General features: G+C 40.9%; 1 protein-coding gene across 2 annotated transcripts; it reads right to left on the bottom strand.

Moving 5' to 3' along the window:
* Window positions 1–98,990: 98,990 nt before the first annotated feature.
* LOC140201248 (echinoderm microtubule-associated protein-like 4) lies at window positions 98,991–358,589 on the bottom strand. Of its 2 annotated transcripts, XM_072265022.1 has the most exons (25): window positions 358,316–358,589; window positions 240,183–240,365; window positions 233,974–234,103; window positions 219,092–219,115; window positions 217,464–217,616; window positions 212,623–212,745; window positions 205,144–205,169; window positions 203,880–203,912; window positions 198,701–198,824; window positions 194,803–194,952; window positions 184,773–184,842; window positions 179,633–179,743; window positions 176,377–176,472; window positions 172,492–172,626; window positions 166,099–166,234; window positions 163,531–163,682; window positions 162,160–162,285; window positions 160,960–161,091; window positions 157,858–157,925; window positions 147,570–147,658; window positions 132,920–133,017; window positions 114,822–114,909; window positions 110,133–110,231; window positions 104,107–104,237; window positions 98,991–100,857 (listed from the first exon to the last, which is right to left on the bottom strand). In XM_072265022.1, exons 1-25 carry the CDS (start codon window positions 358,338–358,340, stop codon window positions 100,630–100,632), a joined length of 2,730 nt encoding a protein of 909 aa, XP_072121123.1. In that variant the 5' UTR covers window positions 358,341–358,589; the 3' UTR covers window positions 98,991–100,629. The 2 variants fall into 2 exon arrangements, with proteins under 2 accessions (XP_072121123.1, XP_072121124.1); XM_072265023.1 differs by lacking the exon at window positions 217,464–217,616.
* Window positions 358,590–497,545: the final 138,956 nt, after the last annotated feature.

A 497,545-nucleotide genomic window follows, 5' to 3' on the forward strand; every position in this document is an offset into this window, starting at 1 on the left:
ACCCCAGTTGTTTACAGTATATATTAATGACTTAGACGAGGGAATTAAATGCAGCATCTCCAAGTTTGTGGATGACATGAAGCTGGGCGGCAGTGTTAGCTGTAAGGAGGATGCTAAGAGGATGCAGGATGACTTGGGTAGGTTAGGTGAGTGGGCAAATTCATGGCAGGTGCAATTTAATGTGGATAAGTGTGAGGTTATCCACTTTGGTGGCAAAAACAGGAAAACAGATTATTATCTGAATGGTGGCCGATTAGGAAAAGGGGAGGTGCAACGAGACCTGGGTGTCATTATACACCAGTCATTGAAAGTGGACATGCAGGTACAGCAGGTGGTGAAAAAGGCGAATGGTATGCTGGCATTCATAGCAAGGTGATTCAAGTACAGGAGCAGGGAGGTACTACTGCAGTTGTACAAGGCCTTGGTTAGACCACACCTGGAGTATTGTGTGCAGTTTTGGTCCCCTAATCTGAGGAAAGACATTCTTGCCATAGAGGGAGTACAAAGAAGGTTCACCAGATTGATTCCTGGGATGGCAGGACTTTCATATGAGGAAAGACTGGATCGACTAGGCTTATACTCGCTGGAATTTAGAAGATTGAGGGGGGATCTTATTGAAACTTATAAAATCCTAAAAGGATTGGACAGGCTAGATGCAGAAAGATTGTTCCCGATGTTGGGGAAGTCCAGAACGAGGGGACACAATTTAAGAATAAAGGGGAAGCCTTTTAAGACCGAGATGAGGAAAAACTTCTTCACACGGAGAGTGGTGAATCTGTGGAATTCTCTGCCACAGGAAACAGTTGAGGCCAGTTCATTGGCTATATTTAAGAGAAAGTTAGATATGACCCTTGTGGCTAAAGGGATCAGGGGGTATGGAGAGAAGGCAGGTACAGTGTTCTGAGTTGGATGATCAGCCATGATCATACTGAATGGAGGTGCAGGCTCGAAGGGCCGAATGGCCTACTCCTGCACCTATTTTCCATGTTTCTATGTAAAAGGAAAAGATAACAAGTGTAGGGAATCTCTGTTTTCAAGAGATATTGAGGCCCTAGTTAAGGGTAAAAAGGAGGTGCATATCAGGTATAAGCAAGTAGGAACAAATGAGGTGCTTATGGAGCACAAGAAATGTAAGAGATCACTTCAGAAAGAAATCAAGAAGGTTAAAAGAAGGCATGAAGTTGCTCTAGCAGACAAGGTGAAAGAGAATCCTAAGGGATTCTCCATCTATGTTAAGAGCAAAAGGATTGCAAGGGACAAAATTGGTACTCTGGAAGACTAGAATGGTAATCATGTATGGAGCCAAAACCAATGGGAGGTATCTTAAATGCATCCTTTGCATCTGTATTTACTCAGGAGACAGATACAGAGTCTATAGAAGTGAGGCAAAGCAGCATCAACTTCATGGACCCTGTACAGATTACAAGGAGGAGGTGTTTGCTATTCTGAGGCAAATCAAGGTGGATAAATCCCTAGGGTCTGACAAGGTATTCCCTCAGACCCTACTAGAGGCAAGTGCAGAAGTTGCCGGGGTCCTAGCAGAGGTATATTGAACATCCTTAGTGACAGGAGAGGTACCAGAGGATTGGAGGATAGCCAACGTCATTCCACTGTTTCAAAAAGGCTCTAAACAGAAACCAGGAAATAATAGACTACTAAGTCTGACATCAGTTGTGGGAAAATTATTGGAAGGTATTCTAAGGGGCCAAGATATATAAGTAATTGGTTAGACATGATTGATTAAGGGTAGTCAACATGGCTTCATGTGTGGTGGGTCATGTCTAACCAATTTTATATTTTCGAGGAAGTTATCAGGAAAGTGGATGAAGGAAAGGCAGTGGACATTGTCTACATGGACTTTAGTAAGGGATTTGATAAGGTCCCACATGGGAGGCCAGTCAAAAAGGTTCAGTCACTTGGCATTCAAAAGGAGGTAGTAAATTGGATTAGACATTGGCTTTGTGGGAGAAGCCAAAGGGTAGTAATAGAGAGATGCCTGTCTGACTGGAGGTCTGTGAATAGTGATGTTGCGCAGGGATCAGTGCCGGGTCCTTTGTTGTTTCTATTCTATGTCAATGATCTGGATGATAATATGGTTAACTGGATCAGCAAATTTGCAGATGACACCAAGATTGGGGTGTAGTGGACAGTGAGGAAGACTATCATGGCTTGTAGAGGGATTTGCACCAGCTGGAAAAATGAGCTGAAAAATGGCAGATGAATTTCAATACAGACAAGTGTGAAGTTTTGCACTTCAGAAGGACCAACAAGTGTAGGTCTTAGATAGTGAATGGTAAGGCACTGAGGAGTGTGGTAGAACAAATGGATCTGGGAACACAGGTCCATAATTCATTGAAAGTGGTGTCATAGGTAGATAGGGCTATAAAGAAAGTTTGTAGCACCTTGGCCTTCATAAATCAAAGTATTGAGTACAGAAGATGGGTTGTTATGTTGAAGTTGTACAAGACATTGATGAAGCTTAATTTGGAGTGTTGTGCGCCGTTTTGGTCACCTACGTACAGGAAAAATGTAAACAAGGTTGAAAGAGTGCAAAGAAAATTTAAACGATGTTACCGTGTCTGGAGGACCTATGTTATAGGAAAGATTGAATAGGCTAGGACTGTATTCTTTAGAATGTAGAAGGTTGAAAGAGGATTTGATGGAGGTATACAAAATTATGAGGGGTATAAATAGGGTAAATGCAAGTAGGCTTTTTCCACTGAGGGTTGGTGGGACCACAACGGGAGTTCATGGGTTAAAGGTGAAAGGTGAGAATTTTTAAGGGAAACAAGAGGGGAAACTTCTTCACTCAGAGGGCCATGAGAGCGTGGAATGAGCTGCCAAGACAAGTGATGCATGCGAGCTCGATTTCGACATTTAAGCGATAGGTACATGGATAGTAGGGATATAGAAGACTATGGTCTTGGTGCACATTGATGGGAGTAGGCACCTCAATGTTTATGGCATAGACTAGATGGGCCAAATAGCCTGTTTCTGTGCTGTACTTCTCTATGACTCTGTGATTGCCCTAACACCTACATACAGCAGAGGGGTGTATGGGGTGTCAGGGAGGGGTAGCACCTCTGGTGGGGGAACATGTCGCATCCTTTTCAGGGTGGTTAGTCCACCTTTGGTCCCCACCTGGCACTCAGCTCTCACCTGTGGCTCCCAATAGCTGTTTGCATGCGACAGCGGCCGTACCCTGGGTAACAGCTTCAACAAGCTAGCTAAACCAGGTGAGGGTAGCCGACGGGTCTCAAACCCTCGGTGAGATAGGGAGTTCTCTATCCCAGCATGTGAAGACAGATTCCGGAGGATTGAGCCGACGAGACCAATGGAAGGTCCAATGGTCAAGAAGGCGGTATCTGTAAGCGTCGTTGAATGTGTAGAGCACGTCATGAAACAGAAGACGTCCTGGTCATCCACTGCGCCTAGTCCCATCTCCAGTCATCTCAACTCTTGTCTTGCCACTGGATCCAAATGAGAATTGGGAAGAGAGAGTGAGGCTGATGCTGCACAACTCTCCCTCACTTAAATCCAAACCACGTGCTAGTCTTGACACCATCATCATCATCATGACTAATGGTGTCATGGTCTTCATCAATGACGATGGACGAACTACAACAACATGCAGCTGAGAACCTGAGGGAAACCCATGTAGTCTCAAGGAGAATGTATGAACATCGTGCGGACAGCACTGGAGATCAGAATAAAACAGGGTTGCTGTACCTGTAGGCAGCAGTACTACCTACTGTGGCACTGCGCCATTCACCTGCCCCAGTCCTGAACTGAGCATTGACGGTGTAAGACCAATGCCTTTCTCTGCCTGCCTAGGTTGACAACAGCCAGTGCTCAATTACCAGCGACTGTGCAGAAAAACTGACAACAGATTTTAAAAAATGACAAGAGGCCAGGAATATCTATCCTTGAAGTTGAGAGATTGGAGTAACCTTAATGTGACAGGTGATGAAATGATACCTTTCCCTTTCTCTCTTCGCTGGGCTTCAGATACTCGCTTCATGTACTTACAATTGGGCCTCTCTCTCTCTCACGCACACACACACCCACACACACTCACACACACACACACTCTCTCTCGTTTTCTCTTTCTCTCTCTTTCTTGCACTCACTTACTAAGCAACTCATTTGTGGTTTGATCACAGCTTTCATAATACATTCAGTAATGATTTGATCTTTCCACTATTCTAAATGGCCCACCTGTTAATCTAATTCTCTTGCTTCCTGCCAGGGGAAATTACCGTAGAGCAGCCACCATGTCAAGCCCTTTCAGAATCATATGTATTTCAATGTGATTACCTTCCACTCTTTAAATTCTTGAGAGGATAAAAGGCAAATTTATTCAACATCTTCTCAAATATATTGGCTGAATTATCACCGAGATTAATTAAGTTAAATGAGACTAAATTCAAATGTCTTTTCCAAAAACATTCCATGTGCTAACAATGAGGACAAAATAAACACTTACTTATCTCCCACCTTGTGGCAAATAAGAGCCTCTGTATGCTTTTCCAGTTCCCTCTGCAATTAAGGCCCACTTACATTCTTTGATCTTTTACGTTCAGCCAAGAGTAAAAATAATTCTCAAATTAATAATTATATTTCTTCATTTTGTATGCCTGCTTACACTTTGCACTTTGTGGAACCATCATGAAGATTAAAACTCAAACTTAAAAATGTGCCACTTGCCTGAATTAACTTGGGGCAACATCAAAACTGCCATCTTTGTCAAGTGCCCATCCTCAGCTCTGTTGCCTTCAGCCTTGAGCCACAACTCTCTTCACAGATGAACGTGGACCAAATGAGTCCTTATCAAGGGTTTAGGAAATGTGTAAATTTGAGCAGCAACGTGAGGAATAAATGTAGGAATTTCATAGCCTCACAAGGTAGTGAAAAAGAATTGATTCTAGTCCTGTTACATTGTTTAGCTTGGCTAGCTTTCAAGCTTGTTTACCTGTTCACTATCTCAAACACACCTGTCCTGGACCCATCATATAAATATTATTGCAAAGAAAGCACGACTGCACCTCTACTTCCTCAGGAGTCTGCGGAGATTTGGCATGTCATCACAAACCTTGACAAATATCTGTAAATGTGTGGTGGAAAAATGTTCTAACTGGCTGCTTTACGGCCTGGTATGGGAATACCAATGTTTTTAAGCTGAAAATCCTACAAAAGGTAGTGGACTCAGCCCAATACATCACAGATAAAGCCCTCTCAACCATTGAGCACATCTGTATGAAATGTTGTCATAGAAAAACAGCATCCATTATGAAAGACCCTCACCATCCAGGCCATGCTCTTTTCTTGCTGCTGTCAGCAGGTATAAGGTACAGGAGCCTTTGGGCTCACACCACCAGGCTCAAGAACAGATACCATTCCTTGTGACGAAAAACCAAGTTATCAGGAGATTGATGCTGATGAGAGAGATAAGAGAGACAAATGGAGAAACGTTCAAAATGTTAATAAGAGAGGAGAGAGATAATGAAAAGAGACACAATTCCGAGTATTGACAGACCGGTTGCTTTGAACCTGAACTGTTTGAAGTTTGATGGACAGGCGATACCCCAGCAGGGGGATAAAAAGAACAGGTTCGCTAAAGCACGGGACACACCACAAGATCACGAGATAACGAGACCCTGGAAGAGCGGTGTGCCCCCACAAGTTGGTGGGAGTTTGGAGGTCTGGTCGCGGGAACCGACCATAGACACACAGGGTGAAAAGGTACGATCGGCAGGAACCTGGTGAGTGTGTCCGCCCTTGCCTGGGTGCCGGATTCACCGCGGAAGAACGGTCATATCCGGAACGGAGGGGTCACAGTCGGTGACCACAGAAGACATAAAAACGGGTCTGCCCGTAAGCTAACTACGAAGAACATCAAAGGTCTGTTTGAATCAAAATTTGCATTCTCTCTCTCTCTCCAATGGCACAACAGCGATTACTGCGAATTGTACTAAGCTGAACTGAACTCTGCGTCACTTAAGACTGATCAGTTTACCCCTAGACCGCGATAGAGCGTGGTTGATTCCTGTTACCCTAGTTCTGTGTGCACGTGTGTATTATCATTGCTAACCTGTTGCATTTAAATCCTTACGATTAGAGTACTGTGTTACTTATTTCTTTAATAAAACTTTATTAATTTCTGTTAAACCAGACTCCAACTAAGTGGTCCATTTCTGCTGATTTGGCAACCCATTTACGGGGTACATAACATCCTCAACCATCAGGCTGCTGAACAAAAGGAGATAACTACAGCCATTCTATTTCTGGTGTTCCCGCAACCAATAGTCGCACTTTAAGCACTCTTTATCTTGGTATTTCATGCTCTCCTTACTTATTGCTATTTATTTATTTGCTTTTGCACCAGTTGTTTTTCATTGATCCTGCTTACAGTTACTGTTCTATACATTTGCGATGTGTGCCCACAGGGAAAAAAAGAATTTCAGGGTTATATGTGGTGACATGTATGTACTCTGATAATATATATTACTTTGAACTTTGAAGCTGAGAAACAAATCCATCTGCTATTACAATGTGAAACAGGAAATGGTCACGTTTGTGAGGAAGTCACTTTTTCATTCAAATGGCTGAAGTAGCAATTCTAATTTCCAAATCCATGAACACTCACTAGAATGTATTTCATTGCGTATTGAATGTAATTTCTCTCAAGTAGTTAGTACATAATAAACATAGCTGCTCTGAAGAGTATTGAACATATTCACCAGGAAGATGCTGTAGCCTGCGGAATCTACTTCATGTTCTGCTTCAGATCACAAAAGATTAATTACGATTCTGAAAAGAAGCTTTGTTGTGCAAGATCTTTCACTGTTGCGTTTTGACATCTGGAAGTTACATTTATCATAGTGGTTTTCATACATTAATTAAGGTCAAGAATGATTTCAGGGTAAGGTCAAAAGGATTAAAGAGATAATGAATTCATTTATGAAATGCTGTTCCTGAGCTTCATTATTTATATGCAAATCATAGCTCAGTATTTGAATGAGACGTGACATTGACCTGAACCATAATGTAAACATCATCTGTACTTCTTAATCACCATTAAATCTATGATTGACATTTGTGCTCTGATTTAACTGGAGTGTAATAGAATGACTAAAGCAAATTTCATAATTTACCAAAGAGCTGAAGAGCCTATCATTTGATAAATTTAATGTCCGATCAAGACATTGTTTTTATTTTATGCCATTGTGAAAATATAAAGTGCAAATAATTTATATATTTCTTTTTTTTTGAAAAATAAACTAGGTCTAATTTGTCATGATTTCACTCATTTCATAATGTTATAAAATTATAGATACTAAATCTTACACTCTTTTTCGGTTGGTCAGTGGACAATTCTTTTTTTATTATGGCCAGTTAGCTTTACTATTCTCAGTCACTACAGCAGCAGAGAAAGCAGATCAATAATTTCCCTTCCAATGCTGAGAATGACTATGCACCCAATCTTTTCTCAAAGGTAAGAAAACCAAAAAAATCTTGGAAAATCATGGAAAATTAAAGCATAGAAATTCATGCAATGCCTTTTGTCCTTCTGTTTGGAAAGGTTTAAAAAGATGGGTTTATCATTACTTATTTTGTAAATGACAGTATTGTATTGAGGGCGGCTGACACTAACTTTTAAGCAGTAGAATATTAAATACATGTAACAGAGGTAAAGCATTACAAGAGATAATTCCAATAAGAGAGAGTATATAAATAACTAGACATCATGCTGTGCCTTACCAGCTTTATCTGTTGTTCAGAAACCTAATAAACATTAACCACAACACTTATAAAATGTTCTGTTTTCTGAAGAGCAACATTGGTTTTGAAATCTCTAAAAATTGTTGTTGGCTGTAAAGCCATTGGAAATTCTTTACACCAGCAGAAATCAGGCAGCACATATCACCATAAATAACATCCAATCTCACAGTCCGATATAGCAACGTGGGTTAACATTCACAATTGTTGAAACTGGGGACATGCCAAGCACAGAAAAACAATTAGAAAACATACTTTATTGAGCAGCAGAAAAAATTCTGTAGCAACCATTTTCTTCAAAGCAAGTAACCAAGGAATTGCTTAGTCTTTACAATCAATTGCTAGAGAAGTGTTATTACATGGAAACTTATTCTAAGTGTAAGAACAAGATATAATGTTTATGGCCATATTAAGAAGCACAATAGATAACTTATGAACTGCTAAAAATGTGCCATGCCAACTTTTACTGGTAGCTGATGCAGTGTTGTCACTGGTAGAGTTCTACTTCATACCTCCACTGTCCTGGGCTCAATTTGGTGATTGTATGCACGGAGTTCATATGTTTTCACTGTCATCTTTTGGGCTTCTTCCAGATATTCCAAGTTTCCTCTCGTATCCCAGAAATGTATGGGTCAGTAGGCTAATTCACCACTGTAAACTGATACTTGTGAATAGATAGATAGACATACCTTATTGATCCCGAGGGAAATTGGGTTTCGTTACAGTTGCTCCAACCAGAATAGAGTATAAATATAGCAAAATAAAACCATAAATAATTAAATAATAACATGTAAATTATGCCAGATGGAAATAAGTCCAGGACCAGCCTATTGGCTCAGGGTGTCTGACCCTCCAAGGGAGGAGTTGTAAAGTTTGATATCCACAGGCAGAAATGACTTCCTATGACGCTCTGTGCTGCATCTCGGTGGAATGAGCCTCTGGCTAAATGTACTCCTGTGCCCAACCAGTACATTATAGACAATAGGTGCAGAAGTAGACCATTCGGCCCTTCGAGCCTGCATGTAGTGGATGGGAGACATTGTCTAAGATGGCATTCAACTTGGATAGCTTCCTCTTTTCAGACATCACCGTCAGAGAGTCCAGTTTCATCCCCACAACATCACTGGCCTTACGAATGAGTTTGTTGATTCTGTTGGTGTCTGCTACCCTCAACCTACTGCCCCAGCTCACAACAGCAAACATGATAGCACTGGCCACCACAGACTCATAGAACATCCTCAGCATCGTCCGACAGATGTTAAAGGACCTCAGTCTCCTCAGGAAATAGAGACGGCTCTGACCCTTCTTGTAGACAGCCTCAGTGTTCTTTGATCGGTCCAGTTTATTGTCAATTCGTATCCCCAGGTATTTGTAATGTATTAGGATGTTTGCTCCATTCACCAGTGTAGACTCAATCAGTTGAAATGGGCTTCCACTACACAATAAGGAAAGGTACACGTCAAAGTATTTCTCAATGAGCTTGAAATTGTTCAGTTTTGATTTAGATTTCCATACACCTTTTAACCATATGTGTGAGTAAACTGATAATTATTGGTTGGGTATACAATGTCTACATCAGGCACACAGCTGTATGGATGTATGGATGGATTACCTGCTTCCATCAGCAATAGCAAATTGCTTAAAATTAGACTGCAGTGCCAAAATTACCAATTAAGCTATTCTTAGCAGTCAGCAACTTCTTCCTGAAAAGGAATAAATCAGAGATTGAACATTCTTTCTTCCAGCAAATGAAGTTCTTAAAAATAGTGATCATTAACTTGGTTTGGAGAAATGATCGGATTGAATCACCTGAAAATTTTAATTTCTGACAAACAGATGATGAAGAATTCAAATATTAATTCAATCATGTTCTAATTTTCCATTTGCTAAAGAAGAGCCATTTCTATTCCCTAGATTAGATTAAATTATCTTCAGAGCTACGGGCTATAGATGGAATTTTGCACAGCAGCTCTGTTTAAAAAGAAGGAAATCATTTGTGTTTGTATGTATAAAGGAGGAGATTAATCTAAAGAGTGAGTCTTCACATTTACTACAATCAATAGTTCATAGATTCCAGGTGTATGAGCATATCATTTTTCTCAAATCAGTGCTTTATGACAATTAGAAGCTTGCTACCATTTAGAAAACCTAATGATTCCTGGGCTAATTAATTTTAATTAAGATATACTAATAAATAATAATTAATACATGTAACTGACATTGCATACTGGCATCAGCAAAGCTACAGTATAGAATTTAGTTCAAAGTTCAAAGATCAAAGTAGATTTATTATCAAAGTATGTATACATTATACCACCTTGAGATTCATCACTTACAGGCAGCCATAAAACAAGAATCTCAAAAGAATCCATGAAAAAAAGAAGACAAACACCCAACGTGCAGAGAGAAAGAAAAAAACAAATCGTGCAAACAATAAAAGTAAGCAAATAGTGAGATATACTAAAAGTGACATATCTGTTTAATTTTTATAAATACCAATCTATTACAATTAAAATTGGGATTAGTCACATATACCAAGATACAGTGAAAGATTTGTCTTGCATACTGTTCATACAGATCAGATCATTTCATAGTCATAGTCATACTTTATTAATCCCGGGGGAAATTGGTTTTCGTTACAGTTGCACCATAAATAATAGTAATAGAACCATAAATAGTTAAATAGTAATATGTAAATTATGCCAGTAAATTATGAAGTAAGTCCAGGACCAGCCTATCGGCTCAGGGTGTCTGACCCTCCAAGGGAGGAGTTGTAAAGTTTGAAGGCCACAGGCAGGAATGACTTCCTATGACGCTCTGTGTTGCATCTCGGAGGAATGAGTCTCTGGCTGAATGTACTCCTGTGCCCACCCAGTACATTATGTAGTGGATGGAAGACATTGACCAAGATGGCATGCAACTTAGACAGCATCCTCTTTTCAGACACCACCGTCAGAGAGTCCAGTTCCATCCCCACAACATCACTGGCCTTACGAATGAGTTTGTTGATTCTGTTGGTGTCTGCTACCCTCAGCCTGCTGCCCCAGCACACAACAGCAAACATGATCGCACTGGCCACCACAGACTCGTAGAATATCCTCAGCATCGTCCGGCAGATGTTAAAGGACCTCAGTCTCCTCAGGAAATAGAGACGGCTCTGACCCTTCTTGTAGACAGCCTCAGTGTTCTTAGACCAGTCCAGTTTATTGTCAATTCGTATCCCCAGGTATTTGTAATCCTCCACCAAGTCCACACTGACCCCCTGGATGGAAACAGGGGTCACCGGTACCTTAGCTCTCCTCAGGTCTACCACCAGCTCCTTAGTATTTAATGCTCACAGTGCATTAAAGTAGAACAAGATATCTGAATCAGATTAATATCACTGGCAAATGTCATGAAATATATTGTTTTGCGGCGGCAGTTCATTACAATAAATATTTTTAAAGCTATACATTACAATAAGAAATATATAGTGTACTAAATTAAACAAATAAGTAGTGCAAAAAGAAAATTTAAAAAAATACTGAGGTAGTGTACATGGGTTCATTGTCCATTTAGAAATCTCATGACAGCAGTTCCTAAAGCATTGAGGGTGTGCCTTCAGGCTCCTGTACCTCCTCCTTGATGGTTGCAATGAGAAGAGGGCATGTCCTGGGTGAGGAGGGTCCTTACTAACCTTTGCAGTCTTTTTGAGGCATTGCCTTATGAAGATGTCCTTCAGTGCTGGGGAGGCTAATACCCATGATGGAGTTGGCTGAGCTCGCAGCTTTCCACAGCTTTTTCCAATCTTGCGCAGTGCCTCCTTTGCACCAGGCAATGAAGCAGCCAGTTAAAATATTCTCCATGGTACATCTGTAGAAATTTGTGAGAGTCTTTGATTATATCCCAAGTCTCTTCAAATGCCCAATGAAATATAGCCGTCTTTGTAATTACATTAATATGTTAAGCCTAGGATAGATCTTCAGAGATGTTAATACCCAGGAACTTGAAACTGCTCACCCTTTCAACTGCTGATCCCTCGACGAGGACTGGTGTGTGTTCCCTCGACTTCCCCTTCCTGAAATCCACAATCAATTCCTTGATCTTATTGATGTCAAGTGCAGGGTTGTTGATGCAACAGCAATCAGCTATCTGATCTACCCCACTCCTGTATGCCTCCTCATCACCATTTGATATTCAAGGATTCAAAGGTTCATTTTTTTTATCAAAGTATGTGTCCAGAATTCGACTCTGAGATTTGCTTTCTCCAGACAGCTAGGAAGTACAGAAAACCATAGGAGTAGTTGAAAGGAAGACATCAATCCCCTCCACACAAAAGGGAAAAGAATCAAGAACTCACAAACCTCAATCCCCCACAACCCCTCTCTCTAACACAAAAACTAGGCGATCACCCGCATAGGAAACAAGAACAACAAACTCCAAGGCCCCAGCCCACCAACCAGAACATAAAAAAGAGGCCAATGTGACCTACAGTTAGTTTGAACTCCAGTCCAATGCATGCATCAGGATTTTGATAACATCTCTGAGAGCATCAGGACCCAGCGGCCCTTCCCAAGGCAGCTACATACACCAGCAGCCCCTCCAAGGGCAGCAAAACAAACCACTGCCCTCTCTGGGGGAAACAACATGAACCAGTGGCCTCCCTGAGAACCACTCACTCTCCTCTGCATTTGCCTCAATGCTTCAATCTTCCCTGACACTTTAGTCAGTGAGAAGTCTAGTCGATCGCTGCCCCTCGTCTCAACTCTGAGCTTCTTCTTGTGGTAGATCATGTTCGCATTTCTATCCTGGAGTTTTCGCAGGGTCAACAGAGTGCCAGCTCACTTGATTGAACTACAGACTGTAAGTTATGGGCTCCAACAGTTTCAAAAACAAAATTAAGATGAAAAGAATAAATAGAAGATGTAGAAAAGCCAAAATGCTTGACTATCTGGAAGATGTCACCTGAAGAATCATTGTTCGCTGGCACCATCTTGACTGGAAGGCAATTTTGACTGCAATCAATAGTCATGTCATCAGCAAATTTACAGATGGCATTTGAGCTGTGCCTAGACACACAGTCATGGGTGAAGAAAGAGTAGAGCAGTGAGCTAAGAGCTCATCCTTGAGGTATGCTACTGTTGATTGTCAGTGAGGAGGAAATTTTATTTCCAATTTACACTGACTGTGGTCTCCCAACGAGGAAGTCAAGGATCCAGTTGTAGCGGGAGGTACGGAGATGCAGGTTCTGGCACTTTTTGATTATACTGAGAGTATGATGGCGTTGATTACTGAGCTGTAATCAATAAACAGCAGCCTGATATAGGTATTACTATTGTCCAGGTGATCCCAGGCCAAGTGGAATCCCAGTGAGTTTGCATCCACTGCTGACCTATTGTGGCAAATTACGGTAAGTCCAGGTCCTTCCTAAGGCAGGAGTTGATTCTGGCCATGACCAAGCTCTCAAAGCGCCAGCACAGCAGATATGAGCGTAACTGCATGATAGTCATTGAGGCAGCTCACTCTGCTCTTCTTGGGCACTGAAAAGAATATCACCCTTTTGAAGCAGGTGGAAAGCTCTAACTACAGCAGTAAGGGTTTGAAGATTCCTTGAACAATTCCATCAGTTGTTTGATATGGATTTTCAGTACCCTACCATGTATACCATCAGGACCAGGTGCCTTGAGAGGATTCACCCTCATGAAAGTTGTTCTGACGTTAGTCTCAAAAAAGAGATCACAGGGATTCCAGATGCTGCAGGGATTTGCACAACTGTAGTTTTATTCTTTCTTTCAGAGCTTGCATAAAAGGAGTTGAGCTCATCTAGGAGTGAACCATCACTGCCACTTCTCAGCTTTGGGCCTGTACTCACTGGAATTTAGAAGAATGCAGGGGGATCTCATTGAAACCTATGGAATGTTGAAAGGACTAGATAGGGTGGATGTGGAGAGTATGTTTCCTCTGGTAGGGGTATCCAGAACTAGAGGGCACAGCCTCAAAATCGAGGGGTGACCTTTTAAAACAGAGGTAAGGAGGAATTATTTAGCCAGAGAGTAGTGAATCTGTGGAATGCTCTGCCATAGACTGTGGTGGTGGCCAAGTCATGAGTATATTTAAGGTTGAAGTTTATCGTTTCCTGATGGGTCGGGGCATCAAAGGATATGGCACGAGGGCAGGTGTATGGGCTTGGGTGGGATCGGGGATCAGCCATGATGGAGTGGAGGAGCAGACTCGATGGGCTGAATGGCCTAATTCTGCTCCTATGTCTTATGGCTATGGTCTAAGCTGCAAGATCATAACAAGTTCTGTTTTCAGAATCAGAGTCAGGTTTATTATCATTGGCATGTGTCCTGAAATTTGTTAACTTAACAGCAGCAGTTCAATGCAATGCATAATATAGAAGAAAAAAAGTAAAATTAATAAGTAAATCAATCACAGTATACATGTATTGCCACAATCGACTTTGCTTCCATCAGTTTTAAGCAGTGATAGTTCACTTAATTGCATTAAAACATATTTGTTAACTATACTGACCTTGGAAGCAGTTATGATTTTTAGCTGTCTCAGGCTGAAACAAGAATATTTAATCATATCCATTGAGAGTTTTGTGCCATTTGAGGTGTCCGGACTTTTTTTTTGAGGTCAGGAGTCCAACTTATTGCACTAGGGAATTATTAAATAGTCTTATAACAGTGAGGTAGAGTTGTCCTTAACCCTGGAGGCATTGTTTTCAAGCTATTCGATCTACTGCCCGATCAAAGGGGGAAGAGAGAGACTGCAGTATCTAGGATGGGTGGGGTCTTTGATTATGCTGACTGCTTTACTGATGCATCCAGAAATATGGACAGAGGGAGTCCACAGAGCGGAGGTTGGATTCCATAATATGCTGAGCTGCATCTACAACTCTCTGCAGTGTCTTCTGATCCCGTGCAGAAGAGCCGCCATACCAAGCTGTTATACATCCAAATAAGATGTTTTATCTGGTGCATAAATAAAAATTGCTGAGGGTCGACAGGGACATGTAGGATGTCGAGGCATTGGTGAGTTTTCTTGTCTATGAAGTCTACATAATTAGACAAGGACAAGCTATTGGTGATGTTGATTCCTAGGAACTTAAAGTTCTCAACTCCCCCACTCTCAACACCACTGATATACTAAATGTTATTTATACTATAGAAAAAACAATAGAAACCAAATTTAAAAACGCAAACACGAGGAATTCTGCAGATGCTGGAAATTCAAGCAACACACATCAAAGTTGCTGGTGAACACAGCAGGTCAGGCAGCAACTCTAGGAAGAGGTACAGTCGATGCTTCAGGCCGAGACCCTTCGTCAGGACTAACTGAAGGAAGGAAGAAACCAAATTTTCTTTCAAAAATATCATACAGCATACAAAATTAAAATACTGAGAATACAATAAATCTGAAACAAAAAAATGCAAGATAACACTCACAACGTGCTGGAGGAACTCAGCAGGTCGAGCAGCATCCGTGGAAACAATGAGTCGACATTTCGGGCCGGAACCCTTCGTCAGGACTGAAGAGGGAAGGGGCAGAGTCCCTATAAAGAACGTGGGGGAAAGGTGGGAAGGAGAAGACTGGTAGGTTCCAGGTGAAAAACTAATAAGGGGAAAGGTAAAGGGGTGGGGGAGGGGAAGCAGGGAGGTGATAGGCAGGAAAGGTGAAGAAGGAATAGGGGGGAAACACAATGGGTAGTAGAAGGAGGCGGAACCATGAGGGAGGTAGTAGGCAGCTGGGGGAGGGGGCAGAGTGAAGCAGGGATAGTGGAAGGGAGGGGGAGGGAATTACCGGAAGTTGGAGAATTCAATGTTCATACCAAGGAGCTGGATACTACCAAGACGGTTTATGAGGTGTTGCTCGACTATACCTCTTCCCACCCTGCCACATGCAAAAATGCCATTACCTATTCCCAGTTCCTCCGTCTCTGCCGCACCTGCTCCCAGGATAAAGCTTTCCGTTCCAGGACATCTCAAATGTCCTCTTTCTTTAAGGATCGTGGTTTCCCTTCTGCCGTCATCAATGATGCCCTCACCCGCATTTCCTCCATTTCCCGCACTTCAGCCCTCACCCCATCCTCCCGCCACCACAACAAGGACAGAGTTCCCCTTGTCCTCACCTACCACCCCACCAGCCTCCGGATCCAGCACATTATCCTCCGCAACTTCCGTCACCTTCAACAGGACCCCACCACTAAGCACATCTTTCCCTCTCCACCCCTCTCCGCTTTCCACAGGAATCAGTCCCTCCATGACTCCCTGATCCACACGTCCCTCCCCACGGATCTCCCACCCGGCACTTATCCCTGTAAGCGTAAGTGCTACACCTGTCCCTACACTTCCTCTCTTGCCACCATTCAGGGCCCCAAACAGTCCTTCCAGGTGAGGCAACACTTCACTTGTGAGTCTGTTGGTGTCATCTATTGCATCCGGTGCTCCCAGTGCAGCCTCCTCTACATCGGTGAAACCCGATGCAGATTGGGGGACCGCTTCGTCGAGCACCTCTGCTCCGTCCGCCACAATAGATAGAATCTCCCGGTAGCCACCCACTTCAACTCTGCTTCCCATTCCCATTCAGATATGTCCATACATGGCCTCCTCTACTGCCATGATGAGGCTAAACTCAGGTTGGAGGAGCAACACCTCATATACCGTCTAGGTATTCTCCAGCCCCTTGGTATGAACATTGAATTCTCCAACTTCCGGTAATTCCCTCCCCCTCCCTTCCCCTATCCCTATGTCACTCTTCCCCTCCCCCAGCTGCCTACCACCTCCCTCATGGTTCTGCCTCCTTCTACTACCCATTGTGTTTTCCCCCTATTCCTTCTTCACCTTTCCTGCCTATCACCTCCCTGCCTCCCTTCCCCCACCCCTTTATCTTTCCCCTTACTGGTTTTTCACCTGGAACCTACCAGCCTTCTCCTTCCCACCCTCCCCCCACCTTCTTTATAGGGCCTCTGCCCCTTCCCTCTACAGTCCTGACGAAGGGTTCCAACCCGAAACATTGACTGATCATTTTCACCGATTCTGCCCGACCTGCTGAGTTCCTCCAGCGTGTTGTGAGTGTTGCTTTGATCCCAACATCTGCAGAGTATTTTGTGTTTAAAAAATGCAAGATACCTGGAATATCTGAGGATAGAGAAACAGTTCTAATGTTTCAGGTCAAAAGTCAAGTCAAACCGAAATGCTGGAAATTGAGAGCTGAACTAAATTAGAGAAGACTTGTGGAGAAAGGATGAAGGGGAGAGGGAACAAATGGAAAGGTCTATAGGAGGGTGGCGAGTAGGAGAGTTTGAAAAACATGCAGCTGGAGTAATGTTTGCTGAGAGGGGGAGTTAAATCTAAACCTGGAGGGGGAGGAAATTGGAAGACATATGAAATCTGAAATAGCAAAAATAAAAGAAGAAAGAAACAAATACAGAAAATATAAGATCTAAAGATCATTGACCTAAAATGCTAAGTCCATAAGACCCTAAGATATAGGAGCAGAATTATGCTATTCAGCTCATTGAGCCTGTTCCAGCAATCCATCATGGCTGATTTATTTCCCCCTCAATTCTATTCTCCTGCCTTGTCCCTGGAATCTTTGATGCCTCACTAATCAAGAACGTATCAACCTCTGCTTTAAATATATCCAGCGACATGGCTCCACAGCTGTCCATGGCAATGAATTCCACAGATTGACCCCACTCTGGCTAAAGGCATTCCTTCACTTCTCTGCTCTAAAGGGGTGTTCTTCTACTCTGAGTCTATGTCCTCTAGTTCTAGAGTCGTCCACTCTAGGAAACATCCTCTCCACATCCACTCCCTTTTGCCTTTCAATATTTGATAGATTACAATGAGATCCCTCTCATTCTTCTAAACTCCAGCAAGTACAGGCCCAGAACCATCAAACGCTCCTCATATGTTTGTTCTTTAACTCTGTTTCCCTCTCCACAGATACTGTCTGACTTGTTGAGTATTTCTAGCACATTCTGTTCTTATTTCTGATTCACATCATGTCCAATAATTTGAGTCTAAATTTCTAGCTGTTAACTATAATAGAAGACTATTCATTTTGTCGAGGGTATGACTTTTCTCTTTAATCCACTTTTGGCTTGGACTTGAGGCTTCTTGAATAGACCAAATATATTTTCTATATTGCATGTTCTAAATAGGTATCTATCCTTCTAGACAGCCTCAGAATTTTACTCATTCTCAGACAACTTGATAGAAGTTGCTAAATTGCAAATACGGCCTTCTTTCACAGGTTTCACATACCATGACTGCAAGCATATTCTCAATAATAAGTTAATATCATGTCAACAAATGTTCTGACTCCACTTCACCACTATGTAAATTGATCAACTCTGTTTTACTTGGTCGTTACAGCTTCTATTACCATGGCCGCACAGAGTAATAACAGTAGAGTCGTATATCACAGAAACAGGCCAAATGGTCCACCTAGACCATGCCAAACTATTAATCTGCCTAGTCCCATTGACCTGTACCTGGATCATAGACAACCACACCCTTCCCATCCATGTACCCATCCAAATTTCTCTGAAGTGTTGAAATCGAACCCGCATCCAAGACTTGTGCTAGCAGCTCATTCCACACTCTCACCACACTCTGAGTGAAGAAGTTCTCTCTCATATTCCCCTTAAATGTAATACTTTCACCCTTAACACATGACCTCTAGTTGTAGTCTCATTCAACCTCAGTGGAAAAGCCAGTTTGCATTTACCCTATCTATACCCCTCATAATTTTGTATACCTCTATCAAATCTCCCCTCAATCTTCTACATTGTAGGAAATAAGATTCTAATCTATTCAACCTTCCCCTATAACTCAGGTCCTCACATCCCAGCAACATCCTTGCAAATTTTTTCTGCACTCATTCAATCTTATTTACATCTTTCCTGTATGTAGGCAATGAAAACTGAACATAATACTCCAAATTAGGCCTCACCAACATCTCATACAATTTCAACATATAGGACTCAATACTTTGATTTATGAAGGCCAATGTGCCAAAGGCTTTCTTTACAACTCTATCTACCTGTGATAATTCAAGGAATTATGGATCTGTACTCTCTGTCTATCGCCCACTATGTAAGGCCTAACCTGGTTTGTCCTCCCTAAGTGCAACACCTCACACTTGACTGCGTTAAGTTCCATTTGCCATTCTTCAGCCCATTTTTCCAAGCAGTCCAGATCCCACTGCAAGCTTTGATAGGCTTCCTTGTTGTCCAATACACCCCCAATCTCAGCAAATTTGCTGATCCAGTTTTCCACATTATCTTCCAGAATGTTGACAGAGATGACAAACAACAGTGGACCCAGCATTGATCCCTGCAGGATAACATTAGTCACAGGCAACCATCACAAAGGCAACCATCTACTACCACTCACTGGCTTCTCCCACAAAGCTAATGTCTAATCCAATTTACTACCTCACCTTGAATGCCGAGTGACTGAACCTTCTTAACCAATCTCCCATGTGGAACCTTGTCTAAGGCCGGGATAAGGTTCATGTAGACAATATCCACTGCCTTGCCTTCATCACCTTTCATGAGAACTTCCTCAAGAAACACTATATAATTGTCTAGGCATAAATCACCATGCACAAAGCCATGTTGACTGTCCCTAATTAGTCCTTGCCTGTCCAAATACTTATATATCTGGTTCCTTAGAATACCTTCCAATAACTTTCCCATGGCTGATGTCAAGCTCACTGGCCCATAATTACCTGGCTTCTTCCTAGAGCCTTTCTTAAACAATTGGACAATGTTAACTATCCTCTAATTCTCTGCCTGCTCACCAGTTCTAAGGATGTTTTAAATATCTCTGCTATGGCCCCTGCAGTTTCTGTGATCGCTTCTCACAGGGTCCGAGTGAACACCTTTTCATACCCTGGGGATTTATAAACCCTATTTGCCTCAAGACAGCAAACATCTCCTCCTCTTTTATCTGTATAGGGTTGCTGCTGCATTCCTTCAGACCCGCAGACTCTATGACCGTCTCACGAGTAAATTCAAATAATCCATTTGAGTTCACCCCATCTCTTTCAGCTCCATCCATAGATCACCACTCTGAACTCCCAGAGGACCAATTTTGTCCCTTGCTATCCTTTTGCTCTTAATATATCTGTAGAAGCCCTGAGGATTCTCCTTCACCTACTCTGCTCGAGAAGATTCGTCTCCTTTTAGTTTCTTGATTTCATTAAGTGCTCTATTGCATTTCTTGTACTCTTCAAATACTGTACCTCATTTGTTCCTACCTGTCTATACTTGCTATGCACCTCCTTCCTTTTCTTAATCAACTTTCAATATCGCTTGAAAACCAAGGTACCTTACAGCCATTATCCTTGCTTTTTATTCTGGCAGGAACATAGAAACTCTATACCCCCAAAATTTCACTTTTGAAGGGGTGGTGCATGTCGGCACAAATGATGTGGGGAAGAAGAGGAAAGACATTCTACAGTGTGACTTCAGAGAACTCGGAAGAAGGCTGAAAAGCAGGACTTCCAGGGTGGTTATCTCCGGTTTGCTTTCAGTTCCCCGTGCTGGAGTGGTCAAGAACAGGGAGATAATGGATCTGAATGTGTGGCTGAGGAACTGGTGCAGGAAGCAAGGATTGTGGAGTCCCTCCAAGATGGATTCTTAGAACAGCTTGTACTGGAACCTACCAGAGAGAACGCAATTCTAGATTTAGTGTCGTGCAATGAACCGGATTTGATCAGGGACCTCGAGGTAAAGGAGCCATTAGGAGGTAGTGACCATAATATGATAAATTTTAATCCACAATTTGAGAGGGAGACGGGAAACTCGGAAGTGTCAGTATTACAGTTGAACAAAAGGAACTATGGTGCTATGAGGGAGGAGCTGGCCAAAGTTCAATGAAACAATACCCTAGCAGGGCTGACGGTGGAACAGCAACGGCAAGTGTTTCTGGGAATAATGCGGAAGGTGCAGGATCAGTTCGTTCCAAAGAGGAAGAAAGATCCTAAGGGGAGTAAGGGGAGGTTGTGGCTGACAAGGGAAGTAATGGACACTATAAAAATAAAAGAGAAGAAGTATAACATAGCAAAGACGAGTGAGCAGCCGGAGGATTGGGAAACTTTTAAAGAGCAACAGAAGGTAACAAAAAAGGCAATACACGGAGAAAAAATGAGGTACGAAGGTAAACTAGCCAAGAATATAAAGGAGGATAGTAAAAGCTTCTTTAGGTATGTGAAAAGGAAAAAAAAATAGCTAAGACCAAAATTGGGTCCTTGAAGACAGAAATGGGTGAATTTATTACGGGGAACAAGGAAATGGCAGAGGAGTTGAACAGGTACTTTGGATCTGTCTTCACTAGGGAAAGACACAAGCAATTTCCCAGATATAATAGTAGCCAAAGGACCTAGGGTAATGGATGAACTGAAGGAAATTTATATTAGGCAGGAAATGGTGTTGGATAGACTGTTGGGTCTGAAGGCTGATAAGTCCCCGGGACCTGATGGTCTGCATCCCAGGGTACTTAAGGAGGTGGCTTTAGAAATCTTGGATGCATAGATAATCATTTTCCAATGTTCTATAGATTCAGGATCAGTTCCTGTGGATTGAAGGGTTGCTAATGTTGTCCCTCTTTTCAAGAAGGGAGGAAGAGAGAAAACAGGGAATTATAGACCGGTTAGCCTGACGTCAGTGGTGGGAAAGATGCTGGAGTCAATTATAAAAGATGAAATTACGACACATAGGGATAGCAGTAACAGGATCGGTCTGAGTCAGCATGGATTTACAAAGGGGAAATCATGCTTGACTAATCTTCTGGAATTTTTTGAGGATGTAACTATGAAAATGGACAAGGGAGAGCCAATGGATGTAGTGTACCTGGACTTTCAGAAAGCCTTTGATAAAGTCCCACATAGGAGATTAGTGGGCAAAATTAGGGCACATGGTATTGGGGGCAGAGTACTGACATGGATTGAAAATTGGCTGGCTGACAGAAAACAAAGAGTAGCAATTAATGGGTCCCTTTCGGAATGGCAGGCAGTGACCAGTGGGGTACTGCGGGGTTCAGTGCTGGGACCGCAGCTGTTTACAGTATATATTAATGATTTAGATGAGGGAATTAAAAGTAACATTAGCAAATTTGCCAATGACACAAAGCTGGGTGGCAGTGTGAAATGTGTAGAGGATGTTATGAGAATGCAGGGTGACTTGGACAGGCTGGGTGAGTAGGCAGATGCATGGCAGATGCAGTTTAACATGGATAAATGTGAGATTATCCACTTTGATGGTAAGAATAGGAAGGCAGATTATTATCTAAATGGAGTCAAGTTAGGAAAAGGGGAAGTACAACGAGATCTAGGTGTTCTTGTACATCAGTCACTGAAAGTAAGCATGCAAGTACAGCAGGCTGTGAAGAAAGCTAATGGTATGCTGGCCTTCATAACAAGGGGAATTGAGTATAAGAGCAAAGAGGTCCTTCTGCAGCTGTACAGGGCCCTGGTGAGACCACATCTGGAGCACTGTGTGCAGTTTTGGTCTCCAAATTTGAGGAAAGATATTCTTGCTATTGAGGGAGTGCAGCGTAGGTTCACAAGGTTAATTCCCGGGATGGCAGGACTGTCATATGTTGAAAGATTGGAGCGACTGTGCTTGTATACTCTGGAATTTAGAAGGCTGAGAGGGGATATTATTGAAACATATAAGATTATTAAGGGATTGGACACGCTGGAGGCAGGAAGCATGTTCCCGCTGATGGGTGAGTCCAGAACTAGAGGCCACAGTTTAAGAATAAGGGGTAGGCTATTTAGAACGGAGTTGAGGAAAAACTTTTTCACCCAGAGAGTGGTGGATATATGAAATGCTCTGCCCCAGAAGGCTGTGGAGGCCAAGTCTCTGGATGCTTTCAAGAAAGAGATGGATAGAGCTCTTAAAGATAGCGGAATCAAAGGTAATGGGGATAAGGCAGGAACTGGATACTGATTGTGGATGATCAGCCATGATCATGGTGAATGGCAGTGCTGGCTCGAAGGGCCGAATGGCCTACTCCTGCACCTATTGTCTATCGACTCCCACTTACCAAGTACACCTTTGCCAGAAAACAACCTGTCCCAACCCATATTTGCCAGATCCTTTCTAATACCATCAAAATTGGCCTTACCTCAATTTAGAATCTCAACCCGAGGACCAGACCTGTCCTTTTCTATAATTACCTTGAAACTAATAGCATTATAATCATGAGATGCAAAGTGTTCCCCTACACAAACTTCTGTCACATACCCTGTCCGATTCCCTAATAGGAGATCTATTATCACATTCTCTCTAGTTGGGATTTCTATGTACTGAAACCCATTTGACAAACTCCTTCCCATCCAGTATTTTTACAGTATAGGAGTCCCACTGAATATGTGGAAAGTTAAAATCACTACTATCATCACATTGTGTTTCTTGCTACAGTCTCTGATCTCTCTATAAATTTGCTCGTCTAAATCATGCGGACTGTCTGATAGTCTACCTTTCTTACTTCTCAGTTCCACCTGTAGAGCCTCATTAGATAAACTTTCCAATGTTATGACTAAGCACTGCTGTGGCATTTTCCCTGACTCATAATGTCACTCCTCCCACTCTATCACATATAAAGCAATGGAATCCCGGAACACTGAGCTGCTAGTCCTGCCCATCCTCTGACTAAGTTTGTCTAGTGGCTACAAGGTCATAATTCCATGTGCTGATTAGTGCTCTAAGCTCATCTACCTTTCCTAAAACACTCATTGATTTGAAACATTAGTCCCACCATAAATGACCTTTTGATTCCTGACTTTGTATGCAAGTTTAATGACATCTTCCTCCACAACCACTCCACTGCCACTGTCTGTCCTGGTGCTCCAGTTCCCATCCTCATGCAACTCTAGTTTAAATCCCACCTACCTCTGTCCCCCACCACCACCAACCCCCCACCCCGTGCAGCACTAGAAAACCACCCCACTAGGATTTTCGTCCCCCTGCAATTCAGGTGCAATCCATCCATTGTGTACATGTCCGACTTGCCACTTCTCTTAAACTCTCTCTTCCTCAAAGCAATCCAATGTCTCCTCAAGAACTGTGGCACACTAATGATGCCATGAAACCATCAAGATTGCAGGAACACTTTCATAAAAGACACCCTGGTAATACTCAGTTCCAGAGATGAAAGAAACATTTGAAAAGTGTTGTACGTTCGAATTATTTGCCAAGAAAGCTGAAAATGACCTTGATAGTGGTCTCATTGCTTCTGATAGCATTTCCAAAATTATAGCAATGTGTGGAAAACCTCATACAATTGGTAAAGGATTAATAATACCTGCTGTATCAGAAGTGCTCACCACTGTTCTCAAGATGGATACCAGGAGTTTAAAATCAATTCTTTTGAGTAATAACTCTTTAGCTCGTCGTATTGACGAAATGAGTGAAGACGTTGACTATCAACTATGCACAGAATTACAAAAAAACAGAATTTGGGATACAACTGTATGAAACAACTGTGTGAGACCATGAGGCATTGCTAATGGCATATGTATGGTTTATCAAACATTGAAATGTTTATGAAGAGATTCTCTTTTGTAAGAAGTTAAAAATAAATATTAACAGAGAATTAATCTACGGTGAACTCAAAATGTATATTGAGGATAAAAGTATTCTCATTGGGAACATGATTTCTTGTGCAACAGATGGAGCACCATATACGACAGGTTGCATTGCTGGTTTAGTGGCATTTATGAAAAAAGAAATACCAAGTTTGCAATACATTGTCTAATAAATCATCAACATCTCGGAGTCAAAAACCTCAGCCAATGAATTCTTTCAAGCATAATTCTTGTAGTATTTGCTGAAAACAAAATTAAAACCCACCCAGTTAACACAAACTGGGAATAGCAGACTATTTCACCAGTTATGCCAAGATAACCATAAAGAGTTTGAATGCTTGCTTCTTCACACTAAAGTGTGTTGGCTGTCAAAAGGCTGCTGCTTAAAACATTTCTTTGATCTTTTTGACACTATAGTTGAATTTTTGCTCAAAGTCGATAAGAGTTTGGGAAGCGATTGAACTTCAAAGTGGAGATATAGCATACCTAGCCGATCTGTATGACAAAATGAACATTCTAAACATGAAACTGCAAGGTGATAATTTCAATTTAATTTAAGCAAAAAGTGCAGAATTCACTTTTATCAGAATATTGGAAACATGTAAGCAAAGCACTGGGAGAAGAATGTTCTCACAGCTTCCCTGCATGGAAAGTATGGCACTCTATTTCACAGACAGTGATCTGCAAGGGTACTGCTTACAGCTGCAGTCACTGAAGAAGAATTTTCAGAATTGATTCAAGGATTTGAATGATTTGGAAATTCTGGATGGGGTTGTTAACCAATTTCTTTGCAAAGTGAAAAAAAACAGGAAGAGAGCTTGCAGGAAGAAATTATCGAAATTCAGGATGATGAAAAAGCAAAAATGCTTTTCAAAAATGTCAGCTTCTGTGGTATGTGGCTACAATTCCATACAAAGTTCCTTGGTCTTTGGAGAAGAGCCAAACTGCTCTTCATTGCATTTCCATCCTCCTACCCTGTTGAAAGAGGCTTCAGTGCAGTGAACCTAAAACAGAAACTGCTTGGACATTGGTACATGTGGGGACTTAAGGCTTTGGTTGTCATAACTTGAACCAGATATTCCAACTCTTGCAAAAAACCATCAAGCTCAAGAATCACATTGATATTGAAGCTGATGTACACCACACAGGTATTGTGCAAGCTAAGTTTAAAGACAAATAAAAATTTAAAGCTGAATCATTTTTCTCATGTTAGCATGTATTAGACATGTTTTTACACTATAGGGCATGGGAAAGTATATTGTGCCTAGGAGGGCATTGGCAAGTATGAAGGTGCTTTAGGGGGGGCATTGGGGTAAAAAAAAGGTTGGGAAACACTGCTGTACGCAATCCATTGTTTCCTCGGGAACTGCGGCAAGCAAAATGTGCTGACTGCCCTTTTCGCTCCTTTAAACCCTCCCTCTGCACAGTCCATCTCTCCTCTGGACCTGTTGTGCACCAAAAGTGCTGACTCCCCCACTCACATCATTTAAACTTTCTCTCTCTCTATGTAATCTGATGTCTCCTCAGGAACTGCCGCTTAAAAAAATTTTCATTATGAAAATTGATTTTCATCACAAAAAAAATCCTCGTCCTGGAATGAAATGCCTCATCCTGAGAGCAGATGCGGCGGAGACGGAGGAATTGGTACTGGTGCTCAGTTCCATGGGCTGCACCTTCCTGTCTACGTTCTTTTATTTTATTTAGAGATACAGCATGGTAACAGGCCCTTCTGGCCCCTGAGCCCGCACCACCCAGTTACACCCACATGACCAATTAACATACTAACCAGTACATCCTCAGAATGTGCGAGGAAATTGGAGTACCCAAAGGAAACTCACACAGTCACGAAGAGAACTTACTGGAGTTCAGGGAGATAGATGTGGGTCCTATGGACAGAATGAGCTGAGAGGGCACTTGATGAGAAATGATAAATAAACCACACTATGATGAAAGTGTGGTCAGAGTAAGACAAGGGGATCAATGGGGAAGACTTAGTCCAGTGGGCTGGGAGAAATGAAGGGCAAAGGTGGTGAAAATAAGATGATCACAAACCTAGGAACAGTATATAAATATATAGATGTGTTGGCACTTGGTCAAGTGGTTAAGGCATCGATCTAGTGATCTGAAGGTCACTAGTTCGAGCCTCAGCTGAGGCAGCGTGTTGTGTCCTTGAGCAAGGCACTTAACCACACATTGCTCTGCGATGACACCAGTGCCAAGCTGTATCGGCCCTAGTGCCCTTCCCTTGGACAACATCGGTGGCATAGAGAGGGGAGACTTGCAGAATGGGGAACTACGAGTCTTCCATACAACCTTGCCTAGACCTGTGCCCTGGAAACCTTCCAAGGCGCAAATCCATGGTCTCATGAGACTAACGGATGCCTAGTATATATATAGATACATACATACACACACACACACACACACACACACACACACACACACACACACACACACATATAGAGGAGGGGGAGAGAGAGAGAGATTAGAGATTAAAGAAAGAATTAAGTATCAATACCAATAGAAATGAGCAAACTCCATCCCCCTGCATCCATCTAAGTAAAACAATTTGTCTATTGAGTGTCTAATATTATTATTTGTAATGAGCTTGTCCAGTTGTAAATAAGTCACCAAAGAAATAATTTTGATGCATAATTCCCATTAGACTGTTTCACTTTCCATATTTTCACAGGAGTTTCTCAGAAAGTTCACTGTAGCAAGCTTAGTTATAGCAAGGCTTCCTCACTGCACTCCAGCAATTGAACATATCTCTCAAGACCTTTCAAACACCTGGCTTCCTACATTATTTTATTTGCCTGTTAAATTTAATTTCCAAAGTGGTGGACCATTTTTATTTATAAATTGCCTGATGTTTTGAAATGGATTGCAAAACTAGCTTCCAACCGTTCTGTTTTCTGATCATTTGTGTACATCATTGATTGAATGTTCAACCTGGAATGTATTCTGATAAACTGGCTCAAGATGTGTTTAAGTTTTCTTAAGTATCAAACAAAGATTGCTTTTAATACCATAACATTAATGAGATATATTACAATTTTTCCTCTTCTTCTACCTTTTTTGTTCTCCTTTCCGAATTTACCATATTCTGAGAGAAAGTCTGAGTAGGAATCATGCTTGTTTGTATTGCTCTTACACTAATTGCTTGGATGATCCAAATACTGTTCTGGAAATACTTTTGCTCTGTCTTTTATTTGAGCAGGGATCATCTTCTTAAAGCAGTAGAGGCTAATTCAGGAACTCAAAGGAGCATTTGTTACTGCTACGTATTATCACACTAATCCAGGAATAAATGGGATGATACTAATAATTAAAACTGAATTGAAACTGGACATGTAATTTAATTGGGTCAAAAGGTTCAGCCAGATGCAAGCTCCAAACTACTACAATATGACTAAAAAAGGTAGTTGGAACTGTTTTCACAAAGAATGGTTCACTGAAGCAGATACTGTAATATAATTTAAATTGAGAAATACTTGTAACGGGAGAAATTAAAAACATAAGATCAAAAGGTGTGGAAATTACCTGCAACCAGTGGGTCATGAGTTCCGCTGTGATGTTCCTGCTAATTCTATGAAACTTGAGTAGTATTGCATTCTTAAATATGTACAATTCATTAGAACAAGAACTATCCCCAAAAGAAATCATTCAAATTCTTCCACATCCAAAGCTAACTAGAAATTTATTTCCTCATGGTAATCAAATATTGAAAAATCCAACTTTAATGTTAAAATTCAGAGGTGTTCATCGAATAAATTCTGTAATGACATAGGCAATTATGGAATCTTTCCAAAGTATATCTATAAGACACAACAAGTGTGCCTTACTATTGATTACACTGGTCTACATTCATATAGTAAGCTGGAAGTGAGTAGTAGTGCCAACACCACTTTGGTGGTTACAGAAAGCACAATTATAATTGTGGCAAATGGGGTCATAGTAGATAAGACTCCAACAAAATGATGTGGAATTATGGCAACTCAATTAAACCTTCATTTTTAATGAGTCCTTGTAATGATGTTATGAACAGCAAATCTGCAGAAAGCAAGAGTATCCTGCCATGTGCATTTAGACCTAACTTGAAAACAACATGCTGCCGAACTACGAATTTTAAAAAAATATATCAACCCAATAATTTTTGCAATGGCTGCATCTTTAATGCTAACACTGCATTTGTCTTCTTTACCACAAACTCAACCTATAAATTAACCCTCAGGGAGTCTTGCACAAGGAGTCCCAAGTCCCTTGCACCCCCGATGTTTGAACCTTCTCCCCATTTAGATAATAGTTTGCACTTTTGTTCCTTTTACCAAAATGCATTATTGCACATTTTCCAACACTGTCTTCCATTTGCCAATTGTTTTCCCATTCTTCCAATTTATCTAAGTCCTGCTGCAATCACATTGCTTCCTCAGCACTACCTACCCCTCCATTTATCTTCATATCATCCATAAATTTTAACACAAAGCCATCAATTCCATTTTCTAAATCAGTGACAAACAATGTGAAAAGTAGCGGTCCCAATACAGACGCCCGGAAAAACATCACTAGTCACTGGCAGCCAACCAGAAAAAGACCCCGTTTATTCCCACTAGCTGCCTCCTGCCTGTCAGTCATTCCTCTATCCATGCCTGTATCTTTCCTGTAATGCCATTGGATTGTATCTTGTGAAGCAGCCTTATGTGTGGCATCTTATCAAATGCCTTCGGAAAATCCAAGTAAATGACATCTACTACCTTTACTTTACCCACTCTGCTTGCTACTTCCTCGAAGAACCTTAACAGATTTGTCAGACCAGATTTCCCTTTGCAGAAACCATTCTGACTTTGACTTACTTTATCATTAGTCTCCAAGTACCCAAAAACACCATCCTTAATAATAGACTTCAAGACTTTCCCAACCACTGAGGTTAGGCTAACTGGCCTATAATTTCCTTTCTTTTGCCTTCCTCCCTTCTTTAAGAGTGAAGTGACATTTGCAATCTTCCAGTCCTCCAGGACCATGCCAGGATCTAATGATTCTTGAAAGATGCAAAGCATCCTTTAACTCTTCAGCAACCTCTCTCAGCATTCTGGGATGTAATCCATCTGGTTCAGGTAAGTTATCCACCTTAAGACCTTTGAGTTTGCCTAGAACTTCTTCCTTTGTACAGTAATAGCAATGGCACTCACTCCTGCTCCCTGACACTTACGGACCTCTGGCACACTGCTAGTGTCTTCCACAGTGAAGAGTGATGCAAAGTACTCATTGTTCTCATCTGGTATGTCTTTGTGTCCCATTACTACCTTGCCAGCATCATTTTCTAGGGGTCCAATATCAACTCTCACCTCTCTTTTACTCTTTATATAACTGAAAAAACTTATATTATCCTACTTTATATTATTGGCTAGTTTGCCCTCATATTTCATCTTTTCCCTTCTTATAGCTTTTTAGTTGCCTTTTTAAAGCTTCCCAATCATCCAACTTCCCACTCACTTTTGCTACACTGTATGCCCTTTCCTTGGCTTTTATGCAGTCCTTAGCTTCCCTTGTCAGCCATGGTTGCTACCCCTGCCATTTGAGAACCTCTTCTTCTGTGGGACTTATCTATCCTGCGCCTTGTCAACTATTCCCAGAAACTTCAGCCACCTCTGTTCTGCCGTTATCCCACCAGTACTCTTGTCCTATCCAGCTGGGCAAGCTCCTCTCTCATGCCTCTGTAATTCCCTTTATTCCATTGTGATACTGATGCATGTGACTTATGTTTCTCCCTCTCAAACTGCAGTATGAATTCAATCATATTATGATCATTGCCTCCTAAGGGTTTCTTTACATTAAGCTCCCTAATAAGATCTGGGTTATTACACAACACCCAACCTAAGATGGCCTTTCATCCAGCAGGCCTAAACACAAGCTGCTCTAAAAAGCCTCTCATAGGCATTCAACAGATTCCCTCTCTTACAATCTGGCACCAACCTAAGTTTCCCAATCCCCATGCATAATTAAGTACCTATCTACATTACCCTTATCACATGCCTTTTCCAGCTCCCTTTGCAATCTCAACCCCGCATTTTAGCTACTATTTGGAGGCCTATAAATGATTCCCATCATGGTTTTTTTTACCCTTGCAGTTTCTTAACTCCACCCACAAAGACTCAACATTCTCTGACCCTATGTCACCTCTTTCCAAAGATGTAATTCCATCTCTTACCAACAGAGCCACACCATCGCCTACGTCTCCCTGCCTGTCCTTTTGATAGAAAGTGTATCCTTTGATGTAATGCTCCCAACTATGGCCTTCTTTCAACCACAACTCAATGATGTCCAGCACGTCATACTGACCAATCTCTAATTGTGCATTGAGTTTGTCTACCTTATTCCAAATGCTACACGTATTTAAATATGGCACCTTCAGTCCTGCATTCTTCGTCCTTTTGAATTTTGCCCGTGTTACAATTTAATTCTTTGCTCTGTCTGCATTTGTACCCAATCATTGGCTTGCCCTTCCTTACATTCATGTTACACCCATCATCTACTTGTAAACCTGCTGGCTCATCCTCAGCTCTATCATAGTAATTCTCGTCCTGCTGCCATATTAGTTTAAACCACTCTCAACAGCTCTAGTAAACCTGCCCACAAGAATATTGGTCCCCTTTGGATTCAAGTGCAAACCTTCCCTTTTGTACAGGTCACACCTGCTCCAGAAGTGCTCCCAATTATCCAGAAATCTGAATCCCTGCCCCAGCTCCAAAACTTCAGCCACGCATTTATCAGCCACCTCCTTCTATCCTATCTTCATTGTCGCATAGCTCAGGCAGCAATCCCGAGATTACTACCCTTGAGGTCCTGCTTCTCATCTCTGGTGAATCTGAATAAAGAACGTATGGATAGGGTTTAAGATTAAATAAGTAAAAAAAGGTTAGATGCAGGTCTTATTTAAATGGGAAACCCAGAAACAATAAGCACAGGATACGCAGAGTGACAGGAGCAACAGGATTAACATCAGTGAATAAACTACAATCAGGAAAATGATAAACCATTACCACTACAGCAACTTTATCTGATTTCATGAAGACCGTATAATAGGACAGCTAAATTAACGGCCTGAACAGCGATATAGTAAAGAGTTTTGAACAAATGAACATCATGCAAACAAATTATAGAGTGACCAAGGCTAGGAGATATGTATCCCAGGGTATTTAACATTTAAAAATGATGCAGAAAGTGCTGAGATAATGGTGCTGATAAGAATGGATAATGCAAGGTCAAAGCAAGAAATGATCCCGGCTTTGAGGATCAAGAAGTGGAACAAAAAGTAGAATTTGAAAGATAGGAGATAAAAACACATAACGATAAGCATTTATATACCTCCTAGCCGTCACTGTAAAGTTGGAGACGGTACTTTAATCAAGACATATTATTGAACCCAACAAAAAAACAGCTAACAACATAAAGAACACTTTAAGACATTTAGATTAATTGGAATAATTGAAAAAAAAACAGATATTTACCTTGGTCCACCATAGTCATACCTCTCCATTCGAATGATTCTGCCCCTTGGACAATTTATTGGACAGGTTCCCAGCAGCATCATTTCTGGGGAGTTGCTGCAGTTTCATGTTCTTCCACTAAACTCTTAAAGGATCTAAAGTCAGATTACAGTCAGGAAGAAAAAATTTAGAAAACACAAAAATGCTGGAAATCTAAAATAATAAGAGAATTGCAAACAGGTTCCAGCAGTTTCTGTCTTTGCTGCAGTCAAGAAAAGGCTGATAAGATGTGGCCAGCAAAGATTCAGGATGTCCCCAGCTTGAGCATGCACACATTCCCAGATTATCTGAATTTATGCATGGAAATGCTGGTCCATTCCCTCACCCTCTACACAAAGCCTGTGTTGCTCTTCTTTCTCCTCGTTCCTGCAATCATGCTGTCAGGATACTGATTTATTCACATCCTGGTGAACTGGTTAGTTAAAAGGCTAAAATGTCAAAGTCTTCTAGCAGTTATCGCAGCACCTCTACTAGAGTCTTGTGACCCAAAACCACCAAATTCTTGCAAAATTCTATCAAAAGTCAATAGAAACTAATCATCAATGAACCTACACTGCAAATGATAGATGAGTCCTTCAAATAACACTGTTAGTAATGAATATAGTGATAGGGGTGGAGAGGAGGGACATTTGACGGAGGGGAGAGTGGGAATACTCTGCATTGAGCGTCAGCCCATCAGTGTATAGACAAGAATGGTTCATAGCCCAAGTGTTGGAGCAAATAACAGCAGTGCCAGGGGTAGGTTTGTGGTGCCCGCAAAGTGACATCACCATCTACTTCCAGCCAATCTTCTTTGTTCACACAAAAATGCCCTAATCAAAATAACATCCATTTTAACTCATCCTATCAGGGTGCAAGAGCTTTGAATGGAACTTTGGAACTGAAGCAGCATTTAGAATGCTCAGTAACACGTAGAGGACAACACCACAGAAACAGGCCCTCTGCTCCAATTAGTCTAGGCCAAATTATTGATCAGCCTAATCCCACTGATCTGTACGTAGACCACAGCCCTTCATACTCCTCCAATCCATCAACTTATCCAAACTTCTCTCAAAAGTTGAAATCAAACCTGCATGCACCACCCTCGTTTCACACTTTCACCACCCTCTGAATGAAGAAGCTTCTCCCTCGTGTTTCTCTTAAACATTTCACCTTTCATCCTTAACCCAAGAACTCTAGTTCTAGTCTCACCCAACCTCAGTGCGAGATGCCAATGAACCAGAGCTGGTACCATTGTGTTGGTTCTGTCATCCAATTATGATAGTCATAGCAGGCACATTCTGACAGAACTGTTTAATAATAACGAGCAAATGATGGGTACCAGACAGCATGACGGTATCCCTTATGCTGAAATATACACACATCCATCACTTCATAGTTTGTGAATGTTAATACTTTGCCTGATTTTATTGATAGGGTCCAAAAATGATCTTTGCTTTCTAATACTGGAATAACATTGGTTCAGCTATAAATAAGATTTCACTTTAACCATATGCTCTTCCTAATTCTACTATTGCATGTAGCCTACATACTGCTTCTAACTGCATTAATCACTCTGACCAGCATAATCCCACCGCTTAAACATCATGGCAGTGGAAGTTTCCTTGACTCTCTGTTACAACAAGTAATATAACAGCTGTCTTCCAACCAGATGGTTATGAATATGAATCCAATAGCTGCCAATCATTGAAAGTCTCTTGCTGCTTTTACAATTTGTTCTTTAGCAAGGTGCTAGATATAGGTTTGTTCATTGTATTTGACTCAACATCATGTCATTCAGTGAGCAACACAACTCTAATTATATCATACCTGCAAAACTGTGAGGGTTACCAATTCATTCATTCCACTTAAAAGCTCTTTTCCTGTCAATGCACAAAAAATGATCAATGAAAAAAGAATTGAACTAGTTAATTTAATAATAAAGGACATTTTAAATAAAGCAATTTGATGACAAGATTTGGCAGATTTTGTAAAAAAGCCTTTAATCTCTCTCTGAATGGCATAGAAAAAGAAAGCAAGATTGGCCAGAAAATTAGAAAGCTTAACTTATCCAGCTTGTGAGAAAAAATAGTTAACAAAATCAAGATGTAAAACAAATGAACATAGAGAACTTTCAAAATCTCTAAAGATTTACCCATGTGAATCTTTCTTACATAATCTTCACTGCATATGTTACTTGTATCAGGTGTTTGATGAAGCTACAAAGAGAGAAAGCACGAATGGGCAAATTCAACTTAACTGGGATAGAATCTTTAACCTGAAGTACCAGCTCTGTTTCCCATTCCACAAACACAGTATGAACTGCTGGCTTTCTGGTTTTATTTCAGGAACTGACAGAAGTGGTTCCCATCTACTTATTATTGTCAGATTGTGACTTTTTTTTAAAGTATTTCAATAACTGCTTGAGTGAAATTATTGATCTTTTATTTAACCAGGAAGATTGGTGTGATGCTTGTTGGAATCAGCTGGGGCTAATCCTGTAATGAATTCCATCAAGCCTCAGTAGCCTCAATACTTAAGTTCCAGAAAAAAATCAGTAAAATCATTTGTTTTGTATCTGGAAAGGGCCTGTCATCCTCAGACTGGCTTTTGGCCATTGAGCTCGTACTTAGTAACTTAAAGCTGTGTAAGCTCAAATACATATACTGTGCCAGTCACGTTTGCTTGAGTTCCTGCTCACAGCTGCTTGCCTCTAATCTTACTTCGCTCACGACTTTGGAATGCTTAGAGCTTCCCTTATCTCAGTTTAACAAGGCTGGATATTCTCAGCGTCTCTCTTCCAGGCTTCAAACCTATTGCAATGGAGGCAGGTTGTTATCCTGACTGTTCACATTATGGAAAGTTTCCAATTTCAGCAACCTATGCCTTTTCTACCTTTATATATATGTTTTAAATTTCTGTATTTTTAGTGTCTGAATCTAAGTGTATAGACTATGTAATCTGTTAACTTAATTTCTTCATTTACAATTAACTATACACTTCAATCGGAATCAAAAACAGTTTCCTTAAGTATTTGATCAGGAGAAGGAAAGACAGATCAAAAATTAAATTCCCTGAAGGATTCAAGTAAGTTCAGAACTGAGGTGAGCACAAAGCAGTAGATATACTGATTCCAATTATTCACCAGGACATATGATTAATATGACCTCGCTGAACTAAACAGTTTCCATTAAACAGTTTGTAAGTTGTGAGATATCACCCAAAGACATTTCAAAGTTCAGATTTTATTTTTTTGCTTAAAAAATATCCTCATCACGGTCGTCCCCCCCAAGAAGCATTAAAAGCTGACCTGCGTGATGGAGCAGACAGCTATCATGTCACTTGCCTGCTGACTCATAGGAAGCAGGGTTATATTATTAGAGAGCTCTCTCTGGCAGCCTGTGTGAGGAGAGAGAGGAGCACAGGAAGTGGTGGAGAAATGGAGACAGTCAGGAGGAAGTGTGTGATGGTATACAATTTTCTGGATGAAGACCTCCCTTATTACAACACATAACTGTCTTGGATGATGAGTAAATTTGCTGATGACACAAAGATAGGAAGTTAAGCTGTGAAGAGAATATTAGGAGGTTAGAATCCATGGAGAGGTTAAGTAAGTGAGCAAAGATTTGGAAAATGGAATATAATGTTGGGAAATGTGACAAGAAGCAAATGTGAATAATTGAGTGGCTTTGAGATTCAGAGGTATGTAGATTTTGTTGTGCAAGTTAGCAAAAAGGCTAGCATGCAGATACAGCTAATCAGGCACCATGGTAGCATAATGGTGACTCAGGGTGTTGGAGTTTGGAGTTCAGTTCCGGCATCCTCTATAAGAAAGTTTATACATTCTCCTTGTGACCCTGTGGGTTTCCTCTGGGTGCTCCAGTTTCCTCCCACAGTCCAAAGACAGACCGGTTAGTAAGTTAATTGGTCATTATAAATTGTCCTGCAATTAAGCTAGGGTTGAATTGGTGGGTTGCTGGGCTGTGCAGATCAGTGGGCCAGAAGGGTCTGTTCCACACTGTATATCTGAATAAAGTAAAATAATCCATATCAACTGAGGGCATTGATCAGTACATAGAACTATGACTGGTCCATTACAGACACTTGGTTGACAGAGGAACAGAAATGGGTGCTCAATGTCCTAGGGTTTTGATGGGTTAGAAAGGGTAGAGAGGAAGGTAAGAGGAGGGGGGAGTTACGCTACTAATCAGAGACAATATCATAGCTGCACTCAGAGACGACATCATGGAAGGCTCACCCACTGAGTCTGTATGAGTAGAACTCAGAATTATGAAGGGTGCAATCACTCTGATGGGATTGTACTACAGACCACCAGCACATTGAGGAAGAGATAGACAGGCAGATTAAGGAAAGGTGTAAAAATAATAGGGTTGTTGTCATGGGGGATTTAAACTGGGACCTTCTTAGTACAAGGGGTTTAGGTAGGGCAGAACTTTTTACAAGGGTTTCTTAAATCAATATGTAGAGAAGGGGTGGTACTAGGTCTGGTGTGGGGTAATCACCCTGGCCAGACGACCAGTTAGGGAACGGAGATCACAACTCCTTAAGTTAATAGACAGCTATAGATAAGGGTAAGTACAGAGCTGGTGAGAGAGTATCAAACTGGAGGAGAACAAATTCTGGGAGCATTAAGCAGCTGCTAGGAATAGTTAATTGGGAACAGATGTTTTTGGGCAAGTTCACACCTGACATGTGGGGGGTGTTTAAAGACCAACTGCACAGAGTACAGGGCAGGTATGTTTCAGTCAGAAGGAAGGACAAGGATGGCAAGGTAAGAGAACCTTGGATGTTGAGAGTGGTGATGAATTTAGTCAAGAAGAAAAAGAAAAATTATGTAAAGCTTAGGGAGCATGAAATGTCCTTGGTAAGTAGGACTAAGGAGAATCCTAAGGCATTCTATATGTACATCAGGGGCAGGAGGATAATAGGAGAGAGAGCAGGAACACTCAACAATAAAGGGGGGGGGGGGAATATTTGTTTGGATGTGAAGGAATATGGGTGAGCCTCTTAATGAGTACTTCAGTATTTACCAAGAAGGATGTGGAGAATAGGGAGATCGGTGTTGTGAGTATTAATTGCTAGGGGAATTTGAAGTAAAGGAGGATGTAGTGTTGGGGTCTCTTAAAGAGTTTTAAGGTGGCTAAGTCCCCAGGGCCTGATAGGATTACACCATGTTATTGAGAGAGGCAAGTGAAGAGATTGCTGGGATCTTAACTAAAGTCTTTGTGCCCTCTCTCCAACCACAGATGAGGTGAGGTCTGTCAAGTAGCTAATGTTGTTCTGTTATTCAAGAAGGGAACTGGGGATAATCCTGGAAACTATAGACTAGTGAGTCTCCTGTCAGTGGTAGAGAAGTTACTGGAGAAAATTCTCAGGGAAAGGATTTATGAGCCTTTGGAAAACAATGGCCTAATTAAGGAGAGCCGGCATTGCTTAGTGTGGGACTGGTTTTGCCTTACTAACTTAATTGAGATTTTGATAAGGACAGAACTGGGGGTGTTGTGTGCATGGATTTTAGTAAAATATTTGACAAGGTCCTGCATGAGCAGCTCATACAGAAAATTAAGGTATGCAGGATCCATGGCGAATTGGCTATTTGGATTCAGAACTGCCTTGCCCACAGAAAACAGAGGCTGGTGTTCGAAGAGACTTATTTGAGCTGGAGGTCTGTGCTTAGTGATGTTCCGTGGGGACCTATACTTGTACCTCAAGCAACACACATTAAAGTTGCTGGTGAACACAGCAGGCCAGGCAGCATCTTTAGGAAGAGATACAGTCGACATTTCAGGCTGAGACCCTTCGTCAGGACTAACTGAAGGAAGAGTTAGTAAGCTCTTATTAACTCTTCCTTCAGTTAGTGCTCTTACTAACTCTTCCTCCAGTTAGTCCTGACGAAGGGTCTCGGCCTGAAACGTTGACTGTACCTCTTCCTAGAGATGCTGCCTGGCCTGCTGCGTTCACCAGCAACTTTGATGTGTGTTGCTTGAATTTCCAGCATCTGCAGAATTCCTATTGTTTGTATACTTGTACCTCTGCTGTTTGTGATGTATTTAAATGACATAAATGAAAACATACATGGGTGAGTTAGTAAGTTTGCAGATGATACAAAGATTGTTGGAGTTGTGGATAGTGTGAGACTGGCAAAGAATACAACGGAATATAGATCAGTTGTAGATATGGGCTGAGAAATAGCAGGTGGCGTTTAACCTGCAGCTAAATATGAAGTGTTACACCTTGGTAGGTCAAATGTAAAGAGACAGTACATTATTAAGGGTAAGACCCTTCCAATTTCCTGTCCATGAACATGATGCTGGCTGGCTAAATCCTGTGCCATCTTTATCCCCCAAACTCCAGAGGGCAGCTGCTATGCAGTGGCGGATCAAGGCAGATCGATGAGCTGAAGTATCCATACACAGAGTTTTAATCCATGTGTAGATGAACATCAGTGAAATTAATACTTTAAAAAGCCTTAACAAACAACTTAAGTTATGATTTTTAATCCATTTTCTGTCATCAAATTATTAATTGGTGTGACACACATTGATGAAGTGAGTATTTGGAAAATAAATACAGCAGGGAAACGCACTTACACTTGGTTGATTTCAGATAACAAGTTCCCAATCCAATTTCCTTGCAGTAGGGCTTTAAGAAGAAATAGGCACACACACTTTAAAGCATAAGCATATTGCATTCAAAACAGCTACAACTAAGTTTTCTCTGTAGGCAAAGATATGGACATCACTAGCAAGACTGGCATTTCCTTTTCTGCAGAGTATTGGTGCGCCAGGTGGTTTTCACAAGTTTGATGCTCACTGGCTTTTTACCCCAGAGTGTTTCACAGCTTGTATCTAAATTCCCCAGCCTCGTCATTGGATTCAAACTCTCATCTCTCAATCAGTAGCTCAGGCTGCTGGAGGCCTGCCTAATAACATAGGCAAAATATTATCATTTTTGACAGAAGTGCCCGACAGAAACCAACAATTCTTCCGCATCCAAGATACTAGGCTGCAGTGTCTGGAATACCTCATCGACTTCCACAGCATTTTTTTTTTGCTGCCGTTAAAATTCCAAGATTCAGTTTTCAGGAGCTCCTGGTCTTTAATGCTGGTGTTACAGGCTAAAACATGCAGAGTGATCCACATTTAAAATTCAGGAAAGGAGGCAACAGCTTATTTGCATTAAATTGACTACAAAGCGGCAGGTTTTGAACATTGTGTGTGAGGGAACATATTAAGGCAATCTAAAAGACCAGCTAAGCAAGTGGAGCAGCAAACTGGCAGATTTGTCATTTTGTTGCTGCTCTCTGCATTGCCCATCCATATTGTGCCAGTCACATCATGTGCAGGGCGCACTTCATACTCTTCCTTACAGGCACTTAATTAGCCAAGCAGACTCATGGAAGGTGTGAGTGAGTGCCAGTCCATTGCCGAGATAACAGAAAGTCAAGTAAGATCAGCTAAAAGTCGAGTCAGCTGATGGGATCTCATGAAATTATTTATTGTGTCATAAACTGATGCAGACATTTTGCTCAATTCCTCAGCATTTAATGAGGGACTGAGACCTCAACATTTCACAGCAGAAAGGAAGCATGAAGTATTTAAGTAGTAATTTTGCTGAATTTCTTTCCCCTAGAAGTTATCTTTATCTTCTGAAGTAGCAGCCATTAACTATGCACAATGCATCATTTTAAACCGTTAGTTAATGCTTATAGTTGGAAAATAATGTCCCCAGTGTGCCAAAGCTTACCTAATAGCAAGCACTAAGTTGAAATGTGAAGCTTAATGTGTGTTTTATTCATTTGTGTTAGATGAGGCACAGAATGAGCAGTTCAGTTAATATTATCAGTTTGACATTTTGTCAATACATCTTGAATCCTGAGATTTGTCACTGCTTTAGAGTGTCAGCAGGGACTCCAATTCGAAACTGGCATTTCACAAGGATGGCTGTGGGGACCTCTTTTTCAACTAGTAGATTAAAAGATTTTGACATAAGAATCAGATCTATAAATCTAAAATTTGCACCAGCATCATCAGATCGGGAGTATAGTTAAAACTGGGCTGGACAAAATACAAGGGAAACCATAATTTTATTGAGTGTGCATGTGATTGGCAAATGAACTTCATTATGGATGTGTGAAGTGACACATTTGGTAGGAAAGATTAAAGATGCCACATGCTGCTTGGCAAATAAGCATTTCGAGGTGGTTGTGAAGCTGAGAGGTCGGAGTCTTGGACGCATAACATTTAAATTAGTGATGAGTTTAATGAAAAATTGAAAGCTTGATAGTCATCCATGGAAGAACAGAACTGAAAAGCAGAGAACTCACATTTAGTTCACAAAAAGTGTCAAGTATTAGGTATACTGTAATACTATACCTATCACAAAGGATTAGGTGTGCTGGGACGGTGTTGTGCTTAGAAAACACTTGAATGGTGACCTGGTTTTGGCCATTAAGACTATGCAGTGTTTGACGGAATTGTTATTGTTCCTCTTTACGCCTTGTGGTGCATCAGGTGGCATTTTTTGCCATTTCGGTAGCATTTGACTGCTTCTTAATGAGGCCGAATTGCTAGCTCGACACTCAACTCAGCACTGATGGAAAATATGCAAGGAACCAGCCAGATTCAAACTCTGGATGGTTCGCCTCCAAGTCTAGTGCTGATGCCATTATATCACTGGCTGTTTGGTAGGATGGGTATGGAAAAATGTTTTGGGCATGTCCATGACAATAGAATTTAAAAATATTAAGGAATTTAAGAGAAATGTCCTTACTCAGAGAGTGGTTAGAAATCGAAACTTTTTTTAAAAAAAAATGTGTTCATGAGATGTGGCTCTCATTGACAAGATTGGTGTTTATTGTTCTTGAACTGAGATATCTCTAGATAGGGAGAAATAGGTAAAGAATGCATTTTTCCTGTCCTAAATGATAAAAGGTAAACCTAATGGGTTTCATGTAGTGACCCCAGGAATCTCCTAGAAAATAAGTTTATATTATTGTGTGCAGTGCACAAAACAGCAAGGAGTAGAATTTTTTTGTATTGATAAATGTTTGAAGAAATGAACATTGGTAATCTGTTGGAAAATCGTAATCACTACCTTTTTCAAACCGTGATCACCTCAGGGTTAAGTCAGAAGGGTTTAGAGCAGTAAGTGTAGCTCAATAGCTCCACCTGGTGGAATACTGTTTTGCAATATTCTTTGCAAGATTCTGACTCTGCCCCCACCCCCCTCTTTCCTTTCCAGTCCTGATGAAGGGTCTTGGCCCAAAATGTTGACAATTTCTTCCCATCCATAAATGCTGCCTGACTTGCTGAGCTCCTCCAGCACATTGTGCTTATTGCTCTAGATTTCCAGCATCTGCAGTACCTTTTGTATTTTAGCAATGTATTCCTGCATTATAATTGTAAATGTGAACTAAAAATTAAAAGTACTTTTGCACGGACATGAACGGTTCTTACTGAAGTTTGTACAGTGTTCATACAAGCACCTTTAAATTATGCAGTGTTACAAAAACATTTTAATAGATGATCATTGATAAATAGAGTGAGGAGCTTCCAATTCAAGTAGTTAGCATATTTGCTTTACAGTGCCGGCTATCAGTGGTCAGTGTCCAATTCCCATACTGTCTGCAATGAGCTTTGACATTCTCACTCTGACCAAGTGGATTTACTCTGGGTGCTTTGATCCCAAAGATCTATGGTTCGTTGTGGTAAGTTGTGGAAATGCTATGTTGGTGCCAGAAGCACGGCAAAACTTGCAGGCTGCCACAAGTACAATCTTCACTGATCTGTGTTGGTGCAAACAACACAATTCACTATATGTTTCAAAGAACATGTGGCAAAGCTGACCTTAAATCTTAAATCGTAAAGTGGCATATGTAGGCGATACGTTATGTGAAGTACTTGCAGCATGCTGAAGGAATTTTGTATCTGAAGCTGAAAAAGATAGGGAAGATAATCTATTCGAAGGGTCCTGACGAAGGGTCTCAGCCAGAAACGTTGACTGTTTATTCCCATATACAGATGCTGACTGACCTGTTGAGTTTCTCCAGCACATTATCTGTATTGCTCCAGATTTCCAGCATCTGCAGCACCTCTTGTACTGTTCTGCCAGACTTATCTTCCCCGTAGATACTTTCAAGCTTTCGTGCCTCCTGCTCATGAGCAGTGCAGGCTGCAATGGGTCGGTCATCAGGCTAACCAAAATCAGTTATTTGTTATTGAACAGGCAGATTGAAAAGGTAGTCAAAGGGGGTGGCATGGCTCTATTGGTAAAAAGTGAAATCAAATCCTCAGAAAGAGGTAACATAGGATCAGAAGATGTAGAATCCTTGTAGTTTCTTAGCTCTATCCACAAGGGTAAAAAGACCACAATGGGAATTATATACAGGCACCTGAACAGTAGCCAGGATGTGGGCAACAAATTACAATAGGAGATAGAAAAGGCTTGTCAAAAGGGTAATGATACAATAGTCATAGGGGATTTCAATATAGTCATACTTTATTGATCCCGAGGGAAATTGGATTTGTTACAGTTGCACCATAAATTAGTAATAAAACCATAAATAATATGTAAATTATGCCAGGAAATAAGTACAGGATCAGCCTATTAGCTCAGGGTGTCTGACCCTCCAAGGGAGGAGCTGTAAAGTTTGATGGCCGCAGGCAGGAATGACTTCCTATGACGCTCTGTGTTGCATCTCGGTGGAGTGAGTCTCTGGCTGAATGTACTCCTGTGCCCAACCAGTCCACTATGTAGTGGATGGGAGACATTGTCCAAGATGGCATGCAACTGGGACAACATCCTCTTTTCAGACACCACTGTCAGAGAGTCCAGTTCCATCTCTACAACATCACTGGCCTTACGAATGAGATTGTTGATTCTGTTGGTGTCTGCTACCCTCAGCCTGCTGCCCCAGCACACAACAGCAAACATGATAGCACTGGCCTCCACAGACTCGTAGAACATCCTCAGCATTGTCCGACAGATGTTAAAGGACCTCAGTCTCCTCAAGAAATAGACGGCTCTGACCCTTCTTGTAGACAGCCTCAGTGTTCTTTAACCAGTCCAGTTTATTGTCAATTTGCATTGCCAGGTATTTGTAATCCTCCACCATGTCCACACTGACCCCCTGAATGGAAACAGGGGTCACCGGTGCCTTAGCTCTCCTCAGGTCTACCACCAGCTCCTTAGTCTTTTTCACATTAAGCTGCAGATAATTCTGCTCACACCATGTGACAAAGTTTCCTACCGTAGCCCTGTACTCAGCCTCATCTCCCTTGCTGATGCATCCAACTATGGCAGGGTCATCAGAAAACTTCTGAAGATGACAAGACTCTGTGCAGTAGTTGAACTCCGAGGTGTAAGTGGTGAAGAGAAAGGGAGACAAGACAGTCCCCTGTGGAGCCCCAGTGCTGCTGATCACTCTGTCGGACACACAGTGTTGCAAGCACACGTGCTGTGGTCTGCCAGTCAGGTAATCAAGAATCCATGACACCAGGAAAGCATCCACCTGCATCGCTGTCAGCTTCTCCCCCAGCAGAGCAGGGCGGATGGTGTTGAACGCACTGGAGAAGTCAAAAAACATGACCCTCACAGTGCTCGCTGGCTTGTCCAGGTGGGCGTAGACATGGTTCAGCAGGTAGACGATGGCATCCTCAACTCCTAGTCGGGGCTGGTAGGCGAACTGGAGGGGATCTAGGCCGGAGCAGCTCCAGAACAAGTCTCTCCAGGGTCTTCATGATGTGGAAGGTCAATGCCACCGGTCTGTAGTCATTGAGGCCGCTGGGGCGTGGCGTCTTCAGCACAGGGACGAGGCAGGACGTTTTCCACAGTACAGGAACCCTCTGGAGTCTCGAGCTCCGGTTGAAGACATGGCGTAGTACTCCACATAGGTGAGGGGCACAGGTTTTGATCACCAGGGTACTGACACCATCAGGGCCTGCAGCCTTGCTTGGGTTGAGACATTTCAGCTGGCTTCTCAGCTGTGAAGCCCACTGTGGTGATTTCATGTGGGGAAGGGGTATAGTCATGAGACAGGGCGGGGGACTGTGAGGAGGGGTAGGAAGGGAGAGTGGAATATGTGTTGGTTGGGGGCCGACAACAGATGACTCATGTGGGGGATGGGCAGGGGCCACAATGTCAAATCTGTTAAAGAACAGGTTAAGTTCATTGGCCCTGTCCACACTGCCTTCAGCTCCTCTGTTGCTAGTTTGCCGGAACCCAGTGATGATCCTCATCCCCCTCCAGACCTCTCTCATGTTGTTCTGCTGGAGTTTCCACTCAAGCTTGCTCCTATACCTGTCTTTAGCCTCCCTGACCCTGGCTTTCAGGTCCCTCTGTATTGCCCTCAGCTCCTCCCTATTTCCATCTGTAAACACCCTTTTTTTAGCGTTCAGGATGTCCTTAATGTCCTTTGTTACCCATGGCTTGTTATTTGAATAACAAAGGACAGTTCTTGTCGGAATGTTGCAGTCCACACAGAAGTTGATGTAATCAGTGATGCACTCTGTGAGCCCACCAATATCCTCTCCATGTGGCTCACAGAGTGCCTGCCAGTCTGTCACCTCAAAACAACCCTGGAGCGCCTCATAAGCCTCCTCCGACCATTTTCTCACTGTCCTTGAGGTTGCAGGTTTACTCTTCACCAGAGGCACGCAGCAGGGTTTTAGATGCACCAGGTTGTGATATGCAGGTATATTGGGAAAATTAGGTTGTTGCTGGATCCCAAGAAGGAGAATCTGTAGAATGCCTACAAGATGGCTTTTTGGAGAAGCTTGTGGTTGACCCCACTAGGAGAAAGGCTATTGTGAACTGGGTGCTATGTAATAAATTGGATTTGATTCAGAAGCTTAAGGTAAAGGAACTCTTAAGGAGACAGTAATCATAATATGATCATTGTAATCTGAGAGAGAGAAGCTAAAGTCAAATGTATCAATATTAGAGTGGAGTAAAGGAAATTTTAGACACATGAGAGAGGAGCTGGCCAAAGTTGATTGGAAGGAGACACTAGCAGGGATGATGGCAAAACAATAATGGCTGGAGTTTCTGGGAGCAATTTGGAAGTGCAGGATAGATCTATCCAAAAGATGAAGAGGTATTCTAGATGCAGAATGACTCAACTGTGGCTGATAATGGGACTCAAAAACAATATAAAAGCAAAAGAAAGGGCATATAACAGAGCAAAAATTAGTGGGAAGTTAGATTCTGGACTAGTTCCTGAGGATTGGAGGGTGGCTAATGTAACCCCACTTTTTAAAAAAAGGAGGGAGAGAGAAACCGGGGAATTATAGACCGGTTAGCCTAACGTCGGTGGTGGGGAAACTGCTGGAGTCAGTTATCAAAGATGTGATAACAGCACACTTGGAAAGCGGTGAAATCATCGGACAAAGTCAGTATGGATTTGTGAAAGGAAAATCATGTCTGATGAATCTCAGGATTTTTTGAGGTTGTAACTAGTAGAGTGGATAGGGGAGAACCAGTGGATGTGGTATATTTGGATTTTCAAAAGGCTTTTGACAAGGTCCCACACAGGAGATTAGTGTGCAAACTTAAAGCACATGGTATTGGGGGTAAGGTATTGATGTGGATAGAGAATTGGTTAGCAGACAGGAAGCAAAGAGTGGGAATAAACGGGACCTTTTCAGAATGGCAGGCGGTGACTAGTGTGGTACCGCAAGGCTCAGTGCTGGGACCCCAGTTGTTTACAATATATATTAATGACTTGGATGAGGGAATTAAATGCAGCATCTCCAAGTTTGCAGATGACACGAAGCTGGGTGGCAGTGTTAGCTGTGAGGAGGATGCTAAGAGGATGCAGGGTGACTTGGATAGGTTGGGTGAGTGGGCAAATTCATGGCAGATGCAATTTAATGTGGATAAATGAGGTTATCCACTTTGGTGGCAAAAATAGGAAAACAGATTATTATCTGAATGGTGGCCGATTAGGAAAAGGGGAGGTGCAACGATACCTAGGTGTCATTATACACCAGTCATTGAAAGTGGGCATGCAGGTACAGCAGGCGGTGAAAAAGGTGAATGGTATGCTGGCATTTATAGCAAGAGGATTCGAGTACAGGAGCAGGGAGGTACTACTGCAGTTGTACAAGGCCTTGGTGAGACCACACCTGGAGTATTGTGTGCAGTTTTGGTCCCCTAATCTGAGGAAAGACATTCTTGCCATAGAGGGAGTACGAAGAAGGTTCACCAGATTGATTCCTGGGATGGCAGGACTTTCATATGAGGAAAGACTGGATCGACTAGGCTTATACTCGCTGGAATTTAGAAGATTGAGGGGGGATCTGATTGAAACGTATAAAATCCTAAAGGGATTGGACAGGCTAGATGCAGGAAGATTGTTCCCGATGTTGGGGAAGTCCAGAACAAGGGGTCACAGTTTGAGGATAAAGGGGAAGCCTTTTAGGACCGAGATTAGGAAAAACTTCTTCACACAGAGAGTGGTGAATCTGTGGAATTCTCTGCCACAGGACAGTTGAGGCCAGTTCATTGGCTATATTTAAGAGGGAGTTAGATATGGCCCTTGTGGCTACGGGGATCAGGGGGTATGGAGGGAAGGCTGGTGCAGGGTTCTGAGTTGGATGATCAGCCATGATCGTAATAAATGGTGGAGCAGGCTCGAAGGGCCGAATGGCCTACTCCTGCACCTATTTTCTATGTTTGTGTTTGAGAATTGTAAAGCTTTTTAAAAACCAACAGAAGGCAACTAAAAAAAAGCCATAAGGAGGAAAAAGATAAAATATGAAGGTAAGCTAGCCAATAATATCAAAGAGGACACCAAATTTTTTTCCAGATATAAAAGGAGTAAAAAAGAGCTGAGTAGATATTGGACCATTTGAAAATGACACTGAAGAGGGAGTAATGGGGAACGAGGAAATGGCAGATCAGCTAAATAAGTATTTGCATCCATCCTCACTGTGGAAGACACTTGCTGTATACTGGAAGTTTGAGAATAACATGGGATACAAGTGAATACAATTGCTCCTACAAGGGAGAATGTGCTTGGGAAGCTGAAAGGTCTGATGGTGGATAAGTCACCTGGACCAGATGGACTGCACCACTGTGTTCTGAATGAGGTGGCTGGAGAGATTTTGGAGGCATTGGTAATGACCTTTCAAGAATCACTAGATTCTGGAATGGTTCCAGAGGACTAGAAAATTGCAAATGTCACTCCACGCTTCAAGAAGGGAGGGACGCAGATGAAACAAAGTTATAGGCCTGACTTCAATGGTTGGGAAGATGTTCGAGTCAATTGTTCAGGATGAGGTCTCAGGGTACTTGGAATTGCATGATAAAATAGGCTATATTCAGCATGATTTCCTCAAAGAAAAATCTTGCCTGAGAAATCTGTTGGATTTCTTTGAAGAAATAATAAGCAGGATAGACAAAGGGGAGTCAGTTAATGTTGTGTACTTGGATTTTCAGAAGGCCTTTGACAAGGTGCCATGCATGAGTCTGTTTAACAAGCTACAAGTCAATGGTGAGGGTAGCCGACGGGTCTCAAACCCTCGGTGTGATAGGGAGTTGTCTATCCCAGCATGTGAAGACAGATTCCGGCGGATTGAGCGGACGAGACCTATGGAAGGTCCAACGGTCAAGAAGGCGGTCTCTGCAAACATCGTGGAACGTGTAGAGCAGGACAAGACACAGAAGACGTCCTGGTCCCTAGTCCCATCTCCAGCCGTCTAGACTCTGTCTTGCCACTGGATCCAGATGGGAATTGGGAAGAGAGAGTGAGGCTGACGCTGCGCAACTCTCCCTCACTTAAATCCAAATCACGCGCTAGTCTTGACACCATCATAATGGTGTCGAGGTCCTCATCGGTGTCAACGATGGACAAACAACAACAAGTCAATGGTATTATAGAAAAGATAACTAGCATAGGTAAAGCACTGGCTGACTGGCAGGAGGCAAAGAATTAGAATAAAGGGAGCCTTTTCAGTTAGTCCTGATGAAGGATCTCACCCGAAATGTCAACTGTACCTCTTCCTAGAGATGCTGCCTGGCCTGCTGCATTCACCAGCAACTTATATGTGTGTTGCTTGAAATTCCTTCATCTGCAGATTTCCTTGTGTTTGCATTATCTGCACTAGGTGTCTTTGCTGATTTTGTTCATTTACACTCAATCAAATCGACGTGTACAATGGATGACTTACTCTGTTGAAAGCCTTTAAGAAGTAATATACAGATTTATAATATCATTGTGTTCTCATTTGTTCTGTATTCCATTTAAACACATAAATGTTACTCAGTTAATTGGTAGTTTGTCTTTTTTATACCCTTTTCCATGAAACTTCATCTAATTAGGGAAGCACTTAATTAAGACAAAATGTATTGGTCCCAATGTGTCCCAATTAATCAGAATCCTCTATATTTAAAAATAACAAATCAAAGTCCAAAACTTCAAAGTTCAAAGTAAATTTATTATCCAAGTATGTACAGTATATGTCACCAAATATTACCCTGAGACTCATTTTCTTGCTGACATACATTGTCAAAAAAAGGAAGTACCATATAGATAGATACTTTATTGATCCCAAGGGAAATTACAGTGTCACAATAGCATTAAAAGTGTATAGATATACAAATATTAGAAGAAAAGTAAGAAAGAATTGGAAAAAGTTACCTTAAAAATATGTACAATATTTACAAGTCAAAGATTACAAGATTTCCAAGTTCATACTGATGAGATGGTAATGCTGTAATATTACTCAGCAATCAGTGCACGTTCAATAGAATCAATGAAAATCTACACAAATTAACTTGAACTTGTACAGAAACAACAAAAAAATTTTGCCAGATAACAAAACTGGCATTCATTAGAGAACCTAAAGAACAAAGTATATTGTTTTGGCATAGTCGTGCCCTGAGGTATGAGGCAGATTAAACCTCTTCATATCAGTACCATTTACATGGAGTCATTTACATAGCACCAATCAAATCTAGTTGGGTGTAACATGAATGTAAGAAAGGACAAGCCAATGACTGGGTACAAATGCAGACAGAGAAAGGGGTTAAATTGTATCACAGAGGCAAAATTCAAAAGGGCAAAGTATGTAGGTCTAACAAGTGTGCCAGAGGTCCGTGAGTGTTACAGAGCAGAAGTGCTAGGCAAACTCAAAGGTCTTAAGAAGGATAAGTCACCTGTGCCAGATGGACTACATCCCAGACTCCTGAGAGATGTTGCTGAAGAGATAACGGATGCATTGGTCATGATCATTCAAGAAGCTCCTGGTTTTGACATGGTTCCAGAGGACTGGAAGATTGCAAATGTCACACCACTCTTTAAGAAGGCAGGAAGGCAAAAGAAAGGAAATTAATGGCCAGTTAGTCTAACCTTGGTACTGGGAATGTGTTGGAGTCTATTATTAAGGATAAGGTTTCGAGGTACTTGGAGATTAATGATCAAAGTCAGCATTGTTTCTGTAAAGGGAAATCTTGCCTGAAGTAACAAGCAGGGTGGACAAAGGAAAGGCAGTGGTTGTCATTTACTTGGATTCTCCTTAGACATTTGATAAGGTTGAACAAGATAAAATCCTATGGCATTACAGGAAAGCTACTGGCATGGATAGTAGAATGGCCAACAGGCAGGAGGCCGTGAGTAGGAATAAAAGGGGCCTTTTCTGGTTGGCTACCGGTAACCAGTGTGTTCCTTGGGTCGGTAGCTTTTCACATTATTTGTCAATGATTTAGATAATGAAATTAATGGCTTTGTGGTAAAGTTTGCTGATGATATGAAGATAAGTGGAGAGGTTAGGTGATGCAGAGGAAGCAATGTGATTTCAGCAGGACTTAGACAAATTGGAAGAATGGGCTGAAAAGTGATAGGTGGAATATAGTGTTTGGAAATGTATAATGCATTTTGGTAAAAGGAACAATAGTGCAGACCATTATCTACAAATGTATATGGGGAGAAAATTCAAACATCAGAGGTGCAGAGGGACTTGGGAGTCCTTGTGCAAGACCCCCAGAAGGCTAATTTATATGTTGAGTCTGTAGTAAACTCAACATGTTGATGTTGGGCACGTGGCCAAGTGGTTAAGGCATTTGTCTAATTACCTCAAGGTTGCTAGTTCGAGCCTCAGCTGTGGCAGCATGTTTGTGCCCTTGAGCAAGGCACTTAATCACACATTGCTCTAGTCTGTGCGAGGAGTGGCGCCCCACACAGACTTCCAATCTGTGCCTTGTAAGACATGAAAATGCCCGATGCAGGCCTCTCGTGGTCTGAATCGATGTTCACCCCCCCACCCCCGTAGTAAAGAAGGCAAATGCAATGTTGACATATACTTCAAGAAGAATGGAACACTGGTCAGGCTGCATTGGGAGTATTGTCAACAACCCCATATCTCAGAAAGGATGTGTTGTCATTGGAGAGAGTCCAGCGGAGGTTCACAAAGATGATTCCAGGAATGAAGGGGTTAACATAGGAGAGTTTGACAGATTTGGGTGTGCACTCACTGGAAATTTAGAAGAACTTGTGGGGATCCCATTGAAATCTACCAAATATTGAAAGAGCTAGATAGGGTAGATGTGAAGAGGATATTTCCTTTGGTGGGGGTATCCAGAACTAGAATCAGAATCAGGTTTATTATCATCATTGTCATGAAATCTGTTAACTTGGCAGCAGCAATTCAATGCAATATATAATAGAAGAAGAAAAACAAATAAATCAATTACAGTATCAAATCAATTACCATAGAAAGGGTGCAGAGGAGATTTACAAGGATGTTACCTGGTTTGGAGAGCATGCCTTATGAGAGTAGGTTGAGTGAACTCAGCCTTTTTTCCTTGGAGCGACGGAGGATGAGAGGTGTGTAAGATGATGAGCGGCATTGATTATGTGGATAGTCAGAGACTTTTTCCCAGGGCTGAAATGGCTAACACGAGAGGGCACAGTTTTAAGGTGCTTGGAAGTAGGTACAGAGGAGATACCAGGGGTAAGTTTTTTTTTAAACTCCGTGGTGAATGCATGGAATGGACTACCGGTGACGGTGGTGGAGGCGAATGCGATAGGGCCGTTTAAGAGACTTCTGGATAGGTATACAGAGCTTAGAAAAATAGAAATTACCTAGGGTTACCCATAGCCCTCTAAGGTAAGGACATATGCGGCACTGCTTTGTGGGCCGAAGGGCCTGTGTTGTGCTGTAGGCTTTCTGTTTCCTACCTGATGGTAACAGTGAGAAAAGGGCATGCCCTGGGTTCTTGAGGTCCTTAATAATGGACGCTGCCTTCCTGAGACACCACTTCTTGAAGATGTCCCGGGTACTTTAGAGGCTATTACCCAAGATGGAGCTGACTAGATTCACAACCCTCTGCAGTTTCTTTCTGTCCTGTGCAGTAGCCCACCCCACCTCTCACTAGACAGTGATGCAGCCTGTCAGAATGCTCTCCATGGCACATCTATAGAAGTTTTTTGAGTGTATTTGTTGACATACCAAAGCTCTTCAAACTCCTAATGAAGTATAGTCGCTATCTTTATAACTGCATCGATATTAGACCCTTTAGAACAGAGATACAGAGAAATTTTTTTTCACCAGAGAAGTAAACCTGTGGATGTTCTGCCACAGACTCGATGGGCTGAATGGCCTAATTCTGCTGCTATGTCTTATGGTCTAATCACCATTCTGCAATGTCTATCTCACTCCAAAGCCCTCACCAGTGTCAAGTGTGCTTCAAAATGGAATTTCTTTAAATCAATATGTAATTAAACCTGTGGAGAATTAGATTTGCTATTGAAGGTCATTCATACTATTTCTAAAGTTTTGAAGAATCATTGCTAATTTTTATCAATAATTGAGTTGACTTTTTTAAGTGCAGAAGTTTCATGTTATCTTACAATCAGCAGCGCAGCTCCACTGACACACAAGTGCAAAATCTATTTTCACGTTTTCTGGTGCTTGGAGTGAAATCCAATGCATATCAATCAAATGAATAGGAGTAGTAATATTTCAGGGTCAATTTTTAAAATTGTTCCAATTGACAATTCTTTTTTTAAAAAAATGCATGACTCAGTCCATCTTCCCCTTTATATCCTGACATTTTTTTAAATTCATTATCCATTCCTTCTGGACATTTCCTTCCATGTGAACTGCAAACAACAGTTGTGTGGTTACTTCAGGTGCTGAACAAAGGACTCCAATACCCATCAAGGTGGATGTTATCTTCAATGCAGACTGGGTAACAATGTCCCCTCTAATGATTTTTTTACAGTTGCATGGACCAACCATTGTTCTGAACCAGAAATTTTCACATGACCTGGACACTGCTTGGCACTTTAAATGTTTTTTGTCATATGCATACTATGAATATTTAATATGAAAATTGAAAAATCTCACACTTTTTTTATTTTGAAGGGCATAATGAACTACAACAAAACAAAGAAAATCTTTCATTTGTCATGAACTTTTTCTCGTCTGTCTTTATCACAGATCTATTGTCCATAAACACGGTCCAGACTAATCTCGCATCCAAAAGGAAGATATGTCTAAATAATTAATAGATCATCCAAATGTTCCAGTTTTAGACTGTTTCTGGATTTACATTTGTTTGAATTCATAAGGCTGAATCCATGTTTGCAGTCAACACTCAAAGCTTGAAATGTTCCTATGATGTCAACAATAATTGATAGTTCTCCAAATTCTTCGTTTCTAAGCACATAGTTCATTATACAGGTGTCCCCCGCTTTACGAACGTTCGTTTTACAAAACCTCACTGTTATGAAAGACCTACATTAGTTCCCTGTTTTCACTAACAGAAGATGTTTTCACTGTTACGAAGAAAGGCAGCGCGCGATAAAAGGCAGCGCGTGCCCCGAGCAGCCGCTCTCCCCCGGATTCGGAACTGCATTCTCGCCGGCATTGCTTAAACACGTGCCTGTGAGCAGCCATTTGCAAGATGAGTTCTAAGGTATCGGAAAAGCCTAAAAGAGCTCGTAAGGGCATTACACTTAGCGTAAAACTAGACATAATTAAGCGTTTCGATTGTGGTGAACAAAGTAAGGAAAAGTGAGTTTGGCTGGTGGAAGTTGACGAAGATGATGTTGAAGAGGTTTTGTTATCCCATGCCAAGAACTGATAGATGAAGAGCTGATGCAATTGGAAGAGGGAAGGATAACAATCGAAACCGAATTCAGTAGCGAAAGTGAAGTTGTCCAGGAACTGATCGTGAAGCAACTAGGTGAGATTTTCGCTGCACTGATAAAGTACGACTTTAATTTTGAAAGGGTACGTCGGTTTAGGGCATATTTGCAAGATGGTTTGAGTGCTTACAAAGAACTGTATGATAGAAAAATGTGCGAGGCTCAGCAGTCAAGTAAGCCTTCCACAGCAGACGACGAACCTCAACCTTCGACATCGAGGCGGGCAGTCATAGGAGAAGATGACCTGCCTGCCCTAATGGAAACAGATGATAAGATGGCACCTCAGTGTCCCACCACCCCAACCCCCAGGCGGCGGACAGATTCCGATTCGTGGAGAATGTTAAGAAAAAAGCCGAAATAAACATGCTAATTAATTAGGTGCCACCCAGCACGTAAATGTCAGCCCAGATCAGAGGTGATTGCCGATTGCGTCGCCTCTGATCTGGGCCGACAATTACGTGTCAGGCGGCATCTAATTAATAAGCTTGTTTGTTTCGGCTTTTTTCTTAAAGATGTGCTGTGTGCCTCCTGGCTACCACTGGACCCCTGCATGCTTCGCAGATCGGTATCGGTCAGCGACCCGGAGGGTGAGGGCCACTGCACCACCCAAACTCCGTTGACTCAGTCTAACACACCATCATCAGTGTGCTCGGCAAGCTGTCTTCCCAATTCCCGTAGTGATACTACACTGTACATACATTATTTCTATATAGGCTGTGTATTTTTATGTGTTATTTGCTACGATTTGGCAGCTTCATAGCTTAAAGGTTACTGGAGAGAGTGTTTTGGCCAACGGTGCTTGCGTGAGATTTTCGCTACGGAGAACAGTGCAGTAATGATTGTGGAAAAGTATTTCTACTTTACATAGGCTGTGTATTTATCATATCATTCCTGCTTTTACTATATGTTCCTGTTATTTTAGGTTTTATGTGTTATTTGGCATGATATGGTAGGTTATTTTTGGGTCTGCGAATGCTCACAAAATTTTCCCATATAAATAAATGGTAATTGCTTCTTCGCTTTACGACATTCCGGCTTACGAACCATTTCATAGGAACTCTCTACCTTCAGATGGTGGGGGGAAACCTGTATCAGCAAACGTCTTAATTGAATCAGTCTTAACTTTCTCCGAAACAACAAATTTGAAATCACGGTATTGCTGCAATATTTTTGAGGCAATGCTTTTTTCTCTGTTCATAATAGTAGCTGAGTTTTTTTTTGTCAGTCATACAACATCCTGCTTCTGCCCATGTACAGACAGAAACTGAAACAAGAGGTGGCCATAGTTAAAACTGCCCACTGTTGGTCTGACCAATCTGCCTCCACGCTGCAGAACTGCTTGTTTACGTCAATTGGAATGTCTTTCGTGAGTTCACTGAAGTGGTCACGAGCTTCTTTCAGAAGTGCATCGAGGACATTGTCTCCAAAAATCGGTTGGGGTCTATCCAAACCAGAAACCCTGGATCAGCATCTGTGTGTGTTGCAATCACTGCGCGAGACAGAGATTTCTCTACTGGTAACTATCAAGAACTGAAAAAATGTAGCTACGATCTCTGCAAAGTCATCAAGGCAGGGAAATGACACATAGAGACACAACTCTCCACCAACAACACATGCAGCTTATGGCAAGGTCTGCACACCATCGCAGACTTCAAACTAAACGCAGTGCTGTTGCCAACATCGCTGCCTCTCTCCCAGATGAGCTAAACCTTTTTTACGTTTGGTTCAATATCACAAACACTGAGCCCCCGAGGAGAGCCGCTGATGCGATCTGCACCTTGGTCATCTGAGGCTGAAGCACGCAGGTGTTTCCAACAAGTGGACAGTCGCAAGGCTGCGGGACCGGACGGCGTCCCAGGGCAGGTACTCGGAGTGTGCACGGCACAACTAGCAGGTGTGTTTACAGACATTTTAATCTCTCCCTCTCCCAGTGTAGAGTGCCCTCCTGCTTCAAATTATCCACCATTGTTCCTGTACCTAAAAAGGCCAAGGTAACATGCCTGAACGACTGGTGTCCTGTCGCACTCACCTCGATAATAAGCAAATGCTTTAAGAGGCTGGTCAAGGATTACATCTGCAGCATGCTGCCACCCAAACTGGACCCCCTACAATTTGCCTATCAACACAACGGATCAACAGATGACACAATAGCCACAGCTCTACACACCATCCTTACACATCTGGAGAAGAAGGATACTTATGTGAGAATGCTGTTCTTGGACTACAGTTCAGCATTTAATACCATAGTTCCATCCAGGCTTGACAAGAAGCTCAGAGGCCTCAGCCTTGACCCTGCCTTGTGCAGCTGGATCCTGGACTTCCTGTCCGATCACCAGCAGGTGGTAAGAGTGGGCTCCCTCACTTCTGCCCTTCTGACCCTCAACACAGGAGCCACTGCTCCCCCCAGGGCTGTGTCCTAAGCCCCCTTCTTTAATCTCTATACACCCCTGACTGTGTTGCCTCCAATCTGCTAATTAAATTTGCAGATGATACATTGATTGGCCTTATCTCAAATTATAATGAGGCAGTCTACAGAGAAGAAGACATCACCCTGACACAGTGGTGTCAAGAAAACAACCTCTCCCTCAATATCGCAAAAACAAAGGAGCTGGTTGGGGACAACAGGAGGAATGCAGACAGGCTCACCCCTATTGACTTCAATGGATCTGGGGTTGAGAGGGTAAACCGCTTTAAGTTCCTCAGCATCCACATCACCAAGGGTCTCACATGGTCTGTACATACTGTCTGTGTGGTGAAAAAAGCACAACAGCACCTCTTTGACCTCAGACGGTTAAAGAAGTTCGGCATGGGTTCCCAGATCCTAAGGACTTTCCACAGGGGCACAGTTGAGAGCATCCTTACTGGCTGCATCACTGCCTGGTTTGGGAACTGTAATTCTCTCAATCGCAGGATGCTGCAGAGAGTGGTGCGGACAGCCCAGTGCATCTGTAGATGTGAACTTCTCACTATTCAGGACATTTACAGCAACAGGTGCATAAAAAGGGCCCAAAGGATCATTGGAAACCAGAGTCACCCCAACTACAAACCATTCCAGCTGCTACCATCCGGGAAATGGTACCGCAGCGTTAAAGCCAGGACCAACTGGATCCCAGACAGCTTCTTGTACCAGGCCATCGCACTGATTAATTCACGCTGACAATTGTATTTCTAAACTATATTGACTTTTCTGTTGTATATCTTACTGTACATACTATTTGTTACAAATTACTAAAGTTTGTACAATGCACATTCAGACGGAGACTTAACATAAAGATTTTTACTCCTCGCGTATGTGAAGGACGTAAGAAATAAAGTCAACTTAATTCAATTCAACTCAACATTCTCTTTTTCAAATTCAAAATGTGTTGCGATTGATTACACACACATTGAATGAATCAAATTACAGGCACAGTTTTGATATAAGTTATAGATGCATGCAGACTTTTGCTTTGTCACTCTGATAAACGGTATCGGGAAGTGTTGTGGCCATAACCGTAATTTGTGAATTTTTACTTTTGCCTGCTTCAGTGCTTCAATTGTATTCAAGCAGCTTTTCTGAAGGAATTTACAAAGCGATGCCAAATCTTCTACAACATTGTTAATGACAGTTAACGCTGCTCAGTATTGTGACTGGTCAAAATCTTCAGGAGTTAGATGCAGATTAGATCGTTACATTCATTATATTGCTCTTTGCAATATGGATCAAAACATCGTAATTCCTGATTAAAGCAGTAATACCAAAGTGTCTTGTGAGCCTTAAAACCATAAGATATAAGAGTAGAATTAGGCCATTTGGCCTATTGAATCTGCTCCACCATCATGTCCAATCCATTTCCCCCTTAGTCCCATTCTTCTGCCCTCTTTCCATAACCTTTCAGCCCTGACTAATCAAGAATCTATCAATCTCTGCCTTAAATATGCTCAAAAGTCCAGTCCTCCACAGCCACCTGTGACAATGATACACCACTTTCACACTGAAGAAATTCCTGCTCATCTCCATTCTAAATGGATGACCCTCTATTCTGAGCTTGTGCCCTCTGGTCCAAGTCCTTCCTACTCCACATTCACTCTGTCTAAGCATTTGAACATTAGGTAGGTTTCAATGAGATCTTCCTCATTCTTCTTTTGAAACCCCAGTTTCCTTGGGTTGCATGCATCTAGGGAATACACACCCTAGTCCTGCCAAATTCATGAGATTGGGACAGCTCTTCCACCCCAAACCCAGGTTTGTGTGAATGCTGTGTGATTTGCTACCCTGTTACAACTCGATGCCATAAATAACAGACAGTACACTGCATATGATTAAAGGAATTATATTTATGAATGTTAACTGAATTAAAGGGTTAGTAAAGAAAAGGAAGAAAAAACAAATGAGTCCATTATAATTAAACAGTTAAATGTGCACAAGCTGGAGCCCAACTCTTCCAAAAATCATATTCACTGATCCTCAGTAGACCACCACACTTTGCTCCACCAAATCACGGTCTACCACTGGGTGAATCCTATGACCAGTTCTCTCCAACATCTTCTCTCTTCATCTCCCACCGAACAAAGACCTTAGCTCACACTGGTGTCAGACACACAAAAAACCCAGTCCCCTGGTCAGATGGCTCACACTCCAAAGCACCAGTTATCTCTAATCATAACCCAAACGCTGCTTCCATACAGAAAGACAATTGCATTAGCAGTGAAACCTTTTCCAGGGCATTACATCTAAATTCCAGCAAGTAGATGCCCAGGGTCCTCAAACTCTCCTCATACGATAACACATTCTGGGAGTTTTTGGGAACATTTTGGAAGGTGCAGGATAGATATATCACAAAAAAAGAAAGTACTCTAAAGGCAGGATAACTCAATTGTGGCTACAAAGAAAGTCAAAGCCAACATAAAAGCAAAAATATAATAGAGCAAAATTAATAGGAAATTGGGAAACTTTTTTAAAAAAAAACCAACAAAAGGCAACTGAATAAGTCATAAGGGGGTAAAGATGAAATATGAAGGTAAGCTAGCCAACAATTCAAAGAGGATACCAAAAGTTATTTTGGATATATAAGGAGTAAAAGAAAGACCAAAATTGATATCGGACTGCAGGAAAATGATGCTGGAGAGGTAGTAATGGGGGATTAAGGAAATGGCAGATGGATTGAATAAGTATTTTGCATCAGTCTTCTCTGTGGAAGACATTAGCCGTAAGTTGGAAGTTCGAGAGTGTTGGGGGCAGGAGTTGCTTGGAAAGGGTGAAGATGCTTGGGAAACTGAAAAGCCTGAAGTAGATAAGTCACCTGGACCAAACGGACTACACCCCAGGGTTCTGAAATAAGTAGCTAAAGAGATTGTGGAGGCTTTAGTAATGATCCTTCAAGAATCACTGGATTCTGCAATAGTTCTGGGAGACTGAAAAATTGCAAATATCACTCCACTCTTCAAGAAGGGAGAAAATTATAGGCCAGATAGTCTGACATCAGTGGTTGGGAAGATGTTGGAGCCGAATGTTAAGAATGTGGTTTCAAGGTACTTGGAGACACATGATAAAATAGGCCAAAATCAATATGGTCTCCTTAATGGAAAATCTTGCCTTACAGATCTGTTGGAATTCCCTAAAGAAATAACAAGCAGGATAAACAAAGGAGAATCAATGGATGTTGTGTACTTGGATTTTCAGAAGACCTTTGACAAGATGCTGCACGTGAGGCTGCTTAACAAGGTAAGAACCCATGGTATTACAGGAAAGATACTAGCATGGATAGAGCATTGGCTGATTGGCAGGAGGCAATGAATGGGTATAAAAGGAGCATTTTCTGATTGACTGCTAGTGTCTAATGGTGTACTGCAAGGGTCAGTGTTGGAACTGCTTTCTATATTGAATGTCAATAATTTGGATGACAGAGTTGATAGCTTTGTGGCCGAGTTTGCAGACAATACAAAAATAGGTGATTGGGCAGGTAGTGCCGAGGAAGGTAGCTGCAGAGAGTCTTGGATAGATTAGGAGAATGGGCAAAGAAGTGGCAGATGGAACACATTGTTGGGGAATGTATGGTGATGCACTTTGGTAGAAGAAATAAAATCATAGACTATTTTGCAAACAGGCAGAAAATTCAAAAATCAGAGGTGCAAAGGGACTTGGGAGTCGTCATGCAGGATTCCCTAAAGCTTAATTTGCAGGTTGAATCAGTAGCAAACGCAATGTTAGCATTCATTTTGAGAGGATTAGAATATAAAAGAAAGGATTAAATGTTGAGACTTCATAAGGTACTGGTGTAGCCTCGCTTGGAGTATTGTGAGCAGTTTTATTTAAGAAGGGATGTGCTGATGTTGAAGAAGGTTCAAAGGAGGTTCACAAGGATGATTCCAAGAATGAAAGGTTTATCATATGAGGAGCAATTGATGGTTCTGTGCCTTTACTCATTATAATTCAGAAGAATGAACGGTGATGTCATTGAAATTTATCGGATGTTGAAAGACCATAGATAAATTGGAATCTAGGACCAGAAGGCACAGCCTCAGAATAGAAAGACATCCATTAATAACGGAGATGAGGAGGAATGTCTTTATCCAGAGGGAGGTGAATCTGAATTTGTTATCACACGGCTGGGGAGGTCAAGTCATTGTGTATATTTAAGGAGGAGGTTGATAGATTCTTGATTAGTCAGGGTGTGAAAGATTATGGGGAGAAGGCAGGAGAATGGAGAGTGGGTTGAGAGGAAAATTAGATGATTCATGATGAAATGGTTGAGCAGACTCAATGGGCCAAATGAGCTAATTCTGCTACTATGTCTTGTAGTCTTATGGTCCTATGCCCTATGTCTTATGGTCAGGGTCACTGTAGCATCTTGATAGATACACCTCAGCCCAGCACTGAATTCAACAGCAGGGAAACGTGCCTGAAAGAAGTGCAAGATGGGGTGAGGAAGCCAAGGTCTAGTTGTACACCTGGACCAAGTGGAGTCCCATACAAAGTCTATAAGCACTGTCTCCTACTGCTTCAAATGAGACTGAGAGTTACCTGGAGGAGAGGAAAGGTGGCTGAGCAGTGGAATCCCGATCCCAAAGGAAAAAGGTCCCAGGAACATCAACCAGTTCAGTATCATCTTGCTCAGTGTTGAAAGGAAGATCTTTCTCAGCATTGTCGCAAGGCGGTTGGCAGCTTTCCTCTCCAACAATGGCTGCATTGATACATCTGTGCAGAAGGGATGTATTCCAGGAGCACCTGGGTGTTTGGAACACACAGGAATGATGACCCAGCTCATTTGAGAGAGGCAGGACAACAGAGGAGAGCTAGTGGTGCTCTGGCTCAACCTGGGCAATGACTATGGATCAATCTCTCACAAGCTGGTGCAAACAACCTTGGAAAAGCATCATGTTCCAGACAAAATGGTGGAGCTCATCCTGGGTTATTACAACCAGTTCAGAATGAGGGTCTCGTCAGGCCAAAGTACACTGGAGTGACACATGCTGGAGACTGGGATCATCACATGCTGTACCATCGCAGGAATACTCCCTGAATACATCCTTGAAGAGCTAGTGAAGAGCCTTGGCAAAGTGTTCGACAGCAGCCTGAAAGACACATCACCAGGTTAATGCCCCCAGACTGTCTGTTGTGTTCTAGGAGAGGAACCTTGGAGCACATCCTGAGCTGCTGCCCAAAAGCTCTTGAAGAGGGCCGATACCACTGGAAACATGGCCAGGTATTGAAGACCCCCGCAAAAGCAATCTTCTTAAGAATCAGTAACAGCAAACCAGCTCAGCCCTACAATCAAGCCACCACTATTGTGAGAGCTGGCGAGCAATCAGAAGCAAGAGTAAAACCACCCACAGGGATTCTGGCATCTGCTCATGACTGGCCTGGAGAAACAACTAAAGATCCCACAGGACATCGTCAACACCCCCTTGAGACCAGACATCCTCCTGGTCTCAGAGGCAGCAAAATACAGCATCCTGCTGGATCTGACACTGCTGTGGGAGGAGTGTCTGGAGGAAGCCCATGAGAGGAAGCTTGCCAGATACGAGGAACTGGTCAGCAACTGTTGGAGGCAGGGATGGAAGTTAAAGTGTATACCAGGGCTTCGTTAGACAGTCTCTTCACTGAGTCCTCAGTGCATTGGGTATCGTTGGTACAAGGAGGTAGAGAGTCATTGGCTTAAAAATAATTATCAAGGTAAGTCAAAAAATTACAATCTTAATAAAATAGCCACAGTCATGCAAACAATTTTATAGAAATGAATTTTTAACTTTTTTAAAATTTTAACATTTTAGATTTTTTTAAATTACTTGCCAAAGAAGTCAGAATATATGATTTTTCATCTAAGATAAACACAAACTACAACTTACAGCACAAGGTAAACAATGTCAGGCAGTCAAAACAACTGACAGGAACAATGGCAAAAGTAAAATGTTTTGACTAGATGGCATTGACATTCAGTGGACCAGTAGTTTATTAACAATGAGCTACTGACTTCCATTCTATGTTTATTGTTACAATTTGTGACAGTTTTGTAATTTGAAATACTGACAGTGGAAATATGTTGAAGCTCTAAAATGTTTCAAAGTGAAGGTTAAAGTACGTTTATTATTTAGAACATGTAAGGATTCTATTCATTAACACAATTAATTGCAGGGTATTTCACTATTATATTCGCATAGATTTCAAAATTATGTGAGTGTAATTCAAAATTATACCTCTGCAGCAACAGAGACTGTGTGCAGGAGCATTTCAGTTACTGCGCGGCCGCGCACCTGCGCACTCTCACAACTTAGAGGGAACAGTGCTGGGTAGGTGTAGAAGGTTTTTCACCTGAAGGATGAAGTTGCTGCAAGTAAGCTTTTCATTGCACTTCTGCATATGACAATAAACTTGACCTTGACTGTCGTTCAGGACAATCTATCTATTTCGTAGCCATTTATAATATAAACAGAATTATATCATATTATAAACAGAATTCAAGTTCTCAAACTGGCCCAATGGGATTTGAATTTAATGTTGATTGTTAATCCCACCTGGTCCACAGGAATATGTTAAATTACTATTCCGAACTGAAATACATAGTACTTGCTGATGAGTCTGGACCCAAAATGTTGACTAACCTGTTGAGTTCCTCCAGCATTTTGTGTGTTTCCCTGTGATGAAATATCTGGTTTACTACCATTTCCCTGGAGCACCTGTACACTAGTCACATAGGCTACACCTGGTGTGAAACTGTGATATAATGTGCAGCCATTATGATTGTAGGATCCTGAGGCAATATTGCAAAGTACCTGAACACACTCAATGACTGTATTTCCAAAAAAAGTATATGCTGCCCAGAAGCATTGTGCCACGTGATGGAAATTTCAGGTGTTTGCATCGCTAAAGCTTTTGGAAGTGACATTCAGTTCAGGTATCTGTGAAAATCAGGTAAGGCCAAATTACCCTTGCCCCAGCCCCAGTATACGTCGCGTCCAAGTTTCCTTGCAACTGAAAGCCAAATTGTTTAGGGTATATAACGAGACCTAATCTATTGCCATCTGTTTTACTCCTTGTGGAGTTTCTACTCTTGTAAAGAGTAGGCGTTGTTGTGAAAGTGGCTTTTCAGAGTTATTACAAATCCAGTCCACAATGATTTCCTGCTAATTTTCTTGTCAGTTCTGGTATAGCATGCTTCACTTCCCTCATACTTCACCGTTTGGACATGAGAAAGAATATGGCCACATCACGAATTAAAAATAAAGGCAAATACTGAATGTTAAATTGAATTAAATTTGAAATCTGAAATTCAATTCTGCTGCACTTGAATCAGCTTTTGAAAGAGAAATTTCTTTGGAATGCTTTAAAAGGGCAAGTATATCTCATTGAACTGATTCGATGTTAAAGAGAACCAGTGCATTCCCCTTGACTAATTCAGTGGCTTCAGTTCTATTGGATTGTTTGCTGAATGGATGGTACAACTGTGAAAGGGATTAGTATTACATTCATCTACTCATGACTGGTAATTGAATCATTCTGTCTTTTGTGATTGTTTGATGATTGATAGAAGTCTTGACGGGTGTGTTGTAAGAGTGTTCATTACACCATTTTCCTCAATCTATTTTTTAGCTGTTTCAAACAACACCTTTTCATTATTGCACAATAGAGCTCTACTCTTGCTATGTTAAAGGTCAGTGTGGATTCAAACAGTAATGTGATGCTTTCAACAGTCTCCTAATTCATCACAGCTGTAGGCATGCACTGGTTTCTTTAACAAGTGTGCTCTTACTCAGTTCTACATGTAATGCCAAATGTATTTTACTGACATGTATATGTGTGTGGCATTAATGTGGAACTATTTTAAAACCAATTTGCATCATTCAGATATTTCACTGGAATAAAACAAGTAAATAATCTTTAACTCGGTCAAGATTTTCCACTACCAGCCTTGTAGGATTGGTCTCCCCATATTAGTCTGTCTCATTATTTGATGCATTGGTTTATTACAGATATTCATGATAAAGTTAAAAAGGCAAGAGTAATTCCATCACCTTGCCTCTCCATTTTTGCTGTCTCAGACTGAGTAATAAGTTGTCCTTGTTCATTAGAATCAGAATCAGATTTTATATATCTATATATATTAGTTCTATTTTGCATCATGCATTTTAGACCATAGATCATAAAACATAGGAGCAGAATTAGACCATTCAGCCCATTGAGTCTGTTCTACTATTCCATCATAGCAGATTTATTCTCCTGCCTTCTCTCCCTGACTAATCAAAAATCTATCAGTGCACATATACCCAATGACTTGGCTTCCACAGTTGTCTGTGGCAATGAGTTTTACAGATTCACTATTCTCTGGCTAAAGAAATTCCTCTTCATCTATCATCAAAGTTGCTGGTGAACGCAGCAGGCCAGGCAGCATCTCTAGGAAGAGGTACAGTCGACGTTTCAGGCCGAGACCCTTCGTCAGGTCCTGACGAAGCGTCTCGGCCTGAAACGTCGACTGTACCTCTTCCTAGAGATGCTGCCTGGCCTGCTGCGTTCACCAGCAACTTTTGTGTTGCTTGAATTTCCAGCATCTGCAGAATTCCTGTTGTTTCCTCTTCATCTATGTCACCTTTTTAACCTTCCATTTCCCTCTTTAGCTTCTGCCTCACCGCTGCAAAAAATGTGGTAATTCTCCCTTGATCCTCATCAATTTTTATTGCTGCATCATAGAAAGTATTCCACCTGGATGCTTCGCAGCTTGGGATAGCAACTTCTCTGCCCAAGACCACTGGAAAGTGCAGAGAATTGTGGACACTACTTAGCAAATCACAGAAACCAGCCTCCCATCCAAAGACTCTATCTACACTTCTAGCCACCTCAGTAAAGCACCCAATATAATCAAAGACTGCACCCATCCCAAGTATTCTCTCTTCTCTCTCATCCCATTGAGTAGAAGATACAAAAGCCTGAAAACTCATACCACTAGGCTCAAGGACAGCTTTTATTCCTCTATTAGAAGACTATCAAATGGTTCTCTAGTACCATAAAATAGACTATTGACCACACAGTCAATGTAGTTCTGGCTTCATTCTGCTATTGTTTTTAAATTGTATTACTTCAATGTCCTGTTCTAATGAATTGATCTGTTTGGACAATATGAAAGACAAGTTTTTCATTTTACTATACCTTGTACATGTGATAATAAAGCAACTTACTGGATGTCATCTGAAGAAATGAGATCGGATTATATACATAGCCTTAGGATGCCCAGCTTTATTTCAGCACCATCTCTCATGACCTTTTCCTCACCTTTATATCATCATGCTGTCTGCCATCCCCAGGGGTCATCCAGTTCTGGATGAGCTGATCCTCCATAGAGAATGAAAAACATCTCCTTCAGACCTATCACCTACCTACAACTTCACCCCAATACCCACCAGCTGGCTGGAACTGACAATGTTGTTGCTGAAACCATAAGCAATGCCTCTGTTACTTCTGAATTCGGCTATTCTAGTCCATACCTCCATTAGCCTTCCTTGATTCATGCTTCAATTTTTAAAAAAGTTCATTTACATCTCTGCTGAGCACATTATACCAAGACCAGTTTACCCGTGACTACCTGCTCACTGACCTGTAATGTCTCCCTATTAAGCAACACGTGGGATTATATTCTCATTCATGTTGTTTGAACACATTGTGATCTTGACTCATATCTCTTTCTCTCCTTCAGCCCTTTAACTCTCTGAGACACCTCTGCTCCTGCAGTTCTAGTCTTTTGACTAACCCCAATTCCACCCTTGATTGCTGTCTTTTCTGCTGCCAAAGCCCTAGATGCTGGAATTCCATTCCTAAACCCCTCCATAACACACTTCCTTACAGTATACATTTTAACCAAGCTTTTGGTCAATTGCATTTGTATATCCTTCTGTGGTTCATTGTCAGTCACTTGAGTGATTATGGTCATGTGTGAATCCCTCAGATATGTGTGCTAGGCAGTTGCTTTTGACATTACCGCTTATTTATTTAGCTATGTTAGGTCCACATGTCAGCCAGTCAGAAATTCAAAGAGAGAAACTCTAAGTGAGTGTGTCAGTAGGGAAGAAATCATGATTTCCATGATTAGACTTGCCGATTATTTTTCTGGAAGGGTAGCTCTGGTTCTGGCATCTCCAAGATAGGGTGTCATGCTCTCCCTTTCCCAGATGTGGGGGTGTCATGCTCTCCCTTTCCCAGATGTGGGAGTCATGAATTCATGCTATGGATTAATGATTAAATGGAATTTTTACTCCCAATCCTGGATGCTTTCAGTTATTTGATGCATTATAAAACTCCTTGCCTATTGAACTTGTTGCAGATTGTGTATTGTGTGACGGAGTCAAACACACTCATATCAAAGACTTGGTTGAGGAGTTCTTCTAAACTCTCCTTCCAATGCACACAGACAGCCCCACTGTTCTTGATAGGTTTGTCTCTGTTCCTGGCTTCCTTCGGCTGGGCCCTGGATAATCTTGGTGACTCTGAAAAGTCCATGCAAGTCATGTTATCAGCTTAATAACTCTGTGATAGTCAGTTTTCCCTCCTTCTCATCTGCCAATTAAGAAATTCTTCCCTTCATATATGTTATCTTGAATTGATTGGAGCAGGTTCCAGAGGCTTAACCTTTGCCATCTGGGCTCAATCTCTGACTGGGAAAGAAAAGAGGTGATGTTGACTTGTACCTTCAAGAGCAAAACAAGGAGCTACTGCCAGAAGTTGGTGTGTTTCTTGGCTGCCTCTGGGTTCATTAGCTGAGACACAAGCCACAGGAATGCGTGAGGCACCTGGAAAATAACATGGCTGTTTAACTGTGGATCTAATGTTAATGCACGTGTTTACATAGAAATTAAAAGAATATTTTTCATTGTATTTTTTTTTTTACTGATTCATCTGTGAAAGAAAAACATGTCTTGAAGTGGAAAAACCGCAGCATTACCAATGAGACAAAGTAAAAGGAGAGCAGATTCACACTGGGATGGCATTCAATTACCTGTACTCATATACAGCTAGGAGGCCTAAGGTGCTGCCAAACTGCAGTAAGTTACCATCGCTAAAGCCAAGCTGAAAATTGAAAAAGGCAGACATCCCACCTCTCCCGGGAGTTCTGGGAGTCTCCTACATATCGATAGCAGCTCCCTGATGCCCGCAAATTATATACAATATCCTGGAAATGGATTTTTCTAGGGAGAGAGGGAGAGGGGGGAAAAAAAAAGAAAGAAAATGAATGAATCCTGCTTGATCTCTCTGTGCTAAGTTTTCTCTGTGGGCAGGCTTTACAGTTGACCTCTCGCTCTCTTCCATATTCCATCAGCTTCAGTTACTGTAATGATGCTGAAATCATCCGGACAACTGTCGGTGATGAAGTACAAAAGCCTGGTGAAGGAATTCCCAAGGCTGGCAGTGACAACCTGACTACGCGAGGCTGTCCTATACGGGCAGGCCGCGTTGGCGTCTTAAAGGGGATTAGAGTGGGGTTTAAATTGGTGCGAAATTCCAAAATCGTCCGCTAAGACATCTTTAAAAACGCGCTTGCAGCAAGCAAATTCTTCCAGGTTTTTTTCTTGAAAAACTTCCACTTACAGGTACATCGTAGCCCGCGATGGGCTGGGTTTAAGCACAGCCGTTTTCAGAAGAAAAACTGATTTTAATAAATACCCGGCCCCCACCAAGGTCTCGTCATTAGGACAGTGAACTGTTTACCTGTGCTGCGCACTTTATATGCATTTTGAATTACACTTTATTAAATAATATGGTAATATATTGTTTTATGTGGTGTGCGTGATATATGTATTGTGGCTACACCGTGGTCCGAACAGAGGTTGTTTTGTTTGTGGACAATCAGCCAGATGACAATAAACTTGAACTTGAAGATACAGAACTTCTAAACCACTCATTTAAAATCCCCCATTTGGATGTTTAAAAGTAAAAAGGGCGTGTGTGTGTCTCTCTCTCGCTCTACGGATGTATATGCGATCGGCCGTTGTCTGAATGGACGTTAAGCAGCGCACACCTGTAATAAGGATACACCTTATGCTTTTATTTCTTTTAGGGACCACAACATATTAGGGAGGCTAAGCGCAGGGAAGGCTGCTCGAGTATTTCACAGTTCTTAGCAGAAAACCAAAGTCTGACAGAGAAGGTCACTAGAGCTGAGGTATACTTTACATCTTTCATTATTGAGCATAACCTGCCATTCCAGGTGTGTAAGCACGCAGGCAAGCTAGTCAGGAAAATGTTTCCTGATTCAGAAATAACAAAAAACTATGCCCGCTCATCAACCAAGACAGCAGCTATTGTGAACACGGCACATTAAGGCTGAATTCAGAAGGCAACTGTCTCATAAAACACTTGCAAAATTAACAAAACCATTGACACAGACTGCTATGAGGTTGAGACCTCCCTGAAATGAGTTCTTGCAGGGTGGGATGTCTGAAAAGGTGAATGTTCCATGGACATCAAATGATTGTTAAATTTTGCAGCATTGAAAAAATAACTCTAATATTAGAGTTACCACAGAAATATGTTACATATTATGAAAGAGCAGAGAAAGCAAAATAGAAAGAATAGAGAAAGGGTAATGTGTGTAGTCAGAAGGTCAGGATTAACAGCAAGGCCTAAATAATCATCCAGGAATAAGCAAGAGCATTTTGTACGACCTGAAAGAACACAAGGTGGGTGATGGATTTTTTTAAATAGCCAGTACGTTCAAGGACCACCATGTCCAAGTTGAACATGTCAAAAAATGTACAAATCTCCACAATATTTGTCTTGTGGAGAAGGTAGAGTGTGGATAATATAGCAGCAGAAAAAAGAAACAAAGGACCTAATACAAATCATCAAGGAAAGTGTATGAGACTCTTTAGAGGAGATTGCTTTCAAGGCTGACAATGACATGAGAAATGACAAGATTGCTCCAGGCCTCAACAGTTAAAGTCAACTTAACCATAATCTACCATTTGGAGGATTGATTAAATGCCAGAGGAATTGTTGCTGGGATGTCAGTTACTTACAATCTGGTTTGATAAATTAACTTGAGCAACCACATTCTCAGCAGCCAAAGTCGCTGGTGACAGAAAAGTAGGTGGGTGAGCAAACAATACCAAGAATGTAGATAGTTTATGTGAGTGAACAAGAAGTTGGAAATAGAAATTGAAGTTATCTCCTTTGAAGGGAGAATGAAGAGCAAATCATTATTTAAAAAGAGCAACAGATCAAGATACTGTGGGTCAAAAGCTTCTTTGAGTGTTAGTACCTGAAACACAAAAGATACAATAAGAAATTAAGGAGGTTAATTTTTTTTACTGCAAGGGTAATGGAATATAAAGTTTAGATGCAACTTTTCAAAGCACTGATGAAATGGCAGCTGAAGAACTGTGTATAGTTTTAGTGTCCATATTTAAGGAAAGAGGTATTTGCATTGGAGGACATCTGCAGAAGATTCACGTGTCTGAGATCCGGGATGAAAGGTTGATTAAGTAATTTGGGTAGATTGAGTCTGTATTAAATGGGCATTAGAAAATTGACACGTTGTAGCGATGTGCTGCACACAGAGCTAGAAATAACAACACGCAGTCTGTAAGTCGCACTCAAGACTCGTTTATTCAAACTTCGCTGCACTGGCTTTTAAGCAGTTCCCTTCCAGCCCTCTCCGGGCAGAAATGACGTTAGAGGTGCATTACAAAAGTTTCTCCCCGCGCGCAGGCTATTTTGTGAGCCGGTTCGCTTGTGCAAAAAGTGGGTTGCCACATAACACCCCCCGCCCCCAAGAACCGGCAACACACACCCAATGCCCACATACTGGATCAGTCTCTGTCTGGGCGGTCTGCCTCTGCGCCGCGGTGCCTGAACCTCGACTGGCTGCGCCAAGTCCACATGGGCCGGTTTGAGTTGGTCCACCGTGAAAATCTTCTCTTTCCCCCCAATGTCCAGAATGTACATGGACCCATTGTAACTGATCACCTTGAACGGCCCCTCATACGGCTGCTGTAGTGGTGCCCGGTGTGCGCCCCTTCGTATGAATACAAACTTACAGTTCTGCAGGTCTTTGGATACGCAGGTCGGGCTCTGTCCTTGCTGTGAAGTCGGTACGGTGGCCAGGTTGCCGAGCCTATCACATAGTCTGTCCAGGACTGCTGCGGGTTCTTCCTCTTGCCCCCTTGAGGCTGGTATGAACTCTCCTGGGACGACCAAGGGTGTGTCGTACACCGGCTCGGCCGATGAGTTGTGCAGATCCTCTTTGGGTGCTGTGCGGATTCCAAGCAGGACCCAGGGAAGCTCATCCACCGAGTTAGGCCCCTCCAGGCGGGCCATGAGAGCCGACTTTAAGTGACAGTAGAAATGTTCCACTAGTCTGTTTGACTGTGGGTGGCAGGCAGTTGTGTGGTGTAGCTGCGATCCTAAAAGGTTGGCCATAGCCGACCACAGGCTGGAGGTGAACTGGGCACCCCTGTTGGAGGTAATGTGGGCAGGTACCCTGAAGCGGGCTATCCAGTTTGCAATCAGCGCTCGGCCGCAGGAATCGGTGGTGGTGCTGTTGAGCGGGACCGCCTCTGGCAATCTCGTGAACCGGTCTATCATAGTTAGGAGGTACTGTGCTCCTCCCAACACTGGCAGGGGTCCCACGATATCCACATGAATGTGGTCGAACCTCCAGCGGGTGGGTTTGAACTGCTGCGGCGGGGCTTTGGTGTGCCGCTGCACCTTGGCTGTTTGGCACTGAGTGCAAGTTTTGGCCTATTCACTGACCTGTTTGCGAAGTCCGTGCCACATGAACTTGCTGGAGACCATCCGGACGGTTGTCCTGATAGATGGGTGCGCCAAGCCGTGTATGGAGTTGAAAACTCGCTGCCGCCAGGCTGCCGGGACGATGGGGTGAGGTTGGCCGGTAGCCACGTCACACAGGAGGGTCCTCTCACCTGAGCCTACGAGGAAGTCTTGCAGCTGCAAACCCGAGACTGTGGTCCTGTAGCTGAGGATTTCATCATCTGCCTACTGCGTCTCCGCCAGTGCTGCATAGTCCACCCTCTGGGACAGGGCCTGGATAGCTGGTCTGGAGAGTGACACAACGTTGTCCTTTCCCGAGACATGCTGGATGTCCGTCGTGTACTCGGAGATGTCGCTGCTGGCGGGCCGACCAGGGATCGGACACCTTCGTGAATGCGAAGGTCAACGGTTTGTGGTCCGTGAACACGATGAACGGCCTGCCTTCTAAGAAGTACCTGGAATGCCGGATTGCCGGTTATAGTGCCAACAGCTCCCAGTTGAAGGCACTGTACTTGAGTTCGGGTGGCCGTAGGTGCCTACTGAAGAACGCCAGCGCCCCCTGATGAGTTGCTCCAGCACCCCACCGACTGCTGTGTTGGATGCGTCCACTGTGACGGCGGTTGGAACGTCCGTTCTGGGGTGTACCAGCATCGCAGTGTCTGCCAAGGCTTCCTTGGCTTTAACGAAAGCGGCCGCGGCCTCTTCATCCCAAGTAATGTCCTTGCCTTTACCCGACATCAGGGTGAACAAAGGGCTGCTGAGTGGAGGAAGAAGTAGTAGAAGTTCACCATACCAATGAACTCCTGCAGGCCTTTGACTGTGTTGGGCCAGGCGAAGTGGCGGATTGCATCTACCTTGGCGGGCAGAGGTTTTGCCCCGTCTTTGGTAATCCTGTGGCCCAGGAAGTCGATGGTGTCGAGTCTGAACTGACATTTGGCCGGGTTGATCGTGAGGCCGAAATCACTCAGGCGGGGGTAGAGCTGGCGGAGGTGGGACAGATGTTCCTGACAACTACTGCTGGCTATGAGGATGTTGTCCAAATAGATGAACGCAAAGTCCAGGTCATGTCCCACCGCATCCATTAGTCGCTGAAATGTCTGTGCGGCACTCTTCAGGCCGAACGGCATTCGGAGGAATTCGAACAAGCCGAACAGTGTGATGAGTGCTGTTTTGGGGATGTCTTCTGGGTGTACCGGGATTTGATGGTACCCCCGGACGAGGTCTACTTTGGAAAAGATGCTTGCCCCGTGCAGGTTTGCTGCAAGGTCCTGTACGTGCGGCATGGGGTAGCGGTATGGCGTTGTAGCCTCGTTCAGTCTGCGGTTGTCACCTCATGGTCTCCAGCCCCCGGCTGCTTTGGGAACCATGTGCAGGGGGGAAGCCCATGGGCTGTTGGACTGCCGTACGATCCCCAATTCCTCCATCCTCTTGAACTCCTCCTTCGCCAGGCGGAGCTTGTCCGGGGGGAGCCTTCGTGTGCGGGCTTGGAGGGGTGGTCCCTGGGTCAGAATGTGGTGCTGTACTCCATGTCCGGGCATGGCTGCCGTAAACTGCAGTGTCAGAACCGATGGAAAGTCTGCTAGGGTTCTGGTGAATTCGTTGTCAGACAGCGTGCTGGAGTCCAGGTGTGGGGCCGGCAACTTGGCTTCACCCAGGGAGAATGTCTGGGAAGTCTTGGCATGGACCAGTCTTTTCCCTTGCAAGTCGACCAACAGGCTGTGGGCTCGCAAGAAGTCCGCCCCCAGGAGTGGTTGGGCCACGGCAGCCAGTGTGAAGTCCCACGTGAACCAGCTGGCGCCAAACTGTAGCTGCACTGTGCGAGTGCCGTAGGTCCGAATCGTGCTGCCGTTGCGGCCCTCAGGGTGGGTCCTGTTGCCCTGTTGCGGGTGTCATACCCTTTTGGGGGTAAGACACTGATCTCTGCTCCAGTGTCGACCAAGACCAGCATCCCGACTGCTTGTTCCAGACGTACAGGAGGCTGTCCTGGTGGCCAGCTGTTGTAGCCATTAGCGGCGGCTGGCCTTGGAGTTTCCCGGGAACTTGCAGGGTGGGTGACAATGGCGGGCTTCTGTGCCCCACTGCTGGTGGTAGAAACACCACTGTTCATTGGCCTCCTCACTCCTTCCTCTGGGTTGTGTGCGCTCCATTGCCGGGCCTGGTTTGGCCTGCTGTTGGGCGCGTGGCTTGGTAATCTGTCCGATGGATTCCCCGCTCTCCCTCTTGGCTTTCTACAGCACACCTGCCCGGGCCACCACCTTCCAGGGGTCACTGAAATCTGCGTCGGACAGCAGCAGGCGTATGTCCTTGGGCAGTTGTTCTAGGAACGCCTGCTCAAACATGAGGCAGGGCTTGTGTCCTTCAACCAGGGCCAGCATCTCGTTCATTAATGCTGACGGCGGCCTGTCTCCCAAACTGTCCAGGTGCAGCAAGCGGGCACCTCGTTCACGCCGTGAGAGGCCAAAGGTCTCTATGAGCAGCGCTTTGAATGCTGCATATTTGCCGCCTTTGGGGGGTGACAGTATGAAATCCCCAAACCGTGCGGCTGTCTCCTGGTCAAGGGAGCTCACCACGTAATAGTAACGTGTGGAATCCGAAAATATCTGCCGAATCTGGAACTTTGCTTCTGCTTGGTCAAACCACACGTGTGGTCGCAGCGTCCAGAAAGTTGGCAGTTTTAGGAAACTGTGTGAACAGATGAAGAAGAGTCGATCATCTTTGGTCCAAATCCCGTTTGGACCGTTGGGGTCACCAGTGTAGCGATGTGCCACACACAGAGCTAGAATAACGACACGCAGTCTGTAAGTCACACTCGAGGCTCGTTTATTCAAACTTCGCGGCACTGGCTTTTAAGCAGTTCCCTTCCAGCCCTCTCCGGGCGGAAATGACATCAGAGGTGCATTACAGAAGTCTCTCCCCACGCATGGGCTATTTTGTGAGCCGGTTCGCTTGTGCAGAAAGTGGGTCGCCACAACGTGATCTTGTTGCAAATCTGAAGTGACTGACAAGGGAGAGGATGTTTTCCCTAGTAGACATATCAAAAGCTGCAGAGAAAGCTGCACATGGAATTCAGGAGGTCATTCTCTCAGCATGGCACAAATCCTTGGAACTTTCTGCCCCAGAGATCAATGAATATATTTAATGTTGAAATGGACAGATATTTTACTAATAATGATGTCAAGGAGAAATTATTACCAGCTTAGGTCTCCACAAGTAACCCAACTTTAAAATGACCTATTTATTCCTACCTCCTTCCATTTATTCAATCCTCTATCACGATAATATATCATTTCCAAAACAATACATAAACTTTACATCTAAACTTTATATAACAATGGTTCATGCAGTAACTTGTCAATTGCTCTTTGAAGGTCCAGAAATATAGCGTTCTCAGGTTCGAGTTTATCAACCTGCCAGTTATAACCTCAGACACCAATTAGATTTGCCAAACACAGTTTTCCTGAACTTAATGATCCCATCTAATCATGTTGCACTGGATTGCAATGATGGACAGACAGCTCACAGTTCCAAATAGGAATGCCAGCCTCTTCCTGTACATGGTCCAGTACACGCCTCGGTTTCACGTCCATCCAGAAGTGAGGAAGGTCCCATCAGACCTGGTGCTAAGCTCCAGAACTCACCACTGAACTCTGGGGACAGTTCTGTAAGGAAATTAACTAAGGGCCCAGATAAAATGCATATTGACAACCAGTAATCGATTTATTACTGGCACATGTACTGGGGGTAAGGTATTGGTGTGGGTGGAGAGTTGGTTAGCAGACAGGAAGCAAAGAGTGGGAATAAACGGGACCTTTTCAGACTGGCAGGCGGTGACTAGTGGGGTACCGCAAGGCTTAGTGCTGGGACCCCAGTTGTTTACAATATATATTAATGACTTGGATGAGGGAATTAAATGCAGCATCTCCAAGTTGCGGATGACACGAAGGTGGGTGGCAGTGTTAGCTGTGAGGAGGATGCTAAGAGGATGCAGGGTGACTTGGATAGGTTGGGTGAGTGGGCAAATTCATGGCAGATGCAATTTAATGTGGATAAATGTGAAGTTATCCACTTTGGTGGCAAAAATAGGAAAACAGATTATTATCTGAATGGTGGCCGATTAGGAAAAGGGGAGGTGCAACGAGACCTGGGTGTCATTATACACCAGTCATTGAAAGTGGGCATGCAGGTACAGCAGGTGGTGAAAAAGGCGAATGGTATGCTGGCATTTATAGCAAGAGGATTCGAGTACAGGAGCAGGGAGGTACTACTGCAGTTGTACAAGGCCTTGGTGAGACCACACCTGGAGTATTGTGTGCAGTTTTGGTCCCCTAATCTGAGGAAAGACATCCTTGCCATAGACGGAGTACAAAGAAGGTTCACCAGATTGATTCCTGGGATGGCAGGACTTTCATATGAAGAAAGACTGGATGAACTGGGCTTGTACTCGTTGGAATTTAGAAGATTGAGGGGGGATCTGATTGAAACGTATAAGATCCTAAAGGGATTGGACAGGCTAGATGCAGGAAGATTGTTCCCGATGTTGGGGAAGTCCAGAACGAGGGGCCACAGTTTGAGGATAGAGGGGAAGCCTTTTAGGACCGAGATTAGGAAAACCTTCTTCACACAGAGAGTGGTGAATCTGTGGAATTCTCTGCCACAGGAAACAGTTGAGGCCAGTTCATTGGCTATATTTAAGAGGGAGTTAGATATGGCCCTTGTGGCTACGGGGGTCAGGGGGTATGGAGGGAAGGCTGGGGCGGGGTTCTGAGTTGGATGATCAGCCATGATCATAATAAATGGCGGTGCAGGCTCGAAGGGCCGAATGGCCTACTCCTGCACCTATTTTCCATGTTTCTATACAGTGAAAAGCCATCCAAACGGATCATGACGTACATCAGTACTTTGAGATTATATGAAAAGGAAAACAATTACAGAATGCGAAATATATAGTAGAAACATAAAAAACCTACAGCACAATACAAGCCCTTTGGCCCACAATGCTGTGTCGAACATGTACTCACTTTAGAAATTGCCTAGGTTACCCATAGTCTTAATTTTCTAAGCTCCATGTACCTATCCAGGAGTGTCTTAAAAGAAACTCCTGTGTTAGTGTTGTACTTACACAGCAAATGCAATGTAGGTAGATAATTCAGGAGCAAGGGTCATGACACAGTAGAATGAGAGATCAAGTGTTCAGTTTTATCATATAAAGAGACTGTTCAAGAGTTTTATAACAGTGGAATAGATACCTTTTCCCAGGTCTGGAGAGTATGCTGGCAAATTGAGCTTGTGTGCTTTCTTAAAGATTTATCTTAATTAGTATTACTTTTAATAGGTTTACAGAAGTTGTATATTAGTGGTCGCCAACCTTTTTAAGCCCAAGATCCCCTACCTTGGCCTTAGTGAAAGGCGAGATCGACCAACTAAATCATTTAGAGAAAAAACAGCTCAGATTGTACTAACCTGAGGTCTTTTATTTGGGCTAATTGTATTTGAATTACATAAAATGCTTTTGTCAAAGTTTCAAATTAATTCAACCACCAAACCTCGGCATGAAGAATTATGTCTCCATAAGCAGCATCGAGCTCATCTTGAATAAGCGGTGCTGAAGCGCTTTTGCTCGAACTCAAGTTTATCAGTTTGACCACCAGTGTCATTACATGAGAGGAGTCCACGACCTTCCCAGCCAAGGCCTGCTGATGAATCATACAGTGATAATCCAGGAAGTTGGGAAAATCAGGGTCATTACGGCACAGTGCTATAAAACCAACGTGCACACCATGCATTGCTGGGGCCCCATCAGTAGTAATTGCCATCAGTTTATGAATGGGGATGTCATTTTCACGGACATTTTTTAAACTCATTGTAAATATCCTCACCTCCCGTTCTCTCCTTTAATTGCAAAAGAGTGAGGAAGTCCTCCTTTGTTGTAAAATCCTGGAAAGCCATTCTGACAAATACAACAAGCTGAGCTGTTTGCATTACATCGAGGGATTCATCGAACTGTAGTGAAAAATATTCAAGGAGTGACAAGTCCTTTAACACTTGTCGATCCACGTCCTCTGACGGTGACTCTACCCTCCTTGTCACTGTTGCAGGGCCAAGCAGTATATTATGTATTGCAGTTGTGATGCCGTTTTTGTTTTTAAAGTCATTAAAAACAGTCTCTGCAGTAATGGCCATTGCTTCCTTGAATAAATCGCCATCTGTAAAAGGCTTCTTGTGTTTAGCCAAAAGGTGACTTACACGAAATGATGCTTCAATAGCAGCCTTACTTTGAGCAGCATGTTTTGTGAAAAACGATTGCTGGACCTTCAACCCTGATTTCAGCTCCTCTACTTTCCTGGCACGGATTGCGCCTTTTGTGGGGTAGGCGTCTTTAAATTTCTGGTGGTTGGTGTTGTGGTGTCGCTCCAGATTCCCTCTTTTAGTCAGTGCTTGTGTTTGGTGGAACAACATACATACACACTTGTCTTTCACCAAGGTAAAGAAAAATTCCTCTTCCCATTCTGGAAGGAATTTGTACGTTTGCACCTTCTTTCGTGGAGCCTCCGCAATGATAGCTAGCTCCCTTGAAGGACATTACCAGCAAGTGCTGTATACTGATGTTTGTGACAGTCTGTACTCTCACCTAATCTAATTGGTCACTTTGATGCAGCACAGCTACGCTGAAAAAAATACAACAGCTAAATCAACAGAGAGAAAGAGGAGCTAACTTTTCAGTAAAAACTCAAATTAATGCTAGTTACTAGCACACTATCCGAAATACTAAATGAATTCACGCTATCAAAAGCAAAAAATTCGGAAGAAAGAAAGAAAGAGCAGTACAACTGATCAAACTTTTGCATAACTGACGTAATATAAAAAGCAGCATAACGGAGTCAAAACCGATTAAAGTTGATCAAATTTTAGTTAAGTCATGAATGCATAAGTGAGTCATTTTTACCCACGCGTGTTGTTTTCTTTCGCCATTGGACAGTTTGCCCGTTTGTTTGTTTATGTTTAAGTTAAATGAAGCTGTCCCACGATCCATGGAAATTTGACAGACAGCAGCAATAGTCACATGATGTCAGCACACGTGATGCATGACACTGGGCAGTAGAAAAAGAGAAACACAATAACCAGAGAAAGCAACTAAGTGTGGGTTAAAAACGACTCACATATGCACTCTAGGGGTAAAATTTGCTTTTGCATCAAAAGATTTATCAGGCATAATGTATTTGTGTATTTATTTTTCATTTTATTTTCTGGATCTACTGGGAAAGTCTCAAAGATCAACCGATCGATCGCAATCGACTGGTTGGCGACCACTATTGTATATGTTTAAATTGAATATATTATTTATCTTTTAAGAGTTTTAATTTTTTAAAATGTTTGAAAATCAAGGACATATAGAAAGAATAGGATAAGACCCTTTTGCAACTCAAGCTGTCAGGTGCTATCTAGATGACACGGGGATTTGCCCTCAGTCCGGTCACCGAATACAGATTGTTCTACCTAGTGGTACGGCTTCAGTGACAAGGCCTCTTAGACAGGGGTTCCACACAACCACACAGGTAACTGTGACCTTAGGGATCCTGCTGGAGATGTAGAAAGGAGTGGGCCAGGTCAAACATGGTGCCATCCACTATGATCTTCTAAGTACGCTCTTAAAATCTCCTGAATAATGGTCCCTTATTTTGATGATGGTTGATAGACAGCACAGACTCAGTGGGCCAGAGGGCCTTTTTCTGGGCTGTATGACTCCATGCTTTGATACTTACCTTGTAATGATGATAGATATGTTGAACATATTCAGCCTTTGCGAGTTTTCTAGCTTGGCATCTCCCTTGATGCTGTCAGAGGGTGGTGCCAGAGCAAAGTTTAATGGATGCATTTTGTGCATTGGACTCTAATGATGTGTTTCCAGATTTTCTGGTCGCTCCCTTTGTTGTTAGTTTGGGTGATTTTGAATCGGAGTGGCCTGCAGGTAATGAACACTGAGCTGAACTGAAATATGGCTTTTGATGTTGTTTTGTATCCTGTGTTTTCCATTTTTTTTGGTTGATGGTTACACATGGGGGGGAGGGGTTGGTGTTTTTTTCCTTTGAACAGGTTCCATGGATGTTCTTTGTTTTGTGGCTGTCTGTGGGAAGATAAAACTCAGATTTGTATACTACATACATACTTCGATAATGTACTTTGAATTTTTGAACAGACTTTCACTGTAAAATCCTATCAAACTGAACAGAGACAGGAGTGCTTCTCATAATATTGATGTTTTTGCTGATGTATAAAAATTACACTGCACCATTACATCAGTCCATTCCTGAATGACTGTTCCAGCAAAACATTTGATTTTGCCAAAACTTGGATTTTTATTATGGGAAGTACATACTGTGTTACCAGAGATAACTTGGTAATTCTACTCATCATTATTAGATACACATGAGGTAATTAACAATGCACATTAAAAGGTACTTGAAGTACAGTTGGCTAGTCACAATCTCGCATAGAATTTGGGTGAAGTCTGTATGCATGTTTCATATGTCCTTGTCCTAATGGATATCCTTAGCATTTTCTATTTATTTATTTATAAATCTTCAGCTTTTTATTCTTTTTAATAGAAACTCCAACTGCAAGAAATTGCAACACAAACCCAAGTTCCAGCACAATCTGACCGTGTTACTGTTCCAAACTTAAGCTGTAGATGTGTTATACAAAATTCTCTCCACGCTGTTATCCTTTGTTATAATGGACCACTACAAATCTTTAAATTGAGTTGTTTTTTTCCAACAAGATGGGGCCAGTGACCAACAGCGATATCTTTCAGACAGCTTGCAAAGCTACTAGATACTCTTCTAAATATACTTCTTCTTCTGAACTGCGATCAATTACAGCCTTTTTTTTCCACCTCTGATGTATTTTTGGGCCAACTGTACGATTTAGCGCTTCTGCGATCTCCTGGGGGATTCGGCATGGAAAGCAGCTACTGGGGGTGGCTGCGTCGAATCCTAAAGGTGGAACACGAACCCAGAATCGGCTCCGTTACTCCACAGAGATTAAAGTGTCAAACAGGATTAAATCGATGAGGATGAGAGCAGAAAATGAATGGGTATTCAGTGCGATCTTTGACCAGTCTCTCTCCGTCTTGCTGATGCCAGCAGAAGGTGCAGGAGCCTAGGTTCCCACACTGCAAGGTCCAATCACCTCGGCGATGTGGACTCACTTTCGACTGCAGTCCAATGTTTAATGTCCTCAGCGTTAAGCGGGCTTTACTGTTTGCACGATCTGATTGAGGCTCTTCAGCACAGGAATGGATCTGCGGCTGTGGCCTGGAGACACCAACATAGCGCTGACTAGGTGGCTGTGGCCGCAGCCTTCAGATCCTGGACTGGCTTCACTTGCCTTGGTGGCTCGTGGCTATGGACTCACATTTAGGGACTATGCAGTTTGAAGTTTAATGTTTTGTGTATTATTCATTTGCCTTTTGTTGTGTGCGTGATTCTTTTTCTTTTTTCTGCATGTTTATAGTCTTGTTGTGTGGGTTTTGTCTTTAAACAAATTCTATAGTCTTCCCTTGTTTTGTGGCTGCCTGTAAGAAGGCGAATGTCAAGGTTGTGTACTGTATACACACTTTGATAATAAATGTACTTTGAAGTCATCTCTTCCCACAGGCATCTGAGGGGAAAAACGCCTCATAAAGAGACAGTGGCATTCCGACTGATAGAAGATCAATACAAGTACATCTTACCTAAAGCTTTCAAACATATTGTGGACTGGTTGTTTAGAGGAAAGATTTGTTATCCTTTTACATCCAGGGAGATGGATTTGGAGCAACCTCACAAGATGAAACCATCTCTTGATTCTTTAAAGGTCCGAACTACCTCAACAGATTCAATCTATTTCATAGTAAAATAGAAAGCTACAATACAAAATTGAAAATAATCTAATATTAAAGAATGCCATTTGGCGGAAATCAAAAGGTGAGGTAGGAAATTGCATCTCAAAAATTAGAGCTGTTACATACAATGGGGATTGAAGAGAGGGAAATTTATACAGTGCATTCTCTTCCATACTGCCACTGGATTCAGGATATGGAAATACCTTCTATTTCACATTTCTGACATTCCCTGTATCTTTGAGCACACAATGTTCAGATAAAAGAAATACTCCTGTCCAGAAGAACATTTGGCATTGTGCTGAGCCTTCTACAACACGCACAGATGGAATGCAGACTTAAGATGCATTCCCCCAAATGCTGGCGTGACTAATACATATCAAATATGGGAAACATCCGCCTGCCTTTACTGCTACAGGAGGCTGTGGTTTCTACATTCAACGAGAGAAGAAAGTAAATGATGCTGTCATTATAAGAACCTACAGTATAGTTTTGGAACTAGCATCTTCTCTGTCCCACAGAGAATAACCCAATCTGCACAATTCCATTTGATTGAGGAAAAACAATGATGTTGGTGGTTTGATGTCTTTGCTTGTACTCATCTTCTGGAAAAAAAAAACATGAGGGAGATCTTGGCTAACAGAGGAAAAATACTTCCAGTAATATCATCTGTGTTCTACCTCTTACCCTAAGGTATAGGAGCAGAAGTAGGCCATTCAGCCCATCAAGTCTGCTCTGCCATTCTTACTGTAGTTATAAGGAGTTCTTGAGCTGATCTAGATGACCAGTGGGAAAGCAACACACACAGAACATTGGAGGAACTCATCAGGTCAGGCAGCATCTACGGAAAAGAGTAAACAGTTGACGTTTCAGGCCGAGGCCCTTCCTAAGGACTGAGAAGGAAAGGTGAAGATGCCAGAAGGGGAAAGAATAAGCTTGGATCTTATGTCATCCCAAACCAATCGATGTGCAATAACGTAGACTTGGGGAGACTGTACAGTAAGTAGTATGTGCCTGGTAAGAGTATAGTATTAACACTCAGGTGAATGCCCAGTTAATCTGATTACAGTGGCATGGATTCAGGCAGTAATATTGGCCAGGATGTGGGGAATTAACTACTCTACTTTTTAAATAGAGCCATGGGACATTTGTACATGTGTGCCAACCTAGAAGAAGCAGTGAAACTGACGAGGCCCCTTTGGGGCTGAACTCAAAACCCAGCCTGGAATTTGGGCATTCTGTCAAAGCACAGGATTGAAACTGCAGCTAATTTAAGTTGTGGTTATACCCCAACATTCAAGCATTTTTATTACAAGCATCATATTTATTTTCTAGCTGAGTCTGACTCCCCTGACATGAAAATTTAGTTTTTTGACATTTATTTGGTGTGTTTTGATGGGATCTTGGAATCTGCTGCCTTTCAGGCTAAGAAATCAATTTTCCTGGAAAGGTTTTACATATTTTACGTATGAAAGTCAAAGCCAGTAAAGTTGGACAAAGAACAAACTCAGTCACAACTTCAAATTTAAATCACTGCATTTGAATAATGACACAGAACACAAGAAGTTGCTCAAATATAAGAAGTGGTATATGTTACACCTATTAAGAAAGGAACTTGTATTTATTAAGTGTTGCTTGGCTTCCCAGTGCATTCTTCCACACTTTAAAATGCAAAAGTAATGCTAAACCAGTTCAAATTCAGGTGCCCAGCGTGTGTATGGTTCCCATATCTCCTCATACCAATATTCCATTATACAAGACCCAAGGTTGTCCTGGAGATAACTGGGAGATGAAACTATGAATTAGACTCTGTCTAGATCTCTCGCTGTCTCAGTAAAGCAGCCAGCAATATCGAAAACACTGGAATTCTCTCTTCTCCGCTCTTCCATTAGTCAGAAGGCTGAAAAGATGTTCCACCAGTCTCTCGAATGGCACTCTTGTATGATAAGATGGACTCTTAACCTTATAATCAACCTCGTTATGACCTTGCATTTTATTGCTTGCCTGCACTGCAATTTCTCTGTAGCTTTTATATTTTATTCTGCATTGCTAATGTTTTATCTTGTTCTACCTCAATGCACTTGGACCTATATGAACAAGATGTATCTCAGTACATGTGACAATAACAAACCAAAGCCCATAATAATAACAATAACCAATGCTAGAGCCGATCATCAATTGATGAGATGAGGCACGGATGAGCAAAGGACATTAAAAGCTGTATTTCTGTGAGTTCTCTTAGTATCCTCAGAACGTAAGCACAATATATACACTGAAATCTAGGTACAACTGTAATAATTTGTGTGACCCACACAGAAAGGATCTGGTCACATTCAGCAATCAGGTTTCAAGTTAATTTCTTTTTCATGGCTTTCAAAGGTACTGTGCTGTGCAAAATATTTCTCAGCCAAGCATTTTTGAGGCCCCAAGGATCATTTCCAGAGGAATGGAATTCCAAAGAAGAAATGTTATGTGAAATTAATATTTGTAATCCCTGTTTCAGAGATTATGTCTAATTTTGATCTCCATATTGAATACAGATTTGATATAGAGGGACTGAAGGAGGTGTTAAAAAAAATGATACCTGATGTGTAGAGGCCATGTCTATCAAGGAAGTCTCATATCCTTGCTCATAGGAAGGTGCAATTAGAGTAAAGACCTCTCATTATGAAAGGGTTTTGAGAAATAAATGCAGAGAAGAGTTTTTGAATTGTAAGAGCATCCAAATATAGGGGTCTTGATTTCAACATGCAGTAAACTGAAGAATGGAAAAATATTCAGGAGAAATTTCTTTTTCTAGAAATGGTTAAAATATGAAGTACATTAAGTAGCTGAAGTAACTTCCGGTCAAGATGGCGCCTGTGTATAATGTTCCTTTGGCCGACATCTTCTGGATAGTTCATGAAACCTTATATTTCACTTCCTTTATGCCTTTTACATTTGTTTTTTATCTTGAATGTGATTCTAGAACTGTTGGAGCCTATGATTTGCAATTTGGAGATGGTTTGGGTGTTTCAGTGCTCTGCAGTCTCCAAGGGGATTCTGGGAGAGGCAGAGGCAGCGTTTGTGAACCTCGTGGCAAGAAGGGTACTTGCCGATGTTTGACTCCATTTTCATCAATTAAAGCAACGAGGGAAATTGAGACATTGAGGTGAATGTGGAAGGTGAGCGCTGACTGCCTTCAGTTTGATTGCTGGTGAGATTGCTCTGCTGCTGGTGAGGGGGGAACTGCCTTTTGATTGCTGGGGGAATCACTGTGCTACCGGAAAGGGGAGACTGCCTTTTGATCACTGGTGAGGTTGCTCTGCTACAGAGAGGGGAGACTGCCTTTTGATCGCAGGTGGAATTGCTCTGCTGCCAGGGAGGGGAGACTGCCATTTGATTGCTGGTGAGATTGCTCTGCTACTGGAGAGGGGAGACTGCATTTTCATCATGGATGGAATCACTCTGCTGCCACTGTGCCCAGCAAATGTTACCCAGGTTTTCTCCATTTTGGATATAGTCTTGGACTATTGGCTTTTTTTCAGTCTTACAGATTTTTATACTCTGTGTTTCTCAGTGGATTTTTCTCATTATTTTGTGTTTTGGGGATCAGTATGTCTGTTCCATTTTTGTTCATTTTTTGTGATACAGGAGGAATTTGGGGGTTGATGATCGGGCTGTCGTTTCTTTTCTTTCTTAGTTTCATGGCTATCTGGAGAAGACGAATTTCAGAATCGTATACTTTGATAATAAATGAATCTTTTGAACTTTTTGAAATAACATCTTTGCATTTCAGGGGAAGTGAATAAGCAAATGATGAGAAAAGAAATAGAAGATAGCCTCGACACGAGGAAATCTGCAGATGCTGGAATTTCAAGCAACACACATAAAAGTTGCTGGTGAACGCAGCAGGCCAGGCAACATCTATAGGAAGAGGTACAGTCAACGTTTTGGGCCAAGACCCTTCATCAGGACTGGCAAAGGGTCTCAGCCCAAAATGTCGAATGTACCTCTTCCTATAGATGCTGCCTGGCCTGCTGCGTTCACCAGCAACTTTTATGTGAGAAGATAGCCTTGATAGGGTTTGATGAAGGTAACTTCATTCAATCCCATCAAAATTATTCCGGTTTGTTTGAACAATAAACCCTTGTCATATTTCATTGGACACAATGGCCAGTACAGAGTTATAAATTCTTTGCACTATTCCAAATGAATTCCTCTGTGGCACATTGAAGTAGGCAATACTTGGCCCTGGTGCAAAATGCTTGAACTTTTACAGTACGTACAGCTAAGTTGCGTGAATGATTTTTGATCCAGCCACACGAACCGTGATCACACCATTATGTTAGTCTGAAAGGCATGCCCAAGTACTATTCCATGAAAATAAATCTCTGCAAAGCTTTTCCTAACATAACTTACAAATTTCTCCAGCAGACTAAAATATGGAGAATTACTTTTAGTCACATAAAATGTAGTCATTTGAGCTGGGTTTTCTTTTCCCTCAATTTTAATTACTGTATCTGGACAATACCGATTGTTAAATTCTGCTCTCTCCAGGGAAAACATGGAACTTACATGGAGAAGTAATAAAGACTATTCAAGAATCAGACAAGAAGAAAATAATTTTAGTATAGATTTTTTCCTGTTGCTTTCATCTCATAAATAGGTAAAGGGCAACCAATTATCAGTAAAAATCATGTTAACTGATTCTCTACATCATAGGTACAAATCTGTTGTTTCAGGTTTCATTGCAATATCAATGATGAAATTGTCTTTGTAGAAACATAGAAACATAGAAAATAGGTGCAGGAGTAGGCCATTCGGCCCTTCGAGCCTACACCGCCATTTATTATGATCATGGCTGATCATCCAACTCAGAACCCTGTACCAGCCTTCCCTCCACACCCCCTGATCCCCGTAGCCACAAGGGCCATATCTAACTCCCTCTTAAATATAGCCAATGAACTGGCCTGAACTGTTTCCTGTGGCAGAGAATTCCACAGATTTACCACTCTCTGTGTGAAGAAGTTTTTCCTAATCTCTGTCCTAACAGGCTTCCCTTTTATCCTCAAATTGTGACCCCTCGTTCTGGACTTCCCCAACGTCGGGAACAATCTTCCTGCATCTAACCTGTCCAATCCCTTTAGGATTTTATACGTTTCAATCAGATAACCCCCTCAATCTTCTAAATTCCAACGAGTACAAGCCCAGTTCATCCAGTCTTTCTTCATATGAAAGTCCTGCCATCCCAGGAATCAATCTGGTGAACATTCTTTGTACTCCCTCTATGGCAAGGATGTCTTTCCTCAGATTAGGGGACCAAAACTGCGCACAATACTCCAGGTGTGATCTCACCAAGGCCTTGTACAACTGCAGTAGTACCTCCCTGCTCCTGTACTCGAATCCTCTTGCTATAAATGCCAGCGTACCATTCGCCTTTTTCACCGCCTGCTGTACCTGCATGCCCACTTTCAATGACTGGTGTATAATGACACCCAGGTCTCGTTGCACCTCCCCTTTTCCTAATCGGCCACCATTCAGATAATAATCTGTTTTCCTATTTTTGCCACCAAAGTGGATAACTTCACATTTATCCACATTAAATTGCATCAGCCATGAATTTGCCCACTCACCCAACCTATCCAAGTCACCCTGCATCCTCTTAGCATCCTCCTCACAGCTAACACTGCCGCCCAGCTTCGTGTCATCCGCAAACTTGGAGATGCTGCATTTAATTCCCTCATCCAAGTCATTAATATATATTGTAAACAACTGGGGTCCCAGCACTGAGCCTTGCGGTACCCCACTAGTCACTGCCTGCCATTCTGAAAAGGTCCCGTTTATTCCCACTCTTTGCTTCCTGTCTGCTAACCAATTCTCTATCCACATCAATACCTTACCCCCAATACCGTGTGCTTTAAGTTTGCACACTAATCTCCTGTGTGGGACCTTGTCAAAAGCCTTTTGAAAATCCAAATATACCACATCCACTGGTTCTTCCACTGGTTACACCAAAAATGCTTTTTTTTTCCTGCCAGTTTTTGTGCTAAGCACTGTGTAGATGTCAAAGTGAAAAAAGACACAAACATAATTTAATTTTTTTTATGTTTTGAGGGATTTGAGTCCTTGTACAATGTGGAGTGGAATAGCAGTGTCATTAGTAGAGCCAGTGGCTCACAGCACCAGAGACCTGGGTTCAATCCTGACATTGGGTGCTGCCTTTCTGGTGTTCATACATTCTCTCTGTGATCGCCGGGAATCCCCTCCCCACCCACCCCACCTCCATTCCATGCTCTCTGGTTTCCCTCCACATTCCCAAGATATAGAATAATTGGCCCCATGTGTAGGTGAATGGTAGAATCTGACAGAATTGATGGAAGTTCCCACATCTCTGCCATTGGGTAGAGTTACATGGTGTGCTGCCACAGGAAAGCTGCATCACCATTAAAGACCCCACCATCCAGGCCATTTCTTCTTCTTACTACTGCTATGGGTTGGAGGTACAGTAGTCTCAGGTCCCACACTAGAAGGTTCATGAATAGTTATTAACCTGCAACTGCCAGGATCCTGAACCAATGAGCATAACTTCATTCACCATTACACAGAAATAATTCTGTGATTACAAACTCACTTCCCAGGACTCTTTGCAACTCGTGATATTCATGCAATTTGTCGCCTTTTGCACATTAGTGTTTGTCAGTCTTTGATTGCTCATGTATAGTTTTTCCATAAAATTCTACTGTTTTTTTTTTATATACCGATAAGTGCCTGCAGTATATGGTACCGTGTGTGTGTGTCTGTGTGTGTGTACCCTTAACTCCTGGTGGAGTCATCGGGGCACCATCATGACAATCTTTTTTTTGGTATGCTCATCGTACAGCGTGTCTTGAGCATCTGAAACCTGGCAGAGCCCATCCCTCTCCAGGTTTTTTTTTACAAGGTCGAGTTGTTAGCTCGACACTCAACCCAGGCATGGATGGAGAGCGAACTCAGGACCTCTTGCCCCGAAATCCAGCGCTGATGCCTCTATGCCACCAGCATACATGTACAATTGGGTATATGGGGTGTCAGGGAGGGGTAGCACCTCTGGTGGGGGAACATGTCGCGTCCTTTTCAGGGCAGTTAGTCCACCTTTGGTCCCCACCTGGCACTCAGCTCTCACCTGTGGCTCCCCGTAGCTGTTTGCATGCGACAGCGGCCACACCCCGGGCAACGGCTTCGACAAGCCGGCTAAACCAGGTGAGGGTAGCCGACGGGTCTCAAACCCTCGGTGAGATAGGGAGTTGTCTATTCCAGTATGTGAAGACAGACTCCGGCCGATTGAGTGGACGAGACCAATGGAAGGTCCAACGGTCAAGAAGGCGGTCTCTGCAAGCGTCGTGGAACGTGTAGAGCAGGAGAAGACACAGAAGATGTCCTGGTCATCCACTGTGCCTCGTCCCATCTCCAGCCGTCTCGACTCTGTCTTACCACTGGACCCAGATGGGAATTGGGAAGAGAGTGAGGTTGACGCTGCGCAACTCTCCCTCACTTAAATCCAAATCACGCGCTAGTCTCGACACCATCATTATGGTGTCGAGGTCCTCATCGACATCAACAATGGACGAACAACAACAACAATCGTAATAAAGTTGAACTTAACTTTAAAGTTTGAAAGGAATTGCTGATGTTTCAGGTCAGGATGTCAGTCACAGGAGCCTGTCCTGACTCTCAGTTTCAAACTGAAATGTCAACATTTCCTTTCCTCCTATAGATGCTGATTGACCTGCAGAGTTCTTCCAGCAGATTGATTGTTGCCCCTTATTACAGCATCTGCAATCTCTTATATCTTTATAATTCATATCACTTCAGCTTGAACTTGCAGGTTTTAAATTTATTCCAGTATGCTACTGGAATCATGCACCAGTGAAATCAGCCAATCTGGAGAACAAAGTTGCACTGAGGAATTGAATTGTGTCAAAGCACTCAGTTTCATCATTGTCCACAAGAACTGACAATAGCAGGTATTCCAGAGTGAATACTCCAAACTCATGGTGTCATGTAAGCTTCTGTTTATCATTGCGATTAGTTCACGTTTTACAAATATTATAACTCCATCAATGTGTGGGCCAGAATTGGAACATTAAGGAGTCAATTAAAACCATTGAGATGCCATCCTATTAAAACTAACCTGGTGAGGGCGTTTTACCTTTAGAGGCATTGCTGAGCACATCTAATGAGATGGTCACTTCTTTTCTCACTGGACTCAATAATGGTCATTCATTCTTGTACAATGCTGCAATAATATCTTGATGGCAAACTTGATAAAAAAATGTTTTCTGTGACCATTTTCATTCCTTGCAGATTCTTGGCATGTTCATTGCTAATATAATGCCAAGAATAACTTCTTTCATAACATCCAGAGCAACATATAATTTCCCAACATAAATGTGCAGAGTCCCAATAAACCAGCATTACTAATATCATAGATCACATTGTGAATTACAAAAAGTTGCTGTGGATAAAACTTTCTCCAGGGTCAGTACAACTACGCACTGTCCAACTCAGCTCAGAAAGATGTGCCCTAATATCTCAGAATCAATTTCACCTCTTTTTCACTACGTCCAAACAATATTATGACAAACATTTCAAATGAAGGAATTGTGGTATATACTATTCTCAGCATACTTCAAACATTTCCTCTTCTCTAAAGCTATGATTTGTGTCTAGGAATTGAATGTTGTCCTTGCAATGTAACTGAAGTGTCACATGCATGAAGTGGCCAGTAACGTCACTCAGGACCCTACACACCCTGCTCATGGACTGTTTATCCCACTCCCATCAGGGAGGAGGCTACGTAGCATCCATGCCAGGACCACCAGACTCAAAAACAGTTACATTCTCCAAGCAGTAAGACTAATCAACACCTCCACCCACTAACCCCACCACTACTTTGATATTTTCCGTCAGTCAACTTATGTATGGACTAGTGTTACTTTATGGACATACAATTAATCTGTGTACACAGGATAGCTTATGTATCTATATTTATTGTGTTTTACTATTATTATTGTTTTCTTTACCTGTTGTGTTTATTTTTGGTGCTGTATTGGATCCGGAGTAATAATTATTTCATTCTCCTTACACTTGTGTTGAGGAAGTGACATTAGGCAATCTTGAATTGAATTGGCACGTTGACTCTCTGAAAGTAGACCCTGGAGCAGTAAAATGCAGGGATAGGCCCCTCGGCACACAATGTCTGTGCTAATTAAACTAATTCAATCTGCCTGCGCATGGTTTCATCCCTCTGTTCCCTGCATCTTCATGTGCCCGTCGAAGCGTTTCTTAATTAATACTATTGGGTCTTCTAGCATCTTCCATAGAAGTACATTCCAGGATCCTGCCACTTTCTGTATAAAAAAAAACACTTGTCCTTGTCTCACAAATCTCTTTCAAACTTTCCCCTACTTAAAGATTTGCTCTCGAGTATTCGAAGAAAGACTCTGCCTACCCTATCTATGACTCTCGCCATTTGATATACTAACATCAGGCTGTTCCTTGGCCTCTAACACTTGAGAGGTTTGTCCAAACTCTCTTTGTGTTTCTACTTTCAGGCAGCTATAGATTTTTACCTTAAGATTCCTCTGTGCGTCAATGCTGTTAAGTGTCCTGCTATTAAATGTATAATTTCCTCTTACGTTTGACCTCCAAATTGCAAATCAACATAGTTGTCTGGAGTAAACTCCAACTGCCATTTCCCCACCTATATTTCCAACTGATCTACAACTTTCAACAATCTTCCTCAAAATCCTCAAATTACTTAGTAATCCACCTATTTTTTCATCAAAATCATTTACAGGACACCCCCAGGATACAAACACTCAACTTTATTTGTGAACAAGCTCTCAAATAATTAAATTCAAAAGTCAGATACATACTTAAATCTACGTTCTTATGAACAATAAAATCAGTTTCCTCTCTTACTCTCTCTTCTCATTTAGTAATTATTGTGCCTTATCAGTTTTATGTGATTTCGATTATGGTGTACTGTGGAAGTATCAAGTGATTTTTATGTACTTTCTGATTTATAGACAAAGCTAATTTAAGGTTTACTTGAAAAACAGAGCCCATTTATTACACAGAGACAGCCTCTATATATCATAGAGATCCCAATACTGATCCCTGTGGAACGCTACTGGTCAGAGACCTTCAGCCAGAATAACACTCTTCCATCACTATCCTTGGCTACAGCCAAACAATTTTGAATTCAGTCCACCAAGTCGCAATGGTTCCCATGTACCATAATATACTGGATCAGCCTACTATGAAGGACAATATAGAATGCTTTACCCAGGAGCTTTAAAAAAAAGTTTGCGAAGATAAATAACAACTTTAACCTTCAGAACTTAATATACAGCACACCCTGAAATGTAGAAATTACAGCCTAATACTACTTTTCCAAATGCTGCAGGCATTTGCGTATGTAAATAACAATTATAGCCTGCAGCATTTCATGGCAATATAACATTATAGCGTGTAAAACAATGTTCAATTCTAATCATTTAGGCGTTGTCTTGGAACACCCAACTTATAAATTAAATGCACGCAAGTACATTCTTTGCTTTCTTGGTTAAAATCAATGTTGCTTTAATCAAAAAAAAAAGAAATTAAACAAATTTGAACATATACTTTGAAACTCCAATTACTTCCACATTTAGACATGGCAAATGGAAGAGGAGTGAGAGGACATTGTAACACAGTATTAAAATCCACAGATGTAGATGAACTCGGGTGTCAGGAAGCATGAAGATTATCAGCAGCAGCCAGCAATGACGTTTCATGGCACCCTGCCCAATGAAATGTTTGAATTATTCCACAGAGTTAGTGTTTAATGTGAATTTTTGCAGCCATCCTTATGGGCTGATTAGTTATTTAACATCACACTGGATGACATCCAGGATTGAAAGAGGCATCACTGGAGTCTTCTGAACAGTGATGCCTTTACGAGGAAAGCTGGAACAGGACTTTGACAGCACTACTTACTAATCTCCTGATCTAAAGTTTTTTCTTCTAATTACTTTTCAATAGGCCCCAAGAATTTTCGATAGGGTCTAATTAACACGGATTTGTTAGATCTTAGCATGTCTTTGAAATGACAGTTGTGTACTGCCCAAGACACACTACTACTTAACAATAAAGCAAAGCTTTCATTGAATTTTTTAATATGAGAGACTATTTAACCTACTTTGTCTGTGACAGCCCAAACCCAATGTCTGCTTTCTCACTATTGCTTTGCAAACTTTTCCTTTCTAAATGTGCAACTAATCCCCTCTTGGACATGCAAATAAGAATAGTAAAGGGTCTTTGTGCTGGCTGCTTTACTGAGGCAGTGAGAAGGACGGGCAGAGTCTGTGCTGGGGAAGTTGGTTTCTGTGAAGTGCTGGGCTGTGTCTGCACCTCCTTGCGGACGTGAGAGGAGCAGTTGCCACACCAAGCTCTGACACATCCGGATAGAATGCTTTCTATAGCGCATCGATAAGCATTGGTAAAGGCTGACAGTGATGTGCCAAATTTCTTTAGCCTCATGAGGAAGTAATTGTTGGTGAGCTAGATGACCGGAATGGAGCAGGTGAATTCTTTGCATGTCCTGTGCTCAATTGAGAGCTTACTGTTGGAAGAGAAGGATGAAACTCAGTCATTAATCAGGCTGTCATAGAGGAATAATGTTTTTGGAACATGCAAAGGGGAGGAGGAGATATATTTAGAGGTGGTCCATGCTGAAGCTGGGAAAAACAATGAAAAGTTATTAATTAAATTTGAAGGCTGGCAAGTCTATTCATTGAAAAATCAAAGTAAGCACATTAATAACTTCTCTGAAAAGAGAGGCATCCCGACTTGCTGTTTTTCCCAATATTTTCCATTGTTATTATTCTTAGTAGAGTCGGAATTTTCCCAAGATGTATGGGTTTGTCACGTTGGTGCTATTGGCAACATGATCTCTTTAGCCAGAGGGGCCTGATACCGTGCTTGAACAGTGCGAGTGACTGCCCTTACCATGACTGGTTTATGATATTTAGAAATGTTTCAGCACCTTATTAGAGTAGAAATAATAGAATAGACCTTCACTTCCCTGATTGCTGTTTCTATTGACCTGCTACAATTTTCCTTGTGGATTCTTTTTCTACCAGAACCTTTCTCATTCTACCTTTTCAGCCATTTGCTGTGGTAATCTGCTAAAGTCAGTTGCGGATGACACAAAGCTGGGCGACAGTGTTAGCTGTGAGGAGGATGCTAAGAGAATGCAGGGTGACTTGGATAGGTTGGGTGAGTGGGCAAATTCATGGCAGATGCAACTTAATGTGGATAAGTGTGAGGTTATCCACTTTGGTGGCAAAAACAGGAAAACAGATTATTATCTGAATGGTGGCCGATTAGGAAAAGGGGAGGTGCAATGAGACCGGGTATCATTATACACCAGTCATTGAAAGTGGGCATGCAGGTACAGCAGGTGGTGAAAAAGGCGAATGGTATGCTGGCATTTATAGCAAGAGGATTCGAGTATAGGAGCAGGGAGGTACTACTGCAGTTGTACAAGGCCTTGGTGAGACCACACCTGGAGTATTGTGTGCACTTTTGGTCCCCTAATCTGAGGAAAGACATCCTTGCCATAGAGGGAGTACAAAGAAGGTTCACCAGATTGATTCCTGGGATGGCAGGACTTCATATGATGAAAGACTGGATGAACTAGGCTTGTACTCTCTGGAATTTAGTAGATTGAGGGGGGATCTTATTGAAACGTATAAAATCCTAAAGGGATTGGACAGGCTAGATGCAGGAAGATTGTTCCCGATGTTGGGGAAGTCCAGAATGAGGGGTCACAGTTTGAGGATAAAGGGGAAGCCTTTTAGGACTGAGATTAGGAAAAACTTCTTCACACAGAGAGTGGTGAATCTGTGGAATTCTCTGCCACAGGAAACAGTTGAGGCCAGTTCATTGGCTATATTTAAAAGGGAGTTATGGCCCTTGTGGCTAAGGGGATCAGGGGGAATGGAGGGGAGGCTGGTACAGGGTTCTGAGTTGGATGATCAGCCATGCTCATACTGATTGGCGGTGCAGGCTCGAAGGGCCGAATGGCCTACTCCTGCACCTATTTTCTATGTATCAATGTTATGGTGGAATAAAGGGAATTACAAAGGCATGAGAGAGGAGTTGGCCAAAATTGACTGGAAAAACTACTGGTAGGGATGATGGCAGGGCAGCAATGGCTGGAATTTCTGGATTTAATTCAGAAGGCCCAGGATATATACTTCCCAAAGAGGAAGAAGTATTCTAAAGGATGACACAAACGTGGCTAACAAATCAAAGCCAACAAAAAAAAAACAAAGAGCGGGCATATAACTGAACAAGTTAGAGGTTTGGGAAACTTTTAAAAACTAACAGAAGGCAACTAAAAAGTCGTTAAGAAGGCAAAGATGGAATACAAAAGTAAGCTAGCCAATAATATTAAAGAGGACACCAAGTTTCTTCAGATACATAAAGTGTAAAAGAGAGGAAAGAATGGATATTGAACTACTGGAAAACTAAACTGGAAAGGTAGTAATAGGGGACAAGGAAATGGAGAATGAACTGAATAAGTATTTTGCATCTGTCTTTACTGTGGAAGACACTAGTAATATGGTGGAAGTTTCAGGTGTCAGGGGGCATGAAGTGTGCGGTTACCACTACTAGAGAGAAGGTTCTTGGGAAACTGAAAGGTCCAAAGGTAGATAAGTCACCTAGACCAGATGGTGTATACCCTGGAGTTCTGAAAGAGTTGGTTGAATAGATCATGAAGGCATTGGTAATGATCTTTCAAGAATCACTAGATTCTGGAATGGTTCTGGAAGATTAGAACATTTCAAATGTCACTCTACTCTTCAAGAAGGGAAAGAGGCAGAAGGAAGGAAACTATAGGTCAGTTAGTCTGACCTCAGAGGATGGGAAGATGTTGAAGTCCATTATTAAAGATGAGGTCTCCGGGTACTTGGAAGCACATGATAAAACAGGCTGTTGTAAGCATGGTTTCCTCAAGAGAAAATCTTGCCTGACAAATTTGTCGGAATTCTTTGAAGAAATAAGAAGCAGGATAGACAAAAGAGAATAGATTAATGTTGTGTACTTGGATTTTCAGAAGGCCTTTGACAAAATGCTATGCATGAGGCTGCTTAACAAGCTATGAGCCCATGGTATTACAGGAGAGACCTTAGCATGGATAAAGCAGTGGCTGATTGGTATGAGGCAAAGAGTGGGAATGAAGGGAGCCTTTCCTGGCTGGCTGCAATGACTGGTGGTGTTCCACAGGGGTCTGTGTTGGGACCAATTCTTTTTAAGTTATATGTCAATGATTTCGATGATGGAATTGATGGCTCTGTTGCAAAGTTTACAGACAATATGAAGGTAAGTAGAGAGGTAAAAGAAGGACTTAAACAGATTTGAAGAATGGACAAAGAAATGGTAGCTGGAATACAATCTCCAGAAATGTATGGTCATGAACTTTGGTAGAAGAAATGAAAGAGCTGACTATTTTCTAAATGGAGACAAAATACAAAAAAACTGAGTTGCAAAGGGACTTAGGAGTTCATGTGCAGGATTCCCTAAAGGTTAATTTGCAAGTTGAGTGTGTGGTGAGGAAGGCAAATGCAATGTTAGCATTCAATTCAAGAGGACTAGAATATAAAAGCAAAAATGTAATATTGAAACTTTATAAAGCACTGGTTAGACCTCACATGGAGTATTGTGGGCAAGCTTGGGCCCTTTATTTTAGAAAGAATGCGCTGAAACTGAAGATAGTTCAAAGGAAGCTTACAAAAACGATTGAATTTTTTTTTTTACTATGGAGAATGTTTGATGGCTCTGGACCTATACTTGCCAGAATTCAGAAAAATGAGTGGTGACCTCATTGAAACCTATCAAATGGTGAATAGCCTTGATAGAGTGGATGTGGAGAGGATGTTTCCTGTGATGGGAGAGTCTAAGACCACAGCCTCAGAGTAGAGAGGTGTCCTTTTAGAACAAAGGTGAAGAAGAATTTCTTTAGCCAGATAATGGTGAATTGGTGGAATTTTTTCCCACAGGCAGCTGTGGAGGCGAAGTCTTTATTTTAAATATATATCTATGGCAGAGGTTGATAGATTCTTGACTGGCCAGGGCATGATGGACTATGGGGAGAAGGCAGGATATTGGGGCTGAGAGGAAAGTTAGATCAGCTATGATGAAATGACTCGATGGGCCAAATGGCCTCATTCTCTTATATCTTATGGTCTTAATTCTGGGACTCAGAGTTGCTCTCAAGGAGTATATAAATGGAAACACCAGATTGAATCGTTAGTAAAAAATAAGCTATTTGCTATCTAATTAGTTGAATTCCCATTAAAATGAGCTGGCATTTTTTAAGTGGCTTAATGAATGTGACATTAATTGGTATCGTTCACAAACTACCATACTCACATTGGGATTTGCACTCCAAAATTAAATGAATAATTAACAGTTTCTATTGACAGATACTGATGGGCTTAATTATCAATTACACCCACAACAATGTGGCTAGGCACAGCTCAAATGCCATATTGGTCAATGACATAACTATTGTTGGCAGAATTCCAGATGGTGACGAGTAGGCATACAGGAGCAAGATAGAATAACTGGTTGAGTTGTGTTGCAATAACAGCCTTGCACTCAGTGTCAGTAAGACCAAGGAGTCTATTGTGGACTTCATGAAGGGGAAGTCAAGGAAACTCACACTTGTCCGTATTGAGGGATCAGAATTGAAAAGAGTGAGCAGTTACAAGTTCCTAGGTGTCAACATCTCTGAAAATCTATCTATATTGATGCAATTACAAAGAAGGCATGACAGTGGTTGTATTTCATTAGGAGTTTAAGGAGAATGGGTATGTTGTCAAAGACTCTTGCAAGTTTCTGCAGATGTACCATGAAGAATATTCTAACTGGTTGCATCACAGTCCTGGGCAACTGCACAGGATAGGAAAAAGCTGCAGAAAGTTGTAAACTCAGCCAGCTCCAGCATACGCACTAGTCTCCACAGCACAGAAAACCTTCAAAGGGTGATGCCTCAAGAAGGCAGCATCCACTGTTTAGTACCCCATCATTCAGGACATGCCCTCTTCCCATTGCTACCAGAGCCTGAAGTCACACACTCAACATTTCAGGAACAGCATCTTCCCCTCTGCTATCTGATTTCTGAATGGGCAATGAACCCCACTTTTTCTTTTTTTACACTACTTATTGAATAAATATATTTAATGTGATTTATAGTTTTTTTATTATCAATTGCAATGTATTGCTGCCTCAAAATAACAAATTTCATGACATATGCCAGTGATATTAAACCTGCTTTCGATCCTGCTTTCATACAAGGTCAAAAGGGGAGAACAAACTCTAGTCTGCTTCCACTTCCCCTTTCCACTTTTTGGAGTGGCTGAGTTCAGTGCATTATTATAATAATAATATCAGTACAGGAGTCATGTTATTGGAAAGATGTTGCTTTCTTTCCATTTGCCCAATTTGTTGATCAAGGGATAATTGCCCCTTCCACATCAAATGATCAAGAGAGTAAGCTGTGCTAGAAACATCTGAAATGGTAATTGGAGCATAAACCAAATTAGCACTGAGTGTCCCTGGAATTTCATCCATTTCGTAAGCATAATACTGTTAAGTTGCAGTCATTTGACGAATTGGCATCAGTGACAAGGATGAAGTCAACAGCTATAAACAACAGTGAAAGGCTAGGAGAAAGCACATTTAGGCCAGAGCTAGTCAACAATAGTACTGTGAAGCTTGTAAAATCACATTTGTGTTTTCCCTGTGTAAATGCATGAACCTTCATGATGGAGTCCCTGGTGGAATCTTTGTGACCAGGAAGAACTAGGCAAAGTATGTATTGTCCAAGTGTATTCTGCCCAAGCAGAATAAGCAAACATTTGTTCATTTTCTCTTTAGAATATTCAAGCAAACTAAAGTATATCCTTGAATACTGCAGATTGAACCGGGTGAAACACTACACAGCTAGTAAACTGTCGCCTCATAGCATTGAAGACACAGGTTCAATTCTGACATCTGGTATGGTCTGTGTGGTGTACATTTTCCAGTGACCAGAAGGGTTTCTTCTGGGTGCTCCAGTTTCCTCACACATTTCAAACATATGTGGATTGATATATAACTCACCTTTTGTGAACTCTCTAGAGTGTAGATGAAAGTTTGGATTGATATAGGGTTAACACAAAGGGGTGGTTGATGGTTGGCATTGACTCAGTGGGTGTATGGGCCTGTTTCCATATTGTATCTCTCTATGACTCTATTAACGATGACTAATTCACCCAGTATTATTCAAGGTGATAAGCAATTAGTTTAAGAAAAAAAGTTGATCTCTATTGGAGTGCCATTGGTTGGCACCACATTTTACAGTACCAGCAACACGGGCTCAGTTCCCACTGCTATCTATAAGGAGTTTGTACTTTCTCCCCTTAACCATGACAGCTTCCACTGGGTGCTCCACTTCCCTCCCACATTCCAAAGATGTTCTGGTTAGTAGGTTAATTAGTCATTGGAAATTGTCCCATGATTAGGCTAGGGTTAAATTGAGGGTTGCAGGGCAGCCCAGCTTGAAGGCCCAGAAGGGCCTAATCTGCACTGTACCTCAATAAATAAATAAATGATCAAAATGACTTAAAGATTAAATTAGAACAGAAGATTAGAGCACAAGATAAACTGTAAAGCGAGATAGTAATAGTTTCTATAGGTACTGATGAAAAAGACAAAGTGATTGCTGGCACTACAGGGAAGTTAATAATCACAAACAGACTGCAGATGAATTAAAACAGGTAATTTGCATTGACATTCACTAACAGGGATACATATAGCATCCTAAAGTGGCTTTCAATCAAGAACAGGTTCAGAGGAACTGATGAAAATTACAGTCCCTGGGGTGGTGGTACTAAACAGGTTGTCAGAGATGTGAACTATATGGTCACAGTTCCAACAACCTGCTTGAGAGCATGTTAGCTCACAGCATAAACAGCCTGATCACTACCACTACCCTGGACACGTTATTTTCAATTACAATCCCCAAGGTGGTGAGGATTCTAGGATTTTTAAAGGAAATAACTCGTAACATAACTGCTATGCTCATTATAATTTTCCAATTAACATTTTCAGATTCGGGGAAAGTACCGTGTGATTAGAAAATAGCAAAACTAACTCTCTCATTCAAAAAAGAAATAGACAATATAGGAAAACTACAAACCATTAAGCTTAATATACGTCATAGGGAACACATAGAAGCTATAATTAAGGATGTTACAGCAGTGTATTTATTTATTAGGGATACAGAACTGTAACAGACCTTGTATCTGTTACCTCCAATATCTGTAATTACAAATTGTGATTAAAACACTTATTTCCAAAGAGGAGATGTCATTGCAACTTCAATCCAAATCAGAGCTGTTCAAGATTTGTACCCCACTAAGAACTTGCTGCCTTGGCCTTCCATCACTCATGTGCTCCAGCAAAGCACAATGACAACACCTCCTGTTAGTCATCTCTATTATGGAAGCAGTATCATGGGAATACTATTATTCAAACTGACAAACATGCCATTTGGATTGGAAATGTACCTGCAATTTCTTTGCTGATTAGGTAATTATTTGTTAATTCTTAAGAGCAGGCTGCAGCGGCTGAAAAAAATGACCCATCATTGACATATCAGGGTAAGTTTGGATGAATGATAATTGTACCCTTACCAGTGAATTACATTAAAAACTGAAAAACAGATTAAACCATATAGCATTGAAAAGTCAACAACAGGTGAATTTTCACTCTGATCACTTATTTATTTTTCATCAATTCTTATGCCATTTTCAGGAATGCATGAAAACAATTCTAATATCAACACATTGGAAAACCCTTGGTCATTTATATTTCCCTTACAATCGATTTTCATTTATGTTTAATACAGCAACATATTTTCCATGTTAAATTCACTAAGTTATTGCAGACCGATGCATCAATTTGTTGTTATACCTTCAGGTGGTAGGTGTAAGGCTTTTGCATGTCAAAAGCATCCCCAGATAGCACCTATTATAAAATAAAGGAGGTCTACATATTTTAGAGCCCACCTAGGCACTTCCTCTGGATCAGCAATTGCTCAATGCCTGGTAATTATTTAATCCTGAGTTCATGTTCAAAGGGAATGACAGTTCTGATCCACTTTGGAATGGCACAATCTGGTAAACACTTGATTTCACACTTAAGACTTAAGCACACTTGACAACATCTAGAATTGCTAACTATGACTTCTTAATAAATCTAAAGCACTGGATCAACATATGAAATAAAAGATTTAGTTTACACTATGCAAATCAAATTATAAATAATCTCATTTGGACACTTCCCCTTGCATATTGTCAGTGACTGTTTTCCCCATGTTGCAAGTGCAATTTTCCAAGACTGAAAAAAATAGAAAAACCCTCAGAAAACATTAAACCAATTTATAATTGATATCCCAATAGGGTACAATAAATGCCATGTTGCTCAATGACTGACCATGGCCAGAATTAAAACATAACAACTGGTGGCCTGAATAATTGATGATGAAGTAGGAAAAGCAAAAAAAAAACAAACCAGAGGGTATCAACATCTCAAAGTTCACCAGACTAAGAAGGAGTAAACAATCAGGCAGTTTGTACTTCAACAAAATCCGATAGATACTTCAATGGGCTGAGTTCACTTTAGATGATGTGACTGCTCCTAATACAGGCCTGCTACTGGAAATTAATGTTAATTTAAAAAAATAGAAGATATGTGTAGACTTGAGACCACTTTACGAGGTATAGTTTAATTCATCTGAAAAAAAAAACAAATATAAGTAAGCCTACTTCAAATCAGAGAACACAAAAATGTCTGCATGATCATCAAAAGTGAGTGACGCAGAGACATTGCATATTCAGTATTCAAGAAGGCAGTGCCATGATTATGGCAGTCATGGTTAATCAGAAGACTCTGCATGAGTCAGTCTCATTCACAATTCTTGGCCAGAAACAGACCTGATAAAATGACAGTTAATTCTGACTGAAGTTAACAGTTAGTGTTATTTGTTATGCAACCACTTAAGTTCAATGTGGAAAAAATGCTTTATTATACAAAGCAAACTCAGCATATCCCAACCACAGAAGTGTTTTTCCAGTATTTACAGTAACTTCTGATTTCATAACTGTTGCCTAAAATCTATCTTAACAGTTGTAATTTCTTCCCAAGAAGAACTTTGGCCAGTCATTAAATTCACTTGGCACATTCAAATAAAGCCCTTGGGAATCTTTTCCATCCTTTCAGTAGAGGATTAGACCAGAATTAAGCAAATCCAGCATCCCTATTCACAATGCCCAGCTACCATTCCTCATCAAATAAGCCAAGAATCTCCTATAGGTCTGAAGTTTTAAGACACTGGCGAACTTTCTGTTGGACCTGCAGCAGGAGGTGGTGAAGAGCTTTGCTCGAGGTTGCTTTCATTTGATGAAAGAGGCGCTTTTTCTGCTGCTCTCCACACTCTCCATTGTATGATGCTAGTATCTTTGCCTCCCGTCGAAATCAAATGACCATCATTGTAGGTGAAGCTAACATTGGTCACATGACTACTGTGTGCACTGTAAACGTGACTTGGAGCCTGGAAATACAAGGCAAAATTAAAACATGAATCAACTAAATAATAAAACTTCTGATCTGCCTCTTTCTAATCACCTGATTTGTATGTTTAGAATGACCAAATCTATGTCAGGTCTGATTACAGGCATCATCCTCACCAGTTACACTTTCAAATTCCATTATTAGCAAATCTTCAAATTTTACTCCCTTGTACAATACAAAATCATTTATATATAACCAGTGGTCCAAGCACTAACTGCTGGGGAATACTGCTTTCTACCAAGCAAGAGCCTGGAAAAGCAAATAAGCTTTTTTCAAAAAAACTATTTTGTCACTAACTCTCCTAGCCTACAAATCTCAATTCAGTTCATTTTGTTAAACACTGCCGATTTTCTTTTCATCCACAAACCTCTGCTGGCTTTCCTTAATTAATTTGTCTTCTAAATTTCTATTACTTTTTCCCTAATTATTGTTATTAAAAACTTCCTCAACTGTTGAATTGACCAGCCTTTGGTTACAAGTACATTGCACCTTTCTTGAATAAAGGTGGACTACTTGCCACTTTTCAATCCTATATAATCACAGAAAAATCAATACTCCCATTGTGCATCAGCTGATAAGTTGTGGCATGAAGATAAATGATGGTGCTACCAAATTACAGCATTCTGGTACATTGATAAATTGGTTTATTAATCTCGAGGTAAGTGAAAAATTTGTTCTGCATACCATCTATACAGATCAATTCAATACAATAGTGCATTGAGGTAATACAAGATAAAACAGTAACAGAATGCATAATTAAATGTTACAGTACAGAGAAGGTAGATAGTAAGGTGCACGATCATAATGAGATAGTTTGTGAGGTCAAGAGTCTATCTTATTGTAGTAGGGAAACACTTAAGTGTTAGAGAAGTGGGATCGAAGCTGTCTTTGACCCTGGTGGTATGTGCTTTCAAACTTTTGTATCTTCTGCCCTATGGGGGGGGGGGTAGAAAACAGAATGTCTGGGGTGGCTGGGACCTTTGATTATTCTGGCTGCTTTACCAAGGCAGCAAGAAATGAAGACAGAGTCTAACAAGGGAAAGACAATTTCTGTGATGTGCTGAACTGTGTCCACAACCATCAGTCATGGACATAGCAGTTGCCATATCAAGCCATGGTACATCCAGATTGGATACTTTCTATGGTGCTTTAATAAAAATTAGTAAGGGTCAAAGGGAACATGCCAAATTTATTTAGAATCCTAAGGAAGCAGAGGAGCTGGTGAGCCTTCTTGGTTGTGGTGTCAACGTGGTTGGATTAGGTCAGGCTACTGATGATGTTTACTCTTAGGAATTCGAAATTTTAAACCCTCCTCATCTCAGAACTGTTGATTAGACAGCAGCATATACACTACTCGTCTTCCTAAAATCAATCACCAGGTCTTTTGCTCTGTTGATCTTGAAGGAAAGAGGTTGTCATGACACTATGCCACTATGTCACATCGGGTTTGAGGGCCAAGGACGCATCCTTGTGGGATGGCAGTGTTCAGAATAATCACGGTGGGGTTGCCATCTATTAGGTCTATTGGTTGGGAAGTCAAGAATCTATTTGCAAACGGAGAGTTCAGATGTAGCATTGATGGTAAAGCTGTTTTAAACCCATTGTGGAGTCCTAGGCAAGCACTACAGTAGAGAAGAAAACTTAAGTAAAGAAGCAGTGTTTCAAAGCACTAAAATTATCCCTGAGGTGTACACAATCAATTGTGGTGCCAGAGAATTTTTTTTTAAACAAACTGCAGGAAAGTAAATGTAGCAGTAAATATTAATGGTAGAAACACAGATCTTGAGATGGACTGCAGCCAGCAGTCAATGAGGCAATGAATAAGGAAGTACAGCAGTTTGCTGTCACTGCCAAGACTATTTTTCTATCAGATCTTGTAGTTTATTTGAAAAGTACATCTGTGTATCTGTGTGGACTTCAGTTCATGAAATTGAAAAGCTAAAGCTGACATAAGTACATCCTAATTTTCACAGTCTCACAGAAGTCAATGTAGTTAGTATTTAATAAAAAGTACTTAGGCACCCTGAACTTCTCAAAATTTGCATTCTCAGAAACAAAAAAAAATACTTCCTGTAAACACGCAAACATGAGGAACTCTGCAGATGCTGGAAATTCAAGCAACACACATCAAAGTTGCTGGTGAACGCAGCAGGCCAGGCAGCATCTCTAGGAAGAGGTACAGTCGATGTTTCAGGCTGAGACCTTTCATCAGGACTAACTGAAGAAAGACTAGCTCTTCACCAGCAACTTTGATGTGTGTTACTTCCTGTAAACAGCCTTTTTAACTAGCATCATAAAGGTATTAACATCCTTTTCACTTTACAGAGATAGCAAAGCCAGAAAGTAAACAACATTAAGACATTGAGTACTGAAAACTAAAGATGCTTAAATGATCAAACTCATCAAATGAACTTGTACAAGATTTCTATTTTATTCATTTTTTTGAGAGATCAATTTAAGCTTTTACATATTTGAATTTCCTGTTTGCCTTTTAATGCTTATTTTAAAAAAAAATCACTCCACTTATTTTTAGTTTCTTCTCAAACATTCTAACCTTATGCTTACATTCTCTGGTTGCAACAAACAGGGCTAGCCAAATACAGAATCAATGGCAATTTTGGATTCATACTCTTAGGAGTTTGACCCACTGAATTTGCAAGCTTTTCTGTGGTCATGATGTTAGAAATGATATATCCCCATGTTCTCATCTATGGGACCCAAAAATGGTCTCAAAATAAAGCCCATAATTAAGACACTTGATAGAAGTCAAAAGAAGATTGGGCACCACTATAGCTAGTAGTTAGCATGACACTATTACAGTGCAGGGTGTTCAGAGTTCAGTTCCAGCATCCTCTGTAAGGAGTCTGTACATCCTCCCTGTGAACTCGTGGGTTTCCTCCAAGTGCCCCGATTTCCTCCCACAGTCTACAGAACTACCAGTTACTAGGTTAATTAGTCATTGTAAATTATCTTATGATTAGGCTAAGGCTAAGTAAATGGGTTGCTCGGCATTGCGGCTCATTGGGCTGGAAGTGTCTGTTCCATGCTGTATCTCTAAATAAAGTATATTTTTAAAAATCATTAAAACAAATTATATACTTATATACAGTATAAAGACCTGTGCTCCAAGTCACTGAACTGTATTTGTTCTCTAGATCTGGATTCTCATTCTGCAATAATATGCAATTTTTAGCTTATAAACATTCAGAACAAATAAAGTCTTATTCACCTTCGGTTTAGAGATGGGATATTGAAAGATATGAACTTTGCAGAAATCATCAGCAACAGCTACTACTTTTTTGTTATGTGATCTGCAAAGTGCATTGATGTCTGTTCCATCTGAGCCTTCAGGCCATACTCCTGGAAGAAATTAAAGAAAAAAATTATGATGCATGTTGTAGCTGTTTCCATTTGATAAATGGACATGGCTTTAGGAACAGGTTAAATTTAACTGGCTATCTGATATACTGAAAGTAAACATGGAAAGAAAATTTTCCATTCATGAGATTTTTAATTGTAAAATATTCACCTTGCAAAAGTCAATACGGCTTGAAAACAGACCAAATCAACTATCAGTCATCTTTATAAGCAGTGATAAACATTGTTTACAAATTCAATGCTGTAGGTCTAAAATGATGCTCGTAAATGTTAAGGAGGTATGTGAACAGAATTAAAGTTTAGTTTATCAAACATTTACAGGACTGTTTAACTAAATCAATAAGTACTACTGATTCCTTCATTGATAGCCAACCGAGGACAGACTAGTCTAATCCTCATTTCCTTTGTAAATATTTTTCATGCACAAATTAGAAGGTGGCTGGCATTTGTAAATTTTTTCCCAAAAACTCATTACAGAATACATGTTTCTACTGTAAAAGTGAATTAAACATTTGATCCTGTAAAATATTAAAGGGCAAAGGAAACAAGCAAAAAAAATGGACAAGGTTATATTCTATATAGAACAGAGAACATAGAATAGTACAGCACAGTACAGGCCCTTCGGCCCACAATGTTGTGCCGACTCTCAAACCCTGCCTCCCATATAATCCCCCACCTTAAACTCCTCCATATACCTGTGTAGCAGTCTCTTAAACTTCACTAGTGTATCTGCCTCCATCACTGACTCAGGCAGTGCATTCCACGCACCAACCACTCTCTGAGTAAAAAACCTTCCTCTAATATCCCCCTTGAACTTCCCACCCCTTACCTTAAAACTATGTCCTTTTGTATTGAGCACTGGTGCCCTGGGGAAGAGGCGCTGGCTATCCACTCTATCTATTCCTCTTAATATCTTGTACACCTCTATCAATTCTCTTCTCATCCTCCTTCTCTCCAAAGAGTAAAGCCCTAGCTCCCTTAATCTCTGCTCATAATTCATTCTCTCTAAACCAGGCAGCATCCTGGTAAATCTCCTCTGTACCCTTTCCAATGCTTCCACATTCTTCCTAAAGTGAGGCAACCAGAATTGGACACAGTACTCCAAGTGTGGCCTAACCAGAGTTTTATAGAGCTGCATTATTACCTCGCGACTCTTAAACTCTATCCCTCGACTTATGAAAGCTAACACCCCATAAGCTTTCTTAAACACCCTACCTACCTGTGAGGCAACTTTCAGGGATCTGTGGACATGTACCTCCAGATCCCTCTGCTCCTCCACACTACCAAGTATCCTGCCATTTACTTTGTATTCTGCCTTGGAGTTTGTCCTTCCAAAGTGTACCACCTCACCCTTCTCCAGGTTGAACTTCATCTGCCACATCTTAGCCCACTTCTGCATCCTATCAATGTCCCTCTGCAATCTTTGACAATCCTCTACACTATCTACAACACCACCAACCTTTGTGTTGTCTGCAAACTTGCCAACCCACCCTTCTACCCCAACATCCAGGTCGTTAATAAAAATCACGAAAAGTAGAGGTCATAGAACAGATCCTTGTGGGACACCAGTAGTCACAACTCTCCAACCCGAATGTACTCCGTCCACCACGACCCTCTGCCTTCTGCAGGCAAGCCAATTCTGAATCCACCTGGCCAAACTTCCCTGGATACCATGCCTTCTGACTTTCTGAATAAGCCTAAGGTGTGGAACCTTGTCAAATGCCTTACTAAAATCCATGTAGATCACATCCACTGCACTAGTCCTCATCTATATGCCTGGTCACCTCCTCAAAGAACTCTATCAGGCTTGTTAGACACGATCTGCCCCTCACAAAGCCATGCTGACTGTCCCTGATCAGACCATGATTCTCTAAATGCCCAGAGATCCTATCTCTAAATATCTTTTCCAATAGCTTTCCCACCACAGACATAAGGCTCACTGGTCTATAATTACCCGGACTATCCCCACTACCTTTTTTGAACAATGGGACATTCGCTTCCCTCCAATCCTCCAGTACCATTCCCGTAGACGAGGACATAAAGATCCTAGCCAGAGGCTCAGCAATCTCTTCCCTCGCCTCATGGAGCAGCCTGGGGAATATTCCGTCAGGCCCCGGGGACTTATCCATCCTAATGTATTTTAACAACTCCAACACCTCCTCTCCCTTAATATCAACATGCTCCAGAACATCAACCTCACTAATATTGTCCTCACCGTCATCAAGTTCCCTCTCATTGGTGAATACCAGAGAAGTATTCATTGAGGACCTTGCTCACTTCCACAGCCTCCAGACACATCTTCCCACCTTTATCTCTAATCAGTCCTACCTTCACTCTTGTCATCCTTCTTCACATAATTAAAGAATGCCTTGGGGTTTTCCTTTACCCTACTTGCCAAGGCCTTCTCGTGCCCCCTTCTTGCTCTTCTCAGCCCCTTCTTCTCCTTTCTTGCTACCCTATATTCCTCGATAGACCCATCTGATCCTTGCTTCCTAAGCTTCATGTATGCTGTCTTCTTCCACCTGACTAGATTTTTCACCTCACTTGTCACCCATCGTTCCTTCACCCTACCATTCTTTATCTTCCTCACCGGGACAAATTTATCCCTAACATCTAGCAAGAGATCCCTAAATATCGACCACATGTCCATTGTACATTTCCCTGCAAAAACATCATCCCAATTCACACCTGCAAGTTCTAGCCTTATAGCCTCATAATTTGCCCTTCCCCAATTAAAAATTTTCCTGTCCTCTCTGATTCTATCCTTTTCCATGATAATGTTGAAGGCCAGGGAGCGGTGGTCACTGTCCCCCAGATGCTCACCCATAGAGATCTGTGACCTGCCCCGGTTCGTTACCTAATACTAGGTCTAGTATGGCATTTCCCCTAGTCGGCCTGTCAACATACTGTGACAGGAATCCATCCTGGACACACTTAACAAACTCTGCCCCGTCTAAACCCTTGGAAGTAATCAGGTACCAATCAATATTAGGGAAGTTAAAGTCACCCACGATAACAACCCTGTTATTTTTGCACCTTTCCAAAAATCTGCCTCCCAATCTGCTCCTCGGTATCTCTGCTGCTACTGGGGTCCGATAGAATACTCCCAATAGAGTAACTGTTCCCTTCTTGTTCCTGACTTCCACCCATACTGACTCAAAGGAGGATCCTGCTACATTACCCACCCTTTCTATAGCTGTAATAGTATCCCTGACCAGTAATGCCACCCCTCCTCGCCTCCGCCCCCCCCCCCATCCCTTTTAAAGCACTGAAATCCAGGAATATTGAGAATCCATTCCTGCCCTGGTGCCAGCCAAGTCTCTGTAATGGTCACTACATCATAATTCCATGTATGTAACCAATCTCTCAGTTCATCACCTTTGTTCCTGATGCTTCTTGCATTGAAGTATGCTACAAATAAGCCTCATCACAGAATTAAGTACTTAAAATACATCCAACTTCAAGTTCACACGGACTTCTATTTCTACCACTATTGCCATTTGGTGAGTTCCCTATTTTGAGTACCATCCCAATGAGCATTTATAAAGAATTAATCTGACATGAATAATATATATGCCTTTAACACCTCCCCCCCCCCCCCCGCCACACCGGACTCTCCACTTTCCACAAGGATTACTTCCTCCACGACTTCCTTGTCCATTTGACCCTCCCCACTAATCTTCCTCATGGCACTTTTCCTTGCAAGTAGCAGACATGCTACACCTGCCCATTCACCTCCTCCCTCACCTCTATTCAGTGCCCCAAACAGTCCTTCTACGTGAAGCAGCACTTCACCTGCGAATCTGCTGGGGTTGTCTACTGTATCCAGTGCTCCCGATGCGACCTCCTCCACATCGGTGAGGCCCGATGTGGATTGGGGAACTGCTTTGTCGAGCACTTCAGCTCCATCTGCAAAAAGCGTAATTTCCTGGTGGCCAACCACTTGAATTCTAATTCCCATTCCTGTTCCAACATGTTGATCCAAGACCTCCTCTTCTGCTATGATGAGGCCTCTCTTAGGTTGGAGGAGCAACACCTCATATTTCAACTAGCTTCCAACCTGATGGCATGAACATCAATATCTCCTTCTGGTAATTCTCCCCCTCCCCCTTATGTCTTCTTCTATTCCACACTCTGGTCTCTTACCTTTTCTCCTCACCAGCCTATCACTTCCCCTTGGTACCCCTTCTTCTTCCCTTTCGTTCCCGACGCAAGTATGTAATACTGAGCGTTTATAAAGAAGGGTGCAATGCTTAGACTTTCTAAAGCACTGGTGAAGCTTCACTTGGTAGTATTGTGAGCAGTTTTGTGCCCCTATCTTAAAAGAATATACTGATACCGGAGAAGGTTCAAAAGAAGATTCACAAGAATGATTCCAGGATTGAATGACTTGTCATATGAAGAGTGTTTGATGGCCCTGGGCTCGTATCCACTAGAATTCAGAAGAATGTGATGTAACCACATTGCAAGCTATTGAATGGTGAGATGTCTTGATAGTCGGTGTGGAGAGGTTGTTTCCTATGGTAGGAGAGTCTAAGACCAGAGGACACAGCCTCAGAATAGAGAGGTGCCTTTTTAGAAAGGAAATGAGGAGGAATTTCTTTCACCAGAGAGTGGTGAATCTGTGGAATTCTTTGCCACAGGTGACTGTGGAGGCCAAATCTTTAAGTATATTCAAGGCAGAGGTTGATAGATCCTTGACTGGTCTGGACATGAAGGGATACAGGGAGAAGGCAAGAGACTGGGGATGAGAGGAAAATTGGATCAACCAAGATGAAACGGATGAGCCTACTTGATGGACAAAATGGCCTAATTCTGCTCCTATACCTTATGGACATCAAATTCAGTTAGGATATTCTCCACAACTACCCAAGGTCTTGACATTACATGTTGAATGAGCAATTAGGTGAAATTGTGGAGGCTGAAAATACCACTTGCTCCAAGCCATTATGTTTTTATATTCAGACCACTGTCAGCTGCACAAAACTGTGTGATGAGACCTGCTAGCAATCTCTCACAATATTAAACTGGCTATTAAATTTCACAGCATCTCCTTCTGCTCTTAACCTCTAATGTTGTTAGTTGAATTTTTGACAAGAAGTATTGACTGAGAGTAGTATTAAATTTTGAAATATAAAAATAAGTTCAACTTATTTGGTTGGTGTTTATTGCTTAAACTTTGAGTAACATTCCATTTGAGAAAAAAAATTAAACAAACAATATTAACAGCAACAAAATTGATGTGGCTCTGTGGAGTAATAGTAGAGTTTACTTCAAATGTGTACTCTTTAATCATAATTTGCAAATAGTAGTATATCAAACCTACTTCTCAGTAACAAACAAACAGTGATTCTGTCAAATGTTCTTTGTTAATAAATACAAAAGCTGAGAGTAAGAACAATTTCACAATTTAATATAAACTATCTGATGATTCAAGTACTCAGCATATAGAACTAACCTATCACTACTACATGGCTGCCTGTAACAGACCTTATGTCAGCCACTTGCTTCATTTTGAATTACTACATTACAGATATCCCAGCAATATGTTCGCTCAGCTTCTGCAGATTAGCTCTTACAGAAGTCACAAATTATTAACCAAAAATTTGAATAAAATTCGCTTTCATGGGACTTGTGTGGTAAATGAGGAAGTAAGTCAACACATTTTTCCCCAACACTCTTTCTGGGTTCCTCAGCAAATGATGTGGATATGCGTTATGGAAAGTCAAATATGGCCCATTTTCCAGAAACAAACACGTTGTCACGCAAGGGTTGCTTGTACTTACTTTTAAAAAGGAGAAGTACGCCTTCAGGGAAACAAAGTAATTTGTATGTTTTATATACTGTTGCAAGAGTATACCAAATATAACCACCTACCAAAAACATGAAAGCCCAGAACACATGTATATGTATACCATTCCATATCCCTGCATTCAGAACGATTTCTGATCAGCTTGCAGCCATTTTGAATATCCCCTAAAAAAACAATTCAAGATCAGTGTAAATATATTTGACTGATGAAGATATCTTACACTTAGACAGAAACAATTTCATCTACCTCCCCGTCCTGTTAAGGTTAGTGGTATTATTCACTAACATGTATTCCATGTTTACTTCATACTGTGCAGCTTTTCTTCTATTCATTTATTCCTCAGTAATTACAGGACTAAAATTAAGATTCGTTTGAGACAATAATCTGAACTTTTTAAGTATGTCGGCTTTTTTTTTTAAAGTTGCTTTCCCCCAAGCCTCCAAGCTAAGCCAATGCTGGATAATTGCTCATTACAGTGAAGGACGAGGCCATTGGGCTCATTACATCCATGCTGGCTCCCAGTTCAGTAATTCAATAAATCCAATTTCCCTTTCCTCCCTGTAGCAAATTCACTCTCACATGTCTGACAACTCCACTTCGGTTCTTTCATCACTTATCTTTCATTAAGGGATGGTTTACAGCAGCCAATTAGCCTACAAGTAATTGTTTGGGATCTCAGCAAAAAAAACCAGAGCACCCAGTGGAAACCCACAGTCACAGAAGAATGGTCAAACTCCACTCAAGAAGCAAATGAATTCAGGATCAAATCTTTGATTCGGGGAATCAAAGTAGTGCCAACAACTGCTGCACTACTATCCTCATTTTTCTCAGAAGACCATAAAGAATAGAATTGAAAATTGGATTATGTATTTTGGAGCTTCCACACTTTCTTTTCCTATCTGAAACTTTCAAATTCATTGTACATTGTTTTTTATAAACATCCTAAGAAATAGGACTAGAAGCCATCTTCTGGAATTGTTCTGCAATTCCTTACGATTATGGCTGAAGTTCCGTCTCAACAGCTTTAAGAAGTTTGTATGTTCTCCCCGTGACTGCATGGGTTTCCTTTGAGTGCTCTAGTTTTCTGTCACCTTCCAAAGACATAAGGTTAGGGTTAGTGAGTTGTGAGTATACCGTGTTGGCACCAGAAACATGGTGACGTCTGCGGGCTGCCCACCACAATCCTCGCTGATCTGATCTACCAATTTCACTATATGTTTTTGATGTATATATGACAAATATAGCTAATCTTTATGTCACTTTCTTGCACTATCCCCTTTGAATTGGGTAATATTCAGAGATCTACTGACCTGTGTATGAAGAAACTTTTCTCTTATCTCAGTCCTAAATTGTCTAGCCATTATTCTGAGACTGTGACCTCAGATCTCTACTTCTCATCTAGAGAAACAATCGCTCTGCACTTAACTCATCTCATCCTTGCACAATGTTTTAAGTTTCAATATCACCTATATTCAATGGAATCAATGTCCAGTCTACTCAATATCTTCTCAAAAGGCAAGCCTGTTATACCTAGAATAAATACTTTAACTGCACTTTAGAGACATTACATTTTTTTTAGGCAGAGACCAAAACTATGCACAATACTTCATCAGTAATCTCACCAATGCCCAATATAATTAAAGTGAGGCTTATTGACTCCTGTATTTAAATCTTCTTAAAGGCCAAAATACTATTTGCCTTCTTAATTGCTTTCTATAATGTGCATGTTGTTTTTCAGAGATCCATGTACAATGAAGATCAAGTTCCCTTTGAAGTCAATTATTACACAAATTCTCACCTTTAAAATACCAATTTTTTTTTTGTTCTGTGCACAGAGGATGATATCATATTTTCCATAATATAATTGCAATCCTTAATGCCAGATTCTTCCAGTTGCTTTTCAGTATTGCAATGCACAAAACACGAAAGTACATTGTTCACCTAGCAGCAATCTGTGTTTGTGTTTTAATTAAGTGGCTGAAATTTAGAATGAGGACCAGAAGAAAACTGCTGAGTCAAAATTGCAATGATGTGCAAAGGAGGACAAAACTGCACCAGCATAAAAATGCATACAAATGTTATGAAATATTTGAGACCATAAGCAAGTCTAAGCTAAGAATGGTGAAAAACCACAAGGGCACTTGGGACCTGTACAAATAAGACAGTTTACATCTGAAGTGGAGGATAACTAAAATGCTGTCTAGGTAGTTTGCTGGCACTACTCTGGAAGGTTTAAACTAGAGTGATGGAGAGATGGGACTCAGAGGAGGGCAACATGAACCCATGTACACTACTTCATTACTTTTTAAATTTCTGTTTCTGCACTACTTATTTTAACTATTTAATATACATACTTACTGCAATACTGTTTTTTCCCCTATATTTATCAAATATAGTTAACAAATTTCACAACACATGCTAGTGATATTAAACCTGATTCTGATTTTGAACAGGTGGTAGGGTTGAGGGCAAGAAAGATGGCATGATAGAACTGAAAGGAAGGTCCATTAGGGGCATGCTAATAAACATGGTTGGAGTAATGGGCTGAAATGCATTTATTTCAATGCTAGGTGTATTATGGGTAAGAAGGATGAACTTAGAGCCTAAATCAGTACGTAGAACTACAATGTTGTTACCGTTACAGGTCTGTAGTTCAATGAAAATGGCAATGCAGGTGGATAAAGTAGTAAAGGTGGCATGTAGCACGCTTGCCTTAATCGGCAGGGATGCTGAATATTGGAGGAAGAAATCATGCTAAAGTTACGTAAAACTTCAGTCAGAATGCACATGGAAGTAGTACATGTATTCTGGTTGCCCCATTATAGGCATGTTGTGGGGAATGTGGAGAGGGTGCAGAAGATGTTTACCAGGATATTTCCTGGATTAGAGTGTATAAGGTTGGACTAAGTTTGGTTGCTCTCCTTAGAGCGTCAGAGGCTGTGAGAAGACCTGACAGCTGTTTTAAAGTTTATGGTAGAACATAGGTAAATAGTCAGAATCGTTTCTTCAGTGTGGAAATATCAGGCACCAAGGGACATGTGTTTAAGTGGGGGGAGGGGAGGGGATTAAGGAGAATTTAACGGTGAATTTGAGGGGCAAGTTTGTTTTCTTTTTATACAAAGAGTAGCAGATGCTTGGAATACATTATCAGGGGTATTAGAGGAAGCAGGCAATTTGATGGAGTTTAAGAGACTCTTAAATAAACACAAAGTTTTTCAAGGAGGTTACCAGGAAAGCTGATGAAGGAAAGGAGTGAATGTTGTCTACACGAACGTCAGAAAGGCCTTTGACAAGATCCACATGGGAGGTTGTTCAAGAAGGTTCAGTCACTTGGCATTCAGAGTGAGGTAGTAAATTGGAATTGACATTGGCCGCAGGGATTGGTGCCGGGTGCTTTGTTGTTTGTCATCTACATCAGCGATCTGGATGGTAATGTAATAAAGTGGATAAGCAAATTTGCAGATCACACCAAGTTGCAGCTGTTGTGAATAGCGAGGAAGGCTTTCAAAGCTTGCAGTGGGATCTGGACCAGCTGGAAAAAATAGGCTGAAAATGGCAGATGGAATTTAATGCAGGTAAGTGTGAGGTGTTGCACTTTGGGAGGGAAAACCAGGGAAGTACTTACAGAGTGAATGGTAGGACGCTCAGGAGGGCAGTAGAACAGAGGGATCTGGGAATACAGATGCATGATTCCTTGAAAGTAGGGTTGTAAAGAGTGCTTTTGGCACAATGGCCTTCATAAAATGAAGTATTGAGCACAGGGGCTGGGATGTTATGTTGAAATTGTATAAGACTTTGGTAAGGCCTAATTTGGAGTATTGATCACCTACCTACACGAAAGATATCAATGAGATTGAAAGAATACAGAGAAAATTCACAAGGAGTTTGCCAGGAGTTGAGGATTTGAGTTGCAGGGAAAGGTTGAATAGGTTAGGACTTTATTTCCTGGAGTGTGGGAGAATGTGGAAAGATTTGACAAGGGTATGCAAAATTATGTGGGGTATAGATAAGGTAAATGCAAGCAGGCTCTTTCCACTGAAGTTGGGTAAGACTAGAACTAGAGGTCATGAGTTAAGGGTGAAAGGTTTAAAAGAACATGAAAGGGAACTTCTTCACAGAGGATGGTGAGAGTGTGGAATGAGCTACCAGCAGAAGTGGTGGGTTCAGGTTTGACTTCAACATTTAAGTATGGAGGGGAGGGGTAAGGTATGGAGGCTTATGGTCCAGTTGCAGGTCAATGGGACTAGGCAGAATAATAGTTCAGCAGTTACTAGATGGGCTGAAGGGAATGGAGGGACATGGATGATACACAAAAGGAGATCATTTACCTTAATTACCATTAATATCAGCAAAACATTGTGGGCCAAAAGACATGTCCACTGCTGTACTGTGCGATGTACTATTTACACAGAAAAAGCTACATGTATCACTGAATTCTGTAATCAGCCACTCAGGTTGGCAAAGTTCATGTACAGATTATGCATGCATTGTGAAATTTAGTAAACCCCTCTCAGTACAGCTGGTTGTAGAATAAGACATTGTTAAGTCTGATTCTGGGCATGGGTGACTAAATAGCGTATAAAGAACAGTTTGTGATTCATAAAGTTTGAAGTAGAAAGACAATCATGAAGTACTACAGTTGCATTATTGTTTTACATAAATGGAAATACATTGCTCCAAACAACATAAAGCAAAGCAACTTGAGCACTGGAAAGACTCTTCTCACTTTTAAGAAGTATTATTAGAATACTTACAATATAGGATTTCGTAGTCTCCTGAGTTTGACATTATGAAATTGGTATCGGGTGACCAGTCAAGGTGAGTAATATAACTGGAATGTCCCTAAAGGGGAGAGGGGAACAATAATAAAACTAATTCATCAATGAAACATCAATGCCACCTATTCCTAAATTTCAATGCATTCAATAACAGCCGTTAACATAAACTCAGAATGCTGGTTTATATCATACGTTTCCCATCTTGTGTTGGGCCAGTAATATATCAATTTGAGTCCAGACAGATCAGTGTCCACTTTGTATCTTGGCATATTTTCTTAAGGTGGAGACCTACTTCCACCCAAATATGAATGTCCTCATAGCATATAGGATTGCTTTTCTCAAAACTTTCTATGTAAAATAGGCATTGCAGTATGAGAGAGTCAGAAATCCAAATGTTCTGTTACCCCTGTTAATTTTATTTTAGCCAATTGTTCAAATTTCAGGGTACTGTATATTGTTTAAAATTGTGCATTAATGTATTTCTTTTTTTTTCCTCACTCACTACCAGTTCAGGGTTTCACCTGAGGTTTTTGAAAGTGGAAGTTAGGCAATAAGAATGTAGGCTGATCAAGATGTAGGAGAGTATTTAGTATTCCTTACAAGACAAACTTTGGGTAGGCTTAATTTTGGTGGAACATTTAACGATTGCTCTTTAGAAGGGAAGATAGTATATACCAACGGAGATACAAATGGCTCACAAACCACAATGGTCAGTTACACGTGAAAAAGATTGATCAGATTACCTTCCATTGCCAAGATGTTATCAATCATATTTGAAAATCTAACATAAATACATACCCTGGCGATGGTGATGGGAATTGCTTTATAGAATCACACTGCAGTAATGTGATACATGAAGCATGGATATCCTCAGGGTAATATGCGAGAAACTCAGTGACAGGAACAAGCGGTTCCTGACCTTGATTCTACCTGATCGCAGATATGCTGATGATGAAAATGATTTATTCAGAAAAGCAAAAATTAAGTCTTGTTCTTACAAGTTCAGAAATTTCACTAACTTTTACAAATACATTAATGCACAATTTTAAACAATATACAGTACCCTGAAAAGTATTCAGCCTCCACAACTATCTTCACATTTTACTGTCTCTTTTTCTAAATTTAAAATATATCGAAGAAGGATCTTTTGAGTTAATCTATAAAACATTGAGCATCATGCTAAATCAAAAGAAAAATTTCAAAGCCTGTCAACAATCTACTAAAAAATTAAAAAACAGAATTGAGGCTGAGAAAGTATTCATGCCCTTGGCCTCAACACTAAGCGGTACGTGTGGTGTAAATCTAATACCGCACATCATCCTGGTCAAACCTATCACTGCTATAAAGTGTGGTGGGGATAGCATCATGCTACAGCGATGCTTTTCAGCAGCAGGGTCTGGAAAGCTGGTCAGGATCGATAGGAACATGAATGCTGCTAAATACTGTGAGATCCTGGATGAAAACCTGCTAACCTTTCCCAGAATGATTAAATTGGGGAGGAAGTTAGTTTTTCAGCAGGACAATGATCCAAAGCACACTGCCAGTGCAGCATGGAGTGGCTTCAAATGAAGAAAATTGAGGTCCTTGAGTGGCCCAGTCAGAGTGCTGACCTAAACCTGATCGAGCACCTCTGGCAAGATCTCAAGATTGCTATCTACCACCATTCCCCAGCTAACCCAGCATAGCATAAGCAATTTTGCAAGGAGGAAAGAACAAATCTTGCTCTATCATGATGTGCAAAGCTAACAGACACTTATCCAAAAAGACTACTGGCTGTAATAGGTGTGAGATGTGGTTCAACCAAGTATGAACAAAGGGGGATGAATACTTCTGAACTGCTGACATTTCAGTTTTTGAATTTTTAGTTTACAATTTTCCCTGTTTTTTGCATCCAGCTGTGAAAAAGGAGTATATAACCCACAAATAAAAATTCTCAGTTAAATTGATCAAAATCCCTTGTTGTAATAATCATTTATGTGAACAAAGGGTTGGAGCTCAATACTTTTTCAAGGCGCTGTAACATTTCGTAAACTTGTTTCTTAGGGAATTGGTTTTTTAGAATCACATTGCAGTAATGTAATATGTGCAGAATGGATACAAGCCCTTACTAACCCGTGCATATTTTGGAGTGTTCGGGGGTGACAGTGTGCCGGGATGGGGGGAGGTGGGGAGAGCAGTGTGGACTCCTTATGGATAGTGGCAAGAATTGAACCCTGATCGCTGGCACTATAAAGCACGACACTATCATGGGCTATGGGAAAAAGGCAGGTAGTTGGTGCTGAGTCCACTGTCATATAAGCCATGAACTTATCGAATGGCAGAGCAGGCTCAATGGGCCATTTGGCTTACTCCTGCTCTTACTTCCTATATTCTTATGTTATGAATCCCATAGTTAATATGCGAGAAACTCGGGTATATCCAGTGACAGGAACAAGCAGCTATATCCTGATCTTGATTCAAACTGGTCACAAACAAGCTTCCATGCTGATAATGATAATGATTTGTTCAGAAGAGCAAAACTAAGTTCTGTTCTTACAGCTATTTCCTGTACACTACATTCTAATAAACAGGTTGCATACTGTATGTATTTAGGATTTAGTTGTAAAATACTATAACCTTGCTTTCATCTTTTTATAAGCTAGTGAAATCTGAGCTATTCTTTTGATTCTTCTTCTGATTTACCTTTAAGATAAATTGATTACACTTTTAGATGAAGGTAGTGCTGGACAACAAACATAATGAACAGAGAGCTCCAAGTCTGTCTCAGCATTATACCCAAAACACCTGAGATACAATGCATAATGTAACCCCTATTCACTTGAATGAATTTGACAACCTTGATGTAAAAGACAAGAGATTAGTTTATTTCATTTGAATTTTTAAATGTAAGTATTTTATATTTTTAAACTAATTGAAAACTAGATTCATAAACTCTTAATGGAAGTGAATACCTTTGATCATCAGGGAATTTAAGTTTAAAAATCCCTGCCAAAAGAGAAATGTCAAAGAGTTACCTGAGCTTTCTAGGGTGGGGTTTTGACTCTGCTGGTAGACTGCTCTGCTTCACAAAGCAGTCACTGTGATAAATGATTGTGCATGCATGCAAAGCAAGTGTGTCTGGAGAACTGAATGGGTGGAAGGCTGTACTAAGCACAATCTGGCTCATTGTTTTCTTTCTGATGTCAGAACGTCTTTCTAGAGGGTGAACCTTCGCAAGGTGACAGGCCCCGATGATGTACCCGGTTGGGCTATGAAAATCTGTATCAACCAACTGGCAGGTGTGTTCAAAGACATTTTCAATCTCTCATTGCTACAGTCAGATATCTCCAGCTGCTTCAAAAGGGCAACAATCATACCAGTACCCAAGAAGAGACACATGAGCTGCCTTAACGACCATCCAGCAGCATTCACATCTGTGGTGATGAAATGTTTTGAAACATTGGTTATGGCTAGAATTAACTCTTGTACCTCCCTCTGCAACTGCTTCTTTGAATTCCTCACAAGAACACACAATCTGTGCAAATTGGAAATAACATTTCCACCTCACTGATAATCAGCATTGGCACATCTCAGGAATATGTGCTTAGCCCAATTCTCTACTCTCCCTCTACACCCATGACTGTGTGGCTATGCACAGCTCAATTGCCATCTACAAATTTGCTGACCACACAACTATTGTCAGCAGAATTTCAGATGGTGACGAGAAGGCGTACAGGAGCGAGATAGATGTACTGGTTGAGTGGTGTGGCAGCAACAACCTTGCACTCAAAAGAACTTATTGTGGACTTCAGAAAGGGTAAGATGAGGCAACACAGACCAGTTTGCATTGAGGGTCAGAATTGGAAAGGGTGAGTAATTTCAAGTTCGTGGGTGTCAGCTTCTCTGTGGGTCTATCCTGGGCCTAACATATTGATGCTGTTACATAGAATGCATGACAGTGACTATGTTTCATTTGGAGTTTGTGGAGGTTTGTTATATCACCAAAGATACTCTCAAATTTCTACAGATGTACCGTGGAGAGCATTCTAACTGGCTGCATCACCATCTGGTATGGTGCGGTCGGGAGGGGAGGGTCACTGTTCAGGATTGAAATAAGTATAAGCTGCAGTAAGTTGTTAACTCAGTCAACACCATTATGGGCACTAGCCTCCCCAGCATCCAGGACATCTTCAAGGAGTGGAAAGGAAGGAAATTGCCTTTTAAACTCACGAGAGAGCATAGGCCATCAACTTTTTGCTGTTGATGTTTCTGTAGCAGGCAATTTTTTTTTTACGAGGTCGAGTTGCTAGCTCGACACTCAACCCAGCACGGATGGAAAGCATGCCTGGGGAGCCAGCTGGGTTCGAACTCGGGAGCCTTTGCTCCGAAGTCCAGCACTGATGCCACTACGCCATCAGCCGGCTTATCTTCAAGGAGTGATGCCTCAAAAAGGTGGCATCCGTCATTAAGGACCCCCATCACCAAGAGGACATGGCCCCTTCTCATTGCTACCATCAGGGAGTCTGAAGGCACACAATGAATCAGGAATAGCTTCTTCCCCTCTGCCATCAGACTTCTGAATGGACATCGAACTCTCTCACTACATTTTTCTCTCTTTCTGCACTACTTATACAATATAACTTTGAAAATATACTACTTACTGTAATTTACAGTTTTATTGTTATGTATTGTACAGTACCGCTACCACATAACAATGAATTTCATGACATATGCTCCTGACACTAAACCTGATTCTGATCAATGGGAATCAAAAGCTACCCAAGTGGCCTTTAATATTAAAATTCCCTTCTACTGTATATTACAGGTGTATCAATTGAGATGTCAGATATTTGGCTTCCAAAATGAAGAAACTTGTGTGGTACACTCAGCAGAAAAACACGTTACCATCCATGGAGCAGATTGAAGGTTACTTCTGGTACCATAAATATTCTGTTCTTCAACATTTTGAATTTTAGCATATTGGAGTCATAAAACTCTACAGCATAGAAACAGTCCTGCCGAAGGGTTTCGGCCCAAAATGTCGACTGCACTCTTTTACTAGATGCTGCCTGGCCTCCAGCATTGTGTGTGTTGCTCAGATTTCCAGGATCTGCACGTTTTCTCTTGTTTGCTTTAGGCTATTTGGTCCATCTGGTCTGTGCCATACCATTAATCTGCCTAGTCTTATTGACCTGCACTAAGACCTTAGCTCTCCATACCCGCTTCCATCCATGTGCCTACCCAAATTTGTCTGAAGTGTTGAAATCAACCCTGCATCCACCACTTGTGCTAGCAGCTCATTCCACACACTCACCATCCTCTGGGTGAAGTCGTTCCCCCTCAAGTTCACCTTAAACATTTCTCCTTTCATCTTTAACTCTTTAACCCATGACCTCTGGTTGAAGTATCACCCAACCTCAGTGGAGAAACCTACTTACATTTAACCTATCTATACCCCTTAATTTTGTATCATCATCATGTGCTGTGACGTATGACATGGGTGATCATGGTCTTCCACATGACCATGATTGTTCTTGGCAAATTCTTCTATAGAAGTAGTTTGCCATTGCCTTCTTCTGGGCAGTGACTTTACAAGACAGGTGATCCCAGCCACTATCAATACTCTTCAGAGATTGTCTGCCTGGAGTCAGTGGTCGCATAACCAGGACATGCGGTATGCACCAGCTGCTCATATGACCATTCAGCACCTGCTTCCATGGCTTTATGTGACCCCTGATGGGGGAGGGGGGGTCTAAACAGGTGCTAGACTTTGCCCAAGGGCGGCCTGCAGACTTGTGGAGGGATGTGGAGCACTTTACAGCTCCTTTGGTAGACATGCACCTCTAGCCCGCCACCCAATTTTGTATACCTCCATGAAATCTCCTCAAACTTCTATGTTCTAGGGACTAAAGTCCTAACCTATTCAACCCCTTTCTCTATAATTCACATCTTGAAGAACTAGCACCATCCTTGTAAACTTCCTCAATGTTATTTACATCTTTCCTGTAGACAGATCATCAAGACTGGACACAATACTCCAAAATAGACCTCACCAATGTCTTATACAATTTCAACATAGATCCCTACTCCTGTTTTCAATATACTGATTTATGAAGGCAATGTGTCAAGAGCTTTCTTTACAACCCTGCTTACCTGTGAAACCACTTCCAAGGAATTATGTATTTGATTTCCAGATCCCTCTGTTCTACTGCACTGCTTAGTGCCGTACTGTCGCTATTTAAGACCTATCCTGGCTGGTCCTCCCAAAGTGAAACACCTCACACTTGTCTGCATTAAATTCCATCTGCCATTTATTAGCCTATTTTTCCAGCTGGCCTGGGTTCTGCTGCAAGCTTTGATACTCTTCCTCGCTGTTCCCAACACCCCCAAATCTTGGTGTCATCTGCAAATTTGTGGATCTAGTTTTCGACATCATCATCACCTAGATCATTGATGTGGGTGATAATCAACAAAAGACCTGCACCAATCCCTGAGGCATACCAGTTGTTACAGGACTCCAGTAAGGGAAGCAACAACCTACTACTGTTCTTTGGCTTCTTCCACAAAACCAATGACTAATCCAATTTACTATCTCATCTTGAATGCCAAGCAAATGAACCTGCTTGACCAACCTCCCATGCAGGACTTCGTTAAAGGCCCCGCTATAGTCCATGAAAACAACATCCACTGCATTGCCTTGATCAACTTTCCTGGTAATTTCCTCGGAAATTTTATAAGATTGGTTAGACATGGCTTACCACGCACAAAGTCATATTGATTACCTCTAATCAGTCCCTATCTATCCAATTATCTGGTTTGCAGGCACTTACAGGAAAATTAAGAAATACAATAGAATTAATGAAAAAAACTATACATTAACAAAGACTGACAAACAACCAAGAGCAAAAAATGAAAAAAGCAAGAACATGAGCTGTAAAGAAACCATGAAAGTTAATATGTAGGTTGTAAATCACTTCAGAGCTGTGGACAGTCAAGCTATCAATATTGGCTTATGAGCCTGATGGTTGTAAGGTAGTAACTGTCCCTGCTATATTTAAGTTTGCCGTCATCAGTTGAATCAAAGGTGGTGATGAATCAGCCTGTAGGAGGGAGATTGAAAATCTAGCTGAGTGGTGCCACAACAGCAACCTCTCACCCAATATCAGCAAGACCGTGGAGCTGATTATTGACTGTAGGAGGATATAACAGGTAGTCCATAAGCCAGTCCTCATCAGAGGATCAGAGGTGGAGAGGCCCAACAATTTTAAATTCCTCAATGTTATCATTTCAGAGGATCTGTCCTGAGATTAGCACATACAGTAAGTGCCATTACAAAGTAAGCACAACAGCACCTCTACTTTTTTAGAATTCTGTAAAGATCCGGTATGTCTTCTAAAACTTTGCCAAACTTGTATAGATGGGCAATGCAGGGTATATTGATGGGTTGCATCATGGCTTGATATGGAAACATAAATGCCCTTGAGGGGAAAAAGCCTATAAAATGTAACGGATTCAGCCCAGTCCATCATGGACCAGTGAGCCTTACGTCTGTGGTGGGAAAGCTGTTGGAAAAGATTCTTAGGATCTATGGGCATTTAGAGAATCATGGTCTGATCAGGGACAGTCAGCATGGCTTTGTGAAGGGCAGATCGTGTCTAACAAGCCTGATAGAGTTCTTTGAGGAGGTGACCAGGCATATAGATGAGGGTAGTGCAGTGGATGTGATCTATATGGATTTTAGTAAGGCATTTGACAAGGTTCCACACGGTAGGCTTATTCAGAAAGTCAGAAGGCATGGTATCCAGGGAAGTTTGGCCAGGTGGATTCAGAATTGGCTTGCCTGCAGAAAGCAGAGGGTCATGGTGGAGGGAGTACATTCGGATTGAAGGATTGTGACTAGTGGTGTCCCACAAGGATCTGTTCTGGGACCTTGATTTTTCGTAATTTTTATTAACCACCTGGATGTGGGGGTAGAAGGGTGGGTTGGCGGTGTTGTGGATAGTGTAGAGGATTGTCGAGATTGCAGAGAGACATTGATAGAATGCAGAAGTGGGCTGAGAAGCGGCAGATGGAGTTCAACCCGGAGAAGTATGAGGTTGTACATTTCGGAAGGACAAACTCCAAGGCAGAGTACAAAGTAAATGGCAGAATACTTGGTAGTGTGGAGGAGCAGAGGGATCTGGGGGTACATGTCCACAGATCCCTGAAAGTTGCCTCACAGGTAGATAGGGTAATTAATAAAGCTTATGGGGTGTTAGCTTTCATAGTCGAGGGATAGAGTTTAAGAGTCGCGATGTAATGATGCAGCTCTATAAAACTCTGGTTAGGCCACACTTGGAGTACTGTGTCCAGTTCTGGTCGCCCCACTATAGGAAGGATGTGGAAGCATTGGAAAGGGCACAGAGGAGATTTACCAGGATGCTGCCTGGTTTAGAGAGTATGGATTATGATCAGAGATTAAGGGAGCTAGGGCTTTACTGTTTGGAGAGAAGGAGGATGAGAAGAGACAAGATAGAGGTATACAAGATAATAAGAGGACTAGATAGAGTGGATAGCCAGTGCCTTTTCCCCAGGGCACCACTGCTCAATACAAGAGGACATGGCTTTAAGGTAAGGGGTGGGAAGTTCAAGGGGGATATTAGAGGAAGGTGTTTTTTTTTACTCAGAGTGGTTGGTGCGTGGAATGCACTGCCTGAGTCAGTGGTGGAGGCAGATACACTAGTGAAGTTTAAGAGACTACTAGACAGGTATATGGAGGAATTTAAGGTGAGGGGTTATATGGGAGGCAGGGTTTGAGGGTCGGCACAACATTGTGGGCCGAAGGGCCTGTACTGTGCTGTACTATTGTATGCTCTATGTTAAAGCACTCCCCATCATTGAACATATCTACATGGAGCACTGTCATAAACAAAGCAGCATCCATCCTCAAGGATCCCCACCACCCAGGTCATACACTCTTCCTGCTGCTGCCAATGGGAAGGAAGCACAAAAGCCTCAGTACTCACACCACCATGTTCAAGAAAAGTTATTATCCCTCAACCATCAGGGTCTTTAACCACAGGGGATAACTTCACTCACCCCACCCACAACGTATGGACTCACTTCCAAGGACGCTTCATCTCATGTTCTCAATATTTATTTATTATTATTATTATTATTTCTTTTGTTATTTGCACAGTTTGTTGTCTTTTGCACAGTTTTTTTGACCTGTCTTGTTATGTGCAGTCCTTGATTCTATTTTGTTTCTTTGTATTAATGATGAATGCCTGCAAGAAAATGAATCTCCTGGTTGTATATAGAGACATGTACATTGATAATACATTTACTATGAACTTTTTTTTGAAATTTGAATCTGGTAATGGGGGACTTAAGGCGTCTGTAGCTCCAGCCCAATAGTGGTAGCAAGAAGACAGCATGGTCTGGATGATGGGGGTACCTGATGATGGATGTTGCTTTCTTGAGGCAGTGCTCCATATAAATCTGCTTAGTGCTGGGGAGGGGTTTGCCTGTGATGTTCTGGGCTGTGTCTACTACTTTCTGTAGACTTTTAAATTCTTTCTCCACATTCCTGTAATGGTGACCAGAACTGCACACATTACACCCAGGTTCGACTGAACTGAAGTTTCACAGTGCCTATAGAAAGTATTCATCCCTTTTGGAACTTTTCATGTTTTATTGTTTTACAACCTTGAATCACAGTGGATTTAATTTGGCTTCTTTGACACTGATCAATAATAGAGACTCTGTCACATCAAATGAAAACAAATTTCTGCAAATTGGTCTAAATTTATTACAATTATTAAACACAAAATAATTGATTGCATAATCACTCACCCCTTCAAGTCAGTATTTGGAAGATGCACCTTTGTCAGCAATTACAGCCTCGAGTTTGTGTGGATAGGTCTCTATCAGCTTTGCACACTTGGAAACTGCAATTTTCCCCCCCATTTTTCTTTACAAAACTGCTCAAACTCTGCCAGATTGTACGGGGATCGTGAGTGAACAGACCTTTTCAAGTCCAGCCAGAAATTCTCAATTAGATTGAAGTCTGGACTCCAAGTTGGCCACTCCAGGACACTAACTTTGTTGTTTTTAACCTATTCCTGTGTAGCTTTGGCTTTATACTTGAGGACATTGTCTTGCTAGAAAACAAATCTTCTCTAAGTCATAGTTCTCTTAGACTGCATTAGGTTTTCCTCCAGGATTTCCCTGTATTTTGTCGCATTCATTTACCATCTATCTTCACAACCTTCCAGGGCCTGCTGCAGTGAAGCATTCCCACAGCATGTTGCAGCCACTACCATGCTTCATGGTAGGCATGGTGTGTTTTGATGTTGTGTGGTGTTTGGCTTATGGAGGAGGGAGGAGAAGATGGTGGCGCGACCGTTCCGAGTGATATCGTAGGAGTTAACTAGGATGCCGTGCACAATCCTGATTTGATGGAGGCAGCCGTGAGAAGCACGGAGGAACACCTGGAGAAACTTCTGAAATGCCCGCTCTGCTGCCGCTGCTACTGTGCGATCGAGAATCTCCAGAGGGGAAGGCCCCAAATCCTCAGTTTTGCCTATTGCCGGGGCCGGGGTCAAAGCAGTCGGCAGAGATGGTGCTTGGTGCCGGAGAGCTGGTCGGAGGCTCAGAGTTTTTGGACGGAGTCGTACTGTGGTCGGATGCTTCCAGGATGCTCCATCGGCAAGTTTGTGGCGCTGGAGGTTCACCATCTGCGTGAGATGATGGGACTTTCGAGAGACTTTGAGACTTTTTGCCGTGCACATGATCTGTTCTTTATCAAATTACAGTATTGCTTTGCACTGTTGTAACTATATGTTATAATTTGTGGTTTTTGTCAGTTTTTTTAGTCGGTTTGTCTTGTGTTTCTGTGATATCAGTCTGGAGAAACATTGTATCATTTCTTAATGCATGCATTACTAAATGACAATAAAAGAGGACTGCACATCCTCATAATCCAAAAAAATATATAACATTTAGTCTGATGGCCAATAAGCTCAATTTTGGTTTCATCAGACCATAGAACCTTCTTCCAGCTGAATTCAGTCTGCCACATGCCTTCTGGCAAACCCTACCCAAGATTTCATGTGAGTTTTCGTCCCCAACAGTGGCTTTCTCTTTGCCATTCTCCCATAAAACTGAGACTGGTGCAGCACCTTGGCAACAACTGTAGCCGCATTCTCTCGCATCTCAGCCACTGAAGCTTGCAACTCCTCCGGAGTTGTCATAGGTCTCTTAGTGGCCTCCCACACTAGTACACTAGTTCCCTTCTTGTACGATCACTCAGTTTTTAACGGCGGCCTGCTCTAAGCAGATTTACAGCTGTGCCGTATCTTTTCATTTCTTGATGATTGATTTAGTGGTATTCCAAGGGATTTTCAGTGACTTGGAAGTGATCTTGCATCCATCTCCAGACTTGTGCTTTTCAATAACCTTTTTGTGCAGTTGCTTGGAGTGTTCCTTTGTCTTCATGGTGTAGTTTTTGCCAGGATACTGACTCACCAGCAGTTGGGCCTTCAGGATACAAGTGTATTTTTATTACTATCAACTGAAACACCTTGATCGAACACAGGTCTCCGAACACAGGTCTCCAAAAACAGATCTCCATTTAACTAATTACGTGATTTCTAAAACCAATTGGCTGTTGATCAGTGTCAAAAAAGCCAAATTAAATCCACTATGATTAAATGTTGTGAAACATGAAGACTTCCAAGCCGGGTGAATACTTTTTATAGGTACTGTATGTAGTAACAGTGTAACTTTCTTACTCTCCTTTTCAGTGCCCTGACCAATGAAGACAAGTATGCCATATGCCTTCTTTAGTACCTACCTACCTACCTGCATTGCCCAGTTTTAGGGTGATATGGACGAAGACACCAAAATTCCTCTGTTAAGTATCAGAATCATAGAAAAGTACATCACAGAAACAGGCAATTGGCCCATCTACTCTGTTCTGAACCATTTTGTCCTTGCATTAACTTTCCTCTAACATTTGACCTCCCAAAGTGCAGCATCTTATACTGACAACACTTACTTACATTGAAGGCCATTTCCCATTTCTCCACTCATATCTGTAACTGATCTATGTCCTGTTGACAACTTCTTCATTCTCCACATCTCCACCAGTTCTTGTGCTGTCTGCAAATGAACTAACCCACCCATCTACAGTTTCATCCAAATCACACACACATACATTCATACATATACACATCATCATCAGCGATCATTCGTAGTCGAGTATGATTCTTCTCCTGGTGGTTGATCTAGTCACTTGCGGGTCTTAAGATGACCGAAGAGGCCAATCCGTGATCCACAAGTCCTATTGCAGTGTTGACAGCTGTAGGTCATTGAAGTGGTGGTGGACATAGCTGGTTGGGCCTTTGCCACTCTCTCCTTACAGTGAAGCCGCTTGGACTCAGCAGCACGGTGGAGGTATTCTCAAGGACAGTCCTTCTCCAATTTTCCCTATTCTGTGCTGATTTCTTCCATCCATTCAGGTTGATGTGGCACTTCCGCAGGTGGGTCTTGACATTGTCATTGAATACACACACACCTATCACAAAGACGTCACAATACTGATTCCTGCGGAACACCACTGCTCACAAGTATAGCTGCACAGTCAGCAGATCCTAATGAGCAGAGGGAGGGGATTATTCCTTGCTTGCTAACATTGCCAGAAACAAATTTAACCTGCTAGCTTTACTTTGAATGTCATCTGTATATCATTCCCACTTTTCTCTTTGGTGTCAATCACAAGCTCAGCGAAATGACTTATGCAACTACCATATTCGGTAACAAAGGTCTACACATTACTTGTAAAAGTTAATTGTGATTTATTGATAAGTGAAACTCAGCACGTTAACAATACTTACCTGCGGTAAGTTTTCACAGATATCAACTTGTGAACTTTAAGTATGAATTACTCCAGAACTATTGGTAACCTCAGACTTCACAGATAATCTTATATGTTTTAAAGTTTTTGCTAAAGAAAAGTTCCATGAATTATATGTTCTAATACCAACACAAGCAGCTTACTGCCATTTTGCCAGACATCAGGCAACTGTATAAAAGCTCTTTCAATGAAAACTGAGCTTTTGGACAAGTGTGGGCTCTTGGATTAAGAGGCAGAGTTTAAACCTTTGCAATTAATCACACTGTTGGATGATAAAAATGCAAAGAATCAATTCTTATTTATTGGGTTTTACTGATGAGAAATCTGCGTTAAATCTGCAAAATCTATTAGATATACAAACAAAAATCAGAGTTTCCAAAAATAAAAGCCTACAAACCCACAATGATGTTATTCATTGACTTCAGCTCAGCGTTTAACACATCATCCTTGACAGGGTGGTGGGTAAACTGTCCTTGTTGGGACTCAACACCCTTCTCTGTAACTGGATCGTAGACTTCTTGACAGAAAGGTTGGGGTCAGTCCGAGTTGGCAGCAACAACTCAACTTCCATCACACTGAGCACTGGTGCCCTAAGAGCAGTATCCTCAGCCCACTGCTGACTCACGACTACACTGCCCGATCTGACTCAAACCGCATCAAGTTTGCTGATGATACAACAGTAGTTTGCTTCATCAGGAACAATGATGAGTCGGTATACAGCAAGGTGGTAAAGAAGCTGTCAAATGGTGTGAGAACAGCAACACGAGTCTCAACGTAGAAAGACTAAAGAGATGATGGTGGACTTCAAGACGACGAAGGCCAACCACTCTCTATTGCACATTTATGACTCTGCTGTGGAGAGAGTGAAGCGCACTGAGTTCCTTGGTGCGCAGCTAATGGATGATCTAACCTGGACCCACAACACCTCCTCATTAGTCAAGAAAAGTTCGAAGTTCAAAGGACATCTTTTATCAAAGTATGTATAAATTATAAGACATTGAGATTTATCTCCTTACAGGCAGCCACAAAACAAGAAACCCGAAAGATCCCATTGAAAAACAACCAATAAACCCCTAATGTGCAGAGGGGAAAAAAAACCAAATCGTGCAAAAAGTGAAAGCAAGCAACAGCATTCAGAGTGAGTGCGGGTCTACAGACGATCAGAGCGAGTGCGCGTCCACGGACGATCAGACCGAGTGTGGGTCCACAGACGTTCAGAGCAAGAGTGCAGTCTACAGATGTTCAGAGTGAAAGCATAGTCTATAGACATTCAGAGCGAGTGCAAGTCTACAGACATGAAGCCCAGAGCATCCGGAGCAGGCCACAGCCTCAGCACCGAGCACAGCGGAGGAATGTCGCAGGGCAGCGAGCAGAAACAGCCCAACCCTCGCCTCTGGTCTCAACACCCTGCCCTTTCACTCCACTCATACCAGCATTTAAATCACCCAAACATCAGGCCGTCCCTCGCTTTAGGTCTCGGGCCCTGTTACATCGATACGCTCTGGGCCTGGACCCCACTGTCAGATTCTGGCCCGTACCCGACCTTTCCAAATCGTCCCGGCCATGAGATCGATCAAACCTCGCTTTCGATTTAGATGGACAGGCTCTGAATGTCCTCCTCTCCGACTTTTCGCTGCTTTGCATGCCTGACTCTGTCACAACCATGACTCCACCTCACTTTGACCAGTTCTCCTTGAACATGCCTCGAACTTGCTCTGACCACTTTTCCTCAAATATGCCTCGACCTTGCTCCAACTTTGCACCTCTCCCACACCCCCAACCCTCAAATCAGCCTCACCTTTATTGTATGCGGCGATCATTTTCCACAAATCTCCAGAGTAAAAGTGTTATTAGTAAAGCATTTAGTTGTATTTCTTGCTTTATGAACCGCCAGTAAGTTGTCACCCATCTTCAGTAGTGCCATCTTAAACCGTTGGCTGTGTGCTTAGAAGATATAGGAGCAGCTACACCTTGAGGAGATTGAAGCATTCAAAGCTCTCTGACCGCATTCTAACAATTTCTAACAGGAAAACCACCAATAGTGCCTTGTACCACACAATGATGCAATCAGACAAAAGCTACAAGGCATTGGACCACAAGACTCGGGAGGATCACAGGGGTCTCCCTCCTTTCTATTTATGACATTTGCCATGAGTGTTGTAGATGAAGGGCCTGAAGCATTGCTGACCATACAACATAGGAGCAGAATTCGGCCATTCGGCCCATCAAGTCTGTTCTGCCCTTTCATCATGGTTGATTTATTATTCCTCTCAACCCCATTCTCCTGCCTTCTCCCCGTAACCTTTAACACTCTGACTAATCAAGAACCTATCAATCTCCGTCTTAAATATATCCAATAACTCGGCCTGCATAACTGTCTGTGGGACTCCACTGATCACCATTTCTGGTCCTCAACCTTGTCTGGTTTTTTGTGCTTCTTCAGAAGAGCTTGGTCAGCACATCCTGAAACTCCTGTCTGCTGCAAAATTTCTGCTTGGGAGAGACCTTGCTGATGCAGAATGACCACTTTGTGTCTTGTTGCTGTGCTCAATCTTGCCATGGTGTAAGAATTGATGATTTGAAGGTTAAACTGTCACATCTATCACACTCTCACCTTTTAGCTCAGTTGTCCTTCACCCAGTTTGATTCCCTCTACACTTTTTTTGTTTCAGTTAATCAGTTTAGTTCATTCTTCTCATTATGTCATTGATCATTAGCAACTGTTGTCATCTTTGTTTAAATCATACACCAGGCTGTACACTACAAAGTAATCACTTCTATTTGAAAAGTGGCCTGTTACTTAATATTACTTAACTATTTGTTAAAGGAATGTTTAGAAATCTAAAATTTGCTCTTTCCTACTGATACACTAATGTAGAAGACAAAAAATAAACATCCAAAGCAAAATTTATATGAAAACTCTAGAGGTGCCCAAGACTTGTACAGTCGGATGACAATAAACTTACACATGGCCTCGAACTTGAGCACGCCTGATCAACATGGAGCAGCAATCTACAAACTGAGTTGAGCAATGAACTTTAAAGTTAAACCAGTAGATTGCAGCTCTGAAGGAGTCGTGTTTAAAATCATGGAGTTCCTAGTTAAAATTAACTTTGAATCTGAGATGAGTGATTCATAGTATTACTCTACTGCGTTATGTGGGAAGATAAAATTAGAACACAATTCTAAGTTGAAAATGACTGGGGCATGACGGACTATAACTCTACACTCATGAAATCTACAGGAAAGCTTCTTTTTCAACCAAAAGACTGAACTAAATTCTGGAATAACTCTGAAAATGAATGGATGAACCAGGCCATCTTCAACTTGTATAGGGACAATTTTTAACTCCAGGTCACACGTTTTTGTGCAAGCAAAGCAGGAAAGCTATTGAAAGAGTGGATAACTTAAAATTGCAAATTTCATTTTCAATTTAATTTTCAAGCACGACTGTTGATGACATCCCAGCACACCACCCCCCCCCCCCCCAAAAATCTATAAATCAATAGCATATGCTAGCTGTTGAAATCTGGATACAATTTCAATGTACAGATAGGCAAAACATATGCTGTTGATGTCAGTCCCAGTTGTATCAGGCACTGAGAACCTAATCAGCTGTCTTTCAAGAGGCCACTAGAGACGGCTGTAACATAATAATATTGGTTGGTATCACTTTAAGTAGTATAGGATGTGACTGCTCCTGCACAGCTCATCTTGACCACGTCATACACTATGCTGTCTTCTTCAATGGATACTGCTTATAGAAATGATTTTCCAATCCATATCACAAATATACTCTCCTCCGTGTACAGGATAGTTCTATTTCAGATGCTCACAATAGCTGTGCAACATAGCCACATTCCCTATTCTGCATGTTATTTCATGCTTAATTGCTTGTACTGTACTCTCTGCTGGTGATTAGTCATCCAAAATATGCAGCCTGGCTCTGGATAGTTGTGCAACCTTGCATGTCTGTATATACTCTCTGCAGGCTATAATTTAGTTGTACTGATGCCAGTTCCTCTCCACTGACAAAACAATGAAAATCAATTTTCAGTTATTACTCCATCATATTTCACTTGTATCACAATAACCAAAGTCAAATAATACCATAACACAATGTATTGTACTATATTACCACAGTCAATATTTTACCTTTCGGTAAAACCAGTTTTGGAATTTGTAAAGTCAACATTATCATCATAAAATGTGGGAGGATAATAAAAATCACACGTGACTGAAGATTTCCATAATGTCTATGCAGAAATATCTGCGGAATTTTAATGCTTTTGTTAGCTTGACTTAACTTTTGACTCTGATTTGACAGTTGTAAGTCTTCCAAAATACAAACAATAAGTCTTATAGATGTCACACAGCATTTAGTTGATGCTGAAAAGATGCACATGTCAAATGATAGAACGTTAGTAGGGAAATTCAGCTGGGAGGTGAACCAATCCCAGATCCATAGATATGGATGCAAGTATCCTAAAGGATGAAGCGGAGATGGATAGAGATGTCCCACACACCAGAAGTACAAGGACAGCACTCCAGGGTGAAATGAAGCAGAACAGGAGATGACTGAGAGGAAGATCAGTGTCACAAGCAGGTCCCCGAGTATTCTCATTAGCAGGAGATATTAAAAGCAGTTGAAAATTAAGTAATTAATTTCCTTAAAGCAATATCATCCAATATGAATAATATTAATGTTCTCTTGATTTAGAGTAATGAAAAATAGAGACTATTTAGCTTTTTCATCCAGGTTAGTGACCCCTTTCAAGCAGCGTAGCTGAACTCTGCCTTGGAACTCTGCAGGTGCACCAGAGCCACATTGCCAGCATGTTACATACTTCCTCACTGCCCTATGCAGGGTGCTAAATAGGGATTATGCTGGCCGGCACAATGCTGTTTAGTTGCCTGTTCTCATGGATATGCCACCTAAAGAACAGTATAATCTAAGCTATTGTGTATAACAACTGTAATAATGCACAGGATTGGAAGACAGGCAATCACTTTCTCAACTCTCAAAACTAAAGGTTACATTTGGCATCCTGTATCAAGCAGTCATCTGGAAAAATGACGTGGATACGAAATTAAAGCAGATTAAAGATCAGGGTACTGACAGTGCATACTTTTGAATGTGTACAAATCAACTGGAAGTCAGTAACATTCCTGTAGATTAAATAATTTAGTCACTTACAGTACATTTTCCTTGCCTGCTGTATTTTCTGCCATTTTCTGCTACCGTGTAAATGTAAACAAAATTGTCATGTGACCCAACTGCCAAGTAATTACCATCTGTAAAGAAAAATAGCATTTAATTATACATCCATTAGCAAATGATAAATATGCATTCTCAATGTATCAAATTTTCTAGGAAGCCAAACAGCAGTCAGTAGGAATATAAAAAAATAAAAGAAACATTTTTCTTATTATCATTCCGCACTTTCGAGCTTGCAATAATACAATTCAAAAGAAAAGTTTTTTTTAAAGTCTGCAACATTGCTTTGATATTAACAAGAGAAATGTAATTGATCCTACATATGCAACAGAAAAATTAATTACCCAACCAGGGCTGAACACCACTGACTTGGGACCATTCATGCCTACCTCTGTCAAGGAAGATGACCTAGGTATAATCTCTGAGGTTAACTTCATTTGAAGATGCTCACTAATGTCATCAGATGGATATGAGGTGAGGTGGGATATCCAAAGAGGATATTGGGATGGGGGTTCAGTCAATAATGCAATGTTTCTGGAGTAGCTGAAAAGTTTGCATTATCTAAGGCCAAACACAACTGACGTGACAATTCATGCCTGCCTTTTATTAAGAGGAAATGCCCACTCATGAGGTTAACTTCATTTGAAGAAGCTCACTAAGCTTCAGACATTAGAAAGATGTGAGATGAGGCGGGATCTCCAAAGAGAATACTGGAGTGGATGGGGGTGTAGACAAAAATGCAATGTCTCTGGAGTAGCTAAAGGTCTGCATTATCTTTAAATTTCATACACAACATTCGGTTTCATGAAGCTGTAACAAGGTTAGTAGAAGAGGAAGACCTCTCTGGGATAGATAGGTAAAAGACCTCGAAAGATATTTTTTGTGGATATTTAGCAACTTATATTTAATACAAATCCTCATGTATCTTGTGCAAGAAAAAAGGAGTAATGTTTATCCATCCATTTCAAGAGTCTACTCACATTAAACACTTCCGTCATCTCCATTTTCATCTGCCTAACACTGTGTTTAAATGTGAGACTAGTTTACTAATATCCATAAGGTTGTAAAAGGTCGATCCCTATTGCAATTAGTGAAGAGTACAAGCAGCTGTGACCAACCTTCAAACTGGAATATCCCGTCAGCTGTTTCTCCTCACAAGAAAATAAAATCCCTGAAATTTGTGAGACTAAATTTACCATCACAGTTTTCACCTGAGAAGGGTTTTTGCATCCAGAAACATAATGTAAACAGGGTAATTTCTAGATGGATTCACCTCTTATTATGCTTATTTTGGACAATGAATTGATGACTGGAATGGTTTGCACTTTAAAAAAAAACAAATAGAACACAAAGTAGCTATCGGAACTGCTAAAACAGAACTTTCCCAAAATCTGAGATATCCAATTATCTTATAAAAAGGAACGATACAGCATATTCCAATCAGAAAACATTTTTTTTTAAATTATACATTCATTGCATTAAATGTCAGAAAGAATGGTCTCATAATACTTTATACTTTTATTGTTGCCAAACAATTGATACTAGAACGTACAATCATCACAGCGATATTTGATTCTGCGCTTTGCGCTCCCTGGAGTACAAATCGATAGTAAATATTAAAAAATTTAAATTATAAATCATAAATAGAAAATAGAAAAAGGAAAGTAAGGTAGTGCAAAAAAAGCCGAGAGGCAGGTCCGGATATTTGGAGGGTATGGCCCAGATCTGGGTCAGGATCCGTTCAGCAGTCTTATCACAGTTGGAAAGAAGCTGTTCCCAAATCTGGCCAAATGAGTCTTCAAGTTCCTGAGCCTTCTCCCGGAGGGAAGAGGTACAAAAAAGTGTGTTAGCTGGGTGGGTCATGTCCTTGATTGTCCTGCAGCACTGCTCCGACAGCGTGCAGTGTAAAGTGAGTCCAAGGACAGAAGATTGGTTTGTGTGATGTGCTGAGCTGTGTTCACGATCTCCTGCAGCTTCTTCCGGTCTTGGACAGGACAACTTCCATACCAGGTTGTGATGCACTCTAGAAGAATGCTTTCTACGGTGCATCTATAAAAATTTGTGAGAGTTTTAGGGGACAGGCCAAATTTCTTTTGCTTTCTCAGGAAGTAAAGGTGCTGGTGGGCCTTCTTGGCAGTGGATAATAAGGTTGCGGCATGGAAATAGCATATGTTCTTGACCTTGAAGGAACTCAGCATCGGTGAGCTCCTTAGCATAAGGTGCTTAGGAAGCATTTAATAATCTGAGTCCTGTTTCAGGAAGACAACATTCATCAACAAAGATCCCACCATCTGGGCCATGCCACCTTCTTGCAGATACCAGCAGCCAGGAGATACTGGTCTGAAGTCCCACACCACCAGATTCAAGAACAACTACTTCACTTCAACCATTTGGTGCTTGAACCAACCAGCAAAACACTAATCACTAGAATTTAGCAACACTAAGACAATTTAGATCTCTTTGTACTAATATACACCCTTTTCTTTTGTTCATATGGTTTTCTTCCTTGTAAAAACTGCTTAATTTTTTTCTCTTCTGAATACTGCTTGTATGATACAATGTGCCTGTGATGCTACTACAAATAAGTTTTTCATTGCGCCCATATGACAATAAATAACTTGGATTTGATAGATTCATCTTTCTTACTGGGAATTGCAGTCAGACATTTTGTGAGAGGTACATGGCACTCAGAAAGTGTTGTCCTGAAAGTGCACAGCCAAGCAGATTGAAAAATTCTGACAGAAAACAAATCTGGAAGTAAAAACGTCCAAGTTCTAGAAAGTTTTTTCTTATACATTTGCAATGAGAAAATAAATGAAAGGAATGCACATGGATGGATGTTAAAAGATGTTATCAATAAATAAACTATAGCAAGTTTACTGTACACATATGGACACCAGAAGCAACTGCTAGTTCCACAGCAATGACAAGCAATTGTAAATTCCTAGCTGTCAACATCTAAATCTCCTTCTGGAGCAACATGTGTACTGTTCTCTTTAGAAAATTGTTTGCAACCCTTTCTACTCCTCTCAGTACAGTCCAAATAAAGGCAAGCTCTTCAACTCTGGCAAGTCTTCACAAAGTTCACAGTTGTTAACGATCTATCATGCCCAAGCAGCAATTCACGGTAACTAGTCAGAAACAATGGGGAAAGTAGCCAGTGTGGGTGCACTTCAGTATGTACAGACCATAAGTGAGCAGCAGCAATTGTCTCGTTAATTAAAGGTGTTGTTAATAAAAGACCAGGATGCCTCCTGGGTAAACAGCTTGGAGATCTGAAGCCCTTTGTTCCAGTTGTAAGAAGGATGCTGGAAGGACATCAAACTGTGGTGTGGTCACCAGAGATTAAGCCGAAATGATCCACAGATGGAACTCATGTTAAAGAATTTGCAAACAGCTTGCACTGTAGGTTGGAGAGTGTGAGGGCGTAATAATCCATGATGCAATGCCTGATAGCTCCAGGAAGATCAACAAAATGTGTCCCAAAAGATAGCCAAAAATTTCTTAATGGTTGCCACAACTTTTAATTTTTTGGAACTTCTATTACCTGCAACAAAATAGTTAGGAGTAAGTAGCTAAGCTGTTGAAACCAAACATGATCAGCTCAACCACACACGTGGAGATTTGGATGGTTCAGGGAACAAAATAGCAACAGAAATGAATAAATTACTGTCAAATTAAAAGGATAGGGACGGCTATGAAATATGAGGAGACCAATACTTACAACCTCTGAGTAAGATGCCTTTCAAAGATGAGCAAGTACATTGTTAACAGAAAAGTCACACAAGACAGATCAAAGTAAAATATAGCAGAGTCTCCAAATAAAAACTGTTATAAATACTGTCAGGATTTCTAAAGAATGTCATCGATCTGAAACACACTCGTTTTCCTTTTCAGTAATGCTGTCCGACCTGCGAGCATTTCCATTATAGAAACATAGAAAGCCTACAGCACAATACAGGCCCTTCAGCCCACAAAGCTGTGCTGAACATGTCCTTACCTTAGAAATTACCTAGAGTTACCCATAGCCCTTTATTTTTCTAAGCCGCATGTACCTGTCCAGGAGTCTGTTAAAAGACCCTATCGTATCTGCCTCTACCACCATTGCCGGCAGCCCATTCCATGCACTCTCTGCGTAAAAAACTTACCCCTGACATATCCTTTGTACCAACTTTCAAGCACAGTTGTTTTCTGTTCCTCAAATTAAAGAAGTTCAAGTCTAAGAATCAGTGATGGAACACCACAACACCAAATTCTCTGTTAGATGGCAATAGAGATGGTAGGCAAAAAGAAACTTCTGTCCTATCCATATGAATTTATAGTACAGCAAACCTGAAAAGAGTTTGAAAACAAATTCCAAGGAACTTCTGATTATTATAGTTACTGAACAAGCTAGCTGTATTAGCCCTAGAAAGTTAGAGTACTTTAAACTTTGGGAAACCAGGTAAATGGCTAAACAGATCCAGAATTCTGATGATCCAGTTGCTAAAATTAATCTTTTCCCTTTCCAGTAATCAGATGGAACTGGTGCTCAGTATTCATAACCTGGCAGGTCCTCTCACTGAACTCTGCTGATGGTCCATAGTCTCCCAGCAAACCACGGTCAAAGCTAACAGATAGAATAAGGAGCAGGGGTTGTAATAGAAGTTGCAGATTTAGTGTCGCTTTGCATAATGTAACAATCCAAAGTGAGCAAGAGTTTCTGAACACTGGAAATGACAGTGGAAAACAGAGCAGGCATTAAAGGATAACCACTCTCACTTTCCACCCCAGCACTGACAGTTGTTAACGAAAGAAAATTAAGTTGGAGTATCACACTTTTACAGACTCTCTAGAATGCAAGTTTTTTTCCCAATACAGGTTGAAAATTAATTATTCCTGGCACTTCTTCTGGATTTCTTGTTGCCACTTGATTTTGCTCTAGAATTTTTTTTCAATTTATATTCACTTCACTGTTTGAGTTCTAGTCTATATGCTGTGAAATGGTCTTTATTTTTGACAAAATATTTCACAGAGATTTTCATACAATCCATAGCTGAAGGGAAAACGTGAGAAAATCTGCAGATGCTGGAAACTCAAGCAACACACACACACACACACACACACACACAAAACGCTGGTGGAACGCAGCAGGCCAGGCAGCATCTATAGGAAGAGGTACAGTCAATGTTTCGGGTTGAGACCCTTCGTCAGGACTAACGGAAAAAAAGAGATAGTAAGAGATTTGAAAGTGGGAGGGGGAGGGGGAGGGGGAGATCTGAAATGATAGGAGAAGACAGGAGGGAGAGGGATGAAGCCAAAAGTTGGGAAGTTAATTGGCAAAAGGGAGACAAGGCTGGAAAAAGGGGAGTATCATGGGACAGAAGGCCTTGGAAGAAAGAAAGGGGGAGGGGAGCACCAGAGGAAGACAGAGAACAGACAAGGAATTATTGTGAGAGGGAAAGAGAGAAAAAAATAATAATAATAATAAATTAGGGATGGGGGTAAGAAGGGGAGGAGGGGCGTTAATGGAAGTTAGAAAAATCAATGTTGATGCCATCAGGTTGGAGGCTACCGAGATGGAATATAAGGTGTTGTTCCTTCAACCTAAGTATGGTTTCATCTCGACAGTAGAGGAGGCCATGGATTGACAACTCGGAATGGGAATGGGACGTGGAATTAAAATGTGTGAAGCTGAAAGGAATGTCTTTAACAAAATGGTTATTTTGAAAAAAGTCACCAGATGACTTTGGGTTACATTGGTATCTGTTCGAAGGATTCTTAGGATCTTATAACTGTATTAGAATAGAAAGACAAGGAAAAACATATTCTGATAAGTCCTCGGAATCACTTCTATCCATATAATGAGTTTTTGTGTTTGTCAGAACTAAAATTGTAGAGCACTACAGCACAGAAACAGATAGTTGGGCTCTTCTAATCCATGCAAAACTGGTATTCTGCCTAGTTCCATCAACTCACACCTTGGCCATGGTCCTCCATATCACTCCCATCCATGGGCTTATCCAAATTTTTCTTAAATATCACAATCAAATCCGCATCCATCACCTCCACTAGTAGCTTGTTCCACGCATCATGCACACACCACCCCCTGGCTGAAGAAGCTCCTCTTAAACCAGTGGTTCTGGGTTACTGTCCTCTCAGCTCTCAGACCACATCCCCAGTACTCCCCTCTCCTTTTCCAGACATTACATAAAAATGATAAAGGATTTTGATTTACAATGCAGTGAAAGAAAATAGGATCTGTAAATTCAAAGTAATGGCAAAAAAAAATTCAGGTCGATTTAAAGTTACAAATAAAATTATTTCTTTAATTACAGTAAAACAGTTTTCATCAACTATTTTGCAGTGTACATTAGTCATCCAAGTATTCTCTGCTTAATTGCTGTTTCACCATTCAATGAGATGGATGGGTTTGATGCAGTGATATCAGCTTCTCAACATTAGGCTAAATGTCACTCTGGAGTCTCAGATCCCCATACCCAGTAATTTGCATTCGTTTTCATTGCTTTGAAAGAAGTTGATCGAGTTCAGCTTTCAGAATCAGAATCAGGCTTATTACCACCAGCACGTGACATGAAATTTGTTAACTTATCAGCAGCACTTCAACGTAATACATAATATAGAAAAGACAATAAAATAATTAATAAAACAAAATTAACAATAAAAAATAAATCAATTATAGTATACATATTGAATAGATTAAAAAACGTGAAAAAATCACTACTGTGTATGTTAAAAAAAAGTGAGGTAGTGTCCAAGGGTTCAATGTCCATTTAGGAATCGGATGGCAGAGGGGAAGAAGCTGTTCCTGAATCGCTGAGTGTGTGCCTTCAGGCTTCTGTACCTCCTACTTGATGGTAACAGTGAGAAAAGGGCATGCTCTGGGTGCTGGAGGTCCTTAATAACGGACGCTGCCTTTCTGAGATGTCGCTCCCTGAAGATGTCCTGGGTACTTTGTAGGCTAGTACCCAAGATGGAGCTGACTAGATTTACAACCCTTTGCAGCTTCTTTCAGTCCTGTGCAGTAGGCCCCCCGCCCCCAATACCAGACAGTGATGCAGCCTGTCAGAATGCTCTCCACAGTACATCTATAGAAGTTTTTGAGTGTATTTGTTGACATGTCAAATCTCTTCAAGCTCTTAATGAAATATAGCTGCTGACTTGCCTTCTTTATAACTACATCTGTATGTTGGGACTAGGTTAAATCCTCTGAGATCTTGACACCCAGGAACTTGAAACTGCTCACTCTCTCCACTTCTGGTCCCTCTGTGAGGATTGGTATGTGTACCTTTGTCTTACCCTTCCTGAAGTCCACAATTAGCTCTTTCGTCTTACTGACGTTGAGTGCCAGGTTGTTGCTGCGGCACCACTCCACTAGTTGGTATATCTCACTCCTGTACGCCCTCTCGTCACTACCTGAGATTCTACCAACGATGGTTGTATCATCAGCAAATTTATAGATGGTATTTGAGGTGTGCCTAGCCACACAGTCATGTGTATATAGAGAGTCGTCTTCCTCTTCGGTAGTCCATCGAAATCAGATGATGACGTCCACTCCTTTAATGGTGAGACCTTTGATGACTATACAGTCCCATCCTGGACCCACAAGCTCTATTGCAGGTGGGACATGTATATGTGGTAGTGGTGACAACCATGGCTGCATTTCTCCTGGCTCTCTTCTGCTGTCTTCTGGTTGTCCTTTCCATCTCCAGAATACAAACCCCATCGCTACACAGCTGTCGCCAAGTGGTACGGTCAGCAGCAACCTCCTCCAGGTCCTCGGGTCTGATCTTGCACTTCCTTAAAGCATTCTTCATCTGATCCTTATAGCGCTTCTTCGGCCCTCCAGCAGAGCATCGACCATGATCTAGCTGGCTGTATAGAGAGTGGAGCAGTGGGCAAGGTACACACCCCTGAGGTGTGCCAGTGTTGATCGTCAGCAAGGAGGATAGGTCATCACCAATCTGCAGATTATAGTCTTCTGGTTAGGAAGTCGAGCATCCATTTGCAAAGGGAGGTACAGAAGCCCAGGTTCTGCAACTTCTCAATCAGGATTGTGCGAATGATGGTATTAAATGCTGAGTTATAGTCGATGAACAGCATCCTGACATAGGTGTTTGTGTTGTCCAGGTGGTCTGAAGCCGTGTGGAGAGCCATTGAGATGGCGTCTGTCGTTGACCTATTGTGGCGATAGGCAAATTGCAATGGGTCCAGATCCCTGCTGAGGCAGGAGCTCAGTCTAGTCATGACCAACCTCTCAAAGCATTTCGTCACTGTCGATGTGAATGCTACTGAGCGATTGTCATTTAGGCAGCTCATGTTATTCTTCTTAGGCACTGGTATAATTGTTGCCTTTTTAAAGCAAGTGGGAACTTCCGTAGCAGTGAGAGGTTGAAAATGTTCCTGAATACCTCCGCTAGTTAGTTGGCACAGGTTTTCAGAGCCTTACCAGGTATTCCATCTGGACCTTCCGCCTTGCGAGGGTTCACTCTCTTTAAAGACAGCCTAACATTGGCCTCTGAGACAGAGATCACAGGATCATCAGGTGCAACAGGGATCTTCACAGCTGTAGTTGTGTTCTGCCTTTCAAAGTGTGCATAGAAGGCATTGAGTTCATCCAGTAGTGAAGCATCGCTGCCATTCATGTTATTGGGTTTCATTTTGTAGGAAGTAATGTCTTGCAGACCCTGCCAGAGTTGCTGTGCATCCGATGTCGCCTCCAACCTCATTCGAAATTGTCTCTTCACCCTTGAAATAGCCCTCTGCAAATCATACCTGGTTTGCTGGTACAGGCCTGGATCACCAGACTTGAATGCCACAGATTTAGCCTTCAGCAGACGATGTACCTTCTGGTTCATCCACGGCTTTTGGCTTGGGAGTGTAAAGCATGTCTTTGTAGGCACACAATCATCCACACAGATTTTAATGAAGTCGGTAACAAAGCAGCATATTCATCCAGGTTCAAAGATGAATCACTGAATACAGTCCAGTCCACCGATTCAAAGCAGTCCTGTAGGTGCTCCTGTGCTTCCCTTGTCCATACCTTCTTGGTCCTCACTACTGGTGCTGCAGTCTTTAGTCTCTGCCTATACTCAGGGAGTAGAAGTACAGCCAGGTGATCAGACTTCCCGAAGTGAGGGTGTGGAATAGCACAGTAGGCATTCTGGATGGTGGTGTAACAATGGTGCAGTGTGTTGTTTCCTCTGGTATTGCAAGTGATCTGTTGATGGTAATGGCTTGGTGATTTTTTCAGACTGGCCTCGTTAAAATCTTCCAAAACGATGGTGAAGGCATTAGGGTGCGCGGTTTTGTGCATGTTGCTCCCATTGTTCAGATCATCTAAAGCCTGGCTGACATTGGCCTGAGGCGGAACGTATACTGCTACCAAAATAACCCTGGAGAATTCCCATGGTAAGTAAAAAGAACGGCTTTCAGAGATTTCTTTCTGTAACCTTTCTTGATATGATTTTTTTGAACCTTGGCTTCAGCTCAGTCATTTTGTAGTGAGATCAGTTCTTTCCCCATCTTTCTCCTTCATTCCTCATTACAAGTGTTCAGGAATGGACTTACTACCCAATCTGGAATTTGGATCAAGAAAAGGTCCTGAAATCTCTCTGACATTTCTTTCTGCAGTGCACCAAGATTGGCACAGTATATTTGAAGATTATCATCTGGTATTCTTTCTTCTTTTTCCAATTCAGAAGGGATCAGAAATTGGAAAAGATTGCGATGAGCAATGGTGCACTTAAATGGGGTTAACTTGGACAGAAATGTGGAGATGACTGAATTGACTTAATAAGATTCACGTAATTTCCTTAAAATTGAAGATTGATTCATTAAGCTTTATGAATAATTCTGACCAATAAGCAATATCATGCCTAGTATTCTTGAGTTGATTACTGAATAGAGCATTCGAGTCTTCAAAGAACTTTATCACTGTTTCAAAAGCACATAACAGCATCTCAGATATCGTCCTTTTGAGTGTTGGAAATTAAGCATTCGAACTGTTCATCATTCTTAATACAAAACACTTGTAATATTTGAAAATTGAGACCACGGGACTTGATAAGACTGTGATAATAGTATTTAATGACTTGTGTAGCTGAACACTTAGGATTTTTTGCAGCAAGATGTTGCATGTGAATTACACAGTGAGTGGTAAATATGTTAGGTACAGCATTTTTAAAGAAAATAATAACCCCACAGTGGCATCCTGTTATTGAAGGTGCCCCATCTTTTGCACAAGCAAGAATATTGGTGAGCACAATATCACTCTCTTTGAAAATTGCTCAACCTGAAATATTGATTCCCCCTTTGTATCTGTTTCTAGTTCTCAAGCAAATAACAAGTCTTAAACCATGCTTTAATATTTTATGAACCAAGAAGCAAAGATTCATTGCCTGCAAAGTTGACTCATCCAACTATAGAGCAAATTCTATTGTCCCAAATATGTTTTACCATGTGTCTTCCACATTCTCAGACATTTCATCTATTCGTCTTTGAACGGAGTTGTCGCTGAGTGGAATTGCTTTAATTATTTGCTCTGGTGACTTTTGCAAAACCATACTCAGACCTCCCTTACTGCTGGAAGAATCAGTTTTTCTCCAAATGAATGGGGCTTTCCCTATTTAGCAATGAGCAATGAAGTGTTGTATGAAGCATGTAAACCATCACTATTTTGTTGAGAAGTGCTAGCAAACATGTTTTGAAGTGTTTTCCATTTCCGAAGATAAGCCAAGTTCTTGTTTGCTTTATCAGAGTGCACTCTCTTTAAATGTTCAAGGATTCTAGATGGTTTCATTGCCTCATTTGAAAAAAAACTTACACAACAGACACATTGGGTACTGTTAGTTGCTTTGTGCTGGTATAAATCCATATTTCAGATATTCCAACTGTACTGTCTGCACTTCTTTGTTTGTCCTGCTTTTGCCAGTTTTGTTATAGAGTAACAACCACAGTTAATTGCCTACTGTCCAAGTACAACCTCTAACGCTGTGATCAATAAAGGGTAAAGTTTAACATCATCATAGCTCAGGCAAAACCTGACTCTCTGCCTGAAAGTACATAAAGTAGGGCAGCGATATCTTGGTTGGGCCATGGCCTAGAAGAATGAAGGTCATTTAAAAGGGCAAATTCTGAACTTTACCCCATTGCATGACACACAGTAACTGTGTTACTGCGTGATTAAGAGCATCATAGTAGCTAGCACTGTGTTACAGTAGTGAATGGTAATAATCACAGACAATTTCTTCAGTCCAGATTTCTCATGACATGCCAGATACATAAGTATCACATTGCACTTCAACAAGTTTAATGTGATTCAAGCAATTGGCTAACAGAACAGTGATGAAGTGATTACATGATCATTGTAATCAATTATGAGACACTGACGATCAAATGCTTATAGTAAGTAATGACTAAGCTTGTAATCTCTCAGCTGCTCCCCTTGCCCACTTTATCTTTATTACCCCCTTAGAAACTCCCATAATCCCCAGGGAGGCAACGTTACCCACTTTGGGAACTACTGCCTTAAATATTCCACCTTTCATTCTTAAAACTATGACCTCTAGATCTAGAAAAGTGGAAAAAGCCTGCTTGCATTTACCCTATCCATACCCATCAATTTTATAAACTTCTATCAAATCTTCCTCATTCTCCTATTCAATCTTTCTCTTTCCTATTCAATCTTGAGGACTGAGATCCTCAAGTGCCCACAACTGTTAAGCTTGTACTGCTTAAATTAAAAGGGCAATACCATAATACCCAGAATCATTACCAACTCTGATAGGAAGGCTTTGACTTCCTGCTGTCCTTTAGATACAGAAAGAAACTTGCATTTCTCTCAGTGGTGGTGGGGGAAAGGGGTAGTGTGGTTTTCAATTGTATAGGCCAGGCATAGGCTGTCAAGTCATACACATGGCCAGGGAAGATAAACATTATCAGCAGCCACTTTAGACACTGGTCACCAAAGGAAAATCTTTCACACAAATTTCCTCTGATTAACAAAATGGTAATTAAAAAATGTTTACATTATCATTTAAAGCATTAACATACAAATCACAGATTGCAAATTTCAGATTTAAAAGTTATTTTCTCTAGCTGGGACATGACCAACAGACAAATAAAATTCGCAATGCTCAATCAGGTTAGTATTAGTTTACCACTGAAAATTTACCATTCTAACCACACTCCCTAGTGTTGTAACAAACCATTGGTAATGCACATAAAAATATTAAATTAGCGCAGTAATATTAAGAAACATCTCTTTCAAAAACATCTCAAGGAAGTTGCACCTAATCTTAAAGAAAACAAATGTTTATAACCATACACCAAATCAACCAAAAGCCAGCAACTCATCTTCAAACTTTTTAAACACTGTTTCCAGTGGGAGAAACTACAGTAATAAATGTTTCCAGCAGATTTCAGTTCTGATCTTCATCTAGACTAAACATTTGACAGGTTGCAGTGCTGTTGCTGAACTGATACGACAAGCCCCCAATCCCATTTTCCACCAGTGAATAAAGCAGACTTATGGGGCCCCACAGCAACACTCACACCTATGTTGTGTTGAAAAGCTATAATGAATTAAATTGTCAATAAATTCTACTGAAGCAGCTTCATCTAAGATTAGACATGATGCAACAAAAAGGTAGTTAATTACTACCCTGGGGCTAGCCAACAGAGTTCACTACTTAGCCTCCTTCTGCAGTTGAATAAATTTAACTGGTTCTTAGCCAGGCATGTATTAAAGATTAGCAAAATTAAGTTCCTCCCAATAGAATGGTATCAAGTTGTTATGTGGTTTTAAGTATTGTAAGTAAATACAGACGTCCATAAATTGATTTGTCTATAATGCAGAAAATACGCAAAATCATTTGATATGGTCGCCATATTTCCACCATATCATGATGAATGGCATCAAAGGCACCTAACACTGATAAAAAAATAACAATTACTAAAGGTGGAGTGAAGAAGCTAGGTCTGCTATTTGTAGAAAAGAATGTGTATATGCATGTGAAACTTATGAATTTCCCATTATGGGACTTCATTTGTTAAGTAGGTGTCTAGAAGTCAGACTGTTATAACCCAGGGATGGCCTGTATGGCCTTAACGGTGTTTACTGTGCACGAAACTTGCTTCAAAAAAACAAGCTAACATGCTAAAAGATGCTTCCTTATGACTTGTTAGTAAGTGCAGAAGATGCCTTGTCTCACTTTTAATTTTGACGGTTTGAAGATATAATTCTCATACATTGTTCTTAGGAATTATAATCTTCATTATAAGGGCTAGAATTTATTTTAAAAAATGCTGCAGGGTACTAATCCACTGGAAACTGAATTATTGACTGGCATTCAAAAAAGACTCTCATTGCACTGTTATGATGCTGCTTCCAAGACCTGTGGCACTTGGAAGCAGCATCATATCTGGCTCCACTTAAATGCTGTATGGCTGGAGGTCCATTCGGTAATGATAACTCAGAAATGAACAGGGAGTTTCTATGTTCCATCTAGGATGATAGGGTAGTGAGGGATGAGCACAAAGGAGTAATATGTGTGCTGCAGATATCACCGACTTTCTGACAGCTCCGTTCTCACCACTGAAGAGATATGTTCAGTACTAATGTATGAAGTTTGGCTCTAGTATCAGAGTCTAAATGCTTTTCATTTTCTCTCTTGCTCAGAATTATCCAGTGACCCCTGGGGGAGTTTTCCTGTATTGCTTGCCCTACTTGGGTGTCACATTTGTGGATGACTGAGTGACATGTGGCCTCAAACCACCACTAAAAATGATGCAGGCCAAAAATATTAATATTTTACTTGTGAAATTAACAGAAGTAAGTCATCAATACGTACAAAGAACATTTACGTAGCTTCCACCAGTGCCAATGATATCTGCACAACACAGGGTTCAGTGAGCTGGACTGCTGGGCTCCACTTGGTGTTTGGCAAGGGTGACACGGGTTTGTCAAACCATACAGCAAAACAGGTCACAAAGTAGCAGACTATGAGGTATGGCCCACTGTGACACAGCCATTTATACTTTTAAGAAAGCCAAAGCCAATTGTACCTTAAATATTGGGAATATGTAAAATTCCATTAAAAGATTATTTAAAAATAGCACATTTATACATAGAATCCATCCTACCTTGGTTAACATCCAAAAAAATTCAATTTAGCCTGCAAGCGTTTTTTTTTAACCATGCCAATATTTTTTTAAAAATTGCAAGAATTTGAGGCAAGGCAGAGCCTGTCAATTTTACTTTCATCTTGAAAAAGGATCCTGTTTTGTAATTATCTACCTGCTAAGACCTGGTCAAATACTTACCTGTAAATGACCTGTCAGTTGAGATAAGGAGCTGAGATGAGTTCTTTTAAAAAAGAAAATTTACAAGAACCAAATCAGTGCTGATCATCTATAATGCCTGGAAAAAAAGGGGCTATAACTGGGGCCTTCTGACCAATATACAAACTGCAAAAGCAAAATGCTGGAGAACTCAGCATCCGTGGAGGCAATCTTTTAGGTCAAGACTGCATCAGGACTGGACTCATCACAAATTGCATTTGTCACAGTGTTTGCAGCAATGCACTTTTAATGATGTTCTACGATGAAGGGAATGAAAACAAGTTACCTGGAGAATACCGCATCACTGATAGTTGCTCATTTCCATCTGTGTGTATTGAAACTAGGTCTTTTGTCTCAGCGTCTAGAACAAACCACCTATCACACACACACACAAAAAAAATAAACTGAGTTAAAAACTAAAGCTTTTACTCCGGGTAGATCACTTACAATCATCACATCTATATCAATGTTTTTTCAGTTTATTAAATGTCTAAAGCATTTCCTTATTAATGCAATTTTCCCCTAGATTTAGTGACACTGTGCTAAAGTTCATTAGCATTACATAGGTTTGGTCTAAAGGAGTAGAAAAATGTGTAACTTTAATTGTGAATATAAGTTGTTTTATGTATTCAATGCACATTTCAGTACAATGGCAAAAGTGACTGATTAACCAAACAGGATAGCTATGTGAAAGCCCATTTCTGACATGCTTTACTTTCTCAGTGCAATCAGTGAGATGGCCTGCATTAATGTCACAGATTTGACTGCTTTTCTTGGCTTTGATGGTGAAATTCACAATCTTTATTTGAAAAAGAAAGAATAAAAGCAGTGTCTGAAAACTGAATGCCTAGAAACATTTCCCAATAGCTTGCAAGACTGCTCCGGGCAAACATCAAAACCACTAAACTGAGGTGAAAATTGAAGGCACTCCAACTCATAGGAGATGAAAGAGTATTTAGGCAGTTTACCCGGGCCTTGATCACTACTTTGAAAAATGCAGCATTAATAGCGAGTTGGTGTGACTCCACTTCTAAGTAAAGAAGTGAGAGTGGTGATACTGTTCCAGAAGTAGAGGTGGAAGAACATGTTAGTTGTAAGGGATTGAACACTTCAGATATTCATAAATAATCTTTTGCATGAGGAGTTGTGATTGTGAAATAATATATCGCCTAATCACTGTCACCAAGAAACAGCTTGAAACGATTGTGGAGAGATGACCCAAATAGTAGGGTTCTTGTTCGGACCAATACAAAAGAAAGAGCAAGTAAGCAATATTGTTTGGAGACTATTAGGAGCTAAGAGGAGCTAACAGTACAAGTGCTATTTCTAAAAGCAAGAGGAAGAAAGGCAGAGTAATAGTTAGGCACCTTGGAAACATCAAAAATTAAAAGCCACAAATGCGCAGTCTCTAAAGGAATAAATTAAAGGCATTCAACATGAAAGTGTTAGTGAAATGCAGCTGCAAAATATTCAGGACCCAGGAACTATAAGTACAATGGGAGAGAGGAGCAGTCACTGAATGATGACACCATTTCAACTATAAGAGGGGTTACATTAGAAGAAAAGCAAGCAATGGTGAGCTTATGAGTAGAATTTTTTAAAAATTGAAAATGTTTCAAGTGTGTATAAGCCCCAAAATGCAGAGATTACACACACAAGCAACAAAGAAAATGTGGATTTAATAGGAGATTTTAATTTTTATAGAGATTGAAATAGGAAAACTATCCTATTGTAAAACGTTTTGAATCTTGTGCGCATTTAAGATTAATTTCTGCAACTCATCCCACAACTAATAATAACCATGTTAGGTTTATTAATCAGTCTATTTTGAACAGAGCATACAATAACATCTTTTTAGCAAACACAATTGGCTGTGTATCAATAATTAATGCCAGTGGCTTTGAATGGGACCCTTCATTAAAACCAGCCTTCAGTGTCTTCCCAGATGTCATGTCAGAAATGGCAACGTTAGCTGATGAATGAACAACATTTCCATTCATAATTCCTCAGATAATGAAACAAACTGTGCCCAATTTAGCTCAACTTGGTTCAGCTTGGGATAATGTGGAAAATAACATCTGCACCACCCAATTTCATGCAATATTGCTAAATAGAAAGTTTAACCATTTTCCCTTGATGTTCAATGGCAGCATCATTGCTGAAACCTTCACCAATAACATCTCATGGAGAGGTGGGCTGGAGGTCACAATTGACTATAAGTTCAACTGCACTGGTCAAATAAATAATGTAGCAACAAGAACAGATCAAAGATTGGGAAATACGTAACAGGAGACTTGGTCTAACAATTGACACTACATCCATTGCCAAAAAAGGAGTAACACACTATTTCACAAATGATGACAGAGATCCACTGAGACAGATCATTAAAATGTTATGAACCAGAGTAGATGGTTGACCTCACCCATCACCACATCACCCTCTGCATCAAACACATCATTCTCCATAACTTCCACCATCTTCAACAGGATCCTACCACTACACACATCCTCCCACTCCTCTCTGTCCACAAGAATCATTATCTGCATGACTCCTTTATCTACTTGTCATTCTCCACTGATCTCCCTCCTGGTACTTGACCCTGCAAGCAGGACAAGTGTCACACCTGCTCCTTTACCACCACTTAAAGGCCTCAAACAGAGCTTCCAGGCGAACTAACATTTCACCTGCAAGTCTGTCAGGGTCAGCTTCTGTATCAAGTGTTCGCGGTGCAGCCCCTTCTACATCTACATTTCCCGGTGGCCACCCATTATAATTCTACTTCCCATTCCCAATCTGACATGTTGGTTCATGACCTCCACTACTGCCATGATGGGGCCATTCTCAAATTGGAGGAGCAATACCTCACAGACAAGACAAAATCTGCAGATGCTGGAAATCCAAGCAACACACACAAAGTACCGGAGGAGCTCAGCAGGCCAGGCAGCATCTATGGAAAAAAGTACAGTCGACATTTCAGGCTGAGACCCTTCGGCAGGACTCTTTTCGTAATACCTCACATTTTGTCTAGATCAGCGATTTCTCTATTCTCCAGTAATTCATCCCCTCCCCTCTCTCTATTTCCATTCCCCATCATAGCTCCCCTCTTATCTCTTCCCCCTCACCTTCCATTCACCTCCCTCTGATGCCCCTTCTACTTCCCTTTCTTTGGTTGCCCACTCTCATCTCCTATCAGATCTATTCTTCTTCCTTTCCCATCCATAACCTTCCAGCTTCTCACTTCTGGCACCCTCCTTTCCCCTCAGCCGGTCTCACTTATCTGCCAGTCTGTACTCCTTCCCCTCCCCCCAGCTTCTTATTCTGGCATTTGCCCCCTTCCTTTCCAGTCTTGAGGAAGAATCTTCACCTGAAACATCGACTATTTATTCCATTTCTTAGACGCTGTCTGACTTTGAGTTCCTCCTGTACTTTGTGTGTGTTGCTCTGGGCTTTAAACTCTGCATGTTTAAAAGGACAAGTTAGTAATTACTGAATAGAAGCATAATAAACATTTCCTAAGCTTCAAATTAATATCCAACAACCATTCAATTTTTCTGACTTAGTTTTCTTCAACTGCTCCCTTCCAAGAAACCTTCTGAAATTTTACGAAAATAAATCAAGACACAGAATGAAGAGTGATTGAGTCCACAGATATCGCAAACATTCTAGCAATGTCTGGCAGGACATTAGTTATGTTAGGAATGCAATTCTTTAGAGTCCTTTCTGAAAGATCAAAGTAAAATATATTCTAAACAGATGACATCTGGACCAATAGATCTTTTATATTATAAACATTACAAATCAGAGCTGCATTAAGTCCTGTGAATGGTTTTTTCTTACTGTATCATGCACAAGGTAAAGTACTAAATCACAGTGAATTTGGTGTAAAGTGCTCAGAGAAGATATGAAAGCGTCAGCATTTATTTTTTAATCCAAGAGCAAGATATTGCAGATTTTGGAAAATTGAAATAAGACCAGAAATACTCTGCCTGCTAGGCAGCAGTTTTGGAAAGAGAAAGGCCAGTGACATTTCACAGGGACTATCACTTCCAGGTGCTGCACCACTTGTTGATTATCTCCAGTATTCCCTGCTTCAGTTCACACTGTCAAAAAGTATCATTTATTATCAGAACACATACGTCACCACATACAAACCTAAGATTCTTTAACAGTTTTTTCTTACTTCGTTTGTATGACCTGCAATTTTGCAGTGTGAACTGAAGTCTTGAAGGTGCAGGGCGGTTGTGATGTGGCGAGTATGGGCTGAATTGAGGCGGCAAGGCCTAGGTCTGAGTGCAGGGAATGAGCGAGTGTTTGATCCCTGCTGGAGCGGATTGTGAGGTGATCAATGAGGCAGAAGCAAGGCAAGGTGAGTGGAGTCAAGGCGTTAGGACCCAAGATTGAGGTAAGACACGAGGTTTGACTTATTTAAGCACTGGGCTGAATTGGAAAGGTCAGGTATGGACCGAATTGAGGCAACAGGGCCCAGGCTCGAGAGCATATCAAAATGGTGGGGCCCAGGTCCGAGAGTAAGGAGCGATCTGAGGTTTGGATGATTTAAACACTAGGCCAGATTGAAAAGGTTCAGCTCACTGCTCTACGAGGTTTACACTTCTCTGCGCTGAACAGAGGCTGTGGCTGCAACTAATGGGCTCCTGAAGTGATAAATAGTTTTGTGGCTCTGGACTCACTTTTGTGAACTTCAGTTCTGAATGTTATTTGCTTACTTTTATTGTTTGTATGACTTGCTTTTTTCCTCTGCACAATGGGTGTTTGACAGTCTCTTTTTCTTATGGGTTTTATTAGGTTTCTTTGTTTTGTGGCTGCCTGAAAGGAGACCAATCTCAAGGGTGTTTTTAGTACACATACTGCGATAATAAATGTACTTTGAACCTCAACTCGTCACCATAAGAGGTGCTTCAAATGATAAATTCCCATATATCAAGTGATTTATTGAAATATTTCTAAATTAGTAGTTTGTTTAAAGGTTCAGTTTGTCTAATAGATTTCAACCACCTATACAAAACCTTCACTGTCTAAAGAGTTTTGAAAATGTAATTTTGTTTTGCACTAAGAACTCAAAAAATTCAGAAAAAGTCTCTATGAGAGTACAGAGGAGATTTACTAGAATGTTGCCTGGGTTTTATCTCCTAAGTTACAGAGAAAGGTTGAACAAGTTGGGTCTTTATTCTTTGGAGTGTAGAAGGTTGAGGGGGGACTTGATAGAGGTATTTTTGGGGTTTTTTGTATTGCTATATTTACGCTCTATTCTTGGTTGGTGCGGCTGTAACGAAACCAAAGTTCCATCGGGATTAATAAAGTATATCTATCTATCTATTTAAAATAATGAGGGGAATAGATAGAGTTGACGTGGATAGGTTTTTTCCATTGAGGGTGGGGGAGATTCAAACAAGAGGACATGAGTTGAGAGTTAAAGGGCAAAAGTTTAGGGGTAACATGAGGGGGAACTTCTTTACTCAGAGAGTGGTAGCTGTGTGGAATGAGCTTCCAGCAGAATTGGTGGAGGCAAGTTCGATGTTGTCATTTAAAGTTAAATTGGATAGATATATGGACAGGAAAGGAATGGAGGGTTATGGGCTGAGTGCAGGTCGGTGAGACTAGGTGAGAGTGAGAGTAAGAGTTCAGCACGGACTAGAAGGACCGAGACGGCCTGTTTCTGTGCTGTAATTGTTATATGGGTATATGTTATATATGTTATATGGTTATTCAATAAACTGGTTGTTAATTATGCTGATATCATTTAATCTACAGTCAAGATCATAAATACCAAATCTGAAAATCCATAAATAAGTTGTATTAATGTGCTTGAAGCACCCTGTAACTTCCTGACCGCCAAAACCAAAAAAAAAATAGAATTCCCATTTGCCAATATTTTATTTACCCAATCAGATGCAGGAAGATTGTTCCCGACGTTGGAGAAGTCCAGAATGATGCAGGAAGATTGTCCCTGATGTTGGGGAAGTCCAGAACGAGGGGTCACAGTTTAAGGATAAAGGGGAAGCCTTTTAGGACCAAGATGGGGAAAAACTTCTTCACACAGAGAGTGGTGAATCTGTGGAATTCTCTGCCACAGGAAACAGTTGAGGCCAGTTCACTAGCTATATTTAAGAGGGAGTTAGATATGGCCCTTGTGGCTAAAGGGATTAGCGGGTATGGAGAGAAGGCACGTACAGGGTTCTGAGTTGGATGATCAGCCATGATCATACTGAACGGCGGTGCAGGCTCGAAGGGCTGAATGGCCTACTCCTGCACCTATTTTCTATGTTTCTATGTTTTCTATGTTTAACATTATCCTAGCAGTTATCCTTGTGAAACAACTGACCTATCTTTCCTCTTCTGGTGGAATAGTACAAGTAAAAAACTAAGAACAGATAATTTCCTAAGTACTGACAGACGAGAGTACTAATGACAAAGTGAAAATTTGTTCTTTTGTCAAAAAGCTTTCAAATCCATCAGCTTCATCCATTCTACCATTCACCTATGCACTAGGGGCAATTGTCAGTAGCTGTGGGAGGGAACTGGAGCACCCAGGTTGAAATCTACAAGATCACCAGGAGAATATGCAAACTCCAGAAAGTCAGAATCCAAGATCAGGACTGAATCTGAGACTCTGGCACTTTGAGGCAGTGGCTGTCCATTAAGGCCATTTATACCACATTTACCAACATCACCTCTTTCCAATTATCAGCACTTAAAAACACCTATCTAATGACTCTTACACCAATGAACTACTCAATATTGCTTAGTTTGGGTTCTATAAGAATTACTTTGCTTTGTTTTAGCCCAGTTTTCACCCATTAAGATCCAAAGGGAATCAAAACAAAAACTCTCTGGTGGTTAAAACTGTATCTAAAGATATATGTTTATAATGTTTTGAATGTGGCAGGGAAGATTGAAAAGTGGGTTGACACACAGGTATATACTGTCTTGGTCTTCATAAATGAAAATACAAAATACAAGAGCAAGGAAGTCATTTTGGACTTTTAATTGAATACTGATTTGGCCATGAGTAGAGTACTGTGTCTAATTAAGAGAACTATACTTAGTTCCTATGAGTTCCTAAGTACAGCACTTTTGTTCCAACAAACAATGACCTCCCTCCATCTTAGAAATGGCAATATTAATGATGATTTTATAATGTTCAGTTCCATCTATAACTCATCAGATAACAAAACAATTACAGCATGACAAAGAATATTCAGCTTTGGGTTGATGTGCCAAGTGAATGCTCTCTGACAATACATTCTAGCCATTACCCCTCCACAGTCAATCGCATCATCATTTCTGAGTGCTTTACTTTCAACAAATTGAGGTAGCAGTGGGGAACCTGCAGAGAGGGTTTGTCCATTAATCAGAAAGCCACTCAACATAGGGTGTTCTGTCCAAGTGACTCACTGACATTCACTATTCCTTATTTTAAACATTCTTCCTTTCTACCACTACTGCATTATGGTTGCTATGGATAACACCTGCACTTACTTGCTGATTCAAATATATGACCTCTATGATCTAGAAGAGCAATTGCTGCAAATAAACATCACACTCTCTAGGTTCCACTCCAATTCATAAATCATACTGTACATCTTGAAATGAGATCCAATTCCCCCATTCATTTTTGGTAAAATCTTGAACTCTTTGCCTTATTGCATTGAAGAAATACCTTGACTAGATTTCAAAGGCATTCAGTGGCATGCTATAAATGACATTCACATCCAATTAATGATTAAAAAAAACAATACCTCTCTAATATGTTTAGTATACGAAGGAACTCCAACAAGGGATAGAATAATTGTCTAAGTTCAAATGATTCAATTTAATATCAGAGAATGTATACAGTAGACAACCTGAAATTCTTACTCTTCACAGACATATATGAAAGAAGAAACCCCAAAAAAAGTATGATAGAAACATCAGAGCCCCAAGACCCCTTCCTCCCTCCCACAGAAGCAGCAGAAGCATCAACCGTCCCCCCACTCGCATCAGCAGAAATATAAACACACCCCCACCATGCAAACAATAGCAACCACCCCTACCCCCCCAAGTAGACCTTGATCTAGAGTCCATCAAAACCTACATAAACCAACACTTCGGTGTCTCAGACAGGCTCTCTCTCACCAGCTCCAACAAATTCTCTGACCATCTAACTCAGCATTATCCAAGGCAAACGATTCCATTTCAATATCCTGTCTTTCAACAGTCTTTCATTGACTGATTTCATCATTGCAACAATATTTACATTATCTACAGAAAGCACAATAGAAACTACCCATGTTTTTCTTCACCACATTATCCAAACCAATGACATTTTATATCTATTGGGACAAAAGCATGATTTTGGGAAACAGTAACACCTGCAAGTTCCCCTCAAATTATACACAACACTGGTTTGAAAATACAGAGTCATTCATTAATTGCATCTGAGAAAAAGTCTCAGAATTTCACAATTAAAGAACAACAACAGTATAACACACACACACACACGAGATTCTGCAGATACTGGAAGCGCCGAGTAACACATAAAAATGCTGGGGGAACTGGGGTCAGGAAGAAATGTTGATGTTTTGGGCTGAGACCCTTCATCAGAACTGGAAAGGAAGGGGGAAGAAGAAGAAGGCAGAATAAGGAGAGAGGAGGGGAAGCTAGGCAGATGGAGGAGGTTGGATGAAGTGAGAAGCAGGGAGAGGTGGGGGTGATGACAGATGGAAAATGTAAAGGGCTAAAGAGGAATCTGATAGAAGAGGAGAATGGACCATGGAAGGAAGGGTAACGAGGAATGGCACCACTGGGAGGTAACAAACAGGTAAATAGAACAGAAGAGTAAGGTGGTAGCCAGAGCGGGGAATGAAAGAAGAGGGAAGAGAGAAGAGGAAAAACTATCAGAAGTTAGAGAAGTCAATGCTCATGCCATCACTTTGGAGGTTACCCATATGGAATAAAAGGTGTTGTTCCTCCAACCCGAAAGTGGTCTTAACACGGCAATTCGTATGATGAACCAATGTGTTAGAATGGGAATGGGGATTGGAATTAAAATGGTTGGCCACTAGGAAGTCCAGCTTGTTGTGGATGGAGCAAAGGTGTTCATCAAAGCAGTCCCCCAATCTATGTTGGGTCTCACTGATGTAGAGGAAGTTGCATCAGGAGCACTGGATACAGTAGATAACCCTGACAGACTTGCAGGTGAAATATTGCCTCACCTGGAAGAAATGTTTGGGACTCTGAATGGAGGAGGAGAACAGGGTGAATGGGCAGGTGTAGCACTTCTTCCACTGCAAGGATAAGTGCTAGGAGAGATTGGGGGGGGGGGGGAGTATGAATGGACAATGGAATCATGGAGAGAGTGACCACTACGTAAAGTGGAGACTGGGGGCAAGGTAAAGATGTGCTTGGTGATAGGGTCCCATTGAAGATGGTGGAAGTTGCGATGAATGATGTACTGTAAGAGGACTTTTACCCCATGGACTGTAACTTTTCAGGAAAGCAGTTCACTATCATCCTCTCAATGGCATAAGGGATAAATAATAAAACTCTCTTTGGATAATAATATGAGTGAAGCACTAAATGCTTTCAGAAGATAGGATAGTAGATGCTTTGAATTTTAAGCTCTACAGTTTCACAAGGGTACTGCTTCATGAGTTTTGGCAAAATAGTAACACTTCTGATATAAATAATTCAGCCTGTTAAATCTATACCAACATTTGCTAATTGCAATCATTGAGAGAGTGACCACCATGGAAAGCAGAGACAGCAATCCAGCAAGTCCCACTCCCCCACCCTCCTCTGACAGCCTTGAAAACTCAGACACTTCTTCAGCTCCCTTTAGAAGGTTATAATTGAATTTACCTCCTCAATTATCCCTGAAAATGCACTCCATCCACAATCACTTGCTTTAAATACCCTGAATCCCATATCAAAAAGTGCTCAACCTATGTCTTCTAAAGGAATAGAAAGTATTTGCTAATCAGAACAATATCCCTCTATTCTGCTTATTTATCTATCTCTGTCAAATCTCCTCACAACCTCCACAGTCCCAAGGAGAACAATCACAGGTTCTCCAGTTTGTCCATATAATTAAGGTCTTGAATAATGAAGGTCCATAACTAAGGTGATCCTTGAATCATTTCACTGACACCAAGCTACCTGAGGAGAACTTTGGCCAATCAACAAAAGCTTACCAAAGAGATTACGACTTTACAGAATATCATAAAGCAGGAAGAGGCTGAAATTTAAGTTGAGAGTAGAGTTGATAAGCTGGTGAGTTGCAGGGAAATAATGGGAGAATGAGATTGTACTAAGGGGTAAATAGGCATATGGATCAAATGGCCTCCTTCTATGCCATTAGAAATACCACAATAACTACTAGAAGTGAGGATTTTAAAGCTTAGAACAGATGAAAACATAGCTGACATCACTAGACTGATTAAAGTAAAGGCACAATGAAGCAATAATTTAAGATATGCAGATAGTTTTAGTGTAAGAAAATATATTACACTACCTCAAACATGTACAAACTCTTTTAGATGAAGACCCAAAAGGTCCATGCAAAGATTTGGACTTACCTGCCTGAATGAGTCCCGATGGCAACCACAACACCGCTGGGATGGAATTCAGCACAATGACCTGGTTCCTAAAGAGAGATAACTTAATTTACATTTGGAAATTTAAATATATATATACCCCTTCAATTACTGAAGCTTCCAAATGATCCAACATCTGCCACAACAACAAAAAAAGTCCAGTAAAGGACTTGCCCATCTTCAAGTCACACACAATCTTAACTGCATGTAGTACTGCTCCTTGGTCATCAGCAATATAAAATGGTTGAATTCTTATCCTAACACAATCAGAATAAGAATATGAATAGTGGCAGAGAAAGATACACTCTGCCATTCATTTAATCCAATTTACATCGGTGGTGCGCAAATGGAACAGGTCAAAAGCTTTAAGTTTCGTGGATCAATATCACAAATGACCTGACTTGGTTCAACCAAGCAGAATCCACTGCCAAGAAGGCCCACCAGCGCCTTTACTTCCTAAGAAAGCTAAAGAAATTTGGCCTGACCCCTAAAACCCTCACTAACTTTTATAGATGCACCGTAGAAAGTATTCTTCTAGGGTGCATCACAACCTGGTATGGAAGTTGTCCTGTCCAAGACCAGAAGAAGCTGCAGAAGATCGTGAACATGGCGCAGCACATCACACAAACCAACCTTCCGTTCTTGGACTCACTTTACACCGCACGCTGTCGGAGCAGTACTGCCAGGAAAGTCAAGGACACGACCCACCCAGCCAACACACTTTTCGTCCCTCTTCCTTCCGGGAGAAGGCTCAGGAGCTTGAAGACTCGTACAACCAGATTTGGAAACAGCTTCTTTCCAACTGTGATAAGACTGCTGAACGGATCCTGACCCTGATCTGGGTCGTATCCTCCAAATATCCGGACCTGCCTCTCGGTTTTTTTGCACTACCTTACTTTCCATTTTTCTATTTTCTATTTATGATTTATAATTTAAATTTTTAATATTTACTATCGATTTGTAATCCAGGGAGCGGGAAGCACAGAATCAAATACTGCTGTGATGATTGTACATTCTAGTATCAATTGTTTGGCGACAATAAAGTATAACGTATAATCCCAGCGGATCAAGTGTGGGCACAACACCATTTTCTGGCTTCCAATACTGTTTAAGATATTCCACCATCAACTTCATTAGAACAAGCTGAAAAGTAAACAAAGTGTGGCTATGCTGGCATGCCAAACCAACACCTATTTTTGCCAACACATAAATAAATCATGGTGAATTGTTTGCACCAGAACCATTTGCAAAGAAATCATTTATTCTTCTAACATTTTGACTTTAAAAAAAACTGAAATTATGCATCCTTAGAAGCCAGTGAGGCATTACAATTAACCATTAAACTCACAGTTCAGATCCATTTGTGATGGAGAATAGGGCAAGGCAAGAACAGGGCATTAGTGAAGACAAAGGGAGAAAGGTTGAATATCAATACAGAACAGGAAGAGAGGGGGAGGAAAATAAAATGGGGAAGGAGGAGGGCATGAAGTCAAGAAAGGTTCTTGGGTTTTGATGGTAGGTAATTTTTCCATCTGGGATACTGGGGACAGTGCAGAATGGGCAGCCATGCTATACTTGCTGCATAATTACAATATCTATAGTTGAAGCCTTTTTTAAAGCAAGATAAGATCAAGTAAGGAGTACACTTAGCAACAGTCCAGTATCATTCCACAGATCTCTTTCAGCTTCTTTCTTAACCATTTTGACTCCCCACACCAAATACAATTCCTACTTTATCACCTAATATGTATTAACATTCAGTATATAATTTATTTTATATGCTACAGCTCTGAAAAAAATTGTATAAGCCACACTAAATCTGATCAAATAGCAATTGGTACTTCCCATTTATCATCATTAATGATAAATACATTTCGAGAGAACAGAAACATAGTGCTGACTCTTCAAATGTCAAATGCCATGTCTCCAAACCTTTAAGCAGATTGATCAGGCAAGATGTTAAGTTTCTGAAAGCACTTTAGGCGATGCTGACATAACAAAGTTATGTTGTTATATTGCCAGTATTGATCTTAGACTGAACAGTCTGCATTTATAAAGATTTATTTTTAAAATAACCATCTTCTGTTGAATGTTTTGCTTTTGCCAGGCTTATTCCTTTTGCACTTATCCAGAAAATTGAAGCTTCCACTCTTATAAACAGTATTATTTTGAAATGTTCTAGGGTCAGAATCAGGTTTATTACCTCCGACACGTGATTTGTTAACTTAATAGCAGCAGTTCAATGCAATACATAATATAGTAGAAAAAAGTAATAATAAATAAGTAAATCTTAATCAGCATACTTTATAGAGTATACATATATTGAATAGATTAAACATCGTGCAATAAACAGAAATATTATATATTTTTTTAAAAGTGAGGTAGTGTTCACGGCTTTAATGTCCATTTAGGAATCCGATGGCAGAGGGGAAGAAGCTGTTCCTGAATTGCTGAATGTGTGCCTTCAGGCTTCTGTACCTCCTACCTGATGGCAAAGTGAGAAAAGGACATGCCCTGGCTGCCAGAGGTCCTTAATAATGGATGCTGCCTTTCTGAGACACTGCTCCTTGAAAATCTCCTGGGTACTTTTTAGGCTAGTACCCAACATGGAGCTGACTAAATTTACAACCCTCTGCAGCTTCTTTCGGTCCTGTGCAGTAGCTCCCCCCGCCCCGCCCCCCATACCAGACAGTGATGCAGCCTGTCAGAATGCTCTCTATAGTACATCTATAGAAGTTTTTGAGTGTATTTGTTGACATACCAAATCTCTTCAAATTCCTAATAAAGTATAGTCAATTCACCCAAATCTTGCTTTTAAGCTATCACTTCCCAAAGAAAACATTCAACATTTGTGGCAAAACATTCTGCCTTTTGAAATAATGATTCTTGGAATCATCTTAAGCAGTGTTACCCAGAGCCATTCAGTGACTGGTGCTGAAAAAAATGAAGAACTTTTAGAGGGTTCTGGCTTGGAAGAAAACACACTCCTGTACATTTAAAATAATGGACATATAATTGTCTGAAAAATAAAAAAAATATATGTAATCTCTTTTAACAAAAATTAAAAAGTGCTTAAGTATTTACATCCAAGATTTTGCTCCATTCAAGGGTGTGGTCCACAGAGTTCCACAAGCAGACTTGTCGATCCTGGGCACAAGTCAGGAAAAGGTCCTTGAAAGGATGTGTTGCTAGACCCCAGAGCTCATCTGTATGACCCTACAACAATCAATAATACAAGCTTTAGAAAAAATTGAACCAACTAAAATAATCAAAATTTAACTTTTAAATATACAGAAGGTAAAAACAACATCCACATAGTGAACATCATGCACATATATATAGGCAACCGTTAGTCTCGCAGACCATGGATTTGCGCCTTGGAAGGTTTCCAGGTCGCAGGCCTGGGCAAGGTTGTAGGGAAGACTGGCAGTTGCCCATGTTGCAAGTCTCCCCTCTCCATGCCACCGACGTCATCCAAGGGAAGGGCAAGGGCTGATACAGCTTGGCACCGGTGTCATCGCAGTACAAAGTGTGGTTAAGTGCCTTGCTCAAGGACACAACACACTGCCTCAGCTGAGACTCAAACTAGCGACCTTCAGATCACTAGACCAACGCCTTAACCACTTGGCCGCGCGCCAACCATGCAGATAGGTATTACTTAAAATACTTCCTATTTCAGAGAAAATAACACAGAAAATGAGTTTTATTTCTATTTTGAATAATGAGCATTATAAGGTATCAGGGATAAAACTCAATTGTGAAGAATTTTGCAACAAAAAATGTAGTTAATACATTTAATTTTAAAATCTTAATTGCTTCAATTTTTCAAACTTTATTACAGGTGTTAGAAATACAAGATGTTGAAAAATGTATTTTGAATTATTTTATTATTTTATTCTTAACCATGCAAAAGATATGTTTATATAAAATTTTTCCAGATATTACATTGTGATGACAATCATGATTTAATATAGATGTAAAAGAATATTAGGACCATGGCATTAACAAGATACACAAACAAAATTCAAAAATATAATAATCAATGGAAGTCAATCTAATAATTTTTCTGCTTTTTTAAACAATTATGCATTAAATATAGAGAACAATATTGTTATTACACACCAAATAAAAGCTGTAGGTTCAAAAATTTCCAGATTTTAAAAAATTTTCTGAGGAATAAAAATATTTGGCAATCAGCCTGTTCCAGAAAATTTGACGTTTCTCATTGTAAACAAGTAGTTTGCTACCTAAATGAAGCCCTCTAAAGGTGAATGTGTTACACACCTGTACTTCTACCTGGAACCCATCATTGAAGGTTCCTCTTAAAATGAAGTTGCGTGAGGTACCAATTAGAAATTGGTCACCTTTTCCCTCTGCGACAGCTCGAATGGCTCCAAACTGATCAGGAACCTAACCCACACAAGAAGATGTAAAAAAAATACAAGTGTTATACTGTCACTCAATGTTAAACAAAAACAGTAAAATTTTGAATAACACATAAAGAAAATCTCACACTACTGAAAAACATATATATTCAATGTCAGGATTTCTAATAGACAAAAACTCAATACATCAATGTTATGCTATTTCACACTTCCCAATTCTCTATGGGAAAATTGGCTGAAATTACATCTACATGTATCAATGAAACATTACGTTCTAACTTAGAGGCAATGTGTGTAAAATAAAACTTTTCATTAGTGAAGATGTTTTTATTGTTTACCCTAGTGACTTTGATTTGGTACTTATGACCTAGTAAACTACTGCAAATTATCTAGTGATATCACTTCCAGAAAGATAGTTCCTGGAGAATTCTTGGATATCAATGAAGGCATCATGACAGCATGTCAATGATGAAATAGCTGAACACCTTAAGACAGCGATTGCCCCTTAAAACTTTTTGCCTTCATAAGTCTTTGAACAGAAGTTGCAGAGTTCGGAAGCATTGTTGAAGTAGGTTGGCACTGTCATCAACTATAGAAGTGTGGCTTAAAGAAACTTCTTTCAGCAATGGCATTCTCAATAATTCCTCAAGTATTCAGCAATATCATCAAATGAATACATATTCTACCCCCTTATAAATCTCATGGTTGCAAATACTTTATTAGCAAATCAGCTAATCTGTTCTATTACCTTTATAGGTTTGTTAACAAACACTCCCCGGTTTCTGTATTCTTATAATTGACTTAAGCCTCTTCCTTACTTTCCTCATACAGATTACTTTTCAGATTTTGCAATTCATAGTGCTTACGATTCCACTTTTCATTTGAAGGACATAGAACTAGAGTAAGGGGAAAGAAATTTTAGGGGGATACGAGAAGGATCTTCTTCACCCAAGAACTGGATTGAACTGCCTGAGAAAGTGGTTGAAGTTGGACCACTGGCATCATTTAAGAAGTGACTAGATGAATACTTAAATTGCATAGGCATAGAAAGCTAATTGCCAGGAAATATGACTTATATGGAGAGATACCCACTCATCAGCATTGATGATTTGGGCCGATGGTCTGCACAACTCCATGACTCTAATGTATTTGAGTACCCGTCCAATTAAAAAACTTGCAAATATTTCCCAGCAATCAATGTAGCCTACTAAATTATTTTTAAAAACGTATACTTGAAGACCATTCCCATAAAGTACAACAATAAGCTTACCTCAATTTCCCTTTCTGCAATGAGGTCGTGATCCCACAGGATGATTTTGCGATCTTTCCCACCCCCTGTTAGCAGCATTCCATTTCTCATTTGGCAGAGAGTAAATACACTCCCATCGTGTGCTTTAATTTGCCTGCTGATCTGATACACCCCTAAACAATGATAAGTTTATTTGTATCATAAGGATAGAGAACAATAAAATCTGTCAAACCCATTGATGTTTCATTTATTTACCTGCATCCTTTAAAAAAAAACCTAATACACAATCTTAAACTTGCACCAGCTAGATTATTTTGTAGCAGGGGTTCCCAACCTGGGGAAAATGGCATAAAAAAAGGTTGGGAACCCCTGCTTTAGAGGAATCAAGAACCAAGACCAGCCCAAGGAGGTGATTGGCATAAGTCCCTGAACAGCATTGAGTGTTGCAGCAGGTAGAGAACAGTGAGGCCATTCTGTCTTTCAAATGGCTCTTTACAAGAACAATCCAGTTAATCCTTTGACATCACACTCATACCTTCCTAATACCCTTGTCATTTCTTCCCCTCCTTTCTTTCCTTTATTTAATTTTCTTTTTAAGTTCCAGTCATGCATCCATATCCTCTAACTTTATTTGATGCCTGAACCTAACTACTATACTCTTTACACACAAAAATAGCTTAAGTTTGCTTCTGGTTCTTTCCTATCATAAGACTGTAAGAACATAAGACATAGGAGCAGAATTAGGCCATTCAGACCATTGGGTCTACTCTGCCATTCCATCATGGCTGATCCTGGATCCCACTCAACCCTATACACCTGCCTTCTCGTCATATCCTTTGATGTCCTGACCGATCAGGAAACTATCAACTTCCGCTTTAAATATACCCATGGACTTGGCCTCCACCGCAGTCTGTGGCAGAGCATTCAACAGATTCACTACTCTCTGGCTAAAAAAATTCCTTCTTACCTCTGTTCTATAGGGTTACCCCTCAATTTTGAGGTTGTGCCCTCTAGTTCTGGACACCCCCGCCACAGGAAAAATCCTCTCCACATCCACACTATCTAGTCCTTGCAACATTCAATAGGTTTCAATGAGATCTCCCTGCATTCTTCTAAATTCCAGTGAGTACAGGACCAAAGCTGCCAAATGCTCCTCATATGTTAACCCCTTCATTTCCAGAATCATCCTCCTGAACCTCCTCTGGACTCTCTCCAATGACAACAATCCTTTCTGAGAAATGGGGCCTAAAACTGTTGACAATACTCCAAGAGTGGTCTGACTAGTGTATTATAAAGCCTCAGCATTATCTCGTTGCTTTTATATTCTATTCCCCCTGAAATAAATGCAAACACTGCATTTGCTTTCTTTACCCAGACTCAACCTGTAAATTAACCTTCTGGGAGTCTTAAGTCCCTCTGCACCTTAAAAGTTACTTACAATTTCTCTCTTAAATACTCTTCCCAAAAACTTTGTTGCTTCCCAAGGTGTCATGCCCAGATCAAGCACAATACTGCTGCTGGGACCAAACTAATATTTTACACAGTTTTACTATAACTTCCTGACTCTCATACCTCATGCGCTCATTTATAAAACCCAGAATTTCAGATGTTTTATTAACAGTGCTTTTTAAAGTTTCAGTTACTTTGAAACATTTCAAGATCTAAAGTTTTGAACATAAATTAAATGGTACAATCTTAAAACTCGAAATTGTTTTTTTTCAAACACCTAATCTTTTTACTTTTCAATTATCATTCAGCACATACTGCTTCACCTCATTGTTTCTACCAACATGCAGTATTTTTCTTGCATTGAGTTTCATCTGCCATACAGTCCACCAGCCAGAGCACAATATCTTCCCCACAGTTCGCTAAATTTCCAAGCTTTGTGTTTGATGTAAATTTCAGAAGCCTGCCCTGCAACCCCTAATCATCTTTTTCCCCCAAATCTAACATTGTTCTTTATACCAGACCTTGAGAAACCACAACTCTGTTTTCTGCCTCATTGTTAATTGTGTCCCTTCGTGCTATCTGTCATTTTATTCCATGAGTTTTCATGTTCCTAACTAACCAAACCTATTAAATGTTACAATGTCAACGTCATATTCAGTGGTCATATATTATTGGAATTCTGGATTTTTATTATACTTTACATTAACTGAAACTTTTTTTTTACTGACTTCCACCCATTTAACAGGCCACTTTTATGTAGCTATTCTGCAATGGCTTATCAAAACCTAGCTAATAAAACCTATTTAGTTAAATAAACTACTACCTTAATAATAGACAAAAATCTAAATGCAGATATTTTAAAAAATTAAAATGTTGCAAATACTCAGCAGGCTATGCACAGAATTAAAGTTTCAATTCATGACTCTTACTCAGATTCACCTGGAATATTAACCATTTCTCTCTCAACAGTTGCCGGCTGACCGGTTGACTATTTCCATCACTTCCTATTTTTTTTTTGCAGATCTCAGTTTCACTTTTATTTTGAATGATCAAGTTATAGATTGCACCTCTTTCATTAAAAGTATTTTGCTTTCTGCCAATACCAACTTAAATTTGAGATTTAGTAACAACTGCAATTACCTTTGGGTCCTTTTCCCTGTGCAGATTCCACAGTAGTTCGATTCCAAATTAGCATTATTCCTCCAGAATCTCCAGTTAGCACATCACCATTCTCCAAAAATGCTAAGCACTGTACAAATTTCGGTTTTTCATATTTCTGAAAGATAAAAACACTGAGTTTTAAATACTGAACCCAACGTGCGCTGTTGTATATATTATGTAAATTGGGTTTTGCTTTGGTTGTTTGATGCTGCATTCCCTGTCTGTTCATGTGTCAGTCTAAATGCCTCAAACATCATTTTTGTATTTGCATCTAACACCTCCTCTGGCAGCATATTCCAGGCATTCCCTCTCAGAGCAAATATTTGCCTTGCAACTTTCCTTCAAACCTTCCCTTCCCTCACCTTAAACCCTGTGCTTTCTTGTACTTGACATTTCTATCCTAAGAAAATCATTTACCCTGTCTATGCCTTTAGTATATACTACTAATTACTCGCCTCTCAGCCCCTTGCACTCTAGAGAAAACAATCTAAGTTTGTTTCACTTCTCCTTGGAGCTAATGGTGAACTCCTTTTGCACCCTTTCCAAAGGCTGCACATCATTCCTCCAATGTGATGACCAGAACAGCATACAATATTCGAAATGTAGCCCAACCTTAGCTGGACCAGGACTTGCTAACTGTTATACTCAATTCCCTGACTAATGAAGGTAAGTAAGCCATATGCCTTCTGTACCACCTTATCCACCTAACATTTTCAGGGAGATATAGACTTACAACCACAGTGTTCCAAGAATCCTGCCACTTGCAGTAATTTCCTTCTTGCATTTGACCTCCCATCATCTTAAACTTGTCCAGGTTAAATTCCATCTACCATTTCTCTGCCAAATAATTACTTAAGAGTCTCTGTCATTTCTCTATTTCCAATATTAATTCCCAAGTCTTATTCTTCAGGAGACCAAAGTCTGGTTATTTTCTTTCCCTTTATGCTTACAGAAACTCTTTGTTTTCATATTATTTGCTAATTTACTCTCACATTTTATATTCTGCCACTTTATTTTTATGCAGCATTTTTAAAAGAAAATCCAAATACCCTGACTTATCAGCAATCTTCTCAATATTCTGTCTTTGCCTTCAATTTAATGCCATTATTTATTTCTTCCTTCACAGATGTTACATTCTCCTTGCAGAACATTTTTCACTTGAATGTTGGATTACTTAATTTGTGAAACTGGTTCCTAAATGTCTGTTACTGCTGATCTACTATCTTACCCTTCAATCTAATTTTCCACTTTTCTGTAGCTCTATTATAATTACCCTAATTTAATTTTAGGATTCTAATTTCAGGCTCAAGTGTTTAACCAACAAATTGAATACAATATTCCCAACATACAATGATCATTCTGCCTTCGGGGACCTTTTAATAAAAGATCAAAATAAACCCAGATACCAGATTTGAAAATGTGCTACCTGTATGGACTTCAACATATTACTGTAAGAAACCATCCTGAATATGCTTAAGATAAGTTCAGTTGTATTTGTCGTGTTTTGATATTTCAATGTATATGCAGTGAAACGTGTTGTTTGTGTCAACGACCAACACAGCCCAAGAATTTCTGGGGGCAGCCTGCAAGTGATGCTGTGCTTCTGGCAGCAACATAGCATGCCCACACCTTACTAACCTTAACCTGAATATCTTTGGAATGTGGGAGGAAACCGGAGCACTCAGAGGAAACCCACGATGTCATGGGGATAACAGACAAACTCCTTACAGACAGTGCCATGAATCGAACCAGGATAGCTAGCGCTGTAAATCATTACACTAACTGCCCACAGCTTCATGAACTTCTCCTCAAATCTAGCCTAACAATTTCATTTGTACAATCTACATCTTGATTAACATTACTCAGTATCTTTCTTACAAGCCTGAGGTACAAACAACATTTATAACATTTACCAGAATAACTGGGAGTCGTGTGGCTTGCAGATCAGTGGGTATGGAATCACAGAGTGGAATGTGGATTTCTCCAATAAACTCTTGAAGGTCATATAGAGAGGGAGAAAGAAGAACTATAGGAAAGTGTGACTGCAAACAAAGTTGAAGACTAGGGCTCAGTGAGAAGGAGAGGGGGGGGAACGCAGCAAATCCAGCTGAAAAGATGGCTCATATTGGATGTTAAGCAACAGACTGAAGGGAACAATCAAGGGGGTTATTAGTAGGTTTGCTAATAACCCCCTTGATTTGCTGTTGCAGAAAATCCACTGGGTAGTCAGCTTTGTTCTGGCATAGTTCTGAAAGAGTTATGTAAGGCTTAATAGTATTTCATGTTGGCAGTCAAATATACTCAAATCTTGACTGTTTGGACTCAGCTATGGCTGTATTATGGGGAGTAAGCAGGGCTTTGCATATTGCAAAGATAGAGGTAAGTGAATGTTTCAGCAAGCTAACAGCTGCAGATGAATGAAAGACTAACAGCAACGTCTTTCATATTTTAATTTTCTCTTCAACTGCATCTCTGCGAGTATTTTCTGAATGTGTATAAAGTTACACATTATTCAATTTAAGAGTACAGGAAACATTGCCAACTAAAATGATGAAATGATGCTTCCTGAATTTTATTTTCAGAATTGAGAAGAGTACACCGAGGATACAAAAAAAAAGAGAACCAATTTAAACTGACACTGAACCTAGTTTCCTAAACTTAAATAAAAGCAACTGCAGTTAAACTAAGGTTACATTTGTTCAAGATTATTGCAGCATTTTGATTTTGTGATAATACTTGTTAAAGTGCTGAAGGTTCTTTTTATACTTGTCCATTTTATTTAATAATATGCAGAATTAGGGAATTATTAAACAGGAAAACTTCTTCTCTTTTTGGCTTGGAGATTAAAAGAAAATTAAAGTGACTTTATGCCCAATCTCTGCTTACTTATTGCTTTCTCCTCACAATCTTGTATTGTCCACTTTCCTCTCTTTACATTAAACATTTTATATTCTGCCTTGTAAAAGCCATTATCAAGGAATTAAAGCAATTCTCCCCAAAGTCCATGAGCAATGAGGGGCTAAGAGAAAAGCAAAGTTAAATATTTCCACCCAATGGAAAGTTCAGTTTACAGCATACATGTGAAACCAAAGGATGCTAACTCCTTGGAAATTAAACCACTTTTGTTTTCTGTGTATTATGAACAAAAGGAGCCAAGCTAAAGCATGGAAACAACCGCTGTAACACCCATCAGCATCCCTTCCCCCACACACTTTAGATTCAAAGATTCAAGGTTCAAAAAACTTTATTGTCATTCTAACCATACATTAGCTCTGCAGGGCAGAATGAGACAGTGTTTCTCAAGTTTACGCTAAACTTCAAGCTATTTTCAATGTATTCACTTAAGCAAAGGGAAGGTGCTTTGCACTCAACACCGAGATCATTCACCAACCTGCCCCCAATGAACACACTGTATTTTTGACAACGCAAACACGAGGAAATCGGCAGATGCTGGAAAGCAACACACACAAAATGCTGGTGGAACGCAGCAGGCCAGGCAGCATCTTTAGGAAGAGGTACAGTCGATGTTTCGGGCCGAGACGCTTCGTCAGGACTAACTGAAAGAAGAGATAGTTAGAGATTTGGAAGTGGGAGGGGGAGGGGGAGATCCAAAATGATAGGAGAAGACAGGAGGGGGAGGGATGAAGCTAAGAGCTGGAAAGTAGATTGGCAAAAGGGATACATAGCTGGAGAAGGGAGAGGATCATGGGACAGGAGGCCTGGGGAGAAAGTAAGGGGGAGGGGAGCACCAGAGGAAGATGGAGAGCCTACAGACTCTCACAGCTAACACAAGAAATTCTGCAGATGCTGGAAGTTCAAGCAACACACGACTGTACCTCTTCCTAGAGATGCTGCCTGGCCTGCTGCGTTTACCAGCAACTTTGAGGTGTGTTGCTAGACTCTCACAGCTACCTGGACTATTCCTCTTCCCACCCTGTCTCTTGCAAAAATGCCATCCCCTTCTCGCAATTCCTCCATCTCCGTCGCATCTGCTCTCAGGATGAGGCTTTTCATTCCAGGACGATGAAGGTGTCCTCCTTTTTTAAAGAAAGGGGCTTCTTTTCCTCCACCATCAACTCTGCTCTCAAACACATCTCTCCCATTTCACATACATCTGCTCTCACTCCATCCTCCTGCCACCCCTTTAGGGATAGGGTTCCCCTTGTCCTCACCTACCACCCCACCAGCCTCTGGGTCCAACATATTATTCTCCGTAACTTCCGCCACCTCCAACGGGATCCCACCACCAAGCACATCTTTCCCTCCCCCACCTTTCTGCTTTCCGCAGGGATCGCTCCCTACGCAACTCTCTTGTCCATTCATCCCCCCCATTCCTTCCCACCGATCTCCCTCCCAGCACTTATCCTTGTAAGCAGAACAAGTGCTACACCTTCCCTTACACTTCCTCCTTCACCACCATTCAGGGCCCCAGATAGTCCTTCCAGGTGAGGTGACACTTCACTTGTGAGTCAGCTGGTGTGATACAGTATACTGCGTCCGGTGCTCCTGGTGCAGCCTTCTACATATTGGCAAGACCCGATGCAGACTGGGAGACCGTTTCGCTGAACACACCTATGTTCTGTCCGCCAGAGAAAGCAGGATCTCCCAGTGGCCACACATTTTAATTCCATGTCCCATTCCTATTCTGATATGAAATCTCCCATGGCCTCCTCTACTGTCAAGATGAAGCCACACTCAGGTTGGAGGAACAACACCTTAAATTCCGTCTGGGTAGCCTCCAACCTGATGGCATGAACATTGATTCCTCTGACTTCTGTTACTGCCCCTCCTCCCCTTATTAACCCATCCCTTATTTATTTCTTTCTTTTTTTTTTCTCTCTCTCCCTCTGTCCTTCTCACAATAACTTCTTGCCTGCTCTTCATCTTCCTCTGGTGCTCCCCTCCCCCTTTCTTTCTCCCCAGGCCTCCCGTTCCATGATCCCCTCCCTTCTCCAGCTCTGTATCCTTTTTGTCAATCAACCTTCCAGCTCTTAGCTCCATCTCTTCCCCCTCCTGTCTTCTCCTATCACTTCAGATCTCCCCCTTCCACTTTCAAATCTCTTCTTTCAGTTAGTCCTGACGAAGGGTCTTGGCCCGAAACGTCAACCATATTTTTGACAATCAGGGTTCCTGATAAGATCTTGATAAAGTGGAGCACTCCAGATATTGTTGGGAACCACAGCCCAAAGAGAGACATCAACGATGGAATTCAGCACTGCTTTCAATGCACAGTACAGTCCCTGGATGGTAGAGAAAGGGTGTATGTAAAGATCAGGATTTCAGACTTGACACAAAATTGCTACTCTCTAACAGGCTTATGTGACATGGACTACCTACAATAGGTGAGGAGTAGCAGTGGGGAATTCATTAGCAAGCAGAACAATAAGTGTTTCTGTGGTTGAGAGTGAAATATTATGCTGCCACACTGGTGCCAAGGTCAGCAGTGTTTGGGGTTGGGTAATGAACATTTGATAAGCAAGAGAAAATAGCCAGATATTGGAGAACACATTGGTCGTAAGACGGATAAGGTCCTGCAGAATGAGTTTTAGGAATCAGACATGACTTTGAGGTTGATGATCTCAAGATTACCCCCTGCACCATGCATCGAGTGAGGGTTGACAGATGAACACATGGTTAAAGAGTTGATATAGGAAACACTTTAGGTACTTGGATCATAGAGGTCACTTCCTGGGTCGTGGGAGCAGTACAAGAAGCACTAAAACAGGAAGGGGATCAACATCCTTGTAGGGATGCTTGTTCACACTACTCACGAGGGTTTAAACTAATTTGCAGTGGGGTGGAAAGCATAGTAGCAATAGAGCAGGTGGGAAAAAATGCAGAGGATAAATCAAGTCAGGTTGATAGAGAAGAATAATTCAGATTTAAGGCATGGAAGAGCTGGCAGGCTCAACTGCATTTACGTCAACAAAATGTTAGTACTTAAGATATCTTGGAAGGGTCATCCAATGAGGGCTTTTGGATAGAATTTAAGATGATTAGAGGGCAGATCACTTTGATGGAGTTATAATATAGACATCCCAATTGAAAGTAAGAATTAGAGGAACAGATATGTAGTAAATAACAGAAAGGTACAAGAACCATAGGGTTATAATAGTGGGGGGATTTTAACTTGTCCAACATTTATTGGGATTACCTTGGTGCAAGAGGCTTAGAAGTGATGGAATTTGTTGTGTCTAAGAAAGATTGAGGCGATATGTTGATAATTCACATTTTAAAAAAACAGGAAAGAACTCAACCTTTCCTTCGCAACAAAACTGAGCAAGCTGTCTGTTTGCATCCAAAATCTGTCACAGGAGGCAGTAAGTTATGGCGGAAGGACACCTGTGTTTAGTTCGACATCTCTAAACTTACCCCAAAAATTCCCTGTTTTCTAGCAAGGGAATTTCCATTCCACGTCCAGAAAAATACGTGCGATTTGCCACATGTTACTATTGTGTTGGGGTCTGTAGGGTGAAAATCAGCAGCAAGCACAGACTCATTGGTACTCTGTCCAAAACAAAACAACAAAAGCTTTACATTAACTCTATGGAACGACAAATAAAAATAAGATACACCTTTTCTCATAATCACACAGCAGAATGATCAACTATGGGAACAAATTTAAGTGTTGTGATTAATATGGTACAAGTTATAATTGTCAAATTAACATTGTCAACAATTTTAGCTTTCTCACGTATGAACATATTGTTAGAAAGGACCCATCTTTCTTGATGCTGTTGCCCTTTCCTTTTTGAAATTAGCATCAACCATCTAATCAGAAAATGCTTGAAACACTTAGTAATAACCATGGAAAGAGAAATTGATTTAGCATTTCGGGTCGATGACCCTTTCTGAACTTAAGCCTTGACGTTAGTGATGTTGGTCTGATTTGTTTTTCCCTTTCAATAAATGATATTTGATTTAAAGCAATTTCTCTTTCCAAAGATGCAGCCTGACCTGCTGCATACATCTAGCATTTTCTGCTTTTACTTTAGTCTTCCAGATTTTTATCAGCTTTCTAATGTAAGCTCACTATGACCTCTATTTATCCTGGATAACAATAGGGATCATTAATTTTAAAATATCTATATTTTCACCTCTCTTGTGGCACTACTTAATTGTTTTATATATACAGAATATATACTTATTGTAATTTGTACTGTAATTTTTATTACGTATTGCATTGTACTGCTGCCACATAACAAATTTTACAACATGTACTGGTGATATTAAAGCCAATTCTGATTATAATTCTACCTCAAATGACAAATCTTAACATATAATATCATTGTGTATTGTGTGTGTTGCTTGGATTTCCAGCATCTGCAGATTTTCTCTTGTTTGTGACAAAATATCGGTGTGTATCAGTGATACCTGACGTACACTGGGAGACCGCTTCACCGAGTACCTACGCTCCGCCTGCCAGAAAAAGCCGGATCTCTCAGTGGCCACCCATTTTAATCCCACTTTCCATTCCAATATGTCAATCCATGGCCTCTTCTACTATTGCGATGAGGCCACAGCCAGGTTGGAGGAGAAACACCTTATATTCTGTCTGGGTAGTCTCCAACCTGATGGCAAGAACATTGATTTCTCCAACTTCTAGTAATGCTCCCCCTCCCCCTTTCACCATTGCCCACTTCCATTTTCCTCTCTCTCTCACACATCTCATCTCCTAACCTGCCCATCATCTCTCTCTGGTGCTCCTCCCCTTTTCTTTCTTCCATGGCCTTCATGTCCTCTCCTATCAGATTCCCCCTTCTCCAGCCCTGTATCTCTTTCACCAATCAACTTCCCAGCTCTTTACTTCACTCCTCTTCGTTTCACCTATCACCTTGTGTTTCTTCCTCCCCCACACCTTCTTACTCTGACCTCATCTTTTTTTCCTTCGGTCCTGATGAAGGGTCTCGGCCCGAAACATCGAATGTACTCTTTTCCATAGATGTTGCCTGGCCTGCTGAGTTCCTCCAGCATTTTGCATGTGTTGCATATATAAAACACAGTTCACAATTGTTTGGATTCTTTAAAAAAATGGATAATGTTAAATTCTCGGAAATAGAACAACTTTTTAAAAAAATCTACTGAGAGCATCAGCTATGGCCAGCTGTAGAGAGGGGCTCTCTCTAACATGCCTAGGCTCAAGAACAAAGTAAACTTTAATATTTTCCATTTTTACTAACACAGTAAACTTCCACTAACCTTAAGAAAAATGTTTCTTAAATATTTGAGTATCTGAGGATGCTTTCCCTTTATGTGGAACAGAGAACTAGTGGCATAGTGCTAAGATCTCGGGTTTGTGGAACTCTGGAATTCTCTGCAACAAGTCAAGTCAAGTCACTTTTTATTGTCATTTCGACCATAACTGCTGGTGCAGTACACGGTAAAAACGAGACATTTTTCAGGACCATGGTGCTACATGAAACAATACAAAAACTACACTGAACTACGTAAAACAACACAAGACTACAGACCTACCCAGGACTGCATAAAGTGCACAAAACAGTGCAGGCATTACAATAAATAATAAACAAGACAATAGGCACAGTAGAAGGCAGTAGGTTGGTGTCAGTCCAACCTCTGGGTATTGAGGAGTCTGATGGCTTGGGGGAAGAAACTGTTACATAGACTGGTCGTGAGAGCCGGAATGCTTCAGTGCCTTTTGCCAGACGGCAGGAGGGAGAAGAGCTTGTATGAGGAGCGCGAGGGGTCCTTCATAATGCTTTGGATGCAGCGTGTGGTGTAAATGTCTGTAATGGCAGGAAGAGAGACCCCGATGATCTTCTCACAGCTGACCTCACTATCCGCTTCCCTTCCATACCTCTAACAGAGAGGTATGGAAGGGAAATCATGGAACAGATTTAAGACTCAAAGATAGACCTTTAAAATATTAAGTGATAAAGGGTTATGGGAAAACAGGAAGAAAACCAAAGCTGAATCCAAGATCTAAATCAGCCAATAATCTTATTGAATGGTGGTGCAATTTTTTTTAGGGGCCATGTAGTTTTTTTGGGTTCTTAATTGATTAGTAATTTTTGACTATATATAGCAATTTAAGCATTGTAAATATTACAGTTGTAATAACATTTTAAAAAATTGCAAGATGTTGTTCAACCCAGATAAGCATGAAGTGGTTCATTTTGGTAGGTCAAATATGATGACAGAATATAGTATTAATGGTAAGACTCTTGGCAATGCGGAGGATCAGAGGGATCTTGGGGTCCGAGTCCATAGGACACTCAAAGCTGCTGCGCAGGTTGACTCTGTGGTTAAGAAGGCATATGGTGTATTGGCCTTCATTAATCGTGGAATTGAATTTAGGAGCTGAGAGGTGATGTTGCAGCTATATAGGACCCTGGTCAGACCCCGCTTGGAGTACTGTGCTCAGTTTTGGTCACCTCACTACAGGAAGGATGTGAAAGCCATAGACAGGGTGCAGAGGAAATTTACAAGGATGTTGCCTGGATTGGGAAGCATGCCTTATGAAAACAGGTTGAGTGAACTCGGCCTTTCTCCTTGGAGCGATGGAGGATGGGAGGTGACCTGATAAAGGTGTATAAGATGATGAGAGGCACTGATCGTGTGGATAGTCAGAGCTGGGCTGAAATGAATGCCACAAGAGGACACAGGTTTAAGGCATGGGGAGTACAGAGGAGATGTCAGGATGTCAGGATGTCAGGGGTAAATTTTTTTATGCAGAGAGTGGTGAGTGCGTGGAATGGGCTGCCGGCAACAGTGGTGGAGGCAAATACGATAGGGTCTTTTAAGAGACTTTTGGATCAGTACATGGAGCTTAGAAAAATAGAAGGCTATGGGTAAGCCTAGTAATTTCTCAGGTAGGAACACGTTCGGCACACCTTTGTGGGCCAAAGAGCCTGTATTGTGCTGTAGGTTTTTTATGTTTCTACGTTTGAAAAAAAATTTAAAACGCTGTAAATAATCAGTAGGTCAGACAGCTTCTGAAAAGAGATATAGTTGATGCTTCAGGTCTCAAACCATTTATATGATGCAGAGATCTATGCCTGAAACATCCTTTCACTACAAATGCTGCAATACTAGTCAAATTTTCCAGCACTTTACATTTTAATTTTACCTTTTAATGTTGCTCCAATTAATGCAATATAGTAGCATTGATGTTCAGAACTATCATAGATAAAATGAGGAACGATAGGAGCATTTCATACATTTAAGCTTGCAACTCTGAAACTCAACGTGAAACTAGCAAGATGACGTTCATCTTCGTGCAACTATCAAACGTACCTTTATTTCAGCAATTTTGGATTTTTTCTGCCACTCCCATACAGTTAGCATGTGCTCATTGGAGTCATCCACTACGCAGAGATGAGTTCCTGAATCCTAAAGTAATTAATGAAAAGGAGTATGCAATTTCACCTTTTAAAAGCTCATAAAATAAAAGTTGAAAGGCATAGAAATAAGTAGGTATACATATATTTAGTCCAGAATATATTAGATATTACAAGCTTATTAACATAAAATTGATGTTACACTGATGAATTTCACCATTAAGTCACTATTTCATTAGTGTAGAAGCACATAAATCAGCCTTTTCCAGCCATCTCATCCTTTCCAACCATAATATCTATCAACGGTAATCCCATTAAGCAGTATTAGGCCCATATCCCTCTAGCTTTTCCTATCCAAGTACCTGCCCATATGTCTTTTAAGCATATCATTTAGACCTTCCTTAAATTTCTCCCCATACCCTTTAGCTTGAGACTGGCCGACTGTGGAAATAAAATTCTTCTATTTAACTCATCCATGCCTTTCTATAAGTTCAGCCTTCAGCCTCCTACATTCCAGTGAGAATAAACACAACCAAGCCAATCTCCCCCCACCACCCTGCAAAAAAAAAAAATCAGAATCTGGTTTACTATCATTGCCATACATCATGAAATCTGTTGCTTGGCAGCAGCAGTACAATGCATAAAAATTATAATAAGGGACAAAAATATTTTAAATAAGTAGTGAAATAGACGAATAATATGGTAGTATTCATGGGCTGTTCTGAAATCTGATAGTGGAGGGGAAGAAGCTTAAAACATTGAGTGTAGACTATCAGGCTCCTGAAGCTCTTCCTCGATGGTAGTAATGTGAAGGGAGTATGCCCCAGATGGTGAGCATCTTTAATGATGGAAGTCACCTTCTTGACTCACTGCTTCTTGAACAAGTCCTCAATGGTTCTGACTGTGATGGAACTGGCTGAGTCTAAAACCCTCCACAGCTCCTTGTAATTCTGTGCATTACAGACTCCATGCTAAGTTGTGATGCAACCAGTCAGAATGTTCTGCACCATACATCCACAGAAATTTACAAGAGTCTTTGGTAACATACCAAGTCTCTACAAACCCCTAATGAAGTAGAGCTGCCGGTGTGCCTTCTTTATGAATGGCCAGGATTCATCCTCCTTTCTCAGGCAACATCCAGGTGAACTGCATCTGCACTCTTTCTATTTCTACTACATTCTTCCCGTATTGTGGTGACCAGAATATTACACAATACTCCAAATGTGATCTAACCAATATTTTGTAGAGCTGCAACATGATGTCTCACTCTTATGCTCAACGCTTAGGCCTGTGAAAGCACTGTACTATTACTCTGTGTCACCACCTTGACAGAGCTACAGACTTGCACCCAAAAGTCCCTAAACAATCTTAAGGTGCCTGACACTCACTCTACATATCAGAATTTTCCAAAATCTATTACCTCACACTTGTCTGGATTAAATTCTGTCACTGCTCCACCTAACTTTACAGCTAATTTATAGTAGGTCCTGCTGTATTCCTAGACAATCTGCTTTGCCATCTACAATACCACATAGTTTCATGACATCTGCAAACTTACTAATCAGACCATCACATTTTCATCTAAGTCACTGATATATTATTTATATGCTTTGATGTCAAATTATGTCTGATAGCTTTCAGACACTTTACTATGTTAAAATGAGCATACAGGTGAAATTTGGGTGGAAATGTTATGTGAAAATAATCAAGTCAGAGTGGTTTATTTCCTTTTGATCCCAAAGTTTTCATGATGGTACTGCTGACAATATTCACTGGGCCTATTTAAATTGTACAGTTCAACTTGCTTCAATGCATTGACAACATGCAATCAAATTATTTTCTAAATATAATATATTTAGTTATATGTGATAATAGCTTCTGGATTGCTTACGACATACATGACAATCAGCAGTGATATTATCCATGTCTGAAGGTGGAAGTCCTTGGCAATAACTTATTGTCAAATCAAAAATCTTTCGAGTTATTTAGCTGACTCATTTTAAACTTAAATTTGTCAGGATGGTTGACAAGGAATACATAAATAACAGCTGGGGATCGGTAAGAGGGATAATTGGATCTCATTCTCTTTTTTTCCATCATTAACTTGAGATTTCGTTTTGGTTCCTACATTGAGAATGGAGCACTGTGATGATAGCATAGATCCAGAGTCAAAAGCCTGAATCTTCTTGCTGTGAATAGCTTAACATCCACCGAACCAAAGGGCTTTATTTTTCTCTTTCCTTAACGACTACATAAAGCCATTTTGGGGAGGGAAAGGCATTAGATTAGGAGAAACTGAATTTTCAGATCTGGTTCCTCTGAATAAACAAAGTAATGTTAATGTTGATGATATAAGAAACCTGGATCAATTTTCAACTTACAGCAATTTTTTGTTTGCATATTTGAAAAGGAAGGGCCACCTTTATAAAGAATCAAATCATTGGCAAAACTCATGATTGCCCACTCCTAATTTCAGAGGCAAAATAACAAAAATGTCAAACCACAGGAAAACAAAAATGCATTCATCGTGAGGTAGATACAAGGCACCATTTTATAAAGTAACAGTTTCTGAAACATTAGTAAGAAAAAGTTATAATGCTTCGACTGGGGCTCTAAAATAAAACTTGAAATCACCAATACTTGTGTTTGAGGCAGTCCTAAAGATATTCCCCAGGCTAATTCTGTGGATGAATGGCTATCTAATTACAGACAGCTTTAAGAAATGATTTATTTTCTTTGGAATTCAAAATTTTATTGAATTAAATAGTATCAATAAAGGATGTGTCAGGTTAAATAAATAGCTTTACAAGCAAGAGAATCTTGAATGAGGGGAAATCATTACGAGGTTATGGGGAGGAGTCATTTAAAACTAAGGTCAATGGTCTTCTCACAGAGGATAGTGAAACCCTGGAATTCTCATTTCCAGAGGACTATAGGGCTAGATCATTGGACTATTTAAAGAAGTAGATTTTTTAAAAATATCAAGGAACTGAACGCTATAGAATAGTAGAATGAGGTGTCTGCTAATGAGTAATGATCAAACTGTATTGTGCATAGGTTTGAGAGGTCAACTGGCCTGTTCCTGCTCCTATTTTCTTATGTTCTTGTATTCCAATCAGCAAATATTCAAGCCAAAAGAATTAAAACCTAAAACAATTAGCAATGGTAATTTACAAAAGTAATTTATAATATAAATTTCCTTTCATACTTACAGCTTTTGAGAATGCCAATGAACCAACTCCCCGTTCAAAAGTTCCAAGGCCAATTATCTGTAGTGTTGCAAGGCTAACTGAATCCCATACTCGTACATGAGGCTGTAGGGGCTGAATTGAAATACTTGTGCTTAGGCTTTGAAAAGGAAGAGCATTACATGAACAATTGCTTGGACAATACAACAATACTATATTTTTAAAACACTCCAAACCCAACAGGCTATTAAGCTATGAAAATCCTAGACACAAAAAAAAAGTTAATTGAAACATTCAGCTGCTCAACTAATAACTTACCAAGGTTACCCAGCGAGTTGGTGAATCATATACAAACTTGATCCCTGACTTCCCCGTTGGGAACGACTCCAAGGCAAAAGATTGCTCATAGTAAATTAAGACTAACACAACTTTGACCAATTGCATGGCCTCTGCTATTGAACATTAACCATTACATTTCAGGCAAGAATCTCAAAACCTTGGTACAGGAAGGCAGGAGATGCTGGAGGGGAGAATCAGAGGTTGAATAGAACAAAGGGCATGACACAGACAATAGCAAGTAGAGCCTTAACCTCATAGCTCTAATGACAGGCCTGATCACAACATCCAGTGCTGTGTGTGCAGAGCTTACACGTTCTCCTTGTTACCGTGGGGATTTCTTTTGGTACTCTGGTTTCTTCCCACATGCTAGATTGGAAGGTTAATTGGCCACTGTAAGTTGCCTCTTTAGAATCAGAGGGTGGGAGGGAGGGTTGGAATAGCTGATCAGAAAATAAGGAGAATAAAATGCTTTGCTGGTGGATTAAGGTAAATGAGTGCTCACTGTTTGGCATGGAATCAGAGGGCCTACTTTTGTGGGGTTTTTGCCACAACTCAAATTAAATGAGAAAGAATGGAAGATGTCAAAAAGAGTCGTGATGAAAGAAATAAGAAAACTTAGAAAAAGTAGAGAGTTGCAGTTATTTTTTTTAAAGAGATGTACACCCAATAAAGACACATTTGAGAGGCAAATTAATAAAATGTGACAGATCAGAATTTCAGGACAGGGGGTAAATAATTTGCATTCTGGAATATAATAAAGCTAGAGCAAGTTAAGAAGGCAAGGGTAATGGATATGCTAAGCTTTATTTACAATGCTTTCAGTGTAAATGTAACTGTGATTAAAACAGAGGCAGACAATGCTGAGCAGGTAGAAAATTTAAATTCCTTTTATATAAGCGTACAATGATCTAGAAGATTAAGATGCACAAGATCCATAGTGACTTGCTAGTTTAGATCAGAATTGGCTTGCCCAGAGAAGACAGAGAATGGCGAAGGGTATTAGTTTGGTTGGAGCTCCCTTATCAGAAGTGTTCTGCAAGGATTGGTGCTGAGGCCTTCTGCTTGTGATGTACATAAATGAATTGGATGAAAGTGTAGACGGGTAGGTTAGTAAATTTACAGATATGTAGAGCTGTGCACAGTGAAGAAGGCGGCTGACAAAGGATGCAGATTAGTTTTAGGTATGGGTGAAAAATTGCACAGAGTTTAATCCAAGCAGCTGTGAAGTGTTGGAGGCCAAATGCAAGGAGAAAGTGCACAATTAACGGCAGGGCACTTAACAGCGTTGATATACAGAAGGATACTGAGCTCCAAATCCATAGCTTCCCGAAAATGATCGGGTGATAAAGAAGGCATGTAACATGTGTGTCTTCACTGATTAGGACATTGAGTCTAAGAGCAAAAAAGCCATGTGGCAGCTACTTGTGTGCATTGCCCTGAATTTCTAGCACCTGCAGGCTTTCATGTTTAGATTTGATTTCGAGCTTGTTTTGTTTCTGATTAAAAGTCAAGAAAATGAACCTCAAGTACAGTTCTCTTCCCAAAGAAGCTGCTTGACCTTCTGATGTTTTTCTTCAAACCTCTCATCATTTGCAAACTATCCCACTTCACATTTTTTTTTGCCCCTAATGGTATTATCTTACTTTTCCCCCCACATTACATATCATCTGTTATACTCTCACTCATTTACTGCCTCTCACCTTACTCAGCACAATTCACGCTGCCACACAGCTTAGAATCATCAGCAAACCTGAACTATATTTGCCCCTCTCACAGAAATTATAGATATAGAAAAGCTAGGACCTCAGCATTGAATACTGTGACATTACACTAGCCATCTAAACAGAAAATTATCTATTTTATTCTGACCAAGCAAGGATTAACTAATCATTATCCCATGCCAGTGTATTACATACAATCAACGCATGTAAGCTATCTTATGTACAGGTGTCCCCCGCTTTTCGAACGTTCGCTTTACGAAAGACCTACATTAGTTACCTGTTTACACTAACAGAAGGTATTTTCATTGTTCCTAAAAAAGGCAGCGCGTGATAAAAGGCAGCACGCGCCCTGAGCAGCCAAGCTCCTCCCCCGGAACTGCATTCCAGCCGGCATTGCTTAAGCACGTGTGTGTGAGCATCTGTGCTTTATGTCGATTTATTTTGAGCATCCGTTAGCAAGATGAGTTCTAAGGTATCAGAAAAGCCTAGAAGAGCTTGTAAGGGTGTTACACTTAGTGTAAAACTGGACATAATTAAGCGTTTTGATCGTGGTGAACGAAGTAAGGACAAAGTGAGTTCGGCTTGTGGAAGTTGACGAAGATGATGTTGAAGAGGTTTTGGCATCCCATGACCAGCAACTGATAGATGAAGAGCTGATGCAATTGGAAGAGGAAAGGATAACAATCGAAACTGAATCAGTAGCGAACGGACCGAAAGTGAAGTCGTCCAGGAACTGAACGTGAAGCAACTGCATGAGATTTTTGCTGCAATTGACAACAATGATTGCAGAAAAGTACGACTATAGTTTTGAAAGGGTACGTAGGTTTAAGGCGTATTTGCAGGATGGCTTGAGTGCTTACAAAGAACTGTATGATACAAAAAATGCTCGAGGCTAAGCAGTCAAGCATACTGTTTTCAAGCCTTCCACATCAGCCACAGCAGACGACAAACCTCGACCTTCGACATTGAGGCAGGCAGACATAGAAGATGACCTGCCTGCCCTGATGGAAACAGGCGACGATGAGATGACACCCCAGTGTCCCACCACCCCAACCTCTGACAACTCAGCTAACACACCATCATCAGTGTGCTCGGCGCTGTGTTCCCAATTCCAGTAAGTGATACTACACTGTACATACATTATTTCTAATTTATACAGGTTGTGTATTTTTATGTGTTATTTGGTATGATTTGGCAGCTTCATAGCTTAAAGGTCACTGGAGAGAGTGTTAATACCGAGAGCACTTGCGTGAGATTTTCGCTACAGTGGACAGTGCAGCAATGTCTACTTTATATAGGCTGTGTATTTATCATATCATTCCTGCTTTTACTATATGTTACTGTTATTTTAGGTTTATGTGTTATTTGGCATGATTTGGTAGGTTATTTTTTGGGTCTGCAAACGCTCACAAGTTTTTCCCATATAAATAAATGGTAATTGCTTCTTCACTTTATGACATTCCGGCTTACGAACCATTTCATAGGAACGCTCTACCTTCAGATGGTGGGGGAAACCTGTATTTATATTCATTGCATTTTTTAATTATTGTGTTTTTTTTTTATCTTAATATGGTTTTTTTTGGTGCTGCATCAGATCCAGTGTAACAATTATTTTGTTCTCCTTACAGTTATGTGCTGGAAATGACATTAAGCAATCTTGAATGTGAATTACCCCCAATGCCATTAGCTCCTAACTTGTTTAGTATCTGTTGTGACTCCTTATTAAATGCCTTCTGGCAGTTGAAATACACTATAGCAATACAGGCTCACCCAAATTTATTCTACTCATTGGAATTTTAGAAGTTTACAGGTTTGTCAAAGAATTTTTCTTGCATCAGAATCAGGATTAATATCACCGGATTATGTTGTGAAATTTGGTAACTTGTTAAATTTTATCATCTCTGCCCAATCTTGTTATTTCACAAGTGCGAAAATATTATCTTAGTAATTAACAGATTTTATAGTTTACCTCCAACTACGGTCTGTAGTTCTTTTGAACTCCTAAGATGCTGGTCATCAGGTAAAATCAGCTTTCTGCCCTATTATTTCTGCAATACCTTTTTTAAAAAACTAAATGCTTTATTGATATTTAGGCCAAAATGAGTGACTAAAGAAGAAAATTAAATCAATTGGGACTAAGAGGTGTGAAGTTTTTAAGAATGAGGATCAGAAACATTAAGATTTAGTGATAGGGTAGATGACTACAGCAGAAAAGCATGGAAAATGGAGTTTAAGTTAACAGTCACATCTGTTGTGGTCTTACTAAATTGGCAGGGCAAGGCTGATGGCCTTTTGGCCTGCCTTTGCTCCTGTAGCCCTCCTGGCAAGCCGCAGGATTGCTCAACTCGCTGTCGTCTAGGGAAACAGCCCTCGGCCCCGCCAAACTGAGTAATTAAGTTTGTGTGGATGCTGTGTGATGTACCCCACCCTACCAAATAACAGACAATACACCATATACGATTAAATGAATTACAGTTTACATTCCGGGAACTATATAATTAATAGAGATAAAAAATAAAAGGTGCCACACTTATCAAAGTTCAATCTCTTCGTGCACAACAGTTGGAGCTCTAGTAACGATCCTCTCTTCTCCCTTCGATCCCCTCTGACCACCTCGACCTGCCGCCTGGGACCAACCACGGTGGTCGAACAGACGCTCCACACGAGTCTATCTCAGTCTCCTTTCCTCACCGCAGACCCTGGACCTCGGACTCCTGCTCGGGGTCTGACCCCATTAATCGGCTCATAGCACCTTGTCCATTCTCTCTCTCTCTATCGCGCCTTCTGTCCAAAAACCCGCACATCACAATAACTTACAGACACACTAGAAAGAATAACATCTATCCCAATTGGCTTGTTCGCTCTCTTATCGATAACATAACCCAAACCAGCTGCTAGCAGGAGAACGTTCTCAGCAGTTAACATAACAAAGAAGCCATTTTAATTAGCCTACGCAGTAACATAAAAGAAGAAACCCCTTACACTCCTATAGTTGTTTTAGTCATTCGCATTACATTTTTAAAGGGTGCATCAAAATCCTATGGTACCCAAGGCTTTACTGCATGATATTATATGCTGTCATTCTGAAGTATTCTAAAACTTACTCTTCCATCCTTGTCTACTCCAGCTATCTGTCCTGTTGCAATCTTGATTTTGTCTGGATGAACTGCAAGGCTGCAACAAAATGACCAAAAGGTATTAAATACTTTAATATATTCTGAATACATAACACAATGCAGCATGTATAATTCCTTAAGGTATACAATCTTATAACACTTTAAGGTTGATTCAACAGCAGATTTTGATGCCAATTGAAATTATAAATAAAGGCCAGAAGTTAAACTTGAAGAACGACAATAAACATTAAAAACTGGAACCAAAACCATTCTACAGGTTTGAGATGATTTTTTTGAAGATATTAATTTACTGGCAAATCAGTCTGACAGTGAAAGATTCATTTTGGTGGCTCCTGAATTGCAAGCAACAGCTAATGAATTCAATTTTTTTTTTGTTGTTTACTACTGCCTTTTCTATAATTTTTGTTTTGGCATATACTCTCAGTAGCAACATTCTTGCTGGCATCACTTCCCACTTTAACCAAAAGCACAACCCTCATCATGGGTGTTGGTTTTATATTGTATTCAAAACATATGAAATACATAAGAAGTAAAACTCCCATTTCAGAGATAAATTTAATGTTAGCTTTCAAATTCAAAAACAAAAAAAAAAAACAGCCATCAGTCAGCAGGAAACATTTTATCTGTAGGCGTCAAAACCATGAACAACCACAGATGTTTACTAACTTACTCTTTGAATGATACACCACAGCGACTTGCCAATACAATTCATAACAAGCTTTGGTACTTTGGCAGCATTTCAAATATTTTGCTTAACTGCCTTTCTGCTGCACTTGCTAATAAGTGCAGTCATATGCACCAGTAATCCATGAACCATGATCTGAACCCATTTAAGTGGGATAGACAGAGTGCTAAATCGTAGTCAGGTCTCTGTTCTCGCCTACCAGTTTTATTCAGTGTTGAAGGCAGGTTGTATCAGCCAGGCAAAAAAGTTAAATAAGATCCAAAGGATACAGCTAAAGGAACAACATTAACAGCACTTTATGAGAATTTCACATTTATGAGACCTGTTTGGTAAAGTGGTAAATTAAACTAATCCAATAGCAACCTGGCAGGATTTGGTTAGGTTATCATATCCTACCAAGTTTATAAATCTTTATTGAAAATTTTGCAAGTTAGAATGAGGAGGATAGTCATCACCTCATCCTACAAGCAACAATTGCATCTTAGTCTTGGATTTTCTAATCTCTCCCTACAATGACAGCCCTGAGTGAAAATTGGGAGAGCCAATTTTCAAATTGGTAGGGTGATAAAACGTTCAGAGTTTGGCAGAAAAATTTTCTGTAGAGATTCCCACTCACTCTCCAAAATAAAAACACACAAAACCAGAAGTGCATTGTCAAAGTTCACAACTTTCTGCACAAAAAATTATACAAGCGTTCTTTGAGGAAGCAATATTTTGTTATTTGCTTTGTTCTTTGAAGCATTTATCCCACACCTCCCCTTGTATTTTCCCCAAAGTCTTGTAACTGCTTTCCCCTCAAGTACTTTTCCTAATTCATTCTTGAACACTACTGAATTCAATTCCAGACTGCAGGAAGTATTTTCCCTTGCCCTTCCTCTAACTCTTATTTATTTTGGTTTTCAAGTCTATTCACCTGTAGAAAATCTGTCATTTACAAAACAAATAATGGTTTTAAACATTTTGGAGAAATTATTCATGGTTTTTGCTCTAAAAATAGCATAAAATAAATTTTATCTGGTCTTGCTCTTTATCCCTGGTAACATTCTGGGAAAACTTTTTAATTCCCTACACAATGCTTACTAAGGGGCACTGATTATAGCCAATGCTTTACAAATGAACATGATGACTTTTGTGTTCTGGTTCCATGGACCTCAAATCAGCTTGATTGATTCTGCTGCTTTCATTTGTTTGGCTTTTCGAGCATGTTCAAAATAAATGGGAAATGATTAAAAACCTGTTATACTTCAGTCAACCTAATAACCGGTGGCAGAGGTGAAACCTTTAATCAATGGTCTGGAACAACTGATGCAACTTGCACAAAAGGATCCAGCTTACACTGTTCCCAAGGTAACTCAGGTCAAGTTGATTTACGTTTAATTCTTTGGAAATATATTTGCTGGCAAGAATTTAAACAGAAGATGCAAATTTGAACTAATTTTTATATGATAATAATCAGTCAGATAAAATACTATCCTCCCCTAACTACTCGAGCTTTCAAGCTCAGATCATAGACCGAGTTCCTAGGAAGGCTTCACAAACCCTGTACAGTACTGATGTAAAACAACTGCTTTTGCTTGAACATATCAGTACTGCTTGTAAAACCCTTTCACTTTCTTGCAACCAACTACCTAGCTTCCCAAGAGCCTGTAGGTGTGAAATATTTAAAATGTACAGCCGGCACAAGGTAGAGCACTGAGATAAACTTGAAAACCACATTGATCTTCTCACTACTTCAAAGATACGGCTCATCAAATAAAACAGATATTTGATTTATTTATTATTCAGGCTATGGGTGGTGCTGACAAAGCAAGCATTTATTGCCCATCTTTTAGTGCCTTCAGGGCAGTGGCGATGAGTCACATCTTTTTGAAACACCGCAGCTGAAAGCACTCCTAAAATCCGAGTGAAGAAAGAGTACCAGCAAATAGACCCAGCAGCAATATAGGAATAGTTACTGGAGAACCCTACTGCCCCATGCACCTGCTGTCCTCGTCCTATTCAGCATATTAGCTAAGGGTTTGTGTTGCAAGATGCTGTCACGAGTATCTGAGGCCAGTAATCGCAGTACATTTTGAGAACAACACAGTTTGTAAACATGGTATGTCAACTGCGGGAAGAAAGGATGATTTAGATGCTGGATAATGTGTCAATCCAGTGAGCTGGTTTGTCTTGGATACTGTTGCACGCTGAATGTTGATGGAGTTGCACTCATCTAGGCAACTGGAGAGTATTCAATAAACTCTCCTGACTTAGGCTCGTGAACTGAGATGTCATGAGCTAAGTCACTTATTGCAGTCAAGGCTAGGTAGTTGGACACTCATTATGGAACTGGTTATCATTATTGCCTGATACTTTTGAGGCATTAATGTTACTTGCAACTTACTAGTCCATGACAACGTTATCTGGGTCTTGCTACATAAAGTACATTAGGTAAGGAGTTGTGAATGAAGTGAAAATTATGCAAGTGTCAACTAACAAAGGAAACTGATGTTGGTAATGGATCAGATAAAGATGGCTGGGTCAAGGATACTGTCGTGCATAATATCTCAGCCTCCAGGCATCACCATAGACCATAAGACATAAGACCAGAATTAGGCCATTCAGTCCATCAAGTCTACTCCGCCATTCCATCATGCCTGATCCAGGATCCCGCTCAACCCCATACATCTGAATTCTCATGACATTCTTTGATGCCCTGACCAATCAGGAAACTATCAACTTCCACTTTAAATATACCCATGGACCTGGCCTCCACCACAGTCTGTGGCAGAGCATTCCACAAATTCACGACTCTCTGGCTAAAAAAAAAAATTCCTCCTTACCTCTGTTCTAAAGGGTCGCCCCTCAATTTTGAGGCTGTGCCTTCTGGTTCAATACATGACTGACTGCCAACAACCAGAATAATTTTACTCTGTGCAAGGTCCAACATCAACTACTGGAATGTTTTCCCTTCATGACCTTTGACTTCAAAGGCAGTCACTCTCAACTCCCTTTTGGAATTTAGCTTCTTGGTTCATGTTCAGCTGAAACTGAAGAATCCAGAGTGAGCTTGACTGACAAAACCTGAGTAACTGATGAGTTGACTACTGACCAGTGTGTGTTGTTTGAGGGTACTGTTGATACTACCCGGCATCTTTTTGCCGATGACCTAACTATCCGGATTGTAAAGTGATCACCAGATTTGCTTTCTGTATGCAGAACATATCTAACCGGTCTTCCATAGATCCAGGTGGATATCATTGTTATAACTGTACTGCAATAATTTGTTTAGAGGAACAGCAAACTCTTGAGTGCTCTTTGTCAGTAAAACAGCTTGGATGTTGTACCCAGGCCTAACAGTGCTCTTCTTGACATCATACAGAGTGAAATAATCTGTCTAAACATTGGTATTGGTGATGGGGGTAGAAGATGGGAGGATAAATCATCTGTTTTGCACATCTCATTGAAGGTGTTTCCAAACGCTTCAGCCATTTCTTTTGGCCACAAATGCCGAGTCCTGACAAAACTGAGGATATGGATATCTTCCTGACTTCCTTAAAATCAATACCCTATCCACCGATGCTGCCACTTTCAGGGAGATTTGAACTTGCAGCTCAAATCTTGCTGTACAGCAATGCTCCAAAGCTTCCTGCCATTTACTCTACAAATCAGTATTTAACATCCCACAGTACATTACCTCACCCATATGGAATAAATTCCATTTGCCACCATTTCACTCAGCTTTCCAGCTGATGTTCTTTCAGGGGCCAGCAGCAGTGGTCAGGTCCTTGGAGTAAATGTGTAGAGAAATTGCTCCAGGTTATAGGAAAAATAGGGTTGTACTAGACCAACCGTCAAGAGTAATAAGGGCCTCAATTCCTGGATGGAATTTGTGAAATGTGTCCAAAATATTTTCTCAGTCAACATATAGAGGACCCTACTTGGGAGGACGCAATAGTGGACTTCCACTTACAAGAACAAGACAGGGCAAGTTACTGAAATGGTAGTCAGTGATGTAAAAGGATAGGACAGGTACACAGATCAGGGTCCTAAATTAGAGAAGGGCTAACATTTGGGCAATTAAGACCAGATCTACCAGAGGTCAACTGGGTGAACCTGTTTGAATGGAAAGGAATGAATGACAACGAAGCGGCTTTTAAGAATGTGATAGCAAGTGTCCAGGAGCAATACGTCCCTGTTAAGGTGAAGGGTAAACCTGGCAAGTTTAAGGAACTTTAGACAACGAGCGATATTGAGGCTCTGGTTGAGAAACATCCATTGATTTAGGACAAGGGTGGTGAATCTTTTCAGGAGTGTGTATCCAAATTGGTGATTATCTTTTAAAAAGTTCTCTCGGGTGCCATGGTAATATGGAGTGGAGATACTGTAATACTAGTAACAATAAAATGGACCTCTTTAAGGAAAAAGGATGAGTCCTGCTGTTTATTTACATGTATCATTATTTTTCTATCAATAAAAGTAAAACAGATTGAAATAAATGAAGCATTTTAGAAAACCTGTTAAAATTATTCATATTAATCTTTTATGAAGGCAATCGAAAAATACTATATATAATTAGTTCTACCATTTACAATTACTATAAATAAAATATATCTATTGAGGCGCCAAACTACTTACTACAAACTATTATTGAATATCCAGCATTCAATCACAAGCAACAGAAGAAAAATTTTAAGTAGAGTGAAGCTAATGGCAACTGGCCTAAACACTTACTATCCAAATACTAATGTGTCTACCAGGTCTGCGAAGATTTCAAAATGTATAAGCCAACATCACGTGTTCTCACAACCAGCTGAGCTTGTGCCAAGCTGGCATGAGACGTTTCCTTTGTAAACTTCTCACTGCTCTTGGATTATAAAAAAAAACTTGCTGCTTTATTTAGCAATAACAATAATGATCAAGTATTTTTTTATTATGTGGTTTAAAGAATTGAGGCCTGGCACTCTCTGTCATGTGTCAACAAAATTTTTGCTCGTGCTCTCTTGACCACATGTGCCACAAGTTCACCATCCAGATTTAGGAAGTTAGGAGGGTAGGAGATAGATCTGGCAGGAAAATCCTAAGGGCTGCCTATATCTACAGTACTATGTAAAAGTCTTAGGCAAAGATATTTAGCGAGGGTGCATATATAAGACTTCTGCACTGTACTGTATTTGTCAGTGCGGAGCGGCGAGAGAGTTTGTAAATTTGACAAAAGCAAAGGATGTTGGGAATGCCAAGGGTGGTGCACCACGGAGAGGGGTGTGGGACAAGAGGCAGAGAAGAAGTGCCGGGGCAGAGGTATGGTGTGGGTGCAGGTACAGGTACACCCAGCCCTGAGACACCAGGCAAGGCCATTTGATTCCAAGTAATTGATCACTACAAATTTCTCTCTGGTGCTTCCTGCTCCCTCTCGCCTGCCTTCCCCTTCCCCCAACAATGATCACTCAATGAACCCTCTCCTAGTCCACAATAAAGGACCCATATCAGAATTAGGTTTATCATTCTCAGATGTCATAAGATTTGACTTTTTTTTGCGGCAGCAAAACAGTGCAATACATAAAATCGCTACAGTACTATGCAAAAATCTTAGGCACCCTAACTGTATATATGCACCTAAGACTTTTGCACAGTACAATGTATCAGGAGATGAGTGGGATTTTTAAATGAATATTTCTTATTGGTGTTTACCCTAAGAAACTCATGGTGGCTCAAAAGATAAAGGAAACAAATGGAGATGTTTTTGGAGGATATTCACATTACAATGGACAAGGTATTTGCAGCCTTAAAGTGCATAAAAGTAGTTAAATCCCCACGGCAAACCAGGGACTACAGGCCAGTCAGCCTGCCATCAGTGCTGTGCTTACTAGAAGGGATATTCAGGATCTACCAGCATTTGGATGGACAGGGTCTGATTAACAGGAGTCAGCAAGGCTCTGTGTGGGGGAAGGTGATCTTGATGAAACTTTCAGAATTCTTTTTTGAGTTGGTAACCAAAAAAGATGAGGATAAGGAAATCAGTTGGGATTTCAGCAAGGCCTTTGACAAGGTCCCACAGGCTAGGCTGGTTTGGAAGGTTAGGCCTCATGAAATCCAGAAACATGGACACTTGCTATGTGGATTCAAAATTGGCTTGTAGGTAGGAAGCAGAGAGTGGTGACTGGAGACTGGAGGGCTAATAGTGTACCGCAGGGATTGGTGTTGGGACTCACATTATTTATTATTTATATATATGATTTCAGACATCCCACCCTGCAAAAACTCAATTCAGGGAGGTAGCACCATCTTCTGGGAGAGGTGGAATGTCTGCAAAAGCGTAGCTCCTTAGCAGCTGGCCACCTAGTTTAAATAACGTTAGCTATGCTAATGAACGAATGACACCTGTTAAACTCACCTCAACATGTCTTTTACAGTCTTAACCCACCACGGGCAATAGAAAAGTTATTGTTGCAAACAGTGCAGCGAGAAACACTGTCATTATTTTGACCCCTATTAGGCAGGGGTACACTTTAGTGTAGCCTGGGGTGATGTACGTTTTATTTGCTTTGGAACACTCTGCCATGGCGCGCTCTCACTCGCACTCTCTCTCTCTCTCGTGGTCGTCGCGCGCTCGCTCTCTCTCTCGCTTGCCTTCACTCTCGCTCACGTGCTCTCTCTCATGGTTGCTCTCGTGCTCTCATGGTCGCTCTTGCGCTCTCTCTTGCTTTTCTCTCGCACGCTCTCAAAAAAATTGATCTCCGTGATATTGTATATAATTTGCGGGCATCAGGGAGCCACTATTAATATGCGGGAGACTCCCGGAAGTTCCGGGAGAGGTGGGATGTCTGTGATTTGGATGCAAATGCACATGGCTTGGTCAGTAAGTTTGCAGATGACACAAAATTAGGCTTGTTAATAGTGAAGAAGGTTATTGTAGATTACAAGGAGATCTTGATCAGTTACGGAAGTGGATGAGGAGTGGCAAATGGATTTCCTATACACTCAAGTGTGAGATGATGCAATTTGGAAAGTCAAACCAGCATAGGATTTATACCATGAATAGGAGAGCACCAGGGGGCATACTGAACAGAAGGACTTAGGAGCACAACTGACTAGTTCAGTGAAAGCAGCAACACAGGTAAACAGCGTGTGGATAAAAGGCATTCAGTATGCTAGTTTTCATAAATCAGGGCACCGAATATAACTGTTAGGTCATTATGTTGCAGTTGAAGTCATTGGTGAGGCTGCATTTAGGGTATTGTATACAGATTTTGCACCTAGTTATAGAAAAGATATTGCTAAAATGGAAATTGTGCAGACAAAATTTATGATGATGCTACCAGGACTACAAGGCCAGAGTATAGGGAAAGGCTGGCCAGGCTAAGAATATAGGAGAATGTGGGGCGATCTTAAAGGAATATTGTATTTAAGATCATGAGGCATCGATAAGGTGGACAGTAAACCAGTCTTTTTCCCAGGTGAGTCCAAGACTGGGAGGCATAAATATAAAGTGAGAGGGGAAATATTTAAAAGGTACATGAAGGACAACTTGTTCATGCAGAAGATGATAAGTATATGGAACGAGCTACCAGAAGAAGTGGTTGAGGCAGGTACAATAGTATCATTTAGGAGGCACTTGGATTGATACGTGGAGGGGTGGTCTTAGAAGAACATGGTCCGAGCACAGGAAATTAGAACTAGTTGGGAGAACATGGACTCACTGGGCTGACGGGCTTGTATCCTTGCTGTACAACTTTACGTATAGCCCACTGTATCTTTAAACAACCTGCTTCGTAATCTACGAACACGAGATTCTGCTGACGTTGGACGTCCGAAGTAAAGCACTCAAAATACTGGCGGAATTCAGCAGGTTCCATTAATTTTTGTGACCAATTTATTTCTCATGTCCCCTACATTCTCATCCAAGTCATTTATATGAACTACAGACAATAAATCTCTCAGATTTAATCTCCATGAATATCTTTCTCTGCCAGTTTAGCTGCTTCATTGGCCATCACCATTCACTACTATATGTAACATAATGGCACAACTTTGACCTCGTTCATTAGCTTGAGATCACTTAGCTATCTAGTGCATACTGTTACAGTTCCAAAAGGAAAGGAAGCTCACTAATAGCAATGTTAAATGAGCACTTTATTAAAAAGGCTCATAATTCAAATCACCAACAAGAGAAAATCTGCAGATACAACGTTTCAGGCCGAGTCCTGCCAAAGGTTCTCGGCCCGAAATGTCGACTGTACTTTTTTTCCCCATAGATGCTGCCCAGCCTGCTGAGTTCTTCCAGTATTTTGTGTGTGGCACATAATTCAAATTCTTTTGTAAAAATATGTATGAGAATGTACAAAAATTGAATTTTGCTTTTGAGGTGGACCCAAGTGTTTGGAATCACTCTTTAAACTGCCAATTACAGACAAGAATTATGCCAATATTGCAAAAGTATTTTGCATGACCAAGCACCAGAACTTGCTGAATATTTACACCTCATTAAGTATGCGCAAAATAGCTCACAGTTATTTCTACCACTGAGTGTGCAATATCTCTATTCATGCTTTATAAAAGGTGATACTCATACCTACAGGGTACTTTTGTAAATATATCAACCTCCAGTTAAAAAGGGCAAAATAAAAGTTTTTGATCACATCGACATGGAGCTCTGTCACAGGAAAGCAGTTCCACCATCCAGGTCTTGCTCTTTTCTCACTGTTGCCATCAGGAAGGAGGTACAAAAGCCTCAGAACCCACACCACCACAATCAAGAACAGTTACTACACTACTCCACAACCATCAGGTTCTTGAACTAGAGGAGATAACCTCACTCACCCCATCACTGATCTTTACCAACAACCCATGGCCTCACTTTCAAGGACTTCCCATCTCACATGCTCAATATTTATCACTTAATTAAATCTTTATTTTCTACTTCTTTTTGTATTTACAGAATTTCTTGTCTTTTGCACATTGGATGTTTGTCCATCCTTTTGAGTATGGTCTTTCATTGATTTCATTTGGTTTCTTACATCGAGTGTGAATACCAGCAAGTGGATGAATCTCAGAATTGTATATGGTGACATATGTACTTTAATATTAATACATTTACTTTGCACTTTGAAATGTTGAAAGTAGTTGATCACATAACTCAGTTCCAATAAAAGGTCATTGACTTGAAACAACTACTACTTCTCTCTGAATAGTAGCTTCCTGAACTGTTGAATATTTCTAAATTTTTCTGTTTGTTTCTAATTTCCTAAGTGAATGGTAAACCATCTTACCATTTAAGCACAGTCTGTGTGACCCAGGTAGTGCCATGGTAGTGCCAATAGAAAATCAACTTACCATTTAACACAGTCTGTGTGACCCAAGTAGTGCCTTTGAGTCCTTTCTTCAATATTATACATCACTACAACAGATGCTATAAAGTAGACAACTTCGCCAGTTGGGAGGAGGTAGATATTCGAACGGCAGTCCCTTCCTCGATAGCCATATCTATTTCCTATTAGTCAAGGCCATATTAAATGAAAATGTATACTCTGCACAGTGACTCAGTTAATTTATCATCTAATAAATGTGACGAGAATACACATAGATTAAGATGTTAGCTGTCCTGTGCTGGCACCAGTGGGATCAGCAGTTGGTCTGCCACCTGTCTTCAGGAGAAAGAGAGATAAGGAAAACAATGGAGCAGCATTTGGAGATGTTAATTAAGGGACGGAAGAAGAGCTGTCAAGAGCGGCCCCCCCTTTGAACCCTGAACTGTTTGAAGTGATGGACAGGCAATACCCCAGCAGGGGGATAAAAAGGGACAGGTTCGCTAAGGCAGGACACACACGACACCCCGAGGTAACGAGACCCTGGAAGCGGTGCGTCTCCCACAAGTCAGTGGGAAGTTTTGGAGGGCTGGTCGCGGGACCAAGCCATAGACGCACAGGGTGGAAGGGCACGATCGGCGGGAATCTGGTGTGCGTCCGCCCTTGCCTGGGTGCCAGGTTCACCGCAGAGAAACGATCGTATCTGGAAACGGAGGGGTCACGGTCGGTGACCTCAGAAGACATCACAAAGGGCTCGCTCGAAAGCTGACTGCGAAGAATATCGAAGGTCTGTGTGGAAGACGTTTGAATATTCATTCATTTTGCTCTCTCTCTCCTTCCCCCCACTGTCCATCTCCCACGGCAATGATTACGGTGAACTGAACTGAACTCAATTGAACTGAACTTTGCGTCACTTTGAAACTGGTCATTTATCCCACTGCTCGTTTAGACGACGATAGAGCTTGATTGATCCTGTTATCCTAATTCTGCGTACATGTGTGTTTATCATTGCTGAACTGTTGCAGTTATTATCCTTTCGATTACTGTGTTGCTTGTTTCTTTAATAAAACTTTCTTAGTTCTAGTAATCCAGACTCCAACTGTGTGATCCATTTCTGCTGGTTTGGCAACCCAGTTACGGGGTACGTAACATAAACTTGATAGAAATTATTTGATTATTAGTCTGATACAAACCCAGATAGCGACAGAAATATTACAAATAGCATTAGTGGTTTAGTACAGAAAAATCAAAAAGGGTTCCACCCCTCAAACGTTCCCAGAGTATCTTGCTGAGTGAGTGCATTAGGAGCAGATCAGGTAAAGAAATAACTAGCTCTGCTGAAATGCTCTTTGTAGTGTAATATTTAAAAGCCACTCATTGTGAGGTCTCTATTGTGAATGACAGCCATTTACAAAACCATCAAGAGTGTGAAACAATATCTCATGAACAAATCAATATACCTTCAGGATGATGAGAAAAATACAGGGGTATAGAAATAGTGTGGGAAAGTAGCATTGAGGCCAAGTTTTTATTGACTGGCAGAGCAGGTTTGAAAGGTGAATTGGCCTCCTCTCGTCCTGTTTATTACAAAAAATAAAGTGTGAAACCAATAGAAAAAAAATACTTCAATAAAAGAAAAATTAATCTCATAAGAGCAACTATTTAAGCCTGTATCATCTTATTAGATTACATTAACAAAATAGCTTCCATAGCATTCACTGGGTGAAGACTGGAGATTGTCAACATTCCCATTTGAAAATTGCACATAAACCCTTATCAAGGAAAAAAGAATGCTTGAGGACTCAGCTGGTAGAGAATTCTTTACACTGCTGGCCCCGCCACCGACCCAACCTTTTCCCTGGATTAACCATTTGCAGATAAGGATGGATGGATGCGCTGGAAAAGTGTTCCTATGAGATGGTGCAGTGGTGGACAGTGAACAACTGAGACTGCAATTGGACAACACCAAGCTACAACTTCATGGTGACGTCACTGCAGAACACAAGGCATTTCCCAAAGCAACAGAACAGCAAAGAGGTAGGGTCAAACAGTAAATACAACAAATGTGGAGGTAGGAACATCTCAAAGACATGTCCTACTTCTAGAAGTAGCTGCTGTTTGAAGCATCTCCAATTGTTGATTAAATTGCTGGTAAACTGCATATGTGCAGGGGGACTTGAGTTATCCATTACAAAATTTTCAGGCTTTCACCTGGTATTTTTAGTGTTTCCGGTGAGCTTCGGCAGCTTCAAGATACAGCATGCTCTCCGGGCAGCAGAGAGAAAATCCTGCAATAATTGTGAGAAGTATTATCATTTTGCAAAGTGCTGCAAAGCTGGGGTTACCAAGAGAAAGGTGCACAGAGTTGCTGAGGAAATCTTTGTAGATTCTCTGCAGACTGCTGGTGCTGGTAAAATCAGAATGGATCATTCCAGTTACTGTAAATGAGCCAGTAATTCCTTTCAAGCTTGACACCAGAGCCCTGGTAAATCTGTTATCAATGGATGATTACAAGACCCTCAAAGAGCAAGATTTACCTAGTGAAGTTTAAAGTGACAGGCTATTCTTGAGAGAACATTCCAGTAAAAGGAGGCTGTACGGTGACCTTCAAACACAAGGGCCAATGCCTAAAGGCATAGTTCCTGGTTGTAAATGAGAGTATAGCTAATATTAATTTTAACTGCATGTAAAAGGCTCAACGCGGCGAAAAGACTTTTCATAGAGTACACATGTCTTCGAGGGGCTCAGATGTTTACCTGATGTAACTCGAGATACTCGTATGAGCATCCACGAGAGCTCCAGAGAGGTTATGCAAGAGAAGCAAAAGAACTCCACCTTCCATAGGCATCTGTACCATCTGCAGCAGCATGACAGTCAGAATTCCAGTGTTGCACAGTCTTGCTTCCACATCATCCAACTGTGGTTCAAAATCTGTCTCTCATCAACTTCCAGATAAAGACTGGAAATCAAAAAAATACCTCCATGATCCTCTCCGAAGTTGAAGAGGAAAAATAAAAAGAAAGCTGGGATGACCACGTAAGACTCAAGGACAGATCAACAGCAACAGTTCAACACAAACCAACAGGAGGAGTTGCTCTCTATGATACACAGCCAACAGGAGTTCTGTGAATTGAGACAGAATCAGTTGGATCTTGTGCAAAGACTCACTGATCACTTGGATGTAGTCCAGAGCTCTATTGTGAGGCATGTGGAGTGAATTACGGTCACACAGCAAGAACAAGAACAGAGATGAACAGACAGAATCTTGGCAGAAGAATGTGAAAGAAATTAACATGTAGATCAGAATTCTCAGAAGGACACAGGCATTAACGTAGCAAAGGAAAGTAAAATATCTGTGGAAACAAGTAGCAGTCTAATAGAGATAATTAAGCCACCACAGAGATGGATAGAAAAAAGACGAGTGAATAAAGGACTGTATTTGTTTATTACAATTGAAGTTAAGGTTAAAATCTTTGTCGGAGAGCTATTGTGCTTGTTTTCTTTAAAGGGGGAAGATGTGTTATTATGTGTGTAATGAAAAAACTTCAGTTCCCAGTGTGCAATGCGGACAGTTCACCCAGAATGGGAAGTGACGTTGGTGGACCTAGACACACGCTTTTGGTGGGCTGAAGATTACGAGTAAAACGTAGTCCAGCTGAATCCATTCTGTAAATCTGTAAATAAAATAGTTCTAGCATTTGAAAGCTCATGCAAGTTTGTCTTTGTAACAAACATAACATTGACCTTATTGCAGCAAGAGGCGATAAACAATAACACATAAAACTGATATAACTTGGCATCTTAAAATGGACACTTATATTTCAAGTCCGGCGTTTAATTATGTTCAATAACAAAGCTATTCAGGGTCCCCAAAGTATATCTACTGCATTCATGTAATTATCAAACATGCAATAGGACAAGGATACACCCATTCCAGCTTAAGCTTCTCAGAAGGCAGTTCTGATTTGATCTCATCATAATTCGTTACATCAGAAGGAATGTACATTGTGATTGGACGCCCACGCATGAACATCTTGATCATGTCTCCCTCTGTTCAAAATATCAGAAAAATTCTGTTAGCTTTAAATCTAATTGCTTTGAAACTGGACAAAATCTTCCGTGCTACAAACAATAAACAAAGTATAGCAATCGTTTAAGCCAAATAGCAGTTAGTAATTTATTTTTCTTTTAGCAAAGCCATCTTGGGTCATGACACTTGAAAATGTTTGGTAGTGTTACAGACCACACAAATTGGTCATTTAGGTGGTGTTAAAAAATGGAAAACTACTGAGTTATTAAGAAAGGGAACAAACAACTATCAATCAGAAAACAATCTTCCGTTGACTAATTTCAATAATTCTGCAGTCCTTTGTTATTTCATGAATACTAACTCTAGGTTGTAAAGGCAAGTATAAAATATTGAAATACAACTCTTTCTGAATTGGTGGTAAAGAGAATGCCATGTGCGTGAGCTAAACGTGCGTATCTAAAAACCACATACAGAACTTTCTAGGCTTTTAGGAATAGGAAAGATGTACAAGTTCATTAAATTAATATGCAGAGAATGTTCCCATTAGAAAATGACGTGTCTGTTTAGGGATTGAAAGTGGAGAACAGTTGTTATCTATTCATACAGTGGTTAACTGCATTTTCATTGAAAATCATTAAAGTTCAGAGCTTAGTTAAAAGGCACAACCACTAAAGCTGGAGCAAGAAACCACAAATGAGAAAACACTGAAAGGATTATACTGTTGGTGTAGGTCACAGGCACTGTGAGTGTTGCACCTAAAATGAATACACAGGTATATATAAGAAAATTTAAATTAAGATATTGACCAGCAAGGGTACTGGATCCGTGATCAGGGAACAGGTTTTCTGATGGGATCCAAAATATATTTTTCTATCCTTCAAATCTTTAATTAGATCCAAATGTGGTTTACTCAAAATTGGATAGCAGATTAGTAATATGAAACAGAAGAGCACTGGCGATGTCAAGAGGGATAACAGTCAAGCACAGGTGCACATCATCAATGTAAATACATAAACCAAATTATGATTTTCACCAGCGTTACCTGACCTGTTGAGATTATCCACCATTTTATGTTTATACTTATTATTTGCGTGTGATGTCTGTAAGTGACATCATGAGTAAGAAAAAGGAGTGTGCTAAAGCTGGGACATTCTGGGATTCTAGACAATATACAAACAACTGATGTTCCTTTTCACACATTAGGCACCATTTATGCCATTTCCATATCTGTTTATTATGAGGACAAGTTGCTAGCTTGACACTCAACACAGCACAGATGGAAAGTATGCAAGGAACCTGCTGGATTCGAACTCGGGACCATTTGCCTTGAGGCCCAGTGCTGATGCCACTACACCACCGGCTAAAACAAGCAGTTACCATACAAAATTATTTGGCAAAGAAAGCACAGGAATTAGGAACATAAAAAGATGCCAAAAATAATACTTAAGTTCATTCATTTTCTCCTTAATTTAGATCTATCCTTTCAGTTTATTTTTTCCATTTCCTTTTTTGCATTACCACAAGGCTGGTATCATTAATTCTCATAACAGAACTAGGTATTTGCCAATACAAAAATCCCTAAAATTTATAAACAGAATGATCTCCAAAGACTAAAAGACGACAATATTACCATTTTGTACTAAAATGGGTTTCAAATTTTGTCCCTTATTAAAAGTTTGATCTGAATTAAACAGACCTTCCCTTTAACATGTCATGACCCAAAGAGGGATCTATTTCACACACCTCAAAGTACTCAGGCTTGCTATTTGGTTATTCAGGCTACATAAGCTAAGCATCATGCAAATTAACAAGTGAAATGAGGGAAACAGGATTGAAATTGAGAGAAGAAAAAATGCTTCTATCCTTCTCTGAATCTATTAAGTTGTTTTTTTAATCCCCAGTGCAATGATTAAGAAACGACATTTGAAAGCACTTCTATAAGCTTTGCATCCAAGAAAAAGCTGCTCATAGAGAACTAGCAGGTTATAGAGTTGAATGGGAGGTGAGGGCTCTTTTTAGAAATCATTTGAAAATGTACATCACATCAAATTATATTGGAACATGTATCAGAAATTGTCAAAATGAATTTCATTTTATGAATACAAATTTTAGAAGCATTTCCTTATTGAATTGTGGACTGTCAGAATAAGAATCAGATTAAAACATTAATTTTAAACACAAAGCAATTTTCTTAACAGAAAAAATACTTCGAATTCTGAACTAATTGAAATCAATAAATTTTAAGGATAATTTGTATTATAATTAGTTTATACTTGAAATTATTGTATAAAAGTTGTATGTGAATAATGAACTTAAATGTTAAACAAAAGGATTTTTTCTTTTACAGTGGATATAAATGTGTAGTCCACGAATTATTTTTACAATAATGAGTGGCTTGGTAATTCCACCACTCACTGAACTGGCAAAGCCCTAAAGAACCTAGCCGTCAAAGTGGATATGTCGGAGATGATGAGTGAAGTAACAAGAAATACACCTACTTGACCCCTGCCAATCTATCTGTCGCAATTATATCCATCAATGACACCACTGGTGGAAGTGACCACGACACAGTCCTTTTGCAGATAAATTCTTGACTCCACATCATGTTTTGTAGCACAACTATTGAACTCAGAACAGATCTAGCAGCTTAAGAATGTACATCAATGAAATGATGTAGATAATAACAGCAATAAAAACTTGGAAAATTGTCAACCAGGATATTCCTCACTGTGTCAAATACAATCCATTTAGGATATCAATCCTGGTTCAAGGAGTCACAGAGTCACAGAACACTACAGCACAGAAACAGGCCCTTCGCACTCCCACTGGTTGAAACCTCTATATACTGATTAAGGGAACTTTACTAAACACATTTGGACACACTAGGACAGCGAGCTGTTTACTCTTTACTGTACTGTTTACCTGTGCTGCAAACCTCACATGCATATTGAATTATATTTTATTATTATTTGTGGTAATATTTTGTTTTATGTGCTGTGTGAGATATATGCATCGTGGATGCACCATAGTCCAGAGAAATGTTGTTTCGTTTGCTTGTATACATGTAGTCTACCCCACCCAGCCCTTTTTCAGAATGGGAGTCCCAGTCAATATGTGGAAATGTGCAGGCAAGCTGGGATTCAGCAGGATGAGGTGCCAACTGAACAATGCAACACAAAACTACATTTGTGCTGAGCAGCATGAACAGCTTTCAGCTGGTAACACTCAACCAATGGATCAAAGTGTCACTGCCCTACCACATCTGGTTAGAGGACAATTACACAAGCTAATGCAAACAGCAAGGCCAGGACAATCCACACACTCAACCATCGTGGAGGCCAAATACATGACTTCTAATTACACGACTGAAGAATTCTCATTTATGCTTAGCTAGGCAGATGATTCAATTTCACTTTTTCCAATCTAATGTATTGCATTTTGTGTTCGCAATGTGGTTGCCTTTACATTGGAGAAAGAATGCAGACTGGGTGGTTGTGGCGTGGGAGGGGGCACCTGCTCTACATTGCTGAGATCCATCATAAACTGGGGTACCACTTCATCAAGCACCTCTGGACCATCCACCAAAAGCAGAATTTCCCGGTGGCCAACCATTTTAATTCCTACTCCTATTCTGTCATGCCAATCCACGGTCCCTTCTTGTGCCATACAGAGGCCACCCTCAAGGTGGAGGAGCCTCACGTTGCGTCTGGGTAGCCTCCAATCCGATGGCATGAACATCAATTTCTTCTTTTGGTAAAGAAACATTTATCCCTCCCTCTTCTTCTGGCCTTTGACCTCTCTCACCCGCCTACCACCACTTCATGGTGCCTCTTCTTCCCTTTCTCCCATGGTCCACTCTCCTCTCCTATCAGATTCCTTCCTCTCCAGCACTTTACCTTTCCCGCCCACCTGGCTTCACCATCTAGCTATCACCCTTCCCCTCCCCCTCACCTTTTTATTCTCGCACCTTGCACCTTCCTTTCCAGTCCTGAAGAAGTGTCTCGGCCCGAAACATTGACCGTTTATTAATTTCCTTAGATGCTGCCTGACCTGCTGAGTTCTTTTAGCTTTGGGTGTGTGTATTGCTTTGGATTGCCAGCATCTTGTGTTTAAGATTAGATCTGCCGTTTGTTCACAAAATCAGTTCTGGCTAAATTCCTATTCAAACCACCCACACTTTATCATCAAAGTTACAGAGTTTTCATCAGAAATACTTTACAGCTCCAGCGCTTACTCTCCAATAACTTGCTCACAAATGTCACGTTTGAATTTTGCTAGAATCATTCAACTCTGAACCTCTTCACAAACTTGGACTAAATATGGACCAAAGAGGGGAATTGCAGAGGTGGGGGTGAGAGGGAATGCCCCTCATGTCATACAAGATTTGACTGAATTCTGGTTGCTTCAAGCACGTCCAATTCACTTTCTAATTATACAGCTGGCTGTTATATATCATGTAATCTAGAACATTGAACAATAAAGCACAGGAACAGGCCCCAAGTTATTGTGCACAGAGGCAGAGGATGAGCTGGAGTGGAACGAGCGGGCGGGGGGAGAACGGGAGAGGGCGAGTAGGGGAAAATTGAGTGACAGTGACAGATACAGAGAGATGACCCCATCAATTTTTCTTTGCTCATTCTAATTTTTCAAGTACATGCAGATCTAATCCTACCATTCAATATGCTAATGAGTTTGGCTAGTACATTTATATACTGTATTACAGTAAGCACATGGTTTGTCACTAGAACTATTCTGTTAATTCATTGTTTAATTCATTGTTTATCCTATTCGTGCCTGATAGATATTCAAACATATACATTTCTGAATTTTTATTGCAATACATTTTAGTTCTTCAACAAAACATGTGGATAGTTGGGTGGTTCAAATTAAATTTTAATGAAAGTCCACAAATGTGCATCGGACATTCCATTTGTCAGTAAAGTTTTAAATTCCTGGCCAATGAATACTCTCTCGTGAGACATGTGATCCCAACATACCAGTCTGCACAAATGTACTGCGGAAGCCAAAGTCAGAAAAATAAAAAATTCAATGGCTGCTGCTTGGCCAGAACTTACCTTGGCTGTACGCTCCACGGCGTGAACTTTGGGCTGATCATAAGACAGAGATAAAGCAACTTAAAACAAATTGTAACAGAAGCAAAAAAAAATAAATCACTACCTCCCATGTTACTGAGAAACCAAAATTAACTTAAAAAAATTAAATGAATCCAAAAACAGCAAACAATAGCTGTAGCTTAAGAAAAACTAAAGATGAGAAAAATTGATTTATCATATCAAGGTAATCTGCTAGCAATCCAGTGACTGTGGCAATTGAATATCCAATGTTTTGGCATTTTCAAGCCTGCTGAGCAGATCTTTACAAAATTCATAACTATGTTCTTCCTGAACTTCTGAACCAATATTAAAATGAGTATATATGCCCCATCTTACTCAGAAATCCTATCCCACATTTACTTACTTGATCTGAATAACATGATCCTTATCTTGACAGGGACCTGTCTTCAGCTTTTTCATTATGGAAAGTAAATTTGATACTTTTCCAATAGAACAACAAGCTTATTTTAAAATATTCTTATTTTTCTGGCATTTTCCCAAGGTACAAAATTTTTGTGCTGTTTAGAAAAAAGACCAACTTTAGAGTCCAAATCAGATCACAGATTGTTAAGCTTCAGGGGAATTTCAACATATTATCTTTTATCTCCATGATAAAAATTCTTACAATTATTCTAGCTTTTTAAATGTGTCAACAGTGTCCAGGCATAGTAAAAGCAATCCATTTTGGCACCCAAATTCCCAATGCTAATTTTATTTATTATAAACATTACATGTTACATTTTTCAATCCATGTGCACATTTTTTCCAGCCAGAGTTAAACAGAATTTATGATGTGACTAAATTCTCAATCAAAAACAAAGTCTGCAAGAATATTAAACCTACCATAACATTCCAAAGTGAGAAAGGAATAGAAGGGCAATTGTAATGAGAAACTTGGGATAATATACTGCTTCTATGGACAATTATTTTTGATATTTATTGAAGTGAATTAGTAAAACAATTGTCATACTTGATAGCAACACCTAACACTTCAACTATGCAATTTTTCTCTATTCTTTTCAATATTATTTTGTTTTCATAGTATTTTAATACTCTCCATGAATTTAAACTACAAACACATATTAAATAGAAAAAAGTGTATTATGAAAAACTTAAAAATTTAATTTAAAACTTAAGTGGAAAAGAAAATCAAAGAATTTCTAGACAGAAAAACATCAAGAAAGACGCTAATATTGTGTCATTTTAAAATATATTTTGCATTTACCTTGACTGATAGCTGGTTCCTTTGATCTGGCAAAAGAAAAACCAAATCAGGTGAAAATTCAAATTAAATACTCATACAGATTATATATTAAACACAGATTATATATAGCATTACCTTTTGACAATGAGAATCAATGAAAGTTATTAGAAGGAATTAGGCATATTGGAAGAAATACGTCAATAGAAACTTTATGGTCAGCATTACTTGCCTGTAAACAGCTTTGGTACAAAGCAGCAGAAACGAATCAGTTAAGCATTTGTTAAAATATTATGAAAGGGTTTGTAAATGCTTGCAGCAGGGAAACAGAGGTGGGTTTAATGGTCCGCCCATATTCTCCCCTGTTGTTTGAATTCCACCTTCATTACTTGAGACCTACTGAGTTAAAAAAAACTTGGCGTTTGAACTGAAATGATTTAACTAAAACTAATTATGACCTACAAGAGTTAGTTAATTTCTAATTGTGTTAATAGATTACTATCTGTTTATGTAGGCAATATTCTATAGGTAATGCAACAGGCATAAATCTAAATCTACACAGAGGAATTGGAATGATTCTTATGTCAAAATCAAACAACAGATGTTGGAAATCTAAAGAAAAAAATGGAAAGTGCAGTTAATACTTAGCAGGTCAGGTCACATCTCTAGTTTCAGGAACAGAGTCAACACTTTAAGTCAGAGCACACTCTGTCAGATATAATAGATAAAGGAAATTTGTACAGATGAAAAGAAGGGGAATATCTCCATAAAGCCTTAAGACATAGGACTAGAATCAGGCCTGCTCCACCATTCAATCATGGCTGATTTATCATCCTTCTCAACCCTACTCTCCTGCCTTCTCCTCATAAACGTTGACGCTTTTACTAATCAAGAATCTGTCAACATCCACTTTAAATATACCCAATGACTTAGTCTCCACAGATGAATGTGGCAATTAATTCCACAGATTCACCACCATCTGGCTGAATAAATTCCTCCATATCTCTATTTTAAAAAGATGTCTGTGTATCTAGAGGTTGTGCCCTCTAGTCTTAGACTCACCCACTATAGGAAACCTCTACTCCACACTCTATCTAGGCATTTCAATATTCACCCAAACACGAAGAAATCTGCAGATGCTGGAAATTCAAGCAACACACACAAAAAATGCTGTTGAATGCAGCAGGCCAGGCAGCATCCATAGGAAGAGGTACAGTTAACGTTTTGGGCCTGACGAAGAGTCTCGGCCCGGAACGTCAACTGTACCTCTTCCTATAGATGCTGCCTGGCCTGCTGCGTTCACCAGTATTTTTTGTGTGTGTTGCTTTCAATATTCAATAGGTTTTCATGAGAATCCCCTCATTCTTATAAACTCCAGTGAATACAGGCCCAGCATATCAAACACTTCTCATATGTTAAACTTAGCCACAAAACCATCAATTGTGTCATCCAAATCATTGACATATAGCTTGAGAAGCAGTCCCAACACAGACCCCTGCAGCACACCACTAGTCACCGGCAGCCAGCTGGAAAAAAACCCCTTTATTTCCACTTTTCCACTCTTGTCAGCCATTCTTCTATCTATGCTAGTGTTTTTCCTGTAATAGCACGGGCTCTTACCTTGTTTAGCAGCCTCATGTGTGGCACTTTGTCAAAGGCCTTCTGAAAATGCAAGTAAACAACATCCACTGGCTCTCTTTTGTGTGTTACTTCCTCTAAGAAGCAGACTTGACAGGCAAGATTTCCCCTTACAAGAGCCCAAGGTACTACAGGAAAGATACTGGTATGTATAGAGCATTGGCTGATTGGCAGGAGCCATAGAGTGGGAATAAAGAGATTCTTTTCAGATTGGCTACTGGTGATGAGTGGTGCTCCACAGGGGTCTGTGTTGGGACAGCTTCTTTTTACATTATGTACCAATGATTTTGATGAATCTCATGGCTTTGCGGCCAAATTTGCAGACAATATGAAGATAGGTGGACGGGCAGGTAGTGTTGAGGAAGCAGAGAGGCTGTTGATGGACTTAGATTAGGAGAATAGGCAAAGAGGTAGCAGATTGAATACAATATCAGGAAGTGTACAGTCATGCACTTTGATAGAAGGAATAAAAGCATAATTATTTTCTAAACAGGAAGAAAATTCAAAAATATGAGGAGCATACTAATTTAGGAGTCCTCGTGCAGGTTCCCAAAAGGTTAATTTGCAGGTTGAGTCGGTGGTGAGAACGACAAATACAATGTTTAGCATGTTAGCACTCACTTCAAGAGGACTAGAATATTAAAGCAAGGAAGTAATGCTGAAGCTTTATAACGCTGATGAGGCCTTACTTGGAGTATTGTGAGCAGTTTTGGGCCCCTTATTTAAGAAAGGATGTGCCACCATTGGAGAGGGCTCAGAGGAGGTTCTCGAGAATGATTCCAGGGATGAAAGGGCATCATATGAGCAGTGACTGAAGGCTCTGGGCTTGTACTTGCTAGAATTTAGAAGAATGAGGGGGAAATTCATTGAAACATACTGGATGTTGAAAGGCTTAGATAGTGTGGATGTAAACAGGATGTTTCTTTTGGTGGGGGTGTCTCGGACCAGAGGGAACAGCCTCAAAACAGAGGGACATCCATTTAGAACAGAAATGTAGAGTAATTTCTTTAGCCAGAGAGTGTTAAATATACGGGAATTTGTTGCCACAGGTAGCTGTGGAGGCCAGATCTCTGGGCGTATTTAAGGCAGAGGTTGATAGGTTCATGATTAATCAGGGCGTGAAAGGTTATGGGGAGAAGGCAGGAGAATGGGGTTAAGAGGGAAATGGATCAGCCACAGGGGAGATAGCAGAACACTTGATGGGCCAAATGGCCTAACTGTTCTTGCGTCTTATGGTCTTAAGGAAACCATGCCGACAGTGACCTCAACAATAAGCAATAAATATTGAGAACATGAGATGAAGCGTTCTTGAAAGTGAGTCCATAGGTTGTGGGAACAGTTCAATGATGGGGCAAGTGAAGCTGCATGAACTTGTCCTCTCTGGATCAGGATCTGATGGCTGAGGGATAGCAAACTTTCCTGAACCTGGTGGTGGTGAGTCCTGAAGCTCCAGTACCTTCTTCCTGATGGCAGCAGTGAGAAGACTGCATGGCCTGGATGGTGCTGCACTTGATGATGGATGCTGTGTTCATGTGACAGCACTGTGTGGATGTGCTCAATGGTGGGAAAGGTTTTACATTTAATGGATTGGGTTGTATCCACTACTTTTTGTAGGATTTTCTGGGGGCACAGGTGTTTCCAAACCAGGCTGTGATGCAACTATTCAATAGACTCTCCACCACACTTGGTTTTGTGGCCAAGTTTAACATATGAGAAGTGTTTGATATTCTGAAGTTTGTCAAAGTTTTAGATGACATGCCGGATCTTCGCAAACTCCAAAGGAAGTAGAGGCACTGTCATGCTTTCTTCATAATTGCACTTACATGCTGGACCCAGGATAGACCCTCTGAAATAACAACACTGAGGAGCCTAAAGTTGCTGACGCACTCCACCTCTGAGCTGCAAATGAGGACTGGCTCATGAACGTCTAGTTTCCCCCTCATGAAGTCACCAATCAGCTCCTCAGTCTTGCTGATATTGAGTGAGAGGTTGTTGGTGAGGCACCACTCAGCCAGATATTCAATCTCCCTCCTATATGCTGAATCATCACCACATTTGATTTGGCCAATGGTGGTATTGTTGGCAAAATTAAATGTGGCACTGGAGCTGTGCTTAGCCTCATAGTCATAGGTATAAAGTTAACAGTGCAGTGGGCTAGGCACACAGCCGATGCTGTTTGAAATTGTGGAAGAGATATTACTGCCAATCTGAACTGATTGAGCTCTGCAAGTGAGCAAATCAAAGATCCAGTTGCACAAGGAGGTAATGAGGCCTAGGTCTTGAAGCTTATTAATTAGTTTTGAGCGGATAATGGTATTGATTGCCAAGCTGTAATCAATGAAGAGCAACCTGATGTATGCATCTTCACTGTCCAGATGTTCCAGGATGGAGTGAAGAGCCAATGAAATGGCATCTGATATTGACTTGCTGTGAAGGTAGCCAAACTAGACTGCACCGAAGCACTTCTCAGGCAGGAGTTATGTTTCATCTGCAACCTCTCAAAGCACCTTATCACAGTGGATGCAAGTGCTACTGGACAATAATCACTGAGGCAGGTTATCACATTTTTCTTAGGCACCGGTATAATTAAAGCCTCGTTGAAGGAGGTCACTACCTCAGACTGCCAAAGCGAGAGGTTAAACATATCAGTGAAACCACAAGCAAGTTGATCAGCACAGGTCTTTAGACTTGGCCTGGTACTCCATCTAGACTGTGGGTTCACCACTCTAAAGGATGCTCCTGTGTCGGCCTCAGAGACTGAAATCACAGGTCATCGGGAGCTGCAGGAGTTTGTCAAGGTGCCTCCACATTTTGATGGTCAAAGCGAACATAAAAGCCTTGTGCTCATCTGGGAGTGAAGCCTTATTGCCGTCTATGTCACTTGGTAGGAGGTGACAGCATTCAAGCCCTGCCACAGCTGTCGAGCATTCTTCAGTGATTCAAGTTTAGAGTGGAGGACCTGTGACCTTATCTCAAAAATGGAGCACATACAACAAAGACAAAGTAACTTGGAGAATGGAATGCAGTCATTATGGGGAGGCAAGGTTCTGGAGAGTTGTGGTGCTTTGCACATCAGTAGGTTTGTAAATGAATGTTAATAGCCAGCCTGTCATCTGACATTGAGACAAAGAGAATTAGAAAAGGAAGTGAATAATCAGTGATCAACTATGCCAACACACAGATAAGGTGGAATTTGGTAGCTAAAGCAAGCAAACCTCTTGAACTCTGCATGAATTTGTAGAACTCTGGTATTCACTCCACAGAGGGAACCCTGAGCTTTCTGCTACCCGTGCATTTAATTTCTTATCTCATTCCCACTCTTGCCCACTGGTTAGTGTTCTTCTGTACTGTCACAGAGGCCCAGTACAAACTTGAGGAACTGTACCTTGATTTTCATCTGGCCACATTGCACCCTCTGAATATAATACTGAACTCTACACCTTCAGGTAAATCGATTTCTCAGCATGGGCCTGTCCTCCTGCTCTGTTTCCTGACTCCCACATTCTTTTAAAAACGCAAACACGAGGAAATCTGCAGATGCTGGAATTTCAAGCAACACACATAAAAGTTGCAGCAGGCCAGGCAGCATCTCTGGGAAGAGGTACAGTCGACATTTCGGGCCAAGACCCTTCGTCAGGACTAACTGAAATAAGAGCTAGTAAGAGATTTGAAAGTGGGAGGGGGAGGGAGAGATCCAAAATGATAGAAGACAGGAGGGGGGGGGAATGGAGCCCCATCCCCCCTCCCACTTTCAAATCTCTTACTAGCTCTTCTTTCAGTTAGTCCTGAGAAAGGGTCTTGGCCCGAAACGTCGACTGTACCTCTTCCTAGAGATGCTGCCCGGCCTGCTGCGTTCACCAGCAACTTTGATGTGTGTTGCCCACATTCTTTTGTCAAGATTCTCACTCTTTAACCACTCTGGTTCACTCACTGATCAGATAATCTTGTTTACAGCTAATCTCCATAATCATCCCAGTTTTACCCCATCAGAACTCCCTCTCCCAACCTCCTTGCAGCTTTACAAGCTTCTTTTGTCTCTTCTTCCATTCTGATGGTTACAGATCAAAAATGTTGACTCTTTCTCTTCCCATAGATGCAGACTTATCTGCTGAGTATTTGCAACACTTTGTTTTCATAGTCGATGAATCTTATGTTCTCGTTAAACTGAAATTAACATAGTGTTCATAATTCCAATATATTTTCCCTTCTTTTGGTCTAAAGCATAGTTGATACATGTACGATTCATTTTGTACAGGACTGATTTCCGATTATACCTTCCAAATAATTGCCCCAATTTCAGAATTACTTCATAATATAAGAAGAAATTTTTCCATTTATCACATCAACAATTACTGTTGATTTATGCAAAGCAAGTACACTGTAATGTTAATGAAGTGAAAGAATAATTGCATCAGCAAAAAATTGTTTCAGTTCCATGCAGGGCTTCATTTAAAATTTTCAGTCCTCACTTTTGCCTGCAGCCCGCAGAGACTTTGTAAGGTCCAATTAATGTGAGCAAGATGTTAGGTAGGAGATAACATGATGATCTTTTGGGCCCATGCTGAAATGGATTAATGAGAACTTGAAGCTTTTAAAAAGAAAGAAAGGTTCGGGTCTTTTCGATGTGGCTAACTTTGACAACTGCTGCCATTTTCTTCTTTTCCCTGCCACAATTTGGTCATAAAACCCTCTTTTCAACTGTAAATCTGTACATCCAATTTGGAGTTATCAATGATACTTGCTGAGTAACAAAAATAATATCAATTATAACTAATAAATTCCTATTTACAGATGTCTTTAATTGCATGCAGTTGTAAATTGTTTTATATCTGCATGCAATTAAAGCATGTGTACTCAACACCCAAAATTAAGCCAAGTGCACCTACAATCAAAATAGGGAATAATGACAAAACATCTTTGAAACAGATAATTAAAATTTCTGTTGAATTAAATATTTTCAAATCATGCCCAGCAAATTCTAAAACTCAACCTGATGTGCGGTGGTGTAAGACACTAAATCAATTAATACAAATAATGTTAACAGTGACCATAAATACCAAATCATTAAAAATGCCATTCAGTTTAATAATTACTGACACCACTAAATAAACTATCCAGTTGAGAGCTATCACAGTTTAGAAGAACAAAGGTAAAATGCAAACTATTTTACTTAAATGCTTTTCCACCAAATTCATCTTTTAAAAGATCTCAAAAGGTCCTCAGCAACACACACACACAAAATGCTGGAGGTACTCAGGAGGTCAAACAGCATCTATGGAAATGAATAAACAGTTGACATTTTGGGCTGAGACCCTTCTTCAGGACTGAGAAGAAAGTGGGAGGATGCTGGAATAAGGTGGCGGGGGAGGGGAAGGAGGCTAGCTAGGAAGTGATAGGTAAAGCCAGATGGGTGGGAAAGGTCAACGGCTGGAGAAAAAGGAATCTGGTAGGAGAGCAGAGTGGACCATAGAAGAAAGGGGAAGAGGATGATACCCGGGGGAAGTGATAGGCAGTTGAGAAGAGGTAAAAGGTCAAAGTGGAGAATAGAGGAAAGGGGAAGGGGTAATTTATTTTACTGGAACGGGCAATTGATATTCATACCATCAAGTTGGAGGCTACCCAGATGGAATATAATGTGTTACTCCTCCAACCTGAAGGTGGCCTCGTCTTGGCACAAGAGGAGACCATGGACCATAATATCGAAACGGGAATGGGAATTGTAATTAAAAAGCCGGTTGTTACCGTGTTTTCAAGGTACTGACATCTGATCATCTCAAAATATCAAATTTTCTAAAACACAAATTTTGCATTTCTAATCCTTTTATTAAAGGGAATATCTTTTAGTACACAAAATATAATGCTTACTTATCTGTAATTTTATGTTTTAATAATTTAGATGTTGAATGTGCTCTCGTTGTTTTACGATTCTCATCCGAACCTTCCCAGCTGCTGCTCTGTGTCCTTTCAATTGTTGAACTTCGCTTTAGACTGAAAAAATTGAAGGACATCTGTTACCATAGCACATGAACAAATACTGCACCATCCTTCAAATAAGTAAAGCAATGGAGCAGAAGCAGTGGAAGCAAGGTCTTCGAAGCTAGACAAATGAAAAGTTAGATTAATCTAGCATTTTAAGTTAATGCCAAAAGAGTGCAAGCCACAACAGTAATGCTGCAACAAGTATTAAGACAGTAAATAGTTAATTATAAGTTTATGAATTGAATGAATACGAATTGGAGATCTAAAGTTATGCACCTTCAAACTAAATGGACTACATGTTCAAACAACAAAAAATAACTTGCTCAAGATCTGATTAAGAATGGTTAAGATTTGATTAATTCAGTATAAGCAAGCTCTTTGAACACAATATTTTTTTGACTAGGGTAAAAGCCAATGCCATATAACACATCAATAGAACATTTAACATTAGTTTATTTATATGGAGAGAATCTGGAATAAAACAAGTGATTGTCTATACTTTAAAAGTCTGAAGGAAAAGTAACTGAATGTTTTGTTTAATTTTAGGTCATATCTTTTAAATCTGGTGAACTATTAATGAAGAACAGTTGAAGGTTAATTTACAGGAAGATTAATTTGCATATTCATTCTGAATAATTTTTTGAATAAAATTGATTTTTGGCTTTGCGTCATTCATCTCCAATGCAAAGGCTTAACTGCTATGGCGAACTATTCACCTTACTAATGAAATGCCTTTTTTTTTGAAGATTTTGGTTTATATCTGAATAATATGATGGTTAAAATGCCTTCTGACTGTCTGACTTCCCTTTGTAACTTGAAGATAAGTGACATGATAGAACAGAAGTATGAAATATTACCTATTATCACTGGCTACATCAAATAATTACATCTTGTAATTTTGCAAAACATCTGCTTAAAAATGAAATTAGGTACAGCAAGTTTATTTGCTTCTTTCTGCAACTCTCAATCATTTCATTCTCCCTTTATAGAGAAAACAAGTTTATATGTCAATAGGTTATAAGAACATAAGAATTAGGAGCAGGAGTAGGCATCGAGCCTGCCCCGCCATTCAATAAGATCATAGCTGATCTGTCCATAAACTCAGCTCCATCTACCCACCTCTTCCCCATTAATTCCTTAATTAACCCTTAATTCCTTAACCCTTAAGTCCCTTAATTATGAAGCTTGCTTATCAAAAATTTAAAAAATTAAGAACAGCCATAGGAATTAGAACTTTCCCATTATGCAAGTTCTACTCTGGCTGCAAAACAACCTTGAATCTGTATTTTTCTTGTTCAAACTGTATTTTAATTGATTGAATAGAAGTACCGAAAGGATTAATCTATTAAATGGATTTAGATTAGCTGCACTTCTGCCATGACTTTACTCAGAAAACATTTTTATAATATTGCTTTGAAGATAACTGAATAGTCCAGTACTGGAAAGGAATGTTTTTCCCTTGTCCCATGTAGTTCTATTAAGACGACAAAGACAAATGACAGTCATGCAAGTCAAAGATATGAAAGAAGCGTGGTACGAGAAACCATACTTATACTTCACCATTTATAAGCAGACAAAGAATGGCAAACTGCCAGTTTGAAAAATGTAGTAACATGCAGTCTGCTTTCAAGTAAAAGCCCAGAAAAGACAAATGTACATTTTCATGCATGCTGTATGCCAACAGGTCCTGAATAATATGTTAATGTTTAACAAGAACTTTAAAACAAAACTGCCAATTTTTTGGATCAACTCTTAACAATTACTTAACAATAGATGGCTACACAGATTTTAAACACATGTACAGTGCATCTTCATAGAAATATTAATGGAAAACAGATGGACTGGAGATCAGACATCTGACACCCATCTCAGCTGCTGAACTCAGCATCAAGCACAGCGCAAGAGCAATGAGGTGCAACAGAGGGGCAGAATGTTGCTATGGCAAATGGAATTGCCAGACCTATGGCATAGGGCAAGTGTGTGAACTACTTTATTTCAGTGTTTTCATTTTATATAATTTGAATTCATCTTTAACCAATTTTTTTTTTTAAATATTTGATGAAAAAAGCCCTTTTGTTAAAAGTTGAGGGAAGGATTTTAGGATTAGATGCCCAAGGCCCACTCCACCTCATGGGATGTCGCTCACATACAGAGAGCCAGCTTGTTCAGACTGGTGCACCTGGGAAAGATAGGCTTTGTGGGTCCCAAGTCCAGAACTTGGACAAGTTCAACACATGTTGGCTCATTAAAAAAAAAGTACTATTAGCCCGAAATATATGTCTGATTTTTTTTCTGCTTGTATCATTGTGCAAATGTAGAGCATGCAATCTACTCTCTGCTATTTTAATGTTAAAGTAACAGTCAATGACTATAGAACTGGATGAAGCATTTGTAAACAGAATTTCTGAGATAAAATTCATTTTTATTTATGGTAATTATTTTGTACTGTTGTTCCATTTGTGTTATTATCCTATTGACAAAACAGACTTAATTTTCAAATAAAAATTAACCTGCTTTAACCTTCTCAGGTTCAGATTTTAACCCTTTGAAACTGAATGGTGTCTGTAATCTAAAAGTACAGCGTGTACAACAACGTTTGTAAAACAATATTGTTAGGAGTTGATCCAGACCAATATACTAGTCAGGTTTTAGTAGCTTGGTACAGTAAAAATATTAAGAATTAGGGTTGTAACGATAATCATAAATACATTGTACTGAGATAACCCTTCAATAATACAAGGCTGATAAACTAATCAACTTGATCAATATAGCGTAGTTCCTCCATTCAAATAAGAAATCACTTCTATTATGTGCTAATATACAAAAAGTCACCTCTTAAACAAATATGAACAACAACACTCACATTTCTGCTCAAAGAGGCTATTAAGATGGCCAAACAGACTTCAACAAGTCCACTACAGAAATTCAAGCAAGCTTTGATAGTCTTCCTCACTGTCCACTCGGTCCCCAATCTAGGTATCATCGAAAATCCCAGTAAATATTTGGAAAATTGAAATTCCCTAGTAGTATAAATTTTTATGATGCCTCTTCTCTATTTGCCTACATATCTGTTGCCATATCTCCTATTGACCATTGGATGGTCTGTAATACACTCCAGAAAAGTGACACCATTTTTAATCCTAATCTCTATTTGCATGAACTTGTTCAATGAAGTTTCTGAGATATTCTTCCTCAGTACTGAAATAATAAATTCATTAACTAACAGTAGAATACCAGCCCCTCTATTGCAACCCCATCTTTCTCATCTGAAAATTCTGTGCCCAGCAATAATGAGATAGGTACTAATGCAGTCCATCTTTCAATCATGTCACTTTGAGTTCATCCACCTTACTAGTCAGACTCTTTGCATTAAAATCAATTAAAGTAATTTTGTTTTGACTTCCAGCTGCTGAGGAAGGTACAGATGCCCAGGTTTTGAAACTTGGTGATTAATGCTGAGGGGATGATAATATTGAACAACATGAACAGTTGCAAGATAAGGCATAATTTAAAATTGACATGTGTAGGAATTTTGTCTTAGAGGGTGGAGAATCTTTGAAATTCTCTAGTGTGAATGGTTATTTTTCTTATTTAGAGACGCAGCACAACAACAGGCTCTTCTGGCCCAATGAGCCGGCAGTAAATTAATACCCATGTGACCAATTAATCTGCTAACTTCTATGTCTTTGGGATGTGGGAGGAAACCAATGTGGTCAAGGGGAAAATATACAAACTCTTTACAGTGTAAGGACAGATTCTGTCTGAACAAACAGAATCTGAGGACACGGTCTGTACAAACTCCTTACAAACTCCTTGAGAATTGAACCCTGAAGACATGTCAGATTAATACCATCCACAAACCCATAAGGAAGCTCAAATCATAGCTTATGGGACTCAGGACGGCTGGCATTTGCAGGATTCCCTGTGAACACGGAGCAGCGTATATCAGCCAGACGGGACGCCCAGTGGAAACCCACATCAAGGCACACAGGAGGTGTATCCATTTGGGTTAGCCGGAGAAATCGGTGGTAGAACATTCCATTCTCAATGGCCAAAAGATTGACTTTGACAGCACCAAACTACTGGACCCCGCCAATGGCTTTTGAGACCACCTGGTGAAGGAAGCTATTGAAATAAAACTCAAGAAAAAGAATTTTAACAAAGACAAAGGTCTCACTCCAAGTAAGAACTAAAATTTAATTGTAAGCAAAGTGGGACAGCGGAAATCTGATTGGATGGGGAGTAACCAATCGGGTAGGATAGACAATAGGGGTATATATACCACTGGACTAAACATGCCCAGGCATCATTTCTGATGAAGATAGCAGAGTTGTCACAAAAATGTCAGTTAAACTTGATACCTGCACTCAGCTGGAAGCCCAAGAAGAGGTTATTCGTAATTTTTACTTTATCGTGTTATGTTTTAGAGTGTTTCAATTAGATAACCCAAAATGAGTTCTTGAAAAATTTAGTATTAAAATCCAGATGATCTGACTCTGTGTTCCAACCAGAAATATAATAGACAGTTGAGAAGCTACTGCAGTGAAGGAAAAGACAACTAAGACAACAAATGGAACTCATTACAACTTAATGACCAGGCTTACATTCTATCTCAAAACCATGTCCTTCAACAGAATTTTAATTTATGGCCTTTTAAAAACTAATAGTGATAAGGATTTTGATATCGTTACAACCCTATTGTGTTTTGTATTACTGTATCCTGGAACCTTTTGGTTGAAGCAGGGTTCTTGTTCTCTTGGGTGTGGCTTTGCGATTGGGGAGATTGAGAGGATTGGCAAGTTTGTGCTTGATTTTGATGATTAGACCGAGTCTCGCCATTTGTCTCTTTTTCCTCGTGTTTTTCATTTTTCTCTGGATTGCTGTAAAAATGCGTCAAACGACAAAAGTACGAAGAAAAATCATATTGATTAGTTAGCAAAGTTGTACTAAATGCAAATTCATGTAAACACGTAATAGCAGTTAAATTAAAGGAGGATGCTGCTAGAATAAATTAATATTTCATTTTATAATCAAAGTCCTCGTATATAATAATGCTTTACCAAAAAAACAATATGGATATAAAGGAGACACTTCACAAGAATAAAATCTGAATCCTTACATACTTGGATTTGTTTTGTGCTGTAAATTTTTAAAATAATGCATTGTAATGTTTTGCATGATAAAACGCAGATTGTTCGAACTCACTATTAGAAATGTTTTTACTGAATTAAAAAAGGTTTGATATTTCCAAGATGAATTCATTTTTCATTTACCAAATAATTTTTCGTAAATTTTAAAACTTTAGCTTCTTGCTGAGAAAACTTGTTAATCCAGTGGCAAAGGAAGGATGTGGGAGTTCCAACAAAAACTGAATTTAAAAAAAAACTTCAAAGCTTCAGCTGGCTTGGCCACCATTTCAAACCAAAATATTGGCCAGTGGTCTGAGAATACTGGGGGAAGAGAGAAGTAAAAGCGACACCAAATCACACTCAAGGGATATCTATTCTAAACAAGGAGGAGAAAAGCTGTGTCAAAAAAGTTTCACAGCAAGAAACTTGAAGCTTTATAAAACATTAAAAACAAAATGATTTCTGATGTCTAGAAAGTCAAATACAAAAGCAAGTAATTCGAGATTTCCATTTAGAGAGACACCATGACCAATCCTTAGCTGCATTTTTTGCTGCAGAAAATATCCTCGACTTTGCTTATTAATAAAACATGTTCGAAAGACAATTGTTTATTTTCACTCTGCAACTTTCATTCTGCGTGGTACAGCTGTATGTATTAACTGTTAACCATTTATCTGAACTGCTGTACACCTGGGAGAGGATCATGAATGAATATGTAAACATTCTATGAAAGAAAATGCACATTAATGAATTAAAAAGTATACCTTTTAGGTTGGTGCATGTAAAGTCACAGTTGGTTCTTAAATCCAAGTTACATGCACGGCGTACAATCTAGACCACTACTTTCACGAGCAATTTGAACCATTTGGGTACAGATTTTATTTTTTAGCCTAGTATTCTTAGAATAGCTTAAATTACTCAGGAAATTTTTTTAATACTATTATTTTTAAAACTTTAAAAAGTATTCTGACTTACAATTAAAAAATACATTTAAACCAAAATGAAAGTACATAATATATTCAATACTCAAATGGTTAATTATACTCCACTGACGATAAAAAAAATGCAAATGCCCACCAACTTGCATGCACAGAAAAATCTCTCTTGCACACACATTGCTTTTCATTTTAATTTGTCTGACATTCATTTACTACAGAATAGCACCTGCACCATTCCAACAATGCAAGCCAACATTCTAAAATTAATAATACACAAAATAAACTTACTTTTTTTGCTCTTTCAACCCATAACTGCGAATTTAAAAGAGAAATAATTTGATGGTTACACATATATTTAAATCACGGAAAATACAATTAATTAGAAATTCGGGAAACAAGCACCTTGTTAAATTTTTTAAAAAGGCCAAATTCTGTGTGGTAACATACTATTGGGTAGCTCTGTATTTATACAAAACCTCAAACATACAATCATGCTCTGGCAAATTCCACAGTTTTATCAAATATAAAAGGATGCCATAATATACATTCTCTAGATTTCATCTTCAGGCACATGCACTGCAAGGAAACAAAGAGAAAGTTATTTGCAACAAGGCAAGGGAACATAATATATGGAAGGATATCAAGGTGTCTGGAGGCACAAAGAGCACACGGGATGTTTTCTAGTGTTAGTTGAGGCACAGACTGTTACGCCAGTGAGGTTATAATAGAATTATACAGAACTGCTGCAGGCTGCTGTAGTTCAGATCATCACACCACAGGAACAGGATGTAGAGAAGATTAACTAAGATGTTGCCATGGCCAGAATATGTTTTAACTGCAAGCAAGTAGATGTGTGTTGGGATTTTTTTTTTTTGAACAGGAGTTGGAGGCTCACAGGAGACTTCACTAAGGTGAGACCAAATTTGGTTCACTGCATGTAGTTCTGGTCATCCACCTACAGGAAGGCAATCAATGGGCTTGACAAAGGGCAGAGAAAATTTTAAAGGATGTTGCCAGAACTTAAGGAAATGAGCTATAGTGAAGAGTTGAATTAGTTAAACTTTATTTTCTGGAGTGTAGGAAAATGAGGGGGAACACAAGAAATTCTGCAGATGCCGGAAATCCAAAGCAACACACACACACACACGCGCACACACACACACAAAAAATGCTGCAAGAAGTCAGTATGTCAGGCAGCATCTATGGAAATGAATAAGCAGTTAACGTTTCATGCTGAGACTCTTCTTCAGGACTGGAAAGGAAGGGGAAGATGCCAGAAAAAAAAAGTGAGGGAGGGAGGAAGAAGAGCTAGAAGGCGATAGGTAAAGCCAAGTGGGTAGGAAAGGTAAAGGGCTGGAGAGGAAGGAATCTGATAGGAGAGGAGAGTGGACCGTAGGAGAAGAGGTAGGAGGAGAGGACCAAGGTAGAGGTGATAAGCAGGTGAGAAGAGGCAAGAGGCCAGAATGGGGAATAGAGGAAGAGAGGAGGGAGGAGAGACAAAATTAGCGAAGGAGAAACCAACAATTCATTCCATTGAGCTGGAGGCTATACAAGCATCAGCTTGGAATGATGAGAAATCTTGTACAGGTATATAAAATTTTCCGGGCTACAGATCAGATAAATACATGCAATTTTTCCCAAACATGACTGAGACTATAACTAGTGGTCATACGTTAGGGTGAAAGCTGAAATATTTAAGGGCAACTTGACAGGGAACTTCTTCACTCAGAAGCTGATGTGAGTGTAGAACAAGCTGCCAGCAAACGTAGTGGATACAGATTCAGTTGCAGCAGTTAAGAGAAGTTTGCATTGATATATGGATGAGAGGGTTATGGAGGATTACGATCCAAGTATGGGCTGATTGGACTAGAAGAACAACAGCTCTGCAGAGACTGGACAGGCCGAAAGGCCTGATACTATGCTGTAACCAGTGTGCCTCAAGGCTGTGTGCTGAGCCCTCTTCTGTACTCTCTTTTCACCTATGACTGTGTTCCTGTACATGGTTCTAACTCCATAATCAAGTTTGCAGACGACACCACGGAGGTTGCTCTGATCAGCGGGGATGACGAGACGGCCTACAGGTTCGAGGTTCAGCACCTGGCTGCGTGGTGTGCCGACAACAACCTGGCCCTTAACACCCAGAAGACCAAGGAGATCATTGTGGACTTCAGGCATGCCAGGAGTCACACTCACGTCCCCATCTACATCAACCGAACTGTAGTGCAGCGTGTATCAAGCTTCAAATTCCTTGGTGTCCACATTTCCGAGGATCTCACCTGGTCCCTGAGCTCCTCCATCCTGATCAAAAAGGCGCAACAGCGCCTTTATTTCCTGCGGAGCATGAAGAAAGCTCACCTCTGTCCCAGGATACTGACGGACGTTTACCGCTGTACCATTGAGAGCATACTCACCAACTGCATCTCAGTGTGGTATGGCAATTGTCCCGTATCGGACTGCAAAGCACTCCAGCATGTGGTGAAAACTGCCCAGCGGATTATTGGCACCCAATTGCCCACCATTGAGAACATCTACCATAAACACTGCCTGGGCAGGGCGAAAAGCATTATCAGGGATGCATCTCACCCTAACCATGGACTTTTTACTCTCCTCCCATCTGGTAGGCGCTACAGGAGCCTCCGCTCCCGCACCAGCAGGCACAGGAAGAGCTTCTTCCCTGAGGCTGTGACACTGCTGAACCTCTCATCACAGCACTAAGCAGTATTGCATCCATATTGTACTGTCTCAGTACTTTTATATTTGTGTGCTGTACCACTTTTTTTATTTGCAGTTATTTTGTAAATAACACTATTCTTTGCATTTCTGGTCAGATGCTAAATGCATTTCATTGGCTTTGTATCTGTACTTGGCAGAATGACAATAAAGTTGAATCTAATCTAACCTAATATATTACTATGTTTAATATATTATTAAATTATGTTGTAATTATTATTAAATTGTGAAGGGTTTAGATAGGGTAAATGCAAGCGAGCTTTTTCCAACAGCAACACACATAAAAAATGCTGGTGAACGCAGCAGGTCAGGCAACATCTATAGGAAGAGGTACCATCTCTCCATAAAAGATGGCGCCGGTAACTGGCGACTTTGCACGTGCTCTCCCGAGCAAACTGCCCTCTCCACTATCCTATACCCGAGAAACCCTTCTAAACCTCCAATTTAGCAAGATCAAGATCAACAACAACAACACCCTGGCGAGGCTACTGAACCAGCTGGAGACCACCGCGCCAGAACTGCTTCTTAAACACTGGACCACACCTGGACCCGACCAACGAGGCCCACCATGTTCCCGGAGACCCGCGGTATGCTACTGTGCCGGAGCGTTTGGAGTCATGGCCCATTCTGACCAGCACCTCTCCAGAGCAGACGACCACACAGAAGTGACAGCAGAGACCTCAAGGTGCCCCAGACGCTTCCCCGGAGCGACCACCATAAAGCCCCATTGGTGGCCGTCCACAGTTGCCAGAAGTGAGGCCTCCACCGCCAACCTCGGAAATCAAGCCCGAGGCTTGGCTGGAGTAGAGGCCTCCGCAACTGTGACTCAGCTTAAGGACTTGTTTCAGCAAGGAGCCCAGCCATCCAGGATTAAGTGTCGGTTTCGGGGCCCGACCCAATCGACAGCCCGGGCCCCCGGCAGCTGGAAGTGGCAGCGGAACCTCCCCCGTTACTCGGCCCGACCTGGAGCTCACGATGACGCGATCTGCCGATCGATTCCCGCGGGACGCTTCCACCTACCTTAAAGAGTTGACAACAACACACTGCATTGATGGAGACCTGGAAAGATGCACTATTTACTGAGGAAGCTTGGGAAAAGAGCTGGGCTGCTGGTCAGATTGAAGCTGAGGGGCTTCAGGGTCCCTATGCCCACCATCCTACTAGATAATGTACAAGCCATAGAGAACAAGGTGGGTGATCTTATAGGGAGACTCACCTACCACAGGGAGATGCAGAACTGCTGTGTATTCTGTTTCATCAAGACCTGGCTCTCCCCTGCCACCCCCGACTGTGCCATCCGACCGGAGGGATTTTCGATCCATTGGATGGACCGCACGGTGTCTTCGGGCAAGACGAGGGGAGGTGGTGTCTGCCTACTGATCAACACTGGGCGGTGCTCGGACACAGTGGCACTGACAAGCTCCTGCAGCCCGGACCTGGAGGTGAAGTGTCGTCCCTACTATCTGCCACGGGAATTCACCTCGGTCATACTGACAGCAGTCTACATTCCCCCCCAGGCGGACATGGAGTGTGCTCTGAACATACCGTATGCCAACATTAGTGAACTTGAGACTAGGTATCCGGAGGCTTTGCTCATTACAGCCGGGGACTTCAACCAGGCCAACCTCAGAAAGGCGCTGCCAAAGTTATACCAACATGTCTCCTGCCCCACTAGAGGCCCGAATATACTTGACCACTGCTACACAGCAGTCAAGGATGCCTACCGTTCCGTCCCACGACCTCACTTCCTTCAGATAGTCCTGACAAAGGGTCTCGGCCCGAAACATCGACTGTATCTCTTCCTATAGGTGCTGCCTGGCCTGCTGAATTCACCGGCATTTTTTATGTGTGTTGCTTGAAATTCCAGCATCTGCAGATTTCCTCATGTTTGCATTTTTTCACTGAGGTTGGGTGGAACTACAACTAGAAGTCATGTGTTAAGGGTGAAAGGTCAAATGTTTAAAGGGAACATGACAGAAGGAGAAACTTCTTCAGTCAGAGACTCATAAGAGTGTGGAATGAGCTGCCAGCGCAAGTGGTGCATGTCAGCTCAACTTCAACATTTAAGAGAAGTTTGGACAGGTAGGTGTATGGAGGGTTATGGTCCCGGTGCTGGTCAATGGGAGTAGGCAGTTTAACTAGCTTGGCACAGACTAGATGAGCCAAAGACCTGTTTCTTTGCTGTACTTTTCTATGACTGACTTATGATGGTCTCGATGGAGGTTTTAGCTGAGGGAATAAAAACCGGGAGCACATATTTAAAGTAATATGGAATGCAGAACAGTACAGCACAGGTCCTTTGACCACAATACCTGCATTAACTGGGATGCCAAATTTAATTAGTCTCACCTGCCTGCACATGTGTAAATATCCCTTCCTTCCCTGCTTGATGATTTGCCTGCCTAAATTCCTCCTTAAATGGTGCTTCCACCGACATCCAATGGCAGCATGCTCTAGTGTAAAACAAAAACTTGCTTTGAAAGTCTTTAAACTTTCCATCTCTCGCCTTATATCTATGCCCTCACCCTGGGAAAAGACTGACTACCATGTCCATGCCGCTCATAAATTTTATATCCTTCTATGAACTAATTTCTCAACCTTCAATGCTCCAAACAATCTAAGTTTGCCCAAGCATTCCTTATAGTTAATAGTCTCTAATACAGGCCACATCCCAGTGAACCTCTTCAGCATCCTCTCCAAAGTTTCCATGTCCTTCCTGTAATGCAACTAGTATTGCACACAATATCAAAATGTGGCCAAACTAAAGTTTTATACAGCTGCAACGTAACTTGCCAAGTTTTATATTAATGCCCAGACTAATAAAGGCGAAAGCGCTATCTGCCTTCTTTACCACCCTATCCATTAGTGTTGACATTTGCAGGGAGCTCTGTACTAGTGCTCAAGATCCCTCTGTACATCAATATTCATAATAACCCTTCCATTTACAACACAATTTCCTCAGAGTCAACCCCCTGAAGTGTAATCGTTCACAACTGACCATCTGCTTTTCTCTGTCTATAATTCCTATTGATCTCTATCTGTATCCTCACCCTTCCTCACTATCTACAACTCAAACTACTTTTCTGTCAACAGCAGCCTTATTAATCAGCACATCTACATTTCTCTCCAAATCACTTGTATAGGTCAAAAACAAGAGGTCCCAGCACTGAGCCTTGTAGAATACCTCTGGTCACAGATTTTTAGGCAGTGTAAAACCATTTCATCATTACCTTCTGTCTTCTAAGGCCAATCCAATTTTGGATTTATCAGGTCTCCATGAATCTGATGTGCCTCAGTCTTCCAAATCAGACTACTATGAAGGATCTTGTCAAATGCTTTACTAAAGCCCATGCAGTCAATATACAGCACAAGAGGGAAAATTAGTTTTACCTACCTAGTGGGTAATCAGATTCTGGACCTAACTGGCTGAAAGGCTGATATAGGTAGATACCAAGCACTCCAACAAATGTTGTGAGGGATGTGTACTTGCACGTAGCATGAATTTTGACTCAATGTATCATATACTGGAAGAAGTGATTAAAAGCAGTTTCTTCTGTAACTGGCAAGTGTACAGTGTATCAACTGGTCTCCTTCTAAATTTTTAATGTATTTATGACTATGAGTAAACAGGTTAAAGAAAGCTTCAGCATATTAATCAGAAGGAGTTTTGGATCTCTATGCAAATCTATGCAATCTATGCATAGTTTATGCTTGTTAGCATTTTAGTTTGCCTCACAGGAAAGCAAACCAACACCTGACGAACTTCCACGTATATAATAATGACTGTTTTGGTTTCACTGTATTTATATTAAACAAACTACAAAATAGTGAAAGGTTTAATGGGGCAAAAGAAACTATTGTGAACATGGCAATGAAGTTCTGATTGTCAACTGTTGGAAAAAGGTTTTAACTGGATCGAATATCACCTTTAAATAAATAGCAAAATGATGGAGGGGACCCAAGTCTTTGGGGATACAAACATGCAGGATAGTGCGTACAGAGTGTTACCAAATTTAATTGACCTCATTTATTATAAAAATAAAATTCATCATGCATTTCAGCATGCATCAGGAATCTAAAATTGAGCAACTTTACCATTAACTGGCTTACGTGGATCACTGCAAGTTGCTCCAATTATATCCTATTTGGCTATGTCAAATCATGTTAAAATATTCTCCATGAAACAAGCCTGGCCTCAGAGAAAATCGTATCATATAAAGTTAATTAAACACTATTCCACTTGAGAAACATGCAAGAGTTCAGCCTCATGCACTGCTTTTGCTAATCTTTTACTCAACTAATAGGGCTTGACCATCAACCTATTTCCAATTTGTGGAATTCAACTAAATGGAAAACATTTGCATAGAAATTCAAAAGTCATTGAACAGAAAATATGTAAACTCAAGATGCAAGGTTTAATCCTGCTTGGTAATTCCCTGCAATTCTCTGTACAGACATAATTTACGAAAAACATTCAGGGCAAATCACTACATTTTTGGATAATCAACTTATAATACGGCACATCAGGTCTGCAATGATGTAATGCTATCAGTCTTATTTTCCTGTAGCCTTGCAACTTATTCGCTCACATGCTTTTCAACTCGCTTTTAATTACTATTTCTTATGGTCTTAATATGGTATTCAGTCCTTCATCATCAATAACACTTAAACATTTGAAATAGATTGAAGTATATGCGGTTATGTGCAGAACCAAAAGAAATGGGGGAGATCTTAAATGGGTTTTTTGCGTCTGTATTTACTAAGGAAACTGGCATGAATTCTACAGAATTAAGGGAAACAAGTAGTGAGATCATGGAAACTGTACAGATTGAAAAGGAGGAGGTGCTTCCTATCTTGAGGCAAATTAAAGTGGATAAATCCCCAGGACCTGACAGGGTATTCCCTCGGACCTTGAAGGAGACTAGTGTTGAAATTGCAGGAGCCCTGGCAGATATATTTAAAATGTCGGTGACTACGGGTGAAGTGCCGGAGGATTAGAGAATGGTTCATGTTGTTCCATTGTTTAAAAAAGGATCGAAAAGTAATCTGGGAAATAATAGGCCGGTAAGTTTGACATCGGTAGTGGGTAAGTTATTGGAGGGAGTACTAAGAGACAAAATCTACAAGCATTTGGATAGACAGGGACTTATTAACGAGAGTCAACATGGCTTTGTGCGTGGCAGGTCATGTTTGACCAATCTATTGGAGTTTATCGAGGAGGTTACCAGGAAAGTGGATGAAGGGAAGGCAGTGGGTGTTGTCTACATGGACTTCAGTAAGGCCTTTGACAAGGTCCCGCATGAGAGGTTAGTTAGGAAAATTCAGTCGCTAAGTATACATGGAGAGGTGGTAAATTGGATTAGACATTGGCACAATGGAAGAAGCCAAAGAGTGGTAGTAGAGAATTGCTTCTCAGAGTGGAGGCCTGTGACTAGTGGTGTGCCACAGGGATCAGTGCTGGGTCCATTGTTATTTGTCATCTATATCAATGATCTGGATGATAATGTGGTAAATTGGATCAGCAAATTTGCTTATGATACAAAGATTAGAGGTGCAGTGGACAGTGAGGAAGGTTTTCAAAGCTTGCAGGGGGATTTGAACCAGCTAGAAAAATGGGCTAAAAAATGGCAGATGGAGTTTAATACAGACAAGTGTGAGGGATTGCACGTTGGAAGGACAAACCAAGGTAAAACATACAGGGTAAATGGTAAGGCACTGAGGAGTGCAGTAGAACAGAGGGATCTGGGAATACAGATACAAAATTCCCTAAAAGTTGCCTCACAGGTAGATAGGATTGTAAAGAGAGCTTTTGGTACATTGGCCTTTTTTAATCAAGTATTGAGTATAAGAGCTGGAATGTTATGATGAAATTGTATAAGGCATTGGTGAAGCCGAATCTCGAGTATTGTGTTCAGTTTTGGTCACCAAATTACAGGAAGGATATTAATAAGGTTGAAAGAGTGCAGAGAAGGTTTACAAGGATGTTGCTGGGACTTGAGAAACTCAGTTACAGAGAAAGGTTGAATAGGTTAGGACTTTATTCTCTGGAGCGTAGAAGAATGAGGGGAGATTTGATGGAGGTATATAAAATTATGATGGGTATAGATAGAGTTAATGCAAGCAGGTTTTTTCCACTGAGGCAAGGGGAGAAAAAACCAGAGGACATGGGTTAAGGGTGAAGGGGGAAAAGTTTAAAGGGAATATTAGGGGGGGCTTCTTCACACAGAGAGTGGTGGAAGTGTAGAATGAGCTGCCAGACGAGGTGGTAAATGAGGCTTCTTTTTTAACATTTAAGAATAAATTGGACAGATACATGGATGGGAGGTGTATGGAGGGATATGGTCCGTGTGCAGGTCAGTGGGACTAGGCAGAAAATGGTTCAGCACAGCCAAGAAGAGCCAAAAGGTCTGTTTCTGTGCTGTAGTTTTTCTATGGTTTCTATATGAGTGGCTAGGTAATGTTGTAAAAATCAGTTAATAGGCATTGTGGACAATGGATTGCTCAACTGGTCATCTAAACTGTTACAAAGTGTTGCCATTTACGAACATGTAAATGTACAGAATTGAATGAGTGGTGAATAGAATTAACTGCTGATACAAGGTGGATGTGCTTATACAACATACAGATAACTACATTCAGAAAGCTCAAATCTCTTTTGATATTGTAAAGAAAATTATATAAAATTGCTTGGTGTTTACCTATATCAGGTAAGTCTCTCACATTTGTCTATTAAAATGAACGAAACCATTCTATGAAACTATACAATGAAATGATTTATCTGAAAACAAAATAGGTAACAAAACACTAAATTATGAAGTCCATAAGTTATTTTGGAGAGCTGGATGAAGTAAAACCTCAAAGAGCTGCCAACAACACACTGCATCAATGGAAACCTGGAAAGATGCACTATTTACCGAGGAAGCATGGGGAAAGAGCTGGGCAGATTGAAGCTCAGGGACTTCAGGATCCCGATGCCCACCATCCTACTAGCTAATGTGCAAGCCATAGAGAACAAGGTGGATGATCTGAAAGGGAGATTCACCTACTGCACGGAGATGCAGAACTGCTGTCTACTCTGTTTCACCGAGACCTGGCTCTCCCCTGCCACCCCCAACTATGCCATCCGACCGGAGAGATTTTTGATCCATCAGATGGACCGCACGGCGTCCTCTGGCAAGACGAGGGGAGGTGGTGTCTGCCTACTAATCAACGCTGTGTGATGCTCAGACACAGTGACACTGACAAGCTCCTGCAGCCCGGACCTGGAACACCTGTCGGTGAAGTGTCGTCCCTACTACGGATGGTGTCAGTACCAGGGTGCTCAAAGCCTGTGCTCCTCAGCTATGTGGAGTACTCGCCATGTATTCAACCTGAGCCTGAGGCTCCGGAGGGTTCCTGTACTGTGGAAGACGTCCTGCCTCGTCCCTGTGCCGAAGACGCTGAGCCCCAGTGGCCTCAATGACTACAGACCGGTGGCATTGACCTCCCACATCATGAAGACCCTGGAGAGACTTGTTCTGGAGCTGCCCCAGCCTATGGTCAGGCCACACTTAGATCCCCTCCAGTTCATCTACCAGCCCCGACTAGGAGTTGAGGATGCCATCGTCTACCTGCTGAACCGAGTCTACGCCCACCTGGACAAGCCAGCAAGCACTGTGAGGGTCATGTTTTTTGACTTCTCCAGTGCATTCAACACCATCCACCCTGCTCTGCTGGGGGAGAAGCTGACAGCGATGCAGGTGGATGCTTTCCTGGTGTCATGGATTCTTGATTACCTGACTGGCAGACCACAGTACGTGTGCTTGCAACACTGTGTGTCCGACAGAGTGATCAGCAGCACTGGGGCTCCACAGGGGCCTGTCTTGTTCTCCTTTTCTCTTCACCATTTACACCTCGGACTCCAACTACTGCTCAGAGTCTTGTCATCTTCAGAAGTTTTCTGATGACTCTGCCATAGTTGGATGCATCAGCAAGGGAGATGAGGCTGAGTACAGGGCTACGGTAGGAAACTTTGTCACATGGCGTGAGCAGTATTATCTGCAGCTTAATGTGAAAAAGACTAAGGAGCTGGTAGTAGACCTGAGGAGAGCTAAGGTACCGGTGACCCCTGTTTCCATCCAGGGGGTCAGTGTGGACATGGTGGAGGATAACAAATACCTGGGGATGCGTATTGACAATAAACTGGACTGGTCAAAGAACACTGAGGCTGTCTACAAGAAGGGTCAGAGTCGTCTCTATTTCCTGAGGAGACTGAGGTCCTTTAACATCTGCCGGACGATGCTGAGGATGTTCTACGAGTCTGTGGTGGCCAGTGCTATCATGTTTGCTGTTGTGTGCTGGGGCAGCAAGCTGAGGGTAGCAGACACCAACAGAATCAACAAACTCATTCGTAAGGCCAGTGATGTTGTGGGGATGGAAATGGACTCTCTCACGGTGGTGTCTGAAAAGAGGATGCTGTCTAAGTTGCATGCCATGTTGGTCAATGTCTCCCATCCACTACATAATGTACTGGGTGGGCACAGGAGTACATTCAGCCAGAGACTCATTCCACCGAGATGCAGCACAGAGCGTCATAGGAAGTCATTCCTGCCTGTGCCCATCAAACTTTACAACTCTTTCCTTGGAGGGTCAGACACCCTGAGTCAATAGGCTGGTCCTGGACTTATTTCATAATTTACTGGCATAATTTACATATTACTATTTAACTATTTATGGTTCTATTACTATTTATTATCTATGGTGCACTGTAACAAAAACCAATTTCCCCCGGGATCAATAAAGTATGACTATGACTATGACTATCTGCCACGGGAATTCACCTCGGTCATACTAACAGCGGTCTACATTCCCCCCCAGGCGGACGTGGAGTGTGCTCTGATCATACTGTATGCCAACATCAATGAACTTGAGACCAGGTATCCGGAGGCTTTGCTCATTACAGCCGGGGACTTTAACCAGGCCAACCTCAGAAAGGCACCGCCAAAGTTATACCAACATGTCTCCTGCCCCACTAGAGGCCTGAATATACTTGACCACTGCTACACAGCAGTCAAGGATGCCTACCGTTCCATCCCACAACCTCACTTCGGAAAATCGGACCATCAGGCCGTACTCCTCCTCCAGGCTTACAAACAGAAACTGAAGTGGGAGGACACAGTGTCAAAAGTGGTTTCGTGTTGGACGGAGGAAATGGATGAGATCCTCTGTGACTGCTTTGAATCGGTGGACTGGTTAGTATTCAAGGACTCGGCAGCTAACCTCGATGAGTATGCCTCAGCTGTCACGGACTTTATTTGGAAATGCACGGCGGACTGTGTGTCTTGCAAGACCATCCGGGTATTCCCTAACCGGAAACCTTGGATGAATTATGAGGTCAAGTCCCTTTTGAAGACTAGAGCAGCGGCTTTTAGGTCTGGGGATACCAGTCGCTACACGGAATCCAGGCGTGAACTCCAGAAAGCCATTAAGGACACCAAGAGGCAATATCGAGCCAAGTTGGAAGCCCAGGCTAATCAGAGGGATGCCGGTAGACTATGGCAGGGTTTAAATGAGAACACTGTGTGCAAAGAAAAGGTTGGGAATATCAATGCAAACACAAGGAATTCTGCAGATGCTGGAAATTCAAGCAACACACATCAAAGTTGCTGGTGAACGCAGCAGGCCAGGCAGCATCTCTAGGAAGAGGTACAATTGACGTTTCGGGCCGAGACCCTTTGCCAGGACTAACTGAAGGAAGAGCTGGTAAGAGATTTGAAAGTGGGAGGGAGAGAGGGAGATCCAAAATGATAGGAGAAGACAGGAGGGGGAGGGATGGAGCTGGGTTGCTGGGAATATCAATAACTGTGACGCTTCTCTTCCAGACGAACTTAACGTATTCTATGCAAGATTCGAACAGAAGAGGAGCGTCCCGCTCCCTCTGGATGAACCGGACCTGGTGGCATCGAGATTCACCATCATCAAGGAGGATGTTAGAAGGGCCTTCCTGAAGATAAATCCAAGGAGGGCGACTGACCCAGATAGCATTGTAGGACGGGTTCTCCGGCCCTGTGCAAGCGAACTAGCTGGACTGTTTGCTGACATCTTCAACTGCTCCTTGCTTCAGTCTAAGATCCCCTCGTGTTTTAAGAAGGCAACAATAATCCCGATGCCGAAGAAGAGCAAGGTGGCATGCCTGAATGACTATCGACCTGTGGCTCTGACATCAATCGCTATGAAGTGCTTTGAGCGATTGGTTATGGCACACATCAACCACACCCTACCGGTCAACCTCGACGCTTTGCAATTCCCCTACTGGAGCAACAGGTCAATGGCAGATGCCATCTCTCTGGCCCTACATTCCTCCTTAGAACACCTGGAGAATAAAGACGCATACATAAGGCTCCTTTTCATTGGCTACAGCTCTACCTTTAATACCATCATTCCAAATAAGCTGATTCCTAAGCTCCGGAACCTGGGCCTTAGCACTCAGATCTGCAGCTGGATCTTCAACTTCCTCACAGACAGGACCCAGTCTGTAAAAATAGGGGACAAGCTCTCTTCTGCAATCACTCTGAGCACTGGTGCCCCACAAGGCTGTGTACTCAACCCCCCACTGTACTCACTGTACACCCATGATTGTGTAGCCAAGTTTCTATCGAACTCAATATATAAGTTTGCTGATGATACAACAACTGTAGGCCGTATCTCGGGTAATGATGAGTTTGAGTACAGAGAGGAAATTAAGAACCCGGTGGCATGGTGCGAAGACAATAACCTATCCCTCAACGTCAGCGAGACGAAGGAATTGGTTGTTGGCTTCAGAAGGAGTAGCGGACCACACGACCCAATTTACATTGGTGGTGCACAAGTGGAACAGATCAAAAGCTTTAAGTACCTCGGGGTCAATATTACAAATGACCTGACTTGGTCCAACCAAGCAGAGTCCACTGCCAAGAAGGCCCACCAGTGCCTTTACTTCCTGAGAAAGCTAACGAAATTTGGCCTGTCCCCTAAAACCCTCACTAATTTTTATAGGTGCACAGTAGAAAGCATTCTTCTAGGGTGCATCACAACCTGTTATGGAAGTTGTCCTGTCCAAGACCGGAAGAAGCTGGAGAAGATCGTGGACACAGCCCAGCACATCACACAAACCAATCTTCTGTCCTTGGACTCACTTTACACTGCACGCTGTCGCAGCAGTGCTGCCAGGATAATCAAGGATACGGCCCACCCAGCCAACACACTTTTCGTACCTCTTCCCTCTGGGAGAAGGCTCAGGAGCTTGAAGACTTGTACAGCCAGATTTGGGAACAGCTTCTTTCCAACTGTGTTAAGACTGCTGAACGGATCCTGACCCGGATCTGGGCCATACCCTCCAAATATCCGGACCTGTTTCTCGACTTTTTTTGCACTACCTTACTTTCCCTTTTCTATTTTCTATTTATGATTTATAATTTAAGTTTTTAATATTTACTATTGATTTGTAATCCAGGGAGCGCGAAGCGCAGAATCAAATATCGCTGTGATGATTGTACACTCTAGTATCAATTGTTTGGTGACAATAAAGTAAAAGTCTATGAAGATGCAAAATCTTAAGATATCGATAGGATTAAAGGTTGAAAGGTTAAACATTCAATCCCAAACTAAAGAGACAAAGTATGGGAAACCGCTAAACCTCCAATAGAAAGAAACATAATATGATACGCAACAATACACAGAAAGTGTGAGGGAGAAAGACCATGTACCATGGATGCAAGATGCATACATGCAAAATGACTGAGCCAAGATAACCAAGAAATCTGAGAACTTGTCTGAAGGGAGGCAAACTGTCTACAGTCCTACAAAAAAAACCCCGGAATGCCAAACTTACGTATGCTTACTTTAATAACTCTGAACAAAGTAGAAGGAAATTTAGCAACTTGGCACATCATCTCTCGTGTCCAATGAACACTCTAAACTTTGAGCAATCCTTCTCAATAATTTTCAATACTTGCTGAGCAATTATGCAAAATATCAAAATACTTTAGTACTGTAACGATGAGAATCAGTAGGACTAATTTTAGTAAAGCTACTGAGGATATTATTAGGCAATAATGGTCAGCCAATTTTAGAGTGTCATTTTGATAAATATACCTTAATTGTGAATAAGGTTATACGCTGCAAGAACTTAGAATAATGCTTTTCTGTTCCAACCAGCCAAAACTAATTTAACTCACAAGGTACAGTTGCAATTGCTCATTATATTTAAAATTAAATTTGCAATCAACAGTTTCATTAACACCCCTGGAATCTGAAGCCAAAGCTCATCCGCAGGGGAAAGCATATGTTGTTTATGTATGGACAACGTGGACAAATGTAAAGGGATAGAACTTCTACAATCTTATGCCGCAAATTGCAGGTTACATATTTCAAAATATGCTTTCAAATTAACATTTTTCATTTTAAAACTAAAATATGTATACCTTTTTGCAGCAGAAGAAAGTGTTTCCTTCCTGGCAACAGATAGAGCTGAACTGTGCATTGGTTTTCTAGTCATCGGACTCCCATTGGTTATACATGACAAAGAATATGCTTCACGTAAGACTGGCTGTCCTGAAATAAAATAAGGACATAATTTTACAAAATTTCTGTTGAATAGCTTTTCAGCTTGTATAAATATCAGAACAAATCTTTGCAAGCTAAAACGAACAAGTTCCAGGGGTTTCATGTCTTGAAATATTAATTATATGGCAGTCTTTGAATTACATGTGCAAAACACTTTAATATTATAAATTACTAGTTTTATGAATCACAAACTGCTGCACATAGTTAAGGTAAGGTAGCATTTTTTTTGAAATATTATCCATTCTCTGTTGCATGACTTTATTGCTTCTGTAGGTAAAATGGCAAGATACTCCACACCAAGTATCCTCCAATAGTTTCACCAAAGTGAAAAGTTAGCAGCAGGAAAAGTACAGGGACATCATTGATATACACCACCAAACATAAATTTCCAGAGTTGGTCCAAACACATACCTGTATATTGCTCAGACTGCAAAGTGAATTCATATAGCTGTGAGTTACAAAATACACGTGGACTAAGATGTTAACTGTCCTGTGCTATCACCAGTGGGATCATCAGTTGATCTGCCACCTGTCTTCAGGAGTTTCGGCCCGCTTCTGATCAAGACTCCCTCGAGGTGGTGGGCCAGCAGTGCTAAAGCACCACCTCCCACTGGTGAGCTTAAAAACTTGGCATCTGCCTCTATCAGAGTTGTTGGTCACTTCCATCCAACAGATAGTCTACTCTTCAGGTGTCTATGCAACTACTGAAGGGTTTGCAAGATATGTCTACACTGTCTGACTATCTGCCCCTCTGGACATACTTGGTCCACATCCATGCTGATCCTTTCTCTGCTGGCTCAGCTACAGCCCTGCTGGTTGACTTGATCTCTCTTCTACTGAAGCCAAGATCACGCAGCAACTTCTGGAGAGTGAACGCAATAAACCCACGGCAGCCTACTTCAAATGGATAGCATGAGACCTTCCACCCTCTGTCTCTGCACTCTGATCTTAATTCTGCATACTTGGTTAACTTGCGCTCATGGGCTTCATCGATGTTGTCTTCCCAGGGGACTTACGTGCACAATTGTAAAGAGATGTGGATATACTGAATGAACCCTGGTTTCTTAATTACCCTAAACCTCCACTCAACTGGCCTGCAAAATGCAGGACTGAGGAAAGCAATTGTGGTGTTCAATTACTGCCCTGTTGAGATTCACCTGACAGATTACTGCCCTTAAATCAAAATGACAATCCAAATGATTACATTGTATTTAAAGTGAGTTACTTCTAGCCAATTTAAAGGATTAGATCACACAATTTCTAATTATCAGAAGTATATATGGGCAGGCAGAACTTCTGGACTTCCTACTGCACAAAATATGAAGTATATCTTCAGTACTCTAATATTTCTATTAAAAAATTGTATAATGGTAACAATATGTTAGCCATAGTAAAGAATATTGGGTAATTCCTATGACAATTAAGCTTTTCAAGTGAGTGAGATTAAATATATGCAAATGATTTGCATGTTGCTATTTTTCCATTTACTGCATACTTTTGGACAAACGCTTACATTTTCATTGAGAGAAACCACTAGTTTCTGTTTCTTGCAACACACATCAAAGTTGCTGGTGAACGCAGCAGGCCAGGCAGCATCTGTAGGAAGAGGTGCAGTCGACGTTTCAGGCCGAGACCCTTCGTCAGGACTAACTGAAGGAAGAGTGAGTAAGGGATTTGAAAGTTGGAAGGGAGGGGGAGATCCAAAATGATAGGAGAAGACAGGAGGGGGAGGGATAGAGCCAAGAGCTGGACAGGTGATAGGCAAAAGGGGATACGAGAGGATCATGGGACAGGAGGTCTGGGAAGAAAGACAAGGGGGGGGGACCCAGAGGATGGGCAAGAGGTATATTCAGAGGGACAGAGGGAGAAAAAAAGAGAGTGAGAGAAAGAATGTGTGCATAAAAATGAGTAACAGATGGGGTACGAGGGGGAGGTGGGGCCTTAGCGGAAGTTAGAGAAGTCGATGTTCATGCCATCAGGTTGGAGGCTACCCAGACGGAATATAAGGTGTTGTTCCTCCAACCTGAGTGTGGCTTCATCTTTACAGTAGAGGAGGCCGTGGATGGACATGTCAGAATGGGAATGGGAATAGTTTCTGTTTCTTTCATTCTTTTCTGAGTTAATTGTTTGGATCATATACTTCATCTCGCTCATTAGAAACAAATTATTTTTATTTATATGCTTTTTAAGATTTCACAATTTGACAGGGTGCTTCACAATTAAGTACTTTTTATGTCATTCTATAATGCACAGAACAGCAAATTACTTGAGTACAGGAGGTCACATAGCCAGATATAAACTAATAATCTCCTAATCTGCTTTATTGATATTGGTTCAGATAATGTCCCTCAATATATTAAAAACTCATGTCCCTCCTTGAAATATTTAAGGCAATGATTTAAATTCTCAATTGAAACCTCTCTGATCAGGCAACATTAATTCATATTTTCTGATTCAAGGCAAAACAGTGGAGACCAAACTCAGTCTGAACTATATTACAAGTTTTTGCTAAAGAATGTGGCATTGTTCCAACATCTATTTTCTCACTTCTAATAATTGCCTGCACTTGCACATATTTCAGTATTTCCACATTTTGTCTTTGTGCCAAAATATACAATGGCACTGCAGCACAAAGGTAATTTTTCACAGTTCCAGCGGCAGTCAAGGGTAAAGGGAACACATAGAAGACAGGATAAAGAAGAAAAAATAAACACAAGGGATTCAGCACACACAAAATGCTGGAGGTTCAGAAGATTGAGCAGCAACAATGAAGGGAATAAACATTTGACATTTCAGGCCAAGACCCTTGACTAGGATTGGAAAGGAAGGAGGAAGAAGCCAGAATAAGAAGGTTGGGGAGGGAAAGGTTTACAATCTGGACAGTGATAACTGAAGCCAGATGAGGGAGAAGGTAGGTGGGTGGTGGAAAGGAGGAATGAAGTGAAGCTGGGAAGTGTTAGGTAGAAAAGGCAAGTGGCTGAAGGAGGAATCTAATGGGTGAGGAGAGTGGACCATGGGAGAAAGGGAAGGAGCAGGAGGTGACAGACAAGTGAGGAGAAGCAAAGGGATACAACCAGAATCAGAAGTGGGAATGGAAAAGGACAGAATGGTGGTGAAGGTAGAGGTGCATGGACAGGCGTAGCTCTTGTTCCACTTACAGAAATAAATGGCAGGAGGGAGAACAGTGGGAAAGGACAAATGGACAAGGGAAGTGGAGAGTTGGGGGGAAGTACTTGATAGTAGGATTCCATTGAAGATGGCCAAAGTTGTAGAGAATGATGTGCTAGATGCAGAGACTTGTCGAGTGGGGGAGAGACAGAGAGACAGAAGCATCTTAGAACATGATACACAAAAGGATAGATGCAAGTAATTGGAAAAATTATTGCTAAGAGCAATAAATGCAAAAGTATGTTCCACTTAGAGAGGGCACTGGTAAGACCATATCCAGAACTCAGTGAACAGTATCAGTTTCTTTATTTAAGGAAGTATGTTAATGCACTGGACCCAGCTCAGGGGTTTACCAGACGGAGACCTGGTTGTCTTATGTGAAATCTGAAAAAATACTATCACCTCTTAACCCTCCTGGAAAACATAACAAATACAATTTGAAAAATAAAACCCTCAGGTAATATATGAAAAAATACTTTTTTTTATATAAATGGGTCCAACTAAAGGCTACATGGATGAAATATAATGGATTAACTAAAAATGCTTCCTCCAAATGGTGTGGCTTGTTGGCTTCAATGTTAAACTTAACCATGTCAACTACTACTGCAAATCACTTGAACATCAGGCAAATTAGGCACTTTAATGTTCATCAAAAGAAAGCAGCTGGATTTAAAGATAAACTAAAATAAGCTTTACTAACTGGTGACTAGAACGTCAGCCAAGTTGTCAAAGTTCAAAGAAATAAAAACACAAATGAATTCTGGTCTGCATTCCTTCATCATTCTGACAACCACAAAAAAAAGAGCAACTGAACCATCTGAATGGGATTCCAAACTGAAATCATAAATACTGAGTTCAAATGTATAGGTTTGAAGGAATATTAAGCAAATATTTTTAAAATGGTGTAAAAGTTCAAAAGAAACATTTGTAAAAAAAAGTTTAGTTTAAAATGTAGTCTGAACTCCGCTCAAACAGCGGGGTTCAGTTTAGTAAGAATAGGAATTTGAGAGTAAAATATTAGCTGAGCTGGATTAAAAGGGACTCAGTCCACTAGTTGAATTGTAAAAAACAAATTAAGAGGATTAAAGAGATGACAATTCAATAGACTAGTAAATAAAAAACTAGAGTTAAATATCAATCTAAGAAAGCTGCATGACTTCTTTTCTCTTAGCAAATATACAAGTATCAACAGAAGCAAATCCCTGAAATGGTATCCTGCTGTGAACTAGCACCTAGGACTGTTGTCCTTGGTAAATTAGTTTGGTTTACTAAATGCATTGTGTTTATTTTTGTCCCCCCATATAAATCCCACAGAAATGGATTTTTACTCCCACCGCAAATTTCCATTACACTACGACTATAATGCGAGGATATACTGTACCAGTGTACAGAAACAGGGGCATAGTGAAACTGTAAGAAAAGCCGAAGAAATGTGATAGTGGTGTATTGTTTACATTGGGACCAATTCTGGGGCAAGATATAACCTGTATCGGCCAGATGGGCTGCACACCAACAGTTCCACAATGAGATGTTCGCTGCTGTTGTTACACGTTTAAAATTGTAAGCAGATGAGAAGCCAAAGACAGTTTCACAAGGAGGTGAGATCAAACTGGATGTACAAATTGAGGGTTCAGTACACAAGGATGAAAAGCAGAAGCACTAGCCTAAAAACCAGTGGGAACAAAGGCTGGAGTTATCAAAGCAAAGTTTGGCAGTACTGAATTTTCAAAAAAGGTGAGGCAATGGGCTGAGGACTTATTTAGGCATGTGATACTGTTGTTATTACAGCACCAAGAGAAAACCAAAGTGGCCACAGAATGCCACATACATACTAGTAACTGTATAAAAAATATACAATCAACAAATTTCTGGAACTCTCAAATGTATTAGCATCTTCAAAAGATCTTTGTGCCGAAACATTTTTCAGATACATCTGTTCCTTTCAAGAATTTTCTTTTTTTAAATTGAGATCAAAATTATACTTTTTTGATATTCAGAATTGATGCAAAAACAGTAAATTATCAACACAGGATATTCAACATATGTTGGAAATCTTGAGTGACACACAAAATGCCAGCGAAACCCAGCAACTCAGGCAGCATCTATAGAGGGAAATAAGCAGTTGACATTTCTGGCTGAGACTGTAGTCAGGAGTCCCGACGAACAGTCTCGGCCTGAAATGTCGACTGTACCTCTTCCTAGAGATGCTGCCTGCTACTGTGTTCACCAGCAACTTTGATGTGTCCACCATTCAATCATGCCTGATTGCCTTTTTTTCCCCCACCGCAGCTCCACTCCCCGGCCTTTCTCCCGTAACCTTTAAAGCTGTGTCCAATCAAGAACCGACTGATCTCTGCCTTAATGCACCTTATCATCAACCTTATTTCTTATACTCCATGCATTGAGATATAACACTTTGAGTGCTATATTTGCTACCATTATTGATGCTGCATCCCTAATTCACTGATACTCACTCTGCTGGCAGCAATTTTGTCCTAACATCTGCATGCCCTGCCTGACAGTCCAACTGCACGCTATCTTTGTGTTTTTTTTTACCATATGTTCTATCATATTTAAAAGCTATATCAACAAAATGTAAGATGGTGCCAACCAGTTTTCACTGTGGTCCTAAGAAAATTCTAGACTGAATTGTACAGTTGCTTGAAAAGCAGTTACCATGCAAAAGTCAAATTAATATTTCATTGTCACAGTGTATTCAACAAAAGTATTGCAGAATTATCTGTTTACCTTACCAAGAAAAAGAATGGCTATTCTAAAAAGATCAACTTTTGTTTTAAAATCAAAACTAAATCAATACAAAGTAGGGACTTTTCTTTAGCTACAATATGATTTAATAGCATTTAGTAAAAATGTGGGTGTATTTTAGAATGAGCCTCACCTTTACCAGGAGATGTTTTCCTCAGGGAAGCAGTTTGATCTTCAGAGAGAGCCAAACGCCTCAGTACATCTGCCAAGGCTGCTTTCAGAACTGTGATCTCATCTTCCTGCTGTTGGACCCTTAACTCAAGGGATGAAAGGCGGTCTTGGACATCAGATGTACTTGCACCAGAGATGCTATCATCTAAAGAAAATACAAGATGAAAATCATTTCTTTGTAGATTTAATTAAATAAAACTGTTTTAGGCTAGAAATCTTTTGACAATTTTTAAATATAAATTGCATGAATATACTTTTTTCAAAAATGACAAGTAACAAGGTTTAGAAAGCAGAGCACAAGGTTAGAAAGACTTCAAGATGAGACAAGTTAAGTTTTAAAAAGTACAAAACTAACAATGCACACTAGAGTTTAAAACTTGTTAAAATGATTTACGAACTACAGACATCTCAGCCAGAACAATTTCACAGATAGTTTTAAACAAACAGAATAAGTAGCTGTTGAACATCATATTAAAAAAGGACATGGCCTACAAATTACAACAGGAGATAGTAAATTCATGCCAAAACGGCAATGTTACAATAGTCGTGGAGGACTTCAATATGCAGGTAGTTCGGGAAAATTAGGTTGGTGCTGGATTCCAGGAGGGGAAAATTTTTAACTGCCTACGAGATGGCTTTTCTGAGTAGCTCATGGTTGAGTCCACTAGGGGATCAGCTATACTGGATTGGTTGCTGCGCAATGAACCACAATAGATGAGAGAGCTTAAGGTAAAGGAACATGATCGAATTCACCCTGAAACTTGAGAAGAAGAAGCTAAAGTCAGATGTTTGAGCATTACAGTGGAGGAAAGAGAATTACAGAGGCATGAGAGGGGAGTTGGCCAGAATTTGTTGGAAAAGAACACTGGCAGGGATGACAGCAGAGCAGCAATGGCTAGAGTTTCTGGAAGCAATTCAGAAGACACAAGATATACATCCCAAAGAGGAAGCAGTATTTTAAAGGAAAGATGACAACTGCGGCTAGGAAATCAAAGCTAACATAAAAGCTAAAGAGAGAGCATATAATGAGCAAAAATTAGTGGAGTTAGAGGATTAGGAAGCTTTTAAAAACCAACAGAAGGCAACTAAAAAGTAATTAAGGTAAAGATGAAATACAAAAGTAAGCTGGCCAATAATATTAAAGAGGATACCAGAAGTTCCTTCAGATAAATAAAATGTAAAAGAGAGACGAGAATGGATATTAGACCTGTGATATCAAAACGATGCTGGAGCAGTTGTAATGGGGGACAAGGAAACGGCAGATGAACTGAATAAGAATTTTGTGCCTGTCTTCACTATGGAAGACACTAGCAGTATGGTGGAAGTTCCAGGAGCCAGGGGCATGAAATGTATAAAGTTACCATCACCGGAGAGAAGGTTCTGGTGAAACTGAAAGGACTGAAGGTAGGTAAGTCACCTGGACCCTGGTGTACATCCCAGGGTTCTGAAAGAGATGACTGAAGAGATCACGGAGGCATTAGTAATGATCTTTCAAGAATCACCAGATCCTGGAATGGTTCTAGAAGACTGGAAAATTGTAAATTTCCCTCCACTCTTCAAGAAGGGAGAGAGGCAGAAGAATGGAAACTACAGACCAGTTAGTCTGATCTCAGGGGATGGGAAGATGTTGGAGTTAATTATTAAGGATGAGGACTCAGGGGACTTGGAGGCACATGATAAAATAGGCTGTAGTCAGCATGGTTTCCTCAAGGGAAAATCTTGCCTGACAAATCTGTTGGAATTCTTGTAAGAAATAACAAACAGAACAGACAGAGGAGAATCAGTTGCTGTTGTGTATTGGGATTTTCAGAAGGCCTTTGACAAGGTGCCACACATGAGACTGCTTAGCAAGCTACAAGCCCGTGGTATTACAGGAAAGATTCTAGCATGGATAAAGCAGTGGCTGATTGGCAGGAGGCAAAGAGTGGAAATAAAGGTAGCCCTTTCCGACTAGCTGCCAGTGACTAGTGTTCCACCAGAGTCTGTGTTGGGACTGATTCTTTCTACATTATACATCAATGATTTGGATGATGCAATTGATGGATTTGTTGCAAAGTTTGCAAACAATATGAAGATAGATGGAGGAGCAAGTAGTTTTGAGGAAGTAGAGAGGCTGCAGAAGGACTTAGATTAGGAAAATGGTCGGCAGACAAAATACAGTGTCGGGAAGTGTATTGTCATGCACTTCCGTAGAAGAAATGAAAGGGTTGACTATATTCTAAATTGAGAATAAAAAACACTAAGGTGCAAAGGGTCTTGGGAGTCCTTGTGCATAATTCCCTAAAGGTTAATTAGCAGGTTGAGTCTGTGGTGAGGAAGGCAAATGTGATGTTAGCATTCATTTCAAGAATCTAGGTGTAAGGGGTTTCTTCTTTTATGTTACTGCGTAGACTAATTAAAATGGCTTCTTTGTTATGTTAACTGCTGAGAAAGTCCTCCCGCTAGCAGTTTGTTTGGATGTTATTGATAAGAGGGTGTTACGAACCAGTTGGGATAGATGTTATTCTTTCTGTGTGTCTGTAAGTTATTGTGATGCGCAGATTTTTGGGGAAAAGGCGCGCGAGAGAGACAGAGGATGGACAAGGTGCTGTAAGTCTGCTAAAAGGGTCGGACCCCGACCAGGAGTCCGAGGTCCAGGGTATTCAGTGAGGAGAGGAGACGGAGATGGACTCGTGTAGAGCGTCTGGTCGACCACTGTTGTTGGTCCCAGGCGGCAGGTCGAGGTGGTCCGAGGGGAGACGCAGGGTGAAGAAGGAGGATCCTGAGCTCCAACTGTTTATGCACGAAGAGATTTAACTTTGATAAGTGTGGCGCCTTTTATTTTCCTTTTATATTTTATTCTCTATTAATTATATAGTTCCAGTAATACAATATCTATAAACTGTAATTCATTTAATCATATCTGGTGTATTGCCTGTTATTTGGGCGGGGTGGGATACATCACACAGCATCCACACAAACTAATTACCCAGTTTGGCGGGGCCAAGGGCTGTTTCCCTAGATGACAGTGAGCTGAGCGACCCTGAGGCTTGTCGGGGAGCTACATACAATATAAAAGCAAGGATGTAATGTTGAGACTTCATAAAGCAATGGTGAGGCCTCACTTGGAGCATTGTGAGCAGTTTGAGGCCCCTTATCTTAGAAAGGATGTGCTGACAGTGGAGGGGGCTCAAAGGAGGCTCCAGGATTGAACCTGGATTCCAGGATTGAATGGCTTATCATACGAAGAGCCTTTGATGGACCTGGACCTGTATTCACTAGAATTCAGTAGAATGAGGGATGACCAAATTGAATGCTATCGAATGGTGAAAGACGTTGATAGAGTGGATGTGGAGAGGATGTTTCCTATGGTGGGAGAGTCTAAGACCAGAGGACACAGCCTCAGGATAGAGGGGCATCCTTTTAGAACAGAGTGAGGTATTTAATACCACTGGACTAGATGTGCCCAGGCATCATCCCTGAAGAAGATGGCAGGGTTTGTCATCAAAACCTCAATTATAATCTATTATCTGCACCCAGCTTGAAGCCCAAGAAGAGTTTATTCGGAATGATGAATTTGTCATAGATTTTTGATCCCAAGACAAGTCACTGATCACATAATAATTCCACCAAATAACAAACACCACCTCTATCAACTTCCATAACATATCTGATCTCTGCCTGTGCCTCTGACCTTCTTTTACGGAAACTTTCAGTCCCATTTTTCATTCTAAACAATTACTTCAATGCACTTCTCAATAGCTTCACATTTTCCACTTTCCTTTAACCAATCCAAAACCACTTGAATCATCATTTATCCATCATTCACATGCTTTCACTCCAGTAATCCAGGAATACCAACAGTTTAAAATTCTTAACCTTTTTGAAACACTCCACCCTTGCCATTCTCTATAAATTTCCAGAACCTCAAAACTCAGAAATCTGTGTTCCTTCACTTCGGATCTTTTGCACATAAAATTGATTTGATTTGTTTTCAAATGTGTTCCTTTGAAGATTCCTGAGACACTATTATGTCAGAGACATTAATCATGCAGATTGTGTCTTCAAACCTCTGAATCACGCTTTGCCTGTGCTTCATTTCATCTTTCATTTCTCCCAAAGTTGCACTGATCCACAAGAGACTGCAGATGGTGGAATGTGGAACAATAATCTTGCTGGAGGAGTTCACAGGCTAAGCAGTAGCAGATGGGGATGGGAATTGTCAATGTTTCATGGCAAAATCCCGCATCAGATTTTTTGTTTTTGCAGCAGCAGATCCATACTACAAATTCCAATTGCCCCTTCTACACTCTTTACATCCTCAAATCCATTAAAAAGGCATCCATTGTTGGCAAAGCTTTTCTGCTGGTTGTAAAGTTAAAGATTTTTTGTCTTTTATCCAAGTTCGAATCATTTCTTTGACCTCACAGCACCGTTTCTACACATTTCCCAGTGCAGGCAATCCCTATGACATTTGGGTTACTGAGATTCACCCTACAGATTTCATAAATCACTCTGAAATTTGAGATGCAGAATAAAATGTGCTCTCACGGAACTTCTGTGAAAATAATTAAATCAACACAAAAGTTACGTCTTTCAACTCATGTTTCTTGGCGCATGTACAGACGATGCATCTTTGCATTACAGAAATTCTCTATGAACTGTTTTCTAAGGACAGAACTCCCTGTAACAAACAAGAGAAAATCTGCAGTTGCTGGAAATCCGAGCCCCACACACAAAATGCTGGAGGAACTCCGCGGGTCTGCCGAAGGGTTTCGGCCCAAAATGTCGACCGTGCTTTTTTTCCCATAGATGTTGTCTGGCCTGCTAAATCCCTGTAACATTGGGTTGCCTTAACCCAAACCATGGTTCATATCACCTTTCAATCCATGATGCCAAGAAGTTCCTTCTTTTGTCATATGCTAAGGTTTTTCCACCAAAATTGTGTTGGGCACTGTACTGAACACCTGAAGTAGTGGTAGTGGTAGTAGCAGCAACAGCAGCTACTACTACTACGTCAACTCAGGCCTAGGGGGGTGGCATCGGATACAATGACGGACTCTCCACTTCCCCCTCTCCTCATCAGTGTGATCAGTTCATCTACATTAGCCCCAGCGCTGTCTTCTAGGAGCGTGTTGACCATAGTCTTGGGAGGGCGCCCAGGGTTCATCCTCCCATATGATGACTAGGCTGGCAGGTAGCTCAGGGTGGCGTAGACAGTGCCCCACTAGTTGCAGTCTTCTCGCCTCAATTTCAGTGGTGAGCATTGGTAGGTCGTTATAGAGCTCGATGTTCATCACGTGCTGTTGCCAACTCACGTCAAGAGCCACCTGGAGCATTCGTGTATAGCAACCATCTAGAGACTTTCGCATATTCTTGGTGAGTGTCCACGTCTCGCATCTGTACATGAGAATGGACTCTACAACTGCTATGAAAATCCTCTTTTTAAGCCTTCTGGTAGGGTTCGACTTCCAGATTTCCTTCGTGTCGTTCATAGCCCTCCATGCCAGCGCCTTCCGTATCTTTATGTCCTTCTCTGAACTCATCATTCTTGACCCGAGGTACTTGTAATCAAAGACTTTCTTAATGGTATCATTCTTTACAGTCTTGAGAGTACCTTCATCGCAGTTAAATGCCATGTACTCTGTCTTTTTAGCGCTTAGGTGAAGTCAAACTTTATTGCATTCAATTTCCACTTTTGTCAGTAGCTGCTGTGCTTCCTCCATCTGGTCAGAGAGCAGGACTATGTCATCTGCAAAATCGAGATCTGTGAGCGTAATTGGTCTGACCCTATTGGTTCACCCTGGTTTTATGGTAAAACCAAGCTTGTCATGATCTTTGGTAGCTTGACACAGAGCGTAATCAAGGACGATTATAAAGATGTAGGGTGCCAGAGTGTCCCTTTGCAGCACACCAGCTAGGAACTCGAACACTGCGGTTTCTCCATCTGGTGATACAACACCTGAAGTTACATACTGATAACTATGCGAACTTATGGCGAACCTAAACATTTCCGTTTTTTTTTAAATTAGTTTGCCTGCAGTTGATATTTATTCTCATTTCTTGCCCTTCCCTCAGGACTTGATATTCTAACTCACATATCGTCAACCACATTTTCTATTTCCCATGAACTACTAAGACCTCAAAGCACTGGTGGCCAAGTCTCAACTTATACCAAGTATACTCACTCATTATTCCATTCAAGTTTGGCCTTTTGACCTACAGTGCTAACCACTTAATAAAGGCTTCAATTGTAAAACTGCCACCATTATTTTCAAATTCTTTCATCACCTTGTCCTGATCTCTAAAATCTCTAAAACCCTAAAGACACCTAACGTTTCATCATCCCCTCTAGCTTCTTTCAAATACACTGCAGCTTTCATTATTTTCAAAATTATTGCATAATATTAATACATCTGTGGTATTTTAATCATCTGCAATTAAATTCAGCTTAATTCTTCTATTCTATTTAAAACACTCAATGTTTTTGTATTATCTGCTACTTTTGTAGTTTTGCTTTTAACCCTGCAAACCTCTGTTGGCACCATCTACTATATCTCCATTATTTATGATTTTCATCTATGTTGTTGGCTCCAACTTAATTATTTTTGCCTTTATTATATTTATTTTATTTCAAGTATTGGAAGTATGCTCATTTGAGTATCTTCTCCTGCCAATCTATTAGTTACCTGGTTAATTTAAGCTTGATCTATTATTAACAGACTGAATTGCATCTTTTTCAGTCCGGATCACTTAGCCCTTCATAATGGTACAGTATTCCTTTTTATAAAAAAAAATTACGTATGTTTGTATTGTCACTATTTCCCCTCTTTTTGTGAAGACAGGAAAAACGTTCAAAAGGAAGAATCAGTTATTATTAATACAAAATATCAAAGATAACTGACATTAATATTTTATATAAAGCTGAGTTGCTTCATTTTAAATCTGGGTACCACAATTAATAAATATCAGGTCTAGTGTCTTGTGACTCTCTCCCAGCATACTTTGATAAATACAAACTCTACTCATGGATTAGTTAGTTTTGAGGGTTTGTAGCCCGTGCAGATTTATACCAAATTTATCCATCTTTCCTGTTAATTACTTGAGGATTTTCCTCATGCCTTCTGTAGGGAAAACCTGAAAATGTAATAATTTAAAATACATATTACTTCGTGGCCATTTCAATTTTGTGCCTCAGGTATTTTTTAAAATTTCATTTTTGATAGGGCCATCAGCAAAATGGGCTACAATTACACTGGATTATATTTATTGAAACATTGAACAAAGGACAGCAGCCTCCCCACACAACAATCCCCACCATTCGAGGAGGACACTAATGACTGATACACATGAAAGTATGCAATTCAAATCTACCATATTAATATAGATGTTTACTAAACATCTGATCTGACAGTCTAATGAATTTATAAATCCCCAACATTGTACTTATGACTTTCTTTTTAAGTTCAAGTTGAAGTTCAAGTTATAAGTTCAAAGAAAATAGGAGCAGGCTATTAAATTACATTGCACTAAACATCTACATTTTTCCTCCAAGTAATTAATTTAAACTCAGATTGAGATTCAAGTAAGCAAAAGTCTTTATTCTGTTCACAGAAAAAACAGATACATCATGCCCTCTTACAAAACAAAACTAACCAACTTCTAACCATGCATTTTTATGGCAAACTGACTGAAAATATATGAAGTAATCCATGTGCTGTATTAGTTATTACCCAAGAAAACATTTAAAATACATCCATTCTTCCTTGTTATTTAAATATGCAAGGACAAATTCTAATTTCATACCTGGTCCATTTTGAAAGTTTGTTTATAAACTTTTCCCAATCCAAATAGCTTTACTGCTATTCTTATCTGTAAATGTTCAAAATGGTAACACATAGAGGAGGAGAAACTTAAGATGGAAATTCTAGACAATTTAGAGCATATTAAGGCAAAGGGCCAACAGATGAATGTCATCCAATATTCCAAAGGCTAAAGTGTTCAGTGAATTGTATTCTACCTCTCAAATTTCATTACAGTTACATGAACGGCCATTTCTCAACAAACCAGTATCTCAACCACCCCAATGAAACCTATACACTGGCTCAACTGGAAGCCTGTTCAGAAAAAATATTCTTACTTTTTTTTAAATGCACTGCATTTCTTCAAAATATTACTTTTATAAAGCCTTAGTGGACTTTACACTGACAGCAAAAGATCAATAATAGCACTTCATATTTCATGCTTTATTCCCATGTCTTTCTTTAAAAAAACACTTGGATTTGAAATTTAGTATTTGCTGTCAGATCCCTCTATTCTTTGCCCTCTCTGGAAATCTCTTGTGCTATCATCTAGCTGGGAAATCAGTTACATAAAGCTCCAGACTTTTCAGAAATGTAGCTGATTCTTAAATGTCCTCAAACTGCTGAGTTGTACTTTACCAAAGCACAGTTTCACAGCAAATACCACCTCTAGTATCACTAGATTCAGCCACGATAAAGGTACATTCATTACAGACAGTTTATAAACACATGAAGCTCCTATATTTATCAAAGTTTCCCAACCTATCCAAAAAAACGATACCATGACAGACATACTTTCAAAATTATAAATTTAAGTTGAAAAGAATCTATTACAATCCCTAGGAGTCTACACCGCCAACTCAAAATACCCATCAGGAGCTGTGTACTGTGGCACAGTTAGGAAGGCATGGGCTTGAAGTTCTTAATATTAGCTCAAAAAGCAAAGATGCACAGCACCAGCTCAAGCACTGGGTTGTTTAAGAATCCTCTCTCAATAACATTTGGAAAAAAATACAAAGGTATTCAGTGCACAGAGGGCTACAGATTCTCCAGCTTCTTCCTTAGTTCTTACATACTTTTATCATCAAGAAGGAGAGTGTTTTTGGAGACTCATCTCTCCACTATCTAAACAACATGCAACATGGGTCAGGACTGCTGAGTATTGAGATGATCTCCAGAAATGCTTAAATCTATACCGTGCTGCTTTTTGTTGAGACATCCAAGCTATAAGCAAGTCGACATTCAATCACTATGATGGGAGGAGAAAGGTATCATGACCGGTTGAAAAATCACAGAATAAATGCTTAAGGTGAAAAAAAACCAGACTTATTCAGTAGTGTACTTTCCCTCACAAAACTTTAATTTTATGTTAGATGTATTATGTATTATTTCTTAGTTTTTAATAGATGAAATAACAAAAAAAAAGTGACAGATCTCCTAAAATTAGCTGCACAACAATTCTTCTGCATACAATTCTTCTGGATGGTTTTACCCTTTTAATGAAAGGTGGAGAAGACTCCATAGGCTGAAAGGCCTAATCTGCTTCTGTATCTTATGGAAAATAATCTTCTCTCTTAAATAGCTTGTCCAACCAAATTCAAGATGGTACTCTTCCCCATTTTCTTGAAGCTAACTCTCCCAAAGTGCAACACCGATATCTAAAAATGCAGGGTTAATATGCACCTATGGTTCAAGGAGTAACTGTAGTCATGAGATAGACACACATTTCACAGCTCTATTATGATAAGGATTACTAGCTGGGCTCCATGGAGTCCTCAGTATCCATGATTTCCAGTCTGTACTTGCAGAACACAGAAGAAACCCTGTGTAAATAGCAGAAGTTGAAAACCTTTGACACACTCTCCAAATGTCCATCCTGCCCTTATGCCTCCTGTCCTATTTTTGATAGTCTAAAGGTCCCACATTGGCCTCACATCAGTCACTGGAGAACACAGAACAAGAATAGAAACTCAGTCCCAAGAAACAGCATAAATGATGGTCATGAGTGAATCTTATTAGGGGTTAGCATTCACCACAGTAGCGTAGTGGTTATTGCAACACAATTACAGATCTGAACATCAGATTTCAGAATTCAATTACAGCTTCCTCTTATGGAACACACACAGAAAAAGGTACAGTCGACATTTCGGTCTGAAGTTAGTTTGACCTTCCCGTGAGCGCATGGGATTTCTCTGGGTGCTCTGGCTTCCTCCAAAGATGCACCATTTAGAAGGTTAACTGGCCATTGTAAATAGTCTTGTGATTAAGCTGGGGTTAAATAGGTGAGTTGCAGTGCAAATTGTTGGGCTGGAAGGGCCTGTTCTGCACTATATCTCTAAAATAAATAGATTAAACCCTAATATAAAGATCAATGAAGAACAGATAAGGTAGAAAGGACAATACTAATGCCGATACAATAAAATTAATACCATGGGTAAAACATGTCTGTTTCAACAGTTGAGCTTCATCCCCTCTAAACTATGCAAGGAGTGCTATGACTATCTGTCAATATGTGAGACATCAAAAGTTCACTCCATTCCTGCTTTTCTTTTTGGCATTATGCATGCCCCTCTATTTCTATTTATTCATAATAGGTCTCCAATTCTCCTTCATTCACCTTTTCCCACTCTCCACACTACTTGTAATTTATTTTTCCTTGGTTTTTCATGGGCAATTATTAATCCACCCCACTTTTCAGTTTGTTGTAATCTTTTCCCATCCCCTTTAGAATAACTTCTTCCTCAGTGTTGAGGCTAATACATTAAGTTGAATTAACTAATCATTAATCATGGCCTGGGTACTAACTGAAACTGATTCAGGACACTGCATGGATTTCTGTTGCTGCAAATGTACCCTCTAACAGAGGGTATAATTCATTTTATAGAGTGTTGAGTAAAGACCTGAATTCATGAACCATCATTATCAAAACCAGGAAGAATGTACTTGTCCATGACACCTTATGTAAGTAAACTGCTGTGCTAATTAGGGTAGATAGCTACTGCATAAGGCTCAAACTCACCACCCACAGCCAGATGGAATATCATGCTTTTTTTTGCAGGAAGTTATTTGATGACCAACAAAATCTATTTTTGCTCAGAATGAGGGATATCAGGTTAGGAATCCTGAATTTTCCTCCGGCACAATAAACCTCTCAAGTTACAGAAGTCTTGGATGGCCATATGTTCTTCCTTACCCTTAGTTGTATATTTTGCAAAGCTATTTACTCTGTATTGAGTAGTCTTCATGGCTGTTTTATCACCCACCACAAAATCTTTATCCTGTTGCCAAAGTGTCATAAAAGATCTTTGGCATTCATTCACCAGTTACTTGCTCTAAGTGACCTTGGTGTTATACTGTGCCTTTAGAAACAGAAACCCATGGCAGTCGTAAGAACTTGAGAAACAGGAGGAGTAGCTCAAAGACCACTCAAGTAGGTTCCTATCTTCAATAAAATAGCAGATAATCCGATCTTGACTGAAGCTCTTCTATCCTGCTTGTTGCGTTCAGGACCTAACCTAGACACAACATATTGATGCAGCTCTAGAGAAAGCAAAACAGTGGCTATATTTCATAAGGAGTTTGAAGGGAATTGGTTTCTCACTTAAAATATTCTAAAACTTTGACAAATGTACTGTGGAAAGCATTCGGACTGGTTACATCTCCGTTGAGTGGGGGGGGAGGGCTACTGTACAGGTCGAAGTAAGTTGCAGAATCTCATAAAATTGGGTATTAGCATCTGTAGTACCAAGACATTGCCAAGAAACGGTGCCTTAGGAAGGCGACCTCCATCATTACGGATCCCCACCACCCAGGACATGCCCCTTTCTCACTGGGAAGGAGGTACAGGAGCCTGAAGGCACACACTCTGCAATTCAGGAACAGCTTCTTCCCCTTGCCATCTGATTTCTAAATGGACATTGAACCCATGAACACTATCTCACTACTTTTTTAAATTTGTCTATATCTTTGCACTACTTAATTTAACTTAACTATTTAATAAACATCTATACACTTAATATAATTCCATTTTTTGCTTTCTTCTCTATAATTATTTATCATGTATTACATTGTACTGCTGCCGTACAGTTAACAAGTTTACAACATATGCCGGTGATATTAAATCTGATTCTGAAATAAACAGCTGATATTTCGGGCCAAGACCCTTCATCAGAACTCTCAGTTGCACATTAAGACCTGGGGACTTCTTAACTTTAATTGCCAAGTATCATTTTACTCACGATCATACCATGTAGATTCAAAATCGCAGATATTTTCTTATTTCTTGCTGTTGATTTCTTAGTCTTACCCTCCAAAGTTCCCCCTCCCAATATATTTTCTCCCTTATTAGTTTTACTCTGTTTGTCTATTTCTAAAGTTCTGACCTATCAGTATTCTTCACAACATGATATGCCTTTCCTTTCAGTTTGATATTTAGCCACAAATGAATTATACATCTACTAAGAATCTTTAATTCCCAGTGTCATGTTTGAAGATCATTGGTGTTGGAAGTCATCTATTCATCTGATCTTCATTTGAAATATTTTATGAAAAGTGATATAATTTCTCAACATGGTATGAATATGTTCTTCAAATTTAGTAGGCATTAACTGCCAGTCATTACAGAAAGCCGACAGCCCAAATTCAGCTTCAATCCAATCGAAATTAAAAATTATAAATATATGCTGCAATGCCAGCCATAGCTCAGTTGCTAGCAGTTTTCGTCCAAGTTTAAAGCCTTTCAACTCCCATCCCACTCCAGAATCCAGAGGGAAATATTGGGCTGACATCACAGTATAATGGAGGGAATGCGGTTTCATGGGTAGCATCAGATTTCAGATGAAATGTTAAACCAAGAACTCCTTTACTCTCTCATAAACAAAATACCTTATTCTGAATAAAAACAGGGGAATTACATATCTTGGCCATGATTTATTCCTCAACCAATTTTACTAGACAATAGATCGTATTTTTTTATCTGTCCTTATTAATTACAGTTTGTGAGAAAGTGGTGCATTTAAATTGTGACCACTTTGGTCTGTTCAGAATGGAGTGTTTTTTTTTAATCAGGCTGCAAGTACAGGAATAGCAGTGGTCAACTTTATGTTCACAAAACACAGTGTGTAAAGCTTCTACCTTTTTAAAGATATTAAAATTTAAGAAGAGGCAACAAATTTGAACCATTTCCCAGCTGGAGTTTCGACATTCAAGATTGAGTAGTGAAGAATGGCAATAAACAGTGTAAAGGAGAACAAAATGATTGTTACTCTGGATCCAACACAGCATTAAAAAAAAACACAATAAGCATAATAAACACAATAAATATAAATACGCAAGATTAGTTTATATACATAAACTAATTTCTGGAAAACAATTACTTTTCTCTCTATAAAATACTACAATATAACAAGAAAGTGTCCAACACAAATTAGTTTATTCTTCCTGACAAAGAAAATGTTAAAAAATCGTACATAATTGCACAATTGTTGACACTTCGGCTGTTGATAAGCTCCACAGATAGGATAATAAGGCTTTCTTAGCTTTTCTGGGCTAATAATTCAGCTTTTGTAAAAATTAACTAAGTTTCTAATTATGAAACAAAACTAAGAAAATTTTCTATAAAGAGTAACAAGATAAAAAAGGTGACTTGCACTTTTTCTTTCCCCAAATAAGTTGCTTTCAGAGGGGTGAAATGAAGCAGCAGACACAATGAAGACAAAGTTGTGGATAGCGAACATTCTACTTGTGTCAGTAAACACATGATCAAAAGGTAACAGTTACATAGGACCTGGTAGGATTAATAATAGTATAATTTTCTTTAATTCACTTATTTGCAGAAATTTAGAGTGTCTTTTTATATATATCAGATATTTAACACAGTGAAACCTTGGATGAGAACAGCAAAACATCAGAAGGTCTCAGTCTCCTGGGCCTGGTTGCTACAAACAGCCTGCTCTGCATCATGGAACTGCTGTAGTGTAGGAGGTTCCAAATGCAGTCCATTTCAGCAACAAATATGTGCAGCTCAGGGATTAATGCAATGACTGAGACCTGGCTGTAAGGCAGAATAAACATTACCCAGTCCTATGGCTTTTTGATTGCTTGATTTTAACAGGAAACTGAGCACACCAAGTTTGTATTTATTCCAGACTAAAGAATCAACTCTGAAACATAGGACATAGGAAGGGGCCAATGTGTGCTATTAGGAATGCACTAGCTCCAAGCTTCAAATTGAGCACAAATGGATCAATACTCATTTTTACGACATTTTAAAAAGTTACTGAGAATCGGCCAAATGTATCCTAATGAAGCGGTTTATTGACATATAATGGGCTTCTTCATTATTTTCAGGGATTCAAAATCTGTTTAGTAACAGTAAATAAAGGATCAATTAAAATTGGATCTTAGCAAAAAGTCTATTTTCAACTGTACATTTAAACTGTTCTAAATTATCACTTGTAAATATGATATGAAAACTACTAAAAACCAACTGGTGTAATTTATGCATGTAACGCCCTGGTAAAGGTTTCACTGCTAACTGAATGGTCTCTCTGTAGAAGCAGTGTTTGGGTTATGGTTAGAGATAACAGGTGCTTTGGAATGTGAGCCATCGAATCAGGGGAGCAGTTTTTTTTTGTGTGTATGTGCCTGACACCGGTGTGAGCTGGGTTCGTTTGTTCGGTTGGAGATAAAGGGAGAAGACACAGTAGAGAACCAGTCGTAGGATTCCACCTAGTAGGGGGGACCATGATTCAATAGAGCAAGGTGCAGAGGCCTTGTCTCAAATAATAACGCAGCAGCCTACAGAGAAGTCATCACCCTGACACAATGGTGTCAAGAAAACAACCTCTCCCTCAATGTCGCAAAAGCAAAGAAGCTGGTTGTGGACTACAGGAAGAACGGAGATAGGCTCACCCCTATTGACATCAATGGATCTGGGATTGAGAGGGTAAACACCTTCAAGTTGGTTGGTATACACATCACCGAGGACTTTGCTTGGTCTGTACATACTGGCTGTATGGTGAAAAAAGCATAACAGCACCTCTTTCACCTTAGACTGTTGAAGAAATTTGGCACAAATCCTAAGGACTTTCTACAAGGGCACAATTGAGAGCATCCTGACTGGCTGTATCACTGCCTGGTATGGGAACTGTACTTCCCTCAATCGCAGGACTCTGCAGAGAGTGGTGTGGACAGCTCAGCGTATCTGTAGATATAAACTTCTCACTTCAGGATATTTATAGCGACAGGTGCGTAAGAAGGGCCCGAGGGATTATTGGGGACCCGAGTCACCCCAAACACCAACTGTCAGTTGCTACCATCAGGGAAATTTTATTAAACTTTGACCAGCAGGTTTTCTACCAGGTCATCAGACTGATTAATTCACGCTGACACAATTGCTATATTGACTGTTCTGTTGTACATATTACAATACACACTATTTATTAGAAATTACTATAATTTGCATGTTGCACATTTAGACAGACGTAACGTAAAAATTTTTACATATATATAAGTCAATTCAATACTGAGGATCGGTGAATATGACATTCAGAAGAGTTGGGTGCCAACTTGTGCAGGTTTGACTGTTTAATTACAATGAGCCCTCTTTGTTTTTTTTAAACTAACCCTTTATTAAGTTACCATTCATAAGTATAATTCCTTTAATCATAGGAGCTGTACTGTCTGTTAGTTCCCAGTACTGAGTTGTGACAGGGTAGTAAATTACACGGCATTCACACATACCGGGATTTGGGATGGGAGAGCTGAGCCAATCTCACGGATTTGGTGGGATTGCAGTGTGTATTCCCTCAATGTATGCAGTCCAAGGAAACAGATGTTTCTGACACATCTCCTTATACTGGTCCTCATATAAGGATCAGTTCTTTAACATGCATTTTAAATACTCTTTTCCTGATCATCTGGATCAATAATATATCATTGTTATGCAGTTTAATTTTGTTGAGATACACAAATCATTTTAAGGAAGCAGAAATCATTACTTTCACTACCTTATTTTAAGAAATGAAGGTACCTAATAAATGCTCATGCCCTGGTACACAGTGATCCACTGCAACCATATAGAGATAATACTAAGCAAGCACAGGAATAATCCTGACCAAAATCTGAACATTAAGTGCTCCAGTTTTCTCATTCAGAATTCTTTCTTCAAAACTAAAGCATCCCAAACCATTTGGGGCTGATCTAAGAGCTGAAATGTTATGTTGCACATCACAGAATGCATGGAATGCCGGTAAGATGGCAGCGCGCATGGTTACAGCAGCCACTCCAGGTCCAAAGTTCATCCTTTATGTCTTTTTTTACAATCACAAAGCACTGCTGGTTATCAAGAACATCAAGTACTGCAAGCCTACCCACTATTGAGATGCTCGATAGCAGAGGAGCTGGACTTTGAGTGGACCATGTTACTGCCTGCTACAGGAAGGTGTCAGAGTCGGTGCACGGAGGTGGTATGCATTCTAACATAGGGAGAAAGTGATCATCTTCGATGTTTTTTGTGTTTACAGAATCCTGTTGAATACTGATAATGTAGAATACTACAAGTCGGGTTCACTGGTTCATTGGCGACACCAAAGACATTCGTCTGCAGCTGCACTGGCGTGTGATAATTGGACTGCTTCTGGTTTGTTCTTACCAACAACATCAATCCGCAGGATGCGACACTCAGGGACTTGAGCTATATTATATTTCTTTTGTATCACTGTAGGCTTTACTACCATCTTATATGTGCTCTTTGTGCCTTGTGCTGTGTACAACTGTTGGTACTGAATTTGGCACTTTGGCCCCGAAGGAATGTTGTTTTGTTTGGCTGTATTCATGTATGGTTGAATGACAATTAAACCTGAACTTAACTTCATTTTGTAACTCGAGTATTCTGAGGAAACCAAAATCTGAAACAGTTGTAACCAATTTAATTTCAGAATTTTAAATTCACCTTTAGCTGCAGATTCAGATGGAATTACATTAAGATGTAATAGTTGCAGATGATATATGCAGGCACTTTGCAGCCAACTAGATTTGTCTGCAACCCTTTAAAATGGGATGATGATACAAATTAAACTCATGGTATTTCACACATTTCAATGTAACATCATACTGTCAGTCTAGATTTCAAAACTAAAATAGCTTTACAAAAATTACTGAAAAATCAAATTAAGTCAAATCATACATGGTTATTTTCCCAATATTACAAACAAAAGAAATTACACAAGAAGAAAAATCATTAACATATTTTTCAGCAATAAATGCTGCTTTATAGACAAAAGCAACTTAAGGAAAACACTTTACGAAAATTGCATAGTCAGCACATCATAAAATAAAATCCTTCCTGGTATCGTTGACACCAAATATAAACGATATTAAGAATATACACACTAACAACTGCAAGTCACTATGTTAGAAATTGATTTGCATAGCATGTGAGTGAGAGACACTGGGTCAAAACTGTAATTCCTTCACTTAATTTGCTACATTTTGCCAATTTTATGGATTAGCCTGGGAGTTCCAAATGAAGACACCCAAGAGCTGCCTCTTGAGGATTGCTTACTTCAGATTATCTGTGGCAATTTTAATCAACATAAACTTGAATTAATTTTTAGAATTGAGATGCAGCTACAATACAAGGATATGAAATTCAAAGATCTTGTTCAGTTGACTGAACTTGGTTCTATCATGTGGAGTAATGTCAAGTCAAAGCTTGTATGCTGCTGAAATTTCTATTCTAAATTTTAGAAGAATCTTTTAGAAAAGATACAAAAACACACCACAATGGTATCTCGCAAGCACTGGTTCCCAATTTCTGCTTTTCTGGGCTCAATTTTTAACATACAAATGTTTCCAAGTGTTGTATCAACAGATCTTCAAAAGGCTCTTAAAGTTCTGTGAGCAGGTGGGAAAGGAAGAGTATTTAATCGAGTATTTAATCATGACTCAAATGGACCAAAATGCAATACTACCATTTGTTCCCCATCATTACCTCCCCGATTTAATACACACAGGCATAAAATTGAAGTTATTATTTTGTTAATCAGTCCAAAATAAATTATCTCAATTCTTATATTTAGCTGGATGTTGAACTCTTAAAAAAACAGATTAACTGAACAACAATAGCTAGTTCAAAATAAATTCATTCTCAAAGAACAAATATGTTACCATACACTAACCAGAGATTCATTTTCTTGCAGGCATTCACAGTAAATACTAAGAAACACCATAGAATCAACGAAAAATTACGCACTAAGACAACCAAAATGAAAAAGACGACAAATTGTGCAAATACATACAAAAAGCAAAATGACAGTAAGTAATAAATAGAACCACAAAAACAAATTTGTGCTTAGGCAACACACATCAAAGTTGCTGGTGAAGGCAGCAGGCCAGGCAGCATCTCTAGGAAGAGGTACAGTCGACGTTTCAGGCCGAGACCCTTTGTCAGGACTAACTGAAGGAAGAGTGAGTAAGAGATTTGAAAGTGGGAGGGGGAGGGGGAGATCTAAAATGATATGAGAAGACAGGAGGGGGAGGGATGGAGCCAAGAGCTGGACAGGTGATAGGCAAAAGGGATATGAGAGGATCATGGGACAGGAGGTCCGGGAAGAAAGACAAGGGGGGGGGACCCAGAGGATGGGCAAGGGGTATAGTGAGAGGGACAGAGGGAGAAAAAGGAGAGTGAGAGAAAGAATGTGTGTATAAAATAAGTAACAGATGGGGTACAAGGGGGAGAGGGGCATTAGCGGAAGTTAGAGAAGTCTATGTTCATGCCATCAGGTTGGAGGCTACCCAGACGGAATATAAGGTGTTGTTCCTCCAACCTGAGTGTGGCTTCATCCATCCATTATTTATTTTTATATACACATTCTTTCTCTCAATCTCCTTTTTCTCCCTCTGTCCCTCTAACTATACCCCTTGCCCATCCTCTGGGTTCTACCCCACCCCACCCCCCCGTCTTTCTCCCTGGACCTCCTGTCCCATGATCCTCTCATATCCCCTTTGCCAATCACCTGTCCACCTCTTGGCTCCATCCCTCCCCCTCCTGTCTTCTCCTATCATTTTGGATCTCCCCCTGCCCTCCCCCTCCCACTTTCAAATCCCTTACTAGCTCTTCCTTCAGTTAGTCCTGACGAAGGGTCATGGCCTGAAACGTCGACTGTACCTCTTCCTAGAGATGCTGCCTGGCCTGCTGAGTTCACCAGCAACTTTGATGTGTGTTGCTTGAATTTCCAGCATCTGCAGAATTCCTGTTGTTCGTGCTTACACTGTTTTGCTGCAAGGATAAAAATTATTTGTCTTCATTTTGTGATTGGTGAACGACACTAAAACTAACAACTTTAGGATTTCAGCGCAAGTATAATTTTCAGTGAGAAATTAAAGGTATTGTCAGTGGTTCAGCCATAGGCAAAATTGCTTTCAGCATGACCAAACTGAGTACTTTGAGGAAATTTACATACCCATCTGTGGGTTCTCACTTTTAAAATATCCTAGAAATGTTGCTCTTGCATTTCATGCAATAAGTCCACTTTAATACAAATTCCTTCAAATAGCATACATTTTATTCCGTTCTATGTAATATTTTAAGCTGATTTGTTTTGCTTTTTGTCTTTGTCAACGTGACTGGTTACTTAGCCAGAGTGATAACATTATTATTACTGGATACCAGATCCCCTTGAACTAATTCCCAACAGGAACAGGAAAAAGGGAAGTCCACACCTTAGTTGTTTCAGTCAAGGGTGAGCAGTCCTCTCTTCATTGAACACCCAAAGATGACTCTTTCGAGAATTCAAGATAATGATTCAGTTGCCATCATTCCTGAAATATATTAACTCTATATTGAGTAGAGATGCAAGAAGCAATTCAGTAAGCATCTGCTTTTGCAAAAAGATTAAAGGTATTAATGAACTCGAGAAACATGGCAATACTTTTCCAAGAACTGCTGCATATAGAGGTGAAATAATTTTTATTTGCATATAATTATTTTTTAAATCAACACATTCCACACTTAAGGCTTAGAACTTCTTAATCAATTGATCACTGACACGATTTTAGCCCTCATCAGAGCTAGAGATGGTCAGCAACTTTACATTCCTCACTGTTATCATTTCAGAGATCTGTCCTGGGCCCAGCCCACAAGTGCCATTACGAAGAAAGCACGGCAGCACCTCTACTTTCTTAGATGTTTATGAAGACTCTACAAACTTCTATAGATGTATGCTGGACAGTATACTGACTAGTTACATCACACCCTGGTATGGAAATCACAATGCGCTGGAGGAACTCAGCACGTCAGTCAGCATCAGTTGAAAAGATTAGTCAACGTTTTGGGCCGAAACGTTTCGTCAGGACTGAAGGAAGAACTTTGGGGAGGGTTTGAAGAATGCTGGTAGTTGAAAAAAATGGTAATTTGAAAGACAAAGGTGTGGGGGAGGGGAAGCAGGGAGGTGATTGGCAGGAGAATAATGCGCAGTAGTAGAAGGAGGCAGAACTATGAGGGATATGATGTGAAATAGGGATACAGGAAGGGAGGGGGAGGGAATTACCGGAAGTCGGAGAATTCTATGTTCATACCAAGGGGCAGGAGACTACCTAGACGGTATATGAGGTGTTGCTCCTCCAACCTGAGTTTAGCCTCATCATGGCAGTAGAGGAGGCCATGTATGGACATATCTGAATGGGAATGGGAAGCAGAGTTGAAGTGGGTGGCTACCGGGAGATCCTGTTTGTTGTGGCGGACGGAGCGGAGGTGCTCGACGAAGCGGTCCCCCAATCTGCATCGGGTTTCACTGATGTAGAGGAGGCCGCATCGGGAGCACCGGATGCAATAGATGACCCCAACAGGTTCGCAAGTGAAGTGTTGCCTCACCTGGAAGGGCTGTTTGGGGCCCTGAATGGTGGCAAGAGAGGACGTGTAGGGACAAGTGTAGCACTTACGCTTACAGGGATAAGTGCCGGGTGGTCGCCTACGTCTCCAAGCCTACTTCTTTGGCAAGGATTCCCCTCCCCCTACTGATGACCCCTTCTCCTGTCTTCAACCCTCCTCCTCCTCCTGGACACCCCGCCCGGGCCTTCTACCTGCACTCGATCCCTTCATCTCCAATTGTCGCCGAGACATCAACCATCTCAACTTCACCACTCTTCTCTCCTGTTCCAACCTCACTCCATCTGAACGCACTGTCCTCCACTCTCTCCGCACTAATCCAAACCTCACCATCAAACCTGCTGACAAAAGTGGTGCCATAGTAGTCTGGCGGATGGACCTCTACCTCATTGAGGCCAAACGGCAGCTCTCTGACACCTCCCCTTACTTACCCCTGGAACAGGACCCCACCAAAAAACATCAAACCATTGTCTCCCGCACCATCACTGCCCTTATCAACTCCGGAGACCTTCCATCCTCAGCCGCTAAACTCATTATTCCCACATCCCGTACCGCTCGGTTTTATCTCCTCCCAAAGATAAACAAGCCTGACTGTCCCGGTAGACCCATAGTTTCTGCCGGCTCCTGTCCAACCGAACTTGTATCTGCCTACCTGGACTCCATTTTGTCACCCACAGTTCAGTCCCTCCCCACCTACATCCGCGATACATCCCATGCCCTCCACCTCTTCAATAACTTCCAGTTCCCCGGTCCCAACCACTTCATTTTGACTATGGATGTCCAATCCTTATACACCTCCATTCCCCATCAAGAAGGCCTCAAAGCCCTCCGCTACTTCCTGGATAATAGACCTCACCAGTTCCCCACCACCACTACCCTCCTCCGGTTGGTGGAACTGGTTCTCACACTTAATAACTTCTCTTTTAGCTCTTCCCACTTTCTTCAGACTAAGGGTGTAGCTATGGGAACTCGCATGGGACCCAGCTACACCTGCCTCTTTGTTGGTTATGTGGAACAGTCTGTGCTCCAAATCTATTCTGGTACTGCTCCCCAACTTTTCCTTCGATACATTAACGACTACATTGGTGCCGCTTCCTGCACCCATGCTGAGCTCGTCAATTTCATTGACTTTACCTCTAACTTCCACCTAGCCCTCAAATTCACTTGGTCTATCTCGGACACTTCTCTCCCCTTTCTCGATGTCTCAGTCTCCATCTCTGTAGACAGACTGTCCACTGACATCTTCTGCAAGCCCACTGACTCTCATAACTACCTCGACTATACCTCTTCCCATCCCGCCACATGCAAAAATGCCATTCCCTATTCCCAGTTCCTCCGTCTCTGCCGCATCTGCTCCCAGGATGAGGCTTTCTGTTCCAGGACATCTCAAATGTCCTCTTTCTTTCAGGATCGTGGTTTCTCTTCTACGGTGATCAATGATGCCCTCACCCGCATCTCCTCCATTTCCCGCACTTCAGCCCTCACCCCATCCTCCCGCCACCGCAACAGGGACAGAGTTCCCCTTGTCCTCACCTACCACCCCACCAGCCTCCGGATCCAGCACATTATCCTCCGCAACTTCCGCCACCTTCAACAGGACCCCACCACTAAGCACATCTTTCCCTCTCCACCCCCTCCACTTTCCGCAGGGATCGATCCCGCCGCGACTCACTCATCTGCATGTCCATTCCCATGGATCTCCCACCCGGCACTTATCCCTGTAAGCGTAAGTGCTACACCTGTCCCTACACCTCCTCTCTTGCCACTATTCAGGGCCCCAAACAGTCCTTCCAGGTGAGGCAACACTTCACTTGCGAATCTGTTGGGGTCATCTATTGCATCCGGTGCTCCCGATGCGGCCTCCTCTACATCAGTGAAACCCGATGCAGATTGGGGGACCGCTTCGTCGAGCACCTCCGCTCCGTCCGCCACAACAGACAGGATCTCCCAGTAGCCACCCACTTCAACTCTGCTTCCCATTCCCATTCAGATATGTCCATACATGGCCTCCTTTACTGCCATGATGAGGCTAAACTCAGGTTGGAGGAGCAACACCTCATATACCGTCTAGGTAGTCTCCAGCCCCTTGGTATGAACATAGAATTCTCCAACTTCCGGTAATTCCCTCCCCCTCCCTTCCTCTATTCCTATTTCACATCACCTCCCTCATAGTTCCGCCTCCTTCTACTACTGCGCATTGTTCTCCTGCCAATCACCTCCCTGCTTCCCCTCCCCCACCCCTTTGTCTTTCAATTTACTGGTTTTTTTCCCAACTACCAGCATTCTTCAAACCCTTCCCAAAGTTCTTCCTTCAGTCCTGACGAAGGGTTTCAGCCCAAAACGTCGACTAATCTGTTCAACTGATGCTGACTGACCTGCTGAGTTCCTCCAGCGCATTGTGATTGTTCCTCTGACAACAGCATCTGCAGATTATTTTGTGTTTACTGGTAAGGAAATACCAATGCCCTTAAACAGAAAATCCTACAAGTAGTGGATATGGCCCAGTCCATCACAGGTAAAGTCCTCCCCACCACTCACCACATTTACAGGGAGTCTTGTCATAGGAAAGCAGCATTCATCACCAGCGACCCCTAACACAAAGGCCATGCTCTATTCCCGTTGCTGCTATTAGGTAGAAGGCACAAGAGCCTCAGGACCCACACCACCTGGTTCAGGAACCTTGAACCAGAGGACACAACTTCACTCATAGACACAAGAGGTACTGCAGATGCTGGAAATCTAGAGCAATACACACAATGTGCTTAAGCAGCACACAGGGTCAGGCAGCACCTATGGATGAGAATAAATAGCCGATGTTTCGGGCTGAGATACTTTCTCAGTTCTGTAAAGGAGGGGGAAGTAGTCACGATAAGGTGGGGGAAGGGGAGGAAGAAGTACAAGTTGGCATGTGATAGGTGCAACCGGGAGAGGGGGAAGAGGGTGAAGTTAACCGGTAGAAGAGATAAAGGGCTGGAGAAGGGGGAATCTGATAGGAGAGAACAGAAGACCATGGAAGAAAGGGAAGGGGGAGGAGCTGCTGAGGGAAATGGTGAGCAGGTATGAAGAGAAGATATGACAGGGAAATAAGAATGGGGAAAGGGTGAAGAAGAGGAGGTGGGATAATTACTAGAAGTTCAAGAAATCGATGTTCATGCCATCAGTTTGGAGGCTACCCAGAAGACAAGGTGTTGCTCCTCCAACATGAGTATGGCCTTATTGTGGCAGTACAGGTGGCCATGGACTGACATGTCAAAAATGGGAATGGAAAGTAGAATTGAAATGGGTGGCTTCCAGAAAATCCCACTTTTGGTTAAGGACGGAATGAAAGTGCTCCATGAAGTGGTCTCCCAATCTACGTCAGGTCTCACCAATATACAGGAGGCCACACTGGGAGCACCAGATACAGTAGATGACCCTAATAGACTCGCAGGTGGTGCCGCCTCACCTGGAAGGGCTGTTTGGGGCCCTGCATGGTAGTTAGGGAAGAGATGTAGGGGTAGGTGTAGCACTTGTCCCTCCCCACTGGCACTTGCAAGAGGAACAAGTGGACCAGGGAGTCGCATCAGAAGCAATCCCCATGGGAAGTGAGGGGGAGAGAAAGGTGTGCTTGGTGATGGGATCCCACTAGAGATGGCAGAAGTTACGAAGAGTTATGTGCCAGATGCGGGGGGGTGGGGGGGGGGGCGGTAGGTGAAGACAAGAGGAACCCTATCCCTGGTGCAGCAGTAAGAGGATGGGGTGAAGGCAGATATGCGCAAATTGGAAGAGATGTAGGTGAGGGAAGCATTAATGGTAGAGGAAGGGAAGCCACCTTCTTTGAAGGAGGAGGACATTTCCTTTGTTCTGAAATGAAAGTCTCATCCTGAGAACAGATGCAGCAGAGACTGAGGACTGAGAAATGGGAATGGCATTTTTACAGGTGATAGGTTGCGAAGAGATACAACTTCACTCAGTTTCACTTGCCCATCACTGAACTGTTCCCACAACCTATGCACTTACTTTCAAGGACTCTTCAACTAATGTACTTGATATTTATTGCTTATTTATGATTATTATTATTTTTCTCTCTTGCATTTGCAGTTTTTTGCCTTTTGCACATTGGGTGTTTGTCGGTCCTGTTGGGTGCAGTCGTTCATTGATTCTATTATGTTTTACTGTGATTGCTCCCAAGAAAACAATTCTCATGCTTGTATATGGTAACACACACGTTTTTTGATAATAAATCTGCTTTGAACTTTGAATAAATTCTTCCTTAGCAGGCCATGTTATGCCAATGTACAGAAAATTTAAAATTCATTCGTTTTCATCATGCATTCACAGCACACAGATGCCTATTGCAAAATTAATCTTGAACTAAATGACATAGTAAGGCATTTCAGAAGGAAGAGAGAAGACACAGCAGACAGTGGATGCCAGAAACCGGAGCAATAAACGATGTGCTGGAGCTGCTCAGCAGGTTAAGCACCATCTGTAGGCTGGGAGAAGGAATCAGTACTGATACAGGTTTAGACCCAATGTATAATACACTAATAGAATCTTGCATATGGCTCTGATCACAACATTACAACAGAATGTGGAAGTACTGACAAGTTAACAAGGATGTTACCAGATATAAAGAATTTTAGCTATGTCCATAGTTCATAGCCCAAGTCCATATCCAAAACACAGAAACATCAGGGTAACATTCTCCGGGCACCTTTGGCAGGCCACAGAGACTTGCCCCTCCGGCAGCAGAGCACACCCACCAGCGATCTGAAGGCATTCTCCCTCTCCGGCAGCAGAGTGATCAAAAGGCCGTTTCCCCTACCTGCCAGCTGAGCAATCCCATCAGTGATCAGAAGGCAGGCAGCCAGCGCCCACCTTCTGCATTCGCCTCGATGTTTTAATCGGCGAACAATGGAAGTTTTAATCACAAAATGGAGTCGAAGTCAGCTTGTGCCCGTCTCACAGCCTTCTCACCACGAGGCTTATGCTCGCTGTCTCTGCCTCCTGGAATCCTCTCGGAGTCAGCAAAGCACCCGATCACCCAAATGACCCCCAAACTGCAAATCATAAGCTCCAACTGTTGCAGAAACACATTCAAGATGAAAAACAGTTGTAAAAGTCATAAAAGAAGTTAAATTAATAGTTTTGTGAGCTAACCAGAAGATATCAACCATGGGAGATAGATAGATACTTTATTGATCCCGGAGGAAATTACAGTGTCACAGTAGTACTACAAGTGCACAAACATATAAATGTACAAATATACAAATACTAGAACAGAAGAATAAAAAAACAAGTTACCTCAAATAGTCTAACAGGAGTTAACTGGAAGTTAGTGAAAAGGCTCAAAGTTCAATTTAGCAGGAAAAGAGGAAATAATTATTTTTGTTGAACTGCTATTGAATTAGTCATGCTAATTTCAACTTCAAGATTCTTTGGTTTGTCTCTGAAATTTATGGCATTTAAGAATGGCATAGCATTCATGATTTTCAAATAATTACAATATTAACAATAATTATAAATAAAAGCATTCATTTAATCAGCTTTAACTTCCACACACTGCTCAAATTTTCTAAGTACGATTTTATTCATATTCCTAAACAAATTTGTTAACAATATATGATCTTAATTAGAACATAGAACAGTACTGCACAGGAGCAGACCCTTCGGCTCACACTTTTGTGCCAAACCAATTAAATTAGTAATCAAATGGGCAACTAAACTAATCCATTCTGCCTACACAATGTCCATATTCTTCTATTTTCCACATATTCATGTGCCTATTTAAACACTATTACAGCATAATATTATAGCCATATCTAATGGCAAAGATTAAATGGGAACTATTCACAATTAAAATTATTCATACAGAAGCTAAAGCTAAAGGAAAACTAATTTTTAAATCAGTTACTGGAACATTGATGTTTCTTGGGCTGAAGTGTGAAGGAACACCAAAAACAGATTAATAAAAATTGAATGAGCTCTCCAGTATAATATTAGAAATGACAATGATAGATTAGATGTTAAGTAATTTTACATTTGCCATGTAGATATCATTTGGCTTGCTATTTCTGTCCCTAATCTTTCACACGAAAGAGAACAATTAATATTTCACAGCAACCACTTTGCCATGTGGAGTTCATAAGATTCAATGCACTAAATAGAACATAATTTAAAAGACAAAACTAAAATCATCCATAATTTGTCAAGTGTATGTGTCTGAGAATCTAAATCAAAACTTTGAGTTTGGCAAACATTTGATAAATTACCAGTGCAGAAGCTGAGCAATGTTGAGGCTTCAAATACTAAATATTTGGCTGATATTGGCCAAGCTGTCTCCCATGCTCGCCTTGTCCTAACAGTTTAGTCAGTCTGCTCTCCTTTTTTGTGATTTCACAAGTGCAGTTCCACCACACTTTGAATTCTAAGGCTATCCTCCCTGTCCAGATGGCTGATGACAAAGCACTTTAGTATTGGTACGCACAGAAATTCCACAAGACACCCACTATTTTCCTTTTTCTTCTCAGTCACAACAAGCGCTATAGTGCAAGGGGAAGGGGTGTAGATTATACTTCAGACACCAGATTACTGAGGATCCGATTGCAAAAAAAATCCTAAACACAGCAAGCAACAGTCTTTGCTACCTGTAACAAGTCACAAAGTATTTCAGAGAATTTCTGCTTTGACTAAATGCAAATTCTCTACTGCACCAGCATTCTCCTGGGTTACTTTTGGAATTGCGAACTGCAAAGGCCAAAGGAGATTTAATGAATATAACATGTGTTCATTCTTTTAGTAGTATTCTCCCCAGCCAAATGAGTGTGCCATCAGTTAGGGAAATGTCAAGGCACTTCCAAACGTACGGAAGAAAAATCTGGATGTAGAATTACTCAATGTGTTAGAATGCAAGAAATCATTAAAGTAGTTAGGAAAAACGCAAACATCAGGAAATAATTCTGTTGTGCCTTCTAAGCCAGTATTAAATTTAAAACTATAACTACAACAGATTAAATTATTAGAACTTTGAAAACCTGCATTCAAAAATTTTTTTGGGGAAAAAAAAGTAAAATTTCTGAATTTCAACACCTAGACATGTACAGAATGATTAAGTGGTTTCAATTGATGTTATCTTTTGTTTTTTTAATGTTTAACTTTAGCTGAGTTTATCTTGGCAAAGTTTAATTACTTACTTCAAAAGAACTTTCTAATGAAGTTAAGATTAAATACTGAAATCATTTGCTGTGTTATGGAAATTCAGCACTTGAAATTCTTGCACTTGAAGTACAAATTTAAAAGTAAGAGAGAATGAAAGATTTCTACTCATTTAATCAGAGTATCAGTACAAAACAAATCAAATAAGTGCACTTCTTTTAAAAGGGAATTAATCTTTAAAAAACTATTTTAAAACATACTTTGAAAGTTCTGATATTTTCCTACATTTCCTTCTAATGTAAAAAGTAAGATAAATAAAATGAAACTTTGATACAAGCAAGCACCCTGGGATCATGATACCTATTTCACTCTTACAAGGAGAGGTCAAACTCAACCCAGATGTATAGACCAATAATCTCTTGACAGCTACTGACAGTTCTAAGCTGCCATCTTGATTGCTTCGATTCTATTCCATGAAACTATATCAGATCATTAATTCAAAACAACTGCTTCTAATCCAGCAATATCAGAAAGTGTAACCAGGTACAGATATACTGCTGCGACAGTGTATTTTAGTGATAGTATCACAGAATTATGGTACCATGCATTATTTTCCTATAAAAGTCGCCATGACAAGTATTAAAATTATGCACAGCAGCTGAAATATCACACCCAATCTATACATGCAGTTGCAAGCAGATCATTGTGACACAACAGTAAACCTTGAATAGTGGTTCTCAGTCTACTGCTACCAGCGTTATTATGCAATTTCATCCCATAGCTGCTAAGTATTCAGTATCTTACCCAAATTAGTATTTTCCAAGTTAAACAAAGTTGGTATGCCCTATAATGTTGTTCAGTTGCAAAAGGCAAAACAGCCAAGTCCCATCTTCCCAGGATGCACAATCATATTTGCACGTTATGTATACTAAAGCGCAAAAGCTGTACAGCTTTAGAAAAACACTGCAAATTTTTAAAACCTGCATATTTGACCTTTATGACATGAGTCTCAATTTTCAATGAGGCACAAGCTTGCATAATGGTAGTTAAATCCAGTTTTATTGTGGAAAAAAAATCAGAATGGTCCAAAAGCAGTTTCCAGCGGTGGCTGATTTAGATCTCTGAAGGGGTTTGTAACTGCCAAGAGGAGATTTACTTCTCTGCAAGTGCTGGGGGTATGCCCCTTTGACATTTTTCATTTCTTGTGCAACTCTGCCTTTTATGCCAGATCTTTTTTACCCTTGGAACATTTACAAATACTTTAAAAAACAAAAAGTAGCAATAGAGACTTGAAATTTCACACAATATTAAATCTTCCAGTTTTCCTTCTACTGGGAAACAAAACCAAAATAAATCTTGAAGACATTTGATGCTCTATACAAAGTATATCAATATCGCTGATGGCACACAACACATTTAAAATTAGTCTCAGTACCAGACCTGTTACTGTTACAGGTTCTACAAATGTCTAGCATCAGGAAACTGATCATCTGAATTTCACACTATTCTCATATGTTAAATGCATTAACATTTTTCAAGTAGCATGACTAGAAATATTATCAAAAGTATTATCTAATTTTGATAAAAAGGCCTCATCCAAACATTTGCCTGGATTAAGAGGTATATGGAAAATAATGCAAATGATTATTAAAATGCAAATCCTACACCAACTTCCAGCAAGAAAGAAACCTCCATGAATTGAGAATACTGGCTTTTAATTTCTCAAAACGACAGTTCAATATACCATCTGAACAAGTTTTAAGGTTTTGCTGTTCTTCAACATATTGCCAATTAAACATCAGAAATTCAGGGCCATTACTTAAGCACAAATAACTGCTTTTAAATAACAAAGACTTGGATTTTGTGTTGGTGATGACAATCCCATGAAAATGACCAACTTTTCTGGATGCAGCTAAACTTAGATCTCCCGCAGTTACCTTTTAGTGAAAATGGAGTAACTGTCTGGCTGTACCTTCCGAGTGAATGGAGAAAACTCAGTTGCACTCTTTATAAATTGGTCCTCTCAAATCTTAGGCTTTTAACAAAGCTCTAACTTAATTAAAAAGTATATAGAAACTGGAAATTCAAGCAACACACACAAAAATTGCTGGTGAACGCAGCAGGCCAGGCAGCATCTATAGGAAGAGGTACAGTCGACGTTTCGGGCCGAGACCTTTCGTCAGGACTAACTGAAAGAAGAGCTAGTAAGAGATTTGAAAGTGGGAGGAGAAAGGGGAGATCCAAAACGATAGGAGAAGACGGAGGGGGGGAGGGATGGAGCCAAGAGCTGGGCAGTTGATTGGCAAAAGGGATACAAGGCTGGAGAAGGGAGAGGATCATAGGATGGGAAGCTTAGGGAGAAAGAAAGGGGGAGGGGAGCCCAGAGGATGGACAGCAGGCAAGGAGTTATAGTTAGAGGGACAGAGGGAGAAAAAAGAGAGAGAGAAAAGATGAAACTAAATAAATAAATAAGGGATGGAGTACAGAGGGGAGGAGGGCATTAACGGAAGTTAGAGAAGTCAATGTTCATGCCGTCAAGTTAGAGGCTACCCAGATAGACTATAAGGTCTTATTCCTCCAACCTGAGTGTGGCTTCGTCTTTACAGTAGAGGAGGCCGTGGATAGACATATCAGAATGGGAATGGGACGTGGAATTAAAATGTGTGGCCACTGGGAGATCCTGCTTTCTCTGGCGGACAGAGCGTAGGTGTTCAGTGAAACGGTCTCCCAGTATGTGTCGGGTCTCACCAATATATAAGAAGGCCTCACCGGGAGCACCAAACGCAGTATATCACCCCAGCCAACTCACAGATGAAGTGTTGCCTCATCTGGAAGGACTGTCTGGGACCCTGAATGGTGGTGAGGGAGGACGTGTAAGGGCAAGTGTAGCATTTGTTCCACTTACAAGGATAAGTGACAGGAGGGAGATCAGTGGGAAGGGATGGGGGGGGGGAACGAATGGACAAGGGAGTCGCGTAGGGAGCAATCCCTGCGGAAAGCAGAAGGGCGGGGGGGGGAAGGGAAAGATGGGCTTGGTGGTGAGATCCCATTGGAGGTGGCAGAAGTTACAGAGAATTATATGTTGGACCCGGAGGCTGGTGGGATGGTAGGTGAGGACAAGGGGAACCCTATTCCTAGTGGGGTGACGGGAGGATGGGGTGAGAGCAGATGTGCATGAAATGGGAAGGATGCGTTTGAGAGCAGAGTTGATAGTGGAGGAAGGGAAACCTCTTTCTTTAAAAAAGGAGGACATCTCCTTTGCCCTGGAATGAAAAGCCTCCTCCTGAGAGCAGATGCGGCGGAGACGGAGGAATTGAGAGAAGGGGATGGTATTTTTGCAAGAGACAGGGTGGGAAGAGGAATAGTCCAAGTAGCTGTGAGAGTCCTTAGGCTCATAGTAGACATCAGTAGATAAAGCTATCTCCAGAGACAGAAAGATCAAGAAAGGGGAGGGAGGTGTCGGAAATGGACCAGGTAAACTTGAGGGCAGGGTGAAAGTTGGAGGCAAAGTTAATGAAGTCAACGAGCTCAGCTTGCGTGCAGGAAGCAGCGCCAATGCAGTCGTCGATGTAGTGAAGGAGAAGTGGGGGACGTATACCAGTATAGGCTTGGAACATGGATTGTTCCACAAAGCCAACAAAAAGGCAGGCATAGCTGGGACCCATACGGGTGCCCATGGCTACACGTTTAGTTTGGAGGAAGTGGGAGGAGCCAAAGGAGAAATTATTAAGAGTAAGGACTAATTCCACTAGACAGAGGAGAGTGGTGGTAGAGGGGAACTGGTTAGGTCTGGAATCCAAAAAGAAGTGGAGAGCTTTGAGACCTTCCTGATAGGGGATGGAGCTACATAGGGACTGGACATCCAAGGTGAAAATAAAGTGGTGGGGGCCAGGGAACTTAAAATCATTGAAAAAATTCAGAGCATGAGAAGTGTCACGAACATAGGCGGGAAGGGATTAAACAAGGGGGGATAAAACAGTGTTCAGGTATGCAGAAATGAGTTTGGTGGGGCAGGAGCAAGCTGAGACAATGGGTCTACCTGGACTGGCAGGTTTGTGGATCTTGGGTAGGAGGTAGAAACGGGAAGTATGGGGTCTGGGAACTATAAGGTTGGTAGCAGTGGATGGGAGATCCACTGAACTGATGAAGTTGGTGATGGTGTGGGAGACAATGGCCTGGTGCTCCTTAGTGGGGTCATGATCGAGGGGTAAATAAGAGGAGATATACGTGAGTTGTCGCTGTGCCTCGGTAAGGTAGAGGTCAGAATGCCAAACTACAACAGCACCCCCGTTATCGGCGGGTTTTATAGTAAGGTTAGGATTAGTGCGGAGGGAGTGGAGAACAGAGCGTTCGGAAGGAGTGAGGTTGGAATTGGAACAAGGTGTGGTGAAGTCGAGACAGTTGATGTCCCATCGGCGGTTAGCAATAAAGAGATCCAGAGCAGCCAGACAACCAGAGCGGGGTGTCCATGAAGAGGAAGAGGGTTGAAGATGGGAGAAGGGGTCATCGGTGGGGGTGGGAGAGTCCTTGCCTAAGAAGTAGGCTTGAAGACGGAGCCGGCGGAAGAAGAGTTCAGTGTCATGGCGTATGCGGAACTCATTGAGGTGTGGGCAAAGGGGGATAAAGGTAAGGCCCTTGTTGAGGACACAGCGCTCTGCCTCAGAGAGCTGAAGGTCGGAGGGGATGGTAAAGACCCGGCACGGATGAGAGCTAGGATCAGAGGGGGGAGGGAGGCTGGTAGTGTCAGTGGAGAGGGGAGAGTCAGGGTGAAAGGAAGAAGGAGCCTCTGAAGGCCCAGGAGTAGATGATGGAATGTGAGGGAGACGGGGTTGCAGAGTGGTGGTGGGGGAAGGGGAGAAGGAAGTCACAACAGCAGCACGTGAAGACCCGGCCTGCAGTTTCCTCGTGTGTCAATTTGTGTTGACTGCAGTTCAAGGCTGGAGTCGCAGTTGGTGATTGCACAATCGCTTTGAAGGTGTCCATGGTCGTTGGAGCCCGCATTGATGGCGCTGGAGTCTGGGTTTTGAATATGCCCTGGGTTGCTGGAGTCGCCGAGATCAATGGTGGGGACTCCAAGTGCATCTCTCCCATTTCACGCACATAAGCTCTCACCCCATCTTCCCGCCACCCCACTAGGAATAGGGTTCCCCTTGTCCTCACCTACCACCCCACCAGCCTCCGGGTCCAACATATAATTCTCCGTAACTTCTGCCACCTCCAACAGGATCCCACCACCAAACATGAACATCGACTTCTCTAACTTCCATTAATTCCCCTCCTCCCCTTCGTACACCATCCCTTATTTATTTATTTATTTCCCCATTTTTTTTCTCTCTCTCTCTTTTTGTTCCCTCTGTCCCTTTCACCATAACTCCTTGCCTGCTCTTCATCCTCCGGGCTCCCTTCCCCCCTTCTCTCTTCCCGTCCCATGATCCTCTCCCTTCTCCAGCTCTGTATCCCTTTTGCCAATCAACTTTCCAGCTCGACTCCATCCCTCTCCTCCTGTCTTCTCCTATCATTTCAGATCTCCCCCTCCCCCTCTCAAATCTCTTACTATCTCTTCTTTCAGTTAGTCCTGACGAAGGGTCTCGGCCCAAAACGTCGACTGTACCTCTTCCTAGAGATGCCGCCTGGCCTGCTGCGTTCACCAGCATTTTTTGTGTGTGTTGCTAAAAAAATATATATATAACTGTTCTTTCATAAACATGACCCCGGTACCTCCTGTACCTAATAGAGGCCATTGAGTGTACATTCATGGTCTTTTAGCTCAATCACTTCAAGATCCAGCTTCTGTGTGTTCGGAGATGCTCTTCTACACACCACGGATGTAACGTATAGTTGTTTGACTTACTGTTGCCTCCCTGTCGGCTTGAACCAGTCTGGCCATTCTCCTTAGGCCTCTCTCATTAACAAGGTGTTTTCACCCAGAGAACTACCACTTACAGGATTTTTTTTGTTTCACCATACCATTCTCTGTAAACTCTGGAGACTCTTGTGTGTGAAAATTCCAGGAGATCAGCAGTTTCTGAGATACTCATACCACTGTGTCTGGGACCAAAATTTCTTCCATAGTCAGTCACTTAGGTCACATTTCTTCCCCATTCTGATGTTTGCCAAGAACAACTGAACCACCTGCAACGCTATTTTGTGTAACTGAACCACTTGACCATAGCTGCATGCTTTTATGCATTGAGTTCCTGCCACATGTTCGGCTGATTAGATATCTGCATTAACAAGCATGTGTACCTAATAAAGTGGCCATTGAGTGTACTAATCTTATATCTATTGTTATCCACCACAAATATTTCAAAAAGGATTTTAAAATATTTGAATAAGCTTTTATTTCTGGTATTAGCTTCCTGAATTATAAACATGCATAAATCAATTTATATAAAAATTTATAAAGTGAATCCAGATTTGCTCTTTCCTTCCAGATTTTATGAAAATTTTCTGCTCAGCAAGTTTGATGATAACAGCTGCTGAACCTGACGTATCCTTCTGAACTCTCTCCTGATGGAAAGTGTTCGTAAAAAAACAATGAGAAGCTCTCAAAACAGATACTTACTGAATCCCCATTTTCATCTTGGATTAGATTCTAATTAAAACTCTTTTAAACCTGTCACTTGGGCCTCTCAGCACTAAAATCAAAATCAACCATCTGATGCATACATCTGTGCTTCCAAGTTACTGGTTAATAAGCGCCACAGTAGCATAGCAGTTCGCACTACTCTATTACAACAAGGGGCTGAGTTTGGAGTTCAATCATAATGCCCTCTGAAGGGAGCTCTGTACGACCTCTGTGGAAGGCACGGGCTTTCGCTGGGTCTTCCAGTTTGCTCCCACAGTCCGAGTATTGATTGGGCATTGTAAATTGTCCCATGAACAGGTTAGGGTTAAATTGGGGTTGTTGGGGAAGGCTGGCCAACGCAGCTCAATGGGCCCATTCCACACTATATCTCTAAATAAGTTCCCTTCAATTATCAAGAGGATGGGTAACAAGAAGATTGAGAGTCAAAATCAGATTTATTATCCTTTTGAATGTTGCTCTCAATGCTGGAGAGGATAGTGCCTATGATAGAGCTGGTCTGTGTTTACAACTTCCTGCAGCTTTTTTCCGATCCTGTGCAGTGGCTCCGCCATACCAGATAGAAAAGCAACCAGTTAGAATTCCCTTCACGGTACATTTATATAAATTCACAAGTGTCTTTGGCGCCATACTGATTATACCGATATATATTAGAAAATGTGTGTATATAAACTAAAATTGCAGAACTCAATACCAATTGCTCCGTAAAATTCTGGTCTGATTTATGAAAACAGTGAACTAGCTAATCAATGGTGCTGTAGATATATTAGAGATAATTAAAGTCAAGCTTCAGAATTTCAATCCCCTTATACTTTAGAAGTTAAAACACCAGCTATGTTTGAAAAAGCTAGACATACACAACACATTTCTTAAAGTCGCTTTTACTATTTTTCCTGTTTATAGAGGTTTATAATATTTGACTGGAGAAGAAATCTCCTTGGGCTCCCATTTCGAATTCACATACCTTTCTCTGCCATTTGATGAAAAGTATAACTTAGAAACAGTGAATGTATTTTATTTTAACGTTGGTTGAGGTGGTGTCCAATAAGTTTTAACCAAGCAATCAGTAGGGAACTCAAACGAAAGACATCCAGTTTTAAATCTGGAATGTTGGCTGCACAACAAGGTAACAACATGGCTCGTGTAAGAATCTCACAGTTGTGTCAGAATTTTTATGATATTCTCTGAAGCTTGAATACACCAGCTATGCTGGCACTTCTTTACAGTGTAAAGAACTGTCCTGAATATTAAGGACAGCATTTTTTGACCATACAAAAGCCCTGTTCTTCTGTAAATAAAAGAACCTGTGGCATTATTCACGAAGATGAGAAAATCTGCAGATGCTGAAAATCAAAGCACATAAAATGCTGAAGGAGCTCAGCAGGTTAGGCAACATCAATCGAAAAAAAATAAACAGTTGATGTTTCAGGCCAAGACCCTTCATCAGGATTGGAAAAAAAAGATGAGAAGTTAGATGAAAAGGGTGGGAGAAGGGAGGAGGTACAAGGTGGTAGGTGATAGGGGAAACCAGGAGCGGGGAGAAGGGGTGAAGTAAAGGGCTGGGAAGCTGATAGGCGAAAGAGATAAAGGACTGGAGAAGGGGGAATCTGATAAGAGACAGCAGAAATCCATAGAACAAAGGGAAGTGGGAGAAGCACCAGAGGGAGGTGATGGACACTTAAGGAGATAAGGTGAGAGAGGGGAAACGGCAATGGGGAATGGGAAGGTGGGGGAGGGGAATTCTCAGAAGTTTGATAAATCGATGTTCATGCCATCAGGTTGGAGGCTACCCAGACAGAATATACAGTGTTGCTCCTCCAACCTAAGTGTGGCCTCATCGCAACATTAGAGGAGGTCATGGACTGACATGTCGGAATGGGAAGGGGAAGTAGAATGAAGTAGGTGGCTACCGGGAGAACCCACTTTATTCATGAAATTCTCTAAGTGTTCTTACAAACTAAATACCAAATCAAGTTAAATTAACCCTTATCTTAATATTAAATTGAATTTTCCCAAATAGAGATAAGTCAAAATCCTTCATAAGGTTTTGCCACACCTCAAGACCATGAAAAGGCTACACAACCTAGATACACTCAGACCCCGCATAGCACTAATTTGTTACAACACAATTGTTCAATTCTTCATTGAATCTTTTTAAAATGGCAAAAATTAATTCTAAACAACACTTAACACTTCAAGAGTAGCCACCATTACAGTAAACATTCAATCAGCCAATGAGAGTGCCTTACATACACTCTGAGCCACTCACATCCAATCACATACTAGTTGACGCTCTGCCTCCCCTGTGTGTGTAAGTGTTCTTGCTCCCTCGCCAATTTATTCCAATTTTTTCCCACCCATGTCTGGAAAACAGCCTGCAACTTCCAGTGAGGATAGTACATCCAAGATACCTAGAAAAAGCATTAGCATGAGTGTGAAACTGCAAGTGTCATGGCATTTGGAAGCTGGTGAACGCCAGTTTAATGTTGGCGCCTCGTTGAAATTTGCAATGTTTATCAATGATGACTCTCGTAGGGAACAAAGCAATAAGGCAAAGAGAGGTGTTCGCAACATGATTTCCTGCTACCGAGAACTGTTTCATGAGAGGAAACTTAAGAAAAGGCAGTCAAATCTTGATGCCTACTTGAAGAAGACACCAAAGTTAGGGGAGAACCCACAGCCTGGTCCCTCCTCCAAGATGCAGACAACACCCACTTCCCTCCATGGCTGCTGCTCCACTGACGTACAGGTTAGCCCTATTTGCGTTTGTTACTCCACAAATTACTGCGTTTACATAAAATATCATATATTTTGTTTTTTTTTAACATCAGGCACACATGTCCATTTATGCAAATGTTATAATGACCCCACGTAGCCCTGACTTCCATGGCACTTTGAGGAACACATCCTCAGTGTTAAGCAGGGTCTGAGTGTATAGTCATATCTGGGCAATCACTGACAGTATTTTAGGACTTAGCTGGATTAGGAGAATGAGCAAAGAAGCGGCAGATGGAATACAGTGTTGGGGAGCATATGGTCATGTACTTTGGTAGAAGAAATAAAAAGGGAGACTATTCTCTAAATGGAGAAAAAATTCAAAAATCTGAGGCTCAAAAGGGACTTGGGACTCCTTGTGTAGGATTCCTTAAAGGTCAACTTGCAGGTTGAGTCAGTGGTGAAGGCGGCAAATGCAAGGTTAGCAATCAATTCGGCGGGGGGGGGGGGGGACTCAGACCACTCGAGAGGACTAGATTATAAAAATAGGGATGTCATGTGAGGCTTTATAAAACACTGGTGAGGCCTTACCTGAAGTATTGAGCGTAATTTTAAGCCCCTATCTAAGAAAGGATGCACTGACACTGGAAAGGGTTCAAAAGGAGGCTCACAAAAATGATTCCAGGATTGAATGGCTTTTCATATGAAGAGCGTTTGATGGCTCTGGGCCTGTATTCACTGGAATTCAGAAGAATGAAGGGTGACCTCATTGAAACCTATCGAAAGTTTCATAAAACCTGTTGAAAGCCCTTGATAGAGTGGATGGGGAAAGGATATTTCCTGTGGTGGGAAAGCCTAGGACGAGAGGACACAGCCTCAGAATAGAGCAGTGTCCTTTTAGAATGGAGGGGAGGAGGAATTTCATCAGCCAGTGGTGAATCTGTGGAATTTGTTGTCACAGGCATTTGTGGAGGCCAAGTCCTTGCAAATATTTAAGACAGAGGTTGACAGATTCTTGATTGGTCAAGACATGAAGGGATACAGGGAGATTGGGGCTGAAAGGGGGAAAATCAGATGCAAAGTGAAGATAACCAACAAGCCAGGCTCCAATGATACTTTCTGAAATTAGACATCCAAGATGCATGCAATTCCCACCCTACTGCAAAAATTCATTCAATGATTATTTCACAATATAGTGCAAATTGTAATTGCCAAGTTATAAGATATCAAAGTATAAACTGTACAGAAGATCAGACAGGAAAGTCAAATGCAAGAGGCTCTAGTTAACAAAAAAGACGACAGCAATCAAAAACAAATCCTTCCCAAGTTACAGCAGGGTTCCGCTTCTGAGAAGTGTTTGGAATCCAGATGGCTTAGGGTAAAAAAAAATATAGATATCATTTTAACAAACTATCATGTCATCATAGTTCAAGCATTTGCAGGATTTTGCTTGTCCAGTGATTTCCATTTCAATTCCAACATAGCTTGTATTCCCTCTCTCCTCAGTTCTCCTCCTGTTTGCAATTCCTTCAGCTGGATCAATTTGTCAGGTAATTTCAAATCCCTCAGCTCTCTTATTGAGTAGAACCACCACTTATGCAACACATACTCTCAATCTCCACCCTATGACAGGCATTCCTTTTGCTTCCAGTATTCCTTCCGTTTTTCTTTAACAAAACATGCTGACAACTTTAAAGGTACTAATTCTGATCTGATCACTAACCCATAACAAATATTAATATTCTTTTTCTCTCCACAGATGCTGCCTGATTTGCTAACCATTTCCAATATTCTCCATTGTAATTCCATATTAATTATTGTTATGCTATATATGACTCTAGTCACTGCACCACTGTCTCTGGGAATTATTTTTACTAAGGTCCTTGATTCCACACACAAATGAAATGATATCTAAGGTAGTCACTCTCACCTTGCCTCTAGGGTTCAGTTCCCTTGATCACACTTGGACAAATGCCCAACTGAAGCCTGGAACAAGTGGTCTTGGCAAAACTTGAAATGAACAGTCAGCCAGCATGTGATTAGTGAATAAGTGCCGCTTGTCAGCATTGTCAATGACACCTTCCGCTACCCTACTGCAAAAATACAGTGGCTCTGAATACAAATCGCCTGGATATAAACCTTCCCAACTTCAGCTAAACTGCATTGACAGTTGGAAAGCTGGTAAGAATTTCCATTATGAACAATTACCTGTGTACCATTATAAATAGATTTCTAGATCAGGCTATTTAACCTTAGTGGAGGGAAAAGTGCCAGAAATAATAATGAAGAATAGAATTTACAGCCATTTAGTTAACAGTGAATTAATCAGAGACAGCCAGCATGCATTTGTTAAAGGCAAATCTTATCTACCTAGTGGATAGTTTTCGAAATTATGAGAAAGGATCAATGAAGAAAATGTGGCTGATGCAGTAGGTATCAAGCTCAAAAAGCTTTTGACTCTGGGCTTTACAAACAGTCCTACCATACAAGAACAAGGGAGTCAGGATGAAATGTTATAAAATACCAGTTCAGCCACAACTGGAGTACCACATCCAGTTCTGGAAGCCATGTGTGAGGAAAGGCTTTAGAGAAGATGCAGAAGTTTTTAAAGAAATCACTACTTAAATGATAGACAAATAATATGGAAGTTGGGAAGGCACAGGACAGAGGTGAGCACTGAGGGGGATCTCATTGAACTCTATCGAATATTGAAAGGCCTACATGAGTGTATGTGGAGAGGATTTTCCTACAGTGGAAGAGTCTAGGACCAGAAGCCACAGCCTTTGAATAGAAGGATATCCATTTAGATCACAGATGAGGACGAATTGTGAATCTGTGGAATTCATTGCCACAGATAGCTGTGAAGGTCAAGTGATTGGGCATATTTAAAGTGGAGGCTAATAGGTTTTTGATTAGTAAGTGTGTCAAAGGGTATGGGCAGAAGGCAGGACAATGGGGTAGAGAGGGTTAATAAGTCAGCCTCCAGTGAGAAATCAATGTATTTGCACATTTCTACTTGAATGTGCTATAATGTTTACTGGTTTCCCTTTCTTGTCAGCAAATTGATTCTTATGATTTTGTATATTTAGCTTTACGATGGCGATTCTACCTTGGAAGATCATTTTTGAAGTTATTTTTATATCTTTGTATTTTGAGAAATTATATTGATGAGATTATTAGGAAATTCTGTTGTATGTATTGTAAATGCATATTGATATTGAATTATTAGAATAGAAAATCAGTAGCAAATTGCTTATGCTATAATAGGATTCTTAGACAATTGCATATTTGTACAGATGTAAATATTAGTTAAAATGTTCTGTTTTTACAAGTTCTGGTGATGAATGAAGAGTGGATGGTTGTTATTGTAACCACTGAGTGTATATAATTTTCAAAATTTTAATCATCATTGAAGCTATTGACTTGATTGCAATATAAGAACCTAGGATTATGGACAGGGGAACATGGAGAAGATATTCCTTTTGTGGGGGGAACATTTTGTGCAGAATCAGGCTTTTGCAATTCAGTTATATGGTGTTCAAAGGTCAAAGTATTGAGTATAGGAGTTGGGATGTTATGAAGTTGCATAAGATTTTGGTAAGGCCTAATCTGGATTATTGCTTATTTATTTACTATTATTTTCTCTTATGTATTTGCACAGTTTATTGTCTTTTGCACATAGGTTGTATGTCCATCCTGGTGGATGTGGTCTTTCATTGATTCTGGTGTTTCTTGGAATAACTATGTATGCCCACAAGAAAAAATCTCAAGGTTGCACTGTATATGGTGACATATATGTGTTATTTGATAATAATTTTAATTTGAACTTTGATGAAGGGTTTTGGCCAGAAACAACAACTGTGTATTCATTTTTGTAGGTGCTACCTGACCTGCTGAACTCCTCCGGCATTTTGTGTGGGTTGAACTAAAAAGGTTTATTATCCCAGGATCAATAAATTCATACGGCTGAAAGCTTGTGTATTAATAAATTCATGAGAGGCAGGTGGCTGATGACAAGCTTGGAATCGGAATTGCTCTCGAAATTTTAATAATCCTGGCAACTGGGTGCCAAGTTTCAACCTTGGGTTGGGTTAAGGAGCACCTTCTTTCTGTCTGGGATGGCCTTTCCAGCACTTTTTTCTGAAAGCATTTTTGCTTTTACAGCACAAAAAAATATCCAAACTTAAGTTCTTGCATGCTCAGGTGATTGTTTACACTGAAGTCCCCCCAAAACAACGAGAGTAGTAGTTGAAATTATGTCAGAATATCATGCATTATAGCAAAATTAAAAGCTTTGGTGAATTTGTCTGTGGAATTAGGAGCACAAAAGTCCACAAAATGTTAGCATTAAATTACCCAGTAAAATAGAGGCACCAACATTTGCATCATCAAACAGGATTACTTAACATACTGTTGTGTTTCTTTGTAATATCAGAAGATAAATTATACATTATTAATTTCCAAACAGTATGGCACAAGAAATGAAATACAACTATTGAACTGGCTCCCCAGGAGACCAGCCAAGATATCTGCAGATTTCTTGCTTTGAGCACGTAAAAGCACAGCAAAGTTTGCAGTATAAAGTGCAGCTTAGAAGCTAGGAATCACACAAATGTAAAGTGAAAAATGAAAGTTAAATGCAATGGAAGAAGCTGTTGGAAAGGGAACCTATGAAGGGACACTGGGTGCTAATCAGAAGAGGAGGGGCAATATCAATTCTTGCCTCATTTTGTTAATGACTATTTAAATTCCTACATGCACTGATCCCTCTATTGAAAGATCAACACAGAATTGGTGCTAACCTTATGAATTAAAGTTCAAAAGTCCAAAGTAAATTTATTATCAAAGTATGTATATGTCACCCTGAAATTTATTTTCTCATAGGCAATCACAGTAGAACTAAGAAATAAAGTAGGATCAATGAAAAAACTACACACGAAGATGGATAATGTGCTAAAGACAAACTGTACAAGTACAATAAAAATAATTAATAAATAAGTTGTAACTAATTTTGAGATTATAGAGCCCTTGAAAGAGAGTACATAAGTTGTGACATCAGTTTGAAGGGAGTAAAATTATCCACTCCAACTCAAGAGCCTGATGGTTGAAAGAAAATAACTATTTCTGAACCTGGTAGTGTGGGACCCAAGGCTCTTGTACCCCTTCCCGATGGCAGCAGCAAGAAGAAAGCATAACTTGGATGGTGGGCATCCTTGACAATGGATGCTTCTTTCTTGTGGCAACCCTCATTGTAGATGTGTTCAATGGTGAGGAGAGCTTTACCCATGATGGACTTGGCCATATTCACTACTTTTTGTAGGAGTTTCCTTTCAAGGACATTGGTTGGATCATGGCTTGGTATGGAAACACCAGTCAGAATATCCTCCCCTGTACATCTATGGAGGTTTGTCAAAGAATCAAGAAACCCAAGCAGCAGCTATGTTTGACATAGGCATACATACATACACACACGTTTCCAAAAGATAAACTAATGAGGGGTTCTCTGAAACTAGGATTCAAGCAAAGGTGTGGATGTATTTCACCAAAAAGAATAATATACAAATATTTTTCCTCAAATCAGTCATCATGAAGATATTATAGCACCCTCTGCTGTTTTCCTTCCACTCTGCAGAGAACTGGTATTTAAATCTGTTAAATTGCAAGATCTCCCAAACTATGACTGCATAATGTAGCTTAAACAAAACTCAGATTCCTGGACTACAGCAAGCAGCATTTACACAGAAGCAGTTTAAATACACACTCATGTCCCAGAAAGGTCTGTCCATTACATTTGGAGTTTGAGAGCATCTACTACATTGAGAATTCTACATTTTTCTTGTGTAATTCAATCCTTAAAACAAAATCACACCTAATCTTCAATGTACTTCTATTTTCAGCTCTTGCAATTAAATCCTGGTTTGGCTGTTCTACTTCTCCTAGCATCCACACCCTTGATTTCTTCTCCTCTTCACCAGAGCATTATGTGCATTCTTTTAAACTTCGGAATCGTCTTTATGTAAGATTTAAGCATGACTATTTCAGATTTAACAGCACACAATGTAGAATGGAAAATATATTTCTCAGAGTTAAGTGGTTTGTGGGGAATGTGCGGCTATTATTCCCCCAAGTGAAAAAAATTTGGGGAATTTCATTTTCTTTAACATTTGGTTTGTCTGCTTGAATGAGAGGTATGAACTTCTCCAACTACTAAACTATTGAGACTTGAAAGATTTTGTATGAGATTTGGAAGATATTGTATGACTTTCAAAATATGAAGGGCTGTTTTGGTAATCCTTTCTCGGAACTCTGAAACAGTAAATGAACAGAGTACAGCACAGGAACAGGACCTTTGGTCATAATGTCCATTGTCAACCATAATGCCAAATTAAACTAATCCTACTTGATTAATATCCTTCATGTGCCTTTCTAATTGCCTCCAACATGCTATTACAACTGCCTCCACCTTCTAATGGGTGGTGCATTCTTTAAAAAAAACTTGCCCCGTAAACCACCTTTAAATGTTATACTTCTCAACTTTAAAACTATACACTAATAATCTAACCCATCAATGCCTCTGATTATATACTTCTATCATGTTGTTCCCAAGCCTCTGGCACGCCAGAGAAAACAATCCAAATTTGTACCACCTCTCCTTACACCTGATACTCTCTAATTAATGCAACATGCCAGTAAACCTCTTCTGTGCCATCTGTTGTTACTTCCAGTGAGTTACGTATTTGAATCCTAGTATCCCTCTGTACCTTTGTATCCGAAGTACCATGCCATTTCCTGTACATTTTTCTCTTACATTGACATCCCAAAATGAAAATTTATATCCTTTAATATTTAATAGATACAGAATGGAAAATATATTTCTCACAGTTAAGTGGTTTGTGGGGAGTGTGCAGAATTCCAAATGCTCAGTTAAACAAAGATTAAATGTTGGAATGGAAACTGCACTCTTAGGTAAAGGTACAGTATTAGATGCAAGAGGATTCTTTAGCAAGAACTTGGAAACAGAAAAATGAATCTCACAAATAAGATGATCTTCTCATCACCTCTGCTTCTCTGACGTCCTCCAAAAAGCAGCCTGATTTACTTTTCCAGAGTTCAAATTTCTTGTATCATTAATTTATTCGGTACTTTGAATGTTGACTGCATAGAAACACTTAACTAATCGCTCCTTTTCAATAATTAGGACAAAGGTATCACATGCACACATTTATCACAGTATAAAACTGCTGTTTGTAATTGTTACAGATCGAGTCATTCTCACATTGAGAATAAGGAAGTAGAACTGGGAGGCACAGGTAGTTGCTTGCACTTCATGGTTGGAAATATACACAAACGCTAATTGCGTCGTCACAGCATTATAGTGATAAAATCATGTACATCATGATAATGGAGGCTCTCCTTCCCTGTCCAGAACATGGATGAACAATGATAAGGTCATGTATATAACAGCATATTTAAGGTATTTAAGGTTGAAATAAAGGGCAGTGAGGGACAGGCTAATAAACTTGGTGGGAATGACAGGCTGAAACTGATTGATTTCAAAGCTAGGAGTATTGCAGTGTATGAATTTAGAGCAAGCATCATAGAATTAGGATGTTGTCGGAATTACAGAGATCTGGTTGTTTGAGGGACAGGGTTGGCAGCTCAAGGTTCCTGGATTTTGTTGATTTAGATGTGATGGGCAGAGGGGATAAACGAGGTGAAATATGAATGCTACAGCAGTGACAACATACTGAAGGACTCAAGCAATTTGGAATTAGCTCAGAAACAGGACAGGTGCAATTACACTAATGGCTTTATACAATAAATCCACAAAAGCCATCGAGAGGTAGAGGAATAGATATGTAGATTATGGAAAAGTACAGAAACAATAAGTCTGGTATCGTAGGGACTTCAACATCCCCAGTATTGACTGGAATTTCCTTAATAAAAGCTTGGATGGGGCAGGATTTCTTCAGTACATCCAACAGGGGTTCTTGAAACACTAAGTGGAGAGTCCATCTAGAGGAGAAATCATACTGCATCTGGTTTTGGGAAATGAGCCAGGCCTGATTGCAGACCTGATAGTGGGTGAACATTGTTGGAATCCTGCCGCAACTAATATTTTAATAGTTATAAATAAGGATAAAAATCAGATCTTGCAGGAAGATACATAGTTGGGTGAAGCAAATTACAACAGGATAAGAGAGGAGATAAGAAGCATTGATTGAGAGCTGCTGCAGTGAGAGAAGTCCACATCTGCCATGTACGAGTTGTTTAAAGACCAGTTGATCAGAGCTCAGGATCGGCATGTTCCTGTAAGGAACAAGGGCAAGTATGGTAAGATAATGAAAACATGGATGACCTAAAAGGTCCTAAATGTAGTCAGGAAGAAAAAGAAAGCATAAAATCAGATCGAGCCTTTGTGAAATATAATGACAGCAGGAAACTGCTCAAGCAGGCAATTAGGAAGGCCAAAAGGGTCATGAAATGTCCTTGGAAGGCAGGGCCAAGGATAATCCCAAGGCATTTTATACTTCTAAGAAAACAGGATAAATAAGGACCACTCAAGGATAAAGGAGAGAATCTGTGCTTCAAGTCACAGCAAGATGCTGAGGTACTAAATTAGTACTTTATGTTAGTATTTACTGAGAAGTCCCTAGGACCTGATGACATATGCCTTAAAATATTGAATAAAGAAATTAGGAGACTGCAGGGGCTTTGACAATGGTCTTTGCATCTTTACTAGCAACAGGTGAGATCTCGGAGGACTGGACAGCAGCAAATGTTCTTTCAGTCAAGAAAAAAAAAGAGATAATCCAGATAATGTAGGCCAGTAAACCTCATTTCAGTGGTAAGAAAGCCATTAGAAAAGATATTGGAGAGATAACATGTGTGCTCATTTGGAAAGGCTTGACCTTCTTACGGCCAGTCAACAGGGATTTGTGCAGGGCGAGCTATACCTTACAAATATGATGTAAGATTTTTGAGATGACAAAGTACTTGTAGATAATGGCCACCAGTAAGAGAGTATAAATGGCTGCCTAGGAATATGGCCAGATACAGATCAGTTGTAGATATGGACAGATCAGTGACACATAGAGCTTAATCTGTGCAAGTATGAGGTCAAAAGTGAAAGGCTGGCTGGGAGCTCAAATGGAAGGTGAAAGTACACAGTTAATGACAAACCTCGAGGTACAGATGGATCTTGATGTCTAGTTCTACATTTCACTAAAAATGGCTACATGAGTGGATAAGGCAGTAAAGGCAGAAAATGGAATATTTGCCTTCACTGATGGGAGTGATGCATACAAGAGCCAGGAAATCATGCTGCAGCTACAAAAAACTCTAGTTAGGTCACACTCGGAGAAATGTGTACAGTTCTAGTCCCTGAGAAAAGGTAGAATGTGGAGACTGTGAAGAGAGGAATACTAAGATACTGCCTGCATTAGAGCACAAGTTATTAAGAAAAGGTTGGACAAACTTGCGTTGCTCTTCCAACAGCAGGATAAGAGGAGGCATGATAGAAGTTTTAAAATTATGAGAAGCTTAGATAGGGTGTGTAGATTGACTTTTTTGCCAGGGTAGAAATATCAAACAACACAGGACATGCTTTTAAGTTTGTGGGAGGGGGGTTATCATAAAGATGATGTGAAAGACACAAACTTTTCTTTAAGTGATAGTTGGCTGGAATGAGTTACCAAAGTTGGAGGTGGAAGCAGGCAGTGGTAGAGTTTAAGGGGTTCTTAGGTAGACACACGGACATGAAGGAAATGTTGGGATAGGGATGATGCATAGGAGAAAGAAGGTCATTTCATATAAATTGGCATCAAGATCAACACAATATTGCAGGCTGAATGACTTGTCCAGTGCTGTACTCTTCTCTATGTTCAATCATCATCTGGTAGTCAAATGCCAAAAGCCAAAATATTGGGATTTACAAATAGCCGAATTGCTGATATTGGAGTTTCACGGATCACAAGAGGTGGTCTGAATAACAACAAAATGTTTGATGCTAAGGCAAGGGAAAATAAAACACACACAAAAAGGGAAAGAAGGCCAGTCACCTGATCATATGATGGCTAACCACTGCGTGATTCTAAGTATCAATCAAATCATACCACCACTGGGATTGTACTAAACAGGAAGGATGATGAGATTATTCCCTTTGATTCATGTTTCCATCCAGAGGACTAAACAGTAGACAGTTGTAAGTTTCAGTTAACACATATTCACTATTGAGTTTGAATTGTGTCAATCATACTGCTCAATCAGAAGGCTCAAGGGACCGCTGTTAGTTCATTCTATCCATGCGCTCATGTGAAAAAAGGGTCAAATTGGGGTACCTAGGTATCGTTCTATATGGTAATATTGTAAAATCTTTGATAACACCTTTCTGCCTGATACGTCCTCCTTCGAGTTGAAGTAACACAAAATCCTCAGAATTTCATGGGACAAATACATGTCAGATGCAATAATTATTATAATTTGCCAAATAATGGAAGTGCACTTTTTAAATTCCACTTCAATCGCCCGTTGTCTTAAATAGATTTGGAACACTTATCCTTTGCGTCTTTCTTTCAAATATGATTGAAAGATCACTACTTCCATTTTATGATCATCAGTCTTCAAAATGTATACTTGGTACATTATGCTTTATAGTCTGACTCAGCTTCCAATTTCTTCCCCAACAAGGACTCAGATGCAATTGACTAGAAAGTTATATTCATAAACGTCTTCAAATATAGAAGAGGCTGATACAAGATATTGCATTAAATTTATTCAATTTTTTTTTGCTATAAATAACTTGGAATTATATAAACACAAACAAATCTCTCAATACCAACTTTTAAAAATTCTACTTCTTTATCAAATATCATGAATTTTTGATAAATACTGTATCATATAAGATTTACAAACCAACATAACATTAGTATCTCTCATAGCAAAAGCATATGAAAACTATGAAATTTAGGCAACTGCTCAAAGTAATTTTTTTTGATATAAATACTTGTAAAAATTAGTCAAGATAGCTCCGAAAGCTAAATAGAGCAGAATATTTTTAGTTGTGATATATATTCAAATACTTAAGATGAATGCTAAACTACTGACTGTTTTTGTATTCTGCAACTATGTATTGCTTTGATAACCAAATCACCATTCTAATACTGGCACCATTTTCACTAGCTCAGCAACTGGAGTTTCACATATGCATGAGTTCAAATTATTAAATGAGAAGGTAAGGAATAAAGTAAAACTGAGTTTCAGGCAAAATTCTGAACAAAATAAATTACGTGAACAAGTAGTTCCATGATAGTTTACAGTTATTTTAATTGGAAACATACAATTCAGTGGAATAATAACAGAAAATGCTGTAAATACTGAAATGAGGCAGCAGCTGTAAAAGCTCTTCTCAGTCCACAGTATTATCGGCTGATCATATGCAGCATTTTAGTTTTAATCTTTTTTCAGATCTTCCAGCATTTTTCAGCTTTTCGTTTCCTTTATGGGAATACCCAGGATATCAAAAAGGATTAAACAGAAGTTAGTTGATTGGTGTACGATGTATTTTTTCAATAATTTAAAATTTGCCACAGTGGAAAAAGGAGTATTAGCAATTCTTCCTGTTTACTTATTTGACTGGGTTTTGAGAAGAAAATGCTCACACTCCCAACGCAGCACCCCAAACATGCAACTGAAAATGATTGCGGTGCGTAAAATAAAAAATACCCTTGCCACAGTCGCTGGAGGGGAAGACCAACTAACTGCTTGGCCATTAAATATGCCTTTTAAAAATAAAAAGTACATCCAATTCCAAAAAACAAAAAAAAAATCCAATGAAACTTCCACACAACTAAGAGAAAATCTGCAGATACTGGAAATCCAAGCAATACACACAAAATGCTGGAGGACCATGGCAGGCCAGACAGCATCTATGGAAAAGAGTATCGTCGACGTTTCAGGCCAATACCCTTCGGCAGGACTGGAGAAAAATAAGAAGTGGAGTCAGAATTAGAAGGTGGGGAGAGGGGAGGAAGAAACACAAGGTGATGGGTCAAACCAGGAGGGAGGGGAGATGGGTGAAGTAAAGAGCTGGGAAGTTGATTGGTGAAAGAAATATGGGGTTGGAGAAGGAGGAATCTGAAGGAGAGGACAGAAGGCCATGTAAGAAGAGAGGGAGAAGCACCAGAGGGAGGTGATGGACAGGTAAGGAGATAAGGTGAGAGAAAGGAAAGGAAAGGAAGTGGGGAATGGTGATGGCGGGGGTGAAGGAGGGGCACTACTAGAAGTTTGAGAAATTGTTGCTCCTGCCATCAGGTTGAAGGCTACCCAGACGGAATACAAGGTGTTGCTCCTCCAACCTGAGTATGGCCTCATCACGACAGTAGAGGCAGCCAGGGACTGATATTTTGGAATGGGAATTGGAAGTTGAAATCCAATGAGTGGCCACTGGGAGATCCCATTTTTTTCTGGTGGATGGAGCATAGGTGCTCAGTGAAGTGGTCTCACAATCTACGTCCGGTCTCACTGATATACAAGAGGCCACACCGGGAGCACTGGATACAGTAGATGACTCCAACAGATGAGGTGTCGCCTCACCTGGAAGGACTATTTGGACCCTGAATGGTTGTGAGGGAGGAGGTGTAGGGGCCGGTGTAGCACTTGCTCCGCTTGCAAAGGAAAAGTGCCAGGAGGGATGAATGGGAGTCGCGTAGGGAGCAATCACTGCAGAAAGAAGAAAGTGGGAAGGGAAAGATGTGCTTAGTGGTGGGATCCTGTTGGAGATGTCAAAAGCTGGACGCGGAAGCTGGTGGGGTGGTAGGTGAGGACAAGAGGAACCCTATTCCTGGTGGGGTGGCGGGAGGATGGGGTGAGGGCAGACATGTGAGAAATGGAAACGATGCAGTTGAGGACAACGTTGATGGTGAAGTAAGGGAAGCCTCTTTCTTTGAAGGATAAGACCTCCTTTGTTCTGAAATGAAAAGCCTCATCCTAAGAGCAGATGTGGTAGAGATGGAAGAACTGAGAGAAGGGGTTGGCACTTTTACAAGTAACAGGGTGGGAAGAGGTATAGTCCAGGTCGCTGACAGAGGCAGTGGGCTTATAATGGACATCAGTAGAAACACTGTCTCTGGTAAGAGATCGAGAAAGGGGAGGGAGGTGTCGGAAATGGACCTGGTAAATTTGAGGGCAGGATGGAAGTTGGAGGCAAAGACATACAAGCACCTATGTCAGGATGCTGTTCACCGACTATAGCTCAGCATTCAACACCATCATTTCCACAATCCTGACTGATAAGTTACAAAACTGAGCCTCTGTACCTCCCCCTGAAATTGGATCCTTGACGAAGACCACAATCTATACGGATTGGTGATAACTACTCACTGACAATCAAGTACCATTTATAAATTTGCTGATGATACAACCATTGTTGGTAGAATTTCAGATGGAGATCAGAGGGCATACAGGAGCGAGAGACGCCAACTAGTGTAGTTGTTTCGCAGCAACAACCTTGCACAACATCAGTAAGACAAAAGAGCTGATTGCAGACTTCAGGAAGGGTAAGATGAAGGAACACATACCAATCCTCAGAGGGTTCAGAAGTGGAGAGAGTGAGCAGTTTCAAGTTCCTGGGTGTCAAGATCTTGTGGACCTAACCTGGTCCTAACAAATCGATGCAGCTATAAAGAAGGCAGGACAGCGGCTATACTTCATTAGGGGTTTGAAGAGATTTGGCATGACAACAAAACACTCAAAAACTTCTATAGATGTACTGAGGAGAGCATTCTGACAGGCTGCATCACTGTCTGTTATGGGGGAGGATGGCGGCGAGGCCACTGCAAAGGACCAAAAGAAGCTGCAGAGGGCTGTAAATTTAGTCGGCTCCATCTTGGGCGCTAGCCTACAAAGGACATCCTCAAGGGAGCAGTGTTTCAGAAAGGCAGTATCCATTATTAAGGACCCCCAGCACTCAGGGCATGCCCTTTTATCACCATTACCATCAGGTACGAGGTACAGAAGTCTGAAGGCACACACTCTACGAATCAGGAACAGCTTCTTCCCCTCTGCCATCCAATTCCTAAATGGACATTGAACCCATGAACACTACTTCACTTTTTAAATATATATTATTTCTGTTTTTGCACAATTTTTAATCTGTTCAATATACATACACTGTAATTGATTTATTTTTTTCTTCTATGTTATGCATTACATTGAACTGCTGCTGCTAAGTTAACAAATTTCATGACACATGCCGATAATAAAACTGATTCTGATGAAGTCGACAAGCTCCTCATGGGTTCAGGAAGCAGCACCAATGCCGTCATCGATGAAGCATAAGAAAAGTTGGGGAGTGACACCAGTGTAGACTTGGAACACAAGACTACTCCACGTAGCCAACAAAAAAGCAGGCACAGCTGGGACCCATGGCTACACCTTTTGTTTGAAGGGAGGAGCCAAAGGAGAAACTATTGAGAAAGAGGAGAAGTTCTACCAGACGGATGAGAGTGGAAGTGGAGGGTAACTGGTTGTGTCTGGGTGTCCAGAAATAAACAGAGAGCTTCGTGGTGGGGGGATACAGGTATATAGGGACCGGACATCCATAGTGAAAATATGATGCTTGGGGCCAGAGAACTTGAAATCATTGAAAAGAGCAAGTGCGTGTGAACTGTCACAGATATAGGTAGGAAGGGACCAAACCAGGGGGAATAAAACTGAGTTGAGGTATGCAGATACAAGTTCAGTGGGGCAGGAACAAGCAGAAACAATTGGTCTACCTGGACAAGCATGTTTGCGGATCCTGAGTAAGAGGTAGAAATGGGGGGTGCAGGGTAAAGGAACTATGAGGTTGGTGGCAGTGGATGGGAGATCCCCAGAGTTAATAAGGTCAGTGATGATATGGCAGACCATGGCCTGCTGCTCCTCAGTGGGATCCTGTTGGAGGGGCAAGTAAGAGGAGGTGTCTGACAGTTGCCGCTGGGCCTCAGCAAGATAGAGGTCAGACTGCCTGACTACTACAACACCCCGCTTATCTGCAGGTTTGATGGTGAGGTTAGGATTAGTGTGCAGAGTGGGGAGCAGAATCTTCTGAAAGGGTGAGTTTGGAATTGGAGAGAGGTGAAGTAGAGACGGCTTATGTCCTGTCGGCAGTTGGCAATGAGGCCACACTCAGGTTGGAGGAGCAACACCTTATATTCCGCCTGGGTAGCCTCTAACATGATGAGATGAATATCTATTCCTCAAACTTCAGGTAATGCCTCCCTTCCCATTTCCTTTTCCATCTCACCTTATTTCCTTCCCTGCCCATCACCTCCCTCTGGTGCTCCTCCCCATTTTCTTTCTTATATGGCCTTCTGTCCTCTCCTATCAGATTCCCCCTTCTCCAGCCCTGCATCACCAATCAACTTCCCAGCTCTTTACTTCACTTCTCTCCCACCTCCCGATTTCACCTATCACTTTGTGTTCCTTTCTCCCCTCTCCTCACCTTCTTCTCCGACCCATCTTTTTTTTTCTCCAGTCCCGATGAAGGGTCTCGGCCTGAAACATTGACTATACCCTTTTCCATAGATGCTGCTTGGCCTGCTAAGTTCCTCCAGCATTTTGTGTGTTCCCACACAACTAGCTGCATTTGTCAATTCCAATTCATGACACTGCAATTATAAGGCAGAGTCACCATAAAATATTTGGCAGCAGAGCAAATTGAATGAGCTGAGCAGGAAAAGAACAAAGATTAAAATTAGTGAAAAGTAGGCTAACAGGTGTGGCAACTCAAATCTGACTCTCCCTCATTATGTAATTAGGACTTTGGCAAACAAGGTTTCTTGTGTTCAGATCTACAGATAGATTTAGTTTGTCAGAGCAAAAGCCAATCAGATTAGTTTATGTTAAACTGGCTGGTTGATTCTAAATGATGATGGAGCCATCAATCAGGCACAACATACTGCCCCTCCCCCAGTTATGGTGGCTCTGATAATAGAAATACCTAATTATAGAATGTACAAATCAATACTAAAAATCTGGACTACTGAATAAATATTCGCTCATGAAGATTCTGTGAATGTCAATAAATACATTATTCCTCATTTTTGAGGAATGCACAATAGACAAATCTTCACGTTGCGCAAAATAATGATATGGACAGTTTTCTTGGAACACAACTGCAGCCCACTCCCCCCACCACCCCAGCCAATCCAAAATAAAAATTAGAACCTTTGGCAAAGTACATTACTTCCTGTTCTTACAGAAACAAAGTCTCAAATTCAGAACCTTCCATCATGATGTATTTTTATAATTCCAAATTAACCAACTATTCCCAATGCAAAGATGCCACATGGATGGGATAGGTTATTGACAAAATTCTGTAGGAATAGCAGTAAATACAAATACTGTGTACACTGGAAATTTGAAACAAGAGATGGAAACTGCTGGAAGTGCTTAGCAGATTAGACTGCATTGAAAGGAAAACTCAACGATCTTCATCAGATAGTAATGAGCAGATGGGTGCAACTGCTCCATGTCAAGCAATCAACTGTATTATTGTGATGATAAAGGACGAATTTTTCAATCACACTCAACAAAATCTAGTTTCCACCTAACAGTTCATCAGTGAAGAGAGAAATTAACATTCTTACACCCCGAGTAATAAGCCACAAAATTTAGCTTTATCTCGATTTTGGGAATATTCTTTTACTTCTTTCATGATCTAAACTTTCATCACTGCCTCTGTTTATAACATTCTAAAGCTAGGCACCCAAAAATACAGAAGCACAATCTTAAACGGAAGGCCCTTTAGTTTTCACTTGCTTCTACTCTAAAATATCTAATAGAGGAAGATTTGTTTTTGCATTCATTCAAGGGATGTGGTCTTCACAGGCTGAGCCAGCATTTAATTATGTGTCCCTAGTGGCCTTGAGAAGGAAGTGGTGAGCTGCCCTCTTGAACTGCTGCAGTTCTTGAGGTGTGGGTATGCCAACAATGCTGTTAGGAAAAGCGTTGCTGAATTTTGACCCAGAAATGCTGCGGCTCAGAGGGCAACGTCCAAGTGGTGGAATTCCCATGTTTTTGGTGCCCTTGGCCTTCTAGCTAGTTGAGGTCAGCAGTTTGGAAGGTGCTTTCTAAAGAGACGGTGAGTTGCTGCAGTGCATCTTGTACAATCTGCTCCAACTGTGTGTGTCAGTGGTGGACTGTCGTCGGTTTAATACCTATCAAGCAGGTTGCTTGGCCCTGCATATCGTCAAGCTTCTAAGTGCCACTTAAACTGCATTCATCCAGGCAAGTAATGAGTATTGCCTTGCACTCCCGACTTGAGAAGCTTGCATATGGTGGGCAGGATTTAGGGAGATAGGTGAGTGATTCACCATAGCTTTCCAAACCTCTGACCTGCTTGAGCCACAGGGTAATACCAATGAGGCATTCAACAATGGTAATGCCATTGTCAGGGGACTATTTTTCACATTGCCTGACATTTATATAATGTGAGTGCTATTTGTCATACATCTGCCCAGGTCAGAATATTGTCCAAGTCTTGCTACATTTGGTTGTGGACTGTTTCCTTATTTGAGGAGCAACAAATGGTGCTGAACATCAGTGCACATCCTCAATTCTAACCTTATAATTGAAGTAAGATCATTGATGAAACAGCCAAAGATGGCTAGGCCTAGGACACTATCAAAAGGTGTAGACGCCCTGTGGCTGAGATGACCAACCTCCAACTACAGCAACCATCTTCCTCTGTGTTAGCTATGACTCAAACCTGATTTGCCCCAATTCCCATGAACCCCAGATTAGCCACAGCTTCTCGATGCCATCTTCTGTCAAATGCTGCTTTAATGTCAAGGGCAGGTACTCCTACTTCACCTCGGCTCTTCCATCCACGTATGGACTGAAGTTGTAATGAGGTCAGGAGCTGACTGAGTGTAGGCCAAAACCAAACTGAAGTCCTGTGAGCAGGTTGTTGTTAAGCAACTGCTGCTTGATCGCACTTTGTTGATGATCAAGGGCAGACCAGTGGGGATGATAAATGGTTAGAATGGGTTTGTCCTGCTGCTTGAGGACAGGGCATCCTGGGTAACTTGTCACATTGCTGGGTAGATGCCAGCGCTGTGGCTTTACTGCAACAACTTGGCTAAGGGTGTGGTAACATCTGAAGCACATGTCTTCAGTAAAATTGCTGGAAGGCCTGGCAGATGGAATACAATGTTGGTAAATGCGAGATCATCCACTTTGGAAGGAATAATAGAAGAGCAGATTATTATTTAAATGGTGAAAGGTTGCAGCATGCTGTTGTACAGAGGGACTTGGGAGTGCTTGTGCATGAATCGCAAAAAGTTGGCTTGCAGGTACAACAGGTTAGTAGGAAGGCAAATGGAATGTTGGCCTTCATTGCTAGAGGGATTGAATTCAAGCGCAGGAAGGTCATGTTGCAACTATACAGGGTACTGGTGAGGCCGCACCTGGAGTACTGTGTGCAGTTCTGGTCTCCATACTTGAGGAAGGATATACTGGCTTTGAAGGCAGTACAGAGGAAGTTCACCAGGTTGATTCCAGGGATGAAGGGTTAACCTATGAGGAGAGATTGAGTCGCCTGGGACAATACTATCCGGAGTTCAGAAGAGTGAGAGGGGATCTTATAGAAACATACAAAATTTTGAAAGGGATAGATAAGATAGAAGTAGGGAAATTGTTTCCATTGATAAGTGAGACTAGAACTAGGGGACATTGCCTCAAGATTCAGGGGAGAAGATTTAGGACGGAGATGAGGAGAAACTGTTCTTCCTAGAGAATGGTGAACCTGTGGAATTCTCTGCCCAGGGAAGCAGTTGAGGCTTCTTCACTAAATATATTTAAGAAAGAGTTAAATAGGTTTTTACATAGTAAAGGAATTAAGGATTATGGGGGAAAAGGCAGGTAAATGGAGCTGAATTTAAGGACAGATCAGCCATGATCTTATTGAATGGCAGGCAGGCTCAATGGGCCGAATGGCCTACTCCTGCTCCTATTTCTTATGTTCTTATGTTATGTTGTCAGGGCCATGAAAGCCAATGCACTTCTAGAGGAAATAATATATAAACAATTGGGCTATAGAATACAGATTCATGACTATCACATATGAATGATAAATTCATACAAACAGTCATGACCTACAGAGGTCATTTTGGATCAGAATTGGAAACGAGTGTGGCATGGCACCAGGAAGCACGCTAATCAATTGTTGCTCCAAACTAAGTTTTTGAAGATCCGTTTAGGAAAGCAATTGAAAGTTACTTGGATGAATATGTGCAAAACAAATTGACATTCACCATTGCAACTCAGAAGGAAGTACAAATAAGTAATGAAAATTTTTTGATAAATTATATGCTGGAGTTTGACAATTATCTTTAGAAATTAAGTGAACACAGCACAAGATCAGACCCTTCAGCCCAGTATTGAACCAACTGAGCTAATGAACCCAATCCCTTTTGCCTACATTCTCTACATATTCATGTTCCTATCTAAAAGCGTCAACACCTTTATCACATCCTCCATCATCACCACCCCAAAGCGCAGTCCAAGTGCCCACAACTATGTAGAAAGACATGCTTCCACCTAACCTCTGAACTTCCCATTCTCACCTTAAAGCAACACAGATTTAAGATTGAAAATTCTCAAATTTTCCCCAAAAATTGTACTTTCTAGGTTGCACTAGGACACTGAAAGCTTTATATATGAATGCTTTCAATACAGGTGTCCCCCGCTTTTCGAACGTTCGCTTTACGAAACCTCACTGTTACGAAAGACCTACATTAGTACCCTGTTTTCACTGTTACGAAAAAAAATTCAGCGCGCAAAAAAACCAGCGCGCGATAAAAGGCAGCGCGGCCCAAGCAGCCGCTCTCCCTCAGATTGGGAACTGCTTTGTTGAAACACGTTGCATTGAGCAGCCGTTAGCAAGATGAGTTCTATGGTATTGGAAAAGCCTGAAAGAGCTCATAACGGTGTTACACTTATGGTTAAACTAGACATAATTAAGCATTTTGATCGTGGGGAATGAAGTAAGGACAACGTGAGTTTGGCTTGTGGAAGCTGACGAACATGATGTTGAAGAGGTTTTGGCATCCCATCACCAAGAACTGACAGATGAAGAGCTGATGCAATTGGAAGAAAAAGGATAACAATCGAAACCGAATCAGTAATGATAAAGTACAACTTTAATTTTGAAAAGGTACGTCGGTTTAGGAGATATTTGCAGGATGGTTTGAGTCCTTACAAAGAACTGTATGATAGAAAAATGCGCGAGGCTCAGCAGTCAAGCAAGCCTTCCACATCAGCCACAGCAGACAACGAACCTAGATCTTCGACATCAAGGCGGGCAGAGATAGAAGAAGATGAGCTGCCTGCTCTAATGGAAACTGACGACAAGATGACACCCCAGTGTCCCACCACCCCAACCCCCAGGCCACGGACAGATACCGATTCGCAGAAAATGCAACGGTAGCCAAGACGCACACAGCACATCTTTAAGAAAAAAGCCGAAATAAAAATGTTCATTAATTAGGTGCCGCCAACACGTAATTGTCGGCCCAGATCACAGACGACGCAATCGGAAATCGGCACTGATCTGGGCCGACAATTACGTGTCGGGCGGCACCTAATTAATTAGTTTGTTTATTTCGGCTTTTTTTTCTTAAAGATGTGCTGTGTACCTCCCGGCTACTGCTGGACCCCTGCGTGCTTCGTGGCAATGTATCCCTCGGTGGCCTCGAGGGTGGGGGCCACTGCACCATCCCAACCTGCGACGACTCAGTCGAACACACCATCACCAGTGTGCTCTGCACTGTCTTCCCAATTCCTGTAAGTGATACTACACTGTACATAAATTATTTCTACTTTATATCGGCTGTGTATTTTTATGTGTTATTTGGTATGATTTGGCAGCTTCATAGCTTAAAGGTTACTGGAGAGATTGTTCTTGCTAACAGCGCTTGCGTGAGATTTTCTGCCGACTTCAACTTGCAGGTAGACTGGAAGAATCAGGTTGGTGCTGGACCCCAAGAAAGGGAGTTTGTGGAGTCCCTCCGAGATGGATTCTTAGAACAGCTTGTACTGGAACCTACCAGAGAGAACGCAATTCTAGATTTAGTGTTGTGCAATGAACCGGATTTGATCAGGGACCTCGAGGTAAAGCAGCCATTAAGAGGTAGTGACCATAATATGATAAGTTTTAATCTACAATTTGAGAGGGAGAAGGGAAACTCGGAAGTGTCAGTATTACAGTTGAACAAAGGGAACTATGGTGCTATGAGGGAGGAGCTGGCCAAAGTTTAATGGAACAATACCCTAGCAGGGATGACAGTGGAACAGCAATGGCAAGTGTTTCTGGGAATAATGCAGAAGGTGCAGGATCAGTTCGTTCCAAAGAGGAAGGAAGATCCTAAGGGGAGTAACGGGAGGCCGTGGCTGACAAGGGAAGTAATGGACAGCATAAAAATAAAAGAGAAGAAGTATAACATAGCAAAGACGAGTGGGCAGCCGGAGGATTGGGAAACTTTTAAAGAGCAACAGAAGGTAACTAAAAAGGCAATACGTGGAGAAAAAATGAGGTACGAAGGTAAACTAGCCAAGAATATAAAGGAGGACAGTAAAAGCTTCTTTAGGTATGTGAAAAGGAAAAAAAATAGTTAAGACCAAAATTGGGCCCTTGAAGACAGAAGTAGGTGAATTTATTATGGGGAACAAGGAAATGGCAGATGAGTTGAACAGGTACTTTGGATCTGTCTTCACTAGGGAAGACACAAACAATCTCCCAGATGTAATAGTGGCCAGAAGACTTAGGGTAATGGATGAATTGAAGGAAATTTATATGAGGCAGGAATTGGTGTTGGATAGGTTGTTGGGTCTCAAGGCTGATAAGTCCCCAGGACCTGATGGTCTGCATCTCAGGGTACTTAAGGAGGTGGCTTTAGAAATCGTGGACGCATTAGTAATCATTTTCCAATGTTCTATAGATTCAGGATCAGTTCCTGTGGATTGGAGGGTGGCTAATGTTGTCCCTCTCTTCAAGAAGGAAGGAAGAGAGAAAACAGGGAATTATAGACTGACGACGGTGGTGGGAAAGATGCTGGAGTCAATTATAAAAGATGAAATTACGACACATAGGGATAGCAGTAACAGGATCGGTCTGAGTCAGCATGGATTTACGAAGGGGAAATCATGCTTGACTAATCTTCTGGAGTTTTTTGAGGATGTAACTATGAAAATGGACAAGGGAGAGCCAGTGGATGTAGTGTACCTGGACTTTCAGAAAGCCTTTGATAAAGTCCCACATAGGAGATTAGTGAGCACGTGGTATTGGGGGCAGAGTACTGACATGGATTGAAAATTGGTTGGCTGACAGAAAACAAAGAGTAGCGATTAACGGGTCACTTTCGGAATGGCAGGCAGTGACCAGTAAGGTACCGCAGGGTTCATTGCTGGGACCACAGCTGTTTACAATATATATTAATGATTTAGATGAGGGAATTAAAAGTAACATTAGCAAATTTGCCGATGACACAACGCTGAGAGGCAGTGTGAAAAGTGAGGAGGATGTTATGAGAATGCAGGGTGACTTGAACAGGCTGGGTGAGTAGGCAGATGCATGGCAGATGCAGTTTAATGTGCATAAATGTGAGGTTATCCACTTTGGTGGTAAGAACAGGAAGGCAGATTATTATCTAAATGGAGTCAAGTTAGGAAAAGGGGAAGTACAACGAGATCTAGGTGTTCTTGTACATCAGTCACTGAAAGCAAGCATACAAGTACAGCAGGCAGTGAAGAAAGCTAATGGCATGCTGGCCTTCATAACAAGGGGAATTGAGTATAAAAGCAAAGAGGTCCTTCTGCAGCTGTACAGGGCCCTGGTGAGACCACACCTGGAGTACTGTGTGCAGTTCTGGTCTCCAAATTTGAGGAAGGACATTCTTGCTACTGAGGGAGTGCAGCGCACGTTCACAAGGTTAATTCCCAGGATGGCGAGACTGTCCTATGTCGAAAGATTGGAGCGACTGGGCTTGTATACTCTGGAATTTAGAAGGCTGAGAGGGGATCTTATTGAAACATATAAGATTATTAAGGGATTGGACACGCTGCAGGCAGGAAGCATGTTCCCGCTGATGGGTGAGTCCAGAACCAGAGGCCACAGTTTAAGAATTGGGGGTAGGCCATTTAGAACGGAGTTGAGGAAAAACTTTTTCACCCAGAGTGGTGGATATATGGAATGCTCTGCCCCAGAAGGCTGTGGAGGCCAAATCTCTGGATGCTTTCAAGAAAGACATGGATAGAGCTCTTAAAGATAGTGGAATCAAACGTTATGGGGATAAGGCAGGAACTGGATATTGATAGCGGATGATCAGCCATGATCACAGTGAATGGCGGTGCTGGCTCGAAGGGCCGAATGGCCTACTCCTGCACCTATTGTCTACTGTATACTGACGGCGCTTGCGCGAGATTTTCACTACAGAGAACAGTTCAGTAATGATTGTGGAAAAGTATTTCTACTTTATATAGGCTGTGTATTTTTACGTGTTATTTGGTATGATTTGGCAGCTTCATAGCTTAAAGGTTACTGGAGAGAGTGTTCTTGCCAACAGCGCTTGCATGAGATTTTCTGCCGACGGCGCTTGTGCGAGATTTTCGCTACGGAGAACAGTTCAGTAACGATTGTGAAAAAGTATTTCTACTTTATATAGGCTGTGTATTTATCATATCATTCCTGCTTTTACTATATGTTACTATTATTTTAGGTTTTATGTGTTACTTGGCATGATTTGGTAGGTTACTTTTGGGTCTGCGAACGCTCACAAAATTTTCTCGTATAAATAAATGGTAATTGCTTCTTCGCTTTACAACATTTTGGTTTACAAACTGTTTCATAGGAACGCTCTACCTTCGAATGGCAGGGGAAACCTGTATACGGAATAAGTTAAATGATCTTGTAGCGCAAATAGAGACTGGTAGGAATGATGTTGCGGTCATCACTGAGTTGTAGCTGAAAGGAGATCATAGTTGGGAGCTTAACATCCGAGGATACATATTGTTTCAAAAGGACAGGCAGGTAGGCACAGGGCGTGGGATGGCACTGTATGTAAAAAAAAATGAAATCAAATCTTTAGAAAGAGGTGACATAGGATCTGAAGATGTAAAGTCCTTGTGGGTAGAATTAAGGAACTGCAAGGGTAAAGAGACCTTGATATGTGTTACGTACAAGTCTCTGAAAAGTAACCAGGATGTAGAGTACTAATTACAATAGGAGATAGAAAAGGCAAGCAAAAGGACAAGGTTATGATAGTCATGGGGGATTTAAATATGCAGATAGACTGAGAAAATCAGATTAGTGCTGGATCCCAAGACAGAAATTGGAGAATGGCTATAAGATGGCTTTTTAGAGCAGCTTGCGGTTGAGCCACAAGCTTGAGGGGAAAGGCAGTTGGATGTTATGTAATGAACCAGAATTGATTGGGGAACTTAAGGTAAAGGAACCTTTGGGAGCCAGCGATCATAATAACAGAATTCACCCTTCAGTTTGCGAGGCAGAAGCTAAAGTCAAATGAATCAGTATAATGGTGGAGTAAAGGGAATTACAGGGGCATGAGAGAGGGACTGGCCAAGCTTGATTGGAAAGGGATGACAGCAGAACAATAATATCTGCTGTTTCTGGGGGACTACTAGGAAAGCACAGGATAGATACATCCCAAAGTAGTAGTATTCTAAAGGGAGGATGACGCAACCATGGCTGACAAGGGACATCTGAAACAGCATGAAAGGAAAAGAGAGGGTATTGTATATAATATAGTACAAAAAATGGGAAGTTAGAGGATCGGGAAGCTTTTAAAACCAACAGAAGGCAATTAAAAAGTTATAATGAGAGAAAATATGAAATATTAAGGTAAGCTAGTCAATAACATAAGAGGATAGCAAATGTCTTTTCAGTTATTGTGACAAGAATACATATAAATTAAGATGTTTGCTGGCCTGGGCTTGCACCAGTGGCATCAGCAAGTGGTCTGCCACCTGTCCTCAGGGGAGGGAGAGATAAGGAATAATGAAGCAGCATTTGGAGGTGTTAATGAAGGAGCCATCAGTCTGGGTATTGTCAAGAGCGGCTCCCCCTTTGAACCCTGAACTGTTTGAAGTGATGGACAGGCGATCTGGAGATGTGTAATGAAGGGACGGGAGAAAGAGCTGTCTAGAGCAGCTCCCCCTTTGAACCCTGAACTGTTTGAAGTGATGGACAGGCGATACCCCAGCAGGGGAGATAAAAAGGGACAGGTTCGCTAAGGCAGGACACACACAACACCCGAGGTAACAAGACCCTGGAAGCGGTGCGCCTCTCACAAGTCGGTGGGAAGCTCTTGGACGGCTGATCGGGGGATCAGCCTTAAACGCACAGGGTGGAAAGGTACAATCAGCGGGAACCCAGTGTGTGTCCGCCCTTGCTTGGGTGCCGGGTTCACTGCAGAGGATTGACCGCATCTGGAGGAGGGGTCACAATCGGTGACCTCAGGTGACATCACAAAGGACCCGCCCGAAAGCTGCTTGTGAGCAATGTCGCCGGTCTGAGAGTGGAAGCCGTTCTGAATGATCAGTCGTTCTCGTTCTCTCTCCCTCCCCCCACGTTGTCCATCACCATGGCAACGATTACTGCGAACTGAACTAAATTGGACTGAACTTTGTGTCACTTTGAAATTGGTCATTTACCCCTAGACAACGACAGAGCTTGATTGATGCTGTTATCTTAATTCTGTGCACATGTGTGTTTATCATTGCTGAACTGTTGCATTTATTATCCTTTCGATTACTGTGTTGCTTGTTTCTTTAATAAAACTTTCTTAGTTCTAATAATCCAGACTCCAACTAAGTGATCCATTTCTGCTGGTTTGGCAACCCAGTTACGGGGTACGTAACATTATATAAAGAGTAAAAGAGAGGTGGGAGTGGATATGACACTGGAGAGGTAGCAATGCAGGACAAAGAAATGGCAGACAAAATTATTAAGTATTTTGCATCAATCTTCAATGAGGAAGACACTAACTGTATGCCAGGAACTTGAGAGTGTCGGGGGCAGCTAAGGGAAGCTGAGAAGTCTGAAGGTAAGCAAGTCCAAAAGGAGACATTAGTAATAACCTTTCAAGAATCACTGGATTCTGGAATGGTTTTGGAAGTCTGAAAAATTGCAAATTTCACCCCACTCCAAGGGCAAAAGAAAGGAAATTATAGGCCAGTTAGCCTGAATTCAGTGGTTGAACAAATGTTGGAGACCATTGTTAAGGATGAGGTTTCAGGGTTTTATAGAGGCACATAAGTAAATATGCCAAATCAGGATGATTTCCTTAAGGAGAAATCTTGCCTGACAGATCTGTTGGAACTCTTTGAGGAACTAACAGGCAGGACAGACAAAGGAGAATCAATGGATTTTGTTTTCTTGGGTTTGCAGAAGGACTTTGACAAGGTGCCACGCATGAGGCTGCTTAAAAAGACAAGAGCCCAAGGACAGGAAAGATACTAGCATGGATTGAGCATTGGCTGATTGCCTAGAGGCACAGAATGGGAAGAAAGGGGTCCTTTCTGCTTAGTTGCTAGTGGCTGGTGGTGTTCAGCATGGGTTGGTTAGGGACCACTTCTTTTCACGACACGTCAATGACTTAGAAGACGGAATTGATAGGTTTGTGGCCGAATTTGAAGGACATGAAGATAGGTGGAGGGACTGGTAGGGTTGACAAAACAGGGAAGCTGCAGAAGGACGTAAGACAATTGGGAGAATGGACAAAAAAGTGGCAGGTGAAATATGGTGTATGGAAGTACACAGTCATGCACTTTGTTAGAAAGAATAAAGGCATAGACTATTTTCTAAACAAAGAGAATGCAGGATTCCCCAAAGGTTAACTTTCAGATCGAGTCGGCAAGGCAGGCAAATGCAATATTAGCATTCATTTTGAGAGGACTGGAATATAATATGCTGAGGCTTTATAAGGCTTTGGGCACACCACACTTGGAGTATGGTGAGCAGCTTTGGGTCCCTTGTCTAAGAAATGACGTGCCAGCATTGGAAGCCATGATTAATCTGCCATGATTAAGTGGCAGAACAGTCTCGATATGCCGAATAGCCCAATCCTGCTCCTATATGTTATTGTCTTGTTATAGCACCCATTTTCTGTAGACTATGAAAACTTGCTGGGTCAAAAGTATACACTACTGTACAAAAGGCTGATGCACCTTGGACTTTTTAAATATAAATTATTTTAGATGTTTATTTTTATCTGCATCAGTGTCAGTAGAAAAGAGCACATTTCAGAGTTCCAAATATTCATTTTCCAAAAAATTAAATGTTAGAGAATTTTTTATACTTTGTAAAGAAAGTAACATATTAAGTAAAAGACCATTTTCCAAATAAAAACTTTGTAGGTATATAGCTCAGTGCATGATTAAACAAAGATAACAAACAGGATGCTAATAACCAATGACATAACGAGCTGAATGAACTAAACTGATGAAGCAAAACAGAAATGGCTGTAGAGGGAATCAACCTGGGCAAAGGCCAACCAAACTACAAGGCGAGGCCATGGCAGATGTGACAGTTTAACCCTCAAATCATCAATTCTTTCACCATGGCAAGAGCAAGCATAGCAAAAAGAAACAAGATGGTCATCCTGCATCAGCACAGTCTCTCCCAAGCAGAAATGAGTTTTAAGATGTGCTGTGCAAGCTCTTTTGAGGCACAAAGAAACAGGCAAGATTGAGGACCAGAAATGCAGTGGTCGGCCATGTATACTGACTGTGGCATCAAACTTCTAAATTGGAAGAAGTCCAGCACTGCTATCAGTTCTGAAACACATAAAAAACACTGGAACTCAAATATACCTCTCAACAGTCTGGAGAAATCTTGCCAGAAGTGGTCTTCATAGAAGAGTTGCTTCCAGAAAACCATTCCTCTGAAGTGGAAACAAAATGAAGAGACTCATCTACACACAAAAGCACAAGGACTGGGGATGCAGAACAATTGTAGCACGTGTTCTGGACTGATGAGTGTAAGTTTGAAATTTTTGGCTTAAACAACAGGCAGTTTGTCTGTAGAAGTGCTGGAGAGTGCTACATGGACAAATGCCTGCAGCCAACATTAAAGCATAGGGAAGGTTCCCTGCAGGTTTGGGGCTGCATTTCTGCAAATGGAGTTGGTGATCTAGTCAGAATTAATGGAATTGTTGATGCTGAAAAGTACAAGCAGATTTTCATCCATCATGCAATACGATTAGAGAAGGATCTAATCTGTCCCAACTTCAATCTGCACCAGGACAATAACCCTAAACACACAGCCAAGGTCATAAAGAACTACCTTCACAGAAATGAAGAACAAGGTGTTCTAAAAAAGATGGTATGGCCTCTACAGAGCCTTGATCTCAACATCCAAGGCCGTCTGGGATGAGCTGGAGAGACAGAAGCAAATGACACAGCCACAGTCTGCAGAAGAACTGTTTTTCAAGATGCCTGAGCTATCTACCAGCCGATTTTCTTATAAAACTGCACGGCAGTGTATCTAAGAAAATGGATGCAGTTTTAAAGGCAAAGCGGGGTCACACTAAATATTGATTTGATTTAGATTATTTTAAACTGTTCATTGTTCTTTATAGCACAATTTTTAATGTTTAGAAACTTCTAATTTCATTATTTTGAAAGCATCTTTGCTTCACCAAACTATTTTTTTTACATGTGCCTAAGATTTTTTGCACAGTACTGACAAACCCTCAAAAGTTAATTTACCTACCTCATCTGCACAAGTGCAATGTCACTCATGGCAACCCCAGAAGTATATGGATCAATATTCTTCATTTCAATGTTTGCTAGCACCATTACGAGCATTTTAAAAACTTAATTGGCAGATTCAGATCGTGGCATATCACTAGAGCACGTTCAGGGATCAACTGGCACTGCTCCAAAGGAGGGCAGATTAAGGAAAGAATGGTGAAGCAGTTGATCGTCTTAATGAAGAAATAAGCTTTCCAAAAATAAAATCAAGTTTTTCCAATTTTACTGTTCAGTAAACACGCAAAATTTTACTCACCTAAATATTAATTGTTCACAATTGCAAGAGTAAAAATTACTCAATTTGGTAATTAGAACCATCTGAAAATTAAAATGAACAGGAAAATGGCATTTTATACATAGAGAAACATTCCAGTGTGAATAGTAGTAAATTTACAGGCAATGCAGCTAAATTTAGTTTATGGAAACAGTATCTTAGTGTAATGCCCTGGCTAAGAACTTGCTTTATTGTATTTCTACTGCTATACTGTTATGCATTTACCAGTTTTTCTGCAAGTGTGTATTGTTCGTTAAGTTTCATAGACTAGTGGTTTGGCTTCAGCTGAGACAAGGAGCCACTTTCACAGCCTAGGAATATTGTGTCAGCCAACTGGGAACGTCTTAGTAACGTGCTGTAATATTCTGTCCAGTGGGATGCCATGGAACACTCCAGAAAGATGAGCGAGATCAGATTTCTGGAGTTACAATGTTCTGGTTTTGGGTCGTTGTTGGCAGGTGTGAAGCAGAGCACAAGGGAAGATGCTCACAGAATACCATTCGAAGGAGAGACCCCATTGTGCAGTGCTTTGTGCAGATGAATGGTCCCAAGGAGGAAGTTCCAATACTCCAGAGTTAACCAGTTCATTCAAATTGGTCTTTAAGGTAAGTTTGAACAGTGGCTATTGTCTTTCACATAGAATGCGAGTTTAGCGAGAGTAATCAAAGCAAAGCATCCCGACTACTCCAGAAATGAGCTCCAACGTTTACATGCACATTTGGACTGGCTTAACTGTACTAGGCCCTATTCTATTTTTCCTATTAACTGCTTGTTAAAGTTGAAATATCTGTAAATATACTTCAACCCTACTTTTATGACAGTGTAAGGTCTGTTATTTCCTGGCAAATGATAACTTTGCAAAGGACAGCATTTATACAGCATTCACCATAATTTCTGTTTCTTTATCAGAACATTCCAAATTTCTTGTTTAGTTAAATCCAAATCATACCAACCCTTGACATGTGTTGCTTATTGAAGATGGCCTTCTCACCATTACCCATGCAATGCTGAGTCACATGGCTGTTAGCCAGAGTTAGCTAACGAGCCAAGTTTGTTACAAGCCATGGTGAGAAGGTTGCATTAATAGTTCTGAACAGTCAAGAACACATGGTGACAAAATAAGTTGCGGCAGAACATGTAAAGCTTTCACAAAACTACTAATTATAAGCAGCATGACGGTTTTGCTGAAGTGCTATGGTCTCTATACAATTATAATTTTCTATTTAAAACTACATACATCCTGAGCATGGTTGGACTATCTACCCTAAGCAAATACACTGTTTGGAAATAAAATGCACTATACTGCTATCTCCTTTCAGATTACTATAACTGCGTAATTGTTTATGATACTAGCTTTGAAAAAGAAAGCTCATCAGGATATTAAAAAGTTAACGGTGTTATTGAATTTATTAGAGACTTTGGCTTTATATCTCTGACCTTTCACTAATTTACCCAAACTCCACTGCCTATATCGTTACACACACTAAATCCTAATCATTTTACAGCTCTATTCTAGAAGTCCTTATATGGGCTCCCAGGCCACTAAAATCTCAAATTTAAAATTCTCATCATTGGGCTTAATCCTTCCACAGTCTCCTACTTTCAACTCTTATCCTCTTGCAGACTGAAAATTTAAGAACTCTGAATTTCTCCAATTTCAGTTTCCAGTACATCTCCAGCTTTCTTTTTCTACCATATTGTTTCTTCAAAACGTTGAATGCCTGAAGCATTATTTCTCAACTTCCCTCCAAGCGGACCTGAACAGCACTCTTGATGGCAATTCTCTACTTCCTACTAAAAATTACTTTCAAGCCATATTTAATTCATTTTAAAAATGTATAATACCACTGAAAATATTTTTTCCACAATTCTTCTCATAACATATCTGAGGCCCCATTCAAGGTACATGGTTAGGACATTTGATGCTTATACTTTCAACATGCATGGATTATATTTATATAACTAACAAGCCAAGTGGTCCTTAATCTACAGTACATAATGCTGCACAGACATAATCTCCTTGACATAGAAACAAGAATTAGTAACACTCTGAGCTAATCCCTGCATACTTGTACTACCCACTCATAACATTTCTTTCACGATGAAGAACAGTTACTCCTGACTTAGATGCATTATCTCCTCAGAGAGGCATTAAGATTACAGACATTTGCAAAGTTTTAATATTATTCGAATAATTTTTGTTAAATAAAAATATAAACTGCATACTAGCATTCTGAAAATAAAACAGCTGTAACTCATGAGAAGTAGCTTTGACATGATAAGGCATTATTTGAGGGGCAAGGACACTGTCAAAACACATTTTTATGGGCATGAATAAGTGCACCTTCTATTCAAAACTAGGATGGAAAATTATTTCACAACATTAATTTTTGTACATATACTTTGAACTAAGCATGGCTTCAAATAATGCTCAGTTTGGATAAGGGCCATTCAGGCATGTGACTAATTAACTAACCCAGATATTAAAAGAATACTGGAACACCAATAAACTAAAAACATAAAAATAAAGTAAATAAGTAAACAGATCATCAAATTAACTTTTGGCTTCTTAATGCCCAAATAGTACTAAAATGGATAATGATTCAAATCTTAGGGGACCTTTATTATACATCCTGGACTTTAAGCAGAGTGCATAAATCCAGGATATATTCAACCTGCCAAAGACTGAACCAATTCGTTTTTTTTTTAATTGCCAGCACAGTCAGCCTGACTTAGTCCATTGTTTCAAAAACACATGAACCTATACACCCAATACATAATTATTCTTCTGTCCAAAATAATCATATATAATTAACTTTTAATTCAAGGTTCCATATACTTTTAAAAAATAACAAAATGAAAAAGAAAGCAGCATGCTTTAGGATTTACATGTGCTGATGGAAACTTATCAAAGAGGAAATTGCATCATTACACTGTTTAAACATTAGCCTGCTAAGTTGCTCCTGATATCAAAGAACCAGTTATCATTGATAAAGCCTAAATTTTCAAGTTATAAAACATCTGTCATGTTAACTACACAAAATGTCTCAAATAAAGCAAAAACTGCTGGAAGAACTCAATTGTTCAAGCAGCAACTAAGGAGGAAAGGGATAAATGACATTTCTGTTTGAGACCCTGTACAGTCGGCCCTCCTTATCCCTGAGGGATTGGTTCCGGGACCCCTCGCGGATACCAAAAAACGCGGATGCTCAAGTCCCTTATTCAGCCTGTCTAAATGCGGTGGACCTTAGGACCCAGCGGAACCCAGGACCTTATTTACCCTATCTCAGTGCAGTGGGCATTAGGACCCAGTGGCGGAGCTCCGAAGCCGCAGTGTTTCTGTTCACGAAAATAATCACCATCACGATTTAAAATAAAGTGGAAATAATAAAGCAATCAGAAAGAAGTGAAACGCCATCGGTCATTGGAAAAGCGTTAGGCTACAGTCGGTCAATGATTGGAACAATTTTAAAGGATAAAGTGAGAAAGGCCCCGCCCCGATGAAAGCTACAATTATTACTAAGCAATGCAGTGGTTTAATTATTGGGTTTTGGAGTTTTGGGCTTTTGATCCTCCAAATCAACCCGGCAGAGATGGACAATGCGCTCGGGAGCGAACTGTCACTAAATCGAACTTGAGAACTTCCGTTCCTGAGCCCAGCACTGAAACATATGTTTCTTAAGTATTTTATATGCATAGAAAGGTAAAATATATACTATATACTAAGACAAAGGTTTGACTAACTGACACTAAATAATACCGGATGTACCTGTTCTGACTAGTAAGAGAACTTCCAGTTTTTTTTCAATCCCGATCCACGACCTATGCACATCCTCCCCTATACTTTAAATCATCTCTAGATTACTTATAATACCTAATACAATGTAAATATTATGTAAAATAGTTGTTATACTGCATTGTTTAGGGAATAATGACAAGAAAAAAAAGTATGTACATGCTCGAACAGCAAGTGCTGGAAGAACACTTCCGGGTTTTCTCGATTCACGGTAGGTTGAATTCGCGCACTAGGAACTCGCGGATAAGGAGGGCCGACTGTATTAATAATAATAACTTATTTATAGAACACTTTTCATAGGATGAAATTCAAAGTGCTTTACAATGGGATAAAGTGCAAACATGAAAATAAAATTTAAAAATCTAAATAAAAGACAATAATCTTAGTTAAAAGCAAGGTTAAATAAACAGGTTTTGAGCTGGCGTTTAGAAGTGTCAATGGAGTTTGCATCCCTTATAGTTTCACGTATTGATTTCCACAGTTGAGGATTGTAATTCAAAGTAGCTGACCTGCTAATTATCTTTTAGGAAGATTGTTTACATTTAAGAGACTAGTGTAAGAAGACCTGAGAGTTCGAGCAGCATTATAAACCAAAAATTATCCTGTAATGTACTCTGGTACCAGACCATTAAGAGCTTTAAAAACAAATAAGAGAACTTTATCAAATTCAGAATTAGGTTTACTATTGTCCAGGTGATCCAAGGCTAAGTGGAGAGCCAGGGAGACTGCATCCATTGCAGACTTACTTTGGCAATAGGCAAATTGCACCCAGTCCACGTCTCTGCTTAGGCAAGAGCTGACTCTAACTATCACCAACCTCTCAAAGCATTTCATTACAGTGGAAGTGAGTACCACTGAGCAGTAGTCGTTGAGGCAGCTCACTGTACTCTCCTTGGGCACTGGTATGATTATGGCCCTTTTGGAGCAGGTGGGAGCCTGACTGCAGAAAGGAGAGATTAAAATCAATTCTAAAATTTAGAAGAAGCCAATGTAGAGTAGCTGGGAGAGGAATGAAATGCTCCTTTATCCTGGTTTTAGTTAAAAGTCTAGCAGTGGCATTGTGAATGAGTTGAAGTTTGTCAATAGATTGCTTTGGAAGGCCAGTAAATAGTGCTTTGTAATAATCTAATATAGTCTATTCAATATAAAGGTGTGACTTAGTTTTTCAGCATCTTTACATGACTGAAACAGATGAACCTTTGTAATATTTCTTCAGTGTAGAAATGCTGCTCTGGTCACTTTCTTTATGTCAGATTTCAACTTCAAATCTGAGTCAAGGCTATCACCCACGCCTGTTACTTCTGATGTTACAAGGGGAGCCAAATTCCAAAGTTTATCAAGAAGTTTATCTCTTTTGGCTTTGGGACCAACTAAAGTATTTCAGTTTTATCTTCATTTAGCTTCAGGAAATTAATTATTGCTCATCCGTGTGCTTATTGCAGTCGTACCAGACATCAGACAAGAAAAGGTGTTACCATCGTCAGGCTCAGCCAGGATATAGAGTTGTGTGTCATCTGCATAACTATGGAAATCAAGTTTATGCTTCTAATGGCATCTCCTAAGGAGAGCATGTACAGGGGGCCCAAGTCAACGTCACTGAATAACACCAAAACGTACATGGTCTCTCTTAGAAAATCGGTCTGCAAGACAGACAAAAAATTCTCTAAGCTATATGAATGAAACTAATTAAGGGCACACCAGAGAGGCCAACTCAGTTCTAAAGGCAATCATGGAGAATGTTGTGGTCAATTGTGTCAAAGTCAGCACTTAGATCTAGAAAAATCAGAACTGAGACTCAGTTGGCATGAGTACTGACCTTAAGGTCATTGACAATTTTGGTAAGGGCAACCTCTGTGCTGTAGTTCGCTCTAAAACCTGACTAAAAAACTTTTCTAGAATATTGTTCTCATTCAGAAAGTTGTTGAGTTGGTTGAAAATTACTCTCAACAATCTTGCCCAGGAGGGAAGATTTGACTTAGGCCTGTAGTTAGCCAGTACCTCACTATCAAGGTTTGACAGCTGCAATTTTGAAAGCATCTGGAAAAACTCCAGTTTCAAGGATATGATAATTTTTTGCCCAACAAAATTGAAAACACTCTTAAAAGAGTCCTTATAAAGTGAGGTAGGAACAGGGTCAAAACTGAAAGTTTACTCTTACAATCTGAGAGTCCTGAATCAGAAATATGTTAGACATGGCTGCCATCTTATTAATGAGGTTGGCTATATAGGTTACCAGTATCTGTCGATATAATGGAAGTAGTTTTGTTGATTAAAAAAAAAATGCAAATTCCTCACTTTGTGGCAGATGCTTGACTGGGGATATTCTAGGTTGGATCAGGGTTCAACTGTCTGTTTATAGTTCAGAACAAGATTCTTGAATTGCTGATATTCTCTGTAATAGTCTTGAAAAGAAGGGCTCTCCTTGCAGCGCGTATAGTATAGGAGGCCAGTTTTTCCTTGAAAATATTATAGTGAACTTCTAGCCCAGTTTTCCCCATTTTCTCTCAGCTACTCTGCATGATCTCGAGTTCACAGACAGAATTGTTTAACTATTAATAAATGATTTAATCACAATTTAATAAGTGAGTTTTTTTAAAACGTACTGGGGCCATTATGTTTAATATATTTGTCAAGTTATTCTAGAAAGAATCAACCATTTCATTTACTGAGCACATTGATCAAATAAACTAGCCAGTTCAAAGAATTTAAGTTGCATTGCAGCATCAAGTAACAGTTTTTTTAAAACTGTAATTTATTTTATGGTCTTGATTCCAGGCATGAGGGCATTAAAAAGCACCCAAAAATGATCAGAGATAGCAGTATCAGACAGATATTAGGACTGAAAAATTAGAGGGGGCAATCTACAGGTAAAAGTATACTGGTTTCCCCCGCTATCCGAATGTAGAGTGTTCCTATGAAACCGTTCGTAAGCATCCTGTTTTGAGCTAAGAAAAGGAAAAGATGTACATTTCTAAATCACTCTTCGCAATATCAGGACATCCAAAGTCCTTACAGCCAATTATGTACTGCACTTTTGAAATGCAGTTAGTCTTCCACATCGTGATGTACGCCTGCATTAGGAAATGGTACATTTCTCAAAATGCACTGCATTTTTTCCTCTCTCCCCACTGCTTAGCTTCATTATTGGGAGATAAAAATCAGCAATATAATTTCAGAAAGATAAAATATATATTATTGCAACTCAAAATACAAATACATAGAATACATGCTTGGGGCCTTTAATTACTGAAACTACTAAGGTTCTTATTGGTTGAAAATGCATTTTAATGCTCAAGCACAAGATATTATAATTGGTACATTCTGTACAAAAAGGAAATCAGTTTTGCATTCATTGAGGGCCATTCATGATTTTATAACACCCCATGCACTTTAGAACTAATTACCTGTGGAGTAAGCTCAGTGATATGAAAATTTAGAAAGTACAGAGAAATTATTTTGGAAAATGGCAACACTCTTCTAAATATTCAAGTGACTGATGGGCAACACGGTATCAGCAAATGAACAAAAAAAGTACAACGGAAGCAGGAATTCTTCCTCAGAATATTCTTAATTTTCATGTGCTTATAAATAATGAAAAGTCATGTTAACGAGTGTTTTGAAAAGAAGTTCAACTTTGAATTAATATTCTCCCCTGACTGAGAACCAAAACAATTTCCATCTGGAGTTTTCCCTTGCCACATGTATTAAATCCTAATCCTTTCATATTTCTGTAAAACCATACTGTCACCATATCTAGACCAAATCCATTTGATAATTACATATTTTCAAATATTTAACAAAACTAATTCAGGAACTGTATTAAGGATGCATTAAAATACAAACATTACTATGAGGATGATCTATGGACAGAGTCATCCAGTTGAAACATAGAAAATAGGTGCAGGAGTAGGCCATTCGGCCCTTCGAGCCTGCACCGCCATTCAGTATGATCATGGCTGATCATCCAACTCAGAACCCTGCACCAGCCTTCCCTCCATACCCCCTGATCCCTTTAGCCACAAGGGCCATATCTAACTCCCTCTTAAATATAGCCAATGAACTGGCCTCAACTGTTTCCTGTGGCAGAGAATTCCACAGATTCACCACTCTCTGTGTGAAGAAGTTTTTCCTAATCTCGGTCCTAAAAGGCTTCCCCTTTATCCTCAAACTGTGACCCCTCGTTCTGGACTCCCCCAACATCGGGAACAATCTTCCTGCATCTAGCCTGTCCAATCCCTTTAGGATTTTATACGTTTCAATCAGATCCCCTCTCAATCTTCTAAATTCCAACGAGTATAAGCCTAGTTCATCCAGTCTTTCATCATATGAAAGTCCTGCCATCCCAGGAATCAATCTGGTGAACCTTCTTTGTACTCCCTCTATGGCAAGGTTGTCTTTCCTCAGATTAAGGGACCAAAACTGCACACAATACTCCAGGTGTGGAAATTAATGAGGAAAATCAGAGGAAAGTGTAAACAAAAAAGTTATATGTTACAAAATGCAGAACTATAGGAAATGCTCAGCAAGTCACACAGTAATAATGGAGAGAATTACTGAGTCTATATAATTGATAACCTACTGTAGATACAGTCAGTTCTGATACAAACAATAAAAGCAAATTTCTATCTGTAAAATCTGTCATTAAGGCCTTAAGGGTGCAAAATACCCAGATGGAAGAAGAGATGTTGTTATTCAAGTTCGAGCCTTGTCCTAACATTGAAAACGACCATAAGCCAATAGATCAGAGTGAAAGTAACATGGAGAATTAAAGTGACAGGAAACAGGATACTAAAGAGTTGTTCTTGTGGGCAGAACATTGATGCACTACAAACTGGTCCACTAAGTTATGTTTAGTTTCTCCAATGTAAAGGAGAGGTGATGTATGCTAAAGCAAGTGTTTGATTCAGACAGAGGAACAGATCAGGAAATTGCTGGGTGGGAGACAGGGTGTAGAATGGAAGCTGTATCGGGTGATGGGATCTAATCAAAATTGGCTGAAACTGAAAAATTGAATGAAAAATACTGTAACATTGTAAGTGAGGACCACAAGAACCATATCATTGCTCAGTCCAGGAAAGGGAGTAAAAGCAGACATGTGAGAAATAAATACAATGCAGTCACAGTCTCTATCAAATACAGGGGAGCCACATTTTGAGGAGGAGAAAGACATCACAGAACTACCCGTGCTGGGCATTTCCTGCAGTTCTGTATTTTACATCTTGTGTTCCTTTGCTTATGTTCTCTCTCTTTAAACTTCCCAGTCAACCTACTGCTAATTTCCATGACAACCATGGCCTCACCTTATCAGAGTTATTCTGTTTGTCCTTCCACCCCTTCCCTGCCCATTCTGCAATACAAAGCCAATTTCTTTTCTCTCTTTTCTAATTCCAATGAAGGGTTAATTGTTTCTCTTTTTACAAATGCTGCCTGACCATCTGATTATGCACAGAATTTTCTATTCTCATTTCAGGATTTCCACTAGCAGCAGTTTTTGGGGTTTTTAAAATAGTCTATGAAAACATATCATTTTGTTTATATTCCTTCAGAAAAGACAACCAGATTGCAGAACAAACTAAGCCATGCAAATTTGTTTTAAGATTTGCGAAGACTTTCCTGTCTGACCAAATTACTCATGCTAATTGGGGAAGGTATTCATGATGCAATTCCTCTTAGATGTAGTACTTTTATTCATATTTACTGATGGCTGTGCAGGTCATAGAAGATCAGACTCGCCAATAAATTTTGAAAGGATTTTTCAAGGTAGGAAAGTTAGTTGCAGAATTGCAAATATCTTCAGGAGGAGTTATGTGATGGGGTAGCATTTTGTTAATCCAAAAGGTAACTAGTCTTCAATTGAACTGTTTACAGGTAACCTCCTTGCCTTAATCAGATAACAAAATATGCATGTGTCACCATATGCTACCTTGAGATTAATTTTCTTGCAAAGATTCACAGTAGAACATAGAAATACAATAGAATCGATGAAAACCTACATACAAAGACAAACAACCAATGTGCAAAAAGACGCATTGAGCAAATAAAACTAAATAAATAAAACTGAGAATATGAGCTGTAGAGTCCTTGCAAGTGTCTCCATAGGGTGTGGATCAGATCGGAGTGGAGGTGAGAGAAGTTATCCACAGCAGCTAGCTCACAGGATCGGAATCGTCATGTAACCTAGGAACTACCTGTACTCAACTTAACAGAAAGCACACCACTTCCTCTCTAAAACTGGATTTCTGCAAGACCTGCAGGGATAGGCGTTTCTCTTGAAAAGCATCATGGAATGCATTTTTAAAGAAAAACAAAAGCTCTATCAATGTTTTATTTTACACAAGTGATTACAGATTCACACATATCTTTCTGTATTGGTATCATATCTGCTAAAAACATTTGCTCCAATTTATTTTTGAATTGACATACCAATAAAACTAAACCATACCACTTAACCATGCCCAGTTGTTTTCATTTTCAGAGCTATTTGCTTATCCAGTTATCACGCAATTTACAATAATCTTGGGAGGAAAATAGGTTTTCTGCATTCTGAAACAAAGTTGCTGAATGATCAATTAGGGCTCTAATCTATTTTCATCCTTAACAGACAAAGGACAATGCTACCATGAGAAAACCTGGCTGCTGTACCCCAAGTACCAGGTTAAAGTCCCATATTTTTGGGCTTTGCAATAGCCACTTGAACAAAATGTTAGATTCAAAAGGCAAGTTTCAAAAACAAAAAAAGCAGAAGACTAGGAGCAGAGTCAAAACTAAAATTAGCTAGAATAGAATTGTCATCAACAACATGTACCTGAGCAAATGGCTATGTAGCCTGAAAGATTAGTACTTCACCTTCAACATATGGTATCATTGAAGAATAATTCAAATAGATAGATATGGTTCAAACATTTAATTTTGTGACATGATTGAAATAGCTTTACTTGTGATTTTGCCACACCCAATTAATAACAATGCACTACACTGAGGTAAAAGAGAAAAATTATTTTCTTCTGACACTTGCAAATTTTTACGTAATGAAGTGTCGAACATTAATTTGTTTTGCTTTAAACCACTGAATCTCACGGAGATTAAACTAAACTACTGCGATTAGTAATCTTCACCAGGTACGGAAGCACATCCAAAACATCGCCAACATCACCACTGGGCTTCCAGTATTTGTGCAAATTAAACATTCTAAACTGGATCAATTGCACATTTTTCCTACTTTGATGATTTCAAAGAATACAATTTTATATCTCTACTTTTTGAGTCCAGTTACATTTATGCAAGAAAGGAAATGCAAGTGTGGTTCATTTCTACAGACACACGAGTTTTTTTTTTAATTGCTAAGACTGAAGTTTTGTTAGAAGGAAGAATTAAAAGTATGCCTTAAAAAGTAATTTTTCAGCATTGTTTTAGGGGAGCAAAGGAAAACAATTTTAGAGCATGTAGAAAGCAAAAGAGTTCAGAGGAAAGGAGTATTCATCACAGGCCAGGACTCATAACAGATTTTAAACACAAAGGTGAAAAACTTCAAGCATGATATATTGGAAACTAGCATTCATTGGGATCAGTAAATACAACAGTGATGGGTGAGCGAGACTAAGTTGTAGCTAAAATATTGATAGTGGAGTTTAGGATGAACTGAAGCAAACACCAGTTAGCCAAGATGATTATGTGAATCTAATGATGGGTTACTGAGAATTTCAGTAACAAATGTCTCAGGGAGTGGTGATGAAAAATCAGATAGAATAAACAAGTTAGATTCCATTACAAAATTGGTAGAATCATGGCAATGAACAATTACCGATGCTTCAGTCTTTCTAATATTCAACTGAATGAAATTACAACCAATCAAAACTGGGTTCTGGGACAAGAGCATATATGTTGGATGCACTGAAGGTGTTGAGGCAATTGGTACATAAAGTTGATGGTATCATTCCACAATTAGAAGGTGTCCCAGGACCATGGATTATTCATGATAGAGTGGATGCGCAGAGGATGTTTCCCATGGAGGGAGAATCTACGACCACAGCCTCAGAATAGAGGGGCGTCCTTTTAGAATGGAGATGAGGACGAATCGCTTTAGCCAGAGGGTGGTGAATCTGTGGAATTAGTTGTCACAGGCAGCTGGGGAAGCCAAGACTTTACGTATGTTTAAGGCAAAGGTTGATAAATTCTTGATTAGTCAGGGCATGAAGGGATCTAGGAAGAAGGCAGGAGACTGGGGCTGAGAGGAAAAATAGATCAGCCTTGATGAAATGCTGGAACAGACTCGATGGGCCAAATGACCTGATTCTACTCCTATATCTTACAGTCTTATTGTCACCAAGAGATAGCTGGTGCATGAAGAGGAAGAAATTTACCCGGATTCTTAGTAAATTATACTGGAATAATTCTGGGGATAGATTATAGTTTAATCCATCATTAAAAATATAGTTAAGTATAAGCAAAACCATTAACAGCATAGCTTGGAAGTCTGGGTCAAAAAGTTGTATCCTATAATGGGTCAATTCTTTAAATCCTTATCAAGTTCCTACTATGGCTTTGCCTCTCCTCTTTAAACCCAGTTAACCTCAGAGATAATTATGCTCCAACAGTGATCACATCATCTTCAAATCAGTGAGCTCCACTAACTCTAAATTCATCTCTTTCCTCCATCAAGATGCTCCTGAAAATCTATTTCTGAACAAGCTTTACTTCAAGAGGTTAGATATCAAATTTTGTTGAATGGCACTCCTGTGAAGCACCTTCAATCACCTCCCATCTTTTAGTCATTCAATACAAACACAGCCGGTAGTTGTTATTGAGTGAAAGTCCTTTTGGTCATGGTCACACTCAGGGAAAATGCAATTTGTCAAATTGATCACAAACATTTTCATATTTTTAAGGATGGATTGCAACTTGGAATATGGAGGCACAGAGAGAAATTCAATCACTTTCTATTTATATACGTCAGAGATTTCTGAACCTTTAAACATTTCAGGTCTAAGGAGTTCCAATTCTTTCCAGTAATTGGCATTTTTTTCATACTTTACTATAGTGTAAATATAACCCAGATATCCAGGCTTTTTTTTTAACCCTCTGAACTTTTGGGGTTCAATATCAAATGCTATCCCAACTCACTAGTTTGGAAATATTTCAGGTGCACTCTAGTCCTCCTGAAGTAATTCAGCTGAAGTAACATAGAAATATCATTATACACACAAATATTGCTCCCGAAATACTCCTAAGCAAGGTAGAAATATATTAGGGACAAAGTCTGTATTTGCTGTTAGAATAATGGTTCAGATGTTATTGTTATTTTACACTTAGTGGCCACGTAATAAGTACCTTCTATTCCTAGTAAAGTGGCCACTGTCTGTATGTACATGGTCTTCTGCTGCTGCAGCCCATGCACTTCAAGGTTTGACATGTTGTGTGTACCGAAATGCTCTTTTGCACAACACCATAGTAAGGTATGGCTATTTGATTTACTGTCACCTTCCTGTCAGTTTAAACCAGTCTGGCTATTCTCGTCTGACCTCATTCAAAAAAAACATCTGACAAAGCGTTATTGCCCAAAGAACTATCACTCACTGGCTGTTTTTTGTTTTTCGCACTATTCTCTGTAAACTCCAGAGCAGGTTTTCCCAACCTTTTTTTAATGCCATGGAGTCTTACCATTAACTGAGGGGTCTATGGAGCCCAGGTTGGGAACCCCTGATCTAAAGAATGCTGTGTGTGAAAAATTGCAGATCAGCAGTTTCCCAGACACTCAAACCACCCCGTCTGGCACCAACAATCATTCCACAGTCAAAGTCACTTAGATCACATTTCATCCCTATTCTTATGTTTGATCTGAGCAACTGAACCTCTTGACCATGTCAGGTTTATAGGAGGAACGGAGACGGGCTTGCCCCATTGATATCAATGGGACTGTAGTTTCAAGTTCCTCAGTATACACACCACCGAGGATCTCACCTAGACTATGTGGTGAAAAGAGAACAGCGGCGCCTCTTTCACTTCAGAAGGATAAAGTAGTTCAGTATGAGCCCCAGATCCTAAGGCCTTTCTACAGGGGCACCATCGAGAATATCCTGACTGGCCTGGTACGGGAACTCTTACTATCCTCAAATCGCAGGGCACTGCAGGGAGTGGACAGTGCATCTGTGGATGTGAACTTTCCTCCATTCAGTACAGTTACAGCAGCAGGTTCTTCAAAAGGGCCCGGTGGATCATCAGGGACTCCAGCCACCCCAAACACAAATTGTTTCAGCTGCTACTTCTGGCAAATAGTACCGCAGCATAAAAGCCAGGACCAACAGGCTCTGGGACAGTTGCTTTCACCAGCTATCAGATTTATTAATACACATTGATCTGATTGCGTATCTGACTGCACATCGATCTGACTGCACGTGTACACCTCTTTACTGCTTGTTGTATTGTACATTGCAACGGAGACGCAACTAAGATTTTTACTCCTTTTGATGTAAGAAATAAAATAAATACAATACAAATGTCTGCCTGGTTTTATGCATTGAGTGGCTGCCACATGATAATTTGCATTAATGAGCAGGCATACAGGAGTACCTAATAAAGTGGCCACTGAGTGCAACCGCAGCATGAATTAACAAGGTCAAACTAATTACAATTAATTAACAAATTACTAAATAAATTTACAGTCCAGTGCAACTTTGCACAACCTAAGCTGCCTTTGGCTTCCAATTCCAGTAACATATGGAATGATAATGATTGTAGTTTTCTGCTGCTCATGTCAAGATGACACACAGTAAGGATCACATCCTCCTCACTACCACCCACAGACAAAGCTGATCTCAAAATGCTCATTGTTATAGAGATTAATGGTACAGCACTAGGGCTTGTGATAGTTCAATTACAATGAAACATTACATTTTCTCTCAAAAAAATGACTATGCCCTGAAGTACTCCCACATCAGTTTTTTTTAAAATCAATACTCTCAAAGTGCAAAGCATCTGTTTAATTTCTAAGGACTAGAGGTACTCTTTCCAGGAATTAACTTTCAATAACAGGAAGAGTTTGCTGATATACCAAAGCAAGCAAGTAGTCACAACAGAAAACCTACCAAAAATATTTATAAAAAGTGAGTAAATCCACAATATTTTGAAGGATTTGACTCTAGTCTATCCACATAACCTGATGCAATCACATGTACTGAGCTTGGATCAGATCAGATGTTTTTTAAATTGTAGGTTCCTAGGCCAGACTAGCAGCGCTCACAATAAATAAATGCAGATGCATTTGAATTAGGGACCAAGTTTTAAAAGATAGACAAATAAATACAGGTACTGGGAGCCTGCAATGCCAGTTCAAGTGGGCATGTGTGACATTGATGGGCTCACACCAGATCCTTGGCCAATATTAGATTAAATTGGGGTTTACTTTTATGTCTACGTGGGAAGTCAGCTCAAGGGCATGTGCTTCAAAAGAAGGGAGATTGATAACTTTACTGCATTGAAGCTACCCAGGTACGCAAGAAATCAATTATGAATCAGGATTATAAATTATGAATTATGAAGGTCTCGCTCCAAGTAAGAACTGGAATTTAATTATAAACAAGGTGGGACAGCAGAAAGCTGATTGGATGAGGACTAACCAATCAGGAGGGACAGAATATAGGGGTATAAATACCACCAGACTAGACATGCCCAGGCATTATCCCTGAAGACCATGTCATCAAAATGTCAATTATAATCAATACCTGTACCTGGCTTGAGGCTTTAAGACAAGGTTGGATAGATTTTTGTATAGTAGGGGAATTAAGGGTTATGGGGAAAAAGCAGGTAGCTGGAGATGAGTCCATGGCCAGATCAGCCATGATCTTACTGAATGCAGAACAGGCTCAATGGGCCAGATGGACTACTCCTGCTCCTATTTTTTATGATCTTATGTTCTTAAGCCCAAGAAGGGTTTTTTCATCAAATTATGAATCCTTAATTATTAATTTTGTTATTTATGATGCTTTTATATGAAATGTCATAATAATACAGGGGAAAGAGAGTAACAGATCTTTAACCGTTACTTTGCTCTGTTATGAAAATTAGGAAGCTCAAAAGATGACTTAATTGTACTACCTCACTATCATCACTACTGCTTGTATTTGTAAAGTATCTTCTGTAAACACACCAGATGTTTCACAGGATTATTTTTAAATTGAATTCTACACAATGCAAGTTTTTGCACTGATACCGGAGAAAAACGGATGAAAATTGTGTTAATTAGTTTATTCACAATACCATAAGAAACTTAAAATTGTGATCAATCTGCCAGAAAATTTAATAAGTAACAGCGCAACTACCACAAACATTAAAAATGTAATAGGTATGGTAAAGTAGGTGAACTTTCCTCCAAATTCTAGAGTAATACAACTAAATAGCACTTGGTCAGAGTGAAATGGCAGAAAACGGAGCCATAAGACAATTAGACAAATGAGCAGAAATAGGCCATTCGGCCCATTGAATCTGCTCCACCATTCCATCTAGGTTGACTTATTATCCCTCCCAACACCATTCTCCCACCTTCTCTGTGTAATCTACATCAGCCTTATTAATCAAGAACCTAACTATCTCCGCTTCAAACTTGACCTCCATAGCCATCTGTGGAAATGAATTCCACATCACCACCCTCTGGCTGAAGAAATTCCTCATCTCTGCTCTGGATCTAGATTCGCCCACTGTAGGAAGTATCCTTTCCTGTCCACTCAATCTAGGCCTTTCAATATTCAATGAGTTTCAATGGGATGCCCTCTCATTTTTCTAAATTCTAGGAGGCAAAGCCATCAATGCCTTCATTCTTCCTTTAATCCTTTAATTCCAGAATCATTCTCATAAACCTCCTCTGCACCCTCTCCAATGCCAACACATCTTTTCAGAGATAAGGGACCCAAAACTGCTCAGAATACTCCAAGTACAGTGTGACCAATGCCTTGTAAGTGCATTACATCCTTGTTTTTATACTATAGTCTTCTTGAAATAAATGCTAACGTTGCATTTGTCCTCCTTACCATTGACTCAACCTGCAAGTTAACACTTAGGGAACCATGCACAAGGACTCCCAATTCCCCTTGCACCCATGATTTTTCAATGTTCTCCCCCTTTAGGAAAGAGTCTACACCTTTATTCCATCTACCGAAGTACATACCATACATATCCCAACACAATATTCCATCAACGCACATCAAAGTTGCTGGTGAACGCAGCAGGCCAGGCAGCATCTCTAGGAAGAGGTGCAGTCGACGTTTCAGGCTGAGACCCTTCGTCAGGACTAACTGAAGGAAGAGTGAGTAAGGGATTTGAAAGTTGGAGGGGGAGGGGGAGATCCAAAATGATATGAGAAGACAGGAGGGGGAGGGAAGGAGCCAAGAGCTGGACAGGTGATTGGCAAAAGGGGATACGAGAGGATCATGGGACAGGAGGTCCGGGAAGAAAGACAAGGGGGGGGGGGAACCCAGAGGATGGGCAAGAGGTATATTCAGAGGGACAGAGGGAGAAAGAGGAGAGTGAGAGAAAGAATGTGTGCATAAAAATAAGTAACAGATGGGGTACGAGGGGGAGGTGGGGCCTAGTGGAAGTTAGAGAAGTCGATGTTCATGCCATCAGGTTGGAGGCTACCCAGACGGAATATAAGGTGTTGTTCCTCCAACCTGAGTGTGGCTTCATCTTTACAATATTCCATCTGCCATTTCTTCACCCATTCTCCTAATTTGTTTAAGCCCTTCTCCAGACTTCCTGCTTCCTCAAAACCTCCTGCCTCCTCCAAATATTTTCGTATCATCTGCAAACTTGGCTACAAAGCTATCAATTCCATCAGCCAAATCAATGACATATAACGTAAAAAGCAGTCCCAACACCCACCCTGCAGAACACTAGTCACGAGCAGCCAAACAGGGAAAAAAGCCTTTATTTCCACTCTTTGGCTTACTAGCAGGAGGCAATCTCCTATCCATGCTATATCTTTACTGTAATATACCATGTTAAGCAGCCTCATGTGCTGCATCTTGTCAAGAGTCATCTGAAAATCCAAGTAAACACCCACTGACTCATTTGTCTACCCTGCCTATTATTATCTCAAAGAATTCCAGAAGATTTGACAGGCAAGATTTTCTCTTAAGGAAACTACGCTGACTTGGGCTCATTTTATCATGTGCCTGCAAGTATCCCGAAACCTCATAGTTAATGATGGACTCCAACATCTTTCCAACTATTGAAGTCATGCAAACTGGCCCATAATTTCTTTTATTCTACTTCACCTTCCAGTTCTCAGGAAGAATTCCAGAATCTAGTGATTTTTGAAAGATCACTACTAATATCTCCACAATCTCTTCAACCATCTCTTTTGGAATAATGGGCTGTAGTCCATCTGGTCCAGGTAACTCATCTACCTTCAGATATTTCAGATTCCCCAGATGTTTCTCTTTAGTAATAGCAACTACACTCACTTCTGCCCATTGATGCTCTAGAATTTCTGGCATACTGCTCATGTCTTCCAGATAAGACTGACGTAAAATACTTACTTAGTTCGTCCACCATTTCACTGTCCCCCATTACCTCTCCAGCATCATTTTCCAGCGGTCCTATATCCACTTGTGCCTCACTTTTACTCTTTATATATCTGAAAAAACTTTTGCTATCCTCTTATATTATTGTCTAGCTTACCTGCACATTTCATCTTTTCCTTATTGCTTTTTTAGTTGACTTCTGCTGGTTTTTAAAAGCTTCCCAATCTTCTAACTTCCCATTAATTTTTGCTATATTATACAACCCCTCTTTGGCTTTTATGCTGCTTTTGACTTCCCTCTCAAACTACAGGGTGAATTCTTTCACATCATCATCTCTGCTTCCGAAGGTTTCCTTTATATTAACTAAATCTGATTCATTATACAACACCCAATCCAGAATTGCTCATTTCCCTAGTGGGCTCAATGACAAGCTGCTCTAAAGAGCCATCTCGCAGTTATTCTACAGATTCCCTCTCTTGGGATCCAACACCAACCCGACTTTCCCCCAGTCTACCTGCATATTGATATCCCCCATTAATATAGTAACATCGCCCTTTTTACCTCCCATTGTTATGTGTACCTCACACTTTGGCTATTGTTCAAAGTTCAAATTAAAGTTATTATCAGAGAGCATACATGTCACCACATAATACCCTGAGATTCTTTTTCTGTGGGCATACTTAGCAAATCTATAGAACATTTCTGTGGGCATACTTAGCAAATCTATTGAACATTTCTGTGGGCATACTTAGCAAATCTATAGAACAGGAACTGTAAACAGGATCAACGACAACAAGCTGTGCAAATGCAAATAGAAAGAAACAGCAATAAATAATGAGTATGAAATAACAAAATAAAGAGTCTTTAACGGGAGACCATCAGTTGTAGGAACACTAGAAGTAAAATGAGGGTAGTTATCCCCTTTTGTTCTAGAGCCTGATGGTTGAGAGGTAGTAACTGTACTTGACCCTGGTGGCTCCTGTATCTTCTACCTTTTGGCAGCAGTGAGAAAGGAGCATGGCCTGGGTGGTGAGGATCTTTGATGAAGGATGCTGCTTTTTTACGGCAACATTTCATGTAGATGTGCTCAATGGTTGGGAGGGCTTTACCTATGATGCGCTGGGCCAAATCCCGTAATGCAGCCAGTCAGCACACTTTCCACCACACTTCCATAAAAGTTTGCCAAGATTTTTGATGACATGCCGAATCTCCGCAGACTCCTGAGGAAGTAGAGGCACTGTCATGCTTTCTTTGCAATTATATTTATATGATGGGTCTAGGACAGGTCCTGAGAAAGTGACACCCAGGAATTTAAAGTAACTGACCCTCTCCACCTCTCATCCTCTGATAATTACTGGCTCATGGACCTCTGGTTTCCTTCTCTTGGTCTACTATCAGTTACATGGTCTTACTGACATTGAGTGAGAGGTTGTTGTTAATACACTACTCAGCCAAATTTTCAATCTCCCTCCTGTATGCTGATTCATCATCACCTTTGATACGGCCTATAACAGCGGTGTCATCAGCAATCTTGAACATGGTGTTGGAGCTGTACTTAGCCACACAGTCATGTGTGTAAAGCAAGTAGAGCAGGGGGCTAAGCACACATCCCTGTGGTGCTCCTGTGCTTATGGAGATTGTGGAGGAGATATTTTGCAAATACAAACTGACTGGGTCTACAAGTTAGGAAATCCAGGATTCAATTGCACATGGGGTATTGAGGTCAAGGTCTTAAAGTTTATTGATTAATTTTGAGAGGATGATGGTATTGAATGCTAGGCTGTAATTGATAAAGAGCACCCTGATGTATGCACCTTTGCTGTCCAGTTGTTCTAGGGTTGTGTGAAGAGCCAATGAGACAGCATCTCCTGTAGACCTGATGCTTCAGTAGATGAATTGGAGCAGATCCAAGTCACCACTCAGACAGGCATCGATGTGCTTCAACTCTTCATCACTGTGGATGTAATTGCCACTGGGCAATAGTCACTGAGGCAGGTTGCCACACTCTTCTTGGGTACTGGTATGATTGAAGCCTGCTTGAAGCAGATGGGTACCACACACTGCCGGAGCAAGAGGTTCAAGATATCTGTGAACACACCAGCAGTTGGTCAGCACTGGTCTTCAGCACTTGGCCAGGTACTCCATCCAGACCAGATACTTTCCTTGGATTCAAAGACCTGTATACAACCCCCATCAGGATCTTTTTTCCTTGCAGTTTAATTCTACCCACAAGGACCCTACATCTTCCGACCCAATGTCACCTCTTTCTAAGGATTTGATTTTATTTTCTCACCTAAAGAGCCATCCCACCCCCTCTGCCTACCTGTCTGTTCTTTCGATACAATGTGTAGCCCCATAACTAAGTAACAATAGAAGAGCTCTCTAATGTTCATAAAATTATTAGCATTTTTGATTTTTTTTAAGATTTCTTTCAAGAACCCAGAAATAGACGGGAAAGATAACATGATTAACAAATGCAAACCCAACACCAGCCCCCTCCAAGCATTCATGAATTAACAATTTAAATTTAATTTCACTTGCAAATTAAAGAGCTAAATCTTAGAGGCAGATATGTGGATGAAATAAATTTCATGTTAAACAGAATCATAGCTAAAGCACCCATCCTAAAATTGATCAGTAATTTTCAGTCTTTAGTCCATCTAAGAAAAAAAACTGTGGTAATGAGGATGACAACTGCCACTAATGGTGTGATAACAAGTGATTTTTAAACACTTTTCTAATTTGCATGAACATGTGAGAAATGTCACCAGTGACCCAGATTTATCCTCTCTTTGTTTCAAGTTTCAAAAGGTAACACAACAGGGTTTACACATGTTAATACCAAAAAGTAAATTTGCTCAAGGTAGTTTCCATTAGGAGGACAACTCTGGCAATTAAATTTTGTTAATAATCTGCAAATAGGTAGAGATATTCCTTACAATAACTATAAATGCCCAGAAAAACAACTTGGCCAATTCAGGGATCAACCTTCCTACTCTGTAGTTAGACACTAGTAAGAAGCATTGAATTAAACATTTAAAAATGTACTAAATGCTATTGTCACTCATTTCTTTTTCATCAAAACAAACAAGAAATTTTGCTAAAAAATGTGTCCAGGCAATAACTACAGTAGCAGGTACAAACATGTGTATGCACCAACTTTTATTACCACAACTTGATGACATATCATTTATGCTGCTATTATGCAAGCAAGTCTTCTTAACCCAATTGCAGTTTCTGGACTTGACATGCAAATCTGTTAACCAAGCACAATTCAATTGAGGAACCTGCCAGAAAATAATTACAACAGATGTAGTAAAATTTACATATGCAATATGGTGAAATGATAAACAAGTTGAAAGATTGGAATGAAAGAGTTAGTTGCAGCATGCATAAAGATTGGCTTAGACAGACTACAAAAGATGCAAGGTAAGTAATTGCCCCCTAGCCTGCAGAAGACAGCATTATTCCTGTGAGAGTCATTAATATAACCAATACAGGGTCTTTTTGACTGTATGAATCATTGATCTGATGATGAGTGTGCAGAATCACAAAAAAAAATTTTGTGAACAATAAAACAGACGCAAGGTGCATAAATCACCACTAGGACAGCAATAGACTGCAAGAGAAGACAGACAGGAAGACTGCTCAGGCAAACATATTACAAATGAAATTTAACATGAGAGTAGTGAAGTGATTCATTTTGGCAGAAGGAACAAGAAGAGACAACTCAGAACAAATCAGAGTGACCTGAAATGTGCAAGAATAGAAGTAGGTGTCTATGGAACAAGGTGAACTTTGAAAATGATGGAACATGCTGAGAGAAAAAGTCTATGGGAGTTAGGTCTTTCTAAATAGAGGCAAGGAATTCCAAAAGAAAATCTGGGAAGGTATGTTGAACTTTCATAAAACAAAATTCAAGTCCCAACTAGTAGTTAGGTAGAAAGGACCAAGTTTTTGACTGAAACAAATATTTAACATGATATTGATTTAATAATTATTTCCAATCGCCTGGTGGCTTTATTCTTTTGTGAGACAAAAATTGAGGTTCATATTCATCAGTGTTCATCTTGTAGACTATACAGACTGAAATGTGTGTGCCAGCGTAGAGAAAGTAAATGTATGAGATGATAAAATGGGGTGCTATTCAACTTGGCTGCCTTGCCTTGGCTGGTGTTAAGGCAGCACTATTCATGCAGGAAGGTGACATGTCAACGTTAAAGCTTTTGGAAATCAGGAAGCTGGGCGCCTGCCACAAGTGACGTGACATGCTTTTGAAGCCTTATTATTTATGTGACCAATCCAGTTAAGTTGGACGAGTCATACAGATTACCAGAACATAGAATTTGGGAGACTTTTGCAGCAATGGAATATTATGTCAAGACTAGGTGAACAGTCACTATTTTGCTGCAGATAGATACATTTTATTTCTGGTACAGCTCCAACATTAATGGTCAGCTAGTACCTCAAACCAGAATGTTGTCCAAATCTCACAGTAGATGGCCACAGGCTACAACTTTTATCTGAGGAGGTACAAACAGAACTGCAAATTTACAGTCCTCAGTGGCCATCCTAACAGTGACTTTATGAAGTACATACCATTGTTTATAACCAGCTGTTATTAATGACATTACATTCATTACAAGATCTGAAGATGATGCTACTCCAAGAAACTCTTGCCGCAATATCGCCATGTCTTTATACCAAAAATGACTCAATTATCCCCCCTTCCAGCTGACTCAGGAATACATTTCCTGATCTTCCTCTCACTCAGATGGTCTCCCACAGCAGATACAATGGAATAAGCATACATTCTCTATCAATAAAGTAACATTGACATTTGAGACAGCTAGTATTTCCCTAATGACACAAGATTCATTTGTTCCATTGAATGTTCTGGTCATATTTAAACAAAGAGCCTCATAAAAGATAAAAAAAACAACAGGTGATCATCAGGTATTATCTAGGATCTACTTTAAAATTTGCTGCAGTCAACTTAACTGCAATATTCAGCAAGAGTTCCAAACTACTAGAAGCGTCACTATATCAAGGTTTGTTTAGCATTGAATTAGGAAACTGTATATTGGTACAAGATTTAAAACTTTGAAGATCTACTGCAAAACAAGATGAAGTATGTTCATAACACATTTTTTACTTCCAATACAAAACACAGTTCCATTAATAATTATCATTAAAACAAACAGATATTAAAGAACTATAATTTTAAGTATAGCGGGTTCCAGTTGCAACACATTTTCACCCAATTAAGCAGCTGCCCCAATTAGTTGAAGTTTCATGGAAATAGTTAAAAAGGCAAACTGGGTTACAAATAATGCATTTAAATTAAATACAGAACAAATTAGAACACTACCAATAGTACTAAGTACTATAAAATTGTATTCATTTCCAATAGTAAGTGACAGAGGAATTCATCCACTGTGTGCAATGAACAAAATCAGCACAGACACCGAGTGAAGATAATGGACTGCCTTCAAGCAATGCTATCGACGATTGTTCTCCAAATCTTCGTTTTCAATGTCACATTCAAGGTGACTGGCCTTTCAAATTCTTCATAGTTCCTAACTTGAAGTAGTGAAATCGTTTCATTTTCACTCCCAGCATCTCGAAGCCTGAATGCTTGAAACTGCAAGGAGCAAAACAATTTTGAATTGTCTTAAACTGCTTATTTCTCGCCAACTATCAACAACAAAAATCATTGAATTTCAACACAGACACATGCAACAACGCTAAATATGAACTGTTCGCTCTACGCACGATGTCGCTTTTAATGGTCAAACAAGTGAGCGCAACTGATGCTAGTTAGAACTTGTTCGTCAAGTCTCCTGCCCGAATTAAGCAGCATAGGTGTCCTACATAAACTAAGGGAATCCCAGCAATTTTCTCGATTAGTTTTCATTCTTTAAGAATTGTCCCAAATTAACCAATGGTCCAATTAACCACAATCCACTGTAGCTCAAAAGGGTTTAGCACTTTGGCACTTTTTTCACCAACCTTCAAGATTAAAGATTTTAGTATGTTCCTACTTCAGTACTCAAGTAAGTCTTAACAGTAAATAAAATAGTTTCCAACTGTGGGACCAAACCCAAAGCAAAATGACAAACAACTAAAGAAATAAACCCTTGTGTCCTTTAAATCCACTCTGCCTTTGCTACCCCATTTGCCTTATACAGGCACGATGGGCACAGAACACAACATATTTCTGTTTTATTTAAATAAATTGACCTAACATACTTTCCTATCAGAAATAACTTTGCAAGATTTCAGAAGATTTAAAATTTCACAGCAATTCTCAATGTGTTCTTCAAACTTCAGGAGTACTCATTCGTTGATCTTAAAAACATTTTCTAATGTACTCATCAAATTTTTTTTCTTCTTTTTCAATATTTTAATTGATTTCTATATAGAAGAATACAGAGTCCAAAAAAAAGGAGAATCCTATCTGCAGGCTGAGAATAAACAGGGAAGACATAAAACAAGTACAGAACTGTTGCTACTTAGGAAGCTGGGTAACATCAGATGGCAGGTGCGACTTGACATCAAAAGAAGAATAGGGATGGCAAAAGACACCTTTACAAGAATGAAGAGTATACTGACCAATACTAAACTAGGCATGACAACCCACCTCAGAGTACTGAAATGTTACGTTTATCCAGTTATGTTATATGGCTCAGAATGTTGGACAATATCTAGTAACAAGAGGAAATGAATTGTAGCAGCAGAGATGTGGTTTTTGAAGAGGATGCAAAGAATATCATGGACAAAACAAATATCTAATGAGGATGTCATGAACAGAGCAAACACAAAAAGAGAAATAATGTATGAGATCATGAAAAGGCAACGCAACTTCAACGGACGTGATTAGGAATGAGGAGCTAGAATGCATGGTAATTATGGGAAAGATTGAAGGGAAGAAAGCAAGAGGAAGACACAGACAAATGATGATGGAGACAGCAGCCAGAGAACTGGAAATGAATACCAATGAATTGATCCACTTGACCCGAAACATGAGTGTGTGGGCCACAGCAGTCAAAGCTCAAACTGGGCATGGCACCTGATGATGATGATGAGAAGAGTCCAAGAGAATACATATTATACAAACAAAAGAAAAAATATAATAATACCAGATACAGTATATTAAATCACATTAATGAACTCCTTACTCTATATTCATATAGATTAGATTAATTCATGTATTAGAATATAAATTATTTTATTAAAAAAAAGATCTACACCGACTACCAAAGTCAAAGCTGTTTGGGAAAAAATAGAAAAAAAACCTTATCAGATAATAAAATATGCTATTAACCAACTTCTGTACTTTAACGAGAAGTCAAAGGTTATGAAAATAATTTTAAAACGGCCCCCCCCCCAAATTTTGAAAATCTTGGTTAGATTCAGAAATTGAACAATGAATCTTTTCTAAATTTAGGCATGCCATAACATCCCATAACCACTGAGCATGATTAGGCGGAACAGCATCCTTCCATTCAAACAAAAAACACCCTCCTAGCCATAAGAGCGATAAAAGCCAGAATGTGCAGTATTTTTTTAAAATACATCCGAGTGCTCCAATGCCTGAACTCTAAGTGTTCCTTCTCTACTTTGAGAGATTTGGGGCCAGAGATACCCAGAAGTCTGCCAGGATATTACATACTTTCAATGTGGCTTTGAGAATACCCTGAAATAATTTTTACGATCCACCTCTGATGGTAGAGGTCAGAATAGAGATTGTATCAGGCGCCTGATGTTAGGCACGTGAACACCGTAGCTTTCAAAATGGAGCTGCAAATATATAATTGTTCATCAATACATGGGATGCAAATCTTACAAATTGCCTTCAGTACTTTGTATGTGTTTCTCAGGGCAATGAAACAGTTTTGTTTCACACTTGTTTTCAAGGTTCAAAGTAAATCAAAGTTCAAAATACATATATGTCACCTGAAAGTAGTTTTCTTGCAGTAGAAAAATAATCATTATAGAATCAATGAAAGACCACACCAACCTGGGCATTCAGTGTGCAAAGTACAACAAAACTGTAAAAACAAAAAGAAAAAAGTAATATTGTGGCAACCCACTTTCTACGCAAGCAAACCGGCTCACAAAATGGCGCATGCGTTAGCAGAGAGACCAGCCCCAAAATGGCGCTGGGCCTTCTTCCTCAGCAGCAAGGGGAGAAAGCCAGCGCGCAGGAAGAGACTTTTGTAATGAACCTCTGATGTCATTTCCGCCTGGAGAAGGCGGGAATGGGATTGCGTAAAAACCAGTGCCGCAAAGTTTGAAGAAACTAGTCTCGAGTGCAACTTACAGACTACGTGTCATTATTTCTAGCTCTGTGTGTGGCACATCGCTACATTGGTGACCCCGACGGTCCAAACGGGATTTGGACCAAAGATGATCAACTCTTCATCTGTTCATGCAGTTTCGCTAAAACTGCCAACTTTCTGGATGCTGTGACCACGCGTGTGGTTTGACCAAGCAGAAGCCCAGTTCCAGATTCAGCAGATATCTTCTGATTCCACGCGTTACTATTACGTGGTGAGCTCCCCTGACCAGGAGACAGCTGCCCAGGTTGAGGATTTCATACAGTCACCCCCGGAAGAAGGCAAATATGCAGCATTCAAAGCGCTGCTCATAGGTACTTTTAGCCTCTCACGGCGTGAGCGAGGTGCCCACTTGCTGCACCTGGACGGTTCGGGAGACAGGCCGCCGTCAGCATTAATGAACGAGATGCTGGCCCTGGCTGAAGGACACAAGCCCTGCCTCATGTTTGAGCAGGCGTTCCTAGAACAACTGCCCGAGGACATACATCTGCTGCTGGCCAACGCAGATTTCAGTGACCCCCCCCAGAAGGTGGCGGCCCGGGCAGACATGCTGTGGAAAGCCAACAGGGAGAGCGGGACATCCGTCGGACAGATTACCAAGCCACGCACCCAACAGCAGGCTAGACCAGGCCCAGCAACGGAGCACACACAACCCAGAGGTAGGAGTGAGGAGACCAATGAACAGTGGCCAGTTTGCAGTTACGTGACCGTGGAGGCCAATCTTGTGGCCTGGGCCTGGAGTGGGCACCATGGATCCGGCAGTGACGGCAATCTACAAGGTGTGACTGCCTCCTGGAACAAGTTGTACTCGCAGCTTTCCCCTCCTTGGTGCACTGTTGATCCAGCTCCCCCATTGTGAACATAATTCCTCAAGCCACAGCTTCCCAACTGAATGACTGTGGGAGATCGTAGTCCATGCCATGGCTTTAATCGAAGGAGTGGGTGATGAGGTGACTGTGCTATTCAGCCTGGTATTCATCTTGCTGTTCTTGTCCTGTCATGGGCTTCCACTCACACCATCGATCAAGGCGACCAAGCACAGCAACTTGCTGATGGTTCTCCCATGGAGCTGTAGGACCCCGCTTGCCCATTTTCCACTGAGGCCTCGGCACAGCCTGCAGCATCTGAGATTGGAACAATAGCAGCAGGATGCACAGCAGAGAGACAGAGTGACGGTGCGGAGGGGGAGATGGAGATGACAACCCACGCACACCCACCCGCACACCCCAAACCATCTCCAGACCGCCCACAACACCCAATACAATGTAAATGCTATGCAAAACAGCCGCCACCCTGCACCGCTCAGGGAACAATGACAAGGAAAAAAGCCTGCACATGCCCGAACACCAAGCGCCGGAAGAGCACCCCCGGCCCCCCTGACCCGCGGCCAGTGGAACCCGCGGACAAGGAGGGCCGACTGCACCGTCCCTGCCTCCACCACCATGCACGGCAGCGCACCACTGCCTGCACGGAGAAAAGTCCGTGCCACACATCTCCCCAGAACACGCCCCATCCCACATAAACACATGCCTTCAGGTACCACAGATCCTACCACCAGCGGTGGGGCACAGAAGCCCGCCATTGTCGCCTGCCCTGCAAGTTCCCGGGAAACGCCAGGGCCAGCCGCCACTAATGGCTACGGCGGGACAGCCTCTTGTATGTCTGGGACAAACAGTCGGGACGCCACTTCTTGGCCGACACCGGAGCGGAAGTCAGCGTCTTACTCCCAACGGGGTACGACACCCAAAACAGAGCGACGGGACCCACCCTGGGGGCCGCAAACAGCAGCACGATACGGACCTACGGCACTCGCACAGTGCAGCTGCAGTTTGGCGCCAGCCAGTTCACGTGGGACTTCACACTGGCCGCCGTGGCCCAACCACTCTTGGGGGTGGACTTCTTGCGAGCTGGTCGACTTGCAAGGGAAAAGACTGGCCCATGCCAAGACTTTCCAGACATTCTTCCTGGGTGAAGCCAAATTGTCAGCCCCACAACTGAACTCCATCATGCAGTCTGACAATGAATTCACCAGAATCCTGGCGGACTTTCCATCGGTTCTGACACCGCAGTTCACGGCAGCCATGCCCGGACACGGAGTAGAGCACCACATTCCGACCCAGGGACCACCCCTCCAAGCCCGCACACGAAGGCTCCCCCCGGACAAGCTCCGCCTGACGAAGCAGGAGTCCAAGAGGATGGAGGAATTGGGGATTGTACGGCGGTCCGACAGCCCATGGGCCTCCCCCCTGCACATGGTGCCCAAAGCAGTCGGGGGTTGGAGACCATGCGGTGACTACCGCAGACTGAACGAGGCTACAACGCCAGACCGCTACCCTGTGCCACACAAACAGGACTTTGCAGCAAACCTGCATGGGGCAAGCATCTTTCCCAAAGTAGACCTCGTCCGGGGGTACCATCAAATCCCGGTACACCCTGAAGACATCCCCAAAACAGCACTCATCGCCCCATTCGGCCTGTTCAAATTCCTCCGGATGCCGTTCGGCCTGAAGAGTGCCGCACAGACGTTACAGCGGCTAATGGATGCGGTGGGACGTGACCTGGACTTTGCGTTCATCTAGTTGGATGACATCCTCATAGCCAGCAGTAGTTGTCAGCAGCATCTGTCCCACCTCCGCCAGCTCTACTCCCGCCTGAGCGAATTCGGCCTTACAATCAACCCAGCCAAATGCCAGTTCGGACTCGACACCATCGACTTCCTGGGCCACAGGATTATCAAAGACGGGGCAACACATCTGCCCGCCAAGGTTGACTCAATCCGCCACATCACTCGGCCCAACACAGTCAAAGGCCTGCAGGAGTTTGTTGGTATGGTGAACTTCTACCGCCGATTCCTCCCCTCAGCAGCCCGTATCATGCGCCTCTTGTTCACCCTGATGTCGGGTAAAGGCAAAGACATTACTTGGGACAAAGAGGCTGCGGCCACTTTCATTAAAGCCAAGGAAGCCTTGGCAGACACCGCGATGCTGGTACACCCCAGAACCGACACTCCAACCGCCGTCACAGTGGACGCATCCAACACAGCAGTCAGTGGGGTGCTGGAGCAAATCATCAAGGGGCGCTGGCGTTCTTCAGCAGGCACCTACGGCCACCCGAACTCAAGTACAGTGCCTTCGACCGGGAGCTGTTGGCACTATATCCGGCAATCCGGCATTCCAGGTACTTCTTAGAAGGCAGGCCGTTCACCGCGTTCACGGACCACAAACCGTTGACCTTCGCGTTCACGAAGGTGTCCGATCCCTGGTCGGCCCTCCAGCAGCGACATCTGTCCTACATCTCCGAGTACACGACGGACATCCAGCATGTCTCGGGAAAGGACAACGTCATGGCGGACACACTCTCCAGACCAGCTATCCAGCCCCAGGGGGTGGACTATACAGCATTGGCGAAGGCGCAGCAGGCAGACAACGAGATGCCCAGATATAGGACTGCAGCAAGAACATGAGATAAAGAGTCCTTTAAAGTGAGTTCATCTCTGTGGGTTTCACTTAGATTGTGTCTGCAGTAAACCAATTAGTGAGAATCAATGGTTGCAAGGTATCATGAAGCAAAAGAAGACAGTGGTGATAGGATAGCCTATTAAATGCTGGCAATTAATCAGCCTGAATTATTCACAGTAATTATCAATTTGCATAATTTCTCAAATAATTTGATCCAACTTCACAACAAAGTCAGCAAATATTTTCAATTTAGAATGAAAAGGTTATCAGGCTCTGCAATCAAAAATTACTCTTGAATAGTCATTTGTGAATTAATGCAAAAATATTTCTTGGTAATGGTTAAGTATATGGCCTTTGTTTCACAGAAAATAGGAGCTACACCTGTGAAAATGCTGGCACATGAACTTCCCAGCTGCATTTTGAATCTGGACTCCTTTTAACTTGTTAGATTTCATGAACATCTGTGTTTTTTTTCCAAAAAATAAGCTTGATTAGTTTATTTTGATACCAACCAAGCTGAACACATGGTTTGCTACAGGCCAAAAGTTTCAAGCTTGTTTTGCACTTCTCCTCATGATTGCTATTCTCAAAAAGACTTGTCAAAGTACAGGGTATTCAATTGGATACTGGAAAGCTTCAAGCAGGAAATCCCGAATGGAGACTCATCATGCAGGTTAGCAACAACTGAAGATAGTTCATCGCTTACTGCAAATTCTGGTCCATTAGTTCATCAACATTTTACTTTCAGGACAAACATACATCTTAAAAGCACTAACAAGCTGAAATTACTGAGAGTTTCCTAATTATACAAAATAAATTTTCTGACGAATTGAGAACATCAGATGAAAGACTTCGCACTTATAAACACAAAACAAAGTCGTGATTATACTCAAATAATTAAACTTGATTATCTCATTAATGCACTCAGCAACCTTCTACAATATTAAACAAAAAAATGAACATAGATAACCTCTCTGACGGTGGTGTCTGAAAAGAGGATGCTGTCCAAGTTGCATGCCAGCTTGGACAATGTCTCCCATCCACTACATAATGGACCAGTTGGGCACAGGAGTACATTCAGCCAGAGACTCATTCCACCGAGATGCAACACTGAAGTCATTCCTGACTGTGGCCATCAAACTTTAGAACTCCTCCCTTGGTGGGTCATACACCCTGAGTCAATAGGCTGGTCCTGGACTTATTTCATAATTTCCTGGCATAATTTACATATTACTATTTAATTATTTATGGTGCAAATGTAACGAAAACCAATTTCCCTTGGGATCAATAAAGTATGACTATTGCCACAAATACAAAACTTGGTCTGTCTAAATACGTTTGTAACTAATTTAATAACATGTTGCTTGCTGCCGCTTACTCGCAGGAGGGAGGGGAGCTGGGGGGAACTTTGCGGTTCTAACAGTTCACTGTCGCTCATTCTTTGGGGCACTCCTCTGTTTTCGTGGATGGATGCGAAGAAAAAGCATTTCAGGATGTATACTGTATACATTTCTCTGACATAAAATGTACCTTTGAAACTTTTTATTTATACATTCAACATAATAAAGCTTATCCAAAGCATAATACAAAATAGCAAAACAGAAGATTGCTATTTCGAAAGAAGCAATAATTTTGAATAGAATATTAATAAAATTACAACAGATATAGCACAGCAAAATCAAGATTACATACGCATTCAATTACAGATGCAGACATCCCACTTCTCCCGAAAGTTCCGGGAGTCTCCCGCATATTGATAGTGGCTCCCTGATGCCCGGAAATTATATACAATATCCCACAAATCAACTTTTTTTGAGAGGAAGAGGAAGAGCGACCATCCTGATTGGTCTCTCTTCGTGCTAAGTAGACCTGTCAGTTTTCTTTGTGGGCGGGCTTTACAGTCGGCCTCAAAAATAATGAGTGTTGCTCGCTGCACTGTTTGCAACAGTGACTTTTCTGTTGCCCATGGTGGGTTAAAATGTAAAAGACATGTTGAGGAGAGTTTAACAGGTGTCATTCATTCATTAGCGTAGCTAACGTTATTTAAATTAGCTGGCTAGCTGCTAAGGAGCTGCTCTATTGATGTCCTACGTGATGATGCCAAACTCCCTGTGGACTTGCTTAAAGTTGTAATAGAATAAACATAATAATATATGTACATATTTTAATGTCACATTTTCTGCATATATCCAACTTGGTTTACAGATTAGACAAAATCACTAAACAAAGTATCACATACACCCTTGGAGGTCGATGGGGGGGGGGATATGGGGTTGCCGGAGGCGGGGCTGCTACCTCCCTGAAATGAATTTTTGCAGGGTGGGATGTCTACAGATGTTATTAAAGTTGCATCTCCCTGCCCATTTCCTAGCAATTGTCAGGTATCAAAATATTACAATAAGTTGTAAAAACATCTTTTGTCACTGAAAAACACAGCAAAGGGAAAGGAAATTGCACAGACACTTGGAATCTTGGAGCTCTGCCATTAGAAGCACATTCCAGCAACTTATGCTTCACACATATTAAAATACTAACATCATGGCTTGGGAAGGAGAGATGGTAGAGTGACGGGTAGTATGTGAAAAAGTTGGGACCAGAGACAGGTAACAAATCCCCAATACTAAAAGAAAATAAAAATAAACCTCTGATTAATGCAAAAGGTTGAATTAGATTTAGGCAATTTAAGAATATTGAAATAAAATTGTTATCTGGCATAGTGGAAATCACTGTTTAGGGGAGCATGCTGACAGATCTAATTAGTTTTTCTTTCAAACAGACAGAAATGATTCCCTAATTCACATAACTATTAATCTGCCCTGTGGGTGACTACTATATTAAATAATGAACATCAAAATAATTTCTATCTCAATTTTAAATCAGAATTCAAATAAAATATTCTATCATTTACCTAGCTATATGTACCAACTCTACAGTGTCAAAAGCATTAAGATTCTAAATATTAAAATGTATTATGAATAACAACTCTTCAGTATGACTAGCCATAATTGCTCAATGACAGAAAAGTGAAACTCTTATGCAAAAGGCATGAAACCAGATGATTTTCAGATAAACAATATACCTGTTAAGCAATAATATAAAATAACCATTTGTCAGATGTTCCACAAGGGAGAACACTAGAAAAGACCATAGCAGCATAGCAATAACTGAATGTGCTCAAAGTTAATAGTGATACTAACAAGTAATATCTGAAACTAATAACTAGAAATTGTTGGACAATGTGGAATGAAGTCCTAGATTAAATCAACTGATTGCTGTCATTGAAAACCGGAATCATGATTTTCTCAGATAGCACAGCTAAAATGGCTCAAACACATTTCATTTGCAATGATGTTGCAAATTAAAACCAACCACTACATTGATCATATAGTATAGAAACCAAATCATCTGAATGATTTCAATTTTCCGGTTCAATTGACACAACGGACTGCTTCATCGAAACATTACTATCAGATTAGCTTTATGGCTTCTTTAGCCTTTTCGAATTAACTGGTAAATTGGTTTACTATTTTCACATGTACCAACCATGCAGATCATTTTATTCCAGTTACACAATGTGGTAGTACAAAGAAAAAGCAGTAACAAGATGCAAAATGATTACTGTTACAGGTACAGACCTATTACAGATCCATACAACCACATTCTTATACATTAACTGTTGTCCTTTTGGTCCAAGAAAGGCATTCATGTCCTTCTGAAATAAATACTGTCCCAATACAGTGCACAAAAGATTTGATGTCCACTATAAAGTGTGCAATGTTGCAAAGTTTGACTTTCAAATTATATTTCTTCTTCATCTCTCACATTCAAAGCAAGGATATGTAGAATTCCTGGAGAGGCATCAAAATATAAATCATAACTGATAGCAGAATAAAAAGATGGGGAAGGGACGGAGCACAAGCTACCAGGTGATAGGTTTAACCGGGTAAGGGTGAAGATGGGTGGGAGCGTGGGGGGATAAATTAAGAAGCCAAGAGGTGATAGATGGAAGAGATAAAAGGGGAGGAATCTAATATAAGACAGTGAATCTAATATAAGAAAAGTGATGGCGTCACCAAACAAAAAACCATCCATTCCGACGCATTCCAAATCATAGCTGTGGACTTCAGACAGGCTTGTTTGAAGAAAACATTGCCCAATTATCACCAGCATATAACCTGTAGGTCCCAACACACTAGACTACTACTGTACCAACATAAAGTTTTTCTACTGTTCCATGCCCACATTACATTTTGGTAAATCAGTTCTTTCGGCTGTCAGTCTCCTACCTGCATACAAGCAGAGATTAAAGAGCAAAGCTCCAGAGATTGGGAGGACAAAAAAGTGGTCGCAGGATGCAGAGAAGCAGCTAAGGGACTGCTTCCAGTCAGTGGACTGGTCTGTGGTTAAGGACTCATCTGTGAATCTGAATGAATGCACCATGAGTCCCTAACCACAGCCCAGTCCACTGACTCGAAGCAATCCCTCAGCCACAGGTAGGAGACTGACAGCCAAAAGAACTGACCATGAGGAAACATCAGGAAGTTGCACAACCCATGATGATCCTGTGATTTCAGTCTTCAGAACGGTGAAACCACAAAAAGCGTCTGGCTCAGACAGAATACCTGACCAAGAACTAAAACACTGTGCTGGTCAACTGCCTGGAGTGTTCACTGAGATCTCTAACCTCTCCCTTTGGCAGTTTGAGAAACCTACCTGCTTCAAGCAGGCTTCAATTATATTGGTGCCTAAAAAGAACATAGCAAGCTGCACCAATGACTATTCTCCAATAGCACTTACATCCAGAATGATGAAGTGCTTTGAGAGGTTGGTGATGAAACATATCAACTCCTACCTGAGAAGAGACTTGGATCTGCTCCAAGTTGCCTACCGGAACAACAGGTCAACAGCAGATGCCATTTCATTGGCTCTTCACTCAACCGTGGAACATCTGGACAGCAAAGGTGCATACATCAAGACGCTCTTTATTGACAACAACTCAGCATTCAATACCATTATCCCCTCAAAACTAATCCAGAAGCTCCAAGACCTTTGGCCTCAACACCTTCTTCAGAAACTGGATCCTGGAATTCCTCACTTGCAGACCCCAGTCAGTTCAGATTAGCAACAACATCTCCACAATCTCCATCAGCACAGGTGCACCACAAGGCCATCTACTTAGTCACAACTGTAAAGCATGTAGAGCAGGGGGCTGTGAGGCCCCAGTGCTCTAATGCCACATTCAAATTTGCTGATGACACCACTGTCGTAGGTCCAATCAAAGGGGGTGATAAACCAGCACATCAGAGGGTGATTGAAAACCCGGCTGAGTGGTGCCATATAAAAAAAACCTCTCACTCAATATCAGCAAGACTAAGGAACTTGATTATTGATTTCAGGAGAAGAAAACCAGAGGTCCATGAGCCAGTCCTGTCAGAGGATCAGCAACTTTAAATTCCTTGGTGTTATTATTTCAGAGGAACTGTCCTAGACCCAGCACACAAGTCCATTTACAAAAAAAGCACAGCAGCATCTCTACTTCCTTACGAGCTTGTGAAGATTTGGCATGACATCTAAAACTTGGACAAACTGCTATAGATCTGTAGTGAAGAATATATTGTCAAATGACATCGCAGCCCGTTATAGAAACATCAATGTGCTTGAATGGAAAATTCTACAAAAAGTAATGGATGCAGCCCAGTCCATCACGGATAAAGCCCTCTCAACCACTGAGAACATCTACACAAAACATAGTTGTAGAAAAGCAGTATCTATGCTCAGGGACCTCCACCACCCAGAACATGCGCTCTTCTCATTGCTACCACAAGGACTCAGGTACAAGAGTCTCAGGACTCACACCACTAGGTTCAGGAAGTTATTACCTCTCAACCATCAGGCTCTTGAACCAAAACGGATAACTTCACTTGCCCCATCATCAAAATGTTCCATCAACCAATGAGCTCACCTTGAAGGTCTTTTCAGCTCCTGGTCTCAATATTTATTGAATATTTATTATTATTACTTTCTTTTTGTAATTGAACAACTTGTTGTCTTTTGCACACGGGTTGAACGCCAAGTGATCTTGCATGATTTTTTAAAAATAGTTATTATTCTATTATGGACTTACTGAGTATACCGGCAAGAAAATGAATCTCAGGGTTATGTATGGTGACATATATGTACTTTGATAATAAATTTACTTTGAACTTTTGAATATATCACAATTAAGCTCTACAGTTAATGGTAATAAGATAACAATTATATCACATCATTTTCATGTAGGAATCCTAGACATTGTACCCAAACTCAAAAGTTGTCGTGCTATGAACTGTTTGGGACAGTTTGAACTAAATTGGCAGGGGGTCAGGAATCAGAGTGAAAGGGCCAAGGACGGTGCCATTGGTATACGACTAGATGCAGTGTGTTGTGAGACAGAGGAAGAACAGGTAGATGATACGGCAAAATTACAGTCAGTAGGATGAGGTAAAGTGTAAGGTGGGATCTTTTCCGGGGGGCTGCTGGTAAATGGTAATCAGCAAGGATCTGTATTAAGACAGTTTCTTTTCATGTCATAAGTCAACAATTTGGATAACAAAAGTTTGCAGATGATACAAAGGGAGATGGAGGAGCAGGTTACGTGGAGGATGCAGGGAGCCTGCAGAAAGACTTGGACAGATTAGGAAAATGGACAAAGCAGTGGCAAATGGAATACATTGTAGGATAATGTATGGTCATGCACTTTGATAGAACCGATAAAGGCATAGTCTATTTTCTAAAAAGGGAGAAAATTCAGAAATCAGAGGTGCAAGAGGGCTTGAGAATCCTTGTACAGGACTAAAGGTTAACTTTAACTTTGAGTCAGCAGCAAGGAAGACAAGTGCAATGTTAGCATTCATTTCGAGGCACTAGAATATAAAAGCAAGGATGTAATGCTGAGGTTTATAAGGCACTGGTGAGACCACACTTGGAATATTGTGGGCAGTTTTGGGTCCCTTATCCAAGAATGAATATGCTAACATTGAAGAGGGTTCAGAAGAGGTAAACAGGAATTAAAATGTTATGGTTCGAAGAATGTCTGAGAGCCCTGGGACTGTACTTATCAGAATTTAGAAGAATGAAGGAAACCTATTGAAAGCTATAGAATGTTGAAAGGTATCGAAAGACTGGATATGGAGAGGGTGTTTCCTAACGTGGAGGAGTGTAGGACCAGAGGGCGCAGTCTCAGAGTAGAGGGATGGCCATTTAGAACAGATCTGAGGAGGAACTTCTTTAGCCAGAGACTGGTGAATCTGTGGAATTTGTTACCACAGGTGACTGTGCAGGTCAGGTCATTAGGTGTATTTAAAGTGCAGGTGATAGGTTCCTGATTAGTCAGGGCATGAAAAGTTATGGGGAGAAGGCAGGAGATAGAGGCTGAAAGGGAAAATGGATCAACTATGATGAAATGGTAGAGCAGACTCGATGGGCCAAATGGCCTAATTATGCTCCTACCTCTTACGGTCTTATGAAGGAGAAATGATGGAGCAGATTTTTAAGATTCCTATTAGTTAAACAATGACATACATCCAAAGAAATACTTCACTAATTCTCAAAAAAAAAGAGAAATAAAAATTCCACTGGAAACATGATCCATCCAAGGATGATACAAGATTAAAAGTGGCTTATAATTTTTCCTTACAGTAAGCCTGGAGACTGAAAGTAACAGATGTGGAGGGAAAGTGTTAGGAAATAGCAAGAAAATGAATTAGCAAGTATAAAGAGTGTGAACTTTTCTGCTACCCTATAAAAAGAAAAATTTTGGTGTTTTTATGGAAAAAAGGCAGAAGAAATAACTCAGTTTATCACTCAGTCGGGAACTTAAGTAATCTTCAGTAAAGATTAATTAATATTACTGGAAAGTGTCTGCTAAGATAATTGTCACATTCGTTGAAATATCACAAAATTTTCTCAGACAGTTTCAAAGGTTATTAAAAAGTAACATTCAACTTGAGATAGAACTTGCAATCAGTTAACCCAATTTTATTATTACCAAACTTCTGGAATCCATTTTAAGGACTCACTAATGCCACACTATGCGTGATCAGGTTACAATTTTCTGAGTAATTAAGGTTTAATGAAAAGGAAAATCTGTTTGAGGAAAATGATGAGTCTTCACCACACCCCCCCCCACCCCCAGATGCATGTGGAAGCAGGGGAAAGCATCTGCATTTTGATAAGGAATTAGTTAAGATGCATAAAAATAAATTATTATACAAAATAACTATGGATTAACATTAGCTTGGATAAAAGATTTATAAGGGGTAATAGTGATAGATTTGAATGAAAGGGGAATGCACTACCCAAGAAGAGCAACATGTTAACTTTCTCAGCTAAGTTTGGGCTACAGAAGAAGCCAGTGGCTAGCATTTTACTGGGAGCAGATAAATGGAACAAAGGGTCATCATGGGCAAAGAAAGTTTGGAGAGGGAAAGACAAGAACAAAGAGAATTCACTGAAAGATGTGAGCTCAGGGTAAAGGCTGGACTGTCAGAAAACTGGCAATATAAATTTGGTCCAAAAGAATTTCCTATAGACTTTATCGAGATGGAGTGAAGGATTCAGGGGATTAGACTTGCACATAGTTTAGAATGGAGAAATGTATCTAATAAATTTATTGGAGTTCTGAGGATATTACAAGTAAATACATAATGGAGAAACAATAGATTTTTAAAAATAAATTTCCAAAAGATATCCTGTAAGATGTCATATAACTGCTATGGGAGAACAAAGCACTGAATATATTAAAGGATGAAACATTTCTCAGCCTTTAACAAACTGTACTAAAAAGCAAATCAAGGGAAGAGGAACAGGCAGGAAATTGCAAATACTAGATCAGCCACAATCTGAATGAATGGAGTAAACTCATTACTCCTGCTTTCCTTTATGTTCCCAAAGTAGTTTCTAAAAATTTTCTTTGCATTTTATAATGACTTGCATAGAATAGTAAGGAAATTTTACAGAGCAAGAGCTTTGTCCAATATTTCCTTATGCAGTCTGATCAAATATGTCAGTGAATGGCTAAACCATTTGTCCAGCATATCTATTTGTCAGTGCTCTTTGTATGAGTGAGCAGAGATAAGGACTGCACTCGACGAGTAGCCAGTGTGACAGACTGTAATAACTTTGCTGGGACTAAGCTCTCACAGACGGAGACATGGTTTGGTTGAGCAGATAACCAGCTACAGAAATGTATGCTGAATGCAGGGGAAAATACCAGATTGTAAGAGTATGAGGGTACAAAGGCAAAGGGAAGGAAACTCGTGAGGAAAATAGACAACCAACAACAAAATCAGTCTTCCTTCTCTTCAACTTGAATCATGAACAAAACTTACTTAGCATCAACTGAACTGTTAAATTGTTTCCTCTCCACAGATACTGCTTGAACTGCTGAGAAGAAAATGAACTCAAAAATTAGGTGCTTATCATTTCAATAAAGAGCTCAACAAAAATTAAAATCAAAACACTTTTTCACTTCATCAGGTATTGTCCTCACTCCAGAAACAGAAAATACTTTCTAGACTGGCATTCACCATCAATTAATAAAACAGGAAAAATAACTTCTCTGGAATTTCAGTTTTTTTTAAAAAAAAGATCTACAAAAATGCTAAAATCAGGGAAGAAAAATTATTTTAAAAATGGTTATTAGTATACAATGACAAGGCTTCCTCCGGTCGCTCCAGTTTCCTCCCAAAGTCCTAAGACAGGTTAATTGATCATTGTCAATTGTCCTGTGATTAGGTTAGAGTTAAATCGTGGGTTGATGGACAGCACAGCTTGGTGGACCAGAAGGGCCTGTTCCACACGATATCTCTAAATAAATAAATATGACAGAATCACATGGATAAACAGATTAATAACTCTTAAAGCATGTAGGATAACTTCCCTAAATAGACTGAATTTTCCTGACTGGGAGGTATGTATCAGTCACAATTAACTGATCCACATAAATGGAAATGCACCTTTTAACTTTTTGCTTAATAGAGATTTGACCTCAACATGTAGACATATTTAATGTTGAAGTACTCCTAAATGAAACTGCCTGCTGCAAGTTGAGCTTTATGCCAAAGTACATTACCTTAGTATTTATAAGCATTAAAGGTCATTTGTCAATCAACACATTAGTGCCAAGTTTCTCTCAATCCTTCTCAAATGCCTAAATAGTATTTGCCCTTTTGTGATATTTTGTATCAGCAAATTTTGATGCTACATAATTCAACTAAAATCAATTATGAAATGAAGAACGAATATCAGATTTAAAGAATAGTCTGCTGCAATTCACACAATCAACATTTCTCCACAAAGCCATAGTATTTTCGTTTATGGGAAAAAAAGCACACTTGTCCTAAGAAATAACAATGGAAATAAAAATCCACCTCCATAAATAACAAAGCTATTACCATTTTGTCTTGAGATATGCTTAATGCTGAAGTTCCCGTCCACCCTAATCTCACCTAGTCAAATTGATAAAACACTACTAGATGTATAAATAGCCTTTCCCCAGTCAAGCACGTGATATGATAAATCTGTCTACAAGTGAATCTGACTGGTCAACTTGTAGACAGATTTATCAGATCATATGGTTGGGCAAAGCACAGTCTATTTATATTTACCACGTGCCTTCAATGGTAAAGAGAAACAAATAAGTTAAGTGCATCATTTCTCATTTTAATATTCACGTGCTTGCTAAACTACCGTTCTGAAGGCCATCTAGCCATCAGTCATTAGCCATCAAAACCAGGCTGACCAGGGATACCACAAATTTTGTGTGCTCCCACCCTTTCACTTCCTTCAGTTGTCTGATCACAGACAGTGCCCCAGTCAGGCTGTCCCATATACAGTATTGCAAATTATTCTAGAGTGAATAATTATTTTTAGGCAATTGTTGCAGTAAAGTTACTAGAAAAATCTTACATTAAGCATGAATGATTTAACACTATTTGCCCTTGTGTAAGATTTAGTATCAGCAAATTTACTTTTTATCAATTTTAGTTGAAGTGATTAAAAATAAACAGGAAGCCAGAGGAATGAAATCACCTGATCACAGAGACCCATAACACATTTTGATAAAGTTAACTTGAGTCTGACCAACCTATTACATTTTTGAATACATTTATAAAAAAGACAGTATCTTATGGGTTCCAGAAGACATCTGATATGCCTCTGTATGAATTAAGTTATTTAATTCTTACATCCATCTCACAACATGAGGGAATAAAAATCTTTATATTGCATTTCCATCGCTATGTATAAGCAATAAGGAAGAGAAGTGTGGGAGGATATTGTCCAAACACTGAGATTGTATATACATCGTTTTGTGTACATGTACAGTCAGATATGCAATCAGATCAATGTGTATTGATAAGTCTGATGCCTAGTAAAAGAAGCCAGATGGAACCAGCTGAAACAGTTTGTGGTTGGGGGTGCTGGAGTTCCTGATGATCCTAAGTGAGTGCTTGCAGAATTAAAGCTAATCATATGATGTGCTAGAAATTAGCAGGAATGGAGAAAGTACAAATAAAGATCAAAGTATAATCTGTATGCTGGGGTTTATGATACTTTATTTTTAAATGTGTATTAGTGAATAAAGAGGAGAGCTTATTTTAAAAAATCTAAATTGAAAATGATACTTTATTAACTAGAACAATTAACGATGCAAGTGGGAGCTGGTTGTTAATGTATAGAGTAAGGTTTAATGAGTTAATAAAAGTATATTTAAAAAAAATAAACCTAATGGAGCAAATGTGAACTCTCATACTTTGGACCCAAAAATGTTAAATCAACATTTAGTAATTATTTCACAAAATTTTGGAATAAAATAAATGGATTTGGGATACTTAGTACACAAGTACAAAAAGCTAGAAGAAATTATTCCTACAGAAAGGCACACAAAAGGAAGCAACACACATCAAAGTTGCTGCAGGCCAGGCAGCATCTCTAAGAAGAGGTACAGTCGACGTTTTGGGCCGAAACCCTTCGTCAGGACTAACTGAAGGAAGTGTTAGTAAGAGATTTGAAAGTGGGAGGGGGAGGGGGAGATCCAAAAATGATAGGATGAAATCTTGATCAAATCATAAGGTGCAATTCACATCAAATAAAATTAACAAATAGAAACTTCTATTTGTTATATTTTGGTATCATTGAAAATGGAGTAAAAAGCGGATAAATAGATCTGAATTGCATTGCAGTATTAGACACAGATGACCAATCTGATTTCTAATATTCCCATGCGTTATTTTATAAAATACTTATTAATGCACTTGGTTCCATGCAAGGCGTAACTGAAAATGTGATTAAAAATCCCTTCTTTAAAAATAAATCCATTACCTTGCTGCCACAGGAACTCAAGCAAAATCTGGCACATATGTAATGTAATGGAGAATGTCCTATGTAACCCAAGGCAGCTTTTCCAAATAGAGCAATAAACTGTTAGTACAAAGGCTGCAAGTAAAGTAATCTGTATTCTGCCTGTTATCTGTCTTGGGGGTCAAGCTGCTTAGAAGCTAGTCACTGATCAATCATTCAGCTGCTTGTTATGGTGTCAAAGCTCCAAGTTTCATGCTATAAATGATGTCATTAGATTAGTCTTGCAGAATGGAATGGCTTACCGACCTTGCCTTCATTACCATAACAAAGATTCAGAATATTGGAATAACTCCTGTTAAGATAATCATTGTTTTCTATGAAAAATACTTAGAATTATAGCTGAGGAAAATATGAATACATTGGGGTTGTCATTTTGCATCAAACAGTGGAAACCAAGAGGAGACAACTGAATTGTACAAATTAAGTTAGAAAACAATATAAATAACAAGCACACATCTCCTTTAGCTAATGGGTCAAAAACCAGGATGCATGGATTTAAAGTAATTTGTAGAATGATTAAAAGGGGAGAAGAGGAATTACTTTTTTAAAAAAAGACTGTCGTAAGAATCTGGAACTTGCTGCACAAAAGAGTAGTAAAGTACGTAAATACAACCTCAAGATTTATTTTCTTGAAACATTCACAACAGAACAAAGAAATGCAACAGAATCAATGAAAAACTACACACAAAGACTGACAATCAATGTGCAAAAGGTGGCAAACTACAAATAAGTAAATAAATTATATTATAAACATGAGTTATGGAGTCCTTGAAAGTGAGTCCACAAGTTACGGAACCAGCTCAGCTGGTTCAGGAGCCTGATGTTTGAAAGGTGATAACTGTTCCTGCACCTGGAACTATGTTCAACAGCCATAATCTATAGTTATGAGGTGGTATGTAGTTCTTTTTCAACTGTCAGTGGAGCAATGGACTAAACAATCCTGTGAGTTGTAAAGTTTCCAGGATTATTTTACGATCCATTAGTCCACCTTGAACTTACTTCCTCTTACAAACAAAATCTCAAAACAATGCCCATACCAGTGTGAAAATGTTCCATTTTGCCATCTCAGTGATCCTTGATATTTGAATAAAATTACAGAGATGCATGACATGGATCTTAAACTATGAGAGCGTGACTTAAGGTGAACTCATTTATTTAAGAACCTTTTGCAGCTAGAAAACATTTATTCTGGGATGACTTCAAAATGTTGACACTTAGAAGTACATTTACCAAGAGTTCCTCAATGTTACGAAAATCACCACTGGAAATCAGAAAAATGGAAAATACTCAAAATATTGAAGAGGACAGGTTATTCTCTTCAAATCCCTTTTCAAGTTCCTTTTCACCTTGGAAGACGAGGGCACTGGAAGGAGTTTGAACTCCCTCACTACTACCACACACAAAGAGTACCTGGCCAGATATGCAAATCCTTGCCAGAGGTGAAGGTAGAATCAGATACAATTTTCAAAATAAATTTAGACAGGTACTTAAATGGACGAGGCATAAAGTCATAGAAGGACTCAGACCAAAGGCACAGAAAAGGTGGTGTGTGTAGTTGGTTAAAAAGATTGGCATGGATACACTGGGGCAAAGAGCTGTGCTATACATTTCTATGATACATGCTGGTACATGTGAAAAGAAAAACGAGTAAATTTCATCAGAACAGGAAAAAGGGATTCACAAACATGATAAAATCTGCAAATAGTGGAAATCCAAGGCACACACACGCAAAATGCTAGAAGAACTCAGCAGGCCAGGCAGCATCTATGGAAAAGAGTACGGTCGACATTTCCAGCCAAGACCCTTCATCGGGACTACTTAAGCAATGCGTTTTCTCTCTTCAGTTCTGATGATGGATCTCCAACACAAAACATGTTTATTTATCTTTACACTGATTTCTTTCTACTTAATCTACTGTTCCCAGGTTTTTCCATTTGTCTTTGTTCTGTGTCAAGTTCATGTGAATCAGAATTTCACAGAAAAGGTAACATTGTTTATTAACATTTTGAACAATGTTTGTATATTTCATGAAGTAATAACTGTAAGCATTCAATTTATTTAATGAAGGATTCCATTAAGAACCCATTTCTTTTATGATACCAATTTCGGTTTTTTACTGCACTACTATAAAGTTCGTACTACGTATATATCATTCATTGTGTGAAGAATTATTGATCGTCATTCCTACATATTTAATTTTTCACCTTTTTAAATGTTTCCTTTTTGTTCTGGTCAAAGTTAAGCTTCATTTACTACTTCACATTCTCCTTTTCCACACCTTTGTTAAATCTTACTCTCTCAAGGTAATCCGTGAGACAGCACGGCAAGTATAAACTCTGCTGATTAGCCAGATCCCTCTCACTTTGACCCCTAACAAGTTCTGAAAACACACAAGGCTTGCCAGTTCCCTCTTCATAGATCCAATACTTCACTTGGAAGTTAATTAATCCTCATGACGAGGAACACAATGCGACCCTAATATTTGGTCCCACAAGCACTCCAGTTGTTATCAACGAGGTAATATGCATTTCATTTTTACTTACTACCTTTAGATAAAATTGCATAAAATAAACATTCTAAATAATATAGCAATTGCAACAAAAAAAAACAACCCAAAGCAGTTCCGGTTTCTCTGAATTGCAGTCTATTTAAAAGTTCACATGGTCAGATAAGCTATTGATATTATTTATATTGTAAGTGGAGAAAGGTACAACTATTTCCACCACACTATTATTTTCTGCACCAAGCATTTTTTAGAGTCCACTCCTATGATCAATATGCAGTTCATAGACAGGAGTATGCACCAGCAAATCATGTATACAATTTAAAGTGGCCCTGAATGTACATTATAATGTATTCATATGTGCATGGGATGATGTTATAAATAGAATACATAATGGCTGACAGTTTATGTATAACCACAGCTGAGCCGTACCAGAAGTCACAAGTTACCAGGATTCCCTCTCTCTCTCTCCCCCCCCAATAATTTATTGGTCATTAACTATTCTCTTTAGTAAAATAATCATAAAATAATCACAATAAAGTATTCTATTTGATATTTTGATATATTGTTGATGTATAATAATTATTGAAAAATATAATAAACTCAAAATGCTAAAGTTAAAAAGTGGTTTCATTTTATGGTATGTTCAAGTATTTTCTCAACAGGAAGAGATATCTGCTACATTTTTAGGAGTTGCTGATGCACTGATTTCTGCTTCCCTATTTCTCCACAAACCCAGCAGAAATGGCATAAGAGTACATCAATAATTGAAGCTTGTTACGTAATTTGAGCAATAAACACTGGTTTATGGGCATTCAGTTGATTATCTTTTATTTGAATTAGAAAATATATTCTCTACAGTTAGCTTTACAATGACGTTATTCAAATGGTAATGTTGAGTATGAGAGCCTGGCTTCCAGGGTCCACCATTGTAACCTGTAACACAAAAAAAAATCCCATGCAAATTAAAAACCACAATCTAATGTGCACTTTGATCTGCTGCTCAAGCTATACAAATGCAGCTGGAGAGTAGTACATGACAAACGTGATACACAACTTTTTTGGGAAATGGGAGAAAGAGAAGCTAATGCACTATTTCACAATGGATAAACAGCAACAAGCGAAATTCACTATGTCCAGTTAATGATCGGGAGATTGTAGGCTTTTCTCCACCCCACAGTCACTTGCAGTGAGTTTCAGTATTGACAGCAAAGATCATAATGAAGAAAGCTAGTTCTCCATTTAATAAGTAGGCAGCATTTTTTCTATGCAACTTTAATTCAAAGGAAAAAAATGCAAAAAAAAAATTTGTATAAAGGGCTATTACTTCACAGAAATATGTGCCACGCTGAGACGGTGAGGTCCAGGGTAGATCATGTAAACCAGAATCAAGGATCTTGCAACAGAGGGAGAACATTTAGCCATTGTATTCTCTGAAAGAAATATCCAATTCATCTCACTCCCGCCTCTTCCTTCACAGCACTGTCATTCTGAACACTTGTTGAAAGCAGAAGCGACATTATGATCATGACTAAGGGAAACTGTAACTCTTTATTCACAAGCTACCTACACAGCTTCAACATAGTATGATCAATGCATTCACCTACAATACTTTTCCTCTTTGACCAGGTAATGGTATAGATCTTGCACTGTACAGTTCCTATTCATCAAATTATAGCCAAATATTATCCCTCACTCCCACACAATTATTTCTGAATATCCAAGAATCCCCTCTATTTCTCATCCACACACTTTCCTCAGGAATTTGAGTTAAAACCCAAGTTCCATTCACAGTAATAACATTGAGCTCCTTTGTAAATATTTGTCAGGACAATTCCACAAGCTCAATTTTGTCATACTACATGACATATTATATTAGATCAATATAAATTTAATACAAATAAATATAGGAAAACAGAGAACATTGTCCCTGCCAGAAGCTTAAATCCCTGGCCAGTATTCATATCACAGGTTATTGTCTGTAGACAAGGCAATTCATTTGCAACCTTGGTGATACGATCGACAACCCAGCTAACTACATGTCCAAAAACTCTGCTGCAAAAAACTATCCATCCACCTAGAATATATTACCCACTTCGTCTGCACCTGAGCTTCTTAGCTATTTAAACTTATATTCTTGACGTTTTTTAAAATAAATTTAAATTAATCCGAACAGTCATGGCTTGTCACCCATCTTCAGCCCTACAGAAAATTGCATGCCACAATTTAGAAACCCTCACTCTTTTTTTAAATTCCATCAATGCATTTTGTCTCCAAGTTTTTAAAATCCTACCCCCGATCTTTTATTCTTCTACAAGGTATCTTAAAACCAGACTCTGACAAAGCCTCTATTCATGTGCCTTTACAGGGCAGGGTAAAAATTCATTCTTCTTTATTTGATAACAGTCTTCATCAGCTCTGTGCACATTATGTTGCATGTACTTTAAAAGTACCAATTATATTGTTTTTGTTGGTGCAACTTTGAGTATGTGAAACTCTTGGTCTTCATTGCTAAAGACAACACCGAAGCCAAGAATGTCATTTCACAAACAACTCAGCACATTATCAGAGAGCAGCATTGGGTTAGACAAAAGGAAACAAAAGCTGGAGTCAACGTAAAGTAAATTACAGCTATAAATGTTGACACTTGTACAAAACTGAAACAACAGATTTAAATCAAGTTAACTCAAAAAAAATTCACTGTCAGACACTTATTTAAACAGGAAATTCGAAACTGTTACAGATTTAATAGGCTCAACCACCATTTAAACTGTAGATTCACTTTTCTGCAACTTTTGCAAGCAAGCTGTGTTATTGCTTTATTCCGTACGCATAGACACTACTTATTGGCTCGGTAATTTATTCCCTGGTTTCAAGTGACATCACAAATCAGAAAACCAAGGCTCCTCAAGAGCAACACAGAGGTCATATGAACTCTAACATTAAAATTAGTAGCCTTGTTGCTCCTTACCACACTCATAATAAAATTAAATTAACCTAAGTGACTGTCAGAAGTACCACAATTATTGTGAGAAGCCCATTTCCTCTAATGATTTTTCATGTTTAACTCTCAAATTATAAATTCTGCTGGATAGTAATGGGAAAAGAAACTTTCAGTAATTTTAACATGGAAGTATTTTACAATATATTGCCTGAACACTTCAAGAGCAATTACAGTGTGTAATTGCAACTTACAATTTTAACTTAAGCCATTCTGATGCAAAGTATAAAAAGGGATAAATATCAATTGTACTGATTGAAAGCAGTATAAATACAAGACTTCATTTTAAAATTTTCAAACCTGAACATTTTTGAAGTAGCAAAGATTTTCAATGATTGAAAAATAAAGACACTCAAGTTAGCTTTGATTTAAAGTTCTACAAATACAATATCACTGAGCAGGGCACCATTTAATACATACAGCCTTTGCCTTAACTTAATTAAAAAGTTTTGCAAGCACAAAAAAATCACATAAATCCATTCACATTACCTCAAAAGAGTATTAAAAATGTAACAAATTCAAAGAGAACGTTTTTTAATGTCCATAGCAATATTACATTTTAATTACAATACAAATCAATGATTTATTTAGGTAGAACACAATCTAAATATAGAGCAAGGTGCCATTCTGGAGAACACTGTAACAATTTCAGCATAATTAAAGCACAACATAATTGAAATAACAGATTATAAACAATTACTGTTGCTGTCATGTCTTAATTATAAATATACATTGGTTAGAAAGGTAACTAAAACGGAGCATGGGCAATACATAATATACCTGCATTATCCTTTTGATTTGCATCATACAACAGTATGAGCAGCAGCATAATACAAACTCTTAAGAACCTGTGAATGATTGCTATCACTGTTCCAATATCAGATTCATCATGGGAAAAGATAAGGAAGTAGGCAGCAATAGCTTGAGAAAGAACATAATTCACAGCAGCTGAATTATAAAGGTTACAAATATTCATTACTTATTCCATTACTGTGTTATTTCATCAAAAATATGGTTTATATTAGTCCAATTATTCAGAAGCTGTTGCATTAATCCATTCATGATACCAAACAGATTACCAGAAGTAAAGAGAAAAAACTAAAACTAATGAAAAGTTAACTCTAACACTACAGCAATATTTCACTTGAAGATAAATAATTGTGGGTTGTGCTATTTAATTGGAAGAAAGACGACTGAATTAGGACAAATTCCAAAAATAATTTCTCTTAATCAATGTTGTCCATTTCCTATTCTCAGTCGTCATCTCGGTCTGCATTCTTTGAGCAGAAGAACTGTTCTACGCTATGAAACATTTCAATTTGATTACTCCACACCCTCAAGCTACAGGATGCAAATTGTGGAACTATTCACAATTTATCTTTTCAAATCATATTGAATCTGCATTACTCCATTTTCAAAATCAGTATTTCTTTCCCCTGGTTTAGTGTCCATAACCACGTGCAGTATTGCTGAAGCTTTATACAAAGTTTCGGTACAACTGATACATTACATTTTTAAACACTCTCAAAAACAAAAAGCATTTAATTAGCCCTATTTTGTTACTGTGCATGCTCAGCAATACCATATACAAACACACACGTTTCGTTGCTCTTCTACATCTCCTTGCCTGTCGCCATTAAGAAACCCTGTTCCTATTTGCCTTTAAGATGAAAAATGGATATCACCATACTTTCTTAAATTGACCTCGATATTCTCCAATTTGGCCAGATCTTTGGGAAACAGCACACAACATTCTGATCAAAGGTCAAATCTGTTAACTTTGAATTGTTATTTCTAACTTCCAACCAACTATAAAACCACATTTTAAAAAAAGGTAAATTCTGCTTTTCAGTCTCAAACCCACAGTAATGTCAATTCCACATGGCCATATTTCCAATCCCTCGTGCAGAATTTTAATAAACAATTTCTAAAGGTCCATTTTAGCAAAATTCATATACACCACATAAAATTATACCAGATTAATTAAACACAAATTTCCTTTCACAAATATATTGCAATTACCTGATACTTTGCCAGCTGTTCAGTTACACAGTATTACAGGTAAATTGTAAATCTCTATCAACACACAGCCTCTCCCCCCACCAGCAGCATTTAATAATTGGGTTGTTTGCAATTTTTCAATCTGAATTCCACATAATCCCCAAGTATTGGGCATTTTAAAAGAAATTCCAGTTAGTACATCTGTAGTTTATTTGTATTATGAAATGCACCTGGTCCTAGAGATTTGACTTTTATTTAGCATATTTTCCTGTTATGATTTTTACAAATCCCTTAAACAGCCTGTTTTCTATCCTCTCTCTAAAGTGTGAAAATACATAGCTCTCATTCAACAAATCTGGTATTTCCTTTCTCACCAGCAGCCATCCTCAATAATTCCATATTTCCTTTACAATGCTGTTCCTCAGGATATACAATGCAAGAGCTAGGATATTTAAAAGCTATAGCTATTGGAGCTCATATCCTTTACAAGTAGAATAATTCAAAAACATACTTGAAGTATTATTCTCCTATAATACTTTAACCTTTTGGCCATACAGTATCTGGTTTTTTTTTGCACTTTTGAAAATTTTTTGCTTAATGCTATCTTACCTTGGGGTTAAGTATTGCCTTTGAGAGATTACTACATATTTACTGGTTTCGTTTCATACTTAATACTTATTACTCCATCAGCCCAATATACCATTGTTTCTTCTCATAATCAATATCAAATTGAATATATTTTGCAAGATACATAGATGTATTTGGATTGTTCAGTAATTCCAGTTTGTTGCACTTAATGGCCAGTTTACTCACCATTTCTAAAACAGGAGAAAACTTAACACAGACACTGAAGAAACAGACCATTTGGTCCAATCAATCTAAATCATTCCTCATATTCTAATTGAGTCTTTTATTCCCATATTATTATTATTCAAATATTGGTATTCGAGCTACAATGATCAAAATAACCAGACGCTTCTTTCCCCCTTTAAACACGTACCGACCCTCCCATTAATCCCAATGTATCGGCCTCAACTACTCTATGCAGCAGCAAATTCCACCTTCGCACCATTCTCTGGGTACAGAAATTTCTGAGGTCCCTGTATGATATCCTAACGCTCGTGTATACAGGAGGTCGCTAAATATTCTCGGCCATCGATCAAGCTGGCTGAATTATGTTTCTACCATAGCTGTTGTGAGATCATCAATCGAATCACCAAATACAATTTTGTATTTCCCTCCGCAGCTCGACTAGTTTATTTAATGAACTCTACAGCCACGTAAGTCACGTTTTGATCCACATTAAGCTAGCTGGAGTCAATCAGTGACAGCAGTGACTCTGCCTCTGGGACTTGCGACATTCCACTTGGCGAAAGACATCGGTTAGTATTTCGCTACAGGTCGTTTCTCAACAAAGTGCAACTTTATGCAGCTGGCTCAATCTGATTCAATGTAATGCCTCGCAAAAGAATCGGTGGCAAGGTGTCCGCCAATGGAGGCACCTGTGGGACTGCGGCAAGGGCTTCCCTGGATGCGAGTCCCGCTCGGCGCTAGGACCCGGGGGCGCTTCCCGCTCCAAACTCAGACGGGGCTCCTGGCTCCGGCGCTGCCGTGATCGGCGAGCAGCCGCCCGGACACCACTGTGAGCACCGGCCGAGGGGCAGACCACATGTTCCCCGCATCCCTGAGCTCGGCGCCAGCTGTCACGGCTCCAACACGGGCAGCAGACTCCAGTCATTTAACTATACAATACACACACACACACACCAAAGTTAGCCGGTCCTGGCAGGCGGTGCTCGTGTCGTTGTCTCGCTGCACAGCCCCTGGGTGCTTTATTTCGGCCATTCCTTCGGGAGCGACTCCCTTTTCCCCCCTTCATATAACTCACCCAAACTGCCGGCGAAACCGTCCATCTCGCAAATCGGAGGGAGCCCTCGATTCTGTGCCTGCCCAGCCCGCTGGCTCTACGAATGGATCTTTCAGTTTAAATTCCTTCCTCCTCCCGTCCTGTTCGTGGGACACGGCGCTCGGCTTCACACTCGGGGGAACCCGCACCGCCTCAGCTTCATTTGCTTGCCAGAGAGAGGTTCGTCAATCAGCCGCACGATTTTCCCTCCCTCCCCTTCGAAACTCGAGCTTAAAGAAAACGCGCTCGTACTCAGCCTCGCCTTGACAGCCACCGTTCAGCCTAATGGCATCACTGCGCAGACGCAACACGACAGCCAGCTTGTCCCAGATGCTTCTCGGGAATTGTAGTTTTATTTCATCCCCTTCCCTCTCCATTTTTTTAGCATGAACCCTCAAAACTTCCTTTTTCCCTGAAAGTAGAGTTACTAATGTCTTGTTCAGATCAAATGTGAAAATGTCTTAAACATAAATATATAATTTTCTTTAGATATTTGGTTTTATGTCTTAAAAGTAGGAGTAACCACACAAGAGCCAGCTTGTTAGAAACTCAAAGTTCAAATAAATTTACTATCAAATTACGCTTATGTCACCATATGCTACCCATTTCCTTAAGTTTGTTATAGCCGGGGTGGTAATTGGACAAGCTCCCATATACGGGCTGAAACGTTGACTGCACTTTTTTCCCCTCGATGCTACCTGACCTGCTGACTTCTCCAGCATTTTGTGTGTGTTTCATTGAAATATATGATATTCTAAGAGAACTGACTGAAAGGGTAGATTGCTGAAAAGCTGTTTCCTTTGAATGTACAACTTGGAACTAGGTATCATTGTCTCAAGGACTAGGCTGAAGAGAAATTTCTTCCCTAAGAGATTGAGAACCCGTAGAATTCACAATACTGTAAGAAAGTAGATGCTCAGGTTGATACTGAAGTTCATTTCTAGTAGGATGAGATACCAATACAGAGAGTAAAAGCATATTTAATAAGGAGGACATATTAGCATTGACTCGGATATAAGGTGATATGGTACAAAAACTGGTCATTCGGCACAGCATTTCCATGGCAACTATGGGGTATCTATCGACAGTATAATTTGAACAGAGGAGATTAAGAAGGAATTAAATGAGGTGTATAATACTACAAGCTTTGACAAAGCATACAGAAATGAATGATTATTTTAACAGGAGCATCAATACTAAAGGGCACAGAATTAAAGATTAGTGGGTAATAGATTAAAACTTTTTCACCTAGAGTGATGTTGAGCCTGCCACATATGGCTAAAAAAGATAATTAGGCAGAAACTCTCATAATATTGAATAAAATCCTTAAACTGATGCATGATATTAGCAACCTTCAAGACCACAAACCAAACATAAGGAAGTGAGATTAGTCCGTATAGACCTCCTTCATTGAGTGTGACTATGGTACATATTGAGCTGTTATTTATTAATTCATAGAGTGGACTTGACCTTCATAAAGCCTGCTTCTATTTTGCGCTCCATTCCGAGAACAGCTTGCAAGTTATTATTTTACACACACATAGCTGATCGCTGATCGCTAATGTTTTTCTGCGTTTCATCAAATATAAGATCAATCACATCATCAAACACATGGGAATTAGCAATGGACACAGATGCCTGATAAGCATGGTAAATTGATATTTTGTCAATATTATTATTTTTAAAGGATATCATATTGCTGTTTGTATTATTCTGCAGGGTCTTCTCCATTATTGCATGTTGCAATTTTACCAAATTATGAAATACTTTTTTCATTGGACTCCGAGTCATTGTGTTATATTATTAACTCAGGGTTGGCCATAAATCTTCACATTTATTTTGCATCCAGCGATTATAATAAAGTCGGCTAAGCAGGCTAATGATTAATTATTAATATTGAAAGGTTTAGTGTTTGACTGATACTGAACAGCCTTGATAAGGAGGAGTATAATAGGTTTGTATAGCCTTGATCTTATTGATTGGTGGCGCAGACACAAGAAGCCAACTTGTTTTTTAATAATTTTTGATTTCTGGGCATCATCGCTGGCAAGGCCAGCAACTATTGCCCATCATTTTCCTTTTGAAAAGGTGGTGGTGAGCCATTGAACCAAAGAAGCCCTCTGGTGAAAGAACCCCCGCAATGCTGCCAGAGAGAGCACTCCAGGAAATACACCCAGTGGAAATGAAGGACAGGACAAGTATTTCTAACTCAGAGTACTATGCAGATGCAGTGGAATTATGCGTGTATCTGCTGCCCTTGATATTTCAGCGATAGAGGCTGCATATCTGGAAGGTGCTCTTGGAGTAGCCTTGGCCAGTAAAAGCAGTGCAAATACAGAAACCTCAGTGCACTGGTGGGAGAAGGAATAAATATTTATGTTGGTAGTGTGATGCTATTCCAAGGGGCTGCTTTTTTGCTGCCTGGTGTTGAATGGTTTGAACGTGTTGGTTCTGCTCTCGTCCAGGCAAGTAGGGAATACTCCACAGAGACGAGATTCCAGCATCTGCAGTCCCTTGTGTCTTATTGCTCCGGATTTCAGCAACTGTAGTCACCTGGGTCTTGTTACTTCAGAGAGTATCCCATTACATGCTTGGCTTATTTTTTCAAGATTTTGAAAAGGCCTTGGGATATCAGGAGCTGAGTCTGTTACCATTAGATACCCAACCTCTAACCTATCTGTTATGCATAATTTATAATTGTATAATAACCTGCTGATACTTCTAAGTACATTGTTTGAAATATTTCTCACTAAAACATTGATAATTAATAAACAAATTACAATAATAGGAAGAAATTTTTGCTATCTTTTTGGCATTAATGAGACTAAGCACTGTAGTACTAGAAAACCATCACTTAACACCATCATTCTTACAGTCCTGATCGAAAAGCTACAGAACCTAGACCTCTGTACCTCCCTCTGCAACTGGATCCCGACTTCCTAACCGGGAGACCACAATCTGTGCAGACTGGAACTAACATCTGCATCCCACTGACAATCAAATCTGACGCAGCTCAGGGATGTGTGTTAGCCCACTGCTCCACTCTCTCTACACCTGTCTGTGACTGTGTGGCTAGGTGCAGCTCAAATGCCATCTATAACTTTGCTTATGATATTGTTGGTAGAAAGAACATCATCAGGTGTCATGCCCAGTTTGAGCTTTGACTGCCAGGGCCCACACACTCCTGTTTCGGGTCAAGTGGAACAATTCATTGGTATTCATTTCCAGTTCTCTGGCTGCTGTCTCCATTGTCATTTGATTTTGTCTTCCTCTTGCTTTCTTCCCTTCAATCTTTCCCATAATTGCCATGCATTCTAACTCCTCTTTCCTAATCACATGTCCAATGAAGTCACGTTGCCTTTTCATGATCTCATACATTATTTCTCTTTTTGTGTTTGTTCTATTCATGACATCCTCGTTAGATATTCATTTCATCCATGATATTCTTTGCATCCTCCTCAAAAACCACATCTCTGCTGTTTCAATTTGTTTCCTCATGTTACTAGATATTGTCCAACATTCTGAGCCATATAACATAACTGGATAAACATAACATTTCAGTACTCTGAGGCAGGTTGTCATGCCTAGTTTAGTGTCGGTAAGTATACTCTTTTTTTTCGTAAAGGTGCCTTTTGCCATCCTTATTCTTCTTCTGATGTCCAAGTCGCACCTGCCGTCTGATGTCACCCAACTTCCTAAGTAGCAAAAGTTCTGTACTTGTTTTATGTCTTCCCCGTTTATTCTCAGCCTGCAGATAGGATTCTCCTTCTTTCTGGATATCACCATACATTGTCTTTTTGCAATTGATAGATATACCCATTTTTGCACTTTCTTCAACAACTATATCAATTAAGTTTTGTAGTTCTTCCTCCCTACTTGCAATTAACATAGTGTGATCCGCATATCTGAAATTATTGATGTTTTCACCGCCAACTTTGATTCCCAAGATATCACTTATTTTTTGTAATATTGTTTCACTGTACACATTAAACAAATCAGTGGAGAAAACACACCCTTGTCTAACACCTCTCTTGATTTTCATACACTGACTCACTTCTCCATCTATTCTTACAGCGGCAGTTTGTTCCCAGTACAGATTTCTGATTAGGTGGAGGTCTTTCGAATCTAGATCTAGAGTTTCCTGTAATATCTCAAATAACTTATTGTGCTTCACTTTATCAAATGCTTTTGTGTAGTCGATAAAACAAACAAACAAATCTTTTTGCACTTGAATAGCTCATTCTGATAGTATCCTCAACGTCAATATCGTGTTTCTTGTACCTCCATCTTTCACAAAACCACATTGTTCTTTACCTATTTCAGCTTGTGTCGTACTTCTATCTCGTGTCATCAAAATTCTTAGCAGTATCTTAGTGACATGACTCATTAAACTTACGGTCTTATGTAACTCACATTCTATTGCTCCAGGTTTCTTAGGAAGAGTGATAAATACTGATTTTTTTCTGGTATTATTCCAGTCTCATATATGTCATTGATTAAATCAGTAAGTTTTTCAATTCCATAATCTTCAAGGGTGATAATTTGTTCTATTGCTAATGCATTGCTAAGGACCTGCTGCCTTTTCTTTCTTCATCTCATTTATTGCATTATGAACTTCAGATTTTAAAATACTTGGACCTTCAATGTTCTTAATTTCTGGTTTTTCACCTCGATCGTCTTCAAACAATTCCTGAATATGCTCAGTCCATCTGTTCATAATCTCATCTTTTTCCATGATAATGGTACCGTCCTTTGCTTTCAAACATCCACCTGAACAACAGAGGAGCTTTTTGCCAGTGATATTCTTGATTTGTTGATGTAACCTTTTTGGATCAGTAATAGTGATTCTTTCTACTTGCTCACATCCCTGGTTTAACCATTCTTCTTTGGCTTTTTGACATAAGAGAGGGCATATAGGAACAAGGTATACCAACTAGAGTGGTGAGTGCGTGGAATAGGCTGCCAGTGATGGTGGTGGAGGAGTATATGACAGGGTCTTTTAAGAGACTCCTGGATAGGTATGTGAAGCTTAGAAAAATAGAGGGCTATGGGTAACCCTAGGTAATTTCTAAAGTAAGTACATGTTCAGCACAGCATTGTGGGCTGAAGGGCCTGTATTGTACTGTAGGTTTTCTATGTTTCTAACTCGTGGAATGGTGTCGCTGCAACAACCATGCACTCAACGTCAGTATGACCAAAGAACTGATTGTGGACTTCAGGAAGGGTAAGATGACAGAACACACACCAATCCTCATAGAGGGATCAGAAATGGAGAAGTGAGCAATTTCAAGTTTCTGGGTGGTAATATATCTCAGGACCTTACCTGGTCTCAACATATCAATACAGCTATAAAGAAGGCAAAACAGCGGCTATATTTCATTAGGAGTTTGAGGCGATTTGGTTTGTCAACTAAAACACTTGAAAATTTCTACAGATGTACCGTGGAGAGCATTCTGACAGGCTGCATCACTATCTGGTATCGGGTGGGGTGCTACTACACAGGATCAAAGTAAGCTGCAGAGAGTTGAAAATTCAATCAGCTCCATTATGAGTTCTGGCCTCTGTAATATCCAAGACATTTTCAAGGAGCTGTGCCACAAAAGGCGGAGTCCATCATTAAGGACCTCCACCACCCAGGGCATGCCCTCTTCTTATTGTTACCATCAGGAAGGAGGACAGAAGCCTGAAGGCACGCACTCAGGAAATGCTTCTTCACCTTTGCCATCCAATTCCTAAATGGACATTGAACCCATGAACACTATCTCATCCACTTTATTATTTATGTCTTTGCACCACTTATTTCATTTAACTATTTTATATACTATATATAATTACTGTAATTCTGTTTTCTCTATATTATTATGTATTGCATTGTACTGCTGCCGCAAAGTTAACAAATTTCACAACAACATAGTTCCACTGAGCCTTTTTTATAAAAGGCTCCAAAAATATTATGTGTTATTGACTTTATTAACTTTCATGATTATATGTTTACACACGTATGTCACACTCTGCACTCATTCTCCACCCCTGTATCTCTTTCACCAATCAACTTCCCAGCTCTTTACTTCATCCCTCCCCCTCCAGGTTTCCTGTATCACCTTGTGTTTCTCTCTCCCCTCCCCCCACCTTTTAAACCTACTCATTATCTTTATTCTCCAGTCCTGCCAAAGGGGCTTGGCCCAATACATCATCTGTACCTTTTTTCCATTGTTGCTGCCTGGCCTGATGAGTTCCTTCAGCATTTGTGTCTCAAGGATATTGATCGCCCTGGGATTCAAGTGCAACCTGTCCCATTTGTACGGGTCACACCTGCCCCAGAAGGGGTTCCAATGATCCAGAAATCTGAATCCCTGCCCCCTGCTCCAATACTTCGGCCACGCATTTATCTGCCACATCATTCTATTCCTATCACTGTCGCATGGCACAGACAGCAGTCCCGAGATGACTACCTTTGAGGTCCTGCTTCTTAGCTTCCTTCCTAACTCCCTGTATTCTGTTTTCAGGCCCTCCTTCTTTTTTCTACCTATGTCGTTGGTACCAATATGTACCACGACTTCTGGCTGCTCACCCTCCCTTTTCAGGATATTGTGGACATGTTCAGAAGCATCCTGGATCCTGGCACCTGGGAGGCAAACTACCACCCGTGTTTCTTTTTTGCATCCACAGAATTGCCTGTCTGTCCCTCTAACTATAGAGTCCCCTATTACTGCTGCCCTCCTCTTCAGTTCCCTACCCTTCTGAGCCACAGGGCCAGACACAGTGCCAGAGGCACGGCCACTGTTGCTACCCCCAGGTAGGTCATACCCTCCAACAGTACTCAAAATGGAGTACTTATTGTTGAGGGGGATGGCCACAGGGGTGCTCTCCACTATCTTACGTTCTCCCTTCCCTCTCCTGACAGTCATCCATTTATCTGTCTCCTGTAGCCTTGGGGTGACTACCTCCCTGTAGCTCCTGTCTATCACCTCCTCATTTTCCCTAACAAGCCGAAGGTCATTGAGCTGCAGCTCCAGTTTCCTATCTTGGATGCATCTGGTGCAGATGTGGCCATCGAAGAGGCTGGTGGTCTCCCAGAAATCCCACATCTGACACCCAGAACAGAACGCTGGCCCTGTAGACATATTCCCTAATCAGGCTCCTGTACCTTGTTCCTGATGGCAGAAGCAAGAAGAGAGCATTACCTTGGTGGTGGGGGTCCCAGACGATAGATGTTGCTTTCCTGCGACAGTGTGTGCTGAATGGTTGGGAGGGCTTTACCCGTGATGGACTGTGCTGTATCCACTGCTTTTTGTAGGATTTTCCATTCGAGGGAACTGGTCACGAAAATGAATCCCTGAATGTTGGCCAGTCCACTGATTCAAAGCAGTGCTGTAAAAGCTCCTTCGCCTCCCTTGACCATACTTTGTTGCATGTACGAGTACAGGTCTGGTCACCAGCTTCTGCCAGCTTGGTTGCACTTCTGAATCCCCTTGATTCTCTGCAACAGTGCAACATTCTTCCAGTTTGCTTCATGAGCTGCATATCCTCTGTACAACCACCAAACAGAAAGAAGCTCTGCTCTGCCTCACTGCTTCATTGTCTGCTGAAGTTTCAGTTTTTCCTGCCACGCTACCATTCATTTAAATTTTGTCCTTTGTCCCATTTAACCACTTGCTTAGTTAACTACGGTGAGCTGACTTCTGCACCTGAGACCAAATTAAGATATCATATAAATTTTGAATTGGGTATCGCTTCCTGTTGTCCCCAAGAGAAGGTGTCCTGTACCTCAATCCTTGCATGTCCAGATTATCTTATCTTTACATTAGATTAAATTATCACCAACATGAACCTGCTAGGTTGAATACTCTCTTTTTTCTATATTTTCTTTGATTATATTCAATGACTTTTAAAAATGTTATATTCCACACAGCTATCTACATTGAAATGGACAAAGCCTTTTAAGTTTGAAAGCCAGTCCTTAAAAGTCTTCATGATTGGGATATTCTTCAGGCCTCTTTTATGTATTTCCTGGATTCAGTTCAAAGTCCTGTAAAGAACCTACCACAAAAGGCCATCATTCTGCTGATTACAGAAATTATCTCCATATAATATTTACAGCAGATTTTACTTTTACCCAACTTTACTAAATTAATTATGTGATAAACATTCAAAATATATCAAGGTGAGCTGCAGTGACCTTTAGATTGCTCTGTATGAGGAGAGTGAGGTTAATTATTCAAATTTACTAATTTAAATCATCATCTACTGAACTATAAGAAAGCTAACACCTGGCCAAAAATGCTTCAGTAAGTATTCTATGATTCTTTCTTTCAAAATCTGAAACTGAAATTTGATAACAACTGGTTATACAATAACTCCAGTTTCAACATGTGTTGAAAGAATTAACGTGCTTCCATAGATGCATAAATGCACAGTTCATCTGCCCCACCTTTTGGCAGATTTATCAATCATCAACAATGAAAATCCGCACAATCAATGTAGGTGCAATAAAAGGAACTTTAAAGAAATGTTTAATTTAGATAAAGTAAGAGTTACACTGCACTTCATAACATTTTTTCTGGCATTTCCTATAAATGAAGGCAAGCCAACTGAACAAAAGATCTTTACTATTGAGAGTTCTTTCTAAAACAAAATAGCACTGGTATAGTACTGCAACTGATATATTTAACATTTCTTATCTTCACGGTGGTAAGACTATTTCCATACCTTTTTGTACATATCCAATTTCTTTAATCCCAGATTTCTTTCTTTAAAGGTGTTACTGGTGAGATTAATAGAAAGTCTTTCAGTGATTAAACATGGCTTCAGGATTAATTGAACTACTGCCTGCCTTTCACAGAAATTCTGCTCAGAAAGTGACTATTATGATTTCCTCCAGTGACTTTGCTCTGACATTAAGTCATCCACTAATTGAAGATAAAAGGGGACCAAGTGTTCTGCAAGTTTTTTTTTAATCTATTCCTGGCTTTTAAAATATCCTGGGGTTAGTTTGTCTGGCACCCAAGGACAGGAAGCAAAAGTGAACATGAATTACGACATAGAAATGTGCTGAAACTTATTTAATGTGATTATACTGAGCCTATTAGGTGTCCTCCAAACAGGAAGTGGTCTATATGTGAAAGATGAAACAGAGGAAGGAGTCTGCCACGATCATTAATATGAAAAAATCACTTATGATACTTAGGATTTGTAGGAGCTGAGCAATTGGAAGTTGAAACATGGAGATCTGTCTATAGTTAGTTCCATTGTGTCTGTGCATTGTGGAAATAGATAAGGACAACATGGAGGTGAAAAAAATAGAAGACAACAGGGTTCAATATCATATCCATGAGAAAAATCCACCATAGAGTTAGGATACAAAATGTCTCCTGAGCTAAAGAGAATGGTTCAGAATGGAAAAATAACAAACTTCAAAGTGGGCCTTTAAATACCTAAACACATGTGCCAATAGTGGAGTGAAAGGAAGGGAAGAATCTAAAAATCAACAGTCATGTGCAATTAATATACTGTTGTAGGAATCAAGGAGATAAAGGACAATAAAATCATGAAGAAATTGAATCACAAAGAATGGTCTCCTTTAATTTGAGGCAACAAGGTATTTGAGCAATGCAAGAGGCTCGATGGATGGAGGAGTGAGGGTGTTTATATACAATGGAACTGATGCATTTATTTTGCTCCAGCTGCCACTTATGGTGAATGGAGGAAGCGAGAGAGCACTGAAATATTTTTAAGCACTGAAGAATGAATCTACAGTAGTGTGTATAGTTCAGAGGAGTTATCAAATTAGTGATACCATTTACAAATGCTAAATACCAAAGCACAGGCAAAGGTAGGTACTTCAGGACCTCGCCCACCAATTTCTCCACTGTATGAGATGGGTAAGGTCAACTACTGTGGCTGTAGGGTGTGTCAAAGGCAGTCCAAAAATTTGCCAAGCCACATTTGACAGAATGTCTCCAACACATGACCCCTTCCATCTACAGTATCAGGACAAAAGTGGCAAATTCCCCTTCAGAGGCAAAATGTTCTGGCTTGAATCACCACACCTTTATTATTGCCGCCTTTACATTGTGGAATTCTCTGTCTGACTTGCTGTTGAATTGCTTTCACCAGGCAGATTGCAATAGTTCACAAAGTGGCTTATTGCTATTCCCTCAAGGGCACTTAGGAGTGGCCATCAAGTTCTGGCCTTGCCACTGACTCCCACATCCTGCAATTGAATAAAAATATCACATACGGTATTCATACAAAACAGTCTGTCTATGTGCAATTCACAAAAAAAAACAGGATAAGTTTAAATTGTCATAAGCTTCCGTCCATTTTTCATGTTATATTCGAAGTCTGGAAGTAATTTATTTATGTCTTTGCCTCCTAAGAACTTTGATCTTGATTTAACTTCAAGTACATGCTAGAAAACCCCAAACCAAAAGCTAAGGATGAACCAGGAGATTTGTAGTTTGCTGAGGGCTAAATCTGTGGCATTCAGACCAGTGATCCAGAACTATACAAGAGGACCAGAAATGACCTACAGAAGGCTATTTTAAGAGCAAAAAAAAAACAATTCCAATTGAAGTTAGTGATGGAATCGGATGCACGTCAGCTCTGGCAAGGTTTGCAGGCCATTACTTCCTACAAATAAAACCTAACGTCATGAATGGCAGTGCTGCTTCACTCCCAGATGAGCTCAATGCTTTTTATGCACACTTTGAAAAGGAGAATAAAGCACCCACCCTGCAGCATCTGGTGACTCTGTGATCTCCGTCTCAGAAGCCAACATCACCTTTCATGAGAATGAAACATTGCAAGGCATAAGGCCCTGATGGTGTACCTGGTAGGGCACTGAAAACTTGCGCCAGCAAACTGGCAGGAGTGTTCAGGGACATCTTCAATCTTTCACTGCCGCATTCTGTGGTTCTCACCTGCTTCAAAAGGGTGACAATCATACCACTACCCAAGAAGAGCAGTGTAAGCTGACATAATGATCATAGCCCAGTGGCATTCACAGCCACTGGGATGTTGGTCATGACTAGAATCAACTCCTGCTCAGTAAGGGCCTGGACCCAATGCAATTTGGTGATGGCCAGTGGATGCAATCCCACTGGCCCTCCACTTGGCCTTGGATCACCTGAACAATAACAACATGTTCAACACAATCATACCCTCACTTCTACTAAACAAGCTTCAAAACCTGGGCCTCTGTACTTCCCTCTGCAATTGAATCCTTGACCTCCTCACCGGGAGACTGCAGACAGTGGGGATTAGAAATAACATCTCCCCCTTGCTGACAATCAACACTGGTACAACTCAAGAATGCGTTAATAGCCTACTGCTCTATTCTCTCTATACCTACGATTATGTGGCTAGGCACAGCTCAGAGACCATCTATAAATTTGCTGAATTTCAGACAGTGACAAGGAGGGGTACAGGAGTGAGATAGATCAGCTGGTTAACAGCTGTCACAGCAACAACCTTGCGCTCAGCGTCAGTAAGAGCAAGGAGTTGATAGTGGACTTCATAAAGGAGAAGTTGAGGGAACACACTCCAGTCCTCATCGAGGGATCAGCAATGGAAAAGGTGAGTAGTTTCAAACTCCTGGGTGTTAACAGCTCTAAAGATCTATTCTGGGCTTATCATACTGATGCAATTGCAAAGAAGGCATGACAGTGGTGATTTCCATTAAGAGCTTGAGAAGATTTGGTATATCAATTGAGACACTCTCAAATTTCTACGTATATACCACGGAGAACGTTCTAACTGATGGTATCACCATCTGGTACGGGGGACCAGTGCACAGGATCAGAAACTGCTGCAGAAATGTGTAAACTCAGCCATCTCCATCATGGGCACTAGCCTTCCCAACATCAAGGATGCCTTCAAAAGGTGATGCCTCAAAAAGCTGGCATCCATCATTTAGAATCCCCCTCACCCAGGATGTGGACTCTTCTCATTGCTACCAACAGGGAGAAGGCACAGGAGCTTGAAGACACACAATTAATTTTTAGGAACTACTTCTTGCCCTCTGCCATCAGATTTCTGAAATGGACAGTGAACCCATGGACAATACCTCACTATTTTTTTTTCCTATTTTTTGCACTAATTTTATTTAATTTTTAAGTATATACTTACTGTAATTTATAGGTTATTTTATTATTATTATGTATTGCAATGTACTGTCGTGCAAAGAACAATTTCAAAAGATTCAAAAGTACATTTATTATCAAAGTATGTATACGAAATACAATCCTGAGATTCACCCTCCTTCAGGCAGCCTCAAAACAAAGAAATGTCATGGAACCTGTTCAAGAAAACATCAAACACCCAATGCGTGAAAAAAAGGAACCAATTGCCCAAACGGCAAAAAGCAAGTGAACAACACATAGAATATCAGACATCAAACCAGGGGTCCAGTAGTATTTGGCTTAGTTCAGTTCAGCACTGCACCGCTAGCCCACTGCTGGCTGCAGAGTCATTCTTCACTGAAGCACCCGACTCTGCATTGATGTTGTGAATTTCACCACATTGGCCAGTGATATTAAACCTGATTCTGAAAGGAGGGCCAGACGGGAAGGGCCATTCCTCCTTTAGCACAGGGGTGTACTTTGTTATCTGTGAAGATCACAGATATGAGGTTTGATTCAGCATTTTAAGAGAGCTAATGTCAAAGGAATTTGCGAATGGCTGAAGCAAATTGATTTGGACTGGAATTGTTCACTGGGTCTTTTGTAAAACAGATGAAATTTCTCAGAATCAGAATTAGTTTTATTAAAACTGTCTTGTGCTATGAACTGTGTTGTTTTGCAGCAGCAGTGCAATGCAATGACAGAAAATTACAATAACTTACGGTGGTTGTCCATCGTGAGAGACGATGAGAGGAAGCCTGTGCGGGAGAGTTTTTAAAGTGGAAAAGCTATTACACTAGGCAGTTCCATTGTCTCAATCTCAGAAGTCCAGATCCAGTGGTACAAACAAGCTTCACAAACCGGGGTCTTCTTTGGTTGTAGTCAATGACCATGACGTTTTCTATGCGTTGTCATTCCCTTCACTCTCCACAGTGTGTTACAATACTGTCATCCCGGCTGTAGGGTTTCACTGTAGATCTCATCTGCCCGATCCACCAGCGCTGACTTTGCATGCTAGGACAACCATGTCTCTCAGCAGGGTATGAGGCCACCGGCGACCCTCACTGGTTTAGCCCACCTGTTAAAGTGGTATGACCACTGTTGCAGGCAAACAGCTACCTGGGGGCCACAGGTGAGAGGTGAGTGCCTGGTGCAGACCAAAAGTGAGTGAGCTGCCCCAGAATAGCCAGGACAAGCCCCTTCACCAGAGGTGCTACCTCTCCCTGGATACCCTATACACCCCAAAATAGATTACAAAATACATAAATAAGACAGAAAAAGGAATAATGACTGTTTAGAAATCTGATGACAGAGGGGAAGAAGCTGATTCTGAATCATTGTGTGTGTTTCTTCAGGCTTCCATATCTCCTCCCTCACGTAGTAACATGTCCTGGATGGTGAAAGTCCTCAATGATGGATGTTTCCTTCTTGAGGCACCACCTCTTGAAGATATCCTCAGTGGTAGGGACATTTGTGCCCATGATGGAACTGACTAAGTTTACAACCCTGTCTGTTGGAGCCTCATACCAGCCAGTTGAAATGCTATCCATCATACAGCTGCAGAAACTTGCAAGCATCTTCGTTGACTACCAAAGCTGTAAACTCCTAAACCTTAAAGGGCCCGTTTCTCTGCACATTGCTGCTGTCATTTTGGAATTACACTAAGTCTGTCCTTTATTCTGCCGTGTCTGATCCTTGACCTATTGTCCTTGTGTTCCTGATGGAAGCAAAATCTTTGCTTGTTTCCAGTGTATCATTTGTAATAAGGTGCAAGAACAGATGTCAAAATGGGAATCCCACCTGCAAAGGGAACTTTCTACATAGTGATTCCCATTTTCTACTACATAGGGACAGGAGGAATGACTCGTTAAAGCTCATCTACAAGTGGGACTCACATGGTTCAATAAATTATTTGCCTTGATGAACTTTAGACACTGTTGTCATCACAAGCGTCCTCACTTCATTTCTTGCCAAGCAGCAGCTTAGGTTTAGACAATATTTTAAAAAAGAATCAATTGATACCTCAAGGCACAAAGGGCTAAAGAAGTGAGCAGGGTTGGCGGTAGGGGTGGGGGTTAATTACATTGAACATTTCTCAATACTTTCACCATTCGTATTCAATTTGTACATTATTGAGTATGTGTGTTTTAAGCATAAAATCTAGACACATTTAACTGACGGTGGTGAAAACAACCTGAATTCATGAGGCAGCTTTAAACCAACAAAATGTCCCAATGCATTTTATGAGGCCAGTAATAAACAAAATTTGGCACTGAGCCACATAAAGAAATAATATGTCAGGGGACCAAAAGTTTGCCAAAAAGTTGTTATTTGAAGACTTAAAGAAAAAGAGGCAGACAGATTTGAGGAAACTCAAGGCCTGGTCAAAGAAAGCACAGCTGCAATTAATTTTGTAGATGATTAAGATGTTGGAGTTGAAGGACTGTGGAAATCTTAGGAAAGTTATAGAACTGGAGAAAATTGGAGAATTTGAGAGAGTTGAGCTCATAGAGATTTGAAAAAAAAAGAAAATTTAAAAATCAATAAAATCAAAATGTTTGAAGTATTATAAACAGTTCTAAAACCTGAATACAGGAAAGATATAGTAGAGAAAATAAGCATGCCAATGAGTTTCACCAGAATGTTGCCTGGAATGTTGGTTTATAAGGAGAAAATTAGATAGAATGGGCTTATTCTTATTGAAACACAGCAGGCTGAGGGGTGACCTTACAGAGGTTTATAAAATTATGAGGGACGTTGATTATGGGGCAGAACAGTAGAGTAGTGGTTAACCTAATGTTATTACTGCACCAGTGACTGGGTTTCAATTCCCACCGCTGTCTGTAAAGGATTTGTATGTTCTTCCCATGATCGTGTGGGTTTCCTCTGGGTGTTTTGGTTTCCTCCCACAAGGCTAGGAGGGTTATTAGTCACATGGGTACAACTGGATGGCATAGGCTCGTTGGATGGAAGGGCCTCTTACCATGCTGTAACTCTAAATTAAGTTAAATTTAAAATTAAAAATTGAATTAATTAGATAGGATAGATATTCAGAATCTTTGCGCAGGTCAGGGGAAACTAGAATTAGAGGGCATGTGTTTAAAGTGAGAGGGGAGAAGATTAAAGGAGATCTGAGGCGTAAGTTTTTCACACAGGGCGATGAATGAATATCTGGATTGAGATTGAAGAGGAAGAACACAGAAAATAACAGAAGAGCACAGCACAGGCCCTCTGGCCCATAATGTTGTACTGAACTTGTATCTTACTCCACAATCAATTGAACCCTGCCCTCCTACACAGCCCATAACCCTCCATTTTTCATCCATTCATTTACTTGTCTAAGCGTCTATTAAAGATCCCTAATGCATCAGCCTCCATGACCACACCCAGCAGTGCACTTCAGGCGCTTACCCACTTTCTGTGTAAACTCACCTCCCTCTGACTTCTCCTCTAAATTTTCCTCCATTCATCTCAAGAGAATGTGCTTTGGTAGTACCCAATTCCATCCTAGGGAAAAGGTGCTGGATGGCCACTCTCTCTACACCTCTTATAATCTTACACACACATTGCCTTTCAGCTTCCTTCACTCCAAAGAGACAAGCCCTAGCTCACTTACCCTTTTCTCATAAGATATGGTCTGTAATCCAGGCAGCATCCTGGTAAATCTCTAACGATTTCACATCCTTCTGTAAATGCGGCAACCAGAAATGAACATAGAACTCCAAAGAGAGGTAGAAGCAGATAAAATTTCAGCATTGAACAGATGCTTTGCACCTACTTGGAGGGGAAAGGCAGAGAGAGATGCGGGCCCAATATGGGCAAATGAGATTAATGTAGGAAGGCATGGACAAGGTATGCTCTGTGATTCTGTGATTCTGTGTTGTTTAACCAGAAGACCATGCAAATCTGCATGCATAGTATTGATGGCTGATCAAGAAGCGGAGCCTTAAAAAGGCAGCATCAATCACTAAGGATTCTCACTATCCAGAGCATGCCCACCTCTCTTTACTACCATGAGGCAGGAGGCACAGGAGCCTGAAAAGCCACAGTAAATAATTTAGATAGAGCTCTTTCCCCTCTGCCATCAGATTCTGAACTGTCCATGAACCCTTAAATACAAACTTGTTACTAATTTTTCTTTTTTCACTGTTTATTTTGTAATTTATAGTAATTTAAATGTTTGCACTGTACTACTGCCACAAAGCAACAAATGTTGAGGACAATATGAGTGAGGCTGATGTTCCAGAGCAAGTTGATATTAAGGGAGAGGAGGTGTTGGACTTGTTAAAATACATTAGGATGGATAAGTCCCCGGGGCCTGATGGAATATTCCTCAGGCTGCTCAACAAGGTGAGGGAAGAGATTGCTGAGCCTCTGGCTAGGATCTTTATGTCCTCATTGTCCACGGGAATGGTATCGGAGGATTGGAGGGAGGCAAACGTTGTCCCCTTGTTCAAAAAAGGAAGTAGGGATAGTGTGGGTAATTATAGACCAGTGAGCCTTACGTCTGTGGTGGGAAAGCTGTTGGAAAAGATTCTTAGAGATAGGATCTATGGGCATTTAGAGAATCATGGTCGGATCAGGGACAGTCAGCATGGCCTTGTGAAGGGCAGATTGTGTCTAACAAGCCTGATAGAGTTCTTTGAGGAGGTGACCAGGCATATAGATGAGGATAGTGCAGTGGATGTGATCTACATGGATTTTAGTAAGGCATTTGACAAAGTTCCACATGGTAGGCTTATTCAGAAAGTCAGAAGGCATGGGATCCAGGGAAGTTTAGCCAGGTGGATTCAGAATTGCCTTACCTGCAGAAGGCAGAGGATCATGGTGGAGGGAGTACATTCAGATTGGAGGGTTGTGACTAGTGGTGTCCCACAAGGATCTGTTCTATGACCTCTACTCTTCGTGAATTTTATTAATGACCTGGATGTGGGGGTAGAAGGGTGGGTTGGCAAGTTTGCAGACGACACAAAGGTTGGTGGTGTTGTAGATAGTGTAGAGGATTGTCAAAGATTGCAGAGAGACATTGATAGGATGCAGAAGTGGGCTGAGAAGTGGCAGATGGAGTTCAACCCGGAGAAGTGTGAGGTGGTACACTTTGGAAGGACCATCTCCGAGGCAGAGTACAAAGTAAATGGCAGGATACTTGGTAGTGTGGAGGAGCAGAGGGATCTGGAGGTACATCTCCACAGATCCCTGAAAGTTGCCTCACAGGTAGGGAGGGTGGTTAAGAAAGCTTATGGGGTGTTAGCTTTCATAAGTCGAGGGATAGAGTTTAAGAGTTGCGATGTAATGATGCAGCTCTATAAAACTCTGGTGAGGCCACACTTGGAGTACTGTGTCCAGTTCTGGTCGCCTCACTATCGGAAGGATGTGGAAGCATTGGAAAGGGTACAGAGGAGATTTACCAGGATGCTGCCTGGTTTAGAGAGTATGGATTATGATCAGAGATTAAGGGTGCTAGGGCTTTACTCTTTGGAGAGAAAGAGGATAAGAGGAGACATGATAGAGGTGTACGGGATATTAAGAGGAATAGATAGAGTGGATAGCCAGCGCCTCTTCCCCAGGGCACCACTTCTCAATACAAGAGGACATGGCTTTAAGATAAGGGGTGGGAAGTTCAAGGGGGATATTAGAGGAAGGTTTTTTACTCAGAGAGTGGTTGGTGTGTGGAATGCACTGACTGAGTCAGTGGTGGAGGCAGATACACTAGTGAAGTTTAAGAGACTACTAGACAGGTATATGGAGGAATTTAAGGTGGGGGGTTATATGGGAGGCAGGGTTTGAGGGTCGGCAGGGCCGAAGGGCCTGTACTGTGCTGTACTATTCTACGTTCTGTGTTCTATGTTCTATATAAGATGGTTAGATGATTCTGATTCTAAAACAGACTAGATGAGGGGTGGGAAGATTGCATTGCAATTAAATTGAACATTGTGGTCATGCACTACATTCAGTGAACAGTCACCGAAGGCCGCATTATTTAAAATTATCTTTTGTCTTCAGTAATTTTTGAACATAGATATCGTATTGTGTTATAGGGCTCGGCCATTGACCTAGTTTTCTCAATTTTACATTAATCTTTGGAGCCTCATAAACACCTTTGTCAGGCAGTAGCCCTGGTGCAGTTTTGTTGAAGTGACATCATATGGGGGATTCCCTTCAGTATGCCTGTTTCATAGAAAGGAGGACTTTATTTTGTGTAAAGACCAATGGGGAATGAACCTTGCATTTTTTCCAGCTCTTTGCTGAGTATTAGCTAATACTTGGCAAAAACGTGGAAAAATCTGCTGTGGCACTCTTCCAGCAGGCTGCCGATGAGGGAGAAAAGATTTTTCCAAACAGGTAGGAAAAATATTTCATAATTCTCTTGCCAAAAAGAAAAACATCTGGGAGAATATTTTACATGGAAATCATTCTATTGACATTATTGCTTCTTCTTTCAAAAATAAAACTTTATAATCTGAAGAAACACTGAATTTTATCAGTAAATACCTATAGATTTATTTATTTGTCTTAAAGGAAAAGAAAAATTCACTCATGGAGCATGAAGTTGTGTAAATGGTTGACAGTAGCAAATTTTACACTGTGATGTTTATTTTCTTTTGCAGTCATCTCTGAAAAGGACATCTGAGGTGACATGTGGAATAGTTAGTTGCTTGATAATATTCTCTTAGTGATATTCAGCATAGCTTATGTTAGTTTTATATGGTTGACATCACTTGTTTTACATTTGATGAAGTTACATTATGGAAGAATTTTTTTTATCATGTTGATAAACCACCATCCCACAAGGAATGTAGAGAAGTTAATCAAAGTAAATAAAATGTTTAACTGAAGCACTAAAGAGCTCTTCTGAAGTAGTACACATGTGCTTCATTGATCATAACTTTCAATTGAAGTAGAAAGTCATTCTTAATCCTTTCTTTCCATTGCCAAAGTTTTTTCTTCATTTATTTCTTCATTAGAGCTTACATTTTCCATTTCAACAAAGCAAGTCTTTCTGTCATTTGCCAGAGCTGGATATAAACCATCACCTATACAGTTACTGAGAGTAGCTTGGGTGGATGCAGCGTATGACTTGTTTTCAGTTCAAGTGGAGAAGAGGCTTGGAATCACACAGTGATGGCATGGATACGTTTGTAAAACATAGGATATCACATTGAATCTCAATCAATCTATAACGTATGTGTTTTGTGGTTTGTCATATGCTCCTTGGTCACAATCAATCAGAATTTTGATGTTATTCTTTCATGGAATGTAAACATTAATTATTCTCTATTTCAAATTTCCCCTTATAAGCTTTTTTTTTGTAAATCACTGTGGTCAATATTCCCATAATAAAATTATGTACTGAATTCCAACATTTTACCAGTAATAATAAGGGAAAGTGATATCTTTTTGAGTTATACGATCTCCCACGTTTCTCCAGTTGATGAAAGGAGTCATGGGTTTTGAGGGCACTTTCAAAAAAGTCTATCAGGATACCCAAATACAACTTGTACTGTATTATGCTGCAATGTGATTTGGCGCTGAATGCGGCCATCTTATCCTGTGGTTAGTGGAGGAGCTAGACAAGCGGGTAGTGTCATTTAGGTGGGCTGGATGATGTTGAGCTTCTTGTTGAGTATCATTGTGTTGCATCCATCCAGGTAAATGGAGTCAATCCCCAACTCTGTCAATCTCCTGACTTGTGCTAAAGGTTTTCAGAAGCTGTGAGGCTCGGTGTTGCTTATCCTGTCCCTGTTCAGTAATTCAGTAGTTGAACCAATTAAGCTTCTGATTAATTGTAACACTTAAAGTGCTGGTGACAGGAATGAGGTGATGGTAATGTCAAGGGAAGTAGTTTACCCTCTCTTTTGTGGCAATGGGCATTGGGTGTGACTTGGGAGGTGTGAATTTATTTTCAATGTATCAACCCAGGAGAATGATTGGTACTTTGGTATCTGCAGAGTTGCAAATGAAATGGATTATGTTGCACTCAACAGATCTGCAACTTTTTTCTTCACGTCAAAGAAGCAACTGGAGATTGTTAAATCAAGCGTGGTTTGCTTAAGTGGCTTCTGTAGAGGTGTGCTGTGGAGGAGATGTTTGTTCTCCAGTTACAAACTATCTGCCATTGTGTTAGGTTTGATTCCAGCCATTGCAGAGTTTTCTCTTAATCTCCATTGAATTAAATTTTATTTTATATTTTCACTGCTGTTAGAGATGCACAATACTTTTGAGCTGCTAGATTTGTTCCAGATATATCCCATTTAATATGCTGCTGGGTTTCCTCAGTGTGATGATGAGATTTCGTTTCCTCAAATGCATGATAATCACTCTAAGATATATAGAGAGAGATAGAGATAGATAGACAGAGAGAGAGATGTTGCAGAATTTAAAGGAAAAGAAAATAATAATAAACACTAGGCCAATAGGGCCGCTAATTAATATTCTCAAGCTGAAAGTTAAATGACAACACTGTAGCCGGAAGCAATAACTAAAAACTCTTTTACAGCGTTTGTGCAGAGAGAAGTCCTCTTTCCCGGACAAGGATGACGGTAAGCTGGAAGCGTAAATGTTGCTGTGCTTTTGGTCAAGTTTCAACAAGACTAGAATGAAAAGAAGTGAGTTAAGTACCACCATAATGAAACAGTAATTAGCTGAACGTTGATACTCACAGGCACGTTGATACTTACTGAACCTGTTCTGCAGCCCATCTGCAGGGGGGGGGGCATGATCACACAGCAAAGCCTGTGGTTATGACAGTCCCAGGATGAAAGAGGGATAGTAGTGGAAAGGTCTAACTCTGAGTATGGCAACACTCAGGTTACACCTTCACTAGTCCTTGAGGTAGCTTTCCCAGTTTTGACATCCCCAGGTGAGAAGAACATGGTAGGGTGAAATTGTTTTTGATGCTACCGAGCCAAATTCAAACCTGACTGATTGGTCTGATATTCCTATTATCATTTTTAGTGCAGAGTGGTTTGCTAGATTGGGCAGTCTAGAGTGTATCATGTCACTGATACTGAGAACACAATGAGGTGAGACTGGCTGGGAAAAGTACATTTCATATCCCAAGGGAAATATGTTTTCAAAACAATCCAATGATTTCATGGTCACCATCACTGACACTGTCTATCCTTAAGTTGGGGTTGATTTAGGTAACTGCATTTAAATACCTTAACAGCTCTGTTTGGGTTGAACCTCTGGCTTCTGAATCATTTTGTGAGTATATTAGCAAGCCCAATGAAAAAGATTGTTTAGTTCTAGGAGTGAGAGGGTGCAGAGTGAAAGGGCTTTGGCTCAATGGGCTTCGGTGGAGACAGGAAGAGGCTTCCTGCGACCTCTGAGTCTCATAGTAACGGAGTAAGTTACAGTTTTTTGGTATTTAGTACAAACAGTAGCATTAGAGGTATGCATCTAGGATTAGTGTTGTGCTTGGAGTGCCAGATGTGGGGACCCTGGGAGACTCCCAGCCTCCCCAAGGATTACATCTGCACCAGGTGCACTGAGATGAGGCTCCTGAAGGACCATGTTAAGGAGCTGGAGATGGAAATTGATGACCTTCGGCTAATTAGGGAAAGTGATACTACCTATAGAGAGGTAGTCGATAGCGCCCCTGTGACAGTTCCCCTCAGAAATCGATATATCGTTTTGGATACTGTTGAAGAGGCAGACCTGACAGAGGAGGACCACAGTGAACGAGACTCTGGCATTCTGCCCAGCGCCAAAATCAAGAGAGCAAGAAGAAATGCAGTAGTTATAGGGGATTTCATCGTAAGGGGGATGGACAAGAGATTCTGCGAGCTGGACAAGGATACCCAGATGGTGTGTTGCCTCCCTGGTGCCCAGGTACAGGATGTCTCAGATCAAGTCCAGAGTATTCTGAGGAGAGAGGGTGAGCAGCCGGAAGTCTTGGTACATGTTGGTACCAATGACATAGACAGAAAAAGGGAGGAGTTCCTGAAGAAAGATTACTGGGAGCTAGGAAGAAAATTGAAAGGTTGGACCTCCAGAGTAATAATATCAGGATTGCTGCCTGAGCTGCGCACTAGTGATGGTAAGAATAGCAGAACTAAGCAGATGAATGTGTGGCTAAGTAACTGGCGCAGGGGGCAGGGCTTCAAATTCTTGGCGCAGGGGGCAGGGCTTCAAGATCTATTTTGGGGAAGATATGACTTATACAAAAAAGATGGATTACACCTGAACTCAAAAGGTACTAATATCCTAACGGGATTGTTTAATACAGCTGTTAGGGAGGGTTTAAACTAAGTTGGCAAGGGGAAGGAAACCAAGGTGTTTGGGTCGAGGAAGAGGAAAATAGAAATAAGTCAAAAATACTGTGCAGCAAAGATAGTAAGAAGGACCAGCTGGAGAATATACAGGATAATTTGCTGCAAAATAGAAATATAGCAAAATCGGCAACAGATACTGATCTAAATGTATTGTACTTAAATGCACGCAGCATTAGAAATAAAGTGGATGACCTTGCTGCACAGCTGCAGGTTAAAAGATATGACATTGTGGCCATCACCGAATCATGACTAAATGATGGATGTGATTGGGAGCGGAATATCCAAAGATACACAGTGTATAGGAAAGATAGGAAGGTAGGTAAAGGGGGTGGCATGGCCCTGATTGTAAGTAACGATATCAAATCAATAGAAAGAAGGGACATAGGATCAGAAGAGGTAGAATCCTCATGGGTAGAATTAAGAAATGGCAAGGGTAAAAAGACACTAATAGCAGTTATATACAGGCCTCCAAACAGCAGCCGGGATGTGGACTACAAGTTGCAGCTGGAAATAGAAAAAGTGTGTCAGAAGGAAAATGTCAAGATAATTATCGGGGATTTTAATATGAAAGTGGATTGGGAAAGTCAGGAAGGTAATGGATCTCAGGAGAGGGAGTTTGTAGAATGCCTACAGGATGGCTTTTTGGAGCAACTTGTCCAGAAGCCCACCAGGGGACCGGCTGTTTTGGATTGGGTTCTGTGTAATGAACCTGAGGCGATTAGGGAGCTGGAGGTAAAGGAACCCCTTGGAAGTAGTGATCATAATATGATTGAGTTCAGTTTCAAATTTGAAAAGGAGAAGCTGGTATCAGGTGTATCGATATTTCAGTGGAACAGGGGAAATTACAGTGGTATGAGAGAGGAACTGGCCCAAGTCGATTGGAAAAGTAAGCTAAGTGGAGGGATGGCAGAGCAGAAGTGAATGAAATTCCTACAAGAAATAAGGAAAATGCAGGAAAAATATATTCCAAGAAAAAAGAAAATCATGAATGGAAAAATGGCACAAATGTGGCTAACGAGAGAGGTTAAGGCAAAAATAAAAGCAAAAGAAACGGCGTACAAGGAAGCAAAAATTAGTGGGAAAAATGAGGACTGGAAGACTTTTAATAACTTACAGAAGGAAACTAAGAAAGTCATTACGAAAGAACAGATGAATTATGAAAGGAAGTTGGCGATTAACATAAAAAAGGATACTAAGAGTTGTTTTAAATATATGAAGAGTAAAAGAGTGACAAGGGTAGATACGGGACTGATTGAAAATGATGCTGGAGAAATTATAATGGATAACAAAGAGATGGCGGAGGAACTGAATAAGTATTTTGCATCAGTCTTCACAGTGGAAGACATGAGCAATATACCTGATAGCCAGAGGTATCACGGAATAGGATTAGGTACAGTCAAGATTACTAGAGAGAAAGTGCTTGGAAAGCTAAGTGGACTAAGAATAGATAAGTCTCCTGGTCCGGATGAGGTGCACCCAAGGGATCTGAAGGAGGTGGCTTTGGAGATTGTGGAAGCATTGGAAATGATCTTCCAGGAATCAGTAGACTCTGGCATGGTTTCGGAGGACTGGAAGGTCGCAAATGTAGTTCCACTATTTAAGAAAGGAAGGAGGCAGCAAAAAGAAAATTACAGACCTATTAGTCTGACATCGGTAGTTAGAAAGATATTGGAGTCTATCCTCAAGGATGAGGTTATGAAATACCTCGAGGTGCATGACAAGATAGGCCGAAGCCAGCATGGTTTCATGAAGGGAAGATCCTGCCTCACCAACCTATTGGAATTTTTTGAGGTAATCTCGAATAAGATTGACAAGGGAGAGGCTGTGGATGTCGTGTGTTTGGATTTTCAAAAGGCCTTCAATAAGGTGCCGCATATGAGGCTGCTTAATCAGATGAGAGCCCATGGAATTATAGGAAAGGTATTGAAATGGGTGGAGCATTGGCTGATAGGCAGAAAGCAAAGGGTGGGAATAAAGGGGTCCTATTCTGATTGGTTGCTGTTTACTAGTGGTGTTCCGCAGGGGTCGGTGTCGGGACCGCTTCTTTTTACGATGTATATCGATGATTTGGATTATGAATTAAATGGCTTTGTGGCTAAGTTTGCGGATGACACCAAGATAGGTGGAGGAGCAGGAAATGTTGAAGAAACAGAAAGGTTGCAGAGAGACTTAGTCAGTTTAGGAGAGTGGGCAAAGAAATGGCAGATGAGATACAACGTTGACAAATGTACGGTTGTACATCTCCGAAGAAGAAATAATCAGGCAGATTATTATTTAGATGGGGAGAAAATTCAAAAATCGGAAGTGCAAAGGGACTTGGGGGTCCTCGTGCAGGATACCCTAAAGGTTAACCACCAGGTTGGATCAGCAGTAAGGAAAGCGAATGCTATGTTGGCATTCATTTCAAGAGGAATAGTGTATAAGAGTAAGGAGGTGTTGATGAGGCTCTATGGGGCATTAGTGAGACCTCATTTGGAATACTGTGTGCAGTTTTGGGCCCCCTATCTTAGAAAGGATGTACTGATGTTGGAGAGAGTTCAGAGAAGATTTACGAGGATGATTCATGGAATGCAGGGGCTAACATATGAGGAGCGTTTGTCGGCTCTTGGATTGTATTCATTAGACTATAGAAGAATGAGAGAGGATCTCATAGAAATGTTTCGAATGTTGAAAGGGTTGGACAGAGTAAATGTGGAAAGGTTGTTTCCCTTGGTGGGGGAGTCCAGGACAAGAGGCCGTAGTCTTAGAATTAGAGGGTACCCAGTTAAAACAAAGATGAGGAGAAATTTTTTTAGCCAGAGGGTCGTGGATTTGTGGAATTCGTTGCCACATACAGCTGTGGAGGCCCGATCATTGAGGGTGTTTAAGGAGGAGATTGACAGGTATCTAATTAGTCAGGGTATCAAGGGATATGGGGGAAAAAGCCAGAAATTGGAACTAGATGGGAGAATAGTTTAGCTCATGGGGGAGCTGCGGAGCAGACTCAATGGGCCAAATGGCCTACTTCTGCTCCTTTGTCTTGTGATCTTGTGAGATGAACCTGAACTAGTAGAAAAGCTGGTCGCCGAAATAAGGGTTTGCAATCCAGTCAACAACTTTTGTGGATGTGATCAGTAAAGAAAGGAGAGAGTAATACTACAATGGATCATCAATCCCGTGCAATCCAATTATGTATGAACAGTTGATATTTTAAAAAAGACCTTCAATTTTCTTCCATTTTCCCATCAATGTAGTGACTACTATTGAAGGAGAATATCAGCAAGTACCATACTGTAACTTGTCAGTAATTTTAGACCATAAGACACAGGAGTAGAATTAAGCCTTTCAGCCCATTGAGTCTGCTCCCCCATTCCATCATGGCTGATTTATTATCCCTCTCAACCCCCTTCTCCCTATAACCTTTGACACCCTTTTCTGTGATAATACAGTTTTAGTTTGAATAACTAATAAAGAGTTTCCTCATCCCTTTAAGTGTGGAACATTAATGATCCTTGACGGCAAGGCTCACTTGCTTCAAAATTGGTTATAATTTTCTTTTTATTGGTCTTGCAATCTCGGATAATGGGAATACAAGCTTACAAGAAGGGTTCAGGATTACTGGACAAGTAAGACCCAAATAAAATTGTAAAAGGCAACTAAAAGAGTGGGGGCGGGGTGGGGGGAGGAGGAAATTCACCAGGATATGACCTGAAATGAAGCAATTCAATTATGGCTAAAGACTGGAGAAGCTAGGTCTGGTTCTCCCTGGATTGGAGGAGGTTAAGAGACAATATGATTGAAGTATATAAAATTATAAGGGGTGCTACACAGTAGACTGTGGGAAACTTTTCCCCATATAGAACTAGAAATATGTAAAATACTAGAGGAGACAACTTTAGGTAAAGAGGAAAGAAATTTAGAGGGGTTAGAAGGGGACCTTCTTCAACCAGAGACAGCTAAGTAACTGGAATGCTCTGCCTAGGAGATTGGTTGAAGTTAGATCATTGTCAGCATTACACAACTGTCCAGAGGAGCACGTGAAATGGCCAGGCATAGAGAGGTATGGGACAAAGACTGGCTAATGGTACTAGGTGTCTACTTTTATGTTGTGGATGAATTGAGCTGAATGGCCTGTTTCTATACCATATGGTTTTATGAAAAGTGCCTCAATGAATCAACAGCTTTGTGAATATTGTTTCCTAACAGGTCACTTACTGATCTTTCATAGGCAAATTCAGGTTAAGCTGTAGCTACTTTGGTCAAACTTCAGCCTTTGACTCATTGCTATTGAGTCAAGTTCCACATTAAGACACAGAATAATTGTGATTAACTTCAAAAAATGGCGTTAGACCAGCACTGCTTACTTCAATATAGTTGAGTGATCCTGTGATGTTATTCTGAGAGCACAGAAGTTAACTGACTTAACAAAAGAAAAGTGTAATTGATCGATCACCTGTAATGGTAAAAGAACTACGACACTTCTCATGCGCCTGATCTTCTCTCTAACTTTCAATTGACCACCCATTTTCACCATGGATGTTCAGTCCTTATACACTTCTATACCCCATCAAGAAGGCCTTATAGCTCTTTGCTTCTTTCTCAATAAAAGAACCAATCAGTTCACCTCCCCCACCACCCTCTTCCATCTGGCAGAACTGGTCCTCACCCTCAACAGTTTCTCCTTTGGCTCCTCCCACTTTCTCCAGACTTGAGGGTACCTGCATGGGCCCCAGCTATGCCTGCCTTTCTCAATGGCTACATAGAACAGTCCATGTTTCAAGCCTTCGCTGGTAATACTGCCCAAATCTTCCTCTGCTACATTGACAACTACATCGGTGCCACTTCATATGCCCATGCTAAGCTCACCAATTTCCTGACTTTACTTCCTACTTCAGTCCTGTCCTTAAATTCACTTGGTCCATTTCTGAAACTTCCCTCCCCTTTCTTGATCTCTCTGTCCATCTCTGGAGAAAAAATGTCGACCAACATCTTTTATAAACCTGCCAGTTCCCTCAGCTATCTTGACTATTCCTCTTTCCACCCTGTCTCCTGAAAAAATGCTATTCCTTTTTCTCAGATCCCTCATCACCACTGCATCTGTTCCCAGGAGGCAGCCTTTCCAGGACATCAGAGGTGTCCTCCTTCTTCATCCATTTCTCCACCATTGACACTCCCTCACCCGCATCTCCTTAATTTTCCAAACATCTGTGCTCACCCCAACTTCCCGCCGCCTTAACAGTGATAGAGTTCCTCTTGTCTTCACCTACCACTTCAACATCCAACTCATCATTCTCTGCAACTTCCACCATCCCCAAAGGGATCCTACTTCCAAACATACCTTTACCTCCCGAGCCCCTTCTCCACTTTCAGCAACGATCCCTCCCTACTAATCTCCCTCCTGGCACTTATCCCTGCAAGTGGCCGAAATGCTACAGCTGCCCATTCACTTTCTCCCTCACCTCCATTTAGGGTCCAAAGATTCCTTCCAGGTGAGGCAACACTTCACCTGTGAATCTGCAGGAGTCAATTGTGTCCAGTGTTCCCAATGCAGTCTCCTCTTCATTGGTGAGACCCATCATAAATTGGGGGACCGCTTCATCGAGCACCTCCACTCCATTTGCCACAAGTGTGACTTCCCGATAGCCAAACATCTTAATTCCAATTCCCATTCCCATCCCCATTCTGACATGTCAGTCCATGGCTTACTCTTGTGCCACGATGAGGACACCCTCAGGGTGGAGAAGCAACACCTTATATTCCATCTCCAACCTGATGGAATGAGTATCAATTTCTCTTTCCGATTAAAAAAAAAATTCCCTCCCCTCGACTCTTCTATTCCCCACGCTGGCCTCTTACCTCTTTTCACCTTTCTATCACCTCCCCTAGTGCCCCTCCTCCTTCCCTTTCTCCTGTTGTCCACTCTCCTGTCACATTCCTTCCTCTTCAACCCTTCACCTTTCCCACCCACCTGGCTTCACCTATCACTTTCTAGCTAGTCCTTCTTCCCCTCCTCCAACCTTTTATTCAGGCATCTTCCCTCTTCCTTTCCAGTCCTGAAGAAGGGTCTTGACCCGAAACGTCAACTGTTTGTTCACGTCATGGATACTGCCTGACCTCCTGGGTCCCTCTAGCATTTTGTGGGTGTTGCTTTGAATTTCCAGTATCTGCAGAATTTATGGCGTTTCAAATTTTCTTCTGTTTTTTTCCTACTTTACAACAGTAATGATATTCTACTGAATTGAAGGAAATCCTGAGTCAGACAATAGTAATATAGATAAATACATTCTTTGGCAATACTTCCTGGACTTACAAGGAGTTGCCTCTCCTCAGTCCTGGATTCTTTCTTTAGTTCCACTTTATGGTGATATTCTCCTTTTCTCTCTACCGTACTTGCTTATATCTCCTATTTACATGCCCACTTAATTCTAACACAAGGTAAGATACACTCCTATAGTGTTTTGCTATTGTATATTTTCCTTTTATTTAAATAATCTGACATCCCATACTCTTCTCCTGTTTCTCAGATGCATATTTTTTTTCCGACTGACTCCTCCATCCCAGGGCGGCTGACTCTTTTCTGCCATTCCATTTTGCACTAGCATCAAATTCCACTCTTTAGTCCATTGTCTTCTCCTTTCTCCTCCTTCTTAGTGTTTCCACTAGATTCATCCTTTTTTTTCCAGATAAACATTAGTCAGTGACTCATGTCCATGCTGTTGCTGCTGCAGTAAGTTTAAGCATCAAAAGAAGTTTCAAACTGAAAGTGAAATTCTTGGTCTCTGGAAAACAATAGCAATAACAGGTGTCAATTAAAAGTGTGGTAGTGTTACGAATGGCTCATTATTGAGCTCTGCTGGGATGGTGAACTTGCCGATTTGTATTGATGAAAACGAAATGAGTCAAAAGTCAAAGTAAGTTTACATACATCAAAGTACATACGTATATATTACTATATACTACCTTAAGATTCATTTTCTTGCAGGCATTCACAGGAAATTAAGAAATACAATAGAATTTTTGAAAAAATATGTAGAAACAAAGACTGACAAACAACCAGTGTGCAAAAGACAAATAGTGCAAATTTTAAAAAATTAATACGGTATTGAGATGATGAGCTGTGAAGAGTCGTTGAATGTGAGTCTGTAGGTTGTAGAATCAGTTCAAAGTTGTGGTGAGTGATGTTAGCCAAACATGGTGGCATGGGACCTGAGACTTCTGTATCTCCTACCCAAGAGAAGAGTGCATGGTGTGATAGCTGTGGTGAAGCTGGAGAACATTAATAGAAACATAAAAAACCTGCAGCACAATACAGGCCCTTTGGCCCGCAATGCTGTGCTGAACATGTACTTACTTTAGAAGTTATCTGGGGTTACCCATATCCCTCTATTTTTCTAAGCTCCATGTACATATCCAAGAGTCTCTTCAAAGACTCTATTGTATCCGCCTCCACCACTGTCACAGGCAGCCAATTCCATGCAGTCACCACTCTCTCTGTAAAAAACTTAACCCTGACATCACCTCTGTACTTGCTTCCAAGCACCTTAAAACTGTGTACTCTCATGTTAGTCATTTCAGCCCTGGGAAAAAGCCTCTGACTATCCACACAATCAATGCCTCTCATCATCTTATCCACCTCTATCAGGTCACCCCTTATGTTCTGTTGCTCCAAGGAGAAAAGGCCAATACTCTTATAAAAATACACAGGTGACAATTAATTTCTTAATTTTCTCTCATTCTCTCATTTTCCGTAGACTTTTAATGATGGATTTTTTAGGAGTTTCATATGACAAAACATAATTTGCTATTCAACTGTATCCATTTATTGCAATGTTTTGTCTTACAGTAATTAATCTTCAGAATAGCTGTAAAGTGTTAGTGAATAGTTAAGTTGTGTTTTTTCCATAAATATTATTCACGTAAATAGGCCTTGACATTAAAATATAGCCAGCCCAGTGTCTGGAATAGTATCTCTGCTCAAAACATAACAGAAAGCAAGCAAACTCACTGACTGTGGTGCCATGCTCACTGCATGTGATTACAGATGACTGCAGATGAAGACAATTTTCAACATTAGAGGTTTAAGTCTGATTTGCATCTTTTAAATCAGACAACCTTTAATCTTATTGCTTGGGAGAAGGAACCTCCTAACTAGTAATGTGATTAAAAAAACACCATAAGAGATGTGAGCAACATAAAACAATAAACACTCAGCTTTATTACGGAAGTTTATCTTATTAAGTTTGATTGCAGTAATATACCTTCTCGAAGATGGCATGGACTACAGTTCAGAGGATATACATACAAGATGAAAGAACATATCTCCTGGTTCCAGGTACAGGCATTGAGTTCTTTTCCCTGCTTGTTAGGTATCTCTGCAGTCCACTCTTTATAGTAGAGCCTTGGTAGCTTGTATGACAATTAAGCAACATACTTTCTTGAGCTTATTTCTGATGAAGTTTGATCAAGCCTGTCAATGATAGGTTTCTGAACCTATCAAATATAGACTAAACAAATGTAGATCCGGGCACATACACAATTCCAAAGCTGTACAACTTTTGATTGGATTTCTGCCCTGGACCTGAGACTCTATTTCAAAATCCCCTTTGCAACCAATGTTTAACCAGTGGAATTTTGTGCATTTTCTGACATTTGAGTGCTATTGGCTAATTTGATAGATGATTTTGTTGGAATCATTTGTTAGTTTTTCTGGAAATATGCTGCAAACAAAATTTCTATGGTCCCATCACACAGAAGTTTTGAAGCTTCTCTTGCACGATGCCCTGCATTCTGTTTTTGCAGATGTCTCTATTTCACATAGTAAATAAAAACTGAATTCAAGTGAATATTTTAAATGATTTTAAAATTTAGTTTCTTTATCCTTCAGATCTAGATGGTATGTAAAAAAATATTCATTTTAGGTCATTTCCTTAATGACCTAAATGCTATAGAATTTGTGATTCTAGTCCAAAACCATTTACTGGAAATGCATATCTTTAAAATCCACATTATTACTTCCTTTAACTTAGCCAGATTGACTTTCTTCCTGCATATTTGATTGTTCTAATGTTAAAAATTCTTCTTCTCACAAGGGAATTGTACATTTGCAATAATTAAATTCAATAACTTGGTTAATTTTCCAACTGACTGAACATGATTGCTTTGAGACTCTACTCACCACTTGTTAGTACCCTTCCAAGCGTGCTCTCTTAATTGATACCGCTGGGGCCCAAATCATTTAGTAGCTCCAAGATGCACTCAAGAACCGATTTCACTCTTCAGCCATAGCAGCAAGCTTCTTCATAAAGAGAAAACTTTCAGTTAACTCCGAATTGTCTGCCTGCCCTCGGCTGTACCTGGGATTAGGATAAATCACTAATGTGAGGGAATTGCTGATACTCCGTAGCATGATAACCAATGTTGGTTTAAGATGGAAGCATTGTAAGTTCAAACTTTTAAAGTGGCTACTTTATTTCAGATTTTGATCTATGTTGACTACATTGATCAAACAATCCTGTCGATGAAGATGCCACAGTTTTTCAAGGAGGGTTTGAGAAGATTCCTGAAATATTTTTTCTGTCCTGAAAATCACTTCTAGAGATGGAAGTTGAAAGACAGAATTTGATTTGAGCATCCATAGTCAGGAGTATGGAGAGTTTAGTGGAGATATCTGTGAATGATTAGAGCCTCAGTTGTGGACTTATACCCTGTAAGTGCGACACGTGCTACACCTGCCCCAATACCTCCTCCTCACCACCATTCAGGGCCCAAAACAGCCTTTACAGATAAGGCAATACTTTACCTCTGAGTCTTTCTGAGTCATCTATTGTATTCAGGGCTTGCCATAGACTGACGATACCAGATGCAGATTGGGGTATCACTTCATTGAGCACCTTTGCTCTGTCTGCTACCAGAGGCAGAATCTCCCAGTGGCTACCCATTTCAATTTCACTTCCCATTCCCATTCTGACATGTCTGCCCCTGGCCTCCTCTACTGCCATGATGAGACCAAACTCAGGTTGGAGGAGCAACTCCTGGGTAGTCTCCAACTGGATGGCATGAGCATTGATTTTTCCAACTTCCTATGATTTCTGCCCCTGCCCCACACACTCCTGCTCTCTTTCTCCATCCTCTATTCTGAATCTCTTTTCCTCACCTACCCATCACCTTCCTCTGGTTCCCCTCCTCCATTCCTTTCTTCCATAGTCCACTGTCCTCTCCTATCTTTTTCACCCCTTTATCTCTTCCACCTATCCCCTCCCATCTGCTAACTTCATCCCTCTCCCCCACCCATCTGGCTTCCCTTCACCTGGTTTCACCTACCACCTGCCAACTTGTACTCCTTCCCATCCCATCACCTTCGTATTCTGGCTTCTGCACTCTTCTTTTCCAAGCCTGATGAAGCATATCAGTCCAAAACGTCTATTATTTATTCCACTCCATAGATGCTGCCTGATTTGCTGAACTCTCCAGCATTTTGTGAGTGTGTTGCTCAAGCTCTCCAGCATTTACAGAATCTCTTGTGTTTAGGATGTTGACATTGACTCCCTGATCCTACCAGAGGTTTTGGAAGGTTTTGCAACATTGGGAATACTTCTCCAATGCTTTGAAATGCGCATTGTAGATTATCTGTGTCTCCAAAGCATACAGAAGATCAGAGAACATTGCTGCTCACTAAACCACAATCTTAGCTGGCCAGTGGTTTAGTGGCATCTGCATCTGACTTCGAGGGAAGTGGTCCTGGGTTCAATTCCGGCCACCTCCTTGCACACTATCCATTTGAGCTGGGTTGTGCATCAAGCAAGCAACCTGGCCTTGTAAAAAAACAGGCAAAAGCTAAGGAAATAGTAAGGTTGCTGCCTGATGCTCCACAAGGTGTGGAGAGGAACAACAAATACAAGCATAGTACAGGATTTGATGTTAGATTTATCAAAATTTTCCTTAGCTAGGCAGAGGCTGTGATAGTACATTGGAGACAGTGACGAATTGTGTCATTAAAGCCTGCTCACACTGGAGGAGGGTTCGAATATATGTGAAATGATTTAAATTTTCAAGGTCTCATCATCCACCATGTCTGCCATTGCGTGATGGCGACAGGTTGGTTTAGTCCAAGGTTTATCTTTGTATATGTCTTAGTGAAGGAGTAAAAAAAAGTATAAGAGCAAAGAGGTCCTTCTGCAGCTGTACAGGGCCCTGGTGAGACCACACCTGGAGTACTGTGTGCAGTTTTGGTCTCCAAATTTGAGGAAGGATATTCTTGCTATTGAGGGAGTGCAGCGTAGGTTCACAAGGTTAATTTCTGGGATGGCGGGACTGTCATATGTCGAAAGATTGGAGCGACTGGGCTTGTATACACTGGAATTTAGAAGACTGAGAGGGGATCTTAACGTCGAACATAGAACATAGAATAGTACAGCACAGTACAGGCCCTTTGGCCCACAATGTTGTGCCGACCCTCAAACCCTGCCTCCCATATAAGCCCCCACCTTAAATTCCTCCATATACCTGTATAGTAGTCTCTTAAATTTCACTAGTGTATCTGCCTCTACCACTGATTCAGGCAGTGCATTCCACGCACTAACCACTCTCTGAGTAAAAACCCTTCCTCTAATATCCCCCTTGAACTTCCCACCCCTTACCTTAAAGCCATGTCCTCTTGTATTGATCAGTGGTGTCCTGGGGAAGAGGCGCTGACTATCCACTCTATCCATTCCTCTTATTATCTTGTACACCTCTATCATGTCTCCTCTCATCCTCCTTCTCTCCAAAGAGTAAAGCCCTAGCTCCCTTAATCTCTGATCATAATGCATACTAACTTATTGAAACATATAAGATTATTAAGGGATTGGACATGCTGCAGGCAGGAAGCATGTTCCCGCTGATGGGTGAGTCCAGAACCAGAGGCCACAGTTTAAGAATTAGGGGTAGGCTATTTAGAACGGAGTTGAGGAAAAACTTTTTCACCCAGAGAGTGGTGGATATATGGAATGCTCTGCCCCAGAAGGTTGTGGAGGCCAAGTCTCTGGATGCTTTCAAAAAAGAGATGGATAGAGCTCTTAAAGATAGTGGAATCAAAGGTTATGGGGATAAGGCAGGATCTGGATACTGATAGTGGATGATCAGCCATGATCACAGTGAATGGCGGTGCTGGCTCGAAGGGCCAAATGGCCTACTCCTACATCTATTGTCTAAAACTTGAATCTTGATCTCTGAATGTGCAAGTACACAATTGTCATCTGCATAATATAAATTGGTGTCTAATTGGTGCAATTTTGGTTTTGAAAAGAGATAACAAGATCAATCCTATACATTAACTCCACTCCAGAAGGAAGTTAGTAGAGTGAGGTGAAGTTTGAAGAGAGGAAGAATTGAGAAAAGGATTGGTGCATAGACTGGTTTGACACAATTAGCTCAGTGAAGCCATTTGTTAAGTTCATGGCTTGCATGCCATCTTGTAGTGGATATAGAATAATGACAAATTCAGGAGAAGATCAGATTTGATAAAGGATTCTCTGTTTTTCTCATTGTTGACAGTGTTCAAGGCTTTTGTGGGATTTACGAAGGCATATACAGTGGTACATGTATCTCCTTACATTGTCCTCTTCCACCTCCACCCCCAGGTACAGGTCAGGCAATAAATGAAAAAGTAGTCTTGAAATTCTCCTATAAGCTTACCTTCCAACAATTTCTGTGGAGCTGCCCTTCCAAAAGGTCACATTGTCATACTGTTTACCCTTCTTTAGATAGAAAGTAACAATTTTGGAAATTTTCCCTTAACCACAGAGCAAAATACTGCTGGAATAGTCTAAACAATGCAGTTTAATCCACATGTGATCCATACTTCTTCAAGCAATGGCAATGAATTTAAAGTGTTTGCATCAGCCACAGCTGTAAAAGGTTATCATGGTCTGATGATAATTAACTGTTTATTCTCTAAAGACTTCATAAAATGCAGGCATTGTCAGCCGCTTCAGAATGATCACTTTTTATCTGCCTAAAGGAAATGTGAATTAATTTATGGAATCAATATCCTATTGTAAAGAAATACCCAGAAGAGGTTGTGCAATTTTTCTGCTTTCCTTGTCTGTATTCAAGAAGGTTTCATGTGCAATAATTTGAAAGTTTGGCAAATGTGTCCAGTTCTTTATGTGTCAAAGTGTTTATTTCACAGGAAAATTATTATTGGCATTTTTTCTTATATAGATAATTCTACTTAATTGTTTTATACTGAGTAAAACACATTACCAATTTGGCACATATGCCCTGAAGCTGACTGGAAGAATGTTATTGAATTGAAATATGCATTTTAAAAATATGGAAAGGAATAAAAATGTGTAAAATATACATTGCAAAAAGTAGAACAACTTTTAAGGCCAACAATTAAAACTTTAGTAGCAGCTGATACAACAAATGACTTGCTATAGGAAGAACTGCAAAATATTTGAATCTAAAGTAGTATTCATGAAATCTGGAAGCAAAGCCTCAGCCAAATCTGATAAATGTTGTAAATATTCATTTAAGAATAGATATTCCATTATTCATTGATAATTTATTGAAAGGAGACAATAAATAATTTTGGTCCAACCCATTAACACACTTCATTTAACACTGAACAATTGGACACACTCCAATTAACTCCAAGGATGGTGTGACTGATGTTGCTATCTATCCACTGAGGATTCTAGTGCAGGAAGACACTTCGTAATTTTATTTGAATTTATATCAATATTATTAACATTTTATACTAATATCTAATCCTGTCTCAGATTCAGATTTGATAGTTTTAATTCATAATAAAATACTAATAATCTATAATAAAACATAAACTTAAAAAACAATGATATATATTTCAACAATATAATTTAACATCTATGGTATGCTCATATAGGCACTTGCCTGGTCAGTTTGTGCAATTGAAGATTAAAGCTGATGGGCAGAACATTTGACAATCACTGATATAGCAACAGCATAGCCTTTAAAGTTTCAGCTCAGTTGTGATCTGTATTTCCAGTTGCATGTGTTCTTATTTTCCCAGACTCTTTGCATTATAATTCATTCTGCAGCAGTAAATCTGTGCAAGAATGACTTGAACAAATGGTACAGGAAACAGATCCTACCCGATTTACATCAGCCGAGCTGGAAGAAACACAAATCGCAATGGGGGAAGGAAAAGGAGATGGAATTTTATTTCATGCCTAGGAAACTCTGTCAGCGCAAAACTAAACACAACAAAGAGTAGAAGCAGACTGAAAATGCCAGAAGGTGCAGAATCTAAAGGGAAATATATTAAAATATTTTTTAAAAACCTCAGAAATTTGAGGAAGGCTTTGAAGAAAGAAACTCATACTTCCGGAGTTCCTGAACTTTTAACTTACAAATAGTAGAGCTCTGGAACAGTTGATCAGTCAGATAGTATTTTGATACCAGCATTATGGTATCAAGTCTGAAGCTCTAGTACCATCATGTACTGATTAAGTGTTTAATATCTGCAAAAGTCTGGTCAAAAGATGGTGTAAGACTATATTATTTAATACAGATGAATACTTCTGGTGTTCATTATAAATATATTCAATGTTTATTTGGAATAATCTACCACTGGTCATTCAGTAACCCCTTTATACTTGTAAGCCAAGATGCAAATATTTACTGCCATAGCTTTGTAGCCTGTTTTATATGTTCCACTTGCAACATCCATATTCAAACTCTTTTCACCTTGTGTTTCTGCACAGTCAACAGGACCAATAATCCTGGATAATTTCTTGGCTTTCCCTCGCCTGGAGATACTGAAATCAACCTAATACAGTATAACTGGGATTAGAGAAAAAGCTGGGACTTGTCTTATTTCAATTCTTGGGTCAGTAGTAAATTTATCTTCAGAGCTGGTCTGAGTCAGTTACATAGTCTGTTTTTTTTTGGTTATTGCAGGTTGGTTATGTTGAAATATTTTGGCTATTTTCCTCTGAAGTGGTAAATGCTTAAGAGTCACATTCTAAAATGAATTTACCGTCAGAGATGAGTAACAGTAAAAAGTGGTGAATATTGATTAAATATCAGGGAGGTTTTGAATTCTTGCAACAATGTTGAAATTACAACATCTGGTTTAATGAAGAACTTAATCTAGAGCAGCACAAGCAAAATAGCCACTGGCTTTATCATAGACAATACAGTTTCACCACACTGTTTCATAGATTACAAAATTAAAAATCCTGGAGGACTCTAACATGCAGAAAAACAATCTTCTTTCATTTCTTGCTTCTAAATGCTGTGGACTTCTTGTACCAGGGAAAACATTGTGGAAGTTCTGATCTAAACTTGGAAATACAGACAGGTTCAGACCAGTTCGATTCTCATAGGAGAAATGAAAGAAATCTGAGTCTCTGAGTATGATAATGTTTAAAATCTTTTTATTTTCAATGTCAGCTAATTTGATTCAATTTGACAAGTCCACATTTTACTCTTCTTGTGTTCCTGTGTGGCAGGCTTAGACACTTTCAAAATGAATCCCAGACTTTACTGTTCTACTATTTTGCTTGATTCACATTGTAGTTCTGAGGCTGTGCCTTTTGATTTTAGTTGCCCCTCTTTACTTTGTATTGTCTGCAGATCTGATCAGGATGTAATAAGCTAATACATTGTTCAGTTATCCTGACTTTACTAGGATCCCGGGGCTGCCGAAGGAATATAAAATGCATTTGACAACCTTCTTCCTAGTTTACTACTGCTAATGTCAAAGATTAGCCTGCAAGTAGCCAATTTTTCAAGTCTGGCTTATAATTGGATAAAGAAGCACCCCTAGAACCATAGAACCATAGAACCATAGAACACTACAGTACAAAAAAACAGGCCATTCAGCCCTTCTAGTCTGTGCCGAAACTTTATTCCACTAGTCCCATTGACCTGCACCCAGTCCATAACCCTTCAGACCTCTCCCATCCATGTATCTATCCAATTTATTCTTAAAACTTAAGAGTGAGCCTGCATTTACCACGTCAGAAGGCAGCTCATTCCACACTCCCACCACTCTCTGAGTGAAGAAGTTCCCTGTAATGTTCCCCCTAAACCTTTCCCCTTTCACCCTAAAGCCAAGTCCTCTCGTATTTATAGAAACATAGAAAATAGGTGCAGGAGTAGGCCATTCGGCCCTTCGAGCCTGCACCGCCATTTATTATGATCATGGCTGATCATCCAACTCAGAACACCGCCCCAGCCTTCCCTCCATAGCCCCTGACCCCCGTAGCCACAAGGGCCATATCTAACTCCCTCTTAAATATAGCCAATGAACTGGCCTCAACTGTTTCCTGTGGCAGAGAATTCCACAGATTCACCACTCTCTGTGTGAAGAAGTTTTTCCTAATCTCGGTCCTAAAAGGCTTCCCCTCTATCCTCAAACTGTGACCCCTCGTTCTGGACTTCCCCAACATCGGGAACAATCTTCCTGCATCTAGCCTGTCCAATCCCTTTAGGATCTTATACGTTTCAATCAGATCCCCCCTCAATCTTCTAAATTCCAACGAGTACAAGCCCAGTTCATCCAGTCTTTCTTCGTATGAAAGTCCTGCCATCCCAGGAATCAATCTGGTGAACCTTCTCTGTACTCCCTCTATGGCAAGGATGTCTTTCCTCAGATTAGGGGACCAAAACTGCACACAATACTCCAGGTGTGGTCTCACCAAGGCCTTGTACAACTGCAGTAGTACCTCCCTGCTCCTGTACTCGAATCCTCTCGCTATAAATGCCAGCATACCATTCGCCTTTTTCACCGCCTGCTGTACCTGCATGCCCACTTTCAATGACTGGTGTATAATGACACCCAGGTCTCGTTGCACCTCCCCTTTTCCTAATCTGCCACCATTCAGATAATAATCTGTTTTCCTATTTTTGCCACCAAAGTGGATAACTTCACATTTATCCACATTAAATTGCATCTGCCATGAATTTGCCCACTCACCCAACCGATCCAAGTCACCCTGCATCCTCTTAGCATCCTCCTCACAGCTAACACCGCCACCCAGCTTCGTGTCATCCGCAAACTTGGAGATGCTGCATTTAATTCCCTCATCCAAGTCATTAATATATATTGTAAACAATTGGGGTCCCAGCACTGAGCCTTGCGGTACCCCACTAGTCACCGCCTGCCATTCTGAAAAGGTCCCATTTATTCCCACTCTTTGCTTCCTGTCTGCTAACCAACTCTCCACCCACACCAATATCTCTCCTAATCTAAGTGGAAAGAGCCTACTCACATTTACTCTGTCTATACCCCTCATAATTTTGTAAACCTCAATAAAATACCCCGCTTTCTTCTATGCTCCAAGGAATAAAGTCCTAACCTGTTCAATCTTTCCCTGTAACTCAACTCCTGAAGACCCGGCAACATCCTAGTAAATCTTCTCTGCACTCTTTCAATCTTACTGATATCCTTCCTATAGTTAGGTGACCAGGACTGCACACAATATTCCAAATTTGGCCTCACCAATGTCTTATACAGGTATTGTTCACCGTGGTCAGAGATGGAGACCTGCGCAAGGAAGATTTTAAAGTGCCACAGGGGGTGCGCCATCCCCAGTAGCACTATCTTCACCATGATAAACCCTGGTGGCAAGGGTGATCCCAGGACAACCTGTCCCACATCTTGGCTGCAGGAGGCTGCCGGGTCCTTTGTCTGTTAAGGCCCACCTATTACGCGCTGCCAACGCATTGCTTTTCTGTCAGTGTGTGTTCCCATAGCCTTGTCTCAACAGACTTACCACAAGGCAGTGGGGCTATTTGCCCAAAGCTGGGACAGTGGTTGACGGGTGCCAGGGCATGTCCACACAGTCGTGGGCCTGCATGCCACATCACTGGGGCCCACTGGTGCTCCGAGATCCCCTGTAAATTAGCCTGGGACCGTAATGTCTTATACAACCTCACCATAACATCCCAACTCCTATACTCAATACTTTGATTTATAAATGCCAGGATGCCAAAAGCCTTCTTTACAACCCTGTCTACCTGTGACGCCACTTTCAGGGAATTATGTATCTGAACTCTCAGATCCCTTTGTTCCTCAGCACTCCTCAGTGCCCTACCATTTACTGTGTATGTCCTACCTTGATTTGTCCTTCCAAAATGCAACACCTCACACTTCTCTGCATTTGTTTCCATCTGCCATTTTCTGGTCTATTTTTCCTGTTGGTCCAGATCCCTCTGCAAGCTTTGAAAGCCTTCCTCGCTGTCCACAACACCTCCAATCTTAGTGTCATCAGCAAACTTACTGATCCAATTTACCACATTATCATCTAGATCATAGATATAGACAACAAACAACAATGATCCCAGCACAGATCCCTGAGGCACACCACTAGTCACAGGCCTCCAGTCTGAGAAGCAATCATCCACTACCACTCTCTGTCTTCTCCCACACAGCCAATTTTGAATCCAGTTTACAACCTTTCCATGGATACCTAGTGTCTGAACCTTCTGAACTCACCTCCTGTGTGGGACCTTGTCAAAGGCCATACTGAAGTCCATGTAGACAACATCCACAGCCTTTCCTTCATCTACTTTCTTGGTAACCTCCTCGGAAAACTCTACAAGATTCATTAAACACGATCTACCACGCACAAAGCCAAGCTGACTATCTTTAATCAGCCCTTGGCTGTCCAAATACTTGTATATCCAATCTCTCAGAACACCTTCCAATAATTTACCTACTACTGACGTCAGGCTCACCGGCCTGTGATTACCTGGTTTCCCTCTAAGCCGATGAATGGTTACCACCAAAATTAATAGTATGAGGCAGAAAACAAGAAGATTATAGCTAAAGAGAATGAATTTAACTGATTTATTTCAGGTTAAAAGTTGAAAATATGCAACAGTTTGTAGTTGGGAGCTAAAATTTACCAAGGTTAATGTAAGTGAAAGCAGGACAAATTGAGAATGTGATTATAAAGGGAAAGACAAATCAAAGCAGTTAGATGAAAGGGTTTTTCTGTTTAAACAAGTCATCATTTTCAACTAAGTTATGTTGTACTTAATGTGGCTGCCACAGTGACACAGGAGCTCCAAGGATTAATGTTCCTGATCTCAGATGCTGGCTACCGGGAGTTAATTAATCTGCCAGTACATCCCAAAGATGCACATTAGATAATGTATAAGCTTTAACAAATGGCAATATAAATGGAGACATCTCTTTCTCCCTTATCAGGGAGAGAGAGAGCCTGTGGTATGTTGAATCCCAATGTAGTCTTTGGGGTACTGCAAGTGTGTGTCTTTACTGTTGCTTTGCTCACGATTGAGTGCTCATTCACAGGTGCTGATGCTTTTTTTTGCTGGTGTGGGAGGGGGGATTGTTGCTTGTTTCCGCTTATGCGCGGGAGGGAGGGGAGCTGGGGGAGACTTTGGGGTTCTAACATTTAACTGTCGTTCATTCTTTGGGGCACTCCTCTGTTTTCGTGGATAGATGTGAAGAAAAAACATTTCACGATGTATATTGTATACACTTCTCTGGCAATAAATGTATCTTTGAAACCTTAAAAGAAAAAAGAAAAATAAGAGAGCAAATTATTGCAGGATCACAGGAAAAGAAAAGAAATGGAAAATGGAACTAAAGGGATCGTCCTATTGGTGTGGATTCAATGAGCACAATAGCCTACATCTCCACCATAATAACAGGTAATTTATTGTTAAACATCTATAGATACTTGATTCTGTTTATTTTAGCACAATTACTTTATTTTCATCATCATGGCACATGAAGTGACAAGAAGCAGAAACGCAGCCTTGACACCCAGTCGCCTCTCTGTCATGCATGGAGACATGGCATGACATTTTCAGACCTACTTTCAACATATTTCATTGCAAGAGATCTGAAAAAAAACACGACCACATCCAGTTTCCTCTTCATGTACTGCCAAAAAACGGTGAAATCCACCACTGGGTCTGCGCACCCTGCCAAATTTCACACTCGATTTGATTCTGTGTTTGACGAAATGACACTGCATTATTAGGAATGGAGTATTTTGACATCCCTTGTGACATTCAACACACAATAAACATCTCTTCATTCATTACAATGTAGTGTTCGCACTTTGTCAGGTTGAGGAACAACTCCAGAAGATATAACTAGAAATGTTTCATCACTCATGAGATGATCATTAACCCTCTAGATCTCTAAATTGATTTTCAGATATGAGAAATATTGATTGGGCAATACCCCTATTCAGAAAGGGATAAAATGGATGCCAGTTAACTTAGCTTTATTGGAACTCTGGCTCAGTTATGATCAGAGTGCAGCTCTCCTTCTCACTACTCTCTTCAGAAGATAATGGATATTTGAACATCCAGCAGCAGTCCATTTACCAGCTCGGTCCTGTCCTTAAAATCACATAGTGGTGAAACAGTTTTCTGTTCAAAGATTAGGTAAAATGAAAAGGCCTGAGGCAAACACAACGTAGACTTGAACCATGAAGCAACATTAGAATTCAGGTTGCTGCTGCCAGCAATCGTTCTTAATTAAATTTTCAGAGTGGAATGCAGCTGGGAGGGAATGATCAGAAAGGGAAGGGAGATGGGGTGCTGAGGAAATGCGAAAGGGAACTGTGGCCATGCAATCAGGAATGGTGTGCAACAGCAATGACAGGAAAGAGCACCTGCTTGCCCCACTCAACATTCAGATCATGGAAAGCAAAAACACTGCAGATGCTGAAAATTGGAAAGAAAACCAGAAAACACTCAACAAGTCAAACAGCATCTGTGGAAAGAAAAATTGAACGAATGACACCAAAGGGTCTTCAGTCTGAAACATTAATTCTGTTTTTCTTTCCCATTTATACTGCCTAATCTGCAGCATGCTTCCAATATTCTCTGTTTTTATTCTGTATTCAAATTACATTTTTCCAGTGGCCCAATCAGATTAAGATAGAAAGCTCCACACAGGCTCGAGCGAGTAATTTGAAAAGGAGCTTTTGGAGCTTTCAGCTTTTTCTGGCAGCCCAATCGAATTGTTGTTCATTAGCAAAGGCAAATAAAAATAAGGTAGGAGCAATTGCAGTGGCCATTGTTGTGTTAGAGTGAGGAGGTTTTGGCTCAACAGGCTTGAATGAGGTAAGCTTCTGGTAAGTTTCTTCTTCTGCATTTTTTTGTCAGTTAGTGCGGTGAGAATGGCTTCAGAGGCTGTGTTGCATTCTTTGTGTGAGATGAGGAAATTCTGGGAGAACTCCAGCCACCTGGATAACCACAACTGCACCAGGTGCATTGAACTGCAGCTCCTCATTGAACATATCACGGAAATGGAGCTGGGGGCAGGTACCTGGATAACTGTCAGCAGAGGGAAAGGAAATGAACAGCCAGTTCAGAGGGCAAAATTGCTGATAGTGGGATGAGTTGAAGTGTAACATCGGGACAAAATCCAAAAGGGTGACAAATACAGGACTAAAGGTGCTATATTTGAATGCATGTAGCATACAGAGTAAGTTAGATGATCTTGTAGCTCAGTTAGAGATTGGAATGTATGATGTTGTAGGCATCACTGAGCCATGGGTTAACAACCAAGGATACATGTTGTATTGAAAGGACAGGCAGGTAGGCAGAGGGAGTGAGGTGGCTCTGCTGTTAAACAATGAAGTCAAGTCCGTAAAAAGAAGTGACATAGGATCGGAATATGTAGAATCCTTGTGGGTAAAGTTCAGAAACTGCAAGGGTAAAAAGACCCTGATGGGAGTTACGTACAGGCCTCTGAATAGTAGCCAGGATGTGGGCTACAAATTACAACAGAGGATAGAAAATGCATGTCAAAAGAGCAATGTTGTGATAATCATAGGGGATTTCAACAGGCAGGTAGTTTGGCAAAATTAGATTGGTGCAGGATCCCAAAAGGTAGAATTTGTTAAATGCCTAAAATGTGGCTTTTTAGAGCAGTTTGTGCTTGAGCACACTAGGGGAAAAACTATTCTGTATTGGGTGTTGTGTAATGAACCAGATTTGATTAGGGAGCTTAAGGTAAAATAACCCTCAGGAGACAGTGATCATAATATGATATACTCCAGCCTGCAATTTGAGAGGGAGAAACTAAAGTCATGTGTATCAGTATTACAGTGGAGTAAAGTGAATGAGAGGAGTTGATACATCCCAAAGAAGAAGATGAATTCTAAAGGCAGGATGATGCAACCATGGCTGACAAGGGAAGTCAAAAACAGCATAAAAACAATAGAACAAAACTTATTGGGAAGTTAGAGGATTGGGAAGCTTTTAAAAACCAATAGAAGGCAACTAAACAAGCTATAACAAAGGAAAAGATGAAATAGCTAGCTAATAATATCAAAGAGGATACCAAAAGTTCTTTCAGATATATAAAGAGTAAAAAAGAAGCAAGAGTAGATATTGGACCACTATAAAATTATGCTGGAGAGGTAGTAATGGGAGACAATGAGCTGGTGGATGAACTAAAGGAGTATTTTGCACCCGCTATTTAAGAAGAGTGGGAGGCAGCAGAAAGGAAAAAGGAAACTATAGACCTGTTAGCCTGACGTCAGTGGTTGGGAAGTTGTTGGAATTGATAGTTAAGGATGCGATTATGCAATATCTGGAGGCACATGACAAGATAAGCCAAAGCCAGCATGGTTTCCTGAAAGGAAAATCCTACCTAACTAACCTACTGCAATTTTTTGAGGAAAGTACAAGCAGGGTAGACAAAGGAAATGCAGCAGATGTGGTGTACTTAGATTTTCAAAAGGCCTTTGACAAGGTGCTGCACATGAGGTATTCCATGGAATTACAAAGAAGTTACTAGCATGGGTGGAGCATTGGCTGATCAGCAGAAAACAGAGAGTGGGAATAAAGGGTGGCTGCTGGTTACCAGTGGAGCTCCATAGGGGTGAGTGTTGGGACCGCTGCTTTTTACGATATATGTCAATGATTTGGATTATGGGATAATGAATTTGTGGCTAAATTTGCCGATGATACAAAGATAGGTGAGGAGTGGGTAGTGTTGGGGAAATGGAGAGCCTGAAGAGAGACTTAGATAGTTTAGGGGAATGGGCAAAGTGGCAAGTGAAATACAATGTTGGAAAATGTATGGTCATGCACTTCAATGGAAGAAATAAACGGGCAGACTATTATTTAGATGGGGAGAGAGTTCAAAATGCAGAGATGCAAAGGGACTTGGGAGTCCTTGTGCAAGATACCCAAAAAGGTTAACCTCCAGGTTGAGTCGGTTGTGAAGAAGGCGAATGCAATGTTGGCATTAATTTCTAGAGGTATAGAATATAAGAACAGGGATGTGATTTTGAGGCTCTATAAGGCACTCGTGAGACCCTGCTTGGTGTATAGTGTGCAGTTTTGGGCTCCTTATTTTAGAAAAGGTATACTGACATTGGAGAGGGTTCATAGAAGATTCACAAGAATGATTTCAGGAATGAAAGGGTTACCGTATGAGGAACGTCTGGCAGCTCTTGGGTTATATTCCCTGGAGTTCAGGAGAATTAGGGGGGATCTCAAAGAAAGATTCTGAATGTTAAAAGGCCTGAACAGATTAGATATGGCAAAGTTATTTCCCATGGTAGGGGAGTCTAGGACGAGAGGGCACAACTTCAGGATTGAAGGATGTCCATTTAGAATAGAGATGCGGAGAAATTACTTTAGTCAGAGGGTGGTAAATGTGTGAAGGCAGGGAAGTGAGGATGACTGGAAGAATTGGATCAGCCCATGATTGAATGGTGGAGCAGACTCGATTGGCCAAATGGCCTACTTTTGCTCCTATATCTTATGTTCTTCATGGTGGAAGACACTAGCAGTATGCCGGAAGTTTGAGAGTGAGGGTGCACTGGTAATTATCAGCGATAATAGAGGAAATACATGTCTGGAGTAAGATGAGATAGTGGAGGTGGTTAATGAATACTTTGCGTCAGTACTCACCAATGAGATTGACATTCACGAGCGTGAGATCAGCATTGAACAGACTAATATGCTGAAACATGTCGAGGTTAAGAAAGAGGATATGTTACAACTTCCAAAAAACATTAGGGTAGACAAATCCCTGGGAATGGATGGGATATACACCCAGTTACTCCAGGACAGCATTTACAAGCATTTGGAGAAGCATAGTCTGATGAAGGATAGTAAGCATGATTCTGTGAGGGGCAGGTCACGGTCACAAGCCTAATTGACTTTTTTGAGGAAGTGACAGAATAAACTGATGAAGGTAGAACAGTGTATGTGGTGTATATGGATTTTAATGAGGTGTTTGATAAGATTCTCCCTGGAAGGCTCATTCAGGAGTTCAGGAGGCAGGGGGTCCAAGGAAACTTACCTTATGGATTCAGAATTAACTTGCTTATAGAAGGCAGAGGGTGATAGTAGATGGAACGTATTTTGCGTAGAGGTCTGTAAATATTGTTGTTTCGCAGGCATCTGTTCTGGGACCTCTGCTCTTTGTGATTTTCATAAGTGACTTGGATAAGAAAGTGGAATGGTGGGCTAGTAAGCTTGCAGATGACACTAAATTTGGTGGTGTTGTGGATAGAGTAGGAGTTTTTTGTAGGTTGCAACAGGAATTTATAGGATGCTGAGCTGGGCTGAGAAGTGGCGGAAAAAATTGTGAAGTGATACACTTTGGAAAGTCGAACATGAAGGCAGATTGCAGGATTAATGCCAGGAATCTTTGTGGTGTGGAGGAAAGGAGGGGTCTTGATATCCGCGTACAGGAATCCTTCTAAGTCGCTGCACAAGCTGATAGGGTGGCTAAGAAGGTGTTAGTGTGTTTACCTTCATTAGTCAGGTGATTGAGTTCAAGACCTGCAAGGTAACGTTGTGGTAATTACATAGAGTGCACTGCAGGAGTTGAGGTAGGGGCAGATACATCAGGGACATTTAAGAGATACTGTATATAGGCACACATATGGAAGACAAACAGAACGGTTTCTGTGAGGGAAGGATTAGGTTGAGCTTGGAGTAGATTAAAAGATAGACCCAACATTGTCTCAGCTATTTATCCCTTCTGAGATGAGAATGAGGAGGTCCAAGCGTGAACATAAGGGACGACTAAGGAACAGCATGGCTGGTGAGTTGTTGGTTGTGGAGTGTACTGTATTGCGGTATGCAAGGAGAAAATTGGCGAGCTTTTGATTCAGTGTCAGTGTAGTGTGTTCTGCTGACCTTGCTCGCAGTGAATTCTTTCGACTTTGGACAAACCTTTCCACCAAACCATTTTGTAGCTGGGTGGTACAGTGCAGATGTAATATGTCCTATTCCATTCATTTTCAGGAATAACTGAAACTGTTCTGAACCAGTCTCTGGTCCATTGTCACTGAGAACACCAGTCTTTGAGAAAAGGTTTCTCAACACATCAACAGTGTATGGAGCTGTAAGGGATGCTATCGGGATCACTTCTGGCCACTTTGTAACTACATCCACTACTGCCAAGATATTGGTGCCCATCAATGGTCTGGCAAAATCCAGATGAATCTTCTGCCATGGCAATGCAGGCCATGCCCAGGGATGGAGAGGCACTGCTCGTGGCATCTTCTGGATGTGTTGGCATCAAGAGCATGGCAAGTTGCTCAATCTCAGGCCACCAGACAAAGCTTCAAGCCAATACTTTCATTTTGACCACACCTAGATGACCAGCATGTAGCTCCTCTAACACATTAGCTCTCAACTTGGATGAGAGTTAACTCTCAAACACCACATAACACAACCTCCATCAAGGGTAAGTGCATTCCAGCACTGGTAAAAATGGGGGAACCGGGATCTCTGTGGAACATTCCAGCCATTTTGAGTTGGCATGTAGACCTGAGAGAGTGTGGGGTCTTTACTGGTTGCCCTATGGATCATCTCCAATAATGGGGGGACTTTTGCTTTGTATTAGGGAGAATGAGTCAAGAGGAATATCCTCTTTTGTAAATTATTCAAGCATTTCCTTTTCCAAGGGCAAACGGGTCAATCCATCTGCATTTCCAGGATCAGTTGTCCTCTTGAATTCCATCTTGTTATTGCGTCCTCCGAGGGTCCATCTCTGCATCATATTGCTGCTGTTAGTGGAGCACCTTTCTGTGGATTGAAAATGGATATTAGGTGTTGATGATTAGTAATGAGGGTAAACTCACTCCTATACAAGTACTGGTTGAAACGTTTTACACCACAAATCAGACTCAAGGCCTCTTAGTCAATTTGTGCATAAATTTTCCCTGAAGGCATAAAGGAATATGATGCAAAGGATATGGGACATTTACTTCCATCACTAATAACATATGACATGACCGCACCAATACCATAAAGAGAGGTGTCATGTGGATCATAATGTGTGAATACAGGGCCTGATGTCCCTATTTCCTTTACCTTTGGGAAAGCTTCCTCAGACTGCTTTGTCCATTGCCGTTTTTCTCTGATCTGTAGTAATGAGTTCAAGGAGTGAAGCAGAGACGCCATGTTTGGCAAGAAACCATTATAACAATTGACAATTCCTTAAAAGGACCGCAACTGTGGTATGTCCTTTGGCTTTGGGGCATTTACCACTACTTGTTTCTCAGCACACTTGTGTAAACTTTATGTGTTAATGGTGTAACCACAGTAAGTGATGCTTGGTTTAAAGTATTCACACCTGTTGCATTGTGCTCGGAACACTATCTTGAGACTTTGGAGATTTTTTTTGTCATCCTTATTGCTAACAATGATGTCATCTAAGTAACACTGGGTGCCTGGGCAGCCTTGCAGCACCTGGTCCATAGATTTCTGCCAAAGTGCAGGTGCAGATGCTACTCGAAATATAAACCTATTACAACATAGAAACATGGAAACCCTACACCACAATACAGACCCTTCGGCCCAGAAAGCTGTGCCGAACATGTCCTTACCTGAGAAATTACCTAGGGTTACCCATAGCCCTCTATCTTTCTGAGCTCCATGTACCTGTCCAGGAGCCTCTTAAAAAACCCTTTTGTATCACCCTCCACCACCGTCACTGGCAGCCCATTCCACGCACTCATCACTCTCTGTGTAAAAATCTTACCCCTGACATCTCCTCTGTACCTACTTCCAAGCACCTTAAAACTGTGCCCTCTCGTGCTAGCCATTTCAGCCCTGGGAAAAAGCCTCTGATTATCCACATGATCAATGCCTCTCATCATCTTATACACCTCTATCAGGTCATCTCTCATCCTCTATTGCTCCAAGGAAAAAAGGCTGAGTTTATTCAACCTATTCTCATAAGGTATGCTCCCCAATCCAGCCAATATCCTTGTAAATCTCCTCTGCACTCTTTCTATGGTTTCCACATCCTCCCTCTAGTGAGGCAACCAGAACTGAGCACAGTACACCAAGTGGGGTCTGACCAGGGTCCTATATAGCTGCAACATTACCTCTTTGCTCCTAAACTCAGTCCCACGATTGGTGAAGGCCAATGCACCGTCTTCCTTCTTAACCACAGAGTCAACCTGCGCAGCAGCTTTGAGTGTCCTATGGACTCGGAACCCAAGATCCCTCTGATCCTCCACACTGCCAAGAGTCTTACCATTAATATTATATTCTGCCATTATATTTGACCTACCCAAATGAACCACCTCACACTTATCTGGGTTAAACACCATCTGCCACTTCTCAACCCAGTTTTGCATCCTATCAATTTCCTGCTGCAACCTCTGACAGCCCTCCACACTATCCACAACACCCCTAATCTTTGTGTCATCAGCAAATTTACTAACCCATCCCTCCACTTCTTCATCCAGGTCATTTATAAAAATCACAAAGAGTAGGGGTCCCAGAACAGACCCCTGAGGCACATCACTGGTCACCGGCCTCCATGCAGAATATGATCCGTCTACAACCATTCTTTGCCTTCTGTGAGCAAGCCAGTTCTGGATCCACAAAGCAATGCCCCCTTGGATCCCATGCCTCCTTACTTTCTCAATAAGCCTTGCATGGGGTACCTTATCAAATGCTTTGCTGAAATCCATATACACTACATCTACTGCTCTTCCTTCATCAATGTGTTTAGTCAGATCCTCAAAAAATTCAATCAGGCTCGTAAGACATGACCTGCCTTTCACAAAGCGATGCTGACTATTCCTAATCATATTATGCCTCTATATAATGATAAAGCTCTTTGTGAGTGTTTATGGAGAGAAACACTTTGGACTCATTTTCCATATCCATCTGTAGGTAGGCCTCACCTAAGTCCACTTTGCTGAAGTGTTTTCCTCCAGAAAAGTTTGCAAAGAAATTCTCTATCCTGAGCAGAGGGTACTGATCTACTTCCAGTACTGGGTTGATGGTGACCTTAAAATCATGACAGAATTTGACAGTCCCATTCTTCTAGGCTACTGGGACCACTGGCATTGCCCATGGTCCCCACTAAACCTTGTAAACAATTACTTCAGCATCCATGTGATCTAGCTCACTGGCATAAGGAATTGGATGTGCTTTGTAAAGCTTGGGCATGGCATTTTCATTTAACACTATTTTACCCTTGATATGTTTGAGTTTCCCAATGTAATCCTTGAACATTGCTGTGGCATTATCTAGTACCTTTCTTAATTCACTTTCAGTTGACTCTATTGCAGGGGATGTGGTATACAGATGGTGGATGGATCTCCAATCAACTTGTAGTCGTCACAGCCAATCACAGCCCCACAATGCTGACCATCCTATTTTTGCCACATACAAGCCAAATTTGGATTATTGATATTTCACTGTTATAAATGTCATTTCCACAAGAGTTAACTATTCTCCAGCATAAGTTCGTAATTGCATATCTGCAAGTTTCAGTTCAATATCCTTGAAATACTGTACAAGACTCATTTTGTCAAATGACTGAGACAAGTGAGGCTGTGTCCAATTCCATTTTAATTGATTTGCTATCCACTTATGCTATCAACCATATTGCTTGTCTATTATTAGTTTTCACTTTGAAAATCTCAAGGCCACCTAGTCCTGTGTCACTCTCATCATTATCATCTTTTCCATCAGCGGAATGCACATTAGTGCTCTTTTTGAAACTGCAACTTGACTTTGTATCTTTTTCTCTTCCCTGTAAAGTCTATTTACTTTTGTCTGTCCAACATTCTCTTTGCATGTGTCCTACTTTGATGCATTTTATTCAAGTTTTACCTTTAAAGCTGCATTGGTCTGGTGTATGTGAGCCCCTGCAGCAACAGTAATACAATTTGCTCAGCCAGGCCTGCTTCTGTTTATACGTTGCAATTTTTTTCATGTTCACTTTCATTGCCGACTGCAACTCAGTTGCCCCTCTGTCTGCTGTTGGCAGTTTTCATTGATAAAACAATTTTAGCGGCTCTTTTAAATATGAGTTGTGCTTCAGTTAGGAGCCATTTTTGATTGTTTTCTTGTAAGATTCCACAAACTAAACAATCTCTCAGTGTACCAGTAAGCCCATCACTGAACACGTAATACTCATACAATTTCATCAATTCAGCCATGTACACTGAAATGGACTCCCCTTCCTTTTGATTTCACTTTTGAAACCTATAGTGTTTTGCAATCAACAATGGTTTCAGTTCTAAATGTTCCTGCATTAGTTTCACAATGTCAACAAAGCTCACTTTAGCTTGTTTGGTTGGAGCAGTTAATCTTCTAAACAAACGGTATGCTTTCCCACTTATGACACTAAGTAAAACTGGCACTTGCTTCTCATTGGCTATTCAATTTGCCTTAAAACACTTCTTAATTTGCTCAGTATACAATATCCAGTTATCTCCTGTGCAATTGAACATGTCTATCTTTCCGATGTAGCCAGCCATTTCTGTTGTTTTTTAATTTATGATTGTCATCACCATGTAGCAGTAATTTATGAACCCACAAATTTATCCACTTTCTACTTTCTTTTTAAACTCAAACCTCTCTGCCCCTTCCTGAAAAAGCATGTGCTGCACTTTTTTAACCCTTACATACTGTTCGGGTCAAATTTGACCTGTTTTGACATTTGACAGCAGTAAAGACACCCTAAATGCCATTTTTTTAGCCACAATTTCCTAAATGCGCAAAAATGAAAATATTTTAAAATTTTATACTTTTGTACAGGTGCTACAAATTTTTGTACATTGAGGCTGTTCCGGGTCAAGTTTGATCAGTATCTATTGAAATCGATTTTAGATCTCTGAAACATTAATTAAGGATTAATCACCCATTTATTAATGTCAGATAGGCTATTTATACATTCTAAATAGATCTGTGGTTCAAATTTTGGTATAGACACTTGTTATGAGGGGATTCTTAGGCCGGATCAAAATTGACCTGGACAGTACTGTGAAGGTGGAATATGAACAGTATATAAGGGTTAAAAACTCCGATGTCTCACAGCTCACAGTGCTTCAGTAGGTAGGTAGTTGTCTCAGGTTACCTTAAAATTTTCTCGTAGCCACTGTTGTGTATTGTAACTACAAAACATAAAAGTAATTGAAAGACAAACATGGAGCTGAGAGATGCATGTCTTAGTTTTGTTTTACTTCTTGAGAGGCTCGCAATTATGATGTGGTGGCATAATAACTTATGCCATTCATGTACTTTTATATATAACTTGACTGTACTGAATTACGTAAACAACAAAGAATACTTAATCAAACAAAATATCTACAATTTTACTCAAACATTTCTAAAATATTCAATACGCAACATTGGCCTCCACAGCCATTTGTGGCAATGAATTCCATAAATTTACCAAACTCTTGCTAAAGAAATTCCTCTGCACCTCTGTTCTAAATGGATGTCCCTCTATTTTGAGGCAGTGCCCTCTGGTCCTAGATTTCCCCAGTATAGGAAACATCCTTTCTGCATCCACTCTATTTAGGCCCTTCAACATTCGATTGATTTCAATGAGATCCTTCTAAACCCTACTGCACCTGGTGACCATGTGATCTCTGTCTCAGAGGCCGATGTTAGGCTGTCTTTAAAGAGGGTGAACCCTCACAAGGTGGAAGATCGCAACGGAGTACCTGGTAAGGCTCTGAAAACTTGTGCCAACCAAATGGCGGGAGTATACAAGGACATTTTCAACCTCTCACTGTGACGGGCAGAAGTTCCCACTTGCTTCAAAAAGGCAACAATTATACCAGTGCCTAAGAAGAATAATGTGAGCTGCGTTAATGACTATTGCCCAGTAGCACTCACATCTATAGTGATGAAATGCTTTGAGAGGTTGGTTATGACTAAACTGAACTCCTGCCTCAGCAAGGACCTGGACTTACTGCAATTTGCCTATCACCACAATAGGTCAACAGCAGCCACAGTCTCAGTGGCTCTTCACACGGCCTTAAACCACTTGGACAACACAAACACCTGTGGCAGGATGCTTTTCATCGACTATAGCTCAGTATTTAACACTATCATTCTCACAATCCTGATTGAGAACTTACTTGAGCCTCTGTACCTTTCTCTGCAATTGGATCCTTGACTTCCTAACCGGAAGACCTCGATCTGTACGGATTGGTGATAAGATCTTCTACCCACTGACGATCAAATACTATCTATAAATTTGCTGATGATACAACCATTGTTGGTAGAATCTCAGATGGATATGAGATTGCAGATCGATGCAGCTATAAAGAAGGCAAGACAGTGACTATACTTCATCAGTTTGAACAGATTCGGTCTGTCAACACTCAAAAACTTCTATAGACGTATCGTGGAGAACATTCTGACGGGCTGCATCACTGTCTGGTATGGGGGGGCGGGGGGGGGGGGCAACTGCACTGGACCGAAAGAAGCTGCAAAGGGTTACAAATTTAGTCAGCTCCATCCTGGGTACCAGCATACAAAGTACCCAGGACATCTTCAAGGAGCAGTGTCTCAGAAAGGCAGCGTCCATTATTAAGGACCTCCAGCACCCAGGACGTGCCCTTTTCTCACTGTTACCATCAGGTAGGAGGTACAGAAGCCTGAAGGCACACACTCAGCGATTCAGGAACAGCTTCTTCCCCTCTGCCATCCGATTCCTAAATGGATATTGAACCCATGAACACTACCTCACTTTTTTAGTAATATATTATTTCTGTTTTTGCACAATTTTTAATTTATTCAATATACATATACTGTAATTTATTTATTTTTAACCTTTTCTCTTCTATATTATGTATTGCATTGAACTGCTGCTGCTAAGTTAACAAATCCTATGACACATGCCGGTGATAATAAACGTGATTCTCATTCTGATTCTTCTGATTCTGAATTCTAATGAGTACAGGCCCAGAGCCATCAAATGCTCCTCATATGTTAACCCTTTCATTCCGGGAATCATTCTTGTGAACCTCCTCTGAACCCTCTCCAATATCAGCACATCCTTTCTTAGTTAAGGGGCCTAAAACTGTTCACATGAGGCCTCAGTTTTGCAACCTTGCTCTTATGTTCTAGTCCTCTTAAAATGAATGCTAACATTGCATTTGCTTTCCTTATGACTCAGACTCCCAAGTCCTCATGCACCTCTGATTATTTGAATTTTCTCCCCACCTAGAAAAAATTCTATGCCTGACCATACACCTCCCTACACACTCTTCCATCTGCTACTTCTTTGCCCATTATCCCAATCTATCTAACTCTTTCTGCAGATTCCCTGCTTCCTGAAAACTACCTGCTCACCATTTATCTTCATATCGTTCACAAACCTGGGCCATCTATTCTCTCATCTAAATCACTGACATATAACATAAAAAGAATTGGTCCCAACATCAACCCCTGTGGAACACCACTAGTCACCGGCAGCCAATCAAAAAAGGTTCCCTTCATTCCCATTCTTTGCCTCCTGCCAGTCAGCCCATCTTCTATCCACGCTGGTATGCTTTCTGTAATAACATGAGCTCTTATCTTGTTAAACAGCCTCATGTGTGGCACCTTCCAAGTAAACAACATCCATTTGTCTATCCTGCCTTTTATTGCCACAACGAATTCCAATAGATATGTCGTGCAAGATTTCCCCTTAAGGAACCCATGTTGGCATTGGCCTATTTTATCATAGGCCTCCAAGTACCCCAAAGCCTCATCCTTAGTAATGGATTTCAACATCTTCCCAACCACTGAAGCCAGGCTAACTGGCCTCTCATTTGCTTTCGTCTGCCTCCTTTCCTTCATAATCTAATCTTTTAACTCAGCATGTCTTTCCTGCACTAACCCCCTCCTTCTCTTAGTCACCCTTCATCTGAAAAGCAAGGAATGTCTCAGTTCCCCAAAAACATCTGTCTACAGGAGGCTGGCTTGCTCAGGATTGCCACACTCTCTGTTTTGAAAGTTATGGTTAAGTCATGAAATGTAACTGGAATTTCCACAATTCTTTAGGGGGTTGCTTGTAGGAGGTCCTGGAAGAGATTGGTTGGAAATCACTCCTCCAAATTCTCTTTTAAGTCAGGCAAGCATGGTTGGGAAATATTTACCCCAATAACAGCTCAGTATTTAAGAATGTAGAAGACTCTTTGAAAATATTAATTTGTCCGTTTAGATTGAGTTCCCGATTTCTGCCATTAATTCTTCCTTATAGTTTTCAGAGTTTTTACTTGTACCTTCAAAGAAGGCTTTCTTAATCCAAATTGGTTTCTGTAATAAGCTGAGGATGCAGGATTGCCAGTGTAGACCTCTGCTCCTCCGATTCCGTTCTGTCATCATCACCAGTCTGCTATTTTGAAGAAATTTAATGTTGATTTTGCCTAACAAATTCACATGTCTGTATTGGATCATTCAGCTCTTTTACTCTTACTAGTTTGATTTTGCTTGTAAATTTTATTGATAAGTATTTTCTTTCTGAATTTGAATTATAAAAGTAAAGCATAAAGAGTAGCCGCTGCTGTATGATACTGAGTGTAAGGAATATCACTTCTTGGAAGCAAGAGGAAGGGAGGGGGGAATAGGTCCATCTGTGTCTAAATGATAAATGGTTCTTCTGATTCCAATCACTGTAACTGAAAAGGTCTTTTGATAAATCCACGATAACAGCAGAAACATAAATGGGAAAAGCCCAGAAGTTTCTCAGAGGCTGGGTAGTGATCATTTAAGCATTTGGAAACATGATTTGGCTCACTCCAATGATCGACTGAAAATGGTTAATTGGCAACTTTTAGAAATAACTTTATCCATGAGCAAGTTAACTGGCAGATTCATAAAGTTACAACACACACTGACTGAAGATCACATTACCAAACCTATGGCTAACAGTGGCAGAACTGCATTCTGAAAATAAAGCAAATCCTTCAAAACACGAAATGGAACAATTATGGGAAGTACTTCACTTAGTTTTACATTGACTAGGGAAGAATTGTTCAAAGATAATCCGGGCATAGAGGTTGCAAAGATTGTAAGTCTGAAGACGAAATTTATATTTAAGAAATCTATGAATCTCAAAACAAAGCTCTTTTCGAAACCCAGAAGTCTTCCACTGTTAAAATTTCTGTGATACTAACAGAGATGTTAAAAGCTCCACATTTTCTTATAGAATACACCACTTAAGTCTTATGGTCTTAAGCCAATCAATCCATTAGCAGGAGAAGCAATCCATTTATCCTTAAAGTGATAGCAAATGATGTATAATTGCCCTGTGCTCTTGCGTATGTAGCAAATGGGCTCATGAATTAGAAATTAAAAATTATATATAAATTGCCTGTTACTGAGCTGAAAAAAATAATATATCTTGTTGTGGAAATGTTCTTTGGTGTTGAACTTATTTTGTCCCTTGTACTGCAGGAGTCATTTGTCCTAGCATAAGTCCCATTGTAAACAAAAGGTCAAGCTTAATTGGGATGCTCTGCATAAGTAGGTCTTTATTACGTATATATCTAACAACGTACTTGGTATCATTTGTGCCTCATTTGATGGTGTTCTTGCATCTGAGTTAAATGATTCCAAGTTCAAGTTTTGTTCCCCAAGTGAACATGCAAAGCAAGGCTGGGACTGCTGTGGCTGTTACATTTTGAATCCTTTATTAAATGGAGAAGGTGCTTGCACTCTATGGAAGATGTAAAAGAAAGCACATAACTATACTGAAAAACTAATTGATTTTTAATATCACATTTTCTAAGATACTGCGAAAAGCTATAGTTCACATGCCATCCAAAGAGCTCATCATGTATGTAAGTACATTGAGGTCGTATGAAAAGGGAAAAACAGATTGCAGAATATGTATAGTTACAGAGACAGTGCAGCACAGGCAGACAAATGAAGTGTAAGGGTCATGACAAGGAAGATGGAGGGAGTTTATCTGCGGTATATGAGAAGCCAGTTCGGGAGTCTGATGACAATGGGATGGAAGCTGTCCTTAAGCCTGGTGGTACATGCTCTCAAACGTTTGTTTCTTCTGCCCATTGGGAGGGGAGAAGAAAAGAATGAAAAGGTTGGTTGTGTCTCCAAGGTAATATAGACTGAGTCAATAGGGGGAGGCTAGTTTGTATGATGGATTGGGGAATCTTCACTACTCTCTTTAATTCCTTGGAGCCTTGGGCAGAAGCGTTGCCATGCCTAGCTGTGGTGCATCTGGAGAGAATCCTTTCTGATGTGCATCTGTACAAATTGGTGATGGGCATTGCAGACATGGCAAATATCCTGAGCCTTTTGAGTAAGTAGTCATATTGCTGTTCTTCCTTGGCCATACCATCAAGTGCAGTGGAGTCGAACCTATTGTCCTGCCAATAGGTGCCACCTCTTTCCTCCTTCTCTCCCACATACCTCAATTCCCTGCATTTTACCCCATTTACTCTATCCAGTGACTTCACCTCTGGGTTTGAGAATTCATGACTTTTTGAGGGAAGGAATTCCTCCTCATATCTGTCCGAAATAACCACCCTCCCCTTACTTTGAAAATATGCACCCTTCTCTTTGAATCCTTACTCGAAAAATAAACTTCTCAGCATCAGTTCAACAATGCAATGCACCCCAACTCCACCTCAATAGGATCACCTTTCAGTTTGTGATACTTCACTGAATATTGCCCCAGCCTCTCTTCATAATTCAACCCTTCCATCCCAGGAATAAACCTAATGAACCTTCTCAGACAGCTCCTCATATAAATACATTTTTCCTTAAATATAGAGAGTGGGGCTAGATGCAATTCTTTTGACAGTTGCAGATGTGGTCTCACCAGTACCCTGTAAATTTACATCAGAACTTTTCTACCTCATAAATCTTACAATGAAAGCTTACATTCAGCAATTTTTTGCATTCTCATTCCTTTTAAATAATAATTTATTTTTTCCATTCTTCCTTTCAAAGAGGATAACCTCACATTCCCCAATTTTTACTCCACCTGCCAACTTCTAACCTGCTACCGTGCACTCTCTGTAATTTGCGTCATCCACAAATTTGGCCATAGCTCACTAGGCCTCTTCATCCAAGTCATCAAAATATTGGAGGCTCTGGTAGTGATCCCTGTGCCACTGGTTACTGAATGTCAATCAGAAAACAATCCAGATACCTCAACTCTCTATTTCTACGCCAGTATATTCCCTCAAATCTAGTTGCTCTAGTCCAATAACTTTTTATATGTAACCTTCTACAAATCCAAATACACCACAGCTACGAGTTCAGAAACCAAATAAAATTGAAGCAAAACTAGAAATAATAGAGAAACCTGGCCAGTCAGGCAGTGTCTGTGGTAGGAGAGGCCAGTAGATTGTTTGAATCAGTGATCCTTCCTTGGGGAGAAATGCTGTTTCTGTACAGTATCTCGCTATGACTCAATGACTCCAAGACTCTAACATTTATCTATCAATTGATATGTCTAAAGCAAATTATTTGGTTCTGATACTTGTGGGAGACTGCTGTACAAAAGTTGTCTGTCACAGCTCCTGCATTACAATAACCATGAGGATTGTGCAAACTCCATCCGCCATACAGAAACCTAAATCTGAACCCCCAAATTACAGACAATCCCAAAATTTATTTTTAGCCCCTTAATTACAAAAATAAAGGCCAAATTTATGTGACCACATCAGTAGCACAAAAAATTGGCATGCATAATTGAAGTTCGTTTATTTCATTCTAAGCCCATAAAATGTGCAGAATGAGAACCTATCCCTGTACTGTAAATATGATATGGAGAATTTTTACAACAAATATTATATTGCACATTTTTGCAAAGTATATTTTCTAGAATACTGTACATGAAAAATTGCAGTGTGAGGAACATGCTCACTTTTAAAGCAGCAAGAACATTTTAGCACCTTATATCAGATTTCTGCTCTCTTATCTGCCCACACAGATTTTTGTGAAAGTGTTCAGAATGTTTTTCAGGTCATGCCATTAACGATAGAAATTTAATGCCACACCTGGAATTCTGATCCCACATTCTTGTGGTGACCTTATTATATATAAAATGTCACATTTTTTTTGCAGTTAATTGGTAATTCAAAAAAATCTGCATTCTTTGCATTGAATTGTTCATTGTTCTTCCAACAAAGATTAATTCCCCAGTGCTTTACACAGGAGAAGACAGGAAATGAGTGGATTGTCTGAGAAAGTTTTCTTTGTCACTCTCCTTTCAGGTCAAAATTCCTTTTCATGGGAACCCACTGACCTTGACTTTGAGGTGAATAAAACTATTTTTTCCTCAATTTTAACATTCCAAAGAAGAGTTTTAGATTCCATTTGGGACATTAAGACTATGGTGTTTTGAGATTATGTAAAAAAATAACATTTGTGTATTATGTTTTGTGATTTTTTTTAATAGAATTTCAGTTTTGCTTCAATATATGCAATTATTAGAGTAGTTTATTCATTTAACCAATCATTGTACTGAGATAATTTGGAATGTGGTGAATGGCTAGTGACCAGGCAATTGAATGGAATATATCATCCACATTAAGATATTTAAAGATTATTTTGATTTGGTTTATGCTATAAATGCAAAAAAAAGTATTGATTTGAGTCCTTGAAGAGTTATAGAATACTACAGCACAGAAACAGGCCTTTTGGCCCATCTATTATTCCGCCTAGTCCCATTGACCTTCATCCAGACCAAAGTCCTCCATATTTCGTCCATTCATGTACCTATCTAAATTTCTCTTAAGTGTTGAAATCGAACCCACCACTACTGCTGGCAGCACATTCCACACTTTCACCATGACTTCTAGTTCTCGTCTCACCCAACCTCAGTGGAACAAGTCTGCTTGCATTTACCCCTCTGTGGTGTGGGGAACGTGGCTTATTCTGCCTGTCGAAAGTGCTTTGTTGTGATTGATTAGTTTAGAAACTGCAGCTGCTTTTCCCATTGTTTAGCCGCCTGGTGTCTTTCAAATATCTCGGGCATAAAATAGCACGTGGAAGAGGCGTGCTCTCTCTTCCTTTGTTGAAGGTAAGTCGTGCACATAACCATTAGGAAGGTATGCTCTGCGCGTGCTTTCAGCTAAGTATGTTTGTAGCTTCGCTATTTCTGTAACTTGTGGAACATAAATGTTTGGTTGAATTTTTACTGTTTGTAAGTAAATGATCAATGTATTTATTTGCAGTTAGTGTTTTCTGTCTCACCTGCCAGACCCGCAAACGTGATTCAACATTACCTTTTGGCGCTGTGGCCAGGATATGGCTATTTGAGCAGAAATGCGAAGTCCCAGGGTGGACAGATAATAGTGCATGCTTTGTATGGCTCGCTAACCTACTGATGGGTTATGGAATGCCGGTAGATCGGTCAGACCAGTTAGATTTCACTGGTGTTGGACTGGGACACCACGTTGTTTCCATACTTACACAGCTGGGTTTTCTCAGGAGAAAGGATAACTGACGGGATGCATTCTGGCTGTTTGCAGCAATTATAAGACATCAGTATAAAATGATAGCAAGTCTTTAGAATTAACTGGAAAGTCTATGTCTACAGCAGATGCAATCTCAATGGCCCTTCAAATGGCCTGAGATCACCTGGACAATATAAGCATCTATGTCTGGATGCTGTTCATTGACTATAGTTCAGCGTTTAACACCATCATTCCTACAGTCCTGATCGTAGCCTGGGTCTCTGTACTTTCCTCTGCAATTCAATTCTCCACTTCCTAACCAGAAGACCACAATCTGTGTGGATTGTAAATAATATCTCCTTCTCGCTGATAATCAACACTGGCGCCCCTCAGGGGTGTGTGCTTAGTCCACTGCCTTATTCCCTCTATGCCCATGACTGTGTGGCTAGGTATAGATCAAATGACATCTATAAATTTGCCAATGATACACCTATTGTTGGTAGAATCCCAAATGGAGATGAGGGGGCATACAGGAGCCAGATATACCAGCTAGTTGAGTCTTGTTGTGGTAAAAACTTTGCACTCAACGTCAGCAAGACCAAAGAGCTAATTGTAGACTTCTGGAAGGATAAGACCAGAACCCACAGACCAAACCTCAGAGAGGGATCAGAAGTGGAGAGAATGAGCAATTTCAAATTCCTGGGTGTCAAGATCTCTGAGGATCTAACCCGGACCTGACATATTGGTGCAGCTATAAAGAAGGCAAGAGAGCGGCTATATTTCACTAGGAGTTTGATTTGTCACCTAAAACACTCAAAAAATTCTATAGATATACCGTGGAGAGCATTCTGACAGGCTGCATCACTGTCTGGTACGGGTTGGGGGGGTGGGGGTTGGTGGGGAAGTTACTGTACACGGCCAAATGAAGCTACAGAAAGTTGTAAAATTAGTCAGTTCCATCCTGGGTGCTCTGTGGTATCCAATCCAAGACATTTTCAAGGAGCGGTGCCTCAGAAAGGCAGTGTCCATTATTAAGTACCTCCGTTACCCAGGGCATGCCCTCTTCTCATTGTTAACATCAGGAAGGAGTACAGAATCATGAAGACACATTCTCAGTGATTCAGGAACAGCTTCTTCCCCTCTGCCATCCAATTTCTAAATGGACATTGAACCCATAAACACTGCCTCTCCTTTTTTATATTATTTCTGTTTTGCACTATTTTAATCTAACTACTGAATAAACATATATATACTTCCTGTAATTGATTTACTTATTTATTTTTTTCTTTCTGTATCGATCTGTACTGCTGCTACTAAGTTAACAAATTTCATTTCACATGCCAGTGATAATAAACCTGATTCTGATTCTGATCTAAGTCAGGGCTATATTATTCCAACAGAATCATTACTGAAGGCCCAGACTCGAGTTGCAAAGTTAGAGGAAAAGAATATGGTATTAGCTGGCCAGCTACTGAAGGTACAGCAATTAGATGCTGCCTGCCGAGCAGGTTGGCAGCCTGACCCTTCTAAGGTTTGAGGCATGATGAGGCAGGGCGATGATCCTACTGTGAGGTTGGTTGATGGGGATGTCTGGATGGGTGATGAAAATGAGGGAGAGAGGCTAGCGTGGACCCTTCGGTTTAATCCTCAAAATGATCTCTCTCTTCCATGCGTACCTGAAATAGTAAGGGCCAGGCCAGTGATCATGCATTCCCACACCCACCATGGGTGGCACCTGCCTGCAGCATCTTCCACCCTGAAGGGGGACAGGGAGGATGATTAGGGACTGTACAATAAGCCTCTTCAAGACAACAGAGATCAGACAGTTCTCCGCTAAGGAACTAGCAAGTTTAGGGGATAGGGACAGACCAAAGGCTGGGGAGCCTTTGGCTGCATGGTTGTTGAGGATATGGGATGAGGGGTTTCCCAGCCCATGATCAATAATGCCCTGAGAACACTGCCTGCTTCCCCTGAGCATAATGCATCACTATGGGATTGACCACGGTTAAGTTCAAGTATCGTTCTTTTACTAAATGGAATTTAAAACTCTGATAGAGGGGGAATCCAGAGCTCTACAGGAATGGACTCTAATCAGAGAATTATATCGCAATAGTGGTAACCTGCCAGAGAATGCTGAATTAACTCCTGGAATAATAGGACGGGTGGTTACGGTGGTGGCTTTCCAAATAAAGGGGGTAGTGCTGTCTTTAATAGCACCAGCTTTTGGTCATCCTATAAGTACGGTGATTCAATTATTACAAGGTTTAGAAGATGTAGAAGAGGATGCACGTAACCTGTTTCATAAGTTAGGTAAGTAGGCAGGGAGAAGGAAATGTTTTCAGCGTTGCTTAAAGCTGAGGTCACAGAAGAGCAGGCAAATAGGGGTCCACCACCCCCCCCCCACACCCTCTTTGCAATGTGGAGGAAGTACTATCAGGAGAAGCAAGACAGGGAGGCTGTTGAGGGTGAAGGGTCACTCTTCAAACCCTCTGCAGATAAGGGCTGCTTTTGTCCTCTACCAGAGTCCTCATGTTCTATTCAGGATTCCCTGTAAAGGACCTTGGCTAACATTCAGCAACCATGGTAACTGGGAGGGGTGGCTAGCAGCTTTGTACCTCATCCTCATGGGGGGTGGGGGGGAGGTCATTTGACCTGTATCGCTCTTTCCTGTAAATAGAGTGTGATAGGTTTGAATGCAGAGAAATGTGAGGTGTGGCCACACATGTCAGTTTGCTTTTGTATGTGTGTGTGTGGACTTTTCCTTTAAAAGACTCTGTGAATGTGTTGAACCCCACCCAGTTGCTTTTCCCTTCTTAGTTCTCCGACAAGTGTGCTATTTCTCTGTGAAAAATTAACTGTCTGTTTGTGTTTTTGCAGTTCCATATGAAGTTTTAAAAGAGTGCAGCCTGCATTTTGCCTTGTGTTTCTAATCTGTTACTTCGTTTTTTTTTTTGTTTTTGAGTCATTTAATTTGTTTCTTGTTTTTTCAAAAAAACACTATGACGTGTTTATATGTCTTAAGCTGTTACTTTGTTACTTGTTTCCCTACGTAATTGGTTTTAGGGATGACTCACATTTCATACTGGCCATATGAAATTTGAGTTGATGGGGTAGAAATCTGGACAACTTTAATCCGGATGTGAGATACCCATATTTCAGAGGGACATGTGCATTTGGGGAGCACTTCCAGTGGTTATGTTATGTGTTTTCCAAATACCCAGTGACTAATCAGGAGCAAGTGCATTTGTATCTCCCTGCATTACAGAATGACAAAGTGGTGGATGCTGATTTGTGGTGGGAGATCTTGAGATACATTCCTGGGGGGTGGCATTTTAATTTGCATGCCGGATCAATAGGTCAGGTTGCTGAATATGCACGATGACTTGATACTACATTGTGAAAGGGATGCCACTGATTTTGATCCCTTTGACAAGGAAATAACTGTAGGGGGAAATTATCTGGCTTCTTGGGTTTTGACATTCTGTTTGGGAGAGCCAGGAAGGAGGAGTCTATTCTAGCCAACCTCTACCCAGGAGGGACTTGAGCCTTAATAGCCCCTGTAGAGTAGGTGCTTTAAGAGCTGGTGTTTCCCTATGTACCATTTGTTTAATTCAAAGGTCCTGACTCTTAACGTGGTTTTCCCACCTGACAGAGTGTTGGTGTAGGTTGTATGTTGAGTACAAGTACAAGGTGCAAAGTGGAAGGCAAATGTGAGAAGGACCGGTATCCTGGGACAGCTGTGTCTATAGCAAGTGGTGTTGTGAAGGTGGCCACTTGTTGGACACTGAATGGCACTTACTGGATACGTAGTTCCCAGGCCTATCCGTGGTTCCCACAGGGTGGTGTGGTTGATATGTGGCGCCTTATGTATGTCACCCCAGTGCTCTGGATGAGCACCTTGTCCATGCTGGTTTGTGAGAGAGCTATTGCAAAGGAAGGTTTTTAATGATAGCCTTTCTCGGCATGGTGTGGTCAGACTGTCCCGCGAACTGATTATGATAAAATCAGGTTACCTGCTCACTAAAGAAGGTGGTACTTGTGCTGTTATTGGTCAAGAATGCTGCACCTCCATTCCTGATGGGTCAGTGAACATCACTCACCTGGTTGATCATTTCTAAGAATCAGTATAAGATCAAGTGGGGTACCAGCTTATTAGCTATTACTCTGTGGTGTGGGACTGGTGGCTTTTTGGGGCACAGGGAGGCTGGTGAACCACTGTAGTATACTAAGGGGTGACTATTGAGCTTACAGCACGGGGTATTGTATTTGTGTTTTATGTATAGGTTAGCTGGGAGTTCACAAGAGTCACACTAGTCTGAGAGTTGGATCATCACGTTTGCAACTTTCGAGCGGTAGAGTGTCCTGTGGGAGTGTGGCTTATTCTGCTGGTTGAAAGTCACTTTGTTGCGATTGGTTAGTTTAGAAACTGCAGCTGCTTTTCCCTTTGGTTAGCTGCCTGGTGTCCGGTTTCAAATACTCCAGGTATAAAATAGCACGTGGAAGAAGCTTGCTCTCTCTTCCTTTGCTTAAGATATCCTTTCTCAACTTTTGTGCCCTGCAGGAACCCTTGAAATAATTTTCAGGTCTTAGGGAATCCCTGCATGAAAATTATTATAGCTACAGCTCACGGTACATTAGCATGATCAGTAAGTTGCAGATATAATAATCCCCAAAAATATTGCCGATGCTCTTTTTAGTAGAGAAAGAACTTTTAGCCAACCTTTCTTGAAAAAATAACAGATAGTTAAGCTTAGCTTACCTTTGTTGAAATTAATCTCTTTCTCTTTTATAAATTTTTAAAACTCATAAGGCAAACATTGTAAGTCCCTCAATTCTGGGTCCAATTTGAGATTAGCACACACGGATTTCACCTTCAACTGAAATGAGATGATTTCTATTCTTGCGCTTGATGCTTGTTAAACAAGAAAAAGAATGCTCACACGTAAGAAGTTAAGAACTGTAGCAAAGTGTCCGTTGCTTTCCTATGAATAGCAGGATACTATTCTTTCATAGAAATTCAGAACTTGTGCAGGGGCAGGTCAGTAAATCTCATTTTGAGTGCATGATCAGAGTGCAGCTCACAGAGTTCTTCCTCTTCTCTTAAAGTCAAGCTCTCAGGCTGAGCAGAAAATTCAGAGAAAGGCTCCCTCACCCAGTCATACACCTGTGTTGAAAGGGAGGAAAAATCCTTTTCAATTTAGTTCGCAGTTCTGCCAGGTAGTTTTCAATAAGACTCGATTCTTTCTGATATCTTTCCTCACTCTCACGCTTAAGCAACGGTGGAAACATTTCAAGATTTCATTTTGTAAAATGATTTTTCCAAAGATTCAGTTTCCTTTTAAATCCAAGAATCTTGTCATTTGAAGTCAAAACATTTTTTTCCAGGGCCATTTGTAAGTTGTTTGCTGCAGACTAGGCACAATAAAATAGGAGGACATGGATGACCAGTCCATGTAAAACCTATTGATAAGTAGCTTTCATTGTAAAGATGGACCTTGTTTGTGTTCGTTGTTGCACTAAAGCAGTGGAATGACTCAGACGATTGTAATTCTTCATCATTCACCTTATCAGAATTGTCTGTAGGCCTAGGCCTAGAATCTTCTGTTCCATCTCACACCTCCTCTTCAAAAATCACCACATTAGACCATTTTTAGAATGAAAATTTCCTTCCAAATTTCTACTACACCAGTAGTTTGTTCACTCCCATAAGTCAGTTGGCAGTGCGTAAGGGTAACTTGGGGTAAGTAATTTGGGAGGAAGAGGCTGACATCACAGCCCAAGTTGGGCAAGTCCATTCAATGCTCGGAAAATGCACTTCACACTCCTCAACAGACTACTGTCCTCCCTTCAATGCAATACAGCACTCATCAATTATCTGTCTACAGTCCTCCCCTTCATGAAATACAGTGCTCACTAATTATCAGCCTACCGTCCTCCCCTCTGTGCAATACAGCGCTCACCAATTGTCAACGGCCTCCCCCATCTTGTGTCAAAGGCTGAGAATGGACTCCAGCAAGTAAACATGGTTCTTTGCACACTGCCACACTAGGCTGAGAGACCTCTAATGAGATTGCTAATGGGGCTGCTTGGTCACTACCTACCCACCACAGTGCATGCTAGCACTGCGCATTATGTGAAGTTCAAACAACACTGTTTATTTTGTTTAAATCAAGATCTCTTGCGGAACCCCTAGCAACCTTTCGTGGAACCCTAGGGCTCCGTGGAATGCCGATTGAGAAACCCTGGTTTTAGGTAGGCAGTGCACATAGCTATTGGCAAGGTATGCTCTGTATGCACTTTTAGCCAAGTATGTTTGTTGAATATTTAACTTTGTAGTTTCTGTAACTTGGGGAACATGAATGTTTGGTTGAATGTTTATGTTTGTAAATAAATGATTAATATACTTACTCGCAGTCAGTGTTTTCTGTTTCAATTCCAGACCTGCAAACCTGATTCCATGTTACACATTCATTATTTGGTATATCTCTATCAAAATTCCCCCCCAGTCTCCTACAATCCCGGGAATAAAGTCTTAACCTATTTAACCTTTCCAGATAACTGAGGTCATCAAGTCCTGACAACATACTTGTAAATTTTTTCTCTACTCTTTTAATGTTATTGATAGTTTTCCTGTTAGTGGGTGTCCACAACTGCACACAATACTCCAAATTAGGCCTCGCCAATGTTTTATGCAACTTCAACTTAACTTCACAATTCTTGTACTTTATACTTTGACTTATGAAGGCCAAATGTGCCAAAAGCTACCTGTGATCACTGTCAAGGAATTATGGATCTTATTTCCCGGACCCCTTTGTTCTAACACATTCCTCCATGCCCTACTGTTTACTATGTAAATCCTACCTTTGTTTGTCCTCCCAAAGTGCAACACCTCACACTTGTCTGCATTAAATTCCTTCTGCTATTTTCAGCCTATTTTCCCAGCTGGTCCAGATCATGCTGCCAGCTTTGAAAGCCTTCCTCACTGTCCACTATGTCACCAATTTGTCATCTGTACATTTTCTGATCCAGTTTACCATATTATCATCTAGATCGGGGTGGCCAACCTTTTACATTCCATGTGTCAATTTTTCACTCTCGAGTTCAGATGCACCATACAACTCTTGTACCCCCATTCAATTCTTGTAAAAATATGTTAATATAGAACTCACGCATGAAAAAAATCGCATCTGAACTCGTGCCTGAAAAAATTGACGCATGGAATGTAAAAGATTCGCCACCCCAGATCTAGATTGTTGACGTATATGAAAAACAACAACAGACCTAGCACAGATCCCTACAGCTCACTGCTTGAGATAGCAATAGTAAAAAAAAGTCTTCAAAGAATATTATTCCTGCAGGATTTTAGATCCAGTGTTTTAATAGATTGATTAAAATGCCACAAATGTGAAACCTGCATATGAGTTTTACTTTGATTTTTGACTTAAGACCACTTGCATTTGCCAAATAGCCACTTATAGTAGATAGGATATCTTTGGATTGATATGCCAAGTAATTGTTCAAACTACGTTAGTCTAAGGATCTTTACCAAATTTATTTCTTCACAGATAGAATATAATGACATGAACCAAATAGATAGAAATAATCTTTGGTCTAAACCAAGGATTTAGGTAGATATAAATGAAGCAAAATTTGAAGTTCTGTAGTTAAGTCCTTGATGAAATGAAAATGATTGTACTGATTTACTCTATTTATACATGCTGCCTCTTTTATCTACGATCAGTTAAAGAAAAGGAAACTCTGTTACAGATAGTAATCAGGGACCAATGCAACACCAACCATTTGATAACATCAACTAAACTTAGAACTACCCACATTGTCCCCAGATTGGCGGCAGTTCATAGATTATTTAGAGTTTTAATTTCTGGTTGCTATCCAATGATTTTGCTAGAAAGTGAACATATCTGGATCCCTTCAATGGTACAACATTTTGATTCTCAGGTGTGGATAATGTGATCTGCATATTGTGTTAGCAGCTCTACTTCTTCACAGTCATTTTGTGCACCTGGCCTCAAATGACAAGGTTACCTCATTCACATATTTACAGTTTTTCTAGCACAATAATCCTGATGCATACAGAGTGCTGGGTCATGCAATCAGGTACCAGAAATGACAGCCCTTTGCTCACTATGGAGAACCAGGCGGACATGCACTAAGTGAATAGGGTTGTGTTGGTCTGCACATAAGGGGGTTAACATGAAAGAAACCTTATAATACCAGAATATATAAGAAAGCTGAAGATATAACACAATGACGAAGATTCAGAGTGATTTGTGTTTGATCTCAAGAAAGGCAACACTCTCAAAGATATTTGTCTGTTTCTCTGTTAATCGCATTATATAGCACAAAAGCAGACATGCAGCTCTTACGCACAAAGCACCCACAGCCATCACTGGATTCATTCTCACATTTGCATTCCTTGTGATGTAAATAATGGTAGCATTCTCTATTGAAACATGTATCAAAACCAGAATGGTTATAGTTTACTTTAGGATCTTAGGGTAGGTACATGCTTCACTCAGTGTTTCACATTACTTGGATTCATATAATTGCAGACACAATCTTGATTTCCTGGAAATGTAATGCTTTTCAGCCATATATTCTGTAAATGTGAAGATTCAAACCCTGTGCAGACTATGACTTCAAGGGAACACTTAGATGTGAGGAAGATTTCACTCGAGGCAGGGAGCATTCATAATATTGCTTGGATTTACGCTAGACACCCATGAGTTAAATGTTCGCTATATAGTTGTTTTAAATTCCAAAAGGGAAACTTTGAAGTCGGCTGTTTTATTTTCACTAGTAAAGTAGAATAGAGATACTGACCATCGTGGTCCATCTGATTTGTCCAGAGTTAATCATGTTTTCACCATAAATACAGCATGTGAAAGTGTACTACTAATTACAATTAATTAAAATGACAAACTGAATTACTACTTGGAGTTAACTACTGTCAGAGAATCCTATTATAATTCATTATCATTTCCACACACGCACTACAATTATTTTTCAGCCAGCAAACTCTCTTTTTCAAATGCCTCATCCTCTCTGTTTGCTGTGGTATTACTTTGCTGACATCTTATGGCAGGTGATTCCACAGCCACATCACAGCCCCTGTTCTTCCCTGTCTGTCTGTCAGAGGGCCTACTTTAGTAGAATAAATGAAACTTAACTCTTACTTTACACAGAGGGTGTGTAGAGAAATGCTGCCGTGCACACAGAAGTTAGGCATGCACTTGAGTTCTGATAGGTATCTAGCTGACCACTTGCCCAACTCCATGACTCACCACTGAGCTTTAAGCCAGTTCTATGCCAATACGAGCTGAATCATCTAGCACAGTCCCTTTTTTTTAAAGGGATAGTTAACTTTCATTGAAAAGGTTATGTTAGGCAATTTAATTGTTTTTTAAAGTATATTCGTGTTTTATATTAAAAGGCCTTAGGAGCAGCATAAAGCAAACTTCTGTGCAGTTGAGACCCTAATGCTGACCAAGTCTGTAAGGTGTGGACTGGGATAAGAGCAGAATCTCTGGGAACTTATTGTGAAAAACAGCAAAGATGGGCAATTCATTATTAATATCAAATCAAGGGAATCAATAGATATTAGATGAGTGCAGGAAAGTGGTACGGAGGTCAAAGATCAACCATGACATTGAATGACAGAGAAAGCATGGGAGCTGATTGGCCTAAATCAACTTTTGTTGCTTATATTTTTACGAATCGATGTCCAGACCACTGAAAAATGGTAACCCAAAGCCTGACTCCACTTTCAGATTTGTAAAACGCCCAAACATGGATGGGATACAAACCCACCACAGCTATTTGCAGTTTTAATAACACGATAAAATGTACTTAGAGTCTGGCACTGGAACTTGAATATTAGATAGGCGTGGTCCCCTTCACCAGATTTAATCACTGTTGGAAATCAAAAAATTGAAATGATAAGTCTTGCTAAATTTTGTTCTGTCTATTTTAAGTCTTTTATTCCTGTCTTGTTTCCCACTTTTTTTAATTCACATTCTGTCCCTGATTTGATATTCAGTTCACTACTCTACCTGTCATGTCTTGTTTAGACACTATGCTAGGAATTTACGATGCCTTAATTTGAACAGTCTCTTGCCTGAACTACCCAGATTCCAGTTATACAATGATATCCTCTGCAGCATAACTGGGAGCTGAAAGATCAAATTCAACAAAGGACCATGGAAATTAAATTGGCAAGAACAAATCTAATGTATGATGGATGACATTTATTTGCAAGCTGTAGTCAATCCTGATCCAATGTTTATTAGCCAAACTGCACCCTCAGTTCTGCAATTCTTATATACTAAGGTCGTAGCTGTCTTATTGACAGTTATATCTGTGCAACAGTTTCAAAAAAAAACAATCTTTAACAAGATAATTTATATAAAACTGTCTTGGGTGTAAGATTTACACATGGGAGGGGGGGACAGAAAGAAAGACTTGTATTTATAATATGCCTATCAAATCCTTTTCAGGATGTCCCAAGGCATATTACAGCAAATAAGCCCGTTTAAAGCTTATTACTGTCCCATTGTAGGAAAAAGAAAGGCCAAATTGCAGACAGCATGCTTTCACAAACAGTAATGTAATAATGACCTGATCATGAGTTCAAATAAATTTATTATCAAAGCACATATATGTCACCATATACAACCACTGAAATTCATTTTCTTGTAGGTATACTCAATAAACCCATAATAGAATAATAACTATAATAGAATCAATGAAAAAACACACCAACTTTTGTGTTCAACCATTGTCTAAAAGACTATAAACTGTGCAAATACAAAATGAAAGAAATAATAAATAAACAAACAAACAAACAATAAATTATCAAGAACATGAGATAGAGAGCCATTAAAATTGAGTCCCTATGTTGTGCAAACATTTCAGTGATGGGGCAAGTGAATTTGAGTGGTTCAAGAGCCTGATGGTTGAGAGGTACTAACTGTTCCTGAACCTGATGTGAGTCCTGGAGCTCCTGTACCTTTTCCTGATGGCAGCAGTGAGAAGAGAGCATGACCTGGGTAGAGAGAGTCCCTGATGATGGATTCTGCTTTTCTGTGAGAACGCTTCGTGTAGATGTGCTCCATGGTGTGGAGGGCTTTATCCATGATGGATTGAGCCAGAAACACTAGCTTTTGTAGGATTTTCCATTCGAGGGTTTTGGTGATTCCATAGCAGGCTTTGACGCAGCCAGTCAACATACTTTCTACCACATATCAATACAAGTTTGTCAAAGTTTTAGATATCATGCTAAATCTTCACAAACTCCTAAGGAAGTAGAGGCGATACTCTAATTGCACTTATGTTGCTGGGCCCAGGACACATCCTCTGAAGTGATAACACTGAGGAATTTAATGTTGCTGACTCTGTCCATCCCTGATCCTCTGATGAGGACTGGCTCATGGACCTCTGGTTTCCTCCTACTGAAGTCAATAATCAGCTCCTTGGTCTTACTGACATTGAGTAAGAAGCTGTTGTTGTGGCACCACTCAGCCAGATTTTCAACCTCCCTCCTCTATGCTGATTTGTTGCCACCTTTGATTCAGCCAACAACAGTGGTGTCGTCAGCAAAGCTGAATATGGCATTGGAGCTGTGCTTAGCCTGACAGTCATAAGTGTAAAGCGAGTAGAGCAGGGAGCTAAGCACACAGCCTTGTGCTGCATCCATGCAGATGGAGATTGTGGAGGAATTATTTTTGCCAATTTGAACTGACTGGAGTCTGCAAGTGAGGAAATTGAGGATCCAGTTGCACAGGGTGGCATTGAGACCAAGGTCTTGAAGCTTATTGGTTAGTTTTGAGGAGATGATGGTGCTGAATGCCGAGTTGTAGTTGATGAAGTGGATCTTTGATGTCCAGATGTTCCAGGGTTGAGTGAAGAGCTAATGAATTGGCACCTGCAGTAGACCTGTTGACCTGTTGCGCCGGTAGGCAAATTGGAGTGGTCCAACTTACTTCTCAGGCAGGAATTAATATGTTTCATCACCAACCTTTCGAAATACTTCAACTCAGTGGACGATAGTCATTGAGGCAAGTTGCCACGTTTTTCTGAGGCACCTGTATAAGTGAAGCACCTCAGACAGCTGAAATGAGAGGTTAAAGACCTCAGTGAACACTCCAGCCAGTTGATCAGCACAGGTCTTTAGTACCCCGTCTGGGCCGGATGCTTTTCGTAGTAAGTCGAATGAGGTAAAAATATTGACCAGGCCTCTGGGATATTTCCAAGGCCTTTGTTTGAAATAAGACATGTGACTTTTCGTGACACACTTACAGTGCAGATCCAGTTTTGCTGTAATGTTTCATTCAAAGGACACCACTTGTATATGCCCAGCAATTCTTTAGAACTGTAAGGGGAGTGTCAATCTAGACACTTTATTGAATCAAGTCCCTAAAATTTGTAAGGTTTTAATAAAGCAAAGAAAGGCAATTTGTAGATACTTGATTGTTATATATGAAGAACACATTTATTTCAAAGTTAAGCACAGACCTCACTGCAGCTGTATGATCAGACGTGAGTGTTTTGAAAGCACAGAATGAAATATTGTATGGTTTGCTGGCACTTCCCCAAATTCCAAAATTAATGAAACTGGTGTCTGCATCAAGTTCTTAAGCTGTAGAAGAACCAGTTCTGAGAATTGCTTGCTAAAAATGCTGGTTTGTCACATTACCTTAAAATTACTGACAAGGAATTTTAATCAAACTTTAGCCCCGATGTCATGCTCCAAAACTGCAGGGACAAGACTCATTCAGTTTCTAACACAGTGAAAACTCTAATGGGGAGATGAATAACTGCTAATAAATGCTGAAATATTCAGTTATTCTCATTATTAACCACCTCAGTCTTTGTGTCCTTAAATTTCTAGTGTGAGAGTGATGGTTTCCGAATATAAAGAATGATAAATTATTTACACAAGAGATTCTGAAAATGCTGGAAATCCAGAGGAACTCACACAGAATACTAAAGGAACTCAGCAGGTCAGGCAGCATCTATGGGAATGCATAAAGAGTAAATGTTCTGGGCCAAGACCCTTCATTGGGACACATTATTTACTATGTCTTTGTGAAATTGAGTCATAGATGTTAAGCTCTGCCTAGATTGGTCAGAATATTACATTATGAATGTTGTCACTTGCATGCAACATGCTGATATAACTTAACGCCCGTCTTTTTTGGATATTTGGGACACAAGTTGTGCTTAATTAGATCTTTCAATTTACTGTAGTCAACTAATCCATAATGGAGGCATTATCAAACAAAGGGTGAACTTAAGCCACAGAAGGAGTCATTCAGAGAGATGATCAAAAGATTCATCAATGATGCAGGCTTCATCGCGCACCTTACCCAAGGAGAGAGTGGTAAAAGGTTGCAGAGGTTGGAAGCAGCAGCAGTTGAGGCCACATTTGGCATTAAAATCATGGATGATGAAGGGGTCAAAAACTTTATCTCAGAGGGTATAAAGTTGAAGGAAATTACAGAAAGCGGGGTGAAAAATCTATGGAGGAAAGAAAGGTGAGAATTTTAATACTGATGCATAACTTTGAGAAACAAAAGAAACAAGGCTAAAGATAGGCTTTAGACTACTTTCAGGTTATGGAAGGCAGACTGAGGGAACTGCCTTAGAATAATTAAAGATGGAGGTAAAAAGGTCAGGGATAAGGGTTTCAGCTGCAGATGGATGGCTGGGGTGGACTTGGAAAAGACATTCAATTCTGAGACAGTCCTTGACTGGAGAGGTTCAATGACAGAATATTGGAGAAGATGGAGGTCACTTTTTTGTGAAGGCACTGATCAACACCAGGCACATACTTGAGGAGAAAGAACTACTGGCAACATTAACAAGCGTACAGCATTCAGTTGTCTGTAGTTGAAAGAAAGGAGAATAGGACTGAACTGCACTTGAAAGTCACTGAAGCTCTAATCTGGAGGACAAAACTACTCGCTATACAAAATTATGAGGGATATAGATAGGGTAAATGCAAGCCAGCGTTTTCCACTGAGGTCATGGGTTAAGTGTAAAAGGTGAAATATTTAAGGGGAACACGAGGGGCAACTTCTTCACTCAGAGGGTGGTGAGAGTGTGAAAAAAGCTGCCAGCAGAAATGGTGAATGCTGGTTCAATTGCAACATTTAAGAGAATTTTGTATAATTACATGGATGGGATAGATATGGAGGGCTGTGGTCCAGGTGCAGGTTGTGGTGATAACACGTGCAAAGATGTGCCAGTACATGACTGGACAGAGCACTGAGCATGCGCGGGATTGCCAGAATGTTCCAGCATGTGGTTGGGTGAAGATGTGTTTGTTTATTACTGTAAATAAAAGTTCTCTAATTCTTCCAGAATATGATTCTTTATTGTTAACCCACGGTATGTTTAAACAGAAGTAACATAACATGGTGTCAGAAGTGGTTCTGGAAGAATAAAAGCGGAGAATCGAGAATCGAGAATTGAAGATAATCAAGAAAAAAGAGAAGAAGAAAAAAGTTTGAACTGTAAATGGTAAAATGGAAGGTTTACAACCCCCTCCAAAACTTCAGCTGACTGGCAATGTAGCTGAGAATTGGAGGATATTCAAGCAACAGTTTGAACTGTACTTATCAGCGATTGATTATGAAGAAAGATCAGAAAAAACCAAAGCTGCACTTTTGCTCCATGTAATCGGGAATGACACAGTAGAGATATATAATAATTTTGCCGTTGAAGATGGAGATAATTTCAATTTAAAGTCAATAATGAACAGATTTGAAGTATTTTGTATACCTAAGTGTAATTTAACATATGAGCGATATAAATTCTTCACATGTGCGCAGAGAGCTGCTGAAACAATTGATCAGTATGTTACTGAGTTAAGAAAGCGTAGTAGAACATGCGAGTTTGGATTGCTCATGGACTGTCTCATTAAAGATAGACTTGTTTGTGGCATTCGAGATAATGCTCTGAGAGAAAGGCTGTTGAGAGAACAAGATTTAAATTTTGAAAAAGCTTTGGCTCTTTGCAAAGCTTCTGAGACCGTGACGTTGCAGGCTGAAGAGCTTTTTGTCAAAAACTGCAATGTAAATGCTGTAAAAAAGCGCGAGTACATCACGAAATATAATAATATGTCGACGAAACCGACAGAGAGGAAGACGGCATTTGGAAGAGGAAAGTCATGCGGTCGCTGTGTGCGGGAACATCGTCCAAATCAGTGTCCCACATATGGCAAAATTTGCAATGGCTGCGGTAAGATTAATCATTTTTCACGCTGTTGTAAAAGTAGAAAGAAGGAAAATAAAATGAAACAAGTAAATGCTGTGCTTGAAGATGAACGTGAGGAATTTTATATAGATGTGCTTTGTGAAAATAAACAAAGTAAGGATGACTGGACTATTCCACTGCAAGTGAATCAAAACAATATTCTGTTTAAACTTGATACTGGAGTGCAAGTAAATGTTCTTGCAGAAACTGAGTTTAATGCTTTAAAGCCAAGACCAAGGTTACATCAGACATTGACTGGGTATTCAGGTGCAGACATTCCATAGAAACATAGAAACATAGAAAATAGGTGCAGGAGTAGGCCATTCGGCCCTTCGAGCCTGCACCACCATTCAGTATGATCATGGCTGATCATCCAACTCAGAACCCTGTACCTGCCTTCTCTCCATACCCCCTGATCCCTTTAGCCACAAGGGCCATATCTAACTCCCTCTTAAATATAGCCAATGAACTGGCCTCAACTGTTTTCTGTGGCAGAGAATTCCACAGATTCACCACTCTCTGTGTGAAGAAGTTTTTCCTCATCTCGGTCCTAAAAGGCTTCCCCTTTATCCTTAAACTGTGACCCCTTGTTCTGGACTTCCCCAACATCGGGAACAATCTTCCTGCATCTAGCCTGTCCAATCCCTTTAGAATTTTATACGTTTCAATAAGGTCCCCCCTCAACCCTCTAAATTCCAGCGAGTATAAGCGTAGTCGATCCAGTCTTTCATCATATGAAAGTCCTGCCATCCCAGGAATCGATCTGGTGAACCTTCTCTGTACTCCCTCTATGGCAAGAATGTCTTTCTTCAGATTAGGGGACCAAAACTGCACACAATACTCCAGGTGTGGTCTCACCAAGGCCTTGTACAACTGCAGTAGTACCTCCCAGCTCCTGTACTCGAATCCCCTTGTTATGAATGCCAGCATACCATTCGCCTTTTTCACCGCCTGCTGTACCTGCTTGCCCACTTTCAATGACTGGTGTACAATGACACCCAGGTCTCGTTGCACCTCCCCTTTTCCTAATCGGCCACCATTCAGATAATAATCTGTTTTCCTGTTCTTGCCACCAAAGTGGATAACCTCACATTTATCCACATTAAATTGCATCTGCCATGAATTTGCCCACTCACCTAACCTATCCAAGTCACCCTGCATCCTCTTAGCATCCTCCTCACAGCTAACACTGCCGCCCAGCTTCGTGTCATCCACAAACTTGGAGATGCTGCATTTAATTCCCTCGTCTAAGTCATTAATATATATTGTAAACAACTGGGGTCCCAGCACTGAGCCTTGCGGTACCCCATCAGTCACTGCCTGCCATTCTGAAAAGGTCCCGTTTATTCCCACTCTTTGCTTCCTGTCTGCCAACCAATTCTCTATCCACATCAATACCTTACCCCCAATACCGTGTGCTTTAAGTTTGCACACTAATCTCCTGTGTGGGAACTTGTCAAAAGCCTTTTGAAAATCCAAATATACCACATCCACTGGTTCTCCCCTATCCACTCCACTAGTTATATCCTCAAAAAATTCTATGAGATTCGTCAGACATGATTTTCCTTTCACAAATCCGTGCTGACTTTGTCCGATGATTTCACCACTTTCCAAATGTGCTGTTATCACATCTTTGATAACTGACTCGAGCATTTTCCCCACCACCGATGTCAGGCTAACCGGTCTATAATTCCCCGGTTTCTTTCTCCCTCCTTTTTAAAAAAGCTGGGTTACATTAGCCACCCTCCAATCCTCAGGAACTAATCCAGAATCTAAAGAGTTTTGAAAAATTATCACTAATGCATCCACTATTTCTTGGGCTACTTCCTTAAGCACTCTGGGATGCAGGCCACCTGGCCCTGGGGATTTATCTGCCTTTAATCCCTTCAATTTACCTAACACCACTTCCCAACTAACATGTATTTCCCTCAGTTCCTCCATCTCACTAGACCCTCGGTCCCCTATTATTTCCAGAAGATTATTTATGTCCTCCTTCGTGAAGACAGAACCAAAGTAGTTATTCAGTTGATCTGCCATGTCCTTGTTCCCCATGATCAATTCACCTGTTTCTGTCTGTAAGGGACCTACATTTCAATAGGTTAAAGGAACATGCGTGGCAAAGGTATCACGCAAAAATATTGTGCATAGGCTTTCATTTGTGGTCATGCCAAAAAGCGTACAGTCAATTCTGGGTTTATCTGCCTGTGAAAGACTTAATTTGGTGAAAAGAATTTTTGCCTTGGATAGTGAGGCAGAACTGAAGCGACAGAATGTTGCATTACAGTCGGCAGTAGGTGATGTCACTCGACTGCAGGTCCGGCTCATGGAGGCAAATACCGACACAGAGAATATAAAAGCAGTAGCTGCAGTGTCTGAGACGACCAAACAGGAGGCAACTGATGATATGAAAAAGCAACGGCAGGAGGAGGTTTCTTCAATGCAAGCGATAATGAAAGAGACACTAAGAGAGTATCAGATACAGTTTCATCACCGTCTAGAGCAAGAACGCTCATAGTGGGCACAGTATAAGGTAGAAGTGAAAGCACAAGTGAAGGAATTGATAAGTATTATTGAAATGATGAAGTCTCAGCATAAAAAGAGATTACACAATCAATGAATGAATTAGATGAAGAAAAGAAGGTTCATATTTCATTACAAATGGAAGTGGAATGTGAATTGACTGATCTAAGGAGACGTTTGTCTGAAGGACAAAGAGACAAAGTGAGGATATAAGCTAAAAGGACACATGGACACATGGACACAGACCAGATCATACATGGTCCAAACAGAGGAGGGAGCGGTGTTAAGAAAGAATCACAAAGGCTTTAAGAAAGAGCCAACTTCAGAGTTTCAGTTATCTGATATAGATGTGTTTTGATTAATGTTGTTAATTGTTTTTCTTTTTAAGGAAAGGAAGATGTAGTGATATCACGTGCAATGATGTGCCAGTACATGACTGGACAGAGCACTGAGCATGCGCGGGACTGCCAGAATGTTCCAGCATGTGGCTGGGTTAAGACGTGTTTGTTTATAAATAAAAGTTCTCTAATTCTTACTGTTAACCCATGGTACGTTTAAACAGAAGTAACATAACACAGGTCAATGGGACTAGGCAAATTAATAGTTCAGTATTGGCCAGACGGGCTGAAGGGCCTGTTTCTATGCTGTAGTATTCTATAACTTTATGATTGAGCAAATCATATCCCACCAAATGGGATAAACAAGGAGAATGAGTTAGTTATGCAGCCCTTTGAATAGCTGATAGAATGAACAGACATGGTATTCAGACTCCCGGATGAAAATCTCCCTTTATCTTATGAATAGGAAAAGCATTCATTTCATTGAAGTACAATTAATGTATGATATTAATTATTTTATCATATCTTTGGCAGATATCTAAGAAGCTTTCATAATGCTTTGAATATGTGACAATTCCCCGTACAGTCCATGACTCAGTATTGTTTATCCTCCTCAGTTAGACAGATACAGCCAATAAAATGTCAGAGACCGGGAGAAACAGCTATGGGATAGATAGACAAGTGAGTCCAGTAAAAAAGATCAGCTAACTTTCTCACCTGTACATCAAAACATGCAGTAAAATGTTTTGTTTGCATCAGTGACTAACACAATCCAAGGACTTGCTGGGAGCAGTCCACAATTATCACCATGCTTCTGGCACCAACATAGTGTGCCCACAACTTACACACCCTAACCTATCCACCTTTTTGGAATGTGAGGGGGAAACCAGAGCATCTGGGGGAAACCCATGGGATTACGGGGGGAACGTACAAACTCCTTACAGATAATGGTAGGAATTGAACACCGATCGGTAATCTGGGGGAAAACCCATGGGATTACGGGGAGAATGTACAGACTCCTTACAGATAATGGTAGGAATTGAACCCCGATCGGTAGTCGCTAGCACTGTAAAGTGTGGCGCTAACCGCTACGGTACTGTGCCGCCCTTAGAGACTCATTCAAGAAATAATATACGAACACGTTTCTGGTCTTCCCTTTTGCAACTACAAAGACCCTATCAAAGGACACTGACTATGATCCTCCCACTGTCATCACTCCCCCACCATCCCCAGCAAAGTAATCAAACTTCCAAAAGCTAAATTCAGTATGCAGAACTTAATTCAGAACTCTACATACACAAATTTGTTTAATCCATGAAGAACATTTTTTCTACATTGCTAATTTGCTACGAAGTTCTTTCAGCCTATGTATTATTTAAATCTAAGGCAAAATGATAGATGGGTGAAATGGTTCCCCTCTATACAGGGAGAATTGATCCTTTTTTTAATCAATTATGCTACTAAGCAATCGTTTAAAATGTACGGGAAGGAAAAGTAAGATATTTTCCCTGAAGAATTGTGGAATTAGGCATAGAAATGAAAGCAGAGAATAGTGGAAATACACTAAAGGATCAGAAGCATCTGTGGAGAAAAGTGTTTATGTTTTTTATTAGAATTAGTTCAAGTTTATTGTGATAGGTATCAATATACTGGTTAGAAATGCCATGAAAATTAGCTTTGAGCACCAAAGAGACAGTGTATGACAAACATGTTTCAAACATTACAAACATGTGCCTCTTTCCAAAGATGCTGATATTCCCATTTTATTTCAGTATTTCAGTTTCTGAAGTGTTTGGTCAGATTAAGTAGATCTTACTGTGGATCCTGAATCCACTCAGATTCAGAGAGATGGGATAATCAGTGTTTAGTAATAATTTTAGGGGGGTGGGGGTGGACGGCGGCACGATAGCATAACGGTTAGTGCATTGTTTTACAGTGCTAGATTTCACTGATTAGGCTTCAGATCCTCCGGCTGACTGTAAAGAGTTTGCATGTTCTCCCCATGACCCCCCCTGGGGCCAAGATGTGACCTGGGTCATGGGAGACAGTCAGTGAAATGTTGAAGTCAGAGAGAATACTTCTTTCACACAGGGATCACTTAGAAGCAGTATCGGGTTAACTGAAACAAAACTATGTCGCAGCAGTGTGCCAACACAGCCTGCCCATCATTGACAACAATTCTGTTCCAGCATTATTGTATCTGTGCCAGACACATAACATTTCATTTAAAACTGCACATGCTCCTTTCAAATTTCCTGCTTCCCAGCCCAAGCAGTGTTATTCCAGGTGGAGTTGACATAAACTTTTGGACAATATCTGAAATTTCTGCAGATATTTTTTGAGGCTTGCATGTGAAAACTTCCAGGAATTCTAGAACATTTTGCTTTATAGATCTAGCATTTTAAAGCAGGGGAAAAATCATTTTTATTTATTTGAGATTGCCCGTGTTGTATAGATGGATGAAATATGCACCCCAAGAATTTGCAGCCATTCACTGCTTTCTAATAAACACTTGATGCTTTTGAAGTGAATTAGTGTTTGTTAAGTGGCAGCACGCATACTTAAGGTGGCAAAGAATACACCTAGCCTGCTTTCTTTCAAACGTCAGATGGTACAACATAAACATTGGGACATTGTGCATCATTACAAAACACTGAACTCTGGTGTGCATTACTGGTTGCCATCCCACAGGAACGATAGGGCTGCACCAGAGAGATTGCAGAGTACATTCGCCAGCATGTAACCTCAATCAGGGTTAGAAGTGGTGAGAGTTTGAATAGGTTGGGCTTCTTCTCCCCGGCTGGAGGAATAGCTGATAGAGGTATATAAAATATAACAGGCACAGGTGAGGTGTATAACTTTTTTCCCCCTGTATTAAAAGTATCAAAATAAAAAGAGTTTAAAGTGAGAGGAAAATGCTTTAAAAGGGATTTGAGCTAAAATAATTTATACACAGAAAGTTGTTGATATCCTAAAGACCTAACATGGAGAAACGGAATGAGCAAAGACGGGCAAAAATGTCAGTCAGCAGGGATGAGATGGGCAAAAAGGTTCATTTTTGTGCTGTATGGCTCCAAGCTCTATTGCTCTAATATTACTGTTGAACGCTTAGATTTCAGACTCGCTTCCACGACCCTTATACATACAAACATACTGCTTGTAATTTAAAACACATGTAGAGTTGGCAAATTAAATCCCTGGCTCTTCCAAAACCTGTTCCCTGCTCCCCATTAAAGTATGCTTGCTGCAATTTTCTTCATGTGGGCAAGTATCGGAATTGTTTGCATGCATTTGGCAGCCTGTGCCACGTAATGTGATTGTCTCATAATAATAGCAGAGCATGGCAAATGTCAGTCGGTACAGATTCTGCCACTATAAAAGACATTCCCGGCTCCAAGGAAGTAACATTTTTGCATGAAATTGTCATTCTAGTCCCAAAACAAACCCTGATTCTGAACAAAGCCGGCTAACAGCTTCAAAAAAGTTGTGGCTACTCCCCAAAACAGTGCAAAAAAAAAATGACAAGACCTGATGTAAAATCAAGTTGTTCTATGAGTTAAGCCTCAGGTTTGCAAACTCCCATTGCTTGTGTTGGATATGAAAGGCTGAAAGAATAGTTCAAAGAGCAGCGTAAAAAACCACACAACAAAGGAATGAGCCTAATTGTCTATTCGGTGGTGAACCACTCTTGCTCACTGGTAATTACAGAACTACTTTTTCATTTAGTTGTCTGCAGTTTAGTACTTCCAGGACAAATCTAGTTCCAGTCTGAGCAGCACAGACTTGCCCTGTAGCAGACTCTTCAGTAAATACATCTTGTCATGAGGCAGGTGGGTGTGACAGAAAAACCTGCTCCCTTCATTCCACTGGAAAGAACATTGGCAGCTGGCGAAGCTACTCTACTTTTTAGCTGACTGTCAAAACTACAACAACATTTGACATTTTCTGAAAGGATCTGACATTCAGAAACATACTGAAAACACAAATGTTCAAAACCTGAGAATATAAAATGTAAAACTCAAGAAAAAATATCTAATTTTCTTAAGAATACTTAAGCAATTAAATATATCCCAAGTCTTCATTGACTACATTTAGGAATGAAAATTATTGAAGTGGTATCTGAATATATGTCGCAAACCCTTGGGCAATTGCTGCACATATCTGAGCGTTGTGGTGTGTTTGTGTGAGATGGAGTATCCAAGAAGGAAATTAATGGATTTTGCAGATTACACAGGAAGTTTGCAATGCCTTCCTGATAAAGGTATACCCTCAGATCTGCAGAGAGTCGTATTCAAAGCCAAATTGCCGTTGACACAGTGTAGAAGTGAGCACTATACCCTTTGCTTTTCGAAGTCCACAATCATGCCGCTTGATTGGTTTTCCAAAGAAATTCCATCCCACAATGCAACAGACTTTCTAATCTGCTGTGCCCTGGGTTATCCTGCCCTCAAGAACATGAAAAGGAGCAGTTAATATTGCAGTATCCTGCATCACCAGAACATGGCATAACCAAGGTGCTCATGGGTGCAAAGTATATCATAACAGAAGGAGAAAAAGAGTATGGAACTGAAAGTGCCAGCCGATGGTTTAGTGGCACTTTGAGGTGAGTGGTCCTGGGTTTGAATCTGGCTGGCTCCTTGCAGGCTTTCCTTTAGTGCTAGCAACTTGGCCTTGTTAAAACACAGTCAAATGCTACGGAAACAGCAACATTCTGCCTGATGCGCCAACACTGAAATGAAAAGTGAGCTGCCAAGCAGTGGATGTTTTTGCAAATGTGATACTTCTATTGATTGGAAGTATTGAGACTGATTGGAAGTATCTCTGAAAAGTGTTTAACATACCAGCATGGGCCTGATTGCAGCAGTATGTTTCTCCACAGCTGCCGGCAGCTGCATGCTTCAGGCACTGAACAAAGTACTAGTGACGTTGCTAAAACATCTGTGGCAGTAAACCATCAGACTCTATATCCCCAGTGCTAGATGCGCAGGAACCAATGCTTAAAATCTAGAGTTACATTCACTTTGACAACCACTGGCTGTGAGCATTAATTTTGCAAAGGTCTCCTAAAGCAAGTTGCATGACTTTCTCAATGCCTAATATTATTAGCTGCATCACTATGCTTGTTAACCAGCAGTGGTGCCCGGTTCTGTAAAAGGAGTGGAAGAACTTGAAACATATTGTCTGACATGACGACTGGCCTGGTCTGACTCTTGCAGGCCTCCCTCAGCTAAGCTCAGTGCTGCTTTCTTCTGAGACACCGAAGGAGTTCTCTTAATTTTAAGGATACAGCACATAAAAGGCCCTTTCGCCCTGATGAAACACAACACACAGCAACTCGTTTATTTAACCCTAGCCTAATCGTAGGCTGATTTACAACTACAAATGAATCTACTAACCTTCTAAGCAGAATGTGGGGGGAAACTGGAGCACCCGGAGAAAACGCATGCGGTTCATGGGGAGGATGCACAGACTCCTGACAGACAGCTCTGGAATTGAACTCTGAACTCTGGAATAAACCATGAGCTGTGGTAGTGTTGTGCTAACTGTGGCGCCTAAATTACAATCGGTTTAAATTTAAGTGAAAGAGCCAGCACTGAAATCTCCTGACAAATGGTTTCATTTAGACAAGGTACTTGCACTGATGCACTACCATGAATGTGAGAAAGGTTACGGTAACTCTCAGGGCCACTGTACTCTTTCAGGATTAATTGAGCAAGCATCTTCACATACATATGTAGGTGCTAAATCGTAATTCTGTACTTACAGCAATTTTGTTAGCATTAGGAGCGGGTGGTAAACAGCAAGCCCTACACTTACAGTATGGCCATTACTACACAGTTGGCACTGACACTTGATGCCAACACTGGTTCGAAACTGTGGTGAAGAATGTTTTTCCTTGCCAGCACTTTCTTTGTGATTTGCCGCTCATCAAAGACATTCCTTACAATAGTGTACAATTGTGTCTAGAAATGTAACGTGAAGAGTTTTTTTGTCTCCTTTTGACAGAATACTTACTTGCTGTCAGTTGGATTCAATTTCATACAGAATATTTTCAACTTGTTTGTGGAGGAGTGTCTGAAATATTAGCTTTTAACAGCAAATGGAGTTCAGAGGAACAGGCAACTCAAACTATTGTGTTCAGGTGAAGTAGTTAGGCCAGAGGGTGAGTCATTTTACGCTTTGTGGTTCTCTTTACAGCTCAATAGTATGATTTTCCTCATGACAGTTTTGCCGTAAGTATCACAACTATTCAAACACCCAAATGAAAAGAGCCGCCACAGAAAGCCCCAGCCACATTGACAGAGAATAACGCACGCTGGCTCCATTGTATCAACAGCCAAGAACTCATTGAAACAAAAGAATCCATTAAAACCTCTGTATATATTTTATTTCTCTACTGAGAGTGAAAATTTGAAATAAAGAAGTGCCGAATATTGTTAAGCATTGTATTCCATGCAAACTCTGAAGAGGAATGAGCAGTTCATGATGTGTCTGAAATACAATTAATATTATTTTGGTCAATATAATTACTAATTACAAACTATCATTGTGGAGTACCTTTTACCTACACAGACTATCCTGACTGGGACGGTTAAATCTGTTAAACTCTGAGCTGCTCTTAGTTTATAAAGCAATAGAGATTTCTGCCATTATGACCAACAGACACAGTATGCTGGAAGTGCTGCTAAGCAGGCCGGGCAGCGCCTATGGAGGTAAAGTAACAGTCAACGTTTCAAGCTGATACCCTTCATCATGATCTTTCTTCAGATGGATGAAAGGTCTTGGGCTGAAATGCCAACTGTTGATTAGATTATGAGAACACTCAGTCCTCTTTTATTGTCATTTAGAAATGCATACATGTATTAAGAAATGATACAATGTTTCTCTGGAGTGATATCACAGAAAACAGGACAAACCAAAGACTAACACTGACAGAACCACATAATTATAACATATAGTTACAGCAGCGCAAAGCAATACCATAATTTGATGAAGAACAAACCATGGGCACGGTAAATAAAGTCTCAAATGTCCCCGAGTAAATCAACTCCCGAGTCCCCGATAGCAGGCGGCAAAAGGGAGAAGCTCCCTGCCATAAACCTCCAGGCACCGTCAACTTGCCGATGCCTTGGAAGCAGCTGACCACAGCCAACACTGAGTCCATCTGTCCAAAAACTTCAAGCTTCCGACCAGCCTCCCGAGTGCCATCCTCTGCCGAGCACCTTCGACCTCGCCCCGGCTGCTGAAACACGCAAAGCCGAGGATTTCGGGGCCTTCTGCTCTGGAGATTCCGGTTACCACACAGTAGCAGTGGCAGCGAAGCCGGCATTTCAGAAGTTTTCCAGATGTTCCTCCGTGCTCTCACATCTGTTTCCATAAAATCATTATGCACGGTCCCCTACTTGACAGATAACAGACATCACCACCGAAGTGGCTGCGCGCGCTGCCGTCGCGCCGCCATCTTCTCCTCCTCTAGGATTTTCCTCCATAGATGCTGCCTGACCTGTTGAGTTCCTCCAGTGCTTAGTGTGTGTTGCTCAAGATTTCCAGTATCTGCAGAATCTCTTCTGTCATTCTAAAAGACCAAACCCATTACAATAAGATCTTTGCTGAAAGGAAAGAGAATCACATTTGCACCAAATGTGATTTTATTGTAAGGTACAAGAGCTTAGAGCCAAAAATAGGTGGAAAGTGCAGAATGCCTCAATTTACTAACCTTCATGGGTGTAACATCATTTAAGGAAACAAGTTATAAGATTTACAAGTACGTGTTAAATGTCTGATATAATTCATAAATATGACCATTCTGTTAATATTTCAATTGAACTGCACTCCCTTCAAATTGTGAACTGACATAGGTCTTGTAGAATAGTTGTTTCTGAAACAAAATACCATGTGATACTATTTAATACTTAGGTTCTTTCATCAATCTGTTACAGTCAGAAGACTTTCAGATGTTGCTATAATGGTTTTGATGCAGAATGTCCAGGAGGTATTAGAAACGAGTGAAGCAACAGATGGTATAGGTGAGTGAAACAACAGGAGTTAGAACAGAGGAAGCTGGAAGCATGAAAAGTGGCGAAATGCACTGCACTTGGTTTAGAAAACCATGCTTGCATATAGAGTCATACAGCACAGAAACAGGCCCTTCAGCCCAACTATGTTGCCTCAGGAGCTGGTCTCATTTGTCTGCATTTGGTCCATATCCCTCCAATCCAGGAGTTCCCAGCCTTTGTTATGCCATGGACTCCAGGTTTGGAACCCTTGCTGTAATCATTACCTATCCCTGTACCTGCCCAAATGACTTTGAAACATTGTAATTGTAGCTGGCTCTACTGCTTTCACTGGCAGTTCATTCTATGCACCAACCATCCTCTTTGTGAAACTTAGGTCCCTTTAAAATTGTTCCCATCACTTGAAACTGTGTCATCTAGTTTTAGACTCCCTTAACCTGGAAAAAATACTGTGACCATCCACCTCATCCATGATACTCGTGATTTTATTAACCTCAGTGAGGTCACCCCTCAGCCCTCTGCAAACCAGGTTTTAAAAAAAACACTCTCCTTATTGCTCAAGCCTTCTAGTCCTGGTAACGTTTCTGCACCCTCCACAACTTAAGATAGGGACCTGCTTTTGTCTTCCAGTGTAATATGTATTTTAGATATTAATTACAAATTAAATGTTTTTCTCCTCTAGGTTTTTAAAAATTTCTCTTGAATACAGCCAGAGTCCACATATAATGTGGTGTCTTATCCACGTACTCGTGTTTGGATCAGGGGAGCTGAAAATTTCAGGATTACTACTGCACGGGTGAAGGAAGTGCGGCACAGGGTTTCCATGTGTTCACATTTAAAGGTGTGGATTATAGAAACCCAGGAACAGGGGCAACAGCAGGACCATCACTATCTGGAAATGAAGGGGAAGTCCAAACAATCTGCTGTGAAGAATGTTAATAAATAATCTTCAAGCCATGAAGAACCCATGAAGCATTTAACTAAAAGTATGAATGATTTTCTTTGATATTGGTCTTCATGGAGTTTAGAAGGCTTCACAAAGTGGTGATAGTGTAGGAGACCCTCAAACACCACCCTGCCATCGAATGGATTGACGCAAAGCTCACCGGGTACCTCTGAGATGGAACAGATTGGAAACCTCAAGGGACCAAGATTTGGGCCAAGGGACTTGCCCATCGGTCTGGGATGCACACACTTTGTGGCCTCACTGGAATCACAAACTGCGGTGTTTGTGTTCACTTAGCCAATCACAGAGGTACAGGCTTGGACATCAGCTCAGCTCAGATTGTATGAATAACCTCCATTCATAGCTTTGTCCAAATCTAGGCTGAGCCCATGACCAAACTTGTACTTCTGTGATTGCAAATCTACCCACAATGATTCACTTCATAATTTTTTTTAAATTGAGGGCATTAATTTCAGCAAGTAAAGTGAACAAAATGGCCATTTATGCTGGCAAACAACTTCATGATTGAGAAACATTAAATGAGAGAACTTTCTAAGTAAATGATTAAAGCCATAAATCCTAATATGTTGCTGAAATTTGTAAAATACAGATTTTTGGGTTATATTAAATAGTTTTTCACTGCCATGAAGCAGAGCAATGTGACATGATTAGAGCGCCCTCTGGTGGAAAATGTGCAGCCTCCATATGAGATCTTTGGCTGGTAGGGGAGATTGGACACATACAATCACTTCTTTTCCTCCTTTAAGACACTCTTTCAGCTCACCTCCTACAAAGCCTAAAACTCTTCGGTCAACATCCTCATTCCCGATTTAACCAGTCAGCCTAGGCAATCTGTGAAGTAGGTATGGATGAAGAGTTCAGTGAGTGGAGTTGTCAAAGAGCTTGCAATAGATTTCAGTTCAATTTACCACTTTTTAACCATAAACCATAAGATTAAGTAACAGAATTAGGACATTTGATCCATCAAGTCTGCTCTGCCATTCTATCATGGCTGATTTATTTGCCCTCTCAACCTCATTGTTCTACCTTTTCCCCATAACCCTGGATACCCTTACTAATCAGGAATCAATCAACCTCTGCTTTAAATATCCCCAATGATTTGGCTTCCAAGGCCATTGGCGGCAATGAGTTCCACAGACTTCCCACCCTGTGGCTAAAGAAATTCCTCCATATCTCTGTTCTAAAGTGATGCTCTTCTCTTCTGAGTCAGTGCCCTTTGGTCCTAGACTCCCCCACTATATAAAACATACTTTCCACATCCACTCTACCAAAGCCTTTCAATATTTGATAGTTTTTTTTAGTGGGATTTCCCCACCCCCAGTTTTCTAAACTTCCAGTAAGGACAGGCCCAGACCCATCAAACACTACTTACATGTTAACCCTTTCATTCCCAGGATCATTCTTGTGAACCTCATCGAGATCCTCTCCAATGCTAGCACACCCTGTCTTAGATAAGGCCTCAAAACTGCTCACAATACTCCAAGTGCTGTCTGACCAATGCCTTATAAAGACTCAGCATCATATCTTTGTTTTCATATTCTAGTCCTCTCAAAGTGAATGCTAACATTGCATTTACTTTCCTTACCACTGATGCAAACTTCAAGTTAACCTTTAGGGAATCCTGCACAAGCACTGGCACCAAAATAAACCACAAAGATTAGTCCATCTCACTTATTCTGTTATGTTACATCTGAAACATCACTAGGAAGAGAAATACTTAAATAGTGTGCTACTGTAGGTATTTTATATATATAGAATCTTTCCACTGCATAGTGATAGATCATAGCTGTTGTTACACAGAATCAATTCAAAGTCTAAAGTGTTAGGGTTGAAACGGCCTGTCACCTACTGTGTTCTTTGCTTGTTTTGAGGTGCAGCTGCAAATCCGATTGTGCAACATCTTACAAACCTAATGCTTTATCTTGATAAATTTCAGCCAACATCTCCAGAATGCAATAATGTCTACCAGTGCATGGGGTTGGTTTACAGGTTTCAGGATTATTCTCAGATCTCTGGAGAAGCCTGGAATAACTGTTCCTTGTTTCTTTCCTCTGACACTCCAATTTCCAAATGATAGCTAATGATGAGTGATCAACAATTCATTCTGTCAATGAGTTAGTTGAAAATTAATCAATGGAAGACAAAGAGATGAAATCAGTTGAACATTTGGTAATGGTATGTTAACCTTACAGAGCATCCGTTGAATTACTTTGTTTTATGGAGAGAGAGAGACAGCTAGCAAAATGCCCTTAGTGACCACTTTATTAACTACGTCCTGTTCCTGATGAAGGGGCTACTGAGTGTAGGTTTGTGGTCTCCTCTGCTGCAGCCCAGCCACTTCAAGGTTTGAAATGTTGTGCGTTCAGAGATGTTCTGCTGTACACCAATGTTGTAATGTGTGGTTATTTGAATTACTGTCACCTTCCTGTCAGCTTGCACCAGTCTGGCCTTTCTCTTCTGTCCTCTCTCATTAACAAGGCATTTTCACCCACAGAACTGCTGCTCACTGGATGTTTTTTTTTGTTTCTCACATCATTACATAAACTCTAGAGACTGCTGTGTGTGAAAATCCCAGGAGATCAGCAGTTTCTGAGATACTCAAACCACCCCATCTGGCACTGATAATCATTTCACGGTCAAAGTCACTTAGATCACATTTCTTCCCCAGTCTGTTTGGTCTGACCAACAACTGAACCTCTTGACCGTGTCTGCAGACTTTTATGCATTAAGTTGCTGCCACATGATTGGCTGGTTAGATATTTGTATTAATGAGCAGGTGTACAAGTGCACCATTGTGGTGCATTGAGAATATACAGTATGTTGGTGAAATTATGAAATAGAAGTCTTCTTGTGCAAGGCTGGTAAATAATATTAGAGTCAAGAGTAGCGATGTTATGGTGCAACTTTATAAATCCTTTGTTATGACACAGCTGGAGCACTGTATAGAGTTGTGTCCAGCACAATATAGGAAGAATGTGATTACACTTGAGAGAGTGTAGAGGAAATTCACTTGGGTTTTGACTAGAACAGTGGCCCCCAACCTCCGGGCCATGAAGCATGCAGGGGTGCAGCGGTAGCCGGAACACACCCAGCACATCTTTAAGATAAAAGCAGAAATAAACAAGCCAATTAATTAGGTGCCACCCAGCACGTAAATGTCAGCCCGTTCTCTCCCTAAAGCAGTGGTGCTTTAAGCTGGGAGGCATAGAGATTGGGTAAAGGTTAAGAAGTTCAGAGTGAATGTAAGGAGTAATTTTTTTCGTGTAGAATGTGGTTGGGATCTGGAACGTTGCCTGAGGGATTTTGAAGGCAGGTAATCTCAAAACATTTAAGAAAGAGCTAGATGAATACTTGAGTAACTGAGTCACAGGACATGGGACCAGTATACCTGGATACTCGATGTCTGGCAGGCACATTGTGGGCTGAAGGGCCTGTCTTTCTGTGTTGTGACAGGTGATCTCAAGATCAACTTGCTAGAATGCTCTTAAAATGTTCCGTCAAATCAGCTAAACTGGCCATGCAGAATTAGTCACAGATCATCAATGACAAAGGAGAAGGTTGAAAAGCTAATTTACAAGGCCTGTATAAATTATTTATTTTCTAGTCAGAGATTTAAGACACTGTATGATAAGGAGGTGAATGTAGAAACATTAATAACAGGATTATACAAATTAGAAATGCCAATTTTTTTCCAAACTATTCAGAAAATAGCAAGTTCATAAATCTGAAAATGTTTCCTCTTTTACTTCTTTGAGCAAATGAGCACCAGTCAATCCGTCATACCCACTGTACATGGTAAACTCATTAAGGAGCAACAGATAATCTGCTGCAGGAACACAAATCCTCCCTCCACAGATGGAGAAACGTCAACTGTACCTCTTCCTAGAGATGCTGCCTGGCCTGCTGCGTTCACCAGCAACTTTTAAGTGTGTTGTTTGAAATTCCAGCATCTGCAGATTTCCTTGTGTTTGCGCCTCCATAGATGCTGTTTGATCTGCTGAGTAGATTGTTTGTTGATCCTGATTTCAAACTCTGCAATCATTTGTGTCTCCAGTCTCAGTAAGGAGTCATAATTAAACTGCCACATACAAAATGCTGAAGGAACTCGGCAGGTCTAACAGCATGTTTGACTTGCTGAATTCCTCCACTAATTTTGTGCGCTATTCTGAATTTCCAGCATCTGCCAAAATCTCTTGTGTTTATTAATTAAACTGGCGCATCTTTTGCACCTTTCCAAAACCGGCAGGTTTTAGAAAGGTGCAAAAATAACAGGGTTGTTATCATGGGTGACTTTAACTTCCCTAATATTGATTGGCACCTGATTAGTTCCAAGGGTTTAGATTGGGCAGAGTTTGTTAAGTGTGTCCAGGATGGATTCTTGTCACAGTATGTGGACAGGCCTACTAGGGGGAATGCCATACTAGATCTAGTACTAGGTAATGAACTGGGTCAGGTTACAGATCTCTCAGTGGGTGAGCATCTGGGGGACAGTGACCACCGCTCCCTGGCCTTTAGCATTATCATGGAAAAGGACAGAATCAGAGAGGACAGGAAAACTTTTAATTGGGGAAGGGCAAATTATGAGGCTATAAGGCTAGAACTTGCGGGTGTGAATTGGGATGATGTTTTTGCAGGGAAATGTACTATGGACATGTGGTCGATGTTTAGAGATCTCTTGCAGGACGTTAGGGATAAATTTGTCCCGGTGAGGAAGATAAAGAATGGGAGGGTGAAGGAACCATGGGTGGCAAGTGAAGTAGAAAATCTAGTCAGGTGGAAGAAGGCAGCATGCATGAGGCTTAGGAAGCAAGGATCAGATGGGTCGATTGAGGAATATAGGGAAGCAAGAAAGGAGCTTAAGAAGGGGCTAAGAAGAGCAAGAAGGGGGCATGAGAAGGCCTTGGCGAGTAGGGTAAAGGAAAACCCCAAGGCATTCTTCAAATATGTGAAGAACAAAAGGATGACAGGAGTGAAGGTAGGACCGATTAGAGATAAAGGTGGGAAGATGACCCTTGGAGGGTCAGACACCCTGAGCCTGGACCTGGACTTATTTCCTGGCATAATTTACATATTACTATTTAACTATTTATGGTTTTATTACTATTTATTATTTATGGTGCAACTGTAACAAAAACCAATTTCCCCCAGGATCAATAAAGTATGACTGTGACTATGACTCTGACTATGACTCTGACTATGACTATGACTATGTGCCTGAAGGCTGTGGAAGTGAGCGAGGTCCTCAATGAATACTTCTCTTTAGTATTCACCAATGAGAGGGAGCTTGATGACGGTGAGGACAATATGAGTGAGGTTGATGTTCTGGAGCATGTTGATATTAAGGGAGAGGAGGTGTTGGATTTGTTAAAATACATTAGGACGGATAAGTCCCCAGGACCTGATGGAATATTCCCCAGGCTGCTCCATCAGTTGAGGGAAGAGATTGCTGAGTCTCTGGCTAGGACCTTTGTGTCCTCGTTGTCCACGGGAATGGTACCGGAGGATTGGAGGGAGGCGAATGTTGTCCCCTTGTTCAAAAAAGGTAGTAGGGATAGTCCGGGTAATTATAGACCAGTGAGCCTTACGTCTGTGGTGGGAAAGCTGTTGGAAAAGACTCTTAGGGATAGGATATATGGGCATTTAGAGAATCATGGTCTGATCAGGGACAGTCAGCATGGCTTTGTGAAGGGCAGATCGTGTCTAACAAGCCTGATAGAGTTCTTTGAGGAGGTGACCAGGCATATAGATGAGGGTAGTGCAGTGGATGTGATCTACATGGATTTTAGTAAGGCATTTGACAGGGTTCCACACGGTAGGCTTATTCAGAAAGTCAGAGGGTATGGGATTCAGGGAAGTTTGGCCAGGTGGATTCAGAATTGGCTTGTCTGCAGAAGGCAGAGGGTGGTGCTGGAGGGAGTACATTCAGATTGGAGAGTTGTGACTAGTGGTGTCCCACAAGAATCTGTTCTGGGACCTCGACTTTTCATGATTTTTATTAACGACCTGGATGTGGGGGTAGAAGGGCAGGTTGGCAAGTTTGCAGATGACACAAAGGTTGGTGGTGTTGTAGATAGTGTAGAGGATTGTTGAAGATTGCAGAGAGACATTGATAGGATGCAGAAGTGGGCTGAGAAGTGGCAGATGGAGTTCAACCCGGAGAAGTGTGAGGTGGTACACTTTGGAAGGACAAACTCCAAGGCAGAGTACAAAGTAAATGGCAGGATACTTGGTAGTGTGGAGGAGTAGAGGGATCTGGGGGTACATGTCCACAAATCCCTGAAAGTTGCCTCACAGGTAGATAGGGTAGTTAAGAAAGCTTATGGGGTTTTAGCTTTCATAGGTCGAGGGATAGAGTTTAAGAGTTGCAGGGTAATGATGCAGCTCTATAAAACTCTGAGGGGGCCACACTTGGAGTACTGTGTCCAGTTCTGGTCGCCTCACTATAGGAAGGATGTGGAAGCATTGGAAAGGGTACAGAGGAGATTTACCAGGATGCTGCCTGGTTTAGGGAGTATGGATTATGATCTGAGGTTAAGGGAGCTAGGGCTTTACTCTTTGGAGAGAAGGAGGATGAGAGGAGACATGATAGAGGTGTACAAGATATTAAGAGGAATAGATAGAGTGGATAGCCAGCGCCTCTTCCCCAAGGCACCACTGCTCAATACAAGAGGACATGGCTTTAAGGTAAGGGGTGGGAAGTTCAAGGGGGATATTAGAGGAAGGTTTTTTACTCAGAGAGTGGTTGGTGTGTGGAATGCACTGCCTGAGTCAGTGGTGGAGGCAGATACACTAGTGAAGTTTAAGAGACTACTAGACAGGTTTATGGAGGAATTTAAGGTGGGGGGTTATATGGGAGGTAGGGGGCAGGGTTTGAGGGTTGGCACAACATTGTGGGCCGAAGGGTCTGTAATATGCTGTACTATTTGATGTTCTATGTTCTATCTGGGATTGTCCTGTTCTTTTGTTGTAACTTCTGTGGACAGCTGCACATGTCACGGTCCCAACCGTTAATTCCCCATTTTCTCCTCATTTCCTTTGATGGCGACACACCTGGTTTTCATCAAGACCTGCAGCATAAGAACCTCGGCTTTGCACCCACTAGGTGCCAGGTCATTGGTTCTGCCAGTGTGGTAATTAACGTTTCCCGGCCGCTTAGGCTTGTGTGTTCTAAGTTTTGCTTCAGTACCAAGATTTACCTGTGAAACTCAGTCTCTCCGTGTTAAGGTAAGTTTTCTAAGTTTTACTTCAGCACTGAGGTTTACCTGTGTAACTCCATCCCTCCATGCTAAGAAAAGTTTTGTCTGCCATTTTCCCTTTACGCTCCGTGTCACGATAAGTTTTGCCTGCTTCCTGCTTTCCTGCACTCCCTCCTGTTTGCCGTTCAACGCTCACGCCCATGTCTGCATCCTAACTCAATCTCCATGCCTGTGTGCTGCGTTTGGGTTCGCTCCGTTCTCTACAACAGAACGATCTGGCCATCATGGACCCAGCGGACACAAACACCCTTCAACAAGCCCTTGCGAGCCAAGGTACTGTACTGGGACAGCATGACCAACTCCCCCGGGAGGTCATGGAGAACCTCCATTCCCTGTCTGCTCACGCCGCGCAGATCGGTAACCAGGTGGCCCGTGTATCCACTCATTTTACCCCATCCGCTCCTGGAACCCTGTCTAACCAGCCCAGACAGCCAGTAGCGGCAACCCCTTATGTGTCAGCAACACCCCCGCCAAGAGAGCCTTACGTACCTGAACCGGAGTACTATGCTGGAGATTTGGGCAAGTGTCAGGCCTTCCTTCTTCAGTGCTCCTTGGTGTTTGAACAGCAGTTGTCCACGTACTCCATCGATAAGTCAAAGATTGCTTACATCATGGGGTTGTTGCGGGGAAGTGCATTAGCGTAGGCCACGGCTGTTTGGGATAACCAATCAGATATCTGCTATTCTTTCTCCACCTTTATCACGGAGATGAGAAAGATCTTTGATCACCCCATCCGTGGTAAAGACGCCACCAAGCATCTACTCACTCTCCACCAGGGCACACACAGTATTGCCAAATATTCCGTGGAGTTCCGGACGTTAGTGGCCGACTCGGGGTGGAACGATGAGGCACTCCAAGGGGTATTTCGGAATGGTCCCAGCAACATGGTGAAAGACGAGTTGGTGGTGAGAGACGACACTGACAGCCTGGATTCCCTGATCTCCCTAGCCACCAGGTTGGACAATCGTCTCCGAGAATGCCATAGAGAAAGAACTGGTCGTCCACCAACTTCAGCCACTCCACGGCACTCATTATCGCCTTCCACCAGAACAAATCTCTCTCCTCCTCCTGCTCCTAGAGTAGGTCCCAGCCCGGCCATTTCCACCGCCCCGGGAGAGGAACCCATGCAGCTGGGGTGGAACTGTCTTTCTCCCGCTGAACGAGTACGGAGATTAAGAGCGGTTGAGTGTCTATGTTGCGGCCAGTCCGGCCACTTCCATGTTACCTGCCCCCTTTGGCCAAAAAGGGAAGGCTCACCAGTAGCAGAGGGGACCCTGGTGAGTCAGGCAACATTCCCTTCCATCCCTTGACCCCGGATGCAGCTTCAAGCCACTTTGAGTTACAACAAACAGTCCTTGCCTCTGTTAGCACTGGTGGACTCTGGCGCTGAGGGAAACTTCATGGATGAAAACTTAGCCTTCCAAGCCAGAATTCCTCGTGAGCCATTGAGTCCACCACTGGACACCTGGGCACTGGACGGTAGATAACTGGCTCAAGTCACACACTCGGCCCTTCTAGTCCATGCCAAACCATCGGGAACAGGTACGATTCAATTTAATTTCCTCTCCTCAAGCCCCTATAGCTCTTGGCCACCCCCGGTTAAGCCATCATAACCCCCACATTGACTGCCCCACTGGGAAGATAGTCAGCTGGAGTTTGTTCTGCGATCCCTCTTGTCTGCAATCAGCCTTTCCCCCAGTGGAGGTCACAGCGACCTCGTTGGCCTCTGAGCCCCCTGACTTGTCCAAGGTTCCAGTAGAGTATCACGATCTGGGAGAAGTGTTTAGCAAACAACGGGCCCTTTCTCTGCCTCCACATCGCCCTTACGATTGCGCAATTGACCTTCTCCCCGGAGCCTCACTACCCACCAGTCGCCGTACAACCTGTCCCGGCCGAAAAGGGAAGCTATGGAGACTTACCTAAATGACTCTCTCGTGGCTGGCATTATCAGACCCTCATCTTCCCCTGTAGGCGCAGGTTTCTTATTTGTGGGGAAGAAAGACGGCTCACTGCGCCCCTGCATTGACTACCGTGGCCCGAACAGCATCACTATAAAGAATGAGTATCCACTGCCCCTTATCAACTCTGCTTCGAGCCCCTTCACGGAGCCACTATTTTCTCGTAAGTTGGACCTGCGGAGTGCCTATCACCTGGTCAGGATAAGGGAGGGAGATGAATGGAAAACAGTTTTGAATATCTGGTCTTGCCACTCGGTCTCACCAATACCCCCGCCGTCTTCCAAGCCCTGGTAAATGACATCCTTAGGGACCTTAATGGAGGGAGGAGAAGATGGCAGTGCGACGCAGTTCGAAGCGGCCACGCCAGTGGTGATGTCTGTTATTTGTCAAGTAGGGTGCCGTGCACAATCCTGATTTAATGGAGACGGACGTGAGAGCACGGAGGAACATCTGGTGAAACCTCTGAAGTGCCTGCTTCGCTGCTGCTGCTACTGTGTGATCCAGAATCTCCGCAGGAGAAGGCTCCGAGTCCTTGGCTTTGCTTGTTGCTCGGCGGCCGGGGTGGGGTCAAAGCCCTCGGCAGAGGATGGTGCTCGGAGAGGCTGTATCGAAGGGCTGGTCGGAGGCTCGAAGTTTTCGGACGGACTCAGAGTCCGCTGCGGTCGGATGCTTCCATTGGTGCTGCATCGGCAAGTTTGCGGCGCTTGGAGGTTCATGGCAGGGAGAGTTTCTCCCTTCTGCCGCCTGCGTGAGGTGATGAGTCTATCGGGACTTTGATACTTTTTTTTACCGTGCCCATGTCTGCTCTTGATCAAATTATGGTATTGCTTTGTAAATATGTGTTATAATTATGTGGTTTTGTCCTGTGTTTTCTTGTGAGATCATTCTGGAGAAACGTTGTATCATTTTTTAATGCATGCATTTCTAAATGACAATAAACGAGGACCCAGTGTCCTCATGATCTAATCTAATTAACTGTTTTGTTTTTGTTTATTTGGACGACATCCTAATCTTCTCCCGTTAGTCTTCAGGAACACACCCACCAAGTCTGTCAGGTTCTTCAGAGGCTTTTGGAGAACAAGCTATTTGTTAAGGCAGAGAAGTGTGAGTTCTTTGCCCGTTCTGTCAGCTTCCTGGGGTACATCATTGAGAACGGGCAAGTGAGGGCAGATCCCGAAAAGATCCGGGCGGTGGCAGAGTGGCCAAAACCCACAATGCTTAAACAACTCCAGCGATTTCTGGGGTTCACAAACTTCTATCGTCGCTTCATCTGGGACTACAGCCGGGTGGCAGCGCCCCTTACTCAACTCACCCCTCCTATGACCCCTTTTCACTGAGCCCCAGAAGCGGACTCCGCCTTCTTGGAGCCGAAGAGGCATTTCACTTCCATTCCCATCCTGGTCCAACCTGACCCCTCTCGCCAATTCATTGTGGAAGTCAATGCCTCCGACTCTGGGGTGGGAGCGGTCCTCTCCCAACGCTCCGTCCCAGACCAAAAGCTCCATCCCTGAGCCTTCTTCTCTCACCGTCTATCCCCCGCCGAACGGAACCACGACGTTGGGAACCGGGAGTTGCTGGCTGTCAAACTCGCTTTGGAGGAGTGGAGGCACTGGCTGGAGGGAGCTGAACATCCATTCATCGTCTGGACGGACCATAAGAACCAGGCATACATCCAAACCGCTAAACACCTTAACTCCTGCCAAGCCCGCTGGGCACTATTTTTTGGCCGTTTCAAATTCACCCTCACCTATCATCCTGGTTCCAAGAACGGGAAGCCAGATGCTCTCTCTCGTCAATACGTCTCCAAGGAGGGCCCTTCCAACCCCGATATCATCCTTCCACCATCCTGTGTTGTGGCTGCCCTCACCTGGGAGATCGAATCCATAGTCAAAGAGACCCAACAGACCCAACCTGACCCAGGCAATGGGCCCCCAGTCGCCTCTTCGTGCCTGACTCTATTTGGTCTCAGGTTCTCCAGTGGGGGCATACTTCCCGTTTCGCCTGCCATCCTGGAATTGATTGAACTCTGTTCCTTCTGAAGCGACATTTCTGGTGGCCCACCATGGATGCTGACACTCGCTCCTTCGTCTCTTCCTGTTCTGTTTGTGCCCACGGAAAAGCCTCCCATCAGCCACCTGCTGGGCTGCTTCATCCCCTACCTGTCCCTGGCCACACCTGGTCCCACGTTGCTCTGGATTTCGTCACTGGACTACCCCCTTCACAAGGTAACACAGCTGTACCCACCATGGTGGACCGTTTCTCCAAAGCCGTGCACTTTATAGCCCTTCCCAAACTCCCTACAGCCCGTGAAGCAGCCGACCTCCTTGTCCAACATGTCTTCCGCCTTCATGGAATTCCCTCTGACATTGTTTCTAACCGGGGCCCTCAATTCATCTCTGAAGTCTGGAGATCTTTCTGTCAAGCCCTTGGAGCCTTAGTAAGTCTGCCTTCCGGTTTCCATCCACAGACTGACGGTCAAACGGAGCGAGCAAATCAGGGTTTGGAAGCAGCACTGCGCTGCATATCTGCCAACAACCCGTCATCCTAGAGCACCTGTCTCACTTGGGTGGAGTACGCCCACAACTCCCTGGTCAGCATCGCCACTGGAATGTCTCCTTTCAAATGCTCCCTCGGCTATCAACCCCCTCTGTTTCCTGCCCATGAAGACGACATTGTTGTGCCTTCAGTTCAGGCCCATCTCTGCCGGTGCTGCAAGATCTGGAAGGATGCACACGCAGCCCTGCTCCACTCCGCTGACCACAACCGGAGTATCGCCGATCGCCATCGAATCCCTGCGCCAAACTATTGGCCTGGTCAGAAGGTTTGGCTCTCTTCAAAAGACATCCCCCTTAAGAATGAACCCAAGAAACTCACCGCTCGTTACCTCGGACCATTCAAAATCGAGAACATCGTCAGCCCCTCGGTGGTCAAACTCAAACTGCCCAGATCTATGCACGTTCATCCGACGTTCCACGTCTCCCAACTGAAACCTGTGTCTGTCAGCCCTTTGTGCCCTCCTGCTGAACCTCCTCCACCCACCCGTGTCACCAACGACTAGCCAGCTTACACCGTTCAGCGAATTCTGGATGTGCACCGCCGAGGCAGGGGTCTCCAGTACCTGGTTGATTGGGAGGGATATGGTCCTGAGGAGCACACCTGGATTCCCTGCTCCTTCATCTAGGGCCCTTCCCTCATCCGAGATTTCCATCGAGACAATCCCAACAAGCTTGGTGGTTCGCCTGGAGGCTCCCATTGGGGGTGGGGGGGGGGGGTGGCTACTGACATGGTCCCAGCCGTTAATTCTCCATTTTCTCCTAATTCCCTTTGATTGTGCCACGGTTTCGATTGCTAATTCCCCATTTTCTCCTAATTTCCTTTGATGGCGGCACACCTGGTTTTCATCAAGACCTGCAGCATAAGAACCTCGGCTTTGCACCTGCTAGTTGGCAGATCGTTGGTTTTGCCAGTGTGGTAATTAACGTTTCCCGGCTGCTTAGGACTGGGTGTTCTAAGTTTTGCTTCAGTACCGAGATTTACCTGTGAAACTCAGTCTCTCGGTGTCAAGATAAGTAGTCTAAGTTTTACTTCAGCACCGAGGTTTACCTGTGTAAATCCATCCCTCCGTGCTAAGAAAAGTTTTGTCTGCCACTTTCCCTTCTACGCTCCGTGTCAAGATAAATTCTGCCTGCCTCCTGCTTTCCTGCACTCCCTCCTGTTTGCTGTTCAACGCTGACGGCCACGTCTGCATCCTAACTCAATCTCTATGCCGGTGTCCTGCGTTTGGGTTCGCTCCGTTCTCTACAACAGCACAACAGGCTGTTAGCCTCTGAGTCTCTGAGGCACCACGGGTGCCTTAAGAATAGATGTAACTATAGAAATGGGTGCATTTTCTTGGATCTTTGAACAGGAACCTTCACTATAAGAATTCTTTGCTGGATAAATTTGATACATGATCAGGTGATACAATTTGTTTTATTTTTAAAATCTCCCTTTCTGATGAGAAATTGGGAGACCCACCCCCGTCCACATCCCACACTCCCATCTCCATCCATTAAGTCCCCCATTCCCCATTTCCCATTCCCATTTCCATTCATTAGTCCCCATTTCCCATTCCCCATCCCAGATTACCATCTCCGTCCATCAGTCCATTCCCATCCCACATTCCCACTTCCATCCATCAGTCCCCCAATCCCCATCCCCGTCCCACATTCCCACTTCCATCCATCAGTCCCCCATTCTCCATCCTCAGCCCTGTACATTATTATACCCCACCTCTTGAAGAAGTTCCATCTGCAGATATTAGGCTCCATGGTGATGGCAGACATGATATTGTCTGTAATCACTGTTTTACTGCATAGATTTCACTATAGTTGAGAAATTGACATAACTTAAAAGTATTGTTTAAAAGGTATAGTTTAAGATGGAGAAAGCAATACTATATCCACTGAGCAGCTACTTAAACATAGAAGAGCAGTGCAACTGTTAATGTCACAATTTCCCCAGTACTACTAGCTTCTGTTCAGAGGAAAGCACATTTGACTGCTGTAAAGTACTGAAGTCCACTCTCAGCACGTAAGAGAGCTCATAGGTTATGTCTCACATCCATCAGAAATGCCCAGAGCAGTAGGTATTGCAGAAAATCTCCGAGACAGGTAACATCTGCTATATTTCCAGTCTCTGGAAGGAAATCTAAGCTGAAGGGATCAATCTGCTAAAGTAAACTAGAAGCAATGTTCCTTCTAAGGAGTGCACTTGTGTTAACAATGTGGAGTTCACAATGATTTGTCAGCAGATTTCAGAACTGCCTTATTTACACTGTTTTTACTGGAGAAATTATTCAGTGCCCACATCTTGTTGTCACTGGGCAAAAAATTGCCCAGCACAAGATTTTTGAGCACACTGGTCATTACAAATTAAAGGGAACATTGACTAGAAGTACAGTCAGACATAAAAAACACCAAATCCAGAACAGTGTCAATCATAGTATGGTCTCTTATAATGAAAGGAAGCCATTCAACCTGTAAAATTCATACCAGCCTGATAGAAAAGTAATACAGCTAGCCCCGATCGTCCCAGCCTTTCTCAAGAGCCATATAGATTCTTTCCTTTCTGATATCTATCTGGTTCCCCTTTGAATGCTACAATTGAATCTGCTTCCACTGCTCTCCATGCCATTGCTTTTCAGATCCTAATCAATCGTTGACCTGCAACAGTTTTAAAGGGAGGGTGAACATTTTGCAGTTCCAGCTGAGGGGAGGAAGTGTAGTCATTACTGGCAAAGGCACCATTCCAGATCCGTGATCGTTACCGCAAAGAAGCACAAATGCAGTGGGTAAATGACACATAATTACCTGAGGATTCAGCTCAGAATCTCACAGCATCCGATATTCCCGGCATTCTGTGAGTAGAGAGCAGTACAGATCAGTACAGGCCCTGCAGCCCAGAATGCTGTGCCAACCATTTAACGTACTCCGAGATCAATCTAACCCTTCCCTCTCATATAACTCTCCATTTTCTTTCACACATCTGCCTATCAAAGAGTTTCTTAAATGTCCCTAATGTATCTACCTTTACCGCCACCCTTGCACCCGCCATTCTCTGTGTAAAAACCTTAACCTCTGACATCTCCACTGTACTTTCATGCAATCACCTTAAAATTGTACCCTCTCATATTAGCTATTGCTGCCCTGGAATAAAGATGTTGGCTGTCCATGCTATCTATCATTTTATACACCCCTATGAATTCACCTCTGCTCCCCCTTCACTCCAAAGAGTAGCGCCATTAATCCAGTTCCAGAGTAAAGCTGGACACAACAGAATAAAGTTATCCAGTACAAGTTATCTCATACACTCACACTGGACCACCACAGCAGAAAAGGTAACATCAGATGTCTGCACGACAGGATTGATTGCAATTTCACTTTTTCTCCAATAACTTCACCACCCTATCACTGATCTGACCAACTCTGCGATCAAATTCTTATCTCTGGCCTTCTTCAGGCTGGATTAGAAGGTCCAGCCTGATAGCACACAGACTAAAGACACCACTTTTATTGCTGTCAGCCTGCAAAGCTTCCAGACAATGAATTAGAGGAGAATTCACTAAACACTCCAGCAGGTCCAGGGAAATGTACAAGCGAGATCAAGCTGACCGGAGGGGCGAATCATATTGTGGATCTGCTTAAGACAGAGGTGCAAGCATTTTAGTGGCTCTAAATCGCAAAGACCAATGATTTCAACATATTAACAGCACTTGAAGGCATTAGTATTTGATGTTGGGAACTTCTGAAAAGTGTCAAATAGCACAGTAAAGACTGAACACCGAGGGATTTTAAAATCGATTTGTTTCTTGGATGTCAGTGTTACAGGCAGTGCCAGCATATTTTACCTATCCTTAATTGTCTTTAACTGAGTGGCTTGAAAGGTAATTTCAAGGGACAATTCAGGATCAACCACTTTCCGTGATCCAGAGCAACATTTACACCACATTGGATGAGGATGGGAGATTTCCTTCCCTCGGAGATGTTAAATTAATTTCTCCACACCTCTGTTCTAAATGGACGTCCTTCAATCCTGAAGTCGTGCCCTCTTGTCCTAGAATCCCCTACCATGGGAAATAACTTTGCCATATCGAATCTGTTCAGGCCTTTTAACATTTAAAATGTTTCTATGATCCCCCCCCCCACCCCATTCTCCTGAACTCCAGGGAATACAGCCCAAGAGCTGCCAGACGTTCATTATACGGTAACCCTTTAATTCTTGGAATCATTCTTGTGGATCTTTTCTGAACCCTCTCCAATGTCAGTATATCCTTTCTAAAATAAAGAGCCCAAAACTGCACACAAATACTCCAAGTGTGGTCTCACGAGAGCTTTATAGAGCCTCAACATCATGTCCCTGCTCTTATATTCTATAACCCTAGAAATGAATGCCAACATTGCATTCACCTCCTTCACAACCGACTCAACCTGGAGGTTAACTTTTAGGGTATCTTACACAAGGACTCCCAAGTCCCTTTGCATCTCTGCATTTTGAATTCTCTCCCCATCTCAATAATAGTCTGCCTGTTTATTTCTTCCACCAAAGTGCATGATCATACATTTTCCAACATTGTATTTCATTTGCCACTTCTTTGCCCATTCCCCTAAACTATCTAAGTCTCTCTGTAGGCTCTCTGTTTCCTCAACACTACTCACTCCTCCACCTACCTTTGTATCATCGGCAAATTTAGCCACAAATCCATTAATAGCGTAGTCCAAATCATTGACATACATCGTAAAAAGCAGAGATCTGAACACCGACCCCTGTGGAACTCCACTGGTAACCAGCAGCCAGCCAGAATAGGATCCCTCTATTCCCACTCTCTGTTTTCTGCCAGTCAGCCAATGCTCCACCCACGCTAGTAACTTCCCTGTAATTCCATGGGCTCTTATCTTGCTAAGCAGCCTTATGAGCGGCACCTTGTCAAAGGCCTGAAAATCCAAGTACACCACGTCTACTGCATCTCTTTTGTCTACACTGCATGTAATTTCCTCAAAGAATTGTCGTAAGGTTCGTCAGGCAGGATTTTCCTTTCAGGAAACCATGCAGGCTCTGGCCTATCTTGTCATGTGCCTCCAGGTACTCCATAATCTCATCCCTAACAATCAGTTCCAACAACTTCCCAACCACTGATGTCAGGCCAACAGGTCTATAGTTTCCTTTCTGCTGCCTCCCACCCTTCTTAAATAGCAGAGTAACATTTGCAATTTTCCAGTCATCGAGTACAATGCCAGAATCTATTGATTCTTGAAAGATCATCGTCAATGCCTCCTCAATCTCTCCAGCTACTTCCTTCAGAACCCGAGGGTGCATTCCTATGAAGCAAAGGCAGCTTTATCAACAGAAAGCAAACTGCCTCTACAAACCCTCATAGCTGAGCTTCTAGTGAGCCAACTCTCATATGCGTAACTCATTAACTTTGAATGTGTGAACCTCCCTTCTCCAACAGTTTGTGTGAAGATCTACCAGGAACATTGACGCAAGGAGAGTGCTTGAGGCAGCCACCAAGAGTCTTACGGGCTGACATATAATATGTAGACTTTCCTGTAAGTTAGTAATGCTGCAATGATGATCTTTCAGAGTTTTTTTTATTTAAAAAGGTCTTTGAAAAATCGTCCAGAAGAACATCCACATAAATGCAACAAACCTCTGCAAAGTAAAGAGGTGAATGTGGAGGAGCTTGTGTGATTAATATAATCATGGATGAATTATTGTCTACACTGCAATCTAACATTGAATATTTAACAATTATGATTCCTCAGCTAAGTATACCTCATGGCTCAGTAGGACTATAACTCATGAACAGAATCAGATAAGGTAAAAAAAAAATACATATGGTCTCTTGGGCTCCGAAATATTATGGGAAATTTGAAGGAAAGTGTTTAGGTCCAACTAATAAGCATTGATCAGTGAACGAGCTATGTTGACCCATTGCTGCCCGCCAATTTTCTGACATGAGCAACTTGCCCTGAGGGATAAAAAGGAATCTTGGAGAATGCTCCATCCCTGAGCATGCGCTTGTAACTCAGTATCACCACAGATATATTGGCAGAAGTACAAGCAAAATATGCTGGAGACTCTCTGCAGCTCGGGAAGCATCCGTGGAAAGAGGAACGGAGTCAAGGTTTCAGTTCGCTGTTTGAGGAGGACTGGGTGCAATCTGACCGTCTTCTCAAATGGGCAATAACAAAGAGGAAATATAAAAATAGAATAAAAGGATTTAAATAAAAGACAAATGGAGCAAATGAATTCAACTTTGACAGAGACAAAAATAGTTAAAAAAAAATGAATATACCATGTAAGTTAGTGTAAGTCAAATGCTTTTGGCTTTCATGTCTGTTTCAAATAATGAGTAATTTGATTATGCCACAGCAATGGGAATTCTTTGTTTTAATAATGCAGTAAATAACTCAAGGGAAGAGACAGAACCAAATGAAGTGAGAAAGATAGGGTAGAAATAGTGAATGTTCCTCCTACATCCCAAAGATGTGCTGGTAGCTTAATAGATCACTGAAAATTATCCCCCATATAGGCAGGTGGAGTGGGGAGGAGGATGGGATGGGAAAATTGGGGGACGTTGATGGGTATGAGAGAGACAGTAGATTACAGTGAACTAAATGAGGAATTAGGATTGATAGGATTGTTCTGAGAGCTCACATCGATTTAATGATCTGACTGACCTCATTCGGTGGTGTAAGAATAGATAAGTTTTAATACAGCTTCCTAAATTTTTGAGCACCTTCCAGAAATCTCTAAAGCACTTGGAGCAATTCCTTTCCCTTGGCCCTGATAGAAGTTGTTTCCTAATTGTTAGTGGCAAAATGACTGGAATTATTTATGTTCTCCCTTTTGCCATGCTGCTGCTCCCTGTTACTCTGTCCAAGAAGAGAGAAACCATAACAATTTGGAACAAAACCTGCTATTGCTTACTTTTTGCACAGTCTCCCAAGGGGAAGTTAAAGAGGCTGTGCAATTAGGAAGTTCAAAGCAATTAGAAAGCTGCAGTTAATTAAACACTAAAGAGACTGAATGGTTTGGCAGATTGTTCTTCCTATGTGGATTTACCACACTTTCAAAGATTCTGCTATTTCATTGTTGTATTTGCTTGGAAGGCTGCCTAGAGTGCAGGCTCCAGAGAAGGCTGTACACTCATCTAAGAAAAGTCCATTTGAGTTTCCAAGCCAAGCTGCTTTTGGTTCATGAATCGATGAGACACTGCTCAGCTCAAATTTTTAGCTAGACACTGAGGACAAAACTAATCACTATTGAATATTTAAAATCCCTTCAAGACTGTGACTTTAGGGCTATGAGTGTGAGTGGGATTTCATGGGGCCTGCATTGACGGACAGGTGAGAAGGGTGGGCAGTACAACAGGGAAAGTAAAGGTAATGCCGATGTTAGTCTTGCTAGCCTTAAAGGCAAAGTCCAATTTAAATAAGGTGATGCATATTCTCATCTAAAGGCCTGACAGACAGAGTCACTAATTCACAGGATAGCGAGATGATGAGGCACACGATAGTGTGGCCAAAGGACCTGTGTACCCATTTCATGCAGAGGTTTGGATCTCTCCAGGAGGAGATGCTCCAGTTAAAGGAAGAGCCATGGTTTTCTTGTGAGAGTCAGAGAAGATATTCTGCCTGGTCCTGGAACACAAGAACTAAAAATAAATTACAAACACTCCCAATTCTTCTAGCCCGAAACTGGCTCTTCCTGGGTTTGCGTAACTAAGTAGACAGATTTGCAAATTACTTTCTCCTATCCCCAACACAGCTGGCCGGTGGTGTAATAGGATCCACACTGGACTTTGAGGCGAGTGGTCCTAGGTTGAATCCAGATGACTCCTTGCACCCTTTCCATCCATCCTTGGCTGAGCATTGAGCTAGAACTTGGCCTTGTGAAAATGGACAAAAATGGTAAAGAAATAGCAAGGTTACCACCCAAGGGGAGGAAAGGAACAATAATCCCCAACACAGAGATGCACTCGCTCTGTTGGTTGTCCTGGTGACATTATGAGATGTAAATTACCTTCTCCCAATTTTGAATGTTAATTTCAAGTTCAATTTCAAGGTTATTATCATTCAACCGTACACATGCATATAGTTAAATGCGATGTTGTTCCCTTGGAGCCAAGGTGCAATACAGTCAGACACAACACATAGAGTTACAATAGCACATACTGTCACAAAAATAATATTAGCACAAGCCCCTGAGTGAAATAGCCTGAAGGTTGATGGTGCATGGGATGTTGTTGTGGAGCCATGTTTTTCCAGCAACAGGTAAGCAGCAGTTCCTTGGCTCACACTGGGTCAGCTGCAGATGAAGGTCTTTCAGGGAGGAAGGCTGGAGAGCAGCAACGACGGGACAGCCAGCCTGCAGGAGCCAATCCTCAAACGAGCATGGATTCCAGCACACCTGCCACAGCTCGGTTCTCTCCTACTCTGTGTCCTGCGCCTTCGCCCTGGGTGGCTGTAACAGGGAACGCTGTGGCAAGAGGGCCTGGTCTGCACAACAACCAAGGCCACACAGCTCCAGTGCCCTCGGTGTCACCAATGAAACAATGCACTGCACTTGCAGTATTGTGTGTTACCTATGTCCCACAGGACCTTGTGATCACAAGAATGATACTTAAGACAGATATTTACACTATTTGTTGATTTGTTGGACTCTGTAAGGTCTCTGTGACCAAGCAGACTACCATCTTACTGAAAGACCATAATTATCTGTCCCGAATATATCAGCCTCTACCACCACCCCGGCACAATGGTCTATGCATTTACCACTCTATGTGTGAAAGAACATAACTCCGATATTCTCTCTGTATTTTCTTTCAAACACCTTCAATTTACGCCCCTCAGGTCCATATTTTAAACAATTTAGAAAGATAATGAACAGGACTTGTTGGTCACAGTGACAATGTGGCTTTTGGGGACTATCATTAATGGAAACAAAAGGAACTGCAGCATAGAATCAAAAGACAGGAAACCCTACAGCACAGAAAGAGGTCAATCAGCTCATTGAGTTTATGCTGGATCCATTAAATTCACTTCACCATTATTTTCCCAAAAGCCTGAAAAATTGTTCTCCTTAATTGCCTATCCAATTTCCTTTTGAAGGCACAAATTGATTTTACTTCCGTCACCCTGACAAACATTAAGTTCCAGATACTTATCATTCTTTCAGTAAAAATTTTTTTTTGCATCCCCTTTGTATTTTTTTCTCCCAAAATTATAGATTGGAGAGCCCTGGACTTTGAACAACGAGAACAGCTTGCCTCTATTCCAACCACTTAAACCAAGCATAGTCTTGGACATCCCGATAAGATCTCCCCTCATCCTTTCTTCTTCGTTCTAAGAACACCATCTTCTCCAGTCTAACCTTATAGCCACAATTCCTCATCACTAAAGTCATTCAAATCACTCTTTCCTCCTTCCTCTCCAGGACCTTCAGCTGCAGCAACCAGAACTGAATGCAATACATTACTTCTGGTCCAGCTGGTACTTTGCACAGGCTCAATGACTTCTATAAATCCCAGGATCTCATCTGCTTCAAAGTTCACACTCCCACAAACACATGCAAAGGATAAAGTTGCCATACTTCTCCAGCAAGAATCTACTGTATTCAGCAGAAAATGTAAAGCTTTGTTCATTCAGCTATAATTAAATCTGTGACAGTATTTGTGATAGAACTTTATTATTATCAAATTACCTCTGTGACACTGAAAATTACTTTTTTACAAATGAGGAGGTCCATTTATTTCAATTTCAATGATTAAAATAATTAAAAGTAGATGCATTAAATATTTGTTCTTACCTTTTCACCTCACCTTATTTCACTTGCTAAAACAAATTTATATTTTATTTGACAGAAAAGGCACATTGTATTTACAAAAATTTCCTATCCATTGTAGAATGAGGGATTGGCAATGTCTCTAAATATCAAATATCTGACATTAGCTGTGGGCATAATGAATGCCTGTTCATGCAGACTGGAATTTGAGATGATAAATTACAAATTAATTGAAATATTATAAACTTCTAAAATTATATTTTTGTTTTTAATCATGCTGTGATTTAAAATTACTTTTTAATTGAAGTCATTTGTTGTAGGGTGGTTGTAATTTATTTTTGCCCGAGACATATTTTGTGTGTAATCTTCAGAGTCTTGAGCACATGAACTAGGCAAAATGACATTTGGTTAAGATGTTAAATCATGGTGCTGTCTGGTTCCTTAGTTGGACATTTAAAATATCATTGTACTATCAGGAAAAATCATAATAATTTGTCTGCTATTCTAAATTATGCTGATACCATAACCTACACCTATGTCATATTACTTGGATCATTATCTCACCTTTGCAGTCAAGATCCTTCTTCAGGGCTAGAAAGGAAAGGAAGGGGGAAGAACCCAGAATAAGAATGTGGAAGAGGGGAAGGAGTAAGGCTAGAAGGTGATAGGTGAAGCCAGGTGCGTTGGGGAGGGGAATGAAATAAGAATCTCGGTGGTGATAAGTGGAAAAGGTAAAGGGCTGGAGAAGGAGGAATTTGATAGGAGAGTGGACCATGGAGAAAGGGAAGGAGGAGGGGAAACAGGTGGAGACAATAGACAGGTGAGAAGAAGAGAAGAGGTAAGAGGGGAGCCAAAGTTGGGAATGGAAGAAGAGGGAAAGAGGGAAGAGGAAAAATTACCAGAAGTTCGGAAAATCGATATTCACGCCGTCAGGTTAGAGGCTACCCAGATGGAATATGGCGTGCTGCTCCTCCAACCTGAGAGTGGCCTCATCATGGCAGTAGAGGAGGCTATGGACCAACATGTCAGAATGGGAATGGGATTGGAATTAAAATGTTTGGCCACAGTATATCCTGTTTTTTTTTGCAGATGGAGCAAAGGTGCTCAACAAAGTGGTCCCCCATTCTATGTCAGGTCTCACCAATGTAGAGAAAACTGAATTGGGGATACCAGATACAGTGGAAAAAAAACCCTAACAGATTCTCAGCTGAAATGTTGCCTCATGTGGAAGGACTGTTTTGGGGTCTTGCGTGGAGGTGAGGGAGCAGGTGAATGGGCAGGTGTAGCACTTCTTCAGCTTGCGGGGATAATAGCTAGGAGGGATGAATGGACAAGGGAATCATGGAGGGAATGATTCCTAGGGATAGTGGAGCGTGGGGTAAATCGTGGTGGGATCCTGTTGAAGATAGTGAAAGTTGTGGAGAATGGTGTGCTGGAAGGGGAGGCTCATGAGCTGGTGGGTGTGGTCCTCAGAAGATGAACTTTCTCCATATTAAGGTGGCAGGAAGATGGAGTGAAATGGAGATGAGTGTGAGAAAGCATCAATGGTGGAGGAAGGGAAACCCCTTTCTTTGAAGAAGGAGAACATCTCTCATTTGAGGCTTCTTCTACATTGGTGAACCTAATATAGATTGGGGACCAAATTCGCTTCAAGCAAAGAATTCAGTTGAAGATCTTAAGCCCTATCTGATATACTGTAGAAAGCTATGGGTACCCTCACTAAAGGGAGGATATAGTCTTCAAAGGCTAGATCACTTCCGTGTTTATCCTCCCTGGTGAGATTAGCTACCAATACCCACTATTTGAGCAGTGGGTCCCCCCTCTCTACCAGTTAACTAAGTAGTTTAAACACAGTTCATTTATTTTTAATGATACACATTAAAATTTAGATAAAATTCTTAAAGCACATTTAAAACTCACAGAGGATTTCTATCTTATAAAGATTTCTGAAGCAAGATGGTTTTCCAAAACACAAGTACAATTGCTATAAGCTGAAAATATACAGTACTGTGTAAAAGTCTTAGGCACATATATGTATACAGCTAGGGTGCCTAGGACTTTTGCACAGTATTGTGTTTGTCAATGTGGAGCAGAGTGCAAGTTTGTAAATCTGGCAGGAGCAAAGGATGTTGGGAATGGCAACAGTGGAGAACCGTGGGAGGGGTGTGGGACAGGCGGCAGAGAAGGAGCTCCAGGGCCAGTTTGGTGTGGGTGCAGATGCACCCATCCCTGAGGCACCAACCAAGGTCATCTGATTCCAAACAATTTTAATTGATCATTACAGAATGTCTCTCTGGTGCCTCCTAGTCCATCCTCTTTCCCTTTCCCTTTTCCAGGCCATGATTCCTCTCTCCCTGCCCCCTTCCCACTCTCAGTCCACAATATAGACCACAATCAGGTTTATCACCACTCACATAGGTCATGATTTTTTTTGTGTGGCAGCACTATAGTGCAATACTTAAAAGTACTCTTGTGTTGTACAAAAGTCTTCAGCACCCTGACTGTATTTATATATGCCTAAGAATTTTGCATAGTACTGTATGCCAATAAGTTGTAAACAAGTGAGGCAGAGGAATGGATTTTAGTCACCCCCATCTTTTTGTCATTTTTCTTATCATTTCTTTGCTATTCCTAACAACCCTGACTGCTCCCTTACATTTATAGTTTTTTTCCCATTTGGTATCTTCACATGCATGGCTGCAAAGCTGTTGGGGACAGAGATTCCAGACACCCACAATTAATGCTATGAGGACTGACTCTCCATGTACACAAATCTGCCAACTATTGATAGATCAGCTATTTGATGCGCTAAGTGATGGTATCAGTTTGGTCTGCAAGCTTCCTGGAACTAAATAATTTAGCCAGTGTTGCCTGGATTGATGCAGGCCCTATTAATATGATCCCACTGCTTTACACTGCATTTCTTAAACAGCCAGCTCTGTGTTGTGGGCTAGCAGTCTGTGCTCTATAGACAATGCTGTTTGTCTGCTGATTATTGCTTGTAATTTACATTAGGAACTGAAGACTGGTTCTTGTTTATGACAGGAAGTTGAGCAAGGAATATTGGTTGGGAGTTCATCTTATCAGAAATAACACTTTGATCCCTAGAAGTGTCAACTGCTGTGTTAGAAAGCTGAGTTTGGCAAAATCTACACCATATTTCATCTGGGTAGCCTCTAACTCAAGGGCTCCTAACCTGAGGTCCATGGACCCCTCAATTAATGTTAAGGGTCCATGGCATAAAAAAAACATTGGGAACTCCTGCTCTAACCTGTTGGCATGAACATCAATTTCTAACTTCTGTTACTTTTCCCCTCCCCCTTCCCTCTTCTTCCTTTCCGCACTCTTATCTTATCCCTCTTATCTCTTCTCTTCTCTTATCACCTCAACCTGGTGCTCCTCCTCCTCCCCATTCTCCCATGATCCATTCTCCTCTCCTATCAGATTCCTTCTTCTCCACCCTTTACATTTTTCACCTATCACTTCCCAGCTTCTTACTTTGTACCACTGCCCCACCCACACAGCTTCACCTATCACCTTCTAGATGTATTCCTTCCCTTCCCCCCACCTTCTTATTCTGTTTGTCCCCTTCCTTTCCAGTTCTGGTGAAGGGACTCAGCCCAAAACATTGACTGTTTATTCATTTGTATAGATGCTGTCTGACCTGCCGAGTTCCTCCAGCATTTTGCATGTGTTACTCTGGATTTCCAGCATATGCAGATTCTCCTGTGTCACTGAGTGAATTTCTGTGCTAAGAGTGGTTGCCATGCTGTTGGGTTTATAGCAATGGCCATTCCTCAAATCTACTATAAAGCACATTAGCTTGAGGTATTTTAGGGACATAATAAGAATTTTTTCCCACTTTGGATTTGCAATTTCGTTATTTTTTCTGGAGAATCACTTTTTCCACTCACCAATCACTAATGAGATTGGTACTTTGTGCAAAACTGCTGATCTGGGAATCTCTGAACATTGTTTACCTTGGGGAACTATTTCATCCCACTTCTACTGGGTTCTCTCTCTCTTTGATCACCTTTGTTATTCCCATCTGCCCTCCCTTAGATACCTATCCACCTTGGGTTTTCTCCCTTGGTCTCCCCTCCCTCACCTGGTTCCATCTGCCTACCATCCTTCTTTTATTTAGTTTCGCATATCACCTTCTAACTTCTGACTCTATCTTTTCCTCGTGTACCCCACCTGGCCCTATCTCGGTATTTCAATTTCCTTATCTGCTTCCAACTAAGTCCATTGGCTTCTGACTCAACAGACATCCCTCTACCCTCCCTGCCACCCAACCCCATCCATCTGCACGTCATCATTCATGTCACTTGATTCTAACCTATGACCTCCATGCTCCTGTCTCAAACCCTCCCTTTCACCTCCTTACGTTGGCCATCTCCACTCTGGACCCAGACCTAGAGTAGGATCATGACCTAAAATCTTGACCACTTACTTGATGTTGAATTTCCTTTATCAGTTTATTTTAACCTCTAATTAATTTGTGAAAATAAGACCGTAAGATCTTAAGATATAGGAGCAGAATTAGGCCATTTGGCCCATCGAATTGGCCCTGCATTTTCATCATGGCTGATCCAATTTTCCTCTCAGCCCCAATCTCCTGCCTTCTCCCGGTATCCCTTCATGTCCTTACCAGTAAAGAATCTATCAACCTCTGCCTTAAATATACATAAAGACTTGAGCTCCACAGCTGCCTGTGGAAAAGAATTCCTCAGATTCATAACTATCTGGCTAAAGAAATTCCTCCTCATCTCCATTTCAAAAGGACACCCCTCTATTCTGAGACTGTGTCCTCTGGTCTCAGACTTTCCACCATAGGAAACATCCTCTCCACATCCACTCTATCCAGGCCTTTCACCATTTGACAGGTTTCAATGAGTTCACCTATTATTATTCTGAATTCCAGCGAATACAGGCCCACAGCCATCATTCGCTCTTCATATGACAAGCCATTCAATCCTGGAATAATCTTCATGAACCTCCTTTGAAAACTCTCCACTTTTAGCGCATCATTTCTGCAATAAAGGGCCCCAAACTGTTCACATTGCACCGAGTGAGGCCTCACTAGTGCTTTGTCTGTTTTTCCAGTCATTTCAAAGTATTTATCTGTCACCACATAATATCCTGAGAATCATTTTCTTGCAGGCATTCACTGTAGAGCAAAGAAATACAATAGAATCAGTGAAAAACTACACACACAGATTGAAAAACAACTGAGGTGCAAAAGAAGACAAATTGTTCAAATACATTAAATAAATGGATAAATAATAAATAAATGAACAATAAGCAAAAAAATAAATTAAGAAATAGTTGATTAATTAATCAACTAATTAATTAATACTGAGAACATGAGTTATTGAGTCCTTGAAAGTGAGCATTTGGCTAGCTGTCCAGCTCAGCTAAAAAGTTTTATGGAAGAGAAATAAGACTGGGGAGGAATCTAAAATAAATCCTACTTCATATGGTCACCTAATGATCCACTTATTAACAATTTAATCCAACTCTTCCTTTAAGCAGTGGCTCAAGAACTTGCCAGGAATGTAACTAGCTGTCATAGTAACCAGCTGTTTCACTGTAAAGTGAACTGTAATTGGCAAAACACAAGCAATTTAAAACATACCAGGATAAATGTTTAATTCTCTGCTTGGGCGTGAAATTGAGATTGTGGACCAGCTGCCCAGTACAGAGCCTAGCTTTTTAGTTCCTGTTTGAACTTACTCTGTCAATGTTCATTTGATTCAGATGAGGAATATCCATTTAGGGAGAATTACCTCAGTTTAAGGGGAAACAAGCAACAAAACCTGATAATTTAACATCCAGCCTAGAACTCAAAATTAAACCAAAGAATTATTTACGAAAAAAATCATTAACTTCATTCGACTTCTGGAATTACTTAGAACAATGCAGTGTCATTAATAGCTTCCATTAACAGTGGACTTGAGCAACCTTTGTCTGAAAGTGCCATCAACATCATCAATAGGGAAAAAGCACATTGGCTGTGATTGATGAAAGTCACCTCAGTCCACGAGTCAATAATCCTACCTGAAGTGTCCCTGTCAATTGAAGACATGGCCATGCTCAGTGAGAGCAAGGCATCAGGATGACTGATAAGGGGCCAGAGAAGAAAAGGCCAAAATTAGATTAAGTAAAGTCCGAGATATTGTCTACATTTCCAAAGCATGTGTATTGCACTGGTTAAGATTCCTACTGCTATGCTGTGAAGTACTTCATTGTCAGTAGTCTTCTGTAAGAGCATTGTGTCCTGCTGGTAGAGTGTTTTGGTTTCAGCTAAAGATAAGGGGCCATGCTGTTCAACTTCGGAATGTTGCATCAGCCAATCAGGATGATGAGATTGGGAGAAGATTCTAGAGACAGCTGGGTGGAGAGAGATTTGTGACAGACAGTGGTGCGGTTCTTGGTTCTTGGGAAATGCGGTAAAGAGAAGATCGGGAGAGATGCCCATAGGATTTGATCCAACGGGAAGTCACGATTGCAAGGAGTACTTCGCAAGACAAAGGAGTACAAGATAGGAAGCTCTACCAGTGATTGGTGATGAGAATTCAGTGGTGTGAGTAATGGTTATACCCAGCTTTTGGACGAGATGGGCTCTGATGGTCATGTGCACATTTAGACTGCTCTAACTGTAATTGGCCCCTTTATTTATTCTTTCTCTTAATAACTGCTTGATAAAGCTGAAATTAGTAAATATACTTTCTTTATAATTTTATGTTGGTGTATGATTTGTCATTTTTTGGTGACCGGTAATTCCGTACGGGCAGTACTTACACAGCATTCGGTCAAATCGAGGCTCCGTTAATCAGAACATCCCAACTTTCCTGCTTGGTTGAACCCCGAGTCATTCCGACCCTAGACGTACTGTAGATTGTTATAAAGGTGGCCTTCCCACCACTGAGTTACGTGGATGTTAGCAAAGTTAGCTCTCGAGCTCTCGAGAGGGTTATACACGCCATTAGTATTCTCGTCTCATTGTTTTTCCCTCAACAGGTTGGATACTACTTATCAATATAAGACCATAAGAAATAAGAGCTGAATTAGGTTATTTTATCATATCTGGTTTATTTTTCCTCTCAACCCCATACTCATGTTTTCTTCCTGAAACCTCTGATGCCCTGACTAATCAAGAGCATATCAACTTCTCCTTTAAATATACCTGGTGACTTAGCCCTCACAGCAGATTCACCACCCTCAGGCTAAAGAAATTCCTCCTCGTTTCTGTTCTAAAGTGACAGCTTTGTATTCCGAGGCTGTGTGCTCTGATCCTAGACTCTTCCACTATTGGACACATCCTGTTCACATCCATTCTATCTACGCTTTTCAATATTCGGTAGATTTCAATGAGATTCCACCTCCCCCACCTCCCCCACCTCCCCACAGTGACTACAGGCCAAAAACCATCAAACACTCTTCACACCTTAACTTCTTCATTCCCGGCACAATTCTTATAAACCTTCATGGATTCTCTCAAGGCCAGCACTTCCTTTCTCAGATATGAGAGCCAAGACTGTTCACAATACTCCAAATGTGATCCAACCAATGCCTTACAAAGCCTCTGCATTACATCCTTGCTTTAAATTCCAGACCTATTGAAATGAATACTGACATTGCATTTGCCCTACAAGGGTTTCAAAAAGTAATTTACTGCATTACGTAAAGGAAGAAAAGTGTAAGCATGATGACAAGTTTTCAGTAATTCTCCAGTGGCTTCCTTTAACAAGTCCAGATAGCAGAGGTTGTGATGAACACACATTGTAACTTCCAGTATAATTTCCTGATGGTATCTGGTGGTACTGTACTTATTGCTGAGTTTGTATAACTGAGCATTTTGGGGAGAGGCAATCAACAGGGCTATCACTTTGTTAGCTGTTGTAGGGATTTGTGAGGAACAGTCTCCCAGCAGCTGAACAGGTTGGTTAAAAATGCATGTTGCAGTCCTTTACCTGTAAGTTGACTGCCTTCTGAGGCATAGCGTGAATGCTTTCAATCAGTCAAGAATATCATAACTGTGACAAGTTAAGGTTTAGTTACTGTGATTTTTCTTAAACACTGCAAGCAAAATGAAACTGAAGCATTCTGGGAGTCATTGAAAATTTTGGAGGTAGATATATATTTTAAAATAAAAATATGACATTGTTGCAGTTCAACTCTGGATCTCTACATGCTACACTTGCATTTTCTCCTTTTTTCTGTCAAGACATCAGTATTTAACATTCACTCTGTAGGATCACTTTTCACTCAGAGTAAGACAGCTGAGGGCTGCTGGAAGACATGATCTGACAAGGTTAATTTCCCATTTAGCAAATGTCAATCGGCAGAATTACATGAAGCTAAGGTCTGGTCTTGAGCCAATTCCAGATATTTGATGTTATGATGGACGCATTGGAAAAGAAATCCTTTAACATACCGCTGCCTCATCACTCTTACTTTAATCCAGTGCTTTAGACTGAAAGGTCTTAAGCCTACTGCTCAGACTTTGACTATCAGTGACATGCACACCTCATACCAACTGAGTTTGGCCAAATATTCAGAATTCAGAATCTGAGTCAGACTTAATATCACCGGCATATGTCATGAATTTGAATTTGTTATTATGCAGCAGCAGTCTATTGCATCCATAACCATAAAAAACAGTAAATTACAGTAAGGCTATATATATATATATATAGTGTGTGTGTGTGTATATATAGCCTTACTATAATTTACAGTTATATATATATTTAAAAAATTAACAAATGAATAGTGTAAAAAATGGACAAAAAAGTCATAGGTAGTATTCATGAGTTCAATGTCCATTCAGAAATCTGATGGAAGATGGGGAGAAGCTGTTCCTGAGTCATTGAGTGTGTGCCTTCGGGCTCCTGTACCTCCTCCCTGATGGTAGCAATAAGAAGAAGGCATGCCCTGGGAGATGGGGATCCTTAATGTTGGATACCACATTTTTGAGGCGTTGCTCCCTGAAGATGTTCTGGATGCTGGGGACACCAGTGTTCACGATGGAGCTGACTGAGCTTACTTTATTTATTTATTGAGATAAAGCGTGGGACGAGCCTTTCCGGGACATTGAGCCGCACTGCTCAGCAATCTCCCGATTTAACCTTAGCCTAATCACGGAACAACTTACAATGACCAATTAATCTACCCACCAGGATGTCTTTGGACTGTGGGAGGAAACCGGAGCACCCAGAGGAAACCCATGCGGTCATGTGGAGAATGTACAAACTCCTCACAGACCGCCGTGGGAATTGAACCCAGGTCATTTGTACTCTAAAGTGGAATGCTAACAGCAGCCTGATGTAAGTATTAGTATTGTCCAGGTGATCCAAGACCACATGAAGAGCTAATGAGATTGCATCTGCTGCAGACCTACTGTGGCAATGGGCAAACTGTAGTGGGTTCAGGTCCTTGCTAAGGCAGGAATTGATTCTAGCCATAACCAATCTCTCAAGGCACTTCATCAATGTAGATGTGAATGCTGCTGGGGGATAGTTGTTAAGGCAACGCACCCTGCTCTTCCTGGGCAACAATCATACCAGTGCCCTTTAGAAGCAGATGGGGACATCCAACTGTAGTAATGAGAGATTGAAAATGTCCTTGAACATACCTGCTAGTTGGTAGGCACGGGATTTCAGAACCCTACCAGGTACGCCATCAGGGCTTGTTGCCTTGCAAGGGTTCACCCTCATGAAAGACGTAATGACATTGGCCTCCAAAACAGAGATCACAGAGTCACCGGGTGCTGCAGGTATCCTCATACCTGTAGTTTTATTCTCCCTTTTAAAACATGCAGAAAAGACATTGAGCTCATCTGCCATTCATGATGTTAGGTTTCCCTTTGTAGGGAGTAATGGCCTGCAAACCCTGCCAGAGTTGATGCTGGGGACACCAGTGTTCACGATGGAGCTGACTGAGCTTGCATGCCAGAGTTTGCATGTATCCGATTCCATCTCTAATCTCAATCGAAATTGTTCTTTTGATTTTGAGGTAACCCTCTGCAAGTTGTAACTGGCCTTCTGGTATAGTCCTGGATCACCAGACATGAACACCCCAGATCTAGCTCTCAGCAGACTACAAATCTCCTGGATCATCCACGGCCTTTGATTTGGATACATATGGAACGTTCTCATAGGGGAACATTCATCCACACAGGCTCTAATGATGTCAGTGACAACTATGGTGTATTCATTTTCATTCAAATTCAGAGACGAATCCCTAAATACAGCCATGTCCATTAATTCAAACAGTCCCGTAGGTGCTCCTCCACCTCCCTTGTCCACACTTTCTTGGTCCTCCCTACTGGTGCTGCAGTCTTCAGTCCCTGCCTATATTCAGGGAGTAGAAGTAAAGCCAGGTGATCAGACTTTCCGGTGTGGGTGTGGGATGGCGCGGTAAGTGTTCTTGATGGTAGCATAACAGTGGTCTAGTGTGCTGGATCCTCGGGTTCCACAAGTGATATGCTGGTGATAATTACTTAAACACTTAAATATTCTTCTTACTGAAGGGAACATTATCTGTCGGCCTCAGGGAAATATCACAGGATAGCCTGAACTTTAACTCTGAAGAGATGATGTGCTATGGGGGTGGGGGGTTGTGGTGAAGGGAATCTGATAAATACAGTGGATTCTGGTTAATTGGTCCATCAGTTAATCAGGGCAACTGCTTACTTGGGATAACTCTTAAGGAACAAAAACTGATCATGAAAATAGCAGGATTCCCTTCACTTATTTGAGAAACAATGCCACTTAATTGGGACAGATGGTTGTTGCTGAACAGTTTCTAACTAGCGTGAACTTGTATGGTCATTAGATATTACACTGTGCTTAGAGCAAACAGCTTTTAAATAATGTCAGTTACATGTGTTTGTATTCAAAAACCAGTGATTTTTGAAACATAATTGGCAAGAAGTAAGCAGTAAGACAATTAAGAATTGATTTCTTCCCTTCAGTTTCAAGCATTCAAGCTTGGAGATGCCAGAAACGGCCAAGTGAAAATGAAACAATTTCACTACTTCAATAAGTTAGGAATGAGGAAGAATATGAAGTTAGCGGCAATCATCTTGAATGAAAATGAGAATTTGGAGAATATAATTGTTGAAAGCATTGTATGAAGGTAGTCCATTATCTGCACTAAGCCATCCCCAGTAATGCTCTCCAACTTGTCCTCCGCCACAGTGACAACAGCATTGGTGCTGCTTCATGCGCCCATGCTGAGCTTGTCAATTTCATCAACTTCCACCCTGCCCTTAAATTCACTTGGTCCAATTTCTGACACCTCCCTTCCCTTTCTCATCCTCTCTCTCTCCATTTTTGGAGACAATCTGCCGACAAGTATCTTTCATAAACCTACTGATTCCCACATCCATCTTGACAACACTTTTTCCCACCCTGTCTCCTGTAAAAATGTTATTCCCTTTTCTCAGTTCCTTTGTTTCCATTGCATCCATTCCCAGGATGAGCTCTTTCTTTCCAAGACATCAGAGATGTCCTCCTCCTTCAACGAACGGGGCTTCCCTTCCTCCACCATTGATGCTGCCCTCACCTGCATCTCCCCCAGTTCTCAAACATCTGCGCTCACCCCATCTTCATGCCACCTAGAGTTCCTCTTGTTCTTACCTACCATCCCATGAGTCTTCACATCCAACACATCGTTCTGCACACCTTCCGCCATTTCCAAAAGGGATCCTACCACTAAACACATCTTTACCTCCCCCTCCCCCACTCTCCACTTCCTTAAGGGATCGTTCCCTCGGTGATTCCCTAGACCATTCATCCTTCCCCACTAACCTCCTTCACAGCTCTTATCCCTGCAAGCGACCAAAGAGCTACACCTGCCCATTCAGCTCAATCCCCACTTCCATTCAGGGCTCCAAACTGTCCTTGCAGGTGAGACAACACTTCACCTGTAAACCTGCTGGGATTATCTATTGTATCTGGTGCTCCTGGCACAGCCTCCTCTACATTGTTGAGACCGTTATAAACTGGAGATCGCTTTGTCGAACACCTCCACTCCACCCGCCAAAAGCAGAATTTCCTGGAAAACAAACATTTTAATTCTAGTACCCATTCCTGTTCCAACATGCCAGTCCATGGCCTCCTCTTCTGCCAAGGTGGAGGAGCAACATCTTATATTCCGTCTGGATAGCCTCCAACCTGATAGGTCCTTCCAATCTTGATTCCTCCTTCCAATGTAAAAAATCTTCCCTCCCCCTGCCCTCTTCTTCTATTTCCCACTCTGGCCTCTTACCTCTTCTCACCTGCCATTCACCTCTCACTGGGTCCTCTCCTCCTCTTTCTCCTATGGTCCACTCTCCTCTCCTATCAGATTCCTTCATCTCCAGTCCTTTACCTTTCCCACCCACCTAGCTTCACCTATCAACTTCTAGCTATCTTTCTTCCCATCCGCCCCCAACTTTTTATTCTGGCATCCTACCCCTTCCTTTCCAGATGTGAAGAAGGGTCTCGGGCCAAAACGGCCACTGTTTGTTCATTTCCACGAATGCTGGCTGGCCTGCTGAGTTCCTCCAGCATTTTGTGTGTGTTGCTTTGGATTTCCAGCATCTGCAGAATCTCTTGTGTTTATAACCTGCCCTTGGTGTTTGCACTAATTTTGTTCATTTACAGTCTTATTAAAAGAACACAACAGCATGTCGGTTGTTCATCATATCCAATGATGACAGTGAAATCTGTGCAGGAGAGTTTTTCAAGTGAAAAAGCTGCTGCACTACTGGTACCGTTCCACTCTCTTGACCTTGGAAGTCTGGATCCAGTGGTACAAATAATCGTGACAAACTAGGTCTTCTCTGGTTGCAGTGGATAGCGATGACTTGTTCTGTGCCTTATCATACCCTTTGCTCGCCATGAATTGTTGCAGAACCGCCATCTTGGCCATTGGATCACTGTTGATCTCATCAGCAGTCCGTCGGAGCTGACTTCACTTGGTAGGTCAGATATGTCCTGATATCACAGGAGTATGAGGCCCGCCGGGTACCCTCACCTAGTTCAGCCTGCCTGACGAAGCGGTGTACCAGGGTGTAGCGCAGTTGCATGCAAACAGGTGAGAGCTCAATGTCCCATGGGGATCAAAGGTAAGTGAGTTGTCTCAGAATAGATACAACAAGCCCCTTCACCAGAAGTGGTACCCCTTCCAGGACTCCCCATAGATGGCAGTATACACTGGAGGAATTCTTTTATCGATAAATATTAGTAACTAATACACATTTTTATAGTACTGTAGTAATATTGGTAGTGTTCTAATTTGTTCTGTTCTTCTTCTTCGGTTGTCTATCGATTTCGATGTTGACTGTGCCGAGAGTTTAGTCTCTGCAGGCACGTTTATGGGCCACAAGACCAGCACTGGATCGGCACTGTCTCCCACATCAGTTGCATTTGTAATTTGACTGGTCTAGAACCAAATGTTTGCATTCATGACCTGCTTCATATTTCTTCTGCCTTTTCTCCCCGATGGCTGGGATTGACTTCTTGACAATGCAGTGCTAACTTCTTCTGTCCAAAGCATCTTTCTCCCAGGTGTTGACATTCACGTCAGTGTTCTTCATGTGGCGCTTGAGCACATCTTTGTAGAGCAGCTTCTGACCACCGTGCTTCCTCTTTCCTTCATGTAGATCACCATAGAAAACAGCTTTGGGTAAACAATCATCACTCATTCTTGTGACATGACCAGTCCAACGCAGCTGAGAAGCTGTGATGAGCGATTCTACGCTGACTGTCCCAGCACGTTTGAGCACCTCCACATCAGGTACCCTCTCTTGCCAATTGATCTGTAATATTTGGCGTAAATGCCTGTGTTGTGTCTTGGTCAATTTCTTGATGTGCTTCTGATACAATATCACCTTTTCAGTTGAATAAAGCAGAGATGGTAAAATAGCTGTGTTATACTCTTTGACCTTGGTTGCAATTTTAATGTCGTGGTGAGACCAAAGTCGCTTCTGCAAAGCACCAAAGACTCTTGTAGTTGATTGAATTCTCCTCTCAACTTCCAGATCTGATGAGTTTGTGTTGGTCACCGCGCTTCCTAAGTAGGTGAAAGAGTCAGAACATTTCAGCGCTACCACAATGCATGTGAGAGGCTCACAACTAGAGCGGTAAGGGAAGAGCTATGTGGACTCATCACTATGACAGAACTTAATGAGGCTTTAAAAGATACCAGAAGTGGTAAAGCACCCGGGCAAGACGGCATTCCATCAGATGTACTGAAGCAAGGTGGTCCTGCTCTGAAGACTGAACTGTTGAATTTATATAATGCTTGTTGGCAGAGTCAATGTCTTCCTCAGGACTTCAAAGATGCGCTGATAGACACCACCTAAAAGAAGAAAGGCAACCGTAGTGTTTGTGGAAATCACCGAGGAATCTCCCTTCTGTCCACAGCTGGCAAGATTATGGCGAAGATACTGCTCAACTGGCTCAAGATCATCTCAGAAGATGTGCTTCCTGAAAGCTAATGTGGCTTTAGGGCTGGAGGGGCAACTACTGACATGATTTTTACTTTGAGGCAACTCCAGGAGAAGGTGGTAGAACAGCAGCAACCGTTGTACATTGTCTTTGTTGATTTCTCACAAGCATTTGATACGGTGGACAGAGAAACACTCTGGGAAGTGCTCAAAACTTATGGCTGTCCAGATAGGCTGGTTAAGATGATCAGGTTGTTTCATGAGAACATGTCTGGCAAAGTATCTATTGGAGGAGACGTCAGCTAATCCTTCACCATCAACCACGGGATAAAACAGGGATGTGTTCTTGCTCCAACTTTGCTGCAGTTTTGGAAATAATGGACCATAATTTGGACATCAGGACTCGCTCAGATGGAAAATTGTTCAACCTGTCAAGGCTCAAAGCCTTAACCAAATCAAGAGAGATATGTGTCAGAGAGCTTCTGTATGCAGACGACTCAGCCCTGGTTGCTGCTAATGTTAATGTGATTCAAGAAATTGTAAACTGCTTCTTGTTTGCTGCCACTCTTTTTGGCCTAAGAATCAATGTCTCCAAAACTGAACTTCTGTACCAGCCTCCTCCTCTGTGTAGTCCCAGTGAGACCCAACCACCAGTCATATCGGTCAATGGGGTAGCGCTGAAAAAAAATTGTTCTGTAATTCATTTATATACATAATTTGTTACTAAAATGGTAGTTCGGTTTTTTTATACCTTTTTAGCTATTTACATGAAACCTCAGATAATTGGGGAAGCCCTTAGCTGAGCCAAAATGTACTGGAATCCGCTGTATATATAATTTATGGGCAGTACAGTAACATAGTGATTGACTGGAGTAGATTGGGAAAGATAAAATAAAAACTGAGTTTGTGGAAGCAGCATTCCTTGTCAGTTACTGAGAAGAACCTGTTTATCAAGTACAACATGCCCTGCTTCATCCAAGTGTGACTTGTTCTCTACTCGTCTGCCTCAGTAATCACTCTGCACTTCTTTCAGTTTGTCTCGAGGGTGAAGATGGAGCAAATCTGGGTGATGATGCACAAGTCCCCAGAGAGTGGGGCAGAAGTGTACCCAATGTTGCCCTCATTCTGATGGCCACCTTCATATGTAGCTGATTCAGATGGTGTAAGGACCCAAAGTACATGGCCTCCAGGTGTCACTACATGCTGAGGTTCTACCTGACCCTGATGTGGAAGATAAGCCTGGCCACATTAACAGCCAATCTCCCTATCAGCACCACCTCTTGTTTGTAGAAGAGTTCTTCCACATAAACACCTTTGATGCAAGACATCAGGCACAGATCATCCTGCAGATACTGTGGGCAGGGACACTAGGGATTTGGTGGCGTGGCTCCCTGAGCAGACTGTCCAATCCATTAGGCAGAACACCTTGTCACCAGGTCTCACCAACAAGCACTGAGACCTCGCTTAACTGCTGGTGAAAGGGCATCCACGTTCAGATCCTTCCTGTACAGATGCCTCCATCCTCAAAGCACACAGCCCTCAGGATGGCGGGGAAGAAAAGCTCACCCACCTCTAAGGAGAGTGTGGACTTACAGAGAAGGTTTGGAGGAGAGTGCAAGGGTCTGTGTTCTGGTTCATCCCAGAAGCTGCATTACAGAGGGCTCTCCGTTCTTAGGGACACACACCAAGACAGACATCAAGTGCTGCTGGGAGGTCATCAATTCAGTGAAGGACAGTCTTTGGTCTGCCTGAAACTTGTTTATCTTTCAGCACAGCAAGACAACTGTAAGGGAATGCTGCAGACCAGCACAGTCCAGGGTGAGGAAGACTTCTGAACAATGAAAAGGGCATATCATTCCAGGAAGCCACACGAGTGGCATGAGACTACGCTTGCTTATCTGTTTTTCTTTATATAAAAAAGTATACATGACAGACAGTAACAACCATGAATATAATGTTTGTACTGCATATTAATGCATTATGAATAATTTATTTTTAAAATTAAAAGTTTCATTCCTTAGAAACATAAAATGGAGACTTTGAGTGCAACCTGAGATCGCCATTAAATTTTCATAGTAAAATTTAGAATGTATAACACAGCATCGTTAATGAGGAGGTTTACACCATGACAGCGATATCTTAAACACAGTATCTGTCAGCTTCTGCTTCCAGTGCCCAGAGTCATACAGACTTCATCTATGATTGGCCCTTCATTGCCTCCTTAGCCAATTCATATCACGGCTGTACCTTGTGCTCACTGCCCCATTGATCTTCCAGCACCTCAGAGTGGTGTGATCAGCTTGTAGCATAGCACTCGATCAGGCTGAGCTACTATATTAAACAGAGAAGTGCCCATAAAAGATTGTGTAAACCCACCACACCTCTTCCTCGCCCTATAATTGCCTCCTCACTACCTGTAGGCCGTTAATATAGCTATTCAGCGGTTACCATTGTGTGGCGTCTGAGATCTGCTGAAGATTAAGTCTCCAGAGCATGAAATAAAACCAGAAAATGCTGGAAACACTCAACAATCAAGCAGCTTCCTGTTTGGAGAGAAGCAGAGATGATATTTCAGGTCATAGACCCTTCTCTTTCCATAGATACGAGAAAATCTGCAGATGCTGGAAATCCAAAGCAACACACACAAAATGCTGGAGGAACTCAGCAGGACAGGCAGCATCTATGGAAAAGGGTAAACAGTTGAGATTTCAGGCCAAGATCCTTCAACAGGACTGGAAAGGAAGGGGGTAGAAGTCAGACTAAGAAGGTGTGGGGAGAGGAGGAAGAATTACAAAGTGGCAGGTGATAGGTGAAACTGGGAGATTGGGAGGGAGTGATGCGAAGAACTGGAAAGTTGATTGGTGAAAGAGATAAAGGGCTGGAGAAGGAGGAATCTGATAGGAGAGGACAGAAGACCATACAAGATCACAAGATCACAAGACAAAGGAGCAGATGTAGGCCATTTGGCCCATCGAGTCTGCTTCGCCACTCCACCATGAGCTAAACTATTCTCCCATCTAGTTCCAATTTCCATATTTTTCCCCATATCCCTTGATACCCTAACAAATCAGATACCTATCAATCTCCTCCTTAAACACCCTTAATGATCGGGCCTCCACAGCTGTATGTGGCAACAAATTCCATAGATCCACGACCCTCTGGCTAAAAAAATTTCTCCTCATCTCTGTTTTAACTGGGTACCCTCTAATTCTAAGACTGTGGCCTCTTGTCCTGGACTCACCCACCAAAGGAAACAGCCTTTCCACATCTACTCTGTCCAACCCTTTCAACATTCAAAATGTTTCTATGGGATCCCCTCTCATTCTTCTATACTCTAATGAATAGTCCAAGAGCCAACAAACGCTCCTGATAACTTAGCCCCTGAATTCCAGCAATCATCCTCGTAAACCTTCTCTGAACTCTCTCCAACATCAGAACATCCCTTCTACGATAGGGGGCCCAAAACTGCACACAGTATTCCAAAAGAGGTCTCAACAGTGCCCCACAGAGCCTCATCAATGCCTCCTTACTCTTATACACTATTCCTCTTGAAATGAATGCCAAAATAGCATTCGCTTTCCTTACTGCAGATCCAACCTGGTGGTTAACCTTTAGGGTATCCTGCACGAGGACCCCACTTCCAATTTTTGAATTTTCTCCCCATCTAAATAATAATCTGCCCAATTATTTCTTCTTCCAAAATGTACAACCGTACATTTCTCAACATTGTATCTCATCTGCCATTTCTTTGCCTACTCTCCTAAACTGACTAAGTCTCTCTGCAACCTTTCCGTTTCTTCAACACTTCCTGCTCCTCCACCTATCTTGGTGTCATCTGCAAATTTAGCCACAAAACCATTTAATCCATAATCTAAATCATCGATATACATTGTATGGAAGAAAGGGAAGTGGGAGAAGCACCAGAGGGAAGTGATGGAGAGGTAAGGAGATAGGGTGAGAGAGGGACACAGGAATGGGGAATGACGAAGGGGGGGGGGCAATTACCGAAAATTCGATAGATCGATGATATCCCACCAACAAGCACCTTTCCCTCCACCCACTTTCCACTTTCTGCAGAGATCACTTCCTACATGACTCCCTTGTCTCTTCCCACTGATCTCCCTCCTGGTACTTATCCTTGCAAGTGGGATGAATGCCACACCTGCCCCTACACCTCCTCCCTCACTACCATTCAGAGCCCCAAACAGTCCTTCCAAGTGAGGTGACACTTCATCTGCAAGTCTATTGGGGGTCATCTATTGTACCTTGTGCTCCTGGTGTGGCTTCCTATCTATCGGTGAGACCCAACATACCTGTAGGTTGGGAGACCGATTTGTAGAGCAACTGTACTCTGTCCACCACAAAAAGTGGGATTTCCCAGTGCGCTCTCATTTCTATTCCACTTCCCATTCCTATTCCGATATGTCAGTCCACGGCCTCCTCTACTGCCAGGATGAAGCCACACTCAGGTTGGAGGAGCAACACCTTATATTCCATCTGGGTAGCCTCTAACCTAATGGCATGAACATTAATTTCTCAAACTTCTGGTAATTGTCCCATCCCTCATCCTTACTGTTCCCCATTCCTGTTTCCCTCTCACACCTCTCCTTACCTGCCCATCACATCCCTCTGGTACCTCCATTTCCCTTTCTTCCATGGTCTTCTATCCTCTCCTATCAGATTCTCCCTCCTCCAACCCTGTATCTCTTTCACCAATCAACTTCCCAGCTCTTTTCTTCACCCTGCCTCACATCTCCTCTCCCTGTTTCACCTATCACCAGCCACCTTGCAATTAGAAAGTGAATATGCTGATATTCTTGACAGCTTGGCTTATACATGTGTTATTGCTGTGTTTGTGTCCATCCAGCTATATTACTGGAGGCATTGCTTAAGAATAACATTAGCTGTAGCTGTAGATGTGCTATACAGATTAAAATCATACTGCTTTATGTAACACTATGCCAAATATTTGTTTGCAATGAACTGTACTGTGGGCATTTGACTGCAAGTTCCAGACAGTTTGAGTTCTTTCGGGTTATTTGAGGTAGGATCACTGTTTGATTTCTATGTTGAATGAATTAAAATTAAGACCAGATTTTCACTTGGGGCATAATTTGCAGGATTGGCTGCAAAACATCAAACCACAGCCCGTAATGACCAGTATCACCTTGACCCTGAATGAGGATCAGAGGTTTCTGAACATTTGGATTTCAGTTATATGATCCAACTCAGACATCTGTTCAAACCCAGAGGAGTCACCAGCTGATTGCAGATTTCAGTATCTAAGGCCTTCATTGGCTTGCAGCCAAGGATAAGTTGTCAAGACTTGGATTCTTCTATCCATCAAATGTACATTTTATTAACATTATTTGCATTTATATTTTTGTAACAGATCATGAACATTTTTTTCCTGTGACTATGTCTCACTGGTACCTAATATGTGCTTGCTATCTTGAGCTGTGTGTAACTGTTGGTACTGTGTTTTGCGCCTTGGCCCCAGAATAACACTGTTTCGTTTGGCTGCATTCATGTATGGTTGGATGACAATTAAACTTGAACTTGAAAAGCTATACGTTTGTAATGGTGGTTTTCACTCTGTGCTGGAAGTTATTGTCTTAACGTGCTGCCATCTGTTCTCAGAGCATTTGTTGAAGTTTGTAGGTGCAGGTGACAAGATAGATATCATTACTTCAATACCTTTTTTCTATATTTAGATGTGGGGATATTATGTTTGGGATGATCTGGAGGCTGTACTCCAAAATCCAGATCCCAGAGCTTAAGAAACTGTTCATCTTTTCCCAAGCCCTGGTGGGGCTCTTTTCACCAGCAAGGTAAACTCTGTCTCCAATTAGCCAGACGCAGAGGAGGTGGTCTGAAAGGCAAGAACAGATGGGTCAGAGGAAGTTTAAGATTTTGTCATGATGCTTGAAGGAACTCTGCTGCTTGGTTTGGTCCACACAAAAGTTATTTTAAAATAATCTTTAAATCTTTACTATTGTTGGCTCCTTTAGACTTCGATCCTGATCACCTCTCGCTGGCACATCCAGGACCGAATTATCACCAAGTAAAATTTTTACCAAGGTCCAACTGGCATTGATGCCTTATATTTAAATATTAATGAAGCTGCCACCTGCCTGTGGGAGGCAACAAGATTGTTGTAAAACAGTTATATCACCATGTGTACAAGTTGGGTTGGAATTAGTTGTTTTGTGCTTGATTGCCCTAGTACACCCTTCTATGTCTCACTGCAATTCAATGGGAACACATGCAAGTCCTGTACCTGTCCTGTTGCCTGACAAATGCCATGTGGCCCTACTGAAATCTTCACGTAAGGTGAATACACCACAAGTTAAAAGAAATTGAGGGGTATAGATAGGGTAAATGCAAGCAGGCTTTTTCCACTGAAGTTGACTGGGACTGCAACCAGAGGTCATGGGTTAAGGGTGAAAGGTGAGAAGTTTAAGGGGAACATGAAGGGAAATTTCTTCATTCAGAAGGTCATGAGAGTGTGGAATGAGCTGCCAGCACAAATAGTGCATGCAAGCTCTTTTTAAAGTTTAAGAGAAGTTTGGGTAGGTACATGGATGATAGGGGTATGATATAGGAGCAGAATTTGGCCATTTGGCCCATCGAGTCTGGCTGATCCTCTTTTTCCCCTCTTGAACTTCACTCTCCGGCCTTTACTCCACAACCTTTGATGCCATGGCCAATCAAGGACCTATCAATCTCCAACTTAAATACATACACTTAATGACTTAGCCTCAACAACTGCCTGTAGTAACAAATCCCACAAATTTACAACCATCCGGCTAAAGAAATTTCTCTACATCTCTATTTTGAAAGGGCGCCCCTCTATCCTGAGGTTGTGCCTTTTGGTCCTAGACTCCCCTCATCATAGGGAACATCCTTTCAACTTCTACTCTGTCTAGGCCTTTCAACATTCGAAAGGTTTCAATGAAATCCCTCCTCATCCTTGTAAATTCCAGTGAGTACAAAGCCATCAACTGTTCCTCATATGATAACTCTTTCATTCCTGAAATCATCCTTGTGAATCTCTTGTGAACCCTCTCTAATGCCAACACATCTTTTCTTAGATAAAAAGCCCAAAACTGTTCACAATACTCAAGATGAGGCCTCACCAGTGCCTCTTAAAGCCTCAGCATCACATCCTGCTCTTAATTCCTGGACCGTTTCAAATGAATGCTAACATTACACTTTCCTTCCTCACCACCATCTCGATCTGCAATTTAGCCTTTAGGGTGTTCTGCACAAGGACTCCTAAGCCCCTTTGCATTTCAGATTTTTGTATTTTCTCCCCAGTTAGAAAATAGTCTGCACATTTATTTCTTCTACCAAAATACATGATAATGCATTTTTCAACATTATATTTCATTTGTCACTTCTTGCCCATTGTTCTGCAGCCCACCTGTTTCCTCAACACCATTTGCTCCTCCACCAATCTTCATATCATCCGCAAACTTGGCAACAAAGCCATCTATTCCACCATCTAAATTATTGATATAGAGCATAAAAAGAAGTGGTCCCAACATTGACCCCTGCAGACCACTCTTGTCACTGGCAGCCAACCAGGAAAGGATCCATTTATTCCCATTTGTTGCCTCCTACCAATCAGCCAATGGTCTAACCATGCTAATAACTTTCTGTAATACCATACACTCTTAACTTGTTACACAGCCTCATTTGTGGCAGCTTGTCAAAGGCCTTCTGAAAACCCAAATATACAACATCCACAGCATCCTCATTATCTACCCTTCTTGTATTCTCCTTAAAGAATTCCAACAGTTTCATTAGGCAAGATTTTCCCTGAATAAAACCATGCTGACTTTGGCTTATCTTGTTCTGTGTCAACAAGTGCTCCATAACTTCATTCTTAGCAATTGACTCCAACATCTTCCCAACCACTGAGGTCAGGCTAACTGGCCTATAATTTATTTTCTGCTGCCTCTCTCCTTTCTTAAAGAGTGGAATGATATTTGCAATTTTCCAGTCCTCTGGAACCATGCCAGAGTCCAATGATTCTTGAAAAATCATTACTAATGCCTCTACAATCTCTACTGCTACCTCTTTCAGAATCCTAGGGTGCAGTTCATCAGGTCCGGCTGACTATGTACCTTTAGGTCCTTCAGCTTTTTGAGCAACTTTGCCCTTGTAATAGGAACTGCACTCATTTCTCTTCCCTCACACCTTTCAACATCTGGCACACTGCTAGAGTCTTCCATGGAGAAGACTAATACAAAGTACTCATATAGTTCATCTGCCCTCTTGTTGTCCCCTGTTATTATTTCTCCAGCCTCATTTTCCAGTGGTCCTATATCCACTCTTATTTCTCTTTTATTTTTTATATACAAACGTTTGTACTTGAAAAAGCTTTTTCTATCCACCTTGGTATTGTTTGCTAGGTTGCTTTCTTATTTCATCTTTTCCGTTGTAATAATTCTTTTAGTTGTTTTCTGTAGGTTTGTAAAAGCTTCACAATCCTCTATCTTCCTGCTAATTTTTGCTTTGTTGTATGCCCTCTCTTTTGCTTTTACACCAGCTTTGATTTCCTTTGACAGCCACAGTTGTACTATTTTGCCATTTGAGTCTGTCTTTGTTTTTGGAATACATCTGTCCTGCACCTTCCTCATTTCCCCCAGAAACTCAAGCATCTCCTTCCAATTTACTCTGGTCAACTCCTCCCTCATATCACTGTAATTTCCTTTACTCCACTGAAATTCTGCTACTTCAGACTTTACTTTCTCTCCATCAGATTTCAAGTTGAACTTAGTCATACTGTGATCATTGGCTCCTAAGCGTTTCTTTACCTTAAGCTCTGTAATTGCCTCTGGCCATTGCATAGCCCCCAATCCAGATAGCTGATCCCCTAGTAGGCTCAATGACAAACTGCTCTAAAAAGTCATCTGGTAGGCATTCAACAAATTCTCTTTCTTGAGATCCATTACCAACCTGATTTTCCAAATCTACCTGCATGTTAATATCTCCCATAACATTGCCCTTTTGACATGCCTTTTCTATTTCCTGTTGTCCACCTCTCAGCCACTGTTGGGAGGCCCGTATATAACTGCCATCAAAGTCCTTTTATCCTTGCAATTTCTTAACTTAACCCACAAGGATTCAACATCTTCTGATCTTATGTCACATCTTTCTAATGATTTGATGCCATTCTTTACCAGCAAAGCCATGCCACCTCCTCTGTCTACCTTCCTCTCCCCTTGATGCAATGTAGCCTTGGACATTCACCTGCCAACTGCAACCATCCTACAGCCATGATTCAGTGATGGTCACAACATCATACCTGACAATCTGTAACAGAGCAACAAGATCATCCACCTTATTTCTTATGCTCCGTGCACCGAGACATAATAGTTTGAGTGCTGTATTTGCTACCCTTTTTGATCCTATACCCTGCTGGCTGTAATTTTGTCCTGTGATGGCCTTAGTGTCTTTGAGTACAACTGGCTGAAAATAGTATTTACTAATGATCTTAGTAAAACCAATTCACATGCTCATTAACTTATGCCATGTTTAGGTCACTGTTTAAATGATTAGATGTTTAAACCATGTTTAAAATTTGGGACACCCTTTACTGAAAGTCTTGGGATGGTGCTTAGATTATTGCTGACACGTTTGAGTGTTTCAATATTCCGTTGATATGTCTGAAGTTGATATCTTGGTTAATGTCAGGTGCAGCTTCTGGTTTTATTCATATTGATCTGCATTGCCCTGTCCTGGAATGGACTGTGTCTCACATTCAGCTCTCATTGTACTTCAGTGGCTGAGGATTCTTTCCTGCTGTGCCTCCCGAAGTCCAACTAATCTCATTCCCCAAGCCTGAGTGGCCAGCCAATGCTGACTGAACGACGGGCAGTGAGAACCGGGAAACTGAATCGGCCTCATGCTCTCAGAAATTACTGAAAATACTCAACAGGACAGGCCTCATCTGTGGGGGAAAAGAAACAGTTAACATTTCAGGTCAAAAATACCTTCCGTTAGCTTTATTAACTTGGCTTCTCTTTCCATCAATGCAGCCTGACTTGCTGAGTATCTCCAACATTCTGATTTCAGATTTCCAGAATTTGAAAATTTTAGATTTTTCATATGCTGTCAAAAGTTAATTTTTTTAAATCTAATTTTCAGATTTCTAACTTCTGTAAAATTATTCAGCTACATCATGGGCACTGGCCTCCGTAGTATCCAGGACATTTTTAAAGAGCAGTGCCTCAGAAAGGTGGTATCCATCATTAAGGATCCCCAGCACTCAGGACATGACCTCTTCTCATTACTACAATCAGGAAGGAGGTACAGAATCCTGAAGGCGCACACTCAGTAGTTCAGGAAAGAGCTTCTTCCCCTCTGCCTTCCAATTTCTGAATGGACATTGAACCCATGAACATAACACTGACTTATTTTTGCACGACTTATTTAATATGTATATATACCTACCGTAAGTCACAATTTTTTTCTCTTTATTTGCATGTATTGCTGCTGTAAAGTTAACAGAGTTCATGACATACCGTATACCAGTGATATTAAACCTGATTCTGATTAAAAACATTACTTTTAATGAAAAATAACAAATTACCTTTCTGGTGAACTAACTTGACTTTTATGCTTTAGTGTAATTGGAAGGCTTTGCAAGCTCTCTGAGAGGGCAGTGAGTGGATCAGAGTGCTGTGCACCTGAGGTTACATTTAGATGAGACTGTGTGACTGGCAGACTTCGTTTTGGTAAGTTTCAGATTATGTTTACAATAGCCATCTGGTATTTTCATGGACACCAACACTGAAATAATCTTTTAATTCCTGTGTATTTAATGAGCTGAATTCCCCAGCTGTCATGTTAGGTTTTGAGCTTATGACTCTGGTTCACTTGTTCCAACTTTGGGATTCATAATGAAGTTAGAGCAAATCTGTGCTGCAGTTCTTTTAAACGGCAAGACAAATGGGATTTAGTTTCAAAGAATTCATTTCTTAGAGCTTAGGAGAACGAGGAGCGATCTCCTCAGCCCCAAAGACCCTGTTTCTGTGCTGAACTTCTCCATAACTCTATGATGTACGATTGATTTATCTTTGGTTTGTATCAGTATGCATGAGTAATATACAAGCTACAAGCACGCTGAAATCAAGTTGATGTTTTTTTTTCTTATTTTGGAGCAATTAACTGAAATGTCTTGAATGTGCATTTGTTTTTCTCAATTATTAGAATTAACTTCAATTTATTCCACCTTGAATGGTCACTTACATCATAAAAGAGATATGTTTTTTTAAAGTTGAATAGAAATTTATCAAGGTATAACTGCCTTTGTTGCATTACCATTTAAATATTAATGAAGCTGCCACCTGCCTGTGGGAGGCAACAAGATTGTTGTAAAGCAGTTATATCATCATGTGTAAAAGTTGGGTTGAGTGGAATTAGTCAAATTCACAACAGAGTGACTTGCTCACGACAAGATTGAGTTTTGAAAATATACATAAGGCAGAAGAAAGAGAAAAGCAAGGGATCTGAATAGTTTCCATAAATCTATAAGACCATTGATATAGGAACAGAATTGGGTCATTTGTCCCAACAAGTCTGCTGCGCCATTTTATCCCGGCTCATCCCCAATCTCTTGTCTTCTCTCTGTAACCCTTCAAGCCCTGACTAATCAAGGATCTAACAATCTTTGCCTCAATTATGTCCAATGACTTGACCTCCACAGCCACCTGTGGCAACGAATTCCACAGATTCACCACTCTCTAGATGAAGAAATTCCTCTTCAACTCCATTCTAAATTAATGTCCTTCTGTTCTGTGGCTGTATCCTCTGCTTTGCATTGTGAATTTCTATAGTTCAGTAACCCAGAGTTAAGAAGTACAGACATGATCCTAACAGTACACAACACAACAAAACACATGAACCATGAGATATCAGGAGGAATAAAAGCTCAGGGCTATTATTGTCATATATAATACAGCTTAAGATCTTACTAGATGTTTTCCTTATGCAAAATACTAGCTTACATTTTACATTCAAGGACTCATGCTTGCAATGATGAAGAGTTATCTTGGACACTTTCTTTGAGCAAATACGAGGGGTGATTGGTAAGTTTGTGGCCTAAAGTAGAAAGAGATGAGTTATCAACTTCAAACTTTCTGCATAATCACTCAGAGTTGAACTGCATGTGCATATAACAAGAGCTGTATAACTCATCTCCTTCTACCTTAGGCTATGAACTTCTCAATCACCCCTGCTGTAGACCACTTCTGGAGGTCCAAGACGCTGACTTCTACAAAGAAGGGATCCGTATGCTCCACGACTGCTGGACTAAGTGTGTAAATGTAGGAGGGAACTATGTTGGAAAATAAATGTGCTAGGTTTTCTAACATTGACTCCTTCTACCTTAGGCCACGAACCTATCATCACTCCTCATAGTTGATCGACAGTACATTTTGATATATTACTATAGATCACCCATGATCACTTAGAGGGTAATATGCATTATTTAAGCCAAACATTGAAGCAGATTGAGCATATTTGTGGAAAGGGGTTTTCTTGTCAGTTTTATTAAAATGCAATGTTATTCTGTCATTTGAAATCACATAGCAATGCTGAAGAAGGTGACAAAGAATCCAACAAGATCATCAATTGAGTTCTTTTGAATAGAGTTCTCTTTAACATTTTTGCAATAATAGATCATCAGCAGTATCTTTAACATTTCTGCTCTAGTCAAATGATTGCACAGTGACATGCATACAGACATAACTGGACTGTTACTGGTCACTCTGGAGTCACAGAAGCAAGGTCATCATGAATAGTTCTTGATGTAGATTAATGGGCCAGAAGTAGTATGCTGCATTATTTTTCAAATAATCCTATGATCTTTTGCTCATAGCTTAAAGAGCTCGTATAGAGCAGTCCTTAGGAAATCTTGGTCATGCATTTCATATTGGGCACCGTGGTAGCGTAACAGTTGGCGTGGCACTATTACATCATAGGCATTGGAGTTCAGAGTTCAATTCCAGTGTCATCTGTAAGTAGTCTGTATGTCCTCCCCTTGGAATGTGTGGATTTTCTCCTTCCACGGTTCAAAGATGTACTGGGTAGGTTAATTAGTCATTGTAAATTGCCTTGCGATTAGATTAGGGTTAAATTGGGATTGCTGGGGGTTGCTTGGGCAAGACTGTATGAAGGGCCAGAAGGGACTGTTTGGCATTGTAACACTAATTAAATAACAAATAAATAAATAAATAATCTTCTATCTATTCAAAAAGAAGTTATGGACTTGAGTTCCATGGTCTCCTGTAATTTATTCAATGAAATACCAGCCCCAAAGGGTGAACCACGTTGTGTATTTAGTATTTCAGTAATATTAGAATACGATTATAAATATATTGTTTGATTAAGCATTCTTTGTTGTTTACATAATACACTGAGGGTTATGTGTAAAAGTACGTAAATGGCATACGTCATCATGCCTCCATGTAATATGTGTGCTTTTCGCTTAAAGTAAAACTAAGAACGTACATGAGTTATTTCCAGCTCAATGTTTTCCTTTCAATTAGTTTTTATGTTTTGGAGTTATAGAACATAACAAACCATTTGTTGAGATCATATGTTGTACCATGAGATGTCAGGTGCAATTGTAGCTCCTCACCTCCAAGAATTTCGATGAAGATCAAAAGGCTAAAAAGGAAAATTGTGAATTTCATCTCTGTTTTGTAATGAATGAATCCATCAGAAAAGATGATCCCCGACCTCACATTTGTGTTTTGATAGTCCCTGCATTCAGAAACCTGGTAGCTGAAGGAATCAGAAACTGCAGGACCAGCAAATAAATGCTTTTACTCCATGAGCCGCAGGAGTTGAACTGATACAACCCCTCAAGTAAGTTTGCAGCAGTTTCTTCCAATAGCTCTTTCTAAATGAGCAACAGCTTCTATTCCGTCTGGCTAGCCTCCAACCTCATGGTATGAATGTTGATTTCTCCTACTGGTAAAAAGTTTTTCCCTTGCCCACCCCTCTTTTTCTATTCCCCACTCTGGCCTTTTACTTCTCCTCACCTGCCCATCACTTCCCACTGCGTCCCCTCTCCTTCCCTTTCTCCCTTGGTCCCTTATCCTCTCCTGTTAGATTCCTTCTTCTCCAGCCCTTTACTTTTCACGCCCGCTTAGCTTCATCTGTCATCTTCAAGCTAGCCTCCTTCCCCTCCCCCGACCTTTTTATTCTGGCATCTTCCCCCTTCCATTTCAGTCCTGATGAAGGGTCTCAGCCCAAAACACTGACTGTTTATTCATTTCCATAGATGCTGCCCGACCTGCGAGTTCTTCCAGCATTTTCTGTGTGTTGCTTTGGGTTTCCAGCATCTGTAGACTTTCTCGTGATTATGCATTCCCTGTTTCTGTTTCATGCCTGACTAACCAAAGGCATCGTTCAGGCCTTCGCATGTGAAAGCATTCAGTATTTGATGGCCTTTGGTCTGATGTTTATCAGGCTATAGGGAAATTTTTACCAGATGAATCTATTAAATTCTGAAAGGTCTCATCCTGTAACACACCTTATACTCATTCACATAGATTGACATCATTTAGCACATCAAGAGAACAGTTACATTAGTGCCATTCTCCCTCTCCTTATTTCCCTGTATCCCTGTAACTTATTCTCTCTCATACAAGCTTATCAATTAACTTTATGCCATTAACCAACAGTAAGTTGTAATTCACAGCAGCCAATTAACCTGTCAATACATCTTTGGGATTTGGAAGAAATCTAGAGCATCCGACTAAAACCAATGCTGTCTTAGAAAATGTACAAACTGTGATACACAGGACACAGGTCAATGGAGTCGTGAGGTAGCAGTGCTAATCAGTGCACCACTAATGACAGACACATAATACATTTGCATAGTTGGAACTCAATATGTTTATGGAGAAGAACATTGCAATGAAATGTACAAACACACTAAGTATTTCTGAATAATACGCAAGGTGACACCAACAAGTAGAGCCATTGAGTGCACAGAATCAGGCCCTTCAGCGCACCTAATCTCTGCCAACCTGTTTCTCTGCCTAGTCCCATCTACCCGCAGTGAATCGTCCTAACCTATTCAACCTTTC

This window comes from Mobula birostris, chromosome 8 (assembly GCF_030028105.1).
Source record: "Mobula birostris isolate sMobBir1 chromosome 8, sMobBir1.hap1, whole genome shotgun sequence".
NCBI classification, from domain to species: domain Eukaryota; kingdom Metazoa; phylum Chordata; class Chondrichthyes; order Myliobatiformes; family Myliobatidae; genus Mobula; species Mobula birostris.

Excerpts from the sequence above, each read along its gene's own strand:
- LOC140201248 (XM_072265022.1), bottom strand. The coding sequence starts at position 358,340 with ATGGACGGTTTCGCCGGCAGTTTGG. Across the intron at positions 176,473-179,632 it reads CATTGGCATTCTCAAAAGCT|GATTCAGGAACTCATCTCTG; the intron begins GTAAGTATGAAA and ends TAATTACTTTAG. Across the intron at positions 161,092-162,159 it reads GGTTCCAGGTAGAAGTACAG|GGTCATACAGATGAGCTCTG; the intron begins GTGTGTAACACA and ends TGATTGTTGTAG.